The following is a 515041-nucleotide window of genomic DNA, read 5'->3' on the forward strand; positions in this document are numbered from 1 at the left end:
ACATTCTTTGGCACCCGGTGCTGGCGCTGATATAGGAAAGCAGCAATTCTGCTGTTGAATCTCCTTCTAATTCTCCTAACCCCATTGATGAGCAGGATGATTGACTCTCAAAACCATACAGCGCTTCTTTCCTTTTCCATGGATGGATAGTTGGGGATGTTAGTAATTTTAGTGGAACAAAGCCTGTGAAACGCCTGTACATAGTATTTAATTTATTGTAACGAATGACTATACTTTTTTGTTCCCATTGTGAAGTCCCAAAACTAGATCATGTTTAACTTTCTCGATTTCTCCTTTCCCAACCCCCAAAGTTCACTCTCTGTTCTAAATGCCTCTGGAAACACAAAATGTCCCATAGAAATAGCACTGAATAATGGGTTTCACACTTCCTTACAATCCCTCGCATAGAATAAATTACTCTGTGCCCTGGGCTGACACAGCTAAGGAGTATCTGTGTTTGCCCCTCAAAAGAATAGAAATCTATCTAGTTGGAAAGTCGATTAAGTAGCAGGACGCCTTCAAACAGCGAAGTAACTGCATCTGTAATTTTTTTTTCTTAAAGAGGAGTAGCTCGATAGCAACATTATTTTTGCCCTATTTGTTCCTTCCACCCCTCTAAGTGCCAAATCCATTACTGGCCTGTGCAGGTGCCAAATATGCTGGCAAACAGTTTCCAAATTTCTTTGCAGTTTCTCCCCCTTCATTTATATTTCTGTAAATCGTTGTAATGAATAACCTACAAACGATATAGACGACTGAATTGTTGGTAATCATAGTGTAGTCCAGTGAAGATGAGTTGTGAGTTGTATATTTTACTGCATTTAGTTTTGGAATTGACTTTTTCATAAAGTAGATAACTGAATCTAACTTTCTGGGGGTACTGTAAGTATTGCGAGTAAGAGTGATCTATCATCCTCTACGCCTCGTTACGTTTGAGAAGGAGCATTAATAACCCCCAAGCTCTCCCCCGTGGAAGTAGAATAGTAAGTCTTTGAATTCTGAGTAGTAAATCTATACAATTAAATCATTTTTATAAGGAAAAAAAATCAAGTAAAATATGCATCAGGCAAAATAGTCAGCCAAGATTCCAGCCGACGGGGAAATTTTTCCTAATAGAAATTCAGGGTCATAAACGTGTGTATATTTTTGGCTCCTCTGTAAATCTAATGTTGTGATTTTTATATTTGTTCTGTTATGTGTGTGGAACTGAATGATTTATACAAGTGCAAGCTCCATTGAGATGTTTTGTTTTTTGCCCGTTTGTATTGTCTGTGTATAACAAGTAAAATAAACCTGGCAAAACGTTAACGTGGTGTTTGAAAGCAGTTTGCGTTTTACAAAGATGCAATTTAAATGATCTAAATGGACTAGGGGGAAGAAATCCCATGGATACTAATAGCAGCTCACTTTATAACCTTTTCATGGGTTTCGAGTGATAGATTAAAAACATGCGGTGATTCCATTGTTTCCCTGTCCTATAGTGTTGTGTAGTTCCAGGTTTGCATTTCTGCTTTCCCGGAGGGGCACAGGGGAAGTGGGAGTGGAATGCTTTCTCCTTTCCTATCGCCTGACCAATGTATTGACTTGAGGTCTGCACTAGGAAAAGGGAGAGAGGGTTGAAGTCTCCTCGGAGTTGAGAGGTGTATACCTAAACAATTCTCTACACGTAAAAAGCATTTTGCGAAACGCAGCCTTGTCTTACGTTTGTGTGCGGAGTAGGGACTGAGCGCTTACGGGACGGAAGCTGTGGCTATAGCAATGGTTTGACACAGTGTCCCCTGAGGTCAGGTTATTGGAAATGCGAGCCCAGGAGGTGCCACTCGCTTTAAAGGCTGAGTTCATTAGCATTGGCTGGAGCTTTGGAGCAGGACGCCAGACGCATTTTGAGCCTGCATTGTGTGCTGGGTTAGGCTTCCATCCACTCTCTTTGCCCATTTTCTGGTAGCGATGGGAGTTGGGGACTAAGTAGCTTTGTATCCTCTGGTGTTTTTGTGCGGTGTGTGGGCTGTGAACTCCACGCCGGGATGGTTCCCTCCGTGGAGATCGGAGGGGCGGCACCCTGAAAAGCAAACGTAAACATGTCCCCCCTTTCATCACAGCAAGAACGAGCATCTTTCTAGCCTAGGGACAGTGCCGAAAATCCTTTCCTGCTTGCTGCAGGTAGCTGCATCTCATTGCTCAGTGATGCTGGTGTGCAAAGCCAATGCACGTCGGCCGAAAAAGTGATTTCTTTAGCCACTTTTAATAGCGCCTCGTCTCTGTCCCAGTGGCTTAAATGTTGAGGAAGGGTTAAAAGAAAAGTTTGAGGAAATGCAGAGAGAAATCGAAAATAATATATAGAGATCCAGCCACAGCATCACCCGGAGGCTGTTGAGTGTACCACTAGTCACCACTAGGCGGCTCTGTGCTGAGCCTTATTTTGTCTACCACAAATGACAGTATTTTTTTCTGTTTTTATATTAAGAAAAAGGGACTTTAAACAACACTAATGGTTCCAAATAGCAGGTTATTGTAGGCCGTGTGTGTACTCTGTGCTCCAAATGCCATCTTTCGGTGAGTTCCACGTGTACTACGGGGTTCTCGGTGTCATAAACTCCAGCTCCAGACCCTTTCCACCCGAAGGTCGCTGTTTGACTGCACAGAAACACGACCTGGTTGCCACACAACTTCTCGGGGAACGGGGATGGCTGTGCAGGCACTGGGTCTGCTGTCCTCTCTGCTCAGTGGCAGAGGGGAACGAGCCCCGAGTAAAGCGGAGAGAAAACACGCGCTGCAGAGCCCACGGCCAGGTGTTGCTGGTTAGACTCCAGGCGTGGCTTGTAAGCCCTGTGGAGGGGCGGTGTTAGGCGGGACGGTTCCCGTGCAGGGAGGCCGCTTTCTCTGCGGCATGGACTGGATGAGCGCGAGGAAACTCCGCACCTATTTGCCGTTCGTTAGCCCGCGAACTTCCACCGCCCTTCACGGGGAGCGTTTTACAAAGCTGCGGGTCAGACGTGTGGAGCCGCATTGCCAATGAGTGTGGGCGAGCGGGAGGGACAGGCAGCGGCTGCGTATTTACGCCAGGTCCCAGCACCTGCTCCCTGAAGGAGCTGCGCACAGCTCTGTATCCGCTCCTGCACCGGGGGGCAATCTAGGCAACGTTAGAGCAGGTAGACAAACTTGGACTTGAATTATTGCCAGCAAAGGGCTCTAAATTCTCAAGGTCAACCTGCTCTGAGGTCCGGACGCAGCAGGCACTGATGTGTGGTTTTTAAGGGGACCTCATTTTCCTGGTGCTGATGGTGTAGCTTTTCAGAAGTAGTCTAGGAAGAGAGTAGAGGCGGGAAACTGGGATGAGGATGACTCGCATTACTGTCTGGCTTTTGCTGTTGAAGTGTTGCCATCCTACAGACAGATTTGAGGCAATGGAGTGGTTTACTTTCTTTTAATCTCTCACTGACTTTGGCTGTGAGGTAAATGTTCAGGCATGCGTTAGTTACCTATACCCCCTTTTCAGTCTCCACTTGAATATCACATCCAGCGGCTCTTCTAACTGTAACCCGAAATGCAGCCATTGATCTCCACGTGGGAAGTCTTGAGCATTTTATAAAACGCAGATCTATTAAAGCCATAGCCGGTGGAGAACAGCCTATGCTTTTCTAAAGATTAATCCAGCCTCTTGGATTCAAGGCAAGTGCGGCACAAACTGAGAAGCAGAATTGTAACCAATGGCTGAACAGTAACATAGGTGTTCAATAGGATTGTTTTGCTAGATTCTGCCTTAAACCTCCAATTTCACTCTTATTTTAAATAGTGAGGATGCGCTTAAAAATTAAAACATGCAGCAATCTAGAGGACTCTCCTGAGGAGCAGACAGCCTGCATAAACAAGTCCCCCACCCGACCCCAAGGCGCCCACCATCTAATGCTAAATTCAGAGAGGCATGAATCTCATGCAGTCTGCGTTCGAATGGGCAGGGTTGCTAAAGCAGGTGCACGCAGCCGGGCATGCTTGGAAGCGCCTGATTCGTGTGCACACAAATTTGCTCACGAAATCAGGTGTTTCTTGGGCTCCCCGTCAGTAAGGTGCCTACCGGGGCACTTGCCTGCGCCAATACCAGATTTCCGGTCATGACACAGACCTTCCTTTGAAAATCTGCCCAGAATTTACAATGGGTAACCACCAAAACATTTCGCAAGAACGCTGTGAATGACTATGTTACTATAAGGAATGGTGGAATTTCATGCGCCCCCTCCCTCCCCCACAGACACAGCAACAACACGGCTATATTTTTAACAGTACAGTCGGAAATAATTCCAGGTATTGCCCATCAGCCAAACCAGTTATTACATTTGGTTAATTTTTAACGTAATTGTCCCACTATCGCACTAAACAAAAGCTAATTAAAGTTCACACTCGGAGGTAAACCCCTGATCTCCTTTTTGCTTAACCAGAAATATAAAATGCAGCTTCTGCCTAAAAAAATATAGACAGTAATTTTGTACACAGCACCAGCTCGCTTATCGGAATGATTTGAGGGACATTAACATATTCGGATAATCTTGTGGGCTACTGAGTAAATGAATAATGTCTGGGGATTGATCTACATCTTGGGGTAGAGAGTTTGCATGAACAGGCTTTACTGTACATAACTGGTTAGTATTGTAATTCCACAATTATTTCTACAGGAGATTTGAGATCAAAAGTTCCATTGAAGTAGAAAAGGCTTACTACGTTCCGTAGGTAGGTAAAACAATCTTTTTAGTAATATTACAGGTGTGTGTGTGTGTGTGTGTGTGTGTGTGTATATATCTATATCTATATATCAAGCATAGGCTAATTGACATTAAATATTTGTATTCACCTAAAAATAGCAAGTATACAGTTTTTGCCCTAGTGTGTGTTTATGATAATGTACTTGCTGTGTTTTTCAGTTTATCTGAAGCAAACCCCCTTGCCTGAATTTGTTAGACCACCAACTAATTGCATGAATTTTACATTAAATTTGATTTGTGTTAATATTCCGGGCATGGCAAGAGGGGTTTTATTTTAATTCTCCTGTATAAAAATAATAATAAATGCAGTCGCTCTCCTTTCGCTTTATCAAAATGACAGACCAAAATTTCCTCAGAAATAGATAATACAGAAGAAGTAGGATGAAATATAGAAGACTATGTACAAATTCTTTTATTGGTAATATTTCCTGTATTCACTAATATTTCACGTTAATACCGCATCAGATACAAGACAATGATTTACACTGTAGCAGATTCTGCAAAATTATGCTATGCATACTTGATGACATATTGCGTATTTTAAACAGGGCTTTTAATTACTGGTTGAAAATTTTGCTTATGTTATTTTTTGAATGCTAGAGGAGAGAGGCTTGTGGATAATGTGAGTACTAGAATAGTGATACGGATGGGAGGATTTTGACTGATGGCATGAGGAAGCAGATGGATGACGAGGTTGGTCAGAGGTAAAAGATGTCTTTGGCAACTTTTTAAGTTTCTCTGACCATTTCGGTCCAGTGAATCATGCAAGAGTTATGTTCATAACCAAATTTATGCCTCTTCATTGTTTGCTGCAGTACTCCTGATCCTTGTCATAAACCCACTCTTACCTTCTTTAGTCACCACTTGATGTGTTATGTCTAAACTAGACTGAAAGGTCCTTAGAAGACACAAATCTTGTATTACTTGTCCAAAAAGAACAGTGTAAACTCACGGAGCTAGAAGAGCAACAGATTGAGATAATAGGCGTAACGTGGGACATGTTCCTCTTAATTTTCTGTGACTAGACTTCATTCCCCCTACCCCCACGGGGAGCTCTGGTGACCAATGATGCCCCCCCCCGCCTCAAATTGGCAGACCTGAGTTTGAATAAGTCTGAAGATGAGAGACCTAACTTGCATAACCTTCATTATAGCGTCGCGCAACAGCGAGGCTAAAATTATGCTTAAGTAAAGCCTTTCATTCTCCCTTCGAGGTGCTTTTACATCCTCCTCCCCTCCCCCCAATTACAAGCTGGAATTTCTTTTGTTTGTTACTGGCCCAAAGGTGGTTATTTTTGGCAAGTTTTCTCAAATTATGTTTGACTGTTTTTGAATGATCAGGGTATGGAAAAAAATCAGAGTGCATGTGCATGGAGAAAAGGAGAAGAGATTTCGCATGAAGATTTTTTTTGAGCTCAGTTGACACAAACTTTCATTTTAAAAGATGAAACTCGTTATAAATGTGGTCTCCAAAGGGGAATGTGTGTCTTGCTAAGGGTATAAAAAATGGTTAAGGAATAAAGCCGCTATAAACAGATGGAAAATAGGAGACTGCATGTATTCAGTACCCCATTCTGTTAAGCTATCTAAATATATACATATATCTAGACAGCCACACATTAAAATAAATGTACTCGCATTAATTTCAGTGATCACAATGTGTATTTATTTGAATGTATGATAACATATGAGAATACATTAACAAAATGCACTGGTTATATCAGTGTACAATCAGCTGAATCTTTCTTAACCTGCTGAAATAGCTTGACTGTCTAGAGCTTTGTTATTGTGTATAGGTAATATTTTCCATTCACACAGTTAAAACATCCATATATGTAATATGGATTATATTTATAATAAAGCAGAGTACTATCATTGGAATAGCAGTCTGAATTTTTTTCACCTCCATGTAAAATCTTAACTATAATATCACATTAACATGCAATTATTTCTTAATATTGAAATAAGAAATAATCAGTGATTATTTTAAAGCATAATTACAGTCTCAGTGGCAGAGCTAATACAGGGTAGCCTTTAGGTGTACGTGTGGAACCTTTTCAACATATGCCACTGACAAAAGGAGGTTTACAATACAAATTTTCACCCAGGGCTGGAAAGTGAGCCTGACCTACACTCACATGGCAGCAGTGGCTCCTGACCCAGAGGACATGGTGCATGGGATTGCATGGTGCTGTGACCCCGTGTGCTAAGTCACATGCCATTAATTCAAAGTTGGCCTGCTCAACTCTCCATATGACAGAGGGGGTGGCAGGGCCAAACCTGAATGGTGCTGTAACCCTGGGCACCATGTCACAATACCCAAGAGGGGAGCCAGGTCCAGCCCCTGGGCACATGAGTGCTGGGTGGACTTGCTCTGAAATCCACATCCAATGATCCATTTCCCCCCCGGTTGCAAAATTTGGCTCCATCACTGGACAGTCACGTGCCTAAGTGTTGTCAGGATTAGGGCCTCTTTCAATAATACTAAGATTCATGTATATTTAACTAACTGACCAATTAGGAATGCACTTTTATTGGATTTTATTGTTTTGGTTTAGTAGAAACACAGCATTGTTGAGCTACTGCAGTGTCATATGAGCTCCCATCGTATGATAAATAACATTGGAATACTTGGGATTTTTTTTCTATAATTACGCATCAAAATATGACATGATGTAACAGCCCTCATATAAATAGTCATAATTTAATTTTTATGGGCCATGCTATGGCATTCATTGTTAAGCAGGATTCTCCACTGAAATAAATTTAGTCCCAGGTCACTGCTCTGTCTTTGGTTATCCATGGAACAGGAGAACCAGCCATGGGACTGGAAGGATAGCAAAGCAATACAATATTAAAAGCCATCCCCACCAATGTGCCTCAACCATGTTTTGAGATGAAAGGGTAGTTTGGCTTCATAGCTTAGCTCTTCAAAAGTATTTAGGCACCTAATTCCCATTGATATGAGCATCTTGGTCCATGTCTGTTCAATACAAGTATGTATCCCAGTTTGGATGGTGACATCTGCCCACTTGGAACTGAACTGAACCAATCAACGTATTATCAGGGCTGCTGTCAGGTTGTAAGCACTTTAAAGCAAATCATTTCTATAATTTCCTGGGTTGTCCTTATAACCCATTTTATAGATAGGGACTATATTTCCCCTTTTCAAGTCCTCTGGGATATCTCCTGTCCTCCACAAATTCTCAAAGATAATCACTAATGGCTCAGAGATATCTTCAACCAGTCTTTAAATTTTCTAGTATGTATTTCAGTAGGCCCTGCTGACTTGAAGACATCTAACTTGTCTAAGTAATTCTTACCTTATTCTTTCCCTATTTTAGCCTCTGATTCTAACCCATTTATACTGGTATTCACTATGTTAGTTGTCCGATCACTGCTAACCTCTCTGGTGAAAATTGAAACCAAAAAGGCATTTAACACTTGGGCCATTTCTGTTATTGTCTTCCTCTCTTCATTGAGTAACGGGCCTACCCTATCCTTGATCTTCCCCTTGCTTCTAATGTATTTGTAAAATGTTTTCTTGTTGCCCTTTATGTTCTTAGCAAATTTAATCTCATTTTGTGCCTTGGCCTTTCTAATTTTAGCCCTACATGCCTGTGTTGTTTTTTATATTCATCCTTTGTAGTTTGACCTAGTTTCCACTTTTTGTTATGACTTTTTGGAGTTTCAGGTTGTTGAAGATCTCCTGGTTAAGCCAAGGTGTCTCTTACCATACATCCTATCTTTCCTACACATTGGGATAGTTTGCCTTAATAATATCTCTTTAAAAAACTGCCAATTTGACTGAACTCTTCTTTCCCTAAGGCCACATCTACACTAGCACTTACATTGGCAGAACTTTTGTCACTCAGGGTATGTCTACACTACGGGATTAATCCGAATTTACAGAATTCGAATTTTGGAAACCGATTGTATAAAGTCGAATGTATGCGGCCACACTAAGCACATTAATTCAGCAGTGTGTGTCCATGTACCGGGGCTAGCGTCGATTTCCGGAGCGTTGCACTGTGGGTAGTTATCCCATAGCTATCCCATAGTTCCCGCAGTCTCCCCCGCCCATTGGAATTCTGGGTTGAGATCCCAGTGCCTGATAGGGCAAAAAACATTGTCGCAGGTGGTTCTGGGTACAGCCTCACCCCTCCCTCCATGAAAGCAACGGCAGACAACCGTTTCGCGCCTTTTTTCCTGGGTGAACACAGCAGACGCCATACCACGGCAAGCATGGAGCCCGCTCAGCTCAAGACAGCAGTCATGAACATTGTAAACACCTCGCGCATTATCGTGCAGTTTATGCTGAGCCAGGACCAGAAAAATGAGGCAAGGAGGAGGCGGCGGCGGCAGCGCGGCGACGAGAGTGATGAGGACATGGACATGGACACAGAATTCTCTCAAACCGCAGGTCCCGGCGCTTTGGAGATCATGTTGTTGATGGGGCAGGTTCTATCCGTGGAACGCCGATTCTGGGCCCGGGAAACAAGCACAGACTGGTGGGACTGCATAGTGTTGCAGGTGTAGGACGATTCCCAGTGGCTGCGAAACTTTCGCATGCGTAAGGGCACTTTCATGGAACTTTGTGACTTGCTTTCCCCTGCCCTGAAGCGCCAGAATACCAGGATGAGAGCAGCCCTCACAGTTGAGAAGCGAGTGGCGATAGCCCTGTGGAAGCTTGCAACGCCAGACAGCTACTGGTCAGTCGGGAATCAATTTGGATTGGGCAAATCTACTGTGGGGGCTGCTGTCATGCAAGTAGCCAAAGCAATCATTGAGCTGCTGCTACGAAAGGTAGTGACTCTGGGAAATGTGCAGGCCATAGTGGATGGCTTTGCTGCAATGGGATTCCCTAACTGTGGTGGGGCGATAGATGGAACCCATATCCCTATCTTGGCACCGGAGCACCAGGGTACCCAGTACATAAACCGCAAGGGTTACTTTTCAATGGTGCTGCAAGCACTGGTGGATCACAGGGGACGTTTCACCAACATCAATGTGGGCTGGCCGGGAAGGGTTCATGATGCTCGCGTCTTCAGGAACACTACTCTGTTTAAACGGCTGCAGCAAGGGACTTTCTTCCCGGACCAGAAAATAACCGTTGGGGATGTTGAAATGCCTATAGTTATCCTTGGGGACCCAGCCTACCCCTTAATGCCATGGCTCATGAAGCCATACACAGGCAGCCTGGACAGGAGTCAGGAGTTGTTCAACTACAGGCTGAGCAAGTGCAGAATGGTGGTGGAATGTGCATTTGGCCGTTTAAAAGGTCGCTGGCGCACTTTACTGACTCGCTCAGACCTCAGCCAAACCAATATCCCCATTGTTATTGCTGCTTGCTGTGTGCTCCACAATCTCTGTGAGAGTAAGGGGGAGACGTTTATGGTGGGGTGGGAGGCTGAGGCAAATCGCCTGGCTGCTGATTACGCGCAGCCAGACACCAGGGCGATTAGAAGAGCACACCAGGAAGCGCGGCGCATCAGAGAAGCTTTGAAAACCAGTTTCATGACTGGCCAGGCTACCGTGTGAAAGTTCTGTTTGTTTCTCCTTGATGAAAACCTGCCCCCTTTATTGACTCATTCTCTGTAGGTAACCCACCCTCCCCCTTCGATCACAGCTTGCTTTCAAAGGAAATAAAGTCACTATCATTTAAAAATCATGTATTCTTTATTAATTGATTATAAAAAGAGGGAGAGAACTGACAAGGTAGCCCGGGTGGGGTTTGGGAGGAGGATCAGAGGGAAGGAAAAGGCCACTAAAAAAAGGTTAAAATAATGACAGCCCTTTCCTTGGGCTGTCCACTGGGGTGGAATGGGAGGGTGCACGGAGCCTCCCCCCCCCCCCCCGTGTTCTTACACGTCTGGGTGAGGAGGCTATGGAACATGGTGAGGGTGGAGGGGGGTTATACAGGGGCTGTAGCGCCAGTCTGTGATCCTGCTGCCATTCCTGAAGCTCCACCAGACGCCGGAGCATGTCTGTTTGCTCACGCAGCAGCCCCAACATTGCATCCTGCCTCCTCTGATCTTCCTGCCGCCACCTCTCATCTCGAGCGTCTCTCCTCTCCTCATGTTGGTCCCTCATGTCCTCATGTTGGTCCCTCATGTCCTCACGTTGGTCCCTCCTGTCCTCACGTTCACTGGCATCTTTCCTATACTTTGAAACCATGTCCTTCCACTCATTCAGATGAGCTCTTACATTGCGGGTGGATTCCATGATTTCCGCGAACATCTCGTCTCGCGTCCTCTTTTTCCGATGCCTTATCTGAGATAGCCTTCGGGACGGAGGAGGGAGGCTTGAAAAATTTTCAGCTGCTGGAGGGAGGGAAAAAAGGACAGAATTTTTTAAAAAGATACATTTTACAGAACAATGCTTATACTCTTTTACGGTGAACAACACTATTCACATTACATAGCACATGTGATTTCTGTGCAAGGTCGCATTTTGCCTCTTAATATTGAGTGCCTGTGGCTTTGCTGCTAGAGATCACAGACACAGGTCCGGGCAACAGAATTCGGCTTGCATGCGGCCATGGTAAGCCATTGTCTTTCGGCTTCTGCGTCCTCCTTTCCCACATACCAAGCAAAGCCTGTTGAGTGCTGCGGTTTTCCTGTTAACCTTCAGCAGCAGAAAACAAACTACCCCCCCCCCCATCCAATTCTCTGGGATGATCGCTTTATCCCTCCCCCCACCGCGTGGCTGGTATCAGGGAAGATCCCTGCTAGCCACATGTGAAAAGCTTAGCGCCAATCCCCCCCCCCGGCTTGGCTTACTACAGGGAAGGATTTCTTTTCAGCCACAGGCAAACAGCCCAGTAGGAACGGCCACCTCTGTCCCCTTAATTAAATTCCCGTATTTCAACCAGGTTACCATGAGCGATATCACTCTCCTGAGGATTACACAGCGAGATAAAGAACGGATGTTGCTTGAATGCCAGCAAACACCGGGACCTTACGCTGCCAGGCTTTGTCATGCAATGATACCAGATTACTTGCTACTAGCATGGTGTGGTCAAGTGTCCTACCATGGAGGACGGAATAAGGCTGCACTGCCCAGAAACCTTGTGGAAAGGCTTTTGGAGTACCTCCAGGAGAGCTTCATGGAGATGTCTGTGACGTTGTGCAGTCTATATGGTTTTATAAAAATATAAGTGAGTATAATGTAACTGGGATATGCTTCATGCAAAAGGTCTCTTGTAAGGTATCATTACAAAGCTTATAATCTACTGAGTGTGATCATCCTATTTGTAGAAATGTACCACTCTTGTATCTAAAACTAGAAATATAAAATGTAACTCTGAGGGCCTATTGTAATTATGTAAAGTGTGGGCCATTAATGATGGTTTGGAATCTTGATGACTCCCATTGTCTGCAGATGGCTGTTTACCTGTGAGTCTCCCTGTATATGTGTGTGCTGGCAAGTGAGTAATGAAGTCTTGCAGTGACATGTGATCATGTCACCTGAACTGGAATCCATCTTTAACCTGGTGCTTTTCCAGTGAGGGGGGGTGGAAACTGAGAGAGACAAAGGGTTCCCGCCTTATGCAAAAGATATATAAAGGGGTGGAAGAGAACAGAGAGGGAGAGGAGCCATCATGGAGAATCCCCTAGATAACACCTAAGCTGGAACAAAAGCTGTACCAGGGGAAAGAATTGTGCCCAGGCCTGGAAGGTGTCCAGTCTGAGAAAAACTTCCTGAAGCATCTCTGAGGGTGAGATTATCTGTATTTAGTTTGATTAGGCATAGATTTGCGCATTTTATTTTATTTTGCTTGTGACTTACTTTGTTCTGTCTGTTACTACTTTGAACCACTTAAATCCTACTGTCTGTATTTAATAAAATCACCTTTTATTTAGTAATTTACTCAGAGTATGTATTAATACCTGGGGGAGCAAACAGCTGTGCATATCTCTCTATCAGTGTTATAGAGGGCGAACAATTTATGAGTTTACTCTGCATAAGCTTTATGCAGGGTAAAACGGATTTATCTGGGTTTAGACCCCATTGGGAGTTGGGCATCTGAGTGCTAAAGACAAGCACACTCCTGTGAGCTGGTTTTCAGGTAAACTTGCAGCTTTAGGACAACTGATTCGGACCCTTGTTCTGTGTTGGAGCCAGACAGGAGTGTCTGACTCAGCGAGACGGGGTGCTGGAGTCCTAAGCTGGCAGGGAAAACGGAAGCAGGGGTAGTCTTTGCACATCGGGTGGCAGCTCCCAAGGGGGTTTCTGTGATCCAACCCGTCACAGTGGCGTAGTCGAGCAGGATCTGTGCACAGCTGATTGCTTTGAGATACTGGTAGTGATTTTAAGTGAATTTTAAGTGTGGTGGCTGAAGAACAGACAAAGTGGTTACTGGTTTGTTATTTTCTGTTTGCTTATTTCGGGAAAGGAAATTAGGGACAGAAAAGGAAGCAAAATAAGTAAGAATGAAGATCAAAAGAAGCTAAAACTACACAAGTTGCAAATTGCCCAGAAAGACTGAACAATGGGCGCTGGAAATGTCTCTGTTAACTAAGAAGCCCCTGAGCTGAGTACATCTCAGTTTCAGTGAACTGCAGATGGGTGTGGCCCAACCTCTGTCTGTGCTGAAGCTGACTGGAGTGTCTAACCTAGCAAGACAGGAGGGGAGGGGTGCCTGTTCTGGCAGGAGGGTGTTCTCTGTGGTATCCCAGCTCATCAAGTGATGGTCTCAAGGGAAGACAAATGGAAATTGATGTACAATTTGCCTGGGAAAAGGCTGCCCTGGAAAAAGAAAAGGCTGCCCACCAGCCTGGACTTAAGAGACAAAGCAATTAAGACCCAGAAGCATGACCTGGCTGTAATGGAGTGGAAGAGGTGCACAGAGACATGTAGCCTGGAGCTGGAAGTTGGGGTCCTGGTGACTGCTGCGGTGGGAACAAACCCCAAGGACTCTAGCTGGAAGCAAACCCAACCTGAGTGAAAGGGGGGGGATTTTGCTGGCCAGCGAAAGGTCTCTCATAGCTGGTAGCTGTGAGCCTACAGCTGGATCAGGGTCTCTTTCCCTTTTGGGGGACACAGGAGTGTCTGCCCCATAGGGGAGCCCAAAAACGAATTTTAGGTATACTGCCTCTGCCATGGTCAGTGTCCAAGTCTCTGGCAGTAAGTTCAGGAGGAGGGTGTGACGTTGTGCAGTCTATATGGTTTTATAAAAATATAAGTGAGTATAATGTAACTGGGATATGCTTCATGCAAAAGGTCTCTTGTAAGGTATCATTACAAAGCTTATAATCTACTGAGTGTGATCATCCTATTTGTAGAAATGTACCACTCTTGTATCTAAAACTAGAAATATAAAATGTAACTCTGAGGGCCTATTGTAATTATGTAAAGTGTGGGCCATTAATGATGGTTTGGAATCTTGATGACTCCCATTGTCTGCAGATGGCTGTTTACCTGTGAGTCTCCCTGTATATGTGTGTGCTGGCAAGTGAGTAATGAAGTCTTGCAGTGACATGTGATCATGTCACCTGAACTGGAATCCATCTTTAACCTGGTGCTTTTCCAGTGAGGGGGGGTGGAAACTGAGAGAGACAAAGGGTTCCCGCCTTATGCAAAAGATATATAAAGGGGTGGAAGAGAACAGAGAGGGAGAGGAGCCATCATGGAGAATCCCCTAGATAACACCTAAGCTGGAACAAAAGCTGTACCAGGGGAAAGAATTGTGCCCAGGCCTGGAAGGTGTCCAGTCTGAGAAAAACTTCCTGAAGCATCTCTGAGGGTGAGATTATCTGTATTTAGTTTGATTAGGCATAGATTTGCGCATTTTATTTTATTTTGCTTGTGACTTACTTTGTTCTGTCTGTTACTACTTTGAACCACTTAAATCCTACTGTCTGTATTTAATAAAATCACCTTTTATTTAGTAATTTACTCAGAGTATGTATTAATACCTGGGGGAGCAAACAGCTGTGCATATCTCTCTATCAGTGTTATAGAGGGCGAACAATTTATGAGTTTACTCTGCATAAGCTTTATGCAGGGTAAAACGGATTTATCTGGGTTTAGACCCCATTGGGAGTTGGGCATCTGAGTGCTAAAGACAAGCACACTCCTGTGAGCTGGTTTTCAGGTAAACTTGCAGCTTTAGGACAACTGATTCGGACCCTTGTTCTGTGTTGGAGCCAGACAGGAGTGTCTGACTCAGCGAGACGGGGTGCTGGAGTCCTAAGCTGGCAGGGAAAACGGAAGCAGGGGTAGTCTTTGCACATCGGGTGGCAGCTCCCAAGGGGGTTTCTGTGATCCAACCCGTCACAATGTCCCTGGAGGATTTCCGCTCCATCCCCAGACACGTTATCAGACTTTCCCAGTAGCTGTACTGGCCGCGAATGCATTCCAAGTCCTCAGGGCAAAGTCATCATTAAAAAACGCTTGCTTTTAAATCATGTTTTATATTTTAAAAGGTAAACTCACCTGAGGTCCCTTCCATGGGGTCATGGTCTTGGGTACTGGCTTGGGAGGGTACTTCAGTCAGGCTGAGAAAAAGATCCTGGCTGTTGGGGAGAAGGGAGTGCTGTGTGCTCTCCGCAAGCTCGTCCTCCTCCTCCTCTTCCCCGTCTGCAGAATCCTCAGGTGTGGCTGATGAGATTACCCCCGCCTCGGAATCCACGGTCAAAGGTGGGGTAGTGGTGGTGGCCCCCACCTAGAATTGCATGCAGCTCAGCGTAGAAGCGGCATGTCTGCAGCTCTGACCCGGAGCGACCGTTTGCCTCCTTTGTTTTCTGATAGGCTTGTCTGAGCTCCTTGACTTTCACGCGGCACTGCTCTGAGTCCCTATTGTGGCCTCTCTCCATCATGCCCTTGGAGATTTTTTCAAAAGTTTTGGCATTTCGTCTTTTCGAACAAAGTTCTGCTAGCACTGAATCCTCTCCCCATATAGCGATCAGATCCAGTACCTCCCGTACGGTCCATGCTGGTGCTCTTTTTCGATTATCAGCCTGCATGGTTACCTGTGCTGATGAGCTCTCTGTGGTCACCTGTGCTCTCCTGTGCTGGGCAAACAGGAAATGAAATTCAAATGTTCGCGGGGCTTTTCCTGTCTACCTGGCCAGTGCATCCGAGTTCAGATTGCTGTCCAGAGCGGTCACAATGGTGCACTGTGGGATTGCTTATGAGAAGGTCATGTGAGACAGTTTCAAAAGCCAACTAAAGTCGAGATATATCACATCTACTGCTTCGCCCCTATCCACAAAGCTTGTTATCTTGTCAGAAAACAAGATATTAAGCTGGTTTGACATGAATTGTTCTTGACAAATGTGTTGACTCTTACTTATCACCTTATCATCTTCTAGGTGCTTACAAACTGATTGGTACCGGGAAAGATAATGGAGCAAATAATCAAACAAAGTTAAGAGCTCACTTAATTCTTTCCTGGCCTCTGCCACTGAATGCCTCCATGCATTAAGCTGTGCCCTATCAGTGTGGGAGGACTGCATGAGCTCGGAAAACGTCATCGCGAGTGCGTTTTTTTTTTTTTTTTTTGTGTGCCTTCTAATCTGTGATAACCTCAGGGACGGAGATGATAGGGGGAGCATAGAAACATTCTACTGTCTATGATTCTGGGGGGACTGCATGGTCACCTGTGCTGCTGAGTTTGCCACGCTGACCAAACAGGAAATGAAATTCAAAAGTTCCCGGGACTTTTCCTGTGTACCTGGCTAATGCATCGGAGTTCAAGGTGCTGTCCGGAGCGGTCACAATGGAGCACTCTGGGATAGCTCCTGGAGGCCAATACCGTTGATTTGCATCCGCACTATCCCAAATTCAACCCAGCAAAGTTGATTTTAGCGCTACTCCCCTCGCCAGGGGGGAGTACAGAAGACGATTTTAAGAGCCCTTTAAGTCGACGGAACGGGGTTGGTTGTGTGGACACATCCATTTTTAAATCGACCTAATGTGGCTAAATTCACCTAACCCCGTAGTGTAGACCAGGCCTTAGAATCATGAACTTTCACCCAAGCTGCCTTCAAATTCTCAACTAGTTCCTCCCTGTTTTTCAAAATCAAATCTAGAACAGCGCCTCTCCCCTAGTCACTTTCTCCACCTTCTATAGTAAAAAGTTGTCTCCAAAGCATTCCAAGAATTTATTGGCTAATCCATGCCCCGCTGTATTATTTTCCTAACATATGTCTGGGTAGTTGAAGTATCCCATCGCCACCAAGTCCTGTGGTTAGAGTTTGGATGATTTTGTTAGTTGTTTAAAAAAAGGCCTCATCTCCTTCCTGGTTAGGTGGTCTATAGAAGAACCCTACCATGACATCACCCTTGGTTTTTACCCCTTTTATCCTCACCCAGAGACTTTCAACAGGTCTGCATCCCACTTCTATCTCAATGTTCCTTTTAATGTTTCTAAAACTTACAAAGGCAGAATGTAAAGAAATCTTGCATAATCTTATGACCTGTTTGTTTGCATCTGTAAATTTTTTTATTCACTTTTCTGATTAAAATAATTCTCAGTGTTTCATGACATAAACATACAGTATACAATCCTACAACTGAGATGTACAATATTTGCACCTACATTTAGATGTATTCCTAATTTTTAAATCTTCAATTATCATTCTTAATAGTGGAGTTTTATAGATAGTCTTTCTATTTTTGGACTTTGTGTTACATAGGCTCAGAAGGTTAATTTTTAACAGCGAAAGCTGTAATGTTAGCTTTTTTAACTTTACAGGTCTCATATAAGTTTAATTAATTTGACTTCCATATAATTTTTCTTTTAATTACAAATCAATTCAATTTTTTATTTATAGGTAAATCTGAACAAGAAGTGTATGAAGCATAGAAAGGACCAAAGAGTGAAAAATTGTTCATATTAATTTTTAAGTTATTTAATCTATTGTATCACCAGACAAAAGAAATCCTGTTATAAGTTTTCTACATGGAGCTGTGTGAATCTTCACTTGTCTTGTAAGACATAGACAATTATTTACAGTCTAAATGTAATTGATTAATGCCAGGTGGTCCAATGTAGAAGACTTCCATTAGCAACAAATATGACCTTCTTTTTCACATAGGCTGTTTAAAAATAATTGTCCTGCTAGGTTTTATTCTGACCATTTAAATAGATGTTTGGAGTGTAAAGCTCCAATCCTGCAAAGATTAACACAAACACTTGCTTAACTTTACACATTGTGAATAGTTCCAGTAGGAATGTATACAACACAAAGTTATGCATGTGGATATGTGATTTGCTCAGTAATCTGTCCTCTGCCTCTGCTGTAATTAAAATGTAGCCCTACATTAAGGATCACTTTCCCCCTTCACAGAGGGCCAGCAGAATGTCTAAACTCTATGACTAAGCACTAATTATATCTCATAAATCTTAAGCAGGACCGAAGCGGTGCATATGTTCTGCTGTGCCCTGCAATGATCATCAGCAGTGGGGATTAAATGAGGGACCTCTGGATTAGAGCTGGCAGTTTTGAAAAACTGAAAAGAAAAATTCAGTTCCGGTCAACCTGAAACTGAAATTTTCAGTGAATTGAAAAGTCAGAAAAAACTCATTTTGGATTGAACAAAATGATTCATTTAGTTTCTAGGCATTTTTAACCATTTTTAAAATAAAAGCAATGGAAATTTGGAAATGAAGGGCTAGATTGACAAGGGGCCCTCCTCCATGGTTTTGTGAAACTAGCCTGAAAAATTGTAATGTTTCATTTTGACTATGTTGAGATGAACTGTTTCAACATTTCAGAATTTTTTTGATGAAACAATTTGCTGAAATTGACACAAATTTGCAAAATGTTTGGATTGCCCCAAATCTGCATTTTTTAGCTAAAAAAATTTGCTCAGCTCTACTCTGGTTCTTAAACCATGAGCCCCTACTACCTGAGGTAAAAGATCTAGGCTCTGCTAGCCAAAGCTGTAGCAAGCTCATTAACCCCACCCACCACTAGAGAGAATCAGAGTACCACAATGAGTGGGTTATACGTTGGCCTTTGTGCTAGCCCTCTGCACAGGGGGAATTTTGCCCAAGATGAGTTTAGGTTAGGAACTCTGTGGGTCAAATTCTGCTTGAGTCTACAAATTTTATTGACTTCACTGGGTACCACACCTCAACGTTTGATGGAAAAATCTTGTCTCATGGCTACTGCTTTTGAAATAGCTATGGAGTAAAAGGTAACCAAATATCTAAGCATCTATTTGTCTTCTGTCTATTTTTGTTATTGGCTGGTGTCATTGGTTTGTTAGCTTTACCTTGACAACCTCCTATATTTTTTTGAACCATTCATCTACAGTTAGGCTAGTTCCCCCCCCAGTGATCGGTAGCCAAGCAGTTACTAACAGACGAGAGATTAATTCTTCATTTCCTTTTGTGTGACCACCAGGAAGCCCCAAGAGGATTACCAAAGGATCCTTTGGTAATAAATATCTGACAGTTTGTGAGATTTGGTTATGGATTGCATCCCAATATTCTCTATTGACTGCTCATGACCACCCTATATGCATAACATTCCCTCTTTCACCATAATTTCTCCAACATTTATCCCCATTCAATCTCTCTCTATTTTGTAACTTGACTGGTGTAAGGCACCATTGAAACAGTATTTTAAAGAAATTTTATTTTATTGTGCTGCAGAATGAGATTGCTGGTATTCTTTTCCAGGTCAAACCCCATTCCTCTTGGGTAATTTTTCTATCCAGGTTCTTTTCCTAGCATATCACATATGGACATTTTTTTGTTAGGAAAGTTCCCTGCAAAGATTGATATACATTAGTTATATGCATTTTGTTTGTTTGTTAATTTGACCAGATGCCATCACTTCTATTAAAATTAACTTTCTGTATAAAACAGTCTTTCTAGAAAGTAATGCCTAACTTGAAAGTATAGGGAGAATAGGCCAGGTAAAGCTATTTGAGTTAGAAAAGTTTCTTTACTGAATACATGGCCAACCATATGTATTCCATGGCTCTCCCAACCTTTAAACCTGTCTGGTGCACTATAGAGGTTAAGATTTGAATTATTTACAATAGGTGTCATTGCAAGGGAAAATAATTTATTGACTTTAGTTCTATCCCAACCCAAAACATAGCCTTTGCTAAAGGAAGTGTTTACCTTTCTGGAGGGTGTGATTTTTTTTTAATTTTTATTATTATTAATGCTTGGCTGCCTAGTGATGTTTACATTCCTGTAGTTTTCTTGTTCAATAAAGACCCAGAGTTTGGTTAGAGCTAGAGTGCCTCCAATCCACTACTGCTTTGAGCTGATTTGCTTGATAATACCACAGAATATTTAGAATAGCTAGTCCATCCTGTTTAATGGGTCTGTACAAAGTATCTGCACTCACTCTTGGTCTTTTCTTATTCCATGTAAATTCTAATAACATTCTCTATATTCTAGTTAGGGTTTTATCTGGGATGACCACAGAAAGATTTTGAAACAAGTAAGATATCCTTAGCAAAATGTTCTTTCCAACCAAAAAATTGAATATTTCCACCAGCATGCCAGGACTTTTTTTTTTTTTTTAATTTCCTGAAGTAGTGGTTTGTCATTTAAATCATAGAGCTCTTCTAGCTTGTTTGAGATTTGAATTCCCAGTTATCTTATAGAATTTGTTGCCCAGTTGTGCTCAAATGTTTTCTGTAGAAATACATTTTCAGAGTCTGGAAAATGTATAGCTAGCATTCTAGATTTGACTTTAAATCCAGAGGCTTTCCCAAAGTTATGGATTTCTTTAGAAACCAATTTTAGGCAAATATTTAATTTGGATAAAATAATATTCCCTCATCTACATGTAATGCTATTTTCTGACGTGTTCCTGCAAGTTTAATTCCTCTGATTCATTGTTCCTTATCCTCTATGAAAAAGGCTCCATGGCTAGTGCAAAAAAGTAGAGGAGACAATGGACATCCCTGCCTAGTCCCTCTGTGTAATTCAAATGGGAGATTTAATCCCATTAATTCACACAGCGGCTTTTGGGCTGGTGTAAAGAGCAGTTATCCATTTAAGGAACTGGAGGCTGATGTCCCTATGGGCAGGACTTGAAACAGACTATTCTGTCAAAGACTTTCACTGCGTCAAGTGACAACGAGAGAAATCAATCTTTTTTGGTCTGGCATTATGGATGATTCCAAGTACTCTGTGAATGTTGTCTGACATTTACCTATCCTTAGTTAATCTAGTTTGATCTGCATTTATATAAGCTGAGAACATGGACTGCAATCGGCTAGCTAGTATTTTTGTTAAAATCTTTGACATGATTCAACAGTGATATGGACCTTTAAGAGCTGCACAGGGTAAAGTCTTTGCCAACTTCAGGGGGAAAAACACAGTAGCTTCTTTCATAGGTTGTCTCCCCTAACAGAATAGCATTGAAGGTACCTCTCAAGGGACCTATTAAGTATCTTGTAAAATTCAGCTGGAAAGCCATCAGTTCCTGGAGTTTATCACTTTTCATACTTGCTATTGCCTCTAAGATTTCTTCTGCTGTTATTTCTTTACCTAAAGTTTCTTTATCGATTGTGTTTATCTTTGGAAAATCTGTTACTCCCAGATATTTTGTAATAACTTCAGAACTTGGAGTATCTGAGGAATACAGGTTTTTATAATACACAGCAAAAGTAACACATATTTCATTAGGATGTGTAATTATCTTTTTCTGCTTGTTTTTAATTGGTGGAATAATAAGTTGCTCTTGAATCAGAAAGCCTTTGACAAGGTTCCTCACCAAAGGCTCTTAAGCAAACTAAGCAGTTATGGGATAAGATGGATGGTCTTGAATCAGGAACTGGTTAAAAGATAGGAAAGAAAGGGTTGGAATAAATGGTCAGTTTTCAGAATGGAGAGAGGTAAATAGTAGGGTTCCCCCAAGGATCGGTAGTGGGACTTATGGTGTTCAACATATTCATAAATGATCAGGAAAAGAGGGTGAATAGTGTGGTGGCAAAATTTGCAGATTATATAAAATTACTCAGGATAGTTAAGTCCAAAGCTGACTGCAAAGAGTTACAAAGAGATCTCACAAAACTGGGTGATTGGGCAACAAAATGACAGATGAAATTCAATGTTGATAAGTGCAAAGTAATGCACATTGGAAAACATAATGCCAACTATACATACAAAATAATTTGGTCTAAATTAGCTGTTACCATTCTAAAAGAGATCTTGGAGTCATCATGGATATTTCTCTGAAAGCATCTGCTCAATGTGCAGCAGCAGTCAAAAAAAGCTAACAATGTTAGGAACTGTTTGGAAAGGGACAGACTGTAAAGTAGGAAATATCATAATGCCACTATACATATCCATGGTATGCCCACACATTGAATACTCTGTGAAGCTCTGGTCAACCCATCTCAAAAAAGATATATTGGAATTGGAAAGAGTACAGAGAAAGGCAACAGAAATGATTAGGAGTATGGAAGAATTTCCATACAAGGAGAGATTGAAAAGACTGGGGCTGTTCATCTTAGAAAAGAGATGATTAAGGTGGGATTTGATAGCGGTCTATAAAATTATGAATGGTGTGGAGAAAGTGAATAGGGAGGTGTTATTTACCCCTTCACATAACACAAGAACCAGAGGTTACTCAATGAAATAATTAGGCAGCAGGTTTAAAACAAACATACGGAAGTACTACTTCACAATGCACAGTCAATCTGTGGAACTCGTTGCCATGGGATGTTGTGAAGACCAAAAGTATAACTTGGTTAAAAAAATAATTAGATAAGTTTATGGAGGATAGGTCCATCAATGGCTATTAGCCAAGATGGTCAGGGACACAACCCCATGCTCTGGCTGTCCCTAAACATCCAACTGCCAGAAGCTGGGGCTGGACAACAGGGAATGAATTACTCAAAATTGTCCTATTTTGTTCATTCCCTCTAGGATATCTGACACTGATCTATTTCAGAAGACAGGATACTGGGCTAGATGGACCATTGGTCTGACCCAGCATGACCCTTCTTATGTTCTTAAACTTTTGAGACAATAGCTTATCACTTTCTTATTTTCTTTTTCAGAACACACCTGCTTTGAATAACTAAAGGCTTTTTCTGTGGCATCTGTCATCAACATATTCAATTTCCCCCTAATATTAGTTAGCTGTTGATACATTTTTTGGAATCTGTGTTTTTATGAATCACTTATAATCTTTTTACCTCATGTTCTAGTTCTATGTTGTCTTGAGCTCTTTCTTTTTTCAAGTTGAGAGGCTCTGCTTATCAACTGGCCCCTAAATACTGCTTTACTTGCCTCCTAGAGAAGACCTCTTCTTATATTGTCCATATAATTTATTTCAAATTATTGAACAGTGTTCTCTTTAACTGCTGCAACCCAATATTTGTCCTGGAGACATTTAAAAAAAATTTTGGGCGCCCATCCCAGTATTCAAATATTACTTCCGATTGTGGATGTTCTGACCATGTAATGGTGCCAATTTATGCAGATCTTGTCTGCTTCATTAAGAATTTGGAGAGTAATATTACATCTATTCTACTATAAAACTGATGACGGTGTGAATAAAATGTGTAACCTTTTCCCTGGGGGCAATTATCTCCAGCAATCAGAAAGATTGACTTCTCTGTGCCAACAATTCAATGCTGCACCTGCTTCCATATCCTCCTTGCTTTTTATCAGATGTATCCCACTAAAGAATCTACCCCAGGTATAATTTTCTCATCTCCAAAGTATTGAACTATTTAAAAGGAGTCCTTAAAAATGTTTTGTGCTCTTGACTGGGAGCATACATTGAGCCCACTATTATTAATAACCCAGCAATTGTGGCCGTTAACATACTAAACATTCCCTCCTTATCCTTAAATGATCTTTAATCTGAAAAGGTACATGTTTAGTAAGTATTATGACCAATCTTCTTTTCTTTGGCTGAAGCAAAGACGTGTCTGCTAAAGTCAATTACCTTTTATGTCTACAATTTGCCCCTCCTGAACATGAGTTTCTTGAGGTAGAATACAATGAGATTAGGGTTTTATTTTAAAAAAGTTCTGCAAGGGCTTCCCCCCTCCCCCCCTTATATTATTTAGTCCTTTGACATTCAAAGATGTTACTTTAAAAGGAAGAGCCATTGAGAATAACAATTAGTTTACTGAAAAACTTGAAATTGTGATTCTTTAGCTGTTTGATGGCCAATGTCTCTCTTGTTTCTAATAATGTTGTATTGGTACTTATGTGCCTAAATAGGGCTTGGTTTTGTTTGTAAACTTCCCTGTCTATTTCTTGTAATAATTTCTCCACCTCCCCAGTTTTCTCCCCTCTCTCGTATTCCCCTTACTTTAAAGTTAAAAATAAAACACCAACATATCATGTAAACCAGTGCCCAAACGGTTGTGCTGTGTACATTCTCCACGAACACTTGGACTGCATCTCTTGCAATCCAAGTAGTTACATTCTTCACCTATGGGACCTGGACTATTGCCTTTAGTAAAATAAGATTACCATCTGATCCTTTGAGTTACATGGGGATGATTTACACAGAACCCCTAAGGGTTCTTCCCCTCCCCTTTCTATTTTCTCCAATCTCCTATCTCCCTGGGACTCACCCCCATTCCCTCCTTATTGTCTTTTACTTTCTCTACTTTGTAAAATACAGAACACAGCTATCAGAGTTATGATCACCCCTGTTAAAACACATTTCATACTATTAACATTCCTGTCTAACCTTAACATGTTACTCTACAACCTTTGGAATACAAAAAAACTGGGACATTTCAGATGATTTTGAGCCCATAGACCTGGACAGCTGGCAATGTGTACTAAGCATCCAGCTTTCCTGGGACAGCTACCTCAAAAAAGGGACAGTCCTGTGAAAACCTGAACAGGTGGCAACCCTATTTAGAAGTCCCTTCTGGACTACCTTTAGTTCGTTCCTCAGGTATCTGTTCAGCTTCACTTTTGCCATTGCCAGTAAAGTCTCTAAAGTCTTTTATTTTTCCAATCCTCCTTTTCTGGGTTTCATCATCTGCCAGGATTTTTCCAGCATTTTATCCTTGGTTTATACCTCTTGTGTGTCTGAGATTTGGAGTTCTATTCCAAGTGACTGGAGTGTATTGTTTAAAGTCTCATACTGTGTAATACTGATTTTTGGAAGCTGAATGAGAGTTTAAATGGGAATCACCATCTGTAGTAGATATCTGCCCTGATGAATGTTGCTGTAATTTCCCCCAGCTCTCTTCTCTTTTTAAAGCATAGAGAAGAGAGGTAATGGCAAAACTGCACCTTGTGGATTTTGAGGTGAGCTCTGAATGCTCTCTGGCTTTTTCCATAATTGAGTATTTCTGCTGATAATGGTGATGTTTCCCAATTAGATCTCTGGGTCTATTATTTTTGCTAGGCCCTGTTGTAGGGCACAGCACCCTATGTGCTTTTTCTATTTCCACCTCTTCCAGAGAGCTCTGATTTAACAATTTCACAGTTAAGGTTTTTACATTCTGGATCGGGTTTCCTCCTTCAGCATTTTCATTCAGTCACTTAATTCTGATGATATAGCTTTTCCTCTGTTTTCTACATCATCCAATTGAAGCTGAACCTCTCTCTGCTCCATCAGTGCCACGTGGTTCTGCAGCTCTGTCTCTCTGTTGCTTCTCAGTCTTAGGCCAATCTCTAGCACGGTGACTCTCTTCCAAGTCAGTAACTTCCTTCTTAAGTGGTAGAGGCTTTGTTGTCAGATCATCTCTTATCGCCTTTTCATTAGCCCTAGGATTTCTGCCTGACTTGACTACCATCTTATTTGGAATTTGAGAGGTCTCTCCATGCTGTGAGCCAGAAACACTTTTCTTAGTGAAGTACCTTTTTAAATTTTCAGATTATTTTGATGGGAGAGGGGGAGAATTTGTCTTCTACAACCTTCTGCTCTGTATTTTCAGAGAATGTAGGAGGTTTAGGGGGTTGATGGAGGTAGTTACTTTGCTATTCCCTCAAAGCTCAGATTTCATGCAGCCATTTTAGTTTGGCCCCCTTCTGGTCTCTCTTGATATATTCATTCCTAAGGAGGAAACAATTCACAAATTCTGCTGTGCACACAGTCTAAAACTGAAACATACAAGTCAGTTTGTAATTCACAAAGGTGAGGTCAAAAAGACTGAATCTGATGTGGCAAAAGATAATGAAGAGCGCCATCTATGGTCTGAGTGGTGGGACAGGAAAAGGGTGCAGCAGCAGCAGCATTTTGTGATTAATGTTTGTATTGATTTTTCATAAAGAAAAAAACAATGAGATGTACAAAAAGGTAAATGACTTACAGCCTGTGTATGTTCCCAGATACTGCACAGATACGGATCTCCAATAGAATTATGGAAATATGCAATTTTACAATTTGTCAAAGTTGCAAAACCAGACAGTACTACATAGATACAACATGTTAGGGCAGGGTAACAGTAATAAAATAAGAGATGACATACCTGAATGGGGAGCATAGGTGCTGGAACTAGGGATGCTGGGGATGCTGCCGCACCCCCGACTTGAAGTGGTTTCCATTATATACAGGGTTTACAGTTTGATTCAATGGCTCTCAGCACCCACACTATAAAAATGGTTCTAGCATCCCTGATAGGGAGAGGAGAAAAGGGGATGGGATAGGTGGAATGGGGGCCTGGAATTCTTTGAGCTATCTCAGCATTTGTATCCAAATATATCTAGAAAGGGGGTCCAAATTTCTTCAGATTCATATAGTTGTTCTCTATGGTGACAAGCTATTATTTTTTTGGCTGGTAACTCAGATATACCTGAATACTACTGCTCTATTGTGGACATAAGATTTTATTCAAAATGTACTGGACACTACAGAGATAAAAGCCTTGTCTGCTGATGCTTGTTGGTGCTGTGACAAAAGAAAGGAACCCTGATGCATATGTTCTGGGACTCTCCAACAGTCAGGCAGCTATGGAAAAAGGTGCACACAAGAATTTAAAATAGTGCTCAACTTCAGCAGCCAACCCTCAGCCAAAAATTATCCTAGATTATTTACCTGCTAAAATGAGCTTAACTCCACTGCAAAGACTCTGGCTCTTGCGGGCTGCAATAATCACCCAGTCATAGGTGCTGGAACTAGGAATGCGGGGGATGCTGCTGCACCACCGGCTTGAAGTGGTTTTCATCATATACAGGGTTTACAGTTTGGTTCAATGGCTCTCAGCACCCCCACTATCCAAATTGTTCCTGCACCCAGTGAACAATTATACTAAAATAACAGCAGCATGTTGGATAAACTGGAGAGGTGAGAAGCAGGAGAGGTCTTAAAGGAGATGTGCAACAGAATGGCTTGTTCCATGGGCTGCAGCACCTGGGCCTAAACCAACCCCGATTACAGGATTAGCTCCACCTGAGAGAAATTTGGTGATTCCAGAACAAAGGGAGAAGGAAGTTGCAGTAAAGGGGGGAAGTACAGAAAACTGAATTTATGGTGGTAGACACTGTAGGGAGCTAGAATGTTCTTGTAATTCCTTAAATCAGCAGGAGAAAAGCTCTCCAGGCAGGAACAGACTACAAAGGACCCGCCCACCCCCAGTTCCCTGGAAAGGCCTGAAGAAAAGGACAAACTCCAGGCAGGAGGTGGTTGGAAGCAGAAAGCTAGTCCCTTAGGGAGATTGGCCTGTGCTAAGGTGACACGGGAACAAGGATTGAGTGAGTTGTGTTTAAAAATAAAAGACTTAATGCTATTTTAGATTATCAGGAGAGAGACACTGAACTGGGGTTGGGGTCTAGAGTGCCACTGTACACCTGAGGACTCAATAAATTGGACTGCAGGAGGGAATTATTTGAGCTACCTTTGACCTGAGTGCCGCCTTAAAGGGCCCTGAAGAAGGGGGTGGGGGGAGGACTGGGGGAGAACAGAAGCAGGGTGCTGTAGAGTGACCTCTGGCCACGAGGGGGGTGCTTGAGAGGTGGTTGCTTGTGTTACAAGATGGTTACAGTAATCAAAGCGAGAGAGAGTTGTGATAAGCCCAAATCTTTTAGCATTGGGGACAGAAGAGATGAAATGTAATCGTGAAGTGGAACTCACAACAATTGTCTGGGCATGGCCTGTTGGAAAGGCTGGGCATTTAATAGGCAAGATGCTGAAAAGGTAAAAGTAGTTAACATAACCTTTTATTCAGTCTCTTCAATCAGGATTACTAGTAATTGAATGGTTTCAGAGTAGCAGCCGTGTTAGTCTGTATCCGCAAAAAGAACAGGAGTACCTGTGGCACCTTAGAGACTAACAAATTTAAATTTGTTAGTCTCTAAGGTGCCACAAGTACTCCTGTTCTTTTTTTAGTAATTGAATGTATGTCAGAACCATCGGTTTGAATGAAGGGCAATGATCACTGTGATTTATAAGCTTTTTTTTCACTGTCTTTGTGTTGCTAATCCTTTGTGGATTAGGCCCCACTCTCAATGCAAAATTGTGTTAACATGTGCCTTCTGTTTGGTCATATCTAAAGTATTAATTTACACTTGTTTTTGAGTGTGAGTGGTGTGGCTGGAGAGAGAGAATTCCAGCAGCACTGTGGCTTGTTAGTCCTTAGGCTGGTCTACATACAAAGTTGCCCTGGTTTAATTAAAAGTGAGATTTAAAAAAAAAAAAATTGATTTAATTGTAATTTAAAGGTGCAATTGAAACTGATAGAAAGCTAGTTTAAACCAATGAGCGTTCACACAGATTTGTACTAGTTTAACTAAATCTTTTTTTAAAATCAATTTAAGTTAAGGTACTGCAACTTGGGTGTAGAGAAACCCTTAGAAACCAAGTTCTTGTTACTCTAGTTAAATTTTTGATAAGGTCAAAGATATATGTATGAGCAGATCTACAAAGTGTGTGTTTAAAAAAAATGCTGCATAGTCTAATGACTGGTTTTTAAAAGCAAACCCATTCTCCAAATTTATTTTTTGAAAAGCTAATAAACTATTAAATGAGCAAGTAACACAATATGTAACAATTTTTACACCATTTCTACAGGGCGTAAAATTGTAGTATAAAGTTGGTGTATATTCTAACAATTTACATGTTTATTTTACCATCTGGTAAATGTGTAAATGATATTTTGAGAAGCACATTTCAAATTCACTTTAACAACTTATCCCTGACAATATGTATCCTATCTTATGTACTGACTGGAAGGTTTTTGAAAACCTCTAAAAGAGAGATGAATCCGGCAACAAAACACACTAGTGTTGTAGGGATTTTTTGTTAAATGTTGTTAGTATTTAACACCAAGTTTAGCATGAAATGAAGGGATTTTGCTATTGTAGTATTTTGCTAATTAGTGGAGTTATAGAAGCATTTCAGATTATTCTGTGGATTAGAGTATAGAGGATCATTAGGTTTCTTACAGAAACCATAGGGTGCTTAGGTAGCAATAAAGAAATAAATACATTTTTTTGTAAGTTGTTGTATAACTGTATCACCACCTTTCCAGGGGGTTTGAATTTGCTATCTCTTGTGTCTAAATATGGGAAGCTCATTATTAAATGTGTTACAACGAACCCCAAGCGGATTGCTTTTTTTCATGTACTTTAACAGCACTTTGACACTTTGGCCTTCTGCCTTTTTATTTTAGTCTTCTGCTTACTGGTCTCACTGGAATAAATAATAGACACTTTCTTAAGCATCTTAAACTAGAGAATAACCTATTTATTTTTTTTAAGATTAACTCTTATTCATGCTTTCTTAACAGTAAAAATCTATCCTCCCACCCCCATCTGAACAACAACAAAAAACCTGGTCCTGCAATCAAATCTGTATGGAGTACATCTCCACACTAATTGCCATCTGACCAATCCGCAAATGAGGCTTGAGAGCAGATTTCAAATGTAGGTTTAAGCTAAATTATGCCTTGTATTAGTCCTTTACTATTTACTAAGGGCAAGACTTTGAAATGCATTTAGGCAGCTAAAGAAGCAGATAAGCACTTAAATTCATCTGAATATCTGCACCAAACGTCCAGACTTCGAAATTCGTATTCAGTCAAAACTCCTGTTGGAGTCAATGGGAGACAACAAGAGTTTTGCCTGAATAAGCCTTGAGAAAAAACTTCATGATTTGTCCCTAAAGGAAAAAAATTAAAACTCATTAATAGCTTCAGCAATACATTTTTAACAAGTATGATATTTTAGAATGTTAAACCACATATTAAAATGGATTTTCTCAGTGGTAACATAAATATTACATTTGTACAGGTTTCTCCGTAAGAATTTGTAATTCTTGCATCTATTTTATTAGCTACAGAATTAATTTTAGTACTGTACTATATCTGCATATTGAAGAAGACTGAATACCACAGATCAAATTCTACTCTCTGAGATACCAATATGAATTTTGAGTAGCTATATAAAACTGCTGATGTGCTCTGGATTTATACATGTGTATCTGAGGGAAGAATTTGGCCCCATAACTATAATAATACTTCATCTTTGCATAGCACTATCTTTAAATATTTTAAAGTGCTTTACAAAAGTTTGTTGATCATCACTAAGCTTGGGAATTCTGTTTTATTGTCTTCTTTTTAGAAGATTGAAATTATTTTTCTAATCAATTTGTTCTTTTTCCATTGGATAGGCAGCTATTTTTCCTCCTCCTTCTCAATGGAGCACAGACCAACATGAGACTTCCTATTTGTGTATCAGTATCATCAGAAATGACATTGTTAGCAAATTGTAGGTTTTGTTTGTTCACCTGTATTCCCTTTGCTGATTGGCTTACTCTGCAGCAGCTCATTGCAAAAATGCTGTCAACTTTATGTAAACAATAATTTCCTGCTTTAAAAAACAAAAAGCCCTCTCAGCAACAGCGTAATAGAAGATTATAATGTCTACTGCTACAAGAGAGCTTCATCTATGTAAATAGCTAGTTAATAGATAAGGTACCAGTAGAGAGCACTCAAGAACATGTAGCATATTACCTACATTTTGTAGGACCAACAAAACTCCTTGCTGTGCACTGTAAATAGTATTCTCTGTGCAGCTGTTTGTCAGCTGCTAATATCTACATGTTCAAAGAGTTACTTAGACTTGTAGCTGGCTTTAATTGGAATCACATGGCAAATCCTACAAAGCACTTGGAAAATCTGGTTGTTAAGAGTCCAGAGGATGCTCCTTCACAAAATACAAAAGTTTGAAGGTAGGTCTAGCCTACTTTGAGCTGCTTAGCTTCTGTTCATTCATATTACAATCATAACATGACAATTTATTTTTACATGAATCTTAGGTCTTGATCCTGAAAATACTGGTCAGGAAGCATAGCACTTACTGACACAAGTGCTCCCATTGACTTCAAGGTTCAGTTCTGTGAAGGGGTCCACTCATGGCCACATGGAGTCACTGTTATTTTAGTGGAATTCCGTGCAGACAGATCCCTTTTCAGGATTAGAGCCATAGTCTATAAATTGTGCCCTTATTGTTTGAAGACACATGACCAGGCCATTCCAAGAGTGGGTTTTTTGGTAAAGAATTTTCAGAAAAGTTAAAACAACAAACCCTCAGCATTTTGATGAGAGTCCAAGACAGATACCAATTCAGTGGTAAGTGTCTTGTGGCGTTATTCTTTTGCCTTCATTTTTTCCTCTTTTTTGGGGGGGGGGAGGACTAAGGGAATTTAAATCTTTATTTCAAACTCTGAAGTGAGTCTTCTGTTTCTTTTCAGTGTGACTTTTTATCTTACAGATTTAAAAAAATGGACTAAAAGAGAACACTATAAAAAAGCATAAATATATATACTGGCCGTTGATAAATTCATTTAGGACTGCCATATGGAGAGGCTCATTCTGAGGGCAGGTGGCGCACAAAGCAAATTAAAGTTATTACTTCTAAAGGGGACCACTGCCCTGCTCTCTCTAGCCTAAACCAATGAGATTGCTAAAAAATTTAAGCTGAGACTAGCCATGTAGTCTTGCACCCTATTGACAGTCAGTTTTGTATTGAGGAACACAACACCAGTAACTTCCTGGCAGCTAAAATAATAGGGAGGGAGGGAGAAGAAGTGGTTATTCATAGAGAAACAGGAGTTGGCTCATAACAGCCAATCACCTGAATAGCAAATGGTATGACTGACAATAGATGGAGAAAAGGCAAGTCTACTGGAAAATAGCATTTAAGGGCCAAGAAAAGACATATGGCCTGTCTATGCTTGCATTATAAGACTAGATACTATAAATTAAGCTACAGTATAGCCCAACATTTTAACCTGAAAAATCTAGCACATGGCTGTAACTTCTGGTTTTTCATTCTTCCAAATTCTTTAGCTAACGTCTGAGCAATTTGTCAGATTTTGTTGTTAATGCTGACTTTGATTTTTTTTGTTTTTGTTTCAATGTTCAGCCACTGAATTGCTTACTGGCTAATGTTTGTCCTTTTGTGGTCCTAAAGAAATCTTACTTTTGGAGTAGTCTCTCTTTCAAAGAACTTGCAAAGGTGCATCTATGCCTTCCTTTAAAGCAACTTATTTTGTGAGAGGCTAAATAAGATCTAAATACAGTTAATTAACTTAAAGTGACAGCTAGCACCTATTTGTGAATTTTTTTTCTAAGTAGTTATGTGATAATACTTGGTGCTATACATCTTCAAAACACAGTACAAACTTCAGTGCATTATCCACTCACTTTTTGTTACTAGTTGTGCTCACAATTTATGTATGTGGGGGTATTTATTCCCATCTTACAGTGTGCATATTTTGAGTGCTTTTAATTTAATGAAATATATTTCAGAGGTTTAGATTAAATGTGATCTTTGCCTCTCAAATGTAACTGGATTTGGTGGCTTCGTACTGGTGGCCATTTGCATTTATATCCAAAAATCACCACGTAGTTTGGAATTAAATCTTTACTAGAAAGACCAGTCTAGACATTCAGATCTATTTTCCCATCAATACACATTTGAATCACAGTTAACTGTCACTCCAGTTAATGGGAATAGAAGTTACACTTGCAAATCCCTCCACGCATTAATGAGAGAACAGATCCCCTCAGTTTAGTTAACCATATTCCAGTTACCTGGCACTTTCCTCATCCCTTGTAAGCTCTGAGATATTTTAATTAAAGCCTTCCCTCTCTTTCCCCCATTCTCCTTCATTCAGTTCATTGGGTTGTAATTTTTGTTGGCCTGATGCCTTGGCAACATTCGGCAATTCTAATTGCCTATCTAGACTGGTCTAATCAGGAAGCCTTTTAACTTTTGATTCAGGCTCCCAGAAATATCAGTCTTATTACTGATCCACTTCCCACTCAGGTCCCTTCATAGCCCTTTAATGTATTATTTGTTATGTATTGAAAGAGCTCCATACTGTTTGTTTCGTTTCCTTTTTGATGTAGTCTTTTTTTTTTTTTTTTATACTACTTTAATTTTAAACTTCTAAGGCTGTCTTCAGGTCAAATTAAGACTCTGCCTGACCCAGAATTTGGCAGTTCTATGGTTACAACAGTAATAAAAAGAATTCTTTTGCCCTTCTATAGCACCTACTATTTGAGGATCTCAAAGCACTTTATAAATGACACCTGTCTCAGATGGATAAGCATTTTATTTTACAGATTGGAAAATGGAGTCAAAGACATGAAAATTGTTTGTCAAACATAGCACAGACTATGGTGGAGCCAGGAATAGAAATCAGGGGCTGGAACCTCATTTCACTGACACAGATTTTACATTGGCGTAATAGTTTACATTGAAGCACATGCATTAGTAGGTCAAAAATATATTAAAATATTTAGAATAAATGGGTTTTTATTTTTGTAGAAGAGATTCCATGACTGTTTTTACTCTCAGAATCTTACTTTCAGTAGTGAAGATAGCTCACCCTCCAAACTTCCTAAAAATGCCATTATTCCACAGGTGCATTGTGCTGGAGGTTGCACCACTAAAACGATAATAGAAAAGGAGAGACAAGAAAGTAATTAGGTTGCTTAACTATATGTAACACTGAGACTCAATGGAACTTTCCCATAATGAGTATGGCAGGTGACCTAAACTTTGAGAATCACTTCTTTAGATGAACCAGTGATGATATGCCCTGAATGTACAGTACCATCCAAATGATGTCATGAGTCTGTTAAGGCTATTAACTCCTTATACTTACCATAAATATTACTTGCATTTGGTTTTAACTACAAATAGATGAGCTTGGTATGTTGCTAGATTATTAATGTTATGACCAAATCTGAGACCTTCCCACTCTCCTAGGTCACACTGTAGCAGTGGAGGGTTACAGCTGCAATAGCTCCTCAACCTCTCTGCAGAAGATGGCATGCTAATATGACTCATGCTAGTGTGTGGTTTGTCCCCTTCTAGTGGCTAGACCACATATAGAGGGTTATGAGTCTGTTACAGCTTTTGAGCAAATGACCCTGGTTCTTCAGCTAAGGCAGTAGAGGCTCTCAGATCCAGAGGTTCTGGGTTCAATCTTTGCAGATGATGACCTATCCATAGGTGTTACATTACACTGGGCTACCACTCTGCAGTGGCAACTATCTGGTGGATATGTGCAGTCAGAAGGCCACTTGCACTAGTGCACCATTTGTATAAAAAGCCTCTCTAGCAGGCCAGGGTAGTGAAATCCATCCTCCTCGCTTTCTACAGTAGAACCTCAATTGTTCTTCTGGGAGAGAGTCCCCACTGCTCCCGGAGGCTGGATCTGGTCTTTGGAGGATACTAGATAGTGCCTATTAATTTCCACCCATGTCTGATATGAGGTTAGGAAATACCAAAGAAGGCAGGGGAAGGTGGAAAAGTCATAATGTGAATATAAGGAAGGAAAGAACAATGACATAGTGATAGGCTTGAGGTTGTTACATATGTTTACTTCTTTGTTCGATCCATACTGCGATGTATAATAATACTCGACACAGCGCTCTTCGTAGGGCTTTGCAATAGCATTAACTAATACAACATCTCTGTGGATTATTATTTTTGTGCAAGTAAAATTTCCAATCTACCGAGGAACTGAAGCAAAGAGGCAGAAGTCTAAATTTTCAGTAGGAGTTGCAAGCACAAAGCACTTCTGGAAGTCAGTCTTTGGGTGTCTCAGTCTGGGATCCCAAAAGCTGAAGCACTCAAAAGCTATGAACGTTTTAAAATTTAGGTCTTTGTGACTTGTTTAAAGTCACAGTGGAAACTATTCTCAGAACTTGGGTTAGATCTCAAGAGTTACTAGCTCCCAGTAATATAAAATAACTCCGATCTCTAGACTCTGTCTTTCACAGGGACAGCTATATATTGTATTAATTAATATAATGTAGTCAAAGTATTATGATTGTCTGGCCTTGGAAACAAGAAAGAAAAGTTTGTTACAGGATATGGAGAAGGTCAGTGTCATCCCACCAGCAGAATATCTGAGTGGTTCCCAACAGTCAGTTGAAAAAAGAGAGGGAGACCAAAAATGATGGAAAGTGCAGTGAAACTATCACTTCACAGTTTTCAATAATGGCATTAGGCTAGTTATTGTAGGAGGTGTAAGAAGACACGGTGGAGTGGGAGGCTAGCATTTAGGGCAGATGGTAATGCAAAGTAATATGACCTTCTGGAAATAATCTTAAAATAAGATGCCATCTAGTTATTCCCTGAGAAAAAAGGGCTGAATATTTAACTGTGCAATTTTTCTAACAGTAATAGGGTTTTATTTGAAAAAATGAAAATAACCATCACAAACCCTAGGTTTTTTAATAGTTCCTTGTTTGCCTAGTGAGTATTTCTGGGCTGAGATGTATTGTGTGCCTGTAGGTGAGTTTGTGTCCTGGTGATGGCTAGTGTAATTTTTTGGGTTCAGTGCTACTTTTAATGCAATCAGAATGCCATAGACAACACATTAGAGAGGCAAGGTGGGTGAGGTAATATCTTTTATTGGACCAACTTCTGTGGTGACAGATAGAAGCTTTCAAGCTACACAGAGCTCTTGTTCAGATTCTGACTGTCATAGCTAAATACAAGATGGAACACATAGATTAACATAAGTAATTAGTACATATTCTAAGGGAGCATTCAAGGTAAAGTGGCCCATTAACACCCCTGTAGTCATAGGATAAAAAGGGGGGTTAGTGGGTTAGAGTATTGTAATACGTCATAAATCCAGTGTCTTTATTAAGACCATGATTTTTAGTGTCTAGCAAAGTTATGAATTTAAGCTCCCGGGCTTCCTTTTAAGATGAGGACTGATAGGTCAGATATAGAGTGATCGCCTTGTGAAAAGTGTTCACCCGCAGATGATGTGGTGGCTTTTGTCTTTTATCACTTTCCTGTGTGAGTTCATTCAAGTGTGAAGTGATTGTCTGGTTTCACCCACATAGTTGTGGTTGGGGCATTTAATGCACCGGATGAGGTACACCACATGCTGTGATTTGCAGGTGTAAGACTTATGGATCTTGAAAGGTGTGTTGTGGGGGCTGTTGATCATTGTAGCAGTGAAGATGCATTCTGCAGGTTTTGCATCTGTTGTATTGTCAGCGTCTGGTGCTGCTTTGAGTTGGTGTGTCCTGATAGACAACAAATGTCTTGTATGCTTTGGCAAGTACTAGTTTATGTAATATTTTGTTGACAATTGTATGGGGTTTGTAGCGCTTCCATATAAACTCTGAATATAGCAGATTAAGTGAAAACTGCTATGTTTTAAGCATCCGCTGACCTCTTTCTATGCCAGTTTGGTTACTGTTATAGAAGACTTTGCTTTTTCTTTTAGAAATATCTTTTACTTGTACCCTGGCATCACAACTACTCCAAAGTCAGACAGCAGTCTAATGTCAGTGGCATTTCATAATTACTTTAATCAGTTTCCTATTTTGTTTATTAACAAACTTCCACTTTAACAGATTGACATCATTAAGGGCTTGTTCCTTCACTGTAATACGCAGATGCATAATTGATTCTTGTAAAATTAGTCACCATGCTTCAGCATGCATGTAGAGTTGATCATTTTACAATACAAGTGGTATATATGCCAGCTGACTCTAAGGGTATGTCTACACTGGCAGAGTTACAGCGCCGGCAGTTACAGCGCTGCTCAGAGAGCGCTGAAGGGAAACTGCTGTTATGTGTTCACCCTGTCAGCTGCCTGCACAATAGCGTGTTCACACCTGCGGCACTTGCAGCGGTATTCAGAGCGGTGCACTCTGGGCAGCTATCCCACAGAGCATCTCTTCCTCTTCTGCTGCTAAGAGTTTTGGGAAGGCGGAGGGGGTCGTGGGGCATCCTGGGTCCTGTCCCAATGCCCCGTGATGCATCGCTTCACATCCCAGCAATCCCTGTGCTTCCATCCACATTTGGCGCCATCTTTCAATGGTTTGTGTACTGCGCGTTCTGCCTCTTTGGTCTGCAGGAATGGATCCCGAACTGTTGACCAGTATGCTGCTCACTCTGACTAACATGTCACGAGTGGCAGTGGAGTTATTCCTTAAACTACAAAGGCAAGAGGAGTATGACATTGATCTCGCCACGTGTACTAGCTATGACACGAGATTGCTTGTGGCATTCAGGGAGGTGCTGACCACAGTGGAATGCCACTTTTGGGCTTGGGAAACAAGCACTGAGAGGAGGGATCACATCATCATGCACGTCTGGGATGATGAGCAGTGGCTGCAGAATTTTCGGATGAGGAAAGCCACATTGGTGGGACTGTGTGATGAGCTCGCCCCAGCATAGGCGCCGACTCCGTGGATGCTGTGGGGCTGCAGCACCCATGGGAAAAAATTAGAGGGTGCTCCACACCCCCCAGCAGCCAAGCTCCCCCCACCCACATCTCCACCTCGCCACCTCCTCCCCCGAGCGCACCGTGTCCCCGCTTCTCCCCCTCTCAGCGTTTCACGCCCGGCGCAAGGACACAAGAATGAGAGCTGCCCTGCCGTTGGAGAAGCGCGTGGCGATTGCACTGTGGAAGCTGGCTACTCCAGACTGCTACTAATCGGTCGCTAACCAGAGTGGGAAAGTCCACTGTTGGACTCGTGTTGATGGAAGTGTGCAGGTCCATGAATTGCATCCTGCTCTGAAAGACCATGACTCTGGGCAACGTGCGTGACATTGTGGATGGCTTTGCACAAATGGGGTTCCCTAATAGTGAGGGGCAATAGATGGCACGCACATTCCAATTCTGGCAACAGACCACCTAGCCACTGAGTACATTAATTGGAAGGGGTATTTCTCAATGGTTCTCCAGGCGCTTGTGGATCACCGTGGGCGTTTCACAGACATTAACGCAGGCTGGTCCAGAAAGGTGCATGACGCACACATCTTTCAGAACACTGGCCTGTTCGGGAAGCTGCAAGCAGGGACTTTCTTCCAGGTCCAGAAGATCACCATAGGGGAAGTCAAAATGCCCATTGTGATTCTGGGAGACCCGCCTACCCCTTAATGCTGTGGCTTATGAAGCCATACACAAGGCAACTTGACAGCAGCAAGGAGCAGTTCAACAACAGGCTGAGCAAGTGCAGAATGACTGTTGAGTGTGCTTTTGGTCATTTAAAGGCCCGCTGGTGCTGCCTATATGGGAAGCTGGACCTGGGACAATATTCCTATGCTTATAGTCGTGTGCTGTATGGTCCATAATATTTGTGAAGAGAAGGGTGAAAGCTTCACTCAGGGCTGGACTGCTAAGGCTCAGCGCCTGGAGGCTGAATTTGAACAGCCAGAGACCAGGGCTATTAGAGGGGTGCAGCGTGGGGCCATAAGGATCAGGGATGCCTTGAGGCAGCAATTTGAAGCTGAAAGCCAATAATATTTGTTGCTAGGCTCGGGAGTGCAGTGCTTGTAATGCTAGGAGGTGATTGTGATTGGTGCAGACGATACAATATGAAGGTTTAAGATAATTGTCTGTTGCTTTGCAGGGCTCTGTTTGCTTTCAAGTAATAGAATAAAGTTTGCTTTCAAACCAACACAGTTCTTTTATTAAACTACAACCGGAGGAGAGAGTCAAACAAAAAAACACATCAGCACTGAGGGGGATGGGGGAAGGGAAGGTCCCAGAAGGAGGTGGGGTCCCGGGATGGCTAAAGATTTGTATATGTCCAGGTATCATATCCAACCTTCTCTTTTGGAGTACAGTGCAGCGGGTACTGTACTTCAGCAGAGCCAAACTGCAGAGGGACACGTGTTGAGTGCAGTGGGTACTAGGAGTCTGCAGTGCTGGACTGTGACAGGAGGAGTGGAATGCCGCAGGTACAGACTGGAGCCAGGAGGTTGATAACAGTGTGTTGGCAGTGTCTGGGGGGTGCATGGGAAAGAGTTTCGTGACAGCAGCTGCAGGGGAGGGCGGGCATGGAGTTTGCAGTGGTTGTATCGCCTGGAGCATGTCCACTTGGCGCTCCATAACATTTAAGATCTGCTCTGTGGTTTAATTCTGGCATGCTGCATTCTCCTTTCGATCCCTCTTCTTGCTGTCCCACCACTCCTTCAGTTCTTGTTTTTCAGCCGCAGAGTGCATCATAACGTCAAACAGAAAGTGCTCCTTAGTTTTTCATGGCTGCTTTCTAATTCTGCACAGCCGTTCTGCCGCCAATAACAAAGAGGGAGGCTGGGCTCCCGGGCTCCCAAGGTCATATCTGTGAAGCCAAAATGCAACATTTTACAGAAGCAGTACTGTTTGCAACACACAACACTGATTCAGTTCTTTAAAATGCAGCCAGTACTCACACACCTGTCACTAACTGGCTGACCCCAGGCAAGCGCACATGAGCCACAAGACCCCCAAAATGGTGAGTGGCCGCAGAGGCAGGGTAAATCACTCTTCCTGGACCCTACAGTACATGCGGCATGTGGGTCTTGGGGAGAGCCAGCACTGTAGGGGGGGCTGATACTCCTTCCTGTCCCCATATTTTCCACAGGCTATGATCATTATGGAAGATATCTTGCTGCTGAGGGTGAGCAGGGAATCAAGGGAGGGTCTTCTCCAAGGCTGTGGCTTCCGCCCTGGACCCTATGCGACTGCCCTGTTTGCAGCAATGGTCCTTTTCTTCCTCCTCTTCTCCCCCCCTCCTTCCCCGTCCCGTGATGGCACAGTGGCATGGGAAAGTTACCATTAATGGGGCAAGAAACACAGCAGCTCTGCCAAAGAACTTGTGGCAGCAGATTGCCCAATATCTCCATGAGAGTTTTCTGGAGATCTCTTTGACTTCATCACTTCACAGGAATCTGCCTATCAACAGCCTGTTCCACCGCTCAGACTAGGCATGTGGTGGTACGTGAATCAGACAGACACAAGCCTGCTTTCTGCAACCCTCCTGCCCCCAACGACTCGCTTCAGCAATTCCCAAAATCAAATCCATTTACCAGGGGCCTCCTCTCCTGTTTGCGCTTTGCCAAGATCTGACATCTATGACTGGCTAGCCTCCTCCAGGGTAGAAAAGAGCTCCTGGCTGCATGCATCTCTCACCTTCGAGTCATCCTCTGCCTCTGGATCCCCTCCACATCCTCATCCAAGATTTCCTCCTCCTGGCTTTGTCCACTCTCGACTGGCACACGAGCCACCGAAGTATCCACAGTGGCCTTTGCAGTGCAGGTGGGGTCACCACCGAGTATCGTGTCCAGCTCTTTGTAGAACCAGCAGCTCGTGGGCGCAACACTGAAGCAGCGGTTTGCCTCCCGTGCCTTGTGGTAGGTGTGCCACAGCTCGTTCACTTTGACCCCGCACTGCAATGTGTCCTGGTCATGGCCCTTTTCTGTCATGCATCAGGAAATATGTTTGTAGGTATCATAATTCCTATGGCTGGAGTGCAGCTGGGACTGGACAGCCTCCTCTCCTCAAATGCTGATAAGGTCCAGCAGCTCGGCGTTGCTCCAAGTGGGGGATCGCCTGGCGCGTGGAGCAGACATGGCCACCTGGAAAGATGCGCTGAGACCATTGCACGCATCACCGAGCAAACAGGAAGGGAACTTTCAAAATTCCAAAGGAATTTACAGGGTGGGGATGACGGTTGGTCAGCTGAGGGCAGGGCAGTAGAGTTCAAACCGATGACCAGAGAGGCAAGATCAGGAATTGTGGGACACCTCCCAGAGGCCAATCACAGGGCTGTAATAGACTAGGGTGTCTACACTGACTCTGTGGCATTGTACCCTTGGTGCAGAAAGCTGTATGTCTCTTGTCGGGGCATGGGTGTGTGTGGTTTTTTGTTTTTTTGGTTTTTTTTTTTTTATAACAGCGCTGCAACTGCACAGTTTCTGCACACTAAGTGGCTTGGCAGTGTGTCCACCTCGGGAGTTACAACGCAGAAAGATGCTTTACTGCACAGAAACTTGCCAGTGTAGACAGGGCCTAAGAGTAATATCCTAAAGTCCTAAAGATCTAACTTAAATAAACAATAGCAAGGAAAGTCAGTCTGAAAAATGCCACTCTATCCTTTATTCATCCCATTGTTTAGAAATAGCAGCATAAACAGAATAGGGTATAGCATCAAAAATTCAGAGGCTCCTATAAATACCTAGAGTAGGGAGAAAGTTCATTATTCGTGAACAAACAGCTTTAAATACCTTGCTTATGTCAGTTTTCTAGAATATTAATAGTATTTTAATATAGATTTCTTTTTAGTTTTTAATTATAGTAAACTAATTGGAAGAATTATACTGGGAGGAAAACTGTTACTGTTGTTTCTTCTAACTTTAGCAACAATTTCCCTTATTTTACTACTGTAAATCTCTGCTGTAGTAGAGCAGTCTGCCCTCTGGTGGACTGAGATTACCTGTAATATTGTCTCTTGACCAAAAGGCTTTCTGACAAAATAATGGCATGTGTTGCTATGTAATTTTTCAAGGATACTTCGGTGTATGTGAAAGTCAGAGGAGCAGGCAACAATGATGACCAATGGGTCTGAGAATCATATAATTTTTTAAAAGAACTATCTATGGTTTTATTCTTTAATAGATGAAAACGTATAAGAACAAGGAGCTGCAGGCAGGAGACTTGTAGCCATATAGGACCTGTCAATATTTCCACTGTAAATATCAAGCTTATTTGAAATAATATTGGGCTAAGGATAGAGATGCTATTTATTCCGCTAACTTCACGTTTCATTTAATATTTTTGTTTTAGAAATTTTAATTTCCTAGTGGTCTAGACTTGGTTTTCCTTTTTGCTATTATCTAAATTAAAAACAGTTTGTACTTGTACATGTATTTATTGCTTTAATTACAGAAATTAATATTGTGTAACTTATTTTGGTATCTTAGATATGACCCTCGGCTGAGACCATAACTTCCTGAACACCAAATGCAGAGCAATCAAGTGTTAGGGAATAAGGTACGTGTATTTCATGAACATGGACTTTCGAGATCTCTCACCTGAATAGAGCTTGAGTCACACAAGAAAACAGTGATGGCAGCCATATAGTTTGGGGTCTACCAAATTCATGGTCCATTTTGGTCAATTTCACAGTCTTAGGATTTTAAAAATCATAAATTTCATGATTTCACCTATATAAACCTGAAATTTCACGGTGTTTTAATTGTAGGCTGCCTGACCCAAAAAGGAGGGGTGTGTGTGTGTGTGCGTGTGTGTGTGTGTGTGTGTGCGGGGGGGGGGGGTTGCAAGGTTATTGTAGGGGGAGTTGTGGTAGTGCTACCCTTACTCTTGCACTGCTGCCTGCAAACCTGGCACTCTCTGGCCGCCCAGCTCTGAAGGCAGCGCAGAAATAAGGGAGGCAATACCACAACCCCCTTAAAATAAATTTGTGACCCCCCTCCACAACTCGCTTTTTGGTCAGGACCCCCAATTTGAGAAATGCTGGTCTCCCCTGTGAAATCTCTATAGTATAGGGTAAAAGCACGCAAACGACCAGGTTTCACGGGGGTGAGACCAGATTTCACAGCCTGTGAGACATTTTTCATGGCCATGAATTTGGTAGGGCCCTACTCATAGTACCCCATGGAAGCTGATTCACTTTCTAAGGAGATGCTTGTATAAATTTTCCTGAAAAGATCAGTTATGAGAGGTCATTATTCCCTTCCCAACCAGATGAGTGAAAGAGAGAGAGTGAGACAGGACCTTGATTTTATGTCTCCATCTGAAAGATGGCCTCCCCAGCAAGACAGTGCTTCCCATTCCCATGCTGGGGCATTGGTTCAGTACTGACTCAGAGGTCTGAGGGCTATGTAAGTATCTTAGATAGGGTATTGTCTTCATTGCACAGTTATCCTGGGTGATCAGAACGTGGGCTTGAGCCCCCAAATGTGAGCAGCTGCACTGCAAAGCTATACCTGACTTTCTGGGTCCTCATTGTTGCAGTATTCCTCTGTTTGTGTTATTGAGACTTTTGGGGGCAAATCCCATAGTTCTTTGTGATGCAGTAGGTTGAGCTGATCTGATTCTTTTCCAGTAAACGGTAGGAGTATTTGTCTATTTTTTGGGGGCACATGTGGGGGAAAGGGAGATTGTGGGAAGTAGAGCTGGTCATAAATTCTCCAGTGGAATGTTTTTCCATTGGAGAATGCTGATTCATCAAAATTGAAACATTTCATGGACACAGTTCTATTCTGATGACATTGCAATGGATCCCAGACTGGTTTCCTGTCAGCTAGCCCATGTGATGGGGAGCTGAAAGCCTAGGAGGCCTCATCCCCGCTAACCCCTTCTACAAATCTGTTAGCAATAGAGAAGTTTTAAAACAAAAATCTCTCTAAAGGCCATTCTTGTTCTATGGCAATATGCTGGATTACACATCATTATTAATGTGTATTCTTCTCTAGGATTTAATGTTATGGTTCAAATATTAAGGCTCTCCTGGCTGTTTCCAATCTTGTTTGCAAGCTAGCAAGTCATTTAAAGTTCAAGATGGCCCCAATGCTCTCCAGCACCCGCAAAAGCAAAGCTCCTAATCACAAATTCAAATACAAAAAGAAAAGAATTCTCCTCACCAGCCCCATATCAGAAATCCGTTGTTTTTTAGTAAGGTGTAAAATAGGCCTGTCAAAGGGCCCTCCCACCCTGTAAGGGAGTTGAACTCAGTCCCTTTCCCTTCTACCTCCCCACACCCATTGTGACTAACTAGCTTTCTCCCAGGCAGGGCCGCGCAAACTTTTGAGGGTCTGGGGAAAAAATCTGTAACTGAGGCCCTGGATCCTTCAAAAAAAAAAAAAAAAAAAAAAAAAGGCAACCAAAACTAAACAAGGGTGCTAAAACAATGAGGGGAGGCCTGGGGCTGGGGGTTGGAGAGTGAGCCTGTCCTGCACTCACTCTGTAGTATCAACTCCTCTTCCATGGGCTTCCTGTTGTGACCTGGCACAAGGGGTCACAGTGCCAAACCTGAGTGGCACTGTGACCCCTGCACCATGTTGCAATGCCATTTGGTTTGGGGGCCCTCTCAAACAGTGGATCTATGGCAAACTGTAACTTCCCCCCTTTCTCTGGGCTGCCCAGCTCCCAGGTGATGGCTCTGAAGCTAGGGATTAACTGATGGCCTTTTTGCTAAGGATCACCAAGCCAACAAGCAGCTCAGTTGGTAGCGAGACCTGTAGGGAGCAGGCACACTCCCTTAGGATCCCTTGGATCAGTGGAAAGGACGTGGTTTAGCAGTTGGCCTTGTGTTATACTATTTTGATTTGGAGAAATAAAACTCAACTTTGAAGAGCTGGGGCTGAAATCATGCTCTGCTGGGAGGGTTTTTTTGATGCACTTGCTGGTGAGTTTGCCTATTGACTTGCAGGGCTTTCCAGTTATGACCAAATAATCAAATGCCAAATAGGATCTTCAGCTTTCAAGAGGGGCTGCACAGCTCTTGATTTGGTCTTGTGTGAAAACTACTGAACAGACAAAAACATTTGCTTAGGTTGATATTTTGCTGAATCAGTTGTGTGGAGCCAGTTCATTGCTTTCATCCTTGGGAGGAGAGAAAACATTTGTTTTTATGAATCAGGCTCTACTTGTTAGTAAATGTCTTAGCAAACAGGCTGTCTGGGGAAATTCACCAAAAAGTCAAACCTATTTTCCCACAGAGTAGCTACTTATTGTAACTCCCTCCTCCTCACTGAATATCAGTGTTACATTGAACCATTATAACTGACATATTTACCATAACTAATTCTGTTAATGTGATAGGAATTTTACCACATCACAAAACCAACACATGCTTTAGCAATACAGTATTCAGCATTTTGCCTAGTCTCTGGCTACAGAATGAGGCTGAGGTGCACCATGCTAGTGTTTCATGGTAAAGCTTGGCTAGTACAAGCCTGGATCTAGGATGTGTTGTTGAGCCCCAAGGATGTGAGCATTACCTGCAGGGCCGGCTCCAGGCACCAGCATTCCAAGCAGGTGATTGGGGCAGCAGTCTGCAAGGGGCGGCAGTCCCTGTGTTTTTGCCACCCCAAGCAGTGCGACGAATTGCTGCCGCGGACGGTGGGGACAGTCTGTGTGCTGTTAAGGCAGCACGCGTGTTTCCGCGGTGGTGGCAACTTCTATGTTCAGCTGCCCGCGGCAGCAATTCGGCAGCAGCTTCTATGTTCAGCTGCCCGCGGGGGCAATTCGGTGGCTTCTGTCTTCCGGCTGAAGACAGAAGCTGCCGCCGAATTGCCGCCACCGCGGAAATGCGCGTGCCGCCCTAACGGCACACAGACTGCCCCCGCCGTCCATGACGGCAATTCGGCGCGCTGCTTGGGGCGGCAAAAACAGTAGAGCCGGCCCTGATTACCTGACAGAAGAAAATTTCATTTAAATTTTAAATGGATTGATCCAGACTAAATCCTGTTACACAGTGTCAACTTCAGATAATATTTTGAAAAGCCCCACATGGATATTATTTCTGAAAAAGTTCAGTTGGACTTGACAACACCAGAAAAATATGATGACGACAATTACCCTGGAATAAGTCAAATATATTTGTATGTGATAAGAGCAATTTGTGATCAGTTTTGATAATGATATCACTGTGTGACTCTTCCAAAAAAAAAAAAAAAAAAAAAAAAGCCACTTCCTCCTGCTGAAGTTATGGGACTGAATCAGAGCCACATATGTAGCATGCTTCCTTCAGACAGCTTCAACCAGCCCTGATACAATGAAACTGTGAAAACCTTGCAGTTGATTATCAGACTTGTTTATTGATGGCACTACCAAGGGAAAACAGCAGACTGATATACAATAAAGAAACTTGGCAGACTGGATAGTGGCAATCTCGTTTTGGCATTTATATTGGTAAAAATAGACTACCAGGCCTACCACAACTCAGACATTATTAATATTATAGTATTGTTGTGTATTGCAGAATCACAAGGCACCCACTGATATACCCTCTTACTTTAGCTGAGAATCTGTCCCTTACTTTTTAATAAAACACGTAAAATAGATTTTCCTGAGGGGAGAGCTAAGCCCGCATATCCCTGTCAGAGCTCTTCCCAGCAATGACTCCTGATGCAAAACAGGGCAAGCCTTAGGTGCAAATTTTACAGTTCCTAGGCACTGCTAGTCAATAAGAACACAGCAACTCTTACAGACCCCAGGCTAGTCCATTCGCTTACACAGGAAGTTAAGTGGTTCTTTAGTTTCTGACACATTTAACATGTTGTGCAGCAAATATCTAACAAGGACCTCAATGTGTATTTTAACTCTAGCAACACTCTGGATCAATCCTTTCCACTGGACACAGATTGTTCTTTGAATTAATAGCGATCCTTATAGCCCAGGATGATTCATCACGATTGCCAATGCATATTAATAGCAGCAAAATTCATTCAGTGCTAGTAAAGGAAATCATGTGTGAATTTAAGTCCAGTTGGCAAGGTAATAAAGGATCTGAAATGTTGTTGGCTGTGCAGCAGCTGTCATTCCATGCCAATCTAAGCCATCATACAGTAAGCAGGTGGCTCTCACACATTGTTTTTACTACATATTTTAATTTTGCAAAGCCTTACTGAAATAAATAGGAAATGTGTTTTATTGATTTCAATAGGGCTTTTTGTAAGCAAGACGAGCATGTATGTGTTAATACCATACAGCAATCTACTACACAGGAGGAAGACTATAGCAGCTTGTTATTCCCTTTGGCTGTAGTTCCATACCAGCCTTAAATATAACTCCCTTATATTCATTAGGGATTTTACATAAATCCAGGAAGAAAAGAAAAGCCAAAGACAGTAGGTATTCCTTAAGAACTTTCTTGTGATTAAGTATTGCAGCATCCTTTTTCTTATGTTAGACCATCACTGTTACGAGGGCCACCGATGGAGGGCTTTCTACTTTTCTAAGGTTAGTATCTTTTGAGGGTTTGTCTGAGACAAACTTTTGAATCACCATCTCATGTAATGTTGCTACATTATCATGCTACAAACAAGTTGTACATTGATATACAGGTCTGTCGCATCTTACGCGCATTTAACATGCGCAATTTCAACTTTACGCGGTTGGCAAAAACAAACAAAAAAAAGAAAAGAAAAATAACAATTTTAATACTATACCTGTAGTGTGGACGATTTCGCCTGCCATTGAACTCAATGGAATTTTGGCTATACGCGGTTTTCGCTTTACATGCTAACCGCAGAACGGAACCCCCGCGTAAGATGAGACAGACCTGTACTATATCATGTTCACACTGCAATGTTGTGCTGTGACACTGTAACATTTTGTAGGGCCCCACCCCCAAGTTATTTTGGGATTCTTTAATGTCCTGTAGAGTAGGCCTGCAGGATTGAGAATAGCCTTGTCAAGCTATGGTCATTCTTAGTACCTGCATATACATCATGTGGGGCTCCAATTCTGAATTTCCATGGTTATGTTGGTTTGCTTGATCTTCATTGTAATTCCTTGTGTTTAATTTTATCCTGGATGGGTGGCATGACCATCTCTTTTGGAATGAGCATTATTTCCTGCTAGGGTTCTCCCTATCCCCCTTCCCCATTAAGTTTCTCCCTTAGTGAATTATTCATTGGGCTGGCAGAATGTCTTGTTTTGTCTGATTCTATCCCTTGCTTCCTATACCCTATTGAGACATAACTCTGGTTGTGGAAGTTATTGGTCATAGAACTGGGAATGTATGAAGTGTATTATGGACTTTCCCATGTGAATTCTTTGCCTTCCATTTACAAAGAGCATTGGGAACAGAACGTCATTCCAAGGGGGCATTTAGATTAAAAAAACCAAACTATTAGATTGGGGGAGGAGGAATAATTGGAATTTCCTCCTTTCATTTAGGCTGAAATTGAATCAAGATCTCTCAGTCCAGGCCCATGCCCCTTAATGCAAGACACATTCTTCAAAGTGGACCAAAAACTAGTGATCTCAGTAGTACAGTTACTGTCCAGTCTGGCCTTTCCTGGTTGCCTGTCCTCTTTCTTCCCCTTGTGTCTGTCCTTTTCTGGGTCCATTTCTCCTCCTATCTACCTCCTCTTCTACTCACTCTTCCCCCTTCTCGTTCCTCTTGTTTTCATCCTGTATCCTTCCCCAGTCTTCTCTCATTACTCTTCTTCTAAAGCCCCTTCCACTTCTGCATATCATTTCCTTTTTCCATCCTCTTCTGTAATTCTTTTTCCTTGGGCATTTTAAAATTCCAGCAGCCTTTATCCTGCATATCATTTTGTGTGTCACCTGATGCTGTCCCTCCGTTTCTTCCAACACCACAAGTGTGACTGCTACTCATTCAGCTTTTGTGTAAATGCAGCTTGAAAACTGAGGGATCAGGCCAAGGGGTTAAAATATTATGTCCTGGTCTAAAATCCAGTCAGCCCCTATAAAATAAAGAGATTAGTGGTAGCAATTACAGTACACTAAATAGTATAATATATAATGGATCCTAACAGGATGTGATCAACTGCAATTATATTTTGTGAACACTGAGTGGCACTAAAGCCCAGATCACTGACAACATGGAGAGTATTCAAAATTCAGGCTACTCACTCAGAAGGCTGCATGTTGTTAGTTGGAGTGCTAAGTGAAGGTGGAAATAACTGATAAGACAGGCTTTATATAGGAAAACCTACACTAGGCTACATTACGCATGTGACTCATTTCTCTTCTCCAGTTTAAGTTGTTTGGGGAATTCAAAATGTATGCTGCTGCTAGCTGAGGGTACTAGGGTCGTGCGTGTGGTGTAAATACCTAGTTCGATAGATATTCAGGAGTTGTTAAATTGTTCAACCTACCTACAAGGATAAAATAAGAACTGTTTGGCACTCAGCTCAATCTGAGGCATTTCTCTTTTAATTAAAAATGATTTATTCATATTTTTATTAATATTTGCATGTCTCCCCACTTCCTCATTCTAACCTGAAAAGGAAGTACCAAAATGTCAAAGAAATAGTTTTTTGTGGTAGTCCTTGGGGTTGCCAACTTTCTAATCCTACAAAACTGAACACCCCTGCTCTCTTCCCTGCCCCTTCTCCAAGGCCCTGCCCCCCACTCATTCCTTCCCTCCTCTCCCTCCATTGCTCGTTCTCCCCCACCCTCACTTTCACTGGGCTGGGCCAGAGGGTTCGGGTATGGGAGGGGGTGCAAGCTCCAGCTGGGGATGTGGGTTATGGGGTGGGGCTGGGGATGAGGGGTTTGGGGTGCAGGAGGGTGCTCAGGGGTGGGGGAGGGGTTGGAGTACGGGAGGGGGTGCGGGCTCCAGTAAGGGGTGGGGTGCGGGCTCCAGCAGGGCGGCGCTTATCTCAGGTGGCTCCCTGTTGGCGGTGCATTGGGGCTAGGGCAGGCTCCCTGCCTGCCTTGGCTTCCTGCGGCTCCTGGAAGCGTCTGGCTCCTAGGCGCAGGCGCGGCCAGGTGGCTCTGCATAGTGTGTGCTGCCTGTGCCTGCAGGTGCCGACCTCGCAGCTCCCATTGGCTGTGGTTTCTGGCCAAGGAAAGCTGCGGAGCTGGCGCTCGGGGAAGGGGCAGCACGTGGAGCTTCCCTGATTGCCCCTGTGCCTAGGGGCTGCAGGGATGTGCTAGCCACTTCCAGGAGCTGCACAGAGCCAGGGCAGGCAGGGATCCTGCCTTATCTCTGCTGCACCACCGATCAGACTTTTAATGGCCTGGTCAGCAGTGCTGACTGGAGCCGCCAGACTCCCTTTTCGACGGGGCACCTGGCAACCCAGTAGTCTAGATTAGTCTGAAACTTTGAGGATGAGCTTGTTTCTCAAAATTTGGCTGTTTGAGAGACAGTTTGAAGAAGCATTCAAAGTTTCAAGTGCTTATTTGAACCAGACTAATCTTCTGAGTTTGCTCCTTTCTGCAACTGATACGTGCCAACTTACTTAAAGTGATGGACATGGTTTGGATTTTGCAAGTCCTCATTCATTATTCAGGTTTATTTTATACAACCAAAACCAGAGGTAGTTTGGATCCAGGTTGTGATGGTGCATACAGACCCCATATTGGCTGGGAAGGGGTTATTGAGAGCCTGTGGGCTTAATCTGCACGGCACCATTACCCTTGTTAGAGGTCAAGCCTGACGGGAGGAGTTAAGAGGAAAAGCCCAGCTCAGCAGTGGCTGACTGAGAGAACAAGCGAACAACCTCTTGTGCTAGCTTTGGGCAGAAAGGCCTGGTTGGGGCCAGAGATTGGCTGACATCAGAGCCTTTCTGGGGCTGGTAGCCTGTTGCAGGATACTTACACTTGCTCTGTTACCAGTACCTAATCTCTTCTACTTTTGGGATCTGCAAAAGAAATGACCCCAAGGAGGGGCTGCAAGAAAGAGTTAGAGAAAGACCAAGGGAGGAAGCAGCAGGTCTGAATTGATAGACCTTAGCTGCTCACTACAGGGTCCCTTGCCTGTTCCCTTATCAGCCCACAGAGGTCAGTGGCAAAAAGACTGCATCCCCACCCAGGAGACAAGAGCTGGAAAGCTAATAAGCCTGAAGTAGGGCTAAAGAGCCAGTGTGAAGCCACTGGCCTATTGCTGTGCTGGGATTGGTTTATCCTGGAAGGGGTGAAACTATATGTAACCCATCTGGAGGGTCAAGTCATGAGAAGTAGACTTCCAAAGAGTCCAAAGACTCTGCAATGCCAAACCCAGCCATGAGGGGGTGCACCAGCAGTGAGTTACTCTTCTACAAAATCCCGCATATCCAAAACACACAAGTTTGGGGCAAGGATTCTCTCTTTCCCCCCCGCCCCCCCGAATAGTCTATTTTGACTTACCTCTACTGTAAGCACAGAGTTCCTGTGACTTGTTCATGGGATTTATGGGAATATATTTCCTATGGTATGCTAAGAGTTAAAGGCTTTGCCAGCACTGAATATAGAAACTGAATCCTGAAGTTTTTACTCATTCCCAACTCAGGTAAAACTCCCAGGATATGGAGAAAATTGTACTTAATAATATTCATAGATTCTAGGACTGGAAGGGACCTCAAGAGGTCATCGAGTCCAGTCCCCTGCCCGCATGGCAGGACCAAATACTGTCTAGACCATCCCTGATATACATTTATCTAACCTACTCTTAAATATCTCCAGAGACGGAGATTCCACAACCTCCCTAGGCAATTTATTCCAGTGTTTAACCACCCTGACAGTTAGGAACTTTTTCCTAATGTCCAACCTAGACCTCCCTTGCTGCAGTTTAAACCCATTGCTTCTTGTTCTATCCTTAGAGGCTAAGGTGAACAAGTTTTCTCCCTCCTCCTTATGACACCCTTTTAAATACCTGAAAACTGCTATCATGTCCCCTCTCAGTCTTCTCTTTTCCAAACTAAACAAACCCAATTCTTTCAGCCTTCCTTCATAGGTCATGTTCTCAAGACCTTTAATCATTCTTGTTGCTCTTCTCTGGACCCCAGGGCCGGCTCTGGCTTTTTTGCCGCCCCAGGCAAAAAAGCCTCCGGCCGCCCCCCCCCGCGGGGGGGGGGGCGGAGCCCAGGGGGGGGGCGGCGAGCCCCGGCGGGGGCTCCGCTCTCCCGCCGGGGGGAGGGCGGCCGGAGCCGGGGGCAGGGCGCCGGGGGGGAGGGCGGCGAGCCCCGGCGGGGGCTCCGCTCTCCCCCCGGCGGCCGGGGGGAGGGCGCCGGAGGGGAGGGCGGCCGGAGCCCTGGGAGGAGGGCGGCGAGCCCCGGCGGGGGCTCGGCTCTCCCCCCACCCCCCGCGGCCAGAGCACCGGGAGCAGGGCGGCGAGCCCCGGCGGGGGCAGGGCGGCGAGCCCTGGCGGGGGCTCGGCTCTCCCCCCGGCAGCCAGAGCGCAGGGCGGCGAGCCCCGGCAGGGGCTCGCCGCTCTACCCCCGGCAGCCGGGGGGAGGGCGCGAGGGGGGAGGGCGGCCGGAGCCCTGGGAGGAGGGCGGTGAGCCCCGGCGGGGGCTCGGCTTTCCCCCCCGCGGCCAGAGCGCCGGGAGCAGGGCGGCGAGCCCCGGCGGGGGCTCGGCTCTCCCCCCGGTGGCCAGAGCGCCGCGCCGCCCCCCTCCAGGTGCCGCCCCAAGCACCAGCTTGGTTGCCTGGTGCCTGGAGCCGGCCCTGCTGGACCCTTTCCAATTTCTCCACATCTTTCTTGAAATGCGGTGCCCAGAACTGGACACAATACTCCAGCTGAGGCCTAACCAGAGCAGAGTAGAGCGGAAGAATGACTTCTCGTGTCTTGCTCACAACACACCTGTTAATACATCCCAGAATCATGTTTGCTTTTTTTGCAACAGCATCACACTGTTGACTCATATTTAGCTTGTGGTCCACTATAACCCCTAGATCCCTTTCTGCCGTACTCCTTCCTAGACAGTCTCTTCCCATTCTGTATGTGTGAAACTGATTTTTTCTTCCTAAGTGGAGCACTTTGCATTTGTCTTTGTTAAACTTCATCCTTTTTAACTCAGACCATTTCTCCAATTTGTCCAGATCATTTTGAATTATGACCCTGTCCTCCAAAGCAGTTGCAATCCCTCCCAGTTTGGTATCATCCGCAAACTTAATAAGCGTACTTTCTATGCCAATATCTAAGTCGTTGATGAAGATATTGAACAGAGCCGGTCCCAAAACAGACCCCTGCGGTACCCCACTCGTTATGCCTTTCCAGCAGGATTGGGAACCATTAATAACAACTCTCTGAGTACGGTTATCCAGCCAGTTATGCACCCACCTTATAGTAGCCCCATCTAAATTGTATTTGCCTAGTTTATCGATAAGAATATCATGCGAGACCGTATCAAATGCCTTACTAAAGTCTAGGTATACCACAGCCACAGCTTCACCCTTATCCATAAGGCTCGTTATCCTATCAAAGAAAGCTATCAGATTGGTTTGACATGATTTGTTCTTTACAAATCCATGCTGGCTGTTCCCTATCACCTTACCCCCTTCCAAGTGTTTGCAGATGATTTCCTTAATTACTTGCTCCATTATCTTCCCTGGCACAGAAGTTAAACTAACTGGTCTGTAGTTTCCTGGGTTGTTTTTATTTCCCTTCTTATAGATGGGCACTATATTTGCCCTTTTCCAGGCTTCTGGAATCTCTCCCGTCTCCCATGATTTTCCAAAGATAATAGCTAGAGGCTCAGATACCTCCTCTATTAGCTCCTTGAGTATTCTAGGATGCATTTCATCAGGCCCTGGTGACTTGCAGGCATCTAACTTTTCTAAGTGATTTTTAACTTGTTCTTTTTTTATTTTATCTGCTAAACCTACCCCCTTCCCATTAGCATTCACTATGTTAGGCATTCCTTCAGACTTCTCGGTGAAGACCGAAACAAAGAAGTCATTAAGCATCTCTGCCTTTTCCAAGTTTCCTGTTACTGTTTCTCCCTCTTCACTAAGCAGTGGGCCTACCCTGTCTTTGGTCTTCCTCTTGCTTCTAATGTATTGATAAAAAGTCTTCTTGTTTCCCTTTATTCCTGTAGCTAGTTTGAGCTCATTTTGTGCCTTTGCCTTTCTAACCTTGCCCCTGCATTCCTGTGTTGTTTGCCTATATTCATCCTTTGTAATCTTAGTTTCCATTTTTTATATGACTCCTTTTTATTTTTTAGATCATGCAAGATCTCGTGGTTAAGCCAAGGTGGTCTTTTGCCACATTTTCTATCTTTCCTAACCAGCAGAATAGCTTGCTTTTGGGCCCTTAATAGTGTCCCTTTGAAAAACTGCCAACTCTCCTCAGTTGTTTTTCCCCTCAGTCTTGATTCCCTTGGGACCTTACCTATCAGCTCTCTGAGCTTACCAAAATCTGCCTTCCTGAAATCCATTGTCTCTATTTTGCTGTTCTCCCTTCTACCCTTCCTTAGAATTGCAAACTCTATGATTTCATGATCACTTTCACCCAGGCTGCCTTCTACTTTCAAATTCTCAACGAGTTCCTCCCTATTTGTTAAAATCAAGTCTAGAACAGCTTCCCCCCTAGTAGCTTTTTCAACCTTCTGAAATAAAAAGTTGTCTGCAATGCAGTCCAAGAATTTGTTGGATAGTCTGTGCCCCGCTGTGTTATTTTCCCAACATATATCCGGATAGTTGAAGTCCCCCATCACCACCAAATCTTGGGCTTTGGATGATTTTGTTAGTTGCTTAAAAAAAGCCTCATCCACCTCTTCCACCTGGTTAGGTGGCCTGTAGTAGACTCCTAGCATGACATCTCCCTTGTTTTTTACCCCTTTTAGCCTAACCCAGAGACTCTCAACACTTCTGTCTCCTATGTCCATCTCTACCTCAGTCCAAGTGTGTACATTTTTAATATATAAGGCAACACCTCCTCCCTTTTCCCCCTGTCTATCCTTCCTGAGCAAGCTGTACCCATCCATACCAACATTCCAATCATGTGTATTATCCCACCAAGTTTCAGTGATGCCAACAATGTCATAGTTGTATTTATTTATTAGCACTTCCAGTTCTTCCTGCTTATTACCCATACTTCTCGCATTTGTATATAGGCATCTAAGATACTGGTTTGATCTTTCCTCCCAGTTTTGTCCTGACCCTCCTTTCTCTCTGCCAATATAGCCCACACTCCCTCTCGTTTCCGACCCATCTCCCAGGTCTCCATGTTCCCCACTTACCTGTGGGCTTTGCTCACCTGTCCCCGTCGAACCTAGTTTAAAGCCCTCCTCACTAGGTTAGCCAGTCTGTGTCCAAATAGGGTCTTTCCCCTCCTCGAAAGGTGAACGCCATCTCTGCCTAGCAGTCCTTCCTCAAATAGCATCCCATGGTCTAGGAAGCCAAAGCCCTCCTGGTGACACCATCTTCGCAGCCAGGCATTCACCTCCATGATGCATCTGTCTCTGCCCGGGCCCCTACCTTTGACAGGAAGAATCGAAGAGAATACCACCTGCGCTCCAAACTCCTTCACCCGTACTCTCAGAGCCCTGTAGTCACTCTTGATCCGCTCAGTGTCACACCGCGTAGTATCATTTGTGCCCACATGGATGAGTAGCATGGGGTAGTAGTCAGAGGGCTGGATAATCCTCGACAATGCCTCCGTAACGTCTCGGATACGGGCTCCCGGCAGGCAGCATACCTCCCGAGATGAAATGTCAGGGCGACAGATGGGCGCCTCCGTCCCCCTCAGCAGAGAGTCTCCGACCACCACTACCCTACGTTTCCTATTCGCAGTGGTGGCAGCAGACCTCCCAGCCTTAGGGGTACGAGGCTTCTCCTCCTTTACTGTAGGGGGTGATTCCTTCTTTCCTGTATCAAGAAGAGCATAACGGTTACCTATTACCACGGCGGGAGGGTTCGGAGCAGGGGTGGAGCACTGCCTGCTGCCAGAAGTAACCAGCTGCCAGTGTCCACCCTGAGCTATCTCCTCCTCCACCAGTGGTGTATCAGCAGTCCTGTGTCTAAAAACTCTTTAGGGTTCAAGTCAAGGCATAATTTGGGCAATGTAGTCAGGGTTAAAACAGTACTGCTGGAACATACTTGCAATATTATGTGAAATATAGCTGGAATGTGGGCTAAAAAGTGTACAATTCTAGGGACAAACTGCCAACTTCATATACACAAAGTTATGGCCTTATTAATCATATAACAGTAGTAATACTCTCTTGCATAAGTGTCCGTACTACTGTTTTTTCACAACCTACTGGAGAAGGGCTGTGGTTTGGCAAATGAGGATATTTACCAAAATCATGCCCACCCCTCTCTTTACTCACTCCCTAGCTGTTTATCTCCCTATGAGGCCACTCATCCCTCCCACCCTCCGCCCCAATATACACCAAATTTATTTCACTTCTAAGCACTTTAACCCAACTCCTTAATGCCTTCTGAGGCCTGCCTTGGGTTTTAGCCCTTCCTGGGGAGAGATGGGATTGGAAAACAGACCTCTTTCTGTGAATGTATTTTCTATATCACTTTTCCACTTGAACACTTAAATATGGCATATCACAAGTATATAAAATTCATCTAGTTTTCATGCACTAATCAGAGTGTGCATTATTAATCAGAGCAATACTTTGCTATCATGCTATTTTATTTCTCTTCACAGCTGGCAGATGGTGTAGAGCAGATGATTCTATTAGGTGCAGAAGGCTTTTAAGGAGGGGGAGTATAATGGTACTCATTGCTTTTTGCCACCTTGCATTGCAGCATTAGCCCACTTGTTCACACCATTTGGTGAGTCAGATAAGAACAACTTCCAGCTAAGAGAAACCGAGCCAGCTGGAAGGTTCCCTGCAACACCTGGAAGAGCCTCTCTTTATAGATATTAAAGCCAGGCCTACACTGGGGTCACTGGATAAAAAATGTCCCTGTCCTAACAATGCTTCAGCTGAATCAGTGCTCAAATTAGAGAGGGAATTGTTGACAAAATGTTTTTTATCAGAAAATGCCAAATAGTCAAAACTGAAACTTTTATGGAAATATATTGGTGTGGACAAAAAAATTCACTGGAAAGTGTCTCAGGATGGAATTTCTAGTCAGAATGTGAGAGAGCAGTCTATCCCTAAAGAGTTGTTAGCCTGGTGATTAAAGCACGTGTCCGGGATGGGGGAGATCTAGGTTCAAGTCTTTGCTCAGAATCAGGGATTTGAAGCTGGATCTCCCAAATACCAAGTGAGTGCTCTCACCACTAGGCTATTGGCTATTTTGGGTAGGGGTGTGTATGTGTGTCTTTCATGAAATATTTCGAAAGGTCTCATTTTTGTTCTGCATCAGAGTGAAAACCTCAACCCTTTTTTGGAAACAGAATTCATTTTCTGACTAGCCTTAGTTAAAGCCAGTGGGAATCATAGCTTAGACATGGCTATGATGTCCTGAATAGATTTTAACAGCCTTGACAATGGTTCTGGCTGAAGGAGTCCTGCCTTCTCTAGGGTTACCATTGACTAACACTAGCTCAGTATTTTGGGGTAAAGTTCCTCAGTGTAGACAAGGCCTAAGTCTCTGATATGAGTCTTGGCTATAGTTAGGGCCCTACCAAATTCATGTTCATTTTGGTCAATTTCACAGCCATAGGATTTTAAAAAGTCCTAAATGTCATGGGCAACAGAGAGTCCTGTGGCACCTTTAAGACTAACAGATGTATTGGAGCATAAGCTACATCTGTTAGTCTTAAAGGTGCCACAGGACTCTCTGTTGCTTTTTACAGATCCAGACTAACACGGCTACCCCTCTGATACTAAATGTCATGATTTCAGCTATTTAAAGCTGAAATTTCAGTGTTGTAATTGTAGGGGTCCTGACCCAAAAAGGAGTTGTGTGGGGCGGGGGCGTCGCAAGGTTATTGTAGGGAGGGTTGTGGTACTGCTACCCTTACTTCTGCGCTGCTGGCGGCAGCACTGCATTCAGAGCTGGGCAGCTGGAGAGCGGTGGCTGCAGACCAGGAGTTCAGCTCTGAATGCAGAGCCACCCCCATCAGCAGTGCAGAAGTAAGGATGGCATGGGATAATATTGCCACCCTTTCTTCTGTGCTGCTGCCCACAAAGCTGGGCCCTCAGTCAGCAGCCACCACTGTCTGGCCACCCAGCTCTGAAGGCAGCAACACAGAAGTAAGGGTGGCAATATCATACCATGCCATCCTTACTTCTGCGCGGCTGCTGGCGGTTCTGCCTTCAGAGCTGGGCTCTTGGCCTGCAGATGCCGCTCTCTGGCTGCCCAGCTCTGAAGGCAGCGCAGAAATAAGAGTGGCAATACCGCAACCCCCCTAAAATAACCTTGTGACCTTCCCCCCCCAGCAACTCCGTTTTGGGTCAAAACCCCCAACTTGAGAAACGTTGGTCTCCCCCATGAAATCTGTATAGCATGGGGTAAAAACACACAAAAGACCAGATTTCATGGTCCGTGACAGGTTTTCATGGTAGTGAATTTGGTAGGGCCCTAGCTATAGTGTTGCTCAGCTCCCACACGTTTGCAGCTAGTTCAGTCTTATGAAATGGAGGTTGCTTCTGTCTGTCTAAATTTTCTCAGACTGTCTGGTTGCTAGTGTGCAGACTCAACAAACACAGCCGATGACCACTTTAGTCTTTTTGTGCAGTATGTGTGTGTTCTGTGAAATACAAGGCTTAGTAATATGTATGATAAAAAAGGAAAGATGGGAGGTGAAGACCCATGGAGGGGACATGTGAAGAGTGAGTGGAGGATGGAGGAAGGATAATTAATAAGCTGTGGGTCTTGGATTTAGACTCTGCAGAAATTGGACATGGTTTTTTATTGTCATACTATCTTCACACTGTCTGGGGATGAAAGAATAAACTTCATATCTCAGCTATATGGATTATACTGAACAAGAGTTTAGGCTCCTGTTTTGGTCCCCTCTCTGGATAAAAAACCTGGGTCAAATATGCAAGGGAGAGGATTGTCCACACTTACATATTGCTGCCGCAAGTTAGTTGACTGTAGTGTCATCTTTGTCACAATTCCTAATGCAGAGTGCTGCATGTTGTCTGATGTTGGTTGTTCTGCAGCTGGAGCAGGTTAGAGCCATCAGACAGGACCATTACACAGGTGTTCTGACAGGCTGGCATATCCACTTTCTGACTACCAGCCTGTATGTCTATGGTGATATGACTAAGATACCTATTCCTTTCCTGTCCTTGCATGTTATGCATCAGATAGTTATCATTCAGCGTAGGGCTTCAAAAAGCTATGGAGTTACTGTTTCAGAAAGAGTGCAAGAAGGATCTTGCAAATTTTGGTAGGCTGAACTTACGTGATTTAATCACGATTGCTGTAAACTACAACAAATGATATGGCAACAGTATTTAATATCCTCCTCTTCCATATCTTGACTGAATTCTTGTTCGTTTCTTTCCTGACAGTGAAGTCTGCAAGTTCATTAGTAGTTGTTACATCTACAACAGACCCACTTCTAGAGTATTAAGTGGTAGATGAGAGACAGGGCCGGCTCCAGGCACCAGCTTGTCAAGCAGGTGCTTGGGGCGGCCGCTCCGGAAAGGAGCGGCACGTCCAGCTATTCGGCGGCAATTCGGCGGACGGTCCCTCACTCCCGCTCGGAGCGAAGGACCTCCCGCCGAATTGCCGCCGCAGATCGAGATTGCGGCTTTTTTATTTTTTTGGCTGCTTGGGGCGGCCAAAACCCTGGAGCTGGCCCTGATGAGAGAGGCAGATAGAGAACTGGTACTTGATGTTGTTTAACAGCATGAATGGCTTTGTTAGCTTTGTGGTCAGAGCTGATACTGTGCTTTTATCCAAAGTAGATCTCTCTGGAAAATGGTAGGCATTTTCTTTTAAAGATTTTTGGCAGAAATTAAAATACAATCTTTTACTGAAAATGTATCTTGTGCCAAAAAATGAAAACTGAAATTTTACTGAAAACTGTTTTGTTTTCAATTAAAAAAAAAAACACACCACCTCGTTTTGGTTTTTCAGTTTTCTTTAAAAACAAAACAAAAAAACAAAATGTGAGACTTCCTTTTTTGGGTGGAAGCAGAAGGCCTGTGTTACTGGACCTTACACCTGCTAGCTTCCACTCTCTGGTCCCTTAGCAGTCCAGAGCCTGAGTTCTGTAAGCTTTCAGAGCACAGTGTATGACATATGTTAGGTCAAGATTTTAACTGATCCATAGACTGTATATTCAAGGTCCCATGTCATATGTGATGCATCAAGTCCAAATTATGTGGCAGAGAACCTTAGCTTTTGCTCCCACAAGCCTCCTCCCCCTCTGCTCCAGTACAGTTCAATCAGCACAGTATATCTTCTTTATCCGTTTGTGTTACCCTCACATTTTCACTTTTTAAAATGTACTGATAGTTTTTGTGTTTTGAAAATGCAAAGAAGATATCTGAGGAATCCTGGAGGTTTTGACAGCTTGGCAGGAGACAACAGGTCACCTGTGAATGCAGTTGGTCACTCCTGTGTTTTAGCAACAGAGGGCAGAACAGGCTTATTGAGCTTAGAATATGTATTGCAGAGAATAATGCACCAGGATGGCAATGGATCAGTTGGTCCAGTCTCTCCCCTCTCTAACTTCTATGATTCTGCTAACAATATGGCACTTGTAAAAATGGTAGATATATTAGGTTATATGTACATATTGGATTAAGTGTCTGCATTTTTCCTTCGTCCTACTCTAGACTTGCAAAACTGCAAGTATATATTAGAAAAGTTGTTTTTTACTTTATCTGTGTGGTTAAAAGTAGGCCTTTAATATTGCTGAATTAGTATTGCTGTGGGTTTCTGTTTGTAGTTGGGAACACTCTTTAATTATGCATTTTTCTATTTTATTCAGATGAGCGATAGTATTTATTTTAGATTTCTCGCTGTCACTGGAGGGTGTGGAATTCAAACTTTATATTCATATTTAGTTTTTGTTCTAGATCAAATGTGAGCATTATGTTCCCTCTTAATGGCTTGGTGGTAAAGATGTCCTGATTGATAACTCTTTTTAGTTCTTTTGTAAATGTAGTTTTGTTGGCTGAATTGATGGGGAAGGTATGAGTGTCCTCCACAAATGTCTTGCATTGTCATGAGATGGACCTTTACTTATTGAGTATACTGGTTATTTATTTCCATGAGAACCCCACATGCTTTTTATTCATCACAGCTCCTTCAGTCTTTTCACAGTAGATAGACCTCTAGGTAAAATGTGTTAGTCATATGCTGGGTAATTGCTAGTTTTCTTCTATAAATAACTTATCAGGATCTCTTTATTTTACACTCGTCTTTTGTCACTCTATCAGGGAGTTACTAATGGTATCGCTGTGAATAGAAATTTGCATCAAAAGGTATCATACTATAATTCTATCTTCCTGGAGATTTATATTTTGAATATATAAAGAATCGCTTTATCATATGACGTAAATCAGTCCACTAAGTACACTTATGATGTGTTGTGACAAAGCATTAGCTAATCTAATTTTAACGAGGGTGAATTATGTTTGGTTCTTTTTTTAAGACCTAGAATTTCACCCTGTTACCTCTGTTTGTCATGAGAAATCTGATGTCATGAGAAGACTAAAGATACACAGATCATCCAACCCAACTTCCATCAGCTTGCTTCATAATTGGTGTATGTGGAACAAACTGAGGATACTTGTTTATTTTCCTAGCTATTCCCTATTAATGTATGGGTGGTGTGTTTTTTGTTTTTGTTTTTTAAATGCTGAAGAGATGTTTTCAACTGTTTAGCTTCTATTTTTAAGGAAGCTCTGAAACTTCCAGTATGATTAGACTTCATGTTACAAGATTGGCAATCAGAAGCAAGGACCTCTGATACATTGAATTATTTTTGCATGTCAACTAGATTACATAGGTTGTTGGGTTGCCTCTTACTACAATCACACTGATTGGCACAAAGCTACAGAGATTATACTGGGAATGGACACTTGGACAGATTGCTTCAATTTACTGGAGGAAGAGTGCTGCAGACAACAATCTTGCAAATATCCAGTACTGTATGTATTTGTCCAATACAAGCATCATAAAATGTATCCCAACCATCTGACATATAATGTGAGGTCACGTGGACACTGATCCACAGTAATGATGCCCTAAAATAAAGTACCCTAAATCTAAAGCAAGTGTAGAAAATAACAAGAGATATAAAAGTTAATGACCACAGCTTTTGCTCCTCTGGGATGTACTCTTCTTCTGTGGTCTCTATAAATTAACAGAACCAATCCTGGTGTTAATACCTACACTACTGTTGTTGCTGCTACCTTTTCAAAAATATGCCTCATTAACACAAACAGCCACAAAGCAAGATCCTGATCTAGATTCAAAGTATTTGTGTTTTTTCAGCTTTGCTGCATAGGAAAGTTCTTATGGAAGCTCTCTCTTACAGCATACAAACTGATTTGGCAAAATGTGTCCAAGAAGACTTAGATTCAGGTCCTTTGAGTGGCAGAGAAGACATGCTAAACAACTTTCCCTCCCTTTTAAACAGCTGATGAAAAAATTTTAGATGGGCTGCCTGCTATATTGTATAGGAAGAACAATATGCCAGAGTGACAAGACATCAATTGGAGGACTATAACACTGTGGAAGCTTCAAGACAGTTTAGAAACAAGCCATTACAACACAGTGAAGTAGATTCTTCACTTCCCACTGCAATCAATATGAAAGTTTAATTTAAATGGCCCCGCCTGGTGGAGAAAACAGAGTAGTAGAGTTTAAGGCCAGAAGGGACTATGAGATCATTTAGTCTGACCTCCTGTATACAATAGGCCACCAATGCCACACAGTACCTGTACACTAAACCCAACAACCAAAATTAGACTAAAGTATTACAGCCCACAAGAGACTAGACTATATGTAGCACAGGAAGAGAAGAATAGGCCAGAGGTGGGCAAACTATGGCCCGTGGGACCCTCCTGCCCGGCCCCTGAGCTCCTGGCCTGGGAGGCTAGGCCTCTGCTCCTCCCCTGCTGTCCCTCCTTCCCTGCAGCCTCAGCTCACTGAGCCGCTGGCGCAATGCTCTGGGCGGCGGGCTGCGAGCTCCTGGGGCAGCGCAGCTGCAGAGCCCGGCCTGACCTGGTGCTCTGTGCTGCGCGGTGAGGTGGCTGGCTCCAGTCGGGTGGTGTGGCTGTAGCGCTGCCAGCCACTGGTGCTCCAGGCAGCGCGGTAAGGGGGCAGAGAGCGGGGGGGTTGGATAGAGGGCAGGGGAGTTTGGGGTGGTGGTCAGGGGGCGGGGGTGTGGCTAGGGGTCGGGGTTTTCAGAGGGTGGGAACAGGGGTTGAATGGGGGCAGGGGTCCCGGTGGGGGCAGTCAGGAAGGAGGGGGGATTGGTTGGGGGGCAGTCAGGGGCAGGGGTTCTGGGGGCAGTCAGGGGACAGGGAGAAGGGGTGGTTGGATGGGGCAGGGGTTCCGGGGGGGCAGTCAGGAATGAGAGGAGGGGTTGGATGGGGCAGTGGGGGGGCAATCATGGGCAGAGGTTCTGGGGGCTGTCAGGGGACGGAGGGGTGGATGGAGCAGGGGTCCCGGGGGAGGGGGGGCTGTCAGGGAACAGGGGGGTTGGATGGGGCAGGAGTCAAGGGGGCTGTCGGGGAGAGAAGCAGGGGGAGTCCAATAGGGGGCGGGGCCGGGCCATGCCTGGCTGTTTGGGGAGGCACAGCCTCTCTTAACCGGCCCTCCATACAATTTCCAAAACCCGATGTGGCCCTCAGGCCAAAAAGTTTGCCCGCCCCTGGAATAGGAGGTAGGCCCTCCAATAAAAACAATTTATCTCAGAAGAAAGTGGCCTCTACCTCACATTCTGGAAGGGTATAATGACCTATTGTGTAGCAAGGAGTCAATAGTTTAACTCCTAGACTATCACAATTGTCTTATAACCAGAGAGATTTTTGTAGAGCAGTATAAAGCTATAGATCAACTTTTGAAGATCTCACAGGTCGGATGCAAATGTTCCTCTCATTCCCCAGTATGAAAAAAGTTTGGACATAGTAACAATATAATCATCGAAAGTTGCAGAATTAGGTAGTATTTTAGAAATGACAGTGCATGAAATCCACAAGAAAACAAATGCACACCATCATTGAGTGACAACGGGTTCTCTGAGAACATGATGAGAGACAAAATGTATTATGATTTGCTCTTTGCTTAACTCTTTGCTAGACTTTCAAGCAAGTTCATATCTGCATTACTGTGTTTCTTGTTAGAAATTCTTCTGGAAAAGATTATTGCATAGCTTTCACACTCTGCAAAAGTTATGGAAGATCACGAGAAGACTGAGAATGGGTGTCATGCTTTCATCACTACTGAGCTGTACACTAAAGGTCAAATGGATAATTTCATATTTGTAACTGCATATTGTTCAATCTCCTAGACTACGTGCCAACCATTTTCCACAAATTACCTTCAGGAAACATTAGTGCTGTATGTTTAGGATTTCAGGCCTGGGTTTCATAGGCTATCAATGGATGACTACATAGGAACTGTAGTATCAATTCCAAAAGTTTGCTGAAAGATGAAAAAGTAAATTCTGCCAGAATCTCCTGATTAGTCATCCTGACAAGATTGGGGAAAGTCTTCTTCCTATCCATAGCAGCTGTGAATCCTAAAACCTACCATAGAATTGAAGGACAATCTTGCTCCTAGGATTAAATCCCTGGAAAGGATTAAATGATCATCCTTTCTCATAAGGAACTGTATTTCTAGCAAAGAACTATGTTCACAAATGATAACTATACAATGAGAGTTGTCTTGCATCCGTAAACTGTTAAGGCCTATTTTGGTTCACTATGTCTTAGACAGGTATTTTAAAGGGCTGGTGCAGTGACAGTATACAGAACAGCTAACCTTAGGAGTCGTGTGTGAATTTTCAGCTTATTTATTGTTATAAAACATAATTCTGGGCTCCACAATGTACTTTCTGATCTGCCTAGACTTTTATAATGCACTCATCACTTAGGTGAAGTCCTGGCCCCCCTGAAATCAAATAGAAGTTTTACCATTGATTTCCAGGGGGCCAGGATTTCAGCCTTGGTCTTCTGAGAGCCTTTGTACATACTTATCTGTGTTGTTGCTGGCCTTATAGAAAATGCAGGTGAATTTGGTCACTGGTGTAGACTTTATAACTTGTATGAGAAATATCTGTCTGGCTTTAAAAATGTTTTGTGCTTGTAGGTAATGTTGCATGCTGTGGAAAGTTCTCTCAAACACTGCTACTCTCTACCAGAGTTGGCTGCTTTTCAGGATGAATGTACTCCATTTGTATCTTCAGTTCTGCTAGTGTCACTGTTACAGACAGAAGGCCCTGCTTAGTGCAGCCTCATGTTCTGAAAAGTGAACTCGAAAAAATCTTTGCCTTTTAACATGGAATTCATATGATAAGGCCAAATGGGAAAGAATTGTCAGATGATCATCTATAAAAGCACAAGAACAAACAAGTGGTGAGGGGCAGTTATGAAGGTAAGAACACGAAGGTTGAACTTGATGTGGTGCAGGGACTCTAGTAGAGCATGATTTAGTTAGAATGATGGGCAAAGGATCTTGGTGGCTGCATTTTATGAGGGGAGCAGAGAGGAGGCCAGAGAACAGGAGGCTACGTCAGGCCTGTCACTATGGGGAGGTGCTTGGTGGGGATCCCCTCCCCATTCCAGTTGGTTCTCTGATTTTTCTCACCCAGAATTCCTGATTTAAAGCTCTCATCATCTTTAGGGAAACTCCTCCTCCATTTCTATATAGCAGAAGTATGGTTCAGAAGGGAGTCAGGCAGCTGTTCTGTCCTCAATCATATTTCTCATTTTTAGATTTACACCAAGGATCAAAATTTGACCAGGGGAAGCCACATTGCTAGAATATTTCTTGGGAAGCCAGGGTGCAGTAACAAAACTCTATGGCTCAAGTTTATCCAACATTTTCAAACAAGCCCTTAACAGGAATACCCAGGCAAAAAAACACTTTTCTTGTCTTTTAAGTCCTTACATCCTTAATTTTTAGCTGGTTGTTGATTTCATTCACTGGGTCAATGACAATTTATTTACCTTACTGGTCTCAATAAATACATCTTTGGCAAGACAATCTCTGGAGACTGTGATTCCAATATCTGTAATTTGCCTGTAATTTCCTTATCCCTTTTTTCTCAGTTGAAAACCATCTCTTTTGTCAAGAGAAACACTTCTGCAGGAAATTCATGCATTTATTATGGCAGTCTCAAGGTGAAATATTTGCTTTTAGATCTTACTACCAGCAGAAGCCACAGACGAACAGCATCCATCTTTAAAGCTCTAAATACCAGATTAAAACAAAACCCTTTGGATAAAGTAGGTTTAGTCTGGTGTGCGCTGATCCACAGCAACTTTTTACATTCATAACTGATGCAGCAAACCTAGCGATGCTGGGGCTCAGCCCTGGCAAGCCCTGGCACAAATTAAGCACCACTTGTGTGTTACCAAGTTCTTACCGAAAGTGACACAGATCAATCTATCATTTGACTGGGCCAAATGGTCCCCTTCCACTTGAAAAATGGCAAAGGATTCTGGGGGAGAGAACCTCAGATTTTCCCAATCCCCCTCAATTATCTGGTGTGTAGGGGAGATGAGATAGAGTTTGACCCTTTTCCCTGCAACAGAGAAAGGGGTGTGTGGGGCAGGCCCCCTCCCCCTCACAAAGCTTATGGATCTCCAGGGATCTGTGGGAGAATAGGATCGTCCAGGTTGAGGCCTGGTGACTTCAGGGTGCTGCTGGAGCTGTGCAACTGCAGATACCTCAGTAGTGGCAGTGCCTCCAAGGACCCAGAGGGACTGTATGGAATTCATAGGAAGAGGACACCTCCATAAGTAGATCTAAAGAGACACTGTGGTTCACTGATACTTAAGAAGTTAGTCTTTGACTGTCACTTGTGGGAATTTAGTGATGTTTCAAAAGAAATAGGCAATTAGGAGTAAAAATAATTGACCTAGGGCCAAATATTTAAAACACCAGTCCTTTGGTGGCTCACATGCACAACTGGTAATCCAGGATATGAAAGGAAGGCCTTATAAAACTTTTGCTCCTAAAACACAATTCAGACACAACTGTTCATATTAAAACCTCCATGCATAAATACTTTTTCTTCAGATTGGCTTTAATCTACTGTTTCCTTTGCTTGCTCAATAAAGAGTTTAAGTATTTTCTTTTAATTCAGAATATTTTTTAAACAAAGGCAATTGTTGAAATGGTGTGAAGCATTTAATAGTGAAGATTGCATTTTCAGATAGTGGACGCTGCTTGTGGCTACAGAGTATACCACACACAGACCTGTATTTGTGCTTGTGCTTGCCACTACCTATAGTATCTGTGCATGAAAATCTATTTTTTTGAATGAACGCGTCAGTACATACATGTTTTTTCAGTGGTCACACGTGTGCGACTGCTCTTTCAAAATCTGGCCCTGAGAGGATAAAAGAAATGTTAAAAACACTCTACTACAGCTTACCAGGACTGAAAACCACCAGATGAAGGAAGCTGAGGGAAACGGTGGGGGCGAAAGACCTCTCTGGCTTTAAGATTAAGCTTGATAAGTTTATGGAGGGGATGGTTTGATGGGATAATGTGATTTTAGTCAATAAGTCAATAATGTGCCATCGCTGGTAATTAGTATCAATGGTTAATGTGGGTCTGGCTGGAGAATCTTGCCCGCATGCTCGGGGTTCTGCTGATCGCCATATTTGGGGTCGGGAAGGAATTTTCCTCCAGGGTAGATTGGCAGAGGCCCTGGAGGTTTTTCGCCTTCCTCCGCAGCATGGGGCAGGGGTCGCTTGCTGGAGGATTCTCTGTGACTTAAAGTCTTTAAATCATGATTTGGGGACTTCAACAGCTGAGTCATGGGAGAGAATTATTCGAGGAGTGGGTGGGTCAGATTTTGTGGCCTGCATCATGCGGGAGGTCAGACTAGATGATCATAATGGTCCCTTCTGACCTTAAAGTCTATGAGGCGCAGAGGTCACCTACGGGCAGAGCCAGGAATAGAACACATGTTTGCAGAGTTCTAGGCTGGTGCTTTATGTACTAGGCCACAAAGTCTGTTTTCTAGTATACAATCAAATCTACAGGCATGTACAATTTTATATAAATCACACCTCAATTAACTGTTCTGCTTCATCATTGTAAGAAAACGAAGAAGAATTTTCTTGCTTTTCAGCTAGCTTTTCTACATAAATAAAGTAGCTATTAAAATGATTTTTGGACAAGACAGGAAACATGTAGGTCTGTCCAAACCCCAAAGAAGAATAAAGATTTAGGCAAAACTTCCACTGACTCCGTGGAGCCAGGACTTCACTCCTAGTACTTGATGATATTGTCAGGGCTAAACGTAAGATTCCTAATCAAAGTTCCAATCTTGATACCATTGGAATCCATGGCGAAACTTTAATTGATGCTAATGGCAGCAAGATTAGTCAACAAGTTTGGTCTTTTACCAAGATAGTAATGGTTGTGCTCACTTTTTAAGTTGAATCCAGTCACTTACCATGATTCTCAATTTATAGAGATTTTATTTTCTGTTAAATAGTCATGATGCATATATGATTGGTTTCCATACTGGTATATTTTACAGAAATTTATTATTGAATTATGTCTCCTGGATTAATCTTGAGGGGTTCACTTATGGTTTTTATTTGGAGTACAAAAAAACATATAAGGCTGCAAATTAGACTATCCTTGAGAAGCTCCATTTTTTTAAAAAAAACCTTTTTGATTCCTATGCTGAACTTGAACACTAGAAACTGATGATATTTTTATTTACTGCTGCTTATGCTTGAGTGTGTATCTCAGGCATATATAGGAGAAGAAGACCAAGCTAAATATATAGTGCTTTCACGGTCCCATTTTAAGTATTGGACACATTGCTTGGTCATTTTGCTATTAAATCTACTGGAAACCTTGTGTGATCTGACAGGGCCCAAGTTGTCTCAATTTTTCTGAAAAGGATCAGCCTAACAGATAGGCATAAACCCCAACCATTGCATATAGGTTCAAGACTTCTAAATGTGGAAGGCTTAAGCACTGTAGAGCTTATCTTTCTGACCTGGCAAATTTTTCCATGGACCTCACCATGCTAATGCACTCAATCCCATTTATTATGTTTTTGTCCTTCCTGGTTGTTCCTCCATTTTCTTCAGTGATCACCAGTATTTTGTCCTGCTTCAAAGGCTTCTATAAGGCTTCCCTGTGCTTCTTCTTGCTGCTTCACTGAGCTGCTCTCCTTTACTTCCCACTCCTTGGTGGCTGAAGTTTATCTAACAGGCTCTCCTGCTTTGTGTGAGACCAGAGAGTTTTGATCCTGCAACAAAGCTAAAGCATCACATTGGCTTTTGTGCACACTCTTGCAGAATGTAAATTTGGCATCTGACCACATAATTGCTATCACTAACAAAAGATCTGATTTAAAACTCAACTTTATAGAATCCTGATGGCAAAACACATAGTATTCACCTATACTGGACATGCTTAAAAAGCTCACTACATTTACAAGACAAATTAATGTCCAAATAGACTACATCTTCAGGGTGTAACAGAAGCAATACAAAGACAGTAGTAAGAAAAAAATGGTCTCTCTCTCTTTTTCTCTCTCTTTGTTGTGTAACGGGAGTTCTCTGCAATAGAACCAACACTAGAGCTGACTGGAAAACAAACAGACCTTTTGAAAATTTCCCCCCAAATAAGTGACCATGTACCTTTTAGAATAACCAAAAGCCCAGTGATCAGGGAACTCACCTGGAATAAGGGAGACCTGGGTTCAAGTCCCTGCTCTGATTCAGGCAGAGCATTGAGCTATTGGCCATTATGGGGTAGGTCTCCCCTTAAAACTCCATCCTGGACCGGAGGAAAGCTTCATCGAACAGGCACGTTTCCACACAACATAAGAACAGCCATACTGGGTCAGACCAAAGGTCCATCCAGCCCAGTATCCTGTCTACCGACAGTGGCCAATGCCAGGTGCCCCAGAGGGAACGAACCTAACAGGTAATGATCAAGTGATCTCTCTCCTGCCATCCATCTCCACCCTCTGACAGACAGAGGCTAGGGACATCATTCCTTACCCATCCTGGCTAATAGCCATTAATGGACTTAACCTCCATGAATTTATCTAGTTCTCTTTTAAACCCTGTTTATAGTCCTAGCTTTCACAACCTCCTCAGGCAAGGAGTTCCACAGGTTGACTGTGCGCTGTGTGAAGAACAACTTCCTTATATTTGTTTTAAACCTGCTGCCCATTAATTTCATTTGGTGGTCCCTAGTTCTTATATTATGGGAACAAGTAAATAACTTTTCCTTATTCACTTTCTCCACACCACTCATGATTTTATATACCTCTATTATATCCCCCCCTTAGTCTCCTCTTTTCTAAGCTGAAAAGTCCTAGCCTCTTTAATCTCTCCTCATATGGGACCCGTTCCAAACCCCTAATCATTTTAGTTGCTCTTTTCTGAACTTTTCCTAATGCCAGTATATCTTTTTTTGAGATGAGGAGACCACATCTGTACGCAGTATTCAAGATGTGGGCGTACCATGGATTTATATAAGGGCAATAAGATATTCTCCGTCTTATGCTCTATCCCTTTTTAAATGATTCCTAACATCCTGTTTGCTTTTTTGACTGCCGCTGCTCACTGCGTGGACGTCTTCAGAGAACTCTCCACGATGACTCCAAGGTCTCTTTCCTGATTAGTGGTAGCTAAATTAGCTCCCATCATATTGTATGTATAGTTGGGGTTATTTTTTCCAATGTGCATTACTTTACATTTATCCACATTAAATTTTGTTTGCCATTTTGTTGCCCAATCACTTAGTTTTGTGAGATCTTTTTGAAGTTCTTCACGGTCTGATTTGGTCTTAACTATCTTGAGCAGTTTAGTATTGACTGCAAACTTTGCCACCTCCCTGTTTACTCCTTTCTCCAGATCATTTATGAGTAAGTTGAATAGGATTAGTCCTAGGACTGACCCTTGGGGAACACCACTAGTTACCCCTCTCCATTCTGAAAATTTACCATTTATTCCTACCCTTTGTTCCCTGTCTTTTAACCAGTTCTCAATCCATGAAAGGATCTTCCCTCTTATGCCATGACAACTTAATTTATGTAAGAGCCTTTGGTGAGGGACCTTGTCAAAGGCTTTCTGGAAATCTAAGTACCCTGTGTCAACTGGATCCCCTTTGTCCACATGTTTGTTGACCCCTTCAAAGAACTCTAATAGATTAGTAAGACATGATTTTCCTTTACAAAAACCATGTTGACTTTTGCCCAACAATTTATGTTCTTTATTCTTTACTATTGTTTCAACTAATTTGCCCGGAACTGATGTTAGACTTACCGGTCTGTAATTGCCGGGATCACCTCTAGAGCCCTTTTTAAATATTGGCTTTACATTAGCTATCTTCCAGTCATTGGGTACAGAAGCTGATTTAAAGGACAGGTTACAAACCATAGTTCAGGGGTTGGCAACGTTGGCACGCGGCTCGCCAGGGTAAGCACCCTGGCGGGCCGGGCCAGTTTTATTTACCTGCTGACGCGGCAGGTTCGGCCGATCGCGGCCCCCACTGGCCGCGGTTCGCCGTCCCGGGCCAATGGGGGCGGCGAGAAGCCACGGCCAGCACATCACTCGCCCGCGCCGCTTCTCGCCGCCCCCATTGGCCCGGGACGGTGAACCGCGGCCAGTGGGGGCCGCAATCGGCCGAACCTGCCGCGTCAGCAGGTAAATAAAACTGGCCCGGCCCGCCAGGGTGCTTACCCTGGCGAGCCGCGTGCCAACGTTGCTGACCCCTGCCATAGTTAATAGTTCTGCGATTTCACATTTGAGTTCTTTCAGAACTCTTGGGTGAATGCCATCTGGTCCTGGTGACTTGTTACTGTTAAGTTTATCAATTAATTCCAAAACCTCCTCTAGTGACACTCAGTGATTCCTCAAAGGACGGCTCAGGTTTGGGAATCTCCCTAACATCCTCAGTCGTGAAGACTGAAGCAAAGAATTCATTTAGTTTCTCCGCAATGACTTTATCATCTTTAAATGCTCCTTTTGTAACTTGATCGTCCAAGGGCCCAAAGTTTTGATGAATAAACATTTTCTGATTGTAAAAACATTTAGTTGAAAAATTCCTGGCTAGCTCTTGCAATCACCCCTCATCTCCAGTTAATAAAGCCATTGGAATGTGGTGTCTTGTAGAGACTGACCAATGGTCTTTATACACATTCAGCTCTTTATAAAGATGCTAAAAGGCCAGCACCTAGGATTATAATAATCCTCAAACATAACAAGTGCACTTGTTGAACCAGGGTAACAATTCACATGTTCCATGCCAACTCAGGGTCACCATCAGATTCAGCACCTTTCTCCACAGCTGGAGGAAGAGGTTGTTTAAGCTAGAATTTGACAGGCATTGACACACATCCTTTTTAAAAAAAAAATAAATTTTTTTTTGGCTCTTTCACAGCTCTTGGTCTTTTTATAGTTTCTGCAGTTGAGCTCAAAGAGGAATGGATGATATACTGACAGCTCTTATATTGCAAGGCACGTTAATATTTGCTAAGTCAAGGTGGAAAATTTAGCACATAATATCTGGTAGCTTTTTGTTGTCACTTCTCAGAGCAAGCACCAAGCAATAGCATACTTTGGGTTTTTATTTAATACAGTGTTCAGAAACTCTCCATTTTTTACTATTTTTATTCTATGGGGTGTTAGTTCATATTCTTCTTTCTCATTCAGATTTCTGCAATTCTGTTTAGGGTGGACTTCTTAGCTCTAGCCTATAGACCTTCTATTTTCTTTGCAAAACTTATCACCTTGATTAATTTACAACTCATTTTGGTGTCATCATGGTTTCACCTTTTTAGATAGTCATTGGATATCATTAACTTTGTTTTTACATTTTAAAAAAAAATCACAAACTTGAAAAATTATAGCACTGATCTTGTACGTCTTCAAGAACTTGCATCATGCTATACTTCATTGTTTTTTATTTTTCTTCATACAGAACTTTCTCATTCACCCTTTTACAAAGCAGACTTGCTCCTCTATTGAAATTTTCATATTCCTTAAATAACATGATTATTTAGAGTAGAAAGTCTATCATAACTGACAAGACTTAGCTCTGAATATGTCAGACCTTCAAGAATCTAATCTCAGCCACATGAATTAATTTGGGTCTCTTCTTTTCAGCTGAAGATGTTTGACAATAGGACATTTTTAGTGTTCACTCTTGCCTGTGGAAGCTATACTATGTGCCAATTTTGCTGTCTGACTCCACATTAACAAAATGTTCTTCTGAGGCTGGCTCAGCTCACTAAACACACACAATTTTATTTTGTAGAAAAATTACAATTGTTTTGTTTTCTTTAGTCAGTTGTGCCCTGATGAAAGAAGATATGCCAAACATGCTAAAATTGTGTTCAGCAGAGGACACCTCTTTTGGAATTGTTAAAGTACACGGGCAACATTTTAAAAATTCAAATGTTTAAACAGTTTTTATGTGATCCTGAATTGTAATGTTTATCATCTCACTTTACTGGAATTGTTTTGAATGCAATTAAATGATGATGTAAACAATTGGACCTTTTCAAACCATATGTGCTATCCCAAACTTTTATGAAGCAGACTTCCATCTTTTATTTCTACGGTTATTTTCAAGGACACACAAATGTGCTAAGTATTGCACATAAGTCAAGACAGGAGGTGAAATCCTGGTTTTGCTAAAGTTAACAAGTTTTGCCACTGACTCAAGAAGGGCCAGGATTTAACCCATATTCCCTGTCCTGAGGAACATATAAACTAAAATTTAACAAGACGTGGCAAATAGAGTTTATAAATGGACAAGGGGAGAGGAAGGGCAAAGGAGAACATGCCTCATTGCCACATGGTTGTCACATTGTTACTGATGACTAAAAATCCTTTTGTGGGTGTTTGTCTATTTCCCCTTCACCTCTCAAGGATGAGACAGGAGAAGTGAGTTTTTAAGAGGGATTGGTATGTGGCAGAGGTGGCGGCTTTGCAAACAGATCTGTGGGAAGGTGTTCCAGGCTTAAGGGGCAGCATGAAGGGAGGCACTTATGAAAGGAGTATTGAAGCTGGTGTTACTTCCATAGTGAAAGTGGGGGCGGGAGGGGGGGGGCGGGAGAGGGAGGAGAATGTGAAGGAGACCAGATCAGAGATGTAGGCAGGAAGTGCAGGCAGAGGCTTTGAAGGCAAGGATGAGACGTTTGAATTTGAATTCAATCTCAGTGAAGAGCCACTCAAGAGACTCAGGTGTGTGTGGGTAGGAATGGGGGAGGAGGGTGACATGGCTGATGTGATGTGATCAGAGAGAGAGGATTCTAACAGCAGCATTTTGGATATTCTAGAAGGGCTGAGGCTGGTAACAAAGGGACCTGAGAGGAATGGGAAACTATTAGCATGAACAAATGCTCTAGCTGCTGGAACTACACTTCTTCCTGTTTTCTGGATCTATTATTTTTTCCCTTTAGACCCCAATCCTGGTTTCTTTGTCAGTCTAATCTTGGCAATGCGTCTGGTTTAGATGCGGACTTGGGACACTGACTTTTAGTCGGACATTCTTCTTTTACTTCCTCAATGCTGACCAGTGGAAGATTCTCCTCGGGGGATTGGTGCAAGTGTTCGGTAGAGTTGTTGATATATTTCTCTTCTTGTGTGTTTATCAACACACTCTTTTTGTGTTCTCCACCAGTTTGGAGGCTATTGAGTTTGACCGGATTTTTGGTGGTTGGTATTCTTTGGATTAGGGACCCCAAGATGATGTTGTAGTGTCAGGCTCAATGACTTGAATGTGTAAAATTCAGGTTTTGCATGAAATCAAGCCAGCGCTGGCGTCTTGCTGTGTCAAGGGAGTGTAGCAGGGCTTTTGCGGTATGAGAGCTCCTGATCTCATTGTATTGCCAGAGCAACTCCCACATCTCTCTCTCGTCCAGCAGGAAGTGTGAGTTTTCTGGAAGCCCTGGGGAATGTTCTTCTTTCCTGCTACTTTCAGGAACCCTGCGAACCATTGATAGCATTCTGTTTTTTCTGGAAACTTTGCAACAGTTTTCTCAACAGTCTGTTTGTAGGTATCCCAATCAGCTTTATCAAAACTCCATCGTGGTACCTGTTTCGGAAAGAACACAGGAATTTCGATGCCTACGTAGATCATTATAGGCCTGTGGTGGCTGATTGGAAATACCGATAGTACTTCACATGTTATGATGAGAGTGTTACCACTTTGGTCTTTAAACACGAATGTTAGGTCTGGATCGTACCCACGTGGCCAGCGGATTGAATGGAATGTTGATTGTTGTTTTAGTTCATAGATTAGTTGTAAGTCTTGTGCAGTTATCCAGTCCATAAGATCTTCACCATTGGTTTAATTTGTTTTATAGCCCCACATAGTGTGGTGACTATTAAAATCACCTGCACAGATACATGGAATAGGAGTGCTGGGTAGAGCTGGTTTTGGCCATCTTGTGCTAGGGGCTTTATATCCATTGGTAATGTGGAGCTCCCCTACTTTGATAGTTGTGGTAAATGTAGTCTCCCCTTCGATTGATGGAATAACATTAAAATCTGTGATGGTGTCCTTGATCTATAATGCCAAGCTATATTTAGGATGATAATGGCTAGCTGTTAGGTTGTATCCATAGATACAGTAGTGCCTAGCCTGTTGGTCGTTGCCAACATGAGTCTCTTGCAACATGAGGATATCGCTGTTGTAAGTCTTCAGCAAGTTTACAGAGTACTCGCATTTTGCCAATGAGAGTCCTTCAACATTAAGTTTCAGGATTCTTATTCCAGGGCCTATTTGGCACGTTGTAGAGCCCTCAGGAGGACCTTTAGGATCTGTTGAGTTGTTGAGAAGGACTTGCCACGATGAAAAAAGGGAAGGCTTCAGACCCTGATGGTATTCTGCCAGAATTCCTCCACCATCTTGGCCCCAAGGACTCCAATGGCTAGCAACATTGTACTCCGCTACTTTAAGGACAGTACAAATCCCTGAAATATGGCATGAGGCAATGGTAATTGCCATTCCAAAGCCTGGAAAGCCCCCTGATGAAGCGGGAAGCTATAGGCCAATTTTTCTACTATGTACAACCTATAAACTTCTTGAATGTATCATCCTCAGAAGAATACACCATTTTACTGAGCCAATTATCCCTGTCAAACAGGCAGGCTTCTGGCTAAAACATAGTTGTTGTGACCAAGTTCTGGCACTCACAACACACATTGAGACTTGCTATAAAAAAACCCTAAAGACTGGCACAGCATTTGTTGACCTGTCATCTGTATACAATACTGTATGGATTAAGGGCCTGATGCTGAAACTTGATAAAATTATACCTTGCTACCAAACACTTCGCCTGCTGTGGACCATGCTGAGTAACAGATGCCTACGGGTGTACCTGGGTAATAAGACCAGCTCACACCATATCATAAACAACAGGCTACCGCAAGGCTCTGTACTTGTGCCAACCCTTTTAAATATTTACATAAGTGACATGCCTCCAACTAAAAATTTGAATATGCAGATGATCTTGCCATGACAATCCAAACATTAAACCTCCATGACATTGAGAAGGCATTAACTGAGGATCTCCAAAATATGCTTGCACTAATATTTCCAGAAATGGAGGCTCAAACCAAACCCTGGAAAAACAATAGTAAGTGCATCTCATCTTGATAATAGGAGTGCCAAAAACACACTGAAAGTAGCTTTCTGTGGTAAAAATGTGCAACATGATTACACTCCAACATATCTCTGAGTGAAACTCGACCCACCTGCTCCTTCCATGAGCGTCTTGAGAAGGTAGCTGTAAAGATTAAAAATGAGAGCCAACGTAATCCAGAAACTCGCAGGTACAACCTGGGGTGCATCAGAATCAGTATTGTGAACATCTGCAATAACACTTGTAATTCAGTAGCTGAATATTGTGCACAAGTATGGAGCAGATGCAGCCACACACAACTTGAGGATACCCAGCTAAATACAGTGATGCGGTGCATCACGGGGACTCTTAAGTCGACTTAAACGCCATGACTACCTGTCCTGTCTAACATTGCTCCCCCACCAATATGCCAAGCTGCTGCAACTTTCCACGAAGCTCAGCGAACCTGTGAAAACAGATATCTACCTATTCACAAGATCTTGACAATGTCCTCCCCCCCTCCTTCCTCTCGCAACATCTTATGTTCCCAGAAAGGCTTGCGGCACTTTTATTTAGCCTCATGCAATCGGGCTATGACCAGGAGGAGGCTTGGAAAGCAGATTGGGCTAAACAAGACTTAAAAAATAAGCACCTCGTGCCAAAACCCAATGCAGAAGGTTCCTGGGTTTGACCTTCCATGGTCATCTTGGTCAACAGTGAACTGAATTCGAACCAACCTTGGTAGATGCGGCTATCTAATGCACACATGGAAAATCAAAGACTCCCCGACGTGCGAGTGTGGTTCCCCACGACAGACCATCAAACATATCACTACCTACTGCCCAATTTATAAATATGAAGGCGGCATTACTGCAATAAATTCTGCTACTCTTATGTTGGCTCGATCAACTTCAGGTGAAATTGTAATTGCTGCTCTACACCAGCCATATGAAAGAAGAAGAAGCTGGACATTTGTATGGCATTTAAAATTAGATGACTCTTAAACCAATATTCCTGGAATGTTTATGAACAATACAATTTTACCATCATTTAAAGCTGCCTGGCAGCAATGCTGAGGAAAAAATGAGTTTCACTGAACCTGAAGGGCTAACAGGACTGTATCAGCTTGTCAATAACCGTGAGACCTGCTGCTTAGATGTGTGTCCAGGAGGAGAGGGATGGAAAGCAAAGGAGTCTGGCCAACTGTCAGAGCCAGAGCTCAGCTAGAACCAGACTTTACAAACCCTTATTCACGTGAGTAGTTCTTACCCATGCAAGCTGTCCCATTCAAGTGCCATGTGAGTAAAGGTTTGCATGATCAGACCCTTACCTGTTTCTGCTTGCTTCCTTTGTTTGTTTTGTTTTTTCCTCTTGTTTGCCTGGAATGAAGGAGGGCTTGCACTAATTAAATTGTGAAAGGATTGCATACTTGGGTTTTTCAATCTTCCTTAGTGAGTAAAAGAATTGAGGACTTAACATCCAATAAGTGTTCAGCATAAGTGAAAAATCACGATGTGATCCAACTTTCTATTCAGTTAAAATACGGCTTAATGTCATGACAAGTGCTCCTTAATACAATACATCATAAACTTTCTACATTGCCAGTCTGCAAGGTGAGCCCCAGATCCTGAGCTGCTGTTGTGGAGCATTTGGCATCCCCTGTCCTGAGGCATGCTAAGGTGGCTTTAAGCCACCTTTATACACGCCCCCCCCCCCCCCCCGCCCCATTGTGGGTCTGCTTGGAGACTGTCAGTGCCTGAAGTAAATTAGAGCAGCCCAAGGATTGCCTCTAACTTTCACCAGCTGCCAGAGACTCTTCTGGCAACTGCAGTGTAAGGGAGTCCTGGTCACATCCCTTTTCCCCCAGCTGCACCTCTTGTGCCAGAAAGAGGGTGGTATAGACATGCAGAGTGCCCAGGGAACTGCTTAGGCAGGCTTAGGGCAGCTTGAACTACCTGAGCAGTGCAAAGCTGTCTTATAATGGGACTAGAACTGGGCCTGAGTCTTTAACTTTGTGATTAAAAGCTACAGTCCATATTGTTACTATTTTTAATCTTTGGGAGCACTCCCCCTATAGTGATATGGGCCATATAGGTTCTTAGGTCTATTAATGAGGAACTATAACAATACAGTACTGATAAAATAATCTATGGATAAAACAATTTATAGAATATACATATTTCAGCTCTTTTTGTTTGACAGTAAAGGAGAACGGTGTGAGAAATGTAATATTTAATTTCATTATGGTAGCCTCTAGAAGCTTGATCAGGACTTCTTTCTGCTTAGCGCTATATGAACACACATGTAAACATACTAACTGGATGAAATTCTATGGCCTTCTATGGAAATTCTATGGTTTTATACAGTAGGCAGACTTGATCATAATGGTCCCTTCTGGCATTAAAATCTGCGAATCTATGATAGTCCTTGCCCTAAGGAGATTTCAGTCTAAGACAAGTGACATGAAAGATGGGAAGAAGGGAATACCATCACACATACATTTTTATAAGCACATGTATACCTGTAACTTTAAAAATTTACAAATTGATAAAGGCACAGCCAACCTTATCTGCCTTTCAATCCTGCCATCATAAATGTAACTGAAAGCTCTGATCTTGCAACCTTCACTGTTGCAAACTCAGTGTGATGCAGTGGTTGAGTGCGCTAACATCATCCTTGGATGAAGAAGTAGGGGACTGCTCAGTGTAAGAGGGGTTTTGGTATTATGTCTGTACATGCTACAGTAGTGGTGAGGCCATTACTAGAATGCTGCCTTCAGTTCTGGTGTCCACACTGTTAAATGTTGTTAAATGACAAACTGGAAAGTGTTCAGAAAAGAGCTCCAAGAATGATGAAAAGTCTGAAAAACCTGCCTTGCAGTGAGGGACTAAAGAGGCTCAGTCTAGTTTATCCAAGAGAAGGGTAAGAGGTGACTTGAACATGGTACCTGTAAATACCTCCATGGAAACAAATTTCTGATGGCAGAGGGCTCTTGAATCTAGCAGATAAAGGGATAACAATGACTGAATGGAAGCTGAAGCAAGACAAATTCAGACTAGAAATAAGATGCCAATTTTTAACAATGATGGTAATTAAATTACATCAGTGGTTATCTAGGGATATGGTGGAGTTTCACTTTTAAAATCAAAATTGGCTGTCTTTCTGAAAGATATGCTCTAGCTCAACCAGAAGTTATGGCCTGATTCAGGAATTATGGAGTGAAATTCTATGACCTCTGTTACATAGGTCATTTTAGATAATCACAGTGGTCTTTTCTGGCTTTAGAATCAGTATGTCTTTGAGAAATCCCATTGGCTACAGTGAGACTACTCAGGTGAGGAAAGATGACTGGTTAGTGACCTAAATTAGTGACATCTTGCATGTGCAGTATGTGACTTTCTTTTAGTCACACAATTGGATATTTTTTGTGAACATTTTTTAATAAGATGAATTTTCAATGTGTAAAGATGTTTAAATAGTTTCTTACAGTAGCACATTAACTTGACATATGGGCCAGTAGAGTGAACAGCTACAATCTGGCACAAAGTCTAAAGCAGAGTACAGACATTGTTTTCCAAATTCTTGATTGATGAACCTCCCTTGGGAACAGGGCCGGCTCTGGCTTTCTGGCCGCCCCAAGCAAAAAAAAAACAAAAAAAAACCGCGGCGGCCAGAACAGCAAAGCAAAAAAAAAAAACCCGCGGCGCAGTCGGAGCCAGGGTGCAGGGGGACTCCCTGCCCTGCAGATGTGCCCCGGCTAGTGGGGGGAGGGGGAGGGCGCGGGGGGAGAGAGAGAAGGGGCACTGCCACGCGGCCCCTCCCGCCGTGCCCCCTGCCGGGAGGGCTCCGCACCGCTCCAGTCGGCTGGGAGGGAAGGACGTGGGCTGCCCTGCCGGGCTTGCTGCAGGGCGCTCCCGTCCTCCACATCGCTGCCCCCTACAGGGCAGCCGGAGCGGAACAACAACAACAACAAAAAAAAGCGGCCATGCCGCCCTAGGATTGGGCGGAATGCTGCCTCCTACAAGCTGCCGCCCTAAGCACCAGCTTGCTCAGCTGGTGCCTGGAGCCGGCCCTGCGCCCCAAGCAGCCAAACAAACAAACAAAAACAAAAAAAGCCGCGATCGGAATTGCGATCTGTGGCGGCAATTCGGCGGGAGATCCTTCGCTCTGAGCAGGAGTGAGAGACCGTCCGCCGAATTGCCGCCGAACAGCTGGACGTGCCGCCCCTCTCCGAAGTGGCCGCCCCAAGCACCTGCTTGGTAAGCTGGTGCCTGGAGCCGGCCCTGCTTGGGAAAATGAAACTGATCACACCAACTTTAACCCCTGCCATGTAGCGTAAAAGAGCTACCTGTCATTTATCACTTTCCACACTCTTCCTCCATCCATGTTCAGCGACTCCTGTGGAGAGGGATGCCCCATCCTTTAGGAAATGCTGCTCTCATGAAGATTGCCATTGACAACAATGGGATGACTTGTGTAAATAAACGTTGGAGGAAAGGGTCCCTATGAATGCCAAGTGCTAAGATTTTAGTTAGGTGCAAATCATAATATGTTTCTCGAAATTACGTAACATGGCTAAAGAATGTTGTGACCGGGAGCCAATTGAGGACTGTCAATTAGGATGAACTGCAAAGAATGGGGCAGGTAATCTCCAAAACGGTTGGATTTTCCAATACTTAGATTTACCAAGCCAGCACAGAACAGCTTCTGTAATACCTCACTGGTTACCCAGAAGCCAACAACACAGTTCTCTTAAAGCAACCCAGCCTTAGGCCTCCACCCAGAAACCCAAGTCATTTATGATGAGGATTACTGAAAATCTTATTCATCATATAAAAAAGTTCTGCCAGTCCCAAAGGATCAGATCTGTTACCTCCCAGGTTAATAAATATTCCAGATCTTACCCAAATTCACACTTGCAGCCAATTCTTATTAACTAAACTAAAAATTATTAAAAAAGAAAAGAGAGAGAGAATTGGTTTAAAAAATCAGTATACATACAGACATGAGTAAAATTCTTGAGATTCAGATTCATAGCAGAGATGGTGAGTTTTGTAGTTGCAATGAGTTCTTTCAGAAATAATCCATAGGTTATAGTCCAATGTTTGTATTCAGGGCGGGCCAGTCAGAAATGGGATCTCAGTCCTTGTGGCTTAAGCTTCCCCTGCATGAGGCCTCAAGCAGATCTGAGATAACCGGATCAGGACCCTAGCCATTTTTTTAATACAGTTTCAGGCCTTCTTTGACAGCTCAGAGTGCCTCGGCGAACAATAGACACTCATTTCCTAAGCATTGCCAGTAATTATTCGCACAGATTAACATAAGGCAATTGCCTGTTTTTTCACCATTTGCAGATGATTTGCTATACATATCTAAGAGAGATGAATACAGTGATATCCTATGTTTACAGTTCATCTAAATGTTAAGATGTCCTTTTGATGTCTGAATTAACAGAATACAGCATAGACAGGGACTGTTTGATTACATTGTTGACCTCTACCAATGTATATATAAATACACAAAAACACAAATATTATCTACCCATATGTTTTCAAGGGTTGAATTTGAGTCATTTATGCTGCAGGATGCTTAACCCTTTTTGGTCATGCGTCACAAATGTAAATAGGATTTCACACACAGGGCAAATTATATTAGCGCACAGAAAAAGGGGCATAAATGTGGTGTTTAGATGTTGCTTGTAATTATTAGAACTGGGAGCACTGGCTGTTGGGAGTCTGAAAGGACAGGAAGGAGGGGGGAGGAGTTGAGGAGGCAGAGTGAGAGTTACAGAGGGTGCAGCAGCAGCTTGGTAAAGAGGTTTCCACTTTAAAAATAAAGTCCTGTTGAAGTTTGTTAGTACCTTGCCTGGTTGTTACAACAATAAATCACTATGGAACAGTACACAAAGCTGGACCAACATTGGACCTTCTTGCTGCCTTTGTTTCAGCTGAAACAGAGCAGAGTCAAATCACCTCCACCATAGTGGCCAGGGCCGGATTAACTTTTTGTGGGCCTGGCGCCAAACATATTTGTGGGCCCCCATTGGGGAAATAGGGCATGTGCTGGGGGGCGGTCCGCAGAGCAAGGGGCCGGTTGGGGGGCAATGAGACGCAGTATAGCGGGAGCGGCCCCACTCAGCCCAGCACAAGGGCACTGTTTACAAACCCCAAACTGCTCGACGCACACTGGCCCACCCAGCCCTGTGCTGCCAGCTTGCCCCTTCCACACTGCCCCCAGGCCCAGTGCCCTGCCCTTATGCCAGTGCCCCCCTCACCCAGAGACCTCCCCCACAGATCTCTATGTCCAATGCCACCGGACCCGCTATGCCCAGCACCCCCTGCCCAGAGACCCCTCCCGCTGACCTCCCACCACAACTACACAGCACCCTGCACACCATACCCCTGGCCCAGCTCCCCCTTCACAGTCCCACCATTACAGCTGTACAGCACCCCATATCCCTGGCTGGGATGATTTAGTTGGGGTTGGTCCTGCTTTGAGCAGGGGTTGGACTAGATGACATCCTGAGGTCCCTTCCAACCCTGAGAACGGGGGGGTGGAGAAGAGTGGGCCTGGTCGGGGGCCCCCCTGGAGTGTGGGCCCGGCTCCTGGCGCCAGTGGCTCAATGGTAAATCCGCCACTGATAGTGGCAATGGACTTTAGCAACAGAGCAAGCACCTCTGCTTTCCAATAACATGGGAAACACAACTTGGCACCACCTGTCACAAAGGCACCACAATGGATCAGATGGTTATTTATTTGCAGAGAGGGAGGCAGAAAATGGTGCCAGAATCTGCATTTTTCTCTGTCCGCATCCTATCATGGAGTTGGTGTCTGAGTTTGAAAAAACAAAAACAAAACAAACTCCTAGTACTAAAGTATATTGATGGGATATTCCCATGGATGCCTCTAATTCACTTTAACATGAATTACAATATGAATTGAGAATGCTACATGAGTGCTCTTTTCATAGCTGCATGATGTACCAGTGTGGCAAGAAAAGGGCTGAAAGAAATTTTGGCTACTTGATAGCAATTTTTTCCCAGTTTAGCAATAATGTATATTGCTGTAATGGATGGATAAGAACTGATAATCTCAGGGCCTCTCACTAGAGCTAGAATTATAACTGGGGAAGTAACATTCTCCTTATCTACTGAGGATGGGACAAGAAATAATGGGCTTAAATTGCAGCAAGGGCAGTTTAGGTTAGACATTAGGAAAAGCTTAGGGTAGTTAAGCAGTGGAACAAATTACCTAGGGAGGTTGTGGAATCTCCATCACTGGACGTTTTAAAGAACAGGTTAGAAAAACACCTGTCGGGGTGGCCTAGATCAGTGGTCTCCAACGTTTTTATGCACAAGATCACTTTTTGAATTTAAGTGCAACCCATGATCTACCCTGCCCCTTCCACAAGGCCCACCCCTTCCCTGAGGCCCCGCCCTGCTCACTCCATCCCCCTTCCCTCCATTGCTCGCTCTCCCCCACCCTCACTCACTTTCACCAGGCTAGGGCAGGGGGTTGGGGTGCGGGCTCTGGGCTGGGACATTCGGAGGTGGGAGGAGGCTCCTGGCTGAGCCTGGGGCAGGGGTTTGGGGTGTAGGCTCTGGGAGGGAGTTTGGGTGCAGGAGGGGTATCCAGGCTGGGGCAGAGTGTTGGGGTGCAGGAAGGGGTGCGGGCTCTGGGAGGGGGCTCAGGGCTGGGGGTTGGGGTGCAGGCTCCCGCTGGGCGGCACTTACCTTGGACGGCGCCTGGACGGCGGTGCAGCGAGGCTAAGGCAAACTCCCTGCCTGCCCTGGCCCCACACCACTCCCGGAAGCGGCCAGCACACCCCTGCGGCCCCTGGGGGTGTGTGTGCATGCATGGCTCTGTGTACTGCCACTCCCTGCAGGCACCGTCCCTGCAGCTCCCATTGACCACAGTTCCCCATTCCCAGCCAATGGGAGCTCCAGGGGCGGTGCTTGCCAGCAGGAGCAGCGCACGGCAACCCCTGCTCTCCCCCCTCTCCCCCTGGGCTGCAGTGGTGTGCTGGCCACTTCCAGGAGCAGCGCAGGGCCAGAGCAAGCAGGGAGCCTGCCTTAGACCCACTGCGCCACCAGACGCGATCTTCCGGTTGGTGACCACTGGTCTAGGTAATACTTAGTCCTGTCTCAATGCAGGGGATTGGACTAGATGATCTATTAAGGTCCCTTCTGGTCCTACATTTCTAGGTTTCTAAAACATTTAAATAAACAAGAAATAAAAATAAACAGTAATCTGTAAAGTAAATCTGTACTGAAGCATGACTAGATAAATTCATAAAATGAAAACTAAGACAAACATACAATGACAATAAAAATCACAGTAAAGGATATAAAGCCTGATATTGCAAGCCTCATGGAAGTCCTCTTTAATTGCATAAGTAGCACCATTTACTTACAGGATATCTCTTGCTTGAATTCCAGTTGGAGAATATCACCTTCAATATCTAAGCACTAAGGGATGCAATATGATGATATGAATAGGGTGCTCTTTAGTGCAAAAATTTAATTAAAAAGACATATAGTAGTAGTAGTAGTGTAACACTTTGTGGTTTAAAATTCTGTCAGACTTAGCTCTTTGTTTTGGTCCAATTCTTAAACTCGAATTTTGCAGGCACAGATTTTTGAGCCACAATCAATCAATTATGGGTACAAATGCTAGCATTGAGCCATCTAACCATTTTGTGTCCAAACATCAGGTAGTTAGATGGCTCAATGCTAGCATTTATGCTTGCAATTAACTCTGCCCCGAATGGGCCGAACCCTTTAAAACTGTGTCCCTTTTAAGGAGTAAAAATGGTTTTCAGTAGGGCTTAAAAACTTCAGCCTGATCCAGGGCTGTGTCGGAATTGTGTTCAGTACAGAGCGGAGGCGGGAAAGAGGTTAAGTTTGGGGGGGGTCTTGCCCCACTTTTTAAATTTCACCAAGACTGAGGCTAGCTTGGGACCAGGTCAGTTTCTGGTGTAAATTTAGAACACTCTCAACAAATACACAACCTCTCTCTTTTCAGCTGCTTAATTTGGAGTTTTATCAGCATAAACCTAAAAATGGAAACCCTCATTATCATGTTTATGTAATACCATCATAAATATGTATAAGGACTGTGTTAAAGTCTGGTATAAATATGAAATAAAAGTATTTTAATTATCCTTGGCACTCCTGAAATGTTAAAACTCTAAAAGATGGATATAGTGCTCAGTGTCCGAGTTTCATTGCAAATGTCACACTATATAGTGTGTTCTTGCTTGAAGTCCCAGATCATGGAGTTAAATGATTACCATAGAACCCCTATTTTATGAACTAATGGGGGATTGAGAAGTTCATAAAATTGAACACTTCAAAATTACAGTAGGTGCGGTGCGTAAGTTGCAATATGGCGCCCTACATTGCTTTCTGCTTGCCCTTCAGTCCCCTGCAAAGCAATGTCCAGTGCATTAAAGGCATTGAATGTGAAGGGATGTTGATTTGTTCTTCAACATCAGTTTTATTATGTGATTTCTTCCCCTCCCCTCTCACCCAAAATCAGGAGAAAAGGTTTGTATAAGTGATCAGACTAGTGTTGGTAAAACTGAGGTTCTACTGTATGTGAAAATCTCAGCTCTCATTTAAAAAAAAAAATTCTAGCCCTTGTAGAGGTAAGCCTGGATCCAGTTATATGATACAGGCTCAAAAACTAGAAGGCAAAGAATAAGAACCCCAAATTTATTATTTTAAAAAAGTCATGATTTTTAACTCATGATGTTTGGGGGCCTCACTCATGATTTTTCAATGTTTGGGGCTGGCTAAAAGAGCATTCCTGGTCAAAGTCACCCTAATAATAGATCAAGACTCCACAAGGGCAACACAGAACTCAGACCTTTCAGTTGGAAAGGAAATGGTGGTGGGGGAAGCAATCAATTATTTCAAAATAAATATGAAACTTATTCCTGCCATATAGCTTGGTATTTATTTCTGTGTTACTATGTTGGTACAGTGTCATTCTAGTTTAATTTAGATATGAAACAAAAAGGAAACATTCTGCATATGAATATTTTTGTAATATTTACAATGGTTTTAAAATATTATGGCATGTTAGGCTGATCCCTCTGCCATGTACATGATTTTAAATATTCAATATCTTAGCTATTTCTAATTAAGTACAAAAGTGTGGGTCCAGTCCTTCAAGGCCTTATAGTATGATTTTCACACCCCACTCCCACTCCCACTCCCACTGGCTTTAACAGGCATTCAATGCATGGAGATGCTATAGCATTGGGCTTTTTATAGTGATGTGTTTCTTACAATGTAGTTTTAAGAGTATTATGTTATAGGCATCTTTACACGTCTGGAAAAAATAAGGTTCTAGGACAATATTTTGGCCTTGGATACTAGTTTGCAGGTTCATGGTGAGTCCTGAGGTGATATGTGAATCCAAAACATGTAACTCAGTTTTTATTGCTGTTCTTATCATTTGAAAAATCCAAACAGATTTTCACAAAACGAGGTCCATTTTTAAAGTTGGGATGAGGTTGATAGTGGGATGCGGAGCTTTTTCAGTATTTCACATATGTTCTCAATCAGTAATGACTAAAACTTGATCCTGCAAGCTGCCCTATACCAAGGGACCTTGGATCAGGGCCTGGATGCCATTTGATGGCTGGTAGGTGGCCTTTGTGAAATGACAAGGAGTCCGGTGGCACCTTAAAGACTAACAGTTTTTAACTAAACAAGTTGGTTGTGTCAGTCTACTTTCTAGTGGTCAAGTGTTTGCATCATAAAAGCAGCACCTCAAATGGCTGTAAGTTGTACTTTAACTGGCAGTTTCAGCAAGAAGCCACTGACTGAATGGGCACTGAACTGCCCTCTTATTCCTGGAAGACATGTAGCCAGAGAAGAGTAGGGACGCTTGCAGTAATGCTGCTCATTGTCATACGTGCTCTGTAGACGGGAGGTTGTCAATCCAGTACCTTTTGCAAATGATATACTCCTTTAAATAAGAAGATTCATAAATAAGAAAAATCATTTTTAGACTGCAACATTCTTTCTCAAGCTTCACCACAGAGTGACGTTTTACAGCTTAATTATAAGCTCCTGCTAATAGGGTTTTACAGTGTAAATGCTGACACAGCCTTAACTTTAGTGACATGAATGGTCCTGCTATGTTAATTATTGAAGACCAGAACCATGTAATAAAATGTGCTTCTACTCTGTTTCTTTTCTCAGGCCAGGAGCACAGTTTTATATTTATCTGTGAAGTGCCATGGTACACATGATGCTGCACAAATAATAAATATCAGTTGATACTTCAAAAATGGCTCCCTCATAAGAAGCTGTTTTGAATCCTTCTTTCCCCAGAATTATCTCCCCAGTTGTGTCTGTGTTGGTGTGTTCCTTCAAGATGGAATGAGATGAGGCTTAACAAACTATTTGCTGTTCTACTTTTAGACTGCTAATGACATCCAAAATACGGGATATGGCAAAATCACTGCCTTTTGGGGGCAGGGAGGATGTAGTGGCAACAGGAGATGGAGGATTGTTTGAGATTGTTATTGCTGTCGCAGTCTTCCTTAGTGTGAGCATGCATGCATGCTTAATTTGCATATATGTATGTGAATGTGCATATTTTTTGGGGAGTCTGCTTGGGCAATGAAGGATATGGTAACTTTCCAGGCTCAACTGTTTACAGTACATTTAGCTTGCTAGGCAGTGCTGCAGTTGCATAGTTAGAAGTCCAAGTCAGGTGATTGAATGTCTTGTGGACGCTTTCAATATTGGATGTTGTCCTTGGCTTGAGTAGCTAGATGTTGGCATTGATACTATTGGGACCATCTCACTGTTGGCTCAGGAACTTGGAGCAGTCAGCATGCAGTTTGGGGGCTTGGTAAAGACTGGATTGTGATATGGCTCTGAATCCCCATTGAGATCTGGATTATTCTGGTGGACTAGGGGAAGCTGCATAAGTACTAAGTTTAGATGGTAAAACTGGGAATTGAACCTGCAAAAATTAGTTGGGTCCAGCAAGATACAGGTGCCAAATTAGAGTTTTTGCAGCTTTCTGGTATCAGGATGTGTTGGGGTCCAGATTATTTTGATGTACTAGCAGAAGGTTGTTCTCTTTTGATGGCACAATTTCTGGGTTTATGGCCAAAGTTTGGTGGGATCCAGATGCTAGATCTGGGTTTTTGCAGTGCCGTTATAGTGGAGCTCATCAGGGTCTAGATATTTTTTGGGGTAATAGTAATGGCTAAGTATGTTCTCTTTAAAACAGTAGAATTTAGAGGATTGCAGTCAAAATCTGGCAGGATCCTCTTGTGGATCATGTGTGGTGTTTTTTGCAGTGCCGTTGCACTAGGATGCTTTGGGTTCTAGCTTTTCTTCTTCTTGGAGTAGGAACAACTGTACTGGTTCTTTACTTAAGCAGTGGAATGTGTGGGCTGGGGGCCAAATATTGATGGATGAAGCAGGATCCAGATGCCAGATCCAAGTATTTGAACCACTGTTGTGCCAGGATGCGCTGATGTCCATTCTCTACACCTGCTGCCCAATTATGCCTCAGAATTACGAGATTGGGGCCAAAATTTGGCTGGATCCAGCAGGATCATGGTGCCAGATGCGAGTTTTTGTGGTGCTGTTGTACCGTGAGCTGGGTTTCTTGGCGCAGTAGCAGCAGGTAAACTTGTTCTGTTTTGTAAAGTACCAATTTGGGGGACTGGGTACAAAAACCGGCAGGATCTGGCAGGATCCTGCAGGTAGATCCAGCTTTTACCTTTTTCCTGCAATCTGGCCAACAGCCTCATGAGTGAGCAGGAGCCATGTGACTGTGGCGAGTTGGGGTGTGCAGTTGCCTCCTGCTTCAGAGCTCCCTGATCCGAATACTAAGCAGAGCTGCCGCCGGAGCTGTGCATGTAACACGCTGAAGACACTGCGGAGGAAGGTGCCCGTTCCAGAGGCAGCTCGGAACATGGAGATTAAAGACCAAGGAGCGCAAATGGAGCCGTTGCTACCCACGGTAAGATGCCGCTTGCTGCAGTCTGCCGCAAACCCCGCCAAGCAAGCGGAGCCGCGGCTGGGGATGCGAGCGCATTGCGAGGCACAGCGAGAGATGCTCCCCTGCCTGCTTCTCTCCGTGCCAAGGTCTCTTCTTCCTTCCCCGGAGCCGGGGAACCGAGGGGGCTGCAAAGCCCGCAGGCAGAAGGGGCTTTTCAAGGCATTTTCCCCCCAATATGGATGTGCCTTAGGTCATAATGCGTGTTTCTTACTGAGTGAAAAAACGCGATGGTTTGCTCCAGAGCTGGGAGCAGCAGCCGGGGTTGCTGTGTGCGTCTCTCGGCTCCAGTACGTGCGGAGGCGCCTGCCTGCATTTCTGTAAGGAGGGAAGGGGGTCCCCCCTTGTGGGGGGAGTGATAGTCCCTCTCGCCATACTCTCGGGGCTTGGGGTGGGGGGCACAAGTTGGCGCTGCTGTGGAAAGGGGTCCCCTGAGTGTGGGGGTCCCCGTCATTCAAATACCGAAGGGGTTCTCTCTCTGGCAGAGTCCCTGCCTCTCTCACAGGGGGTCTGTCTGGGCGCCTGTCTCTCACATTCACCCCCCTCTGTTTCCCTGGGGGGCCGTAGCCCCCCAATTTGCACAGAGGGACAATCTGTTTATCTGTGGAGCTCCTGTCACTTGTGCTCCTGCACAGGGTTGGTCAGTTGGTCTGTGGGGGGTCCCTGTCACCCCTGTATGTGTGTATATATACACATACACGTACACATGGTCAGTTTGTCTGTGGGGTCTCTGTCACACACGGACATACGCATTGGATCCCTCTGTCTATGGAGCATGCTTTCACACCCAGAGGGGCTGTCTGTTTGTGGTGGCCTGGTACAGGCAAGCACACAGAGGTTGTCTGTGGGTGTCTCTGTCCCATGCACAGAGGGTCAGTCTGTGAGATTCTGTGTCACACACTGAGGGTCAGTCTGCCGGGGTCCCTGTCATCCCCACTCACAGGGTCTGGTTCTAGGCTCTCTCTCTCTCTCTCACATGCACAATTAATATCAGTTCAATGAGACTTTATTAGCATGACAAGTTGTACACATTTTTCCAAAGCGTAAAAGGGAGATGGACCCTTCAGCTCTCTGTCAGAGGTGGATAACATCCACCCATCATAGGGCTCTGTGTTTAACGTTTCATCTCCTGTGGCCAGTTGTTACCAGTACCTGTTCCTGATCATTTGGTGGGTTGCTACACAGGACAATGGCATCTCTGTCATCTCTCTCCTTTCTCCTAGGATGAGGCACAGTTTTTCCACATTGAGGTTTGGATGAGAAGGCTCTTACAATTCCTGATAATTTTGAGGAAATACCTTTTGTTGCAGTTCCTTCTGTTTTAGACTTTGGCATAGAGACATTGGAGACATTATCTGTTAGTCTTTTCTCTGCCACACTGGTTGCTTTGGGCTATGCTTTGTGTCTCCCAATTTTCACCTCTAGTTTGTGGTCACTGATTCAGTATTTGGTGAGAGACTGCCATAGTTTTGTACATGTCACAAGAGTGAGATGGTTTGATGGTTCTGTGGAAAGGTCTGTAGCAGTCTAATTTGTGGATGTTTTTGATTTCTTCTTGCTAGTGGCTCTTATACTGGTTTAGGTGCTGATCTAGCATCTTGAAAATATTTTGGGCTTGGGGTGGGGGTTGTTGGTTCCACTGATCAGAATTGCTGTCTCTGGGGAGTGACATAGGGATGGATTGTGTTGCATTCGGATTTAATTTTTGATCCTCATTGCTGTGTTGGGTGAGAAGCTGAATATTCTTTCCCAAATGTTGATTAGCAGAAGGAATTGGCCCAGTTATGCTCTGCAGCCCTAGTTACTGGAGTTTCTGTGCACATGGAGTACTTTTTCGCAGTAGTGCAAACATAGGATTTTTTTACGGTTTTATCCCAATTAGATATTAAAGATGGACCCCAGCTTTTCCTTCCATGTAGAAGAATGGGTTGGATTATGCTGTCAAATCATTCTAGCAGCAGTTTTATTAGGAGGGGTCTCTGTGTGTGTCTAGTAGGTTGATTGTGTACTCTGCAAGGCTCTGTCTGTGTGATGGATGGACTCACACATGCTCTGTCTGGGACGGTCTCTGCAGCCCACAGAGGTAGCATTGTTTTCCTGCTGTAGCAGTGATGCGAAGGCACAGCTTCCCCAGTCTTGAAGTTAGTTGCCCTGCAATGCTGCTCTGCACGGGGCAACATGGACCATGGCAGTGCTTCTCCAGCACTCATCCCAACTGGTGACTAGGGCCAGGCTGGCACTGAAGCCAAAGGACCTTTATGTGCTGTTGGCTCTGAGTGTGTGGGGTCCTTGTAGCAGAGGACTCTGGCAGGGCTTAGGTATCTGGAGTCAGTGTTGCCTCCCTCACTGCTAAACTATAGTGTGAGATAGGTTGTGGTATTTTTGAGAATGAATCTCCCCTGTTTTTTTTTTTTTCCCCTTTCCTGGCCAATCCCCACCTCACACAGCTGTAAATAAATTCAGCTCCAGTTTAAACTGTGCAAGGACCCCAGTCCTGGAACAAATACATTTTTTGTTTCCAAATTTCATTTAAATTTGGTTTGGATTCAATTGGATGTGAAGAAAAAGCTCCCAGCCCCGAAAGTTTGCTGGCTTCAAGTTATCGTCAATACATACAAGAGCCAAAGTTCGCCAGCCTCTGAGGCGGCATCTCTCAGTGAAACTTCAGCTCAGTATCTCATGGTGGGGAAAAAAGTTGTTAGTCATGGTGAGAAGATGGCAAATGACAGTCCTATTTAATTTATATGTCCTAGTGGTTCTCAGCTATTGCAAAGGTCATAACCTAATTTGCCAACGAAATTCCACATTCAGATTAACTATGAAAAGAGCATCTGCTTTCCTTGTTACCTTGAGACCTATTTGGTAATTATTTTAGAGTGAAAACAACAAGGAGTCCGGTGGCACCTTAAAGACTAACAGATTTATTTGGGCATAAGCTTTTGTGGGGAAAAAAACCCACTTCTTCAGATGCATGGAGTGAAAATTACAGATGCAGGCATTATTATACTGACACATGAAGAGAATGGAGCATACAGACTAACACGGCTACCCCTTGATATTTTAGGATGTGAGTTCATATTTAAACAAGACTCTCTTGCAGTTTGTAGAAGGTGATGAAATGTTTTGTTACCTGCTCTTCTGAGGAATTATGTGGAAGTAGACTTCCTCTTCACCTTTTCTTTATTAGAGTCTCCTTTTACTAACTCCTTTTAGAAAAGTTCCTCACCAGTTACAGCACTTCTACCTGCACCTGGGGAGCCACTTTTTGATGTGTTTTGCAAAACGAGGTACTGTGTGTACATTTATTCATGGATTCCTAAGATATTTTAGTCTTTAAAAGCTGTACTGGGGGAAGTAGAATTAAATTAAAAATGGAAAATCTGAAGTAGAAACAATCTTTTCAAACTGCTGTTTTAGAAAGTGCAGATATGACATTGCCACATTTTAGCATTCAATAGAGAGACTAATGGAATGGAATGTAAAATTAAAAAGGCCATAGAGGAGTTTTTAAACTAAGGCCTGGGGGAAAGCTGACAGGTTCGGAGGATCATGTGTTTGAGACAGAGGCATCCCTTAGGGGAGGATCTATTAACAGGGATTCTCTATATCCTAATAAAGAGAAGAGGATAGAAGTTGATAAAGTACAGGTAAGAACTGAAGAGAAACTGTCAAATGAAAAAGCGTCCCCATTCAATTACATCACGTGAAGGCAGACAACTAAATATTGACAAATTTTATAAGTGCTTGTATAGAAATGCTTAAAGTTTAAATACTAAGATGGGTAAACTAAGGTCCCAGGTATTAAATGAGGATATTGATACAATAGACATCACAGAAACTTGGTGGAATGACAATAATCAGTGGGACATGGTAAAATCAGAATACAAAATTTACAGGAATGACAGAGTAGGTCAAGCTGGCGGGGGAGTGGCACTATATGAGAAAGAAAGCATAGAGTCAAATATATTAAAAATTTGAAATGAATCAAAATGTACCATAAAATCTCTATTGATAGAAATTCCACTCTTGAATAATAAGAATATAGCAGTAGGAATATATTACTGACCACCTGACCAGATGGTGATGGTGATTGTGAAAAGCTTAGGGAGATTAGAGAGGCTTTAAAAATAGAAAATTCAATAATAATGGGGGATTTCAACTATCCGCATATTGACTGGGTACATGTTACCTCAGGATGGGATGCAGAGATAAATTTAATTATATTATGGTCACTATTACCAAGTGGTTCAGCTATATTCACCTCTTGGACCAGATCATGCGCCACTTAGGACTAAATCAAGAATTGACTCTCCCCTTTTGGGTTTCATGACTAGCTGCTCCAAGAAGCAGTCATTAATGGTGTCTAGAAATTTTAATATTATTCTGGGAGGAAAAATACCAAAGAAACCTACCACAGTAGTATTTAACTTCAGAAGGGGGAAATACACAAAAATGATGAAGCCAGTTAAACAGAAATTAAATAGAATGGTCACAAAAGTGAAAAGCCTGTGAGCTGCATGGAAACTTTTTAAAAACACCATATTAGAAGCTCAAATTAAATATATACCCTAAATAAAAAAAAGAGGACCAAAAATTGTCACTATGGCTAAAAAAAAAAAAAAAGTAGACGCGGCTAAAGGTGTCCTTTTAAAAACTGGAAGTCAAATCCTACTGAGGAAAATGGAAAAGAGCATGAACTCTGGCCAGTCACATGCAAAAGTATAATTAGACAGGCCAAAAAAGAATTTGAAGAACTACTAGCAAAAGACACAAAAACTAAAAGCAAAAAAAATTAATTACATCAGAAGTGGGAAGATGCCAAGCAAACAGTGGGGCCACTGGACGATTGAGGTGCTAAAGGAGCACTCAAGGAAGATAAGGCCATTGCGGAGAAGCTAAATTAATTCTGTGCATCTGTCTTCACTGCAGAGGATGTAAGAGAGATTCCCACATTTCAGCCATTGTTTTTAGGTTACAAATCTGAGGAACTGTTCCTGATTCATGTGTCAAATTGATAAATTAAACAGTAATAAGTGACAAGGACCAAATGGTATTCACCCAAGAGTTCTGAAGGAAATCAAATATGAAATTGCAGAACTACTAACTGTGCAATGTAACTTATCGCTTAAATCAGCCTCTACACCAGGTGACTGGAGAACATAAGAATGGCCATACTGGGTCAGACCAAAGTATCTTGTCTTCTGACATGCGTCTGACGAAGTGGGTATTCACCCACGAAAGCTTATGCTCCAAAACGTCTGTTAGTCTATAAGGTGCCACAGAATCTTTGTCGCTTTTTACAGATCCAGACTAACATGGCTACCCCTCTGATACTTGTCTTCTGACAGTGGCCAGTGCCAGGTGCCCCACAGGGAATAACAGAACAGGTAATCATCAAGTGATCCAGCCCCTGTTGCCCATTCCCAGCTTCTGGCAAACAGAGGTTAGGGGCACCATTCCTGCCCATCCTGGCTAATAGCCATTGATGGACCTATCCTCCATAAATTTATCTAGTTCTTTTTTGAGGATAGCTAATGTAATTTCTATTTTTAAAAAAGGCTCCAGAGGTGATTCTGTCAGTTATAGGCCACTAAGCCTTACTTCAGTACCCAGCAAATTGGTTAAAACTAGAGTAAATAACAGAATTATCAGACACATAGATGAACACAATATGTTGGGGATGAGTCAACCTTGCTTTTGTGAAAGAAAATAATGCATCACCATGAATTCCCATTAGAATCCTTTGAGGGTGTCCACAAACATGTAGACAATGTTGATCCAGTGGATATAGGGCAATTGGACTATCCGACAAGGTCCCTCACCAAGGATCTTAAGTAAAGTAAGTAGTCATGGGGAAGAGGGAAGGTCCTCTCATGGATCAGTAACTGGTTAAAAGACAGGAAACAAAGGGTAGGAATAAATGGTCAGTTTTCAGAATGGAGAGAGGTAAATAACAGGGTCCCCAAGGGATCTGAACTGAGACCAGTGCTGTTCAACATATTCACAAATGATCTGGAAAAAGGGCTAAACAATGAGGTGGCAAAGTTAGCAAATGATACAAAATTACTCAAGACAATTAAGTCCAAAGCAGACTGCAAAGAATTACAGAGGGATCTCACAAAACTGGGTGACTGGGCCACAAAATCGCAGATGAAATTAAATGCACATAGGGAAAATATAATCCCAATTTTCAGAGTAGCAGCCGTGTTAGTCTGTATCTGCAAAAATAACAGGAGTACTTGTGGCACCTTAGAGACTAACAAATTTATTAGAGCATAAGCTTTCGTGGGCTACAACCCACTTCTTCGGATGTATATCATCCGAAGAAGTGGGTTGTAGCCCACGAAAGCTTATGCTCTAATAAATTTGTTAGTCTCTAAGGTGCCACAAGTACTCCTGTTATAATCCCAATTATACATACAAAACAATGGGTCTAACTTAGCTGTTACCACTCAAGAAAGAGATCTTGGAGTCATTATAATAGTTCTCTGAAAATATCTTCTCAATGTGCAGCAGCAGTCAAAAAAGCTAACCATGTTAGGAATCATTAGGAAAGGGATAGATAATAAGACCATAAATATTCTAATGCCATTATATAAATCCATGGTACTCCCACACCTTGAATATTATATGCAGTTCTGGTCATCCCATCTGAAAAAAGATATTAGAAATGGAAAAGGTACAGAGAAGGGCAACACAAATGACTGAGGGTCTGGAACAGCTTCCATATGAGGAGAGAGTAAAAAGACTGGGACTTCTCAGCTTGGAAAAGAGATAATTAAGGGATGATATGATAGATGTCTATAAAATCACGAATGGTGTGGAGACAGTGAACATTTTAGACAATGAACATTTTAAAATTATAAGAAACAATTGTGGTTAATAAAAGATTGCTGTGAAGTCAGTGTGCGTGTGTAAAAATTGTGAAAGATAGTTTGCAGGTTCTCTCTGTGAATGTCTTGGGCAGGTTCTCAATTAGAGTCAAACACATTTCCTTCGCCTGTCTCGGTGCGATCCTTGCATATCCATGATGTTGCAAATGGTTCCCCAAAAGCACTTTGTTTATATACAGACTTGTTTTAATATTATTTAGAAATAAATGTCTATTTTAGTTGTGTTTTAAGACTGTCATTGTTATGTTTTAAAATAAATATTAGTGACTAACTGATGTAAGCAGGATGTCTGTGTATAGCAGGGGCTTCATCCTCTCTTCGTATCTACGAGAGTATTTGTACAGACGTACTGATACTTTTTTTCATGAATGATTGCATGGTATGTTGTTTTTCTTGTGTTCTCTAATGACAGCGGTGGCAGTAACACCATTATAGTTAATGATGAAACGGCTTTTCTGTTCTAAGATCAGACTTTTATCATCTTGCCTCTTTGGACTGAGGCTTTGGCAAGGAAGGTTTCAGCTTATACTCCCCTCTTCCCCCCAGGATGAGTGGAGCAAAAACTTTGCCCTGTCTTAAACCTTGTGCAACCTCTTTGACCAAAATGAGCGACTCAAGGAAGAATTTGCCCATAGTTTTAAAGGTTAGGCTATTTTATTTTATTTAGATTTACTGTATATCAGAGTACGCTTAGCCTCACTTTTAGAAGCGTTTTTCCACAAGTTCTGGAAAAAAGGTCTAATATATGTACACAGACAAGATTGCGGGAAGTTAGTCCATAATAGAACTTAGCAATGTATATTTGCATAATTATGCTTTTGGTTATGATTTTATAAGGTTGAAAATGGTTATTGTGAAATCAAGAAAGGTCAAACATATTTAGGCGCCAGTCCTGGAAATAGATTAGCACAGTGGGGCTCTACACTGGGGTGTTGGGGGCTGCCTGCATGGATGCTCTTTTAGGATCAGGGATTCAAGGCAGGTGGATATCAAACAATTGAAAAATAACTAAAACAATACATAATCTTACAGCACTGGATTTCATATGTATGTATGCTTGTGTGTGTGTCCAAAACTCTTGTTAGTGCTATACAGACAGTAGGGAATTCTAGGAATCTTTTACAAAATCACATTACTTTGTTGTCCTAAGGGAAGAGAAATGAGAGAGAACTCAAGTTGTGACTGGTTTTGAAAAACAGTGTAGCTAGTAAGTGGGAAACTACTGTTCATAACAGGCCAAATTCTGTCACTCTTACTCATGCTGAGTAGGACATCCAGTGGGACAGCATGCAGAGTCAAATGTATTACTTAACAGGAGCATAAGTGGCAGAATGTGGCCCAATATGTTTTATAACAATATTAATTCCCTGTTCACTTGACCAGGATTTAGGATTATCGCAACAGTTTTACAACAGTTAGGGCAAGTTTATGGAGACAGTGTTACAATGTCAATGGAAAAAGATAGAGACAATGTTACATTTTTCTGTCATATGTACAGAGAAAATGTTACAAGTTAAAAAAATGCAATCATAAGGATAATGTTAGAATTTTATTACTGCTTCATCTGTTTTCTTTTGTTGCCACATGGCCATAAAGTCTGAGTGAAATGACAAGTAATTTTTTCCAGAAAGTACTGGAACTCAGTACATCTCTTTATACAATAAAATAATTAAATTCACACAGACAGCCTTTATAAACACACATCTGCCAATGTCATGATTAAGAAGAGAGGTAATTAAAACCCTAAGACATAGTTAACATGTGGCATACCAAACTTATGCCTGTAAAGAATAATTTGCAGCACAGCATGTGCTCACATACAAACTTTAGAAATTATGTGAATGAGATACATTCACATGATGGAAAACGTTAAAACAGATTATTTTTAAATGTGTTAGATTTGAATACATCCGACACTTTCTATTGATCAGACACATTTGTGTTTAAACTTCCTCTTACAATAACTCCATCTTTTCTCCCTATTTCTCCCTTGGGAAAATTATGGAACCGTATGTATGATAAATCACTTCCATAGAACCACTCTGTAATGTCATAAAAAATTGTTATGACTTCAGTGTAGTATCAAACAGAAGATTTAAGCCAGTGGGGTAAAAACTTATAAACATCTTCAATGATTAGCAATATAATGGATATGAGAGAATGAAACAAAAGAAATGTACTGTGCTTGCAGTTTTCAGTACATTGCTTTTGTTTCAACATTTTCTATTTTCAACCTTGCACATTGTAGAACTCCCTCTTTATAAATATGGCATGACTAATGTAATATCAAATACAATTTAACAGAAACCCATATGTTCCTGAAAGTTTGCCACTCTGTGAGGCAGTAGTCCCCAACCGTTTTCGTCTGGCAGGCGCCAGACGACGAGCCATGGAGGACCATGGCGGTGGACGAGCATCCGCCGAAATGCCGCCGACAAGTAGCAACATCAATAGGCGTCACCGCCGAAATGCCGCCGAGAAGCAGTGTCATCCAGAGGTGTCGTCTCTGAAATGCGGCATTTTGGCGGCGACGCATCTGGATGACGCTGCTTCTCGGCGGCATTTCAGCAGATGCTCATCCGCCGGCCAGTACGCGGGTGCACTTAGACGCCCCGGCGGGTGCCATGGTGCCCGTGGGCACCACGTTGGGGACCCCTGCTGTGAGGCATATACAGTGTAATACAGTTGAAAACAAACTGGCCATGAGTACAAAGAGCAGCACCCTTTCTTCTGGAAAGCTATTCCCAGGATAAGCTGGGGTTTGAAGCAAGGTGAAAGTGTGAGGGGGAGAGAAGGCACTTGAGGTGTGTGAGTGTAATGCCGACAGACCCAGGGTGGGATTGAACTGGGGACGTCTGGAGCTTAGTGCATGAGCCTCTACAGCATGAGCTAAAAGCCATCTGCCTGTTAGCTAAGGCTGTAGAGCAGACTCATTTTATTTCTCTCTCTAAGTGGTCTCGGTGCCACTAGATGGGACACAACACCACACCCAGAAGGTGTGTGGGTTACATGAGGAAGAAGGGGGGTTGCAAGAGGAAATAAGGACAGAATTTAAGAGTGGAAAGAGCTATGCATGCCTGGAACTTCAGGACATTGCATTTGAGTTTGATGTAGAAGGAAAGAAGGGGCCATTGAAGCTATTTGAGGAGTAGGTGTTGGGATTAGACCAAGATAATGAGTACCCGAATCATTAAGAGAGTTTAAAGTCTACGTGGACAAGCTGAGAAACCATGTATCCCAGTTAGCTCATAATATTCCCAATGCAGACAGGGAGCACTGCTGAATTTTAGTTGAGGGATAGCAGCAAAATTCCTACATCCTCACTTAATTCCATCCAGTATTTTTTTATTTGATTCAAGTTATTTCTAATTTAAATAGATATTTTGATTTACTTGTTGATAGCGCTTTTCTTTCTATTTTATAGTCTTAAATTGCTAAAATGTTTTGTACCTGTTTCTTTAGTTCCTAATAGTTACTAGAATTTCAGATTTTATAGTCTTTTTTTTTTTCTCAGAAGCCCACTTAAAATGTTCATATACACCAAATAAGTAGCTGTATTCCATAAAATTGGATACTATTTAAACTTTTCAGAGAAAAATATCTGGATAAATCCAACATGGATTAATTTACACTCTAGTTGTGTTAGAAAGTGGCGAGGCCTCCTCACAGACCCTTGCCAATACTACACAAAGGAGGTTTTTTGTAAGTGTGTGGCCATCGCTTCCCCCTGTAGATCAAATGTGTTTCATAGTCTTGGAATACCTGACCCCCCACTTCCACAGTGGGGAATGGGAGACTTGAACTCATTCTTTAATGGCCAAAACAGCTGACTACCGTGTGTACAAGTGTGCTTGAAACCATAGAAAATGCAGGTAAATTGGTCTAGTACACACAAACTATGTTAAGAAATTATTAAGGTTGCAGAGTCAAGCATCAAAAGTTAGGAAATGCCAGCATTAAGGGTGCCTGTGCAATCTTAATTCATCCCCCCCTTGTGCATGAGCCTGATGATACAATCTTAAATACAGGCTCACATCTATTTTTTTTCCTCACAGGACCCCTACATCATTCCATGTACAGGATGGTCAATGTTCATTTAATGAGCAGCTATTTAGTGTTTTGTTTTCTCCTCCATTTTTCAATGTGTGGCCACAGGCATTATTTAATATACACTATTCCAGGAATTGGCAACCTTTGGCACGCGGATCGCCAGGGTAAGCACCCTGGAGAGCCGGGCCGGTTTGTTTACCTGCCGCGGCTGATCGCGGCTCCCACTGGCCGTGGTTTGTCGCTCCAGGCCAATGGGGGCTGCAGGAAGCGGCGTGGGCCGAGGGATGTGCTGGCCGCCGCTTCCCGCCACCCCCATTTGGCGAGCCGCGTGCCAAAGGTTGCCGAACCCTGCACTATTCAAATCCTGCTCTGAAGATAGAATTATTAATTTCCTTATGGGCTTTTCTGTGGTGCATCTAAGTGCTTCACAAATATTAATTTGTTTTCACGATACCCCTGTGATGGGGAACTGAGGCATAGAGATTAAGGTCAAAGAAATTCACTAATTTTGGGTGCCCTGTGTGAGACACCAAGGACCTGACTCTTTCAGAGCACGTAGCATTGTATGACAATTAATATGGTCAAAACACAGCTCCCATTGACTTCAGTTGTAGTTGTGGGTGCTCAGCACTTCTGCAAATCAGACGCTAGAGTATCAGGTCAGGCATCCAGAAAATGAGTGATCCCCCACTTGGTAAGGCAACTCCCATCTTTTCATGTGCTATAATATATATTCTGCTTACTGTATTTTTCACTCCATGCAACTGAAAAACTGGGTTTTAGCCCACAAAAGCTTATGCCCAAATAAATGTGTTAGTCTCTATGGTGCCACAAGGACTCCTGGTTGTTTTTACTGAAAAGATAATGACTGACCACCTTGGGAAAAGTTTGGTTTAAATGACTTGCTAGCATCACCTAGGAGCAGGTTGGTGGCAGATGCTGCCCTGTGCTTCTCAGTCCTCTTATCCCTTCTGCATTCCATTCAGCAGTTTCTGTGCCCAGATCCATCATGGCTCAGAGCAGCTGAAAGTGCAATTGCAGAGTAAGTCCTGCTCAGCCCGAGGGATGGAGCATGCCCAGTGCAGATGGAATCTTCAAGGAATTAAGCTGCCAAACTCTAATAAGTCTCTGCTGAGCATTTGTGAACTGTGATTTTTATTTCAAAGGCTTATAACTTGTCAAATTTGGGTGGATTTTGACAGGGGCCGCAAAAGGTGCATCCCCTGTCACAAAGGCCACCTCTTGCCAAATCTCAGGTCCTTTCTCCAAAAGTGTGGAGGCACTAGAACTTCTCAAATAAAAGGTCACCAGGTTTTTTTGTTTTTGTTTTTAAATTGGGCAAAACAATATATTTTTCTCCAGTCTTGTTCTTGGAAATGGCTGGACCGTTCTGGCTGAAATTTAAAAAAAATAAAAATAAAAATATAAAATTCAGTCTGAAGCAGGTACCCAGCATGGAAAATTTCAGTCCATACTGCTAAAACTTATAACGGGAAGTGTCAGGCAACCTTAATAATAGGCAGTTCTAAATACACCTTTCTCTGTTTTGCAAACAAGTCTGGCAGCAGCTGAGCAATGTTGACCTAAAAAGTGTCTTTGTAAACAAGTGGAGGGCTGTAAAACTAAGCTCCGAGAAGAAACATTTTCAAATATTTTTTTTCTGGCGATATAACATAATCACAATACAGTATGTGCTCCTTATTCCTATTGTGCCAAAGCATTTGGCAAATAAGCAAGGCTAAACATGTTTGTTTTTCATCACAAACAATCAAAGCCAAAATATAACTTAAAAAAATAGTCACAAATACACTATATGGGCTTGAAGGAGAGATCTCCTAGTGGAGATTCTGCTTTTGTTAGCTTCAATTCAGAGGAGGGACCAAGAAAAAAAGACTTCTGACTAGTAGCTAAGATTACTTGATTATATAGTTACCTAGAGAGCTTGTTAGGAGAGCAAAATGAAAATGAACAAAAGCCTTTAGAAGAATGAAGAGATGGTACTATGACTAGAAGCCAGGTGTCATCCCAAACCCTCATTTAGAGTAATAGCGAATAAGCTAATACAATCACTTGTTCTCAATCGTTCTCTTGTTTTAGTGAAGATGGTTCTTTATCAAGAGGGGGAGACATTGGTAATATTTCCTTGCTGAGCAGAATTTGCTTCATGTGCTGCTGTACTGTGAGAGAGTATTGTGATTCCTGAAAGCTTCTTAGTGGCTTAACCTTCCTTGGCTTAGCTGCCCACTCAAAAGTTGATGATATATTCTAAATTCAGTGCAAATAAGATAAAGCTTCTATATTTTATTTTGCATCTAAAGTCCAATTATTGTCAGAGCAATAACCGCATTTCCCAAATGATGCCAATCCTGTAAAGACTTTGCCTTATGCCTGTAGTTGCACTGCAGTCTATGGGACCACTTGCCATGCATAAAGTTAAGCATGTGTGCAAGTCTTTGCAGGATCAAACGTGATCCTCCAGAGACTAAATAACCATAATAATCATTTTATTTTTATTTTTCTAGCTTGGCCTGTGACACTGTTGTTCAGAGCTAGTTCTTGGGAGTGGGGCAGGCAGACATGATCAACAGTCCTAGTCTGAGAGCCCTTGCCTAAGTGATCATGTCATGAATGGTCCTGTGACAGTAATTTGAGTGCTAGTGTCATGGGGAGCATAGTGAGAAAATCTGTAGGTTTTTTGGCTAATGTCATTTTAAAGTGTCAGTTTGGGTATTCTGATTTGTGTCACTGCTGATGAACCAGACACAGGTGAGTAAACAACCTTTCTCCTTTATTAGCCTGCTCAGCCCTCAGTATTGCCAGCTCATGATTTTATTGTGAGTTTTATGATATTCAGTGTTTGTAAATCCTAAGTTCCTGGAGTCGAGTGACTACATGGAAATCTCAGCTTTCATTTAAAAAAGTTGCCAGCCCTTGTGGTTATGGGGAAAAACATGAAAACGTGACCAGAGCACACCCTAAGGGCTCAAAAATCAAGAGACCAGTTAAAAGAAGCCCATTGGCCCATTTCTATTTGTTACAATCATATGATTTTTGGAGGCCTGACTCACGAGTTTTGAAAGCTTGGGGTTGCCAATATTGCTATTTGAGACATTTTAGTGATGCAAGTGGTGTACAGGTTATGTGATCTGACTGTTTAGGAGCAAGCAAGAGATTATTGCAACACTCTGAAAAGTGTTCTGAGATGAAAGGTGCAAGGCAAGTGCAAAGCAGGCAGCAGTATAATCATGTAATAAGGTGTTACCTGGAGGTTGCCCCAAACTATTTCTGGTTTGGCTTCTGTTCATTCTCAGCAGGAAGATCAGAGTGTACCCACATGATTGCAGCGGTCTCCAGTGTCTCTTTTGCAGTGCTACATAAAAAATAATGCATCTCTTTATGAAGTATGATAAGTGCCTTCATAACTGGGCTCCCCTCTTTTCTCTCCGCCCTCCCCTCCCCCCAAAAAAGAAGATAAAAGAACAAATTCATAGGCCATTGGTGTTTCAGTTCTAGGATTCAAGTTTAGAGGGTTGGCTTCAAGAAACTGATAATCTACAAATGTTCCCTTTCATTTGGTTTCCCTTGTTTAACAGGCCACGTCTCATCACTTGGTACAATTTTAAGTAACATTTGGGTACAGTTGTTATAGGAATCTCCTTTTGTTGTGGGTTTGTATGTGGAGCAATTTTGTTTGTGAACAAGATGATCTTTTTCTTTCCTGTATTGGTGGAATATGTCCAGGTGATTATGCTCATTCTCCCCAGCCTGTTTTTTCACTGATTGCTCATGGAAGTTGCTGTGCTATCTCATAGAACCCCGGTGACCATAATGATATAATGTGCTCACCAGTAAAAGGATTTTTTTTTTAAAGTAATACATTAAAAATACCTCTTGTGATGCAAAACATAGAAGTTGTTTCTTGAGGGGGGAAGAGGAGTGGTATGTGCTGTAAGGAGATGTTTTGTTTTGATTTCTAAATTCTTGCTTTTAATACAGTAAAAAGTATAATTTCTTGGCATAGCAAATAGCAAGTTGATGATTTACTACTAGTTCTGTTTTATGTGAATGCAATTTAAAAAATTTCTAGTCTAAAGAGAGGATTATGATTAATCTAGTTTAAATACTGTAATCCACAGACTGTTATGCTGTAAACCAGGGAAGCTATATTGGAATCAGTGGGCCTCAAATTTGCCCTTTTGTGATTACAGCAGTAATTGTGCATATAGAAATTTTATCATTAATATCCATTTAAAAAAGTAAAAAACAAATCTTTTTAGTCTGGTATTAGTGGCTCAAAAAAACAGGCTTCAGACAACAACAGGAGATTTGGTAAGTGCTTTGTACAAACCAATTATAACTCAAGGCTTTGATAAGAAGCCTTGTGTCTTTCTAACAGTAAAGTGGTGAAATCTATTTTTGCTACAAACAAGTTTTTTTTGTAGACTAAAATATCGCTGATTTATAATTTATTAGTAATTTAGAACCATTTTTTTTACTTCGGTTTGCTCTGTTTGAGTTCTGCTGCTGTTGTTTAGTCTTTTATTAAACCACCTTCTCATAATGTAAGTTAGAAAACAAAACATTAAAGTATATTTAGTACTAATGAGATACAGATATTTTTATTTGTTACATATTCATTTTGTCAACATCCAAGAAAGGTTGGGTTAAATAATTTTTTTAGGTTTTTTTGCCATCACAGACTCTTTCTAACATACTGCAAGATGGGCGAGTGCATATGCAAATAGGAGCCTATAATCGTAAGGGCCTGAGTCTCAGGGAACTTCCTTCAAGCCTGAATCCAATTTTTATGTATAATATCTCTTTGGGGATATATTGGTCAATATAGCTATAAATAGGTACTGTGTAATAAGTTTAGTGTCCAGGATTTTCCCACGTGCCTGAATTTGGGGCTCTTCAGTTTTGGGGTACCCAACTTGAGAGATCTAACTGGGGCTTACTTTTCAAAGGGTGGGTGCTCAGCACTTTCTGAAGAACAGGTGCCTTACAGCTCCAGTTGAGCACCCAAAATCACTAGCCACTATATATGTGTGTAGCCAAGTTCAACGCTCTCACTCAAGCAACTCCAGTGACTTCATGGGCTTGTACTTGTGTAATTGAGGGCATAACCATGTGTGCTTTGTATGCGTATATATATTGGGTATGTATGTACATGTTGTATACCTATATTCTTTTGATAAATTGTACTGTCATGCAATCATTTATTTATTACTCACTATTAACTACATCACCCCTCGTCTGCCCACTCTTAAAATGTATTCTAATCCCCATATCAGCTTTAAACAGCTTCCTTTAAAACAATTACCATACCAGCAAAATGTTTCCTCCTCTTTCCCCCAATTGTGGAATTTCATCCCAAATTACCTGAGCCCAAGGACCAGGATGAGGAAGATTGAGTACTGGGTCACTGTCAGGATTTCTGTATGTGAAATCTCACAATTTTAAAGTCACATATGTTATGGCTGTGCAGGGATAGAAGTGGGAGTGTATACCATTTGGAGGTGCCAGTTTTGCTACTATGTTACAAAGTTATGAGAAATCCAGGTACCTACAAAAATCATGAAATCAGCTGGAAAATCAAACGGTTAGGGGAAAAATCTTGTGTTTTAGAAAGAGCCCCCGATCCTCCCATAGATGTTTGTGTTTCAGCAGAGTTGCCACCTCTTGTAATTTTTATCACAAATCTTCGCAATATTTTGTGTTTTTCTTAAAGCCACAGCTTGTACAGTCAGATGATGACATGAAAATCTCAGCTTTCATTTAAAAAATAAGTAAGCTTTAGCCCTCATGGATGTAGGGAAAATGCGAGCCCTAAAAGCTCAAAAAACAGAAGGTAAATCAAGAGATCCCAATATGTAGTTGGTTTAAAAATGAGATTTTAAAAAATAATCTCATGATTTTGGAGTCCCAATTAATGATTTTTGAGCACTCAGGATTGACAGTACTGGGAAATGAGCATGCACAAAAATAAAGACATCTTCCTCCTGATCATAGGATGCCTACTCGGCATGGAGGTCATTTCACTCTGTGACAGTTTGCACCCCTGATTATCCTTAGTATGTTCCACCTCTCCTTACTGTCCTGGCTTCTTTTCCACATGCCAGATTCCACCGCTCCAGTTGTGCTACCTCTCTTGACTGACACACTCCTCTGGCTCCCCCATCCTGTTGATTACATCTCCCACTTTGAAGGGAATGTGGGGGGCTGCTGCAGTGCTTAATTTGTAATGAAAGAGGTGCTGGGGCTCAAGCAACTAGGGGCCAGAGCTCAAGCAATTTTTTTACTTTCATAACTGATGCAGCAAGCCCAGAGGCAACGGGGCTATGAACTGCCAAGCCTAGAGGTTCCGGGGCTCAGTCCTGGTAAGCCCTGGCACAAATTAAGCACGGGGCTACTGACAGGCTCTGGGGTCTGGCTCCAGGTGTACACAGGATCCGCAGGCAGCAGCAGCTTCTAATGCTTGCCAACTTAACAAGCTAATTGGTGGACTCTGGTGGCTATTATTCAGAACTGTAGGCAGTTCATCTGAAATTCCTGAGCTTCCCTGCATTTTTCCTGTGACTATGACAAAGTGTTCCCGGACTACTACACTTTTAATAATACCATGACTGCTGGCAACTTTGATAGCTTCCCATGGATCCCAGCACTCGCTTCTAGCTCTGTACAGGGCCAGCCCACAACATTTTGGCACCTGAGGCGGGAAGCTCAAATGACGCCCCCATACCCCCTCGCTTGGGACAAAACTTTGAAAGGTCTCAATTCTCCCTTCTTCCTGTTCTACTCCTCTCATGGTACTGCTCTGCTACCTACCCCAATAAAGGAGAACTAACAACTTAAAATGCCTTGTTCAAAAATTTTAAGTAACACTTAACTTTCAAAGCTTGAACAGCAAATGTAACTTTTCCTGTCTGCATAGTAAACACTGGCATTTTTATCTGTTTGAATAATCAAAGTGGTGCTTTCCGTGCCTTCTTGGTTGCAAAGATTTGAACTGCTTCCTGAAGGTCCACAGTCTGGGCCAGCTCATGCTCTATTGAGATGGTTGTAAGGCTGGCCAGCCTCTCCTGTGTCATTGTGGCACATAGATGTGTTTTTATTAACTTCAGCTTGGGAAACTGCATTCTCCACTGGCAACTGTTACAGGAAGTGTTAGAGGTATGCACACAGCAACAAAAGCATTTGGAAAGAGGGTGGTCATCTTATTTGTGCACATATATTCCAGAACAGCCTTTGGAGTTGATCCTGCTGAAATGTATCTTGAAAGGGCTTTCAGTTCATCACCTAAATCACTTGCATCAATATCGCGCATGTCATCATGTGTCAACACTGTCTCTAATGCCCTGCATTGCTGGTGTAGGTCTTTTTCAGGTATAGTGAGGAGTTTTGGAATATCATACAACATCCCAAATATACTGCTGTGTTCCTTCAGCTGCATGAAACGTTCTTCAACTGACTGTATTGCACAATCTAGCACCTGGTTAAAGAATTCAACTTTGAATTGTTGTTTGGGGTCTCTTATGGGATTATCCCATGCCTCGTAATCAAAATGTCTTCTTCTTCGGTGACTCTTGTATTCTTGAATGGGTGGGAAAATAGCTTCAGTGTGAAGTTCCTCTGCCAACTTCTGGGCACCCTTCAGAACGTTTTGAAATCCCTCATCTGACCGGTAAGACTGTAGGTGTGACTTTGCTTTGTCCAGTTGTTCCACTGCTCCAGATATATCAAGGTCAACACCTTGGAGTCTCTTGCTTACAACATTTATTTCAAACAGTATGTCATGCCACAACACTAAGCCACACAGAAATTTGAAGTTATGTATGTTTCTGGTGATTCCATTTTCCTCTGCCACTGTTCTCCCATGAACAGTTCCTGTCATAGAATTATCCTCCATAATGGCAACTATGGCATCATCTATCTTCCCAATTTGGTGTTTGATAGGCTTCATCGCCTCCACTCAACTTTCCCATCGTGTGGCACTCAGTGGTTTCAGTGTCAGAGAGGATGTTCCCAGATGTTGCTTCAAAATTTGCCATCGATGAGTTGATGCAGAGAAAAATACATAGATGCTTTGAATTACATTAAAAAATTCAGCAGCCTCACTAGAAGCTGACGCTGCATCACTGACCACCAAGTTCAATGAATGAGAACTGCATGGGGCAAAAAAAGCTTGAGGGTTTAACTCTCGGATCCGTGTTTGCACTCCTCTGTTCTTTCCTCTCGTGTTGGCACTATTATCGTAGCCCTGACCTCTCATGTTAGCTATCGCAATTCCCGTATCTTCCAGCTTTTTAAGAAGCACATTTGTTATATCAGTTCCTGTAGTATCATCAATGTCAATAAATTCTAGAAAATGCTCTCTGACAGTCACCATTGCAGGGACATTTTCACTAGCTTCTGTTGTTGTTACAAAACGCACCATTAAAGTCATTTGTTTCATATGGCTGATGTCAGGTGTGCAGTCCAGAATAACAGAATAATATCTTGCTGATGTCAGATCTTCCACAATCTTCTATTTGACTTTTGTTGCCAGTAACTGTATGATCTCATTTTGAATTGTTTTCCCAAGGTAGTGGTGTGTGTACATTTCTTGGGTGGTGACTCTTCTTAGATGCTCCTGGAGTACAGCATCAAACTCAGCCATCAGCTCCACAATTTTAAGGAAGTTTCCATTGTTTGGCACAAACAGCTGATCTGAAGTGCCACGCAGTGCTAGGTTTTGGGTAGCAAGCATTCTCACAATAGCAATGAGCCTTTTCAGAACATTTTGCCAGTAAAGAGACTCTGATGCAATCTTCTCTTGATGCTGATCATCTATGGTGGCCTTTAACTTTAGTCTCATCTCAAGCACTTTCCACCTATGGAATGCTCTGGTGATTTGCTGCCTTCTCATGGCATGCCAGATTTCTAGCCAGATTTTTCCAGTCCTTTGTTCCTGTAGAACCCAATGTGGCTGGAATATTAGACTGGAAGAGTTTCCAACAAAAACAGTATGCAGCATTCTGGGTTTTTGAGTACATAAGCCATGGCCTCTCCACTTTGTCACCATTGGGGATTTCACGGCAGTAACGTGTTGGATGGAAACTTCTATTTTCATTGTCTTTGGGGATCATGAAGTTTTTCACTTGCTGTGGCCCATGCAGTAAAAGGAAGTCCCTCAGGCTACTGCTCAAGTGGGTCCACAGTCCTGAATCATCTAGACTTAAGGAACTAAACTCAGCAGCAGCTGTTTCTTGCGCCTCCACCACGCTCTTCTCTGATCTACACTTTTCTTCAGGAATGTGCATGGTTACATCCATTTGAGATAGAGATATGGATGTTGCAGTAGCTGCCAGGTCCCCTGCACTCTGAGTAATTGGAAGATCAGGCATCTCCTCACCACATCCTCAGTGGGGCTGGAAGGCTCACTGTGAACATTTGTGTCTATGTATCTCAGGAGAGTTCCTTCTTGCTTAGATAGAAATGCTTCCTTTGCTTGCTTGCTTTTTCTGAATGCTGCCCCAGAGGGGCGTTTTCTTCTTTCACTCATGACTGCTATTCTGTGCCAGCTATAGTGACTCTCAACACTCAATTGAAGGGGACAAATAAGCAGGCTGGTAGGAGGACCTGAGTGAGGGAAGATATCAGCGTCTAACTGGCTCCTACTACTTCAGTTGACTGCCTGTTCTCCTCAGGTGGGTTCAGGGAAGCAGCAGGAAACAGGAAGCTCCCTGAGAAGCTGGTGTTAATCAGTCCAGGCTCCTGGGAGTGCTAGAGAGGTACATAAGAGGCTTCTCCTTCTCTCTCTCCCTTCAGCTCCTGCTGCTTTTTGTTATTTCCTCTCACCTTTTCTCCTGCCTGCCTGTTATGTCTCTTGTGCCCTCCTTCCTCCAGCATAGCATTCCACCATCTCTGTGCATCTAGAGCAGAGAGAATACATATTCACCATCTGCAGACACAATTTTCTACACTCTGGGTCCTAGTGGCGCCCTCCCCACAGTCTGGCACCTGAGGCGGTCGCCTCAGTTCGCCTCATGGTAAGGCTAGCCTTGGCTCTGTAAGATCTGGAGATAGACTTTAAAGTCATATAATTCAGAATTTCTTGGCCAGATGGATCACATTCTTCTTTTTCTTCATCAGGTCCATAAGATTTGTCACTAGCAACATTGCACCTGGAGCTGTGGTATCAGGCATGGACCAAGTGAGGCCTGGGTCTGTGGGAAGGAAGGTCATTCTCGCTGACCTCAACAACAGCAGTTTGCAAGTTCCCTTGTGAGTTAGACTTTCTTAAACTTGTAGTGTGACTAGGTGTGTTGGAAATCACCAGTGCACTAGTTTTACTTTCATGTGCCACAAGGTTCGTCTCTTTGATACTTCCATGTCTCTGAAATTTGCTGTTGAATCAGACGTTGAGGCATAACTATAATCTTCAGCAAGCTGCTTTTGTTGAATGTGGTGGCAGAATGAGTGGAATATCATTCTCAGCTCTATAGGGCCTCTCCCATAGGTACAGGAATCTTTTGCTAAACCTGAGTGACTTCAAGGGCCTGGTGACCTCCCTCCCCACAACTCCTCCCTGGGTCTAGGTGGTCGCTATGCTTAGTCTTCAGGAAGTTTGTGAATTTTATTGCTGTGTTTACAGATCATCTGAACCTTGAACCCAAGTTATGTTCAAGTAGGTTCAAGAGTTGTTTGGGTCAGCTGTTAATAGGATCCAACTTTGCAAAAGCTGCAAAGTGCCAGTTCAACAACTGTTGTCTGCCATCCGGATTCACTTCTTGTGGTGAGGATATGCCCACACCTTCTTTAGAAGCTTTATGAAGAGCTTCAAAGGTGGGGACAGAATTACCAGTCAGCCAGAGATACTCACTGAAGAAACTGACAAAGGCTGGTCAGTGTTTTACTTGTTGTTTTATTAATTATAAAACATTCTATTAGGCTATGCTTAGTTGCTTCATTAGGCCAGCAGCAGTTAACGCATACTTCCTGTAACTACTGCCAAGGAGCATAGAAAGGATTTCCTGAGGCTTTGGCTGAGTGTTGAGAACAAATAAGAGCAGATGCCATGTTCTGTGGAAGCTGCCGGGGGTGGGCTTGAAGAACAGTTTTACTTGGCTCAGTTTTTGAACTGCCACAGAGGACTGAAATCAGTCTGGACCCAATGTCCGTGATGAAGCAAGGACAGGTACCACAGGAGCAAACATCTTGGTATTCAAACCACATCCTGGCGTTTCAGCAATAAGAGAGAAAATTATTTTACTCCTTGTTTTGCTGCAGTGACATACAAATCTTTCATGTTTGATAAAACAACCAGTCCTTTGCAAAGTTAGAATATGGATTACCAAGGGAGCGCTTGTTGCATTTTTCCATCTACTTCTACTGTAGTACTGCATATGTAAGACCAGTAGTAAAAGTTGAGCAATATTTTGGACAACAGTCTTTATATACTGACAATTGGCTCATGGTTCCCTTTTCATCAATCTCAGACTCTACAGTCTCACTGTTTCCCCAATACGTGACTGAGAGAAAGATCTGGATGAAAGTGAACTGGCTGCAAAGACAAATGCTCATTGGTTGGCAGGCAGAAGCAGTTAGAGGCAAATACAGATGCAGTATCTCCACTGTCTACTGAGTGTGTGTGCTCCCCTTTCACCAAAATAGCTTGCATGCCCTGGTTTCCATTAGATTCGTCATGGTTCCTGGATTTCCAGGGAGGAGCTATACCTGTAGTCCAATTTCTCTAGTACATTTGACCATTCCTGGCACTGGGGATCAATGCCGCCTTCACGTCCAAACGTGACTGCTGTGCTGCATTTTATTTAAGACGACTCTCGAAGACAATTTGAAGTCTTCAGCCAGCGCAGAATGCAGAGTGCAGAGCTGCAGTGAACACATCCTAGTAACTCCTGTACTCAAAGCTCTGCACTGGCTCCTCTCTTTTCTTCAAGTTGCAAATCAGGATGTTGTGGAAAACCTTTAAATCTTAGAATAATTTGGGACTTGCCTACCAGACAGAACAGCTCCCATCTGGTATCAATACCAACTTAGATCAACAAGGATGTTTCTTTTGTCAGTCCCTGGAGTTAAACTCCCTAGAACTCACCGCAGAAATAAAGCATTATCTTTGGGCCTTGTTCTCTTTGGCAGCCCACCACAGCCCAGCCTTGGGACACCTTCAAGGCCTGACGTATTGGTGTTTACTTCTGAGTTAGAATTTGGTTAGTTTTGCTGCTTGTTTTGGTTTTGCTTTATGCTTAGGCTGGCAGCAGTGCTTATGCTACCCCTTATGGTAGGTCGTGGGCTCAGTTGTCCTAGGGTTACCATATTTCAATACTTCAAAAAGAGGACACTCCACGGGGCCGTGCCCAGCCCCAACTCCGCCTCTGGCCCCGCCCCAACTCCACCCCTTCCCCGCCCCTTCCCCAAAGTCCCTGCCCCAACTCCACCCCCTCCCCTGAGCACCCCGCATTTCCCCTCCTCCCTCCCGCCCCCCGGCTGCTGCTGCGCTGGGGAAGTTGCTTCGGCCCCCGCTGCGGTGGAGAGCAGCGGGAGCCGGGAAAGTTGGAGCCTGGGGAGGAGGCTGTCCCTATTTTCCCGGACATGTCCGGGTTTTTGGAAATTCCTCCTGGACGGGGATTTGAGGACCAAAAAGCCGGACATGTCCGGGAAAATCCAGACGTATGGTAACCCTACCCCAGAGCCGCCTCCCGCCCGCCCGCCGGACCCCCCCAGACCTCACCCCAGAGCTGCCTCCCGCCCGCCGGCCGGCCGGAACCCCCAGGCCTCACCTCAGAGCCGCTTCCGCCCGCCCGCCAGACCCCCCCCAGGCCTCACCCCAGAACTGCCTCCCGCCCGCCCGACCCCCCAGGCTCACACCCCAGAGCCGCCTCCTGCCCGCCCGCCGGACCCCCCAGGCCTCACCCCAGAGCCGCCTTCCACCCGCCCGCTGGACCCCCCCAGACCTCACCCCAGAGCCACCTCCTCTCCACAGGGCCCATCCTCAGCCTTCTCCTGCCTCAGTGCCCCCTCTCCTGAGAGCCTGCCCTCCACAGCCCCCCCACTCTCCACAGCCCCTGCCTCAGAGCCCCCCACCCCCTCCCATAGCCCCCACCTTCCATAGTGCCCCCCACCTTCCACAGCATCCCCACCTCAGTCCTCCTCTTCACCTCCCTCCATAACCCCTACCCTTCATTTCTCCACCTCCTCCCATAGCCCACCCCCTCCACAGCCCCCCACTCTCCACAGCCCCTGCCTCAGAGCCTTCCACCCCCTCCCATAGCCCCCTACCCTCAGAATCCCCCCCACCTCAGAGTCCCCCACCCTTCACCTCCCTCAGGGGAGCCTCCACCCCGCTCCCAGCCGGACCCGGCGAGGCTGCGGCAGCTCAGGCTGCAGGAGGCGCTGCAGCTTGGGCCTTTCCCGGGTGGGGGAGCTTGGGCTCCCGGGAGCCACCGCTGCTGCGCACCGAGAAACTTTCCCCTGCGCCGGGACCTGCCTCCGGGCAGCGGCTCCGCTGGGGGGAGGCAGCCCCGCCTGCACGGACTGCTGGCGGGGGGGGAGGGGGCTCCTTGCACGGCCGGGACGGAGGGGGGAGACTGAGGCTCTGCCAGAGCCGCGGGGGATGCTCGGAGGAGGGAGAAGCGGCTGCGGGTCCCCCGCACCAGCAGCTGGCTGCAGAGACGCCACTTCTCCTAGCCGTGGGGCACAGGGTTGCAGCAGCATGGGGGGGGGGTTGCAATCCGCAGGCTGAGCGAGCTGACACCCCAAGAGGAGAGGGGGCAGTGGGTAGGGTTATCATACGTCCGTATTTTCCGGACGTTTTTATATATTTAAAAAATCCTCCCGGACGGCAATTAACAACTAAAAAGCCGGACATGTCTGGGGAAATACGGATGTATGGTAAGCCTAGTTGTCCCCATCTGTTGCATGATATGCAGTGGAGCAAAAATTAATTTACATGTTACACCCTCTTTTTAGCAGTGTAAGTGAGCCTAAAGCAAGGTCAGCCTGTGGCAGCAGCACCTCACTCTTTTGCCCTGTGCACAGAGAGTGTGTTTTTGAGAGTAGCCTTAGAGAAAGAGGGTGTGGGTACAACATCCAGCTGAGCATAGAATAAACTCCTGATTGTCATGACCACCGGGTCTCAAACCTGGGTCTGCAGGGTTCATGGGAGTGGATGCATTGCAACCCTCTACCTGGCAGCTTACCGACAATTACTTGGGACCAATGAAGACCAGCCCCAGTGTGAGGCTTTGCCCCTGAGGTCTGATTGGCAGAGTCCCAGACCAGTGATAGGAACAGGAAGCTGTCTGAACAACTGGGCTCCACCCTGCTCTGGACACTGTGCCTCATGCTTCTTGCCCCTACCCCCCTGGTTTGATTTCCTGGCATCCTTTCCCAGCTTGACTCCTGGCATCTGACTCATGGTTCCTGATCTGCAGTTTGGCTCCTGCCTCTGACCTCCTGGTATCCAGACCCAGCCGAGACTTGGTTCCTATCTTATGACTGAGTCAATGTTGATAAATGCAAAGTAATGCACATTGGAAAGCATAATCCCAACTATACGTATAAAATGATGGGGTCTAAATTAGCTGTTACTATTCAAGAAAGAGATCTTGGAGTCATTGTGGATAGTTCTCTGAAAACATCCACTCAATGTGCAGCGGCAGTCAAAAAAGCGAACAGAATGTTGGGGATCATTAAGAAAAGGGATAGATGATAAGACAGAAAATATCATATTGCCTGTATATAAATCCATGGTACGCCCACACCTTGAATACTGCGTGCAGATATGGTCGCCCCATCTCAAATAAGATGTTTTGGAGTTGGAAAAGGTTCAGAAAAGGGCAACAAAAATGATTAGGGGCATGGGGCGTCTGCCATATGAGGAGAGATTAGTAAGACTGGGACTTTTCAGCTCAGAAAAGAGACAAATAAGGGGGATATAAAATCATGACTGGTGTGGAGAAAATAAATAAGGAAGTGTTGTTTACTACTTCTCATAACACAAGAACTAGGAGTCACCAAATGAAATTAATAGGCAGCAGGTTTAAAACAAACAAAAGGAAGTATTTATTTACACAACGCACAGTCAACCTGCGGAACTCCCTGCCAGAGGATGTTGTGAAGGCCAAGACTATAATAGGGTTCAATAAAGAACTATATACATTCATGGAGGATAGGTCCATCAATGGCTATTAGCCAGGATGGGCAGGGATGGTGTCCCTAGCCTCTGTTTGCCAGAAGCTGGGAATGGGCGACAGGGGATGGATCACTTGATGATTACCTGTTCTGTTCATTCCCTCTGGGGCACCTGGCATTGGCCACTGTCGGAAGACAGGATACTGGGCTAGATGGACCTTTGGTCTGACCCAGTATGGCTGTTCTTATGTTCTTATGACTGGGGACTATGGCTCTGACTATTAGGTCTGACTGCCTATGACCCATCCATGGCACTGATCAACCTGAGTGCCACAGGCCCAAAGTGGAGCATAAAATAAAGCTACCCAGGCAGCTTTGAAGGAGTGCAACATAGTTCCAGGAATGAAGGGAGCATGTGGAGTAGCAGCAAGGAGTAGGTATGTTGCATTAGGAGAGTAACCTGTTGCAGCCATAGTGTGCGATACTTTAGGGAGCCACCTGGATGGACACTGTGCTGTACTGACCTGCAATTTTCTAGTTCCCAATCAGCAATTCAAACATGACTGTGGGCCTGCCATGGTCAGGTGTGTGGGCAGGTCTGAATATAGCCTGTGGAGAACTGCTTTTCTTGCAAGGCCAGGGGAAGGGATGACTCAATTTTTTCCTGATCTTTCCAGGGACTTTCTCAGTTGCACTCTCTGGCGCTTGCACATGATATCTATTGTGACCGGACTGTGCCTTAACGCTTCTCTCACTGCTTAGCCAGTCTCAGAACAATATGGCTCAGTACTTGCTTTCTCATTTCTTACTGGCCACTTTGTGATGCCTTTGTCTTTGCCATAGCTGCCTGAAAACTGTGTTGTTGTGTTTTACCATTTAGCCACTGGCAAGTGTGGCCGAGTTGATAGCTTCTCAGTCCTCAGATGGAGCACATCTCTGAGACATGGGCCCTGTTTAAGAGCCAGAGTTCTGTGCTGGGGCCAACTATCACCACATGTAAAGAGGATGAGCAGGACAGATTCTGCCCAGCCTGAAACTCTGATGAATCACGGACGCTCAGCAGGGATGAGCTCTGACTAGGGTAGCGTATATCTCAAGACTTTTGCTGTCTTCAGAGATCTGTAGCTCTTTATTCCTAAAGCACTGAAGTCACTGTGAATGAGAAGTTCCTTTCTTAGACTGGTGTTCCTTGCTTTCTAGCCACATTGCTCCTCAATGTGTTAAACTGGAAGCCCAGAGTGCCCACAGCCTAGGTGGGACTCTGAGGGAGTGCGTATAAGTGAGTAGGGGGCTTGAAGCCTGAAGCACTGCTTTCAGGGTGTAAGGGGGCTGATCAGACACCCCACATCCCAAGGAAGGGAGTTAAATAAGAAGTCTAAGCCTAGGATTACATCCTACGGTCTCAGAGCTCAAAACAGCATCTAGACTCAGCTGGCTTGGAAGCATGTGGGACTCAGCAACTGGATTCACTTACAACAGACTGGTGACCATACAGCAAGGTACTGGGCTAGTAGTAATGGTGGTTATCCTTAAATGTTGGCTTTTATGACTCTAAAAGAAGTAACAAGGAGGCTGAAGAAATGGTTTTTTTACCCACGAAAGCTTATGCCCAAATAAATCTGTTAATCTTTAAGGTGCCACCGGACTCCTTGTTGTTTTTGTGGATACAGACTAACACTGCTACCCCCTGATACTTGACACCATAAAAGAAGTAGTTACTTCCTTCGCAGTAACATGGAAAGGGACCTCCTTCAGGGGTGTCCCCTTCCTCTTAACCCTTTTTGTAGAATTGGAGTAAAATATCCCCCCAATTTCCCCTGTTATTGAAATTACAAAAGGAAATCTGCATGGAGCAAATAATGCTGCTGAAATATAATTCTTCCTGCAGTTTTTGCTGTGCATGTCTTTCTGATATTCTCTGTATACTTGAGATGAGCACTGGATTCTCGGATTGAAAATTCATCAGAGTAGCTGCAAAAGACAAGATAAGGTGCTGAAATGTTCAGAAAAAGTGATAGCTGCGGCTATATTGACAACATAATCTTCTAATCTAACTGTAAATTTAGGTTGAGGAGGCAGTGTTTAGATCCGGATTGCCCAGGAAACCAGGCATAGTTTGAAGGTTCCGCTTCAGATTTGGATTTGCAGGCAGCAAAATATACTGAACTGTTCTGGAAAGATTTCAGTTCCAAATGGCAGAAATCTTGATCTGCTGCTCTCACTACATTTCTGCTGTCTTGAGTCAAAATCTTATGAGAAGTGTTCTTGTGAGACTTAAGCTGCCTGTGAACTAGGATCTGACCTATAATGAAAATTGTAGAGGCAGGTTTGGGGATGTGATTCCATAAATATCAAAATCCAAGAGGTCTGGATTCAAGATTCCAGTTTTGGCTGTTTTTTTTCTAATTATATATGGCCAAATTCTTCTCTGATTTACATTGGCGTAAATCCAGAGTAACTTGACTGCAGCCGGTAGAGTTGCTCAAAATGTACAGCAGTACCACTGAAATGGAATTATACTTGTGTGTGACTATTTATACATACATATGTGTCTCTACATTAGTTCTATACACACCCACGCCATGCGGCCTCTCTCCTTGTTTCCATATGTTTCTCTTTCCCTTCCCCTATTTTTCCTTTCCTGTTTTTGCGCTCGCACTCTCTCTCTCTCTCTCTCTGTGCGCACAGTGCTCCCAGCAGCAGAAGAGGATTATCACTCAGCATGATCATGCCTCTGCTTCTGTACAATATTGCTTTTCTAATCCTGACAGCCCCAACAGCAGCAGTTTGAAATCAACTAGATCCTACTCAGCCAACTTTGTGTTACTTCTACCAGCTACACCAGGGGTTCTCAAACTGGGGGTCGGGACCCCTCAGGGGGTCGTGAGGTTATTACATGGGAGGTCGTGAGCTATCAGCCTCCACCCCAAAGCCCGCTTTGCCTCCAGCATTTATAATGATGTTAAATATATAAAAAAGTGGTTTTAATTTATTGGTGGGGGGGTTGCACTCAGAGACTTGCTATGTGAAAGGGGTCACCAATACAAAAGTTTGAGAACCACTGAGCTACACCAAGAAAGTGCTATTGCACAGGTACCTTAGTGTGATAGAGCAGAATGATTGTTCTTAGGGAGGATTTCTCATGTGGAAATAAAATATTGAAGAATGTAAAGGAACACATCATATTGCCTTGATACCACGCTTGGCACAGAGCAATACATAATTATGAATTTTGTACATACCTCCAAGTTAATCACTGGACTATATTTTGTGTTCTGCTTCAAAAGGTGTAAGAGGACCACATACTTGAGACTTGTTCAATTTGGGGTACATCATTTCTGATGCAACAATATTGTCTTTTGCACGGGCCCAGTGGCTATGTGGAAGAGTCGGGGCGGAGCTGGGCTAGGCTGCATAGGCTGGAGACCTTTGGGAAATCCTGACCCACATTTCTTTAGTCATATGATTAGAGGGATTTGTCCCTCCATGTGTGTCTTAGCCTGCTGCCCCCCCAGCAATGCCAATGCTGCACCCAGACTGTGGCTGTAGTTTGTGACCCTTCTGATATATTTTCTGCATTTTTTTAAAGGGGGGGGGGCTTGTAGTTTCTAATTTGTTTCTGGACTATATGTAAGGGGTGTATTAGGACTGAAAGAGCAGTGAAAATTACATGCATAGACTAAGAAGGGAATACACATTTAATTATCCATTTTCAGCACTTGAGAACATCTGCTGAATAGCTTTACCCTGCACAGACTTGCAGGTCTGATTAGATGAACTGTCTTTAGTCTGGACACTTAGCATTTGTTGTTTATAATTTATTTTCTTTGCCACTCCATTTAGGCTGGGATTTTCAAAGAGGACTAAAGGAATTAGATGCCCATATACCACTGAATTTCAATGGAACTTGGGTGCCCAAATCCCTTAGCAGTAGTTATTTTATTGGGTGTTGCTAATCCAGATGCGAATGCATGGATTACACCTGGAGCATATAGCAGCAGCTATAGTTAAGACCGTGTAAGCATTTAAAAGTCTTTATAACTCTCTCAAAGTTTCATGCAGACAAAATTTCCAAGTGTGATCTTAACTCCTGTGAATTTTTTGAAAAGCTTGAACAAAACCCATTCACCATTTTGGGGTACAGACAAAGTAAATCAAATAAATTTAGGCTATTATAAACAAATATTGGCCACCTTTTTATGACAAGCATCAGTGGTTTGGAACAGAAATTTGAAATCTGGCAAGTTTTGCAGATGTGATCTTTGAAATCCATTTTTGTTTAGCTAAGTTATAAGGGTAAAAATGTACTTTATGCCTCTGTGCTGATTTATACTGGGATTTTCCTGGTCTTGTTTTTACTAAGTCTCTCTATTACTAATAGTTTTATTGCTCTGTGTTTGTGTATTTGTGAAAGTTAAGTGGCATGTGGACTTTAACGTGCAGGTGCATGTGGACTATTCATTGGCAGGGTGTGTATGGAAGAAGGCAGGGGATTGAGAAGGAATGTGTGTACACACCTGAGACACGTCTTCATAGGGTCCTGCCTCAGTAAGTGCTGAAAATTGCTCATCAGGGCTTGATGCAGTGTCCGTTGAAATCAATGGAAAGACTCCTGTTGACTTTCAATGAGCTTTAGACCGAGCCCTTAGTGAGGCAGAGTTCCACAGGATTGTGCAGCAAGTCAGGATTGCAGATTCCAAACAAACTCCTCTATACAACTACTTTAAGAATGCAGAGGTTGAAAATGAAGCACTGAAAAGCAAGAAAGCACTAAACTTAAGGTTACTTGTATACTGTAACTCTGCACTCTGTGCACCAGAATTAGAACATTATTTTTAATTACATGATGACTATGTACTTTTTCCCCCCCTGCAGGATCCCTGCCACATGTAGTGCAAAGATTAGATAACTAATGAAGCAGATGTTAATGAGGAGAAAAAAATAAATTATTAAGGCGTGCTTCCCTGCCTCATTTGCTGAATCTCAAACATCTCCTGCATTAGGTGAGGGAGTGGTCTTTTATTTATTTGTCTATCCATTGATCTTAGGGTTTTATACTGCTGCCCTTTACCATAGTATCAAAGCACCTTCCAAATAAAATCAATGGCAATAGTGAAGTCCCTAGTGGATTTTTTTATAGTCTCTGGTGTTTCTCCTTTTTTACAGAGTAAAAATTCTGCTTGGCTGTTTTTGTGCATGGTTGATAGGGGTTATTGGATCAAGGGAGTTGTCAGTCTTCTGGTAGAAAGGCTTTTATAAAGAGTAAGATTTTGCAGGCATTTCCTACAGACAGTTGGACTCTGGATTGGCCTGATCTCCTCTGGAAGTTTGTTCCATAGCTGGACTCCCTCCACCAACAATGCTTTATCCCTCATTCTCACATGCATTCTGCCAAGCTGTGTTTTCATTGTACCACTTGAATGCAGCAGTTGCAGTGGGTCATAGACTGATATTTGGTCTTTGATGTAAATGTGGATTGATCTGTTAATTGCTTTGAAAATTAGGAGCAAAGCCATATACTGGCACTGGAACCAAACGGGGTGCTAGTGGATGGTCTGGAGCATAGGTGTGATGTGTTCATGGTAGTCCAAGCTATGGAGAAAGTGGGCAGCCTCATTCTATACCAGCTGGGACCTGTGCACTGTCTTCACAGCCAGCCTCAGAGTGAATTACAGTAACCCATCCTGGAGGTGACAAATACATGGATCACTGTGGCCAAGTCCTCGACTGGAGGGAAGGGACAGTGTTTTCTAAGAAGCGGAATGTGAAAAAAGACGTGTTTAGATGTCTGCCTCATTCATTACGTACTGTCTAGTGAATTTTGAACATCAGAATGTCCATACTGGATCAGACCAAAGGTCCATCTAGCCCAGTATCCTGTCTGACAGTGGCCAGATGCTTCAGAGGGAAGGAACAGAACAAGGCAATTTTGAGTGATCCGTCCCCTGATGTTCAGTTCTAGCTTCTAGCAGTCAGAGATACAAGGACACCCAGAGCGTGGGGTTACATAAGAACATAAGAACGGCCGTACTGGGTCAGACCAAAGGTCCATCTAGCCCAGTATCCTGTCTTCCGACAGTGGCCAATGCCAGGTGCCCCAGAGGGAGTGAACCTAACAGGTAATGATCAAGTGATCTCTCTCCTGCCATCCATCTCCACCCTCTGACAAACAGAGTCTAGGGACACCATTCCTTACCCATCCTGGCTAATAGCCATTAATGGCCATCCCTGACCCTCTGACAAACAGAGTCTAGGGACACCATTCCTTACCCATCCTGGCTAATAGCCATTAATGGCCATCCCTGAACATCTTGGCTAATAGCCATCGATGGATCTATCCTTCACGAACTTATCTAATTATTTTTTGAACCAAGTTATAGTTTTGGCCTTCACAACATCCCTTGGTGAGGAGTTCCACAGATCCAGAAGAGGACCTTCCCTTTTAACCCATGACTGCTTACTTGGCATACGAGCTTTTGGTGAGGGACTTTGTCAAAGGTTTTCTGATAGTCCAAGTAAACTATCTCCACTGGATCACTCTTATCCGAATGCTTGCTGACACCCTCAGAGGATTCTAATAGATTGGTGAGGCATGATTTCACTTTACAAAAGCCATGTTGACTCTTCCCCAAGAAATTGTGTTAATCCATGTCAGATAATTTGATCTTTACTGTAGTTTGAACCAATTTGCCTGGTACTGAAGTTAAGCTTACCGGTCTGTAATTGCCAGGATCGTTTCTGGAGCCGCTTTTAAAAATCAGCATTACATTAGTTATCCTCCAGTCAACTAGCACAGAGGCTGATTTAAATGATAGGTTACATGCCACAGTTAGTAATTCGTCATATTTGAGTTCCTTCAGAACTCTTGGGCAAATATCATCTGGTCCTGGTGACTTATTACTGTTTTTAATTTATCATTTAGTTCCAAAACCTCCTTTGAAGTGTGTAACTTGGGAAAAAGGACTTTTGGGGTAAATACCTATGCATACAACCTGTGACTTGAATGCACTCACCTATATATTTGTGCATGGCTACAAAGTTCCACGAAAACAAATTAGACATGTCAAAAAGTATGTGCACTCTTGCATGCACATCTGTGAAAATTTGGCCTAATATGTACAGATATTTTTCTAACTGTGCTATGCATGAAATACAAATATGGCATTTTGGGTTATGGCATGGACAACCCATGGTATAAAACCTGCTCTGAGTGCATGATATGCAAAATATACCACATTTTCAAAGTTAGGGTGATATGTTGGATTAATTGTTTTTTGAATAAGGAGAATATGGAAACTTCCTTAGTAAAATTACTAGGCTTTTAAATAAAGTATTAATGATTATGTAGAGAAGGATTATGCTCATTTAGGAGCCAGAACTTCCTCCAACTGTTTAAAATTGGATAATGAATTTAATAGTCTTTCTCCCTTTGGAAAAGATTTGTTCAGATTGACTCATGCAAAATTTCTGAAAATAGGGAAACTGTTATTACAATATAAGAACAAAAAAATTTAGTGAAAGAAATCATTTGACTAATGTATCTTTTGATCGGGGTCTTCCTTTATTTTCAAGATCAGTGCTATAAATATCACAGTTTTTAGTTTTCAGTAGAAGAGTCAGAATAAGAATTGTCCTGAGATACTAGTAACGGAGATTTTGGCACATTCCCTAATGATCATTATAGGGGTTAGAAGATGCTGAAATATGAAGGCTGCGATTTTTTTTTTAATGTTACCTAAGGAATTTGGATGCTCAGTCTTCATTAATTTTAATGAAATTTGAAAATCTCCTACTGAAGTGCGTATCTTTATTCCTGCATCTTATTTATTACCATTCAGATAATTTTCTATCCAATGTAATTTTTCTCTTGAATTTTAACACCTCACAAGACCCTCTCTTCACACCGATTTTTCCCATGACCCTACTCACCAGATTAAGCTAGTGTTTTAAGTTAGTTGCTTGTCTCCAATCATGGACATCTCCCCCCCCCCCCATTTCCTGGTGTGAGTAGTTTCTGTTGAGGAATGAAAGACTAAATGGAGGCTTCTTTATTACTTGATTGAATCTCTTCACCTGATCTCTTTAGACCAAAAATGTTCATTCTTTTAATTTTAAAAGATCAATTTAGCAGTGAACTATTGTCTGAAATATTGGAAGCAGAAAAGATCAATGATGTTGTTTAGCCCATCATCTCTGACAATGCAGGATACTTCTCTATTGTGCATTTCCTAGTGTTTTATTCAGTCTGGTTTTAGATGTCTCAGGAGATGGTGTTTCCGTAATTTCCCATGGGAGAGCTTCAACAGTACTAGAGATCTCACTGGCAGGAAGTTCTTTCTGATATTTAGCCTAAAGTTTTACCGTTAAAACTTTAAAAGGTTACTTTTAGTTAATGCCTGCTTATATCACCCTTAACAATTCCTCTCTTTCCTTTGATATTTATGCCTTTTTAAATATTAACTTGTCATTTCCCCTACATTTTTTTTTAGCTATATATTTGTTTTTTCTCTTCCTGTTGTGCATGGACATCTTTTAGTACTTTATTGTCCTGATTTTGTTAAAATTCCATGCAACGTTTTCATAAAACCCACAATTACCTGAGTTGGTTCTTCTGGCCAAATTCAGAAGATGATTTTTTAGGAGAATAGAGCCCTACATTTCTGTAAAATTCATTTAGGAAATTGAAGTGCATCTTGTCCTCTTGTCTGCCATGACACAATTATCTTTACAACATGTATTGAAATGTGAGTAGGAATTACCACTTTCTTCTTTGATACAATATTTGCTGTTTTAAAATTTATTGTTTGTAAGTGTTTCTTTAATACTCAGCACCTTAGTATCTGAACACCTCATGAATCTGAAGATGTCATTACCTCTGCAAGTAGAAATGGCTTTTCTTTGTCTATTTATCTGGTTCCTGACAGCAGGATAGGGTGATAGTGGTCAGCTCCTTTTGGGTTGGGTTTCCAGGGACTGCCAGTATGTGTAATTTAGTCATATAGGTTATTCCAGTTAGGTCCTGAAACCATGTATGTGTCTGAGTTCAGGACATTTCAACATGTGCTATTTGTATAATAGACATGCTCTTGACATAGACATCTCTCTTTATGGCCTTCATCCTACCATGGTCAAATCAATTGAAAGAAGGGGGATAGGATGTGGAACTCAGAAAATGTCCTGATTTTTACACTAGCCTTAGGTTAATTAGTGGCTTCCTGTTTTTTAACAGTGTTGATATTCCCTGTTTACAAAATTAATATATTAATCTCAGTTTTCTTTATGAAATAGATATTTGAAAAATTGTGGCTAAAATTTTTTTCATAGTGTGGGCAGAACTAAATGCTTATGCAAATACAACCAGATTTTTTTTATAGTCGTGTTGTAAACATTAACAGTTAAGTATTGTTGAATCTGTGAGCATGTAACTTTTCCTATGATAGAACATTGTATCTGAGAGGAATTCATGGGCTTTGAAATGATGCTTTCTTTGTTAGAGTGCTAGTTCCTTTGGTATGTGTTTTCTTATATCACCTGAGGCTATTTTTCCAACATGTAACACGTGATGTTTTTTCTGCATTCTGAATAATCAGCTTTTCCCTTTGCTTATTAAGCATAAAAAATACCGCCAAGGTATTAGCACAATGCAAGGTATTAGCAGTGGCCAGTCTCCACCAAATACCAAGTTCCTTTTCTCTGTTGCCTAATTGACATACTTTAATGGGTTCACTAAATTTAATGAATATCTCATGTAAAAGTCATCACTTTCTATCTCTAAGATAACTGTGACACTCAATCTAACATGTCTAACTGGGTTGTATGAACAATTAATAAATTCTGTATTTATTAGTGTACTTTAATATACAGAAAAGCTTGAAAAATTGAGAAGCTTGTGCCTAAAAATTGCCTGTATGTGTGTGGTACTTTAACATAGTGGAACTCTTTCCTGAAATCTATAGTAAACTGTAGTGCTTAAGAATATTACCAAGCAACTTATATAAATTGTTACCGTATATTCCTAAAAAGAAAGTATAAATGCTAATTATTTTTAAAACGCAGTAGAAAACTATTGAATACAAAAATGTCAGTGTTAGAAAAATGTATTTTTTAAAATAGATCTACTATTTTAATTATCATTTTTATAGTGGATTGTACTGTAAAATCTTTTAAATTATGGGAAATGAGATTTACTTACCTGAAGAATAGGGGAATTGTATGAAAAGGAGAGATTGGTTTACCTCTTGTTGTCATGTTTGTATATTTCGTGTTTCTACTAATCAGTTTGGCCCATTGTGTTTAGTGGCTTGTGAGAATTTTCAGCTTCCAGAAAAGTCTTCTGGCAGATGGGTGCTCAGACTTTTTGCATTCTCTTTGGCACCATCTGTGGCTAGTACCTAATGCTCAAAGTATATTGGATGATTTAAAGAAGACACATGAAGCTGTCAATTAGAGGGCCACATTATTCAGATCCTCATTGCTGCTTTTGATAAGAAACTAGTGTTGCGGGAAGACTTTGTGTGTGGCAGGAAGTAGAAAGGATAGAAGATACTGAGGTTTCCATATGTGGGCATAATGCCATTCTAGCTATGAAAACCAAGGTCATATTGATGACCTGGAAAATAAGCTTAGGCTAAGGAATGTCAAGTTGGTAGGGGTTCTTGAGGCCATGAACAAGGAAAGCTGATGCATTTTCCCTCAAATAGATTATGACGGTGCTAGGAATGGGTGATTTGGATTTTTCTTTTCAATGCCTTTTTAGTTATCGTATTCTAGGGAAAGGTAATCAGGTGATGCTCCATGCACTCTAGTCTGAGTTTAGCTTTCAAGGTTCAACAATCCTACTCTAGCCAGACCAGTTCTGTTTCTCCTGATGGCAAAAGGCATATTTTTGTTTGTTTTCAAGGTGAGAAAGAAGCAGAAGGACTCAGCATTCATATTGTTTTAAGCTGGAAAATTCAGGGTCTGATTTCATTGCCATATGCATCTTTCTCTTCCTCACTAATGTAATTTTTGATAAGATGCTACAGCCTGAAGAGTGAGGAAGTGCTTTCCAAAGACTGACACATATGTAAGAAATTCACTTTTCTTGTGGTTCAAACTGCTTCCCGATCATACTGCAAGACGCTGTCTTTATCTCTACACATAGGGAATTATATTAGGTGATGATGCTTGTTACACAGTATCCTAAAAGCTGTTCATGTTCTCCCAGTGTGTGTGGTGTGAAGATTATACTTTTATGTTGACAATTATTGTCTTAAGTGGAATGTTTTTTGTCATAGCAATTCTTGTAGTTGGAACATTTTAAAAAAATTAATTGGCTTGTGATAAATTGGCTTCTTCATGTGTAATGTGAAATAAGAAGTATAATAATAGGGAACAATTTTATGTTCAGAGTTTTTTTTTATCTTCAAACAGATGCTGGCTGCCATATGTTTATTTATGAAATGATGAGCATATTTGCTCTGTAGGTTAGGGCAGAGGCTGTTTGTGGGGTTTATATCTTCTCTGGCTGATTGTGGGAGACGGTCCTGCATATAGCTGAAACATTCACAAATTTACTTCTTATTTTGCCAAATTCAATCTTTTGGGTTAGTTTTTATATTGCCGTATGAATATCTGTATATATTTTTGTGTTTTTTTTTTCCTGAACTTCCAAATAATCCAATGAGTCTTATCACCACAAAAATTCCATTGTTAAGGAGGAAATAAACTTGATGGAAAAATAACTTGTCAGATATGTTGAGTTGAGAGACTTGAAAATTATCTGGACTGTGGAAATAATTCTGTGATCCTTGGACTACATTCTGATGTGATCTGATTACATATTATGTTGTGCCTATCATTAAATATATTCAAGAGCTCATTGAAAAGAAAATAATAATAATAGTAGAAAAACAAACAAAATTGGTATGACCAAGCTTTTGTTTACATTTACTGCATGTGCTTAGAGTGCCAGTTAGTTTTAAATTAACTTAGAAATTCATGAGTCTTGTCTTTTTTCAAATATATTGTTTTGCTATTTTGAGTTGCATAATTTTTACATGTTTTTTTAATTTGGCATTGCATAATTCTTTTTTGTCCAATATGATAGGAATGTAAATAAACACAAAGCAAGAAGTTGATCTATTCTAATCTAAACAGTTTATAAAAAGTAAGTTCAGTAATGATAATACTAAATGTCACCACAACAAATGTTTTCAGTTTTTGTAGCTAGCTCATTACAAAAATTTCTAATTGTGTAGCCAATCGCACTGCAAACTGAAGAGCTTTTTTAGTTTTTGTTTTTGTGCAATCAATTACTTATACTACTTTTCCCTAAAATGTCTTTAATTAAGCCTATCCAAAAAACAAAATAAGCTTAAAGTGTCTGTGCTGATGGTGATGACTCATTTATATATGTTCTTTAAACTAAAAACCTCAGTGTGGGTCATGGTATTTCTACACAGAATCATAGAGGTTAGACATGGAAGAAACCTTTTAGTTCTTCCAGTCCATCTTCCTGATACTGAAGAATATTTTTTTGCAGTAGATTCTCTAGCACTTTGTGCAGTCTAGTTTAAAAAGTCCCAGACAATGGCATTTCCCCCACTTCCCATGATAGGCTGTTCCACAGCCTAATACATCTCATTATACATTTTGCCTTGTATTCATGCGTTGAATTCACAGTCTCGAAAATACCAGTATTTCCTCTAATGAAGAGTAGAGAAAAAATCATAGGGCTTCCATTTGTATGTAATATAGAAACATTCTCTGGAGTAATCTGAGCCTTTTTGACTCAGTGATGTGTCTGCTATGCCTAGGAATATTGAGAAGGAAAGACAGAGTGGAAGTCCTATACTTGAATTGCTTTCCTTTCATGGGATTATGCAACACCTTTCTTTCACCATGAAGTTCAGTGTCGTCATGGTCCTCCATTCAGTTCCTTCATAGTGCAAGGACTCAGTGCTCAAGTGACACTGCAAGGACAAGAATGCATAATCAACCCTTTGGAAACAACACAAGTAGCAACAATTAAATTCCCATGCCCTTTACGTTAATAAAGCAGAATGCTGTACATTTGAAACTCCTGCCAAATTGCCTCCTAGTGCAGCACGATTCAGTCCTTAGGCCACATGCAAACCTGGAGTAACGGGGGTAAAACTACGTCTGTTTGCAGTTTGGCCCTCTAAGAGGACTTCCCTGAAAAGTCATCAGGAGATCACTGGACATAATGGTTTCAAAAGTAAGAGTGCCTTTATAGCGTATTTGTGGGCACTGAAGATGTGTTCTAGTCAAATTCCAACTTGGTTATTTCCCCCCTGCAGTTTTGATAGAATATGGTGCACAGCCCTAAACAATTGAGAAGTACTAATGGAGTAAAGTAAGGGAGATGGCAGGAGGCATAGCTCTTCTGCCCCTGCAAAAGCAGAATGGAGACTTTTTTCCCCTTTTGGCTTTCGAATAACTCATCTGTCCCAGAGCCCATCCTCCTGCTGTCTTTGCTGACTTGAGAAACAAGGTCTCCTCAAGCAGGAGGACCTGAAATGGGAGCAGCAGGAGAAGCTTCTGCCTGGCTGGTAAATTTGTGAGGCTCAAAGCCTTCCCACCAATAAGCAGTGCAGTACTGGCATATGATGATAGGAAAAGAATTGTCCAAGTTGGGAGTCTCTTATTTGCCTCCTTTCTTCCTCAAGAGTATGTCTCTCCCCTCAACCCGCAATTCCTCTTCCTCTTCAGGGAAGAGAGCAGGAGAGAGCTTGCTGCTTCCAGGTCTCCCTCTCCTTGCTGAGGCAAATTCCCATGACAAAGAACAGTCCTGTCAGTTCCTTTTACCCACCCAGTGCTCTGTATAGAGATGGATATGTGTGGTTGGGAGCATTGTACTCTGACATAATTGCACATTCTGTGCATACACATGCATACCTCTGCTCTCTTATGTTTTGGCTGGCTACATGTCCCATCACACAAGATGATGCATTGTCATTTCCTCACATGATGTCAAGCGCCACAACAACATACAACATCAAAAACTGGGGAGCTCCTCCTCCTATCTGAATTTTCTTTAGCCACTGGTTGTTAGACAGCAGCCACATTTCATCATGTAAGTGGCTGTAAGCTTCATTGATGGGCAAAGTGATCTGTGTATATGATGTGCTCACTCACTCTAAAACTTCCTACAATCAGTTTAAGTTTATAAATGCTTTGTGATCACTTGTGATGAAGCATTCTATATGTAGCTCTAAGATTATTATTATTTGATAAGTGCCTTTTCATTACAAGAATCCCCAATCAGCATATCGACAAATAGAGGCTAAGAAGAGCCACAGAAATAAGTTTGTATAATAGTTTCAACAGAAAAAACGTTAAGAATAAACAGTGAAATAATGAATATTTTTCACTTAGGGATACAGCCTCCTTACAGTGGCACCATTTAAAATTGCCTATTTAGTGACTCCACAGCATTTAAATTTAGCATGGTGTTTGCAGTATTGGTTTTACTGAATGGGAAATACTGTGTTCAATAACTAGTGGGGGTAGTAAATGACCAGTTTTTAATGGTGCTTAGTGTTGCTGTATCATCTTAACAGCAATTAACCCCCAGTCTATCTCCCTCCCTCAAACAACATTGCAACTGGAATGTGCCCCCCAAATCTCCAAATCTTTAATTTTCTTGATCTCCTTATCACAGTAGCACTCCCTTGTTCTTTGCATTGTCACTCTTGTACTTAAGTAGGTTAGCTGAAGTGCTGTTCCTCAGGGAGACAGTGTATGTTCTAGCAGGCTCTTTGTCCCAGTTCTCTATCTTTTAAAGCAATTACTGGTTAGCTGACTTCCTTTAGACCTCATCATTTTAATCAATGTCCTTGCATTGTATGTTCTAGCTTTGTTTGTAAATTCTATGTATATATTTAAAAATTTGGAAACTTGCATCACAGTTTGAAAGCCTGAACAACAATATTTGTAACGAATGAAAATGTTCAGACTGATTTTCCCACCCTGTTTTCCTGTATAACAGCATATCTACAATTCTCTGTTGTCTCACAATAATATTCACATGCATGAAATGCATTAATTCTTTAGTATCAGAGGGGTAGCCGTGTTAGTCTGAATCTGTAAAAAGCAACAGAGGGTCCTGTGGCACCTTTAAGACTAACAGAAGTATTGGGAGCATAAGCTTTCGTGGGTAAGAACCTCACTTCTTGCATCTGAAGAAGTGAGGTTCTTACCCACGAAAGCTTACCCACGAAAGCTTATGCTCCCAATACTTCTGTTAGTCTTAAAGGTGCCACAGGACCCTCTGTTGCTTTTATTAATTCTTTAGGATCCCAAAATATTTTGCAAACTGTATCTGTCTATCTAATCTAATAATTGAGTGAATAGGGGATAAAATTATTTATAAATCTGTATTTTAATGTGAAAGTGAATTTTATTTGACAGTGTTCCCAACTTTTCATGTTTTGCTTTCTGTGAACATTCTAGGATTCTGGTGCCACAAATATTTTTGCACTTTAGCACAAAAGTGAATTTTTAACCTTAAAGTTCAAATATATGCCAAAAGCAAATATTTAATTAAATATTTTATTGTAATATGCATTGGTTAAAGAAATCATCCAATCAGATAATAGAAACAATACCAGGTGATGTATATAACTAACCAACCCAGTATGAATTTTGAATTATGAATATTCACAGCTTTTCACAAATGATCTGTAGACAAAGAGTGACTCACTGAAGAAATTTGCAATCATGTTCAATAACTAATGTTTGTAAATAAGGAAAAGACACCATACATTTCTAATTATTTGTTCATCTGATAAATCTTGTCATTACTAATATATGTCATGTGGTGATATCCATCTGATAAATTATATAACTGTGTGATACATTTCATTTATCAAGCAGCTTTCATTGCCTAACCTCCTCTCTTCCCATTAATTAGTCTTTGCCAGAATTTTTTCATATATTCCAAACTTTTTAGACATCTATCATTTCTGCATCTGCCTCCCAGCATGGTTGCTTCTTGGCTTCTAAACATGGAAATTCTAACTCAAAATTATAATCTTCTGAGGGTGAATGGTCTAATGTCTTGGATCAATGGCAGATTTGAACTGTGATGTCCTGTGAAAAATAAATGCTAGAAATGTTTGTTGCATATAATCAGTGAATGAGGAATCAGAATTCACCTCTTCTAATAGCCTAAGAAGTCATTTGTTCTTGGTCCTAATACAACATGTGATATCAGGCCTTTAAATTTGTCATTATGATGTGTGGAATAACTATTTTAAAGGTTTTTCTTTAAAAAAAGAGCGCCGGGGGCAGGGCGGCGAGAGGGCGGCGAGCCCCGGCTCGGCTCTCCCCCCGGCAGCCGGGGGGGGAGGGCGGCCAGAGCGCCGGGGGGAGGGCGGCGAGCCCGGCTGTGGCCCCGCTCTCCCCGGCGGCCCGAGCGCCGCGCCGCCCCCCTCCAGGTGCCGCCCCAAGCACCAGCTTGGTTGCCTGGTGCCTGGAGCCGGCCCTGATCAAAGTAAAAGGTGATACAGATGCAGATCTATGAACAACATGGCCTCTTTGACATCAATGGGAGTTTTGCCATTGACTTCAGTGAGGCCAGGATTTCATCCAATGTCTTGTCTACCTGCTTTTTGACAGCTAGGACAACAGTACAGATGTCTCCTGCCTATCTATATTTCATTTCATAAGACCAAACTTTCAAACTTAGTTTGAGCACACAAATGATGTGCAACTAAACTCTTATTCGGGCACACAAAAGGGCATTTGTAAATGTGGATTGGTCAAGTGTGTAGCTAATTGTATGTGTACTTCAGGGGTTGCATGCACAGGCAGGTGAGCAAATACATAGGTCACATACAATGACGAAACTGGTATGATTGTTTTGGCTCTTAGTTTCTGGCTATGTATTTTCCTTCTTTAGAGCTAGGTGTGAATCTGTGGCAATTTAGATATATTCTATTTGTATTTCATTAAACATTCCTCTGAGAATACAGACCATGTTTCCTTCTCATGAGGAGTGTATCTGTGTGGAAGCTCAGCAACATGGTAGAGTAAATGTAAGGACAAGTTGAAGAGATGCTTGAACTATGTATGGAAACCTTGTCTGTTCTAACTCTAAAACTCTATGTAAACTGGTGTAACATCTTGGGATTAGATCACCTAAGAATCTGTCCACATGCCTCCCAGAGTTTGAGTGAGATAAGCATCTAGGAGAGGCTATTTCCCTTACCAAGTCTGTGACACTTCAACATAGCCATTGTAACACAGGGCAAAGCCTCTACTTTCCCTTGGGCTCAGAAGAAAATTATTTTCAGTAGGAGAATATTAATCTTACTTCTCACATAAAATCAGCTGGCAGGGTAGATTTTTATTTTACCTGGTCTTCCTCTTCTGTTTCCTCTAAGGGAATGCACAGAAGTTTTAAAATGGATTTTATCTGTGCTAGGAAAGAAAGCTGGCATTTTGCCCTTATTTTCCACTAGTAGAGAAGATAATAATTATATATAATTAAAAGGTAGCATTCCTGTGGATCTTTAAGACAGAACCTCTCTAATGAAAAATATTTAGGAAACACAGATCTATTCCGAGCAGGGCAAGAAGCCAGGATAAATTAAATGAGAAATCTGCTTAGAGGGGGGGGGAAACGTTTTCTTCCTACCCATTTCTGTCTCTCTCCATTGTCACTGACTCCTTAGGAAGAAAGACAAGACATCAGGAATTTAACTAGGCCACAACTTTATTTAATAACACATCTGGGAACTATCTGGCAATAACTTATTCAGTGAAGGTCATCTTTCTTCCTTTATAATCTATTCCACTTGGTGAAGAGCTGCTGCCAGCCACCCTTCCCCCCTCAACTAACCTGGTCCCAGTGATCCCACTGCTGGGATCCTATTGCCCTCCCCTCTTACTAGGGATGAAGGGGTGGGGCAGTGAGGGTTGTTTCCTTGCTGTACCAGATATTAGGCATCCCAATTGCATTCCGCACCTTCTTTAGGAGAAACCTTCTCCTCAGCTGCTTCCAATTCTGGTTTCTGAGGGAACCAGATCCCTGTTGAATGGTTACTTACAACATGGCAGATACCTAGTGCATCAACAAGAATTTTACAACCTTGCCAACTGGGTCTCTGGGCTGCTGAGTGGAAGGCAAAAAACACACCCTACTGTGACAGAATACACCCCTGAATTCACACCCTACACACTATTGTAATAATCTTTGTATAAGGCATGTCATGTAAGGTATTGTTTGAAAACTCATAATTTGCTGGTCAATATTGTCCTGATAAAATAAGTTCAGCAACATTGTATGTGAAGTTATTTACACATGTTCCAAACCCCACAGCCCTGCCCAAGCAGAAATTGGCAAACAGGGCAGTCCTAAACAAAGGAAACTGTGCTTGCCTTAATTTGCATTTAAGATGTAAATAGAGTAGTCAAGCAGAAAGGGAAAACAAACAACAGGTGAAAAAAGCCAATAGAGAACATCCTTCTACATAGACTTTTTGTCTCCTACTTCCCAACTAGAAATATTTTTTTCAAGGAGGGATTGAAATTATAAAAAGAAGGGGCAAACACCCGAAGGCACCCTCTCTCTTTCCCTATCTGTTTCTGGTATCACACAGAACAAGACAAAGGAAAACAGTTGTTGGCCTTTGGGGGTAGGAGTCCTGACCTCAAGAGTTTGGTCAGTAACCTGGCTGGAAACGTGGTGAGAAATTTGGCTTGAATCTAATATAGGCACTAGTAAGCATTTTATCTTTATTTTTCTTGTAACCATTTCTGACTTCTCTGCCTCATTACTTGTAACCACTTAAGATCTATCTCTTTGTAGCTAATAAAATTGTTTTATTGTTTTATCTAACCCAGTGTGTTTAAGTTAAGTGTCTGGGTAACTCCATTTAAGGTAATAAATTGGCATATTATTTCCTTTAAGGAAAACCGACTTAATATGTTTGTACTGTCCAGGAGAGGGCTAGGCAGTACAAAACATACATTTCTAGGGGGGGAGTAATCTGGGACTGGGGATGTCTTGGGGTCACCCTGCAGTATAACTGAGGCTGGCGAGAGCCAGAGTGTAACTGGCAGGCCACAGTTGCACACAAACACTCAGGGTGTGGCTTGCATGATGCAAGACTGTTTGTGAGAAGCCCAGTTGGGAGCTACTTCAGCAAGGCATTGTAAGGTACCCAAGGTTGCAGGGCAGGAGTGACACAGCCCCCCACTGGTCTGAATTGTACCCCAGTCTGAGTTGTACTGCCCAGGCCAGTCTGGCAGTGAGGAAAAAAATTATTTCTCTCATAAGGTTCCATAAACCTGGTTAATCCTACTTGAATCTCAAGCAGGGTGGTTGGCTTTTCTCTCCAGTGTCGAATGGCACCCTCAGGCAGGGGTAGGGCTTATAAACTTTCCCCTTGGGGTGTGCAAGAGCCAAGAGACACCTTTTTGTCCAACCAATTAGCCAGAGAGCTGCCTGCCTCAATCCCAAAAGGAGGCTGAGTGCCATAAGGAAGCTAGTGATTGCAATCCTTAAAGGGGACAAGCCCCCTCCCTCCCCCCGCCCAGCTCAGACAACCCCCTCCACCTCTGGGGGAACGGCAGTTATTTTTTTCCTCAGAAGATAAATCCACAATATCTACCAAAAAAGAGGAGAAAACCTACCAGCTATCTAGATCTACTTGTTTTGTGGATGTCCCTTCCACAGAAGAAAAGGAGTTTTCTGATTTCAGTTTGTAAGCTCAATATAGCTTTTCCTGTGGTGTTCTGGGAGAGTTTCTACCTTGCAAAATGGCTGTTTATCAAATGACTTTTCAGTTGCATTTCTCTAGGTCTCTTCCAGCCCTACATTTCTATGATTCTGTGATTATTCTGATATCAGGATCCTCCCTTTTGAGTAGCATTTAGTTGCTCTGGTGTCTATTCCTGCAACCCCACATCCACTGTTCCAATCAATGAATCAGAAACTCTTGCACTTCTGCAAATTATGGGAAGAGTGAAGACAGCCATCTTCCTGGGAACACTCTTTATTGAGCAACCAATTCCTTGATCTGCTGCTTAGGGCAGTGTTTACAGTTAGCTTTCCAACAGGCCATCTGGACAAGGCACTAGCATTGCCATGTTTGTGTCCAGGCCTGTATGTGACTGTGAAATCATAGCACTGCAGTTTTTCCATCCACCTGGCAAGTAGTCCTTGGGGATTCAGATCGAGGGACGGGATCGTTCCCCTTTATTGCCAGCAGATCGAGGGACGTGATCGTTCCCCTTTATTGCCAGCAGATCGAGGGACGTGATCGTTCCCCTTTATTCGACATTGGTGAGGCCTCATCTGGAGTACTGTGTCCAGTTTTGGGCCCCACACTACAAGAAGGATGTGGAAAAATTGGAAAGAGTCCAGCGGAGGGCAACAAAAATGATTAGGAGTCTGGAGTGCATGACTTATGAGGAGAGGCTGAGGGAACTGGGATTGTTTAGTCTCCAGAAGAGAAGAATGAGGGGGGATTTGATAGCAGCCTACAACTATCTGAAGGGGGGTTCCAAAGAGGATGGAACTCGGCTGTTCTCAATGGTGGCAGATGACAGAACAAGGAGCAATGGTCTCAAGTTGCAGTGGGGGAGGTCTAGGTTGGATATTAGGAAACACTATTTCACTAGGAGGGTGGTGAAGCACTGGAATGCGTTACCTAGGGAGGTGGTGGAGTCTCCTTCCTTGGAGGTTTTTAAGGCCCGGCTTGACAAAGCCCTGGCTGGGATGATTTAGTTGGGAATTGGTCCTGCTTTGAGCAGGGGGTTGGACTAGATGACCTCCTGAGGTCCCTTCCAACCCTGATATTCTATGATTCTATGATTCTATGATTGGTCCTGCTTTGAGCAGGGGGTTGGACTAGATGATCTCCTGAGGTCCCTTCCAACCCTGATATTCTATGATTCCTGAATCTGAAGAGCCATTACAGTGAAGTATGGTCCTGTTCTGACCATAAACTTCCTTCAATATAAATAGTGGTGAAGATGGTCTATCGATCTAAGAACTGGCAGGAGTTACTCTTGGGCTATGTAATAATTTATCTCAGGAGATCTTAGACTTTGCTGTAATAAGACACCTCCCTCTCAAGTTCCTTGTGTTTTTGTGTCAATATGACTCCCCAATTTATAAGCACTAGCATCTGTGACCAATATGAAAGAGGTTTTGAAACATGGGTGGGTCAAGACAGGAGCATCCACAAGGGGCTCTATCTGCTCTAAAAATGCTCAATCACACTCTGCTAATGACTGAAATGGATTCCCTTCCTCGTTCAACCTATGCAATGTTTCTGCAGTTTTGGCAAATCCATAAATAACCCTTCTTTAACGAGCAATGTCATACAAAATTCTTTACAGCTGAGTATCTGGGGAGTTTGCCAGTTCTGTGCAGCTTCAATTTTCTTTTTGTCAGTGGGAATTGCACAAGGTAAATTTCACCTCTTTTTTGAAACAACTCAAATTTCTTTGGGTTTAACTTCAGATTGGCAGCCTGGAGCTTATCACAGACAATTTGTAATTGTTTCAGTTCTTGTTCAGAGACGTTAGCATGCACTGGAATATTGTCTAGGTACAGTAGAACTTCAGAGTTATGAACACTTCGGAGGTCTGAAATATTCATAACTCTGATCAAAACGTTATGGTTGTTTTTTTCAAAAGTTTACAACTGAACATTGACTTAATGCTGCTTTCCCTTTATCTTTTCCCTTAATGTAACACTGACTTTTAAAAAAGGCTCCAGAGGTGATCCTGTCAATTTCAGGTCCGTGAGCCTAACTTCAATAGCCAGCAAATTGGTTAAAACTATCATAGAATCATAGAAGTGTAGGGCTGGAAGGGACCGCAAGAAGTCAAGTCCAGCCTCCTGCACTATGGCAGGATGAAGTAAATCTAGATCATCCCTGACAGGTGTTTGTCCAGCTTGTTTTAAATGCTTCCAATGATGGGGACTCCATGACCTCCCTTGGAAGCCTATTCCAGGCCTTAACTACCCTAATTAATAGTTAACCTCAATCTCCCTTGCTGCAGATTAAGCCCATCACTTCTTGTCCTACTTTCAGTGGACATGGAGAACAATTGATCACCATCCTCTTTATAAAGCCCTTAACATATTGGAAGTCTATCAGATCACTCCTCAGTCTTCTTTTCTCAAGACTAAACATGCCCAGTTTTTTCAACCTTTCCTCATAGGTCAGGTTTTCTAAAACTTTTATCATTTTTGTTGCTGTCCTCTGGACTCTCTCCAATTTGTCCACATTTTTCCTAAAGTGTGGTGCCCAGAATTGGACATAGTACTTTAGCTGTGGCCTCACCAGGGCCAAGCAGAGTGGGACAATTACCTCCTGTTAATACACCCCAGATTCATATTAGCCTTTTTTGCAGCTGTATCACACTGATGACTCATATTCCGTTTGTGGTCCACTATAACCCCCAGATCCTTTCCAGCAGTAGTACCACCTAGACCAGTGGTGGGCAACCTGCGGCCCATCAGGGTAATCCACTGGCAGGCCACAAGACAGTGTTTACATTAACGGTCTGCAGGCACTGCTGCCCGCAGCTCCCAGTGGCTGCGGTTTGCTGTTCCTGGCCAATGGGAGCTGCAGGAAGCGGCGTGGGCTGCAGGGATGTGCTGGCTGCCACTGCCCGCAGCTCCCATTGGCTGGGAATGGTGAACCACGGCCACTAGGAGCTGCGGGCAGCTGTGCCTGCGGACGATCAATGTAAACACTGTCTCACGGCCTGCCAGCGGATTACCCTGATGGGCTGCTTGCGGCCTACAGGCCGCAGGTTGCCCACCACTGACCTAGACAGTTATTCCTCATTTTGTAGTTGTGGAATTGATTTTTTTCCTTCCTCAGTGAAGAACTTTGCACTCCAAAAGCTCTCAAGAATATTGGTAACAGCACTGAGATTGCTCCAGCTAAGTCCTTCAGTACCCTAGGATGAATTTCATCAGGCATTGCTGACTTGAATACATCTAATTTATCTAAATCTTCTTAACCTGTTCTTTCCCTATTTTGGCTTGCATTCCTTCCACTTAGTTGTCAGTATTAATCACAAAATTACTCAAGATAGTTAAGTCCAAAGCAGACTGTGGAGAGTTACAAAGGGATTTCACAAAACTGGGTGTCTGGGCAACAAAATGGCAGATGAAATTCAATGTTGATAAGTGCAAAGTAATGCACATCGGGAAAACATAATCCCAATAATACATACAAAATGATGGGATCTAAATTAGCTGTTACCACTCAAGAAAGAGACCTTGGAGTCATTGGGGATAGTCTCTGAAAACATCTGTTCAACGTACAGTAGCAGTCAAAAAAGTTAGAAGAGTGTTCAGAACCGTTAGGAAAGGGAGAGACAATAAGACAAAATATCATAATGCCATTATATAAATCCATGGTACACGTTGAATACTGTGTGCAGTTCTGGTCACTCCATCTCAAAAACAATATATTAGAATTGGAAAAAGTACAGAGAAGGGCAACAAAAAATATTAGGCATATGGAACAGCTTCCATATGAGGAGGGATTTAAAAACAACTGGGCCTATTAACCTTAGAAAAGAGATGACTAAGAGGAGATATGATAGAGATCTATAAAATCATGAATGGTGTGGAGAAAGTGAATAAGGAAGTGTTATTTACCCCTTCACATAACACAAGAACCAGGGGCGTCATCATGAAATTAATAGGCACCAGGTTTAAAACAAACATAAGGAAGTAGTTCTTCACACAATACACAGTCAGCCTGCGGAACTTGTTGCTAGGGGATGTTGTGAAGGCCAAAAGTATAACTGGTTTAAAAAAAGACTTAGGGTGTGTCTACACTATGAAATTAGGTCGAATTTATAGAAGCCGGTTTTATAGAAATTGGTTTTATACAGTTGATTGTGTGTCCCCCCACATAAAATGCTCTAAGTGCATTAAGTCGGCGGACCGCGTCCACAGTACCGAGGCTAATGTCGACTTCCAGAGCGTTGCACTGTGGGTAGCTATCCCACAGTTCCCGCAGTCTCCGCCGCCCATTGGAATTCTGGGTTGAGATCCCAATGCCTGATGATGCAAAAACAGTGTCGCGGGGGGTTCTGGGTACATGTCGTCAGGCCCCTCCCCCTCCGTCAGAGCAACGGCAGACAATCAATTCGCGCCTTTTTACCTGGGTTACCTGTGCAGACAACATACCACGGCAAGCATGGAGCCCGCTCAGCTCAGCTCACCGTCACCATATGTCATCTGGGTGCCGGCAGACGTGGTACTGCATTGCTACACAGCAGCAGCTAATTGCCTTTTGGCTGTAGACGGTGCAGTATGACTGGTAGCCGTCATCGGCTATCTGGGTGCTGGCAGACGTGGGGCTGCATTGCTATACAGCAGCAGCTCCTTGCCTTTTTGCAGCAGATGCTGTATTACGACTGGTATCCGTCATCGTCGTATTCCTCAGTGAGTTCAGTCAGAGGCACCTGGGCAGACATGTTTTGTCTCCTGGAGACTCAGTCCTGCCGGCAGTCCTATCTTGACGATGATGGCTAGCAGTCGTAATGCAGCATCTTCTGCCAAACACCCAGAAGATGCCGATGGCTATCAGTCATGCTGCACCGTCTGCTGCCAGCCTAAGATGTAAAAGATAGATGGAACAGATTTGTTCTGTATTCATTTGCTTCCCCCTCCCTCCGTGAAATCAACGGCCTGCTAAACCCAGGGTTTTGAATTCAATCTTTGGGGGGGCCATTCTGTGTGACAGTTGTTTGTGTTTCTCCCTGATGCACAGCCACCTTTGTTGATTTTAATTCCCTGTAAGCCATGTCGTCACTCGCCCCTCCCTCCCTCCGTCAGACAATAGTTTCGCGCCTTTTTTCAGCCCAGACGCCATAGCACGGGGATCATGGAGCCCGCTCAGATCACCGCGGCAATTATGAGCACCATGAACACCACGCGCATTGTCCTGGAGTATATGCAGAGCCAGAACATGCCAAAGCAAAACCAGGCGATTGCAGCGAGGCGACGAGAGTGATGAGGAAATTGACATGGACATAGACCTCTCACAAAGTACAGGCCCCAGCAATGTGCAAATCATGGTGTTACTGGGGGAGGTTCATGCCGTGGAACGCCGATTCTGGGCCCAGGAAACAAGCACAGACTGGTGGGACCGCATCGTGTTGCAGGTGTGGGACGATTCCCAGTGGCTGCAAAACTTTCGCATGCGTAAGGGCACTTTCATGGAACTTTGTGACTTGCTTTCCCCTGCCCTGAAGTGCCAGAATACCAGGATGAGAGCAGCCCTCACAGTTGAGAAGCGAGTGGCGATAGCCCTGTGGAAGCTTGCAACGCCAGACAGCTACCGGTCAGTCAGGAATCAATTTGGAGTGGGCAAATCTACTGTGGGGGCTGCTGTGATCCAAGTAGCCAATGCAATCAAAGACCTGCTGATATCAAGGGTAGTGACTCTGGGAAATGTGCAGGTCATAGTGGATGGCTTTGCTGCAATGAGATTCCCAAACTGTGGTGGGGCGATAGACGGAACCCATATCCCTATCTTGTCACCGGAGCACCAAGCCACCGAGTACATAAACCACAAGGGGTACTTTTCAATGCTGCTGCAAGCCCTGGTGGATCACAAGGGACATTTCACTAACATCAACGTGGGATGGCCGGGAAAGGTACATGATGCTCGCGTCTTCAGGAACTCTGGGCTGTTTCAAAAGCTGGAGGAAGAGACTTTCTTCCCGGACCAGAAAATAACCGTTGGGGATGTTGAAATGCCTATAGTTATCCTTGGGGACCCAGCCTACCCCTTAATGCCATGGCTCATGAAGCCGTACACAGGCAGCCTGGACAGTAGTCAGGACCTGTTCAACTCTAGGCTGAGCAAGTGCAGAATGGTGGTAGAATGTGCATTTGGACGTTTAAAAGTGCGCTGGCGCAGTTTACTGACTTGGATAGACCTCAGCGAAACCAATATCCCCATTGTTATTGCTGCTTGCTGTGCGCTCCACAATATCTGTGAGAGTAAGGGGGAGACATTTATGGTGGGGTGGGAGGTTGAGGCAAATCGCCTGGCCGCTGATTACGCGCAGCCAGACACCAGGGCGGTTAGAAGAGTACAGCAGAGCGCGATGCGCATCAGAGAAGCTTTGAAAACCAGTTTTGTGACTGATGCCAGGCTACGGTGTGAAACTTCTGTTTGTTTCTCCTTGATGAACCCTCCCCTCCCCCCCGGTTCACTCTACTTCCCTGTAAACTAACCACCCTCCCCTCCCCCCTTCGAGCACCGCTTGCAGAGGCAATAAAGTCATTGTTACTTCACATTCATGCATTCTTTATTAATTCATCACACAACTAGGGGGATAACTGCCAAGGTAGCCCGGGAGGGGTGGGGGAGGAGGGAAGGAAAAGGACACACTGCAGTTTAAAACTTTAAAACTTTAACACTTATTGAAGGCCAGCCTTCTGATGCTTGGGCAATCATCTGGGGTGGAGTGGCTGGGTGGCCGGAGGCCCCCCACCGCGTTCTTGGGCGTCTTGGGGTGAGGAGGCTATGGAACTTGGGGAGGAGGGCTGTTGGTTACACAGGGGCTGTAGCGGCGGTCTCTGCTCCTGCTGCCTTTCCTGCAGCTCAACCATATGCTGGAGCATATCAGTTTGATGCTCCAGCAGCCAGAGCATCGACTCTTGCCTTCTGTCAGCAAGCTGACGCCACCTATCCTCTTCAGCCCGCCACTTGCCCTCTTCAGCCCGCGATTCAGCCCGCCACCTCTCCTCTCATTCATATTGTGCTTTTCTGCACTCTGACATTGACTGCCTCCACGCATTCTGCTGTGCTCTGTCAGCGTGGGAGGACATCTGGAGCTCCGAGAACATATTATCCCGAGTCTGCCGTTTTCTCCTTCTAATCTTCACTAGCCTCTGCGAAGGAGAAACATTTGCAGCTGGTGGAGGAGAAGGGGAGAGGTGGTTAAAAAAGACACATTTTAGAGAACAATGGCACATGTGCTTTCGTTACAAGGTCGCATTTTTCCTCTTATATTGAGGGCCTGCCGGTTTGGTGTGAGAGATCACTCACGCAGTGCCAGGCAACAGAATTCAGCTTGCAGACAGCCATGGTAAGCCACAGTCTTTTGGCTTTTTTAACCTTCATAACGTGTGGGAATGGTTTCAAACAGCAGCACCCTCATTTCCCATACCAAGCACCCATTGGGTTGGCCATTTAAAATGGGTTTGCAGTGTAAAAGGAGGGGCTGCGGTTTCTGGGTTAACATGCAGCACAAACCCAACTAACCCCCCCCCACCCAATTCTCTGGGATGATCACTTCACCTCTCCCCCCCACCGCGTGGCTAACAGCGGGGAACATTTATGTTCAGCCGAGCAGGAACGGGCACCTCTGAATGTCCCCTTAATAAAATCACTCCATTTCAACCAGGTGACCGTGAATGATATCACTCTCCTGAGGATAACAAAGAGAGATAAGGAATGGATGTTGTCTGCGTGCCAGCAAACACCGGGACCATATGCTGCCATGCTTTGTTATGCAATGATTCCAGACTACGTGCTACTGGCCTGGCGTGGTAAAGTGTCCTACCATGGCGGACGGGATAAGGCAGCCCTGCCCAGAAACCTTTTGCAAAGGCTTTGGGAGTACATGAAGGAGAGCTTTCTGGAGATGTCCCTGGAGGATTTCCGCTCCATCCCCATACACGTTAACAGACTTTTCCAGTAGCTGCACTGGCCGCGATTGCCAGGGCAAATTAATCATTAATCATTAAACACGCTTGCTTTTAAACCATGTGTAATATTTACAAAGGTACACTCACCAGAGGTCCCCTGTGTGCCCTCAGGGTCTGGGAGCACGCCTTGGGTGAGTTCAGGGGGTTACTGGTTCCAGGTCCAGGGTGATAAACATATCCTGGCTGTTGGGGAAACCGGTGTCTCCGCTTCCTTGCTGTGAGCTATCTTCATTGTCTTCATCATCATCTTCCTCGTACCCCGAACCCGCTTCCCTGTTGCGTGATTCTCCATTGATGGAGTCAAAGCACATGGTTGGGGTAGTGGTGACTGCACCCCCTAGCATGGCATGTAGCTCCGCGTAGAAGCGGCATGTTTGCGGCTCTGCCCCGGACCTTCCGTTTGCCTCTCTGGCTTTGTGGTAGGCTTGCCTTAGCTCCTTAATTTTCACGCGGCACTGCTGTGCGTCCCTGTTATGGCCTCTGTCCTTCATGGCCTTTGAGACTTTTTCTAATATTTTGCCATTTCGTTTACTGCTACAGAGTTCAGCTAGCACTGATTCGTCTCCCCATATGGCGAGCAGATCCCGTACCTCCCGTTTGGTCCATGCTGGAGCTCTTTTGCTATCCTGGGACTCCATCATGGTTACCTGTGCTGATGAGCTCTGCGTGGTCACCTGTGCTCTCCACGCTGGGCAAACAGGAAATGAAATTCAAAAGTTCGCGGGGCTTTTCCTGTCTACTAGGTCAGTGCATCCGAGTTGAGAGTGCTGTCCAGAGCGGTCACAACGAAGCACTGTGGGATAGCTCCCGGAGGCCAATAACGTTGAATTCCGTCCACACTACCCCAAATCCGACCCGCAAAGGCCGATTTCAGCGCTAATCCCCTCGTCGGAGGTGGAGTAAAGAAACCGGTTTAAAGGGCCCTTTAAGTAGAAAAAAAGGGCTGTACATTCCCTCTGAAGCGTCTGGCATCAGCCATTGTCAAAGGACAAGATATTGTGCTAGATGGACCATTGTCTGACATTGTGTGACCATTCTTATGTCTGGTCTAATAACTGTTTTGCTTGGGCCCATGTCCACTATTCTCATACATTTCACAAATCCTGCTACACACTCAATAGTCAAACTTCCATTGTTATTGTTTTACCGACTAGACTAAAACTTAAATGGTGGGACTGATCTTTGTACATTACAGCTTTGGGCCCCTCAGAGGGACTTTCACTTTGTGATGCTCTGTCCTGGCAAGCCTTATAATTATAATAATTCTTTTGTGGCCCTTTCCCCCCCCCCCCCAGTACCAACATTTAATTGAACTGCTTACTTTAATTTTTGCATTATTGCCAATTTCAATTGTTTTACAAATTAAATGTATCACTTTTTCAAATTGTCCAAAAATGTCACAAACTCTTACAGAGCTTATGGCAATCACCTTTCCATCTTCCTTACTAGCCTCTGCTTCCTTCTCTGGTGTGTTGCTGCAAGGAAAGATTCAAGTTCTGTGGCAAATTCAACAGATTCTTGGGCTGTCTCTCTTCGCTAATCTTGATCTGCAAGTTTAAGACCAGCTGAGCATCTATAAATTACCCATTTATCCTGAAAGTCCTTGTTGATATCTGGATATGCCAGGAGCACAATCTCTGCAGGTCCTCTGTCAACTCAGGGTGGAGTATGTTCTTTCTAGCTCTCAGCTGTGCCCTGGACAGCTCATCTTGATAGCTCCAAACAGCATATCAAGGCTTTGGATAACTCAGACTTTTCTGGGGCTAAGTTTTGAGCACCGTAAAAACTGGATCACTCAAGTTGTCTGCTAAAAACCCCCCTTTCTGTCCATCTTCTCAGTCAGTCTTTTGAGCTATAATTTTGAACTGAGTCAAATAAACCTCCCAGGGAGCTTTTTCTCTCAAAGATCGTGGCTTTTTACATTATTTGAGCTGGAACAATCTGATCTCTCTCCTCTGGGCCTTTATGGGTTACAAACTGGGTAGAAAACTTGTAAATATTCAATCTTACCCAAGTCCTGTGACTGGCCCAATTCCATATCCAGGTGGCTACCTTCTGTTTTGATCTATAATCCTTTGATTTCTTTCTCAAGATGATTTTTCAGCTCTTTAAGTGCTTGCTGCAGCTCATCTGTTATTAAGTTCCAGGCCGGCTAGAGTTTTCTTGGTCGCCACTCTTCCCCCTGTTTTTGTAGAAAATCTCTGGTCCATGACAGTCAGGTTGCTGGCTCACCTCCTCAATCCGTTGTGCCATTCCAGACTGAGGGCACGTCTTCACTACCCGCCGGATCGGCGGGTAGCAATCGGTCTATCGGGGATCAACTTATCGCGTCTAGTGAAGACACGATAAAATCGATCCCTGATGGCTCTGCCGTCGACTCCAGAAATCCACCGCGGCAAGAGGCGGTAGCGGAGTCGACGGCGGCGCGGCAGCGGTCGACTTGCCGCCGTCCTCACAGCCAGGTAAGTCGACCTAAAATACGCCACTTCAGCTACGCTATAGATTTCTCAATCTATCCAGACACTTTGTAGTTGTTGCTGCATCAAATTTCACTTCCACCTGCAAGTCATCTCTCAGCCCTTTCAGGGACACCTCCAGATGCTACTTTAATTCCTTTTGCAAAGCCTCCAGCTATTTCAGAGGAATCCAACTGCGGAAGATATTTTCTTCGCTCATAGTTCCAAGCCTCTTTCAGCCAGCACTGTGCTCCAGAAGCTCTCTCTCTAGGTTTTTTCTTCAGACTCCCAGTGCTTTTTTTTTTTTTTTTTTTTTTTTGCTGTCTCTTGGGCTTTCTGCTCCTTTTCTGTGTCTGTTTCTGTGGTGTTTCTCACTGCATCAATCTCATGCACACCAGTCCAGTCCACTTAATCCCCTGTCCCTGAGTTTCAGATCATAGCAGAAAGCCCATTGGGCCACATGGCTGATTCCTACTCCACTCTGGCATGTGGGTTTATTTTGAGATGGAGTCCCCTATTGTTTCAGCTGACTATTCCATAAAGGAGCTCAGTTGCTGCCTTCTTAATGACAAGTTAAATGGTTGTGGTACTAATCTCCAGTTGCGTGGGGATGAATTTGTGACCTCAGTTTTTCAGTGTTACTTGAAAATCTGTGTGCTTTGTTTGAGTTGTGGATGCCTACATTGTACTACCTTAGTGGACAGATAGCATTACCTGGTTTTAAGCTCTGATTCTTGATTTCTGTATCAGTACTGTGGTCCTGTAGAAGACCTGATAGTGACTTTTGCACCTGCTTTTAAATCTTGTGTGAAATATTAATAACTGCTCTCTTTGTACCCTACTAAAACTGACTGCTGATCCACCCGAGGAGTGTCAACTCCAGCTGCTGCAAAATCAGCAGAGGCTGGACTATTCCTAGTACCAGTAACAGCAATTCTATGTTGAAGTTTCTTCCTTCGTAGTGGACAATCCCGTCACACAATTTAAAGAGTCTTTAACCTCAACTTGTGCAACAAACAGAGCCTTTCCTGTATTTGAAATGCTTATAGATCGAGAAAATGTGTATATGCCATCCTTTTACCTCTGACCACAGGATCCCTGTTAACATTGTGCTAAATCTGTGTTTCACAAACAGCATGTTTTGTGAGCATCTGAAAGGAAGTGATTCTGACTGAGATACAGATTCTGTACAGTGGTACAAAGCAGCTGAATAACTGCATATGAAGAAATATAAATTATTTTTAGCCACATCCAACATTCTCCAGGATTTTGTAAGTGTGTGCCCCTGTATCTCTTTCACTTGGAAAATAGTCTATCAGACTTAGCACGTTTAGTGGCACTATTTTGATTCTAAAAAGCAGCCATTTTTAAACTTATGGTTGCAAACCTCTCATTTATTTGTTATGAGCAGAAATGAGTAAGGACTGAGTAAGGGTTGTGGGATATGTCCCAAAATGCACAAGATGGAAGGTCTGGACAAATTTTAAACACAACTGTACATTTAATATCAGAATGAAGATAGTTATGGTATGAGGAATTATAAAAATAAGTATAATGGAATACACATTTGAGTCTGGGATTTTTTCCCCTCTTGCCATCATATATGAATTTTCCGTAATTTTTGTTTGAGAACCTTTGAGGTGCCTTATTTGTACATATTTAAAAGAAGAGAGAATTCTTGGGCATCAAATATTTTTTCCATGGAGAAAGTGGTTTATATCTCGTGGGCTGAATGTTCGAAAGGGTTAGGCTTCTGTTTAGGCTCCTGACTTCCATTGAAATAGGGAAGTTAGGAGCTTAACTCCTTTTGAGCATTCAGCCCAGAGTGATTAAGCAGATGTTCTTGTTCACCTGAGATGCTCTCAAAGCCTCGAATGTTATTGGGTTGAAGGATTCCCTTCCCCATCTTTGGTCCCCATCTTAAAAGAGTAGTTTCTGGTTGATATTGACCACTTTGGAACTTCATAGTTTGCAAGAATCCCCAAATCTGCAGCTTCTGCAATCCAAGCAGGTGCCACTCCAGTGAAAACCTTTGAGCCAGCCTTTGCTGCACTTTTAAATATATTGTGTTTTCAAAAAGGCAAATTCTTTGTGCATCTTGCTTGCCACAGTTCTTTATGTCAAGCTGTGGTTGTGATTCTAGAAGGGAGTCACTTAATGGGCATGTCTATCCTTGCCTTATTCCTGAACTCAGTTTTGCCTGTGCTTCCCCACTTCCATCCTTCTCTTATTTTATCAATATTCTTCCCAAATGTTGCAGTTATATTTAATAAACAGTAGCTTTTTAGAGATATTCCTTATGCACAGTCTCCTTGCATCCAGTGATGCAATTGTTGCAAAAAGCAACTGTTCTTTTGACCTTGAGAAGGATCTCAGGCCAATTTTCTCTAGCTTTCTTTTAACCTGCCTTTCAGTGGTGCTTGCTGTTACAGGTATTTTTTCTAGAATCTATTTCCTCTTCTGTGGCACAGTGTCTAACACCTCACTGGGTTTCCTTTTCTTTCCTTCCTTTTCCTTTGTGTCTCTGAATGGCTCATTCTGTAACCCTTGCAAACACTGCAGTTTAACAACCTAATTCTTTCCCTTTCAGGTGCTACTTTAGTAGGAAATCTCACACATACACACATTGGTGTAAGTTGCCTCCCCACCCTAACCCTTGAGCATGAAGCCAATGGCTTGTGGAACTTTCTCAATTGTAGACAAAATAGCATGTTATCATTGCAATAATGTTAGTAAATTAACATTAAATACTACAACTTCACTGCTGTCTTCTTTTTAGTCAGACCCTTTTGAACATCTGTTTTACTAATACACCTCTACCCCGATATAATGCGACCTGATATAACACAAATTCAGATATAACGCGGTAAAGCAGTGCTCCGGGGGGCGGGGGGGGGGGGAAAGGGCAGGACTGCGCACTCCGGCGGATCAAAGCAAGTTCGATATAGCGCGGTTTCACCTATAATGCGGTAAGATTTTTTGGCTTCCGAGGACAGCGTTGTATCGGGGTAGAGGTGTACTACTCTGCACTGGGAATACACATTAAGGGCAATAGACGTGGGGATAGTGGGACACTGTCCCTGGAATAGCATATAATGGGAAGAGAAAATGTTGTTATGTTTTCCACCTTATGATCGTTTCTCTTTATGGCAGAAACTTTGGGGAATTAAGGCCTAATCCTGCAGTTTAGATGGGGACAAAACTGTTTTGACTTCAGAGGGAGTTTTGCTGGGGTAGGGAGTGCAAGATTTTGATTCTTCCTTGACACTCCTTTTTTCATCTCCAAAGTCCTTTCCCTTTTCACTCTGTTTTTCCTTTGCCCTTTTCCATCATGTATAACTGTATCCCCTCTTGATACTGCTCTTCCCACCTTCTCCAGGAACCAGCATTTCCATCCAGCTCTCTTTCTCTGTCCAACATAAAATCTAAAAAGGAAACAATAGCTTTATTTATACTTTTTAAACAGAGCAAAGAATTTTGTGAAGCAGCCTTACAAAATAGTTTGCACTCCATATCTTTGATAAGACTCCCACCCAATCTTTGGATTTCCCAGACTCCAAAACCTGCACGATCTTCTTATCTCAAAGCTGTTCCATCATGAAATTTGCACTGCTGAACACATGGCTAAGATTCACTTCAAGACCAAATTGAATGGTAGATTTTTTTTTTTTTTTGCCTCCTCATCTATGAGACACAGCTTGCTCTTTTGCTAAGTGCAAACCAGCTCATGCTGGTAGAAACTGTTTTTTGCTTGAGGCAAAATGACTGGCACTAAACATGGCCTAAGCTATAGGAAAATCTGGATTTGCAATTTTTGTGTGTAGAAGGAAAATGGCAGACACACAAACTATACTGTGGACCATCCTTAGCTGGTGTAAGATGATGTAGCTCCATTGACTTCAAGATCTTTTAATGCAAAATTATCTCCACTGTATAAGATGATACTATACACACTGCATATACTATGCAGTTCGTTGTAACATTATAAATGAAACAGCTAAAATTATTTGCTACTAGATTTACAAAATAGTAATCATAGTGTCATAGAGAAGAAAACTTAGTAGCTTATGGGTAGAGGTGTCAGTAACTGGATAGTATTCAAAATGAAATATATACTTTTGACTGTTTTTACAATTTGTGTGGAGACTGATGATGGCAAACAATTCAGGAAAGAATCTCTCTGCCTGTCCCCAGTTAGCTTCTGGCTCCTTCTAGTGGCCAGTTGGCAAGGAAAGCGGAGAGGTTATTTACTCTTTGTGGACAGACACTGCAAACTACAGTTCTTGCATTAGTGCTTAGAGTGCTAAACTTTGTATTTTCATCCTTTAAAATGATGATATAGCTCTGTTGCTAGGCTAAATCTCATCACATAAAATGGGGTGTGCATACACAGAGCATTGATCACAGACATCTTAGCAACATATATTGTTCATCCAGTCATTTTCCATTTCTTTTCTCTATCACCTTTTTCACAACTATATCATAGGAAAGAAGCTTGCTGAATTTTAGAGGGTCATGTCAGTGGATTATATATATGAAAAGATCTGTTATACTCTTTTACATGTACTTATGCAGCCATCGGTCACAATATGATACTTGTGGAGCAGTAAATTTGTAAATGGCAGCAGCTGATTGTACAATCTTGTAATGCTGCATTGTGTTATAAAAAGGCTGAAAAGTTTTCCCTTGAATCAAACGATGCAGCGCTGAGAATTTGTTCACATTTTATATCGGGTAAAGAAGAGTTGTTGTTCTGTCCACATTGTTTGCAAGTCACCCGGTGGCGGTTGAGGAAGAGGTGGTATTGTTTTAAGCCACTTTGCACTTCACCAGTCTTGGCCTGATCTGGTCTCCTAGTGCAGTTTAGAGCAGCCTTGAGACTGCTCTAAGTTGCACCAGTTGCCAGTGGCTGTTACAGCAGCCAGTGATCTCAGGACATAGGGCCATATCAGATAAGCCCCTTTGATAGCATGCCCCCTGCACCCATCTTCACAAAGCATAGGAGCTGCAATAGTGAGTCTCATTAGGATCCCTATATGATTCTTCTGTGACCAGTTATGCTACCTTTAGCACTACTTTATTCTGGGGGAGTGGTACAGAACTGCCTTAATGCAGCCCAGGGTCTGGCCCATTGTATGCTATAAAACAGTTAACGTTTAGAACAAAATAAAATTCCTTCCTTAAAGGTAAACTTGAAGGTATTCATGGAAGATACCATTTTGCTGCTATTAGTCATAATATGAATGCTTCATGCCAAAGCTGATTAACCGGAAGTTGCTAAGAGCAATTACTGTAACTGTATAGTAACACTGTTAAAGTAATGGAGTAGAATGGATTTGGGTGACTTAATTTAGAAACCATTTACTTCTGGCTGAAGTTTCTTATTATTCAGTGGTAAAGATGGGAAGCTAAATTCCACCCAATGGCATGCAAGCCACTTGAGTCAATGGAATTACATCAGGGATGAATTTAGCCAAGCTGTGTTTATTTAAAACTTGGTAAAATGTAGCCAATAGCAGTATGTTTAGAAAATGTTCTGAGGAAATATTCCTGAATTTTCAGGCCGATGAACTAATAGTAGTTTCCAAATGCCATTAATAACTTAAATTATTCTATGGCTTTAGAATTCAGGAAGGAGCTAGGAAATGATAACTTCACAATTTGTCAGCTATATATGTTCTCTTTAATTCTGAGTAGAGCTGTCAAGCAATTAAAATTGTGATTAATTGCATGATTAAAAAATTTAGTCATGATTAATTGCACTGTTAAACAATAATAGAATACCATTTATTTAAATATTTTTGGATGTTTTCTAAATTTTCAAATAGATTGATTTCAATTGGGACACAAAATACAAAGTGTACAGTGCTCATTTTATATTTATTTTTTATTACAACCTAATACAAGTACTGTAGTGCAATCTCTTTATAATGAAAGTTGAACTTACAAATGTAGAATTATGTACAAAAAATAACTGCATCAAAAAATAAAACAATGTAAAACTTTAGAACTACAAGTCTACTCAGTCCTACTTCAGCCAATTGCTCAGACAAACAAGTTTGGTTACAATTTGCAGGAGATAATGCTGCCCATGTCTTGTTTACAATGTCACCTGAAAGTGAGAACAGGCTTTCCCATGGCACTGTTGTAGCCGGCATTGCAAGATATTTAGGTGCCAGATGCGCTAATGATTCATATGTCCCTTCATGCTTCAACCACCATTCCAGAAGTCATGTGTCCATGCTGATGACAGGTTCTGCTTGATAATGATCCAAAGCAGAGTGGACTGATGCATATTCATTTTCATCATCTTAATCAGATGCCACCAGCAGAAGGTTGATTTTCTTTTTCTGTGGTTCGGGTTCTGTAGTTTCCACATCAGAATGTTGCTCTTTTAAGACATCTGAAAACATTCTCTACACCTTGTCCATCTCAGATTTTGGAAGGCACTTCAGATTCTTAAACCTTGGGTTGAGTGCTATATCGACTCTTAGAAATCTCACATTGATACCTTCTTTGTGTTTTGTCAAATCTGCTGTGAAAGTGTTCTTAAAATGAACTTGTGCTGGGTCATCATTCGAGACTGCTATAGCATGAAATACATGGGAGAATGTGTGTAAAACAGAACAGGAAGAACAATTCTTCCCCCAAGGAGTTCAGTCACAAATTTAATTAACATCTTTTTTTTAATGAGCATCATCAGCATGGCAGCATGTCCTCTGGAATGAAGGGACATATGAATCTTTAGCGCATCTGGCACGTAAATGCCTTGCAATGCCAGCTATAAAAGTGCCCTGTGAATGCCTGTTCTCACTTTCAGGTGATATTGTAAATAAGAAGCAGTCAGCAGTATCTCCCTGCTAAATGTAGACAAAATTGTTTGTCTTAGCAACTGGCTGAACAAGAAGTAGGACTGAGTGGACTTGAAGGCTCTAAAGCAGAGGTGGGCAAACTATGGCCCGCGGGCCACATCCGGCCTGCGGGATCGTCCTGCATGGCCTTTGAGCTCCCGGCAGGGGAAGCTAGCCCCCGGCCTCTCCCCTGCTGTCCCCCCTCCCCTGCAGCCACGCCGCTGCGCGGACAGCACAGCGTGCGTCTGCCCACCTCCCAGGCTTTCCAATAAGCCTATCCTGCTGCTCTGAGCAGCATTGTAAGGGGGTGGGGAGCCGGGGGGGAGGTCCCGGGGGGCAGTCAGGGGACAGGGAGTGGTTGGATGGGGCGGAGGTTCTGGGGGTGGTGGTGGTCAGGAGGCAGTGAGCAGGGGGCTTGGATGGGGGTGGGGTCCCGGGAGGGGGCGGTCAGGGGACAAGGAGCAGAGGGGGTTGGATAGGAAGTGGGGTCCCGGAGGGTGGTTAGGGGCGGGGGGTCCCGGGAGGGTCAGGGGACAAGGAGCAGGGGGAGTTGGATGGGTGGTGGGTTCTGAGGGGGGCAGTCAGGGGGCGGGAAGTGGGAGGGAGTGGATAGGGGGTGGGGGGCAGGCTGTTTGGGGAGGCACAGCCTTCCCTACCTGGCCCTCCATACTGTTTTGCAACCCCAATGTGGCCTTTGGGCCAAAATGTTTGCCCACCCCTGCTCTAAAGTTTTACATTGTTTTGTTTTTGAGTGCAGTTATGTAACAAAAAAATCTATATTTGTAAGTTATACTTTCATGATAAAGAGATTGCACTACAGTACTTGTATGAGGTGAATTGAAAAATAGTATTTCTTTTGTTTATCATTTTTACAGTGCAAATATTTGTAATAAAAACGATAATATAAAGTGAGAACTGTACACTTTGTATTCTATGTTGTAATAGAAATCAATATATTTTAAAATGTAGAAAAACATCCAAAATATTTAATAAATTTCAATTGGTATTCTATTGTTTAACAGTGCGATTAATCGCGATTAATTTTTTTGAGTTAATGGCATGAGTTAACTGCGACTAATCGACAGCCTTAATTCTGAGAAATGACATTTTGTCCATGTATCATTGTTCTAGCTCAGTATCCGTCTTAATGTTAATCTAACAATAATTGTTTTATAACTGTCCTGCTGTGCACTGGTATAAAATAACTAAAATAGATGTATTGTAATATATAGTTAGAATACTATTGTGTATTGTTAATAAAAAAATTTAAAATTACTGAAAGGGCATTGTAAGTCTTGCTGTCTTGAAAGGTTTATAGGAACTAAACAAATCCAGATACATGATTGTTTTGTTTGGTATCAAAACACATTTTTACCGTCCTAATACTGGCATGTTTTCAAGGCATGCTGTTTTCAGGGCTGTTAACATGGAACAATGCAGTGAGCATGCAAATTCTTGAAAAGAAACACAAAAATTATTTAAGCAAGCAATATTTTTCATTTAATAAGGACTGAGATTTGTAAATTTGTATTAAAAAGCTGTTTAAGTGCCATATAGGTATTTAAATGCTTTGCTGCTTTGGAATTGTTTATGATCTTTCTGGTAATTTTCCCTTGGATCACATTTTGATGCTTCTTCTGGATAGCAATATTGCTTGTTGAGAAGTGGTCATGCAAATAAAATTTCATAACCCGGATATGTCACATTTGCTGTTTGCTAATGCAAACTGGGTTGCATAATATCGGTCTCCTTTAGCTGACCAGATATAAAAACAAAATCCATAATGGCACTCTAGTTTTTATAGTAACGCAAGTGAAGAGGTGAAGGATGTGGCTTGCTCTGTTTGGATGATGCAGGATTGCTTTAAGCAGTAAGCTTACTGTTTTCAGATAGCATTAGCAGCATCAGTGATATAGCTGTATCAGTCTCCTTGAATACTGGATGCCTTTGATCGCACAGAGGAAACTATATTTAAGATCTGATTTCTTGATGGCAATGACTTCAGCAGTTATTGATGGGCAGATCGGCTGTTGATGCTTTCTTCACTAGCCTACAAGATGCTGACAGAGAGATGGCTATGTAATGTTCTTTTATAAGATAGGAAATGGAATATTTGGGGGTTTCTGGAAATAGGAAGGTCATGCAGCTTGGAACCGGTGAGCCATTCCAATCTCTAAGTCATCAGGTATGACCTCATGATTTATACAGTACTAATTTCTAGCATAGTGTTTGTTTTTCAGTGGTAGGCTATATTAGTTTGTGTTACTGTTTATTGTGGGATTTTCTACAGGATAGAGGATAGACTGTTTACCTAATACATAAGCAAACCAAATATTTTTTGGAAATTTAACATGCAGTTAATTGCCAGTGAACTAGCATAAGAGTACTGATTATATTTTAAATGTAAATTTTAATATGTATATAATTTTTTCCAGTTCAAACATGGTAATAGATTTTGAGGTTATAGCTTTTGATATGACGTAAAATAACAAAGAACGAGAAGATGGTATTGCATTTTACGTTGCATTATCGTTACACAGCACCTTTACACCTAATTGTTAACTAATATTGTACATCACTCTTATGAAAGCAGTTGTTTTACCTACCATGGCAGGTTATTTAAAACAGTTTATCACATTGTGTAACGAGTCTGAGTTATTCTGCAAGAAAAGATCTTTGCTTTATGTTGCACTAGCAGGTTTTTGCTCTATTTCTGGTCAGTTTTAAGACTAGAAGCTCATTGAAAATGAAAGCAAAAGTTTGGCAAGCTACTTCTCACTTTTAATTTATTAGTGTTGGTGACTAATAATTATACTAATGGCCTGAAAACAGAGGTGATTGATCATTTAATTATTTAGAATTTTCCCAAAATGTAATTAAAATGTACTTTAATATGCTATAGCATTTTATATTTTAATCATTATCAACCTTATTGAAAGGGTGTTATCATGGGGTTTATTAATGTACTGTGGAGTCAGGTAATAAAACCTAACTATAGAAATGAAAGTAACTGGGATGGTACTTTATGTAAGATTTTTAATGCAGCAATAATAGCCTAATTTTATGTGCTGGACACAAAATGAAATTGAAAATACTGTAATCAGCTTAGCTGTGTTCCTTACAAATGGTGGATAAGAGTCATGGAAAGCAGTTCAATTTTGGGCATCCTGTATACAGTTTAAGGAGATTATATTTGAAATTATGAGAGAGATTTATTTTTACAAATGATATTTAGCCCCATTTTAACAGATTCTAGCTTTTTTCCCCCAGAAGATTTCCATGGAAACACATTTGGTTATATGTTTTAAAAGCTACACTCAGGGTTGAAGGTAACATGAAATGCTTCCTGTTACCTGCTTTACCCTCTGCACATGACAATTTTCACATATAATTGGAGCCCAGTTTGGCACAAATAGTAGGTATTTCCTGACCTCAAAGCACAGGATTAAATGATCAAGGATTTAAAATGTTGTTTTATGTTTCAAAAATGTAAATATATAAAATGCATAGGGGGATTTTCATTATTCTTTTGGTCTGGATTTTGCAATTAAAGGCATATTCCAATTTCCCCATAGTTTAATGACAGTCAATTGGAAAGTGTGCTGGAGAACACAGAAGAGGTCTAAAACTCCAGCACGTGCAGGGAATTGATTCAGTAAAAGTGGCTGGCTGTCACATCATTTTTAATTAAAAATATATTTTTAAACAATATTCTACTTACTGATATTGACTATAATTTATAGGTTTCCCAGTCTACTTATCCAGCTTATGTTCTTATTAATAATAGGGAAGATTGCCATCCTCTTAAGCTTGAGTAGTTTTGGAATGATTTAACTATACCTTTCAGTTGCTACAAGACTTGTTTAATCTGTTAGAATTTATTTTCAGTATTTTAATGTATTAGTCACAATGAGTACATTCTGTTTCTTGGCATTGCTGTGAAATTCCTGAAAGTATTGGTTTCATGGTATTTTGGTGCTTTTCAGTGTATTCAAGACCTTCTCAAAAGGACCAAATCACCCAAGCTTCTTTGTTCTTTTATACAACTGTAATTTAAAACGTTGATATACCTATAATTTTGGACCTGCTCCTATGATCCTCCTTGCTCAGGTAAAACTCTTTCGCCTTGATGGGAGTTTTGCCTGAGTAAGAACTGCAGGGTCATGCACTTTCATAGAACTGGATCCTATTTAATCAGAAAAAGAAAACATTTCTATTAGTTCTTCAGGGCAGAGACTGTCTCCTTACTATGTGTTTGTACAGCACCTAGCACAATGGGGTCCGGTCTTGGCTGGAGCTCTAGGTACTGTGGTTGTAAAAGTAATAATCAAATATTAAAAATTTTTGGACATGAATTGACGGGGTGTCCTGCATCCAACTGAATCTGCAAGGGGAAATAAAGTGGCAGATTGTAATTACTTGCGCTAGGATTGACATTCTGCCTCTTTTAAAAAGTGCCATGGAGTTATTAATGATCATACGTGCTCAAGATTGTGGCCTTATCTCTCATTCAAAGACAATCCAGCAGTTTAGGTGTGAAGCTGTTTTTTTGGAGGATCAGAAGGCAACAGGCCAGAGAAGTACATTTAGGAAGAGCAGTTCATTTTTGGGACAACATACAGCAGCAAGATGTAGATATATGCTTGAGATTTGGGATCTCTATAATGTGATTTGAATAGTTAAACATAGAGGAGCCACATTTGCTTGTAAAGATAAAGGGTAAAAATCTGCTGTCAGATATACCAGTGTAACTTTGGCTTAGTGGAAGTTAATGGAGTTACATTGGTGTAACCAAGAGCAGAATTTGGGCCATCGTTTATAATGGTCATACATTTTTTAAACGAGCTTATTCCAAACATCAATAACTAAAGAATGGTATCCTAAGGAGAAAGGAGCACTCATCAATATGACTGCCACTAGGCACACTGCTGCAACTGCAGGCCATGCATGCATTTTATTAATCATTATGATTTTTCTGGCTATTAATATTTTGTTTATAATACTATAACTCGTAGGAGCACCAGTCCTTGACCAAGACCCCATTGTGCTAGGTGCTGTACAAACACAGAACAAAAAGACAGTCCGGTGCCAAGATAGGGATATGGGTTCCATCTATCGCCCCACTACAGTTAGGGAATCCCATTGCAGCAAAGCCATCCACTATGACCTGCACATTTCCCAGAGTCACTACCTTTGGTAGCAGCAGCTCAGTGATTGCTTTGGCTACTTGCATCACAGCAGCCCCCACAGTAGATTTGCCCGTTCCAAATTGATTCCCGACTGACCGGTAGCTGTCTGGTGTTGCAGGCTTCCACAAGGCTATCACCACTCGCTTCTCAACTGTGAGGGCTGCTCTCATCTTGGTATTCTGGTGCTTCAGGGCAGGGGAAAGCAAGTCACAAAGTTCCATGAAAGTGCCCTTACGCATGCGAAAGTTTCGCAGCCACTGGGAATCATCCCACACCTGCAACACTATGCGGTCCCACCAGTCTGTGCTTGTTTCCCGGGCCTAGAATCAGCATTCCGCAGCTATAACTTGCCCCATTAACAGCATGATCTCCAAAGCACCGGGGCCCGCAGTTTGAAAGAATTCTGTGTCCATGTCCTCATCACTCTCCTCGCCACGCTGCCGTAGCCGACTCCTCCTCGCCTGGTTTTGCAGATTCTGGTTCAGCATAAATTGCACAATAATGCGCGAGGTGTTTACAATGTTCATGACTGCTGTCTTGAGCTGAGTGGGCTCCATGCTTGCCGTGGTATGGCATCTGCACTGTTCACCTAGGAAAAAAGGCGCGAAACGGTTGTCTGCCGTTGCTTTCCCGGAGGGAGGGGAAGGATGTACCCAGAACCACCCGCGACAATGTTTTTGGCCCCATCAGGCATTGGGATCTCAACCCAGAATTCCAATGGGTGGAGGAGACTGCGGGAACTATGGGATAGCTACCCACAGTGCAACGCTCCGGAAGTCGATGCTAGCCTCAGTACATGGACGCACACCGCCGAATTAATGTGCTTAGTGTGGCCGCATGCACTCGACTTTATACAATCGGTTGCCAAAAATCGAAATCCCATAGTGTAGACATACCCTTCTGAGTTCTACAGATTTCCTTCCCCCCCGCCCCCCTGGCTTTTTTTTTTTTTTTGGTAGAAATTATCTTGGCTTTTTGGACTGAACAAGTCCCAGGAGATAAATGAATGCTTGGAAATGCTGGATGGCCATAGAAGAGTAGAACGTTTGCAGAACTGTTTGAGGCACAGAGTAGTCTCTTCCTCCATCTACTAACTCCTCATCCCTCCACAACTCGCTCTGTTGAATCTGTTTGCTTCCCCTTCCAGCCCCTGCAAGAGCTGCACAGCCTATAGGAGTGAGCATTCTGGTGCAGAGACAACCAGTTCACAACTCTTACCTGGAAAGTAAAGGCAGTGTGATGAACCAACTATTCCAATCTGCTGTGGCTACTGGAAGGGATTCCCTAACTGGAGTTTTGCTGAGTGTCACCTTCCTCCCCCCTTTCTCAGCAAGAAAGAGCGCACATCCTTAAACGTGCTGCCTGGTTTTCACCCATTCCTGTTTACATAACTTGAAGATGGGCATTTTAATGTTGGCTTCTTTGTTACTGACAGAGGAGCCAATATGGTCAAACACTTAATTGACACAGTGGGGCAAATGCTCATAGGAATGACTGTTATGTGGAATGGGCAGATTGTATGAGAAGAGTATGGTATTATTACAGCTCACCACTTCCCCCCAACACTCACACTCACACCTCCCCCCCCTAAAAGCTGCCATTTTTCACTTCACTGCAGCAGCTTCTTACCCTCAGAGAGCCATGCTTCTTAGTGCAGATTTTTTGCAATGGTGGGACGTTACTAGGGCAAAAGGGAACTGCTGGCTGAGTTCTGCAGACAGTAAAACTTGAAACTAGAAGGAATAAGCTCCTTTAGGACTGAATTGGAGGCACGCAAGCCCAGCCTGGGCCTGACCCACCCCACTGCGCTCCCGTCTTGTTGGGGGGTGTTCACCCTCTACTCAATCATCATAGCAACTGCTTGGCCCCTGACTTCTCTTGCTGTTCAGCACTGTATTCTTCCCCTTGCAAACTTGCTGACTAGGGAGTCTGTCTCTCACTTTATCAGCTTCCTCCCTCCTGCAGCACACCTGTCTTTATCACTCCCCCCAGGAGATGCTTGTCCCATCCCCTTGTCCAGATCAGCCTACCATAAACTGTACTGAGCTGGACCAGCAATTTTACCTGTCTTCATAATGGACTCCATCAGCACTTTTACCTACTACACAGATTCCTGTTCTGTCCTTCAGGAGGTGAAACACTCTCCTACTAACTCCTGAATCCTCTCATCTCTAGTATCTTCACACCATCCATGTGAGAGGTAGTCCTGTGAGGGGAGACATCAATGCAGAATTCACTCCTCTGAGTTGTTCCACTCCTCTGAGTTGGGTCAGTTCCATGGATGGTGCCCTGGGGAGAATTAGTACCATGGCAGTATCAATCCTTTCATTTTATGGTCACCAATACCACTCATAAAGGCATTAACACCATCAGACACTTGCAACAGAATACAGCACCTTGAATATTTCGTGTGCAAGCAGCTGGTTATGTTTAGCTCACGGTAATGGGCATACCACAACAAACACTATAGCAGGCTGTGAAGTCCTCACTGCAGGCCAAATCCAGTGTAGTACGGAGCATCTGTTAAATACCTCTAAATTCCATGGACAGGTATGCCTCACCAGTCACTTGAACAAAAGCAGGCTCTACATCATATCAATGGGAGAAAGATACCCATGTAGTTAAGGCAGAAGAGCAGGAGGACTTGGGTTCTGTACATTTCAGTTGTGCCACAGATTTCCTGTATGACCTGTTTGGAGGCTAACCTTAAATTTGTTAAAGCACTTTATGTTGCTGGGAGGGATGGAAGATGCTAAAGGAAAATACTGTATTCATATGGGTACTCGTAGTACAGTGATATATGTGGTATAGACATGTCTAAATTAGCAATGTTCATATTGTAGGACATAGACACTTGATTGTGTTATTATGCCACTATGTTTGGCTCTTGATGGAAGCACTAGTGAGAGTGATAGGTCTCTTTTGACTGCAGCATGCACAATCTCAGTGACACTGCAGCATCACTGATCTGAATAATTTCTGCAGTGCATATTCTCCAGTCTTCCATGTCTTAACTGTTGTAGCAGACAAAACAGGAAACTGAGTATGTCCTAGATCCCTGCTGAGGCTGCTGCTATTGTGTATGTTCTGGGTATAAGTCAGCACATTCAGTCTGTATGTGCCTCTGACAGAACAGATTATATCTTTCGCTGGCACTGGAACCTCACTTTGAATGTGAGGGCTGCATCTTTGTACTAAACTACTGTGCTGGGGAATGGGATATCATGTGGGAGAAGAGGAGGAGGGGAGACAGGATAGGCAGTAGGATAGTCCAGTGAGTCATCACAAGACCCTAGCAGCGATGAGAGATTCACTCGTGACTAGCTGCATTAAAATTCTTTCCAGGAGAGGGGCTAGAGCTGATTGAAAAATGGAAGAAAAAAAGTGAAAATTCCCCTCCCCCCACATGTTTCAACCAGCTGTAGGGAGTTCCCTATCTAAATTTCCTTCCAAAATGATGTGAAATGAGACCCATTTTGAATTATATATGGATGAAGACTGAAAATACTCAGCCTGTAAGCCTATCTTTTGTATATGAGCCTCTAAGCTACAATTAAACTCTGCACCTAATCGACTCACACCAGGTAAAGTGTAAGGCAAGTTAGAACATACAAGCAAACCCCTGAACCAGCCTGGGCAGCACTAATACCATCACTGGGGCTCCACACAAGGGCAGGGTTCCTCTTGTGAGGGTTCCACTTGCAAGACTGGGTCCTAAGGATGATGTTTCATTGGTAGGAATGGCTTAATTGCATTAACATATACGGAATTCTGAAAAGTATTGATTCTAATCAGTTCCTTTAGCTTGTGTGTGTTGTTAATGGCTTTTTGTGTCTCTCTGCATAAAAATCTTCAATAAACTGAATATAAATTAATAAATTCATTAGCATTGGGCTGTCAGGAGAGAGAGGGATGAGGAGAAAGAATGTGAGAAACTGTGGCCCAGTTTTGAAGCAGAGAAGTCTTTTTTATGTACACATTGATTTATACAGTGAGGAGATCAATGGAGAAACGTTTTTCAAAAACTGTCTAAGGTTTTACAAGCCTCCAAATCTCACTAGCTGTACCCAAGCCTACTTTACATTTTCATTCAGTGCAGTCAGCTGAATGTTGTTGGATCTGCTGCATTTGCTGTGTCATTTGGGACCTTTCATGATACTCCGTGGGATTTGCTGACATTTCTCTAGCAGTAAATAGATAATGTATGCTGTGTGTATTGGAATCATAAGGTGTGAATTTTGATAATTTCCATGAATTTGCTACATGTTTTGTTCAGTTCTTCCTACTAAATTGGCTTAGCTTTAAAAATGAAAGTTTATGGGTCATTAGTCCTTTATGTAGACTAGGGTCCTTGGAATTTATATTCTGTAAAAAATGCTTTGAAATAACGGATGGTTTAATTTCAAAAACAGCTACTAAACCTCACACAAGCTATTTTTCATAACTTTTCTACTACAGAAATTTACTAGGCAACACTACTGTTTATAATTTTTCAGTGCATTTAGGAACCCTCATTTTCAATGGTTACTATAACGTGCTTTCCATACTTAATTTTCTGATCTGAATTTTCTTCACAGAGAAATGTTTTAAATCTTAACATTTATTTTCATTAACAAAAATGCAAGAATCATTACCCTTTTCTGATTTAATATACTTAGTTGTCCAGGCTCTAAGCCCCACATTATGAGTTAGCCCATAATATGAACTGTTTGAAGTGTTGTTGTTACAGTGTTGATGCCAGGAGATGAGAGAGACAAGGTAGGTGAGATAATATTTTTTTACTGGGCCAAGTCCTGTTGGTGGAAGGTAGAAGTTTTTGAGCTTCACAGATCTCTTCTTCAGAACATTCTTCTTCCTGCCCCAGGGCTGAAGAAGAGCTCTGTGTAGCTCAAAAACTTCTACCTTCCACCAGCAGAAGTTGGGGTAATAAAAATATTATCTCACCTACCTTTTGTGTCTCATAATAAGAGCTGCAATTTTTTTAGACCTTGATATTCAGAAGAAGGATATTTCCAGTGGTTAGGGCACTATTCTGAAACTTGGGTTCAATTTCTTGCTGTCACAGACTTCCTGTGTGACTTTGGGTAAGTCATTTAGGTTCTTTGTGTCTCAGTTCCTCATCTTAAAATGGGGATAATAGCACTTCCCTCTTAGAGGTGTTGTTAATACATTAAAGATTGGGAGGTGCTCAAATAACAAATGACTGTGTGGTAATGGAGCCATATAAGTACCTAAGATTGACATATTCAGCAAGTACTTAAGCATGTGCCAAAGTTTCATTGACTTGAGTGGGATGTAAGTAGGGCTGGCCAAACATTTTTCTCTTTAGAAACAACACAGTTTTATTGAAACTGAAATGCTTTGTGGAAACATATGGTTTTCTATTAAAATGTAGTTGGGAAGATTTCTTAGGTCTGGGATGGAATTCCAGGGAGGAAGAGAGAGGCGCCCACCCCAGAACAGCCTGGTGGTTAGAGCACTTACTTGGGATTCTGGTTCAAGTCCCTGCACTGCCTGATTTGAAGCAGGGAACACTGGTCTATAGAGTCAGTCTTTCTTTCTCTTTCTGGTCCCATGAATATGTAGTCATTTATACAACGTGGAACAGCTCCAACAGGAGAGACCGACTCAATAGCCCAATGATAGAACACTTGCCTGGGATGTGGGATACTCAGGTGAGTGACCTAATCACCAAACTATTGGCTATTCATGGGTGGGTGATTGCTGTTCTCATATTTTTTTGCAAAACAAATTCTAAAGATCTTGGTTTCATTCCCCAGTGGAATGAAAACAAACTCTGAAACCTTGGAATTGTTTTCTGGCCAAGTGCTTTGCGTAATTGGGGTCTTTTCAAGTAAACTTCTGTTTAAAAAGGGGCTTCCTATCTGGAAGGAACAAGTCAGAAAAAAATAGGAATGATTGTAGACAGCAAATGAAATAGGCAGTGCGCTCACAATGCAAGGCCATAATTAGAAAATGTTACCCAGAGACGTACAAAAAAGAGTGTTGGGGAGATTATAAACTTTCATATGGTTGCCTCTAGAATATTGCATACAGTTTTGGAAGGTATAGAAAATCTACAAAAAATACACAGTAGGGAAAACTGAACTGTTCATCTAGGTTGCCTAACTATTCCCCACATCTTTAGCCTTAAGGATTCTGAGAAGGATCTAGACTATGGTCATTGCAACTTTTTATTAATCTTTTCTTTTATGGCTCTGATTTCTTCCAGTCTGTCTTCCACCTCACCAGAAATATGTCTCTTTGTGGCAGTTGACCCTTTAAGCTCCTCTGCAAAAGCTGAAGCAGAGAATTAATTTGCCCTTTTAGCCATGTCTACATCATCTTCTGAAAATAAATTAACCCTGTAATCTCTTAGAGGCTTTTTTGTTTCCCTCCCTGACCTCTTTTTATGTTCACAAAAATCTCCAGTCACTAATCAACTAGTTTAATCTTCCTTTCATTTTTCTGTTTTTGACTTACTATATTATACACGTTTATGGTCTCTTCTGTAATCAAGCTGCAAATGTAACAACATGTTGCACAGATTTGGAGAGGAGGTCAGATGATCACTTCATTCATAGCTCTCCTGTTTTTGAATTCTTCTGTACTGAATTTGTTGTCCCAGCTCAATTAAAAATAATGGATGAGAAATTAATAAGGTTGAAAGTAATCATGAACTGTAAAACTGCCAAATGAATAACAGTATCTGGTGGGGTAACTGTGGACAGGGCTAGAAATGGGATCTTTATACTATTGAAAAAAAGAAGAGTTCTTAATTTTCATAGAAGTATAGTACTTGCTTCTAGCCTAGTGGGTGAAAGCTGAATGGATTCAGGTGGGGGTAATTGGCTGTTTCACTGCCTATTTAGAGTGAATCCTGAGACTGTAGGGGTGAGGGAGCAAGCCACCTGCTTGCCTTATGAAAGTGAGACCAGTTGCTGAAGGGAGGAGAGGGGATGCAAATATATATATGTGTTTGTTTTCCCCAAAGGCAGCAGTTCTTGCTTATTTCCCTACTGATCTTGCCAAGTGATTTTCTTTGTGGATTGTCTTACTTGTGTGTATTTCACTTGAATAGTAGGTCTGTATTTACGATTCTTAACATGGAAGGCCCTTCATTTTTCATTCAGCTTTATTAGTGTAACCCCCACTAGGGTTTAGAGAGCATGGCTCCTTTAAAACCCCATCCTGAGGCAGAGGAAGTGCTGATGGTTCCATAAAGTAGTAGTCCTGGTTTTCGAGGGGCGTGGCAAGAGGGGGAGCAACAGGGCGTGTGTGTCTGTAGCTCCAGACAGAAGGGCTGCAGCAAGCAGGCCTTGACATAGTGAAGCAGCTGAGAACCTGCCCAAAGCCTGGGAGGGACAGAACTGTCAGCTGGGGATGCCACAGGACAGGAGCCAGGAGGAGCAGTGTGCCAAGGTGGAATCTCCTAAGGACAAACCAGAGCCAGACCCAGTATCACTGTTGCCCAGAGTGACCTATCATTGGGAATCAAGAGGGTGGTTGTATCCAGCTAAATGGGGAGGTTGTTGCTCTTTGTGGGTTTGCAGAGCGTGACAGAATTGGGCACCAGAGGGGTTTGTTGCAGTAAGTTTATTGGTGCCGAAGATGACCAGGAGCACCCAAGACTCCATGCCGGACTTGAACTCTGCTCAGGATTCCTGAGCTCTGAGTCTAGAGGCATTCTCGGTGTTTACCCTTTCATACTGTGGTACCACTGGGCCTGTGGGTCCTTATGTTGGATGTCACCCTATTTTACCGCTCCCTCTCTCTTCTCCCCTGTTGTTTTTCTCCATCAATTCCTCTGGAAATAAATATATCCCTTTCCTATATTGATTGTAACGTTCAGGTGTGTTTGTGTGTTTACTCCATGAGGGTTGGAACAGGTGCCTCTGGGGTGGAAGGGAGTTTCCCTGCTGCGTTCCTGTGCACACCTTTTCTTGGGTGGAGTAGCTTGCAGAGCAGACTCTATTTTGGCCACATGGGTGCTAAAGTTACATTAATTCAACGCAGGGGAAACCCACTACTCATAGGCAATATGCACACATGCTGTAGCTGCAGGGCTAGTCTTGGGTTATGTGAAGCTAAAAGGAAGGAGGTTAAATAAGAACCTCAACTCTGAATCTTTTCAGGTGACACTGAGGCTATGGCTACACTAGAGAGCTTACAGTGGTGCTGCTGTAAGCTCTCTAGTGTAGCTGCTGTAAGATGATAAGAGAGAGAGCTGTCCTGTTGATTTTAATCAACCCACTTTCCATGAGCAGTGGTAGCTATGTTGGCGGGAGAAGCTCTCCCATTGACACAGTGCTGTCCATTGACACAGTGCTTAGGTCGGTGTAACTTATGTTGCTCAGGAGGGTGGCTTATTCACACCCCTGTGCAACATAAGTCATACCGACATAAGTAGTAGTGTAGACATAACTTGAGAGTCAGATCGCTGCATCTGAACCTGCCCCTAGTGTTCTGATCCTGGTTTGAATCCAAACCAGACTGGCCTATTTTCTGATTTGCCACTTAAGATGGCAAAAGTCTCATGATATTATCTGATTTCTTGAGACTACCACCATTCAGAGCCAAACTCTTACAAGAACACCTGGGAGATTTCAGCACCCTTGAATCCAGATGCAAACAGCTACCTTGATTTAGCCACGAACCCAAGACCTATCTAATCTATATTGGAATGCTACCCTGCCAACTTTAGAAACAAGTGTGCACCAAAATTAAAAAAAAACAACCACCCACCCCACCCCAGCCCATGTGCACATTGTGATTTGTTCTACATAAGAGTCAAGTCTGGCCTCTTAAATTTATCTGCTGCACGATGGCACTGCTAAATGTCTGTGCCTCTGACTCCTATGTGCGCCCGTTAGTGACTCTAATAACATCTCTGATGATCAATGTGACAGAGAAGGGATGTACTCAGCTGGCATCTTTTCTCTCAAGGGAAGTTAAATCCTAAAGCTTTCACTTTGTTAGAGAAAATCTTTGACCCCGATGTGGAGCACTATCATATAGCCTCAGTTGGGAACCAAAAGCTCTGTCATGCTGCCCCATATAGCTGTGGTCAAAATCCATCAGCTGACCTATCCCAAAACTATACTTAGAGCTATTGTTTTCAATTTTGTGCTTTAAAACAAGCCAAAAAAGAGAGTTTAAGCTGTTATACAGAAGCAGCATAGCAAGTAAGGTTTGCAAGGGCAAGAGAATTAGTGGGCTTAAAATATCAAAATAAGCTACTCAAACAGACTCTTCCCCAAAACCGAGGACACTGCAAAACACTTAAAGAGGAATATGCCAGTCTCGCTTGCATACCACACAGTATCAGAAGAATGAAGCAATTGGTACGTAATGCTCTTGGCAGGCCAAAATAACTGTAAACACAGTGCAGACTTGAGATGAGTACCTTGCAGAATGGAACACAATTTTTCCTCTCTAAGGCCAGGTCTATACAGGAAAGGTTTGCCAGCACAGCTATACCAGTATAGCAATACCAGCATCTACATTGGAAGGACTTGCAACTTATACCAGCAAAAAAGTGCTTTTGCTGGTATAGCTTATATCAGAATGGAATAAACTATACCTGCAAAAACATTTTTATGCTGATATAACTGCATCTAGACTAGGACTTTTGCTGATATAGAAATGTCACAAAAATCACACCCCTAACCTACTATATCACAAGAGTTTCTAGCGTAGACCTGGCCCAACTTTAGATCTTAGATTCTCCACTTAGGCCTTGTCTACGCTACACAGTTTTGTTGACGCAAGTTACACTGACAATCAAAAACCGGTATAATTACATTGCTTGTGCATGTTCAGGCAACACTTCTTCTGTCAGTGGAGTGTGTCCAATGGGAGCTCTAGCATCGACAGTGAGAGCCGTGCACTGTAGGTAGCTTTCCCACTGTGGTACTCGCCACCGCCTGCAGCTGGGAGTTGTGGGAAGGCGGAGTGGATCGCAGTGCATCATGGGTTTTGGCTCAACATCCCATAATGCAGTTTTTTGCATCCCATCATTCCATGGGCTTCCAACTGCATTTTGTGTCATTTTTTAATGGTCCCCTATATACTGTGTGATCCTGCATTGCTCTCTACTGTTGTGGTCACTGTTATGAACACATCGTGGATGGTCATGCAGTATATCATGAACTTCCAATCTGAACAGGAATCAGAGTTGCCTGACCTGCTGTGTGCCATGGAAAGAAACTACACCTGGCTTGAAGTGGTTTCCATTATATGCAGTGTTTACAGTGTGCTTCAATGGCTCTCAGTACCCCCACTATACAAATTGTTCCAGCACCACTGCACTGCTCCTTCTGCCAACAAAAGTCTCCTGTTTTGCCGACAAAATAAAACCACCTCGAAGAGAGGTGTAGAGTTTTTTGTGGCAAAGTTATATCGACAAAGTGTCAGTGTAGACGCTGTGCTTGTCACTGTAAATGGCCTCTAGGAGGTGTCCCACAATGTCCATCCTGACTGCTCTGGTCAGCAGTTCGAATTCCGCTGCTCCTCCCCCTCCAAAGTCCCTCCCCCTCTCTGGCTTCTGCCTTCTCCCTTGAAACTGCTCTCACCAAGGTTCCAGATGACCTCTTCCTAATCAAAGGTCCAGGCCAATTCTCCATCCTCATGCTCCTTGACCTATTGGCCGCATTTGACACTATCAACCATATTCTTCTTCTCATAATCCTGTCATCCCTGGGCTTTTTTTGACATTGTCCTCTGCAGGTTCTCTTCCTACCTTCCATATTGCTCATTCAGGGTCTCATTTGGGTGGGTATTCCACCTCCCTCTCTCTCTCTCTCTTTCAGTGGGGTGTCTCATAGAGCTACATCCTCATTCCCCTTCTTGCTTCCCTCTGTACTCTGTCCAGGTAACTCATCCACAAACATGGATTTGACTATCATCTTTATGTCACAAATTACCTCTTTACTCTGGAACCGTCTTCCTCCATCTACACTAAAATCTCAGCCCGTCCTCCTTACATCCTGGATGTATAGCTATCAACTGAAACTTAACATGGCCAAAGCTGAGTTGTCTATGACCACCCATTCCCTTTCTCTAATAGGCTGAAACCAAAACAGTCCTCTCTGTCACTCGCGTCCTTAATCTTGGGCTGAATCAAAGATGAAACCACTTTTGACCCACAGATCCAGGCCATGTCTAAAGTTTGCTGCTGCTTCCTGCACAACATCTTCAAGATCTGACCTTTCCTCTCTCCCCACTCTGCCAAAATGCTCATTCAAGTCTTGATCATCTCCTGCTGTTTGGCCTTAATGTCTGAAATCCATTAAAAATGCTGCTGTTAAATTCATCTTCTTGGCTTGTCACACTGACTACATTACCCCTTTCCTTTAGTCCCTCCACTGGCTCTACTTCCATAGCATTCGATGCAAACTTCTTGTTCTTACTTTAAAAGTCCTCCACAATTTAGCCCTATTCAAACTATCTTACCACAATCCAGCAATGATGTCAGCCTTGATTGCCTGATTCTCTGTTTATCCAACAAGATCTTGTATGCTTTCTCCCATGCTGCCCCATACAAATGGGGAAAAGTCCTAGTCAAAATCCTTGAAGCTATCCCCTTCTCCTCTTTCAATTTCCTCCTCAGAACTCAACTCTTCTGTAGTATATAAAGTAAAGTACAACCTGATAATGGCTAGGCAGACGGAGAGCTGTGGTTACTCATGCTGGCTGGCTAAGAACTTGCACATCCTATTATTATTTACAGATTTTTTCTCCACCATGTCTTCTCCACTCCACTCCGCACCAGCTCAGCCCTGTTTGTATCATCCACCTGTTATATCTTGTCTTTTAGACTGTAAGCTCTTCGGGGGTAGTAATTGTCATTTATTAGATGTTTGTATGGTGACCTGATGGTGATACTGCAGTGTAAATTTTAAATAATGCTCTCTGCCAAAAAAACCAAAACACAAAAAGCCAGTTCCTGGCCAGCAGAATTTATATTCTTAAAGACAGACATACTAGAGGTGATTATTATTGTTATTTACTTTGTGACCCATTGTACTAGGCACCGTACAAAGCTATAATAAATGAATAAATGAATTGCTTAAAATTGCTATAATGAATGAATAAATAAATTGCTTAAAATCTAATGTTTTTTTCTGTTTCTTAAATCATAAGGGTTAGTTTAATGGAAAAATGCTTTTTTAAGGAAAGGTGAATTGGATGTGAAGGGCAACTATCTCATACTGACGGTGTTCTTTCTAAACTTTAACATTTTTATACATAAATGTTTCACTATAGAAAGTAATAATGTAGTGCAGTGAGACTAGACCACTGTTTTCACAATGGTCCACTAACACGTGAGATCTGGATCTGAACTTTGCAGTTTAGTCCACTTCTAATAAACAATCAGTAAAATAACAGCCAGCATATAAGAAATGCTGCATAACTTTCCTCTTCCAAAAGGCCTTTACACCATAAGAATAACACTCATAAACATTGACAAAGCTTTGGACCCAAAAACCTTAACCAACCAAAGCAAACAATCCCAAAACTTCTGAAACAAGTCAATCTAACAGCCTCTCCCCACAACAACAATAAAAATAAATTAACAAGATAAACCCTCCAAAATGCTATTGCTATTGATTTTATGTGGAAGATGCCAGATGATGGGCAGTAATATCAAACCCTTAGGTAAATAGAGAGACATAATAGGAAAAAGAAACTGTAAAATGTTGGATCATGTCTTCCAAGGTTTGGATGGAGATCCTTCCATCTTTCCCTGGATGTCTGCTAGCTACTTGCGCATCAATTTAGTGACATTATCAGAGAATCTGCAATGGAAATAACCTCTTTTCCCCAAATAGAATTACTTTTATTCAAAAGCACTGATAAATTATATATATATATAATTTATATGAAAATTATATATATGAATTTTGTCCCCTATCTCACATGATTATATTTGCTGCTCTTACTCCTTGAAAGATTCTGTTCTGTAATTTCAAATTAGAACATGTTATTAACTTCTCATCACTATGTTTTCTGACCCCAGTTTGTTCTCCCTGGCAAAGATCATGCTTAGTCCAGACTGGTAGGATTAGGAAAGTGATGGCTTTTAAACTCTCTGGGTTCCATTAGATAAACAATCCTTCCAAAGTAACAGTTTTCTTAGAGCTAGGAAGCCTGACCAGCCTAACATTTGTAGCACACATCCTGTTCTCAGTGGATTCATGTTTACCTTTTATTCTGTGATAATCCTATTTGAACTCCTGAAACAGTGTATCATAGACTTGTGCTTGCTAATCTCTCTAAACTGTTTAAATCCCTCACTATTTAGTCTCTATTTTGATCACTTTGCCAATATGTTTTGGTTAAGCCTTTGATGTAAAAATTCTTTCTCTGTATATACAGTATGTCAGGTTCCCTTGCATTCTTTGGTGGAAATGGTGCATTTAAAAAAAGATGTAGAAGCAACTTCAAATTAATTTTGAGATTATAACTGGAATTTGTTGGTATTTGCTCTGTTATTTCTCAAAGCACTGTATTATCTATTTCACTATTTAATTTATTTCTTTTCTGCTCTTTCTTTTGTTAATTTTGATGCCTCTTCATTCCTTTGTGCTGGTTATTGTAAATCCTCTCTACAAAATCCTGCTGTTCTTCCTGTTCACTGGTGCAAATGCTAAATTACATTAAAGGTTATTTAACCTTTCTCTACTAGTATCAGCAATGCCATCTTCAGCATGTAGATAAAAATATTTAGTAAGACAGCTCTAAGATTAATTCAGTATTTTGAGCTATTGGAAACAGAGGTAAGTAACCATTTTATCCAGCAGAAAAAAAGATTTGGTTTCAGGGCATACCTTTCTTCTTGGGGTCCTGTTGCAGACAATGTTCAGAAAATAGACCACAATAGCAACGGCTTAGAAGGACTTTATAATATTTGTCCTCTTCTGTCAATAGAGTGCCCCCTAAATGTCTTCTTCTCTGGCTTTGCCCTCTTAGTTCACACCATAGTTTATAGATTATCTGAGACAGAAGAAGTGAGAGGGGAGGTGGTTAGCGTGCCAGTGGCAAAGTCTCATGATAAGTCTGCCTGATTGTGACATAAAGAGTTTTTATGCTGTGACTCTGTAAGAGGTCAAAAAAGGCCTCTTCATCTCCATCAAAGCAACTGCAAAGAACCATTCTGGGCAGTGGATAGCCTGGTTTTTCCAGCTGCTTCCACTCAGTTCGATTTGAGAGTTTCTTGCTGTTACTTTATGAATGAAATACGGACCAACATATCCAAATGTCTTTTGGAGACACATTATATCAGCTGAAACTCTAACAGATGACTTAGCATTAACTGAAATGCTAGTGATGCTGGGGCATTCCAAGCTACATACCTGCAGTTAGATCTATCTCCTTCCTGACAGCGAACAAGTCTAGCAAGAAAACTCTGGGCTACTTTTTGGTCAACTTTGTCAGTGCCTTCCTTGGAAGGACATGGTGCCAACTCCTCTGCAAGGAAGTTAATGTGAGGCTTCTGTGCTGGTCTTTGTTAATTATTGGGTGCTGTTCAACCTTTATTCCTTGAGAATGATGCTAGAGTCTGTTGTCATAGGCAACTCTGGCACATCTGAAACCCTCTGATTTCATTGACCGTCGGCAATCTGGTTTTATCCTTGGGCATGGTACAGAAATGCACTGGTGTCATTAGTCAATAATTTCTCCTGGCAATGGATGAACATAAAATGTTCATGCTGACATATTTTAGATCAGCAATCAGGAAGTATTGTTAACACATATACAGTTCTTAATAGGAGGGTTCAACCCCTAGTAGGATAATGAGGAAAAACTGGCTAAGATCTCTTAGGTATGATGATGAAACTCAGCTTTGTATCTATCTTGGAATAACTCACTCACTACCTGAATGAGATTGGGACTTCTATGAAGGCTTGTTTGCTGACATCAAAACCTGACAGAATTGAAGTATTGGTAGACTGGGGAAAAATACACAAGAATTGGTGAAGATTATATCAGCACCTCAACTGAGGGAGAGCATCCACCGTTTGTTATGCAGGTTTGCAATTTGGGGGAATTGTTAAATTCTAGGTAGTTCCTGAATGCTCAGACAGTTACTATGGCCAACAACACTTTTCCATGTGTATCTGGTGAGAAGTGTGCAACCTTTTATTCTGCATGCAGGCTTGCTATGGTTATCAATGTCTTTATCACCTCAAGATTATATCACTTTCAGAGCATACTAAAAGCTTGTTAATACACTATACATTGCCTGTTTATTGAGTGGTGTTTTACATAGGCAGCAGGTTGTGCTGATGGTCTATAATCTGATCACTTTGAGTGGAGTTCAAGGTGTTGGTTCTGCTGTATAAACTGCTAAACTGTTTGGGAGCTGGCTATCTGAATAACTGCCTTTCTTCTGGGTAATATCCCTGCAGTTGCAACCGTTGGAGATCTGAACAGCCTGCTACTGTAAAAGGGAGTGGGGCTTATTGACAGTCAATAGCTATAGCATTGCCACTAACAATGAAGCACTTGCTTCTTGGTTCTCTAGCAATATAGGACAAAAGAAGTAAGAAAATTTGAGCTTTGGTGGTAGAAATATGAGTAGATTCAGACAAGTTACAACATAAAGAACATTTGTGAGCCTATGACCTGGACACAGAAGAACAAAGACATTCTACCTCTTCATCATCATAGTAGCTATTAAATTAGGGCCTGTTGAATTATTACAGACCACGAATCATCTTGCTAACTCAGGAAGCCTCCACCCAACTGAAGAGCCCAGAACTTTCTGCTGTGCAGAGCTATGAGCCTACAGAGAAAATTTCCTATATCTTTTACTGTTTCTCAGGACAGCAGGGACCTCCTGTCAGACACAGGTTTGATAACATCCCATCTTGCCTTTTTGCATTTGCCACTCTCATGATAGAAAGTACTGCATGAAGACTGAGCTACCTTCTGTCATTTTGCCTCACACCCCTTTTGGCTAGTGAAAGAGAGTTGAGAACATCTGCAACCTTTACCAACTGAGATTGTGAACACCTCCTTAGAGGGCAGGAAATCTACCCAACCTAAATCACCACATAATCTGACCAGTGATTAAGAAACTATCAATCAACACAATTTACTTTTCCACCTGCTGTCCAGTAACTAACTTTCCATTCCTGAGCAAACTAATTGAGAGACTCACCAAGGGTAGTCTCCAACTCAGCCTAGATCCTGACAGTATTCTGGACCTCTCCTAGTGAGACTGCAGGCCAAGACATGGGACAGACAGGACACTAGTGCTACCGATCTGGATTCTCCTTTTGGCCCTGGATAAAATTCTTACATCCACATTCATATTGTTGGCCTTCTATGCAGCAGTTGACATGGCTGATCATGGAATCCTGTTGTCCCATCTCAGAGATGTGGTGGGTGCTAATGAGATCACATTGAGATGATTTCAGTCGTTCCTCTCAGACTCCAACCAGAGAGTTATAATATATCCATCTAGAGAATGCTGACCTGTGGTGTCCCATGGGGATGTGTTCTCATTTCCACCATTGTCAACATCTGAGAGACTCCAGGAGAGAGAAACGTGAAGCAGTGTGGGGTAAAATGTCAGCATTATGCTGATGACCTTCACAATAGAGACAAGCAGCACCATCTACCAGCTATTCAAGGGCCTACTTGGAACCAAAAATTGAATGAAGAGCAGCTTGCAAAACCTGAATCCAGAAAAGGCTGATGTGATATTCTGGTGGGGAAAGGGAAGCGTTGTGAGGAACTTAACAGCTCTGTAACAAAACTTTCAATTGGACATTGAAAAGTGCCCAAGTCACTTTTTAAATGAAACTTAGGCTCCTAAGTGCTTTTGAATATTATACCCCAAGTCTTTTTTTTATTTCAGCCCAAAAATGGTCTATGAGGCATTTCAAACCTGGTAAAAATGGAAGGGCAATTAAAATTAAACACTAATACTCAAAACAAATATTGGAAACAACCTTAAGCCTTATGTTCTTTATATTATCCCCTAGTCCATCAGCCCAACAACATTGTAAACTCGTTTGGGCAGGAACTGTTCCCTTGTTTTGTGCTTGTACAGCCTCGAGCACAATGGGATTCTAGTCCATGACTGGAGCGCCTAAGGACTGCAACATTATAAATGAAATTGTTTGTTTGTTTGTTTGTTTATTACATCTCATGTTCTTAACTTTTCTGTTTCATTTTCTTTAAATTATCCTATTTTCTCTTGCACAAAGGGATATGAAGAACTTGTATGTTAAAATAACACATTTGCTTTGCATAATTAAATGAATGTATTGTTTACAAAATTAACTTCCTCAAATTAATACTTTAGGCAAGAACAGCACTGTTAGATTTAATGCATTTATATACTAGCATGAGATAAAATTGATCTATTAGCTGGCTAGTTCAATGATTATACATTTATTATGCCTCAACTCAGACAGTACCTATCATACATATTTGGATGCAAGCAGCTCTGAACTTTACAGTATAACTAAACACAGGAATAATACTTTATAAATCCGTATTTATTTGCCTCTAAGACTGCATTGCACCAATCTAGTCTGCATTTTCTTGGTTTGATTCCATTTAGTTTCATCAAATTTATAACAGTTTGTGCTTAGATTTAATGACCATAGTGATTATCCATTTTTACATGTGAAATGAGATTGTATGCTTACTATATTAAACATGTACTCAATCTAAGTTTGCTGGCACATCAATCCTCCAGAGCTAATGTTGATTAGTGCAGATTTTAACATTGTTATAGAAGATGGTATATCTTTACGGATACATACTGAGAATTATCTTAGCTCTTGCTGCAAAGAGAGAGGGAGAGGGCAAAGCTGTCCTCATGCATATGACATGCAGCCCTGGGGAAGATATAAATCTGGAATGAAAACTAATTGCTTTCTTCTTTGCTGCACATCCTGTAGTATGCAGTATGGGGCTGGCCAAAAGGAATATATGCTATACATCAGCCATTAGCGATTACTGCAGAAAACTACCGCAGATACAATAAAATGAAAAGGATGGTTTTAAAATAATACTTTGGAGAATATAGACTTAATTGCATTTTAAATGTGTTTTGATTGCTCTTTGTTGATAGATGAATAAGAAAAGAATATGGAATATTTGATGCAGCTAGTGGAATGGAAAAAGCAGTTCTTTTGCATCTGAAAGATAAAATTCACAGCACTTTCCACATCTGCAGATATATAATATAAGCAATTCAAAATGATGATAATACACAGGATTACAGTCTTTTCTGGTCACAGGAAAGAGAAAGGAATTGTAGCATCTAAAGTGTAGACACACACTGGGTGCATCAAATTAATTTGGTGTGACTTTGTCAGCTCAAGGACACTTCAAAGGACAAAGCTGAGCAAGGCAGCCACCAGTGATTTCTTTACTGCAACAGTGTATCATGCAGCTACAATGAACAGTTTTTTTAGGGACTTAATACAATTTTGTAAAGGATATGTTTCACATATGCTCTTAGCAGCTCTTGAGTTCAAATAGCACACTTTTCTATTTCTTTAATTGTGCTATTTTTTGTAAATGTCAAGCTGAAGTTAACAGAAGTGATTTTGAAACAGAAATGCCTCATGAAACCAGATACAACCAGAGAATATCTAGGTAATATAACAGTAAGATACCTCCAAACTGTGAAAGCAGTCAAGTTTAGGCTAAACGATTAGTATGATCATTTTAAGCATGGCTTTTTGGATACAAAGGTTAGAATCTTATTATAAAAATGCAAGAAGGTACAGCATAGGATTTATGGTCTATATCTAAATTCATAGGTTCATGAAATAACATATAAACTAAAATTTATTCATTATTCACAGACATATGTTAAATAATTATAATCATGCAGATATTTAGTACCTAAAAAGATTTAATCTTTCTATTTCTATGGTTTCAGAGTAGCAGCGGTGTTAGTCTGTATCCGCAAAAAGAACAGGAGTTCTTGTGGCACCTTAGAGACTAACAAATTTATTAGAGCATAAGCTTTCGTGGGCTACAACCCACTTCTTCGGATGCATATAGAGTGAAACATATATTGAGGAGATATATATACACACACATACAGAGAGCATGAACAGGTGGGAGTTGTCTTACCAACTCTGAGAGGCCAATTAAGTAAGAGAAAAAAAACTTTTGAAGTGATAATCAAGATGGCTCAGTACAGACAGTTTGATAAGAAGCAAGTGTGAAAATACTTACAAGGGGAGATAGATTCAATGTTTGTAATGGCTCAGCCATTCCCAGTCTTTATTTAATCCTGTGTTTAATCCAATGCCCCTCTGCCATGTACATTGGCCAAACCGGACAGTCTCTACGCAAAAGAATTAATGGACACAAATCTGACATCAGGAATCATAATACTCAAAAACCAGTGGGAGAACACTTTAACCTGTCTGGCCATTCTATGACAGACCTGCGGGTGGCTATCTTAAAACAGAAAAACTTCAAAAACAGACTCCAATGAGAGACTGCTGAGCTGGAATTGATATGCAAACTAGACACAATCAACACAGGATTACCGGAGTGTAATATGTGAGACATGGGAGGTAATTGTCCCCCTGTACTCAGCACTGGTGAGGCCTCAGCTGGAGTACTGTGTCCAGTTTTGGGTGCCACACTTTCAGAAAGATATGGATAAATTGGAGAGAGTCCAGAGGAGAGCAGCAAAAATTATAAAAGGTTTAGAAAACCTGACCTATGAGGAAAGATTAAAGAAACTTGTCCTGTTTAGTCTTGAGAAAAGAAGACTGAAGGGGTAACCAATAAGTCTTCAAATATGTTAAGGCTGTTATAAAGAGGGTAGTGATTGATTGTTCTCCATGACCAGTGAAGGTAAGACAAGAAGTAATCAGCTTAATCGTCAGCAAGGGAGATTTAAGTTAGATATTAGGAAAAACTTTCCAATGATAACGGTAGTTAGCACTGGAATAGTAGAGTGTCCCGATTTTATAGGGACTGTCCTGATATTTGGGGCTTTTTCTTATATAGGCTCCTATTATCCCCCACCCTCTGTCCTGATTTTTCACATTTGCTGTCTGGTCACCCTATGGAATAGTCTTCCAAGGGAAGTGTGGAATCCCCAATATTGGAAGTTTTTATGAACAGATTGGACAAACACCTGTCAGGGATGATCTAGGTTTACTTGGTCCTGCCTCAGCGCAGGATTAGTCTTGAAGTCCTGTTTAGCCCTACATTTCTATGATTCTATGTTTTGTATACTGCAGCAATCTGAGTGAGTCTGGACACTTGAATGAGGTATTTAGGTAGTTTTTATGACATATGTTTATACATTTATTTTAAAAAATCATGTATTTATTTTGTTGTTGAGAATTTATAACATGCATATTTATCTCATAGGTTTTAAATACTGAAATGTTGTCATTAGTCTGTTGTGAAGATGCTGATATATATACATCTACAGTTCCATCACCCAGAAAAAATCTGAAGAGAGTGTGTGCATACGCGTGCGTGTGATACTTTGGTGGAAGCAATGTGATAAGTTGCATTCATTATGCAACTTTAAACATCTCATCTGGACTCTGCCTGCTAGTCCATCTTTAACTGGGACTACTACTAAGATTGCAAACTTCTGAGCAGCTTACAACAGCTATTATTAAAACACAAGCCTGTCATAGTCTACGCAACCACTTATGTTGGCAAAACTTATGTTGCTCAGGGGTGTGAAAAAAACACCCTGACAGACATAAATTTTGCTGGCATAAGAGGTAGTGTGCACAGTGGTATGTTGGTGACAGAGCTACCACTGCTCGTTGAGGTGGTTTTATTATGTCTGCGGTGTGGAATGGGCAATATACTGTTCTGAAACAATGACAGGTTTAAGGATATTGATCTCTGCAACATATATATGATTAGAAATTAGGGCTTATACAACTGAAAAGAGTTGATTCCCAGCTTTCCATAGTTCGAGCATTAGAACGTTCTGGGATGTTAGGCCTTACAATTATGACATAATTGTGTATGGAAAAGCTATTTTAGATACTTCCAGCATGCTAGTTCAATCAGATCTCGTGTGGGTATGTTTCATCGAGCTGGAAATTACCCTTCCAGCTTGAAGTGTAGACATACCCTTAGGTACCTGAACTGTGCTCATCATCATGCATTTGAGTATTTTCAGATAGTAGGAGACAAAAATTAGTACCAGTGCAATTTTTAAAACACTTGAAAACATTTAAAATAGTTTTTTTGGTAAAATATCTGGCATATAGGAAATGTGAAGTGGTGTGGAATAAAGGACTTACTGGTATTCATTTGTGATGATGTAAATGGGTGAAATCCTGTTCCCAATGAAGTTAAGGATCAGGGTTTCACCCTAAATAGCACAGGGTTTTCACCCAAAGCCCTAAAGGACTCATCTTGCTCTTATTGTTTTACCCTGGATGTTTTGTTTGATTATTGTACTGTGTGTTTAAATTATTTAATTATTTCTAAGGAAATAATTTTGTCATAATTTTTTTTAAGGAAAAATCACAGCCTGATAATTGTATAAAGGGCATAAGGCACCAGCAAATGGTAAAAAAAGACAGAAATTATTGCAATTTTTAATACAAAAAAAGCCTGATTCTCGTCTAATATCAGTTTCACAGTAGTGTTACTCCATTGACTTCAATAGAATTACTCCTAATTTTCAACCTATGTAAATGAGATGAGAATCAGGCCCAAATGTAAAACCCTGACAAAAATATTGTCTGTAGTTGTGCAGCAGTGAACCATTCCAGGGCCTATGAGAATCTATCTTTTTTTTTGAGAAAGCATTTTATATATCCCTAAATGTTACGGTTTTATTGCTCTACTGCTATCTATCAAGACATCTTTACATACGGAAAATGAGCACACTATAGAATTAAAATACTAGGCATTCTCCAGCTTCAAAGTGCTGTACAAGTATTGATTAATTATGCCTCAGAACACCACTATGAGGAAGTATTATTATCCCTATTTTACAGATGGGGAAGCTGAGACACAGAGACTAAGTGACTTTCCCAAAGCCACACAGCAAGTCAGTGACAGAGCCAGGATTAGAACTCAGGACTTTCCGGAGCCCACTCCCAGGCTTTAAGCACTAGACCACATTGTTCACTGAAGTCAACAAGCATCTCAATGCAATAATGGACAATTCGAAGGACTCTTACATGGTCAGTGTGTCCATAAATTTACTTGCAAACTACTCCAGTATAACAAGATAATTTGAGCACCTTAGTTCTGTGTCATATAAATTGTTGAGTGTGCAGCCTCTTCAAAATGGGCTAAAAGTAAGAAAAGCTACAATGATATGTTGTAAAACTCAAGGCTTTGATATACCTGTAGCCTCAGAGCCTGATTCTGCTCCCACTGAAGTCATTGGAAAGACTTCTATTGACTTCCATAGAGTCATGGTTGGGTTCTTAATTATTGCTGTATTTTAATTGTTTGTCTCGCTCCTTGAACACTTTACTTGAGGGTGAGAGGAGTGCTTAATAAATAAAATTATTTTGCATGTGTTGAATATCACTAAAGTCATCTAGAATACTCATTCTACCTTCCATGACTTTTATATGGTGGTTTTGGCCTGTACTTCCTGTTTGAGCCTCTCATTTATGAGAATATTTAAAAATAATGACACTATATACAGTTTTGCTGGAACACTAATAAAAATATTAAAAAATGAAATTAATTTCCTAATCTTTAGTCACGATGGGAGGGTGAGGGTGTGGTCAGCATGTCTGCCACTATCATTATTCATTAGTTATATTGTAGCTGTGCCAAGGATCCCAATAGAGATCGGGACCCCATTGTGCAGATTTAGTAGCTGACTTGGGAGGAGAGGGAGTACAGGAACCATGATGTTACCACGGTACCGAGTACAGAACGGTTCTATACGCTGCTGCATGGGAAGTCAAAAAGCCGCAGTGCCTGTTTAATTGGGCTTGCTCAGGTTTGACCACTAAAACAGGAGCAACATACAACTCTCAATCTAGCTATTTTTCCATCTAATGTTAATGGAAGATGCCCTCTTACAAGAGAAGGCGATAAGTTGGACAAAGACTGCCTGAAGATGAAAGGCAAATGTGTGCAGGGGGTGGAGGTGGGAATAAAAAAGTCAAAGGTAGAATAATGTGTGCATCAAGTTTATAAATAATAAATTTATAATTTTTAATCAATATTTATTAATGATTTTTTTACTTTTTACTTTATTTTAACTTTTATATAAATAAATTAATTATAAAAGCAATGTAATATGGATTAGGATTTTTCCATAATGCTGCTTCCATAGGGCCTTTTCCTAACCACAGTGAGAAACTATTGGGAATGATTTATGCAAGAAGAGCATTACTTCTTACATTACTGTAATACTTGGCCTTTTGGATTCATACCTAACAATTCACCCAGGAGCATGGCAGTATTTCAATGTGACACACACCCTGATGTGTCTTACTGCTTACAATAATGGATTAATTTTGTCTATAATGTTAATTTGACCGAATGACTTGTAAAAAAAAAAATGTCCTAATGCATTCAATAGATTATTAACTAACTCTAATGTATTAGGAGGCAAAAAGATTTCAACAGAAGGCTCCTACCTCCTTGTCAAATTTTTGTTATATACCCTTATCTGATAGAAAGATCTAATAAAGGCACTGTTACCATCTCTTTTTAACAGCCTTGTGCTGATGCAGTTCCCAGACTCTCGTATATGAAATAGCTGCAGCATAATAAAGGCGAGATGAACCTAGAGTTGCCAACTTTGGTTGGATGAATTCCTGGAGATTTCATTACATGACATAATCTTATGATTTCTGGAGACTCCAGGACAATCTTGGAGGGTTGGCAACTCTAGATGAACCTGAAGCAAAATCTTGGATCCCAAAATGCATACTGTTCAGCTCTAGATCCAACCCTTGCTGTTTCTCCTTAAAGGAGAAGGGCTCATATGGTGCAATTTCTCTTCATGTTCCTTTCACTCTTTTATCCATTTTTAGCTTTAAACACTGGTATTTTAAGCAACTGCTCTGCACCAGGCTTTTACTAGGGTGTGCTTTTCAAATATAAAAGTCAGGAAGGTCTAAATTCTAATATCACTTTCTAAGCCTCTTCCACTTACACTGATGTCATGTAATATATATTCATTATATGTTAATTAATGCTTTTGTTTGTTTAATTTTTTTTCTCTTCATCTGATCCAGTAGCCAGTCTCTTCCTTTGTAAAATGAAGGTATCTGTTTTTGTAAGCACAAATATGCAGCTCTTTGGGAAACCAGCATTCAGTTTACTACCTGTGCATTATGGCTGACTTTCCAAAGGGTTAATATCTTTAGTGAATACTGGGTATATTTAATTCATTACAGTTTGTGTCCCAAATAACTGAAACTAGCAGCATGTCATGCCTTTTAGCTTTAACATTAGCTTTCACTGAAGGACACAATACCAAAGTAGACCATTCCAGCATACAATACACTTACAGTATAATTTCAGAGCATAAAGTATTTACTATCATAGTATAAGTATAGTCAAAATGTAGAGTTGACTGCTTACACTGTTAAAATGTATGGTATAACTACAACATAAAATCAGAGCATTCAGTATACCAAAAAAAAAAGCGAGTTTGCATGCAGTATATAGAATTAGAGTACACTGTGTACAGTGTAACTATAAAGCATTCATAAAGCTGAAACCAGACAAGTGAAAGAATTACAGTTCATCTAATAATTGAGACTAATTGCTTTCATGGGATTAGAATTTTTTTCACATCAACATTTTTACTGAGACTGATATTCTCCAATTTAACCATAGTATTAACACTGCTAATGTTTATGATTTTTCTGTTTTGCGCATAGTTCATAATGTCATCTTGTTTACAGAAGTTCTTTTTCCAGAGCCAAAAATGCATGCATACAGCTGTTTCTCTAAGAGTACAATAGTGTAACTGCCTCAACTGGTCACCTCTTCTTTCATTGTCTGCATAACTTTACTGGCTCATGATTTTATTGCTTCCCAGAAACCAGAATTTACTCGTCATCTCGCATGGTGTCACAACAGATCTAATTTCTTCACATCAAAGCCAGTTTTAAACACTGCACAATAAAAGCTGCCATATGAAGAATAGATTTTAATAAGAGAAAAGAGATTCTTTAAACCTTATGTCTGAGGGAAAAACCATAAAAGTGAAAATTAAAATTATTTATACTTACACTTCAATCTTGCTCGCAGGTTACAAAAAGAAAAGACTCCTCCATATATATTTCTGTTTTGCAGAGAAATGATGAAGAAGCTGTCGTGGACAGAGGTGGCACTCGTTCCATTCTCAAAACGCATTTTGAAAAGGAAGACTTGGAAGGTGAGAGATTATTTTCCTGTGCATTTCATTGTCTATTTCTTTTCCAAGTGTTGGACACAGTTCCATTCTCATATAAACCTGTGCATGCTCATTGATTTCAATGGGTATACCAGGGTGTACATGAAGGCAAAATCTAGACCACTATTTTTAAAAGAGGAGTATTGCATATTCCTCTAGCAACATTAAAACTTGGGTGATAGGGGATAAGATTTCCTGAGGATATTTTAAGTCCCAATCCTGTAAATATGCACATATGTAACTTTATACAAATGAGTAATTCTTTCCAGTGAGACTACTTGTGTGGAAAGCTATGCCCATGCACAGGGCCAGATTAACGCAAGGGCTTTAGGGGCTGCAGCCCAGGGCCTCAGACTAAGGGGGCCCCTGCAAAAATAAATCCATAATAATATACAATTCAGTGGTCACCAACCCGTCGATCACGATCGACTGGTCGATCCTGGAGCTTCTGACTGTCAGTCGCAATCTCCAGGCCACTAAAAGTCCAGTGGCACAGCAGGGCTCAGGCAGGCTGCCTGCATGCTTTGGCCCCATGCTGCTCCTGGAAGTGACCAGCTGCTGGCACATTTCTGTGGCCTCGGGGGGGGGGGGGGGAAGGAGGCAGCTCTGCGTGCTGCCCCCGCCCCCAGCACCATCCCTGCAGCTCTCATTGGCTGGGAACTGGCCAGTGGGAGCTGTGGGGGTGGCACTTATGGGCGCAGGCAGCGCACGTAAAATCGCTGTCCCCCTACCCCCAGGGGCACGCAGAGACTGTGCCACTGGCCAGGAGCCGCCGGTGGTAAGTGCCTCCCAGCCGAAGTCAACACGTCGCACCCCCTCCTGCTCCCCAAACCCCTGTCCCAGGTCAGAATCCCCTCCTGCACCAAACTCCATCCCAGATCCCGCACTCCTCACCCTCTCCCACACCCCAACACTCTGCCCCAGCCTGGATCCCCCTCCTGCACCCAAACTCCCTCTCAGAAAAAAACCTAATATAACAGCTATTCTAAGGTAAGAAGTAGGCTATTTTGAATTAACTTAACTATATTCTACATGTTTTAAGACTGAAATGTAACCACAGAAAAAGCTTTATGTTAATTAAAAGGCAAGTTTAGTATAGCATTAATAGCCTCCATGCCATAATTATGATTGTTTTGTTTTAAATTAGGAAAAAGACTTGTATACAGGGGCCCCACAAAATCTAATAGCCCCAGACCTACAGGAGAGTTAATCCGGCCCTGCCCATGCATAAATGTTTGCAGCATTAGGGCCCCAGTAAACTGTTTGGCTTCAATGCGTGTCCTAAAATACATGATTATTTCATAAAGAGCCCAGTCCTGCTATCATTGCACATTCAGGTCTCCATTAAACAAAATAGATGTTGCATTTTAGAGTTGTGCACTGTCACTCACTTGAATGGGCACTTTAGCCTACCCTTTAATGTCAAGGAGTAGCAGATAATTTAGAGATATGGAGTTCACCATAGCACATTGGACTAATAATCCATTTTATCTGGTATCCTTCCTCTAGAAGTGGCCTATGCTTCAGTTTATAATGTATAGATTGTAAACGCTTTCTGGCCGGGACCTGCCTTTTTATTTGTTGGCAAAATGCCCAGCATGTTTTTGGGTGCTATGTAAGTAACAGATATGCAAAATTCAACAGCTAATCATGATAGAGTCAAATCAAATTCTGAAAAATATAGGAATATAGATATTGGGCTTGTTTCACCCTAGGCTCCATGATGGAAGAAGCTTATGCCAGTGTAATATACCAACAAGTCCTGTTTTGCTGGGGAACCCAAAGCTGGCCATTATAATCAAAATGCCACCAGCCATCACTTGGAGTGAATATTCTTTTGAGATGATAATTGAGTCCATCTTGAAAAGGAAAGGAAAAGGTGACCAAACTGAAAAATAGCCCCAAATTTGGTTTGTTTCTATCCAATAGAGATTTCTTTTATTTTTCTCAATGAAACAAAAAACATTCATTTGGATTGAATGAAATGTTTCTAATGTTGATTCAAAATTACACATCAAATCAAAATGGTTTATTTAAAAATGTCAAAATGAACTGTTTCTACATTTTCCAAAAAAATTTCTAGCTTTTTTTTTTTTTTTTGGCTCAAACAACTTGCCGAATTCAACACAAATTCACGAATAGTTTTGGTGCTCCAAAAATGCATTTCCTTCTGCTCTAATAGCAAAAACACACTAATGTGAAATCTCACTGAAAATTTGAAAAACTATTCTGCTTCCAAGAACATTTCACAAACTGGAAACTGGACAAATTTTGATTGAAGAAACTTTCACTCAATTTTAGTAATTTGGAAAACTAAAAAATCCTGTGATTTGCCTTGGAAAACTACTAATCTTTTAAAATAATGGCACAAAGTTATTAACAATGTTATAAAAATTGATTAATTGATATAGGATACTGTGGTTAGCAGCTTTTGAGAGAGATTGCTGTAGGATCAACTTGATATCTTTGAAAATACGTAACTGCCACTTCCAGAAATGCCAAGTGGCATAAAAAAAGGTTTAATATGCTGTAAGTTTAAATGATCCCATTGCTGTTAATAGAATCCTTGCTAGTCTCACAGACAAGTCCAGACACTCTATCACCTAATTAGATAAATCAATGGCTCTTGTAATGGAGAGTGGACTGTCTTTTTCCCATCCAATGTAACTTATGATGGATTCTCTGGTGAAAGTTTACATTTTCCCTAATTATATAACATGCTTCAGCTATATAATATGTAATTACATAATTAAGTACTTAATTATGTAGCTTAGTTCACTTTGTATAATTAGACAATTAGATACATTAGTTCTTCATCACATTTATTTAATTACATTTACTCTGTTTTAAAAATGTAAATAAATAATTGCTCAGTATTATAGCAGGACACTAGTGTTGGCACTGTTAAGGGTCTGTCTGTGCCTTATTCTATATTTCAGGGATTTATAACCTGGGTGCAAGAAATGAATGTTACTTTAGACTGAAACTTGAAATGAATGTTCTTAGGCCAGGAAAGATTTCTTTCCCAAAAATTTGAATAACTGGACATTTGGGAGTTTTCAGCTACTGGTGGTGTTTTGTCAAAAAGGTTAGTTTATATTTCTGATATTTCCATTTAAAACATCCTGGGCCAGGTTTTCATCAGCAAATATTTTTATATTCATATATTTGTGCATGCCTAAATTATGTGTGTAAGAACACAGAGTACACACTCCAATTGTGCATTTGAGAGTGCATACGTCTAGTTAAAAGCCCACTAGCCTGGTGTGCATGTAAATGGGCTTATTCACTTCAGGTATCTGTCTGCATAGTGTAAATTCAGGAGCTTGCAGTTGGTCCTTTTTTTCTCAAACACTACAACAATTCAGAAATAGATTCTGTGCAAAGCTTTGGCATTCATGTTCTCAGCACAAGTGACTCTTTTTCTCACAGTTAATTTTCATAGAGTTCACAAGGTTATGGTCAGTCACTAATATAGAGCAAATCCTTTGGCTGATCGTTACTTGAATGAAGAGAGAAATTAATCTTTAAAAACTAAGCAACAAGTCTAGCACTTTGATATAGCCACACTTTGTATATGTAATCCTGTAGTCCTCATGCAGGCAAAATTCCTGTTGAAATAGTTTGCATTCACATTTAAATGGGAGTTCACCTGAGGTCGATGTAGAGCTTAACAAACTATGTGCATTGTTACCGGGACTTTACATGCAATTCTGTTGCCATGGCTGCCAATACTTAGTAACATAGCACCTCCCCATAATCGCCGTGAGGGGGCCTCCATCATGCTTCTGACTAAGATCCGTGAGAACAGCAATTTGCCTCTGTACTCAGATCTCTTCAACCACACATCAGTTCTCCTGTCTTCTAGACAATCCTTTATAGTAACTTATGCCACCACAGAACATGATGTTGGAATCTGCTTGGTGTAATGAATGGTCAGCAACGACAGTCATTAATCACTCTCTTGTCACTGACCCAACCATCTGCCCACCAGGTTTTGACCTGCCGAGGCACTTGTGGTCATCCCTGAATCAGTATCAAACAGGACAGGGCAATTGTGTGGCCAGTCTCTTCAAATGGGGTTTCTCTACCCACAATGTAGATATGGTCAACATCAGACTGTGTCGCATATCCTTGACGAGTACCCGTTGACTCACTTCAATGGCGGGCTACTGGCTGTTCACCTGGCGGCTGCTGCTGCTATCAAATTGCTGGGCACACTGCGCATACGCTGAGAGACCTGAAGTAAGGATTACAGCACTGGGTACTGAAATGGTTTCATTATATAAAGGACCAGTTCTGCACTAACCTAAATTGGGAGCAGATGTGCATTGAACAGACAAGCACATCAACAAATAGCTACACTATTCTGGATACAGACAGTTTGCTGCTGGCTACATTTACTATCTGTCTACCAACGCTCCAGCGGTGCTTTTTCTGACTAAATAGCTGCCCCATGCACTGCTGATTTGGCTCAATGATTATTAGTATCTAGATATGCCCATGACTGCTCTTAAGGGCAGAGCCTCTGCATAGAACCAACACCTTACACTACTCTAGGGTTACCATTCGTCCGGATTCCCCAGGACATGTCCGGCTTTTTGAGCTAAAAATAGCGTCCGGGGGGAATTTGTAAATGTCCGGACTCCCCCTCAATGCCGAGCGCGTGCGGCTAACAGGGCAGCTGGCCGAATGGTGCCATTTACATGGGGCTCTGACAGCCAGAGAGAGCCCCTCCTCCTCTCCCCTGCAGCTGAGATCCCTCCCTCCCTCCCTGCATTCGCAGATCGCCTCCGGCAGTCTGGAGCTCCTCCCCTGCTCCTCCTCCCCTGCTGCCCAGCGTGCCGGGACGAACGGCTCAGGTCGTTCCCGAGCAAGTTCACAGAGATGTTAGGCGAAGGCCAACAACAAGGGGGCCAGGGGGTCGGAGAAGGGGCAGGGAGATTTTGGAAGGAGCAGTCAAGAGATGGGGGGGGGTCGGGAGTTCGGGAGGGGGCTTTCAGGGGAGGGTAGAGAAGGTTTTGGGCAGTCAGGGTACAGGTAGGGGGTAGGGTCCTGGGGGGCAGTTAGGGTGGGGGGGGGTCTTAGGAGGGGGCAGTTAGGGGACAAGGAACAGGGAGGCTTAGGTAGGGGGTGGGGTTCTGGAGGGCAGTTAGGAGCAGGTGTCCCAGGAGGGGGCAGTCAGGGGACAAGGAGCGGGGGGGGGGTTGGGAGTTCTGGGGTCGGGGCTGTCAGGGGCAGGGGTGGGGAGAGGGATTGGAGCAGTCAGGGGACAGGGAGCAGAGGGGTTTAGATGGGTCAGGAGTTCTGGGGCGGGGGGCTGTCAGGGGGTGGGGAGTGGTTGGATGGGGTGTGGGAGTCCCAGGGGTCTGTCTGGGGGTGGGGGTGTGGATAAGGGTTGGGGCAGTCAGGGTACAGGTAGGGGGTAGGGTCCTAGGGGGCCAGTTAGGATGCGGGGAGGGTCTCAGGAGGGGGCAGTCGGGGGACAAGAAGCAGGGAGGCTTAGGTAGGGGGTGGAGTCCTGGGGGGGCAGTTAGGGTGGGGGGGTCTTAGGAGTGGGCAGTTAGGGGACAAGGAAAAGGGAGGCTTAGGTAGGGGGTGGGGTTCTGGAGGGCAGTTAGGAGCAGGGGTTCCAGGAGGGGGCAGTCAGGGGACAAGGAGCGGGGGGAGGGTTGGGGGTTCTGAGGGGGGCGGGAAGTGGGAGGGGCAGGGGCGGGGCTAGGGCAGGACGGGGGCGTAGCTAGGGTGGGGCTCCTCCCGTCCTCTTTTTTGCTTGCTGAAATATGGTAACCCTATACTACTCAGAGTTGCAGCCTGTAAGGAATTTGGAGGGAGAAGCACAAATTGGAAGTCAATCTGTTTACACAAGGCCTGAATGCTAGCTGCAGTTGCAGCCTCAATGTAAATAGTTTTCTTTGTGAGACAGTTTAGTGTTAGAAACACGGAGTTCTTTCCTGTTACTGTCCACACACATTACATGAAACTGGTGCCAGTGGAAAGTCTAGTGCAACCCACACCAAGGAAGAGAGAGTGCTTAAAGGGCAAAAAAAGCAGCACCTAGAAACCAAACAGCCAGCATGAAGAGACTCAGACACCCAGTAATGCTGGATTTCCTGACAAAAAGCTTTGCACAATCATGGAAGCAGTGGAAACAAGAACTGAGTCTGTTTACAGAGCTGACCATGAGGGATAAAGATGAGAAAATGAAGATCAAGCTTTTTTTTACTGTCTCATTGCAGAAAAAGGGCAATAAGTGAACACTGTTGTCAGGAATAATGACCAAAACATTGGAACAGCTGATAAGAGTCTGAGTACTGTGACCTCAGACAAAATGAGACTGTATAGAGATACTGTTCTCTTACCTGAAACCAAAAATCAGAAGATGGAATAGGTACTTAAGTTACAGAGCATAGAATTTTGTCATCCACATGTAACTTTGGAGACACTAAAGATTCCTTACTTAGAGAGAAACAGGATCGTTTGTGGGACACATGATTCTAGTTTACAGGAGAGATTGTGGAGAGAAACAGATCTACCCTAGAGAAATGCCTCCAAATAACAAGGCAGAGAAAGGATTAAAACAACATCCATTAGTGCAGAAAAAATATATAGATTCAAGTTAAAGGAACCCAGTAGGGAGGGCAGGGAAAGACTGGCGAAGAATGCAGGCATCACGGTCCAACAGTGGCACTGGAACACTTTTTACAATGGGGGTGCTGAAAGCCAGTGGTCCCCAAACTTTTTACCTTGTGCCCCACCTCACCCCAGAGTTGGAGCCAGGAGCGGGGCTGTGGAGCCGGGAGTGGGGGGATGTGGACAGAGGTAAGGGGGCCGAGGCTGGGACCACAGCTGGGGCCAGGAGCAGAGCCCCAGGCGTGGGGCTGGCAGTCAGGACCCCGGGAACCGGCCAAGGGCACTTCAGCACCTCCCAGACCCCTAGTTCCCATGCCTATGTGGTTCAGTATATATACTTTGGAAAGTAACACAAAAGGTAAATGAAAAATGCCCAATCTGTGGGCAGTAGTGCAGAGGGTGTAGGAAACTGAACTGCTTTATGTCCCAGTGCTGCAGCTACCCCAGAAGAAAAAGCAGCAGTACATACAGTGATTGAGGATGTAGAGACTTCCATCGAAGAGGAGGATATCTGCAGTGTAACTGTAACAAATGTATATTGAATGTATTGAAGACATTCAATATACACACACTGCAGAAGAAGGCTGCCAGCCATTCAACTGCCATACTTGCAACTATATGTTATTGAGACCAATGACCAATTTGATTCCTGATGGATTGTGGAGCCAACAGCAATGTAATCCCAGCAACATTTGATAAATAGCAATATTAGACTGGAGAACTGTAACCAAGTGCCAGTGGTGTACAATAAAACAACATTGAGGCCAGTGGGCAAATGAAACCTGTGAAACATTGTTTGGAATTTATAGTACATACAGAAGTACCACCCAGTGCTAGACTGCAGAGCAGTAACAGCCATGGCTTTGTTGCAGCACAACACCCGAATATCCTCAACATGAGAGGAGAGAGAACAGTCACTGGATGCCCTGTCCAGCATTCTAGCAGAATATCAGGACATATTTCAAGGAGATGGATTCCTAGAGGGCAAGCTGAAGTTAAAAACATACCTCCACATGAGACCATGAGATTGCAGAAACACAGAGTTCTATTAGCTCTGGTAGAGCCACTGAAGAAGGAACTAGCAAGCCAGCATCATCATACCCATTGAAACTAGCACAGAGTAGATCAGCAACTTATTTAGTGGTGAGAAAATCTGCAGGTTAATTGAGCATCTGCACTGATCCAAAACCACTTAACAGCACTGAAAAGAAGTAACTACCCACAAACAATGATTGAGGACATACTGCCCAGTTTATCCAGGTTAGTTTGTGATGTCAAGAATCCTATTGAGCTAGATGAGACATCCAGCCACCTGACAACTCTGCCACATGTTTTGGCAAGTATTGTTGGGTACGAATGCCTATTGATATTAGAGGTGTTCCAATGCAAACAGGGTTTCCAAGGCATTGAGATTGTACCTGATGACATTCTTATTGTAGGAGAAGGAGATGTCAAAGAAAAGGCAATCCAGGATCATGATACCACTGCTGAAAAGGTGCCAGGAGCAGAATATTAGGCTGAATGAAGAAAAGCTGAAGCTGAGGAGAACAGAGGTCCTTACATCAGACGTCTGTTGACTTCTGAGGCACTCTAGCTAGACCCTGAGAAATTTAGAGCCATTAACAAAATGCAAAGGATGTGAAGGAAATCCAGTGATTGATAGAGATGGCCAATTCTCTTTCCGGCATACACCTATCAGAAATCTATGAGCCCTTGAGACAGTTAACACTCACAGAGGCAGTGAGGGAATGGTCAGAGACCCAAGAACAGGCATTTGAAAGTCCATTAAAGCATTGAATAAAATGGGGTATTACAGGGCCGTAAAAGTATTTATACTTCTGGGTTAGCCAGATCGCAAGAAGCAAGTGCCACAGGATATTACCTCCTACTACCAGGCGAGGGATGAGTTGTGTGTGCAAGATGGGATTTTGTTAATGGGGACTGAGCAGTAATCCCAGCAGTTTTAAGAGCTGATGTGATGAGACAGATGCATGTTTCACCCCTGGGGATAGAGGCCAGAGAGTAAATTGCCTGGCCTGGCCCAATTGAGAGCGTACCTGGAACAGTGCAAGGTGTGTAAAGAGTATAATGATTGACAAAAGAAGGAGATTCTACAGCCCCAGGAAATCCCAATGTAACCCTGCAGAAAAGTCAGAACAAAGCTTTTAACTTTTAATGAAAGGAACTACATGGTCACAGTAGATTACTACTCCAGGTTCTGGAGGTGGACTATCTGGAGGAAACTCAAGCAAGAACTGTGATCCAGAAACCGAAGGGGCATTTTGCAAGGTCTAGCTTGTCTGACACTCTATGATCAAACAATGGCCATAGTACACTTCAGCTGAATTAAAATGACACAGTGGCAGATGGGAATATGAATGCAGATAGCCTCCCCTGGATACCTACAAAGCAACGGGAAGGTAGAGCCACAGTAAAGACATTAAAGAGACTGATGTCAAAGGCAAAGCAGACAGGAAGGGATCCCTACCTGGCAATGTTGGAACATCACAATGCACCCCAGCACAGGGACTGATGAGTTGGAGAACCAAGACATTGCTTCCTGTGAGGAGTAATCGGTTTCAGCCCTGTGGAGGAAAGACATGCAGTACACAGAAGCAGTTAAGAGAACACCAAGCTAGGCAGAAATTCTGTTACAACAAAGGAGCCAAGAACCTGAGGCCATTATGCCCAGGCGAGCAGTTTGGGGTTCAGCCATCAAATAACCTCACAAAACAATGGCAAAAGGCAACAATCCAAGCTGCAGTGGGACACAGGTTATATGAGGTAGCTACAGACTTAGGACAGTAGTAGAGATGAAACCAAAGACAACTGAGGAGTAGCAGCAGACAGCTAGCACACACAGATGGACAGGGCCAAGGTTAGGGCCAGGAGGACATAGAAAGAACCTCAGCTGCCATCTGGTCTGACATAGGAAGGTCATAAGAAACAAAGTATATAAGCAACATAGAGGACCAATAGTATAGAGGCAGCAACAGACTAAAAGGAAGTCCCCTCTGCAACAGCAATAACATAAAGAAGAAGTCAGGACTGGTTTGAAGACCAACATGCTTGAAGGAGTATGAGGCCTAACAGACTGCAATGGGCTGGTGGACCCATCTTCCTAGGATGAACTATGTACTACTAATCTCTGGCCCCAGCAAGTCAGCAAATACTTGCACAAAAGGTACAACAAAAATAATTGTAAAAGGAAAGATATAGCAACCTGCTTAGAACTTGGAGGGAGGAGCACAGATTGAGCATAGGTTGCAGGAGGGAAAGGTTTGGAGGAGGCACCAAGGAGTCAGTCTTTGTGCACATGGCTAGAATGCTAGTTGCATTTGGAAGGTGGCAACCTCCCCTTCTGAGCATAATGCAGTCCAAAAAATGGTAAGAGTAAACCACATAACATTGCAGCCCACAAAACAGTATGGGCTTACCCAGCAGTTCACTGCAAGGTAAGAGGTCGGCATTCTCTGTAAAGGGAGTCTGGGTCCCTTTACCCCCTTGCATAGAATCATAGAAGATTAGGATTGGAAGAGACCTCAGGAGGTCATGTAGTCCACCCCCCTGCTCAAAGCAGGACTAACCCCAACTAAATCATCCCAGCCAGAGCTCTGTCAAGGATGGAGATTCCACCACCTCCCTACGTAACCCATTCCAGTGCTTCACCACCCTCGTAGTGAAATAGTTTTTCCTAAGAATCCAAAGAACCTGGACTGAGTGCTCTGGGTTCTAAACAAAAAGGAAAACAAAGTAAAGAAGATCCCTCTACGTCTCCAGTGGGTCCAGTTGGCAGAGTCTCTTCAGCCATTCTGCTACTAAGCAACCCCTGCTTTGTGGGGCAAGGGAGCTCTGTTTACCTCTCTGTGTTGCCCTGCACTGGGCTTGGATTCTCCCTTTTAAGGAGCTGTGCCTTTCTCTTTGACCAGCCTCACAAATGCACCAAGCGGGGGTTGATTGTGACCAGGGGAGCTCTTTAACTTCTTCCTGACTGGAGTAGGAACGGGATCCTGTTCCACCACAAAATGGAATAATAATATTTGGAGGGAAATTATTAATACTTCATTGGTGTCCGCAGTGAACTTTATCATAGTGATGAGAGATCTTAATACCCTTGTATGGATCTTTTCCCTCCCTCCACTGTCACATAATGTCCCCGTGGCATCTGCAGCAATTGCTTTTATGAAAAAGTAAAATTAAGATGTTATTTAAAGTATTTGTAGTTATTTTGTAATATGATTTAAGAATAAGGAGGTGGAGGAACTATCACCTATGACTTACTAGCTTTCTGTGAATCACCAAGTTGTGTGTAGGTCACAGTCTGAAAACCTCAAGATTCTAAGATTGGTAATATGCCTGTGGAATAGAGTTGGTTGAAAATTTTTCGTTAAACTGGTTTTGAAAGAAAATTGGGTTTTCAACTAAACTATTTTCCACAAAATGTCTGCTTTCCGAGGATAGCTTTTGATTTTTTTCATTGAAAACCAAGTGGCTGAAAACCAAAATATTTCAGTTCTGATATCCTGCCACGGTGCCTCAAGGGAAAGTAGTTTGGTTTTCTCATGACCCCATTCTGCTCTATGGACCAGGTTCCCCAGCTGGTCAAATCTCCCAGGTACACCATCACCAGGGACTTCCATGATGTAGCCATCTCCTATCCCCCTGAAGGGAGACAGTGGTGCATCATGAGAGATGTAGTCCAACCAGAGAGCCTGGCATGCAGAGGAGAATGGGAGCATGAAGCATTTGAACTACAACTCCCATGAGGCAACGCAGCAGGATTTCCAAATCCAAAATATTTTGGTTTTCAATTTTTTTCCAAAAGCCAAATTTGTATGTGCAAAATTTAGACCAAAATAAGTTTATTTAGTTTTTGTTGAAATATAAGGCAGGAAAAAATGTCCGTTTTCCCAACCAACTCTGACGGAGCTTAAGGAGCCTTTCACTCTAGCTTAAATAGCCTTCAGCTCATATTGTCTGATATGAATCTGCAGTACAATTTAAACTATAATAATTTTGCGCAAAACAAACCTTTATGTTCTGTTTCAGGGGCTCAAGATTGCTTACTGAATTCTCTGCAAAAAAGCAGATTATTCTGCCTTTTTGTTTCATCCACTCCTGGTGGAGCTAAGCCCAGTGCTTTCCAAAATGGCCTCTGATTTAGTTGCCATTGTTTTTGGATGACCAACTTTTGAGATGCCTTGTGCCTGTAATTTGGAGGAGCTAAGCACTCTCAGCTTCCTCTGGTTACAGTTAGAGGTGAGGGTACTTCTGCAAATGAGGCCCAACCTGTCTAAAGACTTCATAGCAAAGAATTAGGTTGCAAAAAGTTCAGTACATATAAGAATCATAACATCATTTTACATAGACTGAAGCCTGTATGGTATTTTATTTGGTGCTGTTATGTGATTGCCACTTGGCAGATACAACCAGTAGCAAGTCCAGATCTACCATCGAGGCAGAACAGACGGTTGCTCAGAGTAACAACATATTAAAGACAGCAAAATGTTCAGTAACTGTTTGGATGCTTTCAGCTGGTATGGGGCAGACATTTGCTGGCTTGCCTATGCCAAGAAGCCCCCTTAGTAGTCCCAGAAAGCCAAGAGTTGCTGGCGTCCAATATAGTTGTTACTAATGCATACAGGCTCCTTTCTGCATATTGTAAAAGACAGCTTAGATCTATGTCTAAAGAAGTTCTGATGTTGTTCTTGAGATGGTAAAAAAGGTCCGTTTACAGGAATAATTAGACCATTAAATAACAGAACCAGATCCAAATTCAGGATAACACCATAATACAAAGAAAAAGAAGAATAGCCAGGTTTGAAATTGATATAGCTAATGGAATTGTCTGTGCTCTTCTTACAGCAGGCTTGTTTAATTTAATCTTAAAATAATTTATTCATCATTTATGGTAGTTATGATAACTGACATTGTAAGGAGCTCAGCTACTGCTAAAAGTTGAGTACCCTTAACTCTCACTAAAGCATGTGACACTTGAGGGACCTGAGTCCCACACAAGAAGAATTTGGCATCTGGAAGCTCACTGATAAACAAAAAGCAAAGGATGCATCAGATAAGGTACATATCTATGCATAAAAAATAAAGGAAGATGGATAGAGTTCTTATCCTATTAGCAAGGCCTGTAGAATGTAGTGTTATAGAATACTCCTGATCGTTTGCTACCAATTTCAGTATTGACAATATTTTTTTTTTCATTCTTCTTTGATGAGATTCTGTGAAGACTCTAGCTAAATTAACTTCCACTGAATTTTGTTCTGGTCTCTCACCAGGAGGCAGTATGTCTAGTGGACAAAACACAGGCTTGAGCCTCACGAGACCTGGGTTCAACTCCTGGCACTGCTGCTATCCTACAGGGTGACCTTAGGGAAGTCACTTCACCTGACTGTGGCTCTGTTTCCCAAAGTGTAAAGTGCTTTGACATCTACAGATGAAAAAGTGCCATATAAAAGCTTTTTACAGTTAAGTCAACAGTTTGAAGGTGGTTCTGGTCAGTAGAAGTCTCAAGTTTCTTTGTCTCTTCCATTCTCTTTCAGATTCTTTGAAAGCCACCACCATCTGATATCTGTTCCATAAGCTTCATATTGGTAATCTCAGTCCAGTGTCTAGTGTGTATAAAACAATACCCCATTGTAGGCAGTAGCTGACACTCCTTTTGGCAGCCTTTGTAGAAGACTGAACAGATGTAGAATCCAGTCGTGTATTCTGTATGCAGGCAAAACTCCCATTGACTTCACTAAGGAATGCAGCACTGGGCCCATAGAAAATGAACTAGCTTGTCATTCCTAGAAGTGACCCATCAGGTCAGTGTTGACAATGCAGAGTATGGAAGCTTGCTCTGCTGATGGCCAAGGCTGTTTGCAGTCTGTGGATAAACAGAATTAATTTTCCAATTCTGTCAAACTGATATCTTTCAGGAACGCCAAAAATTTCACTTTTTAAAAAGAGGGAAAAAGAAAAAAACATTAATTAAAAAAATTAAAGTATAGTTTAATATTATGTTTCTAAAGTTCTTATCTGCCTGTTAAACAATTGTTAAACTAGACAAGGATTTAAAATAAAATGGATTGGACACTGTAAATACTTTGGAATGATAAATTATCCACATGCTGTAGAATGATGTTACCTGTCCTCTTATTTGATATAATTATGGCTGTCTTGTTTTAGACTATTGAAAATAAGTTATAATTAATGTGAGTTATAATATCTGAATTATTGAAAACTGGTTGAAGAACAGAGGATAGGAGAATACAGAGCCATTAGAAAGATGGGATAAATGTATTAGCTCACATTTAGCTAAGAAATGAGATATAAGAACTAACTAATGAGACCTGAATTATGACTCCAATAATTCACGTTATTGGGACTCATTTTACTTTACTGCAGAAATGAATGATACCTATACAGTGAATGATACCAATGATCATTTAAATATCTATATCTAATCTCTCTCTCTCTTTTTATCCTATTGTGCTGTTGTAACTCAAGGTTTTTTTCATAAATTAGATTAATCGGTGGTTTCTTTTACCATTTTAAGTTGATATTTGGTGGTCTGATGTGGGATTGTTAAACACCGAATGAAGTAAGATACATAGTAGCCATATGCTCATTCTGTCAGCAAGCTCTTCTATACAGTTCCCTCAGTTAGGACTTGGAGCAACTACACTATTCTAGTCCTGGCTCACTTCTGAATAGCTATTACCAATCAGCTCATATTGTATCACAGCTTTTTGATGTGAATAATGTCCCCTGTGGACTAGATTTCACTTGTTTTACTTGGGATGTAAGACAGGTTTGACTCTGAATCCCTGTTCTAAAATGAAAGTCAAATTCAAAACCAACATGTTACGTGAGTTTTTCTAGTTTACGTTTGCAAATTTAAAGTGTTTTGTTAGATGTGTAAACTTGACTAATCAGTAAGTGGGGAGGCAATGGGGCCAGCTGATAAAAATCAAAATGCAATGATGAAGTTTCAGAATATGAGCTAAAAATTGGGTGCCCTTTCTTACTGTTAACAGGTATTGCTAGCATGAATGTTTCTCCATATTGTAAAAACAACAAGGAGTCCTTGTGGCACCTTAGAGACTAACAAATTTATTTGGACATAAGCTTTCGTGGGCTAGAACCCACTTCATTAGATGCATGGAGTGGAAAATACAGGAGCAGGTATAACTAAATGAAAGGATGGGAGTTGCCTTACCAAGTGTGAGGTCAGTCTAACGAGACAATTCAATTAACAGCAGGATACCAAGGGAGGAAAAATAACTTTTGAAGTGGTGATGAGAGTGGCCCATTTCATTGCCACTTCAAAAGTTATTTTTCCTCCCTTGGTATCCTGCTGTTAATTGAATTGTCTCGTTAGACTGACCTCACACTTGGTAAGGCAACTCCCATCCTTTCATGTATTTATACCTGCTCCTGTAATTTCCACTCCATACATCTGATGAAGTGGGTTCTAGCCCACGAAAGCTTATGTCCAAATAAATTTGTTAGTCTCTAAGGTGCCACAAGGACTCCTTGTTGTTTTTCCTGATACAGACTAACACGGCTACCACTCTGAAACCAGTCTCCATATTGTGTCAATAGTGAAGCAGTCAAAGTAGAGCCACACAATTCAGATCTGGACATCTGATTTTTCCAAAGCTTAGTGGTGTTTGCCACCTGTAAATTTCAGATCTGGGTTAAAATTTCTCCCAATCTCTTGGGCAAATACAGCAAAAAAATTGCAAATATGCCTTCAATATGAAAGCTACAGATTCATTTTGATAGTATTTATGATTACTTTTCACTTGTCATGAAATGTTATACAAAATAATTTTTGTTGGCTAGCTTGTTTGTGGGAAGATAAATTGTTCTGAAGACTTGCATGAATATCTATTCATGGTGGAAGCTTTTTCACTGTCATCTTGAAAGGTCTTCCTGAGATTAGGAGTCCTCCAGTCATGGACTGCTGCACAGTTGGCAATCACACGGGTGCCAAAAGCTTCGGTGATGCAATAAGATTATCAATGACAGGTAGACTGAACATCCAACCAGACCATTTTTAAGACCTAGCTAGAGATTGATCTGGGTGGTGCTTGATCTGCAAGGAGACTACCTCCTATTGGGATTTGCCTTGATGATGAAAAATCATGGAGCAGACACACTTTTAGGTACACAAAGTGAATTCCAAATTATGAATAGAAGTAACAAAAGCAATAATTGCAAATATATCAGACTATAGATTTCTTCTAAATTAAATTAGCATAAACCAGTCAAAACATGAGCAAAAATCTAAGTCTGTTCCTGGATAATGTGTGAACAGAAAAGGGGGCTAAATTTGGTGAATACATTATTTGCTAAGAATAATTTTCCCAGTTCTAATTCTAAGCCTGATTTATATGTTATCCTGGGGCATGCTGGCAGACTTAGTGGCGCTTTGTAGCATTTTCATTAACTTGGTGACATTTTCATATTCTGTTATTAATTAGTTATTAGAATCTCTCTTAGATTTTAACAAACTCTTGGATACAATTAATGGCCAAATTGCGTAACATTGATTATAGTAATTGATATAAAAAATTGTAACACGAGGCATCAGAATATATTCATCTTTGAGCACACAGTTCTATTGGTAATATGTTGCATTTGCATTTGTTGCTAATTTAGAAATATGGGTCAAATTCTCCTCTCTTTGATACATACAGCTTCAGCGGGAACTGCGCATGTGTATCTAAGAGGATTATTTTACATTCTGTTTCTGCTGTAATACTGACTTTGTTTTGTTTATCATTTTGTGTTTCTCATCTAGCAGGTTATTAGAGTTGATCTCTTAGCATGGCAGCATGCACAGTGATTCATTTGGAGGAATATAGGGAAGCAGGAAAGGAGTGTATTTAGAATAGGAGAGAGGATTTCTTACCCAGCCAGAACCTGAGAAAAATGTATGAATAATTCAAGGAATAGGTTTGGTGGGATGGACCATGGTCCAGCAATGCACTTAAGTATGTACTTAACTTTAATGGCTTCAGTGGAACTATTCCTGTGCTTAATGTTCAGCATGTGCTTAAATGCATTTATGGATCAGGGCCATGGGTCTTAATTTTTCTAAGCCATTTCTCCCATCCTTACCTTTAAGAGGGTAGGGTGTTGAATATTTGTCTGCACTGAGAATTTTGTGAGTTTTTTTGTCAGTTCTTCACAAATTACAGCATGGCAACATTGTTGCAAATGTTTTTGTAAATTTAGTTCTGGGAGAAGCTTCATAAATTGTTGCTTTAGCAAGTTATGCCTTTGTCCTTACTCCTCTCTTTAACTTCACTTCCCAGCTGCACTACAATAGTGAAAAATGAATCATGCACTCTGAATTCCTATACATTCCAACATAATCACTCATTCTCCCATAAGAAAAACAAAAATGTTATTCTTAACTATTCATTGTCAGTTAATTTTCAAAGAATTTTGTATCTACTGTTAATTTTCAGGAAGACTGCAAAATTGCATCGGACCAGTTCTAACTGCTAAGGCCTATTGGCTTTGGGGGGAGTTCAACCTATTGGTTCCTATCTATAATTCCCTAAGTGGTTTAAGAACAAGTTACCTGAGAGACTCTCTCTCTCTAATCATGCAATGCTATTTCATCTGAGGTCACCAGAGTCACTTGAGCTGCGCCTCTTTGCTATAAACTGGCATCTCGACTCTGGAATGTGTTTCCACACACAGACCACCAGAGCCTACATCTGTTAATATTTTAGAGATGCTGCAAAAGCCCTGTTTTCTACAGGTCCTCTATGTGACGGCCACTATCCTGACCAATACCAGTGACCTCCAGACCTGAATGCATGGGTCTCTACAAATCAAGCTAGACAGCTAGGCCCAATAGATGGGAACTGTAAGAGACTCGCATTGTCTGTGGCTCAGGCAGATGGGGACACATCATATGCACTGACCACTGGATTACATACTTTGTCTGGTCAGAGTAAGTGCTCCCTGTCTGAGACCCATACCTTGCCTGCCCACAGGGATTCAACTAGGGATCTCTAGATCTGGAAAAGTGAGTCTCTATAGCTTGAGTGAAAGAGCCAGGCTGTCACGTGCTGAGCCATTTCCTCAGAGAGGAATGTGTTATACATGCACGTTCTTGTTGCCAAACCTTGTCAATACTTTCTATATTACTAAGTGGGTGTTGTGAAGCAAAAATCTCTTAGTCCTTCTATATTTGTTATGAAAGGCTTTGCATAATTTTCTTTAAGTGACGACTTCATCATTTTTACCCTACTGCAGTCTTAGATATTTGCAACCTATTTTGGTGAGATTTTCGTAAGTGTCCATGGGATTTAATCACTTAATTACAAATGACTTTAAATGGAATTTGTGTTCCTAATACCTTTAGGCACTTACCAAATTCTCATATATTCCGTTTCATCTAGTGCATGAATGAGGTTAGCTGCCCAGGCCCCAGCTCCATAATTAGAAGACCCAGAATGCCTAGCTGTGAAAGTTGTTTCTCAAAACCACCTTTTGGGGGTAGAAAGTGTAGTTTTCAGTTCTAAAGTTGCCTATCATGTAGTTAGATTGCTATTGGGTTGCTTGTATTCCAAGCAAGTAATCTTCCATCCACTTAAAAAGCCTTTCTCTGATTTTAATTTGACTTTAGATTTTATCAAATAAAAATAAAAATGTATTTTAAAAATGTATTTTGGCATTAATGAAAATACTGTGTCCGGTTCTGGTGTCTACACGCCACGAAGGATGCTGAACATTTAAAGAGGGTCCAGAGAAGAGATAGGAGAATGATTAAAAGATTGGAAAATATGCCTGTGAGAGAGTGACTCAAGGAGCTCAATCCTGAGTTTATCAAAAAGAAGTTTGAGTAACTTGATCACAGTCTGAGTACCTATGAGGAACAGAAATGTGATAGTGTTCTTCAATCTAGCAGAAAAGGTATAACAAGATCCAGTGGCTGGAAGTTGAACATAGACAAATTCAAACTAGAAATAAGGCACAACTTTTTAACAGTGAGGATAATTACTGTAACTATTGGAACAACTTACCAAGGGTTGTGGTAGATTCTCCATCACTGGAAATTTTTAAATCAAGATTGGATGCTTTTCTAAAAGATGTGCTCTACTTCAACCACAGCTACTGGGTTTGAAGCAGGAATTAATGCAGGGAAGTTCTATGGCCTGTGTTACACAGGAGGTCAGATTAGATGATTATAATGGTCCCTGCTTGGCCTTAAAATCAATGTGAAAAAATAATGTATTCTGTTTCGAGCCACATTTCAAAACCTTCTGATAGTTTGTTCCCATTCCCCTTCTCTCCCTTTCCTAAAAAGTTTGGAAAAGTCCTGACTATACATTTTTCCTCCTTCCTGAAAGTTATTAAATCTGAGTTATGATATAGAATGGGCTCCCATTCATTATATTTGGTATAATCCTGTAAAAATTAAAAAATAGTATTTTATAACAATGAAAATTATTTCTTTAATCCCTAAAATTATTTTGCGTAAAAAACTGTTTAATACTTTGAAGATAAACCACAAGTGGCCAAAGCCTCTTATGTTTTCAGTACATAGGTTTAACAGTATACTTTGTGTTTTTTGTTTCCCAGCCATCTAAAACCTGATTAAGAATGTTCATTTTTAATTATACAGTCTAACAGTGTATTTGTAGCATTGTGTGAAAGTGACATTTCAGAGCGGATCAACTTATCCTACAGTATTTCTTGATTAAATTGTTATCCTGTCTATATCCCATGTATACTAATTTAGTTTCCCAAAGAGATTCTATCTTAAAATGTATTGGGCCTGATCTTAGGTCCCAATATTGCAAAGACTTATGCATGTGCTTAAATTTAGCATGAGTAGACCTAGAAGTCTATGGATCTACTTGCATGCTTAAGTTTTAGCATGAGTGTGAGTCTTTGCAGGATTGCAGTTATAGGCAAAACTCCCATTTGGTTTCAATGGGAGTTTTGTCTGGGTAAAACATGCAGGATTAGGCAAATTGTGTGATTTGCTCTGCTAAATTCATTCTAATTTTCAAGCTGCAATATAGTCACTAATAGTCACTGTAACTTAAAAAAGTAAAAATTATTTCTCCCAGGTGGAAGGAGAAGTACAGGTGCTCTTGTCATCTTCCTGAACACCTTCTTCAGTGAGAGCAGTCTGTATTTCTTCCCTTTAGACTGTCCCGACATGTACCTGGCCTCAAGATAGGCTGGTGACATAAGAAAAACAAGAAGTTCTAGCATAAGGTAGAGTTTCTCCTTAGGAAAGGCAGGAGGGTTCCTTGGGGGCCAAACCAAGCAATATAATATAATAATTAATAAAAAATTAAACAAGCCATGATTGGTCATTTGCACTATCATTTTTAAAAGTGTGGGTCATTTTAAAAAAAGAAGAGCCTCCTTTTAATATATATTGTGTACCTTGAGCAATGTATATTTTTTATGGTGGTGACTTAAAAGGTAAAACCCTTCATGGGACTTAACCAATGATGTGGGCAATCTTTGTTCAGTCCATGGGAGATGGTACTACATAGTGCAAACCCTAATAATCTAGATAATATTGCCCCAGCATACTATTGAAGACTTTGCTTCAAAAAGTCCTAGGTCAGATGGAACTGTAGCCTGCAATCATTTGACATGTAGAACTCTCATTTAATTTAATAGAGTTTCTAAATAAAAATGGATGTCAGGATATAGGGGCAATATTATCTACTTGCACATGTACTGGTATCACTTGTAGTTTCATACATTGTCACTGAATTAATTGGATTGGCTGGTGCGGTAATTATTTAGGTTACTTCAGACTTTTAATTCTATACTCTTGGTGAGAAAAATGTTGTAAGTATACATATTTGTGTGCTTGTAATCACTTGTTTGCTATTAGATTTGCAGTTTATACAAGAATGTAAGAATAACGTATAAACTCTGTGAACTGTTCATAATAGCGTCCTTAACTTGATATGACTGTTCAAAAATTGACTGCAAAATCCAAGCAAACAAATCAAGGTAAATAAACATGAGTGTCATTTAGGTTGTAGCTTAAACCTATATAACACAAGAAATTCAAAATTAAAGATAATGGGCCAAATTTGGGATTACAACAGTGTAAACTGATTATTTGTAGTAATCTTGTATATTACAATAGTACACAGGTCCTGATTAGCAATTGTGAGGACATTGTGCAAGGTGGTGCTATACACACACAACTGAGAGCAGAATTAGACCTGGCTCCCCTATGTCCAAACACAATGGGACACAGTTGGGGAATGTTTTCGTGGCATCATAATGCTAATGAAGTCAATGGAAAAACACACAATGAGGGCTGGATTTAGCTCTTAAAGAATATTGAAATAGGTCCTGAACAATTGATTATTATTCCTTAAGGGCCAAATCCAGGCCCCATTGGGTGTTTTGTCATTGACTTCAATAAATCTAGGATTAGGCCATATGTTCCTTTTTCTTTAAACTTTAGCCAGTTTCAGCCATATGTTTTATGTTGCTTCTAATAAATGTAGTTATTGTTACCTTTGGCTAAAAAATATGAAACTTTATAGTCTTGAACTTGCCTGGTGAAATCCTGCCCTTATTGACATCAATGAGAGTTTTGTCATTGACTTCAGTGGGGCCCAGATTTCACCCATAGTCTGTACTTAGAATCATAGACTCATAGGACTACTTGTATCATGTTAGGCTGTAATTCTTCAAATAGTTGCTTTTTTGTGGACCCTTAAACTGGCATGGGGGGCTTGTTGACTCTTGGGACTTGACAACAATGTAGGAGTCCACACTACATGTATGGAAGATTGGGTCTTAGGCCCTAGTCCTTCATTGAGCCTCTCTGGAAATAGGTCTTTGAAATAATAATAATAGAAACACTGGCGGCAACTTAGTGATGCAACAAAGTACAGTTATAACATCAATAGGAGGTCATGCAGTTGCATGACCAGGAATTGTACATGTTTATTATCGACAGGGTTAATTTAAGTTTTTGAAACCTTCATCAAATTGTATCAATGGATCCAACTATCTCTTTCATCATTACTGGTTTCTGGGATTCTTCCTTCCTTTGAGTATGTGTTTCAGATTATTTTTCTCATGATGTGCTAACTTGTACTTTTTTCTAAGCTAAATGTCATTTATTGTTTTCGGTCCTGATCTGTAGTCTTTATAGGTCTCATTTGTGTTTTCAATTTGCAAATGACATGAATGTTTTGTTTATTCCCTCTTCCAGATCATTAATGAAGGTGTTAAATAAGACTGGCTCTAACACGAGTCCCTGCAGTACCCCACTAGACACCTCCCACAACTCAGAACACTGGCATTTATCATTTAAATTTGTTTACAGTGCTTTTTATATAGTTTTCAGTTCACATGACAGTGCTTTTATCCTAACAGATTTAAATGAACTTTCAATTAAGATTTCATAGTTAGTTTATCAAATTCTTTATTAAAATCCACATACATTACATCCACTGGAATTTTACCATATCCACTCTAATTCTGTCTTGAAAAACAATCAAGTTTGATGGGCAAGATTCTCTCTTCATGAGCCCAGGCTGCTTACTGCTCTTGGCTACATTAACCTCAAAGGTCTTGATTCTACCACTATCTGACACTGAATAATGAGTACCTCACTTTGCAAGTAGAACTATTGATCAATAGGGGATTTGAATTTTTTGGTTGGTTTATTTGTGTGTGTGTGTTCTGTGACTGGGTGAGTTCAGAGAACTCAAGAGAAAACCAAGCTGAAGAAATTAATTTGCATTTAATTCTGATAGTGGTGAGGTTCATGGTCATTTTTGACTCTTGGATATAAGTTCCAAGGTCTGGAGTTCAGCTCCTGTAAAAATTCTGTGATATGGAAAAAAATCTTCCAGAGTGCCCAACAGCTTGGGTGTAGTTCCCTTGCCTATGGACAGCAAGAGGTCATCCACCAGAGCAACACATGCTGACTTTCCCCCATGCTCTGGACTGAAGCCTGACTGAGAGGGATCCAGGATACTGGCAATTGACAGGTGTCATTAGACACTTGGTTTTTTTTACTAGCTTCTCAATTAGCTTACAATTGCTTGAAAGATCTCTTTCACTGAGAAATGTTTGCGGTAATGGTTGCTTCACTTGTCCTGTTCATTCTCCCATCTGTCTTTCAGTGTCTGCTCATCACCTTTTAGAATCCTCTCATTTTCATTTTCCTCCCAAATTTTCTCTTTCTGGCCTGTAATTATACTCCTTCAGGCCTCCTTAATTCTTCCTTCACGGATGTTTCACTTATTTTTTTCCATTCCTTCAGTCTTCTGTAGCAAATTGTTACTTCTTCTTGTCTCTGAAAACTTCCCCTGCGGATTTCCTGATTCCCCATATTTGCTTAGGATCCCACTACTGGAATCTCCCGTAGATTCCCTTCTACACTTACTGAAATTCATCCATGGTGTAACTCCATTGCCCTTTGTGACACAGAGTCATTGGTGCCAGCTGGCAAACAGTTCAATGCTCTGTGTCAGCCCCTCCTATCAGGCTTGACAAACTCACCACACCCAACACGCTGCTTTCACAGTGCTTATCAAAAAAGTCTTCTGTAAGGTATGAAATGAAAGCCCATGACACACTGGTCATCAACATTGTTGTGAATAATATGTACTGACACTGTATAAGGGATTCTGGAATATCTTGACTTTAGTAAGGCTTTTGATACTGTCTCACATGACCTTCTCATAAACAAACTAGGGAAATACAACCTAGGTGGAGCTACTATAAGATGGGTGTATAACTGGATGGAAAAACATTCCCAGAGAGTAGTTATCAGTGGTTCACAGTCAAGCTGGAAGAACATATTGAGTGGGGTCCCACAGGGATCAGTTCTGGGTCTGGTTTTGTTCAATATCTTCACCAATTATTTAGATAATGGCATAGAGAGTACACTTATAAAATTTGCAGGTGATACCAAGCTGGGAGGGGTTGCAAGTGCTTTGGCGGTTAGGATTAAAATTCAAAATGATCTGGACAAACTGGAGAAATGCTCTGAAGTAAATTGTATTTGTCCTTATTGAATTTCATCCTAAGTACTTCACTTGGGAAAGAACAATCAGTTGCACACATACAAAATGGAATTGACTGGCTAGGAAGGAGTACAACAGAAAGGTCTCTGGGGGTCATAGCAGATCACAAACTAAATATGAGTCAACAGTGTAACACTGTTGCAAAAAAAAAGCAAACATCATTTTGGGATGCATTAGCAGGAGTGTTGTAAGAAAGACAAGAGAAGTAATTCTTCCGCTCTACTCTGCACTGATTAGGACTCAACTAGAGTATTGTGTGCAGTTCTGGGTACCACATTTCAGGAAAGATGTGGACAAATTGAAGAAAGTCCAGAAAAGAGCAACAAAAATGATTAAAGGTCTAGAAAACATAATCTATGAGGGAAGATTGAAAAAATTGGGTTTGTTTAGTCTGGAGAAGAGAAGACTGAGAGGACATAACGGATTTCAAGTACATAAAAGGTTGTTACAAGGAGGAGGGAGAAAGATTGTTCTCCTTAACCTCTGAGGACAGGACAAGAAGCAATGGGCTTAAATTACAGCAAAGGCAGTTTAGGTTGGAAATTAGGAAAAACTTCCTAATTGTCAGGGTGGTTAAGCACTGGAATAAATTGCGTAGGGAGGTTGTGGACTCTCCATCATTGGCGATTTTTAAGAGCAAGTTAGACACACACCTGTCAGAGATGGTCTAGATAATACTTAGTCCTGCCATGAGTGCAGGGGACTTGGCTAGATGACATCTCAAGGTCCCCTCCAGTCCTACAGTTCTATGATTTTATGTTGAAATTATGTTTTAAAGTCTGTAACAAGGCAGAGTGGACAGAAAGGTTTTGTGCCAGACAACAGCATGTGTATTTACCCATCCCTGTTTCTCTCATGTAAATTAAGCATTATAAAGCCAACACAATGGAAGCCTCATTTGCATGTGAAGTCAACAGGAAAACCAGATGGGTGGTGGGGCGGGGATGTGAAACCAACGGGGGGGGGGGAGGGGAGGGAGGGGAGCATACCAGAGAACAAGCAGTGAGGGAGACTTCAAAAAGGGCATTTCAAAAGTTTACTGGACTATAAGAGAAAGGAAAAAAGGACCTCTTTGCTTCCTCAGTGAAGGATAAAAAAAAGGACAGTGCTTTTTGCATTTATGAAACTTGGGTATTGGCCATGTGAGTGATGCTGGGAGATTTCTTTAGGTGAGAAATTACTTTAGAAAAGGATTTTAGCTTGTTAGAGTTAAGTTTAGTCTCTAAGAAGTGTCTTTGGAGACAGCTGACCTGCCCATTTTCTCTGAGTGGCTAGTGACAGGCACTGGATACTACAGAAGGGGATGCTGGCAGAAGGACTTGGGGATTGGTACATCTGACGCTAGCCTGCACAAGAGACGGCGAGGTCTGTGGAGACCTGGAAGTCAGTATTTGTCTGTGGCTAGAAGCTGTTGGCTGAGCTACAGCAAGCATCAGGCAAGACTGCTTCATGCCAAGGGCAAGTGGTGGTGGTGGTGAGGTGCCTCACAGCCCTGAGTACCACTGGGGAACATCACAACCTTAAATCAAATGTGAATGTGCTCCATTGTTGTGTTTTCTTGTTATTCCCCTCAGTTTGTCAGTTTCCTAATTCCTTTTTACATGCAAATGGATTATTCTCTATAGAAAGAGGATACCTGGGCAGTTCAGCCATTTGGAGTTTTGCTGTTGATTTGCCAACATATTTAGCAGAGATGAGCCTGGATTCAAACCCCAGATACTAAAGCTTCAGAATAAAGTGAAGTGTGAAGCTGCATTTGAATCCTAACTTCACAGATCAAGCCCCTCTCTTAATAGTTAACTGGCACAAAACTAGAATAAGCTTGCCCACCCCTTTCACAAAGCAGCAGGGATTGATTCAATTACTAAATCAAAATAAGTAATTTTTTTGAGCCTTTGGAAGTGATTAAAATCTTTGAGAAGGCAGCCCCTTTTCTTTCACTGGTAGTTCTGTATTATACCTACCAAGGAAATATTTAGAAATACATTATTGCTGTTGTTCTTTATAGTAAATTCTCCTTATGGCAACATTTTTATTTATTTCATGCATTATTGATTGCACTGGGTTTGAGATAATATAAAAGCACCAGTTCTCTGTAAATCACTTTCTGGGAGTAAAACATAATATTAAACAAGAAGCAAAGAAGAAGCTCAAATAAATACTCATCTTCAGGTCATGGCTGTTCTTCAGAATATCTCATGAATATGCAAGGACATTTTTCCTAAATCAGTGACAATGCCTTCCAAATTGTCCACTAAATGTATTTATATAAGAGACTAAATTGAAGACGTAAACCCACGTTTTAATATTGTATCGGGAGGTTTTTCTCCAGCTTGTTTGTTTCTGCTTCTGCAGAGAATTCCTGTCAGCCTTGAATTTCTTTCATGTACTGTGACAAATGATGCCTTGCTGTGTTTTCTGCCCCTAGTCGCCATGGGATTACAGATCACGTGCTACAGCAGCTTAATGTACTTGACCTTTTCATATGATTGACACAGCTAAATGATTGCAGCAAAGCAGAATTATCCACTAGCTATGTTATGTTCATTTCCAGGGGAAAAGAAAACATATTTGGTGTGAATAATCTGAGAAATATAAATATATATTTCTCAGAAAAAAACATAGCTTTCTAAATATCCCAGTCGTATGACATAACAGAATAGTAGCACAATAAATCATTTGAAAGATGGCAGTGTATCACTTGTATCATGAAATGGGACAAACATAAGAAAGGAATCTGTCATGACTTACTACATGCTCTAGCCTCCTAAATTCACTTACCAGAATATTTCCTATTAAGTGAATTCAGGAGGCTAGAGTGTGTAATAAGAGTTGACAGATTTCTTTCCCATATTTGTCCCATTTCGTGATTCACAGAATCATAGAACAAGAAGGGACCTTGAGAGGTCATCTAGTCCAGTCCCCTGCACTCAAGGCAGGACTAAGTATTATCTAGACCATCCCTGACAGGTGATACAATGCTACATTATTTATCTTTGAAATGATTTACCGTGCTATTATTCTATTGTGTCTCATAATTGAGATGTGTGAATCTGTTGGGCTTGATCAGCAGCCAAGGACTATAGGTGTAGTGGTTTCATTTAAAAAAATGAAATATTAGTAGAAATAAAACCAGACTAAGCTACCCATTAATTATTTGTAAATAGGGCACACAAAGTATGTTATGGAAGTGCAGGGATTTTGTGTCCTGTCACGATTTTTTTGGCAAAATTTCCATTGACTTCACAGAGTTCTGCATATGGATGGTTGGTATACATGGCTTCAACTTGCATAAAACTCCAGCCCAAACAAATCAGAGTCATTTCATTAAGCATGTAATTCCAGAAGATCCATCTATCTTTCTACTGTTAATTTACAATATACCCCAAATTTATCTTTCTCTATATATAAATCTCTAGGGGATCCGTTGTTGTAGCATCGGAAATTCAGTACTGGGATTTTCTCCTGTACCAATAAATTGTGTATCAGTAACACTTCAGTATTATGACAGGTCATTGTATCTTGCCATGTGCACTTTTTTAACAGTAACTTTCTTTATAGGTCACCGAACATTGTTCATTGGAGTTCATGTACCACTGGGTGGAAGAAAAAGTCACCGACGTCATAGACACCGTGGACACAAACACAGAAAGAGAGACAGGGAACGAGATTCAGGATTAGAGGATGGGAGAGATTCTCCTCCTTTTGGTAAGGTTTATTTCTTCTTGCTGGATCTTTTAACAATAAACATCAATACCACAATGCATACTTATCCTCCTCTTATATTTTAGTCAGTATTGATAATAGGGCTTTGGGGTTGCAAGCCAGAGCCTTTCAGGTCTGTTCTAAAAATCTTTTGACATTTCCTCCTACTGTGTTTAAGTTTAGGGGATGAATAAATGAAAATGCTTACTATTAGTAGTGTTGTAACATTCTAGAGCATTTATTTTGCGATAGGCACTTTATATAGATGGATGGAAACTATTGGTGCTGGGGAATTGGCTTCTCTAAATGTAGCAAGACCGGGTAATGTAGTGCTAATATTGAAATAGAGGGCCCGCTCCTGAACTGTTGCGAATTTACACCAGCTTAAAATCTGATCCAGAGTCTATATCTTGCCTCTGTCCTTACATGACATTGTAAGGTGTAAATGTATTGTGACTTCGGTCATATTGTGAGATCAGTCTTGGTGTCTAGCTAAGGATCATGCCCTATTTTTTGTGGTGAGAGGGGCAGGAACAAGAGTGAATGCAAGGGGGAATACAGGCATTTATGTGGGGAAATGTGATATTTATCAAATATTTCTAGTATGAAAGGATCTCAGCCACCCTCCCACACCAAATGTATTGAAAAGGGGAAGAAAAGTGGGTACTCCCATATGTGTGTTTTGACATGTGCCCTCATGCATACATCTGGATGACAGCTAACTGTGGACTTGGGGGAGAGGAAAAAGCTAGCAAAACAAACCGCTCAAACTATATGGAAACCATATCACAGTGTAGCACAAAAGAATATTTTTAGTTCATTGGGGAAACGTAAGTGCCAGTGTAATTTTAGGTTGCAAAGCAGTCATTACAAGATCCTTTATTTTAGACTGAATTTTAAATTATCTGTGTGGAAAGCTTTGAAGCAGTGTATTACAAGTGGTGAAGCTCTAAGTCTGTTTAAAAGAACTTGATTTATTCAAATCTTTCACAGTAAAATATACCAGGGACGAAAAAGCAGGAAGCTAAGAGTGTGTTTCTCAAATTCAGTAGGAATATAGAGGATTAAGAATGTAAAGAATTAATATTGATGAAGAAAAATGCCAGAGCTGACTCAGTTCGTAATGAATTTCAGTTACCACAAGAGCATATAATATCTATAAATACACTTAAAATGGATTGTATATTTCAAATCTACAAAAAGCATGCATTATTAATACAAATGTATTTGCTTTTTACCATGATTAATATTTTAAGGCATAGTAAGAGAAATATTTTTTCAAACAACCTTTCTTTAAAAAAATAGAGTTCAAAGTTGTTTAAAATGTTTTAAAGAACTTCTGCATATATAATGTTGTATATTTTTAATAGATAAACACTGAAAGCTTATGTTAACTAAGGGGCCAGATTTTCAAAAGTGGTCAGGACCCAACAGCTCCCAGTCAGTCTCCTAATTTCATTTAGGTGTGTAAATGGGAGCTAGCTCTGCTGAAAACTTTGCCCTGGTCCTTCCACCCCAAGACATCTAATTTTGTGTCCTTTCCTTTATCACAAGCAAAAAAATGAGTTTTAGTTTCATCCTTACACCCTTTGATGTGCACATCACAAAACACCACTCTTTGGCACAATTCAGCATAAGTGACAGTGAGTCTCTGTTCTGCAGAGGCAAAAGAGTGGAATAGCAATCCAGATTAGGCATATTACATGTGGTTACCTTTCTCCTGATGCCCAAGGAATCGGTGTCAAACCTCTGATTTTAGGGGAAATTCTCTTATGCTAAAGTCACTCTCCGAATTATAAGTGGTGTTGCCTAGATTACTTAGTAAGAGAGGGACTCCTTTCTGTCATGATGTGCTGTACATTGTGCTATATAACTGCAACATGCGCTCCCTGGGAGGCCCCAGCAGGAACTCTGGCTGAGCCAGCTCTCCTCCATTCTAAGCAATGTTGTGAACGTTTTATCACCTATTCCAGTAATAGCTGTTTTAATTTTCTACCTTCCACAAGCTCTTTTTTTATAATAAAGAAGAACTTTCCATATTTCTTCCTGGTGAGAAAAAGTAGGGAGGGCTTCTTAGTACTGTGCAATTATGGAGGATGGAGATAAAACCAGAGCAAAAAGTGATATAATAGGACAAATCCTCATAAGTCATGTGCTCCAGCCCTCTAATAATTTTTGTTGCCCTCTGCTGGACTCTTTCCAATTTTTCCACATCCTTCTTGTAGTGTGGGGCCCAAAACTGGACACAGTACTCCAGATGAGGCCTCACCAATGCCGAATAGGGGGGAATGATCACGTCCCTCGATCTGCTGGCAATGCCCCAACTTATACAGCCCAAAATGCAGTTAGCCTTCTTGGCAACAAGGGCACACTGTTGTTTCATATCCAGCTTCTCGTCCACTGTAACCCCAAGGTCCTTTTCTGCAGAACTGTTGCCTAGCCACTCGGTCCCTAGTCTGTAGCAGTGCATGGGATTCTTCCTTCCTAAGTGCAGGACTCTGCGCTTGTCCTTGTTGAACCTCATCAGATTTCTTTTGGCCCAATCCTCTAATTTGTCTAGGTCCCTCTGTGTCTTATCCCTACCCTCCAGCATATCTACCACTCCTCCCAGTTGAGTGTCATCTGCAAACTTGCTGCCATCCTCCAGATCATTAATGAAGATATTGAACAAAACCGGCCCCAGGACTGACACTTGGGGCACTCTGCTTGATACCGGCTGCCAACTAGACATAGAGCCATTGATAACTACCCGTTGAGCCCGACGATCTAGCTAGCTTTCTATCCACCTTATAGTCCATTCATCCAGCCCGTACTTCTTTAAATTGCCGGCAAGAATACTGTGGGAGACCGTATCAAAAGCTTTGCTAAATTCAAGGAATAACACGTCCACTGCTTTCCCCTCATCCACAGAGCCAGTTATCTCATCATAGAAGGCAAAAAGAATGAGGGAGGATTTGATAGCTGCTTTCAACTACCTGAAAGGGGGTTCCAAAGAGGATGGATCTAGACTGTTCTCAGTGGTACCAGATGATAGAACAAGGAGTAATGGTCTCAAGTTACAGTGGGGGAGGTTTAGGTTGGATATTAGGAAAAACTTTTTCACTAGGAGGGGGTGAAGTACTGGAATGGGTTACCTAGGGAGATGGTGGAATCTCCTTTCTTAGAGGTTTTTTAAGGTCAGGCTTGACAAAGCCCTAGCTGGGATGATTTAGTTGGGGATTAGGTCCTGCTTTGAGCAGGGGGTTGGACTAGATGACCTTCTGAGGTTCCTTCCAACCCTGATATTCTATGATTCTAAATAAATCAAAGAATGGAAGAGGATAATTTTCAGTCTGTAATGAATTACAACACAAAAGAATATATTTTCATGCAGCCTATTTGTTAAAAAAATATCATTGTGCTTCACAGACAATTAAAACCTATATATGAAATTGCAAGAAAACGATGTACTATTGGTTACAGTCATATACACAGCATGAGTGGGGGAGAAGGGGAAGCTTCAGATTCAGAAGTTTGAAACTTAGCCTATATTTATATATTTTTTCATTAAGTTCCTAACTTTTATTAAGTTTTGACAAAAAGTAATACCATACATGTAGAGAAGATTTCTATGTGAGAAATTAATAGACATATGCTAAATACATTCATCATGTGCCTATGCAATTAATCACGTGCCTATGTCCGCATCATCTGCCAAAAATCTATCCTACAAATCCAAGGGTTCCCAAACTTTTTTCCTGTGTGTCCACATTTTGAGACCTACTGTTTCCTGTGACCTCAACAAAGCAACATAGTGACCGAGGAAGCCAAGGAATTTACACATTAAGTATGTTACTCTGTAGTGTGATGTGCGCTTGTGCATTGTGACATAGCTTCTCAAAGCCTAGCGATGCGGTAGAAACTGCGCATCTAATCTTTTATGTGACATCAACATAGATTGATACCGAGACTTGATGGATGCAAATGCACTGAATCCAGCTTCACACAAATACAAATGGAACCCTGAGTTTCAAGGCATGTTTGGAGAGTGCAGGATAACAATGAACCAGGACTCTGGGAGAGAAAGTTGGGCATATATTTCTGTCAAGAATCAATTTCAGGAATTTCGCTGAGCTGTTCGGTGTCAGCTGTTGGCAAATCCATAGCATCAGGCTTGCACTGAAAGGAGTTTTGCACCCCATCCTACTTTGCCACCTCCAAGTTGGGGAAAAAGGATGCAAACTGTTCCTCTAGCCAGCTGAGATGCTCAGCTATCACCTTTATGGGAGGCTGGATAATTTCATTGTCAGCCAGGAACTTGCAAAGCTATGGGAAGGATTCAGAGACTTTAAAGTCAAAGGGACCATCGTGATCATCTAGTCTGACCTCCTGCACATTGCACATTCGTAGTTTTGTCCTCAATGGATTATTCTTCCAGAGAACAATTTTCTTCATGAATCCTGTGATTTGATCACTCAGGTGAAGGATATGGGTGCACTTTCCTTGCAGACCTGAATTCTGTTCATTCCGTTTCCCAAAAACATCTGTGACAGAGGCAAGAAGGCACATCCTCCTTTGATCACATAGAAAACCAGCAAATTCACTCTTTTTGCAGTCCATTGCATAGGCATGCAGCTCAGCTCTCAGTTCAAATAATAGTCCCAGTATTTTTCCTCTTAAGAGCCAATGAGCTTCAGTGTCGAAGAACAATACATCATGATCTCACAGTTTTGCAAACAGACTTGGGCAAAGAGGCCGAATCTCAATGTAGTTCACAATAGAAGAGAACTGCTGCAAAAATTCTCCTAGCTCTGGACCCAGTGCTTTAGATGCCAGTTGTTCTCTATGATTCATGAAGTGAGTCCACACAGCAGATGGAGCAACTTTCTTTATCAAGGTATGCAGACCTGCTTTGTGGCCTGCCATAGATGGAGCTCCATCGTGCAAAAGCCCACCATGCAATCACCTGGTAGATTTTTGTCTTGCATGTAGTGCATCAAACATTTCTTGTGCCATATTGTGTCTAGGAAGAGGGAGACAGAACAGAATGTCTTTGAGAATTGCGCCTTCCTATGTGAAATTAACAAAAGTCAAGAAGGGTGCATCACAACCCTCAATGCTCATATCCACTTGAAGAGCAAAAGCATCTGTGTTTTTCAGATGCTCCACTAGTGTGTTTTTCTGATCTACTGCTGTGACACATAGCAGGGGTTGTGGCCTTTCTTCATTCTTGACCAAAACACTAATAAAGCATAACCAAAGAAAGCCTTGTCATATTTGTGAGCATGTTTCCTGGAGTCTTGTTTTTCTTTCATAACTGCATCACTAGACTTACTGCTGGAGGTTAAAGATGATACTTTGTGTAAAAATGATTCCATGGTGCAAGGTCGTGCTGTGTGGAGGCTGCCATTTTGTAGATCAAAATGGTGGCCTCCTGGTGTGGGGTTTGTGGAGCAGGTCCAAACAGGTTCAGGGGCAGATGGCATCATCTGCCAGGGTGAATGTGGTATGTTGGACCTGTGACCCCATCTGTTGAAATGGGGTCGTAACCCACAGTTTGGGAACCTGTGCACTAAGCTATTGCCACAAGACTTGTTTTAAGTCTTTTGAGCAGTTTTTTTTTTAGCAGCTGCATTTTAAAAAAATCAATCTGACACAAAAACATTTCTTCCTTCTCCTACTAAATGTGGAATCTTCCCCACAAATTACCCTTCCCAAAGCCCAGGCCAGACAAGATTCATGCTTAGGTCAGAGATAGCTTTCCCATATGTAAAAATGCCACTTTAAAGTCCAATCTTTCATTTCCCTGAAGGGCTAAAAACCCCAGGACATTAGGATTAGTTTCCTAGGCCTGCAATGGGTTCCAAAACTCTCTTCTAGGCCTGGAAGATGCTGAGATATCTGACTTTAAAGTGGTCCAGTTTTTTAACTCTAGAAAAGCATTTTAAGTAGTTTTTAAGTGTTTATTTTTAATTTTGCCTTTCTTCTGAACCTGTTAGAACTGGACTTTTGGGTTGGCTTGTCAATGGTTTTTAGGTGCCTAATGATGCAGGTAGGCACCTAGTGGATTTTCAAAAGCCTCTCAGTGCCTAACCTACTAATGCACTTTCAACCCCTCCTCTTCACCCCCACTAGACTCCTATCCGTCTCTTTAGGCAGCTTTGAAAATCTGGCCTTGGGTACTTAAAGCACCTGGGGCTATACAGGGAACGATATAAGAAATAGTCCCAGTACTAATACATTTTCTCTGTAACACATCTGTCATGTATCATAAGAGTCTTTTTGGTGTTAATTTGGGATGATCTGTATAACTCATTCTTTACTTCACCACTCATGAGTAATGTGACCATCAAAAACTCATGCTGATGAAACCACCTCCCGCCCTAGGTACATGTGTGTGCTAATATTTCCAAAAATTAAAATAAAAACACAGCTGAGTTGCATGAAGTATTCTCCAGATCCAAAATTCATCAGCAACTCTTCACGAATAAGAATGAGTGAGTGCTGATGCAACAATACCAACTGGCAGCACAAAGAATATTAAGAAGGATTGCGTAAAGATAGAATAGGCAAAGATCACTTTGGGGCTTCACTGTGGCAGATAATCCCCTGTGTTGTGGAGGGTGCAGTCATGCCACCACAGCAGGAATTTCAGGAGGCACAGTGTCTCCCAGAGCAACTAGGGATGCTCTGCTTATTGGTGTGGAGGGAGGTTGGGACTATTGTTGAGCCACTCTAACGAATATGATTAGTGCTGCAGAGCCCTTGGGCTCCAGGACCACAATGTCACAATGGTGCCCAAGTGAGGTGCAAGGGGAGGAGAACACTCCAATGCCCTTTCCCTCTTCTGCGTGTGTATTCAGTCACTGGGCACATTCTGGCCCATAAGAGCAAACCTGCAATTTAGGGGGCAATTTCACCTATGCTCTCCTAACTTCTGACTCATTCTGAATTAAATAGGCACCAAGAGATGGTCAGCGCCCTGGCCCGCACCAGTTTTCTTTAAAAGCATCCCTTCTTAACAGACGGGGGGAGGGAGGAGCTGTATGCTGTGGAAAGGAAGGAAAGGGAGTGTTCAATTAGCAGGTGCAAGAAGAAATCTAGAAAAATAGGTTTTGTGAGACTGAATGATAAAGCACAGTGATCTGAAGTATGTCAGAAAAATAAATGAGGACTTTTGTCATGAGAACAAATTAGCAAATGTTTTCAAGCCATCTGGTATGAAAGGAGGAATTATTAAAGTCTAAGAAGCAAAAGGTGAATGATAGAGACATTGGAACAAATGAAGGTCTGAACTACTCAGAGACAAGCAGAACACTTCAATCTGCTCACCAACTAACCAAACACAAGACAAGGCAGCATTATTCTAATCTGAATATGCAAGTATAATTTATGTATTTCTTTTCAGCGGTGAAGCTGATTACTCACCCTAAAGAAATTCTAACACATCTATTCATCTTAGCATACATACAAAATATTTATCTTTTGTGTAAGCTCTCTGGCTAGAAGTGAACAAGCTCTCTACCCCCTGTATTGGGGGAAAAGTGAAAAGGGCTCCTGTAGAGCAGTGGTTTTCAAAAAAAAATTTCTGGGTTGCGACCCGAACTTTGAAAAACACTGCTGTAGAGAACACTGTTGCATGAGCAGAAGGACAACAGACTCAATGTCTTTAAACTGAGAACTACAGTGACCACCTACTCAGAAATCCTTCACTTTATTAAGAACATAAGAACGGCCATACTGGGTCAGACCAATGGTCCATCTACCCAAGTATCCTGTCTTCTGACAGTGATCAATGCCAGGTACCCCAGAGGGAATGATAATCATCAAGTGACCTGTCGCCCATTCCCAGCTTCTGGCAATATTATATTTCCCCTGGTAACTGGACCTGTGCGCCGCAATCTTTTCTCCCCCTCCTGTGCTCAGACAGCTTTTCCAATTTGGAATTCTCTAGCTATGCATAAGGATTCTAGCTATGCATAAGGATTTAAATATTGATCTTTATTTTTCCATTTGTAAAATTTACTTTTCATATATCCCTAGGCAGCCACAGAAAACATAATACACGTTAATTAAGAGAGACAAGGTGAGTGAGGTAATATCTTTTATTGGACCAACTGCTGTTGGTGGGAGGGACAAACTTTCGAGCTTCACAGAGCGCCTCTTCAAGTCGTCTTCTGTGAATTGAAAGCTTGTCCCTTCCCCAATAGAAGTAGATCCAGTAAAAGATATTACCTCCCCCATCTTGTCTCTCTCATCTCCTGGGACCAACTCGGCTACAACAACACTGAAATATCAGAAACGGACCCATTATCAATTAAGACTCACTCATAATCTAAATAAATAATATTCCTACTCCCTTGCAACAACAAACAACCTCCCCCCAAGCCCTTAACCCTCTCCAAACTGGCCCTCAGGTCAAAACCAACACATTAAAGGGTGCGCAGAAACAAACTGGAAGCCATTGCAAACTACAGAGAACAGGCATCAGATGTTCACTGCAAGAAGCACTGCTAAGCTAGCCCACAGCTGCAGTCCAAAGGGCCGTAAATGTGAAAACAAATAGCTTTTTTGATGCCATGGAGAAAAGGGAACCAGTCGAGGGATGTTGAGAGGCCCAAAAGAATCAAAGCGACGAGCTAGGAAAAAGATCTCTTCAGCAGTATTTTGAATGGTATGAGCGGAGTAAGGTGGGATTCATCAAGGGCAGAGATCTCCTGAAAAAGAGGAAGATGCACAAAAAAAATATGATTTATTAGTTTTTAAATCTCATTATTTCTAAATGAATCTCATAATTTTATGAAAGTTTGGAGTTGGCATGTGTTATACGCCCAGACCATGGACTCTTAAAACTGGAGAGTTGTATTAAACTTAGGATCCAAAAAAATCCCAACAACCACAAACACAACTTGCACAAGCCCCACTGTTGGAGAGATTTTCAGGAAAAACACCATGCTGTACTGAGACCACAGCTGTGTTGTCTTTGACCTCTTCAGCACAGCTCCAATCCTTAAAGGGACCTGATTCCGGGGAATGTAGCCTGGCATTCCACCCAATTCTTAAACACAAATTTCACATTAAAATAGTCTTACAAACATATTTTAACGTATCCGTGCTACACTCCCCCTTCACAAATGTAATGTCATCCTGATATTTCTGCTAACAAAATATATAATTCAGTTCATCCATCTGACTTATTCTTAGTAGTTCATGAGTTCCACAAACTCATAAGAGTGATTCTCAAGTGTGCCTTTGTCTCTTTTCTTTTTCTATAAGTACTGGTACCAATGGTGGAAACTCAGAAATCTTTCCTCAGTTTATTTCATCAATCAAGCAGTAATTTTCTATGGTAATTATTGTTCCACTATCTGACAGACTAGCCAGTCCTGAACAATTAAAATTCCCCCCCAAATTCATGTTATGCGGTGGCGCTGGAACATTTTTAATAGTGGGGGTGCTAAAAGTCACCTTACCCCTTACCCCTGTCCATCCCCCGCCCCAGAGCTGAGGCTGGGACCCCGGGCATGCGGGGCTGGCAGCCGGGAGCCTGGGGCTGCTGCAGCACCCCGGGGCTGCTGCAGCACCCCCCGTGCCCCTAGTTCCCATGCCTATGATGTTATGAAATAACAGTTCCTGTATGAGATCAATGCTATAACCATGTAATTCAAAGTCACTGAGCATATGACAAGCTATTTAGAAAACAAAAATCTACTAAATAAAACATATTAACTTATCCCAAACTATAAAACACTTGATTGAGAACAGTAGCCATACCATAATAAATCAATATCACTTCATTTGCCAATATTACCTCAATTCTGGATACAATACACGATAAGAAATAGGCACTTGTTATACCTTGTGACAAATGCGATGACATCCCCATGGCGCATTCACCTTGCTCAGCAGTGGGATTTAGGCACTGACAATAAGTGTGTCTAAACATTCATATGTTACTGTACAGCTGGTACGAATGTTATAGCAGTTTAATCAGCAGTTTCCCAGTTTCTCTGTCTTCCTCTGTGGTGCTTTAAAGAACAGTGTTCTATGCAAAGGTAAGAAGTCACTGGGGAGTAAAAGACTGCCATAAAAGACTGCTTAAGACATCCTTTTTCTCTCTTCTGCTTTTACTTCATAGACTGGACTATCCTTTCAAGTACTACAAGGATTTTAACTTAATTTGCCTGGTCCCGCTCTCTTAGAAAGATTCCTAACAAGTACTTTATCTCCTGGTCAGAGGACAGCACCATTCACTTTCCAATTACAGTGATTCTTTCTATGATCATCAGATTTTTTAGATGATTTTTGATGCCACTTCATAAGCTTCTTTCATGCGATATTTGCATTTTTCAACATAATCTTTATGGTTTCCAGGTGCAGATTCAGAGTTTGTACATAAAGTAAATACAATGTCAATGGGCAAACATGGTGTTGTTCCATATAAGAAGTAGAAGGACGAGAATCCTGTAGCATCATTTTGTGTACAGATATAGGCATAGATTACTTTTTTAAGAGAGTCTTTCCAGTTTGACTTTTGGTCTTCTGGCAAGGATCTCAACATAGCCAGCAGAATTCAGTTCAGCTTTTCTACTTACCCATTGCCTTGTGGGTGGTATGGAGTTGTGTGAGATGTTTCAGTTTTTCACTAGTGCTGTAACCTGAATAAATTATTTTCTAACCCCTCACTTTAGTCTCTGGGAAACCAAATTTAAAACCAAAATAACTGAAGACCTTGTCTGCTAAAGTCTTGCCTGACTTGTTACTGGTAGAGTAGGCTTGGACAAACCTAGTGAAGCGATCCACTATGAATAAAATGTATTCATATCCTTTTTAGTTGCAAGAAATCTATTGATAAAGCTCAAGTGGGTTTGCTCTAACTAAGTGAAGTTCTGGTAGGTTGGTGATATTTCTTTTGCTTGTTACATGTACAGACTCTAGTCTCTTAGGGCTTGTCTTCGCTGCAGTGTTAGCTTGAGTTGTCTCCACTGGACTTAACTTCTCTTGAGCAGGCCTGTGGAAAGAAATTTGGGGCCCAAGTATATCATGTTTGCTAGGACCCCACCCCCTCCTATTTCATCCCCAGTATATGCAGAGTTTCACTGCAGTGGGGTTCAATAAACAGGCTTCTAAGACAGAAGCTTCACAAAAACATATTTATGAAATAATCTGTTGTAAAAAGGTAATAATGTGTGGCGTATTTGTCAGTTCCACCTGGTTAGGAAAAGTTTGTGACTAGGTACAAGATTTCAGACTATACAAAACATCATATCTTTGCTTGCAGTAATTTTTTTTTTAATGGAGATCTCAGTACTTTATTTGCACAGACATTTTTGGGGACCCTGATACAATTTCTCCCCCTTGCCCCTCTATTGCCAACCCTGCTCTTTAATTAGCTTTGCTGGGTTGAGAGTGATCACACTGCAAAACAACACTCAAGCTGAACAGAGTGATTGTATTACCAGCCTGTGCTGGTCCCCACTGCATTACTAGCTCAAGCATCAGCAGCACTTGAACTTCAATCCAGACCACCCAACAGGCCAACTAGCTCAAGTTTAAAGCACCATTTACCTCGAGCTAGAGATTTCTGTGTGTGAATGGGTGTTGGGTTAGGAGCAACACTCAAGTTGTACCTTGAGCTAACACTGCTGTGAAGACTAACCCATAATGTTCAATGTCCCTCTTTATCTGCGGCCAATACAATGGATCTCTTACATGTAGCATTCACAAGTAAAAATGTATTCGTGAAAGGATTTGAATATGAATTTTTTGTTTCGGAACTGGGTGGAACAACAGGGTTATTTTTCTATGCCCCTGTCCCTTTAAGGATTGGAGCTCTGCTGAAGAGATCACAGGGGACACAGTTGTCATGAGCAGGAGGTGGTCCCAGTAGAGTGTGATGTGCTCCTGAAAGGCATTAAAGCAGTGGGCCTTGTGCAAGCTGGGCTTGGTTTGGTTTGGCTTATTCTAAGTTTAATTCACCTCTCCAATTTTAAGAGCCCCCAGTCTGGGTGTGTAACGTTTGGTGAGCCAGGCAGGAGAGGCTGAATTGCAATGATCTAACCTCTCCAAAATGAACCTACCATATGAGCTTCTGCAGACTCTTTCAGGAAAAGCTTCCAGAAGGTAATGCAAACAGAAAAGTGATTTTGCAAAAAGAAAGTTCCCTCTGTTAATATGGGGGAAAGACAACAAGGGATAGAAGTGAGAGTGACCAAGGGGCACAGCTGAATATTTTCAGTAGCTGATCCCCAGTGAGAAATATTATCAGGAAAGATATAGATTCCAAGGCCAGAAGGGTCCACTGTGCTTTCCCCTGCTTTCTGCCTTGATTTCTGGGCTGGGTTAGGCAGTTAGCGCACACAGCCCTGCCTAGCAGGCAGGGCAGTCGTGCTGCCTCAGGAGGGACCCTGGGAGAAATTGTGGGCTTTCAGATTGCTTCCACCAGTGCATCATCCCTGCTCTATGAGCTAATGCGAAGGGTGAAAGGTCATGACCCTGCCCCCTCCCACTTCCGTTCAAGCAATTTGCTCTTTGGAGTGAGGACGGAGCAGTCTTTATTCACAGGAACTGTTACTGTGAGTGGCTCTTCTGCGGTGCATGCAAGAGGAAGCCCCTTACGAGACTCCATTTCCCTATTTGCCATTGCAAGGGATGGTCACAATACAGCCCAGTGTATTTAGCTGCCTGCTTGCCATGAGCGCTGTGTCAGTGAGCAACTTCCCTGTTGGCCTCTGCAAGCTGGGTTATGCAGCGGTCCAGGCCTGTCAATCATATCCTTTTGACTTGTCCACCCATGGTGTCTGTAACTGGTTCCTGTTTTAGGGCCCAGTTGCAATTTCATAATGGGGCCATTCATAGTAGTGAACGCTAGGTCCATAGAAGTGTCTGCATTTCCATTCTGCAGTTTTCCATTCTGCACCACTGAGTCCCAACTTGGATTTACATCTTTGAAAGTTACTTACACATGTGGACTTAATTTACACCTTTTTTTGTACCTTCACTGCGCAGTTAGACTCTTCTGGATCATGCTCAGCACAGCTAAAGAGGTGGGAGGCAAACACTGGTTCTAAGCCTTTGTTCCTCTCCTGGATCCTGGGAGCAGCTGGGGGCCAACGCGCAGTAGAGTAGCTACAGGGCTGCTTTAACTTGTGCTGACTGGAATGGTCCATTGGTCAGGGACTAGTATTGTTCATTGTACTCTGGTTCATATCACATGGCCTTCCCACCCCAGAATCTCCCTCCCTGGTTCTAGCTGGTGTTCACTCTCTCCTTAGGGGTGAGCCAGCTGCTTGGGACAACCTTCAGAAGCCTCTTTTGGGTAGCTAAGATCACTTTACACTGCTCTGTGTACCTTACTCCATGTCTTTTCATGTTTGTGTATTAAGCGCATGCACACCTGTGGCAGTGATAGACATAATAATTTTAAAAATTGACCCCATTATTCTTGCTCATTTTTCTAACTCGTGTTTTTTTTTTAATTTACTTTTCCAAAATAATAAAATACACAGCAAAACAGAGTTTTTTTAAATGCTGACTGTGCTTACTTAAATGAGAGGTGAAACTGATCAAATTTAAAATTAAAGCTGTTTTCCCAGCCTAGAAGAAATTTACAGTTTCCTGTCTCACAGGAGTCACACTTTGCACTAAGGATTGTGTTACCACAATTTGACCACATGGAAATGAAATTTATTTTCATGCTGTTTTTGAATCATGTATTATTTTTTTCCCCCCTAAAGTGTCATAAATACATTGGCATTTGTAGATTGTTGCTGCTTTTAATTAGAGTCAAATTCTTACGTTAGTAATGTTAAGTCAGTTGTGTGAGTAGGGCTGACAGGTTTCATTTGTTGTTTTGCTCTTTTATACTGTTATGGTCTCTAGTTATCTCTCATTTTCTCTCTTTCAATTCTTTTCCTATTTGAAGATATATGGGTAAAATATCTGTTTAAATTTTGTCTTCTACCTAAAATCACATCAAGTCAAACCACATGAATTTTCTAACTTCCAGCTCAGCTTTGTGTCTGAAAATCAAACTGTGCTCTTCATGCTTGGGATGTTATTATAAATCATCACCAACAATAAAGTATGAAGAGTCAGAACATAACAAGTAGTTTTGCTGATGTATTAATGAGGAAGACAAAACACAGTTTGTTCTGCCTCATCTGTATAGGTTCTTCACTGCTGTCAGTAAAATAGTCATGCGTGACTCAGAAGTCACAGTAGTAGCAAATCAAATACAGCAGTAAGGTACCATTTTCACAACCTCTTTTATAATAACCACACTGTAAGGTATTGCTCTGATCTGCTGATTTCCTTCCTATGTTGAATACATGTATTTCTATATATATAATACTATCAGAAAGCCGAAGCTCTATGGTACAATACTGTTCATTATCACTTAACATAACTGTTGTGTAAGTCAGTTCTACTGCTGGTTTCATCAAGAGAACTGGATGTTCTTGGCACTGGATGTTCTGGGATTCTCCCACAGACCATCTCTCTTGAAAGCAGCTTGCTTTCCATGTTCTCTCACTCTAGTTACATAAAAACACACACTTATCTTTTGTCTCAAACAAATACTTGCACTGGAAGATTAAGCCTCCCTGTTATATTTACTTTTATTCTCCAGTAGTATGTGTTAGCCATTGAACTCAGTTTTTTGCTTGCACTAGGCTGTAGTAGTGTAGCCCAAGGGTTAAAAGTGGACTTGTCACTTTCTAAACTGTGGTCCATGGCATCCCAATACCTATAAATGCCAGGGAAGGTCAAAGCTGGTGAACTGTACATTTTTATGTACTGTACTAGTGAACTCAAACATAAACAAACCAAAACCAAATTCTGCGTTCCTGTTCAAGGAAGAGGCAAGTACCATTACAATTCTGTGGATTAATTTTAGAGTTTAATATTTACCTGCAAAGTAGGGATTGCTCACTGGGTCCTGTGATGTCAGTAGCACACCCACTGGCACAAACTTTGAGTGCCTCTTCTGGACTTTCCTGACTCTCTAAAGCTGTGTTTAGTAAAAGTGAAAATGGTCACAAATAAATACAGGTATAACACAATGCATTTGCTGAATAATGCAGCTGACAATTTCTGCTAACCAAAACACAGAGCTGCAAATAACTCAGAAGTACATTTGGCAGCAATTTTTGGATTCTACCATGTGCTAAACATAAGTCCTATGGAGGATTTTAATCACACTTTGTCTATATGGATTTCACAGAAATGAGCTATTTTTAATGCTTCATTTCATTTGCTGTTCAGGACAGTACACTACAACACAAATGTGCAGTACAATATATGACAATTTACAGAAAATAAATTCTGCCTTCTTTATATTCATGGTTACAGTAGTGAAGGGAGCTTACCACATGCAGCAACAGTTTTCCACATGCAAAGGAAAAGAGTTAGCCAAGTGGCAGGGGTTAGAAGAGAGGAAAACTGCAAAGAGTACCTCACAGAGTTCCCCGCACATCATCTCCCCTTCCCCAGACAGCATTCAGACCCAGCTGACAAAGCCCCTGGATTCCCAGGGATTAGAAATAGGTCAGGCTCCTCATGCACATTTCCCCCCACTCTTATGCTCCCTCGCAGTGCAGCTCCATTGGCTTAAAGGTTGGGACCATATCAGAGCTTCTCAAACTGGGGTGCCGGGGGTTTGGAATGTATTCTGTGTGTGGGGGAGGGGTGAGAAGCTTTAGGGGGAAAAAAAGTACTGCGCACATTCACAGCTGGATGACCATAGAGTAACGGCTGCTGATCGGGCGCCCAGCTCTGAACACAGCGCCACCGCCACCCTTACTTCTGCACTGTTGCTGGTGATGGCGCTGCCTTCAGAGCTGGGCATCCGACCAGCAGCCACCATTCTCCACTCTGCCTTCAGAGCTGGTTGACAGAAAAGCAGCAGCTGCTGACCGGGCATCCAGAGTGGGGAGGGGAAGAGGCATAAACTACTACAGACACAAAGAAGGGGGGCGCAATCAAATAAGTTTGAGACCCACTGGACTATATTATCTTCTCTAGGGAGTCTCTATGGGACTGGTTAGAAAATGATGTATTAGTGGAGTTCCCCCTTCCCCTGGCCCAGTTTCCCATCAACCCACACCCAATGGAGTTGTGATGACTTGTGTGTTGCCTTCCTGCTTATTGCTTCCTGCTCCCTCTTCATGTTGGTTTCCTGCTTCCTAAACTCAGTGTTGTAGTTTGCGTGCCTCTGTGTGTATACACATAGCACTGGGTGTGTGCAGTTATCCAGGGCCTGCTGTTACATACCTGCCATTTGGACTGTTATGATTTTTGTTCAGACTGTTGCTGACTTAACAGGTTTGTGGTAATTACATGTTTTGATTGACCACCTACTTGCATGTTATGCTTTGATTTCCTTATGATTTGAGATTGCTGTTCTGGGATGCATCAGAACATAACAGTGGGCATGCCCTCTCCTCCCAATAGGACTCACAGGGTTCCCAATTCTGGAGAGAGCCTTTCTCAAAGAGAGGAAGGGAGAGACTTAGGGTTGCCAACTGTCATATGACTTGCATCCAGCAGGGTTGCAAGGATTCCCCCACAGTTTACCTTCCTGGCTCCTGATGGTTGTTAGGCAGAAGAATTGGGGGCAGCCAACCTGCCTCTCCTCTTCTGCTTTCTCTCTCTTCCACCTGAGGGTAGCCCACACGGAACAATTAAGAGGAGGCTTCTCCAGTGGCCTACCAGCAAGGGAGATGAGGAGGCTCAAAAGGTGTGATGGAGAATGGGAGTGTAAGGTGGGGACAGAGACTGGGACTGGAAAGATGGGTACAAGATCAGGGACATGCAGGGCAGGGTCAGAGGATGGCCGGTGATGCAGAATAGGAAGGCATGGGCTGAAAGAAGAAAGAGAAGAAGATAATGAGGAGCAGGAGCAGAATGGAGGAGGTTGCTCCAGATCTTGAAAGACCCCACAAAAAACAATTTTGCACCCTTCAGTTTACCCATCCCCTCCCCGCCCAGGGTCTCCCAGGCCCTGGCTCTCCCAGACTCTCCCTATCTTTCACCCTGACTTTCCTGAGCTGCCCCTTGCTCCCTCAACAGCTTCCACCAGCTTGTGAAGGCTAGGCTCCTCCCCCCCCCCCGCACCTGCTCACTCTGCTTGGGGAATTTATACCCTTAGGAAATGGCGACACGTTCTCACTGGTGAAAAATGTCACAAGTGTTGCTACTCTGTTTGGTAGCTTTGGCATTGGTGCCACAGAAGTGGGTATTTCTATAGCTGAATTCAGCCTACCACACCACTAGACTCCTTCAGCACCTCTGATCAGCACTTTGCTCTCTGTGCTCTTAGGTTAAGTGCCACCTTATCAGAAAGACTAAACTTTCACAGGATGTGAGAGCAGACTGGGAGAGCTAGTGTTGCTTAACCCCAGAATAAAGTGGTAAAGTAACATTTCAGTCAGACTGTACCCCAGGCACAGCAAGGCAGGGGTGCTGGAACAATTTGTATAGTGGGGGTGCTGAGAGCCATTGAACCCCACTGCAAACCCTGCATATAATGGAAACCACTTCAAGCCAGGGGGTGTGGCAGCAACCCCAGCATCCCTAGTTCCAGCACCTATGCAGCAGCATGTCTGCTACTCCATTTCTCAGTTGACTAGCAGCATGGCTCCTACAGGCACTCACAAAGGATTCTTGGTTGTTCTTTCAGCTGTGAAGTACGTTGGCAGAAACAGTAACTATACATTTCTGGAGATATTGGATGTCATCCACAGTTGTATGATTTGAGATTTGGATTTTATTAAAAATAGGTTTTAAGGTTGTTACAGCATTTGAACCAATACAACTGTAGTATGCAAACAAGTGCACTATGACTTAAGTCAAGTGCACTATGACTGCCTGAGTTTTCTCTCATATTTCAAAGCACTAGTCATAAGGGAAGAGCAGTCTGTCTCTGAGACAATGTAGCTGCTGATTGGGCAGTGAGGAGAGAATCAGAGGGGAAAAGAAAGAAGGGAAAAGATGGTGTAAAGGGAGGAGAGCAGGAAGAGAGGATAAGAAATGGGGAAGTCAAGAATAGATAGGAAAAAGAACTGTTGGAATGGCACCAATTATTCTTACTATTCTAGCCAGCCAGTCTGTCTGTCTGTCTGTCTGTCTCTCTCTCTATATATATTGTTTCTAACTATTTAGGCAGGTCCAGAAGGACAATTTATGTCAGTGAATAATGAGAGATTTGAAATTTATGGAGGGTATTTTCTTTTGGGACCTATCAATATAAGTTTAATGGAAAAAATGAATGCAAATGTAGTACCCCAAATTTGTGAACTGAGTTAAATTTGTACATTAAAAATCAGGCCACAGTAGTTATCTTGTCTGACACTTAGCGGTACCTGTGCTTTATTTTACCCTGTTAGGCTGGGTGAGACATCATTAAACCACATTTGTAAGTATCTGTATACTTCACATTGTGAAAAATGTGTTTGTCTGTTTTGGATATATTTATTTAATTTAGGTAATTTAGACTGAATAAACAGGTCTTAATAGTAAAGTGCTGTGTGCTCTACAGTTCATAGAGCGTGAGTTAAAGCATGGCTGAACTGACAAGATGTGTGATTATTTTATGTATTACAATACTTGTTTGTGAAGGTTAATTATCTGGATAACAGACAGCTGAATAATCGCATGAAATTTCAGTCATTTGCTTACTGAAGGCATACAAATGACGGTTCCCACTAATGTAAAATCATTTTGCATTTAATCCTTGCTGAAAAAATGCACGTTACTAATTCGGTCCAATCACAGTCTCTGTTGGCTGTTTTTTGATGATATTTGTGTTTCCTCCCCAGACACCCCATCACAAAGGGTACAGTTTATTCTTGGAACAGAGGATGATGATGAGGAACACATTCCTCATGACCTCTTTACTGAACTTGATGAGATTTGCTGCCGTGAAGGAGAGGACGCTGAATGGAGAGAGACAGCAAGGTAAGTATTTTTGTCAGTAACTGATGGTCACTGAAAGTGTGGTGAGACATTTCAAAGTTGTAGCAGGCCCAGGAACAGATTCTGGATACAAAACTTAAACAAAAAAACAAACAAACAAACAAAATTTAAATCCTTGTATAACTAGTATTGCCACAGTATCTGTCTTTCCTTAAGACCCAGATGTTTTAATTTGGATTTAACATATATAGGTCAGAATGAAAATTGAATGAAAGAACTGACATAAACAAAAAATATCTATTACTTATAGTAAAGTAGACCCTTTTATTTATATTTTAGGCCATCATTTTTACATGTATTTTTAAACTTACACAACCGGGAACATATCCTTGAGAAATCCATGAATTGGCCTCTTTATTAAAAGATCACAGGAAAGAGGGAATAACATTACCATAGCCAAATTAAACTTAAGATAAACTCAAATATTCACAGAGTCCAATCTTTAATGAGCAGATGCTCTGGAGACTTTGAATATTCAATGTTAGATCATTTCACTTCTGCAGAATTAAAATGTGGAAAGAATGCCTGCCCAGATTGTTTCTCTGCTGAAAGACATTAACATTGAATATCAATTACATAACTGCTTGTTTTTCTTCCTCAGGCTTCTCTAAGTGTGGGAGTCACTTACTATATACCTGGTTTCAGTGGGGCATTACATTTCCAACAAATCTGGATTTTGGGGCTTACCATTTTTCTCCTTGGAATCTCTGCACCCTCTTCCTTTAGAGATATCTCCTGATATCTCCTTTAGAGATATCAGGGCAGATCTGTGGCTTCAATATGGCCCTGGTGGATCAAAGAGGCTGTAGATTTGGCTGAATTGACCAACTGAGGAGTCTATCTGTGGGGGGAATACCCAGGTGGTGTTGTTCCCAGGGGCCAAGAGCGGTCAATAGTCCCTGTGACCTCACTGCAATTGTGTAAGCTCAGTGGGGCACAGAAAGGTTCCTTGTGCCCATCTCCTCCATTGTGTGTCCATGCAGGGGGCATCCACAATCTGTGCATATGCTTTTTTCAATGGACTCGAGTAGATTACACCACAAAATTGATGTTCTGTGAGTCCTAAAATATTCATATTCACAGTCAAAGAAAGAAAATATATTTTCTCTTTTTTTCAAAAGGCCTGGGGAATGATCTTCATTTTACTCATACTAATTAAAGATGGTTTATATCTTGAAGAAAAAAAAACAATTCTGTTCATAGTTACAGAATTTTTCAGCAGGGAAGTGAAATAAGAATGTCTTCTGGGAAGCATTACAGAAGTATGTTTCTTAGAAATTATTCTGATTTTTATGTAACATAAGCTTATAATCAAGACAGAATTCCAAATAAATAGCTGAAATAAAAGAAACATCCATTTAACTTGGTCTATCATATGTCTGTTTTAATTGTCCTCCTTCCTCCTCAAAGTAGATAAGAAAGCACATTTTGTATTGTACATACACACTAGTAAACTAATAAGTGTAATGAAGTGGAGTAGGTATTACATATTACTGAATATATCACTAATCCTGGAACAATAGGCTTTTAGAGTAAATCCTTGATCCAGCATTCAGTTCCAGTAAGTAGGCTTTGTTCTGGAGACAACCGTAGTTGTAGGAGTAACATTAATATATAGAGCACTTTTCATCAGCAGATCTCAAAGTGCTTTGCAAAGGAAGTCAGTATTGTCACCCGCATTTTACAGATTGGGAATCAGGGACGAAGTGACTTGCCTACAGTCACCCAACAGTCAGTGGCAGAGCCAGGAATAGAATCCAGTTCTGCCAAGACCCAGTCCAGTGCTCTGTCCACTAAGACTCATTGCCTGGTAGGAGTCAGGAAGAGGAGGAATCCTGCCCTTCAAGTCAGGGAACGCCTCTTATCCTGTTGCTGTATCTGCAGTGCTTGTGGTAGCTGTTGAAGCTCCTGCTCTCTCCCTGCTCATAGGGAATGACTAGTGGATTTGCATAGCGGCAAATTCTCCAACCCCTCTATTCCCTCCTCAGCTCACCCTCACCCCCCTGAGTACTGGGCATAGCTAAGCTTCAAAGAACACAGCTCCATGGCATGCAAAGGGCATAGGGTACGAATGATGTGAGGAGCCACAGGGAGGTGCTGGTTCCTCACCCTTGCAAAAGCAAAATTCCATTGGTTCCACTGTGATTAGGGACTTCTGTGGCTGTAGAGGTGTGTGTGTGTGTGTGTGTGTGTGTGTGTGTGTGTGTGTGTGTGTGTGTGTGTGTGGATTTCCCTTTATAATATTGCCACAAAGGAATGGCATAAGAATGCCCAGTGTTTCTGATGGATTTTTGACTCTGGTGTTAAATGTAATCATTTTAGAATATCTTCTTTTATAAACATGACTGACTGTGTATTTATTGTTTGCATAGTACCATCAGTGTGCTAGGTACTTTACAGACCAGCTAACAGACTTATTGTGTAATTGTCACAGAGTGTGGGGGAGTCAGGGCCCTGCACCCCCCACTTCCTGCGATTCACCATGGCTCTCAGCCAGCCAGTAAAACAGAAGGTTTGTTAGACGACGGGAACACAGCCCAAAACAGAGCTTGTAGGTGGGTGTTGGCCATTCTCTGTGCAGACACCATCACACTGGCCCTCTCGGGCTCTGCAACAATCACACACCCTTATCCCACCACCTAGATACTTAAGAAATGCATAGGGGAAACTGAGGCACCCACACAGTATTCAGTGAAAACATTATGAACATTCCCACTTTGTCACAGTAATCAATTGCCAGAAAAGGAACACCAAGAGCCCAGTCCAGCTCCCATCAAACTCCATGGCAGTTTCACTATTGACCTTAATGAGCACAGAACAAGGCATCAAATAGTTACATATACATTTTACCAAGAAGAGGTGTGGTGAATCTCTGGTGCAATATGTCTGGACCCTTCTACAATTCCATTTGATGGAGCTTGCATGCACAGTCATTATTCTGGAACCTTTTATAAATGTTGTGTGCAAGCTGTGTAAGATTCATTGAGACATTTGCTGCTCAGTTAGTCAAAATGGTAGCAGCTATTGAAGAGGAGTGTGGGTAAGATTTGGCTGAAGCTCAATATCTCTGGGAAGAACAGAACAGATTTATCTAAACAGAGGGAAAGGACTTAGCAAGCTGCTGTGGAGGATTTAAAGTGGCAGAGGCTCAGTTGTGTTGTCTCAAAGGCAGATTCCAATCCTAATGAGGCCATCAATACAATATTATTCATTCAGAACATTTTTTATGGTTAATAATGGTTTGGTATACTAACCATTTAACTATATTATTAAACATAAATAATTGGATTATTTCTTTTTTGCAACAGGCCACATGGCAACAATAATTATGCACTATTATTTAGAAATCAAACATATACAGGAATTAAAACATCATAAAGTAATCAGAACATTTGTCAACATTTCGTGAAAGCAGGAATCTCCTATGTCAGCCCTAAAGTGATCCATTTTGCCCCTTTAATGATGATAAGGAGGAAGAAATGTGTCCTTTTGGTAAATGTCATTCAATGTTACTAATAGAATAATTTGCACAGATGACCTGGCTGTACTATTGTGTACAGAATGCTTGATTTATATGTCCTATAAAAGTACTTAGTGCACTTGTAACCCACACACCTCCTGGATGTGGTGTTCTGTCCCCTCTGGTAGCACCAAGACCACTTAGAGATTAATGAGTCTGCTGTAGCCTTAGCTAATAGTCATATGGTTTTTAGCTCATGCAGTAGAGGCTCATGCATTTAGCTCCAGAGGTCCCAGGTTTGATCCCGCCCACCGGGGTCTGTCGGCATTATAAGTGGGGGCTCGTCCAGGATATCAACTGGGAAGTCTCTGAAGCTCAGGACATGCTTCCTCAGCTAGGGGAAGCATGTAACCCACACACCTCCTGGATGTGGTGTTTTATCCCTTCTAGTGGCACCAAGACCACTTAGAGATTAATGAGTCTGCTACAGCATTAGCTAAGGAGCATGTGGCTTTTAGCTCATGCAGTAGAGGCTCGTGCACTAAGTTTCAAAGGTCCCAGATTCAATCCTGCCTGCTGACGACCGGGGTCTGTCAGTGTTACACACACATTATAAAGAAACAAATCTGGAGATAGTAGTTAGACTTATAATACATACACAGTAGTGCAACAGCATGTTGCTCTGTCAGAATTGTATGTACTTGATTGATAAATGCTATTGAAGTTCAAGTCTATCGAACCAGCTTTTTGCATTGCTGAGTGGGACAGTGGTTTAGATTTCCCATGGTTGAACCTCAAAAGGTCACCCCAAATTTGAGTGCTTATCTGAGTCTTATTCAGATCTCTTTAGTCTGCCTATTTGTAGTTGAAATCTCAGGAGAACGTCCTGTCTCATGAAAGCACTTCTGCTCCTGGAACTGACCAGAATATAGTAAACCAGTGCGGTAAGAAGTTAACCAAAATTTTTAGATCTTCAGGAGAGGTTAAGCTTAATTTTTGATGAAAATTATGATCTCTGTTGTTATATTCAAATCAGTTTTCCCATCCATAGTTTTGAGAGATAGGTAGCTAACAGGTGCATTGGTTATGACATGAATGCCAACTGACAATCACTGATAGGGCAAAATAAAAACCCACTTTTTCCAAATGGTCTACACTTCCTTCCAAAGACATAAGGTCACACAACTTGTCTCCCTTTGCCACTTCTAGTTTGTCTCTGAGCAGTTTATTTACTTTGGTTCATTTTCAAATTAACATTGGCAAAAGTTCATGTCAAAACAGGTACAATTTGTAGGATTATGATACCTGTGCTAGTCAAGCAGGTTGCAAGTGAATAAATACTTGGGGAGATACAGCAGGCCCTGAAATAGATATTACTGGGCCCCATAAGCCTGATATTTTGCACTGAAAAGTTATGGCAAAGAATACTACAAAGTGTTCATATGCTCTATTTCATGTTATACCATGTACAAAATACCTGATACATTTAAAAAACAGTGACTGGTTTTGTTTTTAAATTGGACAGTCCAGTTAGCACTTTGGTTCTATAACAGAATGTCACCATTGGAGAAACAGTTGAAGTATTTTATTTTATTTTATTTTATTTTATTAGCCAATCCTGCCTGTAGGAGAGGTCATACATTTCTTCCCCACCCACCTCCCATGGCTAAAGAAAGTGTCAAGTTGCAAAAACTGAGCATGGATTTTGAACGCTCCAAAATTTGTATTTCTGTTTTTATTCAGCCCACTATAAAAGAATGGGAAAACTTGGATCCAGGCCGCGGTTAGGATTTCTAAACCTTTTATGTTCCTGAAGTTTGGTGATAAAGTCAGGGGTTTGATAAAGACACAACTCTGGGCTATTATTCCTTTTCCTTTTTTTTTTTTTTAAAGCTCACCAAATACATTTGCATAAAGATTAGGTCTTTGTTCCTTTTAGAGTTTCTGTTACTGATGCTTATTCCTTGTTTTAAGTAATAATCTCCTGACGTGGTTAACAAGCATCACATGAGGTAGTGTATCCAACTCAAAATATAGAGAAGAAAACCAGTCCAGGAACACTCCACTCAGAGCATGGCATCAGCAGTGTTGTGCGACTGTAGCATGCCTCAGAACTATTAACTAGTAGTGCAAGATGAAATCTTAAGAAATAAAGATCATGTTTTCATACAAATATTTTTAGTACTAAAAGCAGACAGGTGGGAATCTTACTGTTCGAATGAATTCAGATTGACTTGGATACGATCACTGACATATATGGAAAACTGCTGAAAGACCATATACATAGGATAATGACACAGTGTCTATTAAGGCATCTCAAGGCTCTGCGTTAGGGCCATTCTTATTTAATATGTTGATCCAGAAAAGGGATTAAAAATCATGTTTACACGCAGACACTACTATGTAAGGAGGAGTTGGGAACACCCAAGAATGAAGACAAAGTAATAATGCAAACGGACCCAAGGAGATTAGAAACATGGATGGAAAATAAACTGAGCCTCAGTTTGTTAAAATGCAAACTAACACATCAGAAATAAACCACACAAAATGCAAATATTCAAGAGGAGGAAGAATCCTGGAAAGCAGTAATGGTAAAAGTGCCCTGGACAACAGGTTAGAATGAGTATCTGGGCAGCAAATAAGGTCAGTGCGGTTTTGGGCTGTAAACACAGAGGCACCACTTCATAGAGTAGGGAGGTAAAAGTCTCTTCTTATATAGTTCTGGTGTAACTGTGCCTAGGCTATTGAGTTTATTTATGGATACATCATTATAGAGAGATACTGATTTACAAAAGAAGATTCTAAGAGATATGAGATATAATCTGAAATATTTTATGTCATTATAATGAGAAGGACCAACGCAAAGATGCAGGTCTTCCTAAAATGCAGACTAGTTATAAAAGACACAAAGTTCAAACTAGTTTTCATGAGATACTCTGAAAGCAAAAGACACCAGGCAGAATGTGATTGAACACGCAGTATAGAATGCTAAATCTGATCTCAAATATATTATGAAGAGTTTGGCCAGTCCCACGGAATGTGGAATATTATAGTTTTCACATTATGTTTTACCGCATCATATGATTTTTTCTGACAGTGTTTGATTCAGTTGGTGTAATTTTGTGTGGAAAAAGTACACCTGTATGAAAACCATTGCTTTGGACTAATCTAGAAAAGCAATAATTGCAAGTTGAAAATGAAATCTTAACACAATATTCTGTTGTGAAATAGAGTGTCAACTGTACCTTGATATAATCACGTGAGACCAATTGCTAATTGTAAAGTCATAGAATCCATCAAATTTATAATGACAAACAATAGTTAATATTGGTATTTTAGTGTGTGGGGTGTTTGGTGCTATGTCACCAAGCCTGCTTTATCAAGTCAATGTTCATTATAGAGAACACCAAATACTATCCATCTACCCATTCCTTGATCAGAAAATGTAGAGAGCTGAACAGCCCAGGGCATACTCAGGAGAAACATACCGAAAGTGTACTCAATTCACATTATGTTCTGTGTGTATGCTGTTTTTGTTTCATGTCCTATGCAGGCCTTAAGGGAGTTTGGCACTGAATTTTAAAAAGGTGTCTCAGAAGACCAAAAGCCTGGAATACTATAGATGCCTGTGGGTTGTGTCTTAGAAAATAGTATAGTGATCCTTAGGTGCAGAAAAAATCAGTAGAAAACCACCACCTCATGGCTGATATAATATGAAGATTAACATTGCCTAGGGCATTCACAAGAAAGTGTTGGGTGATCAAAGATAGGCAATGAAGCAGAATAGTTTGCATTAAATTTCCATGTTACGATTAAATCACTACCTCTGCAACTGTAATTGCAAATTTTATCATTTTTATGGCCTCTTGAACAGAAATAGATCTTTTCAGCCCCTTTCCTCTGTCCTCATTAGACATTTAATTAAAAAGTGTCCCCCCAATTTAACTGAGCATTGAAGGAAACACTCAGGTACACTTACTCCAAAACATAGTATCTTGCCTTCATATAGTGCTTCTACGAGTAAAGCATTAGCTAGCAGGAGTAGCTAATTAACTTCAGGTTCCCCCAAGTTTGTATCTGAGGCTTAACTGAGTGACACCTGAAACACCAAACAGGCAGTTTCATTTTCTGAATAACTTCTGTGAGTGAAATTCAGCCATCTACAGAGCGTCAGCCCAAGACTCATGAAGCATTCAAATGATTACAGGTTTAAGTGGGAATTAAATAGGACATAGGCCTTGGATTAGCCCCATCTACACAAGGATGAATTTCACCCACAGAAGACATTTTGAAAATGAATTTAAATAGCCTGTTTCCTTTTTCAGGTTTTATTCCATTAAACTTCAGAACCAATCTCCCTTTATAGTGTTGCGGCGGAATATAATAATGCAAACACTTGAGAACTGCATGCTTTGTTAATCTCACCTCAGTCAGGAGTCAAATGATAGCACAGGGAATCCTGACACCAAAAAACAGTTTTGTTTGGTTAAAGGAAGGCCTTGCATAATAACTTTTTCACAGGAAACTCTTAAAACATTTTAGGGTGGTTAGTCCTCAGAAAGAATTTGTTTTGCAAAGAGCTGTCTTCTTTTGGAAGAGGTGCAGCAAGGATCTGCCTCTCTCACCCCCCTCATTCCCCACTTCCCAATTTGAACTCTTGTCTATGTCTATATACAAGGTGTAAGGTAGTGGGGAAATAGGGCTCTTATTTATAAGATTAATGACAAAATCGAATAATGTCATGTGGTACGGATAGAGTTTGGGTCATATTTTCTTCTGGTGTCACTCCACTGAAGTAGTTACACTGAAACCAGCAGAGAATTTGACTGTTTATCTCTCTATATAAAAAAATGCAGATATGCAATTAAAATTTTCATTACATGGCTAACAGAGTGTTTTGGAGAGAGATAGTGTAGCAGTCTCGGACTTTTTTTCCCCTAAAGTGTTTACTAGTTTCTTGTCTCTTGTCCAAACCTCCTCCTTATAGACAGAGCTGATAGTGTTGCCTAATACTTTCCATATTTTCAGTTTCTTATAACTTTCCCAGACTCTAACCATTCTGGCTGAAATTTCCCATACTAGGTGTCTGCCTCAGGCTGAATTTTGTTTGAAAAGTTTCAGCTAAAATAGTTCAGGTGCTCTCAAGAATGAAATTAGAAATGCCTATGTTAAATGCCCATGTTAAAAAGTTCTTAGTCATTTCATTGAGAAGCTCTGGTATCCCTATTCTTTTGAGTAAGGTAGTTTAAATTTGGCTCGGGGCAGTCTTTGTGTCAGAGATGTAACTTTTGCTGTCCATGTGGAAATCCACTCAAATTTGGCCAAGTTTTAAGCCTTTGAAAAATCCCACCTTGCACATGCTCAGTAGAGACTTGTTAAAGTTTAGAAGTTAAGTTCTGTGAATATTTCCTCTGTACTTGGCATGGTCCAGCCTGAAGGTGCAGGGGGCTGAGCAGGACTTTCTCTGCAAATGTTGCTATTGGCTGATGTGAGCCACTGTGACAAAGCATACTGTAACTGCATGCAGGGAGACTGTTTCCTGTGCTTTGCTGGTGACCAGACAGCACAGAGGAGAAAGAAGGCGTGACTTGACTGGAATATAGAGGGGGAAGTGTGTGAGGAGTGAGGTGTGGGGAGGGCATGGAGGTAGGAGATGAACGGGTTGCAAGATCTGGGATGGGGTGGCCAGTGGAGGTGGGGAGTGGGACAGGAGTTGGATAGGAGCAGAGGGAGAGGAGGAGGTTGGGGGGCATATAGGTGCAGAGGGAGAGGAGAGCAGGATCCAGGGAATGGAGTTGTGAAGGACCAGAGAAGGAGGGAGGCATGAGCTGGGGGAGTTGGATAGCAGAAGAAAGCAGGAGCCGAGGCGATGGGTGGTGGATAGAGCCAGAGGTGGTGGCGGGCAGGACCTGGGAGAGTTGGATAGGAGAAGAGGGTGGAAGGTAGGAGCCTGGGATGGGGATGGATAGGAACAGGGGAGAGGAAGCAGGAGCTGGTCTGTGTGTGTGTGTGGGGGAGGGAGGGATGGGATGATGTATAGGAACAAAGTGGGGCTGGGACAGGACATACAGGAATGGGGGAGCAGAGACAGGTTTGGTGGGGGACATGGGCAGTAGAGTATATAACCACTAGAGCACGCTCTATTCCAAAACTTGGAAATGAACCCAGGAGTCCTGAGTCTCTGCATTCATCTGCTGCCAGCAAATAGTCGTGAATCCACTGACAAAGCATGTGTCTCATCCCTCTCTGGTGCCTGGGCTATGTAGAGTATAACAGCCTACTATTGCTACCAGTTACTTCATTAGCTCAAGTGGCGGAGATCTGTACTGTTGAGTGTCAGTATTGCTCTACATGATGGACTTTCTGGGTTTTTTTCAGTTTACTTTTTTCTAGGATTTATATTAATTTTGTAGCAGTTCTTTACCACTCCACATTCCCAGAGTTTTTCTGACATACAGTATCAATGATTCTGACACACAAAGCAGTTTTAGCCATGACAGGGCACAAAACAAAACATGTTATGTTATTTTTTATCTGCTTTCCCCTTCAACTCTCAGGATGAAATAAATGTTCAACAAATGGTAAGGGACAAAATTGCTGGGGGTGGGGGGGGGAGGGAATGTTCTCATGTTTCCTGCAAACAATAGAGAGTAAAATAAAACCAAACAAAATATTTGATAGTGTCCATTGAATATGCATGAAAATAACTCACTTTTCATTTCCTATATACAAAAGGCTTACTAAGCTGTTTGTTTGCATAGATGGTTGAAGTTTGAAGAAGATGTAGAGGATGGTGGAGAGAGATGGAGCAAACCATACGTTGCCACTCTGTCACTTCATAGCTTGTTTGAGTTGAGAAGTTGTATCCTGAATGGTACAGTTCTACTGGACATGAGAGCTAATTCTTTAGAAGAAATTGCAGGTATACTGATGTTTTATACCAATAACCTATCATGATAAATATTAATGTTGGAAACTAAAGTATGTATCACTTATCAGAGAGCTTTTGCATAAAAATCAGCTGTATGTAGAAATTTGTTCTATAAATATTTTACATGTATTAAAAATCTAAAATTGAAGTTGAGCAGTATTGTAGTAACATATTTTATAGCTAACTTTGCATAAGTTGTAGGTGTTTAATCAGAGTGGATGTGTTCTCTACTCCACTTCTGCTACCACACATTCAAAATTATATATATGCTAAGTTCCACAAATTAAAGCCATTTTTGAGATGGCTGATCACAAACAGACAAATCATCTTAAACATCTCTTAAAGCCTCAACAGTTTTCCACCATGCTGAAATAACACAAAACCAGCTGAATGGGCTTTTTTCCAAATTTACAAATATGCATCTTTGGCTTGAGAACAAGATAGAGAAATTTCAGGCGATAGTGTATATTTTCTAGGAAGTTGTAGATGCCTTAAAATAGGATCTTAGAATGAAACTGGCTTTTTAAATTATATAAAGGTTGCTCCCATCATGATATAGGAAGCATCTGTAGGATGCAAAGTGTACTAGCACTTGCTCAATGGTATAATGTTTATGTGCAGCCTCACAGTAGACATTTCAGATTATAGACCTTAAACCCAATTCTCACTGTATTGATGCTCTTCATGGGGAGACACAGTCACAACTCTCATAACAGCTTTAGGGAGTTTCATTTACGATTCTCTTCTATACTGCTAGGAAAATTCAGCCCTCTGTAACTTCATAATGACATACCTCGTACATGAGCATGCTGAACTGGGTAAGAAGGGAATGGACTGGGAAGAAACTCAGAAATTGTACAATTCACATAAGTTTCACTCGGGGGGAAAGAGGAGAAAATTGAAGTTTTTTGAGTTTGAAAGACCACATTTTATACAAGTCAGGGCAATTCTAGATGGAATTTATTGGGGGGTAAGTATGTAATGGTGACAATAGCAGGGGATCACAGAGGAAAACTAAAATATTCAAAAAATGTTAGATGTGTGTGAGTAGACAATAAAAGGCTAGGGTGACTCATGTACAGAGTGCAAAAAACAATCGGTTGAGAACAGAATGACCCAAGAATGGCCATGAAATATGTTGAGATTCAGAGTTTTCCCCCCAACTTAATCTCTTGATGCTTGGGCTGGCAGAGGTTGGAACATCATGGAAAAAGCATGATCAGCTTTTGGAGCACCTCTTGTCACGTTTGTGTGATTCCAGCTGACTGATGCTTGGAGCAGAGGACTCTGCAAGATAGAATCATTGAAATTATACAGATCCAGAGGTCCATCACCCTGCCACTGAAAAATTAAATAATAAAATATTCAGCAGTTATCAGCCAGAAATGTGTACCTGTGACAGTTCTTGGGTTACCCAGGAGTCAGGACTGTGGGTCTCCTTGTTGCCTCCTGCCTCCTGGCACTGCCAGCATTCTTCTCTGGGCTAATGCCAGCCCTTCCTTCACCAGGCAAGTTAACAAACCACAAACCCCAAGTTCTTTTGAATCATTGCCCTGTGATATCCAGCCCCTGACATTGGCTCCTCACAGAATTTCCAGATCCTCTTCATCCAAAGGTGCAGTATGCTCCAGTTCACCGGTTTTACCTTAAACCACTGCTCCTGTAAACCACACAGCACTTGTGAACACTTATAGTAAAGCAAAAGAAGGTTTATTTAAGAAAGAATAAAGATTTAATTAGAAACGAGAGAGCGGTGGAAACAATTGGTTGCAATAAAAAACGAAATCATAATCAATAGTTCTTATCCAGTAAAGTAGATCTCCTCCCCCCCAAAGCTCAGTCTGTTGCAGACCTGGCTAGTTTCTCAAGAACCAGGACCCAAATGTTCATGAAAGCACCCCCTCACCTGGGATTGAGAGTCTTGACAAGTGATGAGATTTCTGTAGATACTTTACACGTTACTCTTTATGTATAACTATCCGGTTAGACATGTGTTTGGTGTGGTGAGTTTGTCACATTTGAGGTGAGAGCTGCTTGCAAAGAATAGGGGACCCATTGCCAAGGAGTCTGTGTCACAGAACCATCTCCCACCTCCATTTCCCTCAAACACTGTGCATTTCACCCTACTTCAGAGGTGAGAGTCAGGGAGAAGGAATGGAGGCTTCAGCCCCCTCAGAAGAGAAAAATTAGAAACACAAAGCACCCATTATGAGAACAGTTACAGCAAAAGAATAGTGTAAAAAATTATGAGTGCTTAAAACTTACATTAATTTGCTTGAGAGTTCAAAATGGGAGATGGTACCTATAAGCAGGGTCTGAATGTATGCTTCCCTGACAGCTAGCTGGGAGGGGAAGAGACTATGGGTGTGTTTATGTAAATACAGTTTGCTCCTGCTCTGTTTACATATTCATCATTTACAGCTGTGTCAAAGGATCAACTTTGGCTGGTGTTGGGTACAAATGACCTTAGTACCGAATGCAGGGGTAGTGAAATATGGTTACCAATGTTGTAATTATTGTAGTAATACAGGAAAGCAGGACTGTGCTTAACCTGTCCCAAATGAGGGGAGGCACCACCAGTTGAAAGAACCTCATTAAGGAGAGGGTCAAATGTCAGAGCCCTGCAAAAGTAAGCAGGGTGGAGACAGAAGTTCTGGTCAGGAGGCTGCACAACCCTCTTCCCCCCCCCCTTCTCTCTAGACTGGCTTAACCTGTTCTTCCTCACTGTTTATTTTAATTGCTCAATCAGAGCTGAAACCCATTGTGGTAGGACTGTTTCTGCCCTGCCTGCTAAGAGCTAAATTCACTGAGAGCTGAAATCACTTTAGATGGGGCAGTGTTTCTGCCCAGCCCGCAAAAGAGCTGAAAATCACTGAGAGACTGATGTGCAGCGGTCACAGCAGAGAGGCAGAAAGTGACTGACAGTCAGCTGGCGAATGAGTGACCAGCAGGGTGATGGCAGAGGCACAATGAGCAGCCAGCAGGGTGGCGGCAGAGAGGTGTGATGAGCGACCAGCAGGGTGGTGGCGGAGAGGCGCTATGAGCGGCCAGCATGGTTGCTGGTGGAAGGGCACGACAAGAGCAATGAGCAGACCAACAGACTGAGTAAGATGCCTCTTTACCCCCCACCCAACTCTGCAGATGCACCTCTGAACTCTGGGTCTGCGCTGACCAAGGATAGCAACTGAGAGTGGGATGCAGAGAAGGGTTGGGCATGTGAAAGGGACTTTTGGGTTGCTGGACTTAAGAACCTGAGGGGAAAAGGGCACTGCCCAACCTACTTCGGAGTGGGTCTTTTACTCGTGGTTTATGTTTATGAATCCTGTTTGCAGTGTTTTCCCAAATTAACTCTGAGTTACTTCCCTCCTTTTATTAAAAGTTGCTTTTCTACACTCGTACTCTGTGCTTGTGAGTGGGGAAGTATTGCCTCTCAGAGGTGCCCAGGGGTGGTGTGTAATTTTCACAGGTTACTGGGTGGGGGCTCGAGCCGGTTCTGTGTTGTACTGATGGAAAGGAACCCCTAGATATTAAACACGGCCCTGGTTGCTGCTGGCTCCACCTGGCAGAAGGGTTACATACCTTTTGTTTTATATAAAGGTGGAAAAGTAATAGTGAGGAAACTTTGCCTCACACACCAGAAGAGAGTATACAGGAATTGGATTTACACACAGCTGGTAATGTATTTAAGGTCAGATAAGCTTCATCATAGTAATCTGAATGAGGCAACAGGGGAGATGTACATAGGGTCAGCTCTTACAGAGACATTAAAGTTGGTTGGGATGGGGGTGGCTGCTCCCCACAGCAGGCACCCTTCTCAAACTTGTGTGTCAAAGTGGTGTGAGATATTGTAAATTCAGTCTACAGTAGTTTGTGTGGTTTCCCCTTCTGTGCTAAGGATCCCATTCTTCCAGGGGCTGAATAAGAATGTCAGGATTTGGCTTGATAATGAGAAAAGATGGATGTGAGGGATAGAAGTGAGACTGGCAGTTTGCTAGGACAAAGGGGTATGCCAATGTGGTGTTTTATTACTATGTATAACAAAACTTATTAATTTTTTATCAAGAAGATCACTTGCCTACCACCCAGTTTTACTGTTCTGATTGCTAGCCCTGTCTCACTCAGGCTGGAAAAACCCAGTGGTCAGCCTCAATCAGGGCAATGCTAAGTCTTAGGTATGGTTTCAGATTGATGAACTAGAAGCATCAGTCATTCAGTCAGTCCATCTCCCTAATGAAATAAGTGTTCCACTCCAAAATAAATTTCTTCATGAACTTTGATGAAGTAACATTGAGCATTATGGATTTTTTTTTTTGTCAGCTTTCTGAAGATATCTGATAGCAAGACCACAATGCATTTATAGTCTCTGGAGCACTAGTTGCTGTCAGTTCTCCTTTTCTTTGTTGTATTCTTGAAACTTTAGAAGTCACAGCATTAGTTTGTTCTGAGACCATTTTCGCAGGTAATTGGTCTGTTAACTTGTCTTTTGGTACAGGAGCTTGATTTACGGTTGTAATGTAATTTTTTGGATTGGTTCCATTTCCAAAATCTTTTGACTTACTGCTTAGAAAAAGTTTTTTGTTTGTTCTCAGAACTTTCCCCAAACCTATATATAGCCTAGGAGTGGCAGCTATCATTATTGATGAAGTTCTCCCTCATTTGGTATCTTCTCTGATACAAATAGTAGATTGTTATATTACAAGGTTTGATTGATTGCTGCTTTTAGAATCTGCAATTTTAACAGCCATCCTCCTGACTGTCTTTCTTAACTACTTTGCAAGTGTTTCACCTCACTCTGAGGGTATTGTTCTGTAACTCAGATAGATTTGTATCTTCCATGCTGTCTTGGGGTTTTCTGAAGAGATTTTTCACTATTATAAATAAAGTTGCTAGTTCATTTGATTAGGGATGTCATTCTATTATTATTATTATTTGAATTGCAGTAGTACTGGAAAGCCTTATAGGGATCAAGCTTCATTGTGCTAGGCATGGTACAAACACACAGGAAGATAGGGTCTCAGCTCCTAAGAGTTCGCAAAACGATGCAACAAATGAGCGTGGCAAACAGAAAGGATGGAGGAGGAAGAAGGAGGTTTAGCAGTAATAAGGTCAGATAGTTACATAGGCTTGCTGTGTATGTACACAGCTCTGATAGTTCCAATTAATAGGAAAGGGTTTTTATTCCTATATAAATAAAATAAGTCCTGGTCTTGAAGTGTAATGATGAAATTTGTACTTATCAGCAAAGTCTTTAAAGTCTCTTTTACTAAATAATTGCCCATTATTAGTTGTTATAGTTCCACTTATGGGACACCGCATTTTGGAAACATTGGTTTGATTCTAGAAATGACAGGAGTTCTGCTTGTGTTGAATAATATTGACACTTAGTAAATTAAAGAAACAGTTCCTGGGTACCACAGAGCATCCCTAAATACAGAGGTCAATCCCAACCTTTCCCTGTTGTCACAGGTTCTCTTGTCTGTTGGCATCATTTTCTTCAGAAAATTGTTCAATACTTGCAGTATTGCCTTCTATCCATGATTATGCTAGGCCAGTACAATGACATTCACACTCATCATTTAGTTTTCTCGATGCCACCAGATACTTCCTGTGTTGCAAAACTTATTTTCTTAAGGTAGAGGGTACTATGCACTTTTGCTTTTAGTAACACTCCTCAGTTAACCTAAGTCCTTATCTTTGTGGTGCATAATTGGTTTCTGTGTTTTTTCCTGCTATTTCTACCTTTTTAATAACTTTGCATAGGATTTTTATAGTCTCTCTATGGATAATTTTCCACATTATTCTATGTAAGACATGTCACTCTGATTATAACAAGTAAAATTGTTATATACATATATTTTCAGTTTATTTGCCTGGAGACTGTATTATGCTCATGGCAGTATATCTGCCATCAGAAACTTGCTGTCTGGACTACATTCCTGCTTCAAATTACACATTTGTAAATGCAACAACAGTCTTTCTATCCTTGAAGAAGTTTCACTTAACCTGCATTGTTAGATTGTGATCAGGGGTTTTTGTCTGCTTCAGCCAAGACTTTTAATCCATATAAGCACTCTCTTTATTCATTGAAATGTTCAAAATCCAGAACGTAGCCCTAGACTCTTTCTCTATTTGAGTATACATTTTTTAAAGATCTTAATATGCTTGAGATAAAATCTACAGGTGAACAATTATTTTAACGTTGTTGCACTAAGATGGCTTTCAAAACATTTTGTGCTACATCCCTAGAAACTGTTTGTTAATTCTGCATTCAAATATTGTACCACTCGTCATGCGAGTTTTAAAATTATCCCATTCCCCTTCATCATTTCCATTCTTCATTTTCTTTTGTTTTGTATTCAAACGTTGTCCCTATTTAAAAGAAATATCTGTAAGACCGTGAGCTTGTTGGGCCAGGGACATGTCTATTTGTATCTGATGATTAAGTGCAATACATATCTGCAATGCTCTATATGGAAATAATATATTGTTGTTCTAGCTGGGTTTCCTGAGATGAATTTTCACATCAGGCGTTGTAGGTCTTTTAGATTGTATGTTCTTGGCATTTCTCAATTTGCTATTCATTTTTCTTTGTCCCTCATTGAAAAGTACTTCACCCGGGATTTCAGTCTGTTTAAAAAGAACACATTTCCTTTACTTCAATTTTAAACCACTTTTACCTATATTTGAGTACAATACATAATCTTCTGTCATGTATCTCTGGTGTAGCTCCCCCTATTAATATACAGTCATTACACACTCTTTACAAGAATTCCTTTGAACTGTAGTAGTCTATCGACCACTTCTAGTGCAGACCATATGTCCAAATGAAGTCTCAAGAATCTGTCATCCAAATAGTGTATTTTGGAACTTGTCTTTTCAAGAGGTATTTGCCAGAAGATAGTTGCAATATCCAATTCAGAGAACCACTTTACTCTGTTATTCTTCCCATTATTTCAGTTCAAATTGGCAGATAAAACTGTTCTCTTTTGATATTTTTATTTAGTTCCTTTGGATCCATGCAAATTCTCAGATTACCATCTGGTTTGTTGACTAACCACTGAATGAACCCAGAAGGTTCTAGCACTCAGCATATGATTCCATTTTCTATCATTTGGCTCAAAGAATTTTTGGTCAACCTTTAGTGATGGTACTTTCTTTGTCTGGTCTCTGGTCTTGCAATTTATTTTGGTTGTACTCAGTGTGTTTTAGGCAAACAGCAGACCCCTTCAAATAAATAAATGTATTCAGCATGACCTCTGTGTGTCTATTAGCTTTTCAATGAACCGCACACTTTATGTTTGAACTTTTCCATAATTTCAAATCCAGTATTGATTGTCAGCCCTTTTCTACTCTTACAAATGTCAGCTCATGCACTATACCATTATATTCTTTAGGGCGTTCACATGTTCCTCATGCTGAAATTTTCTCTCTGTGTAATGGCTCAATCCTGTTAGTGAGGTCATTGGGCTTTGCAGGCCCTCAGCATCTCATGGCTGAGTGTGCAGTTTCACTGTCTTTGGTAATATCCTGTTAAGCTTTCAATCTGTGCAAATCTTGTTTGCAAGTATGTTTGCTTGATTCTAGGCACCAATTTACATTTACTTTTTGGTGCATTTTAGACTCCCTATTCATATGCAACTTTCTTACTGAGAAACTGTTTCTCAGTCTGTGGTGGACTCATTTTGCATATCTAGATATTTCCCCCTAATAGCACATGCTTGAAAAGAGGTTTTTTTAATACAGCGTTTATGATACACATTACCACAAGTATGACATTGTCTGTGAACAAGCTGCTTCCCACAGGTTTGGCACTGCCTTTGTCTTTAATTCTTTCATTCAGTTTGCACCCTTTTCGCCAACCTGGTTTTTGTTTTTGCTAACATTTGATCACCTCCAGATGCAAGCCTTCATCAGGTTGGCAAAGTTGTGCTGCTTTGTCTAGAGGTTAACTCCATGTTTCTTAGCAACCTTTCAGTAACTACAATAGTCACAAATTAGGGAATCTCTCATATTTCCAAAATTACTTGACTGATGTTGAAATTTCAGCTCAGTTCCATTCAGTGGTCTCATTTTCCACCTTGTGTATGTGACCAAAACAAACAGTATTCACACACTTTCATTTTTTTAGGGTTGCAAAATACCTATTTAATGCTCTAATGGAAACAGGGGCGGCTCTATGTATTTTGCCGCTCCAAGCACGGCAGTCAGGCAGCCTTCGGTGGCATGTCTGCGGGAGGTCCGCCGGTCACACGCCTTCGGCGTACCCGCCGCCAAATTGCCGCTGAAACCGTGGGACCGGCGGACCTCCCGCAGGCATGCCGCCGAAGGCAGCCTGACTGCCGCCCTCACAGCGACTGGCAGGCCGCCCCCCTGTGGCTTGCCGCCGCAGGCACGTGCTTGGTGCCTGGAGCCGCCCCTGAATGGAAACAAAGTATTGTCTCCATACGTTATGAGATGCACAGTGTCACACTGACACAGCCCTGAATTGCCTGGCAGCTCTGATGTTCTCACCAAGCTATGAGCCAGGAGGGTCTCTCACTTTTACTTTCTGTGGACTTCTCTGCACTTATTATTGAGCAAAGCAACAGGCTCCTACCCTAGTCCTACAGTATTCCTACTCCTACACTCTCTCACAAACAGAAGTTGGTCTAATAAAAGATATTACTTCATCCACCTTGTCTCTCTCCTACCCTAGAAGGCAGCAAGTGTCATTCCCCCATTTTACACATCAGTAGCAGAGATGTTGAACAAAGTACATTTGAGGGAAATTTGGGAATAGAACCCAGCTTTTTAATCTACTCAGCCACACTGCTTCTCAGAATGAACATGTCAAATATATGTTTGTAGCTAACCTGGTGTGTGTGTGTGTGTGTGTGTGTGTGTGTGTGTGTGTGTGTGTGTGTGTGTATATATATATATATATATATATATATACATACACACACTATTGTAACCACTAGACACACTTCCCTCCTTGAGCCAGAAACAGAACTCAGTAATCCTGATCTCCAACATTCTGTTGCTGTCTAGTAAATAGTTGTGTAACTCACTGGGAAAGTGTCTCTCTAATCCCCCTCCAGTGGCTGATCAAACTTGAGAGTAACAGCTCAAGTGATAGAGGTCTGGGTTGGGGATCTAGGTCCTAGATTCAAATCCTGTTGACAATCCATGCAGGGAACTTTTATGGTCCATGATAGAATTTGTTTTTCCTTTTTTAAAAAAAAAAAAAAAAAAAAACCTGGTTTATTGAGTTCACACACAGAGAAAATATCCATAAAAATAGGTTGCGAGGTTAACAAACCCTTACAATCTATTGATTATGGCATGACAGACAACAAAACCTAAGGATTCCACATTCTGGTTATTTGTCACACATTTTGATTGAATATATCACACAATAGCAGGTTTAAAGGTTGAGCTAGCTTCACTAGCCCTGTGGCATCCTTGTGTTCCTTGGGTCAAATTCTCTGCTGGTGTAAACTGACACAGCTCCTTTGAAGTCAATGGGGCTGGGCCAATTTACACCAAAAGAATTTGGCCCTCTGATCTTGAGGACTTTCACCGTGCCCAGCTGCTGCACAGCAGAGAAAAAAGGAGTGGGGAAAAGCTCTTCGGGTCTTCACCTTTCCTTGCTCACTGGTACAGGGGACAGGCTCTAGGCGTCTAATGGATTTTAGCTGCTATTTTGGAGGGGTTAAAAATTAGATAATTGGTCAAGTACTGCTCACAGTTACTCCAGTGTAAATCTGGTGTATCTCCAATGTAAACAGTGGAGTTGCTCCAGAGCAAAATTTGTCTCTTTTGTGATATTCTCTGAGAACAGAATGAAGACTTTTATTATCCCTGTTTTTCACCTTGACATGGGAGTGGCTAATTTCATATATAAGGAAAGTGAGAATTTAAGGGTTGTAGAAAACTATAGCTTTTTCAGTACAAAGAACTGTTGGTTTGTATTGCTGTTTACAGAAATATATGAATTATACAAATGTCTTGTGTAGTCTTCAATAGCAAATGTAGAGTCTGAAACTGCCAGGGGCTCAGGACCTCAAAATGCTGGTGGGGAACTCAGGCAGGTTTGGACTCAGTAGGCTTAAATTTTCAAAGCTGCCTAAGGAATTTGGATGTATTATTTCTCTTAATGAAAAGTGGGTGCCCAAATCCCTTAGGTGACTCTGCAAATCTCAATAATTAAGGTCCCAGTAATAGTAATTAATAATAATTAAGGGCCCAATCTGGTTCCCAGTGAAGACTCCCATTGACTTCACTCACATTAATGGTTCATATTCATGCTTTTGACTTGATCCTGTTCCCACTGAAATTGATTTGAATACTGTATTTGACTTCAGTGGGAGAAGGATTGGCCCTGTTTGTTCTTTCAGCTTCCAAATTACATGATTGCTAGATCAATATTAGATCATGGATTAACATAAAGTGGTCTAATGTTGCATGTTTTACTCTATTTTGTTAAGTGTTTTTTAATCACAGAATTAGGTTATAGACAGTATAAAGATATTTTAAATGAGTCTGATTGGGGAGAGATCTTGAAATTAAATATAAAGGAATAGTAAAGAAATTCAAGTTTCTTTGAATCTTTCTTTAAAAAAAACGGACCAAGAAGGATGAATTTTCTGCTTAAAAAATAAACAATGTTTTCTTCACTGTTTCTTTGTAAACCAAGATTTTCTTACTGCCAAAAGCCGTAAGAAACTTAAGGCTTTATCAGTGTCAACATTTCTCATGCCTCACTGTGTTACCATGTCCACTAACTGCAGATAATAATAGAATGCGGTTTAATGATATTCCTAACTCTTCTGCACAGTTTACTTTTCAAAGAGTTGCATACTGTAGTTGTGATACTGCCTTATACAGCCTAAAGTTAAATTGCATCTGTGTATAAAAGGGGCCTCTGAAGGGTTTTATGTATTGTGGAAGAGGGATGTTTTTTCTGGAGAAGTAGATTGTCTTTGTCCTGCTGCAGAGGCCAAAGTGCCCTTGAGTTTTGGTACTGTTAGGCTACATATATACTGCATGTTAAGGGTGTGGTTCCCAGCTCACAGGGCCGGCTCCAGCTTTTTTGCCGCCCCAAGTGGCAAAGCGGGGGGGGGGGGGGGGAAGCGCCGTGATCAGCAGTACATCGGCAGCAGCTCAATCGTGCTGCTCCATTCTTTGGCGGCAGTTCGGCGGCCGGTCCTTCGATCCCTCTCGGCGGCTCTTCGGCGGAAGCTCAAAGAGGAAGAGAGGGACTGAGGGACCCACCGTCGAATTGCCGCCGCTGACCCGGATGTGCCGCCCCTTTCCATTGGCCGCCCCAAGCACCTGCTTCCTTTGCTGGTGCCTGGAGCCGGCCCTGCAAACTCATATACACCTACTCATGCGAGCCCTAGAGATTTGCCATTGCTAGAGGTAGAGAGATGATGCCATAAAAATATAGGCCTAAATCCTTTGCTCTGTTCTGTGGTGTGGAAGTCAGGGAAACTCTATTGATCACATGGAGGGGCAGCAGTTGCACAGGCTTTCTCTACAGTAGCCATTTTGGGAAATCTTCACCCTTGTACTTCCACTGGTGCAGCTCAAAGGGTGGTAGCAATGCAAGATTGCCAACCCACACATTCCAAAATCATGAATCAGACTTCAGAAATAATCAGATTTGTTTGTTTAAACAGTTCTCTCTATTTGCCTTTTGGTTTCTGAGGCCATGTCTATACTACAGTGGAAAGCTGATCTAAGCTACGCAATTTAAGTTATGTGAATAGCGTAACTCAAGTCGACGTAGCTTAGATCTACTTACTGCGGGGACCACACTATGCGATGTTGACGGGAAACAACTATGAAAATACTATGAAAATAATAATAATAGTAGTAGTAATAATAATTATAACTTCAAGAATATTTTCCCTCTCACTCTGTTTTTGCAGCTATACAGAGATAGAAGTATTGTGTGTGTATGTCTGCATCTATATTATCTCTATATCCATCTTTGGCTTTCAGCCTATATATAGGTGTATAGAACTGTGGATCCTTAGATGGTACCAATAATGACACATGCAGACAGGCACTTTCTATGTACTCCAGCTTCACAACTCTTACTGCATCTTTATGTGATACATTAGTTTATTATATGGTCGCTCTGAACTTTACAAATACAACAATGTATGTACATTCAGTGCATTGCTGAATTTTGCAATTTCACTGTGCATTTTACCTGAGTACTTATTTAATCCTTTTTTGTTCTTTATCTTTTGGCTGCTATCAAAGACTTGATGAAATCTGTCTCTGCTTATCACATATCTGAGTTATGTATTTATTTTTCTGCTTTGCTTGCTTCACCACTGAATTTACTGGTTGATATGAACCTGTCTTGGGAACAGACTCAAGAGCTGTCTGAATTTTCAGTACAGCAAGTTTCTGACTCAGCTCATTATATCACCATTTCTGTGTAGCACGATTTCTCATAACGGATATGCAAGGACATTTTGTGCTAAAATGTTGCTGATTTACTTGCTCTAGTATATATTTCTCTCTCTCTCTTTTCTTTTCTTCTTTTCTTTTCTTTTCTTTTCTTTTGCTTTTAAGCATTAATACTGTTGCCAACAAGATTTCCCCTCCAAATTAAATACATCAACTCAACAGCTTCTTTCCCATTAAAAATGAACAATGCTTCTTATTTTCTGTTAGTGGATTTTGTGTCTAGTGTCTCCATGCTTCGGACCAGGGACTTGAAATTTGATGGGGGGAGGGGGGGGTGCTGTGTCAGAAACTTGATTTTTGCCACTCCCATGAAATTGTGCCCAGATTTGTCCAAGTTATAAGCACTAGGGTTGCCAACTTTGTAATATTTAAAAACTGGACGCTTCAGCAGGAGTGCTGGAACCTCCCCCACCCCGCCTCTTCCCCCCAAGGGAGGGACTCACCAGCGGAGCCGGGGCTGGGAGCTGCAGCCATCTGACGCAAATAAGAGGCAGCCCCAGCTGAGTAGGGGCTGGTGTGGGTAGTGACCCGGCTCCTCCCCCGCCTGCAGTAACCGAACTTTGGATGTCACACTGTCAGGTCCCCTTTTCGACTGGACTTTTCAGTCGAAAACCGGACACCTGGCCATCCTATAGCCCATCCATGCTCACTAGAGACATGCTAGAGCTTTCCAGCTAAGTTTCCTGAAGATTCCATCCACACTGGGCATGTTCTGGTCTGAGGCTGAGCAGGACTTCCTTGCAATTTCAGCTCTTAGCTGCCACAAGGTCCAGGCCCTGCAAATGAAAGCAGGGAACCTGGCTCTCTTCTGCTCTGTGTCACTGCTGCTCAGCCCAAGGAGCGTGAAGCTGCTTGATTTAATGGTTTTTTTTCTTGAGTAAAGAATGTAAGACTGGGCCCTTCACTTATAATTCCGTGTATTATTATTTGGCATTATAATTATTAATTAATAACATAATTCCCTCTCATGTATTTATTTTTCAGATATGATTCTTGACCAACAAGTGGGCTCAGGGCAGCTTAGCGAAGATGTTCGTCACAGAGTACATGAAGCTTTACTGAAGCAACACCACCATCAGAATCAGAAGAAGTTAAGCAACAGGATTCCAATTGTCAGATCCTTTGCTGATATTGGCAAGAAACAGTCTGAGCCTCATTCCATGGACAAAAATGGTAATGTGTTGCATTATTTTATGTTTCAGAAGCTTTTTATAGCATATATTTTCTCCCTCTGAGCCTAATGTCTGCTGCTGTATTCACAGCAGTCAAAGTGTGGTTCTGATTTGAAAAGGGACTATGTAAAAATGGCTGCTTTTATTTCACAGAGCTGCCCCTTGCACATATTTAGAGATATAGCTGTTTTATTTAGTTACAGAACTATGTGTTTACTACTTTTTACTCCTATTAACTATGGAGAATCAATGTCACTCTGATAGAATGAGCTGGATGATGATGCATGAAGTAAAAGGAATTCAACTTGTCTTTTAGAGTCTAGACTGAGTTTGCAGTGCTGGCAGTTGGAAAAAGTCCCCATTTTTTCACTTATAAATGGAAAGCCATTGAGACAAAATAAACATGGAACCCAGCATTGTTGTTTTTATAGAGTCACTTTTTAGGAAATTGCATTACAAGGAAGAAAAGGGGGAAAGACTGTGCAGTACTTTTATGGAAAAAGTTTGGTTAAGATAAACTTTAGAGAGAAGTAAGAATAGGCTACACTGTATTTCTAGCATGATAACTCAATGACAGCTAGCATGGCTGTAGTGTCATTTACACCTTCCAGCTTGAAGTGTAAACGTACCCCAAGATACTCTACGGCTGGGATACTAACCAGTGTACGTTCATATATTTGAGTAAGAGACCAATGAAAGCAGCATGGTGGTAATTTATTATGCAGAAGATATTCCAAGGACATTAGTGAGCCTAGAATTTTCACCCTGGCTTCTGACCTGCACAAACTCTATGTGTCTTCTGATCCACAATGCAGTAGAGGTTACTCTTTGTTCCCTTTGGTGGTAGCCCTGTAATGTTGATTTTATACACACTTCCAAGCCTAGCTCCTTCCCTAGGGTGGGAATCTCAGATTTGGAAGGATGAATGTAATTTAATCTGAAGAGGACATTAAATAGGAAGATCATTTCTGTGTGGTGTCCAGATTCCATGTGAGGTTTACTTAGTTCCCAGTTCCAGAAAACATCTCTGTTCAGGACAGCTTTTAAACATATGATTACCATTAAGCCTGTGTTTAAATCTGATTGAAATCAGTGTGCTTAAGTGCTACTTTTGAATAGAGATGCACATGCTTAAGTGCTTTGTAAATCAGGCCCTTAGCGTGTTCTGGGCATCCTACAATCTGGCAATTAGAACTTCCTGATCTTGTGTGAGAAGCACAGACCATTTTCATTATATTATTTATATTGTATTTAATTCGTTTTAAAATAGTAAAAATATCCTTAGGAATATTTAAACAAAGGTAAATCAACTTTGGGTCCAAGTAATAGTGATACTGCCAAGCATGCTTTTTAACAGTCCAATGCAGTTAGAGATGTCTCTTATTTATCTTGAAATATTGTCCATTAACTTGTCACTCTCCTATATTGGCCTTTTCAAAGTAGAAAAAAGGTCCCGTGTTAAAGTTGAGCTTTATTGAAATGTTTATTTCTTATTCTAAATTTCATTAAATCAACCCTGTGTTATGTTCAGATTACTGGATATTAGCTTTGTCTCTTGGACTAATGTGATTGGTTAGCTTTAGCACATCTCAGAAAGAAAAGGACAATTCTAAATTTCATTAAATTAACACTGTGTTATGTTCAGATTACTGGATATTTGCTTTGTCTCTTGGACTAATGTGATTGGTTAGCTTTAGCACATCTCAGAAAGAAAAGGACAAAATTATTCTAGATCTTCTGTTTACAAAATAGTCTCAAACCATTTATTTATTTGTTTGTTTGTTTATTATTTTCTCTTAAAGGCTGTGGAGCCCCAGTGCAGTACATCCAATACAACAATCTGCATTCTGTAGTCAGGGCCGGTGCAAGGAAGTTTCGTGCCCTAGGCAAAATTTCCACCTTGCGCCCACCCCCTCGCCCAGCTAACCCCGCCCCCCTGTGGCAGCTAACCCATCCTCCCACCCGGGGAGCCCCCCCCCCCGCAGCAGCTACCCCCCCTCCGCGGCAGCTAACCCCGCCCGGGTAGCCTGCCTCCACAGCAGCTAACCCCGCCTGGGGAGACTTCCCCCCCCCCCGCGGAAGCTAACCCCCTCTCCCCCCTGCGGCAGCTAACCCCGCCTGGGGAGACCCCCATTGCGGCAGCTAACTCCACCTGGGGAGCCCGCCCCAGCTCACCTAGGCTCCGCCTCCTCCGCTGAGCACGCCAGCGCCGCTCTAATTCTCCTCCCCTCGCAGGCTTGCGGCGCTGATTGGAGGAGACTTAGAGCGGGGACTGTGTGCTCAGCGGAGGAGGCAGAGTGGAGGTGATCTGCGGCGGGGAGCGGTTCCCTTGTGCGCCCCCCCTCCGTTACTGCGGGCGGCCCTCCCCGTGCCCCCCCCCCGCCCCAGCTCACCTCCACTCTACCTCCTCGCCTGAGTGGGCTTTTAAGCGCCCCCAACCACTAGGCGCCCTAGGCGACCGCCTAGTTTGCCTAAATGGTTGCACCGGCCCTCTCTGTAGTGGTAACTGCTGTGCTCCATTTAAAAGAAAGGGGGAGTGGAGAGGAGAGAGATTGTTTAGTGGATTGGCATGGTCTCAGGCCTATAAGCTCCTATACATTCCTCTTGTAGAATGCTCCCCACCATTCTTCACACTGTCATGGGTAGATCTTCCATAAAGCACTGCTCATAATGTATACAGCATCACATGCATGGCCTTTCACCCACCTTTGGCAGTTCCGCTGTCTTTAGGGCCTTGCCCATGGACAGGAGATCCTTCTTTGTAAAGTGTGAGCATTCATTTCTTGCCTTTCTCCAGCTATTCGCCCACACACATCTCTTTCTTTGTAACTACAGCCCCTGCTTGGGAGACTTGCCTTTTCCCCTAGAGCCTTATGTTCTCCTACTCTCCTGCATATGTATGTCAGACGAGGGCTCGATTTAGCTGTTGCAGTCTGTGAATGGTGTATGCTTCTTCCTGCTGGCTGTAGCTGAAAATTTCTCTTTAGATATCGGTTTTAAAACGTAGAGCAATTGTGAAAGTTGCTATTAGCATTAGAATGATGGCTCAGATATAACTTCTGAACTGTGAAAACTAAAGTTCAGTAAACTAAATTTGTAAAAAAACTAAGATAAGATTACCTCATAGCAGAGTCAGGCGTGTACAGTGAGACATGTCTTTGCTTCTGAGGACAGCCTTGCAAAACCTGCTCGTGGTTCCATTTTAGTCTGCTTATTCCCATGCCTCTGTGCGGTGTGTGACGTGTATACTATATATGGGTGTAAAAAAGGTTCCAACCAACTGCAAGGTATGAAAGTGTCCTTCTCTCCCACAATCTCAAAATTGTATTAAAATAGCTGTTCAATTTATTTTACGATTATTTCTACTTTTTGGAGCAAAAGTCTTGTCAGATCTTCTGAGGAGAACAAGCAGATCTTCTGAGGTATCCCTAAAGTCTTGCTGATCCTCTCCATTTTTCTCCTTTTACTCTTCCAGTCCTCAAAGACTGAACATCTCCAAGCCAAGAAGAAATGGACACAGCCCTTTTCAGAGCCCATCAATGCTGATCCAGAGATGATCAGAGAGTAATAAATAGAGCAATGCTAGACACCTTGTCCCAGAACCTTGTCCCCTGTTCTACTGAGGCAGTGGATAGCCATCAGAATCTGCCCTAAGAGAGCAGCTGAAGATTTTTCTTGGTGTAACTATGGTGCCTTTTTGGCCAAGATGGAGTCTGCTCTGCAGGCTGCTCCAGCCAAAAAAAGGCATGGACAGGAACGCAGTAGGGAAACTTCCTTCCATCCCAGGGACACCTGTTCCAACCCCTCCTCCCCCCGCAGAGTAAACATGCACCCCGCTCCCCGAATAGTACAAGAAATATGGGAAAAGGAAGTATTTATTAACAGAGGGATGAATGGAGGACCCACAGGCCCCATGATACCACAATATAAAAGGATAGACGCCGAGCATCTAGACTCAGGGCTCAGGAATCCTGGGCAGAGTTCCAGTCTGACAGTGAGTCATTGAGTCTTCCTGGTTGTCTCTGGCACCAGTAAACATTCCCCCCAAAATACCCTCTGGTGCCCTCTTCTTCCACTCTCTACAAACCCACACAGAGCAACAACCCTCCCCACTTAACTAGCTACAACCTCCTTCCTTATTCCCAATGCAAAGTCACATGTCCCACTCCTCACAGCTCCATACAGCTCTGGGTGACAGTGATACTGGGTCTGGTTTGTCCTTCTCAGGTGATTCCTGGTGTGGTGCACCTGCTGGCTCCCATCCTGGGACATCCCCAGTCAGCCACTCTGTCCTTCCAGGCTGGACTGGTTCTCAGCTGCTTTGCTGTGGGAGAGCCTGCTCACTGTAAGCCCCTTGTCTGGCGCTACCGACACCCACACCCAACACCCACACCCCTGACGCTCTCCCTACCTTGACTCCCCTCCTCCTGGAAAAAACAGCACTTCCTATGCCTCAGGATGAGGTTTTAAAGGGGCCATGCTTTCTAAACCCCAAGTTGGTTACACTGAGAATCCTCGGGCAGTTTAAAGATGGCATAGTGCTGTGTGGCTGCTGCAACTACCGTAACCTGTAAAGCCACTAAGCCCTTGGTGTCCCCAGGGTTGGGGCATGGAAGGATGGTTTAGAGCCACCACTTCCCCCAACCCTAGTCACTCGCTGCAGTTAGGCATTCAGCCCCTTCTCTCTCCAGTGTCTGCACATGCTAGCTTGGCAGCGTGCCCAACCCCAAATATCTTGGAAGTAAAAGCCTGAGACCATGACTCAAACTCTCATCCCCTGTAGGGGACAACCTGTTGTACCCTCACCAGACCATCAAGATGGCATTACTGGAAGATATTTGTGCTTATGTTCTTCCTCTGCTTTTCTTTGTGCGTGAATCTCTCAGAACTTCTAATTCATTTTCTTTGTATTTAATAGTATTATCTTTTGTTTACAATGACTTTTCTTCACATCCTCTTCAGGGCTAAAATGTCAGGGTGCTATGGATTTACCATGCATTTATAATGCTGCCATGCTGTGTTTAACTTTCACTTTTCATTAAGCATCAAAACTGTGAGAATTAAAAGCCTGCTTTTGATGTTCCAATAAAAAGTGACACTCAAATTTGGCATAACAGCAGCAAAAATGATTTTTTTTTTTTAAAAAAAAAGCTTAGTTTGACACCCAGAATGGAGGGTGGAAAAGAATTTCAGAGTAAATGCTATTAAAGCCAGTGGAATTTTAAAATATATAATCTTTTGCCATTACCGAGTCATCTTTGCAGCTCAAGTTTGGAATACTATGTAACACATATTTTTAGTGAGATTAATAGAATCCTCATCCTGATGTTTGAGAATTATATATGTAAATGAATGTATCAAGATGATGGTATATTCCTAAAAACTAGCTTTGACCAGATACACTACTTCTGTATTATTACAGGAATGGTAACAAATATTTTTCAGTACTTTTGAACAGGTTTCTGCAATGCAGAATTTATGCATACATTTTTGTTGAATCAGGCTCATGCAGAGAGAACAAGTAGTGTGAGTTTCATGATAGTATAGTTGGTCAGAAAAATCAGACGATAACAAAATTCTGACAGTAAACAGCAATCTCCATCCCCCCTGTTTCTGACTAGCTGTATACCTTTAACTTCTACACTTGGAGATATACCTGTTCTAGCTTGGACTGAGCAAAGGCTTGCACTGGTGTGCTAAAAATAGAATGTAGCTGCGGCAGCATAAGTCACAGGAGGGACTAGCCACCTTGAGCACATGCCTCGGTTCTTGGATGGTGGTATACTCGGGACAGCTAGCCCCTCCCGCTGCTCGCACTGACGCAGCTACATTCTAGTTAAAGGGCTGGTCTACACTGGGGGGGGGGAGATCGATCTAAGATATGCAACTTCAGCTACGTGAATAGCGTAGCTGAAGTCAAAGTATCTTAGATCGATTTACCTCGGGTCCTCACTGTGCGGGATTGACGGCCGCGGCTCCCCCGTCGACTCTGCTACCGCCTCTCGCTCTGGTGGAGTTCCGGAGTCGATGGGGAGTGCGTTCAGGGATCGATTTATCGCATCTAGATGAGACGCGATAAATCGATCCCCGATAGATCGATTACTACCCGCCGATCCAGCGGGTAGTGAAGACGTACCCTTAGTGTTCTCACTTGATAAGAGCTAATATGAGTATGTGATTTCTGTCTCCTTGAGATGAGAATCACACCCCCAGCTCCAAGTATAGGCAAACCCATTCCTGATGTAACTTACACACCAACAGGCTGAGGAAAAGAAGGTAGCAGGACAAGTGATTAACAGTTAGGTGCAAGAAGGTGTAAATTACAATAGCCCTTTTCATCCATATTAACATACACCATCTTGCACCTTCTTCTTTCCCTATGTGTGTTGTTTACACCAACTGAGACTCCTTTAGAGTCAGTCATGCCCACTTATCAACATACAATTTAAATCACCTCTAAATTTGGCTGTAATTACTCATATCCCTTGCAGATCAGCACAGTGGGGGACCTGTCACATATGCACCAGTGGGTTACATAAGAAAAGTATGAGTCAAAGTAGCCTTCTCACACCTTCTTCTAGCTCCTTGGCTTGCAAATTGCACCAATTCAGACTTCCTTATACTTGCTATAATGGATGTAAGTGAATATAGTGGAGCTACATTCATGTCAGGGAGTCTGATTTATGCATCACCTTTGAATTTGGCCCATAGATTATAAATTATTTTTCCATTGGGTTGCGTGTTTACATTATTTTCATCCCAGTTTCATAATCTTGTATCTGCAGTTAAGCATTAATGTCCAAATTCAGTGCTAATATAAAGCAGATGAAACTACACTGAGGTCAATAGAGAGTCTTCTGTTTACACCAGTGGTGAATTTGGCTCTAAGGGCCTGATCCTATATTCCTTGCCTGTTGAAGACACCCAGTGACTTAAATGAGAGTTTTTGGGTGCATATGTAATATGGGATTAAATTCTTCATAGGTTTCCTTTTTCTCTGTATAGCCGGTACAGCTGGACCCAACCATAGGAATTCTAAATTAAATGATCTAATATTGTATTTCATATTTGACATGCACTCTTTTCAAGCTAACTAATTTTAGTCAAGACTTATTATTCACAGCTTTTTCATGATATTATTGAAATAAGGCTCACGTAATTCTTAAACATTGTCACCCAATATTTGTTCTTTCTTTCTCCATATGTTCCTTGTACCCATGATTAAATGTATAATCTACATATATGGAATTGTCATTCATCTTTATATTTCTTTATTTTGCTCTGTCTTTGTTGTGTCTGTCTCTAACAGGCTCATCTCATCTCTGTACCTCCCTCATCTCCTACCCTTTGGGTTCTGTAAGCTCCTTGAAGGTTTGAGAGGTAGTATAAAAATGTATCCTGCTTGGGTTTCAGTTCAATTAACATGTACATCCATGTCTTCATCTCAGTTTCCTTCTAGCATGCAACTTTTTGCTATAGGCTAATAATCAATATTTAAGGCCGTTGGCAGAAGCTGTGATAATTTTATAAGAGAATCCTACATGATGATGGTCATTATTTGGAACAAAGATGGAATATTTGAGACTAGAAACCATTTCTTTATAAACACATTTTCTTATATCAGTTGAGAAAGTGGCAAACCACAACATTTTGGTTAGAGTTGCATGAGTATGCATGGAATTATGTTTGAGGTTCAGGTCTAATATACAAAAATTCATAATCTGGCTTCCTCTGCTTCTTCTCATAAGAAGTATTTTCAAATGGCACCAAATTCTACTCTCAGTTGTGCAGGTACAATGAGAGTGGCATTTGTTCTTTACAAATACAGTAGCTAAAAGCTGAATTTTGTATTATATTTGAACTTTACAATACTCTGACCAAAATCTGACCATAATCTATTTAATACATTGTTACTATTTATACCTTTGCTTCCTAGTCTCCTTAGATGTGAGTCCATTTAAGATTTGAAAGTTGGTGATTAGTAAGAAGTCACAGTTAAAAGTCCACAAGGCCCAGTACTGGGCTCCCAAAACACTGAACCATTACTGAATGGAAAGGAGTACTGTAACTTTTTGTATGCTTTTATAAATATTCAGGTTTTATGAAGCTCCATGTTTGATTTGCCTTGATTTCTGTTAGTTGTACCTTGTTCTTTTGTGGTTACTGTGCTTACTGTGGTTGTTTTTGTCTTTCTTTGGATTAAAAACAAGGTTTCTTGGATAAATATTGAGTACTGAAGGTATCCTGAATACAATAACTTTTGGGTTGAAATTTTGGAAGGCCATAGTATATTGTAGCTTAAATTCTCTTTCTGAAACTCTGATTTTATTTGGTGTAATTAGTAGGTTTTCTCAAAATACTGAATTCTCAGGTATCTTTTAATATAGGCATCTATCAATGCAATATAAAAGTGGACCCCATTTTAATTCCTTTTATATATAAATGGTTTAGTTTTGCATGAAATAATCTATTTCTTTTGAGTTATTGTTATTTCCAAAAATTGAGCATGCCTATCTACTGTACATACTTTTAAAGTCTTGGGAATTTACCTTTATCTTAAAAGCAAATCATTTTCTACATAAAATCATGAAGCGTATTTCATTGTTTTGGTGTTGGCATTTTAATTAAATAGATAACCCCTAAAACCTATTTAAACATGAGTGTGTCTGTTGAAATGTTTAAGTTCCTGTGTGTGTGTGTGTGTGTGTGCGCGCGTGTGTGTGCGATGTGTGTGTGCATGCTGAGTATTTCAGTTAGATAGCATGTTACAGCTGATTGGCAGGTACATGCTTTAGAAAATCTGCAATTCTCTTTGATTTCTCAAATAGAAGACTATAACTATTGGAATGCTTGATGCATACTGACAGTAGAATAAATCCAGGCGTTGATATCATCATTAGATTTTTAAGTGTTCTGTCTATACGTCAATGCTGTTAAAGAATGAAATTCTGGTCGTTCGTCCCCCCCCCCACAAACACACACACACAAACCCAAAGTACAAATAAAAGTGTTTGGCTTGACAGAGATACACAGGTGTTCCTGGAGGGGAGCAGTGGAATCATCTTCTTCAACCTGAAGACAGGACATAGAGCAGCTGCATGAGTGTGGCGGTTGCTGTGGCTAATGGGCTGTAGTTGTGGCTTGTCCGTGATCCTACTGCCTAGGTCCCCACCATTCCCATTGATCCAATCACAATATTGCCAACCTCAGGCATTCAAAAATAGTGAGTCAGACCCCCCAGAATTAAGCACATTGCATTCTCTTTATTTGCTGTCTGGATTTTCAGCCTGTAGGATCCACTCGGTTTGCATTTTCAGATTTTCTCCTTGGCTACGAGGGCTAGCAACTTACTATTTTACTTAAATGAAGGCTGTACCATACATGGAAAATAAAAATTAAAGTCTTGTATTGGCATGCAAAAAGAACAAAAGCCATTCACAAACTCCACATACTGCTAGGGCATGTTGTGTTTCCTGTAGTGTGCATTTCTGTTCCCACAGGGAGTTATTAGACACAGTTGTTAAAGCAAGTGTTTAGACCATTAAAACTTGACATCACGTTAGCTGGTTAGAGGCTCCCAGGCTGTCTACACTTTGAGTTGGGGGTGTGATTCCCATCTCGAGAATTCATACTCACTGTAGCTCTCATAGAATCTTAGAAATGGAGGGCTGGAAGGGGCCTCAAGAAGTTACCAAATCCAGCTCCCTGTGCTGTGGCAGGGCCAAGTAAACATAGATCAGCCCAAACAGGTGTTTGTCCAAACTGTTTTTAAAAAACCCCAATATCCCTATTCCATAGCATAACTACCCTTATAGGTAAAGTTTTTCCTAATATCTAACCTAAATCTCCCTGGCTGCAGATTAAGCCTATTACTTCTTGTCCTACTTTCAGTGGACATGGAGAACAACTGATCACCCCCCGCTTTATAACAGCTCTTAACTTATTTGAGACTATCAGGTCCCCCATCAGTCTTTTTTTCTCAATACTAAATATGCCCAGTTTTTCTAATCTTTCCTTATAGGTCAGGTTTTCTAAATCTTTTATCATTTTTGTTGCTTCCCTCTGGACACTCCAATTTCATAGAATCATAGAATGTCAGGGTTGGAAGGGACCGCAGGAGTTCATCTAGTCCAACCCCCTGCTCAAAGCAGGACCAATCCCCAGACAGATTTTTGCCCCAAAGGGCCCCTCAAGGATTGAATTTACAACCCTGGGTTTAGCAGGCCAATGCTCAAACCACTGAGCTATCCCTCCCCCCCCCCCTTAAAATAAATATATGGAGATATGCCTATTTCATAGAGTTAGAAGGGACGGGTCATTGAGTCCAGCCCCCTGCCTTCACTAGCAGGACCAACTACTGATTTTGCCCCAGACCCCTAAGTGGCCCCCTCAAGGATTGAACTACAATGCTGGGTTTAGCAGGCCAATGCTCAAACCACTGAGCTATCCCTCCACATCCTTCCTAAAGTGTGGTGCCCAGAATTGGACACAGTACTCCAGCTGAAGCCTAACCAGTGCCAAGTAGAGCAGGACAATTACCTCCCATGTTTTACATGCGATACTCCTGTTAATACACCCCAGAATGAAATTAGCTGTTTTTGCAGCTGCATCACATTGTTGACTCTCTTTCAATTTGTGATCCACTATAATCCCCAGATCCTTTTCAGCAGTACTTCCACCTAGCCAATTATTCCCTATTTTGTAGCTGTGCATTGGATTTTTTCTTCCTAAGTGAAGTACTTTGCACTTGTTTTTATTGAATTTCATCTTGTTGAATTCAGACCAATTCTCCAATTTGTCAAGGTCATTTTGCATTCTAATGCTGTCTTCCTAAATGCTTGGAACCCCACCCAGTTTGGTGTCATCTGTGAATTTTATAAGCATACTCTCCACTTTGTTAGCCAAGTCATTAATGAAAATATTGAATAGTACTGGACTCAGGACTGGTCCCTGTGGAATAACACTAGATGCACCCTCCCAGTTTGACAGGGAACCATTGAATAACTAGTCTTTGAATACAGTCTTTCAACCAGTTGTGCACCCACCTTTTAGTAATTTAATCTAGACCACATTTCTCTAGTTTGCTCATGAGAATGTCATGTGGGACAGTGTCAAAAACCTCACTAAAATCAAGATATAACGCATCTACTGCTTCGCCCTATCTACTAGGCTAGTAACCAACTGAATTTCCTTGTTTGACAGGGCTATTCCTTATCACCCTATTATCCTCCAAGCGCTTACAAATTGATTGTTTAATAATTTGTTCCAGTATCTTTACAGCTATCAAAGTTAGGTAGACCAGTCTACAATTCCCTAACCCCTCTTTGTTCCCCTTTTTAAAATTAGATATGATGTTTGCCATTTTCATGGAGAAAGAGAGCTAAACATAGAGTGTAGCTGTGGCAGCAGATGTGGTGGGATGGACTAGCGGTCCTGAGTACATGCCTAAGGTCTTGGATGGGTACAAACTCAACGCAGGTAGCCACTCCATTAGCTTGCGCTGCTGCAGCAACATTCTATTTTTAGCACGCTAGCTCCACAAAAGCTATAGTGGGTATTTTTCCTTGAGCTGGGAATCACACCCCCAGCTCAATGGGTAGGTATACACTTATGTGAAGTTTGAGTCTGCACTACAGCAGTTATAAAAGTCTGCACAGTGGGTCTATGTTCTTGCTCTGGGTTGTAGGGCATGATTTTATTTCTCCTGCCAAACATCTCTGCTCCCATTTACTCCATCTTTGTACAAGGGCCAGAATTTAATTAAAGAATTGCATTTCAGCTTTCACTTTATGGAATAACAATACAGATGTAAATACTAAGTTATGAAAAAACTTTAGCCTCTCTCTCTCTCTCTCTCTCTCTCTCCCTCTAGCATACAAAATGTGTATGCTAATATCTGTAATTATACATGTTTCCTGTTTGCCTAGAAAAATAAATAATGAGCATTCAGTCCATTTCACATAATCCCAATAGCATTCTTCCCTGAATTTGAGGAGATTATAGATCTTAAATTTAAAATCTAAATTTTACATTCTCTTGCACCCTTATGATCCCAACCAAATCATGAGGGTTGTATGGGTATAACTGAGTGCAGAATCTGGCCCAGACATTTTGCAACACGTCTCTCTTCTGTGTTACATATGCTTACTAGTTGTGAAATTCTTCCCTGAGTAATGTAAACCACTGGAGATTTTTGTATTTCATTTATTCTTCATGCAGTCTATTAACTCATGTGCATATAAAGCCCAACTCTATTTAAGGGTACCTTTAGCACTTAGCAAAGAGCTTAAGTGTGACGTAAGTGGTGCAAAGGCTTTCTGCTGGGCCTCTCCACAGGGGTGCATTTCACTTTAATAGAATGCAAAAAAAAAAAAAAAAAATGCAGTACAGAGTCACCAGAGAGTTTTACATTACATTATTGAAATCACCAAAATGGTGCAGAAATGGTATTCACATACTGTGGTTCTATAATCCAAAGAAATTGAACACCATTGTCTAGGAGGGTTATGGTCTAAAATGATTCTAGTATATTGCTACATATCAAAATCCAATTTTTAAAGTATGAAAACATAGTAATATGCAGTAATATATAGTATGAAGGGTATGAAGTTTTTTTTTTTTAAAGTTACAGTTATAATTTTGAGACTGGCAAATTGAATGGCAGCTAATTAACAGTTTGCCCATTCATAACCGAATATTTATAACTAGTAGTGGGAGAACCGTTTGGAAAAATTGTAGATGTTCCCCTGAAATATTTGTATAGATTAGAATTCTCTTAAAATCCTTGTTTTATGGGAAATTTTTCAGATTACAATAATCCATTAATCATCATCACATGAAAGTAAAATTAAATATCTCAGAATTGTAACCTGCTTGCTTAGATGCATCTGCTAGAACACTCGCTCTTTTTCTCCCTCTCTGTCTGGAATAGAGTTGATCAAATATCAGAATTTTCATTTCATCATAAATTTCAATATTTTCAACCTTTGTTTTGGCAACATGGACATTCTCCTGTGGAAAATTTTGATTTTGTGAAAATCACATTTTCTATCCAATAACTGTTGCAACAGAAAATCCCTGTCAGCTGTGCACTGGAACACTCATTGATTGTGGCAGAAAGCTGGACATTTATTCTTTGTTCAGGGTTAAGGTATTTCTATAGTTCCCCACAGGATTTGATCCTGCAAGTTGCTTTAGCTTTTTCTGATGGCAGCTGATATTTAGGGGCAGATTTAGGCACCTAAAGATGCAGTGGGATTTTCAAAAGTGCCTAAAAAAGGTTAGCTGCTTAGCTCTGGAGTACTTAAGTATGTGCATCTTTAGGCACCTAAATACCTTTGAAAATCTGGTAGAACCTTGCAGGTTTGAGCCCTTTATTTCTTGAGAGGCTCCTGATTTTCATTTCAGTGTCTCTCACCCTTACTAGACATCTTATTTGCTGCTAGGCTTTCAGTTGTCAGGCCTTCTTTTATGCACCCCTTAGATACCCAGAGTTTTCTTTCTGTGGCTAGGTTGCCCAATTTTCTCCCTTTCTGACATGCCACTTCCCACCCAATCAGTTCAACATTTTTCACCCAAGGTATTTATGTGTGTCTCTCCCTTCCCTCCAAGTCCTTTAAATTTTACAGATTGATTTGAGATAGGATTTACTCTAATTCTCACAATCAAACCAAACGAATTAAATGAACTGTTCTTTCCCTTCCCATTCCCTCCCTTCTCTTCCAGAGGGAGCTGAGTGTCCACATTAATTAAAATATATTTTAAATATATGGATGGATATTTTTCTCCCTTACATGCCCTTCTTCTGTTACCTAATACTCTTTTTGCACCTTCAGTGGCAAAACCCAACTATTTTACTGCAGTACTATTATTCACACTTGAGTCAGGCTTCCCCTACAAGAATATTAGTTTCCTGTAGCCTTATAGCTTGTTGTTTGTTTCTTTGTTTGTTTGTTTTGGAGACCTGTAAAACAACTTTTAAGTAATAATGTTTGTCCCTCTTCTTAAATGGCTAAAAATACTCGACTCAGTTGAGATTAATAGATAATTGACTATAACTAGAAAAGCAAAGGATGATATTCAAATGAGAAGATGGAAAATGCTGCGAGTCACACCAGGCTGAGAACCACACATCAGTACTCATTGCGCTGGTCTACATAAGACTGTAAGAACCATATTTCCACAAGACCATTGTGCTATACACACACTAGTCGAAGGCCTTAATCCTGCAAACACATACTCCCATGTATAACTTCATTCATGAGCAATCCCATTGGCTTCACTAGCACTACTAATGTGAATAAACTCATGCATGTGTTTGTTTGCATGATTATGGCTTATGTTTGAACACTTCTTCCTGTCTTGAGCAATTCTAATTTTTATAAATATGTTGTGTTTCTTCCTCCCTAGATTTTATTGGAAATTTCTTTAAAAGTTTTGTTTTCCATTTCAATATTTTATTTAACAATTTATAATTTTTTTTGAACAACCTAAATTTCAATACATTTATTTTTCATAACGATGCTTTATTCTAGCTTTGGTTGTCATGCTAGTTAATGCCCATTTACGCACATGAGGAAATTTATGTACATGGGGAGTCCCCTTTGATTCACTACTCACATGGACAAGTGTTTAGGACTGAGACCTAAAGTTGGCAGCTCCTCACATTGCTTAGGAAATTACCTTGGTAGATGTGGGACTGTTTTTTGAATAAGGATTTTTTAATGGAGTAACAACTCTTAACAGAACTTATACACTGTGAATGGCACAAAAATCTGTCCTCACAATATTCAACAGTAGGTTTAAATTTTTCTAAAATGGATTCTCCCATCTCTAGTTGCAGCTAATGAATGTTATGTCTGTTGAGAATTTGTCTGTTGTTTTAAATACGTCTTTAATTTCACTTCCATTCTCATACACATGCAGTATGAAACATATGTGATACTCTAATTTAATTCTAACACTTGTTTCATAGAATGCTTCTGTAGTAATGTAAATAATTGTTAGTATTCTGTAATAACAATATTTTTTTTTAGCAGGTCAGATTGTTTCCCCACAGTCTGCTCCCGCCTGCGTTGAAAATAAAAATGACGTGAGCAGAGAAAACAGCACTGTTGACTTTAGCAAGGTAAGCATTTATTGACTGTGAAAAGAGCCTTCTGACTGACAAGTAGAAATTTTAAATAAAAAGAGTGGTTTGTGTTAATCAGAGAAAGCGCTAATGATGTTTCACTTCAATATTATACATTGTCACATGTCAGTGCCACAAAATACATAGGTTGCACCTACAATAAAGAAGGGTTTTAAACGTTTCCAATAAAACATTGTTAAAATATTGCTAACAGGCAATCACATTCCAGAAGATTAGACACACTTTTCATTGCATAACACTGTAAGGAGGCAACAGATTGTAGGGAGAGGTCTCAGAAATGAGTAAAGGGCTGACTAAGTAGGAAAGTAATTCAGATTGCTTATCATTCAGATTTAGCATGTGTTCTCTTGTGGGAATAATGTATAAATGTAAAATGCTCTTTTTTGTAACCTGCTTTTGTGGATTCTGTGTGTCTGAAGAATAATTTGCTTTTGTTAAACATCTATAACTTCATAACATTGTGTCACGCCGAGACATTCCAATGCACTTTACAAAGTTGTATAGTAGCTCAGTAGTATGGTTTTTAATGACAAACTAATAATAGAAAGCAAGGAAACACAAGCTAGTCTTCAGTTTTGGTATAAAAAATGTCCCTCATCTTTGGAGAAGGTACTGCATGCCTAAAACAAACTTTCACATTAGGTACAGGCATGAGATAGGCATGCCAGCAACAGATGACTTCAACTGGTGCTTGGGTGAGTAAGAGTTAAGCAAATCAGGAAAGGTTATTAGAACTAAAATTCTAAAGGTATTTATACAGTTAGTGAAAAATGGCAATTTGAATCCGTTGTGGAATCTGACTGCCAGTCAGTATAATTGAGCCAGCACTAGAGTTATGTGCTCGCTCCATCTGGTGCCAGACCGAATCCTAGCAGCAGCAGTTTGTACCAGCTGAAGTCTGTCAGCTTTGTGTGCAGGGGCTAGGAGACCATTAAAAAGGGCAGTACAGTTGTCTATGTGGGATGAAACAAAGACATGAAAAGGACCTTTGCATCACGAAGAGAGAGATGAGGCAGCACTCTGGCTGTCTTTCTACACTGGTTATAAGCAGATTTAACTACAGCAGAGACATGTAATTCAAATTGGAGGCCAGTACTAATCCTTTAAATACATAAATATATGTATCAGTAAACAAATGTATCCCTTTCTAGAGTATAACATTTTTATTCAATGTTGTTTTTAAAAGTGTTAATTGGTGCAAACTAATATTCTTTTTTTTTTTTTTTGGTGAATGTTCTGTGTATTGAAATGTAACATCTATTGAAAAGGGTAATAATAAAAATAGATTTGTCTAACTAAAATTTTAAAAGAACGGCGATGAGACCAACAGCAACCTGGAGAACAGTACACCACTTCATGTAATGCTTTTCTCACAGTTTTCCATAGCCATTTTGAAATTTGAATGCCAGAACCCCCTGAACTCATAGTTGTGGGTCTTTAACTCCACAGCTTTCAAAATCAGACTCTGTTTTCTAGGCATGTTTTCATGCTGAAGGAAAATGGAGACAGCAGATTTTGAAACTTCATTCACCAGTTTTACACTGATGTGATATCATTGACTTCATCAGAACTATTCCGGATTCTCACTGGTGTGAGCAGTGGTGCTGGGGGTGCTGCCACACCCACTGGCTTGAAATAGTAATAACAAACACCATGGTTTCCACCATCAGCATGCCCACTATAAAAATTGTTCCTGCACCCCTGGGTGTGAGAGGAGAAAAAATTCCCACCTTTATAGCTAACCTTAAGAACCCTCAATAAGTTAAACATCGGTAGTTGTTTCATGAAGTAGGAAAGAGACAGCTTTTGTTTACGTGGATAAAATGGCCTCATGGAATTTTAACTAGAAGACTTTTTGCTAGCTGTCTTTTATATAGTTTAGTTTATCCTCTTAAGCCTGTATATTTAGAGATACAATCTCCCATGATAAGTGCCAGTATAGTCATTTCTGACAGCAGTAATTGGATAACATGCTTAGACTGAGGGGAAAGTAATGTTATGCAGAGCCCACAAAGGGCTTGTCTGCATGGTGTGGCAAAGTGCACTAGAGGGGTGTGATTTCTAAAGTACACTGGCATGCTGCATGCAAACTGCCCTCGAAAAGGTTCCTACTTCACAATAATGTAGTCTCATTTCAAAGAGGACTACGTTAATGCAAACATAGGTACTTTTAGAGTGCGCCCACAAGGTCTATACGGGACGGAGCACGATGCATTAGCGTGCTCGGCAAATCACACCCTTCTAGTGCACTTTGCTGGCACCATGTAGACAATATTTTTAAAGTACTCCTCCTGAGTATTGTAATTTCTTACTCTAATTTTGTTCCACGTGTTAATTTCATTTTATCTTCTACAAAAAGCACCTTTGACACCTCACTTACACTCTGCCCACTAATCCAGCTCCCCAAGGGATGCTTCTAACATTCCAAACTTCTGAGCAACTTGCCTCCTCAATCTGGATACCAATCCGGATACAGCACAAAGACTGCATTGGTGGTATTGGTAGAGTATATCTTCCTGTTGATGGATAAAGATTAGGAGCCAGATTCAACACTGCAATCTGCCCTTTGAATGCTGCTCAAATGCATCAGACCTCTGTGGATGGCTTAGAGATGATTAACTTTAAGGGGTTTATCCTGGCCCCCATCCTAGCCCCTGGTGTCAGAGTGGGCTGGGAATGACTGAAGCTCACTGCACTTTCTTTCTTCTCTGCTTCTGATTTACACTACAGACTGGGCTATTCCCCAGGGAAGTGTTAAAGAGACTGCACCTTTGCCCCCCTCACTTACAACATACCTGTTCTCAGCACAGAAACAGAGCATTTTTTAATCAAAGCCAAATTCCATGCCGATACTGTAAGATCTTTCAAAATACATATGAGATATGATTGATTCAGCTTTGAACTATAACAGGATTGGGTGGGATTCAGTTCCGATATTCCTTCATTGCTGAGTGTTCCCAGAAGATGATGTTGAATAGTTGCTTTTCATCTCCAAGGGCAGTCTTCTGTGGAGTCCTATAGAGTTCCATCTTCTCTCCCTTCCTGCACAGTGTGTATGGGGCTGTTAGGAGAGTTAATGAGGAGGAATGGGCTGTGGTACCTTCATATGCTGATGAATCCCAGTTTTATTTCTAACCTAATCCAGCCAATCCTATTAAATAACTTTGCCAGTGTCTCACTGAGATTGGGGCATGGATGAAGGCTAGTTGGCTGAAGCTCTTTCTCGACAAAAGTGAGGTGAGACTGGTAGGTTGGAGGAAGCAACTGGAAGGTATAGTGTAGATCCTCTCTCCCCTCAATGGTGGGAGTGTACTGGCTGTGAGACTTCACAGTCTAGAGGTATTCTTGGAACCCCAGCTCTTCAATTATAATATAGCAGCAGTTTATAGGAAATCTTTTTTCATTTTAATTTGGCCAGGAGAGTATGACTGCCTTCTTTCACATCCTTGCCACTATCAATGATGCCTTTCTCACCTCAGATGTGTGCTACGTGGGACAACACCTAAGATCCAGTCACAAACCAAAGTTAATGCGGAAAGCAGCAGTCTACCTGCTCTGTGGAGTTTCTTACCTTGAGCACATGACACTAATGCTCCATGATCTGTCCCAGCTGCCTAGTTGTCTCTTGATTAAGTTTAAGGTGTTGATTTTAACCTATAAAGCCCTTGGAATCTGCCTACTTGAGCGAGTACCTCTCTCCTCATGTAATATTACCAAACTGCAGGCAATAGAGGAACTCCAGCTGGAATCGCCTCAGTATAAACTGTTTACCATGAAGGGCTCCCACTCTTAGATCTTTTGGTCTGAAATAGCCTAAATATGGCACACTGCAGGGCTCCTCTACCTATTCAGATTTTGGGGTACATTAAGGGGTTATTGTTTGGGATTTTGATTTCATCTCTAGTTAGTTATTTTCTGGTTTTGGGGGTGAGGAGCAGCTGTTGTTTCAATTTTTTGTGATTGTAATTTTAATTCATGGCAAAAGCCCCTAGAGACCATGATAGGCAATGTATTTTTAAAAAAATAATCAAAAAGAGAAAGGGATCTTTTCTCAAGCATCTGCTGAGACTCTGGTAGCTTAGTCCTCTGAAAAAATACTCAGACCTTTCAGTCTACTAGTCCTTAGTCCTTCATGTTGGTTTGTCAGTTGTCTAACACACTGAAGTATCATTCATGTTATCATAAAGAATGCTTATGCTAGATTGGGGTAACATTAGAAACATGGCTTTTTGGGTTTGGGGAAATAATAAAATTTTAAAAATATATTTCATAACACAGGCAACTCTGTTATGTCTAAATTCTGAGTAAGTGCCAGAGCCATTTGCAAAGAAAACAGTTTTCTAAATATTACTGAAGACTATTTACACTAGTACTGACAGATGGCTGTAAGATAGACATTAAAATGGTCCACTTTAACAGTTTATATTGGATTTGGTCACTGTTGTTGTGTTTAGATTAGTAAAAGGAAAGCAAATGACAAAACCATACAGTCTGAAATTCTTAGGCAAGACTAGTGCATTATGAAGTCAATTACACATGTTTTATATTGTATTGCTATCATTATTACATAATGACATTTAGAATGGTACTGGGGAAGTAATACATAAATATATGAGTCTGAATATCAGGCAAATAACTATAGACTATATAGAAATAATGGTGCAATCAAGATACATTAAAACTCATTTAGATTGTTAAAAATGACAGTTTGATATACACTCAGCACATTTCAAACCTAAAATAAAGTAAAATAAAAAGTTGAATGTTTGTATGTATTTAAGATGGGTCTGACTCTTGCCAAAAGCTTGTTCCAGTTGGGCCTTGAGGAACCTTTATAAAAGGGATAATCAACCTGTGATGCCATTCAGTAATGGCATGGCTTCTCCATCTCTTCAACATTGAGTACCATTGCGCTGTAGCTTCAAACTTATTACCCCACTTCACTCTTTAAAATACCCTAGCTAGACAGTTATGTTCATAGCTTATTTTCTCATGCTCAGGAGGTTGGAAAACATCTTCCTCCAAGCCTGACAGCAATAGTGCTTTGTGATTTTTGGCTGATAGGAAACAGTCATGGAAGGAAGGTGTCAATCTCCCATCTTGTTGGGACTCTAGCATGGCAACCTCATCCACTGAATCCAAGTTTCCTACACGCTGCACCTGCTGACAAAGCCAAGGCTTTGCCCTCTCATAACTACTGTTAATTAGCATAATAAAGAAGATAGAAGAAAACAAAAGATGGTGTATTTCCTGTTAATATTTGCTTTGGCCCTGTAGGTAAAATATTTAGGATACATTAAAAGTTGTTTGTGCAGCGGGATTATCTATATTCCCTTTGCACAGTTGGGCAAATGCTAAAGACTGATAGTTATTCATATTACCAAGAAGCATTCGTTTATTTCTCTTTTTAAAATTATTCAAGAGAAGAGAACACCGCAAGTAGACTGGTTAAAAAAACTCAGGCAGCTGGTCGTACGTTAGGTGGTGACCGAGTGAAGATACTCTGTGTCAATGAAATAGAGAGAGATAGTTGTGTACTTTAGTTTTTCAGACAATATATCAAGCTCTTTCCTTTGAACTTTGCTGCTGTTATTCTTTTAATTATTAGGTTGACCTACACTTTATGAAAAAGATACCTCCTGGAGCTGAAGCGTCAAATATTTTAGTTGGTGAACTAGAGTTTTTGGATCGTGCCGTAGTTGCTTTTGTTAGATTGTCCCCTGCAGTATTGCTTTCAGGACTAGCTGAAGTTCCAATTCCAACAAGGTAAGTATAGATTGTGCTAAAAATATAGATGGTAGTTTATTCCATTTCATATTTTTCTAAATTGCATCACTTGTAGATGTGGATGGGAATCATCCTTTAGCCCTGTTTTTTATCCAGTTACGAATTGAATTATTACCTTATAAGAGGGGCAGTCACCTTTCCTTTCTTCCTTTAAATAATGCATACTTAGGTTAATTATTGGACGTGAGGCCTGTGTGCCCTTTTCAGAAGTAGAAGCAGAAGTGCACTGTTTCTGAAACTATGATGAACAGATTAGTATATTTGAATTACAAACATTTCAGATGAATTGCTAAGAAACTGAAGAGATAAACAGCAAAGAGGTTGATCAGGTTACCTGGGAGCTATAAGTGTTTGCATAATCCTGCATAACTTTTCCTGGAGGGAGAAATGACAAAGGAAATAAATACATTGGTATAAAAGATAGAGCCCATTCCAATTCTTTATTAACATAGCATTGTTCAAGAGCAATAGGCATCTGGGGTAAACAGCTGAAAAAGAGAGAACTGAAAGGGGCGATTGGATTCCAGTACCCACAAATTTCACCACTGCTCCTCTCATAGTTTGTTCCCCATGATTAGACCCCTTCCCTTTGCTTCTTTGGATTTGACTTGTATTCTCCCTTTCAGGGGAACGTGGAAGGGGGGAGAAATGAATTCTTTTTATTTTATTGTCTAAATAATTTTAAAAGTGAAGTAAAAGGGGGGAGAAATGAATTCTTTTTATTTTATTGTCTAAATAATTTTAAAAGTGAAGTAAAAGGGGGGAGAAATTTCCCAGGAAACTAAACATTGAGGATGCTACCACAATATAAACAATGATATGCTGATACAAAATGTAGTTATTTGTGAAAGATTAGAACTAATTGGGATTAATACAAATGTATGTGAAATATTAATAATTAACATTTAATATATTAATAATTAATATTTAATTACATGTTAATATTTAGTTACTTTTAATATGAGGGCCTAATTATGGCCCAACTAATGTGGTGGTGCAGAGTCATTGTGGGTAGCGGAATGGTCAGAGAAAGTTTTGCCCAGCCACCACATCGCCTTCTTGCACAGGTAGGCACAAAATGGGGTGTGGAGTGGGCAGAACCTTAACCTCACCCCACTAACGTGCAAAATAGCATAACTGCACCAATGCATTGGAGACAGAACAGAAGCAGTCTACTCCCTTATCCAAGCACTGAGGGAAGCAGGAGGGAGATTGTGACTCTTGGTGACGCAGCAGTGCAGTGCCCATTACTCTGAGGTGATGGCAAAATCATGAGTGTGTTCTGGATGATTATTTGTACAAGAACTCATGTTAGAAGTGCTCTGTTCAATTCATCATTAATTCTTTGCCATTTGCTCATTTTAAACACAGCAGAAACAAAACCATGTGACTTGGGTGACCAATCACACTCTGACTATTCATTATTCATTGACCACCCCACAGTAAAAATTGTTCATATAAATATTTTGTGAATACTTTTGAATAACAAGTATATTCACTGAATTCAGTTTCTGAGTGATTTGCAAGGAGATAAAAAGGCTAAATTCTTAATGGATAATTAGATCAGCCCTAATAGGGTTTGTCACTTTAGTAAACATGAACTTGGGAAACAAATCTGGGTGATGGTTGGCTAACTAGCAAATAAGTGTGTGTGTGTCTGTGTGTGTGTGTGTGTGTGTGTGTGTACACCTATACAGCCATACAGGGATGAAAACTCCACATATGGCATCTTCTTTATACAACTTGGCTCAAGAGCTGGTCAAAATATGGGAAAAAGCTTCTCAAAATTTTTGATGAAAAATTCAAAAACATTTTTGTTTCTGAAACTGAAAATGTTTTGGGTTTTGAGTTTTCCAGTTTTCTTCCCCTGACCCTTTTCTATTTTTCATTTTGCTGCTAGTAAAAGAAGTTTGGGTATTTTTTTTTAATTGATTGGGAAAATTAAAGAAAAGCTTTCTATGAACAATTTTATTTTTTAAAAATCATCATTTTTTGTGAGAAAAAAGTTTAAAATGAATTTTTTTGACAATTGCTCTATTTGGCAACCCTGTGAGCTCTTGGCAGAACATTCCATAGTTCCGATACTTGAAAATAGATGTATCGGGAATAGCATAGAGGAGAACTAGAATCCTCTTAAATAAAAGACATAGTGAGAAGACAATAATACTTATTTCCCACCCTTTGTGTGTGTGTGTCTGTCTGGGGATAGGGTATCTTCCATAATTTTGCAAAAATGCTGCATACTGATAAATATATGCTTCTGTCAAAACTACTTTTGCCTAATTTTTAGGATACCCACAGTTTAATTGCATGTTTGTGGAACCTAAGTGAGTTTGGTTTAAAGGTTTTCAGGCCATCTCCTTGCATGGCACACATTTATGTAATGTTTTGTAATTGTATCTCCAATTGTAAATTACTGTGTAAGGATATTTAGAGAGAGACTATTCCCCCCCGCTTCAGATATTACTTCCTCTAATCAATTTTATGAACTTTTCTGTGTTACATGATGTCAGTTTAAGTTTTCCATTCTTGAAATATCTGTTTTTTTGGCTTTTTTATGTGCAGATTTTTGTTTATTCTTCTGGGACCACTAGGGAAGGGCCAACAGTACCATGAGATTGGAAGATCAATTGCAACGCTAATGACAGATGAGGTATTTATTGATTAACTGTAGTTTGTACAGTTATTTCAAACTGAGGATGACCCCACCAGATTCACCAGATTCAGTGCCCATATGTACTCCTGAAATACTCTGCCAACCTGCCTAATTAGTGGGAGCCTCCATCATTTTAAGTCAGTCCTTGAGAAACTCTCTTTAAAGGAAACAGTTGGCAACTACATCCTGATGTTAGCCCATAGCTAATAAATGTATAGGTCTGTGAAGTCATTTGCAGAGTTGCTGTAACATTTTAATGAAAATGTTGTCTATAACTGACCTACCTGCAAACTTCCCAACACTCCTAGGTGACTAGATCGCTGAGGTTTACTACCCTCAGGCACTTACTTTTGTCTCTGAACCCTTGTATTTTAGCATTTTCGTTTTGTGGTGTAAGGTTCAACACCATGATTATATTCCTGCTGATGCAGCCAAAGACACAGACATGCTTTTTTGATCTATCTGGCTTTTTTCAATAACGTTGCATGGATGTAACCAAAGATAGGATTTGAGCCTCCAATTGGAACATAGTTTAACCATTCTTATGATGTGCAAATGGAATTAGAATCCGGTTTATGATCCCATGGCTGTGATGGTTAGAGGAAGTAACTTTTGTCATTGAAGTAAGCAGATAGGTGTTGAGATACAAAATTCACACTCACAGATCAGATCTGTTGAACAGGAAGATGCCATTTTTACAGAGTCACTTTTCAGTGGAACCAACCACACTTTTTTTAAACTATAAGATACTTGGAAAATTCAGCGATCTTGAAGGGTGCTACTGCTTTCCACACTGGCTATCTTACTAGAAACTACAGCTAGTTCAAAACTGCGATTCATTTTAAAACTGAGGAAATAAATACAGGTCTGTCTCATCTTACGCGGGGGTTCTGTTCCGCGGTTAGCGCGTAAAGCGAAAACCGCGTATAGCCAAAATTACATTGAGTTCAATGGCTGGCGGAATTGCCCGCACTACAGGTACAGTATTAAAATGATTATTTTTCTCTTTATTTTTTTGGTTTTTTTTTGTTTTTGCCGACCGTGTAAAGCTGAAATAGCGCATGTTAAATGCACGTAAGATGCGACAGACCTGTAAGTTACATACCATGTAGGAGAAGTGGATATCATGAAGGATTTTACCCTCTTGTTTACATGTAAAATGAGAATCTCTTGTATTTCACTTTTTTTTTGGTCTCCTTTAACAGGTATTCCATGATGTTGCTTATAAAGCTAAAGATCGTAATGACTTGGTTTCTGGAATAGATGAGTTTCTTGATCAGGTTACAGTTCTCCCTCCTGGAGAATGGGACCCAACAATTCGAATAGAGCCACCCAAAAATGTTCCCTCTCAGGTATGCACAGTGCAACATTAGAGTTTCTAAAAGTTTAGTGGCCTAGAAATGTTGTAAGATAAAGTCTTTTATTAATCTACTATGACAATACATGTAGGCACCTGAAGTATGAACTTCCATGCATTACTTTGCTGTTCAACTTACTCAAACTGACCCTTGGCTGGCAAGAACAATTCTCTGCGGTGCCGAGACTGTTGTTCATACTTAGTTCAGTTCCGGGCCTCTCCTGAGCAGAGACAAATAGTTGTATGAAACAGAACAAAACAAGTGCATTGATTTTGACTTTGTGTTACTTAGATACTAGAGTGACAGGTGCATTAGAAGTATCTGAGAGAGAAACTGCTCTCCAATAGATCACATACTCATTTAATTATTTTGTGGGTGTAAAATGTCTGTTATTCATTTCTAAGCTGATCTAGTGATTTTTAAAAAAAATCTAAAGGTCTTTTGTTCATGTAATCCTCTCTGGGCAAATTATGCTTTTATCTGTGTGCTGCTTATTCTATAGAAGAGCAGCCTTAAGAGCCCTAATATCAATAATAGGATATCAGTAACACAAAACAAAATGCTGTACACACTCCTCCCCCTGGGGAGAGGATGAAAGAAAAACATGTGACAGATGTTAGTCACGTTGCTTAATGCACTACTGGAAGGCACAGAGATACTATGGTGAAGAGCACTATACAAGAACCTATATACAATAGTATAGACTAGAATAGTAGGTGTAAATCATGGTTTTGGATAAAACAATCACTTTATTACGTTACTTCAAAGGACATTGGTTGCCTAGTTTTCAAAGGGCAGGACTGTAAAAGCAATGATAACAGTTTTACTCCTACTATGGTCCTTGTTGCACTTCAAATAAGAGATCAGTAAGTTAAGTAAACTCACTTTAAGATTGAAGCAAAGGAGAGAAATTGGTACAAGATCTCTATCGTCCATAGAAATGTTTAATAAATGAGAATGTTGTGAAGCCATCGTTACTCTGCAGAGACAGAGATATTTTAAATGTGTTTTTTTTTTTTTTAAACTGTGACCTTGGCCTCCCTAGAGACACACCATTCTCATCAGGATAGGTGTAAGCAAGTCCAGGAATAAAGGAATATTTTTGTTCAAACTAGATTGCGTTCCTAAACTGTTAATTAATTGTTACTGCATGTTCAACAAATGGTTAAATGGGTTTTAAAATGCTATCTACTTTTCTACTGTTTGATTATAATTGTACTGCATTTTAAATTGTTTGGCACCTCAAGTATCTTGGCAAGGGAATGCTTGTCACATAAATATTATTTTGTTTATTGTTATATTCAAGAGATGGGTCTGTTTTTGCTGAGTTGCTAGTTTTAAGTGGAAATATAATGACCTAGAAAGAGAGAATAGATACAAAACATCCTGGTCTGTTGTTGATTTAAAATGTTTTTTTGGGCACAATTTCCTTGGACCCAATTTTGTATTTATTTTTTTTACAACAAAGGAACCCCTTATGGTATTTCCATATATATGATTCTTCCACACCTTATGGGTGCAACACCATGACAAAGTTTGGGAAACCGTTGAGATTGATTTACAATTATTGCAGCACTTAAGGGTTCAATGTCTAGCTACAATAGGCCAAGTCTATGGGACAGAGCCTTAAGAACAGGTAGATCCACTGCGCACTGAGCTAAGCAATTCTGGAACGGGGAAGGGGCTGAGATGAGTCATACTTGCTGCATAGGAGGTGGGTTCTTCTCTGCTAGCAGGGAGATAGAGATAGAGACATATCTCTATCTCCCTGCTAGCAGAGAAGAACCCACCTAAAGTAAATCAAGTCTTCAGCCCCTTCTACACCCAAGTAAGCCAATCTCTTCTGTACCTGTGCTGGGAGTTACTGCAGACCTTAGCGAACGGGGGAGAGAGGGAGTCAGGAATATATATATATATATGGGGGTCTCTATTTGTTTACATTAAAAAACAGTGGAATAGTCACAGGGGACCTGCATAGCTGTGGAGCAAGGGATTGTCCTCCAGCCCTGACTGACCCTTTTGTCACTCTCTTGTTAATAGCAGCAGTCCCTTTGATCCCTCCCTGCTGTGGGACAGAGGTGATATCCCAACTGACTTGTTATTTGCTGTAGGTGGTGGTCAAGATGGAGCCAGGGTAAACTAGCCTATTCAATAGCCTGTGTGTCTTCCTGGTGTCAGTAACACCCTTTCTGGGACATGGGTCCAGCTTCTAGCCCATGCCCACACCTGGACTTTGCTGTGCCTTCCTCCTGAAGAGAAGCAGCTTGCCACTGGAGAGAGCTGTTAGCATGGCCACCACAGAGAGCTCCTATTGACTGAAACCATCTCACTTCTGGCTCTACTGCCATCTCTACTCCTGTGGAGAGAGGGTTGTTTCGGAAGCTTAGAAGCGGTGCTACTAATTGAGCAGCAGTGCTACTACATCCTACTGTTTGCAAGTTGCTTCTCCTGGGTCATAGCACCCTGACCTATTTGGAGGCAGCACAGCTTCATTCAAATGATAACACCCCACAGAATGGACACACACATATAATTCTGTAAATGCACATCCCTTTCACTTCTGCATAGAAACTGAAAATGATACCCTACAGGAAAAATACCTGACTGCGCCATGTGCCTACTTGTGTCCTTTGCTAAAACTGCATTTTTGGGTGAAACTCAATAGAAAATGTCTTTTCTTTCTTCTAGGAGAAGCGCAAGATCCCAGGAGTGCCAAATGGAACAGCAGCTCACGGGGACCCAGTACCACTTGGAGGACACAGTGGACCAGAACTGCAACGGACTGGAAAGTTAGTGGAAAACTTGATTAAATGTGATTTTTTTTTTAAGCAATATACTTCCAAAAGGAAGTCTAATGGCCTGATTCTCTCTCAACTATACTGATATAGCATGTCACTGAGTTCACTGTAATGGAGTTATTCCTAATTTATGTATCTCTAAATGAGTGGAGAAACAGACACTTAGTTGCTAATTTGCACTATTAGTTATCTATGGAATATGCTTTCTACTTTCTTTATTTAATGTAAGATCCTTGCTCAATAATATATGATGGTCAAGCCACTGGTAATCATGATTAATGCTGCTTGTTCTGTATAGTGTGAAAGGAATGGTGGAAGAAGTCTGCTCTCGTTTGTGACGAAAACTTAGACTATTTTCTAGTTGAGCATGTTTGGAGGCAGAGTTGTGCAGCCCTGACTTTTCTTTAAACACACTAGGCCAAAATATTCAGCTCCCATTGACATGAATTATTGTTGTGTGTGCACGTGTCTGAGGACCTAAAGTATACACTTCAGGGGAGTTCTTTTCTAATATAATATTTTTAAACACATGGGCTTTTATTGGACTCACTGGGTGCCATATTGTCAGACAGTAGAACCTCAGAGTTATGAACTGACCAGTCAATCACACGCCTCATTTGGAAATGGAACTGTGCATTTAGGCAGCAGCAGAGATCACAAAAAATATATATATATACTGTCCCATGTTAAACGTAAACTACTAAAAAAAAAAGGGGGAGGAAAGCAGCATTTTTCTTCTGCATAGTAAAGTTTCAAAGCTGTGTTAAGTCAATGTTCAGTTGTAAACTTTTGAAAGAACAACCATAATATTTGTTCAGAGTTATAAACATTTCAGAGATACAAACAACCTCCATTCCCGAGGTCTTCATAACTCTGATGTTCTACTGTATATTGTTTTGTCCTATATGTCATGCACCATATATCCTTTTCTCTGCATTCTTTTAAGACATACTTAAAGACCACCCCAACCGTAGGATTGGCCAGAAGATAGTCCCTCCCCTCCAATCAAACTTAGAATAGCCTCAGGACTGCTCTAAATTATACCTGGCTGCTTACAGCTCAAAGGTCCATTATGCTAGGTAGGGCTTGTCAGACTGTAGTGACACATCTGCCGTGTCCCTTTAACACAGCTACACCAAGTACATCAGGAGCTAAGGGAAAAGGGGCATCATAGAGGCACCACCATGCCAATGATACCACTCAGGAATTCCTTCTGACTTTGATGACTGTCAAAAAAGTGTGAAGATTAGTTTGTTTTAAATACACACATCTGTCCTTAGTGGGTTAATGTGCATACATCTCACATAAAAAGTCAGGCACAAAAAGGATGAGGTTGCAGTGATCAAAGTGAGAGATGATCAAGGCATGGAAAAATGCTTTTGCAGTAGGAATGGAAGTGACTATATTTTAGAAATGTAGAGGAAGAAACCACAGGCTCTAGTGAGAAACTGGATCATGTGGAATGACAGTGCTGTTCTCAATCTGTGTTGGAGAAGAGAGGGGATATGAAGGTTTGGAAGGAAAAAGGAGAGTGTTTGCCATGTTGAGTCTGCGATGGCAGTAGCACAGACAGACACAAATGTCTGAGAGGCATTTGAAGATGCAAGACTTGAATAGGAGTGGAAGGGTTGGAAGTTGATTTAGAAGACATTGACCAAGAGATAATAATTAAAGCCAGGGGACCATTTGAATTAGCCCAAGGGGGGAGATAGTAGAGGAAGAAGCAGAGGGGACTGAGAACAAAATCCTGCGGGACCAACAGTAAAGAGTGGGAAAAGAGAAGACTGCAAGCTGCACTCATCCAAAGAAATTCTGAAAGTTTGATAGCTTGATAGGTGTAATCAAGGAGAGAGATATGTGGAAGTGCTATGATGGAATAGACAACTCTTGCAGAATGGGTGATACTTGAAGTGCTATAGTTAGCTCAATCTGTTCTGTGTGAAACAGGACCTGCCATATAACATTTTTACTACATTATTTATATAAAAAGTCCCTTTCTGTAAAGGAAAAGACTTTAGACCAGAGCGTCAGCTGGTGTAAATCAGTATAGCTGTATTAAAGTTAATGGAATTATGCAGGTTTTCCCCACATGAGGAACTGTCATTTGATTTAGAGAACACAATGACATGAGATCAGGAACTGGGTTTACATATGAGCCAATGCCATTTGAGAACTTTCTTTTGTTGTTTGCTCTGGGTCCCGTCTTCCTCGGCGCTACTTTTTGGATTGTCTTGAAGCGTGTGTGTGCCGATGCCTCTTCATCACCACAGAAACTCAGGCAGGGTACTGAATGAGTTATTTATGAAACGTGACACACTATTTGGCCCAGAGACTGTGTGAATCTTACACCATTTATGAAAATGTAGTCTGCTGCTTCTAGTACTGTACAAAACTCCTTACAGAGGGAAAGAACTCACTAGAAAGCTTCTTTTGAGAACAGATTTTAAATTGTAAATAGCCAGCATATGCTAAGTACTACATATCTCTGTGAGTAGTTCCATCAATCTCAGTGGACTATTCATGGATCAAAGTAGTACTCAACATGAGTAAAGATGCTAGAGAAGTATTCTATGGCAGTAGCAGGTGTCAGATGAAAAAGAGGAAGGATAGTTCATTGGTTTAGGGCACTAGCTCTGGGACTTGGGAGACCTGGGCTCAAGTTCCTGCTTCCTGTGTGACCCTGGGCAAGTCACTTGGTGTCTCTTGTCCCTCTCTGTGAAAGGAGGATAATAGCGCTGCCCCACTTCACATCAGTTTTAGGAGGACAAATACTGTAAAGATTGTGAGGCACTGAGATTGGGGGCGCGAGACACAATTACCTTAGATTTCACATGTACAGGTCTCATAATTCATCCCAGTGGTGAAAGAAACCAGAACTCTTTCTTTCTGTCTTTATTTTTCCCCCTTTTCTTAGGTTTTTTGGGGGATTGATTTTAGATATCAAAAGAAAAGTTCCCTTCTTCTGGAGTGACTTCAGGGATGCTTTCAGTCTGCAGTGTCTAGCATCATTTTTATTTCTCTACTGTGCTTGTATGTCTCCTGTCATCACGTTTGGCGGTCTGCTGGGAGAAGCAACTGAAGGTCGTATAGTATGTGTTTTACTTTAATCTGAACTTTTAAAACATATTTACCCTTTTAGGTTTGGGGTTAGAATTTTCTTAATATTACATGTGTCGCCTTTAAAATGTTGTAGTCTGAAACTGTGTTGTTACCCACAGTATTGGGACTCTGATAGAAAATTTCTGAAAGTTCAATTTTTTTTTCACATGTAGAGTGCAATAGAATCTTTGTTTGGAGCATCCATGACTGGAATAGCCTACTCTCTTTTTGGTGGACAGCCTCTTACTATACTAGGCAGCACAGGTCCAGTGCTGGTGTTTGAAAAGATATTATTTAAATTTTGCAAGTAAGTGAAGTAATTTTATTTAAATAAACTTTCAGAGGATATTTTTGATGTATGGGTGTGTATGTGGCTAAATCAGCATTATAAATCCCCTGGCAGCATGCTGAAAATTTGCTTATGTGTAATTTAAATTTGGTTATCCTTTTCCTGTGTGACTTAATGAACTACATTTTAACTGATAATAATCTATATAAAATTAGAAATATAACAAAGGGCACAATCCCACGTTAGTCCATGAGAGGTATCAACACCTCCTAGCATAAAATGCGAAGTCAGGATTTTGGGAAACATTGCTCAGACTTTTAGAGGAACCCTGGAAGATATGCGGTGACCAAAACAAAGGGGACTCCTAATGATAAAAGGTGTTTTTAATTTTTCACTTTAAAATTGTTCTGAAAGGAATCCAAACTCAGATTGGTATTAGATTGTTTCCTGGTCCAAAATGATTAAATTTAAATCTCATGAATGGAAACCACCATATAAAATAAGACACACTTCATGGCTTTTCGGCATTTTATAATTCATAACAACATAGTCAGCAGTGTGAAGCTGACAGGTACTGGAGTTCAGCAGCATCTCCTAATCCATGGAATAAATGTGATATAACCTTTCTCCCTGCCCCCTGTCTCTTGAAAAAGAACTAAATACAATGTAAACCAAACCTGCACTTACACGCTAATACACTGTAAGTAAGATCCCTCTGCCACAAAATGAGTGAAAATTGTGCCTACATTGTCAGCCAGTTGTGGTGGGTTCCTGAGATCCAGGGCCTAATGTGGGCAGATGGGTACCAGTCCTACACACTTCTTGCCATGAGTCCCATCTGCTCAGTCTGCCTCATCTTTACAATTGGGACTTCTGAGGCAGGAAGGCTTGATGGCAGAGCAAAACCTCCTGATCCTCCTGATGAACAGGGCAGAGTGGGAGGCCCTGACCATTCCCTCTCATCTCCATGATGGGAAAAGACCTCCCAGCTCTTCGTGCAGATTAGCTGGGGCCAAGATATATGTGGCCCTAGCATGCCCCATGTATGATTATGTACAGCCAGCACAGAGGGTTTTGCTCTAGTTTGTGGATGGAGGGTGAGGATCTATGTGAATGAGGCAAGACTTTGAGACTATTGTAACCACTATCTTGCTGATCACAACCACTTATTGTCTTGCACTTTTGAAGTTGAAAACAGGCAGATGTAGGGATCTACCACTTTTGCTGCCTACTCAGGATTAGAGTGCATCCAAAGTTTAATCCACGCCTTTGAGGGTGTACACAATTGCCTCTCATTGTCCCCTTTAGTAGCACACTCAGACCAGATGAGAATCTGGCTTGAAGACATCTGACTTCCTTTCATGAAAGGAAAGAAATTCTGAATTAAAAGAGCCTTCACATTTCTTCACAACTTTCTCTTTTTTATTGTAATGGGGAAATCTTTAATGCATCTAGTTTGTTTTTTAATTAAACAGCGAGACAGTAAAAAAGAATTGCTGAATTAACTGGGAGCATTAATTACATTTTGATAGAGTTTTTCAGTAAAAAGGGATCTGGCCACTGCAAAGTACAATTGAAATCCATGGCCTATTTTATAACTTGTGGTGTTCAATACTATTAAAAAGGGGGTAAATGAATAATATGACTGTATCTACATGGAGTATCTCTAGTTCTTTATTTATAAAGGTGAAAACTGCATTACATGAGCCACTATGCATGTTCCCTCCTTGGTAAGCTAACCAACATAGTACTTGACTGTCAGTACAGTATTATGTCCAGGGTCAATGGTGGCTTCAAGATGGACATTAATACACCAAAACATTCACAAAGTAGCAAGTTCTGCTCACATCTCTGTTCCCAAATAGAGTTCTACAGTGTACTTTAGTGTTGTATTGGGCTTTAGAGTTGGCTGTATTCTTTGCTTCTTGCAGAGATGGACAGCCTCCTTGGATTCAGTCTTTCTAGAGATGACTTTTGCATTTGGCAGGTCAAGAGAGTATAGAAAAAATGCACATACCTACACAGAGTGGATTTTTGTAGTATTTCCTCTTCTGTGCCTACGAATTAATGTTTTGACTCTGTTAATTTTTCTTTTTTTTATTAGAGAATATGGGTTATCATACCTTTCTTTGAGAGCTAGCATTGGACTATGGACTGCAACACTATGCATCATCCTTGTTGCAACTGATGCAAGCTCCCTAGTCTGTTACATTACCCGGTTTACTGAAGAAGCATTTGCTTCTCTTATCTGCATCATTTTCATTTATGAGGCCTTAGAGAAGCTATTTCATCTCGGTGAGACATATCCAATCAACATGCATAATGATTTGGAACTGCTGACTAAATACTCGTAAGTAAGATTTCTTTTGTTAGCCATGGTGTCTTCTTTTTCATAAGTTATATATTCCCTGTGAAGAATACGAATGGTGCACAGCAGGAAAAGCATTTTCATGCTTGAGACACATTGCTTGACATACAGCAACCACATTGCTTGACATACAGCAACTTATAGATGTGATAGAATCAATCCAGTGTTTTTCAAAACTATAATTGCTGTATGTCCTGTAGGGGTCATTCCTCCTTTTGGTCCATGTGATCATAATGGGAGCTATGTGCATGTAGTGGGGGGAAAATAACACCTGTTAGTGCCTGATTCTGCTGTGCAGAGGCTGCAGTGGTGTAGTGGTAAAAAAAAAAAAGTGGCTAAACTTACCTAAACTAAACTCCCATTCCTTAAATGAGAAGTGGGTAAACTCAGTTTACCCTTGACTGCACTACTACTATTATACAGGCAGAACTACAGTTGATTTCAGTGAGATTTTTGCCTTCATCAGAACTGGATGGGGTGGGACCCTTCTTTTATAATACATTTTGGCTTATAATGATTGTTTTCTTGAATTCTATTTTCTTCCTCCTCTCATCATTGTAAGGATATTTTTTTAAAAAAGGGATATTGATTTACCTGGGGTAGGATTCTGCCATGTCTCTTATCAGCCACCCCAAGACCTAGCAAACTTATACCAACATTGAGCTGTTTAGGTCATTGCATTTAGCTGCCTTTATGGTCACAGGCTTACAGCAGTGTTACAAAATATAGCGTCTTGGTCGGCTAAGACAGACTCTTCTTAGACAGAAGGAGAAAGGAGAGGGATAGGAGAGAGAAGAAGTAAGGTGGAAGGAAAAGGACACACTGGGGGTGAGTGACAAAGCCTCACATCCCAGGTGGTATTTCGGATTCAGATGGAGATGGCAGAATTGGAGGTGGCAAAGTTCTCTTGGTCCCTCTCTCTGGCCCAGTCTGTTCAGCACATCTCTCAGGATTAAGATGAAGAAAGTCCAGGGTCCCAGGAGATGGTGGGTGTGGCAGCCATGATAGTGAAGCTCACTCCTTCCCCATCTTTCAGCCAGCCACTATCACTGGTAACCATCTGTTCACCTGTGTTTTTCCCCCAAAGTCTCTTTTTCAAGAACCCCAAAAGGGAGTGATGGGCAAAATAGCCCATCTCATTATTTTGTCCACCAAATGAGCCTAATTTCTGAGACACCAATTTTGGTTCACTGATTTCTGGTTCCACACTTTTCTTGCTTACCAAGCGTGACCTTTACACAGTCCTTGAGTTATATCAGTAGAACCCCCTCCCCTTTTTGGACCAGTTCAGTCTTCGTCTCACTTTTGCACCTTTTTTCAAATCAGCATTTATTGTTGTAGGTTATTGCAATATTCCATGAACTTTCACTCACTTCTCATAGCTGAGCTCACAATTAGAGCACATTTGTAGGCCCAGTTGTAATGGGAGAGGAAAACTCCCAGGCTGATGATGGGGAGGGTGTGGGAGTAAGAAAATCCTAAACTGACAGTCAAGGTTCCATCAGAAACCTGCCTGGTTTCTGTCAGAATTTCATTGAAATTGACACAGTTCAGTAGAATGATTTGATTTTGGCAAATCAATGTTTTCCAACGGAAAAATGTTCCATCAGAAAATTTCCAACCAGCTCTAGCATTAATAATGAGACTGTTATTAGTTACTGTCAGATATGAAGTGCAATATTTTATAGGACAAAATTTAGTTTATAAAAGTATTTCAAATAAAATGTTATTGCAATTTAAACTGTGTGATTTTTCTGGGAAATTACATTCAGTGAAGCTGTTTGCAATGTTGTAGCCATGTTGGTCCCAGGATACTAGAGAGACAAGGTGGGTGAGGTAATGTATTGTACTGGACCAACTTTTATTGCTTGTCTTTTTCACCAACAGAAGTTGTTCCCCAATGATTCCCTTGACTCTCATTCAGTGAAGTTTGTTTTCATTTTAAATATATTTAAGTTTCTTGCCAGAGTAGCTCCATGTACCTTCTCATGGACTTAATAAGAGTTTGGATTGGAGTTGTCTAGTGCAGTGTGGTTAAAGTAAAGGAATGGGAGCCAGGGCTCCTGGGTTCTATTCCTAGTTCTGTCACAGACTTTTGTTTCCTTAAGCAAATCATTTCACCTCTTATATGCCTCAGTTTATCTATCTATAAAAGCTGTAAAACAGATATTGTGAGGCTTAATTAGTGTTAATAAATTAATTACTATTTTGGTAAAGTAATGTGAAATATTTGGATGTGAAATGCTATAGAACTGCAAAATATTAGTTTTAACATGAATGTAGTACAATTCTGCACCTAACATAGACAGGTCTCCCTGCCCTACGTCCTACATTCTCCTTGTCATTTTAAATAGACATAGTCATCTTCTTCACATCTCAGTCCTGAACTATTGTGCTGATGCATTCCACAGCAAAAGCAGTTGCATTTCAGTAGTGAGTGAAATGATTCCTATGTGTAATTATACAAAGTGCTCTGAGATGAAAGGCACTATGCCCTGGTTTTGCACGGCTTTACTTTTCAGATCTTTACTTAATATATTGCTGAATGGTTCATTACAGTAGTGTAGTATTAGTGCTCTATAATTTTCTTTGCAAGCACTTTACTTTATAGTTTATTAAAATAAAATGTAAAATAACACTTATATAGTATTTCTCTGTTGTCATTTTTACATATGTAATTTTGCCTTTCCTTACAGGGGTATAGTTCCCATTTAAGGGAGGGCAGAATATGATCTCTGGACTATGGCATTAAGGGTCTGAACCTGAGACGTGAAATCAATGAGAGTGCAGGTGTTCAGAACCTCTCAATATGAGGTCTTGGTTACTGATTCTTCCTTGTGACCTTTAATAATGAGTTTTTTGAAATGGCTCTCTCAGCTTAAGAATCTTTACTTTATTGTTGCATTCTGAAAGGTGCATGTGGACGAAGAGATTCAGAGAATAAAGAAGTGAAGTAAGCTAACAAGGACAGTTATGAAATAAGAGCTTATGGATTCACGTATGTTATATGAGAACAAAAATAGTCTAATGAAAAAGGACAGAATCTAGTTGCACCCTGGGGCTAATGATGGCCAGTCTCCTCAGCAAGTGAAACATGTCAAAAAGCATTCTCAGGCGGGAGAACCTCTCCAGAAGTATGGTTTTTTAATGATTTTGTTGAACTCAGATGAACTCTCTGTGTAGGGAGAGAAACAGCAACACTAGGGCAAGGCCACCACCTTCTGTTCCAAGAGAGAATAACAGTGACTCAGCCAAACCTGGCATTTGCATTTTGAGCTGGGAAAAAAAAAAAACAAGACCAAGAAGCATTGGAACACATTGTTATATGTTGTTTTCTCTGAAAATATAGATAGAGAGTCTGGAGCTGAGCACACATACACATACACACAGCCCTGTGGCCCGGGGCTGAAGTGTGATCCCCACCACCTGGGGCTGACAGCTGGAGCCCCACTGCCCGGGGCCGAAGTCGCAGAGGTCATGTAAAATCACAGAATCCGTGATCTCTGTGACCAACTCGTAGCCTTACTAATAAGTTATGGTTTAATGTGTATATATACTCTCTCATCATATTGTGCAAGTACTCTTCCTCTGTGGTATTTTAACCTAAAGAATAGACATGTGTTTATCGGCTTTTCTCCAAATTCACATTCAGACTATGTATATACACCAGGGATGAAATCCTGGCCCCACTGAAGTCCATAGGAGTTTTGCCACTGACTTCAATGGGGTCAGGATTTCACCTTAAGAATCTGTATAGAGTGTAATTTGTGTTTTTTGAGTATAAGTGTGTGGGGGGGGGGTTAAAAAGCTCAATATTTCTGGGCATTTAGGGAGTCAAAAGGAAATGAGCTTTTGTGTTCTCATAATATTTCTGTTCATGAAAAGTTGAAATATTATATGAAGGTTCCAGACAGCAAGCAGACATTAAAAATATTTCATGGGTTTACCTTAATCACACAATATTATTCAAGTTATTGTGGAAATACAATTAACAGCCTTCCTATGTACAGTAGAGCTGCAGTAGTATATCTCTCCATATTTTAAGGGATAACATCAACATAAGTCAACTGATAACGGTGGCATTTAAAAATAAAAATTGTTAAATTATATTTATAATTACATACACCTGATGTATTTGTGAGGGGGAACTGTTTACTAACTATGCACTCTTGATGAATATCTACCAGATGCTTTCTTTTTGCTGCTTTACAATGCAGATAGAACTTGCAGGGCACTGACAGCAGGAAGAAGAGTGCCAACCAAATTGTCATCATCCCCTCAAACTCTAGCTTTGGGACTTCCTGTCCTATAACATCAGCCAAACAGTGTCAGAATTTCTAAGCACAACTCCCCAAAAGGCATGTGCCTTTCAGATGTTTTCCAAATATCTGAACATCACTTCATTCTTTCAGATGATACTGTACTGACATTACATAACTATCTAGATCAAATGTCTGATGTCATATGTTCGATACTTATTTTTTCTCATTTTCATCTTTCTGGGCTTCTTTTCTTGGTTAATCACAAATTTCTTTGTTATGAAAAAGTACATTTATTTGCATTTTTACATTGTGTCTCACTTTGTGTAGGCCTAACTGGTATTTATACCCATATCTTCCACCTGTATGCATGCCCTAGGATTATTTATGCCAGCTAGCCCCATTAATGTCAAACCCACTGGCTGACTCAATGCAGATACTATATTAGTAGGACCACTGAATACTGCTTTCTACCAGGCAGTGGGAGAGCTCTAAGTGACACTTCACAGTTTAACTGCTGTACTCTCCAAATCTCATTCAAATTCTCTGCCCTTCAGATCCTCAGATCTTCTCTTGAAAACAGACCTTTCTCCGACCTCCTACCCTCCAGCCTGACATAGTTGGAAGTTTATAGCTTACTTAGGTTGAACAATTCTATTTTCAGGACTTGGCTCCACATCTGTCCTTTTTCCTTTATCCTCACTGTTACTGGGGATGTTAATGTCCATATCGACAATTTGCATCATACTGCCACTGCTTCAGGACATGCTCTGACATCGAGGAGTGTGCTTGCTGTGCCAAGGATTATACCCTTGAACAAATAATTTCACTCTTCTTTTTCTGTCTATAACTCTATTACTACTTCATTGACTATGACTTTGCTTTTCCTAATCCATCATTTATTTATTTTTCTCTAAAACATTCATTACTTTTCTGTCTCAAGTCTTCATTGGATGTTCCTACTACTTCCTGATCCACATATCAATACCTGCAGCTAAATCCTTCTTCTGACTTTTGATGCAGTTTCATTCCGCTGATCTCATACACAAATCACTTCCATAAACTGACATTCTCACAGGTCTGGTGGGGCAAGGGCATGCTTTAAAGCACACTATTTACCAGAGCACTAGGAAAATCCGGTTTATCTACTGTCTCACATAGTTATGCCAGTATAACTTTGAAGTGTAGACCAAGCCTGAATTTTTCCCCCAGTCAGCCGGAACATCCACCTGGACCTGTCTAGGAGAATGCCCCTTGATGGCTGCTTCATTTTGGGGCAGATCCATTTAGTGTCAATGAGTTGTAATCACTGGTCCAATAGCTCTTCCTCCCTTCTAGGTGAGGATATGTTGGAATTGTCTGATTTCCCTTCTAAGAGTATGTCTTTACTGTACAGTTAGCCTGGGATCTTACCCGAGTGTTGCCCCTAATCCCCCTCCTGTCCACATACAAAAACCTCTCACCCAAGTTTAATGATGCTTTCAACCTGGGTATCAAGTGCTGGTTTTACTCAGGCTGGTAACCCACCCACTTTGTAATGGGGACACAAGCTAAATCAGTTGATGCTGATAGTTCTCCAATGCCTGACCATTATTCCCCCTATGTGCCCAGAAGGTCACACAAGTTTACAAAGAATTGTAAAGTGACTTAGTTTACTGCAACACAAAGAACCATGGGATGTACCCCCAGAAGTCCTAGTGACACGCACGGGTGACTGCAGCACCAATAAGGACACAGTAACTTTGGTAGGGCTTTGCACTTTGGTTGCTCTCACCCAGGCTTGGCTAACCTGGGTGCTCAGACCCAGGTGCCAATCACCCAGATTAACTCTGCAGTGAAGACATACCCTTAGTTTAACACCCATTTTAGAAGTCAAGCACATAAATCACATTTTGGGCTATAGATCAAATATGCAATTAATACAGATACTTATGATTAAGGCTACGAATTAGTCATGGGTATTTTTAATAAAAGTCATGGACCTGTCCATAACTTGCACTATAAATACCCCTGACTAAATCTTAGCTGGAGGGTATGCTGCTCTAGGGGGTCCTGAGGGAGCCGCTGCTTGGGGGGTTCCCCTGGGGGGAGCTGCTGTTCTGGGGGCATCCAGGGGGCCCACTGCTCTGGGGGAGCCCCGGGCCAGTGGCACCAGCTGCTGGGGGCCACTGAGCAGCAGCTCCTCTGGTGGCCCCCCCGCTGCTGCTCCAGCCACCCACAGGACTGCTGCCAGGTGCTGCCAAGCTGTGACAGCTCCTCCTGCCCCCGGGGCCGCTGCTCGGGGGGTCCCCAGTGCAGCTGGCTGCAGGGCTACCCAAGCAGCTGGCCAGCAGTGGCCAGTGTGGCTGTCCCTGGGGCCAGTTGCTTGAGCGGCCCCGGGGTCAGCCACACTGGCTGCTGCAGAAAGTCACAGAATCCGTGACTTTTGTGACCTCCGTGACAGACATGGAGCCCTACTTAAGATCATAGTTCATCACACCTACCATTCCTTTAGTTGGGAATGCAAAGACCCAGTCATTTTAACACACAACACTTTCTTCTGACTATTGACTCTGCATAACTCCAACTGCACTACTCTTTCTTCACCAAACACCGGGAGGAATTTGTTTCTCTGCATTTAACATTATGCAAAAATTTGGTTTGCAAGTGGAAAAAGTTGTAATCACCTGAAAATGACAGCTCTGCATGTCAGGTATGTCATTTTCAGTCAGGTGGTGAACCAAATTTCTTCAAACATCTCAAAGACTCATGGTGAGGTTTACTGGTACATCTATAGCAGATATGATTTAAAAACTTGTAATTAAGTTACTTACCTCTTCTTGTGCACTTGTCTTTTTCAGCGAAGTAGTATGTACAACTTTTTATGCTTGTATAACTTCAGAGTGGGTTAAATGGTTTTCTTAAACATTCAACTTATTTGGACTGAAACTATAAGCAAAAGAAATATTAGCTGAGAAGGAATTTTTTGATAAATGAGTCAATGAAAATGGGAGGTAGACTGGAATGTCTCTTTGCACTTTGTCCCTCACTCTGGCAGAGAAACGAGGAAGTGAGCCCCACAAACATCGCAGGATTTGAGGAGAGGTGTGTTTGAGACTCGCTTCTCTTGAGTCAGGTGCATCACTACCTATTTCCCTTTTCCTCGGGAAGCCTCCCAGCTAAAAATATCCTCGCTCTCCAGCTAAACAAACAAATAAACAAACAAAAAAACTCCTCCCCTGTCAAGGTAGAAGATTGGGTGTTCTTCGTCTCTGACCATCTGTGATAGGACAGCTCCCAATCCTACTTCAGCTGCATCTGTCTGTAAAATGAATTCTTTGTTGAAGTCCAGGGCTATAAGCACAGGGTTACTGCAGAGGGCTGTCTGTAGATCTGTGAATGCTTTCTCTGCAGCATCTGTCCACTTCACCACGTCTAGACCGCAGGCTTTTATCAGGTCTGTCAAGGGACTTGCTCTGGTGAAATGGTGGTGAAATTGGGAATAAATCGCCGGTAGTACCCCAGGGGAAAAAAGAAAAAAAAAAGCTTTTAGAAGGAAAAGGGAGCTTTTTCACCAGCATCTGAACGTGTTCCTCCATTCTTAGCTAAAATCAATACCAGGATGTGGGCCTGTCCTATACGGACCCCGTTACAGAAACTAATGATTGTCTCCAATTTTGTTAGCTGCTTTAATTAGCTCTATATTCCGTTTACTTTTTCCTCTTGGGGGATTTTCCAAATAAGTTTTTAATTGTTAGCAAAGCCTTGGCAGTGCTTCTGTAATTAGCAGTGGCCGAACTTCAAAAGGATGAGAGATTTATTTCTATTTGGAAGCTTATCCAAAGCTTATCTAGGGCATGTCAACTCTGGAGCTGGAAGTGTAATTTCCATCTTGGGTAGATATCGCCATGCTAGCTCTGATTGAGCTACTGCACTAAAAACATCAGTGTAGCTTCAGCTGCATGGGCGGTGGGATGGGCTAGCTTCCCCGAGTACAATCCTGTCTGAAATCATAAATATATACTCAGCTGACCCATCCTGGCATCTGTGCAGCTGCAGCTACGCTGCTATTTTTAGTGTGCTAGCTCCATCATAGCTAGTGCATGTATGTCTACCCAAGATGGAAATTATACCTCCAGCTCCAGTGAAGACTCTAGCTGAATCTGCAAACCTAAGCTGGAAAACTCAGGTTTTATTGTTAAATTTCCAACATTCCCTGCCTCTGGGGGTGGAGAAGTTCTGGAACAGCCTTCCAAGGAGAGCAGTGGGGGCAAAAAACCTAGCTGGCTTCAAGACTGAGTTTGATAAGTTATGCAGGGGATGGTATGTTGAAACTGCCTACAATGGCATGTAGCTGATCTGCGACTGCTAGTAGCAAATATCCCCAATGGCCAGTGATGGGACACTAGATGGGGAGGGCTCTGAGTTACTACAGAGAATTCTTTTCCAGGTGCCTGGCTGTTGGGTCTTGCCTAAAAGCTCAGGGTCCAACTGATCACCATTTTTGGGGTCGGGAAGGAGTTTTCCACTGGGTTAGATTGGCAGAGATCCGGGTTTTTTTTGCTGTCTTCTGCAGCATGGGACAAGGGTTACTTGCAAGTTTAAACTAGTGTAAATTGTGGATTCTCTGTAACTTGAAGCCTTTAAATCATGATTTGAGGACTTCAGTAACTCAGCCAGAGGTTATGGGTCTATCTCAGGAGTGAGTGGGTGAGGTTCTGTGGCCTGAAACATGCAGGAGGTCATACTAGATGACCATGATGGTCCCTTCTGGCTTTAAAGTCTGAGTCTATGAGAAGGGTGGGCACTGTGTCCATGTGCTGAGTCTGGAAGTTTCTGGTTGTGGGGTGGGGGAGCCTGGCTCAGTTTTTTTCTCTCCTTCCCTCCCTCTCACAATTGCTTCAGGGCCCTTCCAGGTGTTTCTAGTGTACTGTGCACATGTTTCTGTTCTGTTTCTTTGATGGTGGCATGAACTTGGCCTCAGAATAGTCACTGATTTTTGGCAAGCTGCCAAATTTTTTCTGAGGAAAACAAGTGAGAGAAAGGAAATGATGATTTTAACACTTTATCTCAGCCAAATCTGAATGGAATTTCACGGGACAAAGAAAATGCATTTCTGTAACCAGAGTGGATTCCAAGTATCAAAGTTCTGCTGCAAACAATGGAGATTTGGCAGAATCTCAAAGAAAACTTTGCAAGAATCTTTTTTAATGAAAAGTGTTAGGCAATATAAATAGAGGAGTTGCTACCAGCCTCTCCTGTAATAAACTGCAGAAGTCAGTAATAGGAGTAATTAGGACAATCAGTTTCTAACAAGTAGACACAAGTATTTTGATGTAACAATATTGTAAGTCATTCTAAAATCATTCCTAAAATTTCACTTCTGCCAATCTACCTTCAAGAAGTGAATTAAAATTTAACAAAAGACAACAGCCTCAAAGAACTGAACCATCTTTTACTGAGTAACCACATGGTCTAATTAATGTACCTCTTGTCCTGTTTCTCTCCCCACGCTTTTTGTTTACTATCCTCACTTGTTGCATCATGTCTGGATTTTGGTCCTGATCCTGCAATGAGCTACATGCGGAAGGATCAACGCACTCACAGCCACCCTAGTGACTTCAATGGGGACATATGTGGATGCAGGATTGGGGCCTTAGATTGTAACATCTTTAGAGCAGGGATTCAGAAATAATGAAAAATATTAATAGTCACAACAGTTCACTCGAAGGACAAATGTAAATTCTACCTTTAAAATGTTCTTCATTATGCTACTGTGCTGCAGTGTGAATATTTTTTTCAGGAGTATTGCCTTGAAGAAATTAAAATGGCAACTCTGTAGGTCACATAAACATGTAATCTGTTTATGTGGTGTGCACATACTTTTTGGCCTGTTTCTTATTACTGTGGCCTTTTCATACTTGTATTGTCCTTGGTGTTTGTAAGTTGGCATGGCAATCCCGTCTCATTTCTTCCCACTCCTACTCCTGCTGCTTTCTCCTGTTTTCCTCACGTCTATCAAATGTTTCTTCTCGTGACTCCTATCTGGAGCACTGGTATATGGGAAAACAAGGTTTTAAATGTGGACACTGAATGTCAGGATAGGTTTCTTTGTTAAAAATGTAGTGCTTGTCCTACCTCTCCCCCAATTGTATGAGTTTAAAATGCTAACAGGAGCTGAAGAGCAGAACAAAATTAGGTGAAAGGAGTACTGCTTTAAAAACAATGATCCAGTATTCTTAAGTATCTTAAAATGCTGCTTATCTTATTTTCAAATATGGGACACAAATCACTTCTTTAGCTGATATTTCTGGGTTCTTGGGACTGTCCTTAGGGTATATCTACACAGCATAGTAAGCCTGTGGGATCCGCACCTGCAGACTTGATATCTCCAAGCCTATGCCTGAGTGTCCACACTGCATTAGAAACCCAGGCCTCACAACCATCACAATTTCAGCTACTGTGGGTTTATATCATCATATCCCAGGGTTCCTAGTGCCCTCGCCAGTCTAGCTGCTTTATGGCTTCATTCATAGTGGGTTGTCCGGGAATTTGTCTGTCTGTCCCACTAGAAGTGGCTGGGTATAGTTCACCAGCACATCCAACCAAGCTATTTTGTGCTGAATGCTCCCAGGAGCTGGACCCATCAACGTGGGTCTCAATGCAGTGGAAGAACTTCTCCACCTCCTGCTGTCAGATCTATTTTGGGAATCAGACGGCGCATCTGCGGGACACTGGTGGACATTTTGGTGGCAGTTTTTGACCTGCTGAAGGCACCTCTCAGAGGCAGATAATGCCATGCCAGCTGCAATCCAGCTGATGCTGCTCCTGCCTGTTGCCTTAGCTGCATCTTCCCCCTGTGTAGACCATCTTTTCTAGAGTAGGGTTACAAGCATAGATTGGTGGGATCACTTAATAAAGCAGTCCTTGGTTGATCATGGGTGGTGTTGTGGCAGAGGTTTGTGAAGCAATCAGGACTGTGATGTACCCAAAGGTGGGTGTGATTCCAAATAGTCCTCAAATAATTGCTGGCTTTGAGAGAATGCATTTCCCAGACTGCACTGGAGCTGTCTATGGGACTCATGTATGTATAGTTTGCCCTCTGCAAGGAGTACATCAGTACATAAACCGCAAAGGGTATTACTCCATCATGATGCAGGCCCTGGTCAACCACAAGGGCAGATACATGGATACTAACATAGAATACATGATGCTAGGGTGTTCCAGAGAGCGGGAGTTTACCTTCATGGAGAAGCTGGGACATTGTTATAAATGGAGTCACTGTCCCTACTGTTATTCTAGGGTATCCCACTTAAACCCTGTTGCCATGGCTTATGAAACCTTACCCTGATTTCAGAGGACCTGGCAAAAGAAGGTTCAACTACACACTCAGTAGCTGTAAGGATGGTGGTGGAATATGAATTTGAAATCCCATTGGCATTGCCTTCAGAACCATTGGATTCCAGTGTCATCAATGCAGTCTGCATTATTGTGTTCTGCTGTGTTCTGCTCAATGTCTGCAAGGACAAGAAAGAACCTTTTTGCCAGGAGTGGACTCAAGAAACCACTGGGTTTCTGAACAGGCACACGTACCCAGACAGTGTACCTCTCCTGACTGGTGCTGGGTCCACGTGTGCAATCAGGGATGCTTTGTGCACCCACATTAATGGGTTTGCATGGTCCCATGTATGAAAGGGAATGAAATGGAATTTGAGGCTGTGTATAGGTGTGGGTATTTGTTTTAAATGTGTTGGTATTCTGTATTATGAATTTTGGAAACACTTTCATAAAATGTATGGAAATTTGTTATGCATTTTATCAATACCGGCCATGTGCTTCAACTCTCAGTTTGTGGTGATATTTTTGTAAATTTTTATTATGACATTTATTGCACTTGGGCATGTGGTGGCATTTTTTTAAAGTTAGTGCCACTTTTAACATTACAAACAGTAAAACTTGCTATTGTAACCTTGTGTGCAAATTCAATACTTAATTTTATGCAGGTATTTATATATCAAAGTTAGAACTAGAAAAGCAGACCAGCTGCCATCAAAACTCACAACACAGTAAACAAACTCAGTGCCAAAACAGTGAAAGGCGCATGTTCCCAAATGACATGTTCAGCTATTCCTGAGTGTCCCCTGTCCTTCTGTTTTTGGCCTTTCTGGTGCATTTTGCATGTGCGGGCTGCACGTGGACTGGAGTGGATGAATGCAGAGGGTACATTTGTCTGTTCTGGGTGCTATTGTTCACTGCCTGTGACATGGTTCAGCCAGTCTCTGAATTGTCCAAAGACTGCCTAGCCTGCAGGATACAATAGCATGGAGGGGACTCAAGGTGTGCATGAAGGTGAAGGTGGTAGTGGAGCCTGCAGGCTGGTAGCCATGAGTACAAGTAACTGCTCAAACAACTCCTTCTGCTGTGCTCTGTCTTCATCCCTCAACCTGCGGTCTGTCCACCACTCTCTTCTTGCACCGTGCAGCCTCTGTCTCTTTTTCCGCCCACCTTGCATCCTTCACCTTCTGATACTCCATTTGGTCCTTCTGGGACTCTGTCTGTCGATTTGTTTTATCTAGTAGAATCTCTTCCATCAGCTCATCTTGGACTTTCTCCTTGCCTGCAGTAGGGTGGGTCTGCTTCCCCAGGCTCCTGGTGCCTCAATCAAAGAGGCTGCTTTAATTAAAGGCCAAAAGATGACACTTTGTATCAGTGGACTTTATTTTATTCACACAAAAAATACCTGCCACTTCCAACATCCTTTGGAGCAGCACTGAAAGGCACCACATATCATGGCAAGATGTATGTAAAAATTCAATTGGAATGATTTCTATATCTCCTTGATTATTTTCCAGGGTGGGGAAGAGTAAGGGAGCTTATGAGTTGTCTAAACAGTGGCTATGGTTTTTCAAACCTTTCAGGCAGGGCAAGCTCTGGAGAACATTGATATTCTGTAGGTCCCCATGTGGAAGTGTTAACTTCTATTCCAGGCCAGCGGAGGACAGCCATCCATCTGTGCTAAGGAGATATTTAGACATCTAGAGAATGACCAGTGTGTGTTGCTGTTGAGGGGGCTATTGAATTACAGAGATGGCACTAATAAGTGTGCCCTGCTCTGGAACATAGCAGATCGTCCAGAGTTCCTACTTTGTGAGAAGTTCACTTTCATCACCAGCCAACGATGGGGAAAAATTCTTAGTAAAATGAACAAGATGCTGAGTTAGCATGGACATGTAGTACATCCTCAGAAGCACCCTGCATCCACACACAGACCTGACTGCCTGTTTGCCATGGGAACCCCTAATACAGCCACCCTCTGCTGTAATTTGAATTCATATATTAAAGCAGCAAAGGACTAAATTCACACTTGGTTTTGTTTGGACTCGTAACAACCAGTTTTTTTGGGACTCAGTTTACAGGTGGTCCAGGACAGCGTGGGCATGGCTGATTTATAAGATGCTCTATATTACATGGAAGGGGTACATGAGGCTGTTAATTGTGGAGCCCCAACCCATACTTATAACAATCCATGAGTAACCAGTAAAAATGTTGTAACTGCTTGTTAATATTTGTTCTTTTTTTTAAATTCCATGGGGCGTCAGGAGGAGGGGGGGGGGGCTCTAGGGGAACGGCATGGGTTCTGCCCTGAACAGAAGCACATCAAAACCCCTGCTTGTTTTAATAACTTAATAGGGCCACTAACCAAAAATCCCTTCCGTTCATATATTAATAACAACAAACACCAGGCTCCGGCTCCAGCACTTGCTCTGATACCACTTCTGCAGTCAGCTGCTCCCCAGGGCCATCCCCATACAGCGCCTCTGAGTATGGCTCTAGGATGTGCTGCAGGGGCAATGCAACATAACCTCTTCAGTTACCAGCCTCAGCACCAGGGTCACCTCTTGCTCCTCATCCAATAGCAGGCTCTCCTCCAGCAGTGCTTGTGACTGGGGCGTTATAAGGGTGCCAACCCTGCTCAGCCGATTGTGATGCAACACTGTGGGCTCAGTGCTCACTACAGTTCCCAGTCAAATTTCTCATAAAAAGAGCAGAAAAATGGGGAATTCCCAGAGGTGCTGTTAGAAGCTTTGACTTAGTGGTACTCTGTCTTCAGACACTCAATCTGCTCTGTGTATGGTTCTGCTCTCCAGTCAATCCCCAATGGTAACAGCTCCTCGGATATAGCTTTGTAGACATAACTGGTTTTTGTGTTCTTGCTAAAGTTGAATGTCTTGCTCAACTCATGCCCAAGGTTAACCAGAATCCAGCTGTGTTCCTCTGGTCAGCTAGCAGCGTGCTTGGTGCAGGACTTCTTTGTGCTGGCCATATTAATATGTGTGAGGGTTGACTGTTTCCAGCTGAGCATGGAAATGAAGGGTTAAATGCTGAGCAACTGTATTTGAACCACAAGGTTCCTTCTGTTTCCTGGGAAGCGAGTGTGGGAAATTATGGGATGGACAGGCAGAGAAGCACAGGGATAGTGTTGGCGGATTCTCCAGACCCAAGGCTGGTGACCTGGATTTGAGTTGCATCCACACTGCAAAATGCCAAGGCTTTGACCCACATCACAGCAGGACTCAGGCTCTGACCCACCCCACACACGGTCCATGGGCCAGAGTCCAGGGGGGTTCCTGGCCTGAGTCAGACTGATTTGTGTGTGGATGGAAGGAGGGCTTGGGCCTAAACCTGAGTCAGAGCCCAGGCTTTTGTGCTTTGTAGACATAATCATAGACACTTTGTCTTTCTTTATTGGTTGGTTTTTTCCCCCAAAATGATGAGTTCATGTTGTTTCTTAACCAAATAATTCTTCACCAGAAGTTACTCAATTATTAACAGATTACATTGAATAATTTCAAAGTGATTTCTTGGCATAGTAGTATGCATATTACAATCTGTCTTGGTATTGACATGTACTTAAGAATTAGGAGTAGAAAATCCTACTCTTTGATTTATTTAAGAAGCCAAGTTCATGTCAATCTGGCATGTCTTATAAGGAGTCTAGAAATCAGTGCCTGTGCAGCATATCATGAAGACTAGTTTTGCACATAGAGTGCTGCATGCATGCCAGCTTTAGATGTTTCAGTGTGTAAATTAAAGACACAGTTTACTTAGAGGCAAGTTCTCCTAATTTTTATCTTGTAAAGTCCTGTGGCAATTGAAATCAGTAGAACTGCAGGGAATGTAAGTCAGAACAGAATTTAGCCCCTGATTTAGAGAGTTCCTCATTAGTGCCATGGATATAAAACTGAGTTTGAATTAAATTAATGAATTATTTTAAATTATTTTTAATTTAAATGTTCATTCGCTGTCCCTTGCAACACCTGCTGATCCTCCCTACTATAGAGTGACTGAACCCCTCCTAGTTGTCTAATCCTCCAATGATTTCCCTCTTTTTCTGAAAATTACACTAGCCTCAGTATCCAGTTCCTCTAGCTTCAACAGGACAACTGTTTCCCTTTTCCCTCCACGTATGTCTCCCATCAGCCAGAACTCTACCCTACCTACCATCCAACTAATCTCCCAGTGCTACCCTTCCCTTCTCCCCAGCTGCTGCTTCTTCTGTCTCTCTTTTTCCTGTATGGCTTGTGCCCTTTTCAGTTTCTGATTGCTGACACCCTGCTCACTATCACCTCCTCTACTCTGAAACCCTAGAGAGGCTCCCATGTTGTCCACTCTTACCCCTCAATCACCCAGTTTTCAGGTGTTATGCAGTCTAAACCACATAATTTCTGAGGATTATGAAGACTTTACAAAGACCTTGGCTAGTTTTGCGGTGTATATTGATTTTTCTCTTAAGCCATGGATACAGTACATTCTAACAATCAGAATTTAGTGACAATGAACATCCTCCGTACAGAACATGTAGTACCATACTTCTAAACTCCCATTAGATCAAATCTGTTTTTACAGAGAGATGTTTCTCATCTTGGAAAGGGGTTGAGCTCACATCTCAGAACCATTTCTTCGTGAAAGCTTTTAGATGAAGTGTCAGTGTGAAAAATGCCTCCCACGTAGTAGAACTTCTTTTATGAACATTAACCCTTTATTGGCCACGATTGCAGACCATGGAGCTGCTGACAGTACGTGGACTCCATTCTAGAAAAGCCAGAGTCTTGGTTAACAAAGGGTTATCCTTTTAAGTTATAGGAAATGATAACAAAATGAAGAACTGTTTTTCTATTTGTAGATTTCTGTTTTCCTGTCTGACTTCTTGGTAGCTCAGCATTTATCTTTCCTTCCACAATCCCAGGAAACCAGATCCCTTGCAGTTTCCTTACTCTGATACTTTAAACGTGTCTTGTTATATATGTAGTGTAGCTGTAGCCATGTCATTAGAGAGACAAGGTGGGTGAGGCAAGGTAATATCTGAAGGTAATATCTGAAGTTTGTCCAATAAAAGAAATGTGAGAACCCTTTGCATTTAGGTAAAGCATTGACCAAAGGCCAAGGATGCAAAAAGCAGCTATTTTGTCACTAGATTGGTTCTGCCAACAGAGGTGCTAAAGTTTCACCATCTTATTTTTGTCAATAATGACACCTAAGGGTTCACTACCATTAATACTGGCAGGCCTTCCCTTTTGTATTTTTGTCTGTGAAAATAGCAATTTCTTCCTAGCAAATCATTATGTATCTATTAGCATAACCAAAATGACTGCTGAGGTGCTGACTTATTACTCTTTCCACAAAGGGCAGTAAAGAATATTATTTGGCAAATATGATGTTTAAAACTATACTACATTACTTTAAAAACATATTTGTAGAAGTGTCCCTAGCACATTGCTGTTTGATTTGAACAAGGCATGAACTCTTCAGCAGGTCAGACAGTGTGTCTAAGGTGCTGAGTAGTTGCCAACCATAAACCTTTATCTTTATAGCATTCTACTAGGAATCTTTGTACCTGCAATAGAGACAGTGAGTTATTACTTATTCCAGCTTTGTGTGCTCCATTTTATCACACCACAGACAATATTCTGAGGAAGAGAAAAAAACACGACTGGCACACACTGTAATGTATTTTACTTTAGTCCTGAGGGCTTAGCTCACTATTACAGGGGAAAAAGTAGTAATGAAAGGGACTTTCATTTCATGTTATTGCTGCTGTATTCCCCTTTACTTATTTTAATTTAAGATTTTAACATTTAAAACCTCAGACAGTTAGTAAAATGTCCCTGAACACAGTATTCCTGCTGACTAATAAATTTGACTAATAAATTCCTGCTGAATTATAGTTTGGAAAAGGCTCTCCGGTGTCACTACAAACATCCATCTGCTGGCTGCATAGCTCCCAAGAGGGTATATTTTCTCCAGAGCTGTAAGATCATTTGAAGAGGCATAGTGGAAATCTCATCTTTTACCACCTAGGGCCACTTCAATATTAAGCCAGAATTTTCTGAGGCATTCCCTTAAGCTATAAGTACTGTATCCCCTGTAGCAGCACTTGTACAGTGATAGTCACAACAAACTGATGTCTTTAACAGAGTGAACATCTACTTTGGCTTTAATTCCGTGTATCTGGTAGAAAACAAAAGAGTTTGATCCACTCACTAAGGATCTAATTCTGCTCCCACTTAAATCAATGGCAAGACTCACATTGACTTTAATGGTGCAGGCTCAAGATTTGGTCTGTGTGGACTGTGCTTACACAAATATCCTGCAGATAAATGGTCTACCTCTAACAAACATCTATGGAATTTAGTAAATGCTAGACTAGAGCTTCATGTCTCCCTGGGAAGGAGTCGGTGATAACGCTGGTGAGAAGGGATCTATTTATATAGCGTTATACAATGTGACTGACCCAACCACAAAATACACCCAATATTTTCAGGTGTTTGATTTTTATTGTCAGAATTATGAAATTCCAAAAGGTAAATTACTCAGAATATTTATTAAATCCTCTCACCAGTTATCACACTTCTGACTGTAAGGAGTTAGAAACTTTTTGCATAGTGTATCTAACTTTTAAATGTAACTTTATAATTTATAACTCATTCAGATATACAGTTTAGTATTGGTGACATGCACAGTCTTCCCTTCTATTGAGAAAGAGGCACCCTGTATTACCCTGGCTATTGTAATCACAAAGCTAATGGGCCGTATCACACTGTCTGGCCAATCTGTGATCAGCACTGGACTTCAGGGGGCAGGAAGCTTCTGCCCCACTGTGTTCACAGGAAATAGTAACTGGAAATAGACCCATGTGCATTATTACACAAAAACCATGTATTTCCTTGCAATAATGTAGCTGATACATTGTCATGCATCAGCTTTATTATGCTACTTTAATCCAGTATTAATGTATGTGTTCTATTTATTTTGTTCAATAATATTTTGAACTAAGTTTTGAACCCACTTACTCTGCATTCAGGGTGTGATACAAAGCTCATTGAAGCCTGTTGAAAAATTCAAGTGATTTTGGATCAGGGCATCCATTTCTAAGTTTCTTTGTATGCTGTTGCTTTATTTTATGTTCCTTGTTCATGGGTTGTTGTTTTTTTCATTGTTTGTTTCATTTTTAATAATATGATTTCATTTAAAGTAAAACCAAGGAGGTCTACAAAGAAAATATGTCTCTATATGTTAAATGCAGGTGTGGAGTCACATCAGGGGTGAAAGTAACTTAAAGGACTTACCAGTACTCCGGAGTCCTGAGCAGGGGGCGGGGTCTTAACTGGAAGAGGCGGGACCTTTAAAATCCCCTGGCCCTTTAAATCAAGATTTAAAGGGCCGGGGCTCCAGCTGCAGTAGTGGTGGCTGGGAGCCCCAGGCCCTTTAAATCACCCCCAGAGCTACCAGCTGCAGAGGCGGTTGGGAGCCCCAGGGCTAGGGCGTGATTTAAAGGGCCTGGGGCTCCTGCTGCCGCTACTGCACCGGAGCTCCGGGCCCTTTAAATGGCTGATGGGGCCCCAGGGGCTCCCATCTGCTGCTGCTACTCCGGGTTCTGGTGGCAATTTAAAGGGCCCGGGGGGGCGGCCGCTGACGGGAGCCGCAGGCCCTTTAAATCGCCGGCCTGGGGAAGCCGGTCCGGTCCGGCATGGCGTACCGGCTCTTGCTGGTACGCCGTAGCATACCATACCAGCTTACTTTCACCTCTGGGTCACATGTATAGTACTTCAGTGGAAATCTACTTTGTGCTTTGCAGTATAGAGAGCTGCAGTTTTCATCTGCAGAACATAAAGTACTTTATAAACCTGGGTAAAAATTCTTATCCCTATTCAATGGATAGGGAAACAGGCACAGAGAAGGTTAATGACTTGTCTAAGTGCATACTATGGTTCAGTGGCGGAGTCAAGATTTGAATATAGATCTAGTGACTCCCACCCTACGCTTAGTCTACCAGTCCACAGCTGCCCATGAAATGTTTAACACTAAGTGGGGCACAGCATTTTTTGCAGCTGTTATTGCTAGTTTTGTACTGTAGGTTTTAAGTGTGCTTGACTGAAGAATGCTGCAAGGCAAGATTTTTTTCCTTTCAGAATCTGCAAAGTACCGTACATACTCTTTAAGACTCTGCTGAGGAGCAAGCCTCCCACAGCTGCTTCAAATGCTTAAGACTTAATTTTGATTTTAAATTGCCTGTTTGGAGCATTGTCCTCCCACGCTGCCTCTGCCACATTTCCTGTGTTCAAATACAAACTTTAAAATGAAAATGAAACTTTAAGAGCAGCTGTGGAGGAGGGGGAAAATGGCAGATGCAGTGCGGCATGTCCTGGGGATCATGCAAAACCCTGACATTTGTCCTGCGGGTTTGTCAGGACAATTACAAAAGAGAGAGGGGAAACCCAGCACGGTTAGAGTATGAGGAATGCATGACTCTAGAGCCCAGAGCCATGAATAATAGGTCATCTCTATGCAGGAAACTTCAGAGATATGGGCTTAATAGCACTGGCACATACTCAATAGCAAGTCAGTGCTCTTAATGAAATCTGGAGTACATCAATAGAATAAAAAGAAAATTGTGTTACTGTGTATAATCAGTTACATGTGTCACCACAATGTTATGTATTATATATGCACATGTACTTCACTGTGAAATATGCTCCTGCAGTACTGATAACTATTGATCTATATTCAGCTCCATAACAAGAATTCACTGAATTAAATTGAACTAAAATTATATTAAAAAGTAGAGCATCATTTTAATACACTAATGCCATAAGCGTAATAAAGAGTTTGGATTTCGTAAGTAAATACGAAAAAATACTTCTTTATCTTTTCAGATGTAGTTGTGTGGAGCCACATAATCCTAGCAATAAGACCTTGCAATATTGGAATGACCACAATATCTCTGCATCGGACATACCTTGGGGAAACCTAACGGTGTCAGTAAGTGAAGTATTGAAACCTAATAAATCCATGAACATGAATGTAATATTTTCTGCTATAGTCATATTAATAAATTACATTGCTCTAGCTATGATTGTATTGTTTAAATATGGCACATACAGTACTTTGCTGAACAAAGGTTAATGTAGATTTTCTATCATTAATATTTTTAGAAACCTTTTGCTAGATTATTATATAATCTTTATTAGTACTGTGATACAGCAGGGCCAGAGGACAGCAGGTGAGTGATAGATAGGAGGTATATAAGCCCCAGGATGATTAAGGCCTTATTCCCTGTGGACTGAGGAGAGGTTACTACAGGGTAATTAGAGCACCTGGAGCCAGTTAAGGCCCCGGAAGGGAGAGCTGGCTGGAGAGGTCACCTGGGGAGGCGCTGCTGCGCCCTGGAGGTGGGGTCTTGCCTGAGCCCTGCCATGACCCCGCTGCCTCCTCCCCTCCAGCAGGGAGAGGGGCTGCTCCAGCGCGGCAGGGGCTGCCTGTTGGGCTGGGCCAGCCTCTCCTCCCCGAGGAGGAGGGACGGAGAGCTGACTGTAGTTTGCAAGAATACTGTTATTGACCAGAGGATCAGAGTACCAGGGGAAGCAAAACCCTGCCCAAGCAGAGCAGGGGGACTCCCCAGGCACAGAGGACTGAGAGAAACCCTGCCCAAGGGGAAAGAGGGTAAGAAGTCCATGAAGCTAAAGGGGCTGGAACCCAGAGTAGGGGGCTGACCCGGGTCCCTTCCCCGCTTCCCTTCTATCCCACAACAGAGCAATAGCGGAGCCGTCAATGCCCAAGAATAGGGGCAAGGGGCAACGCCCTGACCCACCACACTAAGGAAAAACATGGGACCCACCACAATAGTGTCGGCCATTTGCCATAGTACATATTAAAGCAAGAATGCGCATCATTGTGCACTGCTTTAAAAAGTTTGTTTACATACTTACAGAGAAGTATGACTGAGATTGTCTAAACACATCAAATGACGACAATGAATTTGACCTAAATTCTACCAGATGGCAAAACCAAAGCTGCCTTGTCTAGAAAGAATCTATAAGCTTTATTTTCCCTAAAATACTCTTCCAGCTGTTCAGGCTATACTGATGGGGGAAAGAGAACGTTTGTTAACATCCCAGTTAGTTGCTAAAGGTCTATTTTACCCATTCCTTTAATGTCAGCTATGTACTGTGTTACTATTGGAGTTGTATAAACATTTCCTTGACATAAAAGAAATCAAGCCACCATTCTACAGCACCTAATGCAAAATGTATTATTCTTGAAAGGGCTTGTTTCACACACACAAAATATTTGTTCCTGAACTATATATTTTTCTGGATAGGGTTGGAGCCAGGGAACCTTACACTTATTATTTTCCTTTCCCTCAGCTGCTTTTGAAGCTTGCTTGTAAATGGCATATTTGAACACAGGCTCTTTTTTTTTCTTGCAATATTTTCTTCTTTGTAAATGGTCATTTCATTACAAAGCCAATGACAGATCAGTCTAGAAAGAGAGAAAGCTGGGACAGGCTCATGAGACTCACAAGACCGGGCTTGTTTGATTTCTTCAGTAGGCAGAGTCGTCATCATAGACATGTAGTCTTTCATCTTCATGAATTTCTTTTCAGAAAATTAGGCTGGGGGAAAGCTTTCAAAAGCAAAACTCAGAGTTGCCTTGGTTTAGTCAACTAAAGTCTATAAATGTTAATTCAGTTGATACTGTATTCTTTCTACAGCATAGATTTTCAACCCGGGAGTTGAAATCCAATCCAAGGGAGTGACACAAAGATCTAAATAGGGTCATAACCACCTTCTCTTTCTTTATGGATTGATGGGAGTATGTGTAGGGGTTGTCCCTGAAACTTTTTTGTGTTGTAAAATGGGGTCACAATATGGAAAAAGTTAAGAACCACAGTTCTAAGGGATCCTAGCGATTTCAGCAAAGACCTGATAGCGTGAGCTCTCAGAATAACAAGAGAAGGTGTCTGCTATCACAGTGTTTCTCAGAGTATATTTGTAGCTTAGATATAAAATAACTAATTCAATTTTAACAATAAATGTTACTAAGCCCTAACGTGTTATATTAAGCAGCTGAAAAGCTGCACACAATGAAGGATTCAGGAATATATAACTCCGCTTCCCCTCAAAGATTTATAGTCAATAATCTAGTTTAAATTGGGAGCAGTATGATTGAACAGATTTTCCAATATCCCCCATGCCTGTCAAATAAATATCCTGATTTCCTGACAATTATATATTTATTCATCATTTGAAATTTCTTCATGTCATTCGCAACCCCTCCCTGGTGCCAAAATATGCCAGTGATAGCCTACAGTGATTTGTTCTGGTCACACACAGACAGCACTGTATTTTCCACATATTAACTCTTGTTAGTGTTCCTGGTGGTAGGCCTCATAAGTGTAATGCTAAGCAAGGACACAGGAGTCAAGTTTATCAGAAGAGCAAAGAAAATACATTTTATTAACTGCACAAACACTTGGCTGAGTCTTAGTCTGCTCAGATTTTTGCAAATCTCTAGTTTGCACTGTGCCCGCTTAGAGTCTTGATACAGGCATTAGTATAGTCAGTTAGTAAATTGATATATATTCTTACAGGATGAAATTCACCCTTGTGCATAGGCCATCATAAAGAGACCATGTGCCTTGGTTTAACCAGGGCAGTTGTACTTTTTCATCTGGTGTCCCAAAGTCCTGAGAGCTTCTTTTGGGATGCATGAAATGTTCTGTTTTTTCATTTCATCAATCAAAGTTTTCTGGTTTTTAATACCTACTGATTGTTTGTCCCAGATGTATTGCTATACTGATATATATGTTTTGCACTCCCTTGTCTCACTCTCATCCCATAGTAGGGTGTATTTCATGCCAATCATTTCAAAACCAAAGCTTGTCATAAATTGTCCAGCCATGGTACTGCAATATGAATTTGATGAGTCAGTGACTCCGTGTAATTGATGAAAAAATTCTGCTCTGGCAGCATATAATGGGAAGGAATAGGTACCTAGTGGTTGTTATAGCCTCACTTCTCCTTCTCTCTGTGGTGACCAGAACCATAAAGAGGAGGAAAGTGTGGGACAGATAGTCCATGGGGGATGGGGCAGAGCTTTGTTTCTTCTTCTTCTTTCTTTCTTTCTTTCTTTCTTTCTTTCTTTCTTTCTTTCTTTCTTTCTTTCTTTCTTTCTTTCTTACATACATAAATAGAACAGGTCAAAGAAGAGTGCCAAAATGTAGAGCACCTGAGAATTCTATGACTCTAATAAATGTTGCCACAAAAGTGCCCCAATTTGTTATTTTGACAGTATGGTCAGTTACTTTTTCACCACATAAGTCTTCTCCCATAGTCAGGGTATTGGAGAATGGACCCCTCAATTCAGGTTACTCTGTTTCTTATATTCCTTTACTTAGTGAGTGAGCAGTGGGATTCCATGTTCTATAGTTCACATCTTCATAGATTTCCCACATTTCTGTGCTCATTGTTTAGGAAGCTGAACACATCTGTATTTATGGCTGTCTGACAATCCTTTTTTAGATTTCTACTAGAGGTGTATCTGAAATGTAAGGTTCACATGTGAGATTTAGGTTGCAGCAAACCTGTTTGCTATCTTTTTAAAATAAATTGGTTAAAATTTGACAAATTGTGACACATCAGACTTTGAAGTGAAGCTGTTGTCTGAAATAAATATTACTGTTTTGTTTGGTGTATTCCCTGAATTTTATCAGATCTTTTTTAGAAACAATCTCAGCTTTTCCTAAGCAAAGAAAATTTTGTGAAGTGTGCTGCCCCCTTCTGGTAAATACATTTGTTAGTTCCATTCTGGGATAATATGTAGGTCTGAATAGTTTTCCTTCAAATTATTAAGTTAAAACAAACAACTAAAGCTTGGAAATGCAACAAGAGTAGCCCTTATCAGAGTATTTTCTTTCCTTTCTCAGCAGCCATGTGAAAATTAAACATTAAAAAAAAATACAACCAAACTGTTTAAAAACAAATACAGGTTTGTTTCAAAGTATGGGAGAAGTTTTATTTATCCAAACCAATTTGCCCATCCTTAATTGATATCACATAGTGATTATGTCATTAAATATCTCTAGGAAAAACTGTCAATCATTGCTAAGTTTCTTTAGTGCTCTATGGGACAATGTCTGAGTGTATGAGATGTTCTTCATTCTGAGATGGACAATTCTCATTTTCTAGCTTTCCTTTTTTCTTCATAGCATTACAGCTGAAAAGTACAGTTTGTCCATACAATTCAGATATAAAGATTTGGGGTTTTAAATGAAAGAATATCTTAAAAATTAAAAATTAGTTTACTATTGACAATATATTATATGATCTAATCTGTCATTTATTTAAGGGAGTAACTAATCACAGGGGAAAAAATTATATAACAGCATTTACTAGGGCATTTTTCAAAACAATCCTGCTTTGTTCTTCCTGTTAGGAATGTGGGACGTTTCATGGGGAGTACGTTGGACGAGCCTGTGGACATCATGGCCCTTATGTTCCAGATGTTCTCTTCTGGTCAGTCATCCTGTTCTTTTCTACAGTAACACTGTCATCCACACTGAAGCAGTTCAAGACTAGCCGATATTTTCCAACAAAGGTACCTGGAATATACCTTTTTAACGCAAAAGTTTGTGTAAATCTTGTGGAAGTATAAATCTCCACTGTTGCAGACCCAGTTTCTTGCTGCCCTCTATAATTTCTTGCTGGTGAAGTGCTGTAAGTTGTTGGGGTTTTGTAGAGAAATTGTTTAGTTATCTGTTTTTGTTATTTTTTCTGTTTCCATCTTGATGTTTAAAACAGAAAGTAATTCACAGCAAAATCTGACAAACAGAAACATCTTAAATCAGCCTTTAACACTGAAGAGTGACTCAGTAGGGAGTTTGGTCCTAAAGGTTAAAAACTCAGCTCTCTTCAGAAAAAGGAATAATGATAAAAAATAGCTTGATGTTCTAAAGATAACACTACTCTCACTGCAAATTGTTCTTCCTTTAGCGTGCTCTGTTTACAAGTGATGTGTCCTTCTGCAATCCTGTTCATATTCCTTAAATATTTCCCACCCTGTGCATGTTATACTCTGTACCAAAGCTACTTATCTCCCACCAATCTAGATTCCTAGGAAGAGTTGCATTGTCTCCTGAGGCTGCTGCAGTACTCCTGGCAAGAGTGCAGTGCATGCTCCCCTTTGAACCAGCTTCTCTGGTTGGTGAGGAGGAAGGATGGAGTTATTACCATCCCCCACTCCAGTGGTGGCACTGTCCTCATGCACACTCATGGGAGTGTAAGGACTGCCAATGTGCCTGACCATAATGTGAATGAACAAGAATGGGTCCCTGTGCTCTTTCTCCATGTTGTGAAATTGAAACAGCACATGGGTGAGCACAATCTCTCCCGTAAGGAAAGTATTCCCTTAAGCCAGTGGTTCTCAACCCGGGTACATGTACCCCTGGGGATACGCAGATGTCTTCCAGGGGGTACATCAACTCATTTAGAGATGTGCCTAGTTTTACAACAGGCTACAAAAAAAGCACTAGCGAAGTCAGTACAAACTAAAATTTCATACAGACAATGACTTGTTTGTACTGCTCTAAATACTATACACTGAAATGTAAGTATAATAGTTATATTCCAATTGATTTATTTTATAATTATATGGTAAAAATGATGAAGTAAGCAATTTATCAGTAAGAGTGTGCTGTGACACTTCTGTATTTTTATGTCTGATTTTTGTAAGCAAGTGGTTTTTAAGTGAGGTGAAACTTGAGAGGGTAGGCAAGACAAATCAGACTCCTGTAAGGGGTTCAGTAGCCTGGAAAGGTTGAGAGCCACTGTCTTAAGCCATAAAAGGAATTAAGTTGCAGCTCTTGTATTTGCTTTCTCAAATCCCATGTGGATATTTTTGGTATTTCCCTGCTGGAAATGACATTTGGCTCAATATTTTTAGGTGCGATCTATAGTCAGTGACTTCGCTGTCTTTCTCACTATTATGTCCATGGTTTTAATTGACTACGCCCTGGGGATTCCGTCTCCAAAGCTTCAGGTTCCAAATGCATTCAAGGTAATTCATTAATAAACTGTACTGTTGTATTGCATCACTAAAATACTTTGCTACATAGTAGATTAAGTAGATATTTGATAACAAGTGAATAATAATTCTTCTCTGAATGTATGTATGTGTGTGTGTGTGTGTGTCTATAGTTCCTAAAACAACAGGGCCTTGATCCAACTTGTGGCCCCCTTGGCTCTACCATAATACATATAAATAATAATAAACTCTTTACAGTGCAACCATTATTATCCAAATCTCATTAATCTGAAATTCCCTGTTATCTTCACAAAAGTGAAGTTTGGCTATTTGATCCTTAGGAGCAAAGGTAGGTTGGTCTAACTAAAGAGTCTTAGCCAATTCTCTCCACCCTATTTTCCTTCTCACCCTTGCCCTTGTCTCTCATCAGGCTCCCCCGTGCTCCTTTATATTGGGGGACTCAGCCAGCAGACTGGGAAGTTTGCAGTCACATGTTTCTCAGATCATGCAAATCCTAGATTATTATATGGTTTGGGGCGTCCCCCTGAGACCTTGGATCATTATCATTTTACTGAATGCAATAAAGTCTGTAATATCCCAGTTAACATATAACTGTTAAAGACTTAAAGAAATGCTGTGTTTATATTTACCTGCTCTTTCTGGTACTGTTTTACAGTATGATGTTTAGTATATTCTGTGATATTATACAGCGAGATATTAATTCTTTATAGAAGCATCTCTAAATGAAACCTATCATTTCCTAAGTAGTGCTTGTCTGTGTAGCTGCAAAGTCAGAGCATTTAATAATCACTAGAATTCTGAATTGGCCATACATTACCTTATGTTTTTGTAGCCCACCAGAGATGATCGTGGCTGGTTTGTCTCTCCTCTGGGGCCTAATCCTTGGTGGACCATTTTAGCTGCCATAATTCCAGCTCTGCTTTGTACTATCCTTATCTTTATGGACCAGCAGATTACAGCTGTTATTATCAACAGAAAAGAACACAAACTAAAGGTATATGTTTATAGAACACAGTCAAAAGGTCATATGTTTACTTTACCTTCCTACTTTGCTTTATGTAATGTACTTTCAACACTGCTCAATAACAGTTAACTTACTGTGCATTATTTAGCAGTCTTTTTCAATAAATTTAAAAAAATTGAGCAAGTATGTTAATTTTGTGTATGTAATTTGTATTCTTTGTCAGCGATTCTCCTTTTACACTCCTTTAAAAGTGTTCTTAGAGCATACCCCTCAAGTCAGCGAAGCACTGAAGCAGGTGTCATTTAACTTTAAGCAGCTGCTTAAGACCCATTGACTTCAAAGAACTTCAATATATGCTTTAAGTTAAGCACTTGCCAAAGTGCTTTACTTAATCTAAACAGTCGTGTCTAATATCTCTTGAAATCCAGGCATCATCTGCTGGTGGGCTTAATTTTGAGAATCTATTAAGGGGACATGGTATTTTCTTATCACTTTGTTCCTTCTCTGCCTCTCTATATCTTTTGAATTTCCCCATAAGTGCTTTCTTCCCTTCCCTTCCTTCTTGGAGGAGGGAGAAGTGTAAAAACTGAACTTTAGAGGGAAAATGGGATCTTAAAACAACATAGAACAACTTCCTGCTGGATGTCGACAGATGGAGAGGGGAGAAAGGGGCATCACCTCTCTGAAAAGCTGCTGGGCAAAATCCAACAGCAGGCTTCTGTACTTGTATATGCAGCAAATTTAGGCCTCTTTTGACATACTTTTAATAAACAACAATCCAATCCCAGATCACTTTAGCAAATGTATTGGCGTCCTTCACTTTGCACTGCCTCTTCTTCGATGATTGTGACATTTGATATGTTCTTTTTTTGCCCTTTTTGTCAGCCTGACTCTTCATGTCAATGCATAGCATTGCATGTGGTTAACTTGACAGATGCAGGAAATTGCTGCCAAGCTTTGGAATGTGTTTTTTCAGCACTGGCATCTGGGAGTCAGATGGCTCTCCTGTCTGCCCTCTTGTCTTGCTGCATATTAGTTTTGCTGGGGTCTGGTATAGCATCACCTGTTGCTATGCTTTCTTGTCCTCCCATATGTCAGTTTCCTTGGATCCCGGGAAAAACTCCCTGATTCTGTATGTATTAGTGCATACATTCCTCCAAAATGTGTCAGAAGGTAAAATAGGCGTCTCTGTTAGGATTTAGATTTAAACTCCTTCTTTGAGTGCATGTGTGCATATAACTAATCTTTGTTAACACATCTCTGTGTTTAGCTAGACATGTCTTAGATGTAAGACTAGTGAGATAGTGAAGGGAGTTTTTTCTTTGATTTACCTTATATGAAGATGTCTCCCATGGTAAACAAAATAAATGAATAAAAATGGCATTTTCATGTTTGGTATGTGACTTACATTTCAGAAACCCAAACACTTCTTATTTTAGATCTAAAACTCATCTTCAGAAAGAAATTGTCTGCTTCCAAATCATTTTTTTCTCTTTTTTATATTTCCTGAATGGAAATTCTGAATAGAGTGTGCCTTAGAGTTTCTTTTTTTAGTCTCTGTAGCAAACCCTTCCAAGTTTGTTTGGAAATGGTTTAGTTACTTTTTTTTTTGTCATAAGCCATCTGCATGAGTTTACAGGTAAGATTCTGGTTCAACACATTCATGTTATTTGCATGAGCTTTACTGCTTCATTAGAACAGGAAGTTGGACGTGTTGCCATATTGGAAAATACTGTATGTGATTTACCCCATGTGACTTTTCTCAGTAACAGTTTGAACTTTAAGTGCACTGGTGAACCACAGTCTCAGAGAGTATGTCTACACAGCAGCTAGTGGTGTAATTTCCATCACGGTAGATGTTTTCTTTTGATTTGAGAGAGCTCACTAAACATAGCAGTGTAGCTGTGGTGGTGCGGGTAGCCAGCCAAATACAGTCCTGTCTGAGACCCTAGATATATATTCAGGCAGCTAACCCATGCCTCTTTGGCTACATTGCTATTCTTATAACACTATGTCGATCATATCTAGTATGTATACATCTACGCTAGTTGGGAATTATGCCTCCAGCTGTAGTCTGAATATACTCACAGTGCTCCTGGGTTTTCAGAAAGAGGGAGGAAAAAAGTCCAGCTTTGACAAAAAGTTCATTTATATGGAAAAACTTTATGCAAAGCAATGTTCGTTCTCACATACAAGTTGAACATAAACCAAGGTTGATTTTGAATGCATTTGAGGTTTGAGTCAAATGTTTTACATACCTCTGCTCGGTAGCACAGAAATGTTATAACTTGACTTTATCTGATTGTCTAACACAGTCAACCTTTAAAGATGGTATTTCTTTCATACTGACTGTTCCTACCAATGGGATTGTATTTCTTAAGCATGTAATGGGGGAAACTGAAAAAGCACAGTACCTGATTTATTTTTTTAACCAACCTTCTTAATTTATAGAAGACTATTTTTACAATGGACAAAAGTAGAAATACAGATTGAAATCTCCAGAAAAAAATCACAAGCAAACCTCAGTTTAGCATGATAATGATACTACTGAGAACTTATTACTTGATGTGGCATTAATATAAAGGATTTTAAAACATACAAAAAGGTGCATGTACTTTTATAGACACTGACGATTTAAATTAGTTTTGTAGCTGCTAATTTAACAGTATCTGTGATATATTGTGGAGGGAAGAATCCCTTTGATTTTCAACCTTCTGTATGACCATGTCTGTTTGCTCTCCTCTATTAAGTTTTTTTTAAAAAGTGAATTCATTGCATGTGAATGATACCATATTGGCAGCCCTGGTAATTGGCATCCACTGTTATCAACAGATCAGGTCCAGGTAAAACAGCAGCGACACATCTTTGCCCATATTTGCTCACCAGCATATCTGAAACTGGCTATGGAAGGAGCACCTCTATGGATGGCTTCTCTTGGTATCTCTCGTGACACCACCAGAAAAGAAGCCAAATGATACCAGTTTTGGTAGTAGATTTGCGATATGGACACTTGCCTGCTAGGAACTAGACTAAAACCACCAACTCATTTCACATAAATTACCAAACTATCACCATCATAGCCACCTTTCTCCCACTGCTGACATCAGCTTGGGTAAAACATGGAGGACTGCTATTTTCTGTTAGGCATTTGAGTTTTTGAAATTGTTTCTAATAGTTAATTAGGTATGCCTGCTGCTAGAGCTTTCCTTAATCCAGATGTCATTTTACATCTTGTTATTGTTGCTGTTTCTTTTAACAGAAAGGGTGTGGATACCATCTCGACTTGTTGATGGTGGCACTCATGCTTGGAGTGTGCTCTATTATGGGATTACCATGGTTTGTTGCTGCCACCGTCCTTTCTATTTCCCATGTGAATAGCTTGAAACTGGAATCAGAGTGCTCTGCTCCAGGAGAGCAGCCCAAATTTCTTGGAATACGGGAACAAAGAGTTACAGGGCTCATGATCTTTGTTCTAATGGGCTCATCTGTCTTTTTGACAAGTGTTCTTAAGGTAATACATTTTCAAAAATAAAGAAAAAGTGAATAGTACTGTACTGTACATAGAATTTCAATTCTAATTATGCTTTTTATCGATTAGGCACACTGCCAACCAGTATCCTATATTGCAATAATAGCTCTGTGTATGACAACAATCAATGTATTCTAACACTCACATAATAAAATAGGTAGGGGCATTTCATATTTTTAACCAAAAAGGATTAGAGTGAAATCCTGGCCTCACTGAAGTCAGTGGGAGTTCTGTTACTGACTTCAGTGGGCCCAGGGTTTCACTGTTAGTCTAGCCTTGGATTAATGGCAAATTTTCATCTAAAAACCAAAGTCTGGTTAAATTACACCAGCAACCGAATTTGTTCAGTATTTGGATAACTTAAGAACATTGTGTGATCGATCTGTGGGTTAAAAAAGGGGGTTTCCAATAAGCATTCTGCAGTTGATGTCTTTGAAATAACCAGATAAGCTTTCTCACATTCTCTGCAGGTTCCAAGTCAAAGCAAATAACTAGGGGTCTATTCTCACCATACGTGTACATGATTCTTAATAATATCAGTAAGCCTTGTAGGCAAAATCCTTGTCCTAATGAAATTGATGGGAATTTTGCCATAGGTTTCATAGAGATCAGGATTTGACCTTATGTATGGTTATCATGAAGGGAATAGATTGTTTAATGCTTATATTTTTTTGTAATTCTGATTTAAATATAATGTTAAGCATGTTTCACAAAAAAGTGCGTTGTGTGCATTGCATTTAAAATAGGTGCTTAAATATGGAAAGATTTCCCTGCCCACATACTTTGTACCAGAAAGAGTCTGCACATTTTAACTAGATAGTCAGACTCACAAAATCATTGGGAAACAGTCGTGCACTGTACTTACAACACTGTGCAAGCAACACAGACAATTTCCCTTAGCAGTATTATTTATTTTGTTTTATTTACAGTATGAAAAAAGTGTAATCTTAGATGCTTTTTCTGAGAATGTTGGTTGCAATGTTCAGGTCACATTCTGAACAATATTTTACCGGAAAGCTATCTGATTATTTTATGTATGTACTCTTACACTTTTATTTTCCGGACATTTGTATTAATTTTTGAGAACAGTGAGTAAAGTACATTGTGGTAACTAACTGTTAAAGCAAAATGCATCTTTGGAGCCAGATTCTGCTCTTTATTTACACAGTTGTAAACCCAGAGTAACTCTACTAATTTTAAGGGAGTTATTCTGAATTTATTCTGGTTTGATTAATTCAGGAATATGGCTCTTTGAATTAAAATATCTTTATACATGAACTGATATTCATTATGTTCTTCTTTTCTTCCTTTTTTTTCTCCTCACCTGTGCAGTTTATTCCTATGCCAGTACTCTATGGGGTATTTCTTTACATGGGTGCTTCATCTCTAAAGGGAATTCAGGTAAAATGGAGTACAAGAAAAGCACACATATGTTTCTCTGTTAGTTATTGTGTTTACTTTTAAAATGGATAGTCATTTTTTCTTTTACTCTCTATTTACTTTCATATAGAAACTTAAAGGGACACTGTCAAGTTTCTTTTCCTGGAAGTGACTAATTTGAAAAATAAAATGGATTTTTCTCTTTAAATAGTATACATGGAAATTAAAAACTGATAATGATTCTTCTGCTCCTCTGTTGATTATTTAAAGAGACTTTTGGGTGGGCCTCAGAGCAACGCACTGTTGCACAGGCTCCTTCCTCTTCCCTCTGTACACAGGCCTGCCTACTGCCTCTTCCATTTCAACATTGCTGCTACTATTAATGGTAAACATCCGCTTGAGTTTCATCTACACAAGTAGACCAATCCTTTGTTTAGCTGCTCTACAGCTGGTTTAGCCAGACTCTTGAGGATTCCCCTCCCACATGTAAGGGATATCTCAGATAGGGAAGAGCAACTGTAGCAACTCCTACAGTGGACATGACTTGGGGAAAGGGAATGCTCTAGTGATTCCCCACTGCTGGAATGGCCCTGGAGGCAGTTGGCAGCTGGAACACCATTGGCAACAATCTACACATTGGGCCTAGGCCAGCACAGAGCTGGCCAAGGATGGTGGGAGTACCAATAGCTCCTTAACATCCCACTCTTCTGAGCTGTGCCAAGCACTCCACAGCTGCAGCTCAGGATCTGGCACTAGGACTATTTCTCATGTACTGATGCAAAGTGAAATGACGTAGTAAAAACACGTATGCCCAGCCTACATGAACTCCCCCAAATTGGCTAGTGCCGGTAGAGCTGCACTGGTGTGTGAAAAGTGCTGAGATGGATGCACCCTTGCAAAGCCTGGGGGAGGGGCATGCACCATCAACAAAACGGTGAAGTAGGCTATGCACAAAGTGCTGTCAAATGCACAGAGAAAACAAACTGAAAGAGAAAGAAGCAAACATTTTTCTTTAATCTCCTTCAATTCTAGATATTTTAGGGGTTACTTGTCACAAAATGTGGAAATATGATTACAAGTTGACAGTGTCCCATTTATTTTAAATTTTGTTTATTATCGGTGGGGCTGGTTATGTCATCTTTTATTAAGGTTGCCTGACACTTCACATTATAAGACCCTGTTTTCAGTTGCTTATAAATTTCTTAGCTAAAATCTATGCTTTATATTTATATTTCTTCTAGCTTTTTGATAGAATAAAGTTATTTTGGATGCCTGCAAAGCATCAACCAGATTTTATTTATCTGAGGCATGTTCCTCTTCGAAAAGTCCATCTCTTCACCATAATTCAGCTGAGCTGTCTTGTACTCCTGTGGGTTATAAAGGTTTCAAGAGCTGCCATTGTCTTTCCAATGATGGTATGAAAAATGTTTTTATTTTCTCAAAAAGATAAGTTATTTCTCCTAACTTATAAATAATTGCTAGAAAACATGAATTGTGTACAGGTATATTCAAAATATAGATAAGGATAGTTTCACATTGCATGATCTAAGTGAAATTCTATATAAATCTTGCAGTTTGGATCAAATCTCATTCACTTTATACATTTGAATAGCCCTACTGTCTAGTCTCATGAGAAAGGTGAGTAGGATTTGGTCCTTTATGAGACAATTTGTCACTTAAAAAAAATTCTACTTGATGGTTTTACATAAAGAACATCCATTCAATAAGGGTGTTTAGTGCCTGGAGAGACTTTGTTGTTAACAGTTTTATGTCTTGTTGAAATAAATAACTCAACTGATTCTGTTACTGAAATCAATTCTCCTTAGTTATATCACTGACTTAAAAAAAGATTAGTATTTCATGCTGCTTTAGAGGATGACAGTAAAGATCAATTGGCCCAGAATATACTGCACCCTACAAATTTTTTTCCCAAGCCCTGAAAAATGCATTAGCCCTTCCAAAATAAAGAATAAAATTCCAGTTTCCCTCTTGGATGATCCACCAACCAAATGTATGCAAGCAAAGTAGAGTAGACAGTATAACCATCCATATATATGCTTGTGCCATGCATGTCTCCTGACTACAAATTTAAACACAATCACTTTTGAAAGTGTCCCTTTAAAAGCATATTTACCATTTTTTATTTGCCTACAATACCCTGACCATTGAAATAAATGTCTTGACCAGGTTTTAGCTTTGGTGTTTGTCAGAAAACTCATGGATTTATTTTTTACCAAACGGGAGCTAAGCTGGTTGGATGATTTGATGCCCGAGAGCAAGAAAAAGAAACTGGAAGATGCAGAAAAAGAGGTAGGTCGGGGTTTCATTGTTCACTTCCTAATTCTTCTTTATCAATATTTCCATTGAATTATTTACCCCAAATCTTAGAGCTGAGTCATCATCCATGTGACATGTAGACTTAACTGTGTCAGTCCTTTGATTTTGATTATATCACATTTTAAAGTTACAAATCTAAGCCCCATTCCTGCAAATAGATGCACTACTGCAGACCTGTATGCTAGCATAATATCATACTGAGGTCAAAGAGATTCTGTGTGGGTGGAAGGAATCCCAGTGGTACATCTAATTATGAAGTGGGGTCCCTAGAGGGGGGTATGGTCTAGTGATTTGAACACAGGCCTAGGAGTCAGAAACCCCAGAGTTCTAATCCTGGAAATTAGTTTTCTTCAGTGGCCTTGGACAATTCACTTAGGCCTGGATTTGTAAAGGTTATGTAGACATTGCTGTGCTCAGCGTTACAACACTGACTGATTTAGAAGGCTAAATCTAATTTTCAAAAGTGATTTAGGAACTCAAGAGCCTAAACCCCTTTGGTTCATAATTGGATTTTGGCTCTGGGTGCCTAAATCCCTTTTACAGTGGTATGTAGGCTCCTAACTCAGTTGAACACATCAACTCCTAAATATTTTAAAAATATGGGCCTTAGCCTCTCTACCTCAGTTTAACCATCTGTAGCATGGGGATAAAATTTACTGTCCTGTCTCACTGGTGCATAGTGAAAATTAATGTTTATGAAATAATTTGAAAACCAAAGATGCTATATAAGTGATAAATATATTAATTATTAATATTTACTATTTGCAATATATGTCCAAAGCTATCAGAATGAAATTTAAAATACACTGCTCGTTCCACTTCACACTGTAACTGATATACCAATGCAAACAAGAGATTTGAGTCCACATCTGTTGTCTTTTTGAGTCAAACTAATTATAAGTAATCAAGGTACCTTTTTTCACATTTTGGGTTGTTGGAAAGGAACCCTTTCCATATCATCCCCATGTTTTGGTTATGTGTTGCTTTCTTTCACATTCCAGATAGCATCAGACAACAAAACTGGAAAGATCTTTTTTTTTTTTTTTTTTTTGCTGCTGCTGCTTTATTTCAGTCACTGTCTATTTCGAGAGGTTATTTTTACATGTTTTGGCATTTCTAAATATTTGGAGCTATCATTAAAACTGTTTAACTGTCAAAAACTTATGAAGCTGTGAAGCCTGGAAATGACAAAATTAACTAGTAATAAAACTTCTGACATGTATTCTAAAGAATTAATTGGAGAGTTGCTATCACACAGATTTTAAAAATAGAAATATTCTACCCACAAGAGTATAAATAAAGTTGACAAGATCTAAAAACTTGTTTGACTGGATCAAAATTTCATAATTTACGTTGCTTTACATTTCTAGGGCAATTTTTTCCCACTGCTTTGCAGTTTTCTTTTGTATATTATTCATCTCTTCCAATACACACTTCGGAGGCCACTTCAGAGTTAACCACTTAAGCCATTTTGAGTAAGACCCGAATGGACAAAATACACTTTTCTCATTATAAAAATTAAAATGGTGACTTTTTTAACAGGTCTAGTAGTAAAATGTGTAGAGAGACAAACTCAATTTTGGCAAGGCTTAAATTTCCTCACTGAGGGAAATGATACTGGCCATTATAGCTAGTGCCAAATTAAGAGTGTGGGCTCAGAATGTGGGCCATATAACCAGGGTGCCATATAACCCGGTGGTAGCCCTAACGTTGTTGCTATTGGTCAATCTCAATCCTCCTATTAAATGCAGGGATTAGCTAGTAAAGTGACACCCATACAAGGCAAATGGAGCAAGCCTCTTCCTACTCTGCCACCTCTTACTCCCCAGTATGGAAATAACACTCCCACCCCTTTCCTTTGGGTTATTGGTTACATAGGGCTTTAATTTCTTGTGATTCAGTCTTTATGGGGTTGTGTGTGCTGTGCTGCGTTAGCGCAGGCTGTTATGATTGCATCCATTGGTCAGTGTAGGCACACCTAACTTTGAAGCATTTGCCTGCGTTCATGTTGTGCAGACACTATTATTTCCATGGTTCAGTTGAGTGGTTTGTTTTGTTGGATTGCGATGTTAGAGGGTTGGCCATGGGAGCATGGGTTAGGTGCCCCTCACTGGGATAGAATTAATGAGGTGCATATAGACTCTCCTGCACCCACATTTTCCTGTAAATTAGGTATCTACCCACCTTTAGTGCAGAGAGTTTTGGATTTTCAGAGAACCTGGCACTCTTGCGGAAAACGTTGAAGTTTCCTCATGTAATAGGTTGCATGGGGCTGTGGCCCTTAAGTGGGCCCTGGGATGTGTGCTGGCCTGCCTGAGGCCTTGGAATAATGTGGGCTCTGTAGAACATTGAGTTTAACTCAGGTGTACTTGAGGGTATATATTAAGCCTGGGGTATATTTGAGGAATGCTCTGGATTTGAACTCAGAAAAGGAATAAAGCCTGTAGTTGCTTGAAGTGGCTCTTGTCCTCTCACTGTCAACAGGACATGTTGCTTTTAGGAGTTATGTTTTTCTGGAGTTAAAGGTTTCATGAACTTGCAATATTTGACCAATGGATTCGAATGCACATCCCCATTCTCCTTAGCCCCTGGTATTCCCAGGTGCCTTTTTATCTTCCACTGAAAATTAATTTTGGGGCCCTGGCTCATTCACTTTACAGTAAAGTTGTGCATGCAGTCATAAATCTGGGATTACCTGATTCTTGCTTGCTCAACAGTGCGGCCTAAATGTCTGCTCTTACATAGTATTTGAAATTTGATATATACATTCTTTGCTGAATATTTATTGGTAACTTCGCTCTCTTTTTGTTACAAAGGAAACTTTTATGTTTCCACTTAATGGTAAAAAATTCCATTAAGTGGAAAATTGTCCTTTAAATACATTATTTTTAGCTTCAGATGTTTCAAACATAAAAAGCAATTGGAACTGTATCCTCTGTTTTAAAGAACTTTAGTAAATATTTAATATTACAGAAAAGAAAGGTTATAACAGATATAAAAAGATCCATGTTCAGAACATCATTTTGTCTCTTGCATCTAAATGTCTTCCTCCTAGGAAGAACAAAGTATGTTAGCAATGGAAGAGGAGGGCACTGTTCAGTTACCACTCGAAGGCCATTACAGGTAAAATATACTTTTGATTAACTTGGGGCTGATGTAAGCAAACATGAGAAAAGGACTAAACAATTGTATAAAATCCTGTCATGCCACAATACTGTGACAATTCTTAATCTTGGCACAGAATGAAATCTGTCCTATCAAAAAGAAATATGCATGTGTGTTAACAGAGCACAAATATGCATCCCAAAGCTCATGCTTCAGGCTTTTGTGTCCTAGGTTCCACCTCCCTAGCCTTGGGACCTGATCCTGCAGTCTTTATTCACCGAGAAAAATGTACAGCAGTGGAAGTTTTGCCTGCGAAAAGACTGCAGGATCAGCCCACTAATGGTGAATATCTGGGCTAGCTCTTGGTACGCCCACTGCAAGACTAGGGTGGGGAGCAGGGTGGGAAGGCCCCAGAGCTCAGGCTGCAGCCCTGCAGCCAAACCCTGTGAGCCTGTGTCAGCTGCAGGTTTCTAATTGCACTGTAGACATACCCTAAGAGGCCACAGACACAAACAAGGCACTAGTCTTGCAAACTGGTGCAGTTCATCAAAAACTTTGGAGCCACTTTTTTCTTTGTATACGGAGCCTTGATCTGCATACAAATAAAGTCATAAATGATGTACAATATTTAGTTTTGTGCTATCACAGACTGAGGCCCTTAATGATTTAAAAAAAATAAATATATGAAAGGTTAAGTCCATGGTCCTACAGTTCCTCAGAAGCAGTCCTAGTAAAGTTAGAGACACAAGGGTTCAGGAGTTTCCTGTTACTGATTTTTAATACCTCTTTTTTTTTAATAGAAAAGATATTCATTTTGAAATCATTAAAAAAAAATCTTTAAATTACTCCAGCTTTGCAATTGTTTTAAAACACTGCAGCTTACACTTGGAGTTGGTTAGTATAGTCTAGATCAGTATTGCTCAATCTTTTTGATACTAGGGACTGGCTGGCTGCCTTCCTCAACTGTATCAGGGAGATCTCAGGGACCGTCACCAGTCCACAGACCGGTCATTGAGAAACATTGGTTTAGTGACTTGATCAGGATGCTAGGAATCAGGAGTTCTTCCATTCTAGTCCATTGATATGTTCAGTGGCCTTAGGAAACTCACATAACCTTTCTGTATCTCATTTTCCCCATCTATTAATTGGTGGTGATGCCTACTTATGTTGTTGGTGATGCCAACAGATGTTGTTAGGATCAATTAATTCATGTTTGTACAACATTTTGCAAGAGTAAAGCACTAAATAAGTGACATTAATGGAGTATATGTGAAGTTGCTAATAATATTTACTAAGTTCTAATATAATTGTTTAACATATTCATATATTTCTTATAATAATAATCAATGACCAAGTCCTGCTGTATAGTAATATAGAGAACAAAGACTGATCACTTGTGATATTGTGTGTTCATTTTCGTCTAGAGATGATCCATCTGTAATAAATATTTCTGATGAAATGGCAAAAACTGCCGTATGGAAGACATTGCTGATATCCTCAGAGAATGCAAAGGATAAGGAGTCAAGCTTTCCTTCTAAAAGGTTTTAACTTTTAAGTTATTAATATATTTAACCTTGTGTATTGGGGCCAAGCAAAACAGCTGATTTTTTAAAATTGAAAAATAAGGGACTATAAAACATCTTTAGCTACCACTAAGTTTATTTCTTGAAGAGTTATTTATTTTTTAAAAATTGTCTAATTAAAATATTCTGAGTCATATACACACTATCACTTTATAGATTCATAAATACTTGCATGCTAGAGTGGAAAACGATATAGTTCAGTATGCCGATACCTGTGTAACAAACCACAGACTCATAACACCTGGAAATCACACAGCATTTATTCTGAGTCTATTCTTTGAATAAAGACAACATGGTCATCACTGTAACTGAAATGTTCACATGCAGCACCCATTAGTGTTAATGAGTGTTACACATACACATTTAGGGCAGAGTAGGATGCTTGAAATTGCAATAAAAGTCTCTTTCATTATATATATTTCCGAATATTTGCAACTCCTATTTAGAACAGCCAAACAAATGTATTTTCTGTTGGCATAAAGTTTAAAGTATAATCCAGGAATATTGTAAAATGAAGAGATCATTTTTGTCCATGCCATTGAGTATGAATATGAATGAGTAGATATGTTAAATGTACAGCATTTATTGTAACAAGTATCTTCCGCTATTTCCATAACTTTTAAATTAACATGATTTTTTACTTAATTGTTTCGTATCGCATTTCTATCATAAGCTCCCCTTCCTAATCACTCTAGAAGCTGATTCCCCAAAGGTAAGACCCTGTCCCTCAACCTCCTCCTTGATTGCATTTTCCCATTTTAAATAGTGTCTTCTGGAAACCCAGATGACTTACTATATGTAATTTTTGGGGAGACAAAATGAATGGAAAACTCATGATCCATGTTAAAATACTTCTGTCAGAATCCGCAGTGTTATTTTATAATACTTGAAATAGGTACTGTTCTATAAGGTCTAGAAGTGTTTTTCATGTTTTTAAAGAATCAATATACATTGTCTATTTAAATGAGAAATTGAATTTACTCACAATATATACATTTTTATTTGTCCAGTAGTCATTTTTATTATTTTAATCCAGAATTTGTATGGTAGATGTCTAAATCCAAAATATATCCCTGGAAAGTTGACTTTTTAATTGCTTTGGGAAGAGATGAAGTAGTAGAAAAAATTTCAGTTAGCGTAACTAAACTGAGTGAAATTAAATATAAAAGCTGTGGTCCTGAATTTTGTCACCCCAAAATGGCATGCTGCTTTTTCAGTGTTGTTCCTTTACATAAACAGCATAAACAAGATTAACAGTTGATGACCAAGAATCTTCATTTCAAATCTCTGTAGTCCAGCTTACTCATGTGCTCCATTTTAGCACCAATTTACTATCAATCAAAATAAAAATATGGCTCTGATTTTGTCTCCCACCCTCTATATGAATTCCAAACGCCATAATTACAGTAGATCTGTGTATGGGGGAAGTGTATAGTGAGGCTGTGCAGGGGAACTCTCTAACCCTCTGCATTTAGGGGCTGTCTCTTAACAGCTATGTGGATCTACTGGTCAAAAATCCTACATCAGAAATGCAGTGACTGCAATTTCAGTGATAGCTAAAAACACAAACACAGAAATAGTCTATTCAGTAATAAAGTTCTAAGCAAGCTGCTACTCATTTGAATAAACCTCTGAGCTAGATTATTTCATTATGAACCCAATTCTGAATCCCCACATGTAACTTGAGTGCATGTGCCTTGCTCAGAGTATCTCTGTGGAAACTAAGGTAAAGAATCCTATTTTCAAGGGGAGAAGCACCAGTGCAACCCCTCAGTGGCTAAGGGGGCCTACAGGAGTTTCCACTAGAAGCTAATCTTGAACCTAAAACGTACAGCGCCTCACCCATGAGTGACAAGTATTACAGATCTATATTCTTCTGCATTTAAATGGAGATTGTAAGCTCCTCAGAGCAGGGGCAGTATCTCATTTATCTACCAAGTGCCATGCACATCTATGGTGCTGTCTTAAAAAAAAAAAAAAAAAGCAATAATAATTAATGTGTGTGTTTGTATGTACACACACACACACGAGAGAAAGAGAGAGATTAGTTATATGAGCCAAATTTTCTGCTGGAATATACTGGTGCACCTCCAGTGACTTTAACAGAACTGCACCAAATTACGTTGGCAGAGAATTTGGCTCAGATGATATTAGTGAGGTTGTATGGGGTGGGTCTCAGGAGATAATTTGACCTTTATGACTATTCATTGTTTCCTGGTGATTATTTGCACTCCTTTTACTCAACCTAAGATGTAGGGTCCGGGCACGAAGTTCATACTCATGTGAGTAAGAACTGGAGGATGAGGACCTTCGTTTTTCATTTTCAGGCTTTTAACCATAAAATCCTCCTTACTGTAAATGTCCAACCCATAGCTATAGAAATCCAGAGTCTGCTGTGTCTAGTGGCTAGCTTGTTTCAGCTGCCTGCGTAGAACACAGGGAGAGAGATGGATTCCAATAAACCAGGGACACAATCTTTTTATTTTTTGTTCTTTGTAAACAAAAGCAAGTTCATATCATGCTTAGTTATGACATAGCAGAAACAAAACTAAATAAGGGCCAAATTCTGTCCTCAGGTGCATGTGTGTGGCTTCCATTGAGTTCAGTGGAAATTTTATGCCGACATTTGAGGATACAGTTTGATCTCAAATGGATAGAAAAGTATTGAAAATAAATGGATGCAGTGGTAATAGTTATAAGGGTGACCACACTGAAAAGTTCCAGGGACTTTGCAGGTAATCAAGGAAATGGGATGACAGTATTCTGCTTCCTGCAGGAACATGTGTTCTGCCATAAAGAGAAAAACGTGCATTGTCTTGTGTTGAAGGCAATTGCACTTGTGCTTTTTGGGACTAAACCACTAAACAAGCATTTAATATAGCATTTGTCTATAGTCTTGTCCTTGTTTATGTTATCTGCCAAACACCAAAATAATATGACTAAATGAGGCTAATAGAAACAAATGAAGATCCTGTAATAAGATTTCATATAAGCATTTTTCACTAGTAGATGCTCTGTCCAGCCAAAAATATACAAAGCCTTCTGAGTGCATGAATCTTGGAACACTCTTTAATACTAACGTAGTAAACAAACAAACAAAAAGTTCAGTGCTGAAGGCGTTGCTGAGCTGCCTTAGGGGAGGAGAGGTTAGGTAAATGACTTCTCAGCAACTCCAGTGCAGTTACCCTATCATGGACTCTTCTGTCCCTGTCCGGCTCACTGGTGCTCCTTAGCCCCAAGGGTCTACACAGAGAATCTCAGCAAGGGAGACATCCTCTTCAGGCAGCACAGCCCATTTAGATTTCTCTGGCTGATTCAGTGAGAAGGAAAAATCCACTCCTGATGTCAGACTATCAGGAGACATGCATCCCCTACATCATCCCCAGGAGACAGCCTGACAGGGTAGAGACTCTTTTCCAGAGAAGGTGACAGGACTGGGCAGTTGCATCCAGCTGAAATCAGTATTCCTCTGTTGTTTCCAGAAGCACCCCTTGAAATAGGCGGAAGCCTCCATAGCCAGGGAGATAAGTTTGGGCTTGATTTAACTAAATGAAAATAATATCTGTACTCTTAAAAACTATTTGTGTGAGGAAATTTTACAGGAGCAATTTTGGAGACTCCTTTGAAAATTTGTCCCACCTAATTTAAATCCTGTTTGGATTTGGCCTGGTTCTCATTCACTCCTGCTAGGGAATCATTCCTACCAGGAGGTTATATGTATGCTCCAGGTTTGTATTTCAGAAATACATATTGCCATTCTTTGTCAAAGGGTTGATTTACCTGCACTTTGGAAGTGTCTTTAAATTTTAATGTGACTGGATGAATCTTGCTCTAAGGAGCTTGCAGTGACTCTCCTTTCACATAACAATGCAACCTATTTGTTGTGCAGGTTGTCATAAACTAGGATTCAGGACAGAGGAAATAATCACCCTTGCACATATTGTATATTGCTTTCTGTAGGCAAATCATCAGCATTTTTCCATTAAAATTGTGTTAGAATTTGAATCAAGACTAGAAAATATTCTTTTTGTTAATATTCTGCTGACAACTGCCTTGTGCATGGCTGGGATACCCCTTTTAAAAAAAATTGTGCCTGGTATCACACAGCATAAATGTGTACTGAATCAAAGATTTAAAATTAAAATAGTTTGATTTTTTTTTCTGAAGAAAGGAAGACCCTGAAGCACTGCTCACTGTCTCTTCAAATAAATTGGTCCAAAATATTTCTCATACATGAGTGATGAGAATACACACATTTATAGCAAAGAAATACTGGGACCTCTTGTTTGTGCCATTTCAAAAAATGCTGGTATTGTCTCAAAATTGTACCATTATCATTGTTTTAAAAAATCATTAACAGTTGTACAGTATTTGAAAAAAAAAAAAAAAGCAGCAACTATTTTTTCTTGCATGCTCGCAGATTTGCACATGTGTAAACTTTCAGTTTATTGTTCACTTATCTCTTTACTAAAATACTGGCCAGTGTCGTCTGTACCATGGAACACTGCAATTTTTCACTCTTGCTTCCCAGTTTGTGCCATGCAGCATGAAAAGTTAATGCAATCCTGTGTGTTTTTCCCCAGATGAAATGCTTTAGCAACTAGATAAGCCCTGCTGTAACATATATTCTTTTTTGTTATTTCCGCTCCTCCCCCCACAGTGCTGAAAGCAGAAGAGAGAAGAAAGCTGACTCAGGGAAAGGTGTTGACCGGGAGACTTGTCTATGACTTGTTCTTCAATTTATTTTTACAAACAAATGAAAGGAGTGCCACAATCATTAATATAACTGATTTGATCATATATTGTAAACTTTGTCTTTCATCCCAAACTAGCACAGGTAATGTAAGTAGTGCAATATTTATTTCATTTTCTTCTAAATGTCTACACCATCAGATATCTGTGCAAAAATCTACTGTACCCAATGCAAGAATCTTCACTTTCCTTGCTATGTGTTAGTCATTTGTTAATACTGAATTCATCTCAACAATTTAGTAAGCATAGTTTCTTTCAAATTTAACTTAGTAGCTTTGTACTGTATTTTTCCACTTCACCTGTGTGAGAATCCCTAATAATTTCATTCAAGACAAACTTGAAACATAGTCCCATTTCTTTTTTAGCTCTAGTCAATTATTTCAAGAGACCCAAATTAACAAATAAAAAAAAATATTTTTTTTTAAATAATGACTGACCTGATCCTGCAAACCCTATCTCGCTAGAATAATCCTTACCCATGTGAACTTTCCCACTGAACTCGAGGGTTACTCTTGCACTAAGAGCACTGGTATCAGACCTAATATTTACGCAGTTTTCCTTGAATTAATACAGAATATTTAATATTCAAATTTGTATGTAACTGGAACATAAAATCACATATCTAATATATAAAACATTCTCTTATCTTGTTAAAAAAGAGAGATCCATTGATGTGAAATATTCATATGGTATTTGCTAAAAATGCAAGCTGTGATTACAGTGTCTTGTACTGTACTGAATGTTGCAGTGGTAGGTCAAACATCTGCATTATGATGTTAATGAACCCGGTATTTTATAATACTAGTGGGAATTTTGTAGATATAAATCTTTACCAGACATATGCAGTTATGTTGCCTTCCTAGTGATGATCAGTTTTCTGTTTAATTGCCTAAAATCTTTAAACGCCACCAATAAAATCATACATTATGTTGCACACCTATATTGTTACCCCTCTGCTTACAATCATGCCCTGCTGTCATCCAGATATGAATCATGCACAAGAGACTTAGAGGTGGTCAACTGTTGTTTTTGTTACATGCTCGTTTCATTATTCCATTAAATGCATGTTGATTAAAAACAAAACTCAAAATTGCAAATTAAGACATGGCTTAAAACTAGGACTTTCAATCACAGTTAATGTATGCAATTAACACAAAACAATTTAACTAGTTTAAAAAAAATAGGCATGATTAATTGCAGTTTTAATCGCACTATTAAACAATAATATAACACCAATTTAAGTGTATTATAAATATGTTTGGATGTTTTTCTACCATTTCAAATATATTGATTTCAGTTACAACACAGAATACAAAGTGTACAGTGCTCAGTTTATATTATTTCTTATTACCAATATTTGCACGGTAAAAAAGATAAAGAAAAGAAATAGTATTTTTCAATTCACCTCATACAAGTCCACACAGTCCTACTCTTGTTCAGCCAATCACTAAGACAAACAAATTTATATTTGTACAACACACAAGTTTACATTTACGTGAGATAATGCTGCCCGCTTCTTATTTACAATGTCACCTGAAAGTGAGAACAGGTGTTCACATGGCACTGTTGTAGCTGCTGTTGCAAGGTATTTACATGCCAGATATACTATCCATTCATAATGCTCCTTCATGCTTCGATTTCCAGGCCCAAAAAAATTTCACATTTGTAAGTTGCACTTTCATGATAAAGAGATTGCACTTCAGTATTTGTATGAGTTGAATTGAAAACTACTATTTCTTTTCTTTCTTTTTTACAGGGCAAATCTTTGTAATAATATAAAGTAAGCACTGTGCACTTTGTATTCTGTGTTGTAACTGAAATCAATATATTTGAAAATGTAGAAAAAATCCAAAAAATATTTATAAAAAATTTAAATTGGCATTCTATTATTGTTTAACAGTGCAATTAAATCTGCAATTAATCGTGACTTTTTTTAAATCTTGTGATTAATTGTGATTTTTTAAAAATTGTTTGACAGCCCTACTTAAAACCATTACAAATAAGTTGTTCTAGTACATACAAACTGATTTTACTACGGCATGATCCTTCAATCTTTAACCAAACTAAATTTTGCAAAAATAAGGACTGTAAGATCAGGCATTAAAGCATTGGAACAATAACAAAAGTTTTAGAGCGTTATGTGGAAATGTCACGATTTGTTATTTTTTTAACAAATTAAAAAACTAAAGAAGGCTAACTCTTATCATTTTGTTAGTGGCTTCAGTCTTGTAATCATTACAATGATCAATTTATAGGGCTTTAAGGCTTCCTAGCTCTTCCAATACGCTAATAATTGCTCCACAGAGCTCAAAGCAGTGACTTTTCACACCCAGTGTCCAACACATAAAAAGCATTGCTTCTAACGCTGTTTTGTCTAATCTAGTCAGTGCAGTCTGTTGCAAATAAGTAGGATCACTGTTCTAAACGCTACTTAGTATTATCAAAGCCCGTTACGGTCATTTTTAAGGAAATTATATTTAATGGATGCAAAGAAGGATTTACATTTAATAAAAATGGTTTGTATTTATAAATTTAGGGAAAATACAAACACATGAAGGTTAAAATGCTTTGTTTTTGTGTACCGGATGGTACATTGTAACATTCCAATTGTTTTAAGCTTAGTATAGAAGTACAATACTGGTTCATCCCTGGAAGCAGCTTGCTGGTGTTTTGATATGTTGCTGACTTTCTGTTACCGATGATCAAAGCGAATAGGAAGTTTCACATAACCAACTCTTAGAATACTAAGATTAGTGTATTCAGTGGCATTCTGTATTTCCGTTCAGTATTTGAGTATTTTTTTTTACAGTCACTCTATTCTTGTGAATTTTAATGCTATTCCAATGTTAATCTTAACATTTTAAAATCACATCAAATATAATGCAAATGTAGTGTTATGTATTTACTTCTAATTTCATATTCCTGGTCAAAATTACTGAATTTCTTTGATGTAATTTATTACAAAAGTTTAAGTAATGTGTACATGTGAATAGAATATTGTGTTTTTCACGACTAAGAAATGTTATGTGGAAATAAATATTTATCCTAACTGATTTTCATTTTTATATTGCAAGACACAATGATCTAGTCTGCAGGGCATTTATGCAGCATGACGTGTGTTTCTTGTTTTAAACATCTGAAATGCTACATCGGGTAGACATTTTGAAATGTTTCACTTGTACAGTAAGGAAGTTATATGTGTGGTGCTCACAGCTTGGTGAACCATTTGGAGTAAGTAATTTAATTGACAAATGTATGTCCCAATCCTGCAAGGTGCTCTGTGCAGGTGGATCTCTGTGTCTAGGCAGTGCCCTATGAACGTATTCAATATACGATCTGTATTAGCTAATTGTGATTGATCACAAGTCACATGGTTTCTGTTCTGAGATTGGATGAGTTTAACTAAATGTTAAATTGTGGCTTTGCCACAAGCACTGAACAGGGGTGGCACATTGTTGCATTGCCCCAGGCGCAGACCAGGAACCAGATTATGATTTAGTCCCAAAATGGCTTCTGGTTCCTCTCCTTGCTCTGACGGAGCTCATGTACACCAGCCATATACCTTACACAAGTTACTTCCCCCTCGTGCACTGACTCACCTGTGCTGGCGGGTCCAAGAGGGTACTGAGTCCAGGCTCAGCCTTTTCCCCACCCCTGCCCTGCCTACACGCACAGGAGGGGGAGTTGCAGGCCCAGGGAGGCTGCTCTCTCAGCCTTTCATGAAGTTTGTAATAATAAACTGGCACTTGAGGATGTAGAACTCACTCTGTACAGATTGCAGTTATGTACCCTCCCCCCACGTATTTGTATTATGGTCACTGGCCATAGGTATAATCAACACTGCTTCTGTAGTGCTCTGGTCTCAGGTGGCACTGGCCCATTGTACAGAGATTGCAGATCTTTGTGTTTTCCTATATTCACTGGATTAAATTAATCCCTTATATTACATCACCAGAGCTGGTTTAGGCAGCAGTGTCACACCTACAGCTGCAGTGAGTCTGTGACGTGTTGGACTCCTACCCCATTGCAGCAGGGAGAAGTGAAATGCAATCGGCCATTTACTGTTTGTACCACATGGTGTTTCATGCTGCCTGAATTATGTGGTGACAACTTCACTGCTACTTGGAATCAAGGAGGTTCTCCAGCACCTCAGGCTTAGGTGGGAAATACCACTTATGCCTAACTGTTGGACTCTGGTGCCTAAATCCACCTTGTGATTCTAGCCTGGGGGGTCTGATTCTGCCCAGCCTTACCCTGGCATAATTAGATGGAGTTGGGGGGGGGGGGGATGTGGGTGTATGAGGGATCAGAATCAGGCCATTGTATTCCCCCTGAATGTTAGCCTGGCATCCAACAATGCGGTATCATTCATACCCTAGTAATATTATGGCTTCACGCTTCAAATCAGTTTTCAACTATGTCCTATTAGTTACTTATCACCTAATTGTCTTAAATTACTCAGCATAATACTTGAGATACATCGTTCTGCCTCATAGACAAAACAAAACAATAAAACAGAATGACATGTCTAGAATCCAGAGGACTTTACCAACCAGATTCTAGCATCATTGTTAGCTGGAAGACAGCATGTATTGCTTATATAAACCACCATGGACAAAAGTTTCCTGTAGCAGATTTCCCTATAAGCACTAATGAAGGAATTCTGTGCTATCTTTTATGAAGCGCTCATACTTCTTCTGTGTAGTCGTCCTGTGGCCCATAAAAAAATTGGTTTCTACACGAGAGATTATCTTATCATGATTGACATTTTTTCACATTTCTTGTCACGTCTAAAAATGTAGCTATTATGTGCACCCATGGCATCCATCAGGGAGGAAAAGTTCCTTGATTTACTTATCACTTTTATAGCTTGTGATCCTATTCTGGGTCATGTTTCTTCTTCCTTGAGTGAATAGAATCTTTTGTTCATTTCTCATATTCTGGAATCAGTGAGCTGGCTGTTATATTTCCTCTAAGCAGTAATAATACTTTGAGAACATTTTAGGTAGAAGGTGGTAAAGTATGTTAGAAATATTAATAAATTGCACCTAAAATCACCACTGTAATGCGGGTGGTCATCTCGTTCACAGCAGATGTTGGGTTTTGTTTGAGTAAATGAAGCAAGGCTGAGCTGTTCTTACAATTTTCAAAGTACATGTTTGTGAAAACTGCAGCCTTGTTTCCACTAGAATCCTGCCTGTCTCCTCATGGAGATGGAATGCTAAAGCTGCTTTGACTTTGTTCCCTCTCCTGCCCCAGATTTTATCTGTCTACTTCTAGATTCACACCTAACACTACTAACCCATCATACACATGTAATAACTATGGGACAGGTATATGTTAGAAACCAATGTGCTAAATGTAATATAGTCATATCATGCTTTGTTACATGATACTACCAAGGACTAAATACAATTATAAAAAAGGTGGAAATATTGCACGGGACTAAGGGCTGATCTTCACTACAGGGAGATCGATGCTGTTGCAATTGATGCAGCAGGGTCTATTTAGTGGGTCTAGTGAAGACCTGCTAAATCGATGGCAGAGCGCTCTACAGGCAACCCTGGTACTCCAGCTCTCCGAGAAGAGTAAGGGAAGTTGACCAGAGAGAGTCTCCCGTTGACGCAGCGCAGTGAAGACAGCAGGGTAAGTCGACCTAAGCTGGGAGTAGCGTACCTTTGGTCAACTTACCCCAGTAGTGAAGACAAGGCCTAAGTTTCCTTCATTACAAAAACATATTTGTTGTTGGAGTTCTTAGTCAAGTTTTCTAGTAGATAGCGGACTACAGATATTGTTCAGAACAAAGTCTTTGGTACCACAACTATGCCTTCATTCCATTACAAATTTTGCTGTTCTTCTTTTAAGATAAATGGTTTGCTCTTTCCATACATGGATACAGAGCATTCTACTAAAAGCAACAGAGCTATATAGTCACTTTATTTTTAATTCTAAAAGGCTCATATTATTACTGATTTTCCCAGTGTGGAGACTGTTAAGTGGAGCCTGATGATAAATCTGAGAGAAATTTACAGGTAGATTGTGGAAAACTCAAACCCTGTAGCACATTTCTATACAAAGACATCAGCCAGTGCTTGCTTCCAATGCTCGTTAGATACTCAGGTTGCATTTTAATTTTTCACTGATTATCTATATCTTAAGCACTGGCAACATGCCCAGTCTTGTATGACACTGGAGGTAATACAATTCCTCCCTCACAAAGATTACACTAAGTAACAATGGGCCAAAGATCCTTGCTCAGGTTGTACTCAAGCAAATTCTCATAAAAGTCCACACCAGTCTGTCTGATTAAGGAGTGAGTAAGCGCCACAGTGCTGTTGCCCTTTAGGCACTTGTGGAATTCAACTCCACAGTTTTGACAGATATTACTCAGGGACTTTGCAGAAAGCTTTTCTATAATCACAGTTTAGTTTTGTTTTAGAGAGTGTTACAAGGCAGACCTGTCATGTCATCTCATGAAATAGATTGTACTGAAAAAATAGAATTTTCTGCAAGAAATGGAATACTAACATAAGTCTCTCATGTAGCTGATAAAAAACATGGGACATAATTTTGCAGAAGTTTTTGTTGAAAATTTCATCCTGATTGTCACTAAAAATATTCAGATTTCAGTAAATTTCAAAAAGATCTCTATTAATCATCTGAGCTTTCTTTAACAGGTTATAATTCGGCTTGGAAGGATTTGATTTTTCTTGGTAAACGTCAATTTCACTGTATGTATACAAACTGACAAAAATATTATTCCATTGAAATAAAGTATAAAAAATGCTGGTTGAGAACTTAGTTTAATTTAAGGATATTTACTTTGTATATTTTGAGATGTGATGTCAATTTGTGTTTTAATGGTTATAAAGCTTTATCTCAACATCTGTCATTAAATAATTGTCTGACGCTCCCCAATAATTTCCTGCAACTGTGAATTACATAGATAATATCAAAAATTATGCTTAAAATCCATAATTTTGCACAAATGAAAATTTAAATTGATAAAAATAGAAAAATGGTTAAATAGATAAATGATAAAAATCAAATTCTGCCAAACCTGTTTATAATGTTCTAGGGCACACTTCCTTTCTATTCCAGACCCCCAATCTTCTGCCTTTATTCAGCTAGCAACTCTGTGAACACGAGTAATTTATCAATCAATATCACCAAGTAGTAGACCATATATGTACATTTCCATTTTAGAGTGAAATTAGTATGTATGAAAAGGTATTGATTGAAACACTACACTTTAAAAAAGGAAATTTGGCAAATGACATGTAAACATTCTTGTGCTGATAAAACCTGATTTAAAACAAATTTAAATAACCTCTGTTGCCAAGCAACTATCGCATCTTTGTCATAAAAATTGACATGATGTGTACATGGTCATTAAGGATTTAAAAAACTGTTTTCAGATGGTCTCAAAAATAGTTATATTGTCTCAGTGCAAGTTTAGATGAGAGAATCTACTGGAAAAGTGCCATTATTAAAGAAATCCCAGTATGGTATGGAATGCCGTTTTGGTGCTAGGGCAATGAGAAACATTGCTTTATGAAATGGCTCATATGGGTGTAAATATGGCTGTGTGCCTGTCCTCCAATGCCATGGTCTTTGTCCGTATACCACTAGGGAAAAGAAACAAACAATATTATATCTGGCTACATACAGAACTATGTACAACGTCATACATGCTATAGAAATCTCAATATAAATATTAAACACCTGTAACCAATCAAATTATCAGAGTTCCAGAGTGCCCAGTGGTTGTGGGCCACTGAGAAGGGGAACTGATGAATGGAATGTAGATTAGGTGCTGAGTGACCTACCTGCTTATTTCCTTGCTTTATATGGCTTGTGTCAGTGGAACATGCTGTCTATCAGCCTTAACTTTGCTCTAACAGGGTTTTATGTGGGAATTTATGTGGGCTTTTTAGTAAATATGTGTCATTGTTGATAGTTAATCACAGGGCTTGATATCAATGCTGATATGCATTATCCTTTGTATAACCCCCTACAGAGCCCAGCCACATAGAATATCCCTTTTCCTTTCCTAATAACCTTCAGAGCTGTACTCTTCCATCAAAGCTCTGTTCACCCTGCTATGCCACCACTCTTGTTTGTCTGAAGGCGCAACTGCTTCTGTAGCACAGCTGTAGGTCTGTGACAGTTTAGGCTTCAGTTCTCCCTCCTTCTGGTCCCCTGCCAGGAGTGAGGTCAGAGGGGGAAAGGATAAGATGCAGCACAAGTTTTCAGGCTGATAGCTTACAGTTCCATTAGAGGCAGCTGCCACAGGTAAAAGCCAAGTAGCTGATGGCTGTGAACAGCTTTGTCAGTTAACCTAGCTGAAATACACCAAGATTATCTCGGGCAAGGGAAAGGATTTGGGTATTTAATTCTGCACATTTCAGGTGTGGTCCATACACAAGATGTTATCAGTGTGTGAATGTGGAGTTTGATGGACTGTGCTTATGTAGCTAAAGGAACCCTATGAAATGTGAAGATAATAGGATGACATTTCAAAAAGGCAAATTTTCCCCTGTTCCCTGTGTGAAAGTTACCAAATAATTTACTAAAAAATTATACAGGAAATTACTTTGTCCTCTGGAGTTATTTTGCCAAATCTGGTGCCTAAATTCAGACACTAAAGCTGAAACAGAGATTTTCATCCTGGTTTAAGTACAAATCTCAACACAACTTCAATAAGGCAGTTGCTATGTATGCCTCCCCATAATACGTGCATATTTTTTGAGATGATAAAGGTAAGAGCTACATTCTCGTCTCAGATCTGCCAGGTAGATATGAAGGGAGACTGTAGCCCTGACAACATTCGTTATTAGCATTGAGTCATACCATTGCTTGGAAATCCACCTGGGCATCAACAAGAGCTTTGGAGATCTGTGCTGCTTGCTGAAAGTGAACGTTATCTGGGAATAAGAAAGAGAAGAAAAAGGTAAAGCAGAAATGGGTTCCGCGCCACCCTGGGGAAAAACAAAACAATGAACAGAACACCCAAACAGGATTAAGGCTAAGATACAAGCCTCTCCTGCATTCCTTACTAGGAGACAAATTAGTTGTGGAAAGCTAGATTATTTTGTTGACGTAAATGTAACAGCCTTGCCCCTGAATGATTTTGTTTTGTCAGTAGTAAAACTGCAAACCTGTCTGTAACACTAAAATGTCTAATTAGTTGCAACTCACCATCTGCTGTTCCGTGAATAAGGAGATACTCAACGTCTTTGAAATTTTCAGCTTTGGCCATGACTGTTGAACTCTGAAAATTAAAAAAAAAAAAAAAAAAGGTGCTATTGTTCAAGAATTGGTTTGCCACCAAATGACTTTCATTTCAGTTAACATAATCAGGGGTCCTCTGAATAAAAATAAATAAAATAACTTTCAAATGTGCACAAGAGTGTTGGTACTTTATATGGGAACATTCAGAATGTGCTTCTCTGTTTGGGATGTGTGTGTGCAGTGTATCTGCAAAGTAACTTGCGTTACAACTCCAGAGGGACAGAGTTATCAGAGAGGTCCCCATGCAATGCATTGCTGACATGCTGTTATTGGCCTGCAGCCCTGTACTTGCCATGGGTTTCCAGTGTGATTCAGCAAACAAATAATTTAAAAATGTATTACCATGACAACATTACATCCTACTGTAGCATATACTGGCTATTTCTGAGAGACTGTACAAGCACTTTCCTCAACAAAACATACACTACGATATATGTATGATATATCAGTATAACCAGAACCTTTTATTACTAAGCAAAAAGATTAGATATGTAAACTTACTGAGGGAGTAACAGATGTTTAAAACAATGAAAGACTATGAAATACAAGAAGAAAATAACACTGAACCAAAGGCATAACCTGAAGCTAGGTCACACTTTGGGAAGTAGAAAAATATTGACATGAGAAAAGCAGTGACTAAGATTAATCATGACAAATTTAAAACACTGACAACATTGTGTTAACCAGCAATATGATAACTGCTGGGACTTGCAATTATAACCTGAGAATTGCTGAAAGAAAAAGAGGAAATGCAGGCTGAAGAGATCATTTATTTGAACAAGAAAGGGCATAGGACAATGTTCTGATATGCACATTCAGACCACAATAAAGTAGGCCTGGTGAGAAATACAACATATACACTGGGATAACTTTTTTAAAAAATCTGTGAAATGCAAATTTTCATCCATTAACAATGTTACACTGCTCTTTTGCTAGTCTTGCTTGAACCTTTATGTAAACTTTTTTGTATTACATATATAAAAGATCTCATACAAGGAGCACAAGTGTAAATGGGAAACTGTGTTTGTCTCTTTTAGTAACAGTACATTTGGTTTATTATCTATGAAAATTAGGTCTAGATATAGAATTCTCATGGTTTTAGATATAAAAATCAACTGTAGTGTGCTACCAAGTAACAATAATACGTAGTGCTCCTCATTTACACTTATGCCTGTTTACACTGTTCTAATAAAGTGCCCTTAAAGTGGTTGTAAATATTACTTAGTCACACTTTATTCTAATGGCAAAAAGTGGACTTAATGTATTACAGTTCAATGAGAATTAGGCCTGCTGTAAATGGCAAACATACAAAAGATGCAAGCTAAATGAAAAAAAACAAAACACACGCCACTTCAACTTTCACTATCAAAATCAGAGTAACCGAAGAGGCTGGCTCAGTAAGGACAGATGAACTGTCTGGAAACCAGTGACATACGAAAAGCTGAATACAGTGGTGATTGAAACGAGTTGGTATGGTGGAGGTGAGATGAAAAAAAACCCTAGAAAATATCAAAGTTGGAAAATCTAAAGCCATGGCAAGGTAACTGCCTGGAGAAACATGAGTACAGCAGCATTCAGAGAGAATGAGAAATAGGAAGTAATGGTCCAGTTTCAAAACCAATTAAGCAGCATTCACTGGGTGGAACATTGTCCACATGCACAGAGAAGCAGCACCTACAACTGTTTGTTTAATCATGCCAGCAAATCAACCTTTATTATTTATGAAGGGGTGAGAAGAGAGAACACTGTGGTGAAGGAGAGGAGATGCATGACTTGGTCAGTCATTTCCTTCTATTTCTACTCTGTGACTTTCAGGCCTTATACTTGACCAACTTCGTCAGTTTGAGACCAGCTTTCAAATGCCACTTTTCTTTGCCTCTCTCCTCTGAGTGTTAACATTAGACAAGTTCATTTGTAAATACTTCCCAAGAATTCAGAGAACACAAAATACACAAAGGCAACTGTTTCCCCCACAGATTATCGCTTAAACCTGGGTATTTATGGTTGTTTGTGGTCATATTCTGCTTTTACATGCACCCAACCAAACCCAGGGAGCAGAATATGACCTGCTTACTTCTAACACTGGAGGTTTCAAAGTCAGGAGCAGTCTCAGGCTAGATGGCCACAGTTACACCTCAGAGAGAGAGAACTGATCCTTTAACCAGGCCCCACATTTAAGGGTAAATAAATCCAATACATAAGCATGATTGCTTGCTTTCATGACTTACATTGTACAAACCACAGCTCTCAAAGCCCATGTCAGTGCAAGTGTTCAGCTCTGGGCCACACTGAGCATAACTGGCTTCGCTAAAGATCACACAGCAGTCACCATTTTATCAGCACTCAAACAACAAGTTAAGGTTTGGCTGAAATCTGAAGGTCTCTCTCCCTTTGGCATAGTCTCAGCTAATAGAACAAATGTCAAATCAGTACAAGATGGCATATTTACAAAATTGTACCCTGTTTTGCATAACCTAATGATGCAGCAGTTCTTAAGGACTGAACATTTCAAATCTGCTAGCGAAAGATTGCCAAATCTATGACTGTTTCAAACACTTGCCAAAAGCATATCAAATTCAGAGTGAACTGCAAAATAATCTCCTTCACAAGTTGAACAGTCCCTTTTGTAAGCTCTAGGCCCCTGTCATGATCTCTCCAACTAAGCCCCAGGACTCTCCATAGGCTGGTGACCCACCCCCCTACACATCAACCTAGAGGTTGCACTCTTTGTGTTGGCCCCTACCTCGAGTGTGTTATAACTTCCATTAACTCCAGGGATCTGCCACCTTTACACAAGACTCTTTAGTTAGCCTAAAGGACAAATTGGGCCAGATTTTATTCTCATGTACATGGGTGCAATTCCATTCTACAACCTCCACTGAGGGGAATGGAACAAAACTGGTCTCCTTTCTTTCTTTGAGGTGTACTTCAGCCCTGCTACTGTTGCCACACACTACTACCTGTTCTAGCAATGTTTGCCCCTTCCTTTGCCAACTCTCTTATTTTCATACTTCAAGGACAGCCTAAAAATAGCCATCTCATCTAATTAGCTTGCTAGCAGGATGTGAGTTTAAATCATCCCTCAAACGTTCTTCCCAACATCAAAAGGAAACTTGAACCTCAAAAAATTCAGTTCCATCCATACATTTGGAATTAATGTTGTGACAATACGCGTGAAGGGCAACAATGTGAGGGCTGGGCCTAGCACTCTGATTAGCGCATCACAGTGTCACACAGAAGACCAGGGCTCGGTTTCTGGGTCTAGTCATTGTCCCACACGTGAGCAGTTGCTGTCAGCACTAAAGTGGCAGCGCCTTCAGTATTTAGTGGGGAAAGGAAACATTGCTTTGCTGATACCTTTTTGGCTGAGGTGAGGGCAGTTTTGATAGAAGATAAGCTGCACCAGCTCTCCTTGATGAGAAGGAAGGTCATTGGTACAGAGCCTTGAAGAAAGGGGCTAATTTCCGAGTGGGGTCAGCAAGGTTCCAAGAAACAAGGTTCTTGGGAGCAAACAAATCCCCCAAAATGAATCACTGGGGGTATTGAACAGACAAAGGAATAGAGCTTCTTTTGACTCTTGCAGCACACAACGAGCAAGGCCTGGAGTCAGACTTTTCTACCTCTAGAGGAAGGTGTATAGTGTGAGAACATGATCTATATCATCACCCCCTTCTCCATCTAGCCAGCATCCTACCCAATTAGTCCTCTGAGTAACACATTTAAAACCTTTAGCTCTTGGTACTGGCAGTTTCAACGTGGCCATTGCCAGCAATGGATGCTGTGCCAAGAAAATTCGACTCCTGGCATGAAAGGATCAAACAGTCCTCTGGTGCCATCTGTGCCGTGAAGCTGGAGAATGACTTTGTGCACCCAGTGTGTTAATGTTCCATTCTGTAGCAAGAATGTGACTTATATTTACATTACTACCTAGCTGATCTGCTACTGTTCTTACTGCCTTAAAAGGAGCATACTTTGGGGGGGTGGGCAGGAAGCAGGCCAAAAGGAAGGTTTATAGAGCTAACAGCTGGGAAAAAGCAGATCTGATCAGGTAAGGAGGCCATGATGGATCCTGATCTGTCCCCTATAATAATGAAACCATGAAAAGTCAGATATTGGTCAAGGACTCTTCCAGCACTCATTACCACTTTCAGCAGCTTTCAAGTGAGCCAAGTCATTGCCACAGGATAGCTTGTATTGCCTATGTAAATGTGATGGGTCCTCAAAGCAGGTATTTCAGTCTATCAATATTTCATAGACCATTCACTGCATCTCCCAATGAGCACAATTTACCATTCTTTCCTTGTAACCCGGGGTGGATTAAGACTGTGTTCTGAACTCACCAAAATGATCAACCATCCATTCCCTGTCTCCTCCAGACACACACTCTCCCCCCTCTCACAAAAGATTCTTCAACACGCCTTTCTCAGTCCTCCCAGCAAACAGTCTCTTGGAACCAAATTAATGGCTGAACTTCAGCTGAGGTTATGAGGGATGAATAGGTGCATCTCTCCTAATCTGGGGCTTGTTAGGCACTGGTTTGGTCCCTGGTGCCTACAGGCAGCCCTAATTTGTGCCTGGCTGCCAAATGCTCATATAAGCCATTTTGGCAGCCAGGGCATAGGAACACTCCAGTCATGCCTCCATTCCCACAAGCCATGCTGACTCTACTCATACCAGAGAATCCCCCTACATCAGTGGAAGTCCCTGGAAGCATTAATAATGGCTGTTTTATGCTCCCCTAATTCTTGTTAATGGCTGGTCCTGTCCCTAGTGTAATTTAGTGATGTCTCAGAACTGCTCTGCCTTACCCCCAGCTGCTTACAGCCCCAAGGGGTTATTCAGGCAGCTGGAGAAAGCTGGTCTACAGGTCAACATGGTCCTGCTTCTTTTCCTTCAAGAAATCCACTACACCAGGGGCTGGGGGAGGTGGTCTACAGCTTCTAGGCTGGCTCAATGAGTATTCCATTGTGCAATGGGAATCCCCAGTTATCTGGTTACACCAGAAGTATAACAACTTTGTTGACAGAGTAGGGTCCAAGTCCCCTTAATTTGGTTTCCGCACTTCTGGTTGGATTGAATCCTCAGATTCTGAACAGGAGCAGTGTTGCTCTCTTGCAAATTTATTGCAAGTCTTGGAAAAAAATCAAAACCAAAAACAAACAAAAACATGGAACTGTTTCTAACCCTCATGGGTATGGAGGAAAATGTGAAAATTTGAAGTGCAACCTACAGGCTCCAAAACCAGAAGGCATATTAAGGATATATATTTAAGATAATCTCATGCCTTTTGGGTACCCGAGTCATGATTTTTGAAAGCTAGAGGTCTGCAATACTGCAAGAGTGTTTCTCTTAATTTTTTATGCATTGCATTTTGTTTGTCGTTTTATAAAGAAATGCACAGTATTTGAGTTAATCTGACTAAATTGGTAAAGGAGGCCCAGGATTTTTAATTTCCTCCAGGCCCATGACATTTTTTGTGGCATGATACATTTAACAACATGTACCCAAATAATCTAGAAAATGCACATTTCAAAACCTTAAAGGAACCACAGTGACTTCATTTTGGTTGAGTTTGTTTGTTTAATACACAGCATAGTTTGCCCAATAGCATATCACATTTTTAATTGAATCAGTTCCTTGGTATCTGAAATAAAACCATGATTTACAGCTTGTGATTACAGTTTGTGAAATATCCAAATCAAACTCATTTATTTAACATACACTATTTTCCTGGGGTTGGAGGTAACAATTTAAGTCTAAATCCAGAAAGTAGTAACATTAGGACTTCTAGAAGCACAATGTAACACAACTTGAATTGTTAACAAGTAACTGAAGAAGTTATTCTGTAAAAAATTGGAATGTATTAATAATTGCTTATATCATGTGCTTCAGGGAAAAAGTATATTTAAACTATGGAAAAAAGGAATTAAGTACTATCTTACCTCATAATTTTTCAGATTATCACTTGCTACCGGAAGACCCATGTAACGCTCTGTATATATTGAATCTGTAATATTAAAAGTGTGAATACAATATAGTAGAAGGCTTCTACTTTTGTAAGTGCTTTTGTCTACCTAAGATTCCACATGTTGTGTTACTCACAGACATAAGGTATGCATTACCATTTTGGAAAGAGTCACCATTTTCCCTGATGAGCTTCACAGGGTATCCATAATCATTAGGAATATTTAATGTTGCTGTTGCCATGGCCACCTGAATGCTGAATATTAATAAATCACCTTGTGTCAATGTTATATTATTGTTACTCTTTCAGTAATCTTAAAGAAATTGCTGAGACTCTAGCATTTACCGACTGGTTTCTGAAAATCATCCAGATAAATGGTCTCAGGTATTTAGAACTTAATGATATTAAGAAAGGAAACTGCCAAAACTGGATTATTCCCTGATTGGGCCTTATTTGCTTTATCTTTACATTTATATTCAGTATCTCAGGTTTTCCAGAGATTTTTCAGCATGTTGTCTGATTTTTTTTTAATTGCCAGATTTGCTGCCCTTTTCTATACTAAAATCCACAAATGGAGGTACAATAAACACATTTCAATCTCTGTTTAACTATTGGTTACTACAAGTGTCATAGAGAACCACCTACATTTGATTTGCTTTTTTAATTCCACTGTGTCTTTTTCACTGCTCTAGAAAATTACAGTCTGGATTTTTAGTGTTTCTCTGATTGTCACTGAAAATAAAATCTTTGCATAGGATTCCTGCTACATTGGAATATCTGCCCTAAAAGGTCATGACAATTTGGACACAGCAACTACAGGCAACTGAAAACTGTAAAATAAAATATAAATAAATAATAATAAATAAAACTTTCTGGACTAGAGGATGTATTTTAAAATAACCATTACGTAACAAATGAGGGGAATAATCTGATGTGTGTCTCATTATGCTGCACATTCTGATGTGTCTCTCATTATGCTGCACATTCTAATGGCTACAATTACTCTGCAATTACTCACCACACAAGTTCATCATTTACATATAATGGACTCCTATATAGGCTTTTGCAAATCACTAACATTAAACATCTTTTCTGAAGGTACTGAAAGCCAACATTTTTCTAAACCAACTTCACTGAAAGGGGCATTTAATCCCAACGAATTCAACAGCACAGAGCCTAGTATTTCTTGGCTATTTGGCCAATTTCAGTTTATGCAACTTTCCTCTTATGTTGTTTGACAAACATGTAGTAGCTTTAAAAGTTTAGTGTCAAAGGTTCTCAATAATGAAGCTTGCATACAGTAGTAACCACAAGCTGGACTTTCTAATTATTAAAGTAAAGCATTTTAAGTGACTACTGTGTTGGTCTAGTCTTGTTTCATATAAAATGAATAACCCACCCCATCCTATCCCAAGTTACACATAGAGAAAGATATTTAAATGGGCCCCTTGTGTATTAGCTAGGAAACTTACAGGACCAGATCCAACTCAGTTGAAAGACTCCCATCTTAGCTCAAGGCTACAGTCTTGACATTGCTCCTTCTAACAAACAAGCTCCTACAGGCAATTATAATCTTTTGTTTTACATTAAGAATTATATTACATTATAAGAATAAATAGAACCTTGCAATAATCTGTTTTCAATCCTGCCACATTTTTCATGGACAGCATTAAAGGACCAATCATGAACAAATCAATGTACTAAGTGAGTCTAAGATGGGAGGATTCCTTTTACTACCATGTGAACACAGCACTGTTTTTTGTTTGGACCTACAATGAGTTATATGTGTATACAGATGTTATTTTCCAGACATCCAGTCTCTTGAGGGATTTTCTTCAGAGAATTAACTAGAATTGTAAAATCTGAATTTTAAACCCCTAAAGGAAATAATTTTGAGGCAGTTCACATCTGTGGCTTAAAATTACTCAGTGTCCCTTTAAGAGATGAATTTACAACACAAATGTTGTTATTCTTGCTATAGTTCAATCATGTAAGCAAAGTAGTAATTTAAAGAAACAAGTACCAATAATAATGAATTTTATGACATTCAATAATGATCTCTCAACACTTTAGAACACATGGCAGTTTATGAATGCAAATGCAGACATTTACATTCAGTAATATTGCAAATATTACAGTAATTCTGTGCTTTATAAAGGTTAAACAGACTATCTTAAATTTAGGATCTGACATTTAAAAAAAAACCCAGAATTTGGAGAGATTGTGCAATACTGAACCACAGCTTACCAAAACAGACTAAATGGCATTTATGAGAGATCATCCAGTTAATATACAGTCAGTGTATTATTCTATAAATCAATTTTCTGCAGAGTGTATGCTGCAAGTCATATGGGAATATTTATAACTGGGAAGCCATTACATACCATAATATTGCCAGCGTGACACCGGGGCTACAGCTATTCCACACTTGAACACTTTACTTCCAGATCCAAGCACCATGGAGGTCACATACCCTCCATAAGACTGAGAAGAAAACAATACAGTTATTTTAAGGGGAAGGAAGAGATGGGGCCCGTCTGCTACACTACTTTTGACACCTGTTTTTTATATTGAGACCTCCATCATGATTTTGGGCGTGACAATCTCCATTTCAGTCTGCTCCAGGGGCAAGGCAACAAAGCACTGCCCTTTACTATGGGCAGATGTGAAATTCACGAACTAGCCCATTACACAGATGTTTAAGTACCTGATATGCAGAAGCAAGCAGGCAGCACAATATCTAAAAGGTGTTACTTGCTGCCACAAGCGATTGCACTCACAACCGTTTAGAGGCCAGTTTTGAAAAAACTCCTCTTAATATTTAAAGAGATAAGTAACTTTAGGAACTTATCCCTACCTTACAATGGGATAACGATGGACTAGCCCTCAAGCAGCTGCAGAGTCCAGTGACTTCAATGACATTCATAGGTGTAGGGATCAGCACTCATGGAACCCATTGCTGGATTGGGCCCTTCAGTCCCAGTATGGCAAAGCATTTATATATATTTAATTTCAAACACACAAGTAGTCCCACTTAAATCAATGGGGCTATCAATGTGTGGGATGGTGACTGACCAGTAACTGGAAGTTCTGCGAGAAGTGTGGTCCCTATCTGTATTCCACTATGTGCCCAGAGCTGGAGAGTTGAAAGTAACATCCATTGGTCCGCGCATGCACCCTGATTCACCTCGTACCTCTATTCGAGGGGATAAAGGGTGGGGCAGATCGACCATTTCTCCAGTACATTCTCTACTAGAAATCAGAGAAGATCCAAAGCAGACGGGAAGGAGGACAGGTAGTGGAATACAGCTAGGGACCTCACATCTCAAAGAACCGCCAGTTACAGGTCAGTAACTTCCCCTTCTTCTTTGAGAGATGGTCCCATTTGTAGTCCACTGAAGGTGACTGACAAGTAGTACCTAAGTAGGATGAGGGTGCGAGAATGCAGGTGGGAGAGCTGAGTGGAGGACCACCGTCTCAAAGGAGGCATCAGCAGAGAAGTCCTGCACCAGGACATAATGTCTTGTGAATGTGTGAATGGAGCCCCACATGTCCGCTGAGGGGCATCTCCATAGTCGTTGCTTGTGCTCCAGTAGAAGAATAAACTCTCACTCCATGGGGGGAAGGGCAGGAGGTACGATACCTGATGGATCTCTGGATGCATTCTACGCTATTTGGAGATTATCTGGGTAGAAATGGCGTGCCCCCTGACTCTTTCTGCGATAGCGATGAACAGTCTCAAGGATTTCCTGATTGGTTTTGTTCTTTGCCGATAAAAGGCCAAGGCCTGCCAAACACAGGAGGAGTGGATTCTTCGTTCCCCTAAGGAATCATGTGGTTTTGGGAGGAACAAAGGTAAGTGAATTGATTGGTTAAGGTGAAATTCTGAAACTACATTGGGGATGAATTTGAGGTGTAGACATAATGCAACCTTATTCTTACGGAATATACTGTAAGGAGAATCTGCCATCATCGCTGCAAGCTTGCCAACCCTTCTAGCTGAGATGATGGCTATGAGGAAAGGAGAGACATGGAGCAAGAAGCTAAAGGTTTGGAGTGGGACCTTGTGATTACTGAGAACAAGGTTCAGGTCCCACTGGGGAGGAGCTTCTGAATAGGTGGGAAGATTCTGATTAGGCCTTTCCAGCTATCCAGTGGATGTGAGAAGACTGAGTAGGCCTGAGAAGGTGGATGGTATGCACTGATTGCCACCAAGTGGACTCACAAGGAGCTGATGGACAGGCCTGATGTCTTCAGCGAGACGATGTAGTCCAAGATGAGAGGACTATCTGCAGTTTCTGGGAGAATGCTCCTTTGATGTGCTCAAAAAGAAAAGCATCTCCATTTAGCTAGATAACATCTTCCAGCAGAGTCCTTCCTACTATCATAAAGTATGTCTCGCATGGCTGTGGAGCATGAACGTTCTAAGGAAGATGCTTATCTAAATATCAAGGCTGGAGGTGGAGCGGGTGCAGATTGGGGTGCTTGATCTTGCTGTTCCACTGAGTTAGGAGCTCAGTAAACATTGGGAGTATGATCATGCATAGGAGATGGGAAGCCAAAATTGTCTGCGCCAATAAGGGGAGATCTGGATGACTCATGCCCCATCCAGCTGGATTTTGCATAGAACTCCTGACAGGATGGATAGTGGAGGGAAGGCACAGCTGAACTGGTCTGACCAAGGAAGAAGCAGAACATTGCCCTGGGAGTTGTGACCTAGGGCTCCTGTGTAGCAATAAATGATGCATTTCCTGTTCCTTTGAGAGGTGAAGAGAACCCTGGTTGGGGCTCCCCATTGAGTGAAAATATTGCATAATATCAAATCGTTGTGCTCCCACTCATGGTCGACTATGACATGTTTGCTGAGAGAGAGTCTACAAGCACATTCTGCTTCCCCATAGGTAAGCTGCCGATAGGGTGATTCAACTGCTGACACAACAACTCCACAGGCTGACTGCTTCTGCGCACGGGGAGATGGATTGCGCTCCTCCCTGCATGTTGATGTAGAAGACGGTCATAACGTTGTCTGGCATTATAAGGACATGGTGAGTGTGGATGAATGGAAGTAGGGACTCACATACCTTCTGGACTACTTGCAACTCCAGGACACTGATGTGCATCCTGGAATCTTGAGATGTTCGGGTACCATGTTCTGTGCAGCTGTTCAAGTGGGCTCCCCAACCGAACCCTGGCAGGAAACGTTGCCATAAGGTTTATGGGATAGCAGTTTGGAGAATATATCAACTGCAGCCATGTTTGAAAGCAATGAAAGTGGAGTCTTGTGAATGGGGTGATGTAGGTGCATGAGGCCATGTGCCTAGGAGAGACAGACAAGTCTTGACCGGTACTCTAGGGTTGCCTTCAATCTGCACTATGATATTGTTCACAGTCACTGTCCTTGGGCAAGTATGCCTTTACGATGATAGAACTCAAGGTAGCCCAGAAGAAGTCCAGAGACTATGAGGGGGTGGGAATAGATTTTTCAGCATTTACACTGACTCCCAGTGAGGAGAGGAGATGCAGCATCACAGAAGCTGACTCATAGGTTTCCTGGAGGGACTTGGTGACAAGCAGCCAGTCGTCGAGATAAGGGAAGTGCGACGGGGTGGACTAGGCCCTGAGGCCCCCTGCTGGAGGTCTTGTGGCCCTGCCACACCCTGCCCCAGAAAAGGGCAGTAGAGTGGCCAACCTGCGTAGAGCGGCTGTGTGGGAAGCAGCCAATCAGGGCCCAGCCGATCAGTATAAGAAAAGCTGCAGGGCCAGAGTGAGTTCAGTTTTTTGCTAGAGCTGGAGGAGAGTGGATGGTGCTCCAGACTGGCTGCTGGGACTCCACGAGGACAAGGCCCTGAGATAAGGGTAAAGAATGTGCGGGAGCCATAGGGAACTGACTCAGGGAATTATAGCAGCAACGCAGTTTATTTAAAGAGACATTGTGAATGGCTGCTATCTATAGGGTCCCTGGGCTGGGGCCTGCAGTAGAGGGCGGGCCTGGGTCCCTCCCCACCAGCCACTGGGAAAGTGGCCTGGACTTTGAGGCACCCCAGAAGGGGAACTGAACCATAGTGGCCCAGCTGAAGAGCTGGGGGCCAGAAAGGCCCTGAGAGGGCGAAGACACTGCCTCCAGGGAAGGAGCCCTGGGGCAATGCTCTATTCCGGAGCAGGGACAAACTGAGAGAGACATTACAGAGGGCACTGAGAGAGGCCCCTGTTGGACTTGTACCCCGAAAGGGGCTTACGTTGCTTTTATCTCACAGACAGACTGTGTATGACTTGGCCGGAGAGCTGAGTCACTGAAACCCACCACAAAGAGAGAGAGAGAGAGAGAGAGCAGGCACACACACTTGGCCAGGGAGTGCTCGTGAGAGGCAAGTGCAACCCTGTTACAGGAAGACAATGAGACCACCACGTCTACATGAGCTACTACTACCAAGAATATCTTGGTAAGACTCTGGGGGTGGTCACTATTCCAAAAGGGAGCATTCTGTACTGAAAATAGTCGGGTTCCACCATGAATATGTGGAACTGTCTATAAATGGGATGACTGTCTAAGTGAAAAAACAGACATCCTTCATGTTGACAGTCATAAACCAAATGCCCTGTTCTAAAGATGGGATTATAGATGCCAACATGACCATGCAAAATTTGAGTTTGCGAATAAAGTAGTTGAGATGGCGGAAGTCAAGGAGTGTTTAACTGCCCTTCTTTTTGGGTACCAGGAGGTAAGTTGAGTAAAACCCATTCCCTTGGTATTGAGGAAGGATGTGTTCTATTGCTCCTCACTGCAACAGGGGGTTCGCCTCTTGCTCAAGAATACCCTCATGAGTGGCCCTGAAGGAGGTGTGGGGAGGAGGATTTTGGAGGAGGTAGGGATGCAAACTCTATCGTATAGCCAGATTGGATTACATTCAGCACCCACTTGACTGTTGTTATTGCTTTCTAGGTGTTGAAAGAGACTTCTAGACAACCCCCAAATGGTATGTGTGTGGGGTGGTGGGGTTGGGGTCAGGAGATGTTGGGCTTAGTCTTTTCCGGTTCTCATGCACCAGTCAAAAACAACATCAAGCCGGTGGCTGAGACTGAGATACAGTGCTTGCTGCAAAGGATGTGTGGAAGCGAATCTTTTGAATCCTCTGCCTCTTGTGTGGTGGTTCATAGGGCCTCTGGTGGAAAAAATGCTTAGACACATGTCTAGGTCTAAACGATGGGTGGTGACACTCCCTCTTAGGGGCAGGTGTATATATCCCCAGTGAACAGAGGGTAGTCTAGAGCCCTTCAGGGTACGGAAGGACTTGTCTGTCTTTTAGTTGAAGAGCTGCGATTCATTGAAGGGGAATACCTCTCTGGTATTCTGGACCTCCCTTGGAAATCCTGACACATGGAGCCATGACTCCCTGCGCATGATGATGACAGTAGCTATAGCTCTAGAATACGTAAATCAGTAGCATCAACTGGAGATCAGTCCTAGCTATCAGTTTGTTTTCATCTATCAGAACTGGGAAACGAATTCTGTCCTGTTGCAGAAGGCTGTCAAACTCTGCAAACTAGGCATAGTTCAAGATGTTGTATTTAGCCATTAGTGCCTGGTAACTGCCTATCCTGAACTGGAGGCTAGATGATGAGACCTTTCTCCCCAACAGATCCAGGCATTTGCCCTCTTTATCCATAGGAGTAGACTATGGATGTTGCTGTCTAGCCCTTTCAGAAGCAGCTTAGACCACCAGTGAGTTGGAAGCAGGGTAAGAAAACAAAAATTCTGCCCCTTTGGCCAACACATAGTAATCTTCTCCACCCTTGTGGGGTGGGAGCGCAGGTGGAGGGGGTGTACCAAACTGTCCCAGCTGGCTCCAGTATGGCTTTATTAACAGGGAAAGCTATTCTGTTGAATCCAGATGAGTGGAGGATGCCTAAGAGTTTGTGCTGGGAGTCCAGGACCTCTTCAAGAGGAATCTAGAATTCTCCAGCAACCCTGAGAAGATGATCCTGGAACTGTCTGAGGTCATCAGAGGAAGGAGGAGATGTAGGGGTCACTGCTTCATCCACAGATGAAGATGGCCGTCTTACTGGTTCCGGCAGAACTGCCTGATCTGGTGCATAATGCTCCTCCTCCTCTGTAGGATCCAGGGGCAGATTTGAGCCTCCCCTTAGAGGGGAGGCAAGGGTTGACTCTCTAGCAGATCAGATTGACTCTGCAGGAGGGTACTGGTCCCAAGGCCCCCAGTTTGGCCAGTAGAAGGATCAATAGGTGGTTGTGGAGGCCCTCATGGCATGGGGTACCAAGGACTGAGTTAGATGAGGCAGAGGTTGGTCCCAAACTGGTGCAGGTCTTTTGGGCACCAGAGGATATGTAGAATGGGGGGGGGAAAGGTTCATTGATGAAGAGAAGGCCGATTCCGGTTCCAGTAGTGATACTGTCAGTGCTGTTGGAGGAGAATTGCATTCAGTGCATGGGGCAGGTGACAAGTTCCTTCCAGTGGTCAACTCCCTTGGTGGTGGTGTTATATCTCTGGAGATGGAGGCACCCGATGGAGGAGGGGATTCCAGATCTGGGACACTGGAAATGTCCTTTAGAGTAGCAATGGATTCAGATTTCCCCCGGGTCAGAGGAGTTCTACTTGTCCGAGCCACTGGAGCCGCAGGAAACTGTGTAGCTGCTGAAGATGATGGTGCTATGGATAGGCAAAGTTAATGATGATTGGTCTTCATCAGAGCTGGCAGATCCCAGGGTTTGGGAGGTGCTGAATATGACGGTACTGATGGATCGTGGTCAGGTATCTATGTAGCCCAATGCTTATGGGCTTTCTTGTCATGCCTCTGAGACTTAGGATGTACTAAGATCCCATGGGCCGAGCTGATGGGCTTGCTGTGAGTTGAATCCAACTTCTTTGAAGTGGATTTAGAGGAAAGCTTAGTCTCATGCTTATGATGAGAGTGGTTCCTGGATTCCTGACAAGATCCTGCTGGGGGGGTCTGTGGGGGTACATTCTCCTGCATCAGAGTCAGACTTCGCAGCAGGAGGCACTAGATCCTCATGGCCTCCTCCATGAGGTATTTGTGGAGACAAAGTTCCCAACTTTCTTGGGTACAGCTGAGGAATGATCAGCAGATACTGCACCTCACTATGATGTGAGCTTCCCCAAGGCAGTACAGGCAGCGCTGGTGGTCATTGCTGACTGAGAAGGATCGTGGGCACGAAGCACAGAGTTTGAAGCCTAGAGTCCTGGGCACAGGCAGGTACCTGAACAGGGTACGGGGGTGGAGGGGGCAGTTTCCACTGAAGAGACTAATTCTAAACCCTAAGAGATCAATAAAACACCAAACTGTAAACTGTAAAAACTATTTACAAGGCTAAATTCAATTGTTATTTTGTAGGGAAAAAGCCAAAGCTATGGACACTGGAGGTTCCAACCCAGACCATGCGGCAGTGAGAAGGAACTGGAGAGTTGGTCAGTTCACCTTGCCCTTTATCCCCTCAGAAAGAAGCAGGAGGTGAGCCAGGGCACATGCACAGACCAACGGACACTTCTTTCAAATTCTCCGGCTCTGGGCACATGCATAACCCACAGTGGACTACAATAGGGACCATCACTCAAAGAATTACAATTTAGGCATGTGCTTTAAAAATTTGCTGAAGCAAGGCCTTAGTGAAGAGCTACCAATTTGATAGCTCTGTAAACTGAGTTCTCCCTGTTGTCCATAGGATATGTTCAGAAGAAGCAGCATCAGTGCAGACTTCCTCATATTATGTAGTTAGTGTGTAGAGTAAAAGACACAACAGCTAAGTCTTTATAATTATCTACTAGAGATTTATCAGTCAAAGTAATCTGAATACTCACCCAGCCCCAAATAGCTATTCTGTTCTTATCGACAAAGCTCATTTCAGAAAATTTTCTAAATGCAAACAAAAATCAAACACTCACTAGATTGCAGAGATTTTAGAGTATTAGTAATCACATGCAATTCCCTGTTTTCTAATATGCTGACGTTTTAACTTATACAGCTACGGCTGAACCATATGGCCCAGTGATTGCTTGAGACAAAATGTAAAGTTTCACCTTTTTCTGAACTTCATAAAATCTGCTGAGTTTGAAGGGTTTGAGTCTGTGTCACTGACAGAAAACAAAACCTGGCAGCTTTGTAAAAAAAAAATGCTCAGCTCAGATTTAGCCTAGATGATTTTTTGGTATGATATTGGCAGCCCTAGAGATATGAAATGGTAAGGGGCAGCGATTACATCTGGTCCTTACAGGAGAGATGAGGGCTGAAAAACAATCCCTGAAACTCAAATCACATAAATTCCTTTTCACCACTGGAGGGAGAGATAGCTCTGTGGTTTGCGCATTGGCCTGCTAAACCCAGGGTTATGAGTTCAATCCTTGAGGGGGCCACTTAGGGATCTGAGACAAAAATCAGTACCTGGTCCTGTTAGTGAAGGCAGGGGGCTGGACTCGACTTAATGACCTTTCAAGGTCCCTTCCAGCTCTATGAGATATACCTATCTCAATGATACTGGTGCAATTTCATTTACTTCAACTAGGTCCACCAGTATATGGTGAATATGACTACAGGTGAAAACACTGATTAGCTCAGCAGATACAAACAGAAATCAGTCTTGATGAACTGAACACAATAATTTGTTTTAAAATATAGTCTGTTTTTTGTGCTCCCTGTCAAAAAGTCATTGGTCATCAGCAAACAGTTAAATATTAGTAAGGTAATGATTAGGAGATGGTATATAATAAACATACACATTTTGAAAATTTCACCGTGACTACTAGCACAGAGTCACAAAAGGAAGTTTCTGGACAAATTAGAACTTGGGTCTCTTGACTCTGAGTTGTATGCTACAGTGACAAGATTATCCTTTCTCTCTTCTATAATATTACCACTATAATAGTTTTTGCTGATGAAGCAGATCCTCCCCTCACTGTATGTCATGATGTTCCTTGTTTTATGAGTTGTTTGTTGAATAGAAAGAAGGGTGCCTTGGTTTATCATTCTTAAAACTTCAACAGTTGGGACATCAAGCAAATATTATAATAGTTAATGAAACTGTCCACTGTGTGCTCACCTAGCTGCTGAGATTTGATCCTCTACTTCATATGTTCCCAGTCTTCGATTTACTGCATGCATAATTTCATCTCCTTGGTAGCCACTTCCTCTGCCATCAAAGCTAGCCACAATGATCTGTTCTGTGCTTGCAAGGTATGTAGCCCAATTGATACGGAAGGCATAATCTGCTTTCTGACTGCAAGGTCCTGCATAGCTGTGAAAGAATCCCAAAGGAGTCAAACATCTGCTGTTCATTTATTCTCTCATAAAGAATATGTGATACAGTTATTGCTGAAAATCATGAACAGGCAAACTTAATAACTAAACTGAGCATCAGCAATGTGTGAAACCCGTCCACTGCTTACCCCAAATCCCAGCTTTTACTGGGTAAGAGCAGCAGGCTTAGTGGAAATATTCACATGAGTGAGCACTGCAGGACCTGGCCCTTCTTTAGGAATTCAATTGTTTTGCACTATAGTAACAATCCTGAGAAAATTCCCTCTCTCTTTGTTTTGCCACTTCGTTTCAAACTGATGCTATTATTTAACTGAACGAATCTATTTCTGGTGCTCCATTTAATTATTATTCATTATTTGTCTCGTTAAAATGTTAAATCAACAGTAAACAGCCTTCACTTGTGAAAATACAAAACAAAAACCCCATGTCATTTCACCACACTTTCAGTGACTCATCAGTGAAATTTAAAAACAAAAAAAACCACCCTATAGACTAATTAAACTATTTCTCATGCAGGCTTGGAAGGGAGAAATGAGAAGTGATTGTTATTGTACTTTCTGTTTTTTAAGTACTTTGAAGGCACTCAGGTACTTCAGACATGGGGCTGCATAAGTACTCAGACAGATACGGTTAGATTAGATAAATTAGCAAGCATCATCTTTACTAATCTAGCATTCTGTTTCTGAAGAATTCATTGTGTGCTGTCTTGTTTATTCTTAATGGGAGACCTCACATGAGTAAGACCTGCAAGACTGGGCCCTAAAGCTATCCAACTCTATTTCCCTTTTGGGGAAAAAAGAGGAGCCTTTTTAAAAGGGAAAATAGGCATTAACGGCAAAAAATCTGAACAATAAAAGGACCTCATTATCTACCTCATATGTCTACGCACTTCACTTTCAAAACCGAGCCATACATATGTCAGAACTTCAAGAGACCCTTGAAGGTCTCTTCAAGGGTAGGATTTCTCTGCATGCAGCATTGCTTCAATGTGTACAGATCTGGTTATTGATGTGAATTCATTATTTTACTATTCTGAAAATGGTGCTCTCCATAATCTTTCTGGAGAGTACACACTTCATTCTTCACAATGATATGATTAGTAACCTACTGTATGAAACAAGGTTGATACTCACAAAGGACCAGATGACAGTCAATGAGAGAACAGGGGTTTTGTTTTGAATTTTAACAAGCGAAGGGGGGGATTTACTGTTCATTACAACTATAAGTAGGCAAATAATGAATAATTCTAGCCAATGTTATCAAATAAAGAAAAAGAGGTAACTGGTTTCTATGTTGAGAGGAAACCAATATAACTCCTGAATTATGCTATTCTCCTTGTGGAGCCAGTTTTCAGTAAATATGGAAATTTGTTAGCCATTTCTATGAATAGCCAATTTCAGTAATTCTCATTAAAGAAACAATAATTAATGAAAATACATTAGAATGAGCAGAAGAGAGCGAGTAAGAAAAGGAACAAAGAGAATATATTCAAGGTCCAGTGAATGTGTCTTCCTTTTTCTGCTTATGAATTCCTTGGCCTGATTTCTCTGTTAATATGGAGATTATCACATACCTGTACAATACAGTTCTCTTACATACACCTAACCTACCTGAAGAGCAAATTTCTTTTCTAGGTTTTGGAACCAGCAAAAGTTAGACAAATTTGTCATTTAGCCAGTTTTCTAGTCAGTTGCCTCTAATATGTATTATTATTGGTACAATCGAAAGCCCACTGAAGTCAATGGGAGTCTATCCATTAACTTCAATGGATTTTGGGTCAGGATGCAAAAGGATTATGGTCAGCTGTTTTCAGAACAATCTGGAAACAGGGCCTGGTCCTCCAAGATAATGAGGAACTCTTGTGTGCCCTGAACTTCTATTGACTTCAGTGGGAGCTGAGGGTACTCAGCACCTCATGGAAAGGGCACAGAATCATGCCTGAAGAGTATCCAGTGCCATAAACAACAGATACCCTTGTTAAACCTTGCAGCATCTGACAGTGCACATGCTTAGGAGGTCCACTGTAGAACAAATCACATGACAATCTGTAGAAAACTGGGATTCACAATGGTTTCTCTGTCTCTTAAACCCACTTTTAAAGGCCACTTGTGTGTTTTCTGAAGTTATTAGAAGTCTTTGAAGGAAATGAAAGTGATTACAATGCTAATATACTTGAAGACTTACACATCAAGGAGCAGAGGGTACTTCTTTGATGAATCAAAATGGGGAGGTAAGATCATCTGATACCACAATGCTAAAAGTAAAAAAAAGAAGTTTGATTTGTATTAGCTGTGCTATGGAATAACTAACATATAGCTGCACTGTTCACATAATCAGTAAAGTACATTTGAGTCATCCATTAATTTTTAAAAAATTGTACAAAAAACTTTATTTTATTCAAAAATTCCCTAAAACAAATGAGTCTAGTTTTAGATTTACTAGGTTAATTAGAAACCTTAACTCATAATGTCTTCATAGTTTAAAATTAAGTCACTAGAAATTCTGAAGCTGGTAGTTACAATTTTTTTAAAAAAAATTCTCAGTATGTTTTCTGTGGTTGAGTCTACATTTAATGTGGAAATCTTGACAAAGTGGTGTGCTGCCAGTCTGGTATCAGCTCAGAAAATGCTTTTCTAGTCAACTTTCTAGCCCCCAAGTCCCAAATGAGAGAGAGGAAATTGAGTGGAAATTATGAACTTCCCAGGTAAGTGTGGAACAACGAACTATTCAATGGCCTATGAACAAAATCTTAGAAATATGTTTTATTATATTTACACCATAGGTAATAGCAATGCAATTCCATGCTTTTCCTCTTGGAACTGTGATGGAAGAGCTGGGCTGAGATGAGTTAACCAAACATATTAAGTGCAGACTGTGAATGATATAGGGAGTGCTGCAGACTTAGTGGTTTGCTTGTTCACTGAAGGATTTTACAGGAATGGATGTTGTACACAGAGTGTAATGAGTGTTGTAGGAATGTGCTGTGTTCTAATGGTTAGAGTCCAAGTGTTTCAGGAGTTTGTAGAGTTCAGACTACACATGATGTTAAAATACAAAGGTGCTAAGTGACATTCAAAAATTAAGACCCTGGGTCATATGCTGTTGAAAGTGTTTTTCATCTTTGTGCTCTGTAGATGTAGGTATAGGCATCTTCATTGAGATGTACAAGACACATGGATTTAAGAGGATATTTGGATCTGAAGTTTAAATTAATGGGATTTTTTTTCAGTACTACACAAAGAAAGAAGAGGAAATTCCCCTTACCCAACAGTTTCTACCCAGAAGAGATGAAGTAAGAGGAAGAAGGAATAAAAAGATGAACACACAACTGATAGCATGAAGATCATCTTTAAACCTCCATCTTCCCTGGTAGTTTCCATCTTTAAACCTACTAAAAGTGTCACTAGAAATAAAAGACAGAAACACAAAGATAAAGGAGAGCTATAATATTCATGAGATAACAGTGGGAGGAGGGAGGTATCAAAAAAGTGCAACAAAGAGAAGTTTGTAAAACTTGATTCCTGTAAGAATGTTCATTTTGTGGAGCAGAGTGAATGTGTGTCACATAAAACGAGAGGCTGACACTACGGTTGGAATGAAGAATAGTCCAGGAAGGCACTGTGCATACTTCTCATAGTCTATCAATGCTCCTCAACCCAGTATCAATTCAAGGCAAGACTCCAAGGAAACTTAAGGGGCCATGAACCTAAACAGCTGGTTTGGGTTCCTTGACATCATGCAAATCCAAACCAGCAAGATTCATAAAGCATTAGTGGAGAATTCACCGAGTGGGCAATTTAGCCCCATAGCTAACATCTATAATAACCACTTAAAACAAATTCTTTAAGCACTAACACATTGTTATACTGTTATTCAGAAAGCCTGGAGTCAGTAGAGTATTCAAGCATATACGTACTTTTAAGCATGTGAGTCATTCCACTGACTTCAATGGAACTAATCACATATTCAAAGTTACACACATGCTTATGTGCTTTGCTGAACTGGGGGCCTTAATAACCCCAAAAAGTTTTCCAGAAATTTATATCCTGCATCTATTTTTGAAGAATCATAGTACCACTCTACCATGATCTCTGTATTCAAACACAAGCCACCCACATTAAATGTGCCTTTAAATTAACATAAACCAGTAATCTCTTTAAACCAATTAAAATTCTACTATGAGCTTTCTGGCATAGCAGCACTTCTATCCTTTAATTTTGACTCTTCACCCCACCACATATATTATCAACTAAAACAGCAGTCATCCACAGCATCATCATAAAGAAAGCATAATGATACACACTCTACAAAATAAATTTGTCAAGGGTAGCAGCTGATTTTATTATGTGTAATTTCAACGGTGCTGTCATTTCACTATTTACACACATTCTCTCTGAACTAAACTAAAAGTTTTAAGAACCGAAATAAATACAGCCTTAGTCTTCAATTAGAATATATTTAAGAAAGTTTCTAGCCCGGTATTTTTAAAATGTATTATATCTTTCCTGAAAATGGTAAAGAATTAAGACATATTTTTAACTTACTGTATCCATTCAGAGTAATGGTGTCAACTTTTTTGGAAGGCATTTGAATATCCTTCAACATACTGTCCAAATCTGTGTTGTTTTCCAGAATTCTGATGACTAAATAACAAGGTGGATAAAAATGAATGATTTTTTAATTTAAATACATTTTTCCTTTTTAAAAATAAACCTGTTTAAAATTCAATTTGAAATTGACAAGCTATATTAAGACCAAAATTTACTATAATCTATTAAAATAATTTAAATAAATAAAAATATGCTGCATCATTGAGCCCTCTTCAAATTTTAACGAGTTACAGGTTGCTGCTTTTTAAAAAATTATATACACAATCAGGGGGAAACACTTCAACTTTTGAGGTCAACTCAATTTCATGTAATATATTAAATATTTATATTATTTTCAGTCTTTTTAATAGAGCAAATGCTGGTATTTATATTTTTCTAAATTTATGCACTTTCAGTTTCTGTTGTTCAGAAGAACTTTTGCTTTAATTACTTTTGTTGTCAGTTTAACTAGAAGGTGCACAGACAATATGATCTTCATTTGGACTAGTTCATTCAAAGTTAAGAAACTGATTGGGTATTGGGGAAAAAAGCAGGAAAGTTTCTTTTCCTTTTCCAATCCATTAATAAAAAGCAGGTGAGAGAAGATGAGATCTACTAATGCTATAAAACCTTGAAGCACAAGGGGCCAGATTTTCAAAGGTAATTAGGCACCTAAAGATGCAGATGGGTGTATAGGGTTACATTCACAAGCAGAACTTAGGTGCGTGTTACTTTAGACATCTAAATCCAAAATTTAGATCCACAAAGTCCTTAGCGGCCACCTAACTGTGAAGGCACCTACATTTCCACTGGTTAAGTCCCCTATACTCCTAAATTTCTACCACTGGGCACATGCATAGCTGCATCAGTCCTGAAACCACTGAACAGTTTGGTGCCTAACTCACACCTCAGCCTTGGTTGAAGTCACAAGCTGGACCAGGGATCGGCAACCTTTGGCACGCGGCCCGTCAGGGAAATCCGCTGGCGGGCCGGGACGGTTTGTTTACCTGCAGCGTCTGCAGGTTCGTCCGATCACAGCTCCCACTAACTGCAGTTAATATGTACTTTGTTTAATAAATCAGTTTGAAATGCAAAACATGGTTTAATAAACTTGCTTTTGTTCCTTTTGTATCCAACACATTTAAGGTAGTTTTATTTATATAAAAACAATTTATCAGGGCTGGTTTTGTACACTTTTAACTGAATTCTAGTTCCCATCCAAACGCACCTTGGCAGAAATTATCAGTAAAACTTTACTTGGTACACAAGAAATGCACTATTTTCTAACATAATAAAAATGTGAAATTTAAGAATCTGAACAAAATGTTGAGCTATATAATTGCTTATATATCTATTTATAGATATAGTATATCCTCCTGGTTAGCAAAAAGAAGTATCAAATTTATTGTAATGGCTACAGTTAGTTACAAATCAGTATCATTTAATGGTTATACCAACCAATGAGAATGAACCTTGCTTTAGGAAAATAACTAAAAAGTAAAAAGCAAGAGTAAAATTTATTATTTAAATCAAGTTTTCCTGCTCACTGATTTAAATCACTGCTGAAAATCAATACACCTTGTTAAAACAACAACAGAAATAAATGGCAAGTCTGATTACTGAATTCCAGTGTGTTTTATCTCATTCTACTGGGAAAAACTCAGAATTAGCCAGGACCTGATTGACTGTCAAAAGTTAAAATACCCTAAGACTAAAGGAACCACATATCCGCTACACACAGAGACACACGCTGCAATTGAAAATAGAGAAGATCAAATACCGTGATCGTCACTACTTCTGGACAGCATAGAAGTGGGCAGGCCGGGACCTGTTGATGCAACAAAAGAACATCTGTGTTTTAATTGAATGCCTTTTTAAACGTGATCCTGTAACACTAACACACATGTCTACCCAAGCGCCCCTGACCGACCTCACCGAGGTCGGCTAAAAGAGCACCCAGGAGACGACGACGACGGCTACCAGTGTAATGCACCGTCTGCTGCCAAAAGGGCAATGAGCTGCTGCTGTGTAGCAATGCAGTACCACATCTGGCAGCACCCAGGAGACGTACGGTGACGGTGAGCTGAGCGGGCTCCATGCTTGCCGTGGCATGGTGTCTGCATGGAAAAAAGGTTGCTCTCACTGGTGGGGCGGGGGAGGGGGGGTGACTGACAACATGGCGTACAGGGTTGGCTTACTGTACTGTTCCCGCAGTCTCTGCCGCCCATTGGAATTCTGGGTTGAGCTCCCAATGCCTGATGGGGCAAAAACAGTGTCGCGGGTGGTTCTGGGTAAACGTCGTCAGCAACCCCCCTCCCTCCGTGAAAGCAACGGCAAAAAATAGTTTCTCGCCTTTTTTCCTGGGTTACCTGTGCAGATGACATACCACTGACATTTACCCAGAACCACCCACGTCAATGTTTTTGCCCCATCAGGCATTGGGAGCTCAACCAGACTTCCAATGGGCGGCGGAGACTGCGGGAACTGTGGGATAGCTACCCACAGTGCAATGCTCCAAAAGTCGATGCTAGCCTTGGTACTGTGGACGCACTCCGCCGACTTAATGGTCTTACTGGTCTTAAGTGGGGACACACACAATCGACTGTATAAAATCGATTTCTAAAAAATTGACTTCTATAAAATCGACCTAATTTCATAGTGTAGACATACCCTAGGAGAGTGTGAATCCCAAAATGTTCAGCTTGGGAAAGTATCTGAACTTCTGGATGAGTATCTGAACCTTTTAAGGACCATCATTGAGACCCCTAGAGTCTCCCCAAAGGCCCTCCACCTACTTTCCACAGAAGCCTCAGGATCCCCCCTCCCATGTTTGAGAGACACCCGAAATGCGAAAGCATTAGCTTAAGATTTCAGCACCTTAAAACAATGTGCAGTTCAGAACTTGGGTGATTCAGATGCTTTTTTCGCTGAACTAGCTAATTCATCCCTATCACTTTCCAGCATGTGTGCCAGTAGGTCAGTGACTCAGGAGGTGAGTTCAGATATTTCTTGGACTCTAAATATTGGACACTAAATATTTCTTGGACTCTTTTTAACGGGCTCACCATCTCTCCCCTGATATTAAGCACACTCACTGAGGATTTCTCGTCCCTAAAAAGTAAATCACTGGCCTTGCTCCCAAGGAACATCCAAGTGCTTCCACAATATACAGCTCTCTACAGCAGCATCTTCCCTTTCAGAGAAATAAACAAGTCTCCCTATGGAATTCTGCCACTGATTCCCCGTGAACCACCAGTCATCAAAGAAGGCAAGAATCTATTGTCCACATTCCACTTCTGGAGTGAGAGTGTCACCTCTGTGATACTTGAGGGCATTAAAGTGTTCAGAATTGAAGAGAGGGGGCTGGTAGTAGCTCATTCTTTGAAATGAGCCATCAGCACTGGCACATGCCACTGACCCAAATCTGTTGTCCTTTTGAGCATGCTGCAAGATGCATCTGTTTGCACAGGTGGCTTCAGAGATGGGGCTTGCTGGAGGTTAGATCTGCATGGGGGAGGGGAATTATATGTTTTGTTGGGGGGTTGAGTTCTGCTGACTGTTGGGGTAAGCTATCATTCCATTTTATTTTTATTCTTATAATTTGAGTGATGGGTGCTTAGAGCCTAGGACAGGCAGCTGTTAATTACTGCATAAGTCCAAAGAAACAACAATGAACACATAACATTGTTCTTTAGCATGTACCATAAACATCGTTGGTTGAACCCCTCCTAATTAAATACTGAGTCACATTTGCATCTATTAGTTTGGGTCATACTCACCATAACAATTCAGCAGATAATATTGTGCATCATTGCTGAAGGATGCAGAATAATACTGACATCTGTCTTTGTCCAGATCACAGCTCACGCACTTAGGTGTGGTTGGACCATTTCCAACCAACACTCTGCAAAGTGATGGAAAGTTTCATTTCAAAGGTAAATGACATTTCTGAAAACATCCATTCAGTCACCACAGTTGTCAGGTGACTAAACAACGCCAGATGGAATTTGTCTATTTTACATTAGAGACATATCTCTGTACAAACCATGCATAAGCATTTATGTAGAACAGAGCTCCCTAGTAACAATGCATTTCGCATTATGATGTGATTTTCTTACAAACATGCCATTATATACCGTATTAAGGTGCAGTCCTGTTCCCATTAAAGTCAACAGCAAAACTTCAGTTGATTTTAATGGCAGCAAAACCAGAAACTAGCACTCCAGAGTTCAGGCAATACTGCAATTTACATCATAATCAAAACTCTAAAATACTAATATTATAATGAGCATTTTTCATCTTCTAAATCAATTGTTTTATTCTCTGTAACACAACGTCTTATTTAATAGCTTGTTTTCCTAAAATATTTTAATTAACTATCCCACACAGAACTGTACATTTTATTCAGGATCAATGGATTTTGAATATCTTAATCACTAAACTTGTCTATAATTTTAATTACATTCTTTTCATTTTAAATTTGGAAATATAATAAGCATCATACTTATAAAGGTTTCTTCCTCCTGGCTTTCCACCAAATTCATTACTGATGTAGTATCTATAAAACAAACACACTGGTTAAAGTAAGTTATTTATGGTGTATTTACACAAGACATAAAATGATCATTTAGATATTGCTTAATTACATTTTTATGCATCAAATTTTTTATTTAGAGAAGTTAATGTAACTCTCCCTAATGTAGGTAAGTATATGAGATATCATGTGGTGCTCATATTTATATCTATCCAAACAAACTGTCACTGTATTATTTTTATATATTCAAAGTTGCCAAACTCAAGTAACTTGCTTCACACATTGTGGTATTTCTGCCTGCCATAGCATTCGCAGAGATTAATGCAATTTCAGGGGAAGCAGCAAAAAGGCAGACCCTCAACTAGAGAGAACACCTTGTGTTTGGACACAGTAGTTGCAAGGAGTGCTATACACCCTGATGACTGCACCGCACCTTTAAGTCGGTGGAAATTTGTCTGTCTGGCCACAAAGGGAACAGTGCTTTATGGCTGGGGTGGGAGAGCGAGGCTAACTGCTGAAAAAGGGGACAAGGGGCCAGTGTGGTGACACTGACTCATCCATTGGGCACTGGATGGGCAAAATAATTTATAAGGGACAGCCCTGTGCGTGAAGCCCCCTTTTACATGGAGCAGCCTGAGGCAGCACCTACCCTCCCTCCCCTTTAGGTGGTGAAATACCAGATTGGCGAAGATGGAGTTGAGGTTTTTTTGCCTTCCCCACAGCGGGTTCAGAGAGGGCTTTGTTCCTGCAGACTTTGACTCCCTCAGGGAACTGATGTGCAGGGTCCCCTGGGAAGCTAATATGAGGGGGAAAGGAGTCCAGGAGAGCTGGCTGTATTTTAAAGAAGCCTTATTGAGGGCACAGGAACAAACCATCCCGATGTGCAGAAAGAATAACAAAAATATGGCAGGCGACCAGCTTGGCTTAACAGAGAAATCTTCGGTGAGCTTAAACACAAAAAGGAAGCTTATAAGAAGTGGAAACTTGGAAAGATGACTAGGGAGGAGTATAAAAATATTTCTCAAGCATGCAGGGGTGCAATCAGGAAGGCCAAAGCACAATTGGAATTGCAGCTAGCAAAGGATGTGAAGGGTAACAAGAAGGTTTTCTACAGGTATGTTAGCAACAAGAAGGTGGTCAGGGAAAGTGTGGGACCCCTACTGAATGGGGAATGCAACCTAGTGACAGATGATGTGGAAAAAGATGAAGTACTTAATGCTTTTTTTGCCTCGGTCTTCACAGACAAGGTCAGCTCCCAGACTGCTGCACTGGGCAGCACAGTATGGGGAGGAGGTGAGCAGCCCTCAGTTGTGAAAGAACAGGATAAGGACTATTTAGAAAAGCTGAACATGCACAAGTCCATGGGGCCGGATGCACTGCATCCAAGGGTGCTGAGGGAGTTGGCTGATGTGATTGCAGAGCCATTGGCCATTATCTTTGAAAACTCATGGCAATTGGGGGAGGTCCCGGATGATTGGAAAAAGGCAAATATAGTGCCCATCTTTTAAAAAGGGAAGAAGGAGAATCCAGGGAACTACAGACCGGTCAGCCTCACTTCAGTCCCTGGAAAAATCATGGAGGCAGGTCCTCAATAAATCCATTTTGAAGCACTTGGAGGCGATGAAGGTGATTAGGAACAGTCAACATGGATTCACCAAGGGCAAGTCATGCCTGACCAACCTGATTGCCTTCTATGATGAGATAACTAGCTCTGTGGATATGGGGAAAGCGGTGGATGTGATATACGTTGACTTTATTTTAGCTTTTGATATGGTCTCCCACAGTATTCTTGGCAGCAAGTTAAAGACGTATGGATTGGCTGAATGGACTATAAGGTGGATAGAAAGCTGGCTAGATTGTCAGGCTCAACGGGTAGTGATCAATGGCTTGATGTCTAGTTGGCAGCCAGTATCAAACGGAGTGCCCCAGGGGTCGGTCCTAGGGCCAGTTTTGTTCAACATCTTAATTAATTAGCTGGATGATGGGATGGATTGCACCCTCAGCAAGTTCACAGATGACACTAAGCTGGGAGGAGAGGTAGAGGATAGGGATAAGGTCCAGAATGACCTAGACAACTTGGAGGATTGGGCCAAAAGAAATCTGATGAGGTTCAACAAGGACAAGTGCAGAGTCCTGCACTTAGGATGGAAGAATCCCATGCACTGCTACAGGCTGGGGACTGACTGGCTAAGTGGCAGTTCTGCAGAAAAGAACCTGGGGATTACAGTGGACTAGAAGCTGGACATGAGTCAAAAGTGTGCCCTTGTTGCCAAGAAGGCTAACGGCATATTGGGCTGCATTAGTAGGAGCATTGCCAGCAGATCGAGGGAAGTGATTATTCCCCTCTATTTGGCACTGGTGAGGCCCCATCTGGAGTATTGCAGTTTTGGGCCCCCCTCTAAAGAAAGGATGTGGACAAATGGGAGAGAGTCCAGTGGAGGGCAACGAAAATGATTAGAGGGCTGGGGCACACGACTAATGAGGAGAGGCTGAGGGAACTGGGCTTATTTAGTCTGCAGAAGAGAAGAGTGAGGGGGGATTTGATAGCAGCCTTCAACTACCTGAATAGGGTGACCAGATCACAGGGATGAAATATCGGGGGGTGGGGGGAGGGGGTGGCGAGGGCGGAGCAAAAAAAAAAAAAAAAAGCAGTTTCGCAGGAGCCGGGGGCATTAGCAGGCCCCGGCCGCGCGCACTGCCTTCCCCGCGGAGCCTCCCGCCCTCCGGCCCGCCCCAGGCACATGCGGCGCGTCCCGCTGCCAGAAGGGAGCCCTGCGCCTCTCCCGCTCGGCTGCGGCCCAGCGGCTCCTTCCCGGTTGGGCGAGCCGCTGGAGCGCAGCCGAGTGGGAGAGGCGCGGGGCTCCCCGGCAGTGGCGGGGAAGTTTATCGGTTTGGGGGACCCCGGCCAGCTCCTCGCCCCTGTCCGCCGGCCGCCCCACCTGGGACAAGTCTCGCCCCCATAGCCCCTCTCCACCGCGTGTCTCCGGCGGGCGGCCCACGCCCCCGGGCCGCGCCGCCCACCCGGGCCCTGCCCGCTCCGCGCTGCCCCCGGACCCACCGCGCTGCCCCGTGGGCTGCAGGGCTGGAGCAGCCTCCGCGCTGCACTTCAGCGCTCCTGGCCCTGGCCGGCCATGGCCCGTGTGCACAGGGGCTTCTCCTCCCCGGGCCCAGCTCGGGATCCAATGGGGCAGTGAGGGGGCGGGGCTGGGGGCGGGGATTTGGGGAGGGATCCATTGGGGGGGAAAGGGGCGGAGTCGGGGCGGGGGGGCGAGAGCCCCTCTAGGCTCCGCCTGTGCGCCAGAGCGCAGGGCAAAATTGTTGTTTGTCCAGTGTCCCAACCGAACATCGGTCAGGATGTGGGACAAACAAGCAAATATCGGGACAGTCCCGATAAAATCGGGACGTCTGGTCACCCTGTATCTGAAGGGGGTTCCAAAGAGGATGGAACTAGGCTGTTCTCAATGGTGGAAGATGACAGAACAAGAAGCAATGGTCTCAAGTTGCAGTGGGGGAGGTCTAGGTTGGATATTAGAAAAACCTATTTCACTAGGAGGGTGGTGAAGCACTGGAATGGGTTACCTAGGAAGGTGGTGGAATCTCCATGCTTAGAGGTTTTTAAGGCCCGGCTTGACAATGCCCTGGCTGGGATGATTTAGTTGGGGCTGGTCCTGCTTTGAGCAGGGGGTTGGACTAGATGACCTCCTGAGGTCTCTTCCACCCTAATCTTCTATGATTCTATGCATGGCATGACGGGTGGTAGGTTGTATGTCGTAACTCATGATGTAAGTGTGGGGCGGATGTCCAGTGCAGGTACTCCATAGGGAAGGGAAACAGTGACCGGATAAATGGCTTGGAGCTGTTCATTAAAGGAACAGAATGGGGGGGGGGGAGTTGGGGCTCCTATGATTGGTACAGCAGGGAGCCAAACCCCCTTTTTATAGCCCACCTTAACCCTCCTATGAGGGGGGTGGCTGGTAAGGTCCCAGCAATGGATTGGCTGGGGGACCTGGATGGAAAAAGAGGGGGAGCTGGTAGAACCCCCCCGGGCAATTACAGAATAAACATGGTGTTACCTGTACTGTACACTTTTATCTGCTGGATAGGTCCAGACATTTAATAATAAAGTTACGGCCATATCAAATGTCTCTTGTCCTTCTTTCGGTATAACCAGACTATTATCCTCCTTTCATGGTTAGTGCCATGAAAACAGGTGAGGCTGGCCCCCCTCACTGATTTTATTGCATTCCAGGATTGTTGAAGCAGGACAGAAGAGAGTCCTTCACAGATTTCATTAAGTCCTGGCTTGCATTTGTCATGCTACTGTCTGATTGACACAGACAATGTCATACTGAATGCTGCCATTGAGTATCTGAGTGCAGACAGAAACACTACTCAGAAGTACCTAAATTGTGTCTTTATAGTTGGGATTGCCTATCAAAGGAACAAGCATAACCCTGGAGGCCAAGTGTTGTGAAATTACAGGCCTGGATCAGAGATTCCAAAGCACATGGAGAACCTGCCTATGTAGGAAACACCAGCATAGCCGATTAGATCAGCAACAAAACAAGGAGCAAAGGGAACCACTGAAAATAGGGTGACCACACTGACTGATATAGAGCCGAAGTTAGTTCAGAAAAGTCTATGTAGGAGCAGAAAAAAATAGATATGGTTTGATTTTGGCCTATATTTTAAATTATGGAACAGAATCTTGGGTGTGCTGGCACAGCACTTGGTACACATGATGAGGTGGGGCTTTCCACCCATCCTGGAGGCAGCTGGGGAACAATCTGGCCTCTGCTGGAACTTAAAGCAGCCTCAGCATTAGCTGTACCAGTCTCTATTGCCCTTAGGAGCTGTTGTAACAGCTCTGGCCATGTCCCCTCCAACACATCCCTTATGTTGAGGAAGTGGCAGGACGTGGATTATGCAGGAACTCTCTCTTGCTGGGGGAATCCCCAGTTGCCCATTTAAGGCAGTTTTAAGTAAACTTTGAATCCCTGAAGTAGCGAAAAGGGCATCAAGCCAGGCCAAGGATCTGGCTCAATACGTTTAGCACTTTGGCTAAGTTACTAAAATAAAAAATAGCTAGTATGTAGGGTTCTCTCTCGGTAACAGTTTGAAAAGAGCAATTTTCAAAACAGCAGTTACTGTTTTGTGACTCTTTCTTCATGGAAAAAATGTTTAGTAACTAGGGCTAATCGCAGTTAACTCATGCAATTAACTCAAAAAAATTAATCGTGATTAAGCGCAGGTTTAATTGCACTGTTAAACAATAGACTACCAATTGAAAAGTGTTAAATATTTTGGATGCTTTTCTACATTTTCAAATATATTGTAGTCTGTGTTGTAACTGAAATCAAAGTGTATATTATTTTTTACTACAAATATTTGCACTGTAAAAATGATAAAAGAAATAGTATTTTTCAAGTGACCTCAGACACGTACTGTTATGCAATCTCTTTTTTGTGAAAATGCAATTTACAAATGTAGATTTTTTTTGTTGCATAACTGCCCTCAAAAACAGAGCAATGTAAAACTTCCGATCCTACTTGTCCACTCAGTCCTACTTCTTGTTCAGGCAATCGCTAAGACAAACAAGTTTGTTTACATTTACAGGAGATAATGCTGCATGCTTCTTATTTACAATGTCATCAGAAAGCGAGAACAGGCATTTGCATGGCACTTTTGTAGCCAGCATTGCAAGGTATTTACATGCCAGATACGCTAAACATTTGTAGGCCCCTTCATGCTTCAGCCACCATTCCAGAGGACATGCTTCCATGCTGATGATGCTCATTAAAAAAAATAATGCTTTAATTAAATTTGTGACTGAACTCCTTGGGGGAGAATTGTATGTCCCCTGCTCTGTTTTACCTGCATTCTGCAATATATTTCTTGTTATAGCAGTCTTGGATGATGACCCAGCACATGTTGTTCATTTTAACAACACTTTCATTATAGATTTGACAAAACGCAAAGAAGGTACCAATGTGAGATTTCTAAAGATAGCTACAGCACTCGACCCAAGATTTAAGAATCTGAAGTGCCTTCCAAAATCTGAGAGGGACAAGGTGTGGAGCATGTTTTCAGAAGTCTTAAAAGAGCAACACGCCGATGCAAAAACTACAGAACCTGAACCACCAAAAAAGAAAATCAACCTTCTACTGGTAGCATCTGACTCAAATAATGAAAATGAACATGTGTCGGTCTGCACTGCTTTGGACTGTTATCGAGCAGAACTCGTCATCAGCATGGACAAATGTCCTCTGGAATGGTGGTTGAAGCATGAAGGGACACATGAATCTTTAGCACATCTGGCATGTAAATATCTTGTGACGCCAGCTACAGCAGTGCCATGAAAACACCTGTTCTCATTTTCAAGTGACATTGTAAACAAGAAGTGGGCAGCATTATCTCCTGCAAATACAAACAAGTTTGTTTACCTGAGTGATTGGCTGAACAAGTAGGACTGAGTAGACTTGCAGGCGCTAAAATTTTACATTGTTTGGTTTTTAATGCAGTTTTTTGTACATAATTCTACATTTGTAAGTTCAACTTCCATGATAAAGAGATTGCACTACAGTACTTGTATTAGGTGAACTTAAAAATTCAATTTCTTTTGTTTTATACAGTGCAAATACTTGTAATCAAAAATAAATATAAAGTGAGCATTGTACACTTTGTATTCTGTGTTGTAATTGAAATTAATATATTTGAAAATGTAGAAAACATCCAAAATATTTAAATAAATGGTATTCTCTTATTGCTTAACAGTGCGATTTATCACGATTAATTTTTTTAATTGCTTGTCAGCCTGATTAGTAACAGTCTTTTATTCCAACATTCCTGTAACTCCAGGTAGGTAAAGAGCACCCTGGAAAGTATTCTGGATCCCACTGACTTTAAGGGGAATTGTGAAGTTAGTGGGAACTGTGCATGCATGTCCTGGGATAGAATGTTGTCCTATGTAGGAATTTCATGGTATTGGTCATTAGAGCCTTAGCAGTGCAATTCTTGATGGTAGCTAGAACCTAGAAGTGACTCAATAAAAATGATCACATGGTGTTCCATAGTTATTGATCAATGGTGCCAGATCAATACAGTTCAGTTTACAAGAGTTTCTACCTGCCCCAAACTGCCAGACCTCCAAGTTCTCTCTATGGGAACCACAATTTGGGCAGGTTTCTTTCCTACTTACTCATCACCACCCAGATGTGCGAATTAGAGGAGTTGTTATTGTACCTGAACTTAAAAACAGGCATTAGCTGCAAGAAATCAATGTGCAAGAAGAGTCAAATTCTATGAGAGAAGACAGGTGGCCCCAGCCATGATGCACAAGAGTGAGATAGAGGCTATGATAAACAATGACCCACGGTCAAGCTAGCTCATATGCTGCCAGCCATAGCATGAGCTGGACTTCACCTTGTATTGCAAGCACAATGCCGTCACCTGTCCTACATTGATTTTTTAAAAACTTAAATAGGCTCGCATCAAAACATATCCAGGAATCTGTGGGTTAAATGGCCCTGTACATCATCTGGAGGCCTCATTACAAGTAAGATCTACTGGAGAAGCTTTAAAGTTCTTTGTCTTTGCGTGAACATTACACAGAGTAAATGACTGAACAGGACTTTAGATGATGTAATGTTACTCTGTTATATATTGCTAACTAAATATATTTATTGTAACAGATGCCTTATTTATTGTGATTGACAAACACACGCACACACATTTAATACAGTATAGGTCCAATTCTCCTCTCACCACATCCGTTTATCTCCATTGACTAAGATGGAATTGCACTTGATTTATACCAGTGTGAGACGAGGACCAGGCTCATCATATTTTATACATGGTACACATTGCATCTACTATTCCTATAGTTCTTGCTAGTCATGAACTGGAACAGAATAATTTGAATTCAGTTTCTTTTTGTTCATGTGGGCTGCTTTGACAGAGACTGGTTATGCAGTAAGTGGTAAAGAACGCATCATTTTTCACTAGAATTTTAATAATTACTTAAGGTGACTTTTGCCCTCTGAACTAAAGGCTAAACATTTTTTTTTACAGAAGGACACATCCAAAATGAGCTGGGCCTTCTTAAAAAGAGGCATTTCTGGTTTTATGTGAGCAACAGATTGAAACAAAATAAGAATTTTTCTAAAACAAAATAAGGAAAGTGCACCTGGCACAGCTTCTCTTAGAGTCAGTAGGCTTAAGCCTTAAATATTCCCTAGACAGTCAAATCAAGCAGAAAAAATAGTGCAACTGCTGCTTTCCCCCCTCCCCTACAATTTCTGGTCTGTATGTGAAGAAAGGGCATAGTGTTTCACAGAGACTGTAGTATCCTTTAATAATATGTTATAGGAAAAGCATACAGTCAAATACATATAGCAGTGTGCATGTGTATACATGTATCTCAAAGATAGGACCACATTGCAAAGTTCAGAACGAAAATATCTTCCCAAATTTAGAAGCATTTGCATGCAGAGTTTGGTGTTGGGAACCGTGAGTGTGTGCACATCTGAGTGAGTCTTTTATGTTCCACTAAACTTTTATGGACCCCTACCTCCACAAAGACAAGTGGGGTGGGTCTTTCTTCCAGCCTATTCACAAGGGTTAGATTTTCAAAGGTACTTAGGCAAATAATGATACAGATACACGCCTAGTGGGCTCTCCAACAGTAACTAACCTGTATTATGTTGTAAAGACTTGTAATTAAATTGCTTTTCTTACAATACTCACATAAAGTCATTGGTTACAGCTTCTATGCTGATTACTTCCCATTTTCCATGTGTAATAGGTATTCTGCTCTAAAAACAAGGGGAGACAAAAAGTAGAAAGGTAAATTCCAACTTGGCCTGAAGAAATGTAAATCAGCAGTGACTATCCTAAGAGTTATTACTCACCCCTGTGCTGTTGATATAGTGGATGTGCTTGAAGCCCTCTGTATTGCTTAAAATTTTGTAGTAGCTAATATTATCAGATGCAAAGTAAGGGTCAGAAGGCTGAAACTGGAAAAACACAACAAAACTATTAGAGCAGATAACAGAAACCCAAGAACAAAATGCTGACCTTCAGTTTTTGGGAATCCCTCTGCATCTGAATTCATAGGCTCTTAACATTCATGTCATGCATCTCGGTAAACATACCACGGAATACTGTTTCAGTTCAGGGTTGGAAATCTATTTTGATTAGGTGCATGGAACCTATAGCAACCATCTTTAGAAGTAAACACAGCCAACATATTGTCTTTGTTTCTTCAGCAGCAGAATTTCCGGTGCATTAGCAACCTGCCAACCACGAGCTCCCACCTCCCCTTCAAATTAAAGACTTTCAGGTTTACTATTTCCCTGTCACTTTATAATATCATGGTGTACTTGTTACTGCAAATCGCTAAATGTGAAATTTGAGGGGGCCCGCATGATGTTTATGAATTTGGGCATAGTTCATTGATATGTCTTCTATGTTCTGTAAACTTTTCAGTTGAAAAATGGCTTCATTTTCCAATAAAACAAGCCAGTTTCCAAGGGCAAATAGCCCAATTTTGAGTGGACAATGGCTTCACAATTCAGAACAGCTTAAAGCTGGCACTTGTATTTTTATGTTTTCATTGAAGACATAACCATTCAACAAAACAGACCTGATCCAAAGCACATTAAATCAATGGGAGTCTTTCCATTGACTCCAGAGGGCTTTGGGTCAAACTCAAGTAGGAAAAAAATTGAAAGGCATGAAATTGCTCTGTACATATTGGGGTTCAGGAAGTGGGGAGGATCCACAGGGCCTGAAACTCAAATGATTACGGGGGACAACTAATATAAAAACAGGGACAGGAGTGCGGTCAAAGGGTCAAAAGAAGGGAACCTGACGGGGACACCAAGCAGAGAACCCTGGACAGCGCCCACTGCTCCTCAAAGGTGTCAAGGGAGCCAGTGGATGCCGCCCAGAGGAACTCTGCCCAGATACGTGAACGGACAGAGGATCGGAAACAGGCCCCACAGTCACAGGAACCTCCGTCGGCTAAAGGATCCCCCCCCCAGCCTAAGGGGAGGACCCACAGGACCTAAAACCCAAATGATTACGGGGGACAACTAATGTAAAAACAGGGACAGGAGTGCGATTAAAGGGTCAAAAGAAGGGAACCTGACGGGGACACCGAGCAGAGAACCCCGGACAGCGCCCACTGCTCCTCAAAGGTGTCAAGGGAGCCGCCCAGAGGAACTCTGGCCGGATACGTGAACGGACAGAGGATCGGAAACAGGCCCCACAGTCACAGGAACCTCCATCGGCCAACCTCCTCTCCCTATGAAATTGCTCTGTAGCGGGGTGGTAACCCCGCTCCGGTCCAGAGGGGGCTGTGGCTGGAGAAAGCAGCTTTTAGGCTGAGCTGATTGGGGGAAGTGGTTGCAGCTGGGGCCATGCCCCAAACAGACTCAGCTGGCCCTGTAAAGGCCAGGGCAGCCAGAAGCTCAGCAGTCTCTCTCTGAGTGCAGAGAGAGAAGGGCCTGGCTGCAGCAAGCTAGGGATAGCGTACCTGAGTGGAGCAGGGCTGGGGACAGGCTGAGGAGCTGGGGAGCTCCAGCCTGGATAGCCCCAGGCTGCGGCCTAGCGGAAGGCCAAGGGGTACTGGGGGTTGCAGAGGGTAGCCCAGGGCTAGGCCAAGGCAGCAGGTCCAAACCCCCCTTGCCAGTGATGAGTGGCCTATACTGCAGTCTGCCCCAGGGAGCGGGGGCTAGTTGGTGACTGGCAGTGGCCTAGTGCTGAGGCAAGTTGGGGATAGTGGGTGGGGGTTCCCCAGGGAGGGGAGACCCAGATCTGTGGGGTACTGCCAGGGGGCAGCATCCCAGTAATAGGGGCACCGGGTCCTGGGAGGGACACGGGCGCCAGTAGAGGACAAGGCGGATCACTGGCCTGCAGAGGGCACTCCAGAGGCTGGTGAGCTAATTCCCTGGATGACCAGTAGGAGGTGCCGCAGGGGTGAGTCCGGACTCCTTTACATGCTCCAAGTGAAATAACAATAGATAATATTTCTATAGTGTGTTACATGCGCAAAACATTAACCAATCCTCACAATCCCCCAGGACATGTTGTTATTTATTCCTGTTTTACATATGGGGGAACTGAGACAGATAAAGTGACTTGCCTATGGCCATTCAGTAAATCAGTAGCATAAACTGGGATTAGAGATCAAGCCTTTCCAATACCTGTGTTTATTTCTCTGGACAACACTGTCTCCTTGATAATATTTTTGTACAAAATTTCATGGAATGTATTTCACTAGTTTCTCAAAGCCCTATTTAAAACTGCAATCTTACTTCAGCTAAATGTGATTCTCCTTTAACTTAACTGGCAAGGGCTTAAATTCTGAGGTAACACACTGTTGGTTCCTAGGGACCATGGAGTCCTGAGTGATCTTGAATTCACTAAAAAATTTTCTCTAGTTGGTAAAAAATAATAATACTGCCCAGCTCTTACATAGTGCTTTTCATCAGTAGATCTCAAAGCACTTTACAAAAGAGGTCACTGATCAACCTGTGTCATGTTATCCAGGGTTGAATGAGATTAAAGGGACAGAATACGTACGGGCTTGCCTATATGGACAGTTTGTGCATGGTAAGCCAGGATATGAGTCTACAGTGCACTAGTCTGTCACTTACTAACTGGCTATGTGGACCCAGCTACCATACACTGAAAGTTCCATAGTGTGCTTTGACCTACTGCTGTTTGAAATGGAAATTTTAGTGCACGGTAGCAGGGTCCACTTGGCCAGTTAGTGCACAGCAGGCTAGTGTGCTGTAGACTGTCACCCATCTGGTTTTCCGTGGAATCAAAAACCCTGCTGTCTCACACACATTTGCTATCTCTGTGTCAATAATCCTCATCTTGGCTTTGATCCTTTTTATACAGTTAAAATTTTTTTTTAAATCCTGCTACTTTAATGGCACAAAGACTCCCCATTCTGCCCAACAGTTTACACCAATTGCCTAATTGTGGAGCCTTTGCTGTACAGAAGCAAAATGTGTCAGCATTAAAGCCTTCCTCTCCATATCAAATTTGACAGCAGGTGGGATGATCTCTCATCATTGTACTGGGGATGATTTCATCCCTGCTGTTTCCTCCCTCACTGCGTTTCTTTAATTTTTTTGCTTTCTGACTTAAAAGTGAATTTGTGACTAAAACAGAGTCAATGTGTGGAGAGTGCGGGCGTAGAGAGCATATTCTGTGTTCTCATCAGAAATTCTGAAACACATTTCTCCCTCTGGTCTGATCTTTTGGGTCTATCCTTCACTTCCTCCAGATCGTCTAAGTAGTTCAACAGGTGCCTACTCTCTACCACATGGCATTCTGTCCCTATGCAATGTGGAAAATGGCATTTAGATGGGGTTCTACTCAGCAGAGCTGTGTGAAAAATTTCATCTGGTTGGTTAAAATGTATGCAAAAAACCGAGCCAGATTTTGTTGTTGTTTGGGGAAATTTATTTTGTTTTAAGAGAAAAAAGGGAGAGATTTGAATGGAGTGATATCATATTTTGCTATGCTGAAGACCAAACCAGTGAAGAGGCTATGGGCCAGATTGTTTTAGTACATCCTGACTCCTTCCTGCCACACTGATGGTGCAAAGGGGCTGGAGAGTGGCCAGGTCTCGCTGAGAATTCCACTGGTGTCCACCTCACAGAGAATACCTGGCTCCTACCTCCAACCTCACACTACCACCAGGGTAGGCAGTGACTCAGAGGCAAAGCCAGCTATCTCTAGCTGGTGTGCAGTCCCAGAGGACTGTTGCCAACTGGCAACTCCTAGATCAATCTAACCTATGTGGAGCCAGGGTTATGAGCCAAACTCAGAAAGTTTAGCGTTACAAAACCCATGAAATTTAAATGAGTGGGTTTTGCACAGCTCCAGTTGAGATCTATTCCTTTTGCCACATGTGCGCAATTAGCAGTTGTCCAAGGTAAGTTATAGATCAGGTCTGGGTAACACACAATTAGAAAGGTAAGAAGTTAATTAAATGTAAGGAAAACATTTATTATGATCAATGTGTTATGTAACATGTTGCAATCTAGAAACTGAATACTCACTGTGCCGATCCAGCCAGTTTTACTTTCTTCTGTATGTTGTTTGCCCTGAGGGGAAAAAAACACAACCCCCCCACCCCCGCAACCGGCATTATAGTGTATATTTCACATAGTCTATGTATCACACAAATATGTCTGAATATATTTTTCTTTCCTCAACCCCACTCTAGACTCTTATTTATTAAGTCATTTGACTATTTAGCTCCGTTTTTCATACCTCTGGACATTGCCACATTCCATTCTCTCTTGTAAAGTCACAGACCACAAGGACTGAAAAATTCTGAATCCTTCTGAGCCACTGCAGACAGATCCTTTCATCTGTTACCCATGTTACAACACTCAAATAGTGATCCCTGGAAATAACAAACGCTATTAAATGCTTCAGTATCTTCCATATGCTACTTTTCTATATAGTGGTGTCCAATAGTTCATTGAACTCTACATATTCAGGTCTTACACTTTTAGTTGCAGTGAACTTTTCAGTTGCATTCAATGCTACAGACCTCAGTAACCCATTGCAATGCTTGATGTCTATTGTTTAGCCATCAGGTAATGCCTCAGCTTACTTTCATTCATACAGTAAGGCACTAGCTCCGGGGTGGGCAAACTACGGCCTGCGGTCCGGATCCAGCCCGTGAGCCATTTTAAGCCGGCCCGCGAGACTCACCACGTGGCTCGGCCCTGCTCCGGAGCTCCAGCCGGGGCGCTGGGTTGGGGCCGCACCACGCGGCTTGGCCCCTCTCCAGCGCTCTGGCCGGGGCGCAGGGTCAGGGCCGCGCCACGCAGCTAAGCCGGGTCATAGCTCCGCTCCGGCTCCTACACACTCCAATGGGAGCTGCAGGGGTGGTGCCTGGGGATGGGGCAGTGTGCAGAGCCGCTTGGCCGCACCTCCACATAGGAGCCGGAGAAGGAACATGCCACTACTTCCGGGAGCCTCTTAAGGTAAGCACCGCTCGGAGCCTGCACCCCCTGGGCCTCTCCCCATGCCCCAAACCCCTGCCCCAGCCCTGACCCCCTCCCGCTCTCCAAACCCCTCGATCCCAGCTCAGAGCACCCTCCTGCACCCCAAACCTCTCATCCCGAGCCTACACCCCTTCCCGCACCCCTGCCCCAGCCCTGATCCCCCTGCCACCATCCGAACCCCTCAGTCCCAGCCCAGAGCACCCTCCTACACCCCAAACTCCTCATATGCAGCCCCATCCCAAAGCCCGCACCCCCTCCCGCACCTCAGCCCCAGTTTTGTGAGCATTCATGGCCCGCCATACAATTTCTATCCCCCGATGTGGCCCTCGGGCCAAAAAGTTTGTCCAAAAAGTTTGCCCAGAAAGTTAGTTTTTGTGTGTCAGCGTCCCACAAGAATTATAATTAAATGTTGACAGAGACATTGATGGATGCACTCAGAACTGCTCAACAGCATGACAAGAGCCCTGTACTATGGATGGTATGGGTCTGAGATTTTGGAGTTTTATCCCACAGTCTCAATGAAGTTCTAAGAGGTAGTGAAGTGACAACCTGAAATCCTTGGTTAACCAGGGAGTCCAGATAAAATGGAGATTTTTGTAGCTGGTCCTATGCACTTCCTAAGTGGGACCTATTATCCCACTGACTCAGTTTGATATCGCTGGGAATCCTGTGCTTACTATGAAGGCCTTTTTGCTACTCAAGTATCTTAGTTCCATCTCCAGAACATCATCTAGCTGAGAACTTTGCTTTACAGGAAGGACTTAGAATCAAAGAGAAAAGCTTTCACTTTTATAATGTTGCACTCTATTTGCATGAGCTCCTCACTCTATTATAACAAAGGGCAGCACCCACAGAATGCAGTAGTTCTCATTCCCAACTATGATCCCTTACTCTTGTGTGTAAAAAGAGAAGATAAGGTTACGCTCTCCCAGTATGACAGGGGTAATTACAGCAGGCTTTGTGAACTGATCTAATGCAAATGTCTTCACAGGACTTTGCTCTTAGCTCTACAGCTGACATGTTTGTCAAAGTTCATGTTTCTTCTCTCGCCTTCCCTTAACAATCAGCTGACAAAGAGCAGGTGGGAGATTTTGTGGTGAAATTAGTTAACTGTTTGTGAGACCATAAACATGCCCCCTCTGCAAAAAACCCTGAACTTATTATTTACTTCAACCACAACAGCTGTACTTTGTCAGATATGCCACCTGGCTTCCTGGTCTGATTATTTTTGGGGAATTTCTAACTACAATGTAGGGGTTCTATTCATACATATATAAAGTATATAAATCTCTATTTCTGTGCTGCGCAGCCCATGGCACTTGACTGTGGATTGTAATGTTCTGATAGGACACTTGTACTTCAGGTTTTATGTTTCGTGAACAGTTTCAAATTGAATGTTTCATTTTAATGTTGCTGTTTTCACTGTTATGGAGCAATACAGCACAAGTCACAGGGGAAAAAAAGGAAATTGCAACAAGGAAATGGCTAGAAGAAGGAGCCTTTGATGCTCTTCCTTCTCCTCCTCCCACCCATGCCTCCAACAGTTGTTTTCTGTGGTAGTTAGAAAATAAATCCAAATTTAGTAATGAAAAGCATTTAAAAAGTTGGTTTTGTTTCTTTAAATTGAGAAAGCTGACACTTCTGCAGGAAGATGTAAATGTCAAACAAGACAAGACAAGTAAAAAAAAATGACAACCATCATTTTGTTCAAAGACTTTTTGCAGCTTTTTTTTTTTTAATGACCATATTTTACAACCAATAGGTAGGCTGGAGTGTACCTCTGGTTTTCATGGATTTTTATATTTGTGATGTGATTAATTCAAATTACAGGGATGTCAGGCAGTGCAAAAGTATTGCATTTCACTTCCTTGTTTTCTCCCTGGAAAGCGTACTCCTGCAATCCTCTACCACAGTGTGTTCTCCCACTCTATAAACTTCTCATTTCCAACACTGGTACAAACGGATAGTCTCACAGGGTGAAATCCATCCCTGTGCACAGGCCTGGGCATTACTTACGTCTCACTTAACCATCCCACATGAACACTCAGCACCACAGGGATATAAGTGGGATTTTAATTATATACGTGCTTTGTGCTGGCCTTCTGCAAATGCACAAATTTCACCAGAATGTTAAATGGCAAAATGTTGCCATTTCAAGCATTTTGGCAAATGTCTCAGAGAAATGGTCAGAGTGCCCCTCTGGATAAATGCTACAATTTATGAGAAATTCCTAAATCCTGAGGGCCAGACCCACTCAAGAAACACAGATGGTGAAAGGAGCCTCTCTCCACATTGTTTTCTTTAGGCAGAATAGACATCCTCATGCTCAGAGAGGGCAAGGACCCCATAATATCAGGGCTAATGCACTAGCTTGTGCAAAAGAACACGTGTCCTGTCAGCGCTCTGGGCCCAGCCAGCAAGACTTGATATCAGTGGACAGAGGTGCACGTAGCACCAGCTTTAAGCTTGGTGAAGTGGCTACGCTTCTTGGGAGTGCTCAGCAGCACTGCATAGGCAAATGTGTGCAGGCATAATATCTCCTGGAGCTCCCCCTGGGGTAGTAAGGCCATGCACACTTCCCAGCCCTCCATGAAGGGCTGTACTTAATGCCAGAATTTAGCCATACAAGGGTGAAAGTTTACCACTCTCATAATGAAAATGCCAAAAAACCTGCCTGCACCCCCTTCTCTATCCCCAGCTGGCAGTCTATTTACAGTGGGGAAAAATCTATCTTTTCAAAACAGGGAAAACTTGAGACAAACCCACACTATTTTGGGGTTACTTTTCCCTCAGCAGTGAGAATGTTTTCTATGCAGTCCCCACCATGAATACTTACATTGTTTTACATTACACCACATCAACCGCAGACCATCTTTTATTTATTAAACTTCACTATCGTGTAATTCCTTGAGAGGTGGGAGTTGTGCATGGGGAGGGATGTTTGTAACAGCATCAAGTGCTTCCTACATCCTTACTTACAAGATCAAGGTTTAATTTAAGTGTTACATGTAACATATTTGATCCTAAGCAGACTTAGACATCTGTATTCTTGAAAATTCTGGATCTGATTCACCATTGTGTTAGCCCAGATTTATATGGTATTACACGGATATCAAACTAGAGTAATTCCAGTAGAAAATCAGGCCCTGTATTAGGCTGTGAGGGTGTGTGCACATTATTGTTTTGAGCTAAGAATGATCTTGTTCTGCTTTCACTGGGTGCTAGTGAAATATAAGGAAATTTTTCTAAAGAACAAAGAAACCAATTAAAAACTAAACTGAAAACAGATGTTTATTCTACACTTCTATCTAGAAAACTTCAAGAGCTAGCTAGCATCATCAATATTTTGTGGAATTATTGTAGGGCTATAAAAGACTATATGAACAATATATTAATGCAAACAGATACATGAGGTTGGATATATGCTTCAATCACTGATTCAGTTAATAAAGGATGTTGATTTTACTGTGGTGAGGATTGGAATGGAATATCTCTGTATTCTGGCTGTAGTTATTTGATAACACAGCAGAGGATGCTGTTTTATTTCCTGACTAACAGGCCTGCTTTGCTTTATCTAAAGATTATCACATCTTTCTGTGTGATACAGTACACACTATCTCACTGTCTCTAAATCCTTACTGTAAACATTAGACACTTACACTCCATAAGTCTACAGTATTGTGGAAACAGGAGACTTTGGATACAGAATTGTGCGTGTATGTGTTAAATCCTTTTGGTTGCTCTTTTCAGAATACTCAAATTGATGTCAAGTAATACATTGTCAGTGGCATTTTGAGAAATAAGACTTTTAATTTACTTGCAGAATTGCTGGTTTACACATTTTAAGTTTAATCAGAGGAACTTTGCTATGTTACCTCACGATATAAGCAGTATTGCTTTAAAATGAGCCAATGAAAACACAGTGGAATCTCCTCCCAGTGAAACCAGATACAGTGAATCTTCATTTACAGTGAAATAGAGTGACAATTCTAAATTTTTTTCTCAGTGCATTGTAATGTGCAAATTGCATTTCCACGTATAGTCAATTTCTGCTGATAGTAAAGCTGTTCTGTGAAATGACTTCACTCTAAGAAGGATCCACTATATATGATGAGCCAATAACGTGTCATATTCTGAGCACAAGAAATCTGGAATATGCCATCACCTTTAAATTATTTTTAGAAAGAATAATCTCTGCATGGGCTTTACACAGTAAATCCTGTTCCTCTCTGAGCAGTGTGATAATGTAACTCAGTGATATATAGTAGTAATCTAGGGCATTCACAGAGAAAACACACATACTATCAAAACTACTTACCCTGATATTATGCTAGCTGGTGCAATAATTTCACTGGAATTCACAGTGGGAGGAGCTTGGGTATTCACAACAAATAATTTTACAGTAGGATTTGCAGCTCCTGCCTAAAAAAGAATAAAATGTTTCACAGTATTTTTGAAGACAATAAATACTTTCTAAGTGAAAACAACTCTCGAAATTAGGGAAGACAGCAAAGAAACTGTAAAGTGCAGCAGCAGTGAGACAGCAGTGCCATATAGATTAGACTGTGTGAAGAAACACAATTCTGTTCAGATGGGCACATACTTATCTTTTTTATTAAGAGATTAGCCACATAGTTTTAATAAAAACATCTTCATTTATAAAAATAAATATCCATAATTGTGTTTGATATATTTTGTCTTCATTTACCGTATTTGTTAATATACCATAACTTCTGCCAGAGGGTAGGGCTTATTGCTCTCCAGCAATGGGTTATATTCGTGTGTGTATGTGTGACACCACCCTTTACCATGGATTCAGGAAGCTCTGACATCTCACAGTAATATATTTCCTGAGCAGATGCCCTCTCCTCTAAGAGAAGTCAGCACCATCCCTTTCAGGTCATTGATTCCTCTACAAATGAGAATCACCCAGAAATGCCAGTAATTGGAGTTAAAAACTCATAGCTGATCCCTCCTAAGACCAGCAATATTTCATGCTCAAAGGGACACATACTTCTGCGGAGTTCAGTGAAGAAGCAAACAAATCCACTACCTTGTGTCCCTTGGTGAGATCCTTATCCAACAAAAACATCGCCAGTATCTCCTTCCTTACTTGGTCACAAAGCCCACAACAAATGAGAAATTAAAACAATCAATCTCCTGGGAGCTATTGACTGAAACATCCCAAAAGATGACCCAATGATTTCACTGAGGATGGTGCTTTTTATGGTACCACTGAAATGTTCCTGATTCTCACACACCTCTCTTCCTCTCCCTGGCCTCCCAGTCAGAAACATTTGCTTTGAGATTTGTGGACCGAAAGTGCTATGTAAATGCAAACCTTATTCCACACCTGCTGAGTTTAGCTTATTAACGGCCATATTCAAGTTGGGATCCCTGATGCTATTAGTCAACTATCCGGCCGTTACCAGCTGGACCAGTGTCAACATCACCAAATGAAGTTCAACCAGCTTTTCTTCTGTGTATGTGCCTCTCTGATTCATTACGCCTTGCTGTGCTTCATTCAGTTTCCCCCATTCACTCTGCTACCTAAGGGACAAATTCTCCTTGCGTTGTGGGCATACAGTGGCCATCTGGTGGAAGGAAGCGGTGCACTCCAAGATATCAATGATAGAAGGGCATAGACAGGGCTGTCACTAGCTATTCTGGGGCCCTACGCAGCCCACCTGTGGGGGGGGCAGGCCTCCATGCGGGGGAAGGGGGCGGGGCTGGCTTGGAGGACAGGGAGGAACCACCCCCCAGCACTCACAGCGGCGCAGCTGGGGCTGGGCCACTGCACTTCCTGCTGCTAGTGAGTGCAGGCCCAGCCCTGCTGCATTCCTCAGGGGAGTGGGAACGGGGCAGGGGCAGGGGCTTGGGGATGGGGTGGAGTGGGGGCGGGGCTGGGGCAGAGCAAGGGTGGGAAGAGGCGGGGCAGGGTGGAGGCTTTGGGTAAGGGGTGGAGTGGGGGCAGGGCTGGGGCGGAGCAGGGGCGGGAGCCATGGGGAAAAGGCGGGGCAGGGGCTGAAGCAGCATGCAGCTGCGCAGGGCACCAGGAAATGTGGTGCCCCAAATTTCCTGGTGCCCTACGCAGCTGCGTACGTGGCATATGGGTAAGGACAGCCCTGGGCATAGGTGTGGACAGTGACTCTGTGACTATGAAACACACTGGCCAATATTACCCCTCCTTCCTCTATGGAAGGCACACAGCAACCAGGGGCTGTGGCTGTAGCTCTGAAGAGGTTCTATGGCCTGCAGGAGAGAATTCTATTAATTAAAGCCCATGCAACACCCTCATGCATAGTGCCATAGAACAGCATGCCTCACTATCTCCATCACTGCTTGTCATCCCTTCAGTGGTTCTGGAGAAATAACAAAACCTTAAATCAGACTTTTTCCCCCTGAAGATAATAAAAATACGTTAACATTGCCAGATGCTGTTGACTTCAGTAAGAGTAATCACAGCAAGCTGTTGAGGAGAGACAGACAATATTTTCATTAGCAGGAAGTGATTAAATGATTAAGAGAATAGTCCCAAACTGCTGAACAACCATGTTTAATAAATAACACAGACCTTGGGATATGGGAGTTTAATGGTCTTTGGATACTGCAGCGTGTCTTCTGCATAAAAGGAATACTCCATAATAGGAACTTCTGTATCATTAAACTCTGCATATGCTAGAAAACTGGCATTTGGAGACCACCACAGAGCAGAATGGGTGCCAAACATTTCCTCTGAAAGAGATGCAAAGGCGTTCTTTTGAAGTAATAGCTGCTAAATTGGAGTCTGCATCTGAATTATTGTTCTAATTTGCTTTGCACAGATTTATGCTGAAGTTCAGCAACTGAAGTACAGACTATTTGCCTGGGTTCTAGAATTACATAGTAAATGAATGCTTACAACAAATAGCCTTTTATAGTTATACTTCCTGAATCTGGCTGCAATAATAAAAAAAAATCTGTACTGGGTGCTAGTCCCGTCATCTATCACACACTCCCCTTACAAAATAAATGCATTTTAAAATAACAAAAAACCTTTATCACTTTATGATGTATAAAATTCCCAAATGAGCTTTCAATCTTGTAACCAAGTTATCTGGAAGTAAAGCAGATCTACTGCCAAATCCAACCGTGGAAGGTAAAGCCAGACATTTAAACATTTGGCATACATTCCTGTTTTAACCTATGCACACAAAAAACAAATATGAATTCTGCAGAGATTTACGGTCACGGAACCCCACTGACCTCACTGGTTAGACTTTAATGGAATTACACAGGGCAGAATTTGGCCCAGTATGTCCAAACAGCCAGTGAATGGAATGGCCATAACTAAAACCAAGCACATGTGGCCTCAGTAATCGTTACACTATTAATAGAGTATTTCCCAAACTTTTGAAAGCTGAGCTCCACTTAAGGAAAATGAAACCAGCTGTGCCCCCTTGTAACCTCATGTGGTGTGAAAGGCCTAAACACCTTAATTTATAAATCTTCCATGATATCCCAGCTTATCCTTCAAACCTACTCCACCTACATCTTGCAAAACACTGGAGTAAATCTTCATAACAGACTTCCTCTCCTTTCCAACACTTTGATTAACAGCAAAATAGTTAACAATGTTGACATTTTAAGTATCCTTGGCATGCATACGAGTCAGTACTCACTGAAGTGCAGGGGAAGTTCACACTTCACAGCTGTTATTTCAGGCTTTCTACAAATTCAGGCAGTTGTCTCTGCATTGATTACATTCACGTTTTGAAGATTCTCTTCATAAGGATAATGGATAGAGTTTTTTTTTTTTTTAAATGAAAGCTGAGACTATGGGAACAATTCAGAGGTCTAGCTCTATCCCTACACCACCCATGGGGTAGAGGCAGAGCAAGCAAAATATTTTGGAAAACACTGCATTTATTAAATTACTATATTTTAACATGTAGGTTTTTCATTTACAAGAATACCAAGCTTTTTTATAGAACTTTTCATCCATAGTTGTCAAAGTGCTTTGCTTCCATTTTTCAGATGGAGAAACTGAAGCACAAAGCAGGGAAGTGACTTGACCAAGGTCATCCAGCAGGACAATGGTAGATCTGGGAATAGAACTCATAAGGTCCTATTCCCAGTCCAGTGCTATACCCACTAGGCAACACTGCCTCCATGTTAGCCTGGTCCAAAGGATAATGCACTGGCCTAGAAAGCACAAGACCAGGGTTCTATGCCTAGATGTACCACTGACCTGCCACGTGACATTAATCAAGTCATTTCACATCTTCATGCCTCTGTTTCCCCATTTGCAAAACGGGTATCATGATACCCACTTTCCTTTTTAAAGCATTTTGATTTCTGTGGCTGACAAGTTCTATATAGTATAAGCTAGGTGTTGATACCATTTAAGGTGCTCTCTTTCCTCCAGGTATTTATTTTTACATATTTTAAACAGACTACCAAATAAGTTTCTACATTTTCTTGTAAGATAAAATATGTAGGTAATTACCTTCATACACCCAGTCAGCTATTCCATTAAAAATTTTATTTTCTTCTCCATTTGTGGTGATCTGCACACTCGACACACCTGGTGATTCTTTTATGTAAATGTTATTATTCCAAACATATGCCTGTAAAAAACCTCAAAAACTTAGTTATTACAATAGTTACTGTTAGAATGCAATGCTAGAACAAGTCACAGAGTTCCTTCCTATTCCCTTCCCACTGTCTTATTTGTCGCTCTTTCAGATGGCAGGGACTGTCTTCGACAGTTACATTTTACCAAATACAATGCAGGCACTTAAAAAATAAAAACATTATTTATTAGTATTAAATTAATTAGCAACAGAAAACATTGGAGTAGTGAGTGATCTGGCCTGTGGTCATGAACAGAGACCTGGGGGGAAAAATCATCAGGTGTTGCTAATAATCAAGAGATAAGTGCATCTATAGCATTTTCCATCTGTTGATCTCAAAGCGCTTTACAAAGGAGGTCAGTATCATCCTCCATTTTACAGATGAGGTAAAGTGAATTGCTCAAGGTCACCCAGAGGCCAAGCCAGGAGCAGAACGTAGATCTCTCAAGTTGTAGTACAGTATTCTATTCACTCAGCTACACTGTCTCCCTTGTATTGATCTGTATTAAGTTTTTAAAGCCCTATTATTAATATTGTCTCTAGATGCGGATTTATTTTCTTTCTTTAGTGTAATTGTGTTTTATTTCACCTGCCTGACAATGGAAGCTGTAAGCTCTTTGATAAAACACTGGCAAGGGCCTTAGTTATAATGTAAAGTTTGTAAGGATGGTGCACTCCTTTGACAACTCTTTACAGCAGGCAGGACCCTGTAGTTTTTCAGGAGCTCTGTATAAAGTAAGATGTGCAAAACCCTATTCAGCATCTCTAGGCCATTGACACAGCCAACAAGAATGCACAAAGGCTATTTATCTGGTTAGCTTGTCATGGGAGCAAGCATCTCCGGTACAGGGTAGGGAATCCACAGACCAACACTCCATGTAAGGAATTCATTATAGACCACAGCTGCTATGACAGCTTAGAGGCTGCGGACAGTAGCTGCAGTCTTTGGACAATGGCTTTACATCCTGTGTTTTGATTTGGGGTCAGGGAGGATTCTGTCCCCCTAACACTTCTATAGCTCCCACCCCCAATTAAAGATCATTTACTCAGGCTTTACTCAGAGGATGAGAATTTGACCCTGAGAAAGCACACAATTCATTGGCAAGCAATATTTCTGGAGTGGGGTATTACTTCCTGCTGTTTTGTAGACTGTATAGATGGGCCCAAAGCCTCCACTATTTACAGAAATATTGCTCAGAAAAATCACTAAGGCATTGCAATGCTTCCAACAGCAACAGTAACTTTAAAGGAACTATTTGACCTTTTTCTCCAGCAGTGGAAAAACACCATCATCACAAATCTGTGCTTAATGTGGGCATCACCCCTCTATGATGATATCCATACTGTGGTTGTGATGCTAGCAGACTAGATGCCAACTCATGCCAAAGACCCAGGCCTCCCTGAACGCTTACAAAAGCAGAACTGGAAGCCAGGCCAATTCACTGTGTATTTATGTAGATCAAAGTGATTGTTAAATGTATTAGAACGTATTTAGTGTTTAAACTTCACAAAAACTAATGGGATGCTGCATGCTTTGTTTTCTCTTATCTGTATCTTCTTATAATGTAATAGCAAACATTTACATTGTGTATACCCCTGTAACTAAATAACCCATCAAATGAGAAAGAAGCCTTGTGGAATGCAAATGAAGAACTTTAACAGAAAAGTACTAACTTCAAAGCAAGTGGACTTTATGTGTGATAATTGGAGATCAAAGACTAAATGAATTCCTCACTCTCCATCATCAAAGAAAAAACCCACACAGGTAGTGACCCTGTCAGCTAGTTTTCTGTAAGAAGAAGCTATAAGTATGGACACAGGGAAAAATTCTTCACCTCTGAACTGTGTGGATTCTAACAGGGCAGAATAACTGAACGAGAAGACAGAGATCCCCATAGTTACTATGGACAGCCCTGAGAGACTTTTGGGAAACTGGTAGATTACTATATCTCTCCTACCATTTCAAATTATAGACTGCAACTCATCTGTATATATATTTTACCTTCTTATCCTCTCTATCACTCTCATTTCTTTTTCCTAGCTAATAAACTTTTAGTTAGTGTACAACAGAATTGGCTACCAGTGTTGTCTTTGGTGTGAGATCTAGGATGCAAATTGACCTGGGTGAGTGACTGGTGTATGAGGACTGGGTGTAACCTGAATGTGTTGTCACTTACACCAAAAATGACAATCTATCACATAGTCCAGCTTGCCTGGGTGACAAAATAGACTGGCATCTATGGGGACTGTCTGTGACTCCATTATCAGACTACTGTAATACTTCAGGAGTTCACGTTTGTTGCTGGCTTGGTGAAATCTTATTATAGAACATACCACAAGTTTGGAGTATCTGCCCTGCTTTTGACAGTCTGCCCTGAGATAGGCACTCATGGTCATGAGCCACTCCAGACAGTGTGACAGTGGTATTGGAAATGCACTGCAGACATTTCATTACACTTATATTTACTAACCAGTTTGTGACCAACAGGTGACCAGGATATGTACTGGGTATCATTAGGCAGTAGATTCTCAGTTACTAAAGATCTAGGGAAAAACAAAACAAAAAGCATATAAGAAAGACAAATCAGTCAAATGTCATTTCATTGCAAAGTAGCTTCAGACTATATGAATTTTCTGTAATAGCTACTGACCTTGTATTTAAATCATAGATGTGGTATGAAGCCGTGTATGAATGCCTCCAGAGCTGCAAGAGAATCATTTTTATATTGAGAAACTAGATCACCATGACTGACTTTAGGAGTCCTGTGAATGTGTTATGAGTTACTGGCAATAATATCTGACACCTCCTCAGACTCCCATTTGGGAGAGGTGAACACAACCAACAGGCATTCGTGATTACCAATGGGCCAGACTGTCCTCACCCATGGAAAAGGCAGGAGAGGCTGTGGAAAGAAAATTCTGCAAGGTTCATCTTGAGCTTTCCTTAAACCATCCTCTCTGGTGGGAGCTGCCCAGATACCAAAGTGATGACCATTGATTACGATCAGAGATAGAGAGATCTAGGGGGACTGCAGTTTAGGCAAGGCATGATCCTTTCCTTCACTAGAGGTCTGTAGCAAAACTGAAGCAAGTCTTCAGTGCAGAGACTGGAGTAGCCCTGCAGCTTCCCTGAGACCCCTCTCACTGTCTGACTGGTACCTCTGCTGTTTCTCTGGCACTTGTCCTTCAATGCCATGCTACTTCACTAAGCATTCAGTTGTTTCATGGTCCCGCTGCCTCCCAGGAATGACTCAGCGAGGAAGAGGTAACAGTTCCAAGTTGTTATATTTCCCACCTAGATTTTCATAGAAATCCATCCCATCCCACACTTCTGCCTGTTGCAGTCTGCAGAGATCTAGCTTCATGTAGTTCCAGTGGGGGTGTATGAGTAGGGTGAGGGAATAGGATGGTATATGGGGCTCAAGGGATCCTATCTGGGATCCCCATGTACCATCCTATTCCCTCACCCTACACAGGGATGCTGTCTGGCAGGATATCAAAGTAGGTGGCCAATAGATCTCCATCCATTGCTGCTATTAAATAATACATTTACTGTTTTGTTATTTTTCCAGTAAAACAAAAGAAAACAGTAGCTATTTACAAAACCAATATGCTACAATACACTCTATGATGTTTAATAATTGTTCTATAGCAGCAGACTATTAAATAATTTACTCCTTATACGTTCTCATTCAGTCAAAAGGTTTTTTTTTTTAACTTTACCTACTCACATGTCTTGGTGCTTACTGGCCACATGGCTATCATATAATAGATGTTCATGTCCTCATGATTTATTGATTTGTGTTAGGGGTTTTTTTTGTTATAAAAGTTAATTTCTCTATTCCAGAAGCTCATCTTTTAATCCTTTAACAACCTGACCACTGAGTGTTTTGCATCATGTCAACCCTTACAATGCTGGCATTTTCTTATCTCTTCAGGACTGATTTCACTGTATCTCTGTGATCCATTTGAAGTGATTAAATTCTACAGTGATAGGTACCATAAAAATGCTGATTAGATCAATGGATCAATCAGATTAACAGACTAAACTAACAGAGCTATAATCAAATGACTGCTGAGCAGATATTATTAAAACATATACTAAGTAGAGATGGGTACTGAACAAAAACCCTGTATCCAAAGACCACTGAAATTGGGGGGGGGAAAGGTGGTTTGAAAACTGCATCCTGTTTTCGTGCTTCAGACCTAACTCTAATATGAACTAAACATTCATTTCATTGCCACTCTGGGAAATGCCAGCATTGTAAGGGTTAATATGATGCATACCTTTCAATGGCTCTATTGTACAAGAATTTAAAGACTAGCTTCTGGTACACAGAAGTTAACTTTTATGACATCAGAAAACAAAACAGCACACACCAATAAATCATGAATATATGGTATGTCTAATGTGATTACTAAGCAATGAGGCATGTTATGACGGGTAATACTGCAGAAAAAAAATAGTGAAAAGTTAAATTTTAATGTACAATCAAAAAGGAAGCATAGAAATACAGGATTCTGGTAAAAACAAAACAACATTGAATAATTGGCTGGATTTTCATGTGTTTAAGAATACTAGAGAAGTAAAATCCTTAGCAAAATAGTTCATATGTCTGGTTAATGTATTTTTCCCCAAATGAAAATTTATTAAGTATTGAGTCATAGTCATAAAAGTGTAAGAACAGATGATTGTTTGCAGAGATTTGCAGTTTGTACTTTATAAAAGGCATTCATTGTTCAAAAATTCAGACCACGTGGAAAGAGCTCTGTGAGAAAATCATCTACTATCTGCATACTGCGTAAGTTACCACTGAGTCCTTCAGAATACAGGCATGTCTTTAATTTTTTTTTTTTTGTCAGCCAGCACACACATTATTGGACAGATTCTCTGCCCCAATATGTTCACTTGGTGCTGCTCAGGTGAAACCTTCCCATAAGCTTCCTGCAGAGGAAGCCCACAGTGTGGAGGAATCCTCAGAGGCAAAGAGCTAGTGTAGGGACATGTTAGGTAATACGGAAAGGGTTGGCAGGGGGACTGACTGGAGAGAAATGCATTCCATCTATCACAAACTGAGATATATTCCTTCAGGGACCATAATCAGAGGGTGCAAAATGGCTGTTCTAATCCATGCCAGGGGTAGGGGCAAAGAATGGTTCCCTCACCTTCTGTGTCCAGCTTCTGCTGGCAAAGCTGAAAATCTGTCCCTATACATTTACACACACACACACACACACCCCTTACATTAAAGAAATATCATGAATGTTGCAAAACTGAGCACTCAAAATTTAGGAAATGTCAGAACTCGGGCTGCCTGTGCAAGAGAAGATTACTCACCTTGTGCAGTAACTGAGGTTTCTTCGAGATGTGTGTCCCTGTGGGTGCTCCACTCCAGGTGATGGTGCATCCCTGCCCCTTTGCTCGGATAGTTTTGCAGCAGTGCCCGTATGGGTCGTGCAGTGCCTGCCTCGCGCGCCGTTGGCGCTTCATCTAGCACACGCGCATCCCAGACTCCTCAGTTCCTTCTCTACCGCAGACTCTGCTTTAAACTCGAAGTAGAGGGGAGGAGGGGGTAGTGGAGCACCCACAGGGGGACACATCCCAAAGAATCTCAGTTACTGCACAAGGTGAATAACCTTCTCTTCCTGTTTGAGAGATGTCCCTGTGGGTGCTCCACTCCAGGTGACTGTATAGCCGTGCCCAACTAGCATGGTAGGGGCTTCGAAGTTGGTAGGATAAGTGATAATAATACAGCTTGGCCCAGCCAAGTATCCATTTTGCATAATGTTTGGCCAAGGTGTGTTCGGAGGGCCAGGTGGCGGCTGCATATGTTTATAAGGGGAACATTGTTTAGAAATGCTACTGACGCGGATATGGATCTAGTAGAGTGCATCTTGGTCCCCACTGGAGGTTGAGTGCCTTTTAATTGATAGCAGAGGTGAATGCACCCAGAGGTCCATTTAGAGAGCCTCTGCGTGGATATGGCGGTACCCTTAGACCATTCTGCCATGGCTATGAATAGTTTTGGTGAAACTCTAAATGACTTGGTTCTGTCCGAGTAGAAAGCTAGTGCTCTTCTAACGCCTAGGGTGTACATCATAGCTTCAAATGCATTGTCATGTGGTTTGGGAAAGAAAGCTGGAAGATCTACAGGTTGGTTAATGTGGAAGGACGAGTGTACCTTGGGGAGAAATTTAAATTCTTAATGTGACTTTATCTTTAAAAATGATCATGTATGGCGGATCTGCCATGAGAGCCTCAATTTCTCCCACACATCTAGCGGATGTGATCGCTATTAGGAACACCACTTTAATGGATAGCTGTAGTAGGGAGCAGTTTGCTAAGGGTTCGAACGGTTTCCAAGTGAGGGCCATTAAGACCAAGTTTAAGTCTCAGGGTTGGGTGGGTGGTCTCACGTCCGGATAGATGGTCTGAATGCCCCTGAGGAATCGCTTGGTGATTGGGTGAGTAAATATTGTAGTATCGCCGATTTTTTGGTGAAAGGCAGTGATAGCCATGAGGTGTACCTTTATTGAGCTAATGGAGAGGCCGGATTGGTTTAATTCCAGGAGGTAGTCTAATATCAATGGAAAAGTGCAGATGTTGCAGTGGTTTGTCTGGCGGTGCACCAGGCTGTAAATCTCTTCCACTTTTGTAGGTAAGCGTTACGTGTAGTATGTTTTCTACTGTGGAGTAGCACCCACTGGACCTGTTCAGAACAGCTTAGTTCGCCATTAGAGAACCATAGAGGAGCCATGCTTTCAGGTGTGGCATCACTATGTTCGGATGTTGCATTTGACCCTCTTGTTGTGTTAACAGGTCCGTCTGGAGCAGGAGAGTGATTGGGGCACATGTTGACATCTGTGTTATGTGGGGATACTACACTTGTCTTGGCCACGTGTGGACTATTAGGATGACTCTGGCTTTGTCGGTCCTTATTTTCTGTATTACAGTGGGTAGAAGTAATGGTATTGGTGGGAATGCATAGAAGAGGTCTGTGTTCCATGTGGTCAGGAATGCGTCCCTCATTGATCACCTTCCCAGACCTGCTCTGGAGCAGAATCTCAGACACTTGGTTGCAGGCATTCACAAACAGATCTATTTGCAGGTGGCCCCATTTTCAGGATATACATTCCAGTATCACGTCATTTAATTCCCATTCGTGGTCGTGGGGAAAATGTCTGCTGAGTTCATCTGCTGTGGTGTTCTGGCATCCAGATAGGTAGGAAGCTGAGATGTGGATATTGTTTTGGATTCACAAATTCCAGAGGCTCATAGCCTCGGTACATAGTGAGTATGATCGGGCTCCCTCTTGGCTTGTTTATACAGAACATGCAAGTAATGTTGTCGGTCATTACTCTTATGTTCTGGTTCCTTATGAATGGTAGGAAGTGGAGGCAGGCATTGCAGACGACATGAAGCTCTAGCAGGTTTATGTGTAGCCTTGTCTCAGCTGTGGACCATAGTCCCTGAATTGTGCAATGTTGCATGTGTGCTCCCCACCCTAGGAGGGAGGTATCCATTGTGATCATCTGTGATGGAGAATCTTGTGTAAATGGGATCCCCAAGCACAGGTTGTGTGGTTGAGTCCACCAGGTCAGTGAGTCCTTGACCTGGGGGGACATTGTTAATCGTATGTTTAACCTGTGCTTGTTTGGTCTGTAGACGGTTGCTAGCCATCCTCGCAGGCAACGCATGTGCAGGCAAGTGGTCTGACCACAAACGTGCACGCTGCCATTTGACCGAAAAGCTGTAGGCATATGTGGGCTGTGACCAGTGGGCTGTTCCTCACTGTGGATATGAGTGTCTTTATCATGTCGAATCTGTCTCGTAGAATTTTTTCAGAACTGAGCCTGAAGCAGACACTTGGCATGGAAATCTTCAACTAAAACTGTAAAGTTTGGCGAAGTTATAAGCAACTGAAAATGGGTCTTACAGTGGGAAGTGTTGGACAACTTTAATAGGTGGTGCTACCAGCCCTGCCTGTTATATCTGTCTGCAGCAACCAAAAGTTTAAAATGAATTCAAATTTTGGGAAGTGAGAGTTCTCCTCTTCCTTTCTCTTCTCTCTTTTTCTCTTAGTGCTTCTATAAAATACAATAGGCATGAAAAAAGAAAAAGCATGCTAGTACCTTCACATAGTTGTATTGAAGAAGAGCGAATTTTTGGTCAGGAGATAATATAGCTGTGGTTGCTCCATATGTGGCCTATCAACAAAAGGGAAGAGAAAAAACATCACACATTGATTACGTAGAGAAACATCCAGCAGTACTTTCCCCAAAGTCTGAGATATACAGTATGTGAGCAAACATACTAATGTGCTATTTTTCAGAACTTCTGAGATTGTTTGATTCTCAGCATTTCCAAGCACGACGTCGTTGTCAGCAGTTTTGTGCAGGTATTGATTTCCTAAAGGAACAAGAGAAATGTCATTGGGCAACAATAAATGAAAATGTTTCTTAACATTTATTATTTTCCATTTAATATTATAAAGCTGACTATATAAAACAGAACAATTCAAAACTCTGGGCCTTTATGTAGTGGGAAGGGGCACAAGCCATAGGAGCCAGTAAGAAGTGCAGTCCCTATGTTCAGAGGATCACAGGGTCTGCCCCCACCTTACTCCCCTGGGGAACTCAGCACACCAAAAGGGAAAGGAGCCTTGCTCTATCTCCTCCGGTTCCACACACTGACCCAAGGAGTAGGATGGATGCACAGGGAGGAGTGCGTTATTCCCTATAGAAGGGTGAAGCAGCAGATGTGCTCTTCTGGTACCCAGGGGGAAATGTGCCTCCACATCATCAGCAACACAGGGACATGTCTGAAGGGTGCAATCAAGCCCTATGTTTTCAATTATTTTCATTCTGCTTTTAGTATTATTGGCATCATTCTACAACAGCAACCTAAAAAACGTTCAGATTTTTCCTCTACATAGCAGCTACCTCTGAGCAGTTAGGTAAGTACAGCCTGCCCTTAACATCAACATCAAATATCAGAGGTAGGCAGAGAGAACTTTCAATCAACACAGACTGGTTACCTGAAATCCATTGTAAATTATATGTTTTGTATCTAATGTCACCATCTAAATAATCCTGTAAGGTAAACCTTCTACGCGGGTCAGATGTGGTACCTGCAGCAGGAAGAAAGAAAAGGAAGATGTGGATATTGCTGTGACCTACCCAGCCAAAGCTAAAAATAGGTGTGTCTTTGCTACAGGTTTACTAGCACATTAACTATCCTTGTGTAAAATCCTAGTGGAGACCAGGCACTGTAAGCCACCTTGTGGTAAAAGCCCCAGGTGCCTTGTCTCCACAAGGATTTTACAGTGAGATAACAATGTGCAATAGTTATCTCCCTGTACAAGCATCCACCTCTGTGGCAGAGAAGACATAGCCTTAATTTCTCTGCCCTGCCTATCTTATAAAAGGTGAAGATACTTCTTAAAAAGAGAAAGAGCCAACCTTAGTTTTCCTCCCCTCTGTGCCTACTCTTGGGATTCCCTGCTGTCTTCTTTACCTTGACCATTACCTGTTTGCTTTAGACACCTATTATGGGCTTGATCCTGCACAGCGCAGGTGCACAAGCACAAGGTAAAAAGCGATGGGCAGATCAGGAAGCAAGATTAATGGGATTCTGCATCAATACGAGTGTGGTTTATATAGCTACCATTGTATTCCTGCTGAGTAGAAAGAGTAAGGACCAAAATAGTAGCACATAACTCAGCACCCCATTTGTATGCTGAGGATCACACTTAAACCCATGTCTCTTGAGACACACCCACATTCAGCCCTCTATTTTTATTCCCTATATCCTTGAGGGTAAGGGAGCAGGCACACAAGGCTTGAGGACTGTTACCATTTAGGGTATGTCTACATTAGAGCTAGGGGTATAACTTCTGGCTCAGACAGACGTACCCACAGTAGCTTTGATAGAGCTAACACATGAAAAACGGAAGTGTAGCCAGAGCAGTGCAAGTGATAGGGTATACATACCAAGTACATACGTAGGGTTTCAGATGGGATCATGTTTGGAGATGTTAGACCCTCCCACTTCTCACATCACTATTTTTAGTTACACTGCTATTTTTAGCATGCTAGCTGGATGAAATTATACCTCCAGCACCAGTGTAGACATACCCTCAGTGCAGAGGACTACAACTAGTGCTTAACCTTATTTGTATCTTTGTGCAGCATCCACTCACCTTGTGTTTCCTACTTCACATCATGCAAGGATTTCCCAGCTTATGCATTTTTCCAAGTCAAAATATTCCCAAATATGATATGAACAACAGGACCACTGAATCTGAACGTCAGCCTTTTCATTCATCCCTAGTGCTTACAGCACTTCCTGTCCCCACTGCCTCAGGAAGAACTGAGGTTATGTCTATGTGGCCATGCAGTTCAGACTATATAGGTGTGAACTGTAGCACACACTGGCATACTGCATTGTAACTTCCCTGTGTGGACGCTGCAAGCATGAATTAAAACATTAACATGAACAAGGTAACTTTTAATTCACACCTGCAGAGTCCACACAGGGGAGTTACAGTGCAGCACGCTAGTGCACGCTGCATTCACACCCTGGTAGTCCAAAGGCGGGGGGTGGGGGGGCTGTGTAGACAAGCCCTGAGTTTGGAATTCAAACCCAGTCCTCTTGCTTAGTAGTGAACAACTCTGGCTCAGAGTCACTGAGCTCCTGTATAGCTTAGCATTTGAAATACAGTATATACCAGAACAGATAAAGTTAATTAATTAAGACCCAACCACTCTGTTCTGGTCTCCCTCTAGGGCAGTGGTTCCCAAAGTGGGGTTCGCGAACCCCTGGGGGTTCGCAGAACATTACAGGGGGTTCGCAAGAAAAAATTCATTAATGGCGGCCAGAGGACCCCGGCATTGGAGGCAGCAGGTGGGACCTGGTTGCAGGGCAGACAACCAGAGCCCCAGGGAGAGCAGGGCCGTGCAGTTGGGGCTGGCAGCCCAAGCCCTGCCCCCGTCAGCGGGGGAGCCGGCAGCCCGAGCCCCAGGGAGAGCGGGCCGGGCAGTTGGGGCCGGGAGCCCAAGCCCTGCCCCCGTCAGCGGGGGAGCCGGCAGCCCGAGCCCCAGCGCTCCGGCGGGGCTGGCAGCCCCGAGCCCCTTGAGATCGGGGCCGGGCAGTTGGGGCCGGCAGCCCAAGCCCTGCTCCCGTCAGCGGGGGAGCCAGCAGCCCGAGCTCCAGGGAGAGCGGGGCCGGGAAGTTGGGGCCGGCAGCCCGAGCCCTGACCCCGTCAGCGGGGGAGCCGGCAGCCCGAGCCCCAGGGAGAGCGGGGCCGGGCAGTTGGGGCCGGCAGCCCGAGCCCTGCCCCCGTCAGCGGGGGAGCCGGCAGCCCGACCCCCAGTGCTCCGGCGGGGATGGCAACCCCGAGCCCCTTGAGAGCGGGGCCGGGCAGTTGGGGCCGGCAGCCCGAGCCCTGCCCCTGTCAGCGGGGGAGCCGGCAGCCCGACCCCCAGCGCTCCGGCGGGGATGGCAACCCCGAGCCCCTTGAGAGCGGGGCCGGGCAGTTGGGGCCGGCAGCCCAAGCCCTGCCCCTGTCAGCGGGGGAGCCGGCAGCCCGAGCCCCAGGGAGAGCGGGGCCGGGCACTTGGGGCCGGCAGCCCGAGCCCTGCCCCCCATCAGCGGGGGAGCCGGCAGCCCGAGCCCCAGCACTCCGGCACGGATGGAAACCCCGAGCCCAAGGGAGAGCGGGGCCGGCAGCCCGAGCCCCAGTGGTCAGCGGGACCTACAGCACAAGCTCAGTGGAGCTCAGTTGACGGGGCGGTCAATGGGGTCCAGCAGCAGGAGCCCCAGGGAGTGTGGATCCAGCAGCCCAGGCCCTGGTGCGGGGCTAGTAGCCTGAGCCCTGTGGTGGGCAGGTTGGCAGCTGAGACCCCCAGACCTGCAGGTGGCAGCTTGGACTCCTGTCTTTGTCAGACAGGGGAAGTTGGCATGGAGGGCAGAGTTAGCAGGAGCAATGCTGTACGTGGGGGGTGGTCCAAGCTAATTTGTCCCTCGCAGGACACCCTCCTAGGGAGAAACCTCGTGGCGGAAGAAAAGCTGTTTGGGAGCCAAACCAGCTGGAAGCACGTTGTAGCCAGTGTAGCAGTGTTAAGGTGCCTCTGTAATTGTCATTCTCTCTGGAGTGCTGTTTTGCTTCAGTGAGACTTGAGTGAATCTTCTCATTTTCTAGTTTGTTGGTTGTTAGCAGTCTCTCTGTGTTGTTTTTATTAGAACTTTTGTACACAAGTTCAATGGATAAGTGGCTGAAAAAGGAAAGTGTAGAGACACAAGAATCAGCTAGTGTTTCCTCAAGTCCACACTGTGGAAAATCTACATCTAATGATCATGATGGTCCTGGAAAGTCACTTACAAAGAAAAGAAAATATGATGATGATTATATAAAATATGGCTTTACATGCATTGGTGATCAAGAATGTCCAAAACCACTGTGTGTGATTTGTGGTGATGTTCTAGCAAACAGCAGCCTCAAACCTTCTCTACTTCGGCGCCATTTAGAAACTAGGCATCCTGCACAACTCGACAAGCCTGTTGATTTTTTTCAAGTGAAAATTAGCTGAGAGGAAAGGTGACATTACCAGTTTTATATCCAAAGCAAGTACTGATAATGAAAATGCACTTGAAGCATCATACCGCGTGAGCTACCGAGTAGCTAAAGCATCAGAAGCCCATACCATAGCAGAGAGCTTGATTGGTCCATGTATAAAAGACATAGTTCATTGCATGCTCGGAGAAAAGGCTGCAAAAAGGATTGACATGGTACCTTTGTCCAATAATTCGTTGTCACGAAGAATTAATGACATGTCAAATAACGTAGAGACCACAATTGTACAGAGTGTGAAAAATAGTCCATATTATGCTATACAGTTGGATGAATCAACTGATGTAGCTAATCTAGCTATTTTGCTACTGTTTGTACATTATGTGAATGAAGGTCTGGTTGAAGAAGACTTGTTGTTTTGCCGACCACTGGAAGAACGTACAACTGGAGAGGATATCTTCAATCTGACTAATGCATATTTTCAAGAAAAGGAAATAGATTGGTCCCATTGCCTAGGCATTTGCACTGATGGGGCCACATCAATGACGGGGTATACTGGAGTATATATACATCAAGTATACTGGATTTGTAGCTCGAACAAAAAAGGTTGCATCAAAAGTCTCTTGGACTCATTGCAGCATCCATAGACAAGCCCTCGCAACAAAACACATGCCTGAGGGACTGAAGGAAGTGCTGGACAATGCAGTGAAAATGGTGAATTTCATAAAATCACGGCCAACAAATTCCAGAATATTTCACGTACTTTGTGAAGAAATGGGTAGTATACACGATTGTCTGTTGACCCATACTGAAGTTAGATGGCTCTCCTGGGGCAAAATCCTGGTGCGCTTGTTTGAGCTTAGAACGGAAATCCTAGTTTTTTTCAACAGCCACCCTTTCCACCTTGCCAGCTCTATGGAAAATAATGTCTGGCTCCAGAGCCTAGCTTATTTAGCAGATATTTTCTCAAGAATTAATGACCTAAATTTATCTCTTCAAGGTCTCAATATAACAGTTTTCAATGTGCAAGACCGAGTTGAATCCATGATAAAGAAGTTGCAGTTCTGGGAAAGTTGTTTGGAAAACAATCAAACTGAGTGTTTCAGTAATCTTCATGACTTCCTGGCAGAACATAAACTTCAGTTGGATCAGTGCACTAAAACCAATATAACTGCACACCTAAAAGGACTTTGCACAACATTCAGGGCTTACTTTCCAGCTATATCAGGCGATAATGACTGGATTCGCAACCCTTTTGATGATACCACTTTCTCAACACAGATATTGAACACTGAGGAAAAAGAGAAATTGATTGAGATCTCCTGTGATTACGAACTGAGAAGGAGTTTCAGAAATCTGTCATTGATCAACTTTTGGCTGAGTTTAAGAAACGAGTACCCCCTTCTGGCAGAAAAAGCTGCTGCAGTTTTGTTACCATTTTCAACAACATACTTATGCGAGAAAGTGTTTTCCTCGTATGCACATCTGAAAACGAAATACAGAAACAGACTTGATGCCGAACCAGACCTGAGACTTTATCTTTCTCCAAAGGTTCCGGACTTCAAAGAGCTATGCAGAGCAAAGCAAGCGCATCCATCACACTGAGGAAATTTAAATTTAAAACCCTGGAAATATTCATTTTTAGAAGGGGGTTCACGAGATTTCACAATTTAGAGAAAGGGGTTCGCGGGCTGTTAAAGTTTGGGAACCACTGCTCTAGGGGCTAGTCATTCACCAATGAAGTAAATGGGAGTTTTTCCATTACTAGCCCCTAGAGGGACTAGGATCATGGGATCTAGACCACCACCTCACCACTTAGCCTTTATGAGTGGATGCAGAGTTGTCCGACCTGGAAAATTACTTTAATGTAAAGTTGTTTCTGTATTCAATATGAAGCCACACATTATAATAGCAAATGCTATTAAAGTTCATATCCTTGTAAAGTGTATCATTTACTTTCTGTTAAATGGTTAACAAACCCAACTCTCATAAATGGCTCAAAGGAAACACATAGGAGCAATAAAACATCCAGTGCAGAATTTCTACTTTTGAAAAATAGTAATTAAGTCATAAAACTCTTACTGATTATAATATATAATTATAATGAAAATATATAAATATAATATAATTATATAATATATAAATATAATGGAAAATCTGATTAATATTTACTGTCTTCAATAAAGGCTAGATTTACATAGCTTATTCACTGCTCACACCACAGTATCCAAGTGCCCTAACAGTTGCAATCATTACAGAAATAGGCTGCAATATTAAAACTGAAGAGCAAAGTAAATTCTTAGAAAACAGCAAGTTTGTCATTGACTTCAGTTGCGCAAGGATTTATATATTTTCTATAGGTTTCACAGCACCAACTATTAACTAATTTTTGCAACCTCAAAGGTGACTTACAAAGGAAAAACAATAATTGGTTTATGCCTTTCCTTGCTTCTTTATGCTTTATAAAGGAAGGCTAAAACTTTGGAAGGCAGGTCTTATCTCTCCTGTTTTTCCTGAAAGGCTCGATGGATGACTGGAGACCTAGAAGGGTTGAAACCTCATCAACTGAGAAAGGAAAGTGATTTTTTCATTCTAATTGTTTAAAACTTATTGTTAATATCAGTTTAAATCAAAAACCTGAAAACACATGGGAGAAAAAGTCTTTGAAAAAAGACTCAAAACCCTTTAAACTAAGGGCTAAAAATACCTCCAACATTAACTCTGAGACCTCCTCCTCCTCCAGCAAAGGCAGAGAAGGCTAGATTTGCCAGTTCAGATTATTTTTAAGGGGACAAGAACCTCTTTGGCCCTTCTTTATACAAAATAAAGCAGCAAAAAAAGAGCACAAACCCTTTTAATAAAAAAACTATGTAGGTCATTTTAATACATGCATGGAGGTGGAATATGGAAGACGAGTGTAAGAGATTTAATGATTCTGTAATCATTTCAAATTTAATCTACTTCAAACAATAAGCATATGCATTATTATAAGCAAAGCCAAATGAATAGATTGCAACAAATAATTTACTCAGTGAATTTAGACTGGGATTTTCAATGACACCAAAGAGAACTGTGTTATACAGAAGGGAAGACTAGATGATCATAACAATCCCTTTGCCGTTAGAATGTATTGAATTAAGTGTTCAACTCCCACTGAAGTTCAGTTCTTTGGAAAAATCCCAGTCCTAGTCTCTCTCTGCTTATGGACAGTCTGTAAGCAGATCATGATTTCCTCACATTAAATGATTCCCAATTAACAGAATAAAACCTTTGAAAATTATTTTACTTTACAGATTGGTTGTGAACAGCTATCTGGATGTGATATTCAAGCGCTATTGGTTACTTGTAAATGGTCACATGTTATTCTTTTCCTCCCCTCTCAGAAGTATAATTCTTAAAAGCAGTGAGGCTTCAGGTAGCAACTAGTTTAAATTCTCTTGGAAAGGGGAAGCAATTTAAGGACAGGTAACAGATAATCAGGTTGAAAGATTTTTTCAAAAATGTTACATTTTCCTTTCTGTGACACAGGTCTTGGCTGAGGCATTATTGCTAAAAATAATAAAAATAACAATGGCTTACTTTAAGATTTGTTGGTTAGACAGAGAATTTATATTTATTTTTCCTCTCTACCCATTTAACATAGTAACTGCAAGTGCACTCCAAGCAGTAAAGTGTGAGCTCTTTTTCTAGCTCATTTGACTGCTTCTGTTCTAAGCCTCTGGCAAGTGGTTTTAGAAAACTGTCTCCCTCCTCTGTCAAATGGTGTCCCATGAAAAACATACTAACTGTCTTTACTGATCTTTAGTTTACATACCAGCAAAAAATGGAATAATCTGTGTCAGATACATTTAGGTGCCAGACAGTCATAAGAGGGAAGTCTTAACATTAATACCATTACAGCTCTATCTTCAAAACCTGGCATATTTTCCATATATGAATAGTCAAGTGAGCACACTTAAAATCCTCCTTTCACAAATTTCCATTTCACTAAAATGCTTCTGGAAAGTGAATGCAAAAATGGAGCAAACATGGCCAAGTCAATTCATTTTTAAATTTAAAAAATATAGAAACTCAGGTTTTTACTCTCCTTTTCTCCCTAGATTAATCCAGAAATAGGCAATTGTCTTCCTCTAAATTCTAGATGAATGCTTGTTCACTTCCACCCCATCCCTCCCTAAATGCAGCTCATATATTTTCTCCCCTTTGTCATCATCATTCCAGAGATATTTACAGTATCATAAAACCAGCCTCTTTTATGACACCAATCCTTAATTCAGACAACTCTTCTGGGAGTGAATGTTCTTAAAGCTTTGTGTAAACAGTCTTCACATGATGCTGATAACTAGTTTATTTTTTCAATACATGTCACCTTCTCCCAGCAGAAAACTGAGAGAGTCTGTGTAGGGGGTGAAAAGTGAAGAAAAGAGGAAACTGTGTATGAGTTCTCTCACAAACAAGCGTAAAGCATACCACAAACTAAAATATTCCACGCATTAATATTGATAAATTTATCCATTAACCTCTAGTGTCTAGGTTCACATTTCTGATGTCCCACATGTAATTCTGGCATAATTCTCAACCTTTTGTTGTTTGCCTTTTCAGCCCTTGAACACTGATCTAACCATTTTGACTAAAGGTTAAGATAATTGTATCTTCAAAAAAGTGTTTATCAGAATGGACTTTAGTTCACTTAAGTCATCGCCATGAGAACAGTATTTTTTTTTTCCATTTTTTTCTCAGGGCCCAATTCTGCCACCCTTATTCAATTCTGTAGTATGCCCCCTGAACTCAGTCATACCAAGCTTGAGCAAATGTGGTAGAATCAAACCGTCAGTAATTAAGTGTTCTCATCCTAACAGTTGTTCAGTGACATCCGTACCACTTGTATATTCTCAATTAAATACTGATAACACTGACATGATGCTTCGCTTTCAAAGATCCCAAAGCACTGTACAGATGTTGAAAACTTACTTACAATTCATAGCACAGAATCATAGCAATGTAGGATGGAAGGGACGGTGATAGGTCATCTAGTCCAGTCCCCTGCACTGAAGCAAGACTAAGTATTATCTAGTTATTTCTTGTCCTGTTTTCAGTGGATAAGGAGAACAAATTATCACTCTTCTTTATAACAACCTCTTTACTTACTTGAAGACTTATCATGTCTTCTGTCTTTTCTCCTCCAGACTAAACAAACCCAACTGTACATTATTATTGAGTCTGCAAAAAAACCTCTAAATAAATAAATTACAATGATGTGGACAGATATATGTGCATATTTATTTGTTTTTCCTAAAGTTAATTAAGTATTTTAGGAAAAACTGTCAGAGCGGCCACCAAAAAAATTGTTGTGAGAACCCCTGATCTATGCTGTATTTCCCTGGTTTGCTTATGAGAAGGTCATATGAGACAGTATCAAAAGTCTTACTAAAGTTGAGTTATATCACAGCTACTGCTGCCCCCATCCCCAAGACTTGTTGCGCTGTCAAAAAAGGATATTAGCTTGGTTTGACATGATTTGTTCTTGACAAATCCACATTGACTGTTACTTCTCACCTTATCTTCTAGATACTTACATATTGATTATTTGCTCTGTTGTCTTTCCAGGTACTAAAGTTAAGCTGACTGGTCTATAATTCCCTGGGTTGTCCTTATTCCCCCTTTCATAGATGGGCAAATATAGTCCCCTTTTCCAGTGTTCTGTGATCTCTCCTGTTCTCCACAAGGTCTCACAGATAATCACTAATGGCTCAGAGATCTCTTCAGCCAGTTCCTTAAGTATTCTAGGATGTCATTTTATCAGGTCCTGCCGATTCAAGTAATCCAGCTTGTCTAAGGCTACGTCTACACTTACAAATTTACAGCGGCACAGCTGTACCGATATAGCTGTACCGAAGGAAGAGCGCTCATGTAGCTGTGTTATGCTGACAGGAGAGAGCTCTCCCATCAACATAATAAAACCAGCTCAATGAGCGGCAGTAGCTATGTCGGTGGGAGAGCATCTCTTGACGACATAGCATTGTGCACATGAGCGCTTAGGCAGACTAAGGGGGCTATTTTTTCAAACCCCTGAACGACAACAGTTTTGCCGACATAAGTGCTAGTGTAGACATGGTCTAAGGCCTTGTCTACACCACTGAGTTTTGTCAACAGAAGTGTGTTGTGCAACATGTGCAACTGTTTTAATTAAACAATTTGGGGGCTCGTCCGGGATCCACAGAAGACTCCCCCAGACCGGAGGACCGTGGGCAATCTCCCACCAGACCCAGGGCCCATCTGAAAGGTAAGAGACCTTTTGAAATCTCTATCGTGGGTTTCTGGTGGAGGATTAGCCCGTAGGCTCAGGGTTGGGTGAGTTTCACGCTGGATCTGAACCTTTTGCTGACAGACACGCCTGATGCCCTTTTGTTCTGTCTTGTTCTGGTTGTTTTGTGTCTGTCATAGGTTCGGGGCTGGAACCCCCCAAGGTAGGGGCCACTACGGACCCCGGGGAAGTGAGTAAGGTCGATTACTCTGGTGCCACCGGAGTGGCCCTAAGGTTGGCCAGCGAAAGTTCCCGCCAGCGGTAGGTTGGCGGTGAATGCCGTAAAACTAGCTGTAGGGGCTAAAAGCCAGAAAGCGCTGCTAGCCGCCAGTAGGTGAGGGCTAGGGCCCAGCTAGGGTTGTGTGCCGGCGTTTGTAGTGAGTGAGTGTGGGTTGCAGGGTCCCTTTTCCTTGTTTCCCACCCGGAGCCTTCAGCTCCCTCCCCCACTCGGAGAGAGGGGGAGCCCCGGGAAACCGCCCGCCGACTCAGAGGCAGCAGAGTAACCGACACCGTTCTCATGAAGACGGGCCGGTACTCTGTGCTGAAGGAAGGCGTGCGGGGACCACAGTGTCTTTCTTCCCTGACCCCTTCCTGAACCGACCCTGCGACCGAGTTCCTGTCCCCGATTATCCCACTTGGAGCCTTCGGCTCCCTCCCCCGCTCGGAGAGAGGGGGAGTCCCAGGAATCCGCCCACCATCCCGGAGATACGAGGGTAGCCGACACTGTTTTCTTGAAGACGGGCTGGTGCTCTTTGTCGGAAGGGGGTGTGCGGGGACCTCACCTTTATGTCCAACCCTTCTGGTGTGAATGCTGGAATGATTGAGAGTTATGCCCTGAATGATGGTGACAGGGGGCGAAAGGGCCCACGGTAAATGTGGTGTGTCTTGTTGTACGTTTTGTCCACTGTGCTAGCTTGTCTGTTAAGTGTTTTATATTTAGCCCTTTGTGGATGCCTGTGAGTTGGGTTGTGATTGTCTGCCAGGTATCCATAATGGGGGCAGGGGGAATCTATGTGGATTCCCATGCCAGAGAAGGGCACTCCTGCCACGTACATGTACTCAAATTATGGTCCCTCAACCTGTAAATTTTTAAACAGGTGGAACTGGTACACTAGGGATAATCCTAGCCTGCAGTTCTGCCCAGACGGAACTAGGCAGGGAGCTGCTGCCCAGCCCCCACTGGCCCCAAGGGCAAGAAATATCAAGTGCCTTAAGTATCAAAAGCCCTTACATGTACCCCTCAAACAGTGTCTCCCTGTACTGAAGAAATGTTCCCCTTGCACCAATTCCCGGGCATTGGCGCTTCAGGTCAGGAGACCTTGGTGTCTGTGCATGCACCTTGGTCTCCCACAGAATTGTATAATTTAATTTAAAAAATTTCCGAAAATAAAAAAAGACCCTGTTAAATTCCAAGGAGAATTAAAAACTGTCATGCACTGATACAACCCTACCTGGGCAGACTTAAACCAACTCCTGGACGGATTCATGCCCAGGAAAACATTAAATCGCCTTTATCAGGCAGCCTGGGGGCCCATGGAGGACCCTGGCCACGACCAGGACACAATAAATAGGATTAGAAACAGGCTGTGGGAAGCAGTTCTTACAGTCTGCCCAAAGAAAGCAAATTGGGCCAAAATTAGCACCTGTAAACCAAGTAAAGGAAAGAATCTAAATGAAATTTTAGCAGCTAGCCAACACTATCACTGCCACATTGAAACTAAGTTAATGACCCTCCAGTTCCAGGACATGCAGGGACCCCGCAATAGCCGCCCATTGCAGGGGAGAGGGAAAAGGCCAAACCAAGGTCACCGTCCACCTCCCCGGGGACCCAGTGATGGCACGTGTCATTATTGCAAACAGATGGGCCATTGGACAAGGGAATGTCCCTACCGCCCTGGCCACTCCACAAGCGGTAGGGGTGGGCAACATTCTTGTGCCCCACCCCGTCTCTTCACCTCTGACCATTTCTGTCGGTCCTTTATCTAACTATCATGTTTTCCTCCTCAGTCCTTGTTCACCGGTTAACCTTTTGGGAAAAGACTTGCTGTGTAAATTAAATTGTATAATCTGCTGTACCCCAGATGGTGTGTATCTGGATGTGCCTGGTCCCACACACAATGAGGTCCTGGCAGTTTTAGGAGAAGACCGACCCCAGCCCTTCCTTGTTGCAACAGGAACTGCTGGTTAAGGTCTCTCCCTCCCTGAGGGCCTTGTGAGCTGATCATGCCAACCAGGTTGGGTGCATTGTGTCTGCCCAACCCGTTAAGATTCGCCTAAACCCAGCAAGACCCCTTCCCAAGGTGCAGCAGTATCCTCTATCAAAACAGGCCAAGGAAGAATCCAATCTGTTATTATCTTCTTAATTTAATAAGAAGTCATTATTCCTATGGTCAGTAAGTGTGACTCCCCCGTTTTATCGTGCTGTTTATGCTGTGGTTCTTCTTTCCTTTCTCGTTGTCCCTAGCCCTGTTATTTTTTTTTTTTTATAATGCACCGGTGCTGAGGGGTTATTAGCGCCTCAAGAAAAGATTGTATTAAGTCCGGACATAAAGAATGAAGGTTATTATTAAATAAGATGCATCTAGATGTAATGTGTGTATGTAAATAGGTGTATATAAATAAATAAAAGGGGGGTTAGCCAAAAAGGCCCACCCTCCTTGCTAAATTGGTAGTGAAACAATGCCTGTGCCCATGGAAAGAAATAATGCAGCAAAGAAAAAAGGATCGGGCCCAAATAAGCAGGCAACCGCAGTTTGAGGAAGTTGAAAGAAAGAAAGTGAGAAGTTAACTTTGTAGTTATTGGAGGGAATTAAGCAGTGAAACTATGTACAAATGTTAAAAGAAAATGTTATAAAAGAAAAATTCTTGGTTTCTTTGCAGCCATTCCTTTAGGAATGTCTGTAAATAATCCAGGCAAGAGGTTATATAAGTGAAATCATTTGACTATGAAAAAGTTGGTCAAATTTGCTAAAGAACACTCCTGGTGTGTACAATCTTTGTTTTAGAAGTTTAAAATAAATTGCTGTTGTTTTGGGTTTATAAAACCAAAAAATACTTTTGCCAAACAAAAGAAACTAGTATTGTTTAATTTTGGTATTTAGCATTTAATCCTTAAGGTGACTTAATGCTTTACAAGATTTAAATTGTTTTAAATAAAGACCAAAGTTGTGGCTGCAGCAGGGTAGTCAAAGCCAGCAGAATGGAAGATTTTAAATCTGTGTTGGTAACAAATAGCAAATAAAAGCTGCTATCAACTAAAAAGCTGCAAATTGTTCTTGAAGTGTTGCTGGGTACACCTTACACCCTGATCACCTTTGGCGCTCCCCAGACGGATGCGCCTCAGGTGCTCTGGCCCTATTTGCTCGCGTGCATCACCGGATGACACGCGTGAGAAAAGGGGGGGGTTGATTGCTGCAATTAAATAAGACTTTTCCTCTGTGGCCCAGCACTATTGCCAACAACATAATGTTAGGCAGGCAGTACTTTCCCCTCTTTGGGGATCTTTTCTAAATATTCAGATTGATTTTATTCAAATGTTTAAATGTTATAATTGTAAGTATGTGTTAGTTTTAGTAATGTATTTTCTTGTAAAAAGGCAGATGCCAAAACTGTTGTAAAACTTTTGCTTAAGAATTCTGTATCATAATTTGGCATACCTGGACAGATTATAAAAGAGTTATGTGCCGCTTCACAGATCCAGTATGGCCAAATGCCCTTTGAAGGCCACTCCCAATCGAAAGACCGGAACATTCATTTAATGGATGACACAATGCTCGATTATCGCCAGGCACTAATGAAATGTGTTAGGTCTTTTTATATATAGCAGCCCTGCCACTCGCTGAAACCAGGAGACTGGATCTACATAGAGGTCCATCAGTGAGGAACCACCCTGGCCCCGCGCTGGAAAGGCCCATATCAAGTCCTGTCAACTATCAACACTGTGAAGTGCCAAGAACTGACTGCCTGGACCCACGCTTCGCACTGCAAAAAGGCCCCTCCACCGTGAGATGATTCTCCGACTGATGATCAGCTGTTTCTCCTTCTGGTGCTGCTGTTTCTTCTGGACAGCAGGAGAAAAGGACAAGATAAAAAGCTGACAGACCCACTGTGCCTTTGGATCTTGCTAAGAAAACAACCTCTCCACCTGAGGACATAATAAAACCTCCAACCAAGCAAGGTGATTGTGCTAGTAACCTCTCCCTTGCTGCCTCACTGCCGGACAGCTAAGTGAACTAAGACTACGAAATCTCGAAGAATACCTTGCGGAAGCTAGCCAAAACTACCTGAAAATAAAACTTTTAATATTCCTTAGCCTCTCCTTTTTAACAAACTTAGGGTGGGGATGGGGAAGTAATATTTTTTTAAATCTTAGCCAATCAGTAGCCTTTGATTTAGCCTGTACCATACCCCTATTTATATAATTGATATTAATGCCTTTCTGCCCTTCGTAAAGGTGTTTAACCAACGGATGTGGTATAATACTTCACAAAGAAGAGATGTGTTAGCACATCGGTGGACTGTAATTAATGCCACATTAGGGACCATTAAGTTCATGCTGTTCTTATCCAGTTTTCAAATTACCTTTACATATCCAAATTGCTCTAAAGGAGCTGCCATTTGGCTAGCACAGCAAAAGACCTGGGCTTCTCCCAAAAAGAGAAGAGATTTAACTGGACACCTGTGGGATGGGGCCAATAGCGCAGCTGCAATTTGGAATATTCACAAAAGCCAACATCATAAGGAAAAATTAGGTCAATTAGAAAAAAGCCACTGGTCTTATTATTGAAACACAGCTAACGCAGGTTCAGGCTGGGGTTGGTGAATTGTATGTTATTTCCACCCTTAGTTCTATAACCCAGGAGTTGCTGATGGAGATGGTCTTAAATATCACTGGTGCTGGGAAGGCATTGCAGTGGGACTTGGTATGCTCAGAAGTTCAGGATTTCCTGAATGACCAGCTAATGGCCATTCGGAGTGATCTTGATCACCAGGCCTGGCCCACTGCCCTTACAGACACTTCAGGAGTACCATCTGATCTATGGCCATGGAGGCATACTTGGAGGTTCTCCGGGTGAAGGTGTGGATATTCACAGTGCTCCTTCCAAGCATACGGACCGGTTAGAGGGATGTGGGCTCCCACATACTGAATCCTGCCGGGTCCATGGGGAGGATGCATCTGGGATTGGGTTATTCACTGAGACATTTGGGAAATCAAGCCACCTGGTATGCCTAGCCGATTCATAGTCAGTGCTCCTGAAATAACACCCACATTGGATTGGGATAGGAAACCAATGGACACTCTGGCCATTAGAACCCCAACAGCTCCAATGCATACGTAAATTCAAGCCAGGGGAAGTTGTCACTGTCCATAACAATGTTTGTTGGGAAGGTAAGGGACTGGGAACCCTCCTGACAGGAGTCATGATCTTCCAGGTTAATAACAGCTGTGTATTTGTTAAGGCCCATATTGTACACGACACCCATTTTAACCTCACTACGACTGCAGGCAGCCATGTTATTTATTGGCCTGCGGATAAAAATTTGCAATCAACTCTCAGGTATAAAATGCCCTTTAACTGGACAACCCTGGTACCAGACCGTTTCCAAAATCAGCTTTCATTGTTACCCAAGGTCCAGAAAATTTCTGATTTATAGGGACAAATTCATATCCTTAAAAATGTATATCAGGTAGAAAAAGGTGCCTTTCAGACAGCCTATAGACTGTCTTCTTTGTGTACTAGTTGGGATTTGCTGTGTGTGGTAACCAAAATTATATGCGAACCCCATCGTTTTGTTACATTGAGTGGGCTAACAGTTGTGGGGATGTTGTTTGGTTTGGGACTGTGCCTTTGCTATTGCTGTTATGAGGAATATTGCTGTGCTTATAATTTTTTGCCAAGCCCAGTGTAAGGGAGCAAGTGGCATTGATGATTGTTAATGAAATCTATGATAACAGTTGGGATGAGAAAAAGGAAAGGGAAGAAATTAATGGACTCATGAATGTGGAAGTTTAGGCCAAAGATGGCGCCATAAAGGGGGCACCAAAGGGGGGGATTGTGGAGGAAAAAATGGTCAGGGCCTAAACTTAGTTAAACAGTCTGTATAGTATGGCCTGAAGGTAGAAAGCGGGGGGGGAGAGAAGATAGAAAAAGAAGGGTAAAGAGAAATCATAAAAGCAGAACTAACTATCGAAACTATAAAAGCAGAACTAACTACAGAAATTATAAAAGTAGAATTAACCTTTGTAACAGACTATGATTAATAGATGCCAGGTGACAGAGTAAGAAACCACAAAGGGCAAATATAAGGAAAAACAGAAAAGGCTTGCTTTGCTTTATTCCTTATATGGATGTAAAACTTTAAGGAAGTATATGTAATTTTTGTGGTTTTATCCTATATAATCTCTCGCATTTTATCTGTCAGGGAGGTTCGGCCTTGGCTGACTCCCCCATGCATGCATGTTTGATTGATCAATAAAGGAGCCTCAGGCTGTCTGATCCAAATCAACCGTGTGGTCAATTTTCCACAACAGTAGCTATCCTACTGTGCAACTGGCCGCAGGATGCTTTGGGAAGGGTCTGCAATGCCTCATGGGGCAGGTACAGTGGCACATGATGCGGTTTTCTCAATCCCATCATTCACTAGATTGCCAGCCGCTTTTCAACTGAGGTATAAGCGGGCAGAGGGGGGAAAGTGTGTGACAGGGAGTGTGGGGGAGGGAGAGACAGAGTGTGTGTTGGGGGAGTGTGTGTGTTGGGGGAGAGTGAGTGTGTTGGCATGCTGTCTAAGTTCAGACAGCAGCTGGAACCAACCAATCCTGAGGCAGGAGGAGGGGGACACCCCCACACACATCAGCCCCTGCCTCATAGAGAAGAGGAGCAGGGGGGCCTTACGGGGAAGAGGAAGAGCACAGGGTGGGGCCCCAGGGGAAAGAGGAGGAGCAGTGGGCCACAGTTCCAGCACTGGTGGCCATCCCCCCGTCTACACAGGTTCCAGCACTCCTGTGGCCCCCAAATTGGCTGAGGCATTGTCCCCTTCCACACTAGACACTGATTTTGAGTCAGTGGTGAAGGGAACGCTACACTCCCCTATTCTTCCTCCACAGGTAAAATGGCTCCAGCCAAGGCTGACGGTATTGTGGTGCTCTGCATCTACTGTAACATGGGTCTGGCCTTCAAAAGCCATGATACAGCCATATTATTATTGCAAATAGGCAGTGCTTAATTTGTAATGAAAGAGGTGCCAGGACTCAAGCAATTTTTTTACTTTCATAACTGACGTGGCAAGCCCAGAGGGGCCGGAACTTTGAACTTACTTACTTTGAACTGCTAAGCCTAGAGGTGCCAGACTCAAGCAATTTTTTTACTTTCATAACTGATGTGGCAAGCCCAGAGGAGCTGGAGCTTTGAACTTGCTTACTTATTTTGAACTGCCAAGCCTAGACAGGTCAGGGCTCAGGCCTGGCAAGCCCTGGCACAAATTAAGTTCCGCAGATAAGGATTATTTCACACACTACTAAACTATAGCCACTTTTCAGTTAAAAAGTGGCAGCAGTTTAACATCACATAGCAACTCTACACAACAATTTAGATTAGAAATAGGAGAATACTGTATCTTGTTGAATTTACGGGGAAATTTTAGGTACATAGAATTGAATTAGACAATTGGTATGTGGCCAGGACAATAGATTTCGCTCCTTACCTAAAATGGAAAAAAATCTACACTGTCTAAATAGGAAGGATTACACACAGAAGCTATTTTACAGACGTTTACTGAAGTCAACGGTGTTTTCAATTAAAAATTGGATTTGAGTGCATATAAACATTTGTACACATCTGATTACAATTTAAATAAGTGAAGACTAAATATTTTATTTTACTGCCTTATTTGAATGCACATTCTTGACACCATTTCTGAACCGATGAAAAGAACTGGCTGTGATAGAATGTTGTTATTATTGATTAATCCCAGTTCTCATTGACAAGATTCCAGCATCCCTGTCAGTCTGAAAAAGAAAATACTTTGTCCCACTTTTTTACTAGCCTCTGCAAATACTGGACCCCTGAAGGAACTGCTGGCAAGCTGCCCCAGGTACTCTGACAACCTGCTGGCAAAATGCACATGCACCTTAGAGACTATCCCAAACCAGGTTGGTCACATATTGTCACCTTCCTTTCCATCTCCCCACAATGCTTCCTACTGCTTACCTAAACATAAGTACCACATCAACCCATCTGCCAAAATCTTCCCATGTACACTTTCCTGCCAACCCACAAAATCATTTCCTGTGCTGCTTTCCCCTCCCCCCATAACTGCCTGATAGAGTTGCCCAATTTTCACTTTGAAAATCTGCTTATTTTGGATAGACAATCAGGCAGGAAAAAAACAGATAACCAACCACCAACAAAAAACAAGCATCTTACTGGAGAAAATCCTAGCAACAGAATACCTTCAAGAGTTGTACAATAAGACCCCTGATTTCTATTAATATCTAGTATTACTTTAAGAATGATTGATATAAATTGTAACCCTATATATAAATTACACTATGTTAATCTCAATTTTTGCTCCAATTCACTGCTGTATCTTCAGTTTAAACTGTGGAAAACCCAAACCTTCTTAGTATATCTAAGTGCTGGACAGGCTAGTTACTTTAAGAATACACTATAACTATTTTCGGTCAAGCCAGTATATCTGTAACCCTTTCTTGATATTTACATTACAAAAGAGATTTGCACAATGTCTACTTTACAGTGGGAACATTCTATTTCTCTCTGGTTTGTTATAAGTCTGTAATGTTGAATTCTATGCTGTTATAACTAGTAGTCATGAGAAAGTAAAAAATAAAAAAAGAAATTGATGTGTAATTGCATCCTATCAACTGGCAGCTCTTCACCAACTAAACATTGATTTAATATTGTTTTAGATCAGGGGTCGGCAACCTCTGGCACGCAGCGGGCCGGGCCAGTTTATTTACCTGCCGCATCCGCAGGTTCGGCCGATCGCGGCTCCCACTGGCTGCGGTTTGCCGCTCTAGGCCAATGGGGGCTGCGGGAAGCTGCGGCCAGCATATCCCTCGTCCCATGCCGTTTCCCGCAGCCCCCATTGGCCTGGAGCGGCGAACCGCAGCCAGTGGGAGCCGCGATCAGCCGAACCTGCAGATGTGGCAGGTAAACAAACTGGCCCGGCCCGCCAGGGTGATTCCCCTGCCGGGCCGCGTGCCAGAGGTTGCCAATCCCTGTTTTAGATTAACACCCAGGACTAGCGTCACACTTGAAAACACAAATTGACCAGAGTCCAAAAGTCTGTTTTTGATATGCCTCTGTTCCTTGATCTCTGTGACAGTGCTATTTATATGATATCATATATAAAGTTGGTTTGGTTTCCGTAATGCTCTTTTAATGCGGATGTATTTTCTTATCTCCTTCAACCTGTCACACAAGATCAACAGACTCGAATTTTACTGTTAGGGCTACAATTTTCACTCTCTAGTGACAGGAAAACAAAATGTTGCAAAGTGACACATTTTGATTATACTTTTTGGTGTTTACTTGGGAATTGAAATGGCTGATTATTTTAATTTTCAGAGGGGCTTCTCACCCCTGGAATCCAGAGAAAACTTCAAAAATGAGTTAACCTCCAGTTTCTGCCTGAATGCACATTAGTCTCACTGTCTCCAGCTTAACAATTCAGCAAGACCTTTGCTGGGAACACTTTCCAGAACTCAGTGGGTAATATTACAGTCTACTTTCTAGCTGTGGATTCATTATACCCTGCAGAAAATAAAGTCTAGCAGCTCTGGACAAATAACTCATTGGAATACTTGAGTTTTCTTCAGAGATCAGCCTAGTTTTCTCACTCACATTATCAGGGTCTCTTCAAAGACGACTATTTTAAACTTACTTTTTGTCAGTAAAGCTACAGGAACAGCTATGGCAATAACAATCACTGCAATCGCAAGCAACCCCAACAGATACTTCACTACTGTCTGGAAAACATGAAAAGAGAATACAAAGTTAGACGTGCACGATGTGTGTTAATGTGCCAGCGTGTATAAGCCAAGTGACTGTTTCAGGGCTGAGGTGGTGTGCGTACGGTACCAACGTGTATGGTTGTGCACTTCGAGTGGTTCCAGGGCACTTTATTGCACAGTGAGAATTTGGGCGTGTGTTCCCGTGCCGGCGCGTGCTGTGTGGGGGGAGTACCGCCGTATCTTTGTGGTTGAGCGCTACAAGTTTAGGATGACCAGATAGCAAGTGTGAAAAATCGGAACAGGAGGTGGGGGGTAATAGGTACCTATATAAGAAAAAGCCCCCAAAATCGGGACTGTCCCTATAAAATCGGGACATCTGGTCACCCTAGCAAGCTCTTCCTAGCATAGCAAATACGCCTTCGCATCTCCCGTGTCTGGAACAGAAACGCGCAGCCCAAGCCCCGGGTGAATTTGCTCACGTGCAAAGAATGCTGCATTCCCATTAAGCGCTGCACAGTCCAGGCTGGAACTACCCTCCTGCCCCGAGCAGACAGTCATAAGAGGGAAGTCTTAGCATTAATCCCATTACAGCTCTATCTTCAAAACCTGGCATATTTAGCTGGGGGGTGAAGCAGCCGCCAGCCTGCAGCGACACAGTTACTTACTGACCTTCATGACTGGGAGCTGCGGGAAGCGGACCCTCCCCGTGCGGGTGCGAGCGGCAGAAGGAGCGAAGCGTCTTCCTCTCTGGCACACACGGCGGACTCCCGGCTCCCCAGCACCCTAGTTAAACATTAGCGCGGCGCGAGGGCGGCGGGGGCTCAGTCCCGGGGCCGCCCCGCGCGGGACGGGACCCCTGGCTAGCTACTTGGGCAGTGAAAGGGGAGCCGCGGGGTGGGCGTGGCCGGGCTGGCAGGGCTGGGTGTGGCGGGGAGAAGCCGAGCAGCTGCCTTGGGCTGGGGCGCGGGTTCTAGCGCGGTGAAGAGGTGGGGGCGCTAGAGCGTAGGGACAACCCGGGGAGGTTCCCAGCGGTGCCAGAGGGCTGGAGACTCGGGAGGCTGGTGCCCAGTGGGGCGGGCTGGGGTGGGTGGGAGTGCGCTGGAAGAGGCGGGGTTGCTATTGCTCCCAGTGGAGGTCAAAGGGGGCGGGGATGGTACGTAGGCTGCTAAAGTTTCCTTCACTTGTACGGAACTGTTACTAACCAGACACGGGAAGAGACACAATTGCAGCAACTTTCTAGAGCGGAGTCCAGTCTCCGTGACCATTTGCGCGGGGGACCACCAGGTGCTGCTGCCGCTGGCCAGACGAAATGTGCCAGGGCATCCTTTCCACAGGATCGCGTGTTTTCTTTAGTCCAGGGGTTCTCAAACTTCATCGCGATCCCCTTCTGACAACAAAAAATAATACATGGCCCCAGGAGGGGGGACCAAAGCCACAGCCCAAGGGCTTCAGCCCCAGGTGTAGGGCCTGTAACCTGAGCCCCATCACCCAGGGCTGAAACCCTCAGGCTCAAGCTTTGGCCCTGGGTGGTGGGGCTCAAGCTTCGGCTTCATCCCCAGCAAATCTAATGCCAACCCTGGCAACCCCATTAAAACAGCATTGCAACCCACTTTGGGGTCCCAACCCACAGTTTGGGAACCGCTGCTTTAGTCCTCATTAGGTAACTGGATTTCCAGGGGAAACAAATCAGATTTTGTCTGAGTCAAGTCCAAAATGTAGAATAGTGAGACATATGTATTACGTTATTTGTCCAGATGATATAGACTGCATGTTATACCCAAACAGGGGTGACCTGCTGTTCCCATTAAAGTTGATGGCAAAACTGCCATTAAGCTAAATTGAACTACTTTCTACTGCACTCTGCTTCTCAAAGAGCATTTATACAAGGCTTCAATGCACTTTAATTAAGACACTTTAAATTCACACCTTTATTTAAAATTTGGCTCAATTTCTCATGCAGACAAACTTGAAGAAAAACTACCAGTGACTGATAAAATTAATATACCAGGGATTAATGAAATATAAAATGAATAACCTGTAAATCAAAATTAAATATAGTATCATGTGGTCTAAAAGATGAGTATCAGCAACTTGTTAGAAATCTAGGGTTTTTCATAACAGTACTTTGTATTAGAGGTAGATTCTAGCCACAAAGTTTGAATCCAGATTAGATCCAAATCTCCACCAAATTAGAGGGTGTGAATTTCTGTTTCTGTTTAGGCCCATCTCTGCTTAGTTTTCCTTGCTCAAAACATTTAATAAATATTAATGAATCATCACAACATCCCAGGGATGGAGGCAAACCTTTGTATCCCTATTATACAGATAGGAACACAGAACAAAGAAAGTATGTGACTTGCTAAAGTAATGGAGGAGTCATTGCCAGAGCCTTGGGAGAGAGCAGGAATTCCTGATATTTAGTCCTGTTTTCAAAACACTAGACCAGGGGTCGGCAACATTCGGCACGCGGCATGCCAGGGTAAGCACCCTAGCAGGCCGGGCCAGTTTATTTATCTGCTGACGCGGCAGGTTCGGCCGATCGCGGCCCCCACTCGCCGCGGTTCGCCGTCCCGGGCCAATGGGGGCGGTGGGAAGCGGCGCGGGCCGAGGGATGTGCTGGCCGCGGCTTCCCGCCGCCCCCATTGGCCCAGGACGGCGAACCGCGGCAAGTGGGGGCCACGATCGGCCAAACCTGCCGCGTCAGCAGGTAAATAAACTGGCCCGGCCCGCTAGGGTGCTTACCCTGGCAAGCCGCGTGCCGAACGTTGCCGACCCCTGCACTAGACAGACAATAAAGTTATGCGGCTTGTAATGGATGTTCCTACCTACTTCTGCCTCCACACCAACACAAAATGCCAGCTACTGTATCTGGGGATGGAAATGCATCCTTGATGCATCACCCCAAAGAGTTTTACAAACATTATGTCTCCCAATGCTCAGAAAAGGAAGATGGTGTTTATACACACTTCACAGATGGGTAACGCAAAGGCAAGTGTTTTCCTCAAAGTTACAGTGAATCAGCTGACTCCCAAGCCACTCTTTGAATCATTAGGCAACACTGCCTCAAGCAGCGGATGAGCTGTTACATATCAGCAACTTCTGCCATTATCAGCTACTTGCATACTAAAAACATCTCTAACATACTGTGCTAGTATGGCCTTTGGTCTTGACTCATCTTGGCAGCTACACTAAAAGAAGCCTATGAGGAACATTTTCCTGCTTGTGGTGAACATGAACCACATTTGCAACAGATAGCTGAAACTCCAGTCAGTCTTGTGACACCATTCCGATGAATGTTACTAAGCTTATAACCCATTCATATTTTAGTGATACCGAGTGATTTTCCAGTGCCAATCAGTGATTAATTTGCATGAGGGAAGTAAGTGTCTAACTGAACCTGGCACATGCTCCCTCAAACCATACAGTGGATGATCAGACCCTTGTCCAGTCAGGCTTATGGGTCCAGATTCTGATCTCAGTTACACCAAAATAATCCACGGAGTTCAAGAGAACAGCACATGACCTACAGTTACTCCTCATGATAACAAAACAGCCATTGTGTATAGCTCAGAAATACTTGAAATTCTGCATGCCTGACCAATACCCAGATCTAGAGTTCATTGGTAATGTCTGGTAATTTTATACTTTTTGAATTTGTCTCTCATCATAATATGAAGCTTGCAAAGTTGTTCTAGACAGGTCTAGTTGTTTTTAATCTCCTTTACCCCATTATTTTGTTTTGCTTACCCTATATCAGAGATATATATGGCACAATCTATTAAGTGAAGTTCCTTTGGCAGCAATTTACTTCTTCTCGGCAGGTTTATGACTCATGACAGTGATGCATCTGAAGAAGTGAGGTTTTTACCCACGAAAGCTTATGCCCAAATAAATCTGTTAGTCTTTAAGGTGCCACCAGACTCCTTGTTGTTTTTGTAGATACAGACTAACACGGCTACCCCCTGATACTTGACAGTGACCTGTAACTTGTCCATGTTTTGGACTGAGGGAATAAGCTTATTCGTCTTTTGCTAGATATTGCAGCACATACTGGTTCATACTGGAACATAATGAAGAGATACAAACTGAAGTGCAATAGGCATTATATACATATTAGTACAACTTTCTTAAATGCGGCCACTGTCTGCATGCAGCCACCAGGGGCTTTTCGTGTAGCCATGACAGCCTCCTGAGCAGTGATGGGGGGGGGGAGGTCAAAGCATTACCCCCTCCCCCTGCCTCCTTGTTGCTCCTGGATGTGCTGCCCTGCACCGCCTCTGGAGAGAGGGGGAGCACAACGCTGCAGGAGCAAGGTGAGTTCTTGACCCATGTTGGGGGGAGGGGGTTTGGGCAGCAGGCTCCAGCAGCTGAACTTCAGGAACTGCTGGTGCTATCTGCCACACGGCCCTGACCTCCAGCTGCAGGGCTACAGTCTCCGGCCCCTGGTTCCAGCTGTGTGGCAGTAGGCGCTGCCCCCCGGCTCCAGTCCTGGGCTCCAGACGTGCAATGGCAGGCGCCAGGAGCCAACCCAGCCCCACCCACATCGCAGCAGGCTCTAACCGTAGGGCTTTGAGTGCCAATCCCTGGCTCTGGCCATGGGGCAGCAGGTATTGACCCCCAGCTCTGGAGCTTCAGTTGGCCTCTGGCTCCCAGTTCCAGCTGTGCGGTGGCAGGTGCTGGCCCCGGGCTCCAGCCGTGCGGCCTGAGCCCCTCGTGTTGATCCCATGCCCCAGCTGCACAGCAGCAGGTGCCGACCCACAGCTCCAGCTGTGCGGCCCCAGCCCCTGGTGCTATCCCCTGCCCCAGCTGCACAGCAGCAGGTGCCGACCCACAGCTCCAGCTGTGCGGCCCCAGCCCCTGGTGCTATCCCCTGCCCCAGCTGCACAGCAGCAGGCGCTGACTCACAGCACTGTTCCCAGGCTCTGGCCATGCAGTGTTGGGAGCTGCCCTGGGTGTCGACCCCTGGCCTGGGCCGTGCAACAACAAGCGCTGGCTCCAGCCATGCAGCGGTGGGCACTGACTCCTAACTCCAGCCATGCGGCCCTGGGCTCCGGCACACAGCTCCGGGCTCTGGCCATGCAGCGGCCCCAGGCTCCGGCCCCACAGCTCCAGCTCCATGGCAGCTGGCTCTGATCCCTGACTCCAGCCACGCAGTTCCTGTGCCCAACTCCAGGCTCTGGCCACGGGCACTGAGCCCCGGCCCTGGCTGCATGGCAGCAGACACCAGGCCCTGGCTCTGGCCACATGACAATGGGGCTCATCACCCATCGCCCTTGGCCACTGCTGCCTCCTACGGCCCTGTATCCATCGCTCCTGGACCCCGGTGCCTTCCTGGTCTCGCATCCATCCCCCATTGCCCGGGGTCCGCACTGCCTCCCCCGGCCCTGTATCCATCCCACCATCACCTCTGGCCCCTGCTGCCTCCCCCCGCATCCAGGGCTTAATGGGTCCTGGGGCTTGCTGAGAAAAGTGATATTAACAAACACGCAAGTATCACTTTTCACAGCAGACTTACTAGGTATCTGTGAAAACTGATACTTGTATGTTTGTTAATATCACTTTTCATAGCCTCCCAGGTAGCTACTAAGTGTGCTGTGATATTAACAAATATACAACTGTCACTTTTCACAGCAAGCCCGAGGACCCATTAAGCCCTGAATGGGGTGTGGAAGGGCGAAGGGGGAGGCAGCATTATTTTTATTATTGAGTTTGCCAAAAAACACTACAAATATAAATTACAATGATTTGGATCTGTATCTGTGCACATTTATTTGTTTTTCCTAAAGTTAATCAAGTATTTTAGGAAAAAGTGTCAGTGCAGCCATCAGTGAGAGTTGGTGGCTGCACTCTGAGGCCACCAAAATTTTTGTTGTGTGAACCCCTGCATTAGTACATAGCCAGATGCAAGGGACCAAGTAGTTAGGGCCACTTCCCTATCTTCCCATGCCATGTCCAGCTTTGGCTGCTACTTTGACTACGGTGTCAATTGCCACAGTATCTAGGCTTAGTTTCATCTTTGACTCCATCTCCTCCATCCTTGTCATCTTTGAAAATTTCCATCTTAAGGCCATTCATCTCTCCACCCCCATCACTTCTCCATTCTGTTTATACAGAAACGAAGGCTGACCCTTGGAAGTGGTGTTGCGCAAGATTTTCCCCTTATAGCTGGGTTTGGTAAAGGGCAACATGGAATTTATCAGGCACCCTATGCTTGACAGAGATTGCCTTGTGAATAAAGTCATACCAAAGTTTGAGAACCTTGACCCATCGCTTCTAGCAGCTGACATCTTTCTTTCGTACAATATGGACTTGCCCTCTTTGACTGTAAGAATTGCTGGCAGTAGTTGACTCAGAACTTTGACATCCATTTTTTCTTTAAAACCATAAAATTTTCTTTTAGTCAGAAATCTAGACTTGAGAAGACAAATGGGGTTTCCTATACACTAAGGCAGCATCAGATAAATCCCAAGTATAAATTGTTTTATTTGTTTAACAGCCCTGTGATGGGGCACACTCCCATTCCAATCAGGAGATGGCTAATGATCTCCTCTGGGCTCAACCAGTACTAAATAGGCACACCTGAAGCGCCTGCTCCAGCTGAAGGAAGCAAGCTTAGAAAGGAGATCTTGACACAGACAGGGGTAATCAGGAGGAAAGCTGTGGTGCCTCAGAAGTAGGTGACTCTTGTGCCCTTCCAGGAAGCTGATGAGCCTGTGCTACCCATATGAACTTAATAGGATAAGCTGATCACTGCAGGGAGGGTGTTGAAGATAAACCCCAACCCGGGGTCCAGATGTGCCATATTGCCATAGACAAATTGGACCTTTACAGGAAACCTCAGCTTGAACTTCTCCTTAAGTGAAAGACCCCCGTGCCTGAGAATCCAGAAAGGCTAGAGTAAGGTTCCCAAGTGGAGAAAGGACTTTGGAAGGGAAAGAGACACTGAAACTATCTGAGTGTGGCCCCAGAGAAAGGCCCAGCCTATCAGGAGCCCATAGATTGTATTGAACACCGAAGATTACACTCTTTAAATTGTATTCCTATGTCTTGTGTCCAAAAGTTACACTCATGAGGGACTTTTCTATCCCCTTTCTTTCATGTGTTATATAGATGTGTTGCTTCACTTGGATAGATGTATGCACAGAAAGAGAGGTTATTTACAAGCAGAAAGTGAAACCAAATTCTCAAATTGCTCTTTGGGGAATGCTTCCCCATATACTTAATGCAAATACCAAATGTGTTGTCTCCTTTATACTTTTCTAGCCTCAGCAAAGCTAGAGGACACATTACTGTATATTTAACTAGTTAGTTCTGCTAGAAATACACGGATAAATCAAATGGGAAAAAAGCCACATTATGGAGGTTTGATATGCAGAACTAGAAACTTATTTGAGAATATATATATGATCTACATTAGCCATACAGTCTGGAACACATTGTATTTATATGTGAGGAAACATTGTGAGAAAGCATGCATTATACTAGTATAATGGCATTCCTCAGATGTATTGCAAGACTGAAGACAAAGTGCTTATAGTACTTGAGTAGTGCCACCATAGAAAAACATATCCCAAAATGCCATATTTATGTATGAGAAAAAGGAACAAAGACCCAGAGTAATAGCAAACAAGGGGCAAAACATATAGTAGTCAGAAATGTGAGAAATACAGAAGAACTTATGAGAAAATAGGCATTGGTCCTGTTTCATTATGGCTCACTGGCCAACTTTCCGCATTATTATAGATGAGTGGGAGCAAACTCATTTTCTGGCATTAGCTATTATGGCATGGGGTCAGTTAGTCTCAATTTGATTCTCAGAGTTTAATCTGTCATTGATATCCCAGTATGTATTGTTGTTGTATTTTTAATATAACTATTAGAAAGCTAATGAGAGCTAATTTACTTCTTCTTTACTTAATTTTACTTAAAAAACCTGTTACACAAAAATAGCTCATGTTTTGTTATTCTTGAGTAGGGTTTAAGATGAAGAAAAAACAGAGGTAGGTCTTTACATTGTTTTTAATAGTATCCTTTTCAAATTTGATCATTTATATTACTGGGAATGAAAGTGTTAATGTCTCTGTAGGAAGGGTCTGTAAGGCGGAGAAGGGTAGGTTGGGGAGTCAGGAAAAAACATAATTACACTGGAATTTTTTTCCTGCATACTTTGTTTTTAATTTTGAGGTTAAAAAGGCCTAGGGCCAGGTTCTATGCTTAGTTACACCAATGCCTGTTTGGGAATGTTTTGGGCAGAAGAAAATGTTAACTGCAAGTTAGGAAGACAAATCAGAGAATTCATATCCCATTTTTCAGTCATTATTTTTCTGTGAAGCTTTGCATCCTAACTCTGACCTGGCATCCCTTACTCATAGAAGAAAGGGCTCATACTTGATTACATTCTATTAAGTGAGGCATTTAAACCAGTCATTTGATATCTTCCTCCTTCCTAGCTCAGCCTGATTAGGAAACCTGGGGTTAAGAACAGAGTAGTTAGCTCTCTAAAACACCTATCCAAGCCAGAGTAATTAAAACATCATAGAAGTGGGGTTATGTGGCAGTGAGTACATGGAGTGGGCTACTGAACCTTTCACATCTGGTCACTGTTTCCACTGTTACTCAGGCTGGCCATGAATTAAAGCAATTAACTTGTTAGCTGTTGTGATGACCCATGGGAAGTGCGCTGGTGGTCTTATTTCCAGTTCCTAATGAACTGTTCACCCCACAGTCGGTACCCTTCTTGGCACTCAGCAGACCAAGGAGAGAATGGCTGTGGAGGTCAAGCTTTCTCCTGCCCCTAGATGTGACTCCCTCTAGGCCAAAGCTAAGTCATATTGACAAGGCAGACAATCTCTTAAGCTATCCTTATTCTCATCCTCCTGTCCTATTGTAAAAGGCCAACACCATGCAACCTGGTGCAGTCAGACACAACACTACAGGTGCAACCTGCCAGTTGGGTTGTCAATAAGTTCACCAACACCTTTACATCTCAAAGTGGCCACCTTCACAGGTCTGATTTATTAATGGAAAGTTCAATAGAAACACAAGAAATAACTTCACCCAGCTTTCTTACAGGGAGGCAGACTCCCCAGAGTCTATCAGTCCCATGGCCAGGCCTTTTACTCCCAGCACACACACACTTGACCTTGATTCCTGGAGTTAGGGTGGATTTAAGGCTTTCCTCCCAAACGTAACTCATCTCCTGGCAGCACACAGCTCCTTGCAGGCTGGGCCTCCTGCAGCAATCCGAGAGGTCTCTCACTAAGCAACTTTCCCTGGAACCTCATCTCCTCTCTAGAAATGTCCCTCATTGACCTCTGGTCACCTTTTACCAGGTCCAAGTACTTTTTAGCCAATAAACTGCCAACCAGCAACATAGGCAATTAAAACTACTTACACGTGGGCTGAGATGAGCTTGTTCTCCTTAAAGAAGGCTGTTGCAGGAAGACTTGGCTCTGACCCCCTTAAAGGGGCCAGCTACCCTGTGGCATATATCTATTCTCTCCCTGATATCCTGGATGTCCTTCCAAATAGATAGTATGCCCCTTTAATTAAGTAAAACAAACATAATTAAGAAGTCAGACATGTAAAATATCTCTCCTAAGAAGAGTTCCAGTCCTCTCTAACTTACAACTGGTTCTTCTTACTGGGTTAACAGTTGTAACATGGGTAGTAGCCACTGCCAGTTAGTTCTTTCAATGTACCCATCTCATTTTGGAAATTTCATTTCTTACATGTGGCAGAAGGCATTTTATCTCAGTTCTCACAACACACCCATGGTGCCCAACTGTTACAGCATCTCTGGTTTCCTTCCCTCTAAAATGGGATAGTGGTACCCCTATGGGCAATAGTGAACAACCTGCTGATGTTCCTGCCTGGGTGGTATCTAGAAAAGTCTGGAATCTACACTCAGATGTATTTGTTTATTATTATGGGCAGAGGAAAAAGAGTCAGGCCTATTTACAGGAAGTTCAATGTTATAATAAAATGAGATGTGAAATAAGAGATGAATTACAAACAGTTTTTTTTAATGACAGTAAAAAGAAGGAAACCAAACAAGTCTTGCCCTCAAAAGCAGCTGAGGCTAATCTCATATTTACTCTGAATAAACAAAATGCCAAAAGGCTCAGCACACATAGTGGGGCAGCTCTGTATCTCAAATACAATTAGGAGGGGATGCAGTATAGGACACACTTCTTTATGAGACTTAAAGATGGGGAAACCTCCACTTTCTGGTAGGAATGAATAACCCACTGTATGGTGTTGGGACACAAAAAGGAATAAATCCCATTTAATTATGAATGGCATTACTATTTTTCAATGCCCCCAAACAGCACAGCCAGAGGATAGGTATCCGTTCTATTCCATACACGACAATTCTATGGAGTGACTCTACCGTGGCTGTAAAACCTGCAGTGGGACAACACTCAGTGAGAGTTCCCATAGGCATTCTGTCTGCAGAGGACAGAGGCATGTAGAACGTCTCTGAGAGTGTGAGGGAGTAGTAATTGCTACAAAAAGCAGCATGCACACATCCCAGCACTACCCCATCTGCCAGGTAGCGAGAGGTGCGGGACAGACCCTGTTCTACCAACCTATGCTCTCTTTGGGCACTAACACTTTCCCCTTCTTTGTGCTCGCAAAGCTCAAGCAGAACCCCCTTTCACTTCACCCCCAAATGAGCACCTGAACTGCAGAGAGCCCCATCTAAGTAAATAACTGACAGCTGCTGAGAGTCTCCTCCCCATATGCTTGGCAGAGAAAACCTATTATTTAAAAGGGGTATGAAAGCAGGCTTAGCTTCCAACCTTCTCTACAAATACAGCCCTCACAGCATGTAAAGACCAAACTCTATTAACAAACAAACCATGAGAGAACATAAAGATTTCACACTGTCTCCCCAAGCTGTTATAAATCCTCCCTCAGAACTGCTCAGCCTACACATACAATTAGCCATAATCTGTTACAAATACTATTCTTATAAACCAGGGTAACACACTGCTGGGGACACCCAGAAGTTTCTCTGCAATGCATAGTCATTACCACTGTGCATTCACAGAAGATAAGTTTGCTGCTCTGTTAAAGAGTCAGTACATCACAGTTTATTAATTTAACTGGAGTGAATAGCCCTTCCCTTCAAAACTGACAGCTTTGCTTACTGCTAACATGTAAATTGAGGTAAACCCATATTCCTCTGTCTAGGACAGATCTGTTTATCACCTCTACCTAGGCGAGGCTGTCTGAACTTAAACGTGTTCTAGTAAAATCATACAGAGGGAATTCATAACTTCACATATGATGTTAACAATGCATTTTACAATGATAATAATAACCAGAATGTTATTAGCTTTCATATGATGCCTCACAAGGCATATTTTGTACGAATACTATTGGAGTAGTGTGTAGGGTCTGAATATCAGGGTGTCTAGGGTCACAACCAGAGAATCATAGAATCATAGGATTGGAAGGGACCTCGAGAAGTCACCTAGTTCAGTCCCCTGCATTAATGGCAGGACTAAGTACTATCTAGACCATCACTGACAGGATATCCAAAATGCTCTTAAAAATCTCCAATGATGGAGATTCCACAACCTCCCTAGGCAATTTATTCCAGTGCTTAACCACCCTGACAGTTAGGAAGCATTATTTTTCCTCAAACATAGGATATCATTCATAAAATTACACTTGACATGTACAAGAAACTCAGCAGCTTCTTTCACCCCATATGACTAGTCCTGTGATTTCAAAAATTTGTCAAGAAGCGTGTGAAATGATAGAAGAAATATTCATTCCCCCCCTTCTTGCTCTAACTTATCCCCAAGTTATATCTTTTTGGCCTAACTATAGGGAAGAGTTAGGGTTATAAAATGTATATTCTTCCTATTAATATTGGGCAAAAAATACACACAGAACTTCTAGACACTGACTCCCACTTCCACCTGCCCCTTCATCGAAGAAGCAAGATGGTCTGGTAGTTAAAGCTCCAGACTGGGACTCAGGAAATCTGGTCTGAATTTTCAGCTCCTTTGTAGACTAGCTGTGTGACTCTGAGCAAGCCACTTACACATCATGCTGTTCCTCAGTACACATCATCTGTAAAATGGGAGTGACAACGTTTCTCTGATGAGCACCATAGAAAAGTGTTTTAATAAAGTACACGTGATGCACATTAAGGAATATTGGCTGTGGAACTGTTAACATTCTGGAAACTACAAAGTACAAACACCTGTGAAGCCAGCTGGCTCCCACTATTGCTCTACCGATCCATGCAAAAAGAAGTATTGATTATTTGCCTTACTTCATCCTGGCCTAAACCAAAATGGAACTACTTTACTCCATCCTGTACAAGTGAGACCTATAGTATATTTAAAGGGTCTTTTATAGTCTACCTGGCAAACAACTTGTATGTGTACCACATATTTGTCTTTTGAGCATAAATAAAAAAAAGTGAGGTAATAAAAAAGCAAGGCCACCTAGTGCTATAAAGAGTTAACAGTTGGAACAACACTTATTCAATAATTACCACATGGTTTCAGATTTGAATGGCTGAAAATTAACTTTTTCAGTTCAGAATCTCTTGGAAACAAGACATTCTGCACACATGAGGTTAAACAAATAACATATGTGTCCATCTTCTCTAACAATGGCATCATAGAAGACATGAACATGTTTTTAGGAAGAAAATCTATAATATGAGTGTTCCTCCTTTTAAAAAAAGTTAGAATATGAGAAAAGCTATGTGTTTCTCTCAAAAGCTGTTCCAGGTGTCAAGTTAGAAATGGCCAATCCTTATCTGAATTTGCAATTTATTGGTTTCTGCAGAACTTGGGGTGGGGAAGTAGTCAGCCCAAAGGAAGAGTTATGAGTACTGTAGAAGTGCTAATGCTTCAGAATTTCAGGAATTCCAAATAAAGAAGTCCCATGTTGCCTACCTTTATGATTACTATTGATTTTGTGCAAAATATGTCTCAACCAAGAATCCCCAGAATAGTTTTGTTTGGACAGTGTTTAGATTATGACGAAGATTTGATCAAATGTGTGAGGAATGTGCTTGCCACTTATCTCCCTCCAGTCCACAAGTTTGGAAGTGAAGAGAATGTTGTAGTACACTTTTTGCAGCTTGTAGCTGAGCCCTCAGACCTCCCCTAAGCTCCATATAGTCAACCCCTCCCCCTGCACACACACTTTCTTAGTCTTTCTACACACTCCCTACCACACTTATCTAAAACATCAAATACAAGCTTCTTATTATTAAGGCCCTTCACAAATTAATCACTCCCTACTTATCTGCTCTTATGTCTTACAGTATCTCTTTTATTGTTGTACGCAGTGTAGTTGTAGCCTTGTCTTGCCATTAAAGAGACAAGGTGGGTACGGTAATATCTTTTATAAGAGCTCTGTGTGGCTTAAAAGCTTTTCTTTCTCACGAACAGCAGTTGGTCCTATAAAAGATATTATCTCACCCCCCTTGTCTCTCTAATATTTCCTCCAGTCCATCAACTATGACAGCTTCCATCGCTCATTTGTCCACCTCTCCAACAAGTGCCTTTACTCCTTCTTCCATATTGACCCTTACTCATAGAATGCCCTCCCTGAAGGTTGCCCACAAAGCCACCGCACTGTCCTCTTTCAAATCCATACTAAAGCCCCACATCTGCTATGATGCCTATAATAAATTTCTTGTTGGTTATGGCTAGGCAAGTGCACAGCACAAATTATGGAAAATATTAATATTCAGTGTTTATTTATGTCTTTAAAAATGGACTTTAATAAATGGCTATTAGCCAGGATGGGTAAGAATGGTGTCCCTAGCCTCTGTTCGTCAGAGGATGGAGATGGATGGCAGGAGAGAGATCACTTGATCATTGCCTGTTAGGTTCACTCCCTCTGGGGCACCTGGCATTGGCCACTGTCGGTAGACAGATACTGGGCTAGATGGACCTTTGGTCTGACCCAGTACGGCCTTTCTTATGTTCTTATGTTCTTATGACTTGAAACTTGCTAATTGTGCACATAGCTTGTCTATGTAAGATATATTCCTATAACTGTTCCTCTCATTCTCCCTCCCCTATCCCATTAGATTGTTTTGTTACCCCACTTATTGCTTCTTGTCTTTAAAATTAGACTTTAAGCTTGTTGGGGCAGGGCCCATCTCACTCTGTGTGTGTTCAACACCTAGCACAATGGGGCCTTGATTGGGGTCCCTGGGTGTGACTGTAAAACAAACAGATAAGAGGAGCAGAATCATTTCAATTGCCTGTGGCAAAGGGCCCAGAGTGTAGTCAAATTCTTGACCCAGTCAACTCTGGATTTTATACAAGAGGCAGTAAGTACCATTAGACAATCCCTCACCCCCAAGTACTCTCTCCTAAGCCACAGAAGAATGCAAACACTTGAATTACTGCAGTTCTAATAAGTGGAGGGAGAGAGATTTTGGGAGCTGATGGTAGTGGCAGTTCCAGGATAGCATCACCACAAAGGCTATTCCAGAGTTACATCAAGGAAGGCTGCCTAACAACTTATCTTGACTAACTGAGTGCAAGACAGTTTACATCACTATGAGCATGAGGACCAGTGCGCAAACCACTGATTACATGTATATGAGTACATAGATGCAACTACTGTGTTTTTTCCCCTTTTATTTTCCTGTTTATGTTTTTCTCAATACTGCCACAAGATTCAGGCATTTTCACTCTAGGTATGCCCAACTCTGCTTGTCAGTTGAACATTTACTTCAAGAATTCAGAGTGCCACAAAATGTTCTTTGAGCAAGATGGTGGTGGGCATAGAAGACTGGCTGACCATATTCGAACTAGCTGATCCAGCTCCTTGCGTTCATGGTATTACACAACAGTGCGTATAAGCAACACATAGCACTCAAAAATTTGCAAAGATGGCTGCTCTTGCACATTTTGTTAAAATACAACAATTTGTGATAACGAAGAACATTTTAAAACAACCCCACCCTATCCCCTTTAAACTCAGCTTTTGCTTTCACAATTTCTTTTTTCAGCAAAAGTCTACTCGAAATTCACACATCCCCAGTTTTAGAAATCATCAAAACCATTTCATGAAAGCCATTCATAAGAGGAATGGAACCATGAAAATGTCAAGAAACAAATGCTAAATTTATGCACAGCATTACAAATGAATCACTTTGAAGCTCTATGACACTTTAACTCCTTAGATATAAACAAGCTTGTTTTTCTTCAAAGACGCAAGAGGGACACATGCAAAAAAAAAAATAAAAAAATAAAAAGACAACAAAAAAGAAGCTTGAAAAATTTTTTATTTAAGGCTATCATTTAATATCCTGAAAGCTTAGCCTTTTTATAACAAAGGTTTCAAGAGGGAAGTTCACTTCTCAGACATTTGTGACTATCAGCCCCTTTCTAATAATGCAGATTTTGGGTGCTTGGAATCAATCCTATGTATAAGTCGACTTCATAGAAAAATAATTTAATTGCTAAATGTAAATAGAGATATTTTGGCCCTAAATAATTGAAAAATATGAAGATGGGGCATTTTTGTATTCTTAAAGCGGTTACTCTGTGTGTCCTTTTGACAACAACTTTTTCATATATAATCCTTTGGCAACACTACACTATAGTAAAATTCATTTCTTGGCATGCAAAGCAATATGGCTTATAAATATAATATATAGAACACAAATTTCAGAATTCCCTGGTGACCAGCAGCTGATGCAGTGAAGAAGATCTTGACTTGTCCTATATTTATTTTGTACTTTTACTGGTATTCCCCCAAAAGGTCCCTGGAAAAACAAAAGGACTTAATTAGGACCAGTTACAGTATTCAGAAGATTAAACATATGTGGAAGACATTTTTCCTGGTTTAGATTTAACTGATATTAGTTCCAGAAACCCTTCAATTATAGATTGAAAGCACAATTATTTCTAAAGGTAAAGCTCTTAAAAAGATTTTTAGTGGATGTTGTTAAACAACATTTTTCATGTTGTACTAGATGCTAAATTTGCTAAATGCAAAAAAAAAAATTAAAATGCCAATAAAATTTATATTTTAATAATTATTTTTAAGTTTTAATAATAAGAATTAGTATTTGTTGGCCTACATTCTCAAAAGTGACTAGTGATTTTGGATGTTTCCATTTTTGTGTGAGATGCATGAAAGAGACCTAATTTTCATAGGGAAGGCACTCAGCATCTTTGGAAATCAAACACCTTACATATGTCTCAATTTGAGCAGTATTGTCTTTTAAGTGCTTTACAAACATCAACACATAATTCCTAAAATGCCCCGAGAACTGGGTTAGAAAATTTTATTTTCCCATTTTACAAACAGGAAAACTGAGGCAGGGGGGCTTAAATTACCCACCTTAGCCATAGAGGTTTTTCGTGTCATAGGAGGGATTAGAGCTCAGGAGTTCCTGGCTCCCACACCTGTGCTCAGACCACTCTTTAAGACTGTATTCTTTTTTACAAAAATCTCTTTGATATGTTTTAATAATATTTTGGTGGTTATAATTGTTACGTACATGTCAGTTTCTTTTATCAATAATTTATTTTGGGCCAAATACTTGTCAAAGTCAAATCAATAGCAAAACTCCTATTAACTTAAATAGGAACAAGATCTGGCTCTTGATACAAAACATAGACTATACTTGGAATGGTTTTGCTTACAGTATATGGCACGATCTGTAATCCAACATTTTTAATACGTGTATGGGTATAAATAAATAGTGACAGCTAAGTGAAAAATGAACTGCCTTTCCTCAGTGTGCTGCAAGTATATTAAAAATCTAAATATACTAAGATTTAAGATGATCAAAATTCAGTCACCTCTGGGTAACTTTTGTGTTAATCAGCCATTTTAAGAACTCTTTGGTAGCCATTTCATCGAGGATTTTGTTGATATCACTGGTAAAAGTGCCATCTGCATGTCTTCTGTCCAGTTCTTCAACTGCATTAGCTTCTTCTGAGAAACTTTAAAGGGGAGAAATTGTCAAATAATAGCTGTGCAGAACAGAATAAACAAACCTCTTCAAGGGCCTCATCCTGCAGTCTTTACACACTCAGAGCTCCCACTGATTTCAAGGGATGCAAGACTAGCCCAGTATTAGAATGTTCTATGTTAAAGGAACATTTGGAGCACTTCTCAGTGAGAGAAGACAGTTTGGATGTCTTCCTTTCCCAGTTAGGGCTCTGTTTCTCAAAGATTTTTTAAGTGAGCCTTAATTCCTCAATTATAATTAAAAAAAATAAAAAGCCAAAAACACCAGCCCTAATACATCAAATTGCAGTTTCCTAAACCAATGTTACTCACAGCTGAGATTAAAACATAATCAAATCCTCTGTAAACATAATAAGCTTCACTGCTTAAGAATGAAGTATTATTACATTGTAGCCAACTGTTTCAAGCAGCTGATTAATAGTTTTATTGGATTTATGAAGTCCTAGATTTATAATTCCTAAAGTGTTTAGTGCATGAATATTTACCCTTTTGGCAAAATCAGTTGGGAGCTTTGTGAATTAACAGCTGCCAATTATAGTATTTTCCTAAATTGTGTGTGCTGTATGCTGTATACAGACATATGGGGTCAGAGGTGCTGGAACAATTTTTATAGTGAGATGCTGAGAACCATTTAACTGCTCTTTAAACCCTGTACATAATGGAAACCACTTCAAACAGGGGGTGAGGCAGCACCCCCAGCACCCCTAATTCCAGCACCTATGTATGAGGCCAGATCCCGGCTCCGCTTTGTACCCCCGGAGATCCATTCTAACAGGACAGCCAGAGATTCCCCTGACAGACACCTTTACCCCATTTGCTCCCTCCCACCAGGCAAAGGGGGTTCTTTAATTGACAGGGGTCCAGTGGGTTGGAGCTGGAGCACACTGTGCTTTGGTGACCTCTGGCAGGCAGAATAGTCCCCTAGGGGAGCCCTCTAACTTGCATAATTTACAATGGCCATTAGGTTGTTCTATGGGATCCCAGAGGCTAGTTTGACCTCGAATAAGGCCAAGGATCAAGTTTTCAGAAAGGTGATTTACACTTACCCCACTTTCCCACCCAGGACTCTGGGCTGAACACAGCTTGACCAGACCTGGGAACTTGTTCCCTAATTTTTACCTCCATTATCTATGGACACATGGGTACCTTTCTGCTGCCCCTGACTGCTATTCATTACCCATGACAACAAGACTACTGGAAATCAGAATGTCAGTATCATAACTTGACACCATTCTCTTTTCAATAGCTAATCTCACTCTTTAATTCTATCCTTTCGGAGATAGCCAGTCCTTCCAGGATTACTTTATCTGTTGGCTCTTCCTAGACTCCAACACACAATCTTGTCTTAGAGATATTTTATTATTATTGATATTATTATTATTTTGTAAATAGTGCCAGAGACATACAGGGTTCTTTACAGCTGGTAAAATGTATTTTTTCAAAGAACAGAGGGTGAAATGAAATCCCTGCCCTGAAGAGCTTACAGTCTAAAGGCCCAAATAAGTACAGAACGGATAACAGATGAGAACACTGTAGTTGCTAAGCCATGAAGAGCAGGGGGGATTTGAAATAGGAAGAGACCGAGGATCCTTGGAAACGATTAAATGTTCTAAGTGTAAGGTTATAATGAAAGAAGGTATAAAGCCAGGAATGAGAGGAGTGCATAAGGAGGAAAGAGTGAAGCTTGTGATGGGTGTATGGAGTAAGAGAGGATGTAGGAGCAAAGAGGTCAGAAATGTAGGTGGGGCAGAGCTATGGAAGGGCACTTTGAGGACAGGGAGATGAATCTTGAACTTACTGCAGTAAAGAGATCTTAGAAAGGGAAAAGTGTGGGGGGATTCTGGAGGAAAGACTGGTTCAGATTTAGACATGTTGACCTTGAATCTAACTTGACCTTTTACAGTGTAACAACACATTAAACTCGTCAACGTCTTCATTTTAATCTGTAGTAGGACTGAATCATTTAAAATGATCATCTCATACCCACAGTGTATCTTAAGATACAAAGAAAAATATGAAATACAGCAAGAATAAAACAAAAATACATTATGGTTCGATTAGGCTTGATTTCTAACCAGAAAAGCCAAACAACATTTAATGATAGGAACGGAGGGATTCTTACTCTCTTCTTCCTCGTCCATTCACTAACCAAGCAATGAACTCTTTGGCAGCTTGACCTTCCAAATAAGAGGTGATGTCACTGGTGTAGGTGCCCTCGGCGTGCCTCTCAAATTCAGCATGACGCCTCGAGAGTCCATTGCTGAAATAAAAGCAGTTCTCTTATGATCAGGACCATGTTAACACTTTATTTGTGCCCTTTGCTTGCTTCTGTTGGCTTCTATTTCCTGCCAGACCAGCATTTTTCATTAGCAGGAAGTTTTCCCCAAAATTAGCCTTCATATTTTCACCCTAGGTCTTAGTTACACCCCCTGGCACCACCTTAAATAATTCCATCATATCCCCCTTTTGTCTCTTAGCCAAACTGTACAGATTTAACTCCTTTTGCCTTCATTTCCTCCAGCCATTGAGCATTTTTGGTTACTCTTCTCTAAAGAACCTCCAGTTTTTCAATATCCGTTTTGTCATGTGGTTTCCAGAACTATTTCAGATGTGCTCACATCTAGGGTGTGTAGAAATGGACTGTTTCCTCCCTCTCCCTTGACGCACTGCCTTTGCTTATTCAGAACAAAATTGATCATTTTCTGAAGCCAAATTGCACTGCAAAATTTCGTCTAATTTGCTGCTCACTATAACTGCTCGGGTCGTCCATTCCCTGCCTCCTGGCAGAGAAGACAAGTTTTGGGGCATTTTTCTCCAGATGTATTAGTTTGCATTTATTTTTAGCATTTATTATTTTCTGCCCATGTTTCAAATTTCTCTAGGGCCCTTTGCATTATTTTTCCATCTGCTTGGGAGTTTGACATTCCTCCCAATTAGTACCATCTGCACTTTTCAATTACATGCCATCTATTCCCCCTTCTACAATGAACAAGTTACATAAAAATGGACCTAAGACTGATCCCTGTGTTACTCGGTTAAAATCTCTTGCTGCCTCATCATATATCATTCCTCTTTCATTGGTCTTGTGTCCAATATTGATCCCCCAACTCCATATTTCTTAGGATTCCCCTGCCTTATCTCACACTTGTGGGATTTTAATACTTCTTCCATTGTACCTTACTCATTAGATTTCTTTATTCCCTAAAATTTCCTTTCCTGAAATCTAATACTCTCGTACTGCTACATTCTCAAAGCCATTCCTGAATTCAGTTAGCTCACAGCCACTGGTTCCAAGCTTCTCTATCATAATGAAAGTCTCAATCATTTCCTCCCTAATTGTAAAAATTAGACCCAGAATGCCTTCTTCTATGGCTGGAGTATCTAATTCCAGCATTATAATTATGAAGGTGTAAGGAATTCTCTATATTGTTGGCTGTTTCCTACCCAACAGAAATATTAATTGTTTCAATTCCTTCTGAGTAACATATCCAGCATTTTAAAGTACCTTGAGAGCTGGTCCAGGAATTTTTCATTCTCTCTCTCATCCAGTGCCGGTTGTCTGTAGCAAAGGCCCAGAGTCATTAGATATCTGATATTATATTAGTACATTGCATTGTATGCATAATATGCATTAGCTCATAAAATGCTATTGAACATTATTTAAATATTACTGTAAAAATCTGTGAATGCTAAACTACACAGGTGAGTGCTTTTGGGGGCTATGAATGTAATTGAATACAGGCTCTTGAAACTCTTAGTTCCATACTTCTGTTTTTAAGGACCACCTTAGCACGGGAAGTTAAAACGTTAGCAGCACTAACTAAAGCCAGAAGGGACCATTTGACCCCCCTTGTATATCATAGGCCATAGAATTTCATCCAGTTACTTCTATGCTGAGCCCAGAAACTTGTATTTAACCAAAACATATCTTCCAAAAAGGCATGCACTGCCAGTATTTCTGTGGCACAATCGAGGTATCTAGTGGCCAACAAAGCTTAATCCTCGATAAGTGTTCTATAAGGAGACCACAGGATCAGAGTAGCTAAATATGGAAAAGACCTATTAGGTCACTGAGTCCATCTTCCTGAAAGAGTTTCCTTACAGATGACAAATCAGATACCACACTAATACCTGCCAAAAGTCTGATGACTATTTCAACCAATCACTTCTGCTATTTCAAAAAGGATTGAACTAGTATATAACAATGATCTTCCACAGTTGGCTCATTTTTTGCTAACAACATATCAATGCTATGTTTCAATTATCCTGAAGGTCTTCTTCTCTGATTTGTATGCTATGCATTTAAAAGGAAAATAGATCATGTTCTGTGAGGGGAAGCTGAATAGTGAACTGATTCCTGACATGCACTAGATTATGGATGTGCATGGAGATTTATAATGCTTACCCGCTTCTTTTAGTGCTCATTAACCATTGCACAAAATCCTGAGCTCGTCTAGTGTCCAAGTACTTGCTGTAATCACTGGTGAATGTGCCTTGTGAATGACGTTTTACTTCATTCAGCTGTCTAGATTCATCTAATGGTTCAGTCTGGGAAGCTTTGAATGATCTATGAATAGCGTGTAATACATTAATCAGCATTGATGATAGCACTTTCTACAGGTGCTATTCCTGCATTGACTTCTTTTTAAAAAAATTCTATATTCCAACAGAATAAGAACAAAGAAAAGAAACAAAAATTACTTGCTACTGATATGATTGTTAGCTGGCTGACAGAGTCAATCAGTATAGCAGCCTGGTCACTGTATAACTAAGAGTCTATTAGGACAACAATAAAAGGGTACTGTTAGAAACACCAAACAACTGGTGTGCTGCACTTTGCAATATAGATATCCTTCTCTGATCCACAGATGAATTAAATATACTGTAATATTATAAGAAACTTTTCCTCAAGTCAAAGATTTTGCATCGAGTTGCGGGAAAAGTACAGGGGAGTATGTTTGGATTATTCTGAGATGTTTGCTTTGTAGTGTTTACCTGGATTTCTCTTCTGTGTCTTGAAGAGGATTTTGCCAGCTGCCTTGAATGATCATTAAAAGCAATCCAGCCACAAAATAAATGCTTTTCATTTTCATTGCCTGTCAGAACACAGATGGGGGGGGGGGAATAAATATAGTCCTCTTTACATACTTTGGAGTCAATATATAGACAGGGAAACCCACTAATATAGAATGGAATGAAACTCCATGTATATGAGAGGAGAATGAAAATCCTACATAGCTTCAATGTGTTGCAATTGTCATACTATAACACCAGGTGGTTTTTAATTTTCTGAATTTATTGACTAAAGAAATAAAAGCAAAATCCCATCACAGAGTGCTGTGTCACATCCAGCCACTCTTCTTGCTCTAACTGAGCATTTTTTCTTCATCCCCTCACTTCTAAATCCTTGTGTTTTGTATGCTTTTGTTTTTATCATTTAAAGCAATGAACACCTGTAGGATTGGGCTCCTTGGGTAAAATAGGCAAATTTCAATCCAGAGTGTGACTTTTACAAAAAATAAATACATTTATGGTTAGAAATTTCTGATACAGAAGGTATATCAAATTCTGTTGTAAGGAGTACTTGTGGCACCTTAGAGCTGCTACTCTGAAATTCTGTTGTGTTTATGGTGCTTTTGATACAATGCTATAACTAGTACAGTCTTAGGTTTTCCATTTTAGTCCATCATTAGGTTTATAACTTGCTTCAACCATTAAGGGCTGATCCTGATATGCTGCTAGGTGTAATGCACATTGCTGTGGGTAGTTCCATTGACTATATACAATTAATAATAAAGGACTAGATTGTGATCTCTATCCTACTCCCTGTGTGGTCTCATGAGTAAGATTATTCATTGTGAGTAAGAGTATCACACTGTGGCCCACAGTATTTTTATATATATGTTTTGGTGGTTCAGAGCTATATTGTGAATCTCTTATTCAGACTGATGAACACTTTCTCACACAAGTAGTCTCATTGTCTTCAATTATATATTTCAGTGAGCAATCACCAATGTGAGTAAGGTGTTTACCATCTGTTCTTTAGTATGTAAATGTTAAACATTATCGTTATTCAATGTACTATTATTAGTTTAATTTAGCTTACGGACCCAATATTGGAGATGAACAAATAATTGACTTTTTTGGTTTGCTGGCAGAACTGGAAAAAAAATGATTAAGGTTGAATGAACCATTTTGTTCAGTTTTTCATTTCATTTTGTTACATTTTTGGGTGCTTTTTAACCTTAATTATTTTTAAAAACCTAGCTAAATTTAGAATTAAATGTCATTTTGGAATGAAAAGTCAAAATATTTCATTTTGAAACTGTCAAACATTTTGACTTTTTCTAAATTTCTTTTTCATTTTTTATTCATCTGAGACTATTCTCCAAATTCAACTCGAATTCACAGTTTCGACTGCCTTGAAACTGCATTTTTAATAGAATAAAATATTTCACCAAAATAATTTTGACCAACTCTACTCAATACTGAAAATACTTACTGCTGAGCATAGTCCCTATTACTGCAAATAGCCCTGTTGACTTCAATCAGACCACTCACACAAGTTAGCACATCAGCGAGCAGCAGTAGATATTTGCCTGGTCTGTTTCATAGACTAAAGTGATTTGTAATGAAAACATCTATGAAATTGAAGCAAAAATATTATAAAGCAGCAAGTAGATTTTAAAGTACTTGCTTTGGGTCAGTTCTTAACTTTATGAAATGATTGTTTAATAAAATTAATTAATATACATTTTGGACTCATGCTTTTGGCTATTAAAAATAATTTAAACAAGCCAAGGTATTTAGCTCAAAAATTAGCTAATCTTCATCAATTCATGCTTTAAAATCAGCATGAATGACAATGTTAATTCACTATAAAGCAACTGAAATTGTAATAAGTTCACAGAAATTGAATGTCACTGGAAGTGTTTCATCATGCATTTGAACTGATACTCTGTTGTGTGCCTGAAAGAGCCACTCTCCCATCCATGAAAATGTTCCAGAGAAGTTTATACTACAGTCTGAAAAACAAAGGGAGATAGGAAAATTGAGCCAGTTGAAATAAAATGTTAAGTGGCTAACTAAATCCCTGCAGGCCAATAAAAAACCCCCCTAAATTTAACCTTCCACACTATTTATAATCCTCCCCATTGGTCCAGATTTCAGAATAAGGGACCCTTGTACACATCTAAAGCTAAATTCTGCACTGATTTATACCCCCATAAAATCCCAGTGATATTGTTTATTTGAATTCAGTGAGCCGCACAGTGTGTCAGTCAGAGCAGAAATGGACCCACTCTATGCTGCATTACTTTGGCACCATGGGCTGAAGTAAGAACGGACCAGAAGCCTTGTTGTTTCAGGTTTATGCTATGACACATTTCAGAGCAGGTTTTCAGACATAACTGAGCATGACAACTTGTATCTTCCATGCATTATAAGATAACACACAACTGGACATGAAACGTAACAGAGTAGAAGACTCAATGGACTCCAAATGCCCAATAATTTGGCTAAAATCTATGAGTGGAAAATATAATAAGCCAAGTACTACGCAATTGATGGATAGCAAGCACTTACCAGTAAGCACTGAGTAAGGTTCATTGTTTATTGTACATAAGTATTCAGACTATCATATTGAGGTTTTCTTTCCCAGAGCTAAATACATATAACTTAGATGCAGAGCAATGATGCCAGAGGGGAAGTACATAGAAGATCTGCATACAGAAGTATGTACTGAACACTCATTGCAGGATATAGAAACCAAACAATCATGAAACTGGATTTCTAAATAGCTAGGGGCAGATCCGCAGCTGGTGCAAATTGTCACAACTCAATTGACTTTCAGGGAGCTATGACAAATTTACACCATCTGAGGATTTGCCCCCTGGTATTAACTACTTGTGTGCTCTGCCTGAGCAGAGCTGGAATGTCTGGCAGCAGTCCTTTAGTGCTGCTGTGACTAGGTAAGGCACTATATTCAATGAAATGTTACTGGCCAATAGCAATACAATACTGCTGTGTTGCAACATAAGGCAATACAGTTAAGTGGCATTTTAGTCAGAGCTAGAAAAATGAATTGAAGAATATAAGATTTTCCATATTGGATCAGACCTTTGAGCCATGAAATCCATTATCCTATCTCTAGCAAGTGGTCAATACCAAATACGCCAAAGCTGCATAATTGCAGCTGGCTGATCATGCAATGGTATACATAGAGAGGGATTCCTTTCTGACCTCTGTAGTGATTAGTTTATGCCCCGAAAGCATAAGGTTTGATTACTCCATTTCAACATACCATGCATATTGTACCTAGAAGTGTCATATTTGTCCTAAAACTATTAAAATCCAGCTACAATATTTAACACTCTGTCCACTTGGAGTTGTACTTCAGTGGTACAACACTGACATCCAATGTTGATCCTAAAGAATACATCAGTTTCACATTTCACGTGTTTAAAGACTACAGGAGAAATCCTGACATCTATTCGCACTTATTTCTCAGTCAAAAGTTTCTAGAACAGGCAGGATTTGGCATGAAATAGTTTGATTATTAAATACTGTTTATGTTGAATATCCTCAATAAGAAAAAGTTGATCTTCAGTAAATAATTTAGAAATATAAAGAGCATGATTCAAAGTCTACTGAAATCTTTGGAAAGATTCTCATTAATTTCAGAGGGTTTTGGGGACAGATCCTTACGCTCCAATCCTGCAAGACTTACACAAAGTGCTTAATGTTATATATGAGAGCACTCCCATTTACTTTGATATGATTTTGGCATATGTTTAAATTTAAGTAAGTGTTTGAGTTCTTTCTAAATAAGTATGTTTTTCAGAATCAAGACCTTAGGTTGTATCAGCAAGTAGAATTTGGTGAGATTAGTAAAAAAAGAAAAGATTACTAAAGTATTTGCAAGATTTGAAAATCTTTAAGTTAGAGGAACCTGCCTTTTAGCCAGCCAGATATTTTGAAAACTGCTGCACTTTCATTAAATATTTGTCAAATGTTTTATCTTAAAATTTAAGATGCATTTTTGTACATTTATTCTTCAATATTTAGCATTGGTAATCACGGTCAGTAATAGTTATTTATTTTCTATAAGTCAAAGACAAAAGTAGTAACTAGAAATGTGTTCTTATGCTATTACTACTTCATTCTAGAAAACACAAAAGTGTGCCCTATAGAGAAAGAGGAATTATTAACAAAAGAATATTTGTACAGATTTATTACCTATAATTATTTATTGAAAGCCAGATAAAACTATTTCTATAGCAAGTGGAACCTGGCTCTTGAATCTGTTTGAGAGGTTTAGATTTTTTGTAGAAACAGCTACAAAAGCTTGCGGTTTCAAGTGTCAAAGTTCCAGTCAAACTGAAATAAATTTTAAATAGAAAATTATCTGTTTTTTTAGTTGGCTAATGAATTCATTTCCAATTCCTCTTCAATTAGAAATTAGAAAGTACAGTTCAAATCCTTCCTTTCCTGCAATTTCAATTAGCTAAATTTGTATTAGCTAAACTGAGGTTGTTACAGTGAGACACATAAAAATTAACAAATCAGCTGAATGGATGTTCTTAACCAGGATCCCAGCCACCAGAGAGACTGTCAATAATATGTATTTATCAAATCTTGATCAAAATGTTTAAGGCTGAAAACAGTTATTGACTCATATAGCATTGACTTTGCATTTGGAATTACAGAGGAATATTTTTTCTTGATAACCTGGACTTTCACTAGTCTTCTGAACATATTTTACTACAGATCTCTTTAGTGGACTGTGTGGAAGCTGTACTTGGATATATTGCAACAAAGTTTTCACAAAGAATCCTGCTAAAAGTCCAATTCATTCCAACAATCCGTTGAGTTACATCATGGCTGAATAATGAGAAATATTTTAATTTGAAAATTAAAAAGTGAATAAGAATAGATTTCTGGAGATCTGAGACTGTTGTAGATAGTACAGGTTATTAATTATGAATCGACTATCTCTTTAATGTACATGTAATTTACTACTAATTTATACACACTGCACTGTAAAATGCATTTATGGAAAAGTTCTATAGAATGTAATCGATACCTTTCTAGAAGTTTTTTGCACCATCCTACAGTATTCCACAACTGGGATATAATTCTGTATTAAATTCTGTAGGCTGGTTCAAAATAACCAACAAGAAGGTTATAATTTTCTATTAAATGATATATAACTTTCCCATATGGCATTTTATGGTGTAATTACATAAAATGAATGAAAACCACATACTTTCAATGGAGTTAGACCAGTGTAAAACTGTTGTAATGGAGTGGCAAATCTGCCTTGAGATATTTTCAAGTAATGTTCATAGAAACCTATTTAATTTCTCTAGCCCCCTACTAGTTTCATCCCTATTGATTTCTATAGGACTTTTAGGATGTTCGTACAAGGGATGACAATGTTTAAAGTCAAAATGGTTCAGTATCTGTGGACACATGTCTAGTGAATGGTATTTGAAAATGGGAGTGTAAGACAAACAACAAAAATCAGTATTTATGTATAAGTGTCTAACATTTAAATTCTTACTATAATGCATTTCTTCCATGATTCCATGTTTAATCATCCTCCTTTCTATCATTTCTGTCAGCCTTAGAAGTTGATTTTGCATCTTTGGATCATTCTCTCTTAAATTAGTTGCCTTCCATTGAATAAACTAAAAGTGATTAAAATTTAACTATATACACTACTTATTCATTCTAAATATAAAAAGATAATACATAATAATAAATAATAATAATAAAAGAAAAACTTAAAAAGCACCATGTTGAGAGATCCTGTATTTGCTTTACAAACCTTGGACAGAACAATTGCACTCAGCCCATTGAATAAATCTTATAGGTGGCTAGCATGAATCTTACCTTCTGATACTTTGAAGTGATGCACAGCGATTGGGGAAAGAGTAGCTACTCTTCCAGAACTTTGGGAAGCCTTCAGGATCCTGAGATCTGCCTAGCTGCCTCTGTGGCTCAGCCTTATATATACTGTTCAGCTCTAGTAAGCATTATGAGAGTGCATCATTGCTGACAGTTTCCTTATTCAACTTAAAAAAATCATATTTGCCATTCTTTACTTTACATTTGACAATTTTTACAAGCAATTACACATATTGATTCTGCTTACCATATGACATCAGTGCTGAGATGGGTCCTTAATGGAGACGCAAAAGGAATGAGGTGTCAATGTCAAAAGAAGTAAATATCAATCAGGAGGACATTAGGGCTATACACAATTAAATAAAGGTGCTAGGAATCAATGCAACATGTCCTTCAAATTCATGTTTGCCTATCTGACATTTCATTTAAAATTGATGGGTGAAGTCCTGGCTCCACTGAAGTCAATGGCAAAACTCCCATTGATTTCAGTGGGGCGAGGACTTCACCCATCAATTTTATAAGTTTAACATAATAAAACAGTAATAATAATAAAATAATAAGAAACATGAACCTCACACAAAGTCCCCCACAACCAGAGAAAGGGAAGACTCCATAAAGTCCACCAGAGACCTTGCTGTGCCGATATAATTAATCCAAGAAAAGCTGAGATACTACTGTGATGGGCACCAGTACAACCCCCTAAACCAGACAGATTGAATGTAACAAAAACGTTCGGTTTCAATTCAAATGATCTCCAGGTGCAATGTATCAATTTTGTAAATTCCTCGTCTGAGAATATATGGTACGTGTGTGATCTGTATGCCAAATACTTGTTACATAACTGAGATCTACATCATGCCCCCTAGATCTGCGCATATAGCCCGGTGCCCTGGAAATGAGTTTAAAAGGATAATACAGGCCCAGGCTGTATTATATCATGTAGAGGTGCCCTTCAGAGTGAGTCCTTGGGGCATCAGTGACAGGGTCAGTAGCCCAGCTCTGATGAAGCAGCATTGCCAAGGAGGCAGGAGGGAAGGGCACCAATAGCCAACACTGGCATAGAGGACCTGGGATCTGAACAGATTCCTGAGGATATGCCAGTGTTGGGGGATGGGTCCTTCATACTCTTTTATGAAACAACAGTCTGGGGTCTCCAAGAGGGGATCACAATGGAGACTTCCTCCTGTGGGATTTTTCATGGGTGGGGTCAATATGGATCTGGAACTACCTGCTAAACCTGTAAGTACAAATTGTAATAATGTATGTACAACTGAAAGTGCTTATTACATTTGTAAGTGATCAGATGGTCCAGATAAGATGTTAGAAAGTAAGGGCTAAACACTCCCCTAAGCCTAAAATTCTGCTTGGTAGAGGGAAGGGTGTGGGACCACTAGGAAGCCACTTACAGCTCACTGAACCTGTGCACCAGCAGTGGCCCCAGCATAAACTAGAGCATCGTAGGGGCTAACTTATGATACTGGAGTATGGTCCCTAAAGATAAATCCTCTCTCTCCCCACCTAACCCCTCACATCAGCAGAGTTCTCCTTCATTAGAAGAATTCTTTGCTGACCGACTGGCCAGCTTCCAGCCACACATACTACCTGAGCAGCATAAAAGGAGTCAGAATATAAACCAGAATCTAGCCTTATAGGTCTAGAGCACATATGTAATATAACAGCAAATACAAATTGTAATGTATGCTCACCAACTCCCACCCCATAGATATCTATGTAACTAGTATGGTATTACTGTATATACCTAGGGAACAGCAAATCTCATCATATCATGCCACCTTACACTGGCCACATGGTATATTTTAATTTCTAACATTATGAAGTTATTGCATTGTTCCACTCACAGGGTCCATGTACTGAAACCAATGTTCCCGTTAAGTTTTCTCTATGTGAAGGACAAATGACTGCCTGTGCTGAAGTTTAAAACTTAAGTGCACAGCCTCTCCCACTACCATTCCCTACATTCCTCCACTTTTCATTCACTCTTCCTCCTTCCTATATCAATTCATTCTCCCTCCTCATTCATTTCTTCCCCCATCAATAATCTCCTTTTTACTCCCTCCCGTCTCTCTTTCTCATTTCTCTCCCCCTTACCTTTCTATTCTCGCTCTCACCAATCCAAAATGTTTTCAAGCCCTGATTCAATGTATGGATTGGGATTGTGTGCTTACATATATTAACACATGGATCCAAATAGTGCACGTATATCACACATACTTTAGCTTTTCAAACTTTTGTCTGAAAGGTGTGTTAATATCTGTATAATTCCTCTCCAACACAACCTCACTGCACACCCCCCCCAAACTAATCCAAGGCACCAATCCTCCCCGGCACTGACAGAATGAAGGTCTGCAGCCTCTATGCCAAGATGTTTGGGAGCCAAATTAAGCATTCACACAACTTGCAAAACCAAATCCATTCATTTTAGGGAACCTTAATACACCTCTCCCCCGATATAACGCTGTCCTCGGGAGCCAAAAAATCTTACCGCATTATAGGTGAAACCGCGTTATATCGAACTTGCTTTGATCCGCCGGAGTGCGCAGCCCCGCCCCCCTGGAGCGCTGCTTTACCGCATTATATCCGAATTCATGTTATATCGGGCCATGTTATATCGGGGTAGAGGTGTACCACTAAAGTGCCTTGCCTACCTTGCCCCAAATTTTTAAAAAATTTACTCTGGACTAAGATTTTAAGATTGTTAGGTATGGGGGGCAAAATCAGACTTTAAATAGGAAAGTGGGTTGAATCCTTCAATATTGCAAGGTACTGTGTCTCTCCATCATGTTGGTGAACTTTCCTACCCTTCTATGAGAACACACCAGTTCTGCAGTTCCCAGGCACGACAGCAGATGGTGTTCAGTTGGCCTTTTATCAGTTTCTTGTCCAGTATGGTATACAGATAGTCCTGTTGCAATGGATTGCTACTAACATTACATTACTACATGTTGAGTGTTATTTATTTTTAGTTGAAAGATACACAGCCTTCCTAAATCAGCTCTGCAGAAGATAATACAATATCACCTTCCCCAGAATTCTGTCAGTTCTTTTCTTCTTGTTTGTTTAGTCCTATTTATTCTCTAGTGTAAAAATAAAGTTTTCTATTTACAGTATAGTCATTTCAAATGAGTATGAAGTATGAAACAGAGCAGCTGAATGCAACTGGATAGGCAACTTGCTACATAGATTATTTAGTTCAGCACAATCTAGTTGTGATCATCAAATTACAAATATGTCTTGAATGATACACAATATAAAAACTTTACATCTGTGCTTTTAGTTATTGCTGCATATTTGTGAATGCAACTGTATGCAATGGGTGAGCTGTATGCCAAACAAAATTACAGAAATGTTTCAAGTACGTGTCCAGTGTATTTATTAGAGGTGGTTGACATTTTTTGAATTTTGTACTTTCAAGGAAGTTTCTCATCACAATTTGATTTTTTATGAAAAACAAACATTTTTTTTTTCTAAATTTTGTTTTTCAACCAAGTCAGCACATTCCAGTGACCTTTTTTTGTTACTGTTTTTCTACCATTTTGGTTATTAAATACACAACACATGCATATTGGTGGCGGTTGTGTCTTGGGGGAATGGGTTGTAAACATGTCCCCCTCTTTTCATGACAGTTACCCTGGAGGTGTTCATCTGTCCAATGACTTGTCAGCCAGGACTATACTGTTTGGGCTATATGACCTGTTAAGGGTCCCCACCACTGCCTGTCAGTCAGAGGGGATCTGAAGTCCCACTGTGGGTTTCAGAGAGGCACAGCACATACTCATAACCTGCCTGACATCATTCCCCAGTCTTGACTACACCTCACAGAGCAGTGATGGCTTTCAGTGAAGGAGGATTTCCCCCCCTCAGGCTACATAAAAGACTCTAGTGCCCCAGAACCTGGCTAAACTGTGCAGCTCCAGCTAGGCTCCATGCCATGGATGTATCAAGGCTGGGGGTTTGGCCCTCAGTGAGTAGAGGTATCACTCCTATGCAACGGGCCACAAATCAATGGAGTTGCAGCAATTTACACAGGCAGAGAAGTTGGCCCACTGTGTACTAGCTATGCTACATTTTGTGAAGACAATGAATATAATTGAAAGTAATACCAATACTGTTAGCAAATATGATAAATTATTCAGATTAAATACAAAGCATTTAAATGGCTCTGTAAAATGTATTAAACAGCTGTGCCCTGTAATTGGGAGCTGACTGATAAACTGGAAAATACTGAATGTGATGTGAATTTGACTTTATCTCTGATCCAATTTGTTATGGGCTTGAACCATGGCCTGGAGGACTGGCTGGAGGTGCACCTGGCCTTTTCACTCATGTTTTTCTCCAGGCCTATTCTGCAGCCACAGAAGGTCCAGTGCAGCAGAACTGGTGTAGTTCCAGTTTGGCTGGGAAAGAGGGGCTGGATGTGGGAGAGATGCTCATGGGGCACGTGCACCCTGTACAGTATGGAATGGGTGTGGGGGGGCAGGGAGCAGGAGAGAGCATGGGATTGGAGTGTGGCCAGAGGATCTACTGCTGTGCACGTGTAGATGCTGTACATGAACTATTTAAGCCACTGAGCTGAAGCAGCCCCTGCTTTGCCACCATGTTTGGTTTATTTTGTGCTAGCAACGCATCCACAGGGGAACTGGAACTGTAAACAATCTAATCAGTGTTTGATTATTTCCCAGTACAAGGACTTCTCTGCTCAATACAAATAAAATAGTAGTGTCTACACACTTCCTCTCTAAAGCTCCATCTCCAGTGACTTAGCAGACTTGTTTAAATAACTACACTTTGAGCTGGGGGTGGGATTTCGAGCTCAAGGAGACCTACCCAGGCTAGCTCTGACTGACACAGCATGCTACAGAGTGAAGCTGAGGTGTTGCAACCAGACCCTGACTAGGTACCTACCATCTTCAATGGGACCATATTCAGGGTGGCTAGTCACTCCCGCTGCCACAGCTATACTCTGTTTTTAGCGTGATAGCTTGATTGGAGCTAGCACAGGCATGTCTCCTTGATTGGGACTCACACTCCCAACTCCAAGTGTAGACATCCCCTTCGAGTTATTTAAAGCCAAAGTTTAGCTGTCCACTGTGGTAAATTGTGTCAGAGAGAGTTAAAATGTCATGTTTGAGACTAAATCCAAGGTATGAATAGGGTGTTCACCTCACACATGTTGGGAAAGGGGTAATACAGGCCTGAGAGATCAGTTAACCTGCCTGCTAGCACCTGGAGAATGGGCCAGGCCTAATTCGAAATAAAGCTCAGCTGCGGGAGAGCACAGTTTGTTTCCATAGAGCTGGGTGAGCCCAGCTTGGGAGGAGACCCAGAGGGCAGGAGGTTGAGTGTTCCATCTCTTGGAAGCAGCCTGAAAGAAGGCTGAGAAGCAGAGCAGGCAGGCTATCCACCCACGGGTGAGCTGAAAGCCTGACTGGAGGCAGGGGCTATGTGGAGCTGTAGCCTGCCTGAACCCCTGTGTGAGAGGAGGAGTGTGCTAGCTCATTCTGACAGTCAGTAGACATGCTGAGACTGTGCCAGACTTGGTGGATGGCAATACAGAGTGGAGAGTGCTGCAGGGATTCTGATGGGCAGTGTCAGTTGCTAAGGAATGAACACATGGGAGTTTCTGCATTGCACATCAGCCCTATTGCCTGCTGTTAGCACAGACTGCCTATGTGGACGGAGCATATGTGATTACAAGGAGATTTCAATACTGGCATCAGCTGAAGATATCGCCTCCCACCCTTAACTACTTAACTCACCTGCCCTGTCTTACTGATTGCAGGGTAGAAGTTATTCTAGCAGTGCTGTGTAGTCATCACACTGTACTGGAGACATAGTCCTGCTTTTCCTTACAAACAATGAACCGAGTGCATAGTGGCTGATATAGAAAAACATTAAGCAGAACTAACAGAATGCTGTGCTTTCTCCCGCCCCCCCCCTGTCTATACCACTACTTTCTCCCCCACCCCAGAAGCCAAGTTTAACAATGCCTGCTCTATTTTCCCAGATAATAGCTAGGCACTAGAGCAGATTAACAATGATGCCCAGGCAACTTAGTCCACTTCTAAACATTATTTCATCTATCTATCTGTCTATCTACACACAGAGACACACACACACCCCGTTTAAACTCTCCAGGTATGCCCATCCCTCCAAGCGCTTCTGGCTTCATACCTTACACATCTTATGAATGACTCTTTAGGTCAGAATCATTTAATTGGTTATACTTCCAATATTAGATAGTAGGGGCTGATTTTTAAAGGTATTTAGATGCCTAAAGATACAGATAGGTGGCATGTGAAATCTTAAAAGTGCCTAGGTGTCTAACTCCCATTTCAATCAATGGGAGTTAGGTGCTTTTGAAAATTGCAGCAGGTGCCTATCTGTATCCTTAGACACCTAAATACGGATTCTCCGCTCAGTCATACCCATTTTACAGAGGCTTCTCTGGAGTTACACCACTGTAAGAGAGTTGAGAATTAGGCCCTAATAAATTCAACTGACTTGTATTCCTCATTTGTGAAATCACCCATTATTGAAAGTACTGTTGTCAGTAGAACACTCACAGAGGCCCATATAATCACCATTTAATTAGCCCTGCTTCATGTTATATTTGCTTATTTTACTGTTAGCTTTCTCAGAGCTATAATTTTTTCCTTTTTACAATTAGAACAGCTGAATTTTAATTACATTACCAACAAAAAGCTCATTAACGTCACTTAATTGGAGTGTTTCCAAAAAAACCTTAACTGAACTGAATATTTTCTGAAGAGTTCCCATCAAAGTATAATTTAACCATTACAAACAGCTTGGCAACAACATTTACATAAAGAGTTATCTTTCTCTGAAGAATGTTTTTATATGAGGAAAATCAGATTTGTTATCGCCATCCACAAAACAAAGGGAGTTGTTATATCGCAGGTTGCTTCCACCTTTTAACTCCATTGGACAAATCCTGTATTTTTGTCATTTTGGTTAAATTAAGGCCTTTGCTTTCCCACAAAGAAATCTAAGGCAATAGCGGACAGGGTTAGAAAAAAGCTTTCCTTATGGGCAGGTTATTCAATAACTGCCCACCTCAAGGTTTCTTGCACCTTCCTCTAAAGCATGGTGCACTGGCTACTGTCAAAGACAAGAAGCTGGATAAGATGGACCCTGGGTCTGATACAGTATGGTAACTCCTATGCAAGTATGATCATAGAATTATTTGGTTTGCACTGGTTCTACTCTAGTAGAACATTTTGTCCATTTCCCTGCATCATGGCAGGATTGATTTAATTCTCAAATCATCTCTGATCGATGAATGCTTAGTCTAGGGCTCGAATGTCCCCACTGGTAGTGATTTCAAAGCCACTTTTGGTATCTCTTTTCCAGTTCCCTTTTATTGTTGTTGTTGTTTGTTTATTTGCATTGTGGAAGTGCTGAGGGACTCCAAAGAGAGACAATAAACCCACTGGGCTAGGCTGTGTACAAAGTCATAACAAAAAGACCTTCTGGTACATAACAAAAAGACATGCTGGTAGTAGCATGGTACTGACCTTGCCCATGCCAGGAAACGTGAATTTAGGGTATTTTCTAAATATTTACCGTAAAATTTTCCTTCTTTGTCTTCTGTCCATTATTCCAGATTCTGTTCTCATGGACTAGCAATGACTATCATCTTTATAACATCATTTTGTGTATCTGTAGATAGTTATGTTATCCTTCTAGCTTCTCTTTGCCAAGTTCACCTCACTTTTCCTCACATATTCCATTTTTTGTATCTTTATTTAGTTGATTTCTGAACATCCTCTAGAACTTGACTAGATCTATTTTGAAAGGGTGAGGCGACGCTTCCCACATCTGCACCCTGTAAAAGGACTCTTCCCAAGCAGCATCCCCCCAAACATTGAGAGCGAATCAGGGCCCAAAACTTTTAGGGTCACCACAGTGCAACTTCAGTGGTGAATCAGGGCCCAAGTATCATTGAGCTATCTTTAAAAAAAATCTGTTTTAAGTGGATTAACATTAATTGAAAACAAAGCAAGAAAAAACTGAATGATTCTTCTCATTTTTGACTGAATGGTATTTGAGATTCAGTTCAGTGGTGCTATTACAGTTAGAAATTTGAGGGAGGCTAACTAGCTAGCAGAGAGGAAGAATGGACCAGTGGTTGGGGCACCAGTCTGGGACATAGGACACCCAGATTCAATTCCTTACTCCACCATGGACTTCCTGTGTGACCTTGGGAACTCTGTGCCTCAGTTCCCCACCTGTAAAATGGGGGTCCCAGCGAGGAGATGGGCATCACCAGGATAAAACTGCCCATTGAAACTTCATGAAAATGATGCCTCTGCCATGGATTTGGTCACTGGATACACACAATGTGGCTAGCAAGTTCTGGATAAGAATGGAAACAACTGTTGGGATAAAATAACTGTGCTGAGCCTACTTCTTCTACCCCTTAAAATGAACCCAAACTGAAACTTGGTTTGAGTTTCAAAAGGTTTGGTAAATAAAAAAAAAAATTCAAGCCTCTGTGAATGTTTTCATATCAGCCCAGATGAAGACCAGAAACACCAAGCTACTGACTTCACTCATGCTAGGAAGCAGTGGAAATCTCAGGAAAAGACTCTTCTTTGGAACTCAGGATTTCAAACCCACCAGCACTGACTAAACTTTGGACAAGCATCTAAGCTTTGTATAATCAGGATGATTATACAAACTGCAATTCCAAACCTGGTGTGGTTCACCCAGCACTAGGTTTTGCCCCGGTTACTGTGGTTGGGGCATTAATTAGCAAATCACATTGCTCTCTCAACTGTTATTCATATAACTAAGCAAGCATATTCATTTGGTTTTACGTCTTCTTCCCAAATGAGCATCGATCTCTGGAACATGAACCAGAACCCAGAACACGAGTTTTATGCAAGATAACAATAACCACACATAGCATTTTAAATTCTGGTTTTATTTTTTTCTAACAAGCCGGTGTTAAATGTGCCAAAACCTGTAGTGGTACATTATCTGCTATTATACAACATCAGTAACAGATGTAATCTCCAAATTAAAAGTATCTTAATCTTTAACTATTAATCCACCTGCAGAATATACTTAATCTGTGCGCACGCAGTTACAACTGCATTACATCAAGGCACATCTAGCTCTCAGTGATGTATAAGATGCTTCATCGTGCTGAGAATACCTTTGTTACTCTGACAGGGAAAAACATTGTTTGAGGAAGTGGGTCATATGGGTGTAAAGATGTTTACTTGAAAGGCCTGGAATTCCATGGTCCTGATCAGTGTACCACTGAAAAAGAAGAAAAAAATCCAACAAAGCACACTTGATTTCTCCATCCTACAGTAAGTAAACAATCCAGAAGCTTGATCTTTATTAATTATTATTACAGCCTGTAGCGGGGTGGTTATCCCACTCCTGCCTGAGGGGTTTAAAACAGCCCTGGCAGAGGGCTGGGGCAAAGGGAAAAGCTACTGGGCTGATTGGGGAAGTAGCCACAGCTGGGCCGCGCCCCAATCAGGCCTCAGCTGGCCCTATATAAGAGGCTGGGAGCCAGGAGCCTCTCTCTGCCTTCAGAGAGAGAAGGGCCTGGCTGTAGCAAGCTAGAGATAGGGTACCTGAGTGGAGCAGGGCTGGGGACAGGCTGAGGAGCTGGGGAGCTCCAGCCTGAAAAGCCCCAGGCTGTGGCCTAGTGGAAGGCCAAGGGGTACTGGGGGTTGCAGAGGGCAGCCCAGGGCTAGGCCAAGGCAGCAGGTCCAACCCAACCTTGCCTGTGATGAGTGGCCTATACTGCAGTCTGCCCCAGGGAACGGGGGCTAGTTGGTGACTGGCAGTGGCCTTATTCTGAGGTGAGGTAGGGATAGTGGGTGGGGGTTCCCTGGGGAGGGGAGGCCCTAGTACTGAGGGGTACTGCCAGGGGGCAGCACCCCAGATACAAGGGCACCGGGGTCCGGGAGGGACACGGGGGCCAGAGGACAGGCGGATCACCGGCCTGCAGAGGGCGCTCCAGGATGCTGGAAGAGCTAATTCCCAGAAGTCACCAGCAGGAGGCGCCGCAGGGGTGAGTCCGCTCCCCTACACAGCCCCATAAAGGTTGCAAGGTGCCTCACAAAGGCAAATGGGCAGTGACTTGGTAGATCTTTGTTCTTTTTGTGTTAATTATTTTTGATCAGTTTTCATTATATTCATATTCTCATTGAACAAAGTTTCTAAATAATCTGATTTGTGAGTCAGAGTGGCTGCCTGGTGAGTTAGTTGCATCAAGCCAGAGCAAAAACACTCCAAGATGCCCTCAGGGACAAGAGTTCTTGGCATGTGTTGCATGTCCTTAGCAGTAGGATTATTAAGAAGACAGACTTGGCTAGCAATCTTTTACTCTCAACAAACAGCCCTTGCCTAAAAATTGTGGAGTTCTGTCCAAATCATTCAGCATTATATCCGTTCCATAGGCATTATATACAGCATCCTGAGAACAGTGAATTATGTTATACCTTGGAACAGCAGCAATTATTTTCACTTATTTTTTAATTGGACAACTTGCCTAAGTTATTTCCATCCAGGTATCATAAAGACACTCCGAAATCCAAATTTATTATTTTTTTAGGCCAGGTCCTTCTCGTCTCTGCAAATGCAACAGAACCAGCTTTTTTTTTTTTTTTTTTTTTTTTTTTTTTTTGCTGTATTGGTGGGGAATGCAGGATAACTGAAGTCCACACAATGGTCCATACATTTATGGAGTTCCACAAACCCAAGTGCTATGGGTGTTTCCGGTGTACTCGTGTGTGGGAGCTCATGGACAGAGGTAGGACAGGGACAAGGCTGGTGTATCTGTCATTAGCTCAGGACTGAAGGGTATAGAAGAAGCAAAGCTTGGCATGGATGCAATAAATGTTTTGTCCTTTTGACCTCTCTTTTACTCTTCATTCATCCCTTCCACCCTCCTGTCTGTTCTGTTCTCTCTGCCCCTGCTGCCCTGCATAGGCTTCCCTGACAACTTGTTCTCTTCTACCTCTGGACCTACTATCCAGATGCCTTGTTCCCTTCTCTGCGAGCATTCATCTTTGTTTGTGGCTGGCAGGTCCCTGAAGGCAGCTCCTCCTCCTCTTTTATTAGGTAGCAACAGCCTCAAGAAGAGCCATCTAGGCTGACTGCTCGTTCTTGTTTCCAGGTGCTGTTACAGGTCTCCAAGCTATTATTTGCAAAGAAGAACCTGACCATCTGTTGAAGCAGCTGGAAACAAGGAGCAGAGCCAGTGTCATTTGGCTAGCCAGTTTTCTGGGGCTACCAGCAAGTGTTCCCCAGACCACAAGCTACACTATGGGACTCACTGGGCTAAAGTGAGCTTCTTAAAAATGTCCCCAGATGTAAGAGGAATTACCAGCCAATGCTTAAAAAGAAAAATAGTCTGTTATCTACCATTGCCTGGAAATCCACCTGTGCGTTAACCAAAGCTTTAGAGATCTGTGCTGAGTTCTGGAAATGTACATTATCTAGAAAAAGGAACAGAACAAAAAGGGAAGAGTGGGTTATTAAAATCTGGTAAATACCAGATAGCTTAAAGCTACAGTGCATTAAGTTCAGTCCATCAATTATTGAGTGATACAGTTGACATTACTAACAATGAGTAAGCAACACTTTATATACCCTATGGAAATGGACCAAACATCTAAGTACTGACTCTAATCAAAGTCAAAGAAAGATGCTTAACGTTCCTCAAACAAAGAGGTTGTCGCTCAGTATTTGAACTGTCTTTCGTAAACCTCACCATCTGCTGTTCCGTGGATGAGAAGATATTCCACGTTTCGGAAATTCTCTGCTCTCGCCATCACAGTTGAATTCTGTTCAGGGGAAAAATGAACACTTCAGCAGCTGCAATTTAGACCACTTAGTCACGTAGGTAAAAGGCTTTCATTGCATAGTATAAAACTAACTGAATCATCATATAAACTGGCACTATAACGACAATAGTGATTATTTATTACTCTCTGGGCTTGGAACGACAGCCAGATATATTCTCTAGGCTTTTCCCAGGGCTAGTTGACACAAATCTCAGGCCACCACCCTATCCCTCCCACTGGCTGCAATGCCATTCCTCTTACGCCAAAATGCTCTGCCAGAGGAGTTTGGAATGAGACGTTTCTGCCATTTGGATGGGGTTTGGAAATGAGCATTAAGGGCCTAACCCAAAGCCTAATGAAGTCAGTAAGAGCCTTTCCCCTGACTTCAGTGGGATTTGGACCAGGCCCTAAATGTGTTCAGAACTGGTATGTATGTTTGTGGAGGGAATCAGGGGAATGAAAAGAGGATGGAAATTTCCTGTTAAACTGTTAGGAACCAGCAATGTGCCCCCATTTAGGGGCAATAATCTGATTACCTAGAGGGCTCGTGTCATTTCACCACAGTCTGCACAAAGCAGCTTGCATTCTACACCAAGTGATCCAACGACCAGTAATCATAATCATTTAAACCCATAACTGGTGGGGGTCCCCCCACCCAACGCTGAAGGTAAGCAGCAGCATCTGAACTAACCCTGTCTGTTCCAATGGGACAACAAGGACCCTTAAACATAGAATACTTAAGACTATTAAATATAGGAAAAAAGAGTAAACTGTAGGCAGATGAATTCCGTGCTAGTAGCTTTCACTGCTATAGGGCTGATACTACTAGGGCTAGAAGATGATTTCTCTTCCCCACTAATCCCTTCCTCCCTGCTAATGTGATTCTAAGTTTGAGGAAAAGAAATGCAATGAAGAGAATTCTTACTTTGTAGTGTTTGAGATTATCCGACTCAGTCGGAAGACCCATAAATCGCTCTGTGTAGATAGATGCTATTATATTAAAAAAAAAAAAAATTTAGACAAAATATATTCACATCTAATGGTTGAATACTATGAGTATGTGTTTAAACTACACACAGTTCCATTAATACAGCCTAAATGTATTACTTGTTTTAGACTAGTTCTGTGGCATCCATCACTGTAGTTCCTGGCTGCCTCACACTACACTAAAACTAGCTACATACAAAAATCATTGATGAAGATGAATTGATAAACATACTGCCACTTTATCTGCCCCTGCAGAAATAGGTCACTCTGGGTTGGGTAACAAAAGGGCTGAGCAAACAGGTAAGTTGTGTACCATGACCTGAGAGCTATCAAATGTAAGCTTTGGCAGTCTACCTGGAACACCCAGTCCCATAGACAAAGGCTGAGATCGCTTTAGCTAGTAGGATAAATTCCAGGAACCAATACCTAGAGTAACCCAGCATACATCTACTGCCACAAGGGGACACACAAGAGAGACTATCAAGAGCTTTATTGTAACCAACACATTACTTTATACTCAGAAGCAGGGAAGAGTCCCTTAGGATTTCATCCTGGTGACCCTTCCTGTTGAATGTGTATGCAGACACTGTGGGAGAATGGGAGACCTAGGCTGTGGTATAAAACCCTATGCACAGGATATTCAGGTCTTTGTCCGTTTTTCACTGACACCAAACGCTGTGGTTTCTTTGCTTTCTTAGTCTGTGACTGACATAGGGACATAGGTGAGAGCAAACCTCTCTGCATCTGAGACTTTCAGCTGGGGCACCTTACTGCTTAAGGGCCCACTCAGGACACCTTTACAAGTGATCTTCTATGGCTGCCAGGCTGTTTAGTGAAATGTGGGTGGTTGTTTTGCTGTGGAGTTCTTACTGTAATGTGCACCTCAGAGTTCAGGAGAATGGGGATCCGTGAGCTGGAAGATGGTAGCATTATGTCATTAACTGACTAGCTATGACTGGCACATGGATTTGGAGAAAGGATACATTTTACAGCCTCATTTCTCTCACTGGGGCAGGGTCTCATGCTTCCCAGTGGCAGAACCATCATTAAATAAAAGTTGCTGAAGCTCAATCCAGGTAGGAGGGAAGAGCAATTACTCAATAACTACCCTTTTGGGAAGAAAGGCTAAAAATTATTATGCAGCCATTCCATCTGCCTCTGCAAAGACCCACAGGATAGTCAATGATAGTTTATGGTCAGTGTGATCAGAGACTGCTGACAGATTTAACACAATCAGTACACACATCTAACTGTGTCTAGGGAGAAATAAATAGTCAATCTGTGTGCCACATATACGTTTGTAGCTCATCTTGGGGGGGCTCATGGAAATCTGTGGAATCACAATACAACTGCAGTTGCTGCAACACCACTTTTTCAATAACTTTCTCCAGAAAGGGGAGGTGGACCATACTGGGCAATAACAGATTAAGCTGTGATGTCACGGGCAATTTTTTGAGCAAGAGTTTTCTCACTGCTTGCATAATGGTGGCTGACACCTTACCCTCCCAACTACAGTGAGTGTAGTTACATGTAATTTACACCCACTGTAAGCCCCCTGTACACGGTCAGTGTGATGTCAAGGATGCTTCGAGTAAATGAGAACCCAACAGACAGAGGGTATATCTAATGCAACGTGATGTTCAACTTGTGTGGAAGAAAATGGGGGCAGTGGTTGAGAATCTTCATGGGAAGTCCTGCTAGGAAAAATGTTTAAAAATACTGGAGATCTGGTACAAACGATTCCATCTCAAAGGCAAAAAATTGTCCTTCAGAAATATTTTTATGAGCTGCAAGGATAAGTGACTTCTGGAAGGGATAATGTAACCAGAGAGGGGTGACTCCCTCAAAGTTGTCCGCTCAGTTCAGTGGCAGACTTAACAAGTAGTTCTAGGAAGCCCCATCCAGCACATCACTGAATGCATATGGGATGCATAGGGGGCTTTACAGATTCACAAATGAGATTAGCAAACCCTCTGCCAGAACACAGTATTTGTTCCAAAAGGCTGGGTGCAGCTATTGGCAGCAGAGAAAGGATTAAATACAGGCTTTGAGGAATTTTATTTTGGTGATGACAATTTCTTTTCTTAAGGTTTCAAGTTGTCGAGCTCTTGCAATAACGTGATGCTTTCTGAGTCAGTGTTTATGAAATGTTTCTATACCATAATATTCCCAGCTGGAGACAGGAGCCACTGCCATTCCACATTTAAATACTCCACTGCCAGATCCAAGTGCCAGAGAAGTTACATATCCACCATAGGACTGGAGAGAAATCACAGGCAGGTTAATACTATGCAGGTAGCTATTTCTTTGTTCTCTGAGAATCCAAGTAACAAAACATTACATTCAAAGGAAACATTTGCTTTAATAGCATGGGGGCAAAGCAACTAGAGGTTTTACCTTCACCAGCATGAACTGAGTCTGGCTGACTCCTTGTGAGGAATAAAAGGAAAAGACAATTCTATCTAATCACTTCATCTCTTCCTACCATCTATGTTACTGCTTCATTGGGGATCCTGGTTCAGGACAATCCCAGTATTCCTCACCTACTGAATTACCTAGCCAAAAGTGGAATTTTCTGCCAAAAATTTTTTACATTGAATCAGCCCATATGTGAGGCCGTGGACAACAAGTTGTGGAAGGCTATGGATGTTGGCTTTAAAGCAGACTACAATACCCCACGGAAAGGTCAGGCTTTTGTTATATGCCTTAACAATGTCCATGTGCTGCAGAGCTGCCCAGTAGAGCTGGTTGGAACTTTTTTTTCCTAGCAGAAAATTTTGATAGAAATGGGAAAAAAATCATTTTAGTCAAAATTTTCCATGGCAAAGTTAGACTTCTCAGCAAAAAATCCCAAACCAAAAATTTCCATCTGAAAAGCAAACATTTTGATTTGGAAATGCTGCTGCAATGCCTCATGGGAACTGTGTATCTCATGTCTCTATGATCCTCTATGGGCCAGGCTCCCTGAGCAGACTACATCTCCCAAAATGCACCACAGTCTCCCTTCTTGCTGAGTTACTATGGTGTATTCTGGAAATCCTTGATAGTGGCGCATTATAGCAGATGTTGTCCAACTAAAGGACCTGACCCACAGGGAGAACTGGGATAATGAGGCATCCAAACTATCATTCCCATGAAGCACTTCAGCAACATTTTTGAAAATAGATTCCCACCCCCCCGGTTTTAAGTGTTTGTGTTTCCAACAAAAAGTGGAACTTTTTCATGGAAAAAAAAAAACTTTTCACAACAAATGTCACAGTCAAAAACCCAATTTTCCATCGAAAAACAGTTTAGACAGAAAATTTTCAACTAATTATACTAACTAGAAAGCCTGACTGGACTGAAATTTGTGTTTTCTCAGCAATAGAGAGAATACTCTACCTTTGTCTATCCCTATATATTATTCTGATATGTTTTCTTCAGGATTTTTGGATTCTTTTCTGCAAGGGTGAGGAAAATATTCTTGCAACTCATTAAAAAAACTGACTGAAGTTTCCCCTCTGTCTTAATAAGCTAACTGCTGAGGTAAACAAAATAATTTTACGTTCAAAGGAAGAGAGAGATAGGAAACTTTTATTTATAAGATGTTACTATGTGACTTTTTTTTTTTTTTTTTTTTTTTTTGGTATTGTTTCTAACAGACTGGGGGTCTGATAATGAGTTACAGGTACTAAGCATTTCTCAGATTCAGATGCTATTACAGGAATGTTGGGGATGGAAAGTATTAAGTAACCTTTGAGTATTATTTATTACTCCACTCAAGATTGGAGAGAAAGGACCTTCATTTAGGCCAGGATCTGGCCCCATGTCATTCGTACTCTATTTCATTCAGCATCAAGTTTCAGTTCTAAGGCCTCTAGAAAACAGAATGACTCCAGTCTCTGGATGTTAAAGACCAGAAAGTGGGGCAGCTGAGTTCTGTTTGGCATCCTATCCAAATAAAGAAGCTTAGAACCTGATGCCTTAGTATTGACTACCTCAAATACATAATTGAACACGTGATGGCCAGTCCGCATGGTTGCATAATTTCCTGTTCCTGAAACCCACCCACCCTTCTTAAAGGATCAGCTGCCAGCTGTCAAAACTCTGTGGGGCAAGCAATTCCTCCACCTCCCTCCTGCTGCTTGTTCCTGGCCTGACCCTCAGGCTGGGAACCAGCAGGGGAGAATTAGTTCATATTTGGAGAGGAGGCAAGGGGAAGAATCAGCCTGGAGTTCGGAAAGGTTCTGTGCAAAGAGGTGGGGCTGGCAGCTGAGACCAGTTGATACTGAGTGTGTAGGCATTTGGTCTGCTTGATAGGGATGGGGGGAGCAGAATGTGTGACTGAGGGAGTGTGAGCGCTTGGATGAACAGCTACAGAGGATAAAGGATTTCCATTCTTTCTGGAGGAGGGGGGAGTAGGAGCCAAAGGGGCTTGTTCAGAATCCTGCAGATGAGCATTCTCATCCTCTGTGTTCAAAATATAAAGGGAAGTTTAGAAATTAATGAATGTATTGGTTTTAATCATATTGCCTGTCAAAAATAAAGCAACTCTCCACCCCCTTCTAAATAGTATCCAACTTGAAATGAGTGAGGAATAACTAGAAGCAACAAATAAGGATATAGCAGAGAACTTATGAAATTATTTTTCAGCTAACTTGAGGGGAATTTATCCAAATCAGAAATCAGCAGAGCAAGGCCAGAAAATAAGGAACCAGCAGTAGAAAGATTACTGTGCTATCGCAGGTTAAGAGGTAGAGTTTGACGCCTGAATTGCTTTAACAGTCTTTTACAGGCTTTTGCTGTCCAGGAGAGATTGGTGAGTCTGAAAAAGTGAAAAACATAATGCCTGCCAACACATACAGACTATGAATAGGGACATTTAGGTACAAAAGAGGAATGCATTTTCAACTCTATTGAAATATATTGGATCTCTAGAGGCTTTTTGGTGGACTGAGTGGGAAAATGACAGCTTCCTCCTTAAAATATAAAGACTGACTGCTTGTGCAATAGTGCCATTAGTTTAAGAATGCATCTAATGTTGGACCATGATATTTCTGACCTGTCAAATGTCATCATTTGTACGGTTGCAGTGTTGGTCCTAGAATATGAGAGAAACAAGGTGGAGGAGGTAATACCTTTTATTGGACCAAATTCTGTTGATGAAAGAGACAAGGTTTTGAGCTTACACACCTGAATAAGAGCTCTGTGTTAACTCAAAAGCTTGTCTCTTTTCACCAACAGAAGCTGGCCCAATAAAAGGTATTACCTCCCCACATTGTCTCCATCATTTGTATGGGAAACTTGTAATTTTATTTATTTAAATAAAATGCATCTTGTTTTAAAAAAAAAAAACACACAACTTTTTTTCTGTTCAGAAACATAAGGATTTGCCCCCAAAATATTAAGTGTTATATCAGAATTACCTACTCATAAATAGAGGTATCATTTAATTATATTTTACTGCATTGAATTGTATCTAGGTGTTTTGTATTGGTGTATGATCACAGTACCTAAAATATTAGTTAATATAAATTTCATACAAAGCTGTTAGCAGCCCTGTTCTGATATAATCTCATATCAGCCACTTTTGTTTGCTACTGTTCAACTGAATCTTCAAGTTCTGTCCTGTAACGTGGTTCTAGGTAAGCTGCTCATGGGGCAACTGGGCCAAGGAAAAACAAAAGAAAAATTAAACGACGACTGACTAGAAGAATTCTGGCAAAAAGACAGTCTGTTTAAAGAGAATGAAACTAACTCTTTTTGAAAGATAATCAGAGAAAAATGAACATTTATAAATAGCAAAACATTGGAAAGAATCAATTAATTGGTGGCTAATGTCCCAAAAGTGTTCTAGCTACTGTGGTCTGTTACTGTTGGGCCACTGCTCATCCTTTACTCTTAAACACTACTTTCAATACCAGGATCTTATCTTGAAGTTTGAATGGTAACAAAGGGAAAGACAATAATTATAATTGTTTCTTTCTCTTCTGTTAAAGCCAGATTCTGCTCTAGAAATCTGACCCTCAGGCACCCTAAGATATTACTCAATGTAAGTAGGGCTGGCAGAATCTGGCCAATAGGAGGTTAGTTTACAATTATGTCCCTTTAAAAATGAAGCACAATATAACAATAACAAACAATGGAAGATCCCCAGTACCTCCTGGTTTTGACTGGCCTAGAAATGCAGTGAGAATGACTTTCCTTGTGTATTTCACTGGTCCTAAACCCAATCAGGAAGAGCAAAGGCACAGGAAAAGTCAAACAAAGGCAAAGAAGCTTTTCCAAACCTCAAAAGGTTTAGATTTGATTCAAGTTCTAGCTGATGATTTGGCCTCATCCAATGTGCTTTGCCCATCCCTACTTGGAGTCCCCAGCCTTCAGAGTGTGCAGCCCTCAGCCTTGTACTTTTTCAGTAAAAGAAAAAATTCTAGTTTGGGAAAGAGGTTTGGTGCACTTTATTTTCTCTGAAGTTCAACTCCATGCACTATTTCCAGGCCAGACAAAAATCAGGAAGTACCAGAAGTCACAGTGATGCCAAAGTGAGTGGTTTCAGATCAAAGGGATTAATGGGATTCTGTTGGGTTTTTTTAATTTCAGATCACATAAATTCACACTTCTTGAATTTTGATGCGAGTATCGTGTTCAAACAAACACCATTATTAACAGTGAAGCCAAATGAAATTTCTGAGCTTTGCCTGGTTTCAACCTAAAACTATATTTGCAGCTGAGATCTACTCAAAATTCAGCCCAGGCCTTCCTGAAAAATCAGTATAGGCTTCTCAAAAGGTTTGAAAATCCTCATTGAATCTGATTTTTAAAAAATTTTTACTGTGACAAAAGTTTAGAGAAGTAGCTTTAGAGAGACTTTGTGGAAAACAAGGAAGAATTTTAGAAAACACTAACGGCAGTAAGATTAAGAAAGGTAAATAAGGAAATACCAAAAACAACAGCAACTACTTACCCAGCCCCATATTGCTATTCTTTTTTCATCAATAAAACCCATTTCTATAAATTTTCTGTTTAAAAGAAAAATCACAATTATAAAGCCATTCTTATCACCCAATAGGATTATTTACATTACATTTAGTTAATAAAAAAGAGGTCAAGCTTCTTTCATGCTTCCCAGATACATTAGGGTACCACTCAGAACAGAAAGCATATCTGATTTCTGCAAAGGACCAAGTAACAGCTTCATGGATTTTAAGGGACCATTATGGTCATCTGTTTGACCTCCTGAATTAATGAAACACCCTTTAGTTTACTTTTTACTCTTAATCTTTAAACGCACATTTATTTTCATCTATGTAGAGAGACCACGGCATAGCTGAAAGCAATGCTTAAGGAGCCCAGTGGGAGCACTGATCACAGCATGGAAGAGTAATTAAAGAAGATACACTCAGAAATCATTGATACCCCCTTTGGCCTTCATTCCTGACTGTGTTCCCAATTTAAATCTATCTATCTATCGATAGATAGATTTAAAAGGAGCTAATAAGATGCATACACACCAGTAAATGTATCTCCTGATCTTTCATTATTCTTACTCCTTCTCCCATTATTCCATTCACTCTTTTCTTAATGCCAGCCTTTGCTGTGTTGTCACTAACATCAGGGCCTGATCTGGCAAGGTGCTCAACATACTCAACTTTCAGCAGTGCTCTGTAACTCTCCGGAGGTGCCTTACAGGACTAGGTCCTGAGGTTTTAAACTACCCTGCCTTTTTATTTGTCTGTAAAGTGTCATACACACTCATGGCACTGTAATAAAAAATAACAAGGAAAAGTTCTTCCAAGGCTCCCTGCAGATGCATGTTATAAAGCTCAGAGAGGAGGGAAGGGCTATGCCTTACTCCTCTGTTTGATCATCAAGCAGCTTGAAGGGAAAACCAGATCACTGGCGTTGGGTTTCCTGTCTCTGCATCCCATTGCAATGATGCAGTCTGCTGAAGGTTTGTGCACAGGGACATCTTCCCAAAGAAGCCACTTAGAAAAAAGTTGTGTAAATGGGGTGAATTATCAGTGCAGATCACAGCACACAATAGGGTAAAACAGGGAAGAAGAGGCAGGAGGAGGGAAAAGACAAGAAAGATTAAAAACTAGTAGGCCAAGGGCAACTCCCCTGTCCCTTTCAGCAATATAATCTCACTCTTCTTTCTCTCGGCCATCTTCACATCCACATTTAGAGGAAGCATAGTGACAAATGCACCAAATAGGGCCAGATTCACCCCAGGGTCTCTACCAGCAGCTACAAACTTTCCTTTGCCAGGAAGCCCACACAAGTGGCCAGAACCACATCCAAATTAGGAGGTATTGACTGGGAGGGACATGGGATGTGGGCTTCCAGAGGGTGCACTAATTCAGCACAGTTCTGCTGCAGCCTTCACGAGCTGGGCTCCTACGTTTAAAGCACCTCTCTTCCTGGGAGCAGTCCCCCAGCAGGGTGCATGGCCCTGGCTGGTAAATCTGCCCCATAGTCTTGGGACAGACTAGCAAAATAAAGCAGAAGCCATCCTACACACACACAATGTAAAATGTGTGTAGAGGCTGGCAGTGAATTGGGGAAAGTTTGCATGGAAAGTCTGTGGTAATTTCAGCCATTCCTTTACAGGCTGTCAGACCAGACTGCAGCTGCAGAAGCACCTTAGCCTCACTGTGTCTCTGACAGGTCGATTTTGACCCCTTTCATGTCGGAGTGTCACTTTAGAGCAATAACAGGTAATTTATAACTTTGATGATCTCATAAAGTGAGTGATTATGTCGCTGCGATGTTTCAGGAAAGAAAAGCAAATAACAGATGACACTTAGAAGCCTGAAATGATAAAACAGGTAGTCTGCTTCAGTCTTCAATGAAAAGGATAATAACACCACCATACTTAATGCAATAATAGCTAAGGAGGAAATGTAGAGATCACTAAGCAGAAACAGGAAGGAAGAGATAAGGGTACTTAGAGGCAGTGCTCTCAAGCACATAGAGCAGGGACATGGGTGTCAGGGCTCCTGGATTCTATTCCTGGCTCTGCTATTCACAGCCAGGTCTATCATTTGGGTGGGGCACCCATTCCCCCCGCCCAGCCTCCACAGCACCAAAAAAGTCTGCCTAGATACCAATCAGCCCCTTTGGGGCACCTTCCCCAAGACAAAATTAATCCCTCTCCCCCCACAACACAGCTCCCCTGGGGCTGCACACTAACCCTCCTCCCATTCTAAACACCTGCTTTGGTAGTGCTGTTGTATCTTGTGACTCTGAAATCCCAAATTGAGGCTTCTGAGACCCTCAGTCATCCTTTCTGTCCAGAGGCTCCATTCAGGAGGGATATATCTGTTTGGAGCACTTGCAGTCTGGATAACTTTGATGCAGAGCAGCATGGGTGGGAGGAATTGCAAGAGGTTGCTGTCAGCACCTGTTGCCCCAGGCACTCTTGTCATTTCTTGCTACCTTGGAATGACAAGGAAGATGGGTCTTGTGACTGAACACGCTCTCTGATAGTCTAGAAATGTGGGTACTGTTGTACCACAGACTTCACATCTGACTATGGGCAAGTGCTTTCAGATCCTAGGATTGAAGGCATTATGGACATGCACATTATTACTCTTAAAGAATTGAAGTAGCAGTATTAAGTGCACCCTTTATAGTGATTATGTATATCGAGTGATGGGTTCAGGGGATACCACATGGGTACCATGTACCTCTAATTTTTGCTCTCCATGAGTCCCATCTCTTGTCTTGCCTACTGGAGGCAATGAGGAGCCCCAATATAGATTTTCATTCTTAGCATTTACCAGCCAAGTGGTGCTCAAAAGACCTTGAAATGCATCTACTAATCTGTCTCATGGACCACTGCTTCAGTGTTGCTTAACATGTGGAAGGGATTCTATTGAATCCTACTGTGATACTCACTTCGCTGCTGAGATTTGGTCCTCAATTTCATAGACTCCGAGTTTTCGATATACTGCATGTAGCATTTTGTCACCTTGAAAAGCTGTCCCTCTGCCATCCACAAGAGCAACAATAATTTCCTCTCTGCTTGCAAGATAGGTTATCCAGCTAATCCCAAATGTATGCTTTACATTCTGACTGCAAGGTCCTCCATACCTAAAGGAAATATTCGCAGAATCTCAGATTTAGATTTGGTGGATGATCTTAAACAAAGCATTTATTAAATACAGGACATGAATAATGGAATAACTAAAGCTTAAACCTCAGATCTTATTTAATATAAAAGAAACTTCTTGAATGCATAGCCCCTGGTGGGCAGCCTAACAGAATCTTAATTCTGGAGAGGGGAAATTTCTGGAAGTGACTGTAGTTATACATGTGTCTCATATTTTCCCTGCCTATCTTCTCCTATAAGGCAGAACAGGCTCATGGTATTCAGTAGACAGAAACAATCAGACCTTTACTGATATAGGTGTGGGACTTTGCCAGATGTAATCCACTTCAGTTCAGGTTGATCCATTCGATTTGGCCCAAAATGGCCCATGGCTGCAATGTCCCAGGAGGAACTCTGAGAAGATATTATGCCTCAAAGTCACAATTTCTCCCCTCTCTGCCTTGTTCTGGCAGAGTGAATTACCTCACTCCTTGTTGGGATACAGTTGACCCCACACCCCTCTGCATCTGGATTGATAATCTGACCAGCAGTGAGTGGGGAAGAGGCAAGGCCTCCTTTCCCCTTTGTGCCAATTTGCTTACTAAGGGGAATATCAAGTGAGCAGCCCCTGCTTTCTCCCTGATACCTGGCATCATAGTCTGAGCACACCTTACTCAGCTGAGCAACACAACAGAAAGGGCTTTACTCCTTATACACTTGAATGAAAGCTGGGGATAATCTCTAGCCCACAATGTTTACATTTTTTCTTCTTAGCCACTTCCAATAGGCTCATATCATACTTTCCAAAGTTAACAACAGTGAAACCCATAATGTGCTATCTTAAGCAGTCTCATGGTACATGGAAGCGGCAATGGAATTGACTCCAAGCAATATTCTACAAATTCCTATTCTCTTTCTGAAGGACTAATCTTAGTCTCACTGAAATCAACAACAAAACTCTCATTGATTTCAATAGGATCAGGATTCTATTTCAGAAATGTAGCCTAAAACCAAAGAACTGGTGTGCTTGTTATATACAATAATACACTTATCCTGCACTACACGTGACATGTCAGAACTAATACCCTTTCTGATAAAGCAGATTATGTGGAAAAAGAAAAGAAAATCTTACATACACTTGAATAAGCAGAGGATACTTCTTGGATCTATCAAACTGCGGAGGTAGAAGCATCTTGTACCACAAAGCTAAAAAAAGATATATTACAAATATATCAATGTTTAAGATGATTTTTCTATGTATGAGCCATTATTTATTAGAATAGCATATGAAAATGAGTAAGCAATGAGACACAGGATTCATGAATTGTGAGTCACGAATTGATTTAAAGTCATTTTTCCTATTTAACTGTTTATTTCTTCAAGATTGTTTTTAAAGTGTTGAGGCTTTTGGGATTTGTTTTGTTTTTTTAATTAAGCTGCATACAATAATATTAGGGTCTAATTTCTGCAGGTATCTAGAAAAAAATGAAATCAGGATGACAAATACTATCTCAATGGTGAGCTGTACGAGTATAGGAAACATTCTATACCAATTTATTACTATACTATAAAATCACTAATGATAACACCTTCACAATTCAGACCCTATTCTCAACGCATTATAACAGGCAATGCATGCATACCAGTTTAAATATTACCTTTTTATGAACACCACGATGCTTTTTATTTTTCTCTCTCATGTGAGAGAAAAATAAATTAATTTACACTTAAATATTTGTAAATTAATTAATTTACAAATATTAATTAATGAAGTCTCTTAACAGCGTCACCTCTGTGTGGTAGGGATGTATTGTATCTGTTTCACTGACAGGCAAACTGAAGCATAGTGATATTGAGTTTCTCAAAGTCAAATAGTGAATCCATGGGAGAACCAGAAATACAATCCAGGAAGCCTAATTCCAAATCCCTTGTTCTAATAACTGCTGGAGCATGCTTCCTACAATAGAATAAGTGTAAAAATTATAGAAAAAGTAAATAGTGTAATAGAAGTTGTATAATTCTTACTAATTCCATCCACTTCAAGTTTATTAATGTCTGTTTTAGGCATTTTGATGTTTTCCATCGCAGATTCTAATTCCAAATTGTCTTCCAGGACTTTAATCTCTAGGTAAAACAAGTTTCCATATTAGCAATCAATTTGCTTTTCAACTCTTCTCTGTTAATGGAGACTCCCTTGTTTTGTTTGTGGCTAGACTGAAAAAGAAATCTATGGAAAACTCTTACAAATATGGTAATGAGGTCATACATTGGAAAATCATACACTTGAAGTTGTATTTACATATAAACTGGAACACTGACATATTCTGTTTGGGATACAAAGTAATTGATCTTATGTGACTATTATTTCTTCTCTCCTTGTCCACTCACACCTCACTCTTCCTACCTTTTATTTAGTTAATTATGTAGAATACACTCCTGGCTGCAACATGCTTCTCCAAATGTTGACTCTAGTTACATCCATTGTCCTGAATAATGGATTACTGCACACTCCTCTCTATCCTGCCTCACATAGCAAGATACAATGTGCTTCTCTGCATCTGAATTAATACTTTAATCTTGTCCTCTGCTGTAACTTCACTGAATTGTAACTTGCAGACTAATTTCTAATCAAATCTCAATATAACCATGTTTATTTACTGAAAAACTTTACTAGATGATCAAGCACCAAACATTGACATGTAAATTTAAAAAGTTATATTTTCTGTATAATTAATATCCAGCACAGATTGTAGTACTGGCACAGTAGAAGTCCACTGAAAGCTACTTTGTGTATCAAAATACTTTCCTATGACTAGGGATGGGCATAGAATGTCGTACCTAATGAGGGTCTGTGACCTGAATCTTCACCCCCAAACTGAAACAGAACCTTACGTGATTTTTTAAACAACATCCGTTAAACTTTTTGTCATCATTTTACATTTTTGAAAAACACTTCCTGGTTCTGTGACTGGAGTAATACCAGAAGAATACAGGCTGACCAGGAACAGGAAATACCAGAATTCTTTCAAGAAAGTCAGTTATTGTGAATGTCCAGGCCAGTTTTGCAGATCCAGGAATTTTGGATAGCTTGGATAAAGGCTGAAAAACCATCCTGATGTTGGAACCAAACCAAACTGGAGCTCCAAATTTTTTGAAGTTTGTCCATTGCTATAGACAGTCCAAGGTAACCTTCCAGTCTGGTGTATGTGAATTTAGCTGCACAACTCCCATTTGAATTCATGGGTAGTGTGTGGTCAAATATCTGCCAACCACAATGAAAATGGACTCGCTGCCCCTCTTATGCAATTGCAGGCTAGTCCAAGACGAACACTGTCACGGTCACCTAACAAGAAAGCAATTAGCCCAAGTGGCACAAAGATGACTAAAACAAGTGGCTACATAATTACCCTTACAAAGACAAAAGAAGGCAGCTTGAACAGGTTCTTTCTACAGTGAAGCAGCATGGCTGAGCAAGGCACAGTGAAGGCAAAGGTAAAAGTCCATTAAATTAAACATTTGTTTCCTAGGCACAAGGAGATACCAGAGTGCCATACTGATAATTCAACACTTTGTTCACCATTTCATACAGATTGTGCTGGTTGCTGGGGAAATTAGAAGGGACCCTTAATGGGCAGATAAAAGTGGCAATTCATACATAGATTTTGCAGGAGGAGGAGTTGGAAGAACATAGCTAGAGAACAAAAGCACACATGATGGGAATGGAACAACCTTTTCCAGCTCCAGACATTTCTTTTGGATTCCTCACAAAATTTCTAGTCAATCCTTGCTCAGGCAAAATGCAGGTCAATGGCAGTGTGCATAACTAAGGGTTGAGTAGAAACTGTATATTGAGCTCAGGATTTGGCTCACTGGGAGTTACCAATGCTCAGTATACCCGCTGCTTGTAGCAATGCAAAATGCAAGGCTGGATTCAACAATAAAAATACAGTACATCCAAATTTCACAATGTAATAAGAAAGAATCTGGGTATTGAATCTGACTCTCAAAGAGGGTTAAAAGCATCTTTAGTGCAAGTCTAAATAGTGACTTATGGGATTTATTTAGTAAATATTCAGGATAAAAATGACGCACAGAAATATACAGAATATTTGCAGTACCTCGGTCATTGCTGCTGTCAAAAAGAGTGGAAATAGGAATGCCCGGACCTATAATGAGAATTAAAAGAGAGAGAAAGTTTTATATCCTTTGAAACATAACTTGGTTTGAAGACTAGAGTTACTATTAAAATATCAATGATAAGATGTGTCAGATTACTTGAATTTTCTTGACCGGATGTTTGCATATAACTTCCTTTTTATAGAATCATAGAAATGTAGGGCTGGAAGGGACCTCAAGAGGTCTTCTAGTCCACCCCCCCTGCACCTACACCACAAAACAGTAAACACTCTCTTTGAAAATGTCTTACTAACAAGTGTAATAATAGCTGTTACCAAGGCCCAGGCATAGTGTCATTATACAGCCACATCAAATGACTGTATGATTGCCCTCCTTTTGAAAATTGCTTCATAATTATGCTTCAGAATCCAAGCTTTCATTTAAAAATAAATAAATCTTACAGTTGCACTGAATATTTTCAAAAAGTGAACTGAACTTCCACATAGTGCTCTCTGCCTGAGTCTGCAGACAGTCTGAAACAATGCTCTAAGAAAAGGTGTGAACTATCCCAAGTCATCTCAATAATATGTCAACTCAGAAGCCTAAGGATGTCAATTTAAATGTCATAATTGTTAACCAAATGTGATGAAATCACCATATGCCCAATATGCTGTTGCTGTTTCATGTCAAAAGTGTACAGCTGGCGCATTTGTGTCTCAGTAGTGACCCAGGTTTCAGATCCATACAAAAAGATAGAAGCCACTACTGTTTGATAGATACGTATCGTAGTCCAAGTTGATACGTGGCATTGACACCACAGAAGCTTTCAAAGAGCATAACACCCGCAGCCTTGTGGATTCAAGGTTTCATGTCACCAAGGCAGCTTCCGTCCCTAACAGTGGAGCCAAGATACTCATGATACAAACAAGGATGTCAAGCATCGTACCAACCAGCCTCCAGTGTCTTCCCAAGTGACTCAATGCCAGCTCAGGTGGCTTGGGCATCTGCTCTGCATGCCACAGTCCATAGCAGCCCACCAGTTTTATACATTTGATCCAACAAAAGTTGGATGGAGAAGACCTCATGGGCAGCCTCATACATGCTGGAGGGATGTCGTGGCTTTCAACCTCACCTGCCTCAGTCTTAATATAGAGCAGGCCGCAACACTGACAGGAGACTGGGTTCTGTGGAAATGGGTGATCTGAAATGTGCACTCTATGCTCCATGAGCAACATAATGAATGAATGACTGATTGTTAACCAGACTAGCTTCCCACCCAGTCTTGCTACCAAAAGCCCAAATGTCCCCTACCAATCTGTCTAAATCTCCATCATATCTTCGTATCATCTACAATGCTGTGATGTATTTTTAATAGAAAAATCTGTGGCACAATGAAAAATTGTGGGAAATATAAATTCAATTTAGTAGCAAAATATAAAACTACAAAGGTTTCTGTATTAAATTGTACTGTACTGGGCTGGGAACTGTGAGGGATACAAGCATGAGGGGGAAGGCAATGTTGCACAATTCTGGGGTTCCTAGTGCATAACACAGGAGTCACTGCCACACACATTATGTCAAAAGCACTGCTTAGGAAATGGGTTCTTGGCCATTACCAAACAACAAAGCTCTAGGGAGGAAGGTAACTTTTAAACCCCTCAAAGACCATTTCTTTCCTGTAGACAAGGTGACATCCAGCTAATAGCTAAGGTGCCATTACATAAGGTGAACTCAAAATTAACAATGTGAAATGGGCTTCTGAGAACATGTCACATCACATTTGCTAAGATGAGTGGATTTCATGTGGTGATGACAATATCAAATATTCTTGGCAAGGATGATTGAGAGGTGTTATCATTCTGTTACATTTGCTCCGGTGGCTGGGGTTTTTATTATGTGTACAGCTGTACATTCAGTTCATATTCTGAAAGATGGTGACAAAAGATGCTACACTACATATAGGATTGGGAAGGATGAAATGTATAGTTTTTTGCCTTTGAATTTTTATATGATATACTGTCCATTATTTACAGTGCCCTGATAATGGGTGAAAACCTGGCCCACTGAGGTCTAGGCAAAATCTCTATTGATTTCAATAGGACCAAAATTTCACCCACTTCTGCCTTGAGAGCAATTTCAAAGGTTTCATATTTATCCCTGTGTCTCGCTTCATTTATTTTCAGAAAGTTTATATTTGTTGTAAAAAACTACATCACTTAGAAAACTGTCAGCACTTTTAGGGTCAAATTCAGCCCTAATATAAGCAGGCTCAAGTCTTACTGACTTCAGTGGGAGTTGCATCTGCTTATGCCACAGCTGGATTTGGCCTTTATGTTAGAATCAAAGTACAGATTAGCTGGAACCCAAATAATGAAACAGAAAGGCTGAAGCTGGCTGAAGTTGGTCAGGAAATTATTTTTTTCCTGTGAAATATTTTAACAAATTTGTTTTAGCCAATTTTTTTTAGGTTTTTGTAAAAAAACTGAAATCCCAAAAAACAAAAATACTTTGGTTTTCAGCAACTGAAAACATTTTTTTTTGCAGTTTTTGGCAACCAACATTTTTCAGTTTAAAACTTCTTCTGTCAACTGAATGAATATTGCCTGGAATAAATATCATCATCTAGCTCATATTCCCTTGAAAATACAACTTAGAATTTGTTTGGTCACATACTATACTTACCATAACAGACTAGGGCATAATAGTTAGCATTTTCACTGAATCTCGCCGTATAATACTGGCACCTTTCTTTCCTTAGATTACAAGTAATGCATTGTTTCCTTAGAGGATTGCTTCTAATGCTAATTCTAGGAGGAAATGAAAACAAAATAATACAATATAATATTGCTTTGAAGTACATTTTCCACATAATGCTGCCCCACCTGCTCCAAAACATCTATATTGTAAAGTCAAGTCACATTTAAATTTCACTTTCTAATCAATGGTTTACAGTTTTTCAATATTTTTAAACTATAGTTGTATGATTCAGACAATATTCCTCTCCAGTGCCAACTTTCAGATATATGCTTAGTATTTCTGGGATCGTATTTTCAAAGTCTTCAGTGTGGCCTGTCTATTTAGATATTCAGGTACTAATATGGCCCTCATCACCATAGAATCTGAGTGCCTCACGTTTATTATTAATGGATTTTACTCTCACGGCATCTCAGAGGTAGGGAAGTACTATCTTCCTTTTACTGATAGGAAACACAGGATAGGCCAGTGGTCGTAGCTCCCATTGGCCAGGAATGGTGAACCGCAGCCACTGGGAGCTGAGGGTGGCCATGCCTGCGGATGGTCAATGTAAACAAACCGTCTCGCGGCCCACCAGCGGATTACCCTGACGGGCCGTGTGCGGCCTGTGGGCTGCTGGTTGCCCACCACTGGGATAGGTTAAGTTACTTTCCCAAGGTCAGACAGGAAGTCTGTGGCTAAGCCCTGGAATTGAAGCCGGTCTCCTGAGTCCAAGTCCAGTGCCCTATCCACTAGACCCTGCTTCCTCCTCCATTTGTTTGTGTGTACAAATTGCATTTAAAAACACTTGCATATGCATTTTTAGCACTATCACATATGTGTTCAGGTGATTTACACATACAAGTCTATCACATATACATGATGGTATCAAAATGTACCTGGAAGTGATATATACACAAATGGGGGCCACATTCTGAAAATGTATCCCAATGTTGTGTGCGTGGTCACTTTAAATATAGTAATACATATTATCTATTCATTGCAAGATACCCGCATATGCAGTGCAACAGCCCAATTCAAATTTTAGGTAAGAACTTCTTGATATTTACTCTTAAAATTTTGAAACTGTTTCTGACTGTGTAGAATTCTCTTTTATATGATATAAACCCAGATCCATCTGATATTAATTTAATCAATATTTATAAAAGTTTGATATGAACTTACTTGTATATATTCCTTCTCCCTGGATAGCCTTCAAATTCATTGCTTGAATAGAATCTATAAATTAATTTGCTTGTTATTAAGTAGTCCATGAAATCATAAGCTGTGAATTAGTATTGGGCATCCTAAGTCAGAAGCCTGCTTGAAAAGTTATATTTAACTAAACTAGAATTTGGATTTTGACTTTTTGTGTGTGTGTGTGTGGGGGGGGTATCAAGATGTAACAGTGGGTTAAGTACCCTAGTTTTTCATCCCTTGCAACCTTTGTTCAAATCCTAAGAAGATGGCAAGTGAACCATGAAATTTAATCACTTCATCCTACTTCCCAGGTGTTCGTTGATCAACTAGGTGTAATGTATAGATCCATCTGTACAACAGAGGACTAAGCATAACTGTAGAGTATGACTCAGATTCAGCAGAGCATTTGCTCAGCCCTAGTGTGACCAGATGTCCCGGTTTTATAGGGACAGTCCTGATTTTGGGGTTTTTTTTATATATAGGCTGCTATTACCCCCCACCCCCTGTCCCGATTTTTCACACTTGCTGTCTGGTCACCCTACTCAGCCCTAAGCACTGAAGTCCTGCTGAATGGTGATGGGTTTACTCACATGCTTAAAGTTAAGAAGATGCTTTAGTTCTTTGCTGAATAGAGGCCTAAAAATTATTAGAAAAAAATGGTCGACCTTGATTTTCAAAAGGTCTTTCAGAAGCCCATGTGTGCAAAAATGTGCATATTTGTACACAAAATTTACTATAGCTGTCTCCACAGACTGGGTATTTTCACCATAGCTAACTATGGCCACGTGCATGCCCAAATACCTGATTTCTGTACACAGCTGTGGTAATTCTAGTAAAACTGCACGCAGGTCCCAGGCACCTGCCCCTTTGAATATCAGGGTCCAATGAGACTAATGGAACCCTGAAAAAATCAGTATAATTGCAGTACATTCTTACGGACAGCAAATAGCACATAAACAACAGGCTCTGCTCTGTAGAATACTTACATTGCATCATCCGTTACTTTGAAAATGTATATTGCCTCCCATTGTCCATTTGTAATTGGTATTGCATTTTCCTATAAAACGAGATATATAGCAAGGTTATTTCAGGAACCTACAATATAGGAATTTACTGAGGATAATTCTTTGTTTGACGTACCACTGAGCCTTTGATGTAATGAATATGTTTATAGCCAGCCTTATCACTAAAAATTTTGTAGTATGAAGTGGTGTCTGAAGTAAAATATGGTGTTGAAACGAAGAACTGAAACAAAGGAACAGAAACAAAAACAACCAGGCTTTTTGAGCAGTTTATAATATACACAGTTTACAATATGTACATTAAAGCAACCAGAGAGTGCTTTAACTGGCCTTCCCTTTTATCACAGTGTACATTTTGTCAAACTTCTTAACTGGTAACTGGCCACAATGCCTGCCAACATGTACACACGCTTTCTGCTTCATGCAGGTGGGATTATTTTGTGTGTGTGTGTGTGTGTGTGTTTGATCAATTTTTTAATTTAGTCATTTTTTAATTATAGTCAGAGTTGGTGATTTTTAAAAATAAAAGTTTTTGAATAAAATTAGTATTTGTGAAAGGTGCCGGGACTAATAGTCCTGGTGACTAAAGTTTTCTGTTTATACACAAAGCAGGTACAGCACGGGGCAGAGGTTGTCCAAGCTTCTCCACTCTGCCCCACCAATATGCTTCAGTCCTGTTGGGGTATAAAGATAGTTCAATCTCTATTCCTGCTCAAACCTTGGTCTCTGCTGAGACAGTTAACAAGGAAGCCAGTTACTGCCAACTGTGATTTTTATTTTTTAAATAAGAGAAAATGGTGCCACAGAAAATGGTCTGAAGCCACCAACCCATTTCATATATGCCATCAGACACTCATTAGATCCTATGACTTTCTAACACTGCTGACCTTAGCTGTATTTGAACCTGTGACCCCAGAGCTAAATTGTTCTGTATTCCATTATTAATCATCCTAAACCATGAAACCCCCCATAGAGAATAAAGCAAAATTATTTTGTGCAGTTTCTATTAGTTCTTATAGCAACCTGTCATCATTAATCCAAAAGTGAACGTAAGGAAAAGGGGATCTAATAAAGTGTCTTATCCCTGTAGATGCATAGTAGTTATCTCAAATAATAGGACTGTGTGTACTGCAAATTGACGTTTTCAATTAAGACCAGTGTAAGAAGACGCAGACACTGCTTGATTGAATCTTGGTAATTGACTTTGTCATGCTTGAGGAGTAATAGACATATATATAGGACATAGAAACTATGTATGGATGGACAGATAGATATCCGAATGCTGTGAGAGCTATTGGACATAGATATTTATATTGATGTATTGGCAGTTGAAAGCAAGTATCAGTTACCCACAGGTTTCTGGTCTCTGGCTTCAAAGGCTTCTCCCTTGGTGAGGAAGAGCAGCACTTTTCACTAAAATTGTGCTCTGAAAACACTGTTTACATTTCAGAAATATATTTATTATAGATATGTCCGGAGGAATAGGAGCTGCCCAGTGATGCCAGAGGAACTTTTTTTATCTACGTCCTCTGCCAGCAGAATGCCTCTTGCAGCCACTCCTGGTACTGTGTACTTAGGTCCTTCTCACTTATGTGGATGTGATTTCTATAACTTCAGTATAGCCCAATGTCGTTAAGACTGAGATCTGCAAAGTCAATGGGAGGTGGGCACCTACCTCCCTCAGGCACATTGAAAATCCCAGCCTTAAAATGCATCAGGTGTAGTGTTCTATATATATATATTCCATGACACAGTATGATGCCAGCTTATTCATATTTCCAACATTATTGTGAAGATAAGTAAATTACAGTAGCTTTTCATTAAATCATAGTAAAAGACAACAAAAACCCTACTCCACCAGTCCATCCTGTCTGACTCTCTTCTATATGCTGCCGATTCTGAAAAACAAAATGAAGGGCAAAACCTTTAGGATGTGTAGGAAAGAGAAGAGCACAATTTATTCACAGAGAGGAAACTTCTTCAAATAAATATGGAACTGCAAACTGACACTGTAGAAGGATTTTAGGGCTAAATTCAAATCACTCCTGAAATAACATGTTCCAGGAAACCTAGAAGGATATCTGACAAAAGTATCAGGACTATATTAATAATCTTTCATAACATATCAATAAAAGCTAGAATTAATGGCTATTTTATCTCAGTTAATTTTTCATTAAAATTCAATCCTTTCAGGACTATTAATGTTAAAAATGTGGGTAATTTGGCATAGTTCCACTGACTTCAATGGAGTGATGCTGATTTACATCAACTGAGAGGAATGGAGCCTGTATTTTATGTTCATTTTCAAATTTACACCTGAACTTTCCCCATAGACTTTATATACTGTAGCACATAAGCTACGTCAGATCACACAGTTGTAGGAGCCTTTTATACCCAAGCACCATGGGGCACTGATGAGCAATGGGGAATTCTTTCTCCTTTTCTCCTCTGGCAGAGGCTAAATGCATAGGATCATATTCTGGATTCATTTATTTACACCTTTGTAAATCCAGAGATATTCCATTTAATTCAGTGGAGTAACTCTAGCTTCACAGCAATATAACAGATCGGAATCTGATCAGCTTCCTCCATGGCATTCGAACTCTCAGCAGTCTGGAGAGAAAACTCTTCACTACTCTGCAGATTGATTCTGGGGACTCTAACTTGTGTGAATAGTCCCACTAAAGCCAATTAAAATATATTCCTCTTTTAACATAATTCATATTTATAGAATCAATGGCTGAATTTTTTAAAAGTGACTAATGATTTTGGGCACCTCAATATTTGGGTGCCCAACTTGAGATACCATAATGTGACTGGATTTTGACAGAACAGGTGCTCAACCTCTCTAAGGTGTTTCAGTTGGGTACACAAGAAGTAGAATTAAGGATTAATGTGTAGAATTTAGACACTGAAAATCACTAGTCACTTTTGAAAATGTGGGCATCTGGAACTCCTCATATCGCTAAGGATTTTCAGGATTTAGGCCCTTATAATATTTTAGTGTTGACCTTTAAAAAATACAGATTTAGAATGTATTCAAATCAGTTATTTTACTAGCTCTAATGATCCTTTTACATTTTTAGGCTTTGATTTGTGTTTGACTTAGAAAGTTTCTAATGCATTTCCAATAGTTTCTAATGACTTTTTCATTGCAGACTGTAATGTCCTGATTGTTAGATGGAACTAAATTATTTACTGGTTAATGCTAACAATTCTGCATGCAATAGATTTATAAGTTTTTTAATTTTATAAATTAGTGGGTTGTTTTTTTAAACTGTTCATTTAATGGAACATTTCTTCACAGTCTGGAGCCCTGTGAAATGTGCACACCAAAATTAGCTCTCAGAAGAAAACATTTTGCATTTCTTTTCCTTAATGTAGCATCTCAATTAACATTCAGAATTGTGCCTTTTCCTCCTCTCGTCAATCCTGCAAGGTGCTATGCACCCTTAACTCCCACTGACTTTAGTGGAAGTTGAGGGCATTCAGCACCTCAGAGGAGCACTCAACACCTTGCAAGATGGAATCCTTATGCAGCACGCCGTTGAATAATTAACTCAGGTGTTTGGCTTTGTTTCTTATTAATAGAAAAAATACAAACAGAAAGGGTAAAATTTTTCAGGTTAATAAGTCTACAAGGAAAATAACATTCAATTTAACTGTGTGCAATTCTGCCCACTGGCATCTTACAGTCAGCTCACAATTTAGGGCCTGATCAGCAAGTGCTTAAGCATATGAGCAATTTTCATGGGACTACTCATGTGAGTAAAGTTATTTAAGTGCTTGTGCTTTAAAGTTCAGGCATTTTTACATCTATGCATTTTGAAGAAAAACTTTAAATCAATGCCAAATAGAAAATGTTCAAAACAATTTTGTTTATGAAATAATCAACCTTTTGTAAGGGACAAACCTCCAAAGACTTAAGGATGTAAGTAAAGCTCTACCTCTGCATTCCTGATTTATTTGCCTCTATTTTAATTAAGGCCTTGATCCCACAAATACATAAGCCTGTATGTGACTTTTCTCACACAAGTAATCCCATGGACTTCTATGGGACCACTCTTATGTGTAAAGTTACTCAAATGCTTAAGTATTATTTGCAAGCCTCTGGCTCACATCAGCATGTTTTCATAGGCCTCAATCCTGCAAACACTTACACACACAACTTTTACTCACACAAGTAGTTCCATTGAAATCAAATTGGCTTCTATGGGACTATTCACATAAATAAAAGATAAACACGTGCTTGAGTGTTTGCTGGATCAGGGCTTTAGAAATTACTTGTAAAATATATTTTTTTCAAATGCATAAAGAACACAACACATTAATTGTACTTTATGCCCTTGGTTTAATCTGAAAACAAAGCAGAGATGGAACTGTTTTTGCCCGTGGAAATGCACAGAGATGCACTTCTTCAGGACAAATAGAGCTAATGCAGCACTCCCATCTGTTCACACGCCTTCAATTGGCCATTTGTGCAAACTTTAATATGATAAAAGCACTGTGTCACTGTATAAACAAAGTATTATGAAAGCATCAATACAATTAAACAAGGATTGTGAACACAATCCTGCAAGATGCTGATCACTTTGGCCCTGATCCAGCAAAGCACTTAAGCACATGCTTAACTTTAACATGGAATTAGTCCTATTGAAGTCATTTACATGCTTAAAGTTAAGCACATGTGCTTATGTGCTTTGCTGGATCAAGGCCAGAATTATCAGCATCTTGCTGGTAGACCCCTTAATCCCTTGATGTTCTAAATCCTTTCGATTTTCTATATAAACTTTAATCCTCAAAACACATATCTCTTACTGATGGGACACAGATTCAATTTTAAGGATAATCTGAATTGAATCTGTTATATAATGAAAATGGCCTTTTTTGGAAATGTAAAATTGCTTATAGCACTGGCTCTCAACCTTTCCAGACTACTGTACCCCTTTCAAGAGTCTGATTTGTCTTGTGTACCAAGTTTTACCTCACTTAAAATCTTATAAAATGAGACATAAAAATACAAAAGTGTCACAGCACACTATTACTGAAAAATTGCTTACTATCTAATTTTTACCATAGAATAATAAAATAAATCAATTGGAATATAAATATTGTACTTACATTTCAGTGTATAGTATATAGAGCAGTATAAACAAGTCATTGTCTATGAAATTTTAGTTTATACTGACTTTGCTAGTTCTTTTTATGTAGGCTGTTGTAAAACTAGGCAAATATCTAGATGAGCTGATGTACCCCCTGGAAGACCTCTGCATACCCCCAGGGGTACATGTACCCCTGGTTGAGAACCACTGACTTATAGGACCCTGATCTGCAAATTACATATGAGTAACTTTACATTACTGTGTCTGAATTGTCCCAATGCAACTGTTCATGTGTGAAAAGTTACTTGCATGCATAAGCTTTTGCAGGATTGAAACTTAACTTCCTTACCTTTTAAAGTCTCAGCAATATCTGCTGTACATATAATTTGTAAAGTTCATTTGAGTACATTGAAATGTCATGTCCTTTATATTTGCAGTATGTAAAATAACAAAAATCATTGTATAAAACAGACAAAAAACTTCTTTCTTTATAAAATTGGTTGCTTGATTCTATATACCCTAAACTTCAACCTGAAGTGAATATTTATGGATGGTTAAACATAATCTCTAGAAGCAAGATTTATGCCCATTATGAGACAATTTTGACTACAGGAGCATGAATGAGACTTAGCCATTTTTTGGGGCATCTGTATGAAATTTATCAGAGAAATGTTGACCACAGCTCTCATCTCTGTACGTCTTCCTCTCACGCTTAATGTACATAGTTTTGAACTATTCCAACTGAAGTAATTTAGGACCTGCTTCAAATACAGCCTTAACGTAAACTTCCAAAGCACATAAATCGGATGCATTTTTTCACAATTAGGCTCCTCCCTGCGAGGAGATCTCCTGGTTCAGAAATAAAGAGGAAAATTAAACCCAATAGTTTTGAAGTCAGTGGATATCTGTTTTGTGTTTTTATTTAAACTCTTTGAAAACACAGTACTGACAATTTGGTTTTTTGCTTTTGTAACTAGATTTTATTTATTTATTTACTTTGCAGAGGAGTCACAGTATCATGAAATAATTCACCATTAGTTCTAGGTTATTACTTACAGCAGGGGTCAGCAACGTTCGGCACGCGGCTCGCCAGGGTAAGCACCCCGGCGGGCCGGGCCAGTTTTATTTACCTGCTGACGTGGCAGGTTCGGCCGATCGCGGCCCCCACTGGCCGCGGTTCGCTGTCCCGGGCCAGTGGGGGCGGCGAGAAGCGGCGCGGGCGAGCGATGTGCTGGCCGCGGCTTCTCACCGCCCCCATTGGCCCGGGACGGCGAACCGCGGCCAGTGGGGGCCGTGATCGGCCAAACCTGCCGCGTCAGCAGGTAAATAAAACTGGCCCGGCCCGCCGGGGTGCTTACCCTGGCGAGCCGCGTGCCGAACGTTGCCGACCCCTGACTTACAGAACTACAATGTTAAGTGAGGAGTTAATGTTCCTGAAACATGCTACTTTAAGTGAAATGATGTTAAGTGAATCCAATTTCCCCATAAAAATTAATGTAAATAGGGGTGGTTAGGTTCCAGGGAAATTTTTTTCACAAATAAATAAATAAATTAAATTATACATATGTATAAGTTTTAAACAAACAATTTAATACTGTTCACAGCTATGATGATTGTGAAGCTTGGTTGAGGTGGTGGAGTCAGAGGGTGGGATATTTCCCAGGGAATGACTTACTGCTAAATGATGAACTAGCACTCGGCTGAGCCCTCAAGAGTTAACACATTGTTGTTAATGTAGCCTCGCACTCTACAAGGCAGCACGAATGGAGGGAGGGGAGACAGCATGGCAGAGAGAGACAGACACACACACTGTGTGTGTGTGTGTGTGTGTGTGTGTGTGAGAGAGAGAGAGAGAGAGAGAGACTCGCATTGCCCCTTTAAGCACGCTGACCCCACTCTAAGTACATTGCCTTTTTAATTAGATCAGCAAGTTGAGACAGCAGCTGCTGCCAGCACGCTCCCTCCTTCCTGAGCCCTGTTGTGTCTCCCCACTGCTCAGTGGAGATGGGGTAAAGGAGCGGGGAGGGCGGGGCGGGACACCCTGACATTAGCACCCCTCTTCTCCCCCTCCCCCTGCACAGCAAGCAGGAGGCTCCCGGGAGCAGCTCCAAGGAAGAGGGCAGGAGCAGCACAGCACAATGGGGGGGAGGGACAGCTGAACTGCTCGGCAATTGATAGCCTGCTGGGCAGCTGCCGCACAGGGAACTTAGGGGACCTGATGGGGGGCTGCCGGTCCACCCAGGTTCCAAGCCCCCACCAGCTAGCTCCAACGGGCTGCTCTTCCTGCAAGCAGTGGACAAAGCAGGCGGCTGCCAAACAATGTTATATGGGAGCATTGCGCAACTTTAAACAAGCATGTTCTCTAATTGATCAGCAATGAAACAACATTAACTGGGACGACGTTAAGTGAGGAGTTACTGTATTTAGTTTAACAGTGAGGGTGATTAACTAATGCAGTGGTTTTCAACTTTTTTTCATTTGTGAAACCCTAAAAATTTTTGAATGGAGGTGTGGTCCCCTTTGGAAATCTGAGATATAATCTGTGGACCCCCCAGGGATCCGCAGACCACAGGTTGAAAACCACTGAACTAATGGAACAAACAACCAAGGAAAGTGGAGGATTCTTCATCTCTTGATGTTTTCAGATCATGATGAATACCTTTCTGGAAGATATGCTTTAGTCAATCACATATTATAGGGCTCAATACAGGGGTAACTGGGGGAAGCTCTATGGCCTGTGTTATACAGGAGGTCAGGCTAGATCAGTGGTTCTCAACCAGGGGTACATTTACCCCTGGGGGTACGCAGACATCTTCCAGAGGTAATCAACTCATCTAGATATTTGCCTTACAACAGGCTACATAAAAAGCACTAGTAAAGTCAGTACAAACTAAAATTTCATACAGAGAGCGACTTGTTTATACTGCGCTATATACACTATACACTGAAATGTAAGTACAATATTGATATTCCAATCAATTTATTTTATAATTATATGGTAAAAATGAGAAAGTAAGCAATTTTTTCAGTAATAGTGTGCTGACACACTTTTGTATCTTTATGTCTGATTTTGTAAGCAAGTAGTTTTTAAGTGAGGTGAAACTTGGTGGTATGCAAGACAAATGAGACTCCTGAAAGGGGTACAATAGTCTGGAAAGGTTGAGAGCCACTGGGCTAGATGATCTAATGGATCCTTATGGCCTCAGAAATCTATGAATCTATATTCAGAGTTCTGTAACTTCAACTGTAAATTTGTTTTCACAGCAATGTTAAGCATATATTTCAATGTGCAGTACCTCTGGACAGTACCAGGAATTGGAGTTTTCTTGGAAGTCACATACAGCTAAGACAGAAAAATTCTGGATTCGCTTTAGCCATTGCACGCCGATTCGATTATCTGTTACCCAAGTGAGCCAAGTGAAATAGTGATCACTAAAAACAAAGAATGAAAGCTGGTTATTATAGTATGCAAATGGACTATTGCTATTGCATCCATTATGGCCCCAATCTTGCTCTACTGAAGACAATGGAAAATCTCCCATTGACTTCAATGGTGCTGGATTCGGCCCTATGTGAACAAGGATTGTGAACTGCATAATGTATGAACCAGTAAAGGCAGTATCTAAAACTTCAGATTAGCTCCAGATCCATAAATATGAAGCTGCAGCATACAGAACAGAACCTCCAGAAAAGAAAATAAGAGGTCCCATCATTTAACACTAAACAGAAAGAAAAGGAAAAGAAGATGAATTTGAGAACACACTACCTTGATGCTATCACTGCAGGAACAGGTACTTCTTTAGGACCTAAACCTTCAGGGTTAGTAGTGTCTACAATAAACACTCTAACCGTAGGATTTTTAGCCCCAGCCTTCAAAGGAAATGTATTACCAGGTTATTCAATTCAAGCTCTGGAGGATTAGTTACCACTTAAAAAAATTAACATCTTTTCTTGCAAGAAAGCAATCAGTTTTTTAAAGAATTTAAAGTATTTTGAAATATTGATATTATTGAACATAATGGGGCAGATTTTGATCTTACTTAAACTAGTGTAAATCTGGAGTAACTCACTGTGGCAGTTTGTTATTCCACTTAGCATTAGTTCATGCATCAAGAAGAAAACAAATTATCTAATTCAATGTCCATCCAGCCAGCTTGGGGGTAGAAAACATGAAATTAGGTGGAAGTTCTTCTCTCCTGTGTACAATGTAGATCTCTGGAACGTATACTGCCCCAGTTTTGTGCAGAAGACTCCAATTAGGGTCATAGGAGATCTCCAATACAGAACAATCAACTTGGCCTTATATTTGGAACTACGGATATAAGGCCTGAACCAAAGCCCATTTAAGTCAGTGAGGACCTGACTGACCTGAAGTCAGTGGGCTTTGGATCAGTTCACTAAAGGATTTAAATAAAATTTGAGATCTTACATCCTCTTATTTCTCAGTGTAATGTAGGTTTTTTTTTCAATACAGTATGTTATGATAAAGACATTGTTAAGCAACACAATAGGTACATCAGGTAGGAAAGCAAAGTAGGTCCCAGATCCTCCTAACCTTTACGCACGTGCTTAACTGTACTTCCATGAGTAGTTCCATTTATTTCATTGGGACTACTCCCATGTGTGTAAAGTTATACACATGTTTATGTCTTTGCAGGGTTGGGGCTCAAGTTTACTTTCTTAAATTAATTCTAAGATAGAGCAGGATTAAACACCGCTCCACAGCAGTACAAACAATTTTCATGCACATTTTGGGTGTCTCTATTTAAAAATCATCACAACTCATTTACAAACTAAGGGGAATTAAATGGCACCCATTTAAAATAAGCAACATACCTTTGGATATGGAATAGTTACTTTTCTAGGATATTGGTCCTCACCATAATATGAATATTCAATAACTGGTATGTCAGTATCATTAAATTCTACATATGCTATAAACTTTCCATTTGGAGACCACCACAGAGCATATTTCACAGCAAGCATTTCCTCTAAAAAAAATTTACACGTTAGTTACAGCTCATGATTTATGACCTAACAAAGCAACATGACCTAACAAAGAAATAGCACCTAAAATTATATCTTGCCATCAGTGTACTCATCACTCCTCAACAAGAGAACTGTGCTATATAAGAAAGATCTTGACGCTGCAAAGCACTTAAGAACAAGAATAACTTATGAATGCTGTAGTCTATGTTAAGTAGAAATTTGGTTTTGGTTTAAGTTAGCCTAAGTATAGAGGAGTAGGGAAAATTGAGATGACTAGTGTGAGAGAAGTTAGAGGTAAGTTGGAGATAGTAAAATGGGAAAATTGAAGTTAGTGAGGACATGACCCAAGGCTATCTTGTGGCTATGTTTCAGTTATAACTGGCTTTGGCATGGACTTTACTGAGTGTTTTTAAGAATTGTGAATGTTTTATTAAAATACTATCTATATTGATAGTAGGGGAAAGACATTGGTGCAGATATTAATTTAAATCACGTGTAATGTAAAGAACCAATAAGGAGTTGGCAGAAATGTGAAGGTGGTAATGGGTAGGTTTAATGTCAATTAGTATTATAAGAGTAGTTTTGTTACTACTGGGGAGAGTTCCAATTAACATCAGATGGGTACCGTTAGATTCCAGGATTATAAGGCTGTACTTCACTCTGCTTTCAGTGGACTGATGATCACTCATTAATACATTATTGAGTGTAAGTATAATTGCAGTATTGTGCAAGTTATAATTGCACACCTGTTTGAGTAATTAATATTTTTTCTTTTTAATAACATTTAGTTTTATCATTCAAACTGTTGCTTAGTGGTCATCTACTAAATACATTTTTTTGTAACCAACCTAGAGGCTCGAACCTGAAAACTAAATTATGTTTTATTCCCTTATCTTTAACAACTTAATATTCATTGGGAACATTTCAACATAAAAGTTAAAAAGGTTACAATGCAAATAGACCCATTTAAGTCAGCTATTCATATGCTTAAAGTTATATATATGGTTAAGTGTCTTGCTGGATTGAAGCCAAAGAGCCAAATCCTGCTCGCATTGAAGTCAAAACTCCCACTGAGTTTCATTGCCATTAAATAAGTACATGAGTCTTATCTGCAAAGTTCAGATCCTGATCCAATTTCCCCCAAAATTTAAGCAAGTTTCAATCCAGAATTTTGTTTATACATTATAAAAATGTGCCAGAGCCACAATGTTTAAACTCCCAATAGTGAGGGTATTCCGATCCAGTGCTATGGTTCAGATCTGTATCTACATAAAGAAGGGTTAACATCATCCAGTGCACAATAATGTTCATTATAGCTGGACTGCTTCATGAACTGCTTTTAGAAGTGGACTTTGAAGAAAATGAAGGATTGGATGTAGTGAATAGTAATTGTGAGGCTGTCCCAAACATTGAGAACAGCATAAAGGCAGTCACCATGTCTGAAGGAGGCAAAGAATTATGGGTGTGATCAAGAGAGAAGGAAGGGGTAGTGAGCATGGGAATCAGGTGGAAACTGATGGGAAAATATCCTCCCTTTATTCACAGCACTGCTCTGAGGAAAAATAAATTATGTGCAGTACATTAAAAGCTCATGTTTCCTATCAGAAAAATACTTTAACAAATTGGTTCATTGTTGATTTTTATAAGCAGATTCATTCTGTTCCTAAACACCAAAAAAAGATTTTCATTCTGCACCAGACCACTGGTTTATCTGGTCAGGTACTGGGATTAGCCAGAAGAAGGCAGAAACTAATAATGAACCTGGACTTTTGTGCAATGCTATGCATGGGGTTGAGGGGGGAGGAAGATAGGATATTCCTTCTTGATCTGGACAGGTAAATGATTTATGCCCTGAAGCAATAAGTCTGGTTACTAGTATCATTATCACCACTTGTACAACTACAGATATTAAATGTTATAACATTTTCCCCACTCCTTTATAAAATAAAGCTACAGTATGCATTTCCATGACCTACTGGAGCAGTGAAATCCATAGATGTATTTTTACACATCATATAATCTATGTCCTTTCACCGATTCTAAACGTACTACTCTTCAATTTTAGGTGCCCCCTTGCTCTATTGCAACAGAATAAAAAGGAGGCAATTATTAGTTATCATTTCCCAAAATGTAGGATCTCTTTCAAATTGCAGGGACCCATAAAACAAGACACCTTCCCACACCTCTGAAACTCCCTCCTATATATTGATAGGATTTTGCAATATCAGTATGCTCTTCTGTTCAACCTTACTAGTGCACTTCTCTAGTTACAAGCGGTGAAACCCATTTTTTGCCTATACTTGTTTGCATATAAGGAACAACACAGGGCAGGATGTGCTGATATGGTGAGACATCAGAACGTCGTCGGCATGTCATGAAACAAGAAGCTGAAAGATAATCTCAAAAGTACTACAAGTCCACCAATCTTTGGGTCCATGTAATTGCGCCAGGCTCAAGAGAGGTACTGTTTTACAAAAGATTAGCGCAGGCAAATATATTTATTAATAGGCCAGCCCAATTGCTTTGTGGTAGCAAATCAAGCTACTTCCTGCTGGATTGAGTCTGAATCTTGATTGTGGTTTTAAGTCACCACAAGACATGAAGTGGAGGTGTTGTTTTTCAATGGAAAACTTTTGCACATACTCTGCTGTACTAGCCTCCTGATTGGTTCAAAGAGGAACCAGTGATCCAAAGGGTATTGGGTTCTTGTTGTTCACAGGAGGATGGCTCTAAGGAAGGGAAGATGAGTCTATCTAGTAGGGATACTTTTTTGTGTTAGGAGGAGGAGGAATTGTGAAAAATGAGGAATAAAAGGGTTGGCATGGAGCCACAAAAATAAGGCCCACGCTTCCTTGCACTGAGAAGGAGTGGATAGTTGAACCCAGCTAAACACTGCTATCCCAAAAGGGCACTACAGGATGAAATCAGACAACAGTGGATGAAAGGAATATTTACAAAGGGCTAAATTCGGTCTAGGGTGGCTTCTGCAGGCACAGCTCCTGCTGGAGAGCACCTAAGGAAGAAAGTCCACTGGGGATCCCCAGTGAAAATTACAGATGTCCTAACCTGGCAGAAACTCACAACCGAAATGTAGCAAACTCTGAGCTCTAAATGCAGCACCAACTTGCACAACACCAGAGATTTTAGGGGGGAAAGTGAGAAGTAACTTATCTAACTGAAGCTATAAGCAAAATTTAACTGCAGAGAATGTAGTTTCCTGAGTTGAAATTTTGCCAGGACACTGTGGTTAACATCTCTACTCTTATGAAATGTGACATGGTATCTTGGATGATCACAGGCTCTTGATTTCACATCTCATTTGAAACTGGGACCTCATTGGGTGGCTCATGGACAGTGCTTAGTTACCAAGGTGATAGACACATCATGTATGTAAACAGGCTCACTACGGACTTAGAAAGAAGATCGCAAAATACTAAATCACCTACACCATTTCTTGCTGCACTTAGATGTTGCTTGGTGTTTTCCCATCTAAGTTCTGACCAAACCCTGCCTTGTTTAATGCAGTTTTCAATATTAACTTACCTTCATAGACCCAGTCAGGAATTCCATTAAATATTACATTCTCTTTTCCATTACTAGTTATTTTAATAGATCGATCTTCAGGATATTGTTTCAAATAGATATTATTCTGATACACATATGCCTAAAGATGAGAATTTATTTGTTAGGAATATGTACAATTATAGAAAAAGGTCTGACCAAATTTTGTACAGTCAATGTTATTGTGTATACATTAGAAATGATAATAAAGTATAATAGGCCAAATCCTGATATCCTTGGTCAAGTAAAATTACAATCGAAGCCTTTGCAAATTTTCCCAAGAACTTAGTACCTCCCTTGGGACTAGGTTTGGATTTGATCTAATGGAAGTACATTACAATTTGAAGGCCAAATTCTGCTCTCAGTTACACCAGTGTAAATCCACAGTAACTCCAGTGAATTTTTGTCAATATGAAAAAAGTGCTATATTTAAACTGTTGATGCAGGTATCTTACTCCCATTAGCTGTACTGGAAAGTACATTGAATAAAAAAAAATCCTGAAATATTAGTCATAAATGAGTTTGGTTTGGATAAGCACCTAAAAGCTTGCAGTCCTCTTTGAAACTCATTCAAACTTTCTGAAACTCTTGTGTCTTTTCAACGGTGCTAGAAATCTCAGGTGAACAGGCTTTCTTGTGAGATTTCAGACATTTCTATTTCTGGTCCTAGCTGGGACCAGCAAGTGTAGCATAAAACATGAGTCTATAATATAAATTTTAAAAGGTGATCAAACTTTACTGGAAATTCAGAAAAGGCTCAGTTCAGATTCAGTTTGAGATTTGAACAAAGGTTCTTATTTTACCTGAACCCGTTTGTCCATTTCTGTTACAAAAAAGGAGCCTGATCCTACAGCCCTTGTTCATCTCAAACAGTTAGTAAAATCAATGGGAGTTTAGGGTGTGCCAGGACTGCTGCATCAAACCAAAATATGAGGAATTTCTTAGAAAATTGTGTCTCCTGATACTACAAATATTTGATTTAATAACAAAAAAATAAAATGTCAATGCACTGCATTTTAAATGACCACAAAACAGCACTCAAAATTCTCAGGTGGAGCATGTAGCCTGTTTGACCTCTCTTCTTCCACTGTCAGATTTGGAGGTCAGTGAGAGTGCAACTGCTTGTCAGTGTTTTACTAAGAAAATGTCTTAACTGTGAACTGTGTTCAAAGTTCTTGATGAAAGAAATAACGGGACAATAGCAAGTTAAGTATTATTTACTGTTTACGAGCAGTTAAAACATAAGCTTTAGGCTAGAAAAAGTTGTTCTATAATGGTGTTCCCCCTTCCACATTGACTAGCTAAACTGTTATCTTTATTAAGTATGGTTGATAAACACAATTTAAAGGCCTGTGAAAATAGGGCTTAAACAAACCCACATAACCAAATAAATCAATTCTATTCCATCAAAAAGTAACGTTATTCTAGCACTTCATTATTTTTACTGACCAATTTGTGTCCAACAGGTGACCAGGATATATACTGAATTCTATGTGGAAGTGGATTTTCTGTTACAAAATTACTAAAAAAAAAGGAAAGAAGTTGAAATGGCTATTGCCTGCACTATAAACAGATCATAATATTGTACATACATATAAAAGGCAGATTAAAGAAAAAGCACAAAAGTACAATATTTTAACAGCTTTTGTTTTGTGAACAATGCAAAATTGGTGTCAGAAAGCTTGCATTTGCTGTGCAAACCAAGCAGTTAGGCATAAAATAATGTGACTCACGCACGAGGGCTTGCATATGCTAGCATACTTTGTGTGCGCACGTCAGGCAGCCCTTGGTCCGACAGCCTGAAATGCCAGTTTTAACCTGTGTCCAAGTATGGCACAGGCAACTAAGTCACCTGCTATACTGTACAGTGTGCATTACTATTAGAATCGGCTCTAGTGATGTGTGAATCATGTAATCACATGGAAGTTCCATGGACCTATCATGTGGCATCACCTATGAGGAGCCAGCAAAGCATCAGCAGGAGGCATTAGCAGTGCCTGTGTACTTCAGGAGAGCAGCTGCAGTGCCATGTGCAATGGCTTTCCTCAGCACCCAAGCTGCAGCAACCCCCTGCCAGCACCTTCCTCATCAATGTAAGAGAGCAGTCAGAATGGAAGGAAAAATCAAATAAAGAAGATGGATAAAGGACAGAAGGAGGGACTAGAAAATTCTGAGTAGTCAGAGATTCAGGCAATCACAGATCAGATAGTCCCAAGATGCCTAGTGGTAAAAAGATAGGGGGATTTTCCCACCGTACATTTTTTTCAGGGTAATTTCTGAATTTTGCACCAGCTAATCAAGCAAACAGCAGGCAACTTGAGAGACTGAAGCAACAACAGAACAGTGCAATACTAATATCAGAAGAGAGCTTTCTAATGGAAATGCTAGCAAGCACATATCTAGAGTATTTGGCTATAGTTATGTGAGAAACCGGTATCAGGCTTTACCTGTATTGAAGATCATAAATGTAGTATGATGCTGTATAAGAGTATCTCCAAAGCTGCAAAAAATGAGTAAGCCAGAAAAAAATATTATCATCTCTGAGGTATAATGCCTCTCAGTGCTCCCCTTGGGCCTACACACCACCCCATGCTATACGGTAGTTGAATTTAATTCACCTCTCTAACCTACTGTTAATGCTTCTTGATCTCATGTTGAGTAATATGTTACCACAACCTATAAAATATCAGATGTTAAAAGGAAGAATTTTCAGCCAAGTAATAAAAAAAAAAGGAAATACCTTTGTGTAATCGCTTTCCAGAACTATAAATTGTTTATCAGAAGATAATGCATAGTTTGAGGCGTTAACGTTTCTCTGAAAGATTGAGAAGTTGATTAGATTCCAGCACATACTAAATATCTGAATATTTAAATCCATTTGTATTTACATGGAAGTTTTTAAAACAACAACCTTCTATTTATTTTTTAAATGGAAATGATACATACAAGTGTGTCATTAGTCAAGATGGTAGTTGAGTCCTCAGTTTCAACATCATAGAGAATAACGTTATCTTCTGCTGTCTGATGAAGATATTCATGACCTGTTGGTCAAAAGATATTGTGAAATACAAGTGTTCAGAGTATAGTCCCTCTTTGGCAGTTGAGCAATTCAAGAACAAATGTCTTTTGAAATCAGTATAAAAATAAATTTTGCCTTATTTTGTAATTCCATAACAGCACCGAATTACGCAAAGATCTGGCCTTTGGACATTCAGATACGTGCTGAAATTACACTGCACAGCGATATGGCAGTTACTTTATAGCTATGAAGCCAATTTCTGCTCTGAATTATGACTGTCCAAACTTGCCAGGATTTGACCCATTTTAGGGTCCATAACACAGGATATCTAATTTAAACTCACTAATGGAAGAAGATTCAAAATTCTGGCTTTGAATTTCACCTGACTATTCTCCATTGTATACAGATTTTGTAGATAATACTAGCACTGCACAATATGGTTTAAAGAAGGATCATATGGGCCAAATTCTGGCTTAATTACACATGTGCTACTGAACTCAGGTACTTAATACTTAACTTCATATATTTATTTTAAAGAACTCACTTAGAGCCAAATACTTAACTCCTATGTAAAACCTGAACAAAAGGCCTCATTCAAAGGGACTCTGCAGGTTTCAAGGGTATAGGATTTTCTACCATAAGAGAGCAGACAAGAGTGCTCAACGTAACTAAGGGTGGCAGTGTTGGGTCCGAAAGTAAAAGATTATCAGTCATTATCTATTGAAAGTATAAAAGCTCAGTGAAACCAAAGATAAAAGAAAACAGACTCTTTAAGAGATGAATGTTCAGTGCATCTAATGGAAACAAGTTCAATAAAACAATGGCCTGTAAATTGATAAAAGATTAAGAAACAGAAACTATTATAAGAATCCTCTTTCTGCTATTGGGTTAAATACTTGAGGTTTCTGTCATAGAAAGGTGAGCTTCAGCTGTGATTTTGTACCTTTAATTTAGCAGTGAGCATTCACTCAGAGCAACAGTCATCACAGAGAAAATGTGTTTCTGAAGGCTCGTCTATATGTAAAATGCTCTAACGGCACTGCTGCGATACTGTAGCACTTCTCCTGTTGGCACAGGTAATCCACCTCCCTGAGAGGTGGTAGCTAGGCTGACAGAAGAATTGTTACATCAACCTAGAGTTGCCTACATGGGCACTTAGATCATCTTAACTACACCATGCAGGGGTATGGATTTTTCACACCCCTCACTGATGTAGTTAAACCAACCTTATTTTCTAGTATAGACCAGGCCTCAGTCTTTGTAAACCAGCCAGAAAATACATATTAAAAATTATATGTAGCCACAAAAATTATCTTCACTTACTTGAAATCCAGTATGGAAAAAATGTTTTGTACTGGAACTTTCCATTCAAATAATCTTCCAACGTAAGAGCCCTAGGATTGTCATCTGAGTTGGGAACTTTAGAAATAAGGTAGAGAGAGGAGAGAGTTAATAACACCTGTGTGGATTGAGAAGCAAAATAGAAATTGTTGCTAGCTGAGCGTTTCCTCTATTCCAGAAACTTAGTGTAGTGAGAAGCCCTGAAGAATGTAGTGTTCTAGTAATTCCCAGATCAGGCAAAGCAGAGGCAGCACCAGGGAAAGCTTTCCATCATTGCCCTGACAGCATCCTTCAACCTTCTTCTGGATGAACTGCCTCAAAGGATAAAAAGCTAGGAACTAGACGGAGGAGAATTCATTTCACATAAACAGAAATGGACCTATGTAGCTGCAGACACTATGAAGGCTGGAGAACCCTTCCCCAAACCATTTCCAGGGGCACTCAACAGTTTTTAAAGAAGGCATGGGTTTCCTGAACTTGTGTAGGGTGTGAAGATGCCTGTTTTAATGGTTTCAGGAACTCCCATATGATTTCAAATAAGCCCTGTACCTAGCCCACCAAAGAGTCAAATAGCCACTTTAAATCATTGCTCACCACAGCTAGATTTCAACCAATAACTGAGAGGTGAAAGGCTCCATATCCCATGACCAGTCCCCTGAACCAGCCAGTTTCACTCTTTACAAGCTTTTCAATGTTCTTACCAAGAATTAGAAGCTGGATATAAGACTTAAAAGATTATCATCACCTATGCTTATTTCTTCGTGTAGCCAGAAGAAAGCAACACACACATATATAGAGCTAGAAATAAAACTGGAGAACGATTTCATAAATCTAGTAAACTGAATTTTAGAAATCCAGTGAATGTTCAAAGATCGGTCCTTCTCCCCTAGTCTGATCTCCTTCTATAGCAGTGACTATCACTACATCACCCTTCTCCCAGATGGGCCATGCACATGACACCACATAAATGGGCTTCTGAATAGTGCTCAACTGTGTGGTCTCCACCCTCCCCTTCACCGTGCCCAGACAGGTGCCTGGGAAAATCCTACTGCCCAGAAGCCCTGGGTTATCTGTCAACTTTCTTGTCTGCCAGACAAGGGTGACTGGGGAGAACAGGAATGAGCTGAGTGACGTTAGTCACAGAACCATTGAACTCCCAGTCAGAGAGGAGGATAGCTTCAGAGGCATAATGGGAGTGGAGCAAACAGAACCAACTCACCTCAGAGACAGAGGAGAAGATGAGGCTGAAAGAGCAATAGAAACAAGCTGCCAAGCAGATGGTAGGGAATGGGCCTAGTTAACATCCTCTGCATAATTTCCTGGGAGAGGAGCTGGAACGTGTGTCTGTATTGAGTGGGGAGTGCAGAGGAGGTTATCAGTGCTGAGGGGACAGACTGCTGCTGGGCTTTTCATCTAATCTGGTAGTTCTACGACAGATATTTTACAAGAAAGGCAAGAGATTTGAGTTTGAATTGCCAGCCAAGCCAGAGCAGATGTAGTAAAATGAACAACAATTTGTTTATTTGCTGCTGAAAAACACAATTTGTAATGATTTTGGAAGGGAGTTGGCCTCTCTAATACTTCATTACAGCCTGTTGCAATTGAAAACTTGGCTGCTTCTGCTAGGGGCACACAGTTTAATTCGCAAACTAGTTATTGATGTATGAATTGACTATTTAAACACTTGTTTAAAAACCAAGCACAAAAGATGTTTGGGGCTTTTTGGGTAAAACAAAAAACATCAGTGTGAATCAGCAGAAAGCAATACTGAAAGCCCTGGGTCATGTAAGTGCAAAGTTAAGGAATATGAGAAATTCAGGTTCATACATGAGAAGCAACAAAAAAAAAAAAATCTATGGGTTTCCTTCCAGAAAGATTATACAAAACACTTGTAATGTGCAGGACACGTGAAACGCTGTCTGATAAAGGCAGTCAACTTCTGGTCAGGCTTATCTGTGTGTAAATCCTAGGTACTCCTTCGGCTCTGTTTTTGAAGGTTACCACTGTATAAGCAGCTTTCCACTCTTTGGGTGCTCCTTGGACTTAATCCTACTCCCACTGCAGTCGATGGGATTTTTGCTGTTGTCTTCAATGGGTTCAGCATTGGGCTATTAGAGAGTGTATCTCTGCTGCTTCATCCTGTTGTTTCTTTCTGAACTCTGAGGTGAATGCCATTCAATCCTGATGATTTACTGTACTGCAGTTTCAACTTTGCCTCTATTTTCTCTCTCTGTTAAGGCCACATTTTGACTCCCTGTGAAATGTTGCTTTGCATTGACTTTTATGGTATATTTTACAATGACAATGCGTGGTTCTTCTGCTAAGTAACTTACTTACTGTAGAACACATATGTCAGATTGACTGTTGACACTATTTTTGCCTGCAGAAGGAAGCTGTGAAGCTAAATAAAAGCAAATGACAATCCACAGGCAGAAACATACAAGTACAAAAACCAAAACAAACCAAAACAAAAACCCACGGAGCTAGCAGTAAGCTCAGAAAATATCCATATATGTTCATGAAGAAGTTAATTTTCCTTGTGAGTAGCAGGATAATATTTTACTGAGAGCCTTAATATATTAAAAAAGAAGAGACAATTACAAACTCTTACTGAAATGATGTTAAATAATTGCCAATGATCAGCTTCTTCATCACCACCTCTCAGCTCCAAATGAATGGATACTTAAAATGTCTTGACCTACCATATACTTTCCAGATTAAATTCTCTACATGAATTATGGTTTTAAAGCTATTACAAGCCCATTAATAAGATTTATTTCTATAATTGTGCACTCTAAGGGTCAAAACCTGCAGTCCTATTTGATACCTTTATTAGGCAAAATTCTTAGTCTTAGTATTTATTTAAAGGTCCTTACAGAATCTAGAATAGAATTCTTACAAAGGATACAAGCAGCATCACTGATCAAGCTGGTGACCTCCATTTGTCTTAATTCTCACATCAGCTGACTAGACTCTTTAAATACTCTTTTAACCACATCACTCTCACACGCAGTATATTCTCCCATAACTTGGTACAACTGCTAACTTCGCACAGCTGCTAAACATATCCATTTCTTCTTAAATTTCCAGCATCCCACTTTAAGAAAATTGAATGCCAGTGTTTCTTACTTCCAGTTTGCTGACTACTTATCATTTTGAATGCTTATTCATAAGCAACTGAAGAGCCATTTAAATGCTCTAATTAAGGCAGCAGCTTTAATTATTTGCAGTTTTCTGACTCCTTTTGTAGAACTAAAGATCATTTCAATAATTAGTCCTTGAAATCATGTTCCACAAAGAAATAATGTGTCTTCATTTCTTCCTCATCTTTCAAAGCCTTCCATAACTTTTGTGTGAGTTTTTAATCCTTGCTGGGGTGCAGGAATAATTTGTATAGTGGGAATTCTGAGAGCCATTGAACCAAACTGTGAACCCTGTATATCAGGGCTAGGCAACCTATGGCATGTGTGCTGAAGGCAGCACGCGAGCTGATTTTTAGTGGCACTCACACTGCCCGGGTCCTGGCCACTGGTCTGGGGGGGCTCTGCATTTTAATTTAATTTTAAATGAAGCTTCTTAAACATTTTAAAAACTTTATTTACTTTACATACAACAATAGTTTAGTTATATATTATAGACTTATAGAAAGAGACATTCTAAAAATGTTAAAATATATTACTGGCACGCGAAACCTTAACTCAGAGTGAAAAATGAAGACTCGGCACACCACTTCTGAAAGGTTGCCAACCCCTGCTGTATATGATGGAAACCGTTTCATGGCAGAGGGTGCAACAGCACCCCCTGCACGCCTAGCTCCAGCACCTATGAATCCTCATTTTGGATTCTGTTGCTGGAACAGCTCTGATCAGGCCCATAATTTCCTAAAATAAATTCAGTTTGATCTAATCACTATTTTAGTTTCATAGGCATGCAAAATATATACTAGCATTTAGAGTGCTTTACGTGTTCAAAGTACTGTACAAACATTGACTAACCCTTACAACGCCCCTACAAATTAGGTAAGTAGCTATTTTTATTCTCATTGTACAGACAAAGAAATAGGGTAAAGAGATGAGGCAAATTGTCCAAGGACAAACAGGAAATCAGTAGCAGAGCTGGCAGTAGGAATCAAAAGTTCTTGACTCTCAAATGCTCTTTCTTTTCTAAAACCACACCGTCTTGATGTTAGTTCTCTATAGTTCCTTTGCCTTTATAAAGAAGGTGTCATCGTGCATTCCTTGCACACACAACACTCCCAGTGACGTCAGGTTATGCAGAATGGTGTACTACATAGCATGCTGTGCTGGCCATTCTGTCTTACAACATAATCTTGACACCTGCCCTACATTTTTCCATCCTCATAATAACTGAACGTTACCGCATTTAATCATTGCTCTATGCACACAGCTAACTGTACCAATATATGACCATTGCATTGCATATTTCTTTTGTATCCCAAACTGTGATTTGTGTGTTTTACCTCTATTTTGCTGTCCAATCCCTTGATGTATGAGTGCTACAGAGACAGGAACTTCAAAGCCAAGCTTTTAATAAAGTTTCAGATTAACAATACATAAATTTGATTCTCTCACAGGGTATGTCTACACTACGAGGGTAGTTCGATTTCTCTTAAATCGAAAATGTAGAATCGATATTGCAAGGTCGAACGTGTGTGTCCACACTAAGGACAGTAATTCGACTTTGTGAGTCCACACTAACGGGGAAAGCGTCGACATTGGAAGCGGTGCACTGTGGGCAGCTATCCCACAGTTCCCGCAGTCCCCGCTGCCCATTGGAATTCTGGGTCGAGCCACCAATGCCTTCTGGGTAAAAAAAAAGGGTCGAGGGTGCTTTTGGGTAATTGTCGTCATCCGTCCGTCACTACCGCCCTCCCTCCCTCCCTGAAAGCGCCGGCGGGAAATCAGTTCGCGCACTTTTCCGGTCAGTGACAGCGCGGACGCCACAGCACGGCGAGCATGGATCCCGCTGCGACCATCGCTGCAGTTGTGGCCGTTGTCAACGCCTCGCAGGTTATCATCCACCTTTACCAGAGGCAGATGCAGATAAACCAGGCGAGGAGGCTACGGCACCGCGGTGAGGGCCTGAAGTCTGAGAGTAGCACAGGCCTGTCAGAAAGCACGGGACCCAGCGCCGAGGACATCACGGCGACAATGGGTCATGTGGATGTTGTGGAACGGCGATTCTGGGCACGGGAAACAAGCACGGACTGGTGGGACCGCATAGTGCTGCAGGTCTGGGATGAATCACAGTGGCTGCGAAACTTTCGCATGCGGAAGGGGACTTTCCTTGAACTTTGTGAGTTGCTGTCCCCTGCCCTGAAGCGCAATGACACCCGGATGCGAGCAGCCCTGACTGTCCAGAAGCGAGTGGCCATAGCCCTCTGGAAGCTTGCAACACCGGACAGCTACCGGTCTGTCGCGAACCAGTTTGGCATGGGCAAATCTACCGTGGGGGTTGTTGTGATGCAAGTAGCCAACGCAATCGTTAAGGTACTGCTCTCAAAGGTAGTGACCCTGGGAAATGTGGAGGTCATCATAGATGGCTTCGCCGCGATGGGATTCCCAAACTGCGGTGGGGCTATAGATGGAACTCACATCCCTATCCTGGGACCGGAGCACCAGGCCAGCCAGTAAATTAATAGAAAGGGCTACTTTTCAATGGTGCTGCAAACACTGGTGGACCATCGGGGACGTTTTACAAACATCAACGTCGGATGGCCGGGCAAGGTTCATGACGCTCGCGTCTTCAGGAACTCTGGTCTGTTTAGACGGCTGCAGGAAGGTATTTACTTCCCGGACCACAAAATAACTCTTGGGGATGTGGAGATGCCTACAGTGATCCTTGGGGACCCAGCCTACCCGCTAATGCCCTGGCTCATGAAGCCCTACACTGGCGCCCTGGACACTGAAAAAGAACTGTTCAACTACCGGCTGAGCAAGTGCAGAATGGTGGTGGAGTGTGCTTTTGGCCGTCTCAAGGGGAGATGGAGAAGCTTACTGACTCGCTGTGATCTCAGCGAAACCAATATCCCCATTGTTATAGCAGCTTGCTGTGTGCTCCACAATCTCTGTGAGAGCAAGGGGGAGACCTTTATGGCGGGGTGGGAGGTTGAGGCAAATAGCCTGGCTGTTGATTACGCACAGCCAGACAGCCGGGCGATTAGAAGAGCCCAGCGGGACGCGCTGTGCATCCGGGAGGCTTTGAAAGCTAGGTTCCACAGTGAGCAGGGTAACCAGTGACTTTTAAGTTTCTGTACTGAGAAGCTGAACCTGCGACCGTTTCTTTACCCAGTTAATGTTGACTATCTTCTCCAGTTACAGACCCCCTCCACCCCCTTCCAAAAAAATAAAATCAGTTTTATTTTGTTAATGAACACCGTTGTCTGTATTACTGTTTTCGCGGGAATGTTTGAAACCTGGGATGCAGACTGTGCTGGGGAGCGGGTGTAGTGTACTGATGCAAATGATCCTTCTAAACTCCAGGAATGACAGGATTCGCAGTGGCGGACTGGTTGTTTCAACGGAGCCTGCCAGCCCTCCTGATCGGGACTGCGTGTATGTGGGGGCTATGTGACTTTATGGCAGGGGGAGGAGGGTTACAGATCCCCTGCTGCGTGGCTCTGTGATCCAGGACAAGGACCGCTGCATAAGATTTGTAACTGCCCTCCCCGCAACAAAGTCACAGTGCAACCCCTCCCCCACGCACAGAACATGAAAACCACCTCCCAGACTGACCAGGGTAACTAGTCACTGCACTGTGTATGTGCCCTGCTGCTGGACCTGCCCCCGCCTCTGTACCCTGCTAAAGGTGACTGTCCTGTCCAATTACCAAGCCCCTTCCCCCCCTTCAGACAGACTCTCCCTCAAAAGAACATGACTGAAACAGTAATGAACAGAAACGTATTTTTTATTAACAACCACACATGAAACTGGGGGGTGAAACTTGGACGGGGGCTTGGGTGAGGCGGGCAGGAAAGGACTTTTCAAATTTTGGGGAATGACAGCCTTCTGGTGCTTGAGCAGTCTGCAGGGGTGGAGTGAGAGTTTTCACGGACTCTGCCGCCCCTCCTTCTTTGGACTTTGGGCGAGGGGGGTATGGGACTTGGTGGCGGGGGAGTGCGGTTACTGATAGACTGCAGCGGGGCTCTGTCCTCCTGCCTCCGTTCCTGCAGAACATCAACAGGGCGCCGGAGCGTGTCCATTTGCTCCCTCAGAAGTCCAAGCAGCGTTTGAGTCGCCTGCTGGTCTTCCTGCCGCCACCTCTCCTCACGTTCCATGTGTGTCCGGTGCATTTGGGACAAATTCTCCCTCCAATGGTTCTGCTGTGCTGCCTGGGCTCGGGAGCAGCCCATTAGTTCTGAGAACATGTCCTCTCGCGTCTTCTTCTTCCTCCGCCTAATGTGCGCTAGCCTCTGGGAGTGTGATGCCAGGCTGGGTTGGGAGACAGTCGCAGATGTGGCTGTGGGAATGAGAAAAAGGTAGTGAATTCCTCCGAAACATAAATGTAGTTGTGAACAAAGAACATAGTCTTTCTCTGTGAACAAGACCATGCACCGCACCTATCACATGCGCACTCAGGACAAGGTCGAATTTTCGGACCTCGCCTTCAGTGCCTGGGGTTTTGCACTGCCGATCTGGGAAGCGTGGCAGGACACCGTAATCTCTGTAGCAGGCAAACATGGTAAGCCGTAGACTTGTGGCTGCTTAAAACTTTAGTAGTACCACTGGCCTCCTTTCACATTGAAAGCAATGCCAGTCTCTGCTGCCAGCAATCGGCCAAGCATGAACTCTGGCCCTGTCCCACCCCCTCGCGGCTGTCCCAGGGAAAGATCCCTGTATGCTGCCCCTCTCCCGCCTCCACCGCGTGGCTGTAAACCAGCAGTTACAGTTCTGTAAAGGAACTTGCAAGCAGTCCCAATACTAACAGTCCCCTACCTAATTCAAAGCAGGTCATCATGAGCGACATAACTATCATGAGGATCTCGGACAGCGAGAAGGAAAGGATGCTTCGGGAAAGCCTGCAAAGACCAGGGCCCTATGCTGCCATGCTGTGCAAGGCAATGATCCCGGAGTACTTGCTTGTCTCCTGGCGCGGGAACGTCTCCTACTTCAGAGGACCCAGTAAGGCCGCTCTCCCCAGGAACCTGATGAACAGGCTTTCCCATTACCTGCAGGAGAGCTTCGTCGAGATGTCCGTGGAGGATTATTGCTCTATCCCCGGACATATAGAACGGATTTTCATATAGCTGCAGTGGCAGGGACTAAAGAGTGGAGTAGCTTGGGCAGCAGAATCATGCACAACTGGACACTGTTAGATTTTTTTTAAATAGTTGGAACTGAATACTTAAGCGCCCAGGGTAAAGAAATCATGAAGAACACATTGTTCTTATTCTTAATATTCCAGTTTTGTTAAAAATAAATGTTTAGATGTTTAAAGCACTTACCGCTTGATCCTTCCCCTGAATCTGTGTCCGGGTTACATGCTGGGGAGGGTTGGTAGGGGATCTCTGTAAAGGTGATGAAGAGCTCCTGGCTGTCGGGGAAATCAGCTTGGTAAGCGCTGTCGACTGCCTCATCCTCCTCATCTCCTTCCTCATCTTCCCCATCCGCTACCATGTCCGAGGAAGCGGCCGTGGACAATATCCCATCCTCAGAGTCGACGGTCAGTGGTGGGGTAGTGGTGGCGGCCGCACCTAGGATGGAATGCAGTGCCTCGTAGAAACAGGATGTGTGGGGCTGGGATCCGGATCATCCGTTTGCCTCTTTGGTCTTCTGGTAGCCTTGTCTCAGCTCCTTGATTTTCACGCGGCACTGCGTTGCATCCCGGCTGTATCCTCTCTTTGCCATGGCTTTAGAGATCTTCTCATAGATCTTTGCGTTCCGTCTTTTGGAGCGCAGCTCGGAAAGCACGGACTCATCGCCCCACACAGCGATGAGATCCAAGACTTCCCAATCAGTCCATGCTGGGGCCCTCTTTCTATTCTGGGATTGCACGGCCATCTCTGCTGGAGAGCTCTGCATCGTTGCCAGTGCTGCTGAGCTCGCCACGATGTCCAAACAGGAAATGAGATTCAAACTGCCCAGACAGGAAAAGGAATTCAAATTTTCCCGGGGCTTTTCCTGTGTGGCTGGTCAGAGCATCCGAGCTCGGACTGCTGTCCAGAGCGTCAACAGAGTGGTGCACTGTGGGATAGCTCCCGGAGCTATTAGCGTCGATTTCCATCCACACCAAGCCTAATTCGATATGGCCATGTCGAATTTAGCGCTACTCCCCTCGTTGGGGAGGAGTACAGAAGTCGAATTTAAGAGACCTCTATGTCGAACTAAATAGCCTCGTGGTGTGGACGGGTGCAGGGTTAATTCGATGTAACGGCGCTAAATTCGACATAAACGCCTAGTGTAGACCAGGCCACAGGTAAATTGACACAGTGCACTAGTATTGTGCGCACATGTTCTATTATCATAATCACATTTCCCACTCCCAATCAAGGATGCGGGCACAAACCAATCCTTAGTTCCTTTGCTCTCCTGGCTCCAGCATCAGTTTTCAGAGGTGCACTTTCTGGCTGCATATACAGGCCTCTACACCAGCACAGACATCAACCCACTCCTGACATTTCCCCCCATCCTCACATATGTTTTGCAGAATAACATTAATGGCATTATACACGCTGGCATCCAAACGGCTTTGTAGGCAGCACCATCTTGCCTTCAGTTGAACAAATGTACATTCTACCACCATCCATCAACTGCTGTGTGTTTAATTTAACCTTCTTCTGCCTGGTGCTCCCATACCAGGGGAGGGTTTCATGAACCAGGGCAGTATGTTATAGATAAACTGGCTCTCCCAAAATAATGGTGGTCACTAGACACCCCTTTGATATCCATATTATTGGTAGGGAATAAAGTCCCAGATTGTCCAAATTTGAAGACGCCAGATCTCCAGAATACCAGGGCATCATTCACCCTACTAGTGTATCCTAAATTGCGGTTTGTGAACTTCCCTCTATTGGTAATCAGACCTGCATAATGATTGACTAGTATCCTTTCTGGTTTGCATATTCACTTGCACTTGGGGGTGGGTGTGCAGACATAATGGAAAGGACTGGGGTGTAGGCGATCTGACCTATCAGCCACAGCCGGGCTGGAGTCCACACATCAGGGATGATAGTCAGTAAGCAGGAGTCGGAGGAATTACTAGAGCTGAGTTCAATAAGCAAGTTTTGGGGTCAAAGTTAGGCCAGGGTCAAAGACCAGAGATCAGAAGTAGGACCAGGCTGGAATCAGGAGGCAGGAATCAGGATTAGAGTCAGGCTGGAGTCAGAGACTAGAGAGCAGAGGTAGTACTAGGCTAGAGTCAGGAGGCAAGAGTCAAGGCCAGAGATCAGGAGATAAGGTGAGGTCTGGAGTCGCAGCAGGCCCATTTTCTAAGCAAAAAATAAAGTTTTTTAAAGAGGGTGAGCATTTCTGAGTGAAAATCAGCAGTTTTCAAGCTACAATGTATTAGTTTCCTAAAGAAAGCAGGAAAGATAGCTCTCATTATAAATATGTAATATTTCATATTTTCACAAGTTTTAAGTATTAGAATAGCCATGTAATCAAAGTTACAAATACAGGGAAATCACGTAAACTGCAACTACATTTTATGTTAAATTCTCTGAAAGAAAAATTGTGAATTTCTTAGTTCTACATTAGCAAACTTGATGGCAGTTTCCCCCCCACAGTGTTGTTATTAAATTCTTCTTATAATTCATATAGTATTTACAGATTACACCTTTTTGTTTATTTTGGAAGAGGGAACTTAGCTTTCTTCCTAGGTAAGCCTCCAGTGGAGTTAAACCTCTTTCAAGAACTCCAACTTCTCACAGCTAAGCAGTGTTGTGAAACATAAAATTCTGACTCACCATCTATTTCCTGTTCTTGTCTGACTTGCAAGATTTGCAGCCACAAAAAACTCATACATCCGTCTCTGGAAACTGAGTAGGATGTATGAGTAGGATTCAAGGACAAATTGGATCTTTATATAGATAGAGATAACATCCACAGTTCCATTAGCTAGAGTAAAAAAAGAATAAGGAGTATAAACCCTTATATTGATGGGCCAATACCAAAGACTAACTGCTTGGGATTAAGGAAATACTTACATATGGATGAGTTAACCCATAATTGTTTTTAAACAGAATTTCTTGAATCTTCCTCTAAAGCATCTGGTACTGGAGACTGATGGGAACAGGACACTGTAGTTGATGGATATTGGAACTAATCACTAGTTTAACCTGGTATAAGCAATTCCTGTTTCCTCTCAGTGAGGCTTTGGGCAGAGCCTGATGCCAAGCCAGCACTTGTCCATGGACAAGATAAACACATCCAAATCCATTAAGTTGGACTTCTTTGTGATATCTCATACACCTTACCAAATATTCCTCTCACCTCCAAGAAGCTGATGAGATGAAGGGAAACGTTGTGAAATTACTCATATCCTTCCAATCTGACTGAACCCAGTAGATTGCTATGGCACCTTTTCCTCTGTCTCCAAAGCCCTCACCTGTAGAGACTCAGAAGGTTCAGTCCTATTATTATTCAACTGCTTTGTGCATGCAGCAAAACTTTTTGGCTTAAGAATCAGCCTAAAGAAGCCAGAAGTCATGGTCCAGCCTCAACGTAAAAGTACTGCAACTATGCCAGTTGTGTCCATCAATGATGTTCCACACAAGCTCGTTGACAAATTTTGCTACGTAGGCAGTGTCGTTTCATGAGATTGATGACAACATTACTGAGTGTATTGGTTCAGCCACCAATGCCTTCGGAAGACTTCAGCATCATCTCTGGAATGAACACTGGGTGAGACTCCAAACAAAAACTGATGTTTATTGTGCCATTGTCATCACCAAACTCCTCTGTGGTTGCTATACGTAGACTACTTAGCAACACCACATAAAATGTTTGGATCAATTCCACCTACAACATCTACAGCAGATAAAAGGAATTCAATGGCATGATTTGATTCCAAACACCGAGGTCCTTCAGTGCTGTAACATCACAGGCATTGAAGCTTTTAAGTGAGAGTGCAGCTGAGATGATTCTGTCATGTGGTCAGTATGTCTGACAGTAGAATACCGAAGGCTGCCTTTTACAGAGAATTGCAGACTGGAACTCGTTTGGGAGCAGACCAAGAAAACCTTCAAAGACACTGTCAAGGCCAACCTCCAATCTTGCAATGTTGACCTCAACCCCCCCAAGTATTTCTCAAATGCGGCCACCCGGGCCTTTTCTCACAGCCACATCCTCCTGGGTAGTGATTGGGAGAGGGGACAAAGCAGCAACCCCTCTCCTGGGACCACTAGCAGGGATTGGGCCTTGCCCCCTCTGGAGACACAAAAATTAGAGAAGCAGACAGCCAGTGAGTTCAGGGCCGGCGCTTCCATTTAGGCGACCTAGGCGGTTGCCTAGGGCACCAGGATTTGGGGGGGCGGCAATTCGGCGGCGGGGGGGCCTTCTGCGCTCCAGGTCTTCAGCGGCAATTCTGCGGCGGATCCTTCACTCGCTCCGGGACCCGCCGCTGAAGTGCCCCGAAGACCGGGAGCGCGGAAGGACCCCCCCGCCGCAGAATTGCCGACGACGACCGGGAGCGCAGAAGGACACCTGCCTAGGGCGCCAAAAACCCTGGCGCCGCTCCTGAGTTCCCTACCTTCCTGGGGTTGGTGGGGTTGGGATTCAGCCCTGGAGTGGTGGGCAGCAGGCTCCTGCCACAGGGCTTCAGGCTCCATCTCTGGCCCCTGGGGTGCTTCCCCGGGCCCTGTCCCAGGCCCCTGGGTGCAGGCTTTCGGGCTCTGTCCCCAGGCTGCGAAGCGGCAGGCTCTGGCCCCCATCCATTCCCCTATCACCTGTGGTCCCGCTGCCTTCCTACCCACCTCCCCATCCAGGGCTTAATTCGTTCCGGGGCTGAGTAAGTCTGCTGTGAAAAGTGATACACCTCTACCCCGATATAACGCTGTCCTTGGGAGCCAAAAAATCTTACCGCATTATAGGTGAAACTGCGTTATATCGAACTTGCTTTGATCCACCGGAGTGTGCAGCCCCGCCCCCCGGAGCACTGCTTTACCGCGTTATATCCAAATTCGTGTTATATTGGGTCGCGTTATATAGGGGTAGAGGTGTATTTGTATGTTTGTTAATATCACTTTTCACAGCAGACTTAGTAGCTAGCTAGGAGGCTGTGAAAAGTGATATTAACATAAAAGTATCACTTTTCACAGCAGTAGACTTACTAGCCAGCAAGTCCAAAAAAAAAAAAAAAAAAAGAAGAAGAAACAATAACAAAAAAGACAAGAACGTGGAAAGCACCTTATTTGTGTTTCCATTGTATTTAGGTCCAGTAAAGAATAGACAACTGTAGATTATTTTTATTATTGAGTCTTCAAAAAAACTCCTACATAAATAAATTACAATGATTTGGACATGTATATGTGCATATTTATTTGTTTTTCCTAAAGTTAATTAAGTATTTTAGGAAAAATTGTCAGTGTGACCATCAGCAAGAGTTGGTTGCCACGCTCTGAGGCCACCAAAACATTTGTTGTGAGAACCCAAAAGCTTGTGACAAGATCCAATGCCAGCAGCTCTGCCACCTAGGACTGAAAGATTTCAAGACACAGCAGATTGTTGCAGTTAAGGAGAGACGTGCAAGGCGTAAAGCTAAAAGCAGTGCACATTCATCTACAATAGTCTTCACCTGTGGCACTTGTAGATGGGGCTGCAGGTCCAAAACTGGTCTTTGGTGTCATCTCAAGACTCAAAATAACTAACTGTAGCTCATCTGTCGAACTCGCTGAGAGACCTTATCATCATCATCATTATTCAACCTCTATATCATGGATGGGCAACTTTATGGTAGTAGAAGGGCCATAAAATCCACTAAAACCCTTTGGCGGGCAAGGGGGATGTGACATGGTAGGGGAAGGTTTGGGTTCTGGTCCAGGGGAGTGTGACATGGGGAGGGATAGGAGGTCAGGTCTTGCTCCAAGGTTTGTCACCAGGCAGTGGTAGTTCCCATCCCTGTTCCCTGTTCACACCTGTCGACTCTCACCACATGATGCACACATCTGCATGCTAGTGAGCCCCTCCCCGCATGATGCCCAGTCCTCTTCCTGGCCCTGGTGTCCCTGGATTCCCTGCATTGAGCTGGGTCTGTGGCAGGCCAAATAAAGCAATCTGGTGAGCTGGATGCAGGTTCTAGGCTGCTGGATCCCTTTGGAAGAACTGGTGAGACAATATGGGCTGCAGTGCCAGCAGTACATAAATGACACGCAGCTCTGCATTGCCTTGACATCCACCATAAAGAGCATCATCTCCCAGCTTTCTCAGTGCTTAGCTGGAACTCAAAATCTGGATGAAGAAATGGCTAAAGGTGAACGTTAAGCAAGACTGAGGTGATACTAGTAGGAAAGGGAAAGTGCTCTGAAGTGTTTGTCTCCTCTGTAGCATCCCCCACTATCTGCAGCAGCTACTTTCCGAGAGTTAAACCAGTTCTCAATCTTTGGGTCCTTTTGGACTCCTCCCTAGAGCTGGGTGATTGACTGATTTTTTGGTTTGCTGGAAGTTCCAAAAAAAATCGTTAAAAAATTGGGGGGGGGGGGGGGAATTGGTTCAACCCAAACCAAAATTGAAATTTTTCAGAATTCTCAGTGAACTGCAGAAATTGATCAAAATTTTAGTTTGGGTCAGTATAATTTGTAATGGGATGTCCACCCCTACAAGCCCTGGGTGGGTTAAGGTGGGCCAATTAACTTTATATGCTGCACCCAGACAGTAGTTAGTGATTAAGAAGGCCCAACTGCAGATGAAGCCCAGGTGGGGGAGAATCTGGGCTAGGAGTATAAACCAGGAAATGAGAACAGGAAGAGACTGCAGGGAGGAGGTCTGCAATCTGTCCCTGAGGGAAAGGGAGTTGGCTAGGGACAAGGAGGAGATCCAGGGGAAGAGTAAACCCTGGTGTCTCACCCCAGACTGGGGAGTCCAGCAAGAGGCTGAGAAGAGTGAAGTAGCCATGGGGAGAAGAGGAATCTCCTGTGGGAAATACAAAGATAGGCAAAGAGATAGAGAAGTGTGGTAGGAAGAAGCCCAGGGAAACAGCAACAGGATTTGAGACTAAGCAGACCTGAATTGCTACTCATAGGGTCCCTGGTCTGGAACCTGGAGAAATGGACCGGCCTGAGTTCCCCTAGCAGCCACTGTGAAAATAGCACAGGACCTGGAGACGTGGAACGGAAGACTGTCTGAGATGGTATCTGGACACCTTGTCCAGTGGGACTTTGTTACTCCAGGATGGTGGGGAGACTATATAGTGAGCTCCACCGTGGGCCAAGTCACCAAGAGTTAACACCCCGAGTCACAGAGAGAGGGAGAGAAAGAGGCCACAATGTGAGCAATTGACAGAAGGGGCCCCAGATGGGGCATCAGTTAATTCCCAGACCCAGCGACAAGGAGGTGCATCTGTGGTGAGTGAACCCCTTTGCCTGGCCCAAAATGAAAGCTTTTGTTTCAGTTCTGATCCTTTTAATAAAAGCAAAGTAAATGAAGGGCTAAATTGACAAAACTTGCAACTTTTAGCCCAGTGATTTGTGCACTCACCAGATTTGAATCCCCATTCTAAAACAGGGACTTGAAGCCTGGTCTTCCCCCTCCCAGGTGAGTGCCCTACCCACCAGGCTACTGGCTATTCTACAGTCACTCCTGTAGAAACTGTTCCAATGAATATTTAATTATTTATAAACAGTGGAGCAGTGACTTGCACTTGGATAGTGCGCTCACCTGGGATGTGGGAGACCCACCAGGTGATAGAATCATTCTTATGCTCTCTTTGGCCCAATGATTGAAGCCAAAGTCCTTTTGTAAATCTAGCCTAACTTTTTTTTTGTCTGAAACTATTCAGTGAATGTGTGTTAAACGAGTTAATCGTTTCGGTCAACCCCAAACTGCATTTCTTGGTGAAAAAGCTCTACTGCTCATTGAGTGCTGCTAGATCCCCAAATAGCCAGGGCAACAAAATACACACATTTCCATCTGCAACAGACCAGAAGATTGTGCCCCCACCGTATCAGCCACAGACCTGGTCACAATAAACCACAGACTTGTCACTGCGAGGTTGATTTTCATAACTAATTTATTTAGGAATTAAACCTCACATACTGAAAATGCTCAAACCGTGGTGTTCAGTGATCTCTCGGTGCTTAAGGTGCTTACAAGAGATCCGCTGTATTCTGTGTCTGGTTCCAATTGGCTGTGCATAACAAGAAGAGCTTCACAGTGTCCCAGCCAGGCACAGTCTGGGAATCTCAGTCCTTAAAAGCAAAGTCCACCATACCTCACAAACTAGCCAAAAACACAGCAGTCTGTCTGCTTACCATCATGGGTCACCATGAATGCACTATTCATGAATGCACTATTCACCTCAGTACTATTCTTTTGGCACTGTTTCCCCATTGGATACAGTCTAGATCAGGGTGGGCAAACTATGGCCCAGAGGCTGCATCCAGGCCTTCAGACATTTTAATCCGGCCCTTGAGCTCCAGCTGGGGACTGGGGTCTGGGGCTTGCCCTGCTCCGCACATGCAGGGCTCTGTGTGGCTCCCGGAAGCAGCAGCACGTGCCCCCTCTGCCTCCTACGTGTAGGGGCAGCCAGGGGGCTCCACACACTGCCCCTGCAGCTCCCATTGGCCAGCAATCACGGCCAATGGGAGCTGCAGGGGCAGTGCCTGTGGACGGAGCAGCACGCAGAGCCGCCTGGCCATGCCTCTGCATAGGAGCTGAAGGGAGGATATGCCGCTGCTTCCAGGAGCTGCTTGAGGTAAGTGCTGCCCGGAGCCTGCACCCCTGACCCTGTCCTGTGCCCCAACCCCCTGCCCCAGCCCTGATCCCCCTCCCATCCTCCGAACTCCAGCCAGGAGCACCCTCCTGCACCCCCAACCCTCATCCCCAGCCCCACTCCAGAGCCCACACCCCCAACCAAAGCCCTCACCCCCCCCGTACCCCAACCCCCAATTTCGTGAGCATTCATGGCCTGCCATACAATTTCCATACCCAGATGTGGCTCTCAGGCCAAAATGTTTGCCCACCCCTGTTCTAGATGAAGGTCTCTGTTCTGATACTCAAAGCCCCCCATGGGATCAGCCTTAACTACCAGAGAACTCCCTTTTCCCTCCATGACTGCAACTCCCATAACAGCTTCGTTTCACAGACACAATAAAAATGCAAAGAGGCTCATAAGTTGGAGAAAGAACTTTCACAGTAGCTGGATCTACACTATGGAACTCACTCCCACAAAACATAAGTTTATGGTCATAGACCTCATCACTTCTGGGACTAAATTCAAAACTCCTTCCTTTGACTTCGCTCCTCTGCAGTAAGTTATTCAAAACACACCCCCTCCCCAACAAAACAGCAAAAAATCCCTATAAACTAACCAAGCTATTTTCCCCTTAGGCTGAGAAGAAAGAAAAAAGCCTGCTATTTTTATTATTATTTCTTCTTTTAAATGCTTGGGAGGGACTAAGATACTATGGGGGCTATGCGAGTACTTAGATAAATTAGATAGCTCTTATAAGACACCTCACCTGGAAAACCTGCCTATGCTAATAGGCCACTGCCACTCAAGTCCTGAATTTAAGACCACACCTGTCAGAATCATCATACCAAAAACCATTATTTTAAAATGGAGCTACAGTAATTAGCTCAGGGAGGAACAGGTCCATAAGACATCTGCAAACCTCACAGTGTGACAAGCCCTTCTCGAGAGCCAGCCAAATAATGAAACACATTGCTGGCTAATATTTCATTCAAAACATGTTATGTCATTTGTAAATAGTCACAAACTAATCAAGCCTCCTTCCCCCTCATAAAAGCAATGCATTGAGCTAATACTTTATTGTAAAAATATCTTCTGCAATTATTATTCAACCATCTGTAACCTAATGCAAGTTCCCCAAATCCAAAGCAAATAACAACCGATCATGAGAGTGTCACTGCCCCAAAGACAAATACTAACAGATCATAGGAGTATGATGAAAACTATGTTTGCAGTCCTGTCAAAGCACATTATCTGTCATACACGGTAAAGTTAATGCAGGTGCCTTTCACTTGAAAGAGCTCCTTGTATCAACATATGCTGGCATCTTCATTTCTTCAGGAACTTTAAACTGTCAGTAAAACATTCCTATAAGCTGAGAAAGCCACAGCAACACTGGCAGGACAACACTTTTATAAAAAGTATTTATTTATTTTTTTACTTATTTTAAAACAACATCCAAGATGTGTTTTTCAATGCATTACACTATAAATTGTCTTACCTCTTGCTGGAAGTAGTATAATGCACATAACTAATGAGGAAAGCAAAAGGCATACGATCACTCCAAATATGATTTTTAGCCGGGTCTGTAGGATAAAAACAAATAATTATGTTTACAGTATCCTCTGCAGTGGATATATTATAGCTTTGTTTGTAACTAAATACCCCCACCACAAAAAGAAAGAGTATTCTAGTTAATTGCTGACATCCATCCAAGTCAACGAGCATACATCTTCCTGTAGTACATTTAGAACTGTTTTTCTTCCTCTCTCCTGTGAAGCAAATACTTACAGATTAGAGCCTGGCCCTGTGCAACAATAGAAAGTTTACAACAATAGATCCAGCGGTTTTTAAAGGTTGAATTTGGTTCACATACTGACCTTCATTTTTCCAGATGTAGTCTAAAAGAATGAAAATTCTTTCTTCTGGGTGTTGGTCAGTGGATCTGTGAGAGGAGTCTGAAATAGCAGGCTCTGCTTTCACAGTCAGAGGCCAAACCTGAGGAAAAAAATGTGTCTATGTACTTTTGAAAACCGTGCCAAATTTCAAAGGTTTTCTGGAAAATTAGAAACAGATTTTTGGGAGTGTTCTTGGCCTGGAAGTGACCCATGGGTTGCTGTGGGAGTGGTAATTATATTCTCCCTCTCTATGTAAACTGTAACCAACTTCTGCTTACGGAAACTTATGGGTTTTATGACTCAACAGTAAGACTGATATATGCTGTTTGCCTCTAAAAAGTATAGTGTATTTTGGCAAACCTCAGGGTTTTAGAATCCATTGA

General features: G+C 41.5%; 4 protein-coding genes across 5 annotated transcripts; 1 reads left to right on the top strand and 3 right to left on the bottom strand.

Moving 5' to 3' along the window:
- The first annotated feature begins 154212 nt into the window (after positions 1-154212).
- On the top strand, positions 154213-330804 carry SLC4A10 (solute carrier family 4 member 10). Of its 2 annotated transcripts, none has more exons than XM_065413209.1 (25): positions 154213-154293; positions 182567-182648; positions 209924-210070; positions 228865-229003; positions 239243-239403; positions 252865-253053; positions 268088-268179; positions 273812-273969; positions 276556-276643; positions 277852-277998; positions 280693-280793; positions 283717-283891; positions 284075-284208; positions 286295-286540; positions 307011-307116; positions 311572-311733; positions 313078-313191; positions 314012-314173; positions 317403-317654; positions 319005-319073; positions 320294-320467; positions 321240-321362; positions 324445-324512; positions 325919-326035; positions 330738-330804. In XM_065413209.1, exons 1-25 carry the CDS (start codon positions 154213-154215, stop codon positions 330802-330804), a joined length of 3354 nt encoding a protein of 1117 aa, XP_065269281.1. The 2 variants fall into 2 exon arrangements, with proteins under 2 accessions (XP_065269281.1, XP_065269282.1); XM_065413210.1 differs by having other exon boundaries at positions 268091-268179.
- Positions 330805-338089: 7285 nt separating this feature from the next.
- DPP4 (dipeptidyl peptidase 4) lies at positions 338090-418763 on the bottom strand. Its single transcript, XM_065413784.1, has 26 exons — positions 418673-418763; positions 417934-418018; positions 398193-398285; positions 397470-397564; positions 397288-397362; positions 391806-391858; positions 391626-391698; positions 389028-389148; positions 387114-387274; positions 384858-384961; positions 379794-379929; positions 379580-379624; positions 375407-375511; positions 375243-375310; positions 366468-366521; positions 365743-365867; positions 363744-363791; positions 361919-362017; positions 359559-359628; positions 357157-357351; positions 355922-355976; positions 348473-348572; positions 346066-346130; positions 340031-340103; positions 339683-339756; positions 338090-338457 (listed from the first exon to the last, which is right to left on the bottom strand). Exons 1-26 carry the CDS (start codon positions 418676-418678, stop codon positions 338359-338361), a joined length of 2277 nt encoding a protein of 758 aa, XP_065269856.1. The 5' UTR covers positions 418679-418763; the 3' UTR covers positions 338090-338358.
- A 14984-nt stretch (positions 418764-433747) lies between these two features.
- On the bottom strand, positions 433748-440082 carry GCG (glucagon). Its single transcript, XM_065413376.1, has 6 exons — positions 439985-440082; positions 439395-439556; positions 438495-438548; positions 437112-437249; positions 434818-434961; positions 433748-433772 (listed from the first exon to the last, which is right to left on the bottom strand). The coding sequence occupies exons 1-6, from the start codon at positions 440080-440082 to the stop codon at positions 433748-433750; spliced, it is 621 nt and encodes a 206-aa protein (XP_065269448.1).
- A 15025-nt stretch (positions 440083-455107) lies between these two features.
- Positions 455108-514801, bottom strand: LOC135885297 (prolyl endopeptidase FAP-like). Its single transcript, XM_065412951.1, has 26 exons — positions 514641-514801; positions 514262-514346; positions 495880-495975; positions 494484-494578; positions 494278-494352; positions 493985-494037; positions 492987-493059; positions 491520-491640; positions 487824-487978; positions 486754-486857; positions 486284-486419; positions 479739-479783; positions 478004-478108; positions 477850-477920; positions 476849-476902; positions 475613-475737; positions 472933-472980; positions 470840-470938; positions 469951-470020; positions 468622-468816; positions 465686-465740; positions 460902-461001; positions 458681-458745; positions 457683-457755; positions 457334-457407; positions 455108-455209 (listed from the first exon to the last, which is right to left on the bottom strand). Exons 1-26 carry the CDS (start codon positions 514644-514646, stop codon positions 455108-455110), a joined length of 2280 nt encoding a protein of 759 aa, XP_065269023.1. The 5' UTR covers positions 514647-514801.
- Between the last annotated feature and the right edge of the window lie 240 nt (positions 514802-515041).

This window comes from Emys orbicularis, chromosome 11, assembly GCF_028017835.1.
Source record: "Emys orbicularis isolate rEmyOrb1 chromosome 11, rEmyOrb1.hap1, whole genome shotgun sequence".
NCBI lineage: Eukaryota > Metazoa > Chordata > Testudines > Emydidae > Emys > Emys orbicularis.

What these genes read in the sequence shown, in the direction of transcription:
- SLC4A10 (XM_065413209.1), top strand. Translation starts at nt 154,213, where the DNA reads ATGGAATATTTGGGGGTTTCTGGAAATAGGAAGGTCATGCAGCTTGGA. An exon ending in GCACTGTTGACTTTAGCAAG is followed by an intron (nt 268,180 to 273,811) that starts GTAAGCATTTAT and finishes TTTAATTATTAG; the next exon opens with GTTGACCTACACTTTATGAA. An exon ending in TTTTGACAAGTGTTCTTAAG is followed by an intron (nt 317,655 to 319,004) that starts GTAATACATTTT and finishes TCACCTGTGCAG; the next exon opens with TTTATTCCTATGCCAGTACT.
- DPP4 (XM_065413784.1), bottom strand. An exon ending in TGTAGCTTTACTGACAAAAA is followed by an intron (nt 398,286 to 417,933) that starts GTAAGTTTAAAA and finishes TTCCTGCTGCAG; the next exon opens with GTACCACATCTGACCCGCGT. An exon ending in CCAGCTAGCATAATATCAGG is followed by an intron (nt 379,930 to 384,857) that starts GTAAGTAGTTTT and finishes TGTTATTTCCAG; the next exon opens with GGATCACTATTTGAGTGTTG.
- GCG (XM_065413376.1), bottom strand. Translation starts at nt 440,082, where the DNA reads ATGAAAATGAAAAGCATTTATTTTGTGGCTGGATTGCTTTTAATGATC. An exon ending in AATGGACGAGGAAGAAGAGA is followed by an intron (nt 434,962 to 437,111) that starts GTAAGAATCCCT and finishes TCCCCTTTAAAG; the next exon opens with TTTCTCAGAAGAAGCTAATG. An exon ending in AACACAAAAGTTACCCAGAG is followed by an intron (nt 433,773 to 434,817) that starts GTGACTGAATTT and finishes TTGTTTTTCCAG; the next exon opens with GGACCTTTTGGGGGAATACC.
- LOC135885297 (XM_065412951.1), bottom strand. An exon ending in GACCAAATCTCAGCAGCGAA is followed by an intron (nt 465,741 to 468,621) that starts GTGAGTATCACA and finishes TCTTTTAAACAG; the next exon opens with AAAATTTATAGAAATGGGTT. An exon ending in GAATAGCAATATGGGGCTGG is followed by an intron (nt 461,002 to 465,685) that starts GTAAGTAGTTGC and finishes ATTTCTCTCCAG; the next exon opens with TCCTATGGTGGATATGTAAC.